This window comes from Ambystoma mexicanum, chromosome 6p, assembly GCF_040938575.1.
Source record: "Ambystoma mexicanum isolate Mex_15411 chromosome 6p, UKY_AmexF1_1, whole genome shotgun sequence".
Taxonomy (NCBI): Eukaryota; Metazoa; Chordata; class Amphibia; order Caudata; family Ambystomatidae; genus Ambystoma; species Ambystoma mexicanum.
Window position 1 is genome coordinate 255,262,635 of NC_090935.1, and position 576,716 is coordinate 255,839,350.

General features: G+C 46.2%; 1 protein-coding gene across 1 annotated transcript; it reads left to right on the top strand.

The window, feature by feature from the left end:
* Positions 1 to 9,774: 9,774 nt before the first annotated feature.
* ME2 (malic enzyme 2) lies at positions 9,775 to 436,104 on the top strand. The gene is made up of 16 exons (XM_069626976.1): positions 9,775 to 10,095; positions 79,291 to 79,412; positions 82,865 to 82,998; positions 102,831 to 102,980; positions 104,208 to 104,283; positions 104,990 to 105,151; positions 165,356 to 165,459; positions 178,751 to 178,860; positions 178,961 to 179,058; positions 216,084 to 216,197; positions 274,175 to 274,289; positions 274,491 to 274,633; positions 290,684 to 290,786; positions 324,816 to 324,886; positions 353,058 to 353,156; positions 435,493 to 436,104. The coding sequence occupies exons 2-16, from the start codon at positions 79,305 to 79,307 to the stop codon at positions 435,655 to 435,657; spliced, it is 1,752 nt and encodes a 583-aa protein (XP_069483077.1). The 5' UTR covers positions 9,775 to 10,095; positions 79,291 to 79,304; the 3' UTR covers positions 435,658 to 436,104.
* The last annotated feature ends 140,612 nt before the right edge of the window (positions 436,105 to 576,716 follow it).

A 576,716-nucleotide genomic window follows, 5' to 3' on the forward strand; every position in this document is an offset into this window, starting at 1 on the left:
GCAAGCGAAATAGACCTCCCCAATATACCAGAGTGCACCCCGATTGAAAGGAACATAGTGATTGAGCAGATTGCACACAAAACAACCTCCACAATGTACAATGCCATCAACTCGTTTGCCACAAAGGAGCTCACAGAACTCAAAGAGAAATGGGAAAGAAACGTGGGCCCAATACCAACGGAGGACTGGACTCTGGCCCTCATGTACCCTCGAGAATCAGCAATTTCGGCCAGAATCAGGCTGATCCAGTTAAAGATCCTACATAGGGTTTACTATCCCAGACAGGCCTTGCACCAATGGGGGAGAGCGACGGACCCCAACTGTCTCCGATGTCATCAACTGAGGGGAACTTTCTTCCATATTCTATGGGAATGTCCGCAGATAGAAAGATTCTGGCTATAATGCTGCGATAGACTTTCAACAGTGATAGGCCGTGAGATACCAAGGGACCCCAAACTTTTAATACTAGGAATAGACGCAGATATAGAACTATCAAGATACGAAAAACTCATGTTCACAACAGCCACTGGCCTTGCAAAAAGAAATATAGCCTAATTGTGGGGCTCAGCTATATCGTCAAAGTACGAGAAATGGGTAACGGACTTAGATATGTGTGTGCCAATGGAAACGAGAGTGTATACCACAAGAGGGTGCCCGGAGAAAGCAGCCAAGATATGGCAAAAATGGGAGGACAATTGAAGGTGGCCAAAGAGGACCCATAGAGACACTGAATGCCGTATGGAAAACGGACACGAGCGATCAAAATGATCCTAAAAGATGATTAGATGTAATAACTCTATAACATATGCAAAGAAGAACCGGATGCCAGGAAGAAGTGTACACCTATGTGTTTAAATGTAGTAATTAAGTATTAATTAGTTTTCATTGTTTGATTGCTTGTTTTGTTTTGAGTGTATCTATAAAACAATTAAAAAAAATTCAGGAAAAAAAAACAATGTTCATACAGTTTTTCTACTTTACGCTATTATGAGCAAGCACCACATACGTAAGCTCCAATCCGATTTTCCCGCAAAATGTTATACCAACAGTTTTACTCAAAACATATCAATTCAGTGGCGATTCCCTCTCATTTACAGAATCGCGTAAAGCAAAAATACATTGCCATCAATTAATAACAATAATTCCACATTCAGCATTCACAGGACATATAGGACAGACGCTTGACAGACTAGACGGAAACCAGCTGGTCATACGTATACCTGCCTTCTAATTATTACCCCGTCATGGGATTTGAACGAACCCCATTCTTACGTCTTTAAACGTAAGCGTAGCCTAATGTCCCTCCTCTGTGGGCTCTGGGTTCACGTTCCTTCTGACCACTCTTTAAAGCACAGGAACAAGGCGAATTTTACAGTTTTCTCTCGGGTGCCTCCCCCCGGTATTCCTTACAGTTTTTTTTCTCGGGTGCCCCCCGGTATTCCTTACAGTTTTTTCTCGGGTTGCCCCCCCCCCCGGTATTCCTTACAGTTTTTTTTCTCGGGTGCCCCCCTGGTATTTTTTCCCAATTACTTCGGGTGCCCGGGTTTTTACCCTCTATAGCTCTACAGTCTTTCCTACTTTTAACTGTATTAATCTTCTACACCACCCTCCGTTACCTTTCCCCTTGCTACTCTAAGGCCTATAAGACCTTTGGCAGGATAACGAGTTTCGTTGTTTTCACTCACCGATCGCCTCTTTTCCTCTCTGGAACTTCAAGATCACCGCCCCTTCCTTTTCCTGCTTTTATGGTTTTCGTCAGATCTGCTGCCCGTGGGAATGAAAAGGGTTATGCTTCGAAAGGCGGGTTCCTTCAGACCCACTGCAGATTTTTTGGGAATAATTATACTATCATTGTCCACGGGGAGCTTCTCAGCCTACTCAGCCGGAATAGCAAAAGGACTCGTGATGTAACCAAAGGCCCAGAGTTACTTTGTGCCGTCGGTCTAAAGGTGTCTTATACTATATCAATCGATAATCTATAATCGATGGCCGAAACCATCCTCACGCTACCAAGTGTTGACGAGGAGAGGAAATTACTGATGGGCCCATTGGTCAGTACTCACCCTCTAAAACTAGTAATGCATGATAGCTGCACCATGTGAAGACAGAGTGCAGGTTTCACATACTCCAGCAAGCTTCAATAATCAGGACTCAGTAAATTGGCAAAGGGAAGTCCGTTTAATGATACATATATCAGCAGACGGAAATCAGCAGCATCACGAACACCTGCCTCACCCCGACTTCCCCGAACTTTAGTCAAACAGCCTCTTTTATGGGCAAAAGCCATCATCATTGACGTCCAATTCTACAAAAAATCATCATACAATATAATTGGTTGAGAAAGGTAACTTAAGTATAGGTGCTATATCTGTATATGGAAATAACGCAAGTGGATTGGATAACTCTTATCGGGTGGGCATCTATGCCCAGCCCTCTACAACACACGTGATTGACGTCACTACAAGTATGACGTCTCATTGGTTACAGTGTCTATAGGAACCTAGATTACATGGTCCCTTGTGATTGGGCAAGTTACACCCCTAAACATAAATCTCCATTTTAATTAGCAGCATGCAGAGTAGACACCCAGGTGCCTAGTGTCCCAAGATTCATCCTTCCTCCCTTCCATCAATCAGTGTTTTAGGGCTATGTGTCAATTAGTTGGCTGGGTATGGCCTCGGATCTGTAGTCTCTTATCAGGAAAAGTTATGGCACCCTCAGGTTCTGGATGACATCAGGCGGTGTTACATCTTCACGCCTGTCTGGTCACGTGCTGGTCCACCGTGAATCTGCTTCAGTTTCCAACCTTTTGTGCATTTAATTCTGTGTGCGCTTGGCCACCTGCGTGGGCCTCTCTTATCTTGACCTTCACGGGCAGGCTGGTATTCTCTGTAGTTGGAGTCTCGCAAGCTCATGCTTACCTCCCCTTCTCTGGTTGACCTCGATCTCCCCGGCATAAGCCTCTATTTGTTGCGTTTCGATTCCGCTCCCTCTCTGGTCTTTGCTGGGTTTCGAAACTCGGCCTGTCAGGCCTTTGGCCGCCTCGGTACATTTTTGCTTTCACAAAATGGAGTCGCACGTGTACATTGTGCAGTATTGAGGTAGATATATGGTTGGCGCTTGCCGTTCTATTCTTCTACTGAGCATTGTAGGCAGTATCGATTTCTTAGCATCTTGCGTTTCAAACTTATTTACACACATTGAACAGGGCGGTTGCTTCCATCTTGTCTCATGGCACCATTCTTTTACGTTTTAACAGTGTCTCTCCCCTGCATCCATTATAAATATCCTTGCACTTACTTGTACTGGCATACGTGCTTTCCGTAGCCAATTCCGTTTGTTCTCGGGGCTGCTCGGGCCCTTGGGTTATTTCCATTGGCCTTCCATTAAGGCTTTAGGGGTCTCCTCGTGGACCGTGTGCAGGTATTCCTCACTTTGCATCAGCGGCTGGTACTGCGGTCTGATATGGTACTGTGCTGCCTAGGGTTGTCATGTTATGGCTGCTTCAACCGGTACTGATCTCCTTATGTACACGGGGCAGAGTCCCAGTGCGGCTCTCTGTTGGTTCATTTGCTTCCCATACGTCACGTACCTTGGCGAGTACCTTACTGGCAACTCGCAATGGGGGCCAGGGGTGCAGGTCATATCTGGGACCTCCTCTACAGGGTGGAGAGGATGGAACAGATGGAGTGGATGGAACGGATGCAGTGGATGGAACAGATGGAGTCGGTGGAACGGATGGAGTGGATGGAACGGATGGAGTGGATGGAATGGACGGACTAGTTGGAACAGATGGAGTGGATGGAAGGGAAGGAGTGGATGGAACGGATGGAGTGGATGGAATTGATGGGAGTGGATGGAACAGATGGAGTGGATGGAACAGATGGAGTGGATGGAACAGATGGTGTCGATGGTACAGATGGTGTCTATAGAGTGGATGGAACAGATAGAGTGGATAGAACAGTTGGGGTGGATGGAACAGATGGGGTGGATGGAACAGATGGAATGATGGAACAGTTGGAGTGGATGGAACAGATGGGGTGGATGGAACAGATGGAATGATGGAACAGTTGGAGTGGATGGAACGGATAGAGCAGATGGAACGAATAGAGCAGATGGAGTGGATGGAACAAATGTAGTTGATGGAACAGATGTAGTTGATGGAACAGATGGTGTGGATGGAAAAGATGGTGTCAATAGAGTGGATGGAACAGATCGAATGGATGGACCAGATGGAGTGGATTGAACAGTTGGAGTGGATGGAACGGATAGAGCAGAAGGAACCAATAGAGCGGATGGGGGGATGGAACAGATGGAGTGGATGGAACAGAGATAGTTGATGGAACAGATGGAATTCATGGAACAGATGGAGTTGATGGAACAGATGGAGTGGATGAAACGGAGGAACGGATGAACAGAGGAATGGATGAACAGATGGAATGGATGGAACAGATGGAGTGGATGGAACAGATGGTGTGAACAGAGTAAATGGAACAGATGGTGCGGATGGAACGTATTGAGTGGATGGAATTGATGGAATGGGTGAACACACGCAGCTGATCAAATGAATAGGAAGGATGAAATGGACTGAACACTTAAAACGGATGGGAAGGATGAAATGGTTCTACAGAATGGATGGAGTAAGCTATTTGGACGATGGGTTGAGTAGATGGAATGAAGGGAGGATTAATAGATTAAATGGATAAAACAGACGAACTGGATGAACAGACGAAGTAGAACGAATGGAAAGAGTAAATAAAACGGATAGAATAGATGGTACAGATGGAGTGCTCGTTCTTAAATGCCTTACTGATAACCAGATGGATGCAACAGATGAAATGGATGAACCGACGAAGTGGAATGAACGAACAGAGTAAATAAAACGTATAGAATGGATGATGCAGATGGAGTGCTCGATCTCAAGCTCCTAATTGATAACCACCATATTACACTACCACGCTTACTCTCTCCAATACACCAACACTCAACTAGAACACAGCGATACTATGACACATTCGGTATAGCTGTTCTCATACTAACACCCGCCACATACTCCTCATCATCCTAATTAAACACAGCAAGCTGAGCACACACCGCTAGCTTAAGCGTCTCCTCAGGCCTCATGCAGCCACAAAGCAGTCTGGGCATCATCACTCCAAAATTAACACATATACCTGACCCCCCAACCACTATACCTACCACTAATAAGCAGCTATCATGCAACTGCCACATCGGCTGCACAAGTATCCGATGCACACACACCTTATAACTCTTTCTCTCTCTACTGACTTGAACTACGGATCCCGAGGGCGTTCAACCTACCAGCGCTTTGAGATCATACAGATGATACATAAGGCGCTATATAAATACCAAGTAACATAACATAACATGTCAATTGTGGTTGCTGGAATGGCCAGATGAGTTTTGCGACGGCACGATTTCATTGATATCGTGATAAGCAGGGTTGTGTTAACAGAAAGAAACACTGTCTAAGGTGGCATTTAGTGGTCAGAGGACGTCGAGTATGATGTGTCTCTGGTTGCATGCGTCACACTTGGAGTGGCCATGAGTGCCCCTACCTCCTACAAAGGCCATGCACACACACTTGTAGTCGGGTCGGGCTCCATGGTCGCTCTGAGGCAACCGGGAACGCCTACTTTATTTATACTGCAAGCGGCGGAGTACAACATCACTCTGCCGCGTGCATGTGCCCTTAAAGGGGCAGCACCAAACTCCTCCTTTTTCATAAAAAACGAAGAACAGTGGTTAACTACACACAAAATATAAGAACACACTGCACACAAAGAACTGACCCCTTAAATCACAGCCACCCCAGTCCCATTCATCAATTCCAGTCCATGGGGTGGTCCCACCAGTTCAGGGGTCCAGAACATAGTCACTGAGGTGGGAAGGCCTCCCCCTCCCAACCCTCTGGCGATACCGCCTTCTCGCCTCGGGCCCTCCTCACCGGAGCTCCCCCGAGCCGGGGAGCTTGCCGGATGGGCCAGGCCACCGCCCTCATCTGGTACATTGAAGATACTGGCATTGCAGGTTACAGAGGCAGTCCCATCTGACGCTGTTACCATGGAGCCGTGCACTGCTACCACGTCCAGTGGACCAGGCTCGTATGTCAAAGATTTGCATATGTCGATTCTTGACTAGTACTTCATCACCGGGGACGAACTGCTGGGGGCGGAGTCCTCCTCTGATATTCTCCTGCTCAGTCCTGATTCTCCTCTCCCTTTCCACCTACTCGTTGTTGATAACCGATGGTTCTCTTTCTCCTACTTCCGGGATGAGGCCCCTCGGACACTGCTTGAAATTGCTTCAGCCAGAGCCACACCCGTGGATGTGTGTGGAGTGGCTGGTACTCCCTTAACAACTGGTATAGGGTCCTCTGCAGACTGTGCCCCTGGCCCTGAGCAATGCAGAACACTTTGTTTAGTGTTCTCATGAAGCGTTCCGCCTCACCGTTTGCCGAGGCCACAGCGGCGTGATCTTCGGTGATGGACTACTTACTCCTCCATCAAGTGGGCAAAGCTATCCCCTTGGAAAGGCAGACCATTGTCCGAGCACAGCACCTGGGGCAGACCGTGCGTGGCAAAGGTTTTCTCCATCGTGACAGCAACGTTCTCGAAGGCCACAGACTCGATGAACTACACCTCCGGATACCTGGACCATTCATCCACGACCACGAGAAAGTGTGTGTCCCAGCCTGTGGACCCAAAGTCAGCGTGGACGATCTCCCAGGGGTTGGTACCTCTCTGCATGGTCTCTATGATGGGCTCCCGCTGAGCCGGGGATGGCGCCTGGCACCACACACAGGCCGCCTCAAATTCCTCGACCCGCCTTTCCAGATCCGGAAACCACACCTTTTGTTGCAGGCAGGCCTTGGTCTTGGCGGTACCTTGATGACATTGGTGTGTCAGTTCAATCACCTGCATGATCTTGACCTGCAGGATCACAATTCGGTCACCCCACAGCAACAGTCCGGACTTGGAGAATGCCAACATCATTGACCCTCCATACCTGTTCAATTGCCGACTTCACATCCTGGGTCCTCAGTGCCAATGTTTCCACTACAGATTTCCACGAGCCTTGTTGTACAGCCACCTTCAGGATGATGAGACACTCGTCCTCCGCTGCCCCCTGTTCCAGCTCATGGATCGGCACCAAGTTAGGAGTTGCTGCCTCCACCACCAGTCTGACATGCTCATCTGCCTCCTCCGCACCAATGTTCTTCAGCCCCTCTGACTCCCCCCGTGGGTCTCTGGACAGATAATCGGCCGCATTGTTGTTGCCCGGCCGATATACCAGGGATACACCATACTCCAGCAGGGCCAGCATCCACCTCTCAATTCTTGCTGGCGGCTTCGAGGACGACCCTGCCAGTATGGGCAGGAGGGGCTTGTGATCCATGACCACCGTCACTGGCCTTCCCAGGACATAAAGCCGGAAGTGACAACATCCCCACAGAACCGCCAAGGCCTCTCTCTCAATTTGAGAGTACCTTTGCTCCATCTCTGACAATGCCTTGCTGGCATAAGCGACTGGCCGGACCTCCGAGTTGGAATCGGTCTGAGTGAGTACTGCACCCAGTCCAAATGGGCTGGCATCGACCACAATTTCCGATTGAAGGGACAGGTCAAAGAAGGCCATGGTGTCCTCCGCTCTCAAAGTCCCTTTGACGTCTTCAAAAGTGGCCTGTTCCAAGGGCCCCCACTGCCAGGTGACATCTTTTTTTAGTCAGAGCCTGCAGCAGCTGAGACCGAGACGCAAGGTTCTTGATGAACCGGTAAGAATATGTGACCATTCCCAAACAGCTCCTGACTTCCGACACGCTTGCAGGGGGTCGTGCCTCCACAATGTCCTTCACTTTCTGTGGGTCTGGTGACACACCCCCTTCTTTGAACACAAAGCCAAAGAACTCGATCTCAGTTTTCAGGAATTCACACTTGTCGCTGTGCAGTGTCAGTCCCAGGAACTGAAGTCGCTTGAGTGGCCTTGCGAGCCTGCCTAGGTGCTCTGCCTCTGACCCTGCAAACACCAAGATGTCATTGGTTATGTTTAACACTCTCTCCAAGTCAGCAAGGGCACCGCAGATCATGTTCTGGAACACCTCAGCTGCAGGCGACACCCCAAAGCTCAGGAGCTTGCAGCGGTAGAGACCGTAGTACGTGGTGAATGTCATGATGTACCTCGACTCAGGGTGCAGCACCACCTGATGATATCCGGACCTCAAGTCCAGTTTAGAAAAGAACCAGGCTCCTTGTAGCTCCGCAATGATGTAATATATGGTGGGGGTAATATAGCGCTCCCTTTTGATGGCTTTGTTTGGGAGCCGCATGTCCATACATATGCTCAACGAATCCGGCTGTTTGGGTTTCCTGGCAATGACAATAGGAGAAACCCACGGTGTCGGACCTTCCACCTTTACAATGATGTCCAACTCGACTAAGCTGTCCAGTTCTTTATCAACCAAGTCCCGCAGATGGAACGGGACCTGGCGATGCTTCAAAGTGATTGGTTGGATGGACTCATCAATGTGGAGCCTCACCGGATCACCTGCCATGCGGCCGATGCCCTAAAACAGCCGACTGTACTTCGCAAGGAGCTCCTGCACATCCTCCACGTAGACGGAGTAGGCAAAACTCACTATGCCGAGTGGCTCCACAGTCGCACAGCTCAGCAAGGTGTTACTGCTGACCATCGTGACAGCGGCCCTGATGGATGACCCTCCGTGATATGATATGATATGGCATTTGTAACGCGCCTATACACAAGTGTCCTACATTGGCCACAAACGCCCCATCTAGCGGGATGGGTTGTTCCCCTCCAAACGTAAAGATACAGGCTTTCAGAGTTTGTAGCTTTGGCGGACGTTCCATGGCATCATAGTATTCCCGCGCCATGACTTTCACAGATGCCCCTGTGTTGACCACCACCGGGACCGTGGACTTGTTCACCTGTACCAGACACCGTGGCTGTCTACTGTTCTTGGGCCGCAGAGCGCCAACAATCGCCACAAATAAGACGTTCTCCTCGTCCTCCCTATCATCGTCCTCCTGGGGGGCACCTTCCTCCCCTTGATCGATGTGGGTGACGTTAGAACCCCGCTCTAAAAGGTCCCCTAAGGACCACGACCGGCATTGGAGCTCTGCACATAGGGGCATAGTGATATGACGCCCCGGCCACATGATTTCCCTTGCGCTGGGCACTCTGCGGGGTGAGGGAGGTCATATCCACACTTCACTTTACGTTTGGTAGCTATGTTGGTGCACATTTACATTTTGTGGGGTGGTGGGTGATATCAAATGGTGTTTCCCCCAGGGTGCTGCCTGAGTTATGGCTGGCCCTGTCTATGGCCATTACTTGAAGGTGCGGGAGCTTTAGCTCGCATTGAACTGGGGAAAGGGTCAGACAGTCAATTCTTCAGATAAAAAACATGTTCACAAATATAACTAGGACATTTTGTTCTTTTCAATGTTACTCACACGTTACATTTATTACACAAGCTTCGAATTCTAAAAAAGCTAGTGAGCTGGACGACACGAAATAAGCGTTCGACTCTTTTTTTAAAATAATATTCAGCAGCCAGCAACGCCGTGATTATCAACGCCACTAATTGTACTCTTCTAACCTGCAAGTGGAGAAAAGACGAGCAGCATTTCAAGGCGAGGTTTGCTGCGTTCACAGCGACCCTGATCCAGAGCAGAAACAATTAACATGTATCATCACGCATTGTTATTTGAGGTCAGATATGAGACCGCCATCGGGCAGGAGGGTCACGACCTAGCCACACAGGAGGGCTCTGCAGAGCATTCGTGTGTAGTGTGTGGAACTAGCTTCTTCTCCCGACCCGGAGGCCCGTGGAAGCTTTGGGATTGGTGCGCGTTGTTCACCGCCCTGCCCCTGACTCCTCCTCCTCCTCCTCGCAGCTCCCCAGGCTCTGGCTCGCTCCGCCTTTCTGCTCTGTCATCCGGGAGTAGAGGAGGACTGATTCAAGCAACACCACCAGGCCATCAGCTGCGGCAGAGCTGCAGCGCACCGGCTCCTACCCCTTGTCTCCATCACCTCAGTCCCCGGGTCTAGCAGGTCGGTACCCCCGGCGCCCTCAATGGCTCTGGTCGCGCGTGTGTGTGTGTGTCAACCACTGATGTGTGCAACAACAAAAAAATGACTCGCTCTACGCGTGTCCGCACTGCAGGAAGCCCCTCGGCTTCTCTCGGGATATTTCCATGCATTTATCACACAGCCCCTTAGAACCAAAGCCACTATGCATTGAAGAAACGTCTGTGGACGTGCTGGGGGTGTACGATTACACTCTTAAAATACGGGCGCGATTGCATCCCCGTTATCTACGGACCCTAGCCTGCGAGGATGGGGCTGCTTTAAGAAGCCAGATGGTGGAAGCGAAAGTGAAGAGATGAGGGGTTTCGAGTCCCTTTCCTCGGCTCCTCCTATTGTTGCAACACACTTTCCTGGCGTGGAGGCTGCTGTCCCCGTGGGGTTAGTTTACAGAAGAGTCGATAAGGCAGGGCAGAGCGAGGTGGAAACTGGAAGCTGCTGGCTCTCCTGGGTGTTTGCACACGAGTCAATACAAAAGTAATATGGCGCGTTTATGGTTATTTTGAAAACACGTATCTATCTGATGGGCAGTGGTCACCAGGCCTCGGAAGCAGGTCTGTGCTATAGGGCTCTGCTAGGGTATTTGTTGTTCTTTAGGTGAGTGGCGAATGCAGGTCAGTTTCTAGCCAACTTTGTGCCCAGGGTGAAACTTTAGGATGCGCGCCACCCCCGGACTGGCACACGTCACTCCCAAACTACACCTCTGTTGTGTGGCAAAACCCCTCCTCAATATGAATAAATAATTGCTATATAAATGAAGCTGGTTTCATTACATTGCAATTCCAGTACTTTACAGAAGAATTCTAATGTGAAAACAGATTTTGCTGCCCAAGTAAATGATGTTTCTGTCACCTGCTCTTAGGGAAGGCCTTGCCTGAATGCAGTTTCAACCGTCTGTACTGGCCCATTGCGGTGCGACCATTTACCGGGGTCTGAGGGCCCACTGACCAATGGTCCTGTGTTGCAGGTGTTCCGTTTGTACCACCTCACTTGTATTTCGCAAGGGGCAATACTAGACTAGCCATATGAATGATTTTCTGATAGGTTATCATTCCAAGAGGGATAGTCTGGTACACTCAGAGGTATTTTGAAAGAGTACAATAAGAGAGTGGGAAAGGGGACAAATAGCACCAATAAGGATTCCTGTCACCATTGACTTTACTAGTCCAAAATTGTGAACAGAACCAGTACAAACCATCATATTGTGGAAGTACTGGAAGGGGTTAATTCGATTGCCCCTGGGTCTGTTTCCAAGGGGTCACTGTCCAGTCCCCCCTTGTTGAGTTTCTGGCTGGTGGCAGTGGGTACCACGCATAAAATTCCACCGGAATATTTCCTATGGGATTTTCCCATTGATTTTAAACGCACCACTTTTTGGTGCAATGTTAAAGATACCGCTGGTTTATTTATTTAATATTAAATCCCCAGTTGGGTCTTTTTGCCAGAACTCTTTTCTAAAATGGAGTTTGTGTCCGTCTCTGTAACTCCAACCAAGGTCGGGCCCTTTGTTCCACATTTTGGCGGGCTTCTCCACAGAAGCCCTCCAACTGGTGCCACTCTGTATGGGTTCCACAGTATGTGTGGGTGGGGGAATCGGCACCCTGGACTGCATTGCCTTAGCAACTGAAGTCGCACTCTGTTCTGATTGGCCTAGTGGTGAGCCAGCCGGCTCACCACTTAGCATGTATGAGTGACAGCTAGGCTGTTGAATGGCGGTTTTTCTGCATAAAAGCAGGGCGTTTGGGACTGGAACTTCAGAAGTCGCCACAGGACCTAAGAAATCCGAAGAGGGGAGAAGCTGAGCCATCTGCAACGATGACACCACCGGTGGAGCCCTGCTGCAACGACCTCACCACTTTCCTGGCGACAAGAGAAGATCTTCTGCTGAAAGTCTTCTTCCTCTGAGCTGGTGGAATCAACCAGTTCGCCATTTCGCCTTCCAGGATGTCTCTTGGTTGAATCGCCCCTCCCAAGCACCCCGGCAGCCGGATAGCCAAGCTTCACCACTGTGACCGCGAATACCAGGAACGCACCTTTTAACCGACGAACTCTGCGGCTGGTTTCTTTCCTGGGCAGTGCAACGACTCCAAGTTTCCTTCTTGACGAGATCCTCTCTTCCCCTGGTCGAAACCATGAACTGCACCCGCTGCCAGGAACAACCGCCACCGCTGGAGCTTCCTCAACTTTAAAGGTACTGTATTCCACCTGGCCTCCCTTTCTACGGTTTGCTAAAGGTGACCCTTAAATCCTTTGCTTTCCAACTGGGTTGGCCCCCAGATCTTCTAACCTTACCTTTTGAACCACCCCAACCTCTTTTGAACATTGCTACAAAGACTTTAATGCATTTCTCAACTGTGTGATCTGGGGCACATTTCATTTTGCTCCATTTAAAGTGGCCTATGAACTTTGGCTCTACAGTCGACTCTGCCTTCAGTAACTTGTTTTGGTCTCTTAAAAGTGTTGGGAACTGTTTTATTTTTATGACCTGCCTTTTTCTCTCCCTTTTATTTAATTATTGGAGTGCCATCTAGGTTACGTGCTCAGTGGTGTTTTCACTTAGACTTGTCTAATAATTCTTAAGGGAGGGGTGTATACTTTTCTGATTGTGTTTTGAACTTGCTTTGATTAATAGTGCTAGTGTATTTTCTAAAGTGTTTGTTAAATAAATAATTATATACTTTTGATACCAGGTTCTGGTCAGTGTTTGCGTGCTCTACTGCGTTTTTAGCCCTATTGTGTATCCTCTGTATACTGCCTAACTCTTCTTGAGGGAAGTCTGACTGCTCAGCCACAGCTACCAGGTAAATCTGGATGGTACAGACTGCTACCAATTGGGTTTACTGCTTACTCCTGTAGTCTTAATCTTTTTGCAGTGTTCCCCAAGGGAACTGCACAGGATTCTGCCTAACAAATATCTACATCTTCGCCTGCATATGTTAAGCAAAACATGTGAGATTAGTATAGTCCCCATCTTAAAACCTGCAGGTGCAAAGCGCGAAAAATTTCTTCTGAGTTTTTCAAAAGTACTTTCAACACTTAACATAATATATTGTGTGATATGGACACCCACTTGTAGTCATTTTTGGCAATCATTACAGCTTGTTATTGGATATGATTTGAAGGAGGTTTGTAGTTCCATAAACAAGCGAACCCCTCTTGAGTGTATCAAATATGCACACGTCATGAAATGACAAGGACATTTTTACTTTTTTTCTCTGCTAGTTCACTTTGCAGTACGGCATGTCATTGTGGAGCTGTGTGCATTTTAGAAGCAAATGTGCACATCTGTCCTTAACACCCAAGCATTTACTCCTGTTAGAATGCTTTGACACACTCCACTGAGTGACCACTAATGCAGAACTTCCCTTTTAAAAGCTCTGCTGAAAAATGACACTTAGGAAATGGTGAGGGTGGGGGGAGGGAGGGTTTAATGTGCTGAGGGAATGGTGTCAATTAACATTTCTATCATTGTCATCCTCTCATCACCGCTCTTGGGGCACAACGCGTGCCGCCCATCTCTTGCGCCGGCCTTGGCAACCTATCCAGTTCTGGTTGTATTGTTGTACTTGCAGACCCTTTTGCTGTTGCCTTTATAAAGGCATGCCCACACGTCCAGAATAGAAAGGCATATTCGGAAATGGATGGATAAGCTACTCGCACCATGACTCCAGGCCGGGCTTCTCTTTAGTGGTTATACATCCTTTGAGAGGTGCAAATCGGGCACTGGGATTGGGTAGTCCTTCTGGAGAGGGGGGGGGGCAGTGCTGTGAAGCAGTTCAGCAAAGGTTCTAGAGATTTCAGCTTCTCCCATCTAGGTGACGCCATTCTGAATTACCAGTGGACTTAACTTGCAAGGGTTCGTAGGCCAGGGTTCACCCATTGACAAAATCTGCCCAGGGGCAGCAGTGTTGATATCTATGCTTGGCTCGAAGGTGTGTCCGCAAGGTTCTAACTGGATATGCTGTAGGTTGCTGTCTCCGAAAACAAGTGTTGCTTTAAGAACTTTGTGCATCTAAACACTGTTGCTCCAGGTCCCAGGGGGCTGATTGTGAAGTATAGCCCTAGCAATTGTGCAGGGAGGCCCCCACTGCACCCCACATTCCACAACTGATTCTCGATAAAGTAGCTCATCCACTTATTTTCTTCAGTCTGCAAAAAAATACCCAGGACTGGGTAAACTACCCCAGTTGACAATTTGAGATCTTTGCATATGTTCAACCCCACACCTGGCCCGGATGCGGCAGTCTGGGTGACATTCACATTAAAGGTGTTTCCTCGTGGAAGATACTTGTAAAATTCAAAATCATTTATCTACATGTATGGGTGTTTTGGGGGCCTTTTGACATATTTCCCTTTGAGAGAAAGAGCTTATGAGGGGGCAAAGAAGGCCATGGTGCCCCAAAGGCAGGGCATGTTTCTGTGCAAGAAATCCTAGGTTGCTGCCTTGAGCCGGATTGAATCTACAAACAAAACACCTAATCCAATGTCAAGGGAGGGTCAATAAAATAAGACTGTGAAGTCCTTTCATGAAAATTGAAGGCTTAGCAGAATTGACGCTATCCAACCACTCGGAACTGCTCGCCCCCCTCTGCTCCCTTGTTAAAAGAAAAATAATTAAAACCATTGACAGGATGTGACATTACATCAGATTTTATCTTGGAGAGGCCCTTTGCAAGGATATATGTTGCATGTCAATAATGTTCATTTAAAAGTGGAGACTGGGCTAACTTGGGATTCAAGGATTGATAGCCGGCTCAAACGCCCATGAATGATATTTGCAGAAGGTAAATGCATCCTTACCGTGAACAGCTCAGCTGCAGGATTAATTATACCAATAGGTTGCAAAACATTCCACAGGGGTATATGGTATAACATATAGGTAGCAATTGCTACCCACAAATGACTATCCGTTAAAAGGTGAATATCTAGCATGTGATCCTTGCCAGTCGTCTTTCATGATTTATGGTTTGTATCAGCATTTAATAAAAACAGGTGATATTACTAAACTAGCCAAATGGAGAGCCTTTAGAACTGGGTTGTCAAACATAAAGCCTGCATGCCTGTTCCTGCCCCTGAAGCACCATATCTGCCGCCTTCACAAAAACTGCACATTGTATAGACATTTGCTCTGAAAAGGAAGGGCAGAAAATGCTCCTCTGCTGCAGTGTCTATGTTCCTGTATCATGATAAAAAGGTTCTGTCGCCAGTAGCTGATTCACTGCAGAACGTCGGGTAAGACCTGAAAGGAAGTAACTCAAGCATTCCAATGCGAAAGAACATCTTCTGTGAAGAACCAAGTGCATTTTTGTCAGAAAAGCAAGTTTATTACAAGCTAATGTCCTGGAGGGGCTGGTCGACTCCCTTTGAGCTGAAAACGAAAACCAGATTATCTCAGAATGACAACAAGGTTACAGTTTATATACCCAGTTAGACAATTTACATAATCAAAAATATTTTGTTGCGTCACCCCCCAACCCTCCATTGGCTAACTCTAATACAAATTAATTCAATCACCCCTAGCCCTAAAACCCAATTGGATATATTCACAAAGTACAACTCTTTTGACATGTGATCTTTTTCTCTTCCCTCGTTAGTCATGATGTACTCCACATATTACATGTATCATTTATGACTAACTCAGTTTATTATTCAGACAATGTGACAGAAACCCATTTAACCCAAATGATGATTTTGAAAGGCTTTCCACTTTCCATAGACACTTTACGGCATGGGGAGGGAAATAAATAAATAAGCATTAACTTTTAGTAGCGGTACAAATCCTTATCCTCCCAGATGCTCCAGGCGTCCAATACCGTTTGTCCTGCATTCTTGCACTTAATCCTATTTGCTACTACTATTTCATGTCATAGCCTTCGGCATATTTACCTACACACACATACACCATCGGCTCTCAATTGAACTCTCCATGTAAACAGACTTTTCTGGTCATCAAAAAAACAAGCCTTTGTGCTACCAGGTAAACTGCACTTTGCATCTAAGAACCCAATCTGGCCATAAAAGTCTAGCAAATGACTTTTCATTCAGTTCTTGCCTTAAGCCCATTGCGATGTTATCACAACTGCCATAGCGTCATTTTCAACTCCATTCTCTCCTCTCACATTTCGGACATCTCTAAAAAAATCAGCTACACCTCCTCAGATGTACTCTACCTTTCTCACTTTCCCCCAGCGGCTCACTGTCCAGAGCCCTGGTTCTCTCTAGGCAGGACTATTGCAACAGCCTCTTCCTCAACCTCCCTTCTTCTGCCCTTCACCCTCGGCAACTCATCCAAAACAGAACTGCAAGACTTATCCTTGGCCTCAAGCCCAGGGACCACATCTCTCTGGAACTGTAATCCCTTTACTGTCTCCCTGTGGCTGCAAGGATCAAGTTCAAGACCCTCTGCATTGTCCACAAGGCTTTCTGTGGCCTGTGACCTACTTAGCTTCAACATTGCTTTCCTAAATACTGTCCCTCTCGAGCCCTACGCTCTTCTACCTCCAACCTTCTGCGAGTGAGCTGGTCCTCCAAGCAGAGATTTGGAGGGAGATCCTAATCCTCAGCAGGTGTCTGCCTCTGGAATAGCCAACCTGCCGCCCTCCGTCTTGAGCCTGGTCTTCTTAAATTCTGGAAACTCAAGACCTTCATTTCACCTCTTCCTTCTCTCTCCCTGTACCATGCTATCCTATCTCTCTGCTCTTTTCCTCTCTCCCTCCTCTTCCTTAAAGCTTGCTGACTGGCCGCCTGGTGTACCTCAGAGTCTCACAGGTCCCAGGCACCCCCGCCAGTCCTCTTTCGCACTTGCCTCAGGGACCTACACCGCACCCACCCACATATACTGCACTGGAGAAATAACCAAAGAGAGTGGCCCTCTCTGCACTTACCCCAGTCTCCACTGACTGGGTGCACCTGGACCTCCCCTCTCCCTGTGACCATGTGCGCACTTGCACGATCAGTACGCAACCATGCCTGAAGAACGCCGGTCTGTCCTCCCTTGTCTTCACCCCTTAATTGCACTGATAAAGCTGCAGAATCGCCGTCAGGCCTATTTAAAATAGTCTTAGACGGCTGTGCTACTTCATACATAGCCTAATCAACCCAAAACAGACGTTTTGCAAGGCTGTCAGGCCAATTACATACCTGGTTTCACCCTTATTAGGGATCATCAGTGCAGTATAGTCCTGACAGCCTTGTGAAAATATGGCCAAATGCTCCAACCACAACACCACCAAAGTTATGGTGGGCTTGAAAAGTATTGCTGCCTTCTAAGATAAGGTTTGCATTTGGGCTAATTTGCATACCCACAATGACTTGCTGTTGTGGCTCAGAACTGGAGGTGAACTTCCAGCGATGGCTACTAGGTGGCGTTGTGAAATGTGACTTGGCTCCAATGAACTTTCTTACTTTAACGTTTCAGGTGTGTGGTTTTATTTCAAACCTTTTTAAACCCATCATAATTTTCTTGGTGTTGTGAAAACATGGTGAAATGCTCCAACCGCAAGTCTGTCGGGACTATACTGCACTAATATAGTTGCTCTGACAGCCTTGCAACATGTCTGTCTTTGGTTAATCAACAAATGTATGAAGTAGCAATGCCCCATAAGACAATTTATTGGAGAAAAGCTTTGCATTTGGGCTAATTTGCATACCCACAATGCCTTGCTGTAGTGGCTCAGAATTGGAGGTGAGCTTCTAGCAATAACTACTAGGTGGAGTTGTGGAATGTGTGACTTGGATCAAATTAAACGTGGGCCGATGGCAGTCTTTACTCTTAAGAGGGGTGTGAATGTGAAATGGTAGCAACCCAAACAGCCATAGTACAATATTCCAAAATAATGGAATATCCATCAAGGTTCTCTGAAAATAAATAAATGTGTGTGTGTGTGTACTATATATATATCAGTGAAAACACTTTGTTAAAGGGACGTTATGGTTAAGTTGCACTAATAAAAACCTAGACATTTTGTGAAAAATCCTAGTTAAAGGGATGTTCTGGTTACAAGTAAAACCAGAAATTCGCCAGTTATGGTAATCTAAGCCACCATAACTCGCACCACCACTGTGCACTGCTAATGCTAACACCCAGGACATCACAGATGACATCACAAATGTCATTCATGACATCACTGATATCACATCTGTGCCACTTGTTTTTGTTCACTGACATATCTAGGCCAGGCGGGTTTGATCAGTGACAGTCAGAATATGAAAATTGAAAATGTGTTATATCTAGACGTTAACCCTCTTGTATGTTCTTAAAGTACTTTCCTTAGGGTTTGGTCTCAGCTCATTGTGCACATGTACGGGGCAATAAGTAGGCCTCAAACACACACGTCATTTGTATACATTTTGATGAACTTTAGTGTTATTGACATTTTCTGGTGATGCTGTTTCTTTCTTTCTTCCTTAGTTTAGTTTCCCCTGTATGTGCCTCTGATCTGTATGCATTGTAGGACTTCTTCGTATGTATTGTTTGCACTAACACAAGTATGTGGTAAGCCTTGAATTAGTAGCTATTTATTCCATGTTTAACATTACTCAAGACTCTGATAAGTTATCATTCATTATCTTACTAGCCAAAATTAACAGATTACTTATGTGGTGTATGATGCAGCCGTTGCCTATGTGTATGTATGATTGGATCCCTGTATTAACAACCCTCCAATATAATGTGTTGTTTAGATGAGTACATTCTTTAATACGTTAAGTAGTTCATGATGGGTCTCCCGATCACCCCTGACATCTTCTTACCAACATTATAAACACAAATTAATCAAAATAAATGTCATATGCAATGTCATCAATTATGTTTGTGATGTCATCAGTGACATTTGTGACAGCATCTTTCATGTACTGGGTGTTAGTCTTAGCAGTGCACGGTGGTGACGCAAGTTATGGTTGCTTACCTTACCATAACTGGTGAATTTCTGGGGGGTTTCGGTTTTACCTGTAACCACAGCATCCCTTTAACAAAGGTTTTTTCTGTGAATTTCATAGGTTTTTTTGAGTGAAAATGTTACATCACTGTATATATGTTATTAATAATTCCTCTTCTAACATATATGAAAGAACTGTAAATCTCCTTTTGCAACGCATACTGATGTGTGTCGTTATCAGCAGCGCATGCTGGGGATGCAAGTCATGTTTTAATTGCCTAGGGCCTGAGGCTCGACCATGACCAAAACCTCACCAAACCAGCCCCTTTATCCACTGCACCTACCCTGCATCTTAGTTCAGTGTCCACTTAACCCACATAATGTGACCAATGGCCAGTGGTCATGGCTTGCATGGCCAGTCTCCACGGGGCATGGGCTTTGGCCATATCACATTTCCCGATAGGCAAACCATAGTAGATATTTGTCCTTGCTAAGGGCCAGGCCCACTGCCCAGGCACCAAAGTTATATCACTATTTTTTGTACTTGCATTTGGACACTTTAGGAAAATAAAACACAAGAGATTTGCAATAGCATGCTTTCAGGTCCTTGCTGATGCGCCCCGCAAATGTTGCTGCAATCCTGTCCAGCACTTTGGGCTGTAGCCATGAGCAGACTTTTTTTTTTTCACATTCAAACCTATCCCGATTTCGAAAGACTTTACCACATAGCTGGTCTCTGGTGGCCATTCCCACTTTAACCCGATGGCTGGTCCCTCATGGTCATGGCCAGTAGCCAGATTGTCGAGTCATGACCTCGTCACTGCCCATTGCCACAGGCTATACCTCAGTCACCAAAGGTATATTACTATTTTTCTTTTGTACCTACATTATGACACTTAAAAAAAAAAAAAGCACACATTTGCTTTCAGGTCCTTGCCAATGCCCCTTGAATGAGTTTGCTGCAAATTGTCCATGTTTTATTTTTTGAAAAGTGTCAAAATGTATATACATGAAATAGTCATATAAATTATGGTGGAAGACGTTATGTCAATTTAAAATCAGACCGTCTGCCGTTGAAAGCAGGCGTTCCAGGGATTCTAGGTTTCCCCCAGTCTCTTGACTGCCTTCATATTTAGCCGTGTTTGCTTTATCATATCTTAAAAATGTCAGGTTGACATCTCGATCCCTTCTATTGGTACATTCCCCTTTTTTTGTCTCCGTGCAGCATTCATTGATTTGCTTTTCTGTTGTAAGCTTGGACTTCAGATTACATTTCTCTTCAGACTTCTGAACGTTTTTCTGCTAGAGTGAGGAACGGGGTGTTTTCATACCCTTAGGATTCTTCTCTCTCCCTGTCCCCGATATTCTTCCATGTAACCTCATGCACGAAGGTCGTTGTTTCCTTGTCGCCTTCCAACAAATATGTGGGAAAGTTTAGCATACCTCTTCTTGATCTGATCTCTTTGGACCATTACACATTTTATGTGGACACTCCTCCTGTTCATGTCTATGATGTTCTACGACCTCCTGCTGAGATTCGAGATTCAGGGTTGTTTTCTTTTCTCGCAATTGGTTTTCAACAGTTTGGCAGGGTTACCAAAAACTGTCTTGCACCATTAGATTTCCTTGTTCTAATTAGTCGAACTTTTTTTGATTTCTTTAATACAAATTCCGTCCTTGCTACTTTTGACGATTTTCCTTTTTTTTTTTCATCTCAAGTGAGAGAACTGCCGTAGAGCTAGCAGTTTATTTTGGTGCCAGAGAAGTTTCTATTAATTCAAGAGCTGATGGAAGGTATTTATTTGGAATTTCTGAATCCAGCAAATTCATTTTTGGTGGGTTACCCGAAATAGCTATGACCTTGAGAAGCTTACTTTTTTCAGCTTGCTGGATCTTCTGTTGGATATGTTCATCATTAGTGGATTTGGTAGGTACAAAAGGAAGCAAAGGGGCGGTTATTGAATGCGCCATTGTTGATGAAGACTTTCTCAATGATTGATCTGGAACTGAACGTTTTTGCATCTGTGGCTGGTAGACATCGCCGAGGGCAGTGCTGACAACCCTTAAAGAACACCATTAGAGGGCGGATCAAAATTAGACTTTCCACAAACCGCCCTTCCTTATTTAGCACCCACTTTTTTTTCGATGTCATTGCGCCGGTCGTTGTTTTGTTGTCATTTGAGTCCTATGGGCATTAATCACTTTCATTGTTTTAGGTCTAACTTATCTTTAATAATTGCAATGTCTCTGACTAGTCGTTTTTCTAGAGATGAAGACAGTCCAATCCGTGTTCAATATCACATTATACAGAGAATTTTGAGTTGCCGGTGATTAGCTACATGCCCGCAATGGCATGTTTTATATATCTATTTTCTGAAGCGGAGGAACGGCTACCGAAGTTGGGGCTTCTTCAGTCACGAAAGGGCCAAACCGGGTCAAAACAGGTGGCGGGAAGTTCACATCACTACTCCCCTCATCTGTATTCTCTCACTGGTGAGAAGGCAAAGGCTTGTTTTGGTCCTTTGTCAAGGAGCAGCTGGGTTTCTGAGCTGGAGCCATCAGGGTAGAGCTGGCCCCCCTTCTGGGTTGATATAGAATTATCAGGCATCTGTAGCAAATCGACTTCTAATATTTCGGCATCTGTCATTTATAATCCCCTATATCTTGCGTGATCACCTTCCTTATCTTTATGTATAATTATTGAATGGATTTTGTCGTGTTTATGTAGCATTTCTTGTTGCCAGTTAAGAGCAGGAAGGTAAAGAGCTCTGCAGCGTTGGCATAGATTTTTTTGCTTTCAAAAATGTTGATAAATCTTCGCATTTAACACCGGCCTGTGAGTCATTCAACCAATTATTAGCATCTTTTAAAGGGGTCTCACAGTCGGCTCTTTCCACCACAGAGCCTGAACGAAAGACATTTTCAGGAAGGATCTGTCTATTAGCCGATAGCTGTAGACCTTTTATCTGGTGTCTCGTTCTTGGGGGAGCGGGCTGACCCAAAACTGGAATAATGTCCCCCGTCATTCACCGGTTAAGTATCTGGTCTCTGATGAGAAAAACGGTCAGTCTATCCACCAACCACCCCATGTTTTCCGGCACCAAATATATGCACAAAATGTGTAGAAGCTGTGTGGAAAGTGTGTTGGACAATGCCGGAGATACTCAGGCTTTTAAGGAGTTCCATAGAGGCAGACTCCATGCACACATGTGAGTTATTCACAAAATCAATCTCACTTACACTTCTTCGGAATTACCTTCCTTAGCCATGGTAATTTTTTACCTTGAAAGTCTGTAAACGCATGTGTTTAGTCCCCAGGTCCGCTGCAAGGTGCCGAAGCCCAGGAAACACTCTGCGATGCGGCGCGTCCCGAGATGGTGTTTTGAAGGCCAGACCACCTCTGCAGCAGTAGATAGAATCTACATGCCACATGGATCATTTCCATCAACACAGGAATCACTCTGCAACCACATTAGTGTCAAACTCTGTAAGCATTGTAAATGCAAGCAACTACCATTGAAGTAATTACCTTTGAAAAGTATTACTAAGAATGCCTGTGTGTGTTGGTTAGTGAATTCAGTATCCATCTACCCTACTAGCTTAATATAACATTTAAAGTGTTTCTTTTGACTATTGTATTACTGGGTTGAGTGTACTTGCCTACGGCTCACATCTTCCTCCTATGATAAGCCTGACTGCTATGCTTTCGTAGTACAGACTTGTACTAAGAGTTGGGGACCTGTATGCCAAGGGATAGTCTTATGAAGTCTTACCTCGGGTGGACTTTAGGAAAACTCCCCTAACAGGGCTGCAGATAAGTGAGTCTTTTTAGCAGACAACACTTTCTGAGGTGGGTTACCCACATCCTTTTATTAATAAAAATAAAAAAGCCTGGGTTTCTACACCCTTGCTAGATGATAATTCTTCTCACAACCTAGCTTTAAAAAAGGTGTTTAACAAAGATACCTTGCCAGGAAAAACTCAAATTGTAAGTGTAAATCACAAAAGTCAATGTTTCCGACTCTTCAAAACCTTTCTATGTTTTAAGATGGTGTGCTTTCTACTCTCATTCACCCTAGTGTAGAAGTAGTATCTGTACCAAGTCATCCTTCCTGATGGGTCTGAAATATAGATGTATGGACTGTTCATCCATTGTTTCTATCCGGCACAACATTTTCTCATGGCGGCATCCACGATTTGCTGCAATCAAATGCTCCTGTTTACTATTGATAATCTGGCATCTAATTTGTATCATTTATTTATTTAAAATGTATAATGCGCCGGTAGCCCACCGGCCTCGGGGCGCAGAAATAAGGACACATTACAAATGGACGGTGCTTTGAGAGACGGGACAGACAAACAAGTGAGCAGAGGGCCTAAAGGTAGATTCAACAGGGAGATTATCTAAAACAGAGAGTTTTCACTTGCTTGCGGAAACTCATGTAGTTTGTTTCCAATCGAATATGGGTGGTGAGATTATTTCAAATGCCAGCTGCCAGTATAGGGAAGGATCTGCCAAGACCACATTTAAGTTTATGCGGAGCAACTGTGACTTTACCGAGATGAGTAGATCTTAGTTTTTTATTCCATGGCTTTTTATGAATTATCACCTGAAATTTGAAATTCACCTATTTTTAAAAATGTTGCTGGAGGCTCATCCCTTCTGAATCCTTGAAGTGTTTTCAGGCTGGCTCAGTTCCCTTGCTTGCACTAAACGCTTTAATAATCCACCAGCTGCCATTCTGTATTATTGCGTCTAGAAGGTTCATAGTACCAAAGGCTCTCTGCAGCCACCTGTCTGATTGGAGCTTGCCACTCCTGCTTTAGAAGTTGAGTCAGCTCCGTGAACAGGGAAAACCAACAGGCCTCCCCTGAACTGGCAGTACATTCTATAACGCACCTCCTCAATATTTCTGAAAAGGCTAGGCTTTGATATGCGTACGCTAGGGACAGCTACGTAACCGTAGCCATATTGTAAAAAGCCAGACTTGATGAGTTTCGTGTCACAATATGGCCGCAATTCCTGAAACGTCTGCTAACTCGGTTTACTGCAGCAGGCTGCAACTTCAAGCAGTGGTGAAAGGCAACGTGGGCGTTGTGCCTAATTTACCAAGAAGTCCCCTGGAGCCAAGCAAACGTACGAGTGTCCAGTTGTCGCATGTCCGACACGGTTGCTTATCCAGTTCGCTTTTCTTTGTATTTTTGGGGCATGCATTCCTGCCTTTACAGTCGGAAGAGCGCACTATTCCAGTGTTGCCATTGGATGCAGGGACATCCATTTCTTTAAAATGTCCGACTTGGTTGAGGAAGTGGCCATTTTATTCTAGTGAGTAGAAGAATATCAGTGTATAGATTCGATCATTTTCCTCTTTCCAGAATCTTCAAAGCACTCGCGTACTTGTCTTTTATAGACAAGAAGACCCAAACGTTACCTTCGGCAAATATTAAATTGAACCTAAGTGTACATGGCAGAGGTCTCCGTTCCCTCATCCAAATCTATATCCCGTGGGGGAGGTGCACTCTAGGATGCTAAAATAGTCCTGTGCCTTCTCTAAATACCAACACCGAGGTTTTGTCCAAAGTCTTGGCGACAGCCTCGTGACGCCTGCCTCGTGTTTCTATTAACGGGGTGTGGTGCTTAAGCAGCACTTTCCTGCTGGCTCTGTTCTCAGTGTCGTTATTGCCCAACTGCACGTGTTAACTGTCTACTGTCTAAAGGAAGCCCAGAGGGTTTAGGAACGCACGTTTTCCTCTAAATGCGGTGGGATGCACAAATTCGTTTTTTAAAAAAAAATGCCAACAACTGATATGTCTCAGTAGGCTGACTGCCTTCTGCGACTACCAGTTCCTTACAGATTCAGGCAGGTCCACTCAGCCTTTTATAATTCCAACCATCGAGTTTGTTAAAAATGCCCTGTTGCATATAGTGCCTAGAAGCAACAACCCTATGGAAGTAGATACAAATAGTGTGGTTTATTCCCTGCACAAAATGCAATCTGGGCATATCAACACAACAATGGCCTTTTCAGGTCAGCTCTTATATATTCACAAAAAAAAAACATTTTAAAGTATAGTTAAGATATGATTGTTATTTAGAGTGCGCTAAATACCCAGAGGTTTCTAAGTGTGAACCCGCGGATCGAACCTGCTCCGTGTCGACTTGCTTCCAAGGCGAGCATGTTGCACCTGAGCTATCCTCCCGAGACCAGATTTGACCAAAGCTAAGTTGGTCATCGCTTCCCACATCTGCTGAATTTCAAGAGTTTTGTTATAATTAAATCTGGACAACTAAAATTTAAGAAGTGTTTTTTTTTTTCCAGTGAATTTCAATGGTTTTGTTATGCCAGAGATTTATTTTAATGTGCAACTGCTGACCATGGCCTTCACCCATGGCCAGGCTGTGTCCACTGCCTTTGGCCGTGTTGACTGTATATGTTCCCTCAATATGCTTTCTAGACCAAGGCTGTGGCCGTGGCCAATTTGCATGTCTTTCGAGCCGACTAGCCAGGGCCTTTTCCCTGGCTATTTAGCACAGTCTTTGGCCCTGCCCACCCAAAAGAAACATATTGGGGGAACAGGCACCGTGGACACGGCTGAGGGCAATGGCCACTAGCCATGGATAAAGGCCATGGCTAGCTGCCTGGTAGTGTTTTTAAAATATACAGTGGGCATGGCCGAAGGTCCTGGCTAGTGGACCTTAAAGACATGTACAGTGGCCACATCCAAAAGCCGTGGCCACCTAATGGGTCTGAAAAAAACCTATTGGGGCAACATGTACAGCAGACATGGCTGAAGGATTGTGCCCGTAAGAAAACTATGATCTAACAAAACCCTTGAAATTCACACAAAAACTTTAGTTTAGGTCCAGTTAAGTTGAGCTGATTTAAAACAACTAAATTCTTGACATTTACAGGATCTGGCAAGTCATGTCCAGCTTAACTCTGCGCGTTCCTGTTGCAAAGCGCAAGAAAAAGGGACTAACAATGACATTATGGAGACATGGTATTTTGGGCAACCTCAACAGGCGCCTCGCCGAGTAAAGCTGGTCATGACTTCCCAAATCCGCAGAATTTCAATGATTTTTTTTTTTTTTGCCTTAAATCTGCTCAACTTAACTACACCTTAACTAAAGATTTTTCTGTGAATAAAATATATATATTTATATTCAAGGATAAAATTAGTTGACGTGCAGTTAAGGGGAGTTAACGCAACAAAAGCCTTGAAATTCAAGGCATTGGGATGCTTGGGACCAACTTAACTCTGCGCCATAATGCCATATTCACCATAATGCCATTTTGTATTTTCTCTTATATATGTGCTCTTGCGCTTTGTAACGGTAACGTGCCGAGTTAAGCCAGTCCCGAGTTTCCTAATTAACTGAATTTCAAGGGTTGTCACCCTAGCTGCACTTCAACTAAAGTTTATTTTTTTTCCTTGAATTTTGAAGGGTTTTGTTATACCAACGATTTTTTTTTTCTTTTCTTCAGTGTCACTGGACATGGCCTCTGTACATGTCCACTGTATTTTTTTTCCACACCAGTGGCCATAGCCAGCCTTCGCCCTTGCCCACTGTATATTTTAAAAACTTAACTGGCCACGAACCATGGCATTTGGCCTGTATTTTTTTTAAATCTCTCCATGCTCACTTTATATTTTACAACACTACCAGGCCTAAAGAAATACCAAGCCATGGCCAGTGACCCATCTCCCGAACCTCACTGTAGCTGCATATTTTTTGTTGTTGACTAAATCGCCATAACCGCGGCTTTAATATCAATGTGCTACATATAGCCATGATTATCGGGGGAAAAACGGCAAAGGACAAAACATGTTCCCCCTGGACTCCCACTCACTCACCAAGTGCCCTTCTGCGTATGGCAACGCCCCCCCACTCCCACCAAATCCCTTTTGCCTCCCCAGCCCTCTGCCATACCCCCTCAAATACTCGTGTGTGATACAATTTGATTTCCCAATCTCGTTTTCTCTGATGGCGTGTTTATCAGACTGGATAACTGCAGTTATTGTAACATTTTCGTGCTGCAGACTCTGTCCCTAGCCCACCTCCAACTCCCAAATTTCACATCGAGGGCTCTTTTTACCACCTCTACCCTGATACCCTTTCAGTTTTTCCACCTCCAAATGCCATTCTTCTTTTCATTTTCTGATAATCGCGGCTATCCCTTACAAAAAAGATGGTGGCTTTTCCATTTCTGAAAAGTCTTATCCTGCAAAGCACCATGGAGATATGTCAATTTTTTGGGGGGCGAGGGGGGTAGATGGCACCCCCTTCTCCATCAAATATTTTTGAAAGTAGGATTGTGAGTCAATGCTTCGAGCCCTAGTTGTTTCGACCTGGTCCAATTCCGTCCAGTGGTTTTTGCTGGGCAGCGTGACAAATATGATCTATGGGGAAATGAATAGGGACTAGGTTGAAAGTGTGTTTTTTTAACTTTTCTTAATGATTAATTTTAAATTTTATAATGAATCTTTCCCAAAATGTCCAGTCTGGAGGGGGTGCATGTGTACACAATTTTCTGCAAAATTTAAGCCAAATTCATCATGAGTCAAAAGTTGATATAAACTTATTTTAAAAAAATGTTTCGGAACTCACTACACACCTTAACTATAGAGCTGCTCATGAGCTAAAGCAAAGCATACAACATGTGACGATACAGGAAAGATCCGAATCGATCATTGGATTGCGTGTTGCATCACTATTTTTGGATCGTTCCATGCATCGCTCTTTGTGGATCCTCCCTTGCACGCCTCGTCCTCTTTTTAATCCTGTTGTAAATGTAAGGTGCCAGCTCTGTTTCCAGAAATGCTGGGTTAATTCAGTTTAGTCGAGGTGCCAGGGGTTGACTCCTTCAAGACTTTGTTGAGGCTGCTTTTACCAGACGCAGGGAAGTCAAAATATCTTTTTTGTTTAGGTTTTTTTTTTTAAAGCGTATCCATACTTTATTTTTAAATTTGTTTTTTGGCATTTATTATTTGCAGCTGTTACATGGCATTTAAATGTGCCTTTCACATGTGATAACAACAAAACGTTCATAATATAACATTATAATAAACAACATTAACTGTCTTTGTGTTTTTGTCCATGAGTTTCAGTAGCATAGTTCCAAGTGGGGAGGGGGGGAATAGTCGGGCATCAGCAAGATGGGACCCCCACAGTCTTCAAAAGTCTCTCCTTGGTTATCTCTGCTTTGGTTGTAGATTAGCGTTGTCTGAGGTCTTTAGTTCATGGGGGCTTATCATCTGAGGGGGTGGTACATGTTTCTGGTGAGTTCTTTCCATGCCTCAAGTGCCATGCTGGAGTCGTCAGTGGACCTGGCAACACAGTCCTCCCATGCCTTGGTCTCAGCACTCGCCCATCGTTCCAGTTCTCTGTGCCATACATTGTACTTTGGTCCTACAGGTTTTTTCCAAGACATTGCAATGGTTCTTTTAGCCAGAATGGACGTTATATCCATGAGTCTTACCACATGTTTGAGTTTGGCTAGTCTAGGATACGTTCCCAGTAGGCACTCTTCTGGGGTCCATTTATACTTGGTCATGCCTGCTTTCTTGCACATCTGTCTCATTTTATCCCACAGGGACCCTGTTTTGGGGCATTCCCACAGCATGTGAATCAAGTCGGCTTTTTCCGCCGTGCACCAGATGCAGTTGGGTTGTATTTGCTTGTTACATTTCGCTATTCGGCGTGGGGTTAGGTAAGTGCGGTGCAGTACGTTCAGCTGTATCTGCCGGAATCTGTGGTTTCTGGACACCTCTTTAGGGAATGTAAGCGCTCTGCTCCACTCCCCCTCTGTCATTTCTCAACCTAAGTCTGTGTATCCATACTTTATGAAGGCCGGTGTTCTCATTTGAAAAACCAAGCACTGGGTTAATCTTCCATAATCTTCTCGAACTATGGCTCCCGAAAAGTATGGCAAAGTTTAGAAACATTGCCCTATAGTTACATTGTCTACAGTATTTATAAATGAAGGTATTTCTTTTTAATGATTTACAGTAAGTTAAATTGTTCCTGAAAATAGAATGAGGCATTGACAGTTTTACTAGATGCAAATAAATTGCATGGGAATCAGTAGAGATCCATGTTAAGTGATGGAAAAAAACAAATTTAGAAAAATTCCAGTCAGAATTTAGACACAGGTGACTGCATCGAACTACTCAAGCCAGGGTGCGTAGCCATTCCCGAGGTGCAAAAGTTGAGGGTTTGGAGTTCTTCCAATGGATTCTGCAGAAAGTTGTCTTTTGAGGCTACAGTCTGTGTCATTCTGCCCCGCTTTAGAGACACACGAGAAGTGAGTCCAACCGGCAGGGGTGTTGCTAGGTCTGGAAAAGATCAGGGGCTAAGCTAATATCGGGACTGGCGAGACCCGGGGCTAGCTAGCATGTTGGTTGTAGCACCTGAGCTTCTATCCGGGGCTACAACCAAGGGACCCAGGGCTATAGCCCACTCAGTCCCCCCCCCCCTCCCGCAATGCCTCTGCTAACCGGCTCTGCTTGGCTGAGCACTTGCCGATCATCAGCAATGGATGCTGTGTTTTGTTTTTTTTCTTATTGGAACTGTCAGGTGCCTTTGACACACTGATCGTTCTTGCTTGCTACCCGTTCTTGGTGGCTTGGAAAGGATCAAAAGAACCGTTCTTGAATCGATCGACCTCGTTTCCAAGGGCAGGACCCAGGGGGTCAGCACAGAACCCTATGTTTCCCTATGAGTGGGCCCACGGGGGATAGATAGACACGTGTGTTTCCAAGCCAGCGCGAGATGGGCCTGGAATCTGCAGTGCCCTAGCCTCCTCCATTTGTGGGGTGGGGGTGAATTAGATACGAATCCAAGATTTGAATACTGATTGTGAAAGGCCAGGAATGAGTATGCTGCCTTTGATTAATGATGTCCAATCCCTCGCCTGCTGAATAGGACATCTCTGCACCTTGTCTGAATGCAGTCCTAACGTGCATGAACATGTTGCCATGGCTTTAAATACCGCAGTGTTTTCCTTGGATATTCCACGGGTTACTTTCCCTTAGGCCTAAAACTGACTTCGAATCATTGATCCACACTTGCTTTGATGCACTTTTCACTAATACAATGCACTTTAGGCAAAGCTGCCTATGTGTCTAAAATGGGCGCGGCGTCTGGTGCAGAATGCTGCCGCAACATGCATTGTTATTCAAGCCTAGTCCCTGCTTTTACCGGTCTAATGGTGATGTTCTAGCTGGCCATTTTGGCCTTCACAGCTTTGGGAGAGCAAACGCCACACAGCCTAGTGGTATTCTGGAGGTAAATTACGCAAAGTAGATGGGCCTCGCTGTGCCTTTAGTGCTAGCTACATCGGATGCCTTCCCAAGTGTGTTCTTCCCACTGTGTGTTGAAGTGCGCACCGCCTTTGGGCATGACCCATTCTAATTAATACGATGCTCGTTTGAGCAGTTCATGCCGTGCACACTATGATGTTTGTCCTCTACAGAATTGCAGATTCTTGGGTCAACGGTCCCTAATCCTATGCCAAAATCCCCGCTGTAGGTAGTAGAACAACCTGCATGGGTCAAGGGCTGATATTTCACTATTGTCCATAACCGGGGCCTTAATCTTTAGGTGGTGCCCTTTAAATGCTGCTCTTAGACCTCAAACTTAAGGTTTACCTGCCTGTAGCCTTACTGTTCACCCACCTACACTGTCTATGCCCTACAAGATAAAATAAATGTTCGCTCCAATTCTTTTAAAAACAAGACCATCACCCCAACTCTGAATAAAATAAAACACCCCAAACCCTTAACACTTCTTTGCAGCCATTGGGCCCTACACAGAGGCGGATTTAAAGGGTGGCAAAAGTAGAGCAGGCCCTACTTGCAGAGCCACGCACCCTACTGTTGCCAAAGGAAGACCATCTGCCTAAAAGCATGTGCCTGGGCCCCCGGGCAGGATTCGAACCGTGGTCACTAGTGTGTACAGGGACCTCATATCTGCTGAGCTCTGGCAGGTGTCGGTGAGTCATTTCGTCTTGACCTCACCAGGCTGCCTCTCAGTATCACGATTTCAAAATGAGGTAGAAAAGGGTTTATAGTAATTTTTTTCGACAGTCAAAGTTTCTACATACAAAAGTTTCGACACAAAAGCATGGGGAAACAAACATTTTGAATGCATTAACAAACTTTTTTTTCTATACGAAACTAAAAGAAAACCTGTAACATGAAGAAAAATACATTTTTTTTCGAAACTTTGTATTTGAAACTTTTGTATGTAGAAACTATTTTTTCGAAAATATAACTGGATACCGTAGAAAAGCTAGTGAGTGCATAGTGAGAGGAGGTTTGCAAAGTTCTCAAACACTTATTCTGAACACACGCAGACCTCGCTGCCTTTAATTGGCCTAAAAAACATTGTTCAGAATACGCGTATTGCTACACTAAAGAGGTTAGCTGACGCATGATTTTGTATTGTGGTAGTTGTAGTCTTCTAAAGTAGGTGGGGGAAAGGTGAAAAAAGTTAAAATTATAGTTTTTTCGTTTTTTTTCATAAAGGTTCCTAAATTTGTCAAGTTATTTATTATGTTTTGTGTACCTTTTTAGAATTCATCTCAAATATTTGTCGTCACACATTAGGATATTTGCGCCAACTAGACCTGGGAAGATGTTGTCAAATTATAAAATTCTGGACTCGTCGAAATCCGATTTAATTAAAAGGTGTGATCCTGGGCAATTTATTTTGTCTTACTGTGCCTTATCTGCAGACGTTCTAATTCGAACGAAGTAACTCTTGACTTTACATCAAATGGAGGATGGTCCAAAGTTTTAACAAAACGAATGTATGCACGTTTTTAGTATGGAATAAAGCAATATTAAAATTCGCCCAGATAGAAGTTAAATTGCTAATACTAAACCACAATCAGTAAAAAAAAGTGTGTGTGGATGGTATATCACACACACCTTTCTTGAATGGGATTGTGGCACTGGCAGAGTTTGGAATACTTGAGGGCAATGCGCGGATGTGCGCCGCGCGCGCATGTTTTTTTTTTCTTTTTTATGTAGGCAAGTACGGGGGTGTCCTGCAGCAGCCCCCCTCTTGTAATATGGATGCAGTTCACATAAGAGCCGCAGGCAGCACATGTTACGCAGGAAGACACTGAAGCGTTTGAGAGCGACAACTTTGATGGTACAATATTACCACAATTGCTAGACGGCTGTTTCCAGCCAGTCCGAGTCCTAAAACACAGCTCCAACAGTAAAATGAGCAGCTTAAAAAACATGACACCATTGTCCCTAAAGTTCGTCATTTTCACACCAGCTGCACTGGTCCTTCTGCTTACCCTTGGATCTACCTCCACGACCCGCCTATTTAGGGCTCCTTGTAAGACCCTTTTAACGGGGTGCTTTGCCTTAAATCTGCCATTGCCCCTACGAACCAAGTACACCCCAACAAAGGAACCTAAGATCAGCTAACCAAGGCAAACACTGCCAGGCAGGTGCAACAAAGCCCAGTGTGGAGAACCATGATCGGTGAGCCTGCCTCAGACGTATGCATCAAGCTACTCTGGACTAAAGACAGTAAGAGGTCGCAGCCATTAAGAGATGAGCTGTGCTACCACAAGATCTCCTAACTATAGAGGACGCAGCCTCCACATTAAAGGCATGACTTTACATACATTCATATATGCCCCAAGAATGCATGAACCGTCTAGCTAAGAAGGGTATCAAGACTTAAAACCTAGCCACCTCCCTGACCCCCCTCTTCGTCCTCTGTTGTAGCTGTAGCTTGAATGCAGTGCCATGTATATAATACATACATGCATTGGCAGATTCATGTTGACTTATGAAAAAGTGGGTCTCGGGGCTCCTGCTCACTGCTTGGTTCACTACAAGGTCTGCAGGAACACCAACATATAAGTCATGTGGTGAGGTCGAGCCAGGCCTGTTTACCTAGGTTAGGCGTTTTTAACCTTTGGCTCACCAGATGTTTCGGGCTACAATTCCCATATCTATTGACAATGCTGGTTGGGGATGATGGGAGTTGTAGTCTAAAACATCTGAAGAGCCAAAGGTGGCAGACCTCTGACCTAGGTGGATCACCTACCCTGGAGTAGTCCTGGATAGCACCTAGAAACAAGTATCAGGGGTGCGCATGCAATCCATCCTTGGTGAAAGCCTGTGGATAGAGCTCATGCTTCCTTCAGCAATCTCGTGTGGGTGGGTCGTGGGTGGCTATCAGGGAGGGTGTGCCAGACACCCACCAAGGAAACTATAGCACAATCTAATGGGTGGAAACTGTTGTAGTGTAGTCTTGCCTTGCCACTGGCCTGGATGCTTGCTGTAGAATGTTGGTGCATGAATGCAGCTCAGGAGAATGCAAAGTGGATCTGAACAGCTGGTCTGTGATTCAGAAGTGCACTCTGGATGTCTAGCATTAAGGCTTTACAACAGAGACGTAAAGGTCATTGGGACAAGAATCCAGTCCATGATGAAATGCTGTTGCGGGGGAGATGGTCTCACTCAGGCCTGTGGTGTTGTCCCCTTTAAGGATGTGTGTCATGACTCCTCCCAATAAAAGGAGCCTCAGCAGGCAGGGGCACGTGCGTTTAGACCAGCGGCAGTCTCCATGAATGGCTCTTCTGTCTGATTTAATGGGCCTGCCGGTTGATGTGTGATCAAGGCACTAGGAACAGCTGCAATACGCCCCGAGATAACTAATATCAGTCTCTAATAACAAAAAAAAAGAGGGATAGCTGCGTCTTTCCCACATTTCTTAATAAGTGATTAAAGTGATTGGGAGATGCATTAATAAATATGTGATTATCACTTCCAAAATGCAGTGGTTTATTTTCCCTCATTGTGGTAGTGTACTATCCACTATGCGTTCCATGGTGAGGCAGAAGGTTTAGAGGCAGGGGAAAGGATGGTTTCACTCCCATTGTCCCAGAACCAGAATAGAAGTGAGAGGTGCAGGGGGGGAATTGGAGTGAGTGTTTGGAGGAGGGGATAGGAGGGTGGGGAGGGAGGGAAAGAGATGGGGATGGAGAGGGGAAAGGGGAGGGCATGTAGAGGGCAGCGACCATGGGGGGGCCAGGCAGGGTAGCTGCTCCATCTGGCTCCCCCTGGTGCCCGATGTGCCCCACAGCAGTCTCCCGCAGGCCACTCACAGTTTAAAAAAAAGAAAACATGTAATATCAGCCCTGGTATGCTAGTGTGCTGAAAAATAAAATAAACTGAGTGGTGCGCCGTCCTGTGTGGTTTGGCCTGCCACTCAGTGTTGCCACGGCAACCATGTTGTTGCTGTGTCTGCACCATGGGCCCCTAAGGTGGTGACGAATGCCAAGGTGCCCCCCTAGTCCTTTCGAGTAAATGATCTTGGTTGGTGTCCTGTTTTTGGTGTGCGTCAGTGTACCTTAGCATGTTGGCTGCACGAGTTGTAGCCATTATAGGTCTCAGGAAGGCTGTTATTCCTTCCTGGAAGCTTCCAAAATAAATTCTGTCTGTGGTAAATCCAATATCCAGGCATGACTGCTGTTTCCCTAGTGAGACCACAAATGCTCGTGTAGAGTCATTCTCTGACATGGAATCGGACCAGAAGCTCACATTAAGCTTTAGTGGCTGTGTCTGAGGTATTAGTATGTTTGTTCGTTTTTTATTTGGCCAAATGGTACATTTGGCCTGTACCATTTGACCTAATAAAAACGTACAAATTGGCTAATACATACTGAGCATGTGGAGCGGGGGTGTCCCCCTCTCATGTGATTGGTATGTATTAGCCTTGGTGGCGGGGGGGGGTTGCAGGGGTGTCTCCCGCTTCCTCAATATTGGAGGCGGAGGACCAAATAAAACAAGACAAAAAAAAGGGACCCTGCAGCGTCAGATCCGACCTGCGTTTGAGGGACGGATCTGACGCTGCAGGGCTGCAGTCAACCAGTGAGCGAACAGTTAAGTAGGGGAGAGGGGTTGGGATTTTGGGTAGTGGTGTTTCATGTATCGCATGCGGGATGTTTTTTTTCGAACAGTTTGCCGCGATCAATTCTCATATGAACAGACACCCCCAAACCGTGCCTGATTGTACTTATGGGAACTGGTGTGTGGAATTCCATTGGAATTCAGAGCAGCAGTTGGTGCAGATGCCCATGAACGTGAGTTCTACAGCTTATCAGTGATTGAATGGTGTGAATAGAACATTTGGTGTATGATTGGAAGATGGTTGGTTGGGGGTCAGCCTCTACTTCTGATTTAGTTGAGTCTGCACCAGTAATTTGTCAGTGTTTGGTATTTGATCCCAAATCACCAGGAAGGAGAACTTGCCGAGGAGCTTCTCCATCTAGTCTCCTAAAGTCTGACTCAATGATTGACCTGCATAGCTAGACCCTGGTGATGCCTTCTCGGCATGGGCACCTCTAGTGGCATCTCCAGCTGCACTTGAGTCTAATTGCAACCCGTGCACTTGGCTAGGGTCAGTATTTCACCCCCTTGCCTTTTGTTAGGGGTTCCCTCTGATATCAGAAGGGGTCTGTGTTTAATTCCTTCAAGGTCAGCATCTTTGTTTGCTGACACTGTCCATTCGGCAGTCCACTGCAACATCTCCCAGTGCTACTCCAAGGACCGCACTATGCAGTCTCCATAGTGGCAAGATTCCACTTCCTTTCTTTATCTCACAGGTTCTTGGAATCCTGAGGTACTGGTTCTCCTCCATCTGCTGCAGCTTCCTGATGCACAGACCTTGCCTTGGTTTAATTGGTCTTGTGATGTAGCTCTCTGTGCTGGCCCCTGCCCATCTAGACGAGAACTCTGCCATCCACAGCTGGTGACATTAGAGCTTCTCCCTACAATGTCCCATCTGGTAAGGTGGTGAGTTAAACATAGTGACTGGATCTCTTCAGGGTAGTCCCGTCATCTGTCGGGTGGATATGTTTGGCCTCCTCTTGGTCGTGAGCACGTGTGTGCAGATCTATTGCTTGTCTCAATTGAGTTGCATTGGGATATTGGATTCTATTAAGCCGCAGACAGTTTGGGGAGGGGGCTCTAATGCTTTAGGGCCTGTGCACCTCACCAAGATCATCTTGAACTTTCTGGACTGCCAAACAGTTTAAGTATGTGTATTTTCTTGTTTCTGGCCATTTTCATATGCCTCAAAGATGCTTGCTTGCATGTAAAATAGTAGATATTCCATGTTCGTTTCCTAAAAACAGCAATGTCTGAACTTTCCCTTATTGATATTTTGGAAGTGTTTACTGTACATTTCAATGACGAGTTTGCCCTAGACTGCTCAGCCATACCACTTCTTAGAGAGTCAGGATAGCTCGTAAGCACTCTATAAACAAAGATACAGATACATCTTGACTCTAAAAATAAAACCTGAAAGTAATCTCCTTAGCAAGTGATCTTTTTGAGTGGTCACCAATGGAAAGTATAGGACCAAATGTTAATGATTGGGCCAATGTAATCAATTGGACTCTGTGGGTCCTCTCAGGTGGGGTCCTCTCAGGTGCCTTTTCAAATGGAAGTCATGTGGTAGGTGCTTCTCCATTGGTTAGCTCAGTAATTTCCGACTGCAGGTAGCCTAGTGTCTGCGCTATTGATGATCTGACACATCTACAAGATCAGGGCGGCGTGGGAGCCTTGATTCTTTGTGACCTCTCTGCCACCTTTGACATGATATACAATGTCATCCTATTGGAGCGTCTTGCGAGCGCTTGCCTCTCAGTTGCCATTTTGGACTTTCGGAACAGACTTCTTCTCTTTCTCTTCTGCCTTTTTTGTTCTACCCGGCCTCTGTTATTTGTGGTTTTCCTCAAGGGTCCAGCATCTCCCCAGTCTTGTTCAACATCTATATTCAGCCCCTGACCAAGCTCCTCCTCTCACATGGCTTCCTGTGTTATTCATAAGCAGATGATAGTCCAATCATTGTGCACCTTGATCTTTCTCAGGCTGGCACTGCATCCAGGCTTAGGACCTGAGGCCTGGGGGGTGTGGATGAGCAATAACTGGATCAAGCTGAATGGCGACAAGACAGCAGTGTTGGTGGTGGGCTCCCCCCCCCTCCCCATTGTGCGGTTCTTTCGACCCTTTCTTTTTGGCCCCCCTCTCTTGCCACATTTCCTATTCCGGTGACAACTGTGAGCACCTTGGGGTTAAAATCTCAGCCACTCTTTCTGCTAAAAACCAGATCATGGCTGTTTGTCAGATGGGCTATTTTCAGTTGAAGATTTGGCGTTCAGTTCTTCCCTTCGTACCAGTTGCGTTTAGAGCCCCGGTGGTGCCTTCTCTCGTTCTATCCTCACTGGATCGCTGCCAGTCTCTCTGGCACCACCTGCTTACCTGATTCAGCGTTTTCATGTCTTGCAGAAATCAGTCGGGAGAGTCGCCACAGGGACACCCAGGCATGCCCAAATCAGGCAAAATGTTGCCCTTCTATTCTGACCAGCCCTCTTCGCTCTGCCAGTGCCTGCCTGGTGGTTGTTCCCCGGGATAAATACTCTCGTATTGGTGGCAGAGCTTTTTCTATCGCAGCAGCTGTGCTATAGAGCACCCTCCCTTTGTCCCTCTGTTCCATGGTTAATTTCTTGTCTTTTAGGTGCCCCCTTAAAACTATTTGTTACAACCTCAGTTTAACTTGTCCTCTTTTGCCTTTTGCTCGGGCCCTTTTTTTCCGCTCTCCCACTGCGGCCTATTGCCAAGATAGCTCTGGGCGGATGTCACGCTTTAAAAATCTATATAACATAACGACACCAACGATATCTGATACGCCCTTTGGCCTTGCAGGCAGCACAATGTGGCCAGGATTCTATCACTGGCGATTGATAAGCCGCACTGGCGATGGCGAGGCTGATCAAAACCAGCGACCAAACTGAACATTCTTATTTATAGGTTTTATTTTCTCAATGAAAATTACACTAAATTACCTTTTTGGATTCCTGATCATATGACAGAAAATGGCATCCCACATCCTATGACCCGGATGTAAACGCAGTAAGTGGACTCTGAAAACCTGAAGTGTGCAGTTAATAACTTCAAAATCTCACAGAAGAGAATAAAAAGCGCCCAGAGGGGTAGCTCCCCTGGTGACTTTATCCTTGTCAACCTTGCTTTTTCATATTTTTTGTCTAGTCAATCCATCCTGCATTTTCATTTATAAGTAAATTGCGCTAACCTTATCAGTGATCTCGTATGCAGCTGAAAGAATGCCGATATGAAAGCAAGGGGTTTTATTGCCATTGTTAGGCAGCCGTTTTGCCTAGCTCAGGTACATTGAAATGTTTTCCTCAGACTTGATCCTTTCCAGTTTGTATTTGGGAGAGGGCAGACGATCGGAAACCTCAGTAGGTGCACCTGTGACGGCATTCTTATGTAAAGGAATACATGCGTACCGTTTGTGCTCTGAAGGACTCCGAAGAATGTCGGGCAGAGGGCAGTGGTCGAGGTGTACGAAAAGAAGTAGTGGAACTATGCAGGGATCAAGTCATAACAATTTAATGGGGGACTCCTCAACAAATGCAATTGGATGCGACGTTGCCAGAAATTAGCATATCAAGGTGAAATATACACATTTTATTAAATTGGCTTTGCATAACCACCCAAATTGCACAGGACAAATGGAATTTGCCTTTCATAAAATCAACACACACACAAAACCAAGAGAGGATATTTTCCTCTAATAGTGTTTTTGAAAACATTAAAAGGTGTGCATGTTTTAAACTCCAAGAACCAATACAAATATTTTCCTTGGGACTTGCAGTACTGAGACATTTCACCTTTAGTTAGTTGTATTTTTCACCAGGTTACATAGAGCAGTGATGAAGTCTCCAGCCTACAAACCTGAGGACTGTGGTTTGATCCCCCGAGGTCACCTTTAATTCATAAATTCAAAAGAGGTTATTCAATGTTTCTCATTTTAGGTGGTGGGGGGGACTGAGTCCACCCTGTGAATAAAGTCGGAGGACTCCGTCCCCCTGCGTGTACCCTCGACTTGAGCCCTGGAACTATGTTCCCTGCTGGCCCGCGCCCAATCCCCACAAACCCCATCGCCACGCCCCCTACCACGCAATCCTAACCCCCAAACACACCTGCTGGATAAGATAATGTTAATTGCAGTGCACTGAAGTGCAAGTTTCAACTTCTTCCTACACTTTTATTTTTAAACGAAACAATTCCGGAACGGTTTCTTTCTAAAATAAAAGTAAAGGAACAGTAAACATTTTGTTTACTTTTTTTTGTATTTTTTTTTTTTTTTTAAACAGTAGAGGTTAAGAGGAGCAATGCCGCTGCCCAATTCGACCACTGGCAGAGGGCCTTTGTAATGCAGTAATTCACACTGCTTCCTCCCAATTAGGGAGTTAATCGAAAGTGCTGGATCGAGTACGTTCATGGCCATAACAAAAGCACACATTTATTTATTTAAATTTATATAGCGTGCAAGCAGCCCTGGGGCATTGAGGCGCTGTTACTTGCAATAACTTAGTTACATGGTACATATGATAGCGATTGTTGACACATTATGAGTAGTACAGGAAATCATACTGTTGTTACAAATATCGCACCACTACTTTTCAGACTGACTTTTCTAGCTACTTGCCCGGCTGCCTGCTTCTCTGCAAAAGAATGAATGCAGGTCATGTTAATACTGGAGGAAAAGTCTTGTGCGAGGGAGAGACAGCAGAAGCGGGAGGAACAGACGTGTGGAGAAGTAATGGGGATGAAACAGTAGGAATTAACTAGGAAACTGTACCTCGACTGAAAGTGGTGGTTTATTTGAAGTTTATTTTCTTTGAGATCCAGTCTCTACGATATCCCACCCATCAGAATTTGCAGCCGTTTAGTGCTGTTAAATACTTTCTGATGCTTGTGAATGTGGTTAGAATCACATGCTGTGCATATAGTCCAAAATTTAGTGGTAATCGCAGAGTATTGCATCTTGTCTTTTGAGAAACGAAAGGGGGACGTCGTCGTGGGCGTGCTTGTAACACTATCTCTAACGTGACGTGTAGTTTACCCAAAAACCCTCGCGCGTCGAGGTCTCCCGGATTGTTCTTTCCGCCCTGCTAGCTGGTCGCCCTATGCGGAGCTCGTACACTGCAAAATTATAATTTCTTTGTCGACGACTGTTGGTCGTTTAGTCTTCGACCCCCTCATCGACAACTACTTCTGCATCCTACACCATAAACAACCGATTTCGGCGGCTGCCCTCCCCGCAACCATATATACAGCATGTGTCCGGACATTCTTGCCATAAGGGCTTCAGCACCAAACATAACGAGCGCCGCAAACCTCGACCTAGCTGGCAGGCACATAGACAAAAATGACCCGACCCGCCAGAGCTATACGAGAGTCTCGCGCCCCTTGTTTCAGCAGGCAAGTAAGGCTAAAGACCCGTCCAATCGTCGAGAAGAATAGCCCCTCTCTAAGGCTATGGCTGACAAATCTCGGCCTCTTTTCCTCCCCCAGGCCTCCGATACCCTTGTCCGCCAGAAGAACTATTTCCCCCTCCAGATCCCTCTGGTTCATCTCTGTGAACCAGAGTGAGGTGTGAAGGTTATTTTGACAAACTCTCAAAGTTTGTTGACTTCTCGGATAAATGTATCACCCCAAAAAGACCAAGGGAGGAGGAAGGTTGCCCTACTCCTTCTAAGGTACAAAAGATTGCCAGTGCATTTCCCCAGAGAGAAAGGACCCCGATGGTTAGGAAGAAAATCCTTTTGAGGATACGCCAGACCAGTGCCCAGACTGGGGTCAGGAACAGCTGGCAGGGGAAGCACCATGGCTTTCCCCCACTATAACTCCAGATCCAGACGCCCTTTGTCCAGACCCTCCCTCCCTCGCCTGCTCAGAGGCAAGCCTCTCCCATTGACGACCAAATGGCCTTCAACGCAATATTAAAGAGGGCAGCAGACCTTTTTGAAATTGTCTCACAAGAAGCAGTACAGGACACAGACTTTGTGGAAGATATCTTACAAGAACCCCCCCGCCACAAGTCAGGCGATACCATTGCTTAATTCTATCAAGAAGCGCCTTGCACCCTCATTGTTGTCCCCATCCCTTACAAGGGCAGTCAACCCTCAAGTGGAAAAGCTTTTTCACCCCTCCCCTTCAGACCTGCTGTACATTCTGGGCCATGCCAATCCAGACTCCCTTGTAGTCGCTACTACCAGAAAGAGGGGCGAGTGCCGTTGTCCACGGCAGATGCACCACCAGATAAACATTGTAATAAGTCATACGCCCTCGGAAAGCGCATTACTATGTCGGCTGCATATTCCACCAGGTTTGCCAACAACACTACACTGCTGGCAAGTTATAACGACGTTCAGTGGAAATACTTCAGGAGGGCCTACCAGAAGTCCCGGAACCGGTACCATCACACCTGCTGGTGTTCGTATCGGAAGGAGACCGGTCAATCAAAATATCCTGAAAAACACCTTAAATGCAGCTGAAACAACGGGCAGATCTCTTGCGCAGGGAACCCTTCTCAAAAGGCACACCTGGCTCAAGAATTCAGTTTAAGCCAGAGACCCAGGCATCCCTTATAAACAAGCCACTGGAGGACACTAATTTGTTTGGGAAAGCAGTATACAATGCTTTGGAAACCTCAAAGAAGGAACATGAGACTCTTAGGGTCGTGCTGTTATTTGATTCAGAGACTATCAACAGTGAGGCGGTAACTCCCGCCGTTCCTTTCGGGGGCAATCCTTGTCTCGTCCCCTCTCCCCTCAACCAGTATGGAACCGGGAATGCACCATGGTACTCTGGACAGAGACCAACTGCCTCTGGACAATACCAACAAAGGGTTCCGCGTAGAGGCAAAGGTAGGGGTAAGAACTCCACCTCTAGAGGCTCCCCGGCTTCTGCTAAAAAAAGACTCGCCAGTCCGGGTTCCCTCCCATGCCTCCCCGGTTGGGGGAACAATAACATCTTTCCTTCATGCATGGGAGGGGATCACTTCTGACCAATGGGTGCTCAAGACCATCGCCCACGGTTACCATGGACTTCAGCCGGCCACCTAGATACCGACCACCAACATCCAGATGCCTATCGCCAGAACACCTGAAGATTCTGAAGAGGTGAGCTCCTTCAAGAAAAGGCCGCGATAGAAGTCGTCTCCATTCTACAGGTAAATAAGGGTATTTATTCAGTGTACTTCCTTGTACCCAAAAAGGATCTCGCTATGGACCCTGTGTTAGACTTGCGCCCAATGAACAATTCTGTCAAGTCACAAAAGTTCAGAAAGACAACATTGCAGGAAGTAATCCAACTGCTAGTACAGGGGGATTACATGGCAACATCGGACATGAAAGATGCTTACTTTCATATTTCAATGTTGCCAGCACACAGAAAATAATTAAGGTTCATGATGGAGGACAATCCCTATTGGTTCAAGGTCCTTCCCTTCTGCATTGCCTCAGCCCCAAGGGTGTTTCCGAAAGTAGTAGCGGCTCACCTGCACAGGCAGTTAATTCCGGTCTATCCTTACCTCGACGACTGGCTAATAACAGGATTTGTACGGAACATGCCTATTAAATACCCAGAAGACAGTAGATCTCCTCTTCAGTCTGGGATTCTCAATCAACGAGAAGTTGTCCAGCCTAGACCCCAGCCAAGTCGAGCAATTTCTGGGGGCCCTAATTCAAACCAAAGACTGACTCGTCTTCCCCTCCAACGAGAGGGTTCAATACATGCTGTTCCAGATCCCTCACTATGTAGCCAATCGCGAGGTGACTATATGCAAAGCCATGCGACTGTTAGGGATGATGGCCTCCTGCATTTATCTAGTCCCACATGCACGTTTTGCGCATGCGCCCCATGCAAGAGTGGCTCTCAAGCCAATGGTGTTGGGCCAGCGGACAATGGGACGATCTAGTAGTTGTCTCGGCAGCCTTAGTTCTCTCTCTGCAGTGGTGGTCAAGGGAAGATCTCTTGCAAAGGGAAGACCTTCACTATCCCTGCAGTAGAAGCTACTGTCGCCACGGACGCATCTCTGATGGGGTCGGTGGCTCACCCCCTTCACCAGACGGCGCACAGCGTTTGATCCCCAGCGGTAGTATCCCATCAAATAAACCTATTGGAATTGCTAGCAATAGTCAAAGCCCTGAAGGCTTTTCAAACACACCTCGAGGGAAAAACAGTACTAGTCCTCATGGACAGCACCACGGCCATGTATTACCTGAACAAGCAAGGGAGCACTCACTCTCCAGGGCTATCCAAACTTTCTCAGAACATATGGAAATGGGCTCTCAAACACAAGATGTTCCTCCTGTCACAACATGTTCCAGGGGAACCCAATCTTCTGATGGACATGCTCATAAGAGACTTCCCACTACCCGTAGAGTACGAGTGGCAATTGCACAAAGACATTGTTCACAACGTCTTCGCAGACTGGGGCTTCTCGGAGATCAACTTGTTTGCAACTCTGGAGAACGCACAATGGCCAGATTACGCCTGCAGGTACCCACAGAACCGCTCCAAGGCGAACAGTCTCTGGATAACATGGTCGGGGAAATTTGTTTACGCTTATCCCCCGACTCTCCTATTTAACAAGATAGTGCACAAGATGCACCAGGAACAAGTCACAATGACTCTGGTGGCCCTGATGTGGGCCACCCCAACCTTAGTTATCTCAACTGATGGCGATGTCAATCTCTCCTACGATGAAGCTACCATGCCCATCCAACATGCTGTCACAGGACAAGGGGGAAACACTCCATCCATGCCTGCAAACTCTCATCTTAGCGGCCTGGCTCCTGAGGTCCTAGAGTTGGGACCCCTCCAACTTCCTCAAAGATGCATGCACCTACTTGGAGAAGCAAGAAAGCCCAACATCAGACATTGCTACTCCAACAAATGGAAGTGCTTCGTCATCTGGTGCAATTCCAAGAGTATCAATCCCATAGATTGCTCTCCAGCACATATTGTCTTGTACACGACTGACCTACTAGACTCTGGTCTCGTTTTCTAAATCCCTGAAAGTCCACTTAGCTGCACTTTCAGCATATACTACATCCCAGAAAAAGGTTTTATGGTGGAAGATCCCAGTAATCGAGGCTTTTATGCAAGGGGTTAAAATACTTAATTCCCCTATTTCCAACCAAGATCCTGGATGGGACCTGAATGTGGTCCTACCAAGACTAATGGGACCTCCCTTTGAACCTATGCATAAGGCTAGCCTTAAAGCACTCACTTACAAGACAGCCTTCCAAGTGGCAGTCACTTCAATAAGAAGAGTTAGGGAACTACAGGCCCATTCAGTTCAAGACCCTTTTGTTACAATTCACAAAGATAAGGGGGTTCTGCGCATTAGCCCACAGTTTGCACCTAAATCCTATCAAAGTTCCATGTAAACCAATCATTAGAACTCCCCACCTTCTTCCAGAACCCCACTAACGTGGCAGAAAGAAGCATCCACACACTGGATGTGAGGAGAGCAGTCCTCCTATTATCTGGAAAAGACAAAACCACTAGGAAAGACAGTTTTTTGTTTCAGTGGCAGTTGGTCGAGAAGGGATCCCGGTCTCTAAATCAGCCATCTCAAAGTAGATTGTAAATGCACCACACTGTGCTACACTCCTGCAAAGAGAGAGGTGCCCTTCAATCCTAGAGCACACTGGCTTCCATAGCATTCATTGCAAATGTTCCTCTTGAGTCCATTTGCAAAGCAGCAACCTGGAGTTCTGTACACAACTTTACAAAACACTACTGCCTGGATACTCGCTCTAGGTCTGATTCTCGGGTGGGACAAGCGGTACAAAGACATCTTTTTACTACTGTTCCTTCACACATCCCACCACCATCTCTGGGTACTGCTCGCTAGTCTATGTACAGCATGTGATTCTAAGCAAATCCACAAGCGTCAGAAGACATGCATTACTTACTGTAATAGCATTTCTGATGATTGTACCTGCTTAGATTCCCATGCGCCCACCCTTTCTCCCCGCTCGGAATAGAAGGAACATAGACGTCTTACTCCGTTCTCTCTCTGTACTAGGCTCCCTCACGACAAACAAAACACAACCAGAGGGACCTCGACGCGTGAGGGATTTTGGGTGCACTACACATCACATTAGGGATAGTGTTACAAGCACGCCCATGTCGATGTCCCCCTTTCGATTCTCGAAAGACGAGATGCAATACTCTGCGATTACCACTGGATGTCGGACTATATGCACAGCATGTGAATCTAAGCAGATACAATCCTCAGAAATGCTATTACAGTAAGTAATGCATGTCATACACGTCAACTGTGTTGTTGGCTTCCATCGGTTGCTTCAGAATACATAGTTTCAGCTCAACGCCCTTAGCTCATACTACCTTTGCCAGTTAATGTGGCAACACAGTGCAGAAGAGACCCATGACCCAAATATGGTTTTTATGGCGGCAATTGCTAATTCATTGATTTAGTCAAACATATAGTGCACACCACCTAACACACCTGTTAAAGATGGGCCTCATTACGAGTTTGGCGGTCCGGTATTAACGGTGCCGGTAAGGCAATACCGGCATCCATTACTGGGCAGAGTTATACGACCCTAGACTCTGGTCTTACCGGCATTGACAAGGACCCGCTGTGGCCGTGCACCACAGTACCAGCATGCGTGCTTGTGCACGGGCACTGTGCCCGTAATACTAGCATGCCGCAAGGAAGAGGACATCACAAGTCCCATGGACTTGCACATACCATTATCCAGATGCCGGGAAGAAGGGTCACCATGATGCCGTCAACACCGGCATCGCGGATCACCCGTTAATAAGAAACTGCTGTGCACCAAACTGCCACAGGTGCACACAATCAGCACAGATGGAGGCAATGGAGAAAGGCCCTGCACAAAAGGAGCACACCCACACACCACACCCCTTCCAAGACCAAAATGATACCACTTGCACTCCCCATACTGTAGCTGGAGGACATGCCTGCATTGCTACTCCTTGAGCAGGCAGTACAACAGGCAACGCAGAGGAGACACAGGAGAAGGAGGGTGAGACTGGGCCAGCGAATCCCACCAGTGCAGGTAGTTGTTCCCCCACAGGCAGCCACCAATTCCACCTCAGGTATTTCCGCTGTCACTGCCCCTCCCCGAAAGCAACACTGCCTTACACCATGGTAACATGTGCAGATGTAAAAAATTGGCAGTACGCATGCAACAATGATGCATCAAATTGAACCCAACAAGTTGTGGGCAGCACCTACATAGGTACGATAGGTGTGTAAATTGCCCACAGCACATGTGTACCAGCATGCAAGTCGACACCATGTGTCATCTTAGGTACTCTATCCAACACTGGCAGACACTACCAACTTTCACATTGTGCCATTTAATGTGACGAGTGTGTAGACGCTGAGGGTCACGTGCATGGCGTCTACAATGAACCATATGCATCATAGTCTGTACAAGCGGTATCATGTAGTACAGCAGCATAATGCATCAAAAATCGCCCAACATGCATTTGGAGTCATCCCCTGCCACACAGCCCTCAAATGTGTGTACATCATGGACTTTGTCGATCCATCTGGGTGGCTGGTGGTACCAATGTCAAGGCCCCCAAGTCGTGTATATCCCCCAGGCCCAGCACTATGGATTGGCAAGTACTGTACAGGGCATATAGTTGTGCAGATGTGAAGTCAATAGCTGATATTTACGGAATACTGCATGTGAACATGAACGATGTACAGGCCGGTCACAAATGGAAATAGAGCACTATCCTTAACCATACCTTCCTCTGCTCCCATGCAGGTGATGCTGGCTATCCCCTGAAGGCGTGGCTCCTCACCCCTGTCAGGAATCCGCAGAACAGGCACGAAGAGGACTTCAATCATGCACATAGACACATGCTTGTGGTCATTGAGCAGACCTTTGGCCTATTGAAGGCACGGTTTCACTGCCTCAGCAGGTTGGGTGGTACCCTCATTTACGGGCCTGAGAAGGTGGGCAAGATCATCATGGTATGTGCCATGCTGCACAACATGTGCATCTGGTGGAACTTACCCCTGCCACCTGACATTGACAGCAACCCCCGGGTGAAGATGGGGATGATGAAGGATTAGAAGTAGTACATCAGCCATGTGCCGATGCACATGATGGACGTGTTGTGCGCCAATCAGTGATGGACATTTTTGTTTGATGCACTGTGATGAAGAGGGTGCATCAATTCCCACTCGCTGTGCACTGGGATGGGGGGGGACTCTGGGAACTGTACACTGTTTGGCATTCAATTGTGACACACTCAATAACCAATGTCCAGTCATGTTATTTGTTTCAAAATGAGATGTAATTACCAATGAAACTATTTACATAGATGAACAGCCCACCCATGATGCAACTGAGTCTACCCACCCACCCACCCACTCCAAACCCCTTGCACCACCCTCCACCACTCATCCCTCAACTCCCCCACACACCCACGTCCCGACACACAATATGAGTTCCAACAGCCTCCATCCCACATGTTTGTTCTGCTACTGTCGGTCCCTTTTGTATGGAGGCTGTGGTTCCTCTGGCCGGTGCATGGTACGTAGTGACCTACGCACTGGGCTCGTCTGTGTTGAGCTTGCATGGGTACTGCTCGCGGATGGCGGGGGTTGTGACTCGGCAGGTGCTGCAGGACTTTGTGCCATGGTGGCAGCCAAATGTGTGAGCGCCTGGTTCACTGGTTCCATGCCCTGATGCATCTGCCTGACAACGCCGTTCACAGCACGGGTGAGTGCTTGTGTGATGTCATGGTGGGTCTGGCGTGTGGCTTCCCCTTCTGCGATGAATTGTCGCAACATCGCGTCCATGGACTGCTGACCCTCCTCTATGTGGGTGATGCGGCCCTCTCGGTCCCGTATGTCATTGACTGCTGGTGGTTGCATGGGAAGTGGAGTTGGACTGCTTTGAGGGCTGAATACAGGTCCAGCCGTCTCCTCCCCAGAGCCACCACCACATGTCCCGGGGAGTGCTGTGGTGTGTGCCACATGGATGGAGTTCCCTCAGTGTCCTCCAACATGCATTGGCCTACCTTGTCAGCCTGGTCCTGTTGAACATCATCTTCTGCACTTTTTATTGAAGATTGGGCCACCTCCCCTAGGTCACTAGTGGCCGGTGACTGAGGCGCCTCACCATTGCTGGCCGTTGGTGTGCCCTCCTCGTCCACATGAGCTGGCGGCAGTGGGGCAGGGTTTGTTTTGTCTGTGGGCTTGGGGGCCGGTGTGCTTTGTGGCAGGTGTGCAGTGATAGCGCCCAATTTCCCAGGCCAGTGCACATTCCCATGTGTCGGGGCTGGCTGCTCCTCAGGTCCTACGCCCTGTGGCCCCTGTTTACTGGAGCGCTGTGGCATGGGGGGTGCTGGTTTTCATCCGCCCGGCCCTTGATGTTGACGGCCTGATGCCATCCTCATCCCCTCTGCTTCTGCGTGCTGCTGTTGGCTTGGTTTCTGCGGTGGGCACGTCATCGCTGTCTGATACTGCGCCTGTGTGGAATGGAGAAGCAGGGCATGAGTCATGGGTGTAGGGAAATCCAACATATATTGATGTCAGTACATTTTGGGTCCTGTGCATTGCTGTCTGCATGTTGGAGGGGCAGACATGGTGCTTACAGGTGTTGGGTGTTGGGTGTGGGGTGCAGTGTCTGAGCATCCTTCTAGCGCATCCATGTTGTGCTTGCGGTTTGTTTGGTGGCGTACAGGTGTGTCGTGGATTGCTTGCGGTGTACATGCCTCAGGGTCTGCGTGCCATGTGATGTGTCTCTAGGGCTCTGGTGAACACTTGGTGGTGGAGATGTCTGCCCCATGTTATGCACCCTGATGCCTACCGGCCTGGTTGCGCTATGCAAATAAAACAAATGCAAATATTGTGCAGTGAGATGTGACAGTGGTGGGGCCTGCTTCTCTGCAGTGCTGCATGTGTGTGTCTGCATGCTGATGGTACTTGGGTTTGGAATTGGGGACTCTGGTGGTTTGTGTCAGTGGGGTTGCTTGCATGTGTCCATGACAGGGGTGTGGCATTTCTGTTAGGGCAGACATTAGGTGGGTGGTGATGGGCAATGTTCTTGCTGGCATCAACTTGCCATTTGGACAAAGCCATTGGATTTGGGTTGGTGTGTGTGTGTGTTCACTGTTGTGTAGTGCCAACGCTTACCTTCGTCAGCTGATGATGATACTCCTGTCTCAGCACGCCTGACCCCTTCTATGGGATCCATGTGTATCAGGGAGCACCACGTTTCCTCCCACCATGCTAGCTTGATGGGCGAGGATGGTTTGCTTTCTGTTGCCTGGGCCTGCTGAAGGTTGGTAGTCAGTATGTTGTGGACACGCAGCTGCAGATCGTCCCACCTTTTTCGGCAGTCCTTTGCATTGCGTGTGGTTGTCCCCACTGTGGACACCTTCTGGGCCACCTCCTCCCAGAGGTGTTTCCTCTTGATTTGTGTCGCACGGCGCAGGTCTGTGCAGAACACCACATCTGCATGCTGGGCCAGGGTGTCTGCCGGCATGTTTAGCTCCTTGTCGGAGGAATGTTTGCGCAGACGAGGTGTGCCTTTGCGGGTGGACTGTCATTTTCTGGCAGTCTGGGATCTCGGTTTTGAATTTCAGTGCCTGTAGCCATGGGATTTCAATGGATTGTGATTTGCAAGATGGCCGCCGGAGCACTTCCTGTTCCGGCGTGATGATGTTACTTCCGGGTCCGGTAATGACGGACTCGTTTGTACCACTATGTTAATACCGGTACCGCTATTTGAGGGTTGCCGATGGTGGAGGAGTTATGTGCGCATTGCATGATGCCGCTATCTGGGGGTTTGAGGGTCGTGATCATCCGCTGTTTGCGGGATCAAGCCTACACGGACATGTTACCGGCATGACGGTAATGAGGGATTTTTGCGCCAATCTCGTAATGAGGCCCAATGTTACAGAACAGGCAAGATCTGCCAAAGCAACTGTTCTTGCTGTGTAAAGTGCAATATTAGCATGTAATCTTTAGGCTATGTCTACCAAATTACTTACATTGCTTCGAAGCCGTATAATGGCATTTAGGCACTATATAAATGTAACAACACAACATAATTGAGTGTGGTGGCAATGGAATGTGAATGAAAGTAAAGATGGGTACAGAGGAGAGGCATAGAAAGGTACGACAATACATGTGCAACCAGTGTTGCAACACAGTTCTGAGTGTGTATGTGTTTATAGTTATTATATTTCAAAAGCGCAACATTCGCCAGGGGGCATCTTGGCGCTAAGCAGCACTGGGGAGAAGAACAGTATAGTGAGTGTGCCACAATCAATTTTTGAGTGCACCCAGGTACTCTGAGGAAAGAGACCTCGGATCCCCTTGAGCAAACTATAAAAATTGCTCCTGAAACTGGTGTGATAGCCATGAGAGTTTCAAGATACCCCAAAACTAGCTGGTATTAAACATGTCTGAAATGCTGTGTTTCTAGTCTAGCTGTGGCTTTAGTTAACAATGCTGATCAGTGAAAAATATATGCAACAGATCAGCATTCAATGTCCCTTTCCTAAAATGAGTTTAGAGAATGCTGGTCTGCGTTGTGTTTCTTCAGAGTTTAGCAGATTTGTTTTAGAAGCAATTTTTGATGCCTTCTTAAAACGTATTTTTTTTTTAACCCATCCTTTTTTTAATTTTTTTTATTGTCTGCATAATGAAACCCCTTCTCTGTGCAGTATATGCTGGTGACATTTTGAAGTCTTGTGATTTCTCAAGTAGGTTCAGAGACTGTGGCTCTTTAATATGAACTTTGCCCCGTAATTGTATTTGTTTTGCTTTTCATGGTGGACCCTGTGTAAGTTCTTGACTGCAATTAATATATGGCACCTTTTCATTAAATGTAAAACAAAAGCAAATTACTCTTTTTTTTTGTGTCGATTTAGAGAGGGGAATTTGAGTAATTGACATTTGTTTCCTTTCTGAATCGGGAGAATTTTGCTTGTGTACATAAAGTGGTGTAGGGCTGATATCCAGAGGTTCAGGGAAGTCTAGATTGTTTGCCCTACAAGGCACAGTTTACTCCTCCCGAAATTACATCCCTAAAGTTGGTGTAAGTGGCTCTAAGAGTGAGCTGTTCTCTTGTGGATTATCAGCTCTATTTTTAAGTGGGTGTGTAATAACGAACTATTTCCCTTAAGAGGTATAGCTCACTAGGGCAATGGGACCTAACTTGCAAGTGCTCCATGTTACAAGTTGCTCCCTGGATGAAGTAGAGACACGTCTCACTGGTCTGTACATATTTCATTAATTTCACAACTTGCCTCTTCCTCCATTGAGGTCGCTCCTCTTCCTCCTCTGTCACAGTGCCTCTGAAAGGACACTCACGCTTTCTCTCGCAACATCTCCCCCTCACATATGCCCTTACGTAGATCACACATTTCTTCAATCAGTCGGCATGGCTTCTTGATGGTCCACCTCTGGCGGATTGCCTGGTCAGCTTCTGCTCCTCTCTTGGACGGCACAGGGGCTCTGGTGTGCTGGCATCTTCTCCATTCACCTCTGCAATTGGTCCTGGTCGTTATCTGCGTCATGGTCCCGGTAAGGTATGCAGTGCTTGAAGAAGGATGCATTCCTGGTGACCTCCTTTTGCGGGTTGGAGACTGTGACCATCGTCCCTTTTACTCCCGTCACTTTGAGGTGGATATCCTCATATCTGGCATCTGTTTTTCTCTGTACCGGAGTACCTCGTCCCATTCCTTGAACTCTCATCTGCGCCTTTCGAGCCCAGTCAGTTCTATCTTTGACTGCTTCTTTCGTGTGGGCATCTCTCTCACCTCTGCTTCACTCTCCCTTCTAGCCATCGCTCTGGGTTTACTATCCCTTGGAGATCTGTGTCCTGGCATGGTGTGCTCTCTTCAGGTCACCGGGTGGCATCCCCGTTACAGAGTGTGGCGTGTTTTGATAGTCACGAAGCATGCAGCACAGGGCCTGCTGGGTCGGTATCCCATCGATCTTTGCCTTTTGGATAGTTCTCTTGATGAACGACATAAACATTTCCGCCATGCCGTACACATGAGGCCATAGCAGGGTTATTCTCAGGTGTGTTAACCCCAGGTTCCGGGCCAGTCTGTGGAAGTCTGACCGTTGAATGGCAGTCCATTGTCTGTTTTCACTGTCTTGGGAATCCCAACCCGCTGAACACCCCATTCACAATTCTGCGATGTCCGTTTCACGATTGGGAATATCGATAATTCATCTATGATCACCAACAGGTGGTCGCCGGACTCCAGGGGGCCATAGAAGTCCATCACAACTCCTTGCCACACATTGTCTGAGATTCGTGTGGGCTGTAAGCGGGAGCGTTGACTCGTTTCTGGCTGTACATTTGCATGGCGGCAGCTCTGGATTGCCTCTTCTACCATGACGTCCATTAGTGGGAACCAGGCTGTTTGCCTCAGTAGCCTTTTGTTCGCCTCTATTCCTCTGTCCTTCGTGTAGGTCTTCACCAGCCCCCTCATCAAGGACGATAGAATCACAATGCAACACATCCTCAGCAGTATCCCTTGCTCCGAGACGGCGAGTTCACCACTGACTTTTGCCAGCCGCTCCAGTTCTCGCCTGTTTACTCTGTCGTGCTGGTGTAGGGACTTTTTGTAGTCTCTCCACTTGTTAGATAGCGAGGGTTCCTTGGCCCATCTGATGGAGGGATCATCCTCTGTCGATTGTGCAAGGTCTTCAATGGTTAGGACTGGGGGCATGGGCTGTTGCTATTGATATTTTATTTGTATCGCACTCATACACAAGTGTTTCAGAGTGTGTTTCAGTTCTGTGACCTAACAGAGGTAGACCGCGTCCCCCTCCTGCGGTGACTGAGCCTTAGGGTATGGATGCCGTGAGATGTCCGCTGGGTTGCTGCTCCTACAGGCCTGTGCGTGATTACATAGTCATACACCTGGAGACGGATGCCCCACCTTTCGATCCTTGGTGGTATTTTGTTCCTCTGGTTCCCGAACAGTGACAGGAGTGCCTGATGGTCTGTCACAAGGGTGAATCTCTTACCAACCACGAAGTGATGGAAGTATTCGCAGGCCCATACTGCATCCAAGATCTTTCTCTGCCTGCGAGTATGTACTATCGGTGAGACTGGGATCTGCACACTAATACCACAAAGTAGCAAGCGGGGTTTCCTCTTTCTTCGTGTTGCACCAGGATGGCTCGTAGGCCCACTGGGCTTGCTTCAACCATAGTTCGTTGTGCCACGCCAGGTTGAAGTAGGTGAGGTGTGTCGCGCTCGTGAGCTTGGTTTTGATGGTGTTGAAAACCCTCTGGCATTCTAGCATCCACTGGAAGAGTGCCTCCTTCCGTAGCAGGCTCCGTAGTGGTTCGGTGGTGATTGCGTACCTCGGTATGTACCGGGCGTCGTATCCCACCATGCCCAGGAATGATCTGACCTCGCCCACATGGGTGGGCTCCTGCAGTCCACTGGTGAGCCGGACCATGCCCGGATCGGGTTGCATGCCTTCGCTCGAGAAGATATAGCCGTAGAACCCTAGGTGGTCCTTGCTGAAGCTGCATTTATCATAGTTCAGGCTGAGACCTGCCTCCTATAGTAGCTTGCATACTTTCTTCTTCTTGGGTTGTGCCAAACCCTAGGATGTCGTCCGTATAATTAAATGCTGATTTGACTGGGAGTAGCAGATGTCTAATGGGCTCCTGAAAGACCTCTGCAGCAGGGGAGATTCCAAAATGTAAACGTTTATAACAAAATAGGCCCTCATGGGTAGCAAAAGTGGTGATTCCTCTCGATTTGGGGTGGAGCTGCAGCTGGTGGTACTCAGTTCATCTGTACAATCATGTCCCCCATTTTTGGTCCAGGGCATGTCTCTCTCTATGGCATTGTTGGCTTCCCTCTTGTCAATGCATAGCCTAATTTTGTTAGTCTTTGGGTACTTCCACAAAGAGTGAGATCCATATAATTTGCTAGAAGTTGTTTCAGTTCTCGTGATTAAACCCTAATCTCCTTTGGTGTTGCGGGACCGGTTTGATGTTTTCATTGATGTGTAGTTTAATTTCCCCAGGCCCTGGAACAGTTCGAAGAACATGTTCTTTACCGTCTCCTTTTGTATACAGACATCTCGTTTGTGGCAGATGAGCTGGTGTCCACCCCGTTCCGTACTGCATTGGAGCACGTGCTCGACTTTTAAGTGCGCGTCAATCGGGGCTAGCTCGTTTGCGATGTGGTAGATGAGCAGGCAATTGGCGCTGATCAGGCTCCTGAGTACATGGATGGTGGTGTTGGTTGTCTTCCATTTGTATGAGAGTCCTTCTGAACTGGCCTAGGGATGGCAGTGGTGTGTTGGCTCCCCACTGAAATATTCTCGCACAGGATGGCCAAGGTCGTCTGCGTTAACCGGAATTCCTGCTCCCCCATGATGTTGACCGTAGCCCCAGTATCTATCAGGAACCGATAGCTCACTTTTCCCATCTGCGCCACTGCTTCACTGCACTCTAATTCTCCTTACGTCTGGTTGACAAACTTGTCTGTGAAGTCAAGTGTCCTGTCCCTGGGCTTAGTCGTCGTACTAGGCATATGGGCCATAGTGGTCTGGGTAGTAATTGGCTGTCGGTGGTTGGTCATCATGGAACATCTCTCCGTAGTCTGACACTTGTTCCATGGCTCTAATCATCCTCCGTGGTTGTTGTAAGATTGCGGGTGTCTCCACGGCAGTGATTGTGAGTTGGGTCTGTAGGGCAGTCGCCAGTTCGTGGGTGTTGTCGGTTGCTGACGTTCCGGGGGGGAACGGTCTTCCCCTCCCTGTAGTCTGCCTGAGTGTCCTTCTCTCCCACTCCTTGTGCACAATTTGGTCATGGCCGGGCAGGGCCCTGGGTGCGGGACGATATGGCCACACCGGTAACATAGTCTGGATGGGCAAAAACCTGTCCGCGTCTGTCCATAACTTTCCTTTTGTGGAGTTTACTGCATGGGTGCACTGTTCTGCGTACCTCAACCTGTGTCTGACGTGTGAGAGTGCTACAACTGAGTCGTCTTTCTCAACCTTCTTTCTCAGCGCGTAGGCGGGTGATGAACTATTCCACCGTCTCAATGGCTGCCTGTTGGCACTGATTGATTAAACACGTACCTCTCATAGTCTGTTAGGTTCAATGATGAGTTTCTTGTTGAGGGCAGTCACTAGATCATTGTATGTGGTCCTCTCACCTGCCAGATCTCCTTCCCAGCAAGGTTAGTGAAAATGTCCCTCAGAACTGGTGATGTGTCCTCCCCTGCTTCTGTGATGAATCAGTTGAAGTCCTCGACCCACTCAGTCTATCTCGGACCTCTGTTGTGCTGCAGCAGCGGGTTAAACGGGCCAGGCTTTCGCAGGAGTGCCACCCCCCCCTCCATGCTGGTCTCCCTCATGGTCTCCCATAGTGGCAGCCCTTGGATGGTCTGTCTGTCTGTCTGTTTGGTGTGGTGGGCTGCTTGTCGTCTTCCTTGCTACTGGCAGGGACAGCCTTGCATGGTCCTTGTAGGGCTCTGGCGGCAATGGATGGAGGTGTGCACCGCGCCACCCCTTATTCCTTTCCCAGGCACGGTGTGCTGCATGTGGGTGCCTGCAGAGTCACCCCTTTTTAATCTTTCTCTTTTTTATTTATTTTTATGTCCCATTTCCAGCTTTCTTTTTTTTTTTTGGGGGGGTCTTTGCAGCTTGTCGAGCTGCCACCAGGCGGGGCCGCACCCCGCTGTCGGTCGCTGGATATGTCGCTGGGACCGGGCGGGTTGTCCCCGGCTGGTTGTCCCGACGCAGGCCAGAGGTTCCCTGGCCTCGAAAGGAGTTCCGCCACACGCAGAGAAGGATAGCTGGCTCGCCAGGCGGCTAAAGAAGGAATGAGCTACTCGGGTCCCTGTAGCTGGGCAACGTTGCCTGAAGTCTGCCCCGCGGCAGGGAAGGATGGCTGCTGGTGCGGGCACGCCAGTACAGGAACGAGCACCCCGACTCATGTGTTGATTCCGTTCGTGCGCAGTTTAGCCTTGTCGCCAGTTGTTACAAGTCGGCTCCAGGACGAAGGGCAACACAGAAACATGTCTCACTGTACTTCATTAATTTCACAACTTCCCTCTTCCTCCCTTGAGACCTCTCCTTCCTCCTCCATCACAGTGCCTCTTGAAGGGGAATCAACATTTCCTCGCAACACCCCCATGGTATATTTTATTGGCCTCTGCTACTGGTGTTCAGCAGTGGTGCTGAAGTGCAGCATCATTCCCTTACAATAGCAGTATGGGATTTTTTTCAATGTTGTTTACGCACAATTTAGATGAGATACTTGTAAGCCATTCCACTGTGCCCCTCTTCATTTTTAACACTGTATATTCAATTCTATTATTAAGAAGGTGCAGTATGCTACAGATTATCCCTTGATGCGCGGATCACCCTGTAGGGATAATACCTGGAGATCATTTGTTTGAGATTATTTTCTTCATTGTGAAAACGTTGGATGTTAAGGCTTGACCTGCATTATGGCTTTCAAGTGCAATTCGTTTCTCCCCCACTTCGGACTCCTTTGCCTGCTTTCTATCGGCTTTTGTAAGATTGTGGAGTTATCCTAGTGCTGGTCAGATGGCTGAGCGGGTTAAATGGTGGTTGTGATCTGTTTGATCTGCAGGTCGCAGGTTCAAATCTCGGCAAGGCCAACTCAGCCTTCCATCCGAGTTCGATAAAGGAGTACCAATTTCGATTGGGTAACTATACTAACTATAGTAATGTATATAAATCTGTCCTTTAGATTTAAAGCGCCATATAAAAAACAAATTATTATAGTTTTGTAATCCAATCATTTGACTGCCTGAGGGTCCTGGGATTATGTCATCAGAGCCCAAGGTCCTGTGATATTACTTGCTGTGATTCTATCATGATGGCAGGGTGGATGGAGTCCAATGGGAGGTCGAGGGATCCGTAGGGACTCTTGAAGTTCAACTGCCCCAGCATTCTCCAACCATTTTTCTTTAAAAATAATTAAAGGTCCTTAAATCTATTATCTTTGTCTGTAGATTTCTTAGGCCATATTTGACACCTTTTTAATAACCCCAAAAAAAGAGATGTTGGTGGGGAAACCCATCTAATGGCTGGCCTAAATTTGATCCTTGTGTACTTTGAACCATGATTAAGGATTTTGTGTTTGAGTGAATCAATCCTACTGGTATGTCTAGATTAGACATTTATGTTCCTATACGTGGTCTGAAGTTGCCTTTACTTAAGCACATATTACCAAATAAATGACTGGCTTAAATCATTTAAGCCAGTCATTTAAGGTGATGCTGATGGACCTTCCTCTCGAGTAGTTTGACAGGGTAGGGAATGTGAGAAGTAGGTCTGTACTTGGGTTTCCATTAAAATTCTCCATTTGGGGTTTTGAGGAGTTGGATAAGTGCTTACTTGATGGAGGTTGTCATGGCAGGATGAATTTGTAGAGGAGAGGTCTTCTCGACAAGGCTCTGTTGTTTCCCTGTAGATTTGGTGACTTATTTTCACAACGTTCATAAAGTCTAGTGCATTGGTAGGTTGGGGTTCAGTATCGGTGCTTATGCTCTAGATGTATAGTAGTCCTAACCTATTCTAGGCTTGCAGTTTCTGGTTTTCCCATCCAGATCATGGCGATCACAGCCATTTGAAGCTGAAATGAGGTGACCGCATTGTATACTTTAGAGATTGAGTTGGGGTCTTTTGCTAATTGGAACAGCAGTTTTATTCCCTCCATTTTTTTAAAACATTTGTATGTGATGTACCCTCTACTAATTATTCATGGCGTTCCTATTTGCTCCCAGGATCTTCTGACCCTCTCATGGCTTTGGTCTCTTTCATAAGCTTTGATGCATTGTCATACTTGTAGTTTTCTCTCCGGATTTACTAAGCATGTTAGGCTCATCAATGAAACTTCATAATCCAGGCCTTCTTTCTATGAGGGTGTGGAGGTTTTCTGGGGCAAGCTTGCCCAAGGTTTCAAGGATCCAGCAGTGTAATGTGTGCAAACCTCTTTTTCGGTCCATATGATGCCGGAAAAAAAGGGTTCCAGTGGCTTTCTCTGGTATGTCTTTGAGGTAATCCAGATTCTGGTCCTTCCATGCTCTGAATACATTTGTTGGAGCATTCTTGTGTTTGAGAGGAGTGCCTACCTGCATGCATTCTAAATGGGATGGCAGGTCTTCAAATGGGAGCAAGAGGTGAGCCGCAGTCACCATATCCTTGTTGAAAAAAATGCATTTTAGTGTCCTGACTAACGTGTTGCTTCTTGTTTTTTTTTTGTTGAAACTTTATTTTTGGTTTTTCAATATTCTCACCATACAAAGGCACCTCTAGGGTGCTTAGTCAGAGTGAGACAAACACAGTACAGTTAGAAAGAAAAAAACAAACCCACAACTTCAAACAACCCTGCCGAGCTACTGCCCACGCGCCCCCCCCCCTTCCAGGTTCACCCTTACAGGATCTCGAGGTTTCCTTCCTTATTTTCAGTTCAAGATTGTCAAGTGCCCTCTTGCGGTTCTGGACTTCACTGCACATCTTCTAGTTGACAGATATATCGGAGTCTGAGGGATCAGCATTTCTTAGCAAATAATTTATGTATGGACCCCAGATATCCGGGGGGCGAGCATGCACTGGTAGGAGTCTAATAAATTTGCATTCAGTGTTTTGACAATAAACAATGTCTTTTTTCCAATCTTCAATCTTGGGGAGGGGGCCTCGACCCCATGACATTGCGATTCTCCTGTGGGCCAGCACCAGGAGCACGGCCGCAAGTTTTCGAGACAATTCCAGGCTAGGTGGAGGAAGTCGGCGTTAGCTGCCGCACACCTGTCATATCGGGGTGACAGTTCTGGGTGATGTTTGTTCCTCTTAACTGGGGTGTAGTACGCGTCTGATGCACAAAGTTAAAGTGAATCAATTTATGCCGAGTGTTTATTGCCACTTTTTGTGTCTGGCGGAGGATATACGACCAGTCTTCATCAGATATCGCTTCTTGAATGGCTGTTTCCCATTTTTGCTGCGCCTTGGATTTGGGAGGCGCATTGCCTACTATGAGGGATTTATATAACAACGACACTAATCTTCCCTCCCCCCTGTGCTTGAATCGTATTGTGTAATAAATCCCATGTGGGAGGTTGTTTGGGAAAGGACGGAAACAGTTTTTGAAGGGTGTGGCGTAGTCTAAAGTAGATGAACACGTCTAACGAGGAGTTGCCGCCTCTATCTTTGGCCATTTGTGGGGTCAGGAAAGTGCCCCCGGGGAAGAGGTCACCAAAGGAGTGAATGTTGACCTTGTACGTCCATATTAGGAACACTTTCTCATTAGTAATGGGAATGCCGGGAACGAATCTAATGGGCAATAATGGGGAAAATCTTATTGTCACCCCATATTTATTACCTATTTTATTCCAAATTGCGTAGGTGGATAGGACTGAGTTTAGCGTGTTATATGGGATCGGAAAATTACTGTTAATAACAGCTCTTAGGAGGTTGGGGGAGGCTAGGGCATGTTCCACTTGCACGTGGGGCCGAACAAAGTGGACTGTATACCAGTGACTGAGAAATTGGGCCTGGGCTGCCCAATAGTATTTTTCAATATCAGGGAGCGCAAGTCCCCCGTTCGCCACCGGCAACGTAAGTGTGTTGTATGCCACGGGTGCTGGTTTCCCAGCCCACACCAATTCTAGTATTAGGCTCCTGACCTTTTGGAAGAAAGACCCGGGGACCAGGAAAGGTATGTTCGTAAACAAATAGAGGAGTTTGGGTAAGATGACCATTTTTGTTAAGGAGGTTCTTCCCCATATCGTTAAAGGTAGAGTTTTCCACCTGTGAATTCGTTCCTGCAAAGAATTTAATGCACAGACATAGTTATCCTTATAAATCTCATGATGATTTCGAGACATATAGATACCCAGATAGCGAACCTTTGAGGTTTCCCATTTAAAACTGTAATCGTCTGGGAATTCAGTTGTGGTCGGGGTCAGGGGGAAGATACAGATTTTCAATGATTGGTTTTGAGACCTGACATACGACCACATTTTATGACTTCTCGCATTACCGGGTTGAGATTGGCCTGGGGGTCGCTGACAAATAACATAACATAATCAGCGTAGAGGGAGACAATTAATCTATGGGGACCCAGTTTGAGACCTCGTGTCAGATGGTTGGCGCAAATCCTGGATGCCAGGGGTTCCATAATGGGGGCAAAGATAAGGGCGGAGAGTGGGCAGCCCTGTCTTGTTCCGCATTCTAGTGTTATGCCTGCAGACCTGGAGTTTCCGAGAGTAATATGAGCGGGGGGCACTATAAAGCAGGGACACTAATTTGATGAAGAATTTGCCTAGGCCCATTTGTGTAAGCGTTGCAAACATGAACGGCCATTCAACCGAGTCAAATGCCTTCTCGGCGTCGAGGGACTGCTATAGCCCGTTGTGTTGGATTTAGGGCCTCTATGACGCCAAACAGTCTCCTGATCCTGTAGGTTGTGCTTCGCCCCGGGATAAACCCAGCTCGGTCTCCGATTACAAGTGCGGGCATAAGAGGCCGTAACCTTGCAGCAAGGATTTTAGCTAAAATTTTATTGTCCAGATTAATCAAGGAGATTGGCCTGTAGGAAGCACAATCGTCTGGGGGTTTGCCGGCTTTGTGTAGCACCATTACTTTGGCTTCACGTGATGTGTGGGGGAGGAAGCCAAGCTGCGAAGATTCTTCAAAAACCCGGAGCAGAAGAGGGGCTAGGATAGATGCATGGGCTTTGTAAAACTCTCTGATGAGCCATCAGGCCCAAGCGCCTTGGTATTTGGGAGGGATTTTATTGCCTCCAGAACTTCTTCAACTGTTATCGGAGCATTTAGGGGTTCACGTAGCTCTGATTCAACCCAGTACAGCTCTGTGTCATTGAGGAACTTTTGTATGGTTTCTGGATCGGAGGCCCCTTTAGAACTATAAAGGTCTTGATAGAAGTCTCGAAATACCTTGACAATGTTTTCTTCAGAATATACCAGTCTACCCTGGTCATCTTTGATGCACTCGACTTGAGTCAGGGTTTTATCTATAGATGGGAGACGGGCTAACAAGGCGCCTGGTTTCTGGCCTTCCCCCATATTGGCGGACCTGATGCTTACGGCTCGTGAACTTTATTTCTCGTTCAGCTGTTTCTTTAAACTTCAGCAGTTCTTTCTTTATTTCGGCCTGAACATGTAGGTCTTGAGTAGTGGAGGCTCTCATCTCTAGTTGTTTCAAGCGTTGTTCGCTACTGGTCAAGTCCTTCCGGATCAGTTTTAGTATGCCATTTTCATTGGCCAGGCAGACTCCTCGTACAAAGCATTTTAGTGTTTCCCACATGGTGCTGGCCGAGGCCACAGAGTCTTGGTTTATTTCGATAGAGGGTGTTATTTCCTTGCGAAGTTCATCCGCAAAGACGGTGTCGGTGAGTGCTCCAGGCTTGAATCTCCACCGGAGTCCAGGATTGGTGGTGCCTGGAAGAGTGGCTTCTAGTGTGACCATTGAATGGTCCGAGAAGGAACGCGGTAGGATTTGACTTTCTCCCCAGTTAAAAGGGCAGTGAATAGATGCTAGAATGTAATCGATCGGGGAACTAGTGTTGTGAACAGCAGAATGAAAGATGTACTCTCTGGCGTCTCGATTTAGGTGCCTCCAAGTGTTGGATAACTTAAACGTGTGGAAAATCTCAGACTTGGGCACTGGCTTTAGAGGGGTGTCCTGTTGTATTATGCGACATGTCGAGTATGGGGTCAATAGGCGTGTTAAGGTCCGCTCCCCAGATAATGGTTGTTGCGTTGAACTTCCCCCAGCTGAGTCATGAACCAGTTAAGGTTGTTGGGTCCATCGGTATTTGATGCCTATGAGTTTACTATTACTACCTCTTTCCCTGAGATCAACCCTCTCACCAATAGAGTTCTTCCCTCTGAGTCCTTCACTGAGTTGATGAGACTAAAGTTCGATTTCCTGTCTATTAAGATTGCAACACCTCTGGCGTAGGAAGAATATGATGAGAAGTACCTGTGACAGCCCCATGATTTAGCCCAGAGTTGTTCCGATGAAGGCAGGAGATGCGTTTCTTGTAAAATGACTATATTGATTTTGTGGCGTCTGAGATAATGGAGGATTCTCCTAGTCTTCGCTGGATGGTTACTCCCACGGATGTTCCAGGTGGCGATTTTAAGTGCTGTTCCTGCCACCTGGGTGGTCATTTAAGCTCTGGTTTATCAGGACTGGAGGTGTTGACTGGATTCTTGCGATCTGGAGGTTGCCGAAGGGCCCGGCTTGTATTGGAGTAGTGAGGAACCTGATGGTTGTTGTAGAATAAGGGTGAGAGGTAGGTAGCGGCCCGGCTGAACTGCATTCCCACCCTTGAGTGGGCATCCCCCAACTGGCCCACAGAGAACAATCCCTTACAAACAGTACAGACAACATAGCAGTGCTAGGGGCGCCGGTGGCCCTCCAAGAGGCGGCTGGACCCAAATCTCGTTACAAATTACGGTCCGTGGTGATAGAGTTGCTGTATGAGTGTTGTTGAGGCGTCATACCTGGTGCTACAATTCTGAAGCTGATTTTTATGGTGGATCTCTCCTCGGTCTGTTACCCCTCTGGGGGATGTGGTTGTTTGGGGAGGGCCGGCAGCCGGCTCGGTCTAGGTATTCGCTGATCTCATCTAGAGTGTTGAAGAACTGCGGTTTGCCTTCGTGCTGAAGGTGACGTTTTGCTGGGAAAAGCATGGAATATTGGATCTGGTTTTCTTGCAGTCTTTGTTTCACGGCTGTGAAAGTACGTCTTTGTGCCTTGGGAGAAATCTGGGAAAAAACTGAATCTTATCACCATCGTATCGGAGCTCTCCTTTGGTTCTGGCTGCTCTGAGAATGGCGTCCCGGTCTTTATAATTGAGTAGCTTCGCAATGATAGGACGGGGGTTTGCTCCGGCAATGGGGTTTGCATTAGGAACCCTATGGGCTCTTTCGACAACAAAACACTTAGACAGGATTTCTGAACCAAACGGGTCCGTGCAAATTTTCTCCACGGGTTGATGTTCTCCGATTCCGACTATCCTTATGTTATTACGGCGTGAGCGGCCTTCCAAGTCCTCGTTTTTGGCATTTACGGCCTTCATTTGGGCCTCCAGTTGGGATACTCTGGAGGATAAGGCCGACGTCCCATCATCAAGGTCGGAAACCCTCTGTTCAACAGTGTCGAGTCTGTCGGCATGTTTATCCAACCGATGTTGAAGCAGGTCTACTTTGGAGGAAAGCGAGTCTAGTTTGCTCCCCAGGCTCCCTATCCCCGCCTTGAGATCTAACAGAATTTCTCTGATGTCGAAGTCTTGTATCACCTCATCTTCGTTGGGCGGACTGTTGGGTGTCCTGACTGACGTTTGAACTATAATGCTGCAACATTTGGTGCTGTGGGTTTAGGAAATCCAAGATGGCGAAAAAGCCCATATTTGCGCCAGGATCCAGGAAAACCGTGCAGTTTTTGCGCACACCAAAATGGTCGCCTCACCTACCACCCACCAGTGCGAGCGTGATGGGCCAGGAGTGCCATGAGTGGAATGTGTGTCCAAGGAAAAACAGCAGTGCCTGTTAGCTCAAAAAGCGCTTTGAAATCACCTTTGTTCCTCTGGAATGCAAGCTAAAAATGCCTATTTTAAACATTACAAGATATTTCAAAATCTCACTGAACACCAGCAGACATTTGGCAGAATGTAGTCTTGTGGGCGTACAAAATCTGGAAAGATGAAGAGCCCAAAACGATGTTTATAACAAAACTGGCTGAGCTGTGGATGTCAGCAGCCTAAGTTAAATTGGACTGGAAGCCACTAAAATCTAAATGTTTAAAATAAATGAGTGACCTACTGTTGAGTGTCACATAGTTTGCAACGGTTAAATGTCATAGTTTTGAACTTAGAATCAGCATTCTAGCTGCATGTGTAAAAATTGTAAGTTTGATTTGAATGAAGAAAAACTGGCAACAAAAGTGACATTTGGCTGAAGCCTGGCTTGAAGAAATTGAATTCTGCCTGACAACTACCACCGACGGGAGTTGAAACTTGCTCAACAAATGTTCCCAGGCCTGGTTTGCATTCTCCTGCCCTCACCAAAAGGAGATGACACCTCCCTGATTGGATCAGGGGAGGAGCACCTAGGACTGGAGGGAAACGGAACAATGAGCCTTCCTTGGCTCAGGCAAATGTTAAATTAGGGGGGGGTCATAAATGGCTTCCTCCTGAGAGAAACGGGGAGGGGCAGTGCCTCTGTGAACAACTTGAGTTGGAGGAAGTGGACAAACCAGAAATTCCACCATGTGCTTTGGGAAACCACACCCCTCTGGGCCAGAGCATAATTTTAAAAAGAGGGATAACTCATAGTACGGACTTGTCAAAATTATATAATATCATTATTCTTGTGATTTTTCTGTGCACATTTTAAGAGGTATTAGGACTCTGTGGTATGTTCTTGGGGATAGTAGTGGAAAATAAGGTATTACTCCGAATGTCTGTATGTTAAAAATCTGACCCTTTATCATCTGATGCCCATATTCCTTGTGCATGTTTGTGTAAATTCTGGAAACGTTTAGAGGTTGTGTTCTTGATGAAAAGGGCAGAATTCTGTCATGCGTGGACACGACACCTTACAAAGACAGGGATCGGATGGTTTGGTGCTACAGAAAATATGTTAACTGGACATATAATATTAGAAAATTGTACACAGATAAATGTGTATTTGGATCAAATATAGATTTGTGTGCAAAGTGACCAGGGGTGAACCCTCTGACTCATAAACTACCTCCTCACGATGACACTCCATTTCCTTCCCCCAATCAAGGGGGAGAGGAAAACCTGGCCAATGATAAATTGTGAGGGGCAAGCTTAGTTATGCCCACGCACACACCCTTTTTCAAAAGACATAAAAAGGAACACTGAAACCCAGGAGGGACATTCATCTTTCCACTTTCTTGCGGAGCATTTTGACGGACGACTTCACATCCAGATTCCAGACTTTACATCCAGAGATCCAGAACTTAACTACAGAACTTAAGGCAAAGGCCTAACCCACAAGCTGAGAACTCTTCTCAGCAGGCCTTCACAGAATCCAGCAATCCAACCAAACTATTCTACAGCCGGGCGAGCTGTTGGATTCTTTGCCAAGAACTTTTGCCAGAACCGGTAGCAGACCCAGAAAGCAGTGCTGTATCCAGAGAGACCAGACTAGATCGCTGTGAGCAGAACCAGAGATCCAGACCAGCAGAGCAGAGTTGACCCAGATAGCTGTGACTTCAGAACCAACCGCCCGGAGTCCAGTCCCAACCTGACCAGACCCTGACGGCCTATTTTAAATTCATATTGTGAGTACTCGGCCAGAACTGTGCAACCCATCTCTTAGCTTAAAATAATCTAATTCAAACCATTTCCACCTATCTAGAACTGCATCATAGAATTGTGTGTCCATCCTGTTGATTCAAACCTTCCAAAGCGCATCTGTCATTCTGAAAATGTAATTTCATTTCTGAAAATCTACCTCCACTAAATCGTCCGTATCTCTTGAACCGTTTGTGATAGAAGCGAGATTTAACTTTCAATCTAAAGCTTCTAGGCTTTCCAACGAACCCAAAACTGACTCCTTATAATTTTTCCGTAATCGCATGACGGAAAAATTGCAGCGAATTGAAAAATTAGCTCCTGTCAAAATAGCCGCTTTTGCTTGAACTGCTAAAATTCGTTTTCAACCTGCTAATCCCTCAGTGAGCATTGCCTGTGTGACTTGAACTAATCTTAAGTAGCTATCACCTACCCTGAATCTCCTTTAGGGAATTAAAATCATTTAAAGCATATTTTCACTTCTTTGCAAACCACATTTAAAGTATTTTGCCTGTGTTTTTAAATCATCCCTGTGATCTAAGCTTGCTAGGGGGGGACTGAACTACATTTGATTGTATTCCTGAGAACTGTGTGCTCTCCTTTCCATCTTTTTATATTGCAAAAGAGGAGGGGTTGGGGGTGAATTGCCAAAAGGGGAAAAGTGATTACATTGTCTTTTGTTGAAATCAAATCAAGGTTATTCCTGTGTTGTATTCTTTTCCATCTTTTTTTTTCCTTGGAACCATAAAAGTATTCTCTGCTACTTTACCCTTTCTATACCAATTCCTCAGTGATTAAATAAGCGTACAATTGTCATATTATCCATTGTTGATCACGGTCATATTCATAAGTGTGCGATCAAATATTAATTTATTATAAAAGTGTAATATATATATATTGTTTAATTTTTCCAATAAATCTTTTAAATTGCAAAACAAACCTACTTCTTGGCTCAGTGAGGTCAGGAGGATTCAAAGAGAGGGGCGTTATATAAGGGTTTATCATCCAGAGTATAACTTGTCATAAAAATATATAAATAAGGGCTTCCCTTGGGCGTCCCAGACGAGGCACTGACTTAGTGGGATTGCTGAATTGAAGTCACTTGACAGGACTTGAGTTGGGCAATTGTGGTCTGCTGTTGGAAGACGACGCTTTGACTGAGGAGCAGCTCTCAAAGTTCAGTTTTCTTTGCGATCTATCAGTTTTCCCCATGATCTCGATGGAGGAGGGTGATGTAGTGCCGAGAAGGCGACACGGAGTGAGCTTGGAAGGGCCAGTCAAGAGTCTGCTGGATGTGTTCGTAGCAAGTTTGCCGGGGATCTCTTATGGCTTGCCTCGGCATGCACACTACAAATGTTGGTTTCACCTCTGTCCCCTCTATTATCTCCAAGAGGCGTTGGTGAGGGATTTCGTGTCGCGGCTGTGGATGAAACGCCAACGTCCCTCAGATACACCAACCTCTAGATGAACACTTGAGCAATTTGCGGTTAAAGGCTCAGTGATCGACGCTGTTTATGGCCTAGAACTGATGCAGTGACCTTGCGTGGGCTCCAGGGCAGTTAATTGACTGGTAACCCGCCGTGGAGTGACGCACATATCTGTAGAGACCTTCTCATTCGCGGGGTTCCCGGTGCTTGCCCCGTACCCTCTAGTCTATGGATCTCAGTTGGCCTCTTCCACTGTTGATGGTGTTGCAGGGCTTGTCTATACTCGTTTTATGTATGTGTCCACTAGGTCTCACCGTACCGTTGCGGCCGCAGGCTATGTTGGCGCGCGGAAGAGCCGGGAGACCAATCCTACTTATCGTGGCTGCTGACGATTAAGGGGGTGCACATCGCGCTCGTACCTGGCTTTCGGCTGGCGTTTGGTCATCGGCCTCCGTCGTTCTGGCTCATTTGCGCCTGTCCTGTGGGCCTCCTCCGAGCTCTGCGGCCTCTCAGCAATCAGCCCCTCCCCTGTCTCCCAGGAGTCTCAACGCAGCGCGGTCGGCGCTCGGGGGAGTGGGTGGGCCTCCGCCGCACACCACTATCCTGTGACTTCTCTGCTCCGTCTAACGCCTCTGTGGTACGTTGGGTGCCTTTTGGTGTTACAGCCGGGCACTGCCGCCTCCCTTACGACCGCCCTGCCTCGGCTCCGCCGAGGTCGTGCCGCAACCAAGATGGCGGAAGGGGGGGTGGGTCCTTTCTCGGGCCGTCGCTCGTGGGCAAAAACTCATGCGACAGCCGAGCTTGTTCCAGAGTTGTGTACAGAAACGCCTTAGCTCTCGCTGGGTGTTCACAGCATCTCGACTAGTCACCTCGGAAGCACGCTATTTTCAGGATCTTTTGGGAGCTACACGGAGCTCACAGGAAAGCCGCCATCTTGGATGGCTCTCTAGCGCCCTCTCTAACGTGTTGCTTCTTTTATGACTGGTATGTGGTGACTGGCTTGTATTGGAGCGCTAATCAAGCCAGACCTTCAACTCTGAGAATTGTTCATTAGTCATTGTCTACTACAAGGCTGGCAACTAGAATTGCTGTTTTTGTTGAGTTGTATGTTGGTTGCCTAAATTATCATGAAGGCCAACCAAGCACAGTGTTTAGTGTTGCAGTGAACTATATGGTCTATAATGTGGAAAATGGGGAGGGGCCTGGCCGGCCCTAGCTAGACTCTTGTAATGTAATATTTGATAAGAATGGTTTGATAAGCTATGGACATGCTGATTATTGCAGATGGTATTAACGGTGCTTCCTTGCATTTGTAGAAGATGCACTACTTGAATCATGATTTGGCAGCTGACCTTGACATACCACAATACTTTAACAATTTCCCTATTAAGTAAGTTAAAATAATCGAGGAATTGGAAACCCCAATTTCGCAGTCTGAACTTCTAAAAGCCTTTGGGCCTCATTAGGACCCAGGAGTTAAGGGGTTAACGGCGCCGAAAAAGGTGTCGGCGCCGTTAAACCCTTAACGCCTTACTACGAGGTCCCTTTGCAGGACCCGACCTTAACGTTAAAGTAGGGGCCCACAATGGGACTCTCGAGGTAAGTACGGTACCGCAATTTGTGGTACCGTACTTACCGCCTTCCCTATTCTCATTATGACCTATGGGGCAAAAATGGGAATGGGGAAGGGCCATGGTGGCATGGGGAATTACCGCCCCGCCAACCTTGGAATGGGATGGTAATTCCCCATTCCGCCATGGCGGACTCCGGCATCGACCATGGTGCTAATAGCAACATGGTTTTCCGCCGGATTCCTAATGAGGGCCATTGAGTAATGACCAGTAGCTAAGACCTCTCATTGCGATGGCCGAACGACTGACTTGAATGTGGAGGGTGGCCTTATTGTCCTTAAACTTGCAGTATTTGAGGAAGCTAGAGAGGTAGGTTCTTTATCTTCTGCCTGAAGAGCCAGCAACAAAATTAATACTGTAAACTGGTAATAAGTCTACATTTTGCGAGTCTTACAGACCATTGTTTTGAATAAATGATGCTGTAAAAATATCGCATCCATTCTGATCATGCAGGTTTAATCCGGCTTTCAACTGTAAAGAAAAAGTAGTGGATCTATGTTACGCGCTGCCCACCCCAGCCCATTTTCCCCTGAACCCATGCTCCCCCTTGCTCCCTCCATGCAAACCCCATGCCTGGATCCAACCTTTCCTCCAATCCACAAAGCTGTGTCTTAAAACAGTACAATCAAGATTCAAGAAAACCCCATGAAAGACAATGCATTTTAAATAATCAGCATTCATTTTAGTCCTTGTCCCTCAAAGCCAGAAACTTTATGCACCCTCCCGTTTCTAATCAAGCCCACCATTCATGCCTCGTAAGAGACCTGCTCAGGACTATAGCCACACATTCACCACATTACCTGAAAAGACTGCTATTAATGGATCAAATGATGCTTTGTTGAGGAAGACCAGTGCAGTTCACTGCCGAGCTGGGTTTTTTGCGGTTCAGCAATGGGTGTTATATCTCCATACAGTCTACTCAAATACCCAAACCCAGTCCAGCCCCTGTGAGATAGTACAGAGAGGGGTGACGGGATTGGCACAGGCAGGACTCTGTTCCAAATCCCCAGCGGGGAAGAAGTGAATAAAAAGCAATGGTGCCCTTCCCCGCCGCCCTGGAATGGTGCTCCAGGCAACATAATGTAAGGGAACTGTAGAGCAGGTCCCAAATAAAACCTGCACTCCAGTCGCCCATTTTGAAGTACCAGGAACGTTCACACAGAAATATGTGCCGTATGACGAGCAAATAAACCAGCAGAGAGCTGCAGTGGGGCTCTTCCAAGTGCCTATCAGAAGAGCAACACCTATTGAAGTACAGATACCCAGAAAACCATGGACAGTAAGTTATCCATTAAGGAAACCCTACCAGCAAATGAAACGAAATGAAGATTGCCCAAGTACAATCCCGGAAGAAACCTAAAATGGTCCTAAAGAAATACGAATGGAGAGGTCATGAGGACCCGGACAGACTCACAGATAGAAGAAATGACGACCCAAGAATGACACTGAGATGAAACGCCATGAGTAAGGATATCATGTACTTAAAACAAAAGAATGATGTTCAAAAGTAAGAGAATTAAGCTGTAAGCAAAACAAAGACGGTCAACCAGTTTACACCTGTAAATATGCTTGGAACCGCAAGAAAGCTAAGAAAGAAACAAACAAACAAACAAAACAGTGCGGCTTCTACTTCTAAGTAGAAGAGTAGTGTGGAAAGCACCATTATACATAATCTACCTCAAACAAAGTACTTTATTATAAGAATATTTCCATTTTGGAAAAGAAGCAGAATCAACCCAGGTTACTAAAGGCCAAATGAGCAGAGATTCATATTTAGCAAAATGAGAAGAGACAGCTGAAATGAAACTCAGCAGAAGTAACTCGTGCCAGGGAACCCGAGCTCATACTCATAAAAGAAGCGACCAGTAGCTACATCTAATTGAAACTAAGAACGGAATATCATGTCTCTGAAGGATCGGCATCCGACCAAGCAGAGATATCGGAACTTTTCCAGAAGATGCAGTCTCGAGGCCAACCACAGTGAAATAATTGACACATAGCTACTGAAGCGATGATTGATTGTAACCATAATTGGAGAAAGGCTGGATAACTAAGGGGCATCCCGCACCTGGTCGACCATTCTGCGTGCTGCTACGCGAAGTGGAAAAGTATGCATGGGTTGGTGCCAACTCAATCACAATGGACCAAATAATCTAGTGTCCTATAGTTAGTAGAACCAATGGGACGTCGTACATTTAGTGACTTCTACAGTAGTAATTTTGAAGGAAGGGCTTAGACGCCCACCTGACAGTGTTTACCCAATCCCCTCACTCCGTTACCATATACAGATATAGCACATATAGTAAAGTTACCTTTTCCTAACCAATAGAATTGCATATTAACTTTTTGAGTGTTACACGTCAATTATGAGTTTTGATTATAAATGTTACAACTTGTATGAAGTTCGTTGGAGTTGAAGCGAGAAGGACAATCGCATCACTGCTGATATCCATGACTCCCCGTTTTTTGTACTTGTCATTAAACGGACTCCCTTTGCAAAACCATTGAGATGTCCTTATTGATTGGTGTTGGAGTAATAAATCTGCACCCCCATCCATCTCAAGGGTGCAACTGTCTTGTCTTAAAGTACTTCTGAGCAAACCTTGGCTCTATGGGCCGGCCGGTGGTCTCGGGAGTACAGAACGATGGTGGATTTCACTGAAAAGTAGAGCAACGTACCCTTTATTTCTCGCGCAGTTCGCCTCTCGGATTTATTCCATGATGATCCACTGTTCTCAATCTTCACCGCCTTTTTTCTGCCATGTCCCAAAGTAATCCCTAGCTGCAAAGTATTATATAAACGTAAGAGAGAAGGCATTTGATTTTAGTTTTGTGGTAGCATTTACTTCTGGCTTTTGACGACAGGGCGTTTGTAGGCTACATGCTGCATAATGTTAGTTTATTGTATTTGTCCCTCTTGCTCAGATTTGCTCTAAATTCATTCTTTGTGCCTCTTCCATTATACACTGCCACAAGACGGAGTTACACTATATTCATAGAGCTTTAGCGCCAATATTCTATGCCGACACATTTCTTCTATATGTTTGTGTCCCCGAATATAACTTGGCTGAATTAGTGACACAAGTTGTCAAATTTGATTACTATTTTTGTCTGGTTATGAATTGGGAGAAATCCGACCTATTCCCTTCTATGGATGTTACCAAAAAGTAACTTGCATCAAGGCATTTATGTGGGCTCAGGATTAAATAAGTGTTGAGGTAGATCTGTGCGTGGGCCTCTTAAGGCACCACTACAACTTAACCATGAATCTTAACTGTGTGGCCCTGAGATTAAAGTAAAATCTTCCCATATAATTGTACGATAGGGTAATGTTAATAAAGATGCTAATTGTAGCTAAACTGCTGTATTTATTTGTAAGATATGCCAGTTTGACGCCTTAATAATTTCTTGGGAAGGTTTAATCACTGTGAACCATATGCACGTGACATCATTCTGAGATGTTAACGGAATCCCCCTGCACTTGAGGGCTTCACGCCCGATCTCACCTCCTGCACCAATCCCTTGAGTTCCACATTGACAAACACCTCTCCTTCAAGACACACAAAGCTAAGAATAGTCGGACAGCTTGATATCATAAAGTCGAACCCTCCCACCCTCCGGACAGCTTTAGATCTACTGTTCAAGCACTGTTCCTATCCCACCTTAATGGAAGCAATTCCTTCCTCAAAGGCATCCTGTTGTCTTCCCTTGTACCCCTGACAAATGGACTACATGCGACTGCACACCTCACAAAGGATCTACACAGATACAACTGCATCACTGGAGCCCTTAAATAACTTCACTGGCACAGGTAGAACTGGTGTGACTTTTATGATCTTGCAGAATGTGGGGTGGTGTTAAGCACGGGAGTGCAGATTATCCATAGCATCGCAATCTATTCCACTGTTATGGTATTTGGGGGCAATACATCTAGAGGCAGAAAGATTCTCTTCAATATATCGCCAGATTGAGACACTGGAACTAAGGCAGCTACATAAGGTATGACTTAAATGAGAGTGTGATTTGGGATATATTGTGTGTGTGTCCCCGGTAAGAAATGGGTCCCTATATATTCACATTCAGGATTTGATATCTAGGTATGACACATAAAAACTTAAGGTTAAATGGGGCCAATATAACCCCCATTTAAGATGGGGCACTTGGGTAACACTGAGGATTCCCTCTGTCCTAGGGTGGTGCAAATGCTGTCTGATCCTTTCACATGTTCAGGGCAGGCCTGATTGTGTCATTGCTGGGTGCAAGTTCTTCAGAAATTATATCAAATTTTTGGCACTGATCTTTCATGCAATCCATTAGGGTGTTTCAACCAGAAATGAGTCAAAACAGGGCAGCACTTGATCAAGTGCCGTTCTAAGACAGGGTGGGTATGGTGCAATAAACTGCCTACCTCCAAGGTATCAACTGTCCTACCAATCCTCACATATCTCTCAGCAGGGGAGTAGTTGGTACCGAAACCAGGTACAGGACAAACGCATGATCTACAGCAGTAAAAGTGGATTAGGAATTTACAATGAGGTATTTTTCCCTGGGGGTCGGCAACCCTAGCTAAGGATGGGGAGAGCTGCGAGAATAATATGGTAGACCTTCCAAGTCAAGGGGCTGACATTTGAGTGCACATTTAGTCATGGATTGTGGGTGAGATTTGAACAAGTAGAGGAAGGGAGTTCCAGTGGAGAGTTGCCAGGAGTGAAAGTGAGAAAAAGCACAAGGTGGACTGGGTGCTTGGATTAAGGAGGGAAGTGGAGCAGAGGGTGCGTGGAGTAGAGTATCTGGAGATCATGTTAGTTAGGTAGGAGAGGTGTGATCGGACCTGCATAGGTTTGAATGTGCACCGGTTTCTCATAGCCAGCCAGCATGGAGGCGTGTTTGGAGGTAGGAGTGGGAGAGGTTATAGAGGATGCCGGTGGCAGATTTTAGAATAGTATCCAGGTGTGAGAATGAGTAGAGGGGAGTCCCATGAGGTGACTTTTCCAAAAAGCTGCAGAGCATTGTGTCTTCTGTTAGGGAGGGAGAGTGAGTTGGGTGGACAACCAATGGAATTAAGGAGAGGGTGACTTTGATGCAGTAAAATAAATTGCATTACAGCTCGAAGATGAGTATCCGTCTATGACGTGCCATCTAGTGATGGATCACAAAGAGACTGGTGGAAATGTTTGCCAAAAGCTCAGGCATGAAAGTAGGGAATGAAACCATTTGTCTGGCATCTGTAAAGTGGCAGTAGGAGAAACTAAGTGAGGATATCAGTTGTCTGAAGAAACTTGTCTGCAGGGTAAAGAGTGGGCCGAGGCAGCCATATTGCATGACATGGAAAAGGAGCGGTATCCCAGATTTCAATTTCAACAAGGGTATGAAGAAGAGAGGACTGACCATGTCAAAGGTGTCCGAGGGGTAAATTAGGATTAGGACTAAAGATAATTTGTTATGTGGGCAGAGGCCTGAAAGTTAGACATGTGAGTGAAGGCAGTTTTGGGTCTTCAGGCCCTTTTTCTAGACAGGAGATTCTGTTGAAGACGATTCATTCAAGAATGTTTGAATAAGTGGGGAGTAAAGAGGCATGGCTGTAGTTTCCAGACGTATTGGTGGGACAGTTGCTGCCTTGTAGCAGGCAGTGAAGATTCAGAGGAAAAAAGATATGTTTAAGAGTAATGAGAGGTAATTGGAAGCGGTGAAAAAGTGAAGTTCATTGACTGTTTGTGCGGCAGACTGGTCAGCGGGGGGCACAGGAGAGATTGGCAGTCTTTATGGCTGCTTCCAGTTTTGAAGTGGAGGTGGGGAGGAAACCGAAAGTGTTGGTGAAAGAGATGGGCACAGGCGAAGCAGGAAAGCCTGGTGTTCAGTAGAGCAGAAGCATTATCTTGAAGACGTGAGGTTCTGACTGGTCCTGCTGGATCAAGGAGAATAAGTGCTTCGAAGGCTTACTTCTGGTTATGGAAATTGAAGAACCTCGTCCTCTGCTTTTCAAAAGTTCTAGAGATTTCATCCTCTGGTAAAAACGAGGGTTAGGGTCAAACCGTTAACTCCAGTCATGCACCTTCACACAATTCAAACATTTGGCAAACAGCCAATCGAAGCTGGACACCAATATTCACCCTCATGTGGACATTTGCGCTGGCAAACTCAATGGATTTGGATTCCAGAAGGATTCAACAATCCACCCTCTGTTTCACGCAGGCACCCCCACACAAGCCCTTTGTGAGCTCCTTGTTGGCTCCTGAATGCGATATGGTCGCACAAGGCTGCCATGGAATTCTGGTGTCCCACTCCTGGAGGCAGTAACTGACTCAATGTGCCGAGGTCAAGCAGAGGGCATGGTTGATCATGTCCTGTAGTAGACATCCATGCCTATCCAGCATTGTGGAAGAAAGTCCAAAATGCAATCAGGGCTCGATGAGCTCTGTAGGGACCTCCCTGATTGGTGCCACCAAGTTGTCCACAACTGGCAGAGTAAAATGCCAAGCAGAAGGTATGTAGTGCAAGAGATCCGTGACATGATGTTGGTATAGTAGTTAAGAGAATAAACATGGAAGCAGCGCATATCATGAAGGAGTTGGTGTCCTGAAAGGAATATGGGGGAGAAATCTATCAACAGCCAGTACTGAAGTACTGAGGATCCTCAAAGGTTTGTAATAGGAACTGGTTAGTGAAATGATGCTAAAACCTGGTTCTCAATTTGTAACGGTTTGGCAGAGTCCCCATCGTATCAAGGGGGGCACTATTCTGATAGTGCCATGACGGCCTTTCCCTTAATGCTTCAATTAAGTGGGTCACATTTAATGGGCGTAAATTATACCTGAAGACTTTATTTTCATGTCTCATGTTCGCCTCTAAGGGATGACTGCTGTGTAACGAGATGGCTAAAGGAGGTTAGTGAAGCTGGTCTCAGGCACAGGGCCTGGCTTGCCTGCGCGGATTACTCTTTGTCAAACGCACTGCTATATCCTGTACATGATCCTGCTTACCTTAAGAGTGCCCAGCCTTACCTTACATTTCCTTGGTGTATCTCTCTCTTCCTTGGTGTATCTGCTTCTCTCGTCATTAAAGATAAGGCTATACTAATGCTAAGCTTAGCCTGTTGAAGAACTGTCAAGAACTCACCCCAGGTACCAATTTCCAAACATAAGGTCCAGACTATTTGGGTTTTGGTGCTGAGGGAGTTGACTTTCAAAAAGTGGTCTTATGCGGGACCAATGAGACAAAAACTAGAATGAACACCACACAAAAAAGAGGAAAAAAATAATGTTCCCTCTATTCGTGGAAAACCTGAGCAAGACATTTTGCAGGCCTGTGGCCTAAAGTCAAGCAGCAAGATAGTTTCCAGTATTTATCAGTCTCTGGGTAAAGGAGAAGGACAATCCTAGCGAATGTTAGCCATCCACCCATACTTTGTACTGATTAAATATTTCCTACTGTGGTGGCCCGCCTCCGGTCACCGTGGTGGGCCACTGATGATGTCGGGATTCCCCGACATGGCAGCCACGCTGGCGGCACCCAGCGGACTGAGAGTAGGGGACATCCTACAATGCCCGGATCACCGTGCCAGAGCTCCACAGTTTGGGGGATCACCCCAATGCTAGCAGTCGTGGCTCCAAGGGCACTTGCACCATGGATTGCACCGTTGCATGGGGGCAACAGGGATATCCAGCAGCCCTGTAGGTCAGCAACAGCAGCACATTAGTGCAGGGGCTTACAGCAGCACCAACTGAGAGCCCTGCAACTGCTGCATCAGGCGCACAACAGCGCCTCGGGGTCCAGCACCCAGTTTACCGGCAGGACCGATTCCACCGGACAGGGGTGCTACTTTTCCGCAGACAAACTTCATGACCTGTAATCAGAAAATGAAATCGCAACCTCTCTGTAATCAGTTATTACGCTTCCGTTGTGATGTCGGTGCGTGTTGATTGTGTCAGCACGTAGGAGAACTCCAGCTGTCACTGCTGCACTTAAAACTGTGACAAGCATTTCAAATTCAGCTCTTTTCGTTTTCTGTGACACTTTACAGAAAGTAATTGACAAGGAACTGTTTGTACATGGGCGGCTCGTCCATAATGGGTGAGTGGGCGTCGACCTACCGAGTCTTGGCCCACTCTCGCCCATTATGGAGGAGCCATCCCAGTGAAATACTGAGTGCTCCCTCGGCTATTTTATTTTTTTCTTCAGCTGAGGGAGCACTCTGAACTGTCAAAGGGAAACCTTGTTTCCCTTTGACAGTTACAGTTCCCCAGCCGTGCAAGCTCAATGAGCCATGCAAAGCTGGAGGCATTTTGCTTCCCCAGCCTTGGATGGCTCATTAGAAAAGCTGGCTGGGGAACTGCACGTCTGTGCAACTGTGCCTCCTCGCTCATACAGACGAAGCAGGCTGGAGTGGGGTGTCTCGTCACCCATGCTCGGGCCCGGAACCAGGAAGCTTCCAGGTTCCTGTTCATGCTAGCAGGGGCTGGAGAGGAAAGACCTGCGTCAGAAGAGAAGTTTGTTTTCATGTATTTTTTTAAAATTTAAATTATGTGTATGGATGCGTGCATGCTTGTGGTGTTAGGTGAATGTATGATGCTGGATGCTGGTGTGAATGAGAGCGTGCTTTCCGTGTGCATGTTGTGTACATGTTTGTTCATTTATTATTTAACTATGTGGATGGATGTGTGTATGATTGTGTAATGAGTGCATTATGTGTGTGTGTGTGTGTGTGTGTGTGTGTGTGTGTGTGTGTGTGCACATGCGTGCATGAGGAGGTTTGTTCAACAAAGGCGTTTTAAAAATGCTTTTGTTGCACAATCCCCCTCCCCACCGGACACAATTCTCCTTCTGAGGTGCTGTGGGAGGGCCGAGGGGACAGGGCTGATATTTATTTTACTGGACATCTATCATAGATGTCTAGTCAAAAATACCATACCTATCCCCTCAGCCCTCCAGCGCCTTGCATACATACATAATCACTTTGATAGAGTGCGCGTGTTTGGTGCTTAGGGGCCCGGAGGACAGGGATGGCATTTTTTTACTGGACATCTATTATCGTTGTCTAGTCAAAAATACTATGCCCGGGCACCCCAGCACCTCGCAACACACAATCACATTGATTGTGTGAGGCACTGGGGCCCACAGGGCAGGCATTTCAATGTTTACTGGGTATCCCCAGTAAAGAATGCCATCCCATCCCACTGGGATTCCTACTGCCTCACATGCGATGTAAAGCCTGACTCCCAAAGCCCCCAGCGCCTCACATGTACATATCATTCATTATCTGTGTATGTGAAGCACTGGAGCGCAAAGAGGAAGGATGCCATTCATTAATGGGCATCTGATAGATGCCCAGAAAAAAATGCCATGGCTTGTAACCTGGGACCCGAGCTCCTGACATGCATCTGCTCACTGGGCCCTCCAGAACCTCGCAATCACACATAATCACATTCATCATTAATGTGATTATGTCTGAGCGTAAGGCACTGGCGCACCATGGAACAGGCATGGCATTTTTTTTTTACTGGCCATGATTAATAAAGCAAGCATGATAAGTGTTAGTATGTAGCTAGACTGGCATTTGAATGCAGCCCGTCTAGCCATTTCTTTTTGTGGCATGACATGACATTTTATATTGGGCATCTTTGGGAAAGCAAGCATTAGCAGTGTTCTTGTATAGCTTGACTGGCATTTTATTGCAGCCAATTTGGACATGTCTTCATACTTTGGCATGCATTTTTAATGGTAAAGCCAACTGGAGTATGTTCTTAGGTGGTGATACTGCCAAATACTGGCAGACCAAACTGGCATTATCCGCAAAGCAAACAGGAGTGTTCTTATATGGGAATACTAGGGTATAATGGTGCAGTCAGCATGGAAATGTATGGGTGTAGCCTGTGTGAAAATGTTTTATACTGGCACGCAGTGTGAAAAGGCATCATAAAAATGTGGTACAATGCTCCTGTGCACTGTTGGTGACTTGCATCTATTGGATCTTTTCACGAATTACCCTACAAAACCAATTGCAAACTGTTTGGCTTTTTACCCTAATTTTTGTAAAAAGTGTGTTCTAAAATTCACCATTTTAACCCATTATTTAAGGAAATCGCCGGGGGAGAACCTCAACCGACCCCTCCTCCTCCCAAACCCCCCTTATTGGTATGGGCTCCCTCGCTATGGCATATCTGGGACATAGTTTTACAGCCCTCCAGTTAAAAAATGCACCAGCCACCACTGTGTTTATAGTAGATTGTTTAATTTGTGCACTTCGGGAGTTTAACACGTGAGCAAGAATCAGCATGTTAAGTGCTGAGGACTTGTATTTTCTTTGTGAATTACGATAAAACACAAAATGAGAAAAAAAAAGATTTTTTGCAACACATTGCAAGCTGCATGTTAAGTGTTTTTAAATCCATACACATTCTACATTAATTATATAGAACAGCAAATCGAATACCTCCTACATGGCCACACATCTCCTTTACTACTTGGCCTCTTGCTTAATCTAATGTATCATAAGTAATAATATAGTTATTACTGTGTGCAAAAAGGATATTTGGAAGTCACCTCAGAGTTAGATGACCTTATTAAGGAACTTGGCCTTTGACCTCGCTCCTCTGTGGTCATGACGCTCCTCGGTGAGTTGCAATATCCTTATAACGTACGGTAGCAGCCTCTTTAGCCCATATACAGGGCACTTTAAGAATCTGTTTTTAGTTGGGGGTTGAAATTAATAAACATTTATAGCACGTGTTATGTTATGCAACACCCAGATATGAGCATTTCAATTTGTGGAAACTTCAAAAATAGATTGATCATTCTGTTTTGAAATTCTTTTTGCTCACGCCAGACCTGCAGATTGAACTTTTTGTTTCCAGATCACATTAGATGACCTGCACTTATACCTAGAACCTCTGGCTGTAATTGCTACTAAAATAGATATGTTTGTCATCCTTCTGTTTAACCTTGAAGTTGTCTCTCCCCAGCTTCATAGAGAAGAATGCTGTCTCGGCTGAGGACCATCAATGGCCCCTGTGCAGTGGCGTGTCGCAGCGTCCACACTAAGGAGAAGGGCAGGGCCCTCATGTTAAATCCAAGGACAAACAAGGTACCGTGGACTTGGTCGAATGCTTGTTGACTTAAAATGATGGCCCAATTTTAAGAACTTAAATGAATATCTATGTTGGGCAGAATTGCATGCAGTACCCTCTGGGACTACCACATACAATTAGGACTACAGGTGTAAGCAAAACCAACCTTTGGTAAAAGTCTGTACTACAGATTTTGGTAACGAGCTGAGCAGCCAGGCTTATCTCAAGGGAATATGAGCAGTAAAAAGATTTACACAGAGGTCTTTCAATCACAGTGGTTCAAATAGACACTTACACTCAAGGTTTCTTGGTAAAACACTTATTAATTTATTACACAATCATTTAGAAAACATTCACTAGAAGGAGGCAACTTAATATTATACACAAACACACTTCAGTACTAAACCAATAGTTTCTGAGTAAATTAGGTTCCACTGAAATAGAGGCAAAATGGCATTTCAGTTACTTTGAATGGGAGTAAAAGGCACAAGTTAATACAATAGATCACAAATACTTTCTTAAGTAGTGCAAATAGTTTTAGTTCACGAGAGGGCTCGATTCAGTTCAATAGGCCTAGGCCAAAGTCAATGGGCTGGTGTCTTGGATAGGAAAGCGCAGTTATTGTAGTAAACGGTAAAGTCTTTGCCAAAGTTCTCAGAAGTAGTTTGTATGAGAAAAAAAACATATGTTGAGTCACAAGCTGATTAGGCCTGCAAGTTGGGAAAGTTCCACAAACTTTCACCACAAGAGGTAAGTTCTCTCAATCGGGTTGGCACAGTACCTTAATATGAAGAAAAAGATGCAGCTGAAGACGTTGGTTCCTGGCAGATCCTGCAGATTTCAGTTCCTGAGTCTCAGTCGTGGGGACAAGGGGGAGGGCTTCGGGAGATTCATGCACTGCACAGGGACTCGTCAAACAAGCTGGCAAAGGGAAGATCTTCGGTTTGAGTAGCTGTAGTCAAGCACACAAGCTTGTCCTTCCACCCCCCGGTTAAACCTAACCAGCTCCGAGAATGGTATCCAGGTGGCTTACGAGTTGATTGGTCCCACCAACTCAAACGAAGAAGTCGTCCTTGAAGGGGCTTCTCTGTCGAGATGAACTTGGCAATTCGGACCTGCAGCAGGGTTTCACCGGGCAAACCAATGGTCAAGGAGTTGCAGCGCTGTCCTCTTCCTGCTCGTCTTCAGTTCTTTCGTTCCAGTGGTCGACTCTGCTTTCCAGTCCAAGAGACTCTCCTTTTAAACAGTTTTCTCCCGTTCATTCCAGCCTAGCTGTCACTCACCAAGCAGGGTGGCTGTCTTTGTTGGTCTTTGCTCACGCCAGTGTGCATTTGGGTCTCCTAGGAGACTAAGCACAGGGAGTTTCGGGCACCTCCCTCACTTCCTGGCCACCCCAGACACTCAGGCGCCAGAGGCGGCCTTCAGTCCTGAAGCCTGCCAAAGGCGTACGAACAAAGGGACCAAATCTGGTATTGCGTGCAGAGACAAACTCGAAGGGCCTTTCCAAAAGGAAATGGGGGGAGTGGAGGGAGACCGGGTCCTGTTTAAACAAAGAGGCTTAAGGCGCCATCTTGAAAAACATATGTCTTGCGATTTTTAGCTACCAGTGTTCTCGGTCGGGAAAAATCATGGTAGTTTGTTGTAAAACCACTGCCACCAGCCATTTCAATATGAAAGGGTAGCATTTGACTGCTACACGAGTTCCTAGATACAGGGGATACTAGGTAACCCCTACAGCACTCTATAGGAAGATGGTGTCTGCTGGGTCTAGAAATTTAAAAAAAGACTAGTAAAGTCAATTTAACCTTACATTCTCTGGGAAACAGTAGTTTATACCAGAGAAGGTATTTAAACCTTTTGGAGGTCTAAAAGACATCCCTGTGTCACTGCACTGATGGTGCTGTGTAACACACATGAAAAGATGATGCCTATGGAGTTATCTTAAAAACTCCATAATCAAAGAACACAAGAGTAAAACACACATCAAAATATGAGAGTGGGGAAAAAGGCTCACACTCTTTCCAGGTAAAAAAAAATCAAGTACTCAAAATCCAGCGAAGTTGCTTCTCTAAGGTGAAGGGAATTAGCACATTTATGAGAATACTCCCTAACAATCTATATGGCAGTTAATTACATGTCTAGTAATGCTGTGCATTGGTTTTTCATATAACAGTATGTTAAAGGCAAGCTGCAATTATTCTCCTAATGAAAATAATATTCTACTGAATTATATTTATTTTGTCTTAGTCCCGACAGGTCAAAACTTACCCATACCGGTGCAGCCTGCATAGATTAATATTGAAATGCATATTCTAATAGATTATGCCTGAAATAAAAGAGCAAAGGCAGTAGTAGCCTAAAGGAACCTGTGTGTAGTGAACGTTTTTTATTAACCATTCAGAAAAACATGCCAAATTCACCCATAATGGCAATTTAGGCCTCATCATAAGCCCAAATCCTTATTTTCAAAAAATAAATACATATTTATTATTTTGAGACCAGCATATATACATTGTGACGTTTCTCCTTCTCTTATCTATATGTATAAAGCGCATTGTTCGCCCGAGGGCATCATGGCGCTACAACTGTAGAGGTGACAGCCAACCATAAGAGTTAGAAAGTACTAGAAAAGGAAGGTTTTCAGAGCGCGGTGAAAAAGGAGGTGGGCCTCAATGGCACGCACGCAGGCAGAGAGGAGGAGAATTCCACGCTTTGTCCGCAGCCACTGAGAAGGCACGACCACTGACCCGAGAAAGTCTAATCCTTGGAGGCTGAACAGTTTTCAAAGATTGAGAGCGGAGTGACCTGCAGGGTTTATAGGGGCAGAAATGTGTTTGAAGGTATTACATTTGACATACAGTGGTCAGAGGCTGTCCTGTACAATTGTGTACTACTGTATTTTATGGGTGAAACAATGTTGGGATCCTGCCATGAGAATTTGTGAATTCATGCTGTCTTGAGCAGTATGTCTATAGAAAGATCTGGAAGTGGCATCCAATCAGTTTAATTCCTGTGCATCAGCTCCAGTCTTTGTGAGGCATTTTATCCTTTGTCGAATGTGTGCAATATTGTGACCACAGGCATAAAAATTTCTGTCCATATCCAGGATCGGACTGGGGCATAAAACTGTCTCGGCACCAGTGAAAAAGTGGCCCACGTTTGCAAATGGAAATTCACTCCTTTTGTGACCAACTGTTTGAATAGTACCCAAGGTATTTTTGGGGATAAAATGTGATGCAAAATGTGCAATTTAAAGAATATTCAGCAACAATGGTGAAAACTACTAGCCGGATAGAGAAGAAACTCCTCGAACTGGCCAACATTGGCCAAAAAAGTGGGCCACGCTAGCCTTTTCCATTTTTGGTTTGGGCATTGCTCTATTGTCCTGTAGGGCAGTCCGAGCCTAACCGTATCATACCAACCCTGCGTTCAGAAACCTAAAATGTGTCTCTTTTTTTTTAAATTACAGGGTATGGCGTTCACTTTAAAGGAACGACAGATTCTTGGACTCCAGGGACTGCAGCCTCCTAAAATAGAAACACAGGACATCCAAGCCCTACGATTCCATAAGAACTTGGAGAAAATGGATGACCCGTTAGCAAAGTATGTTTTTAGATCGATGTTTGCAGAGTTCTCTAATATGTGCCCTTATTTCAAAACTGTTAGTATGGTTATTTCCCCTTCTAAACTATATATACTGCCTAAACAGAACACACATTTTTCAATTCCTACCTTTTTTGTGATGCCAAGATATTTTCATCCTATTTTAAGAACATCTCTCACATTGGCCATACAACCAGGGCAAAACTTTTACTAAAACATAAACCATGAATAATGCCATCAAGCGGTGGACTCATCTCCCAACCTTCAGTATGACGACATGACTGCTTATCCCTGGTTCCCTTCAAGATGTCTGCATGACTTGGCTTTTCCTTGGTTCCCCTTGGACAAGCCATAACTCGCCCTAATATTTTACCAGCACTACGGTTAACGTTCCTATCTGTTACTCTCGTTGCAGGCCAGATTGTTAAGATCGTTTTTCTAAAGCCCCACTAAGGGCTTCATAAAACCTTATCTGAGGCAATACAAAACTCAATTCTTAGTATAAGGCTGTACCACCTGAGAATATTTGGTAGAGTAGACGGAGCAGCCAGGCTTATCAGAGGAGGGGGAGAGGGCTGTGGCTTGGTACAAACAAAACTGTAGAATACATATGGTCCAAAGAAACATTGATAGCCCATTTATTGTAAAAATAAAGGGTTTATTTATATAGAAGTAGGCCAAGATAGTCTCTGGGAGGATAGCTCAGTAGCAACGTGTTCGCATTGGAAGCAAGACAACACGAGCAACACAGGTTCGATCCCCGGGTCCGCGCTTAGGAACCTCTGGTTATTAAGCACGTTATAAATAACCCATCATATCACATAATTCTTGGGTTAGTAAGTACTATGACAGATCATACAAACGCAATGATAAAAAAACATAATACTTCTGTTATACAAACCAAAGTATAACCTTATTTGCATTACAATAAGCAATCAAGGTGAGTCAAACCTAGAACGCACTCAGAATAGCATTAAGCTATTTTAGGGGAATAATACCAGGTTAGGTATACTCTCAGAATACAATAGTAATTAAAGGGTAGTAGACCCTATTGGTCCCAATATGCAGTGTATTCTGTTAAAGACACACATAATTAGACCAACACTGTTACAAGTAGATTTTGCAACAAATGTAACTTTATTCTAGCAAGAATGGATACAGCCACAACAGCAATGTTACTTTTTAGAACACAGTTCAGTGGAAGTAACTTAACTTGTATGCTACCCAGAGGCCTAAAGCCTCTCAAGGATAAGTATGGGTACAGTAAACTATTTTAAAAGTGCCCAGAAGCAGTCCGGGAAAACACAACCCAAAATGCGAGTAATTGTCGATGTACTCTTTAAACCACACACAGTGACTTCAATCAGGCAAGTAATAGTACTTATTGGAATTAACTCAGCAATATTACAGTTTAAGAAGAGCAGCAACTTTTCAAGGTAAGTGACCTATTGTACTTTTCAGAGGGGCTACCAGCAACTCCAAGACAAGTAAGATCTATGTGAAACTATTTTAGAAGAGTCCTAAAGCACTTCAGGGAAAGCACAACCCATTGTTACAAGTTTTAGAAAGACGCAATGTATTTTGAGGTAAGTATGAAACCTAATATACTTTCAAAAGGGGCTACAAGCAACTCAGACAAGTATTAAATCCAAGTCTGTTTTAGAAATGCCCTGAAGCACACCAGGGAAAGCAAAACCCAATAACACACATTTAGAAAGACATAAGGTAGTTCAAGGTGGTGTGCAAAACCAGACGGTATTCTCCTACCCACTGCCTCGGGATCTTCCTTTCAGGTGGCCAGGGAAGGGCCATCGCTTTTGTATCCCAACCCTGGGGCTGGACAAGCGAGGGAGGATCACCCAAGTGGAGGGTCACGAGGGATTGGGAGGAGGGTAACCAACTAATAATAAGAACAAGAAGCATCTAAGATCAGTAAAGATTACCCATCACAATCACATGGGGAAAACCCTACCGTAACGGAACCCTACCATAAAAAGAACTCCTGTTGTCCCACTAATAGTAGGGCAGGGTCAGGCATGTGCTAGTAATCATTCATACCCGACTCACTATAAAAGGTGTGGTCTGACACAGATGTATGAGCGAGTAGGAGAGCAAGCAAGAGAAAGAGTTTGGAAGAGAACCAAGACGCCAGAGCTGCCCAGGACCAGAGGCCAGAGACCGGGAAGCCGAGACGCTGAGAAACTGCAGTATGAAAGAGCAGAAGCATGGCGAGGGAGCCGTTTCTCCAGGGAGCCAAGAAGGGTATTCGTACGCTCGTTCCCCTGTGTTGGGGAGAATTTTTGTTTCTGTGCCAATTCTGTTACACTAACTAACTTGAATGGCTGGTGGCAGTGGTTTCTTTTTTTACTACCTTGTGCCATGTTTCCTTCTAGGATTTTACTCTGCTGTTTGAATCGGGTTTGAGTCCTTTGTGCATTTTGCCTTTGGGGGGCTTCAGCCCTGAAGCCTGCCCAGGCTCCAGTGTGTCTGGAAAGGCAGGAAGAGAGGGAGGGTTCCAAAACTTCACTGTGCTTTGTCTCTAGGTGTAGCTGATTGACACCAGTTCTGATTAGCCGGATGCTGGGTGACCCTGCTGGGAGATTGACAGTCTAGGGTTGTGAATGAATTGAACTTGCTTAAAAGGCGAAGGTATTTGGGATTAGAGGCACAGTCGACCAATGGAGGACAACATCTGATGAAGACGTGAAGAGATGCCATCAGCACCCTCTTGGACCGCAAAGTGCCTGGTGAAGCTCTGCAGCTGTGCTGACCCGGTTTCTTTTAGACTGGGAAGGCCCGCAAGGGACGACCTCCTCCCTTGGGCTGGTGGGACCAACTAGATTTAAGACCAGCTTAATTTTGGTGCAATCCCCGACTTGCTGTGACTTCCCAAGGCTGCAGCATCCCAATTCCTGGGGACCCCTGGCCATCATAGAGTGCATTGTCTTCGGAAGTGCGAATCCAGCCAAAACTTTGTGGGCATCCAGAGGACCCAACAATTGTAGGAAATCATCATCATCATCATCATCATCATCCTCATCCTCATCCTCATCCCGAGTCCCCTCACCAGAGTCCATGACTGAGGGATCAAGTAACTTCCAGCCCGAGCTGTTCTTTCTTCTTTGGCGCTGTGAAAAGGAGCCAAAACCACAACAGGCCGTTGAATCAAGGAGCATCTATTGCTGCCGAGTTCTTCTGAAAAGAGCTGCTACAGTAGCCCGCCAGACGTCCTCCCTTTCGTCACCACGACTAAGGTCCAGGAACAAAGGTCTGCTACACTGCAACAGGAAGGCATCCAGCGGTCGGGCTTGGGTTACATCTACCTTTTGCCAATTGTGTTGCGTCCAAGCTTGGGGAGTACTATTTTAAACCCTTTTGTGTTGACCTCAACTCACCTGCACTGGCCTCCCAACTCGTGCTTCTTCAAGGTGGCTCCTCTTGAGCTTCTGTGATTTTTCTACATTTTCTAATAAGAAGGCATCAGAACATTGAACTGGCCCATTGACCTTGGCTGTCCTGGCTCCCAAAAGCCCCCTCCTGAACCTATTGGCTTTGGCAGTGCTTGTTACCTTTCAGGTTTTAATTGTTGAACACTATTATTGCTGGGATAAAAGACTGTACGTAGAAAAACAGTTAGATTCTCCCAGAGGGATGTAGGCAAAGTATGTTCTGATCTAACTTTAACTTTTCCCTCCTTCAAACTCAATATTGTAATGGTGATCACAAATAGGTATTACTGACCTCAAATTAAGTCACTCAGTGTACAACATTAGAAAGGTTTACTCACCTACTTTATTGCTCTTGTTGAACTGAATCCGAACTTTGGGGTTCATGTTACTATTAGTTGCTGCTTTTTACAGATTGTCTAAATATCCCTGTGTATATATAATAAATATTTCTGCTATAACTTTAAGTGAGCAAAGGGTTAACTTTTATACCTATATTTACTAATTTCATTGTACAGCTCTACAGCTCATATTATCCCTCTTAAGATAAGCCTGGCTACTCAGTCACACTACCAATGTGTGTACTACAGGCCTATAGTAAAATGTGGGTTACCTAATACCAGGCTTGTAGAGTCCCACACCAGTAGTACTCTACAAATTCTTACCGAACACCCTGGGCCGTTAGACAGCCCAGGAGAGTCTGAGGAGCAGGTGGTGAGACCCTGACCTCAGAAAAATGTGCCCTGCGGAGCAGAAGGGCAGAAATCAGCCCAGTGCATCTGAAAGTATTGAAGAATGGCTTGAGAAGTGTGATACATAGCAACACTGGAAATGTGTTAACATTTTTTTTTTAAAAGAGGACATTGTTTGTGGGAGTGTTCAATGGAAGCCAACAAGAATATTTTAAGAGTGTAAAGACATTGATACAACTAACAATGTGAGCGTGAAACTGGGGAGACCCTTGTGTGTGCAAGAATAAAGTAAGTAAAATAAGACAATTAAGTAATGCAAATGGAAAGGGGGCCAGAAGCTTGTGAAAAAGGTGCAAGAGGCACGAAATTAAAGTATATTGAAAAGAGGGTGCGAGTGACCCGGAAAGACAGAAAAAAAGCATAGGGGTGCTTGATAGAGTGGAAGAAGCATGCAAGAGGCACGACAAACACAAGGGACAAAGGACCATGCAATTGTGCATGACAAAGGTAAAGAAACCCATGAAAACAAAGAGAGATGAGATGATGGCCTGTAAGAAAGGAATTTCTGATGGTTATTAATCTGCTTAGAATCACATGCTCTGCATATAGTCTGACATCTAGTGGTAATCGCAGAATATTGCATCTTTCTTTCGAGGAACGAAAGGAGATGTCGACATGGGTGCGCCTCTAACACTATCCCTAACGTGACGTGTAGCGCACCCAAAATCCCTCGCGCATCGAGGTCCCTCAGATTGCTTTTTTCCGCCCAGCTAGCTGGTCGCCCTATGCGGTGCTCATACATATCAAAGTTATAAATTCATTATCCTCAACTGTCGGTCGTTTTAGTCTTCGTCCCTTTATCATCGACGACTACGTCTGGACCTATGCCGAAGACTACTGCAGATTTCGGCGGCTGGTGCTTTGGTCGATGCTGTCGACAGCGTGGCTTCGACCTTCCGGCCAGGCCTATACCGTAGGGAGAGTGGGGCCTAGGGGTTTTGATTCTTTGTAGAATGCATTTCCTTTTCCCACCTCTTTTCCCTTCTGGTCTTGCTGTCGCTTTTCACCTTAGCTATGGAGAGGACTACATTTAAGTTCTGTCTTTGCTGTAATGGAAAGAATTCTCATAAGGACACTCACCGAAAGTGTACCAAGTGTCTACCCCGTGATTGTGACGAGCGGTCCTGCAAGTCTTGCCAACTTTTTCGTCCAAAGACACTAAAAGATCGGCGGACGAAGCGGTGGCCGGCCTACGTTATGCAGCAGGCCGAGAGTGGTTCCCCATCTGCGCAGGCGCCTCGAGTGGCCATGATTCCAGGGGGGCCATGGCTCTGATGTGCAGGCTATTGACCTCTCTGTGGAACCAGCAAGTTCCGAAGTGCCCGTCCCCAGCCCTGATAGGCAGGCCACTGGTTCTGCTATGCGGAGCCAAGATCCCGGCGACAGGTGCACACTTGCACCACAAAAGGTAAAGCACGCAACCCAACAAGCTCCTCCGATGGACTCATCGAGGCAGCTACAGACGCCAACGGGCCAGTCGAAGGTTTCAACGGTGCCCACCGATCCTTATGATCGGCCGATTCCCCGCAACTGTCGCCACGGCATGAGTCCAGGCATACCCATAAGGGAGTCTCTACCAAACACAAGTGTGCCAAGATGCCTCATAAGAGCGCATCGGACCCAAGGGTTTCGGTGATGCCGCAAACCTCGACAAAGCCTACAGGCACATCGAAATCACTCACGATCCGCCAGAGCTACGCAAATAAGCCTAAAGACACATCAACAGGAGTATTCAGAAGGTTCACAGTCCCTCTCTAAGGCAATGGCTGATAAATGCCGACCTCCTAAGGACCCCTGTCCTGCAGTAGAGGCCTCCACCCCCCCACCCACCTCCAAACCCCTATGGTTCATCTCTATGGACCAGAGTTGGGTTTGAGGGTTATATGGACAAACCTTCAAAGTTTGTTGACTTCTCTGAGGAATGGATTAGCCCAAAAAAACCTAGGGAGGAGGATTCCTGCCCTACTCTTTTTAAAATGTACAAACACCTTCGAGTACATTTCCCCAAGATGATGTTTTAGAACTCTCACATGCTGAAGAACTCCGAGAACCGCTATGGTCAGGAAGAGTATCCTTTTGAGGAGATACCAGACCAGTACACAGACTGGGGTCGGGAACAGCCGGCAGAGGAAGCGCCATGGCTTTTACCCCCATATTACTCCAGATCCAGACGCCCTTTGTCTAGACCCTCCCACATGGCCTCCTCAGAGGCAAGCCGCACCCATTGATGACGAAATGGCCTTCAATGCAATCCTAAACAGAGCTGCGGACAATTTTGACATCTTCACACAAGAGGCAGTACAGAACACAGACTTAGTGGAAGACCTCTTAAAGGAGAAATACCCCACAAGTCAGGCGATACCATTGCTTAACTCTATTAAGAAGCGACTCGTACCCTCATTGTTGTCCCCTGCTCTTACAAGAGCGGTCAACCCTAGAGTGGAAAAGCTTTTTTGACCCTCACCTTCAGGCCCGCTGTACATCCGGGGCCATGCAAACCCAGACTCGCTGGTAGTCCCTACCAACAGAAAGAGGGCCAGTGTGCCGTCAAATGCAGAGGCACCACCAGACAACAACTGTAAAAAGTTGTATGCCCTTGGAAAGCGCATCACTACGTCAGCCGCATATTCCACTAGAATTGTCAATAACACTACACTGCTGGCAAGTTATAGTGATGTACAATGGAACTTACTTTAGGAGGGCCTACATGAAGTCCCAGAACCGGTACGATCACGCCTGTTAGCACTTGTCTTGGAAGGGAGACAGGTCAACCAAAATATCCTGAAGGAACACCTTGGATGCGGCTGAAACAGCGGGCCAGCCCTGGCCCAGGGTAGCCTTCTAAACAGGCACGCCTGGCTCTAAAAGTTTGGATTTAAGCCTGAGACGCAGGCATCCCTTAAAAACAAACCAGTGGAGGACTCTTACTTGTTTGGGAAGGCAGTGGATGATGCCTTAGAAACAGGAAAGAAGGAGCACGAGACTCTCAAGTCTCTAAATCAAATTAAAGCAAGATTCTTATCAGCAGCGAGGAGGTAACTCTCACCGTTCCTTTCAGGGGAAATCCTTCTCACGTTCCCCCTGACAACCAGTGTGGGACAGGGAGTGCCCCATGGTCCTCTGGACCGGGCACAACTACCAGAGGTCAATACCAACAAAGAGGTCCGCGAAGAGGCAAAGGCAGGGGTAGGAAGTCCACCCCAAGAGGCTCCCTGGCCTCCGCTCAGAAATGACGCGCCAGTCCAGGCATGGGAGGAAGTCACTTCAGACCAGTGGGTGCTCAAGACCATAGCCCACAGTTATTACATTACAGGCATTACATTTTCTAAGTAATCAATGAATGACTTCCATTTCAATTCATGTTTACTTTGTAAAAAAGGAGATACTGCATTACATTTCTCCATTCTGTGGATGTTACACACAGCATTCCACCAAATTTTAAAGTGCACATGTTTGAGATCTTTCCAATTAGGTGTAATAGTTTGGATAACTACTGTAATAAAGGGATCAAGTAGATTACAATTATACTTGTTTAACACAGGTTGAACTGCTGAGCTGCCCAAATAGAATGCTCCCATCTTAGTTATAGGGCAGGCTAGGAGTTTTCCAACCACTTTTTTAACCATCAATAAAGGTTTTAGGTCAGTGTCTACTTGTGATACCATGCCTCCTTCACCGGGATGGTCTGAATTAAAGTGCATACTTAGTTACAAATGTTCAAATTTGACAGCAATTGTAGCCTCTAAAACCCAGACTTAACCTAGAGGGATATTACATGAAGCAGTCCACTCCTCTCCATCCCTCTCATTCCTGTTTTACCACTAGTAAGGAGGGGAGAGGGGCATCTCATCCCATATTCAGCCAAGATTTTTCTCTTGTTAGAGTATCGGAAACATGCACAAAGAGTAAAATATTTTGCCATAGGATTACAAAAATAGTAGTACATTGCACCCCATCTAGAGTTTTTAACACACCGTTAATCAATTTAAATCCTGCAAGGGTGCATAAACTGGGATCCATTTTTGTACATTTTCCATTGTTCCATGAGAGGTTGTGGGAACTAAGTGTCCAGTTTCTGTTGCCCTATACAGGCACATTCTGGATCAAAGACTTGCACATAATTGCCAACACAGCAATAAATTGGGTCAAAATGTAAATCCTGCATATAAATTATAGCGAAGCAAGACTAATCTTTCATTTACATATAAGGACCAACAATTTTGGAAAGACCTTCCCTAGCCCTGAGGGGTGTAAAACCATCTGAGCAAAAGGCAAGACTGGCTTTCCAATCAAGAGACCAAACTCTGCAATAGTAGCCTTAGCAGAGCAGTAGCTCTTGACTCACGGAAGAAGTTAGGCTGATATTTAAGTACAACTATTCCCAATAGTCATTATACAATACACCACACTAGTATATTAAAAAAATACACAATATAAAATCTCACATAGAATATCTATATGGTTAAATGGGTACATCTGGTTAAACATAATCCTTTGTAGGGACGCAGTGCATGTATTAAAAAAGCAATGGGCCATAGACTGTCCCTGCGCACTCCTAAGGTAAATGTCTGCCCACTACCCGGTGGTAGGCACAGTACATTTGAGGCTAAGAGGTGGGGAGAAAACAGTAAAATTAATTTGCATAGTCCTAATGATAACCCAAAATACGGCACACGAACAGTCACAATAAATCCCCCCCCTTGTACATAGTATAAATAATACAATTGTGCACCATGTACTACATATAGCACCGTGAGGGGGGGGAAAGGGGGTTAACAAATAGCTAACAATGCCTGGAGGGCCACCAAAGATTAGGACACAATTAGGTTTACAGTACCAGACCTACAAGGTATATTCCATTCATAGACAATGGATATGCTTTCAACTATTTTGTTTAATATTTGCAAGGCGCCTATACAACCAATAGTGTTTAAAGGCTCCACAAGACAAAAAGTTGGGGGGCGAGCAAGGTAGAAAGATAACAAGAACGGTCCTACTATGCCTTGTGACATTCTGATTTTGCCAGTGCAGTAACAATGTGTGTGTGAGGGGGTTGTGGGGTGTGGGTGTGTGCTGGTTTGAATGAATGTGAAGTGCTAGGGTGGGATGGGAAGTGCAGAGTAAGGAAGAGAGTGCAAGTGAAGGGATGGGGCAAAGGGTCTAGGAGGGTGCTAAGGGGAGGCCAGGTGGGCAAGTGCCAGGGATTTCATGGGTTGCAGGGGGTGAGGGGCCAAATGCTCCGTGCGAGGAAGGGGGTGACTGGGCGGGGGGCACGGTGGCCTGTAGAACTCGGAGGGAAATCGGGTAGCCAGTCAATGTGTCAGATGGGTGCATTAGCAGGGGAGGGGGAGAGGGAAGGATGAAGAGAAATGGAGGCTCTTGAGCTTCCGGAACTTAAGGAGATCCGACTCAAGCCTGGAGGAGGCAGAAAGACCATTCCTGAGGGAGGCTCCGGTGGAGGAGAGAGATCTACCCCATGCCCCCTCTTGGCTTAGAAAAGCATTTGATCTTCAGAGAGTTGGAGCTAGAAGACCAAAGGGCTCTAGCAGGGAGCTATTTAGGTAGAGAGAGTTGGATGTAGTGGGGATCCCGTTTCCCCAGAAAGCCTTGTGGAGGATGCAGAGGGTCTTGGAACTTGATCCTAGCAGCAACCGGGAGCCAGTGGAGAGATTTTGGTGCTGGAGAGATCTGGTCCCTGGGCTCGAGGCCAAGGATAAGACTCACAGTTCTATTCTGGTTTAGTTAAGGGGGCAAAGTGAAGATAAATGAAGATTGAGGAAGAGGATGTTTCAGTAGTCCAGCCTAGAGAGGACCAGAGCTCTGGAGACATGGAGTTTCTGGGGGAAGGTGACGTAAGGGAGAATGCCTCTGAGGTGGTGCAGCTGATAGTGGGCCTTCTTGGCAAGGTCTGCGATTTGAGGACAGAAGAATAGAGAGGAGTCAAAGATGACACCAAGGCTTTTTGCCTCACAAAAGGGTGATGGGAGGGGACTCATAGAGGGCGTCCAGAGGGAAGGAGGGAGCTGGGGTCCCAATGAGAAGGTTATCAGTATTACTGGCATTAAGGCAGAGATCATTGGCGGCACACCGTGCCCGAATAGCAGTCAGTCATGGATGAGAGATGAGGAAGAGGAAGCAGTGGAGGGCAGCTCGAGGGAGAGCTGCATGTCGTCTACATAGCATTGAAAGTGAGGAGAGGAGGAGATCAGGTGGGCCAGAGGTGCAAGGTAGATGTTGAAGAGCCACGGCAAAATGATAGAGTCTTGAGGGATACTGCAGGTGGAAGAGTGATGGGGGGAGAGAAAAGGGCCCAGTTGAACCTGGGAAGGTCGGTCGAAAAGGAATGAGGACAACCAGTTCAGTGCCAGGCCCGGGTGTCCCAGAGCCAATTTGTCAATGTGGCATGATTGACTGGGTTGAAGGCAGAGGAAAGATCCAGAAGGATAATTTTGAATCGCGATTTGAGAGCAAGTCTTGACGGGTGTTCAGGAGAGCAGTTTCTGTACCTCTGGCTGCTCTGAAGCCAGACCGGTGGTCGTGGAGACAACAACAAATTCAATGTGTTGGATCAGTTGGGAGATAACCAACTTCTTCAGGAGTTTTCCCAGGAAGGTGCCAATGGAGATAGGGTGGTAGTTAGCAAGGCAGGATGGTTCAGCAGAGGGCATTTTGAGGAGAGGATGCACAAGGGTGTGCATGAGGGGTAGCAGGAAGGTGTCAGTGGCAAAGGAGTGATTACAGAAATCGACCAAAGCTGGTGCAAGGGAGGCAATGTTGTCCTTGATAGTTTTGGAGGAGCTAGGGAAAACTTGTTTGGAGGTGACTTTCATAGAGAGGACCTATCTAGAAAACTCATCCGGTGCTATGGGCGAGAAAGAGCAGAGTAGGATGGAAGGGGACAAGGGGGGCCAAAGGTGGCCTGAGAGCTGGGGGGAGGAGGGAGAGGTGTAGTGGAGAGTGAGGGCAGGATTTCCTGAGTTTTGGTTAAGTGGGAGGCCAGTGAAGTACAGAGTGACAGGGGAGAAGTTGAGACTGCTGGAGGATTGTCGAGTTCCTTGCAGATTTTTAACAGTTCGCCCATGTTGTTGGTGGACCCAGAGAAGTGGCCTTGGATATGGGCCCTCTTCTTTGAGCAGATGGAGAATCTGTACTGCATTTGGAGCAGGCAGCAGGCCAGTCTGTCGGAGGATGTTCCTGAAGCCTGCCACTAGCGGATCAGTGCGCAGGTCGGAATCATTCCAGGTGTTGCGCTTGAAGGCAGGCTTCATGCGGATCCCCATGACGGGGACAAGGATGTCCAGAATGTTGGTGATAGAGTGGTGAAGATTAGCAAGGGCAGATTCGGTGTGGAAGTTCATGGCAGGAGTGGGAGGGGAATGAAAGTGGTGGCAAAAGCAGCAACTGACACTCGCTTCATTGGTCGAATGACTGAGAAGGAGACTGGCAGTGCAGGAAGAGGCTTAGCCGGGGGACCTAAGAGATCCAGGTGAGAGGAAAGGAGAGCATGGTCAGACCAGGAGAGAGGTGTAGTGAGAGGGTTGGAGATGAGGATGTCCGATGAGCATCCAAGGTGTGTCCGGCTGAGTCTGTCGGACCGGAGGGAAAACATGGTGAGGGAGAGAGTCACACAGGCTGTCAAGTGTCCAGTGGCCGAATCAGGAGATGAAGTCTTGGAGGGAGAGAAGCTTGAAGGTGGAGGCAAGCAGAGAAGAGTTGTGGTCACACCACTCGGAGAAGAAGAGGGAGACCGGATCCGGGGTTCTGTAGATGGTAGCGAGAGTCCGCAAGAGGGTTGGAGAGACACCAAGGATGCAGATGAGGCTTACGAAGGAAGAGTGGGGATGATAGTAGCAGGGACCATTCAGGGAAGATCAAGGTTACTCCTTCTCTAGACCGTTTAGGCCTAGGCTTGGAGAGGATCTTGTATCCCTCAGGGAGGTGTGTGTCAAAAGAAGTGACAGAACTGGCAGTGAACCACGTTTCAGTGAGAGCGAGAACATCCAGGTCAAAGTCTTCAAGAAGGAGACCAATATCAGAAGAGTGTTTAACCGCAGAGCGAGTATTGAGGGTAGCTAGGTGAAGCTGGTTGCCACCTTTTGAAGGTCTTCTGAGGGGGGGTACAGGGATGTGGTACACCAGTCTGTCATGAAGGGGAAGGAGGGGATGGCAGACGAAGGAGTGGCAGGAGAAGCAAGAAATGTTGAGAGAAAGAAGGCACCTATTAAGAAGGAGGAGATTCGGCTGAAATCTCTGGGCCATGACAGTGCATTTCTGATGGACATTAATAATGCACCTAGAGGATGGAAAGCCTGCCAAGAGAACTTCCCATCTGGTTCCACCATTAATGGGCGATGAAGAGAAAGGGGAGGCGACTAGGTCTGGAGAGGGAGCGACAAATAGGATGTCAGTGACCGTCTGCTTGGAAGAAGCGTTAATGTAGGAGTCGGTGATGGACAGGCCTGGATTGGGGACCAGGAAATAGTAAATAGTGGAGGTTGAGAGCACCATGGAAGGAGACCGCAGAGAGACAGAAAGGGATGGAGATCAAGAAGGAGAACTGCACAATGCATGACAAATTCACCAGGCGACCTAGCAGCAGGACCGGCGCAGTCGAGTCTGGTGACCGAGATGTCCAAGGTCGCCGCAAACAGGTGTTGCGATGCTCCAGCAGCGAGGGGGGCGTGCCCCATGGACAAGCACGAGTGTGGCGTGATCTGCAGTGACTCTTAAAGGTGAGGGAAACTGGAGGTGACCAGAGATGGAGGCCGCTGGGGCTTCAGTCCACTGGTTTCTTCATCACTGCCAACCAGAAACTGTTATCCCCATAAGATGCCATTGAAAGGCCTTTGTAGTTATACAAAGTATCTTGAGTCATTTGCAGTAAACAGGAGGTGAATAAAATGATTTAAAAAATACACCATAAATTAGGGGTATAAGCTACAGTTCTATTTCTTTGTTGTAAAAAATCAGGGACCCACAAAACATTTTCATGTACAGGTAAGTCCCTTCCAAAGTCACTTTAAAAAGTTTGAAGTTCATGTTCCCCCAAATCTAATATGCTCAGACATGCTTATGGAGAAAAGCTAGGTAAATCTGAGTTACGCTCCACATGTGCAAAAAAACCAAAACAGCTGATGCCAGGGTACACTAGGAGACCCTATTGAAGAGTTCCAAACTGGTTTGAGACTCGGAAGCCCGCCAAAAGCAGCAGTGTTCAGGCCAATGAAAGCAATGGCAAACCCCGGTAGATGGTGACCTGCAGAGACCCACAAGCCCAGGGGTACGTTTGAAGAATCTCCCACCAGCCTAGGACCTAGTGGTAAACATTTGCAGCATCAGTTTCAGAGGACTTGGGCCAGGAATGGCAAAACAACCTGGTAAGTACAAATCTTCAGTTTTAGGTCTAGTCACAGGATCCATTCACCCATGGACTTGAAGCCTGGACCTAACGGCCTAGATAACCCAAAATAATATGGCCTCCTTGTGTGGTGGCCCACCAGCCAGGAGTGAAAGTAACAACGCAGATGGCACCCATAAGGTGTAGGAACCCGTCCATGCGGATCCCGGCAGCTTGGAGGACAAAACCTAAGCAGCCAGCAAAAAATGCTCCCACAATAAGAACTGTGGTGGATGTGACCCACTAGGTGAATGGCAGAGGCAGGGCAGGCTTATGAATGAAGGAGTCTTCCTACCTTGGGGCACTACAACCAGACAACAATATGTGCAGATGGTGGAAAACCAGTCTCATCATGGGACATCCGGCCCACTGAGAGAGGAGGATTAGTGAAGGACTAAAGACAGCCCATGAAGGATGAGTAGCACCCACAAAAGGAAAACTGGAGCTACAGGAATGAACACATAACCCGGTCAGTATAGCTAGTCCTTAAAATGAGCAGCAAAGCTTTGTGGCAGAATTTCTCGAGTAGTAGGGAAGTAAACCTTCAAAAAATCCCAGGAGAGCTGAGCAAGGGTCCGAGTCTACAAAGGAAAGGCCCAAAACACAAGGTCAAAGAATAGTACTTAAAAATAAAAAATACTTTAGTAACCCAATGCTTGCCATAAAGGCATGTTGTTCTGCTAACATAGTAACATCGTCTTAACCGTGAAGCCAAAATTAAATTACAGCAGCCTACTCACTTAAACTGATGTAGTGTGATAAAAATGGCCGTATGGCCAAAATGGTGTTTTGAGAACGCACCCCTGTCCAAGCAGCCATATGGGCTACTATAGGTCTGTATAGTTAGAAAGGGTTGCAGTGCCAGGGCAACTACTTCTGAAGTCCTTCAGACCACGAAAAAGTCAAATAACATTTAAAACCGAATGGGGGTGGACCAAGTCTAGGGGCCGAATTAAAATGGGACATCAGAACCTCCAAAAATGGATTCTTGGCCTAACAAATGGCAATAATGTAGGACTGCCTTAGTAGCGGTTTTCTGCTCTTATTGCTGCCAGTGGCACTGAGGTTGGCTGGCCTAATGCCTTTCACCAGTAACATGCCTTGTAGGTTGTAATTGATGCCTCTCTAAGCACTGCAGGCATGTAGCACAAACATAATTAATTTACCATGGTATATCTTGAGCAGAAGTTGGGTGGATGAACCTGTTAAGTTGGCACCACCAACCTTTCATAATCCCTTTGTTTCTACTGATGCTTTCCGAGAGGAGAGATTTCTAAGACAGCAAAGTAACCTAAACACGGTGGTGTTTGTTCAGTGCCACGCCTACCTTTGCTGTAATCCACCACCAAACTATGTGGCACTTTCCATGTTCAAATAACATGGTTATCTTTTGCTCTTTGTTGAACTCAATGCTATTACTCCCACAATGTGAGTCCAACACCCGAAGATCCCATAAGACCCATTCATCTACGTACGTTTTGCCGACCAAAATGTCCCCAACCCACCCTGTGAGGAAAGACCTATTCAAAATTACATCAGGGAGAACAGCAAGATAGAGTTTAAGTAGTAAAGTGTCAAGTATGCAGCCCTTTGTAGCTCATAATGCATATTGGTGGTTTGGTGCAAACATTCACCCCTTATGGTCTAAACCACGCCCGGTTGTTTTGTTGTGAACTAAAAGAAGAGTGATGATTCACAGATAAAGACAAGCTATGTGACTGATTGCATTTTAGTCCAGGGTACTCCTGAGTTCATTTATACCCAGGCAAAAACATTCTACCTTCATTCTTGGATGTCTAGCAGAGCACACAGACTTTGAAATTTAAAATGCACCATCTCCCTTTATGCATTCAAATGACAACCATGACATGTAATTTCCTACAGATATACAACCAATACACTGTGGGACCATACACACCCGTACCAGAGTATGAAAGATATGTTTTTACAACTTTTCATCCATAGTTTCCTATGGCCCCTGATTATTTTTGCTCTGTTTTTATCCTGTCCTGACCTTTTGAAGGGAAGTGAAGTCTTCACCCCAAAATGGCAGTGCCACGAGATTTTCACTTGTTCTGTGGCCATGTAGTTTGCCCTTCTTCATATGTGTGTGTGTGTATGTGTATGTGTGTGTGTGTGAGAGAGAGAGACTGACTAGGGATGTGAAACCAGTAAGTGTCCCTAATTGGCCAACTACTGGCTGTTTTAATGGTGCTGATCCTTATCATTGGTGGGCTTGGACTTTAAGCACGAACCTTTGATAAAAGGAGGACCTCTGCAGCTATTCTTCGGCTCCACGTAGAGTGGGCCAGCATACCTTCCTGTGTCCGACCCGGAAAAAAGCCCTGCTCTGCCTGAGATCCGAAGACCCTGACCAGTGCTACAGCCCTTGGACTAGTAGGACTAACTCGACACCTTCTCTAGGATCCAGACCTTCAGAGCCTTTAGAAGTGTACCTGGACTGGCCAGCTCTCGCGTGGGCTACCTTGCCAGAACTGTCGCTGTTTCAAGTTGAAGTCCGGAACTTTGGTAGTCGCCAGCTTGTGCCACAAGTCACCTTCTCCCCAAACAGCTTCCCACCTTCAAGAAAACCTGTTGTGGAGCAGCTGCTGTGTCCACGACTGCAGTGATTGTCACTGGAACTCGTCTCTCTCCGTCTCATGAAGTGTTCTAAGGAGGCCTGCATCATTGGAGCCTGCATTTCTTCACCGACAGGGGTTTCAACTGTTAGTCTTATGTGATAATACTGCCTGCTAGATTCATTTTTCAGTGTTATAAAGTCCTTAAATAACTGTATTTTTATTACTGACCGCCCTAAATTGAATTATTCTGTGATATTATGTGTGGACTCATTAAGGGCCCCTGACCCCACTCACACTCTGAGACTGAGCCACGGCTGCTCGTCCACGTACCTTTATTTGGTATGACTAACCTCTCACAGCCCCCGGTTCATCATAACTAGGGTGGCCTCCTAAAATCTGCCCACCCAGGCCAGATTCTAGAAATCCATCTTAATATACCCACTCAGACCAAATGCTGCAGAGGTTTGCACCATGCACTCTTGAATGTCATGTGCAGGGATCCATAGGGAACACACTTTACATGTGAGTAAGGATCCGCATGACCTACGGGTGCAGAGCCTGGGCATGCAGACCTAGAGAGTCCTATGCCCAAACAAGCCTACCCAAACCACAGAGTCGTGGTCCACCAGTCCTATGGGTGCAATGGAAGGTGGCCCAGCCAAGGCACCCTTCCACTCTGACACCAACAGCAATCCAAAATGGTATAATTCTCCCTGTTGGACAATAACACTGTACATCATGGAACCAGTACAACTACCACATCAACTGACACCCAAACAGAACTACATGAAATGCCGTAGCATCCAAGTCACTAGGCATACAGTAAACCAGGCATGGTTCGTGAACCGCACAAACCTGTGACACTAGATTATGATTTGATTATTATTCTTATTTGTATATCACATGACTCTGGGTACCGGGCATCTGGGTATCCACTGTCGGAAAAGCTTAACCATGGAAACCAGTTATAAGAAATATTAGGGCTTAGTAGTGAAGCTGTAATGGGAGGTTGTTCTCATGTGAGGTATAGTTTAATTTTGGAACAAAGACACTTGGGTGCTAGTCCATGAATGCATTTAAAGACTACGCATAAGATTTTTTTTAAGTTATCTGTCGAGGGATGGAAACCCTGTGCAAAGAAAGTAGAGCAAGAGAAAGGGAAGTGTTCTTTGGCAATTTACAGGCAAGTCTAACTGCCGCATTTTGAGTGATGTGAAGGTGGCTCAATAGATAGCTCGGCAGTGCTGCATGAAGAGCGTTGGCATAATCAAGCCAGAAGTTCACCGGAGTACCAACCACCAAGGAATGAGCGGTGTACAGAAGAAAAGGAGTACGCCTCGGCATACTTGAACAATAAAAGGAGGATCTGGTAACATCAACTGGATTAATTTGTTTCATTTATGGATCCGAGGTAACTCTTCTGTTTTTGATGATCTTGGCAAATCTAGAGTGAAAGTGACACATGTTGGGTATAACCACTGCATAGGTGTGCAATTTCCCAGATCTTGCAACATATGCCAAGTTGCTCCCACTATTGGCCAACAAATGTCATTGGATACCCACGGACACATTTTGCCGGATGTTGCCATCATATGTCCATGTATACTAACATTTACTATCTATCTGCATCATTTGCCCATACACATAGCCATTGTTGGGTTTTTGGCATCATATGCTACAGCAAGATATTTTACCATCAAATGCCCAGCTACTGGCACGATTTGCCATCTATTGCCATCATATGTACTGCTACTCAACCCATATAGCCAGAAAATGACACATTTCTCCAGGTAATGCAATAATACACCCAAGCAGGGCGGAAAGTCGGCAGGGGGAGCCCAAGCAGGACTGTGGGGTGCACCTCTTTGTAAGGGAACATTTTATTTTGTAAGGAAAAAGGTGACAGAGGGCCCCGTAGAACGAAACAGCCGCAGAGCTCCTTCTTAGTTCAAAGCAAACACATTGTTTTAAAGAGAGAACTTGTCACTGATGATGCACACAATGTACAGTGTTCACCCGCCACCCACATTGGCTACCACCTATATACATACTACCAGTCCCCTGGCCAATTGGCCACATCATAATCTACCCACACCATCAAACACGTGGTTTCCTACTTGATCTATGGTCCCTGCTACTTCATTGGCGAGGTGCCTTGTATGTTACCCTCCCCATGGGCTTAGTCACATGGTGTGCCCCTGGTTGTTAACATGAGCTCAGTGGATATCTTGGAGGTCAAATTGGCCCTTTAGAATAAGAAACGCTTCTCTTGGTACCAGACCCGCAGACGGCCCAACCCATGCCTCCCCGTCGTGGGACTAAATTTGTTGGCATCCCCTCTTGCTCTTCGTAAAACAAATCATGGGATGCTTCACTCCTTGCTCTCCCCTTATCAGCTGCCCCTCCCCAGAGCTTCTCGAGAACCACACTAATCAGCCAAATTCTGATGGATTTGGGTGTTCTGTTTTATGGGCATCTGGCAGGTCAAATAGGATGGCCATTATTCTGGGGTGCGCTAGTGCTCTAAATCTCAGCCGGGCCTTTTGGCAGCCAGGGTCCTCTAACCCAGCTCCCATGAGGCACAGCTCTGCCCTTGCTCAGCGATTCACATTCCTTTCTGGTTTGGCAGGCCCATAACTCGATACAATTATATTTGTGAAGGCCTCGATGTAAGGGTTCACTGCTGGGACTTGGGATGGGAAGGTGATTCAAAACGTGTTGCCACTGTTCTGCAACTTTCAGCATGGCCTGCAACATACTTGGCCTCACTTCAAATATGGTGGTTCTTCAGTGTTTCTCGCATCAGGGACCAGGGCCCACGTTTACATCCTTGTACACTATATTTCAACTACCGTATTTCAGTGGCAGTCATACCCTCTACTTGGGCATACATATATGCTCCTAACTGCTACCAAGCAACTATAATGGTCATTTACCACTTCACACGTTCCACCCCCGTACCCTTCAGCCACTCATGTTCACTTTCTCGTGCATTAATATATTTTTTTGCAGCCTTAATCGTTTGGGTGGGCATGGGAGCTGAACGTGCATCCTAACAGCAGCCAATGGGAGATATGTGCAGTGAAAGGCAGCACTGTGCCTTGCTCTTCTTCACTCTTCAGCACTGGTCGGACAAACTTTTTTTACAAAATACTCCACAAGTTGAGCTTCTATTAAATGCAGCTTATTCTTTACTCACTTTCTATAATATTATGGAATGCAAGCCTGACTACAATCCTGTCTGCATTGTTTCTGTAGGAGTGTTGATGGCAATGGGATGCAGTGGAGGCCCTTAAAAATAACTGTTTGTGTGCGGAGTCCCACAGCTATCTTGCTCCTTGAAGACTTTGGGGTGGTCCACCTAATGTTACTAATTGGCAAAGATAAAGTAAGCATTTGAACACTGCCTTTTTTAAAGGTCCATAACTGCTTAGACCCCCTTTAATTTAAAGTGTTTTAGAAGTTGTGTATTACAGCAAATGGACCTTTTGGAGCATTTTCATTTCTAGGCAGCCAATGGTCAAATAAAGTCAGGAAATGTTTGTGAGGTTGGTGGGGGGAGTTTCCTTATAATGAGTAATGCTGGCCCAAGCCTTTTATGATTGCTTCATATCAAATGTTGACTACACCTAATTTCTTAATGTGTGATTTCTAGATACATCTACGTAATGGGTATCCAGGAAAGAAACGAGAAGTTGTTTTATAGAGTACTCCAGGACGACATAGAGAGATTGATGCCCATCGTGTACACCCCGACCGTCGGCCTCGCCTGCTCACAGTACGGACACATCTTCAGAAGACCAAAGTAAGAAGCTCTCTTAATCAGGGAGGGACTGGCCTATAGGGAACTCGGGAGATTTCCTGATAGGCCTCTGCACCATGGGCCTCTTTTGTTTGGTGTTTCCAAATGTTCCCATAGGAAAAGGTTTGGCCTTGCTGAAAATGCATAATATGGTGCCACATAGAAAATTATTTCCAGGACCTCTGTTGGTTCCCAGTCCACCCCTGCTTTTGATTCATGTCCGCAATCGAGTCTCTTAAGAATTGTGCATCCTGTACGGCGACTGAATCTCGTACACAATGTCCATGACTTGGACATGCTTGTGGTGTGGTAGTTGGTGCAGAATTAATAGCAATATCCTGCTCTAATGGTATCATAAATGTTTCACTGAGTAACGACCTCTATTTTTAGTTTGGCTCCAGGCAGATTATCTTTTGCATTTCCTCCAACAAGGTGGTAGATGCAGGATTTTTTCTGAAAAATTTACTAATAAAGCTACACCTGTCAAAAAATCTGTCCAAGGATCCAACATCTTTCTATCATATTAGTCACAATGAGGAGAAAACATTGCCCCATAAAGTTAAAGGTGTGCTCCATCAAAAAGCATTCCAGGAGAAACTGAGGGAGCAGCAGGCAGGGTCCGTCCACCGCCAAGTCCGTACTTACTTGCCTACTCGGGTGATACATGTGATTGACACTTTGTGTGGGATCTGCACAGTGACCATCTGTGGGTTTCAGAGAATGCTTGTGTTTGGTGCAGCAGAAGAGAAGTGGGGAACACAGCGAGCCAGGAGAGGTGGCTGTCATTGCCCTCCTAGCCCCCTGCAGCACCCATGGACTGATGTACCTTTATTGATCTAATCCTGTTAGAGGTTGAGAAAGGAAGGCAAGGTGGTTTGTGCAGCTATATATACCCGGTGAATAGATTTCACTTGAGATCAGTTGCATGAGTAATAAGAATTCTAGGTTCACTTTGGCAACATGCAGACTGGACTACACCCGTTGGTTGATGGACACAAGTGCAATGTTGTACTAGTTTGGTTGTTTAATTTCCTCCATTTGCCTCTGTCTGCGGCAGATAAGGATCCATGTCATTCCTGGTTTAAAGGTGTGTCCATTTTAAAATCCAAAAATCAAAACAAATTTCTTGAGGACATCTCAGATAGAATCCATTTATTTTTATTTTATTTTTTTACAATCCTAACATGCCAATCATTATCATTCTTTTTTTTTTCTTTTTCTTTTTTTCAGGGGTTTGTTCATTTCAAGTTTAGACAGAGGTCATATTAGATCAATTCTGGACAACTGGCCTGAAACTGATATTAAGGTACAAAAGCAAATATGTGTTTCTATTGTGCTGTCTGTATGTATACACATCTCAGCATAGCTGATTACAATGGTGCATTGCTCAATTCTACGCAATAACTTAGATATTGTATCTGATGTAAGCATATAAAGATTGAAATTACTTGTAAATAAGAGGAACTCCCCAAAGATGTCCCCCTAGAGAGGATTCATAATGTATTATCACAATGTGGAAGCAGGTAGGTACTTTGCATTACAGAAAAAAGCCTGTGGGTGGAGGTGGGGGGACTAGATAAGCGTGACATGCTCCAGTCTAAATAACTTGCATTTTGAGCATTTCTCCTACCATAATTTGAATGATTTTAGGGGACATGGTGCCTTTAATCTGTAAGGATATTCTGTTTTGTGGTGCTTGTATACCCTTTTACTGCTTTTCCAGCATACTGCTCCACCTCTGTGTACTGAGTCTGCGCAACTGGTGAGACTTGCAGACTCTGTGATACACCGTGCCCCCCACTCACGGCTCACCAAATATGGGATGGCAGGCAGCTTTTAAGGATCATAGATGTCAGGTGGCCCTTCCTGCTGTTTTTTGTTACTGTTCCCATGTATTCTATATTCTGTCTGAGACCTTGTCTTTTGTCAGTGTGAGCACCTTATCATTTTGTATACGTTAACTGCTGGAGGATGAACTTGTTCTAGTTGCAGGTGTATTTTGTATCTTTCAGGCCGTTGTGGTAACGGATGGAGAAAGGATATTGGGGCTTGGTGACCTTGGAGTGTACGGAATGGGAATTCCTGTTGGCAAACTCTGTTTGTATACAGCTTGTGCTGGCATTCGCCCACAGAAATGCCTTCCTGTTTGTATCGATGTTGGAACGGACAATCCAGTGAGTATGTTTTATTTTGTTGCTCTACCTGTCTGTTAACCAAGTCATTACAATCTTTGAGTTTATTGGTGCCAAAATCGTCCATTGTCTTTTGGCTGGTCTGTTGGGGTAAGATGATCATCTTTATGATCAATCTTCCTGACCTGTGTCAACCCCAGAACATTTTGCTTGGATCTGGTAACTATTTTACCTTGTCCCTAGGTGAGTGGGAAACTTCTTCCCCTCTCACCTAGTCTTTTACTTTTTTTATGGGTGACCTTTTCATGTCACTCCACCGTGTGTGACTGGAGTTATAGTTTCCTATAACTTTGGACTGACTGTAATGCACTATGACAGCACACAGCATTTTACATGCAGTGGCTTCCTTTTAATTCTCTTATTATTTCCTGGCTGAACTACTGTTCCCAAGAGGTAAAGTGGGATTCACATCCCCTTTACATTGATGTAATTTGTAAGCGATATTCAATCAACACTACAGCTAAGTCAATGCCTAGTCTGGGATGCTTAGGAAAACCCTTATTGATGTATTTTTATATCCAGTTCAGTACTCTGGATGACAACCCTTGTATAACACCCCCTCTTAGAATCCCCCTGACCCCACTGAGCCAAGAAGTAGGTTTGTTTTGCAAATTAAAAGGTTTATTTGAAAATTTAAACTATATATATATATATATCACACTTCTATAAATAAATTGATAATGGATATTACACTTGTGAATATGGGCAGTAGTCAGGAAGAGGTAACTTATGAATAGGAACAGAAGAATAAGGTGGGAAAGAATGCTTTATATGGTTCAAGGAAACGCAAGGTGGAATAAAATGCAGTACATAAATAACTTGTTATGATTTTAGCAAAAGGTAATATGATCACTTTTTCTTTTGACAATTCACTCCCCCCCCTATGCAATACAAGAAATGGAAGGAGAGCACACAGTCTTCAAGAATCCCAACAAATCACACTTTATAATGCAATACACAGTTCCAGGTCCCCCATCAAGGTTAGAGAAAACAGGGATGAGTTTTAAACACAAGCGAATTACTTTAATGTGGTTTGCAAGGAAGTGAAAAGGTGCTAAAATTGCTTTTAATTCCCTCTAGAGGTTCTGGGTAGGTGATGGCTACTTTATATTAGTTCAGGCTCACTTTAACAATACTCTATGAATGATTTGCAGATTGCAAACGAATTTTAGCAAAGAGAAGCAAAAAGCTGCTGATTTCTACAGATGAAGAAATCGGGCCAAATTGCGGTAAATTTCGCAGTTGCGTGTCTCGCGATTACGGAAAAAGTATAGGGAAGTCGGTTCTAGGTTCGTTGGAAAGCCTAGATTCTAAGCTTTCAGATGAAAGTTACATCTCGTTCCTAGCACAAACGGTTCTGGAGATACGGATGATTTAAGAAAGGTAGATTTTCGGATTTAAAGTAAAACTCAAAATGACAGGTGACAGCTTGCAGCTGCAGAATTGACAGGTGACAGTTGTGCAGCTTTAAAAATGACAGATGACACGATTTCTAGGAGGCTGTTCTAATTAGGTTAAAATAGCTTGAATTAGATTATTTTAACTAAGAGATTGGGTTCTGCACAGTTCTGGCAGATACTCACTCCTAATTTTGAAATGAATGGGCCTCGTCACGGATCTGGTCAACTGGACTGGACTTCGGTTCTCTCTGCTCGGCGGGCCAATCAGGCACCGGTTCTGCTCACAGCGGTCTGGGTCTCTCTGGATCTCTGGTCTGGTCTCTGGCAATTATTCTTGGCAAAGAATTCACACAGCTCGCCCGGCTGTGGAATAGTTTGCAAATGATTTGAAGGATGCTGAGGCCTGCTGAGAAGAGTTCAGTTTGTGGGTATAGGTTCTTGCTTTAAGTTCTGAAGTAAAGTTCTGGTCTTTGGAGATTGATGGATGTGAAGTCTGGAGTCTCCCGGCAGAGCGTCCCGCAGAAAATGGAATTGAATTTTCTATCTGTCCCAGCAGTCTCTTTTTATGTGTTTTGGAAGTGGGTGTGTGCGTGGCATAACTGAGCCTGCCCCTCCCTACTTGTAATTGGCCCAATTCTCCCCTCTCCCATGATTGGGGGAAGGAAATGGATTGTCATCATGATGAGGTCTGTTTATGGGTCCGAGGACCCTCCGTGGTCAATTTGCCCACAAATCTAAATATATATTTCCCAGATACACAATTTGTTGACATTACATGTACACATTATATATTCCTTATTGTCCATGCTTGTCTGCCTCTGATCTTCCCGGGGGCTTGCATTAAAAAATGACAACATTTTGTGCTTTTTGACTGGTTTTGCAATATCGGACATTTACCCAAAATTACACACATGTGCGCAAGGAGTATGGACATTAATTGATGAAGTGTCAGATTTTTAACATGCAGACATTTGGAGTAAGACCCTATTTTCCGCTAGCATCCCCCCAGAATACACCACAGGGTCCTAACACCTCTTAAAACGTGCACAGAAAAATCACAAAAATAATGATATTACTTATATAATTCTGACAAGTCCGCACTATGAGTTATCTATCTATTTAAAATTATGCCCTGGTCAAACGGGTGTGGCTTCCCACATCACATGGTGGAATAACTGGTTTATTCACTTCCCCCCAAGCTCAGCTGGCTCTCACAGGCACTTCTCCTCCCACTTCTCCCAAGAGGAAGCCACTTTACGGCCCCCCTAATATAACATTTGCCATGAGTCCATTGTTCAGTTTCCTGCAGTCCCCAGGTAATTCAATCGGAGAGGTGTCGCCTCCTTTTTGTGGGGGCATCAGAATGCAGCCAGGCCTGGGAACACAGCTGTTGATCCAGTTTCAACTCCTGTCGGGGGTAGTTGTCAGGCAGAATCCAGTTTCATTAAGCCAGGTTTCAGCTAAATGTCACTTTTTGTTCCCAGTTTTCTACATTCAAATCAAACTGAAAATTTTTACACATGCAGCTAGAGTGCTGATTCTAAGTTCAAAACTATGACATTTCAACAGTTACAAACTATGTGACACTCAAAAGTAGGTCCCTCATTTAATTTAAACATTTCGATTTTAGTGGTTTTCAGTTCAGTTTAACTTAAGCTGCTGACCTCCACAGCTCAGCCAGTTTTGTTATGAACATTGTTTTCGGCTCTTTCTTTCCAGATTGTATATGCACACAAAACTTCATTCTGCCAAATGTCTGCTGGGTTCAGTGAGATTTTTGAATATCCTGCAATGTTTGACATAGGCATTTTTAGCTTGCATTCAGAGAAACCAAGGTGATTTCAAAGGGCTTTTTAAGCTAACAGGCACTGCTGTTTTTCCTTTGGCACACATTCCACTCATGGCACCCCTGGCCCATCACGCTCGCACTGGTGGGTGGAAGGTTAGGCGACAATTTTGGTGTGCGCACAAACTGCGCGGTTTTCCTGGATTCTGGCGTACATGTGGGCTTTTCGGCCATCTTGGATTTTCGAAGCCCACAGCACCAAATGTTGCATCTTAATGACTCAAACATGGGTCAATACACCTGACAAAGCCCCCCCACCTGACTGCACTTTGAATTTGAGTCGAGGGGGAGTCGGGTGCGAAGAATGTTTTGACCCACGCACTGGTATGTCCGCATCAGCTTCTTCCAATTCCGCAAATGGCACAGTTCAGCATCTTTTCCTCCATCCGGTTGGATCGATAGGTTCTCCTCACTGGTCCTGATGGAAACATTGGGCGGTACCCCGGGCCCCTCGGATCTTTGCCCCCGGTCTCCGGATCGTCCTCCTTGGCCAGTCTCCAGGTTTTCTTTCTCCTACGACGACAAAGGAAAGCGGCAATACCTATTCGTAGACATTTCTTCCCCACCATTGATATAGTGGGATGGTATATACATTTTATAGTCAAAACATTTGCGTTCTTATTTTAACAAGATACAATCATAAGACATTTTTTTTTTCCAAATCATAATATTTTAGAGACTGTATGTGGGATATTTTAGGGTTGGAATTGAATTACTCTGGAGCGGTCCCCTCTGGTATTGCAGAGGACTCCAGTTGTTGCAGTGTGCGCCTGGGATGGCAACACTTTAGCTGATTTATATGGACCCACTTATCTTCCCCCTCTGCCAAACTGCCTTAGGGGATGCAGATCTTATAGGCAACAGGGGAGATCTTGTCTATAATTTCAAACGGTCCCTTCCATGTAGGCAAGAATTTTCGCTGTTTGGCCTGGTTCCTTTGGAAATTGTATAGATAGACCCGATCACCCACCTTATATTCCCTTCGGGTAGTTTACAAATCATAGTGGGTTTTCATACTCTCAGCTGATCTTTCTAGATTCCGCTGAGCATAGGCAAAAGCATGTTGAAGGTGTTTCCTTAAAATCTCCACATACTCATGAGTTGTGGAGGCATTTATCAGTGTCTGCTATTGGGTCCTATAGAGCAAATGCTGGGGAAGCACCATCTTGCGCCCCGTCATCAACTCAAATGGTGACATTTTGGTTGCAGATGAAGGGGTAGATCTGATGGCCATTCGGACCAGAGGCAGTCGGATATCCCAACTTGGCCCAGAATCTGCCACAAACTTTTTTAATATGCTCACAATTGTCCGGTTGTAGCGTTCCACTGCACCAGAAGAAGCTGGCCTGTAAGCAATATGTAGCTTCCTTTTGACCCCCAGTATCTCCCACATGTTTGTCATTACCTCGCTGGTGAAATGGCTACCTCTGTCTGACTCAATCCTTTGAGGTAGACCAAAACGGGAAAAGATGTGGTTAATCATCAGGGCAGCTGCTGTTTCTGCCTTGCAGTTTGGGGCCGGGAGACATTCCACCCACTTGGTAAACAAGCATGTAACGGTCAACCTGTACTTGTTTCCTCTAGACGAGCGAATTACAGGGTCTACAAAGTCGATTTGCAAATCTGACCATGGCAGTGTCATCCCCCTCTTTTGGAGAGGTGCACGGTGTGTGAGGGATGATGGCTGAAACTGCACACACAAGACACCCCTTCAAGTATTGGTCGAGGTTCTCATGTGTGGCCAGTATGCAACCTCTTAAGATTTCCAGTGTTGTGTGAAACCCCCTATGACCGGCGGTGGCCGCATCATGGGCGTGACTTAACATCAGGCTTCGGAATGAGGTAGGAACCACCCACTGATCGTGGCCAGCTTTGGATTTCCTTACCAGCAAACCGTCTTGGATTCGGAACATTTTTGGACATTTCATCAAACACTCTTAGGTCCTCTTTCCCAATGTAATCGGTATCCGTCAGGGGAAAGTTCTCAGGGTCCTCAAGGTGTTGGTAAAACTTACCATTAATTGGATCCCCCTTCTGAGCTGTAATCAAATCACCATCAAGGGTCTCCTTCCTCCATTGTGCAGTTGAAAGATCATTGTGAGCATTGGTCTGGGACCTAGTCATGGCAGCGACCTGGATTTCCCCCAACAGGGACTCTATTTCTATTAGATCCCCTTGGATGGCCCCGGTTTTGGCCAGCTGATCAGCTAAGTCATTTCCAGTTTTGTCTGGTCCCTCTACTTTGGAATGCCCCTTGATCTTTTTCCAGTAGATGGTCATCCCATTCGAGGTGACCAGATCATCAATATTTTGGATTAGCTTCCCATGTTTCATAGGGTTTGTTATTAGCACATAACATGCCTCTGGTTTTCCAATTAGCCAGGTGCTCCACGAACCCGTTCCGTACATAATCCGAATCTGTGATTATGACCAGTTTGTGGAGTTGACGTTGGACAGCAGTGAGGATGGCCTGATGCACAGCCATCAATTCTGCCATCTGACTACTTCGGGGACCAATTTTGTACCCAGCGGAGGGTTCTGGAAACGCCTTCACCCATGCATTCCCTACGCCGGCCACCAGTTCTTTTTCCCCGTTGTTGTCAACATGGTAAGAGCATCCATCCACATAGACAGTGGGCATTCCCTCACTCTTGTCTTCTTCAAAGACTTTGTGTGGGGAATTAAGGTATGCTTCCATGTTGTCCTTGATTTTTAGACTTTTGTCCTCGAGACAGTTTTCTCTGGCACAATCATGCAAGTCAGCCAGACCTTGCGCGAGGGGACTCTTCTTGTTTTGGCCATATCTGACCTCCACAGGAAAGCCTTGCATTGACAGAATCCAGGAAGTAATTCGGGAATTACTCACATTTCCGGGCCGGATTCTGTCACTTTGGAGATATTGCAGAGGCTGGTGTGGAGTCTCCACTATGATGTGTTCCCCCTGGATAAACGGGCGGTAATTCTTCAATGCCCACACCGTTGCCAGGAGTGCCTTCTCACAATCTTTGAATTTTTCCTCCACAGAGGATAAAGTTTTGCTCGCATAGGAGATTACTTTATTGACCTTGTCATGCTTTTGGTATAATACTGCCGTCAAGCACGTATTAGAGAACCCTGTCTCCAGGAAGAACTCCTTGTTTCTGACAGGGTAAGCTAGGCAAAGCGCTTGTGAGAGGCTTCTCTTGAGTTGTCTTACTGCCTCGGATTGTTCTGGACCCCATTCCCACTTGACCCCCCCCTTCAAGAGATGAATCAGGGGTCTAGTGATCTCTGCGTAGCCTTCAATGAAGTTTCTGCTGTAATTAGTCAGTCCAAGGAGGCTCCTTAGTTCCCGCAGAGTCGTGGGGTCTTTCAGTTTCTGAAGTGCTTCCACTTTCTTTTCCTGGGGACAGAGACCCTGAGGAGTAATCTCATGCCCCAAGAAATTAACACGGGTTCTACACCACTGTGCTTTCTGAAAGGAAAGTTTTGCTCCGGCGGCCCTCAACTGTGACAGAACATAACGGATCTCCGCTATGTGTTCCTCCACAGATGAACTTTTGATGAGGACATCATCTATATAAGCCAGGTTACCCCTCGCACCCAGGTCGGGCAAGGCCTTATGTAGGAAAATGTTGAATTCATTCCCGGAGTTGAGGTATCCAAAGGGAGTCCGGGTCCATGTGTACTGCTGGCCCCCAAAGGTAAAATCCAGTTTGTATTGGTCCTCCCTACTGACAGGCACGGTCCAGTACCCATTGGTCAGGTCTATTGCAGTGAATACCTGTGACCCCTGGATCTGGGCCAGCCCTTGGTCGATGTAGGGAATTGGCCATCGGGAAGTATTGACCCGTTTGTTGAGCTCCCTAAGGTCGGCACAGAGTCTCCACTGGCCGTTTGGCTTCAATATTCCCAGCACCGGATTATTAAAGGTGCTGTGGACTGGACGGATTATTCCCCGGGACTCAAGGTTCTTAATTATTTCAGTAAGGGACTCCATGGATGCGAGAGGCAAGCGATATTGCTTCACAAACACTGGAGTCATGCCAGGGTCCGTGGGAACTGTTGTTGTGTGGATATCGGTGCGACCACAGTCATATGAGTCTACCGCAAAGAGATCTTGGAAATCCAAGAAAACTTGTTTCAACTTTTGCTTCTGCTCCAGAGTCGCACAGGAATCAGCTAGGTTGACTCTCTCTCTTCCACCATCTGCCTGAAGTCTGGAAAGACTTCTGGTTTGGCTATCTCAGCGGCCTCCTCCAGCTGGGTGGAGAAGTCCCTGGTCAGAGTGCTGATTTGGACTGGAGGCCTCGGGTGGGAAAGGCAGCCTTCATGGACCTGGAAAATCACCTCGTCCCCTCTGAAGTCACAAGTCACATCTTCCTTACCATAAGGGCAAGAAGTGTACACCAGGAAGTTCCCCCCCATGCCGGGTGAAAATCCTGTCTGGTGTTGTATTGTCATCACTGTCACTGTCAAAACAGTCCTTGGGGATTTGTCCTAACAGTTCATTTCCTAAATCAATGGAGAAATTTCGGTCATCAACCGCCATTCCAATAGTGGTGCCTGCGGCTAGAGTAACTCTGTAAGTCGCTGTTATCCACCTCTATTGGAATGGTGTCATGTTCTATGTTGACTAATGGTGTTGGGTTTACCCCTAACCCTTGCTGTTGGAGAGAAGCTTTTAGATGAATATAAGCATCAGGGTTTTGCAATTTTTGTCCTCTTAACTTTCACTTCCAGGGAGAATTGTTGGGTCCTTTCTGGGATGGGGACTTCCTCTTTAAGCTGAATTTCAACTGCATAAGATAGCAATTGAGCTGACCTAAATGCTTTTTCTTGATCATCAAAGCCCATGGGATCATCCGCTAATCGGGACCAAGCTTTGAAGTTTATTAGGACCAAACTAATGGCAAAGCGATTGAGAATGTCACTGCCTAAGTAAAAGGCGGCAGTGACGTCTCGCACGACCCAACAATTATGGACTATGCTCTTGTTGCCAATGGAGATTTTGAGCATACACCTGCTTGGCAGGAGATGTTTGGAATTGGGTGTTTCCAGATCCATTTCCCATTTGTCTATCAGTTTGAATGTGGGAATGGCTGGATCTTTTGGGAGTTGGCCGAACATGGCTTCGCTGATGAAGCTCTTTCCGTTGTTCACACACACTCGAGCGAGAACAGAGTCCTTCCCATCATTTAACTGAACAGGGATGAACAACTGATCTCCGAATTGCTGAATATCAGCCAGGCTCTGAGCTGATTTCACATCTTTCTGGACTATAGGAGTGGGAGTGTCTGATTGTGGATAGGTAAATAATTTCAGAGTGTTTCCTTCCAGTGTGGAATACCACCTTAAACTTGAAGGAAGGTTGATTTTCAGAAATAGAGAGGACCCCCCACCACCAGTCTGTTGTCCTACTGCTATTACTGTCACGTCTGGAATTTGGTTGTTCTGGAAGTGAAATTCTACTTGGTCAGATTTTTGTTCAACCATGTGGCAGGTGCCGTTTAAACTAACGTGGTTGACACTCGTCTGGGTCCAGAGGACCTTGTTTACACAATCTATTAGCGGTGACAACCTTCTCAGGAGGTCATTCCCTAGTAAACAAGGGGTGCCCTCTGGAGTCACTACTATGACCGGGCGTTTCACCTTATGTCGCCCAATTTTGATGTCCAAATCTGCAGTCCCCTCGACAGGAATTTCCTTCCCGTCAAAGTTCTGCAGTTGTCCAGGAAGAGAGGTGAGAGGAATACGGTAATTCTCCCCCTTCCTGCATTTAGTTCATCAAAGGCCCTTTTGGACAGAAGGGTAGCTTGGGATCCAGTGTCCACCAGTGCCAAAATTGTACCCTGCCCCTGTACTTGTACCGGGGCATAATATCTTCCCTCCTTCTCCTCAAGGGGGCACAGATAATGCACATTTTTGGACAACTGGTGGGCTAACTTTCTGGTTTTGGACATTGCTAACAAAGAGATTTGGGCAGAATTCTGTGGAGAGCCTGGGGATCTGAAAGAAAAAGGTGGCAACTGGAGATCAGAGCCATTGTGGGTTCCCCTGGTTCCGGTTCTGGGCCGCCCCCCCCCTTTTTGGAGGCAGTCACCAGGATGGGCTTGAACCAGGGGATTTCGGTATTGTGGGTTCTGGGATGAGATGATGGGCGGCGGTAGCTCAGTCTCCACATCTCCCCAGTCTGAATTGGCATCCCTTGGGCCCCATTTTTCCTTGGGAGGAGTTCCCCCATCTCTGAAGGAGAAGATCCTTTTCCCAGGATGTTCTGAGGATCCCTCTCCCTCAAATTGGAAGACCTGTACCTCCTCCACAAAGTGGGTCTGTTTGGGTCCTTTGTTTCTCCTACCCCCCCTCTGCTCCTTGGGAGGCAGGCTTTCAGGGGCAGGAGTTTTTGTTTCCAGTTCCTGGTTTTCCAGGGGCTGTTTACAAGTTGGGAAGGAAGCTTCCTCCAAGGCTTTACACCCCCCTTCCGCTTGTGCCTCCTCCCCGGGAACCGGTGGGTTATCGGGGTGCTGCCCCCGTCATTGTTCTGGAGCACCAGGTCCAGAGTTTGGGGCATTCTGCGGTGGCATGCTCATCTGAGGGTTCTTTTGAGCCCTCAGTATGTGACCCAGATCTCGTGCCATATTTTGGACCTGGTGCTCAAGTTGTGAAACCCGCTCAGGCTGATACAGAAAATATTTCAAGATGGCCGCCCTATATGTGGACCATCTTGAATGGTTTTGGTCCTCCAGCCCCGCAAAGAAACTGGAGTATTCAGGTGACAATGTCCATTTGGCGTACTGGATGCAGCTACTGCTGTCCTTCAAGTGGAAAGTCTCCATCTGCTCATAGAGCTCCAAGTGTTCCCAAACAGAATACTTGGCGTTCTTATGATAAGGCGTGATGACACTCCTTATTGCCTTTATTTGTTTCAATGGGTCCTTAAGCAAGGCCCTTTTTGCCTTATTGGCCTTTTTGGTTCGGGTAACCCTGGTCCATTCATCCTCCGACTCAGAAGCGCTGCTCCCAGAGGTGCCCGTCTGATCTTCCAGGTTTTCCCGGATTCTGCGAGCCTGGGAATGGCTGGCATAATGTGGGGACCTGGTCTCCTGTGTTCTGTAATGCTCAGAGGAGTCTTCAGATCCCTCATTGCTGCCAGGATTTGATGGGTACCCCCCCCCACTGACCTAACTGGGGAGAGGTTTTCAGGATGCCCTTAATGGGCCTACTCTCCTGGGGTTACCCACTAAATTGCATTGTGCTTGGGTGCCCATACCCGGATGCCCGCCCATCCATTCCTGGGAGGTACTGGCCTATGGACCCCATGCTTCTGGCTGGATAGTAATCTGCCATCCCCATGTCCCTGGGCTCATGTGCGCGAGGGGACATGGGGGTGGCAGAGTCCAGGGACTGGGAGAGATGAAGGCCTCTGGTACTAGGGCTCCTGAGGTTATGCTCAGGAGTTTCTCTTTCCCAGCGAACCTCATCTCTATCCGCCCCTGCTTCCTGTTGCAAAGCAAGAGCCTGCGCTTTCAGTTCCTCAGTCAAGGCCTTACTAGACTCTATCAGTCTCTCCTGCATCGCTACCTGTTGCTGGAGCCTATCATTGTGCTGGCAGAGAACGTCATTCTCTCTCTGTGCCTCCTGATTGGTCCTGGAGTACTGGGCCAGTCTCTGCTGCAGGAGGGTTACCTCCTGAGCTGTGTCCCTATTGGCCTGCTCCTTTCTTGCCAGAGCATCCTCCACCCTCCTGGTGTGCTCTAACAAGTTCTGGTGTTCTTTTTGGAGGTCACCCAGTCCCTGGAGGGCCAGGTTATTTTCTTCCATTTTCCTTTTTAAGTGGCAGACTTCCTGGCCTAAGGTATCCCTTTCCTGACTAAGAGCCTGCATCTGTGCCGCCAGGTCGTCACTTTGCCTTTGGAAGGCACCAACTTTCTGGCGTTCTTCATCAAACTCTGCCTGCGTATCCAGGTCTTTCAAAATCAATTTATTGCTTTCCTCTTTCTCTCTGTCTAGTTGGATTTGCAGGGTGGCTACCTGCTGTGTGCATGCTCTGTTGAAATTGATCTGTTGCTCCAGCTTTTTCTGGCTCTGCAGTAAGGAGTCCAAACTGTCTTGGTGCTCCGTCTGCAAAGCCAGAATTCTGGTATCCTGGTCTGTCTTTTCCTGTTGCAGTATATCCATGTCCTCTTTTATTTTAATGATATACTGCCTACTATAATTTTCTGACTCCTGGCTCCTCTGCAGTCTCTGCTCAGAAGAGACCAGGTCAGATTGGGCCTTTTCTAACGCCATCTGTTGCCTATTTGCCAGATCTTGGCCTTCAGCACATTTGTCCTGCATGGCTCCCATATATAGATACAAATATGCCGCTATCCTAACCATCTTGTCGTGTTCATCTTTAACTTTAGGAGCCATGTATAATTCACTCAGGGCCACATGTAATGGACCCTGATCTCTCCATTTATCTGACCCTGTTTCAGTGACCTGTTGCGCGATTGCCTGCAACCAGACCGTTTGGTCCTGATGAGTCCACTCACCTCTCACAAATAGCTTATGTAAGAAGTGCTCTATGGCTATTTTCATATCTACCAAGGTCGTCATTCTGGAATTTGAGTTCCTTCCTGACTTACAGAAGTTTGTATTTTATTTTGCAAAACAGACAGTTTCCTTAGAGCGTTCCTTTGAGGGATGCTTTCACAGTGTAAAACAGCGTGGTGATCTAACCGGATATGTGTATCTGGTCAGTTGGCACACTGTATTAATCTGCACAAGTGGTAAATCTAACCCAGAATATCCCGGCTCCGAGCCCCCACATTTGTAAGCGATATTCAATCTACACTACAGCTAAGTCAATGCCTAGTCTGGGATGCTGAGGAAAACCCTTATTGATGTATTTTTATATCCAGTTCAGTACTCTGGATGACAACCCTTGTATAACACCCCCCTCTTAGAATCCCCCTGACCCCACTGAGCCAAGAAGTAGGTTTGTTTTGCAAATTAAAAGGTTTATTTGAAAATGTAAACAATATGTATATTTCTGATGTTTGTTAATCTGCTTAGAATCACATGCTGTGGATAGGTCCGACATCCAGTGGTCACTGCGGAGTATTGCATTTTGCTTTTCGTAGTCGAAAAGGGGACGTCGACAAGGCGTGTCTGTAACACTATCCCTATAGTGACGTGCATTGTACCCACAATCCCTCACGCGTCGAGGTCCCTCAGATTGTTTTTTTCCACCCAGCTACTGGTCGCCTTTATGCGGAGCTCCTCGAGAGACATTGCCAAATAGTTTCTTCGACCTTTGGTCGTTTGTTATTAATATCAATAACGTAGATCCCTCCCTCGACGCAGAGCCGTTTCTCCGCCGAGCAAGATCTTCGACGGAAGGACGAGCGGAGGAGATCCTTCGGCGCTGCCGAACACGTGGCCTGGCCTCGCCGGCCATACACAGTAGGGAGAGTGGGGCTTTGTGGTCTTTCTTTCTTTTCTTTAAGAATGCCTTTCTCTTCCACTCCCTCTCTTTCGAGGCCGTAGACACACTTATTACCCTCAGCTATGGAGAGGACGCCATTTAGGTTTTACCCGCTTTGCAAGGGTAAATATATCTGGAAGGATAAGCACAAACGGTGCAACCGTTGCTTACCCCTCGATCACCAGGAGGACGGCTGTGCGGCCTGTAAATTACTAAAGCCCAAAACTCTAAAGGACCGCAGGGCAAAAGGTGGGCGGCCTACGTCATGTCTAGGCCTGACTCCATGCCCGCTGCCGCCGCCGCCGAGTGTGACGAGGACAGTGACTACACGGCCCCCGTAACGGAGGCTGTAGACCTCTCAAAGGAGCGTTCACGCTCCTCGTCGTCCGTCCCCGGCCCGACAAGCCCGGCTCACGCCCAGTTTATGGGGATGAACACCCCGGCGACAAGGACGCACACAGAAAAACACCAAAGCACATACCCCCAGGCACGCATTCGTCGAAGACGAAGGCAGCCATAGCGCCAATGGGGACGCCGGGACCACCGATGTCTTCCGCCGACCGTAAGGGTCGTCAGCCCTCCCCGCCACCGCTTCCGCGACAGGCGACTGTGCACTCTAAAAATAAGGGCGCTAACACCAAAATTTCCGGCGACGCGCATCGCAAGAGCGCTCACGTTGCCACCAAGGACTCGACGACCAAGGACTCGACGAGCAAAGGCTCGACGCTTCATAGCGCGAAGGCGACCGATCCCTCGGAAGAGAGAATGATCGCCGAAAGCCTCGCGCGCATATCATCTAAGGAAGGCCAAAGACGTACGGCGAGTGAAACGCCGAAAACCGCGCACAAGGCCAAAGATACGCCGAAGGTGCCGGAAAACAGACCAGGCCAGTTCCCGACGCCGACAGAAGGCCCTAGCCAGCAAGAAGGCTGCTCAGAAGGTGAAGGCTCTCTTTCTTTGACGTTATGGGACAGAACCAGACAATTACAGGAGGAAGAAACCCCCTTTTCTTTCCCAGACCGTCCTGGCCGACCTCAGTGGACCTTTGAAAGGTTCCAGACCTGTATGGATAAACTAGATAGGTTCATGTCCATCCCAGAAGACAGGGCACCCAAGAGACCAAGGGAGGCACCCCTGGAGAGTCCAAGGGCTAAATACCAGAAGTTTTATAACCCTATACCGGAGGACATAAACTCTTATAACCCCACTGAGGAAGACACCTTCTTCCAAGAGGAAGATGAGTTCACCTATGTTGAGGATCAACAAGAAGAGGAAGGTTTTCACTAGGAAACTAACCTATGTGAGGAAGGATTCCAGGAAGACACAGGCGAGGGCGACCCAAATCCCTGGCAGTCACCGGCTGGGTTGACTGACACAGGCAGTAGCAGTATAGTCATCAGGTCTACTGAAACTACACCAGTCAGGAACCCTTCGCCTGTCGATGATCAACCCACCTTCAATGCACTGCTGAAGAAGGCAGCACATTTCGAAATCGAAACTGGGGAGGTCACCCCAGACACCGATTTTTGTGGAGAGGATTATCAAAGAAAAACCCCCCACTAGCCAGGTTATACCCATCCTCGCCTCAGTTAAGAGACGTATTACACCTTCTCTTTCCACTCCTGCATTGGTGAGAGGGGTCAATCCGAGGATTGAGAAACTGTTCTCTCCCTCTCAATCAGACCCATTATATATTAAGGGTCACTCAATCCCGGACTCCCTAGGTTGTGACCAACACCAGGAAAAGGGCAGGAGTCCCACTATCTACTAGCGAGGCACCCCCAGATAAAGAGGGGAAGAAGCTGTATGCCCTAGCCAAGAGAATCACCACCTCTGCAGCATTCTCTACCAGAATCGCCAATAATAATACCCTATTGGCAAGCTACGCCGATGCTCAATGGGCTAAGCTCAGACAGGACATCGAAGAAGCTCCCGAACCCCTAAGGACTCGTTTACTGGCTACAGTTAACGAGGGCTCTCTGGTCAATCAAATCATCGTCAAGAATACCCTCGATGCAGCAGAGACGGCTGGCCGCACTTTGGTACAAGGAATTTTACTGAAGTGTCACGTCTGGCTTCGCAATTCCGGATTTAAGGCGGAAACACAAGGGTCCCTTATTAATAAACCCATAGAGGAGTCCAACCTCTTTGGGAGAGCAGTGGATGACGCGCTGGAGAACGCGAAGAAAGAATTTAATACAATAAAGACCTTAGACCAAATTTCAAAACCCCCTAATAGGCGGGGATTTGGTAATAAGCGCTTTTTTCGTGGACAACGCCAGCAACAAAACCAACAACAACAGTACTCTGCCAGCAACTACCAGAGTAATAGCGGCCAGTACAATCAGAGGGGTCAACGTCGTGGCAAGGGAAGAGGCCGGGGTTCCAACCCCAGAGTCCCCCAAGCCAACAACACCACCAAGTGACGCGAAGATTCGCGTCCCCTCCCATGCAACGCCGGTCGGGGGCCGGTTAACATCCTTTCTTCCAGCATGGGAGGAAATAACATCAGACCGCTGGGTACTTTCCACCGTAGCCCGCGGCTACTGTATAGAGTTCAACAGTTCCCCAACATACAGACCCCTGAGGGGACGCCGCATGACACCAGAACACCTCGCCATCCTTCTCCAAGAAGTGGACCAACTGCTGGAAAGAGGAGCCATAGAGGTTGTGCCTCTATCTCAGGTAATGGAAGGTATTTATTCAGTGTACTTCCTTGTACCCAAAAAGAATCTAACCATGCGCCCTGTATTAGATCTGCGCCCAGCGAACAAGTTAGTCAAACCCCAGAAGTTTTGTATGGTGACGTTACAGGAAGTGATCCCACTGCTATCACAGGGAGATTACATGACAACACTGGACATGAAAGATACATACTTTCATATTTTAATGTTGCCAGCGCACAGAAAATACCTCAGGTTCATGATAGAGGACAAACACTACCAGTTCAGAGTGCTACCCTTCGGCATAGCATCTGCACCAAGGGTATTCACGAAAGTACTGGCAGTGGCAGCGGCCCACCTGCGCAGGTTATCCATCCCAGTATACCCTTACCTCGACGACTGGCTCATAACAGGGGATTCTTACGAGACATGCTTTTCAAACACCCAAAAGACTGTAGACCTTTTGTTCCAACTGGGCTTCTCCATCAACGAGAAGAAGTCCAGCTTAGACCCCAGCCAAGTCAAACAATTCCTAGGGGCTCTAATTCGAACAAAGGACGGCCTCGTCTTCCCCTCCAACGAGAGGGTCCAAAACATGCTGTTTCAGATCCCCCAATATGTGGCAGGTCGAGAGGTGATGGTGCGCAAAGCGATGCGATTGCTAGGAATGATGGCGTTGTGTATTTATTTGGTACCTCACGCACGCCTGCGCCCAATGCAAGAGTGGCTCAACAGCCAGTGGTGTCAGGCCAGCGGACAATGGGACGATCTAGTGGTGGTTTCGCAAGCCTTGGTTCTTTCGCTACGGTGGTGGACAAAGGAAAACCTGATAATAGGGAAACCCTTTGCCACACCCGCGGTGGAGGCCACTCTAACCACGGATGGGGGGCTCACAGGATGGGGGTCTCACCTATCCGATCAAACTGCTCACGGAGTGTGGACTCCGAACGTAGCATCCAAGCACATAAACCTACTGGAGCTACTGGCGGTGTTCAAAGCATTAAAACCCTTCCAGGAACACCTACAAGGGAAGACAGTGATGGTCCTTACAGACAGCACCACAGCCATGTACTACATCAACAAGCAGGGGGGCACCCACTCTCCAGGACTGTCCAAGCTGTCCTAGAATATATGGAAGTGGGCTCTCAAACACAACATGTTCCTACTGTCACAACACGTACCAGGGGAACTCAATCTGCTTGCAGACAAACTCAGCAGAGACTTCCCCCTGCCCGAAGAGTACGAATGGCAATTGCAGGAAGATATCGTCTTAGACGTCTTCACGCAATGGGGATTCCCGGAAATAGACCTGTTCGCAACTCTGGAGAACTCACAATGCCAAAGTTACGCCTCCAGGTACCCCCAGAACCAGTTCAAGGGGAATGGTCTGTCGATTCAATGGTCAGGGAAATTTGTTTACGCCTTTCCCCCCGACTCCCCTTCTCAACAAGGTGGTGGACAAGATGCACCAGGAGCAGGTTATCATGATACTAGTGGCCCCAAAGTGGGCCCGGCAGCCATGGTTCGCTCACTTGATGGAGATGTCCCTATCTCCCCCAGTGAAACTTCCCTGCCCGTACAACATGCTGTCACAGGACAAGGGCAGGACACTGCATCCATGCCCTCAGACCATGAACTTAGCAGCCTGGCTCCTGAGATCATAGAATTTGGACATCTACAACTCCCGCAGAGATGTATGGACATCCTCAGGGAAGCCAGAAAACCTAATACTCGCCACTGCTATTCTAGCAAGTGGAAAAGATTTGTCATCTGGTGTAGAGGTAAGAGCATCAACCCGGTTGACTGCTCTCCCACAAACCTTGTTCTGTACTTGACCCATTTACTGGATTCAGGTCTAGTGTTCAATTCCATTAAAGTCCACCTGGCGGCACTTTCTGCATACTCCACTTCCCAACTTAGTGTCGTGGTGGAAGATACCAGTTATCAAGGCCTTCATGGAGGGGGTAAAGAGAATACACCCTCCGATAGCTAACCCAGCTCCCGGATGGGACTTAAATGTGGTACTTTCTAGACTAATGGGCCCTCCTTTTGAACCCATGCACAAGGCAACTCTTAAAGACCTCACTCTTAAGACTGCTTTCCTAATAGCTATCACCTCCATTAGGAGAGTAAGTGAACTACAGGCTCTTTCTGTTCTAGACCCCTTCATAACAGTTCACAAGGATAAGGTGGTTCTACGCACATACTCAAGGTTTGCACCAAAATTAATCTCGAAATTCCATGTAAACCAGTCAATAGAACTACCAACGTTCTTTCAAAACCCTTCCAGCTTGGGAGAAAAAAGTCTGCATACACTAGATGTACGCAGAGCTGTCATGTTCTACATGGAAAGAACCACACCACTGAGAAAGATAAATCAGTTCTTTGTCTCGGTGGCAGCAAGAAGAGAAGGATATGCAGTCTCAAAGTCCACTATATCTAGATGGATTGTTCAATGCATCACTCTCTGTTACACTCTTGCTAAGAGAGAACTACCCTTTAAGCCAAGAGCACATTCCACTCGAGGCACTGGGGCTTCCATAGCGTTCATTGCAAATGTTCCCCTTGAGTCCATCTGCAAAGCGGCTACCTGGAGTTCTGTGCACACCTTTACAAAACACTACTGTCTAGATGCACACTCTAGATCTGACTCCCAGGTGGGACAGGCAGTATTAAGACATCTTTTCTCTACTGTTCCTTCTCATAACCCACCGCCAACTCCGGGTACTGCTCGCTAGTCTATGCACAGCATGTGATTCTAAGCAGATTAACAAACATCAGAAGACAATGCACTACTTACCGTTACGCCCACCCTTCCTCCCCGCTCGGATGGAAGGAACATAGACATCTGTCTACATCTCTCTCTTTTCTGTACTCACTCACGTATAGAAGGCTCCCTCAGGGCAGAATAAATTCAAACCGAGGGACCTCGACGCGTGAGGGATTGTGGGTACAACGCACGTCACTATAGGGATAGTGTTACAGACACGCCTTGTCGACGTCCCCTTTTCGACTACGAAAAACAAAATGCAATACTCCGCAGTGACCACTGGATGTCGGACCTATGCACAGCATGTGAATCTAAGCAGATACAACCATCAGAAATGCTTTTACGGTAAGTAATGCATTGTCATATCACACTTCTATAAATGAATTGATAATGGATATTACACTTGTGAATATGAGCAGTAGTCAGCAAGAGGTAACTTATGAATAGGAACAGAAGAATAAGGTGGGAAAGAATGCTTTATATGGTTCAAGGAAACGCAAGGTGGAATAAAATGCAGTACAGAAATAACCTGTTTTGATTTTAGCAAAAGGTAATATGATCACTTTTTCTTTTGACAATTCACTCCCCCCCCTATGCAATACAAGAAATGGAAGGAGAGCAAACAATCTTCAAGAATCCCAACAAATCACACTTTATAATGCAATACACAGTTCCAGTTCCCCCCAGCAAGCTTAGAGAAACCAGGGATGAGTTTTAAACACAGGCAAATTACTTTAATGTGGTTTGCAAGGAAGTGAAAAGGTGCTAACATTACTTTTAATTCCCTCCCTCTAGAGGTTCAGGGTAGGTGATGGCTACTTTATATTAGTTCAGGCTCACTTTAACAATACTCTATGAATGATTAGCAGATTGCAAACAAATTTTTAGCAAAGAGAAGCAAAAAGCTGCTGATTTCTACAGATGAAGAAATCGAGCCAAATCGCAAATCGCGGTAAATTTCGTGTCTCGCGATTACGGAAAAAGTATAGGGAAGTCGGTTCTAGCTTCGTTGGAAATCCTAGATTCTAAGCCTTCAGATGAAAGTTAAATCTCGTTCCTAGCACAAACGGTCCCGGAGATACGGATGATTTAAGAAAGGTAGATTTTCGGATTTAAAGTAAAACTCAAAATGACAGGTGACAGCTTGCAGCTGCAGAATTGACAGGTGACAGTTGTGCAGCTTTAAAAATGACAGATGACACGATTTCTAGGAGGCTGTTCTAATTAGGTTAAAATAGCTTGAATTAGATTATTTTAACTAAGAGATTGGGTTCTGCACAGTTCTGGCGGATACTCACTCCTAATTTTGAAATGAATGGGCCTCGTCATGGATCTGGTCAACTGGACTGGACTGGACTTCGGTTCTCTCTGCTCGGCGGGTCAATTAGGCACCGGTTCTGCTAACAGCGGTCTGGGTCTCTCTGGATCTCTGGTCTGCTCTCTGACAATTGTTCTTGGCAAAGAATTCAAACAGCTCGCCTGGCTGTGGAATAGTTTGCAAATGATTTTAAGTTTGTGGGTTTAGGCTCTTGCTTTAAGTTCTGAAGAAAAGTTCTGGTCTTTGGAGATTGATGGATGTGAAGTCTGGAGTCTCCCGGCAGAGCGTCCCGCAGAAAATGGAATTGAATTTTCTACCTGTCCCAGCAGTCTCTTTTTATGTGTTTTGGAAGTGGGTGTGTGCGTGGCATAACTGAGCCTGCCCCTCTCTACTTGTCATTGGCCCAATTCTCCCCTCTCCCATGATTGGGGGAAGGAAATGGATTGTCATCATCATGAGGTCTGTTTATGGGTCAGAGGATCCTCCCCTGGTCAATTTGCCCACAAATCTATATTTGATTCAAATATATATTTTCCAGATACACAATTTGTTGACATTACATGTACACATTATATATTCCTTATGGTCCACGCTTGTCCGCCTCTGATCTTCCTGGGGGCTTGCATTAAAAAATGACAACATTTTGCACTTTTTGACTGGTTTTGCAATATCGGACATTTACCCAAAATTACACACATGTGCGCAAGGAGTATGTACATTAATTGATGAAGTGTCAGATTTTTAACATGCATACCTAAGACCCTATTTTCCGCTAGCAACCCCCCAGAATACACCACAGGGTCCTAACACCTCTTAAAACGTGCACAGAAAAATCACAAAAATAATATTACTTATATAATTCTGACAAGTCCGCACTATGAGTTATCTATCTTTTTAAAATTATGCCCTGGTCATCAGGGGTGTGGCTTCCCACATCACATGGTGGAATAACTGGTTTATTCACTTCCCCCCAAGCTCTGCTGGCTCTCACAGGCACTTCTCCTCCCACTTCTCCCAAGAGGAAGCCACTTTACGGCCCCCCCAATATAACATTTGCCTGAGTCCATTGTTCAGTTTCCTGCAGTCCCCAGGTAATTCAATCAGAGAGGTGTCACCACCTTTTTGTGGGGGCATCAGAATGCAGCCAGGCCTGGGAACACAGCTGTTGATCCAGTTTCAACTCCTGTCGGGGGTAGTTGTCAGGCAGAATCCAGTTTCATTAAGCCAGGTTTCAGCTAAATGTCACTTTTTGTTCCCAGTTTTCTGCATTCAAATCAAACTGACAATTTTTACACATGCAGCTAGAGTGCTGATTTCAAAACTATGACATTTCAACAGTTACAAACTATGTGACACTCAAAAGTAGGTCCCTCATTTAATTTAAACATTTCGATTTTAGTGGTTTTCAGTTAAGCTGCTGACCTCCACAGCTCAGCCAGTTTTGTTATGAACATTGTTTTGGGCTCTTTCTTTCCAGATTTTGTATGCACACAAAACTTCATTCTGCCAAATGTCTGCTGGTGTTCAGTGAGATTTTTGAATATCCTGCAATGTTTGACATAGGCATTTTTAGCTTACATTCAGAGAAACCAAGGTGATTTCAAAGGGCTTTTTAAGCTAACAGGCACTGCTGTTTTTCCTTTGGCACACATCCCACTCATGGCACCCCTGGCCCATCACGCTCGCACTGGTGGATGGAAGGTTAGGCGAACATTTTGGTGGGCGCACAAACTGCGCGGTTCTCCTGGATTCTGGCGCACATGTGGGCTTTTTGGCCATCTTGGATTTTCGAAGCCCACACCACCAAATGTTGCAGCTTAATGACTCAAACGTGGGTCAATATACCTGACATAGTGAGCCAGCAAACCCCACCTTAGGTGGAGTGCTAGGGGGATACAATGTATCCCCTTTCTTACTTGCCTGGTAACAATTGTATTACAATTGCAAAATTACTTGAATGGCTGATGGCAGCGGTTTTACCTTTTTATGACTTTTAGTATTTATTACTCGCAGGCTGTCAAATCAGCATCGGTAATACACAGGAGGCCACCATTCTACTAGTATGGGTAGGCTCCTTCTTTTTTTGCCATTTCTCGTTTTCTTGATGTTTCCCAGGTAGTCTTCTGCCATTCTAGATGGGAACAACCTTGTTTTTTCTTGGGCGGGAATCGTTTGTATTCCCTGCCAAGGCTCCAGAGTGTCTGAGAAGGTAGGAAGCTAAGGAGGAGTCTAATACTCTGCAGCCCCTTTGTCTTTCACATTGCCTGAAGGGAACAAAGTCCCAATGGTGGCCAGGCTGTTCTCACTGGACACCAGACATCCTTTCTGTAAATCACAGGGGGAATTTGCAGAAGTTGTGCTGTAGTTCCTAATAAATACTCCAAAATTAGAAGCTGCTGAAAAGTTGACCACTGGAGCTGAATCCGAGAAGGAAGATGAAGAAAATACACCTGTAGCGGTATCCAGCGACCAGAGAGCTTGCTGTGTAACTGGAGCCTGATGCAATCTACCTGTGATGACTCCTACCCAGAGGCTGGTGAGATCCTCTAGTCCCAAGAAGCCCTGCATTTTTAGCCACCCCACAATGTGCTGCGATCTTTCTGGGCTGAAAACTGCCAATACCCTCTGACCTCGAGCCTTAGTACGGTGCATGTTCTTCCATAGTCTGAACCTCGCTGAAAGTTTGGTGAACTCCTGCTCGATCTCCAGACACACAATTCGAACCCTTTAAGTCCCCTCACCAGAGTGCAGGACCGAGAGAATGTAGAGAATCCGACCAGCAATATTTATTCTTTGGCTGGCTGCTGTCAAAAGGTGCCAGATCCACAGAGCCGCGAGTATCCATGAAGAAACCTTTGCTGGAAGCCTCCTCTGATGGCTGTTGCTGCAAGTTCCCGTCCAGTTCTTTTGTCTCCAGACCACGAATCCAGGGACCAGGTCCTGTGCTGCTGCATCCTGAAGGCATCCACTCCAAAGCTCTTATCTCCTAAGGTACTGTGCTTGCTTGGGTAATACTTACCTTAATTCTTGTGTGGATCCTGTGAGGCTGTGGGGGTGATTTGTGTGGTTGGGAGTTTCCCCATACCACTTGCCTAGGCCTAATGCTGCAACGCATATACAAAGCCTTCTCTAAAGTCCTTGAACACCTTTTTCTAACCCTGAAGTGAATACTTACTTGTTAAGGAGGAATTCCTGCAACAGAATGCCACCCTGACTTGCCTACAGCTGGCTTCCAGACCACTAGGGTCCCTCTTCTGCCTCTGAGAGCTCATGCCATAGACTAGGGAAGGACTTTGATGATAAGGATTCTGTCGGGAAAATGTAACAAGTATAAAAGTACTTATCAGTTAGTGATGTAACTGTAACAATTGCTAGTGCAAGCCACTACAAGTTAAACAATGGAACTGTCATTACTGTCATTTTCCCGTAACAAGTTTGGGTTTGAGCCACTACTATTTAAGCAGTCACATGTGAAAATATAAAAGTTGATTTACTAATTATGAATGGTGTTCCACCCCCCCTTATGAAAAGTAATAAGTATTGGTTCTGTTTAATTATTCTTAACTGAATGAGTGTAAAAGCTTACCAATAGGGTTACCTACCATGAAATAATGTTTTTCCTAGTATGCCAGTGGGTTTTGCTTTCCCTGATCTGCTTTATACAGATCTAAAACAGTCTTTGAGTTAATGCTTGTCTTTGAGATGCTAGTATCCCCTCTTAAAAGGATATAGACCTTACTCACCTTGAATAGCTGCTGCTCATCTAAACCTTTAACTCTGGGATGTGCTTCTCCAAATTGATTTGTTGCTATTCTAAACTAGTTTCATAAAGTATAATGAAAACGGGGGTAGGAATGCGCTTGACACTGTTAAACTAAAGTAAATCAACAGTCTTGCTGAATACAATGTTTTTAATAATAAAGCTTTCTTTGAAGAACAGCCGACACGTGTTTCGACACTTAGGTCGTTTTCAAGGCACACAAAACTAAAGATCATCAATTAGCTGGTTATATCCGGATCAAAATATTGAAAAAGTTCCCATCACTAAATTGAATTTATCCTGGTATATATGTTTCTCACTCGATATATCGAGCTATATAATTCAGTCGGCCAATACGGCAACTAGTACCTTGTTCTTTTGCATTTCGCCATATTTCCCAAGTGATGGGAACTTTTTCAATATTTTGATCCGGATATAACCAGCTAATTGATGATCTTTAGTTTTGTGTGCCTTGAAAACGACCTAAGTGTCGAAACACGTGTCGGCTGTTCTTCAAAGAAAGCTTTATTATTAAAAACATTGTATTCAGCAAGACTGTTGATTTACTTTAGTTTAACAGTGTCAAGCGCATTCCTACCCCCGTTTTCATTATACTATTGTTAATTGTTGCCAGCCTTTGTGGATGGGTTGGTGGGTACGGAATTGCTGCTAGAGACGCCTTTTCTGAATATAGTAGTGATAAATAGCGCACAAGTATTCTGTTTGTGACTCCACACATTTTCTTGTCATAGTTTCATAAAGTGCTTACTTACCTTAGAAAATGTATTCTACACTTCTTAAAAGTATACTGGGTATAACTAGTGTGAGAAACCAGAAGGTGTCTCAACCACTAGTCCCCGGCGGTCTGTCATCCAGATCGACAGGACACGGCCATTGCTTTTGGGTGAGGGGAGGGGTCTTCGGGGAGTGGGACACCAGATGGTGAGATATGGTATCCCCTTCCTTGTAACACATTTACCCCATCCTACTCTTGGTTAAGATTTTCATAGTAATGTTAAATCTTCCTGACCTGTGTCACCCCCGAATATTTTTAATTTCCTGGTGGATTATTTCTCCTTATACCGCTCTGAGTGGTAATATTTTTCCGCACTCACAGGTGGGGGTTTAGTGCCAGCTGGACCCACCCAGTGAGAGGGAGGGGCGGGACGGGGCAGTATGTTCGACACTGGGTAGACAAGGGATGGGGAGGTCTTGGGAGGGGGGGTAGTGGGACCCGAAGTGAACACACCCAGGAGGAACTGGACTCCTTACATAGATAACAACAACATATGACACCGTAGATGGCTCTATCTAACCGAATAAAGATTCTATTGCTCAACATCAATAGCCTCAATATGCTGCTCAAGCGGAAAAAGGTTGAGCGATACCTTAGAAGAGAAGACCCACACATATTCGCAGCAAGAGACAAACATACAGACGCTGGACACTCGCAGGATTACATTCTGGGGATACAGGAACATTTTCCAGGCCACACAATCTTGCAAAAAAGGGGGGGTGCTTATAGCGCTGAGAGATGGGCTTGGTCTAACCGTAAAAGGCTCAGATAAAGACAATCAAGGTAGAAACCTTGCAATAGCACTAGAAGGAAGGGGGGGACACTTACACGATCGCAACACTATATGCCCCGAACACAGGCCAGGACCCGTACATACAGCAAGCGCTCAAACGTTTAGAAAAGTTCACAAAATCCCCCATCATCCTTACAGGAAACTTTAATATAGCTTGGAACCCCGTCACAGACAGAAGCACCCAAACCCAATGCCCCCCGGGGTTACCCACCAGGGATCTTAAATGAAAATTACAGCAACTCAGCCTAGTGCACGCATGGAGAATGATACGGGGGAGAACGAGTGGTACTCCTTTTACTCTCATGCCCATAGATGACACTCCAGGATCGATTACATTTGGCTGTCCACCTCCCTGATGGCAGAGTAACTGACATTACGCTGGGGGCTATTACCCTTTCTGACCATACACCTATGACCCTAAAGTTGGGAAGGAACAGGGGCCCACCAGGGCTCTGGAAATGGAGATACCGAGCCCACCTCTTCAAAGACATAAACCTAGTGCGAGAGGTGTCGGAGGAAAAAGATACGCTGAGACCAATAAGGTTGGGAATACTAGTTGGCAAAACTGGTGGGATGCTCTTAAAGCGACACTTGGAGGTAAGATTATAGCTATTAAATCAAGGTGCACACGGGAGCTGATACAGGAAGAAGCCAATTTAGAAGCCAAACTAAAAGAGCTGATAACTAAAATGGATCCGAAACAGACCTCCGCCATGAAAAGAGAATACAGGGCGTTACTGGGACAGCTAGACACCTTGCAGACCAGGGCAGCAGAGCATAATCTGCTTCGCCTTAAACAGAGGTTGTACATCCAAGCCAACAAATTGGACCGTCTGCTGGCTAGAATGCTTAGGAAAGGAGAGGGACAGAACTATATTGAAAATCAGGCAGCACGGGGACTAGATGAGCACCAAAACTGAAGATATACAAAACGAATTTGTAAATATTTTTTCTCCAATCTGTACGGCACCGAATACCCGTATTTGGAAAGTCGGGACGCACACCTAAACCAACTAACTAGGGAGTAGAGGGACACTCTAGAAGGAGAAATCGCAAGGGACGAAGTTAGGGCAGCCATTAAATCACTTGCAGTCAAGAAGTCCCTGGGCCTTGACGGTTATGGCGCAGAGTTCTACAAGCTACATAAAGAGGACCTAATCCCACACCTCACTAATCTATATAATTGCATAGAGAAATTCAAAACACTACCTAGACCTATGGAAGGGGCCAAAGTCATACTAATCCCTAAAAAGGGGAAAGATCCGACCGAGTGCGGGTCATACCACCCCATTGCACCAATAAACATTGACACCAAAATCCACACTAAAATATTGGCCAACAGGCTCGAATCAATCCTCCCTAGATTAGTTCACGCAGATCAATCGGGCTTCGTGAAGGGCAGACAAACGAGTGACAATATATGAGACGGGTTTCCCATCTGATCGAAAAAGCCCAGGAGAGGGACATCCCCCGCTCTGCTGCTAGCCTCGATGCGGAAAAAGCCTTCGATAGAGGTGAGTGGGGATTCCTCTTCACAACCATGAGGAAGATGGGCTTTGGGCCGAGCTTCCTGCGAAGAGTTGAGGCCAACTACCAGCGCCCTCTTCTGTGACTTGAGATAAACATACTCATATCTGAATCAATCCAAGTAGAAAGGGGTACAAAACGGGGTTGCCCAATGGCTCCCATTCTGAACACCCTGCACTTGGAGCCCTTGCTGGCGGCTATAAGGGAAAATGACAAGATAGTAGGGATACCATTCGTGGGGGTCCCACACAAAATAGTCTCCTTTGCGGATGACATGATCCTCTCCATAACCCGGCCAGACACCTCTCTGTGAGCAGTGCAAAAGGAGTTGGACGGATTTGGCGCTGTGGCAGGGCTAAAGGTTAACTAACATAAGCAAATCGGAAATCCTTATCCTCACACTAACCCCCCAGGAAGTTCAAAACCTTAAACATAACTTCCAATTTAGATGGGTGAACAACTCCATCAAGTATCTGGGGGTAACGCTGGCCAACACACTGAATGGGATGTACCAAGCTAACCTTCCATCCCCTACTAGAGAAACTGAAAACAAAACTGAAAACTGATAGACTGGGGACCACTTGCCATATTCTTGTTAGGCCGCATCAACGTCTTGAAGATGGTGGTCCTGCCACAGATCCTCTACCAGTTCACCTCCCTCCCGATCCATGTACTGCCTCGTTTCTTCAAAAACCTCCATAAAGCGATGGACAATTTCCTCTGGCACAACAAACCACCGAGAGTAGCGGAAAGGGTGATGAGAGCTCCAGTGGTGAGTGGGGGGTTGGGAGTGCCGGACTTCAAAGCATATTACGTTGCTCCCCAAATAAGGGTTATCCGAGACTGGCAAAGCGACGGCAGGGTTAAAATATGGAGGCCTATGGACATGGCCGTGGTGGGAGCGGAGCGGAGCTGGAGGAGGTGCTGTGGAAACCAAAGGCGGACAGCCCACCACAAATGTATGCAAGCCAGATTACTAAAACGGTGGGCAGGACTTGGACTCCGCAGTGAACAAAGCCCGGACTACCTCCTTCCCCTCCCCCTACACGCCACTCTTTGGAAACCCCCAGTTCACCCCTGGCCTCCACGTTTCCACATTCCAAGGGTGGCAGCGAGGAGGTTGCCACAGAGTGAAGGACATGTTCGCCGGATCCCAAATTAAAACCTTTGACCAGTGCAAAGTGGACTTAGATCTGGGGGAAAACCAACGATTTCTGTATGCCGAACTGAGGCACTGGCTGACCCACCCAGAAATGAGAACCGCAGGAAGTCGGGAGCTTACCTCATTTGAGAAATAACTACATACAGACACCGGAGACAAAACAGTGGTAGCGAACATTTAAAGAGGTGGAGCCCCCGACCAAACAGGACATACATTTAAATGTGGGACACCGACACAGGAATTACAATAGATATAGCCGAATGGGCAAAACTATGGAACCAGACAACAAAACTTACAAGATCAATTCAGTTCCGAGAAATCTAGATGAAACTATTGACATAATGGCACCTAACCCCTGTCGGGCTCCACAAGATATATCCATTCAGCAATCGAACAAGTGCTGGGGATTAAAATCGGGGGGGAACTGGGGCCTACCCGTGATAGGGCTGAATGGAGTACTGGAGGAAATCAAGAATAAACCCCACTGGAAACTATATTATCATGATGGCGGCGGCCTGGTCCTAGCGCGCAAATGGAAGTCGGCGCACCCTCCCCCAGATCATATTTTTGCGATCCACTCGTGGTCTCTACTCGCAATGGACTGACTAACGTAATCCCTACAAGGAGACTACTTAAAGTTCAACGCGGAATGGTCAGCCCTACTGAAGTACCTTAAGGACGGTGCTCGCCGAGCATGGTGCCCAACGGCCATGTCCCTCCTTGGGATAATCCCAGACCAGGAAGACTAAGAACTGTAACGAGCGTCAAAGTCTGGGCTCCCCCGCTCACGACAAAGAAGAGGCATCCAGTCGACGCAAGCCTACCTCACCACTAAAAACCCCCACAAACTGCTCCAGACCAAGGGGGAGGGGGGAAGGACTGGAGGGAAGCGATGGGGTTTCTTATTTTTCTTTTTTCGTTGATGATGTTCACAGATACAATGTCAAAGATTAATTGGAGAAAAAAAAAGTTATCCTCTTTCACAATAAGTGCCAATTGTTGCTGGGTTGCCCTAGGGCTCCCCCTTTAACTTTATCTGGCTAACTTTGCGAGAACTACATTTCCCATGAGTAGAAAGTATCTTTGAATCCCTTTACATTTTATTAGGTGAGACCAGCACACCCCACCTTATGTGGAGTGCTGGGGAGATACTGAGTAGGCCCTTTCTCATTTTAAATGTAACATTTATGTTACAAGGACAAACTTACCTTTAATGGCTGGTGGCAGTGAACCTTTTTATTAATCCGGTGCACCTTTACCGGGGGCTGTTTGCACCCATAGGTGCTCACTTTACCAAAATGGCCCCGGTCTTGTTTTTTTCACCATTTTAGTATTCCTTGTGCTTTAATGTTCCTTCCCCTGCCGTTCAGGGTGGGAAATTCCTTTGTGTCATTTTTATCTTCGGTGGGAGTCCTTTGAACCTCCCCATTACCCCCACCCAGGCTCCAGAGTGTCTTTGAAGGCAGAAATCAAGGGAGGAGTCCAAAACTCTGCAGCCCTTTGTCTTCCAGCTTGAGTGCAAGATTCCAGTTCAAACTGGGAGGCTGGCCGGAAAGGATTGCGAACCCCCCAACTTTGAATGTTGCAAGGCTGTTTGATTTGCTGTGGTCCTGCATAAAAAGTCAGAAGCTGAAGAGGTAGTCGACCACTGAAATCGAAACCGAAGAGGAATATTAAGAATTCACGGCTGAAAGAATTTCCAGCGAACAGATCCTGGTGTGTAACCAGAGCCTGCTGTAGCCCTTCCTTCCAATTGACATGGGGACACCGAAATTGAGGTCCTTGACCCAGAGCCTTGACCCAAAGCCTGGTGAGACCCACTAGACTCGAAGACCAGCATTTTTAACCATACCATGGTGTGCTGAGACCTCGCGGGGGCTACAATACCCGGAGACCTCGAGCCATTGTGCAATGCACGGTCTTTCGAATTCCGTATTTCGCTGAAACTGTTGGGCATCCTGCTGGATCTCCAGAGGCAGGATTCCAGTCCAAAAAGTCCCCTCATCAAAGTGATGGACCTTGCAAATGACGAGAATCTTTCGTCTTCTGTGCTCCTGAAAAAGGCACCAAATGCGCAAAGCCGCATGCAGCCAAGAGGAAAACCTTGCCTCAATACTTTCCCATGATCCTTGCTAGAAAAAAATCCCCTGCCAATGTCCTTTCTTCTGTCTTCTTGATGAAGGAATTCAACAACTGGTTTTTTGGCTGTGTTAGGGAGAATTCTCTCTTTAGGCTGAATTTCCTAACCTAGTGAGTCCCCCAGCAGCTTTGCTGGATTCCTGGAGTTTTTTTTTTTTCTCCTGCCAAGAGTGAGACTCTTTTTCTCCCACTCTTGGACATGATTTATGGTGTTCCTTTGACTGTTAATGTGTTTTATGGGCTATGGGGTCCTTTACTCCATAGGGTCTCATGTGTTTTTACTATGTGTGTTAAACAGCACCCTCCGTGCAGTGACAAGGGCTGTCATAGTGGCCCACACCATAGACTCCATACCCTGGGACTGACTACTGTCTCCCAGGGCATGTAAATTCACCATTGGCTTTACTAGTCCCAAATTATTAACAGAAACCAATACAAACCATCATATTGTGGACGTACTGGTCGGGGCGATTCGATTGCCCAGGGGTCTGTTAGTCGAGAGGGCATGTCTCCGTCCCCCCTGATCGATTTTTGGCTGGTGGCAGTGGATACTACTTTTTATATTCGACCGCAAATATATCCCTATGGGATTTTCCCATTGTTCGAGGCTACCAACTTTAATTATTCAATTCTCATAGCCTCGAACATACCGCCGGTTTATTTAATTAATATTAATTCGCCGGTTGGTATTTTTTGCCAGGACTCGATTCTAAAATGGCGTTTGTGTTCTCTTCTGTGACTCCAACCCAAGTCGAGCCCTTTGTTCCACTTTTTGGCGGGCTCCTCCACAGAAGCCTCCAAAAGTGGTGCCACTCTGTCTGGGTATCACAGGGGATGGGGGAGGGGGTTTAGGCACCCTGGACTGAGTTACCTTGGTAACTCAAGTCGCACTCTTGTGTGATTGGCCTAAGTGGTGAGCCGGCCGGCTCACCACTTAGCATGTTTGATTGACAGTTAGGCTGAGTGAATGGGGGTATGCTGCATAAAAGCAGATCTTTGGGGACTAGAACTTCAGAAGTCGCCACAGGACCTGAGAATCCGACGAGGGAGAAGCTGAGCCGACCTACCACGACGACACCACCGGTGGAGCCCTGCGGAACCGACTCACCACTTCCCGACGAGAGAAGATCTCCCGGCTGGAGAGGCTTCTTCCCCTGACTGGTGGGCACAACCAGTTTACCTTCTCTTCGCACCCCAGACCGGCTTGTGGTCGAATTGTCCGTGCCAAGCACCCAGGCAACCGGATAGCCACTTACCCCTGGACCGCGAATTGCAGGACCGCTCCTTTTACCTGAGAAACTCTGCAGCTGGTTTCTTCCCTGGCAGTACAACAGACTCCTGTCTTCCTCCCCGACGAGATCTTCTCTTCCCCCGGACGAAGCACCGCCTTGCATCCGCTGCCAGGAACAACTGCCCGGAACAACTGCCCCCCGCTGGAGTATTCTCACCACTGTAAGGTACTGTGTCCGCCAGGCCTCCCTTTCTAAAGATTGCTACAAGGTAATAATAACCCCTTAATCTTCTGGACTGGGCTGGCCGCCTTGACCCTCTAACTGGTCCCTTTCTTTGGTCCAACTCCTTTTTGAACCGTTGCAAGACTTTTGTGCACTGCAACCGTGTGACCTTGGACACATTTCGTTTTGATCCTCTTAAAGTGGATCTAGACTATTGAACTCTAACTTCACGATTTTACTTTGCCTTCCTCTCTTGTTGTGTTCTTGTAGAAGTGTTGGGACCTGTTTCAATTTATTCTCTGTTTTTCTCTCCCTTTTAAAAACTAATTATTAGAGTGCTATCTATGTTAAGCGCTCACCGCTGTCTGAAAATAAGTGGGGCCTTACTTAAGACTTGTCTAATATTCTTCTAAGGGAGTGTATATCTTTTAGTGACCGTGTATTTTGAATTGCTTACTATTAGTGCCTGTGTGTTTTTCTAGATGTGGTTTTAAATAAATAATTATATCTCTTTTACACCAAGCCCTGGTCAGTGTTTACTTGTTCTATTGTGTTCTTTTGACCTATTGTGAATACTCTGTATACTGCCTAACTCTTCTTGAGGGAAGTCTGACTGCTCAGCCACAGATACCAGGTGAATCTGTGTGGTACAGACTGCTAGCAAGTGGGTTTACTGACAAACACCTGTAGTCCTAAATCTTTTGCAGTGGTCCCAGAGGGAACTGCACAGGTTTCTGCCTAACAGGCTGCGGATCCTGAAGTCCTTCTGCCGCAAAATCTTGCAGTACTGTACTGGCTAGGGTATTTACTTACCTTAAGTCTCTTGTGATTCCTGTGTAGTTTTGGGGTGTTTTCTGTGATTGGGAGTCCTCTCTTCCAGTGCACCCAGGCCTTAGTGGAATCCTCCTTGGGTATATTCTGTGAAGTCCCTGGACCCTCAACTAACTCTTAACGTAAAGTACTTACTTGTTCTAACAGGCTTCCTTAGGAACTCTGACCTTTCTTAAGAACCTATCCTGACTTGACTGTTGGACACTAGACCCTAGTGATCCCCATTCTGCCACTGAGAACACTCATGCTCCAAGAATAAGGGAAAGACTTCTAAGGATTGGGCCTTTTGCTTAGAAAAGAGAATTAAGTGTTTTAAAGTTACTTACTTGCAAAAGAAGTTGGTTGGTTGGTTGGTAAATGTTACTCTGAGAGTGAACAGTTACAAAAGTGATTTATTTACCTTCAAACTGTACTGCCATTCTGAAAAGTATATGTAACATCTTTCTTTCCTTGGAAACAGTTTTGCCATTCTAACAGAAAGTAGATGTAAGGTTATATTACTCACCTTTGATTGGGTTGTGCCCCTTCCCAAAAGTAATGATGTTGGTTTCACTTCACTATTCCTGTTAGGATAAATATACGAGTGTCCTCGACTGGGTCTTGCTTCCCCTGACTTGCTGTTGGCCTGTCCAGAATAAGCCTGCATTAGGTTTTACCTACCTAGAATAACTGAGTCATTTATAAAGTGTAACACTGGGTTTTGCTTTCCCTGGTCTGTTTTAGATGGACACAAAAACAGGCTTAGGCTTATACCTGCCTTCAAGTTAGTGATAGCTCCTGTAAAAAGTGTATAGGTTTTACTTACCTTGATTTTATAACTGTGTTATCCTAAAATAAGTTAGTTGTTGCTTCCCTTAGTCTGTGAAATGAAAAGCAATTGTAATTGAATATTATACCCCAAGGTCCAACTCCCCAAGAATAATTGTTATCCTGAATCAGAGTTGTAGGTTTATATTGTTCCTAGAATCTGTGTTTCACTAGATCAGAAAAGTATACTATCCAGTTGATATTACTATGTGATTTCTTGATGAGCGTCACGGTAAAACTGATAGGGTCTACTAGCCTGGTATTACTGAAAGTAATCTAAAAGTAACTATTGGTTGTGACTTCCCTAGAACTCCTGTTAGGTGTTCCTAATAAGGTTCTATGCTTTGGTCTGTGTAACTTCAAGCATAGTGTTGTGTTTTTCCATAATGTGTTTGTATGATCTGTGATTGTACTTATTCCCCCAAGATTTATCTGAGGCTACTTGCATTTAAATAAACAATGTATTTTTACAATGCATAGTGTTTGAATGTTTCTTTGGACATTTGTATTAACATTTCTTTGTACTGATTCTACAGCCCTCTCTCCATCCTAAAATGAGCCTGGCTGCTCTGTCTACATTACCATGAATGGCTACCGGGTGGTACAACCTTATACTAAGAGTGGAGTCTTGTACTGCCTCAGCTGAATGGTTTTACTAAGACCTTAGTTGGACTCGACAAACTGTCTTAATACCTACCTGGTAGGATATTTAGGAACTCTACCCTCCACCCCTTCTTTTACAACACAAACACTTTCTCACTGACAGCCCACTCTAAGGGAAACAGACCAACACCTGAGTTGTATACCTGAAATGTCCCAATACCATGGTCAGGCAATTATCGACAATCACTCACATGACTTCCATTACACTTCCCCACACGAATATAAGGCGAGCACGAGAGCACACTCTGAGCGAGGCAAAACACACAAGGAAACGGCAGTACCAAGATGGCAGTATAAATGAGAGAAGAAAGACGGCAAAGCAGAAGGGGATCAAAAGGAGGGAAGTTCCCTTAACCTTTTTGACAAGGAAACGTTCCTTTCATGAGCCCTCTAGATTGGAAAGCGCAAGACCAGGAAAACTGACTGACAAATTCTACATTGTGTGTTGGAGGTACCCGGGGCCCTACCGCGGCGATAATGAAGGCAGGGAGAATCTCCAGCCGCTGTGGTACTGTATTTGGCTCCAAGAACAAAGCAGCGTCTGTGAAATCGACACATCCGGTGAGTTGGGGTGGACAGGGGCTGAGCCCAGCAGAGGACGACCCGGGATGAAGCGAAAATCACCAGAGAATTGGTACATCTGACATCCTAGGAAGAAAGGAACTGTGAAGTTTTTCGTGTTGCATCAGGCCCTCTGAAAAACAAACTTTGAATGGCAAAGAGACTTCGGCACAGAGGGCTATGATGTTGCAGTTTTTGAACTGCATCGTTGTGCCAGAGAAGCCAGCGAGTGTGGTAAGCTCGAGTTTGACACCACTAAGACTACGATATTATTATTCGTTGGTCATAGCTTGCTCCTCACTTCAGATCTAGGATTAGATAGGCGTGTTTCAAACCCGATAGAAGTTCAATAAAGACCCTTGAACTGTGATCACTTGTCTGTCTTACTGTTTCATAGCATGCCTTCCTTACAGTAGCTATTAGGTAGTTGATAGCTTTGTACCAAAAGGTCAATTACTTAGCTTGAAATACATTGTGTCTTTATTAAAGTGTATTTAGGTTTTGCTTTCCCTGAATTGCTTAGTGCATTCTAAAATAGTTATTGAATGTTCATATTTATCATTGAGTAGCTTGAGGCCCCTCCAGAAAGTATGAGTTGTTTTACTATATCTGAACTGAGTTCTAAAAAGAAAAGTAATGTTGCAAAGTGTATACTTGTAACAGAGTTGGTTTCTTATGTGATTTCTATAACAAAGCGTCACTGCATGACTGACAGGGTCAACTACCTATGAATTACTGATTGTATTCTAAAATTACACGTAACCTGGCTCTACTCCCCATGACTGCCATTCTGAATGTGCTGTAGGTTTGACTCGCCTTTAACTACTGATTGCTATTCTTAATAAGGTTATACTTTGGGTTGTAACCCATAAGTATTGCAGTGGTTTTAAAGCCATTTGGAGGCAACGGCCTAAGGACAAGCCTTTTGCCACTCTCTGCAGCTCTCCACTGCTCGACGGCGCGCAATGCGCCAGTATGCTCCTAAAATCAAGGTAAGGCCACCTGCCTCGGTGCCCACCATTCCTACCCCTCTTTGAGGAATGCCCATGTTGCTACCATGCGCACATCCCCTTGCAGCCTTAGGAACGCACGACTCCGGTCATGCACCCGCCCCACTACCTCCATCACCTACACCCCCAGTCCGGCAGACCGCAACATGAGGGTAGGCCTTAGATGTCCGCCACCCTTATGCAGGCGCAAGACCACTATGACCTACCTTGCTGGCAATGTCTCCCCATGCCTGCTTACCCTAAGGCACCGCTGCCCATGAAGCCATTCTTCCGCACTTCGTCGACATCTTCAACACCAACCCTGTTCCTACGCCCTCGACAATCGAAATGCCCTATACCAACACTGACTCTGCACTGCCTTCTATGCCTAGTGTTGCCTCCATGCCAAATGTTGTGCTTGTTGCCCCCATGACCAAAGTTGATTCTGCACTGCCCTCTAGGCCTATGCCTAGTGATGCCTCCATGCCAAATGATGTGATTGTTGCCCCGATGACCATAGTTGATTCTGCACTGCCCTCTAGGCCTATGCCTAGTGATGCCTCCATGCCAAATGTTGTGCTTGTTGCCCCATGACCAAAGCTGATTCTGCACTGCCCTCTATGCCTATGCCTAGTGATGCCTCCATGCCAAATGTTGTGCTTGTTGCCCCCATGACCAATGCTGAATCTATATTGCCCTCCATGCTTAAGCCACCCACCACGCCAACCAGGCCACCCACCTCTACATGTCTAATGGCTCACAAGCTCAGCTGCACCCTGCTTAACGCTCGCTCTGTACCTGCCCACGCCCTTGACATCAACGACCTTATCATTAAGGACAACCTTGACCTCCTAATTCTTACAGAAACCTTGCTCAACGAAAGCTCGGGGCCGGCACTATCTCTTGCCATTCCATCTGGGAACTCTAGCTTTAGAAAAGACTGCAACTCAGCGAGGTAGAGGCGTGGCCCTCATTGCCAGGGAAACCTTTGCCATCAGAGAAGTGGCAGGGTAACTTGACCACAATAGTGACTACCTCCCATTAAAAATTAATGTTTCACATAACTGCACCATAACCATGCACATTGTCTACAGATCTCCTGGACCCTGCACTGACTTCCATGACACCCTCATCCTCTCACTGTCCGACAACATCAAAAAGACATCCCAGGTCATACTCTTGAGCAATCTCAACCTATGGCTCAATGACCCTAAGGACTCTCATGCCAAATCCCTCAAGAATGCCCTATCCACCCTGGGCTTCTCGCAATCTATCTCTGACCCTACCCACCACAAAGGGCGCACACTTGACTGGATCAGCCACCATAACTGCTCCATACAAATCACTGCCAACACTCCCATCCCATGGTCTGACCACCATTACATTCAATTCAACCTCAACACTAAAAGAGGGCTCCTTATACCTCCCTCCCCGTGCCCAGCAACCTTTGCGAGGAGTTCACGCCAACAGAAGGTTGAGAACATAGCACCTTACTTTCTCAACCCGGCCCTTCAGGCCCCATTCTCCAACAACCCAGAAACCTTAGCTAGCACGTTCAAAGATATCGTCACCAAAGCAGTTGACGATGTTGCGCCACTGACCCTCAAAAAAGCCAAACATTCCAACTCATGGTTCTCCAAAGAACTCCTTGACCAACGCACTCAGAAGAGGATTGGCATTTCCGCATGGAAACCAACCCCTATGAAGCCACCCAAAATGCGTTCAAAGCCATCTCCAAATCTTACAAAACCAACATCACCCTAGCCAAAGCTGCCTCATTCAACGCCAGGATATATGATGCCAAATCTGGGTCTAAAGAAATCTTCACCATCTTTAGGGAATTGGAAAAACCATCCTCTCCTCCTCCCTCTCATCAAAGATAATTGGTGCAATGGTATTCAATCTGCCATGTTAGACAAGCTAAACACTCTTCAAACCAAAATTCATGGCCATCAAAAAGCCCTCTCCCGCCTCATAGCTAACCTGCACAGTAAACCCACTACGCCCACCAAGACCAACTCCTCCCCACTATTTGACTTCAAAGATATTACTGAGTTGGAGGTCATCGCCCTGCTCAAATCCATCAAACCCTCTAACTGTAAGGGAGATGCCTGTCCAGCAAAACTTATCAAAGAATCAGCACATATCCTAGCTCCCTTTCTAACAGCATTTATCAACTCCTCCTTCCAGTCGGGCCACGTTCCAACAGGACTTAATGAGGCATGGGTACGCCCACTCTTCAAAAAATCCTCCTTGGACCCAACGGTCCCGGGGAACTATAGGCCCATCACCACTGTACCTGAAAGAAAACCGTCTCCTCGGCCTGCGGCAATCTGGCTTCTGCCCACGACATGGTACCGAAACGGCTCTCCTGGACTTAAAGAACCAAATGGATGATCTAAGAGACGTAGGTAAACCTGCTCTCCTCCTGCTCCTGGATCTATCCGCTGCCTTTGACCTGGTGGACCACAATAAAAACCTTGCCAAACTGAAGCTAGTCCAAAATAACGCATTAAGGGCGGCCACAGGTACCGCGAGAAAAGACCACATCTCCGAAGTTAGAAGACAGGCCCACTGGCTCCCGGTCAAAGAGAGAATTGTCTTCAAAACACTCGCCCTCACCCACAAATGTCTCCATGAACTTGCTCCACCCTACCTGACCCAAAGAATCACCAAGCATACTGCCACAAGACCCTTAAGGAAGTGCTACTCCAACATGATTGTCACGCCTAAAACGCGCAAGATGCGCGCCAGTGGTTCCAGTTTTCCCACCCAGGCCGCCACCCACTGGAACGCATTGCCACCTCACGTAAGAATGATTGAGCCCCACCAAGCTTTCCGCAAAGCCATTAAAACCAAGCTTTTTGTATGAAATGTACATAATATCAGTCTAACTGTAAAACGCATATCTTGCATCTTTATGTAACAATTCTTGTATCTGTGTAATTAAGAGATCTCTGGTCACCTGTCTAACCTCTGAATCAAAAGTCCAACAAATTCTTGTAACAGCGTCTCGATGGCCCCCTTGGCTGCAAGTGCGTTATACAAATGCAAATAAATAATTGTGTTTATATGATATGTTATAGTACTTATTGCCCCAAGATTGATGTGGGCCTAAAAAACAGCAAATCTTTGAGAAATATGAACACAGTGGTACATGCACGTTGGAGTTACAATCTCTAATACAGCACCTAAAATGAAGTGAACTACTTAATCTGGACTACCTAGTATCTTTCACATCGCCAGCACTTCACTTAACTTCATATTTACCTAGATCTGTTGGCGATGTTCCTGACTCAGCTTGGCGGTGAAATCTTCCTCAGCCTTTCTGCCTGCCATGCACAGGGACACCCAGATAAGGATTCTGGAGACTGCAGCTTTTCTAAGATTTGTCAGTTCAGGAGACCGCTTCAGCTTTAGTCAGCTTGCCAGCACTGAACTCGGTCTGCCCAGCCAGCCCTCTGGTCCTTAGTCAGTCAGTGCCCAAAGAGGAATGCCTCCTACTCTGTCTCAAAACCCTTTTTTAATCAAACCCCTTTGTCAATCTAGAAAGACACCTCCCCTTGGCCAGATCATCCCACTAAGAATCACGCGATGTGCCTATGTGTGCTTTCCTCATTATACTAACTGCATTGCACTAATTGCATTGCTGTAGAGGAACATTTTCATTTTTCTCTTGCACTTTCTGCTCCAAAACAAAGTTATGTTTTAGCAGAAAGGAACTTCACATTTTTTCAGCTACCACACAGCGCAAATCCAGCCTGCACGCCTAAAGTCAATTTTTCTTCCCTTTTTCAGAGCTTCCTTCCTTTTCATCCATCTGCATTCAGCTTATTTCATCATGGACTAATTTGCACTAAATGTTATTATGGGATTCAGTTACATGTTAACTGGTGTTGGGTTCATTAGTATGTTAGTATTATATTTAGAGAAGCTCAGTTCATTGAAATAGCATCATGGATCAAAATGCAATTTTAAGCATGTGCTCTGTGCATTGGCATCTATTTAATTCTGCCCGAGACTCGCACTCTTGAGTCCATTAATGAGTTTCAAATCCTGGGCCCCAGTTGAAGTGCAAACCATCGCTAAAATGTGAATGCTAAAATGCTGAGTCAAAGTGTTGAAATTCAGAGCCCATACTCCTACACTCCCTCAATTTTTCTGCTGGGATATTACCCAAAATCCCTGCAGGAAAAAAAAACGCATATATTCTAAAGCGCATGTGCTTTTCCCAATTGGATCTTCTATCAGTCGAAAATACGTAACATGCGAATGGCAAAATTCATACACAGAAACATTATCATATATCTCTAGTCATGAGCGAAAGAAACAACATCTTTAAGAAAGAAAAAAAAGATTTTTTTTTTTAATTTTTTTTTTAGAATGTCTTTTTTCTTATCACTTGATCACCAATTTAAAAAAAAATAAAAGGTGATCTGGTTTGGTTTTGTTTTGGGATTTTTTTAACATTTAAAAAAATGATTTTTTCCAAAAAACATAAATCCATAAAACTGTGCCATTGGCCTCAGTCAGATGTAAAAATCAGTTCATGGTGACAGTAAAAATAGTTTGTGATAAAAATAGTCTGATAAAAAAGAAATCACACAGTAAACGATTCTTGGAGGAACTCCTCCATTCCCGGACTTCACAGGACTTGTTTCGGGGGGGTCATCCTCTTCACATCTTTTGGGGTCATCTTCACATCTTTTGGGGTCATCTTCACCCCCTTCTTCGGTCCAGGGGGCTTTCCAGCGGACTACAATCCAGTGGTATCCTCCAGGGATCCGACCGTCTCAAGGATCCGGCACTGACGGGGAAAACAATTATTTTTCTAGAGTAAAAAGAAAAGACAACTTAAGTAGCAAATACATCAAACCCCTTACTTTTCCTTTCTCACTGGGATATATGAAATCAAATTCAGTTATGCACACAAATGCAGACTGTACCAAATAACATGCCATGCAGCCAATGATTAACTGAATATGATCACATGATATTTTTCAGATAAGTCTAAAACACAACACTCCTTTCTCTTATTTGCTTACTCAATTGCATTTTTGTTCACTACTTTGATATATTTTAGTCTTTTTATTAAAAAGATTTTTTTTTACCTCCATGTCTCCTTTTGATATCTTCACACTATTTACACCTATCCACCTGCAAGGGCAATTCCTTATTTAAATGTTTTTTCTCTCTGCTAGTTTCAACTTGCTCTAGTCTTTTCACAACATGGTTCAGTTGAAAGGGCTTAATTTGATTGACATGGACAAACTGTTCCACTGTTACTCTTCCCTCCTTTTTAGCAATTCTGTAGACCACCAGTGAAACATTATCTACAATTCTATATGTCCCTTGCCACGCTGCAAGGAATTTAGGGTTTTTATGTTTCCCCTTCCTGAAATTAAACTACCTGGTCTCCTATTTCATTTTCTCAGACAGATGCCTTCCTATCGTAATGTTTTGTACCGACAGCAGCCTTTTCCAAATTTCACTGCGCGAATGCAAACACATATTGCAAATGCTTTCTCAATTCTTCCACATATTCATGAATTATGGACGCATTTATAAGCACCTGTTCATTTGTTCTGTAAAGTAAGTGTTGTGGCAGAACCATTTTCCTTCCTGTCAAGATTTCATGGGGGCTGAGATTTGTTGATTTGGAGGGCGTCAACCTGATGGCCATTAGCACCAATGGAAGCCGCAAATCCCAACTAGATCCTACTTCAGCTACAAACTTTTTCAAGATATCAACTATTGACCTGTTCCACTCCCTCTGAAGAGAAGGGCCCATAAGAAATGTGTAGCTCTCTTTACACCCCAAATTTGCCATATTTGTGTCATCAATGCTCTAGTAAAAAGACTTCCACAGTCTGACTCTATTCTTTAAGTTAATTCAAATCTTGAACAAATGATTTACATGTAAATTGGCTTCCGTTTTTGCACTGCAATCTGTAGCTGGAATGCATGCCACCCATTTGGACATTAAACAAGTGACTGTCAGCATATACCCGTTTCCCCTTGCTGATCTCCTCATGGGCTCAACTTAGTCAACTTGTAAATTAGACCATGGAAGCCCCTTTTCATCAATGGTGTTATATGAGCCAGTGATGCAGGTTGAAAGTGTGCACCCACTAAATACCCTCTGGTTTAGAGCTCAACATTTGTGAACCTCTGTGTCCTGAAGTTGAGGCATTGTGGGCATGCTGTAACGCCAATCCCCTAAATGACAAGGGCACTACCCATTGAATTTGGCCTGTCACAGATTCTCTCATCAGTCCATCCTGTAACTATTTTTATTAACAGCATTCTCAATTCCTCTGTCCCTTTGCAGCCCTCTTCAGTCAGAGGATTTTGTTTTGCATCTAGAAAATGGTTGTAAAATAGGCCTAGAATAAGATCTTCCTTTTGCGCTTTGAATAAGTCCTGATCTGGAGTATCAAAACTCCATTGTGCCACAGGCTCATCAACTGCTTTTGGTGTTTTGGAGCGTGTCATTGCATCTACCTGTATTTCACCAAGCAGGTGTTCAATAGGAAATAACTCCCCCCTTACAGCTCCAATTTTGGCCATTTGATCTGCCTCATCATTTCCCTCCTTATCCTCACCTGGTGTTTTCCTATCACCACGCATATTCCTCCAATGGATTTTCAGGTCATTTTCTGACACAATCTTGTCTATAGCCTGAATCATATTGCCATGTTTAAGTGGTTTCTTGTTAGAGGTGAGCATACCTTTCACTTTCCATCCAGGTAAATACTCTACAAAACTATTTTATGCATAATCGGAATCGGTTACTAGAACAATTTCTTTGAGTTTATTTTCTACTGCTGTAGATATTGCCTTTATAAATAGAGGCCTATCCTCATGCTTACTCTTGGAATGTTGACACGTTTAAACCATATGTTTCCTATTCCTGCTACAAGCTCTTTTTCTGTAATTTTCTGCATGGTATGCATACACATTTGGTAAATCTTTACATGTTTTTTCGTTGAATGCCTTGTGTTGAGACTGCTCAAACTCACCTCTAGCTCTGTCATCAGGCCCACAGACAGCTCAACAATCGTGCAACTCTGCTAGACCTTGAGTAACTGAGCTTTTTTTTTTTTTGGTCATACTTCACTTCTACAGGAAATCACTGAAGTGCTAATGTTCAGGAAGTAATTCTTGATTAGGCCAAATTCACTGATCTGATTCTCTTACTTTGCAAAAATGGCAGAGGCTGGTGATTTGTTTCTACTATCACCCGCTCCCCTTGAATCATGGGACGTCAATGTCGCAATGCCCGGACAGTGGTCAGAAGTGCTTTTTTGCATTCACTAAATTTGGTATCTACCTGTGACAATTCTTTGCTAGCATATGTAATGGTTTTGTTATTTGCATCATGTTTTTGATATAACACTGCTGACATACATTGATCTGTAAATCCTATTTCTACAAAGAAATTTTTATGACAAACATGGTGCTTTCATTAAACACTCTTTTAGCCTGGTGATTGCCTCATTTTGTTCCTTGTCACATTTCCAGGGTACGCCCTGCTTCAGTAATCTCGTTAAAGGTTGTGTAATCTCTGCATAATTTCAATACATTTTCTGTTGTAACTTGTCATTCCTAACAAGCTCTTTAAACTTTTCAAATTAGTGGGATTTTTTAGTTTATGAATCGCCTCCACTTTTTTCATTTTGTGGGTTTAACCCACGCTCGGCATTTCATGACCTAGGAAGTTTACCTTTTTTTCTGCACCACTGTGCTTTCTGTAAAGATGTTTTCACCCCAGCCTTATGTAGCTGACTGAGCACATGTCTAATATCATTGAAGTGGCTTTTCAGATTTTCATTTTTTATTAGCACATCATCCACATAGACTAGTGTCCCCCTTTGAGCTGCATCCAGGAGCTCCTTGCCCGGGAATATCCCAAACTCACTCCCACTATTGACATACCCAAAAGGGGACCGGGACCACGCATATTGTGATTTGTCAAATGAAAATGCAAATACATTTTTCATATCTTCAGCTAGTGGCATTCACCAGTATCCAGCTGTAAGGTCTGTGGTGAACCTGTGTAAGACCCTGATCAATAAATGGATGGGGCCACCTTGAAATGGGTCTTTTATTTTTTTTTAATTTTTTTTTTTAATTCTTGTAGTTCTGCACACAAGCGCCATTGGGTTTTAGCACACCTAATAAAGGGGTATTTGATGTACTATGAATAGGTCTAATGATTCCGCTAGATTGTAGATTTTTGATTATTTCAGCTAGTGATTCCAAACATGCCAGGGATAACCTATATTGTCGCACAAATACTGGCTCCCTACCATGTCCTTCTGGTAGTGTGGCAACATGCAAATCAGTCAGCCCACAGTCATAGGCATCTTTGGCAAAGACCTGTTAAAACTCCATAAATATTTTTCTCAATTGGGATTTTCTTCCTCACGTGTGGCCGTATCTCTTTGGAGGGTCGCTATACTCAAATATTTCTGAATATTGACCTCCATTTCAATATGCTGTTTTTCTTGTTTTTTCTTTTAGATTCACGTAATTCAAATAAAATACAATCATCTTGATGATGGCACACTATTTTACTGGGCACATGCAGGTACACAGACTGAAAAGATTCCTTTAGACTTAGACTCCAATGATTCTGTTAACTCACCCTGTGCAGTCGCATAGCTTTCAGGAGGTTTATAGTGATTGCATCGAATGCCAAAGCATCAAATGCCTTAGCATCTAAAAAAAGCAATGAAAAAAAGCATTGAATGCATTTTTTTTCTTCATTTCTTTTAATGAGGTCCCCCCAACTTTTTTTTTTTTTTTACTCCTTAAAACCCATTATACTTAAAATAAAACCTTTTAACTCTGAAAAAAATGCATTTAAGGCATTTTTTCCTCGATGCTTTTGTCATTCAATGCTTTGAATTCGATGCATTGACTGGATACCCTTTCCGGAATATTCCCGATCACTGGGTTACTGAAATCGGCAGTGTAGTAAGACCCTTTATTGTCCACCAGGATTTGAATGGGTCTATCCCCAATTTCTATCAGTGGTGTATATTCGTATTCTAACCCTTGCTGCCTTATAGATTCATTTAGGCATACAAATGCATCAGAACCTTGTATCTGTCCCATTCGGTATTTTAATGCTACAGTAAATTGCCTGGTGAATGCAGGAATGGTAAATCGTAAATCGTTTTTCACCTGCAGTTTGAATGCATATGGTGTCATTTGGGCACAATGGTAAAGCCTGTCTTTTGTCTTCAAATTCAGGTGCGGCTCCACCCAACATGGACCAAACCTTTTGATTTAGAAAGTCTAATACATACACATCCTGTGCATGATGTCATTTCCTAAATAGACTTTGTTTTGTGTCCCGCTCACGATCCACACATTGTGATGAATATTCTTAGGGCAATTGTAATCTTTAACATGAATCTTCCTACAATTCTTTGTCCCAACTCTGGGTCATCTAAGCCAAAAATGTGTTGATTCTTTATTCTGAACTTTGGGATCACCTCCCAGTCAATTATTTGCTGGCGTACCTTTTCATTAATGAAACTACTTTCATGTTCAAGCACCAAAGTGGCTTCAATCATTTCAGGATTCCCATTCGCATTTGTGTATTTCTGAGATTGTTGAAATGTGCTTTTCTTTATTTAACTCTGGAGTGACATTTGGTTTACGTTTTTCTTCATTTTGATAAAAATGTAGCTGGTATTTCCGTTTGCCATTTTTTCTTCTTGGGGTCCATATAAATCTCCAAAGACGGCTTCTCTTTTTCTCCTTGCATTTCGTCCTGAAACAAGAGAATAACAGCGGCACTGGTGTTAGGGAGAATTCTAATTTCTGCGCTAATTCCCTTCAACCTTAGCTCTTTTGCTGGACTGTAGGACTTATGTTAACCCTGGCGTGAGTGAGCCCTTTTTCTCACTCTCACGTGTATTGATCTGATTTGGATTATGTGTTTCCTTTGTTTTTGGAGTCTGACAAACTGCATAGGCATCTACTTTTGTATGGTGACACACTGCACCTTCAGTGCAGTGTCACAGTGAAGTACTTTGGATTTCTCTTAAGGTTTAAGTACCTTTTCTTGGGTGAACTACAGTTCCCAACAATAGTAAAGTGAAATTGACTTTGCTTACCTTTTTTCTCTTTGTAGGTCCAGCACACCCATCTTATGTGGAGTGCTGCAGGGGTTATTTAGTAGCCCCTTTTCCTACTTACTCATGTAACATTTTTTTATATTACCCCACTACTTTAAATGGCTTGTGGCAGTGGTTTAATTTTCCTACCATCGTGTTTTTATACCACAGGCTGAATCCTCAGCTGCAGTATATCACCTATAGGTGACCATTTTGTCAAAATGGCCCCAGTCTTCTTTTTGCACCATTTGTTAGTGAGGTCTTTCTTTGGTTTTACTCTGCGTGCAACACCAGGTTTAAGCCCTTTGTTAGTTTTGCCTTTGGCGTGCTTCAGTACTGAAACCCGCCTCTGGCTCCAGAGGATCTGGCAGGGCAGGAAGTGAGGGAGGTGCCACGAAACTCCCTGTCCTTAGTCTCCTTGGTTACTTGAATGCAGCCACTTCTGATTGGCTGGCTGGCTGGCTGTCCTTGCAGGGCAGACAGGCTGCTGTGAGCAACGGCTAGGCTGTGCATGAATGGGAGAAACCTGCATAAAAGGCGAGGCTACTTGGACTGAAGACAGAGTCGACCACTGGACGAAATTTCCGACAAAGGAATCGTGAAGAGAAGCTTGCTGCATCCTTCTGGGCCATTGAATCACCAGGTGAAGCCCTGCTGCTGTGCTGAAACTCCTTTTCCGAATCATCAAGAGAAGCTCCGGAAAGGACGGCTAGCTTCCCTTGGGTTAGTGGGACCAACTAACCCCGAGACTAACTTGGCTTCAGTACTGAAACCCGGCTGAAAGACCTTCCCCAACTGGCTGTACTTCTTTGCTGCTACTGGAACCGAGCACCAGGGGTCAAGAAATCTGTGGTCGTGTGCAGTGTCTGTAAGCCGGACAAAAGCTCCAGGAGTCTCTTGAGGACCCTCCTGAAGCAGGACGACCCAAGCTCGAGTCACTCACCAGAGTGCTGGACTCCAGGAGTGAAGGCAGCCCAACGGGTGTCCAAGATACGCAGTGGTGCCATTTAGCAGGCGTTAAAACCACAAATTGCTGCTGTTCCGAAGAACGCCAGTATCTGCCGCCGACTTTTGAATTGCTGTGCAGGACTCCTCCAGACGTCCTCCCTCTTGTCGCCACAACTGAGGCCCAGGAACACAGGATCTGCATCACTGCAACCAGACAGAAGCCGGCTGGATTCTCTTCTAACCAAAGGTACTGTGCTGACTAAGGGGTACTTATCTCTTGGTCTGTAGCTTGCTTTTCTCAGTTGAGATTTGCAGTAGCTGCTTTTCTAGAGTTGATTGTAGCTCTAACTTTCAGAAGTGTTACAGCTTGTGGCCAAACAGTGATTTTTTTCAACAAACTCTCTAACATTGTGAAAAAACTTTTTGCCATCTAAGAAGTGCCTCAGCTCCATAGATGTTGCTCCAATTGACTGTGGCTGTCCTGGCTCCCTGCAGACTGCAACGGTCCCTCATAGGCGATACATTGGTTTTAAACTAATATTGCTGGGAGAGGTTTTATCTAGACTTCATTGGAAGATTTGAAAGTGCTCACATGCTCCGAGACCTGTTTAACCTTCTTTCCTTCCTTTAACCTTTCCTTTGCGCCAACCTCAGAATTTCCCAAGTACAAAGGTGATATATAAATGCCAATACTGTCCTAGCTAGTGAAGCTTGTTTGTTTGTTTATTTATTTCTAATGCGCTCCAGACCCATGGGTAGAAGGGCGTAACAGGTAGGATAATGCGAAACTTACAAAGTTACAAATTATACAAAATGCAGTCAAATTATACAGATTATACAAGATACAGTAATAATATACAATTTATACAAGACTGGCATCGTAAAAGTCAGTGGATTACATGGAAGAAAAGGTGTGTGGGTAGCATATCTCAATTCAGCAGGGGAAAAGGGGACCAATGTCGTGTCTGGGAATAACGTGGGCCGGAGACTAGTGGTCGTTGGAGATAAAATGTTGGATGGCGTTCCTTCTAAATAGAGGTTTAGGTTGATCTGCTCTTAAGTTGTTTGATAGTAGATTCCAAGTTTTAGCAGCCTTCACCGGTAAGCTATTGCCACCAGTCGTGGTTAGTTTAAATCTAGGTACTACTAGACAATTGGTGCTGGTAGCTCTAGATGGTCTGATTAGAAGTTTTATTTTGTATTTTATTCATGAGGTAGCTTGGGGCGGCATTGAGAGCTCACCTCAGGGAGTAGGAAGTGTGTATGAAGCATCTCTAAAGAGTATCTACTTGCTTGAGTTTATTCTAAAAGTATTTTGAAGTATATTTTTATTGTTGCACATTGCCCTTTTGTAAAGAATGCTTACTTAAAACTGACCTTTAAATAAATAATTATTTTACTAGAAAACCTTGAGTGTGAGTATTGTTTTGATACTTGTATTTGTGGATTTCGATGCTACAACTCTACAGCTTACATTTACCCCTCTTGAGATAAATCTGGCTGCTCAGTCACACTACCCACTTGTGTAGTACAGACCTATATAATAGGTGGGTTTCCTAATACTAAGAGGACAAGGGTGGTGTAGTCTCCCACAGGGTTACTACATCAATTCTTGTCTAACGGCTGGGCACACAGCCATTCTGAAGATATACGTCCACTGCACTTTCTGATTTAGCAACATTTTGGCATTCTTTCACACTGTGGCTTTGAGTCATTAATTTCTTGGGTCTCAATGGCTTTTTAGCTAAGGAGCACAATACTCCATTTACCCCATCAATAAATGGCGACAACCTCTTCTGGCAATTCGTCCCTATGAGGAAGGGTACTTCATTAATGGATGTGATCAACACTTCCTGTCTCATCCAATTCTGCCCTAACTTTGTCAACCTCAGTGACCCCTTTGATAGGTATCTCTTTCCCATTGAAATTGTGCACAGGGCCTTCATTTTGACTCACCTTTGTGATTTTGTGGGGATCTCCATTCATTGATACTTTTCACCAGTTATTTTGACGTTATTGTTGCTTGGGCACCTGTATCAATCGTTGCAAATGCATTACATTTTTCATCAATAGTAATTGGAACATAGTACCTATGTTCAACCTCTTCTAATACACATAAAAAGTGTGAATTGTTGCTGATTGATGGGCTTACTTTCCTTAGCTCTTTTTTACTCTTTCCTAGGCAAATGGGCATATGAAATGACATCTTACCCTCCTTTTTGCCCACCTAATTTTTAATTTCTTTGTCTATTCTCTTGGGCCAGAACCCATTTTGGAGCTTAGCCACTGACTGCCCCTCGGACCTGGGACCACTAGTGTTTACACCCCAATTTCTCATTGTACTTTTCTCATTCTCTGGGTCCTCGCCAGTTATTTCTACACTGAAAGTGTCACATGCCAGCCTGTCAACTTCTGGCGCATGCCACTTATTTGTGTTTTTGCATGGAACCTGTCATTTCTGTCCTTTGGAATATCTGTGGTTCAAAATACTCCTCAGGTGACTGACCTGCACCCTCCTTTTGAGCTACTGTTTCCTCTGTGTGGGTATCAACCGTATTTTTAAATCTGCTTTTCTTGTTCATGTTCCCCCTCTGTTCTTCATTTTCACACACCTGAATAGTCTGGTTCAACTCTAAATTGAACACACTCATTTTTGTGTGCATTGAAATTCCCTGTCTCACTTTCATTTGTTTTTGTTTTCTAATTTTTAAATCAACAAGCAACTCAGTACCATTATTCAAAGGTGATTTATAGGCATCTGTGTTTTCATCAGTGCAGAGGTGATTAGCTAGTCACTTGTTGTCCGAACACACAAGATCACGCCTATGGCCTTTGGCACCTTCACTTGGCTTTTGTACTGCACATAATTTTCCTATCTGTTCAGATAACATTTTGACTTGTGCCTCTAAGCATGGAGACCTGTGCATGTCGAAATTCCACCCTTTGTGGCCTGGGTCGGTAATGATTAAACTCGCCCTGATTAGACCGGCTCTAGTACCTCTCAGGAGATATTTCTGTTTGTTAGCTCTGAATTCTTGTGACACTGGAGGTGTAGAAAGCAGAGTGATCATCCTTTGACCATGGTCGACTGGTGGTGGTGATTGGTTATATTGGTGAGGGACATCATTCATATTTTGTCTTTCATTTGGTGGGACTTGTTCCCTATGCTGGTTTCCATTTTCAATGAATCTATACACATATCTTGGTCTTATTTGGTGACTATATTAGGATAAAATCAACTTTGGGCCCCTAGTGTCTGGTATGGGCCATTGTACATTTGATTTTGATTGTTATTTAGACCTGGCATATCATGTCAAAATCCCACTATGGGAGAATTACCCAAATATCTTGGGCTAATGTAAAAATCCCTATTGCTGAGATCCATGGATTGGAACATAGGAGTTTGGGGTGATGTCCTCTGTGGAGGCATGGCCCTTTGACTAGGTGTCATGTTGTTCCTTGCCTGAGTTTGGGCTGATTCTAGCAGCATCTTTACAGATTTTACCTCCCAAATAGTTGGTGTGGGCTCTTTAGACTTTGGTTTTGGCTCCTTATTCTTAGGCCCCTCCTCTCTCTGACCAATCACTTCATACAGTTTGGCCCCTGTTCTATTATCCATTCTAGGGATTTTTCCCTGCCAAATACACAAATTAACTGGGATACAATTTCTTTTTGTGGTCCATAAATGTATAAAGCAGTGCAGATTAAAAACGTATTGGGAGATAATTTGCGGGTTGCGGGGGCGACATTTCGACTGCTTATGGGCCTCCACAGGTTTTAATCAGCACTGTCTGCTTGCTGCTGAGGAGGAGAATGTTATGTACATGGACAATTGACAGGTGGCTGCCAAGAAAATGCTGATAGAGCAGCTGAACTAATAATTCTTTACATTTTACTATCTCATCTGGAGGGAGCTGTCTTTGCTACATTTTAGCAGTGACCTCCATCCTGCTCTTCTGTACTCCTACAAACAACCCTGGACGCCTTAAAGCATGATGGAGGTTGAAACTGCACTGTGGAGCTATTTGGATGTGTCATGTTTCCTGCTCGGGAACCTCTAGTGACGCAATACCTCTACACCTGCAAGCCCTACACCTGCAAGCCTGGGAATTTACTCTAGGCATGCCAATGCCTTGCAATTCTGGACCTGCATCTCCCCTGCAAAGGATGTGTCCTACCTGTACAGGAACAGTGGATGGTACGAAAGGTTGCACATAAAATCTTCCAAAAGTGCATACCAGAAGTGAAATGGATGCATGACCACACCCACATTCCCACATAAGGTGCCTAAACAAAGTTGAATAAAGAATATAACACAGGGTATGTGCAACATTTGACTTAATATTGTACAAAACTAAATACTCCATTAAATCCGCAAGAGGCTGTGTTTGCGGGGAGAACAAGCGATACTACGCCCACATCTTAGGACCACATCACTGCCCATTAGAACAAACGCGCATGGAGCTCAGGACCGTACAACCTATGACTGTTTCATATAGCATCATAGGACAACCATACCTTATGCCACCATGGAACACCTTGACCCACCACTTAGTTACTACATGGACCAGGAAATCTGGCAATTCACTGAACGCAGTGGAAAGAGTTGTTTAATACGCACTTGGAAGCAAATTAAGGCACTTGATTTGCAGGCGCCTCCCGCCCATCCCCTAGAAGGAAGACCTATTGGTGCTGAATTGCCGTATTGACGGAGTGCTGTGGCAGAGTGCTGTTGCGCTGTGGTGGGAGACTATGCCACTTGGAATCTCTATTTTAGTTTCTTCAAGCTTCTGTATTAGATCATCAAAGAACGAAAGTCGCTCTTGTAATTGGCTGCTTTGAAACTTAGAACGACTCTCATTCAGTTGCTTGGCTGTTTTGAGATATGTCTGCTTTCTAGCTGGAATGGGCATAAAAAGAGCAGGCTGCATGCATTGGTGCACGCGCATTAACGGAGTGCTGTGGCAGAGTGCTGTTACGCTGCGTCCTAAGGAACACCTTGAGGGAAACGGGAGTCGCTCGTCTGGTAAATTCTTGTATTATTCAACTGCTTCTGTAACCTTGCTTGCTTGTTTGTTCATTGTGTAAAGAGGGGAGTGGGAGACTTGTGATTATGGCAAGGGAAAAGCAGGTGCCATTTGTTGTCCACTGGACGAGCATGCAGTTAATTCAGTGCTTATAGCATTGTAACGGAAACGGATCCTATGTATGACTTGTGGAGAGGAGGCAATCTGATAACAGTGCCCTCCTCCCAAATGTCCCTAGACACAGTCCTTTTCTGATCAGGAAGTTTTGCAAATTGCAGTGAACTTGCCATTGACGCCCTCTTGAGGAGAGGGAACATCCGTGAGAGTGAGCAACCCTTATGGTCATTTAACTGGGAAAGTCACAAGAGAAACTTCAAACCAATCAGTTCCTGGCAAATCAAAGCAGAAATTGCCAATTACAGTACAACTCTCTTTATTTTATACAGGAGGGGGTCCAAAACAAAAGTTGTATTGTAGGGGATTTGAAAAAATCAAGTCCTGAAGTACCACAATATTAGTTCGAGGCACTGGTAATTGATAGTTCAGGGACTTCAGACAACGCTGACTTAAATGTGGTAGAGGAATCCTTATCTGCCAGTCTTCCTTGAAGGAAGATCAGAAAACGGACAGAAATAACAAAAGAGGGGTGTTAGGTCCCACTCTAAGGAAAGAACATCCATAGAAGCATCTAAAAAACAACCATTTAAGCAATCGTCAAGGAAATGTATGAGAACATCCCTTGGTTGTTTCAATACTAAGAAATTGACAAAGGCTGTGAAATATATAAAATGTGTTGCAAAGACTAAACATTAACTTAGAATCCCGAAGAGCCAAACGAACCTGAGAACTGCCTACAGAATTACATCTCTGAATTTGATGTCAGCAGGAGACAGAATTTAAATCTCATGGCCATCTCAACACTTGGAGCAGACTACCCTGAGGGTCACAGGAAATAGATTTGTTGCTTTAGCCACACACTGTGATGAGCCCTGTTCTGGACAGAAGTCTTGCTTGGGCTTGAGAGGTGGGTCCTCTTTGTGGCACACAAGAAAGGAGTGCGTGCTAATCTGTAATCTAGATTCCAGGAGTGAGCAGGATCCACATGTAACGCCACACACATATTTGAACACAGAACTGAACGCTACACACGTTTTACTGAAGATTTTACCTCCGATGACATTCTGTTCCACTAGGACAGCCTAAAGCAGGTTCTGGAACCTACTCCTATCCCTGTAAACCAGAAAACACCCTACGTCGAAATGAAAGTAGGGGATATGTTGCACACTTTTTTGGTGGACACTGGAGCGCAAAAACGTTCAATTGACCACGCAAAGGTTCCAGATATTCCCGTCAGGGCAAACAATGTATCAGTAGGGTTTTCAGGTACTTCAGTAGTAAGTCTGGTATCTCGACTAGTGCCTATTTCTCTAGGACCTTTCACTGACTGATGTCCATTTCTACTGACAACCAACTGTGGTGAATATCTGCTGGGTTTAAATGTATTGAAAGAAATTTCATGCAGTGGTTTACTGCTCTCCAGATGGAGTATACTTGACCATTTCTCCCCAGCAGAATTCCACCTCACAATTCATGGCTTTGCCTTTACCCAGTGAGTTGCACCAGGTACCTAGACATCTATGGCAGTGAAATACAATGATGTTGGGATTTTAGATGTCGAACCAGTGCGCTTTGTTTTGAAATCCGGTATTGCATTGCCTTGCATTCCACAGTATACATTTTCAGTTGATGGTGAGCAAGCACTTAAAAGTATTGTCTCTGATTTCATGCGTCAAAGTGTAATTGAGGAGATCTCTGGTAGCACACCTAATAGTCCGGTTTTGCCTGTTTATAAGAAAGGTGACCATGCATTACCCTATCATTTTGTCATTGATATTTATGCAATTAATAAGGTCACCAGTTTCCCATTGTTCCCGACATCACCACAATTCTGACTATGATTCCAGCAACGGCTATTTTTTTCCGCCATTGACTATAAAAATGCATTTTATGAGCATCCCCATTCACCCAGCTAGCAGGTATTTGTTTGCATTTTCCCTTGGGGGACGTTCCTTTACATTCACCCAAATACCGCAAGGATACACTCCTATCATTTTACAGCGGGCCCTCAAGGAACAACTAGATATGCTTGAATTGCCTTCCACATGCACACTGATTCAGTACATTGACTTGCTTATTATTGTAGATTCAGAATGCGCTTGCAAGGAGGGTACTATTTTGTTACTGAAGCATCTAGCTGACAATGGTCATAAAGTCTCTTTAAAGAAATTTCAGTATTGTCAACAGGAGGCTGCCTATTTAGGCTATCTCCTGTCGAAGGAGGGAAGGCGCAGTGCTCCTGAAAGAATACAAAGCATCTCTGATATGGCGATACCAAATACACAAAAAGAGGTTGGGCATTTATCGGGATGGCTTCCTATTGCAGGCAATGGATTCCACATTTTTCACTTTTGATTAAACCTTTGTTGACACTGACAAGAAAAGCTGTAGCGTTACCTCTACCTTGGGATACATATTGTCAAGATGCTTTTGATCTGCTCATAACTACGCTATGTTCAGCGCCAGTATTGGGCACACCAAACTGGTAAGGCGTTTGTGTTATTTGTGCATGAGAGAGATGGATGCGCTTTGGCTGTTTTGACACAGGAACATGGAGGAAGAAGCAGACCGTACAGCTGTTTTTCCTCCACGTTAGACCCTGGTGCATGCGCTTTGGCAAAATGTCTTAGGGCTGCAGCTGCTGCTGCCACCTCAGTGAATCATGGTGAGGGTATGATTTTGGGTCGCTCCTTAACCGTGATGGCACCTCACTCAGTGGATTTTCTGTTGAACAGAACACAGACTCGGCATCACACATCTGCCCGGCTCACGAGATATGAACTCATTCTATTTGCACCTCACATCAAAATTAAGAGATGCTGTTCTTTGAATCTGGCTGAACTTCGACCTCCTCTAAACGAGGACAGTACTAATGACACAACCCACGATTGTCTCTGTCACTGAACAAGACAACAAGGGGAGGATTGATTTAAGTAACACACATTTGCCATCCCCTGATGGGGAAATATTTTGTGATGGTTCATGTTTCAAACGCCCAGACAGCACTTCTACTGCTGCCTATGCAATCACCACCTTAGACATCATTCTCGAAAGCAGGAGAATTCCTCATGCCCTAAAGCTAACGACTAAAGAGTTATTAGTGGTTGGAAATCGCTAACCTCTCTTGAGGGCATTGGCCTGGGTATGCTAAATGGGAAATTGGAAAATGATCCTGTAGCCCACTACGCATGGCATAGTGGTCGAGCCAGTTCGAGCGTTGACTATATGTTAATGGATGAGGACATTCTGGGAGCATGATCACCCCTGGAAATTACTTATGCCGATAAAAGTCAGCATTGTTTTCTATGTCCTATGCTGACAGAAGAGGAAGAAGGCCCTAGAGACGTTTTAATTAACTGTACAGGGAACCACATTGTTTGGAATTTAAATCAAGCTAATAGTGCAAATGCTGACCTTGAAGATTGGCTGTCAATGACACAGGTGCATGGAAATTGAGCACATTTACAGTGGACAGTTTCAATCCACGGGTTGATAATTTAATTTCTCAGTTATTATATTTGAGGCGTCCAGTCCACATGAGTATAACCTCGAAACACTTGCATCAATTTGACTCTGAACTGGCTAAATGGAAGTACGGGGTAAGAATGGAGATAAAGGCAATTAAATGTGGGCTAAGTAGTGAGAACGAAAAAATGCTATAAGCAATAAAAACAAAGGCTTCTCACTTACACAAACTGGATAAAAGGAAGACTGGCCTTATTACTCCAAAATGATTGTGAGAATGTGCAAAGATTCTCTGTGCTGAAAATTCCTCATAATTTTGGATAGACCTGATGACTGGTCTTTAGAGGTTGTTGAGGACATTATTTTGGAAATCCAAGGTCAGTCCCTCTCGTACTCCCGCCCCCAACAAATTGTCTAATTTGTTTTTTTGCACCAATCGAGCTGGGTGGGTGAACATATTGGCTCACTTGTTTAAGGCTATAGTGACATTAAATCAACTTCTGGAATCTTGGCAGATAGCCCCTTATTGTAAATGGGAACTAAGTAAGCTAAGATCAGAACCAAGGAATTATCATTCTATCTCAATTTTGGATGCCAATAGCAAAGTATTTGCGAGATTGCTGTTGGGCCCTTTAGAGACTTCGGCAAACGAGACTGGGCAACGAAGAAAATTGCAGACCCGATTTTAGGAAATCCGTGGTGACCTCATTAAATAGTTTTATTCTTGAATGCCTCCAAACTTTGTCATGGTCCAAAAAGTGTAAATCAATTGTCCTGGCCGCCGCAGTTAATCTTACTCCCACTTTCAACATGGTGAATAGAGAGCTTTTGTGGAAGAAGCTCTGTAATTGGGGATTCTAACTGGTCTGCTGTGGCTTATAGTAGCTTTGCATGAAAACTGTTCTGCAGGTTCAATGTCCAGGAACATCGTAGTGAAATGAGGGGTTAAACAGGGCTGTATTCTCGCACTGTCTCTTTTTAATCTATACATTTGTTTATCGGGGAGCATCTTGATAGGGTAGCCTTTGCTTCACCAAAGATGGCTCATTTGAAAGTTACTTGGCTAAGCTATGCAGATGACTTCCTGATGTTTGACTGTACCGAGCAGGGTTTACAGTGCCTTCTAAATTCTTTTGACAAATGCGCTGTTGTGAATGGCTTGGAAATTGGCTCCAAAAAAACAAATTATGCAATGCACATCACTAAAAAATGAATCGTCTTGCACTTGGTGAATTGGAGTGGATTCACTTGAAAAAGTATACCATTTTATTTACTTGGGATTTCCAATTTTTAGTACTCCAAGTGTCTTACAAGTTAAGATTAGTTAAGAGCTCACGCAATCACCTAATGAAATGAGGCGCATCGACATCAGATTTGGTTCTCTGTAAGACCGCTCATGACATTTTATGAAGAAAAATATATTCCAAGGGTTTTATATAGAATAGAGATTTTATTTGTATGTGTAATACAAATGTTAAAGAAAGTTGAAGGTTCTATTTGGGAAAAGTTTTAATTTTTTTCCAAATCCACTCCAATTTCCGCAATTCGCTACGCATTGGGCTTGTGCTCACTGGAGAGTAGTCATTTGGAGGCTCTTATTCTAATATCGCTATATATTGGATCCTCCAAAAGGTTCCCTTTTTTGCGATTTACACCAGATTAAAAAGGAATACAAGAGTTGTCATGTACTTGATCTGGTGGTGGAGTGCACTGAGGTTCTTGAAAGAATTGGCCTTTCTGAACAAAACCTTATATAGAAACCGGTTAATGTCAAACAAGTATTGTATAGAGATGACTAGATGAGGACAATGGAGAAATGCCATGCATACAAGGCTCTTGAACATCTGACGTATGACTGCAAAAGGCTGGGGGCATTGGCTCCCTATCTTAAATAGTTACCCGAACAGACATATCTGACAAGAATTCCTCTGATTCAAATTTAATCTTGATCTAACAAAGAAGTTATTCTTAAGATATGGATTGTAAAAGGGGCTGCTGTTTGTTGTTTTTGGAAAAACAAACTTGTAAAGGAAACTTGTGACGTTTGGTAACCCAATGCCCGGCTTTAAGAGGGAACCGGCTGACCGATTTTAAAAAAAATATTTGTGGAAGAAACTTGAATGGTATAGCAGGAGAGTAGTTCTGGAAAGTATGCTTATCAGATCGTTCTGCGTCTTAGGGTGTTTTAGATAGTTTGCATCTTGAATATTTTTGGGGAAATTAAGTGATGAACTTAAAAATACAATTGTAATTTATTGCAAGTAATTGTAGGAAATGAGATCTGCTTTTTAAAATGTGGAAATGTTATCATTAATGTGTTTGGATGAATTGTTTAAATCATGTATACATGAATTGTGTGTCTATTAATTTACTGTAGAATAGGTCAAAAGTTATTTAACTGCAAGAGCTGAATAAAAAAATAGAAATGTAAGGAAATCATACCCACCTGGAAGCAAATGAAGGCACTTGATTTGCAGGCACCTCCTGCCCATTTCCTAGGAGGAAGACCTATTGGTGCTGAATGCCTACGATTAATTTGTAACACAGCTGGATAGCTTTTATTCCTTCTAAGGCAAACCTAATAATGGAGTTTGCAAGGTTCCCTGCCTTGCTCTGGGAATCACAAAAGGGCAACTCTGGCCCGGGTACCCCTCAGAGCCAGTGGGTGGGGTCTTCAGCAGAGGGGTGGGGAGGATTCCCTGATCGCTCTCCTCCACACAATCCGCAAAAGTCACAGAACCACCTAAATGCATCCCCTCCTATCTACACCCTGAGGCTCTCTAGGCAGACCCAAAATACTGAAAGTGAAACAAGCACTCCTATTTTCTCAGAGCTCAGACGAGATGCTCCTGAAGCACACGTTTGACACAATGGTGCACACAGGATGTTTAGTGTCCCACTCTTGATACAAGCTTGGAAGTGTGTGGTCAACTACTGGACCTGAATCCGAAGAGGAAGATGAAGAAACCGCGGCTGAGATGATTTGCAGCAACCGGAGCCTGCTGTTAACCTTTCTTCCAAACGACCTGGGGTCTCATTAAACGGTGACCCCAGCCCAAAACCTGCTGAGATCCTCTACACTCAAGAAGACCTTCATTGTGACCCATCCCACATCGTGCTGCGACCTTGAGGGGCTGCAATACCCCAATATCATGGGACCTTGAGCCATTGTGTGGTGCATGGTCTTCCGGATCTAGCTGAAACTTTGGTTACCTCCCCTGCTCTCCAGAGATGTGATTCCAGTCATTGAAGATCCCTCACCAGAGTTCTGGACCAGATTAGCGACGCAAGTCTCTGGCTATTGAAAAAGGGCACCAAAACCACAGGGCCACATCCAGCCATGAAGGTATTCTTTCCTGGAGCCTTCCCCATTGACCCCGCTGCAAAAGCCCAGAGTCCTGTCTTCAGTCTTCACAACAAGGAGTTCAGCTACTGGGTTTTTGGCTGCAGATCCTGAAGTCGTCTTGTTGCAAATTTTTAAGCCATGCTAAGGTACTGTGTTGGATGGGGTATTTACTTACCTGAAGCCTTTGTGAGTCCTGTGTAGCCTTTTCTGTGATTGGATGCCATCCAGTTCACACTGGCCCACTGCTGGAATCCTTCTAGGGTGTCTTCAACCTTTCTAATATGTAACATTTACTTGTTTGAAGCGACTTCCCCAGAAACTCTGACTTTCCCTGCAACTGAATCCTATATTGCCCTGCTTACAGCTGGTTCATAGACCACTAGGGTCGCTCCTCTGCCTCTTAGTGAACTCATGTCATAGACTAGGGAAGGGATGGATAATAAAAGGGTTTCTGCCTTGAAAATTATAACACTTGTAAATGAGTTGGTTGGTAGTGGTAACTCTGAGAGTGGGCAGTTACAAAAGTTCTTACTTACGTTGAATGTGTGTTGTGCTATTCTGAAAAGTATATGCAAAGTTGTTTTACTCGCCTGTGAATTGGTTGTGCCTCTTCGCAAAAGTAATGCTGTTGGCTTCACTTAAATATTTCTTTCAGATTATTGGCGTGTAAATTCACCAACATGGTTTTGCTTTCCCTGGTCTGGTTTATATAGATTCTACAACAGTCTTAGGTTTATACCTACCTTTAAGTTTAAGGCTGCTCCTTTAAACAAATATATAGGTTTTACTTACGTTGAATAGCTGTGTGCCCCACTAAAATAAGTTAGAAAGTTATTGCTTACCTTAGTCTGTTCCACTGAGCTGAAAACAACTGTAATAGTATATTGCATACTTGGGTCCTACCTGCCTACAATAGCTGTGTGCCATTCTTAAAAAGTGTTTTGTAGGTGTAGCTGACCTTAGTCTGCCTGGTGCATTCTAAGTTAGTGTAAAGTGTTATTGCTTACCTTAGTCTGTGTACCACTGATCTGAAAAGCATCTGTAATTGTATATTACACCAAAAGGTCTTACTCACTAAATATAACATTATGTTATCAATAATAGTTATAGGTTTCTACTATTCCTTGAATGTGTGTTCCACAATTCAGAAAAGTATACTTGCAGGTTGGTTTAATGAGTGATTTCTTAACTGAGTGTAACTGCACAACTGCTAGGGTCTACTACCCTTGACTTACTGCAAAGTAATCTAAAAGTAACTAATGGTTTTACTCCCCATGAATTGGTGTGTCCTATACTAAATGGGTTTCGATAAGGTCTGACTTGATTAGAACTACTGTTAGTTTTCTGAGCAAGGTCTATGCTTTGGTCTGTGTACTTTAAAGCATAGTGGTGTGTTTTTTATAATGTGTGTATGACGCGATCACTAGTACTCAACCCAAGACTTTGGGCTACTTGTTATTCTAATAATCCTTTGGTTTATAATACTTCTGCTTGTGTTTCTATTGAATCCTTGGTAAACTACAGGCTCTATGGACTTTCTTACAGCCCTCTCCCTCCTACGATAAGCCTTGCTGCTCTGTCTGCATTACTATATACTCGGGTGGTACAGCCTTATACTAAAGTCTTGTACTCTCTCAGTTGAATGGTTTTTACTAAGCCCTTATTTGGACTTCAGAATGTCCTTACACTGTACAATTGATGGGTGGCTGGCAAGGAAATGTAGATGAAGCAGCTGCACTAATATAGTTACCTTATACCACTGCTTCTGGGGTGAGATATATCATAGCACCCCTGGAGTTGCAAACTGCATATTTCACAATGTTTAATAATTCACTGTCGCAGGCAGATATGTTATTTAGCAACTTTATGGATTTTGTCAGCTTTACCATCATCGGCCCTGTGGTTTCTTGATGTACTGTTGCTTCTTTTCATATGGCAGCAAAGTGTTGGCAAGGGCATCAGTTGAAAACTCTAAAAATATTTTGCCAGGTCTGTTTGTCTGATCAGCAAAATGTTTATTGGTGTTGAATGGAATGCCGTAACTCCTTTTTATGGATATACTTCATAACATTTTGTGTAGCATGTATTTCTTAATGTAGCTTAAAGTCTTTCTTGGCGCCTTCACACAAAAAGATTGTTATTGACAAAATATAATTAAAATATTTCCAGAAGTCTGTATACTCCTCTGATGTTGCTGTGTTTATATACAATTTTTTTTAACAGGATTTATTAAAAGATCAATTTTATATGGGTTTGTACCAGAAGCGGGATCGCACGCAGTTGTATGACGACCTGATCGATGAGTTTATGGATGCCATTACTGACAGGTACGATGTGTGATCACCTGGGTCGTTCGGGTTCTTGCCTTTTTAAATATATTTATGTGACTTACCAGAAGTTCTTCTTATAGTGATGTATATTTGAGACACTATGTTGGCTAAGATTTTCATATCAATGATGAATCTTCCTGACCAGTGTCAACCCCAGAACTTTTTGCTTCAACTAGCTAACTATTTGACTTTGTGCCTAGGTGAAGGGGAAGCTTTTTCCCCTCTCACCTAGTCTTTAGCTCCTTTTATGGATGACCTTGTTATGTCTCTCCATAGTGTATGGTTGAAGTTATAGTTGTCTGCAACATTTGGGCTTAGGCTGGGTTTCCCTTTTGGGCTCCCCTGTTATTTCTCTTTGATCCACTTGGGTGAACTACAGTTCCCAAGTAGTAAATGGGGATTTTCATCCCCCTTTACATTTTATATATTGAGCCAGCACACCTCAGCTTATGTGGAATGCTGGGGATACACAATGTATCCTCTTTGGTACATTTTTCTTTACAATTGCAGGTTTCCGTCAATGGCTGGTGGCAGTGTAACTACTTTAATGACTTTTTAGTCTTCATTAATAACAGGCTGTTAATTCAGCCTCGGTAATGCACAGAAGGGCCACCATTTTGCTAAAATGGTGGGCTCCTGTGAGGCAAGATTGTATGCAGTAACCCTGTGGGAGACACCAGTCTTGTCCTCTTCGTATTCGGTAACCCACCTATTGGTACAGGTCTGTACTACACAAGTTGGTAGAGTGACTGAGCGGCCGGGCTTATCTCAATAGGGATAAATGTGAGCTGTAGAGCTGTAGCATCGAAATCCACAAATACAAGTATCCAAATAACACTTACACTCAAGATTTTCACTCTGTCAATTTTAAGCAGTCTTTAAAAAGGGCAACAACGAAAATACACTTCAAAATAATTTCTCAGGATCAAGGCAAAGCAAGTAGACCATCTTTAGAGATGCTTCATACACACTTCCTACACCCTGTGGTGACTTCAATGACTAGGACAGTATTGGCATTTATATGTTACGTATATACTTGGTAACTTTCTGAGATTGGTATAAGAGGAAAGGTTATTGGAAGGAAAACGCTTAGCAGGTTCTCAGAGCATGTGAGCACTTTTACACACCCCCCCCAATGAAGTCTAGATAAAACCTTTCCCTGCAATAGTAGTTAATAACCAATGTATCACCTATGAGGGATAGTTAGAATCAAAGTCAATGGGCCAGAAGAGTCTGCGGCGAGCCAAGACAGTCAAGATCAATTTGAACGTCTATGGAGCTGAGGCACTTCTTAGATGGCACAAAAGTCTTGCACAAAGTTAGAGAGTTTGTAGAAAAACATCTGTTGCGCCACAAGATGTTAGGCTTGTGAAAGTTGGAGCCGAGATCAACGCTTCAAAAAGCAGCCACTGCAAGTCTCAAGTGAGATAATGCAAGCTACAGACAAAAGAGCGAAATACCCCTTAGCTAGCACAGTACCTTAGGTTAGAAGAAGAGAATCCAGCTGGCTTCTGTTCTGGTTGCAGTAATGTAGATCCTGGGTTCCTGGGCCTCAATCATGGGGACTAGAGGGAGGCCTTATGGAGGACTCCTGCACTGCAGTTCGAAGGTCGGAGGCAGCTATGGGATCTTTTCAGTTTCGCAGCACTTTGCAGTTTCAGCTACCGGCAAATAGCACCACTGCAGATCTTGGACACTGGCTGGGCTTCCTTCACTCCTTGAGTCCAGCACTCTGGTGAGGTGACTCGTGCTTGCGTTGTCCTGCTTTGGAAGGGTCCTCTGGAGCTTCGGTCTGGCTTAAAGACGTTGCACTCGACTATGGATTTCTCGACCCATGGCACTCGGTTCCAGCAGCAAAGAAGTACAGCCAGTTGGGGAAGGTCCTCCGGCAAAGTTCGTCTTAGGGTTAGTTGGTCCCACTAACCCAAGGGAAGAAGTCTTCTGCGGAGCTTCTCTAGTTGATTTGGAAAAGGAGTTTCAGCACAGCAGCAGGGCTTCACCGGGCAGTTTAGTGGTCCAGGAGTATGCAACAATCTTCTCTTCACAATTCCTTCGTCGGATGTTCCGTCCAGTGGTCGACTCTGTCTTCAGTTCAAGAAGCCTCTAGTTTTATGCAGGTTTCTCGTATTCATGCAGAGCCTAGCTGTCGCTCACATAGCAGGGTGGCTGTTCCTTAAGGACAGCCACCCAGCCAATCAGCAGTTGGTGCATTCAGGTAACCAAGGAGACTAAGGGCAGGGAGTTTTGGGCAGCTCCCTCGCTTCCTGCCCTGCCAGACAAACTGGAGCCAGAGGGGAGTTTCAGTACTGAAGCCTACCAAAGGCAACATGAACAGAAGGATTAAACCGGGTTTATCTCTGTGCTGCAAACCCAAGAAAGGACTCACTAACAAGAAATGGTGAAAAAAAAGACCGGGCCCTTTTGACACAATGGTCACCCATGGGTGCTATACTGCAGCTGAGGATTCAGCCTGTGGTAGAAAAAACACAATGGTAGGAAAATTAAACCACTGCCACCAGCCATTTAATGTAGTGAGGGTAACATAAAAAATGTTGCATGAGTAAGTAGGACCAGGGGCTAGTAAGTAACCCCCCAGCACTCCACAAATGATGGTGTGTGCTGGACATACATAGGAAAAAGGTAAGTAAAGCCAATTTCACTTTACTATTTCTTAGGAACTGTCGTTCACCCAAGAAAAGGTATTTTAAAGTAGATTCATATACATGAGTGTGAGAAAGTTCCAGGATAAAAATGAAAACTCCTAAAGTCCAGAAAAAGAGCTAGGGGTCTCTAAGGTTGAAGGTAATTAGCACAGAAATGAGAATTCTCCCTAACAGCTCCTTTTTTTTTTATTTATTTCTTTTTTGCAATTTTTTTTATGCTTGCTGTTTCAAAGGTCTTGCCCTACCATTCTAGGTAGGAATGACCTCCGCGGCTGTTTTGTCTTTGGGGGAATCCTGTTTATTCCCCACCCAAGCTTCAGGGTGTCTTGAGAAGACCGGAAGCGAGGGAGGAATCCAAACCTCTGCAGCCCATTGTCTTTCACCTTGCCTCAAAGGAACAAACTCCCATTGGGGGGATTGAGGGGTGGGCTGTCTGTCATGATTGGACCGCCAGACCGTCACTTGCTGTTAAGAGAGAATGCAGAGGTTGTCCTGTAGTTCCTGATAAATACTCTGATCCTGGAAGCTGCTGGCAAGTCGACTACTGGAACCAAATCCGAAGACGAAGAAAATGCGGCTGAGATGATTTCCAGCAAACGGAGAGCCTACGGTGTAACCAAAGCCTGCTGTAGCCCTACGTTCCAAGTGACCTGGGACTCCAAAAGACGAAAACCCTTACCCAGAGCCTGATGAGATCACTCGACAAAAGACCACCTGCATTTTGATCCATCCAATGTTGTGCTGCGACCTTGTGGGGCTCCAATACACTTGATCCTCGAGCCATTGTGCAGTGTATGGTTTTCCGGATTCCAAATCGTCCTGAAACTTTGCTGGCATCCTGCTGGAACTCCAGAGACAAGAGTTGAGTCCTAAAGTTCCCTCATCTGAGCAGTGGACCTTGCAAACAATGAGAATCTGATTGGCAATATTCAGTCTTCTGGCTCCTGAAAAAGGTGCCAAAACCACAGAGCTGCATCCAGCCACGAAGATGTTCTTGCCTGGAGCCTTATCCGTTCCATTGTCCTGTCTTCCATCTTCATGACCAAGGAATCCATCAACCAGGTTTTTGGCTGCAGATCATGATGTGTCCAGGCTGCAACTCTTATTCTGTTCTGCAGTACTGTGTTGGCTTGGTATTTAATTACCTTAAGCCTGTGTGATTTCTATAAAGCTTTTGAGGTGTTTTCTGTGATTGGGAGTCCTCTCATCCAGTTCACCCAGGCCCACTGCTGGAATCCCCATATATGTTTTAAGTCTTCCTCAGGAACTCTTGACTCTGCCTGCAACTGAACCCTCTCACCCTGCCTGCAGCTGGCTCCCAGATCACTAGGGTCCCAATTCTGCCTCATAGGGAACTTGTGCCATAGAATATGGAAGGACTGGATAGGAAAAGGTTTCTGCCTTTAAAGTATAACAAGGGTTTAAAAGTTACTGATTGGGAAAGAGTTAGTTAGTAACTCTAACTCTTGAGCGTGAACAGTTACAAAAGTGCTTACTTACCTTGAATGTGTGTTTTGCCATTCTGAAAAGTATACGTAAGGTTGTTTTACTCACCGGTGAATTGGTTGTGCCTCTTTCCCAAATGTAATGCTGTTGGCTTCACTAATTAATTCTTTCAGAGAATATGTGTAGAAGTTCCCCAACTGAAATAAATTGAGTCATTCTTACAGTGTTACATTGGGGTTTGCTTTCCCTGGTCTGTTTTATACAGATGCTAAAACAGTCAGGTCTATACATACTTTTAAGTTGCTGGTAGCTCCTTTAAAAAGTATATGGTTTTTACTTACCTTGAATAGCTGTGTGCTATTATTTGATTGTGTGTTTTAGAACAAAACAAAACTTTTCACAAGGCAATCAGGTTTCACATTAGCAATTTGTGCTTGTTTAAAAACTATATTTAAAGTCATAATAAATACATACACCATTCAAAATATAATAATTGCTTAGAATTCGAATAGAAAAATCCTTACACATATTATTTTCAAAATCACAAACCTAGTTTATTGCCTATTAATAATGAACTTCCAGAAACTCCAATAACCTAGTGGAAGCTCATTAGTATGCAAGACTGTCCTACTAGGGCGTCATACTAGGGCTGAGCTCAGTTGATTTTTCCCACACATTGCGTAAGTCTGGGCATGAGAGACAGAGGTGTTTTAGGGTCGCATCCTCAAGGGCACAATAATGATGTAACTGTTTTCCTTTTGGAATCTGACTCCCTCTCCCTAACACTTCTATAGTTGGGCAAAAAATTAGCTTCACTCTCAACATTTTGAACCTGAAATCTTCTCAATGGATGTTTCCTTAGCTATGGGGCTAAAATGTTGTCGTTTTTTAATGACTAGTAAAAATGGTAATCAAAGGTTTCATATTCCATTAAGTCAGCCCTAAGCTGAATCCAAACATGTCTAAATAATTTCTGTTAACTGGATACCCCACTCCACCCATTTCACTAAAACCCCAGAGTTATCCTTTAGCCACATTTCATTAAGATGTGTAAAAAAGGAGGTATTAGGAAGACTGATGATCCTTGTAATTTTCTCCTGTCAATTCCTGTCTCGATTGGGAGCTGACCCAATTCAGTCAAAATCGCAACCACCGGGTCAGAGGCCAGAAGCCGCAAAACTTTGCCATAATTTAGCCACCAGTTTAGCCCAGGGTGTACAATCTTCCCTCGTCTGTGTAAGCTTCGGCACAATCTGATGTCTGAATAATTTAATCACCGGCAGCAAAGAGTACCTTCCCAATTTAAAATCAAATTGAGTTAACTGGGAAGTTGTTTCCAAATATCTTGAACTTCTGTCTGTATCCGGCGCATTCCTACTTGCTCCATCATAAACAAAAGATCCCAGATATTTAAACGTATCACCACTTCTAACGCTTGCCCTTTGATGTTCCAACCATATGGTTTCCACTTGCACTTTTGCCTGTTCAGGGCCAGAATTTTCGATTTAGTATTGTTAATCTTGAGGTCCTGCTGGCTGAGGAACTCTTCCACTGTCTGTAGTGTTCTTTGCAGACCTACGGAGGTCATGTAGCAAATGACAATCTCATCAGAATATGTCAAATGTTGCACCTTTTGATCTCCTAGTTTGGGCAGGATTTACCTGATAGCATTTCAACAAATGGGCATGTCTTTAATATGAAAACAGAAAAGGAACGGATCAAGGACACACCCCTGCCGTAGTCCCCGATTAGTCTCGATATGTTAGAATATGAGCCTTGCAAGTCTAATCTCCCTTTTATTTTTGTACCTAGCCTCAGGATACCAATTAATGGCTAACGGCAACCACTATCATACATACATTGCCACAAGATTGCCCTGTTTGCATTATAAAAAGCTTTGCTGACGTTCAGGAACGCCAGGTACACTGATCTACGCTGTTCCTTAGTTTGACCAGGACAAAACTGTTAAAAGTTGTCCCTACTCCTTTCTTAAAACCTAAACAATTTGCTCTTCCTGCCCACAACTGCAGTTCCCTCGGGATTATTTTAGCAAAGATTTTATTGGATGCATTCAACAAAGAAATTTGTCTTTACTGCTTTTGGAGATCTGTCACTTCCCTTAAATATAAAAATTATCAAGGCCTGCAATCCATGAATCCATAAGCCTTCTCGGTAATGGTATGTTCTTAAATAACAGTGATAGTAATTGAGTCCATAGTAGAACATTCGATTTGGTCATGTTTGACAGACCATCAACAACACAAAGTTTGACAGACCAACAGGACCCGCGGCATTAGTCTTTTTACATGATTTTATCAACGAGGTGATGTCGTTCAGCTCCCAACCAAAAGCCCCTTGCCAGCTATAATCTAAAACTCGTCTGCTTCCGGTATTGCCAGGGACAACATACACCTCTGTGAAGTACTTCATCTATTGCCCCTCTGATATGGCTTGAGTTTGCAAATATTGGTCAGTTCCCCTAGGCTTTATTAGCTGCCAAAATCTTGTGTTATCTTTTCCAAGCATGCAACTTAACATTTTCTCTGCGTCATTGATTCCTATCCGGAATATGTGGTCCTTTAACCAGTTTTTATATTTTAGTTTTATGGTGCAGACTTCGATGTAATCTTCTAGATGCTTCTTCCTCCCTGCTTCCCTTAAGTCTTGGCGCATCTGCTTTTTATGCGCCATCACCAAAGGGTCGAAAGCATGGTTCACCCACCTCCCTCCTACATCCCTTTTCCAAGTGCCATGCTGGCACTAGGCTCCCCAAAACAATCGAGATGCAGGGGCGAAACCATCTGGAGAGCACAGTATCGAAGCGCCAGAACAAAAAAATGTATGTGCTTTCCATCAAAGGCCCCCGGTATTTTCGGGGACCACTTAAATGCATGGTTAATCAGATTAATCCTGACGTTCAGTGGTTTAACCACACTGTTTCACCACGGAAATCATCAATTCACCATAGACCTTACAATGATAGCTCGAGTCTGATTAATCCTTAGATTTCCTACTGTCTGAAACAGATCAGCAGACGTGAAAATATAATCTAGGGTAAACTTCTGCAGACCATTCCCCCAAGTGAAGCTCGGAGGGACAACGCCTGAGGAATTTCCATTTTAAGGTGACAGGCCCTTGCATCTAACTCCCGTCTTATCATTTGTCCGCTCCTAAAAGCTTCTCCTGATGTTTTTTTCCTGATCGTGGATTGATACCAGATATCATCCAAACATTCCACATTAAATTCCCCCACAATGACAACAGAGGCAAATTAAAACGGATAGCAAATTCAGAGCTTCCTCGATCTTTGTAGGTTCTGAACTTGGGTACAAATTCACTAGCAAACACTTGTTAAACTCCCCTTCTCTTTGGTCCAGCCATTCAAGCAGGACCACTAACATGTCTTTTTTTTTCCTGATCAATTTTGTGTACTGTGAACACCCGATTTCGCTTTACGGCCGTTAGTATTCCACCAACATGGGCTGCCCTTTAGACCTTGTTCTGCCTTTATAAATACAACATCAAAGCCTTTGATAATCTGAGGGGCCATAAAAAGAGTCTCTTGCAAACATACAATGTCATATGACACAAACAGACGTTGATTATTTACAATGTGATTATTTACAATGTTTACAAAGCCTCTGGAGTTCCAAGAAACTGGAAATACCCTCAAATTTCAGGTTTGCCGGTCCCTGATATTATCGTCAGCAACCACATAGTACTGCCCATGCTTAAGCTTGATTTGTGGAAAATGTACCTTCCTCCACAGCTGTTCACTGACGTCAACCTACATTGCGGTTTTGTGCTCTTTCTCCCCATGTCCTTGTCCCATCCCAAGTTGTAAAGGAGCAGGTCTGGTTATCGTAGAAGCACCTGCATCTGCTACTTCGAATCCTCTGGTTAGAAAACATTCAAGGTATAATTTAACTAAATCAAGGCAGTCTTCATGGACAAATTCCACTAAGCTGATGTCACCGATAGTACCAGCCTTAAGCTAGGAATTTTAAACATCAGCAAAAAAATATATAGCTGTGTGCTATATCTAATACATTACTGAGGGTTTTACTAACCTTGGTCTGCCTTGGGCAATCCTCAAATTAGTTAGTTATTGCTTACCATAGTCTGTGTTCCACTGATATGAAATACCCCTGTAATATTACACCAAAAGGTCTTACTCACCTGGTATAGCTGTTATCCTGAATATGGTTAAAGGTATATAATGTTACTTGAATCTGTGTTCCACTATTTAGAAAAGTGTCCTGGTAACAGGGTTGGTTGATTATTTGACTTTTTTTTTCTTTAACCCTGTGTCACTGCATGACTGACGAGGCTAATGTCTTTCCTCCTCTGTCTGATGTTCATTACCTTCCTCTGCAACCTCCTTCCACTGGTGTTCATGAACATACACTTATTCCTCCTTCAGCTCTTTACACTCCTCGTAAAGGTATCAATGCCCTCCTTCTAATGATCAACAAGCTCCATCTCAACTTCTCCAACCTCCTCCTCATGTTCACCCTTCGCCTACTGCTTGCTAACTTCACCAATCTTCACAATCTCAATCTTTTCCCCTTTAGAAACTTAACCAACTTACTCCAGATGTAACCTCTTCCTCATTAACATCCCAAACAATCTCCTTATCAACCTCACCAACCTTCTGCTGATCTTCAACCACCTTCACTGTGTAAATCTGACTGATTTATTGCTGTTGTTTTAACTTTCTCCCCTTCATCAATTTGACCAACCTTTTCTGAATATTTCTTTGCTTTGGTGGCCTCCTTCTCTTCTTTCCTTCTGCTTCAATCACACTTCTTCCTCCAGCCTTCTCCATAACTGCTCTTGTCCCCGTCTCAAACTCCCACTTCAAACACTCTCACTGACGGACTGTGGCAGTGTGTTTTAATAGTGCGATGTTCCCATATCGGAGCCTCTCGTGTGAAAGGGGATTCAGGTGTTTTGTCTGCGATGGGGATTGACTGTACGCCTCTGCCCATGAGGAATTCTTTTATTTCTGATGAGGGAATTGAGGCCGGTTAGTCTCTATTCTTGGGTTGTTCTCTCTCTGGTTATTACACCCTAACTCTGCCCTCAGCGTAGACTCGCTTATCTGACATTTGGATGTGTTTTGGATGGATGGATGGACTCATCCCCACCCTCAAATTCTGGTCCCTCATTCCCACTGTAGATTTAGGTTTTGATTCCTGTACCCGTACGATGGGAGCAGAGCTTAAAGGTACCAGTGGTTTTGGGGGACCATTGTTCTTAGTTTACATTAAAGAGGTAGTAGGTTTTGACTCCTCAGTTCCATTGGAAGTAAGAATACTGTGATACGATACATGATATGATAAGGCATTTATAACGCGCATATACGCAAGTGTTTCAAGGCGCGACGAGGCAAGGGAGGGGGAAGAGAGGGAAGACAGACAGCGATCCTACTAGGCCAGGTGTCATTCAGATCGCGTAAGTGCATGGGAAGGGGGATGGGAAAGTGCCAGTGGGAGGGGACAGTGCAGTACATGGGATAATAGAATAAATAACTAAGTAAAGTACAGCCAGCAGGTGGCAAGTGCAAGGGTAATGGGTAAGTGCAGGCATCGGGTGTCAAGTGCTGGTAGTGGGACTGCAAGGATACAGAAAACAGTCCGCAAGTGTGGGGGTTTCCAGGACGGCAGTGCCGGTGTGCGACTGGCAGTAGAGGGGACCTGGGCCCAAGAACAGAGGGTGGCCACGTAACCAGTGCAGTTTCAACCAGGAAATCAGCAGGGGAGAGAAGGAGAAAAAGCAGAAGCAAAGAGAAAGGTTTTGAGGTGCTTCCGGAACCGGAGATGTTCTCCTCACGTTTCGGGGGGGCAGGGAGGCTGTTCCAGAGGGAGGCCCGAGCCGAAGAAGGAGATCTACCACCAACTCGTTGCTTGGAGAAGCGACTGACCCTGAGGGAATTGGAGGCGGATGAGCGAACAGCTCGAGAAGGAAGATATTTAGGAAGAGAGAGTTGAAGGTATTGAGGCCCCAGGCCCCAGAAGGCATTGTGGACAATGCAGAAGTTTTGAACGTAATCCTCTCGGCCACTGGGCGCCAGTGCAGAGATTTTGGTCCTGGCGAGATCCGATCCCTGGGCTTGAGGCCAAGGACAAGTCTCGCAGTCCTGTTCTGGATGAGTTGCAGAGGGCAGAGAGTAGAAGCAGGCAGATTTAGAAAGAGGCTGTTGCAATAGTTCAGCCTAGAGAGAACCAGAGCTCGAGAGACAGTGAGCTTCTGGGGGAAGGAGAGGAAAGGAAGAATACCTCTGAGGAGGTGCAGCTGGTAATGTGACTTCTTAGAGATGTCGGAGATGTGAGGAGAGAAGGAGAGTGTGGAGTCGAAGATGACCCCGAGATTTTTAGCCTCACAGGTGGGAGTGGGAAGAGGCCCAAGAGAGGCCGGCCAGAGAGTGACAGGAAAGGAGGGTGTGGGTGTGCCGATGAGGAGAATCTCGGTTTTACTGGCATTAAGGCAGAGATCATTGGTGGCATACCTCTCTTGGATGGCGGACACAGTCCGAGATGAGAGAGAGAGAGAAGAGGTGGCTAAGTGTAGCCTGAAAATGAGCTGTAATCCGCATAGCACTGGAAGTTGGGGCAGAGCATGGCAATGCGGTGGGCAAGAAGTGACAGGTATTGGTTGAACAGCCAGGGAGAGAGGTTGGACCCCTGGGGAACACCACAGATAGAGATAGAGGAGAGGAAGGACCCAAGTTGAACCTGTGAGGGTTGATCAGAGATTAAAAAAAGTCAGCCATGCAAGGGCCTGACTGGTGATCTCCAGGTTATCACAGAGACGGTTGAGCACGATGGCATCGTTAACCGTGTCGAAGGCAGAAGAGAGATCAAGTAAGATGAGGACACAGGGTGTTGGAATCAAGGTTGGAGAGAAGTTTCCGTGTTTCTGGCAGCTCTGAAGCCAGACTGATGGTCATGGAGACAACCAACAGATTCAGTGTGAAGATTGAGCTGAGAGATGGCCAGCTTTTCCAAGAGTTTGCCCAGGAAAGGAGTGATGGGGATTGGGTGATAGTTAGCCGGGCAGGATGGGTCGGCAGAGGGTTTCTTAAGAAGAGGATGCACACGGGAGTGCTTCAGGGGGGGAAGGGAAGACTCCAGTGACGAAAGATTGGTTGCAGAAGTCGGCCAGGGCAGGAGCCGGGGTGTCAATGTGGTCCTTGATGGTATTGGAGGAACAGGGGTGAACCTGTTTTGACAAGACTTTCATAGATCGGACTTGTCCAGACACTTCGACTGGAGAGAACAGGGGAAAGGCTGAGGAGGGAGGAGAGGAGGCCAAAGAAGGGCCAGAGGAAGAATAGAGAGTGAGGGAGGGAAGGGTAGAGGAGGAGAGAGAGGACAGGATGTCTTGGGTTTTAGAGATATGAGAAGCCAGTGCCGTGCAGAGGGCCTGGGAAAGGACAGGAGAGGGAGAGACTGCGGCAGGATTGGCCAGTACCTTGCAGATTTTAAAGAGTTCAGACGAGTTGTTGTATGCCACAGAGACGCGGGCTTCGATGTGAGCTCTCTTCTTGGTGTGGACAGAGAGCTGGTATTGCCTTTGGAGCAGGCGGCAGGCCAGTTTGTCGGAGGATGTACATGAAACATTGGGGAGAGCCTGATTTCATTAATCACACAAAGTTTATGCATCACAGGTGTAGGGGCTGTGTTCTTTTAGGGTCCCTGTCATTAATTAGCACCATATGAAGGTGAACAGGGGATCCTCCCCATACCACCCCTGAGCCCATCATCCAATAGCTTGGCAAGCCACCCTACATGTTTATTCTCCCTATTGGCTGCCCCTGAAAGGCACGGCACTTCATAACAGGTGGAGGGGAAGAAAACTGAGTCAAAAACAACCAGAAAGGGATTCACAAAATATTTCTCAAGGAAGAGTGGGAGTATAAGGAACTTCACAAAACAAGCACCATATACAATAAAGTGACACAGTTAGTGAAATATCAAGAATACACCAAAGAAATGGTCTGTGGCTGCAGCACAAGCTTTCCTGCTCTCTTTCCCACGTGGATCTACTCTGTTCCTCGTTACAGTGGAGCACAAGCCACATAGAACCGGAAAGGTATCTGGGTCATTTATCAAGCACCAAAACTCTCCAAGCTCTGATTGTTCTGCCAATGCATGTCCCACACAAAATATTTTGCAGGTGTGCTTGCTGGACTTTGACAGGGCATTGGGGCCCTCAAGATCTTACAGGACCACCAAATTATGAAGCAGATATTGTAGTCGGTTTGTGATATGAGGTTTGTGGAGGTTCCCCCACCCTTGCTCTCGTCCTTCTTCATTTTAGAATACTCTTGAAATTCGTATAGATGTCCGTTCTTCTATGAAATCTTATGTGGAGGTAAATTCAAAATTGTACATACAGAAGTGGAAAGTGTAGGTATTCCCCTAAATGGTAGGATCAGCATCCACCTTGTATGAGGGAGGCACAGCTTTGCAAAGTTCATATCTTTGAAGGTTATGATTTGTTACTGCAAAAACCTCATGTAAGTAGATCCTGTGGTACCATTCTTCTAACCACATTCCTCAAGTCTCCCTGCCCACAGCCCCCAGATCCACTGATTCCTTCCACTTGCCCAATACCTCCCAAATATTAGAATGGGTGGGTGGCCATTTAGCAACGTGGACAAAGGTACAAAACGATCAAATACATAATCTGATAGATGGTGCCTCTTCTAAGCATTGCCCTTCTCCAGCGTGGATGGGGCTGCAGAAAGATTTCTTTTCCTGCATGCAAGAGAAGCAGTCTTGCCGACTTGTAACTTTCATCCAATGGTAAAGCACCCTCAGGGCAATAAAATATCTTGACATATTGTACATCTCAAATAAGCAATAGGAAATCAGAAGGTAAAACTAGGAGATGAAATGAACAGTGTGCGTCTTGGTCTCCATTTGTGGTCCACTCTTTGCTTAAAGGAAGAATGTAATATAAACCGGGTTGAAGAAAGGGTCTGATATGAGCATACACCTGATCTGTATAAAAGATGGTTCCCTTTTTGTAAAACAGTGTGGCACCAAACGGACATGTACCAGAATATCACTGCAAGTAGAGATAACATAGGGTTTTTACATCTGTCCTATTTTAGGATTTTAGGTTGGAATTATTTTATGTGAATAACACTTTTTAAATGTGTTTTACAGGTATGGCCAAAACACGCTGATCCAGTTTGAAGACTTCGGAAATCATAATGCATTCCGATTTCTAAGAAAATACAGAGAGAAATATTGTACCTTCAATGATGATATTCAAGGCAAAACTTTATTTTTTCATTGAATGTGCTTTCGAATTAGAGTAAATGCAAAGTCTGTACAAATTAGTTCTCATTTTACTTTCATATTTCTGCTTTTTAGGGACAGCATCTGTGGCTTTAGCAGGTCTACTTGCCACTCAGAAGGTCATTGGTAAACCCATCACAGAACATAAAGTGCTATTTTTCGGTGCAGGCGAGGTGAGTGTTAGTCTCTTCTTACTCTCAATTGGGATGTGGTAAAGGTTTACATGTGAGGGGGCGTTATTATTGGTACCTTTGTCCTGCAGTGATACGGATTGCAGAAACCAGTATACGATTGGAAGACAGTGGTGGGTGGGACTGGAGCATGTCATTGGGACAGAAATAGAGGGTATCTGTTAGGGAGAATTCTCACAAATGTGCTAATTGCTCTCTACCTTAGAGACCCCCAGCACTTTTGCTGGACTCTAGGACTTTTACATTTTTAACCTGGAGAGAGTGAGACCTTTTTCCCACTCTCTGATGTAATTTTCTGTGATTTTAAACTCTGTTACTTTTGGTTTTTGGAGTCTGACAAACTCCATAGGCATATTTTTTGCATTGTCACACTGCACCTTAGTGCAGTGACACAGGGAAGTTGTTTATATTTACCAATGTTTAAATACCTTACTCTTGTATTAACTAGGGGTTCCAAGAGCAGTAAAGTGAAATTGACTTTGCTTACACTGTAACTTTCTAGACCCAGCACACACTATCTTACAATAGGGTGCTGGAGCGATTACTTAGTAGCCGTTTGTCTAGCTTCTCATGTAAAAAAAATGTTACGTTACCCTTTACACAATTAATTGCTGGTGGCAGTGGTTACTTTTTAATACTGTGTTGTGTTTTTACCGCGGGCTGCGTTCGCAGCCACAGTAAAGCACCCATGGGTGCCATTTTTGTCAAAATAGCCTTGGTGGTCTTTTTTCGCCATTTCTTGTTGTTTAGGTCCTTCATGAGATTTACTCTGCGTGCCAAACCAGGTTTGGTCCCTTTGTTCGTTTTTGTCTTTGGTGGGCTTTACGAGTGAAACCCGCCTCTGGCTCCACAGTGTCTGGTGGGGGAAGGAAGTGAGGGAGGTGCCCGAAACTCCCTGTGCTTAGTCTCCTAGAAGACGGGAATGCACTCCTATGTGATTGGCCGGCTGGCTGTCCGGCAAGGACAGCCACCCTCCTGGGTGACTGACAGCTGGGCTGGAATGAATGGGAGCAAGCTGCATAAAAGGTGAGGCTTTTTGGCTTGGAAGGCAGAGTCGACCACTGGACGAAGGAATCCGAAGAACTTGAAGAAGACGCCTGCTGCAACTCCTGGGCCGTTGGTTTGCCCAGTGAAGCCCTGCTGCTGTGCTGAAACTCCACTTTTGTATTGACAGAGAAGCCTGCAAAGACGACTTCTCTCCTTGAGTTGGTGGGACCAATCAACTCCAAAGTAAGCCACCTGCATATCTTCTCGGAGCTGGTTGAATTTTCCATTGCAATCACTGCTGGAACCGAATAACCAGGGAGAGGAACACCAGTTTGTGTGTTGCTTTTAAGTTGGCCAAGAGCCCCAGGAAGATCCTCCCGACTCCCAGGAAGCAGGACCGATCAAGCCTGAGCCAACTCAACAGAGTGCTGGACCCCAGAAGCAAGGAAAGTCCATCTCGACAGCCAGGAACCACAGTGTTGCTGTTTGCGGTAGACGCGAGGAGCTGAAACACCGAAGTGCCATTTGTTTGAAGTTTGCCGGTTGCCGTCGGTGACTGTCCCGTTGTGGTGCAGGAGTCCCCAGAAGTCCTCCCTCTTGTCCCCACGAGGCTCATGAACAATAGGATCTGCAGAGCTGCACAGAAACAGAAGAAATCTGCTGCATTTTTCTTCAACCTAAAGGTACTGTAAAGTCTGAGAGAACTTGCCTCTCATTGTAGATTTGCGTGTAGCTTCTACTTCACAAGTCTCCCGGCTTGTGGCCCTACATTTGATTCATCTTTTTCACTGAAGACTTCTAAAAACATTGTGCAAAGACTTATACTCACCTGCAAGAAGTGCTTCAGCTACATAGACTTTTGCCCATTGACATTCGCTCAGCCTGATTCTTTGAATGAATGACTCTTCACCCCTCTGTTATTGTGTTGCACCTATCCTTCCAGGAAGGGGTTAACTTACTCTGCATTGGGGGTTCAAAAGTATTTGCCTGCTTAAAGAATATTTGGGATCTCTTGTTTGTTCTAAGTACTCTTTTCTTTTGACACTCTCAAAGCCTACTCTGAATGCAACAGTAATATATTAATGTCCACAGTGTCCTAGCTATTTAAGTCACCTGAGGGTGTAGGAAGTGTCTGTGTACCATGCCTAATGGTTAGTTACTGATTTTGAGAAACATAAATGTGTATTTCTGAAGTATATTTGAGTGTTGCTTTTATATTGCTCCCTTCTGAAGAAGGATTGTGTAAATGACTGGTAAATACATTAATAATTGTTTTATCAAGAACCCTTGAGTATCTGTTTATTTGAATACTTGTCACTGTGAATCTCTGTATAACTCCACTACTGCTCACATTGACCCCTCTTGAGATAGGCCTGGCTGCTAGGCCACATTACCAACCTGTGTAGTTCAGACTAAGGTTGTTGTAGTGCAATCAAAGTGTACTACCTCACATCTTTACCTAACAGTATCATTTTTTTGTAATATCCGTGATTGCTTCGCACAGATTTTCAGGTGCAGAGAATAGCACTTATTTATTTTTTTGGACGCTTGTAGGTATCTGGATCCAATTGAACTTCTTTATTTGGCCAAGCCATAAATGATAGTTAAAGTAATAAATATAACACAAAAACATTTAAAATACACTACCTATGTACAAACTTATGATAACCATGGTTAAACATGCAGACTCTATTAAAGACCTTTGATGTAAACAATGAATTTAAGTTGCCACCTGGCATTAATTCATTCCATTCTAAGCGTATGCCATATTCACTGGTGCAGTCCCACATTCATAACATGTAAACTGCTTCTCCGGCTACATTCACTGCCTTCACTCCCCCGCCCTCCCAGCCAGCCACTCCTGACCTTCACCTTCCTCCATGGCTTATCCTTTTCCACCACCCACTTACCTTTGGGCTCTAGACACTGCCTTCAGCGCCGTGCAGGCCACATCGCTGCTCTTTTCCCTGCTGCGGATGTCCCGTATGTGCAGACTGCATAAAGACATTTTGTCTTTTAAATAAATGTTATCACTCCAAATATACAGCTAGGGTACTAATGGCTACCTAGAATGACTTTGCCGGCTTGTAATGCCTGTGTCATGCTAGACCTTGATCAACAGACTACTAAAAACCTGGTTATTTAACAAGTTTTAGCTAACTGACAGTGACCAACATCAGTCTGCCTCTTAGGGCCAGATTGACGCCTCCAGAATATGTAATAATTTTAGACTTCTGTACTGTTTAACCTATGTATACTAAAAGTCTATGCAACAATGTCTTTACCTATCACTGAAAATAATGAGGACTACTGTATTGCTTTAACCTATGTATTGTAAAAGCCTATGTAACAATGTCTTCTCTATCTTTCTCCATTCATATGTATGTACTTCTACTCCTAATCTATGCCAAAATGTTTGTAACCACGCCGTGATACCCCAGGGTTTGGGCGTGTAACAAATGCTAAAAAATAAATAAACAAAAAGGCGGCACCAGGGACACCTGCTTGTTAGGTAGATTTATCATTATTATGCTTCATCCCCTCTCCTATTGAGACCCCAGCACGTTTTGCTGGACTTCTGGACCTTTTTCTTTAATCCTGAATGAGTGGAGCATTTTTCCACTCCTTCATTCTAATGGGCTCTGTCCTTTGGAACTCTATTCTTTGTATTTTACCTTTCCTATGGAGTCTGTATTACTCCATAACTCTTAAAGGTATCTGTGTTTTACTATTGCAGCACACGGCTCCATATGGGCAGTGTTGTTGGGGACCCTTAGGGTCCTCCTTTTGAGATGCTTTTCTTTATCCTGGAGTAACTACAGTTCTTCAGGATAGAGAGATACTTAGTATCTCTACTAAAACGTTATAGTATGAGAGATTGGCACACAGCACCTTATGTAGAGTGCCAAAGGATACCTAGTATCCCCCTTCTCTCAGCTCATGTGACTTTTTAGTCACATAAACAATCTCCTAGGTATGGCTGGTGGCAGTGGACGTGTCCTACCAATTATTGTGTGATTATTCTACTGCAGGTTATGTCCATAGCCCCGGAAGTGCACAAAAATGACACACAAGTACCAGCTTGGGGCGTACCTTCTTTTTTCGTCATTACTAGAATGTTTGTTCTTTGTTAACCCTTCTACCGTTCTGGGACCGGGAGATCTGTGTGTGTGTGTGTGTGTGTGTGTATTTTACCTTTGGTGGGAATGCTTGGGTGTAGCCGCCTAGGCTCCAGAGTGTTTGGCCAGGCAGGAAGTGGGGGAGGAGTTTTCCACTCCCCTGTCCTTTGTCTGCCAGAGTGCCTGAATAGAACTAGCTCCTGCTGGGGTCTGACTGTCCTGATTGGACAACCAAACACCCATTTCTGTAAATTACTGAGAGATATTGCAGAGGATTGTGTGCTGGAACTGTATAAAAGGTGAGGCTCCTGGAGTGAAAAGCAAGTCGACCACTGGAAGCTGAAGTAACCTAAGAAGATGACAACCAGCGATGCCTGCAGACACTTCAACACCGTGAAATGACCATTGCTGTCCTGGCCCTGTTTTCTGTTTGACAGAGGCGATCTGAAGGGGACAACTGCCTCTCTTTAACTAGTGCTAACAACAGTCCCAAGACTATTTGAGCCATCTGCCGAGGGCTTGTGAGTTTCCAGAGTTGCAGAACCCCAATACCAGGAGTCCTGCTGCCCATTTCAAGTGCATCGTTGTGGAAAGGTCAAATCCGTCAAAATCTTTGAGCCCTCAAGGACACTCCAGAGATCCGATCCAACTCACTCAGACCACCTCATTTGAGTGCGCGACTGCAGGAAGCGAAGATTGACCGAGCGAATCACTCCCTTTGTAGGTGCTGCAGAAAAGGCCCCAAAACCGCAGAGTGACTGAAGAAGTGCCAGAGGTTCTCCCTTAAGACTGCTGCCGAGAGATGCCATCCATTGTCCCACCTTTTATCATCTGACCAAGGAATCCGGAGATCGGTTCCAGAGCTGCAACATCGCAGAGCATCCACCACAAATTTTTTCTTCAAACCTAAGGTACTGTGGGGGAAAAAGGTATTGCTTAACTTATTCCAGAAAGTCGCTTCAGACAGATGGAGTGCACGTAGAGCCAACCCACTCTTACCTCAGACTCGAGCTGCTGCTTGTGGCCCTTGCGAGTCCTTTAACAGTGTCTCCCACGATGGTTAAGTCTGGTTCTATCTTCTTTCCTAGAAACTTGAAAGTATCTACAGGAACCTTTGACTTCTGCTGCTTTTCAAGACTTTAAGCCTCTCTGAACTGCCTCTTATCTAGGGTTAGTTTTGGACTTGAAAATGCTTGCTGTGCTGCGAAGCTGCCACTAGAACCTGAAGCTCTGCTAGTATAACATTAACCAACTGCTTTTACTCCCAAACATCCCAAGCTTATATGTGTATGCTGACTAAATGAAATTACTGTATTACTTTGTGGGTGTGTGCTATTACTGATAGAACTGTCAAACTCCTGTAGCAATTGTACACGTTCATCAAGTACTAACCGAGAAGTGACCCTTTGAAAGTATTGAAAAGTATACCCATGTGTGTTGGTTTATCTTACTAAGTATTTAACAGTGACTCTTCTCTAAATTTAATGCATCTGTTTTTTTAATATAAATGTATGTGTTTCTTTGAAGTGAATTTCTAGCTAGGTTTAGTGTACTTGACTATAGCTCACATCTTCCTCTTAAGATAAGCTCTGCCTCTTCACCAATGTAGTACAAAAAAATGGTACTAAGAGCTGGGGGGGATCTGCAAATCACTGGGATAGCTTACTAACATCTTACCTCCAAGTAGGACTTAAGGAAAGCTCCCCCAACACTGCTTAACCAACGATTCATTAAAAACATGTAGGGGTTGGCCCAAATAACAGGAATGGGTGAGTCTGAATTAAACTAAAAGATGTTGGGATGATTATTCTCAATAGAATAGTTCTCTGAGACAAGTTAACAAAAGAAAGTGAATATCAGAGAAGTGAAAGCATTCAAACAAAAATGTTCTTCATTTCGTTTTTCTTGATGTGTTTTTCCGACTAGTTCTCAATCTGTTTTCCCCACAGTCTCTATGGTCTCTTCTCCTTGGTTCTTATTCCTGGGTGTAAGGGTGCTCAAACCTTTGTTTGCTACTGTCAAGAATTCCTTCTCAATACAGAGCCTCCCCATTGGTCTTGGTTCTTGGTTCAATTCTGTTTGGCAGACTCTGTAATTGTGGCTGTGAGTGGCAGGCCTTCGACAAGGGAGTGGAGGTGGCTGCCCTAAAGCTGGAATGGATTCTTCCCATGTCCCTCACTGCCTCCCTCTCTCCCATGCACGGCTTCTCCAGCTATCTACTCCAATCTCTCTTCCAAAGGAATCCCACTTCAAATCTCACTCCCAAAAAGCTTTGCAAGTCTTCCCAGGTGTTACCGCTTTTGTTCTTAATGTCTGACACCTCCTTTATAACAGTATTTCTCGGCATGCCTCTCTGCCACCTCCTACCCGATAATTTAATGGTCCTCCATTCACCTCTTCAGTTCCTTCTACTACCTCCTCCTTCACCTCCTTGATGTTACTCAACTAACATTCAGGGTCTTTCTTTTCCCAAGCAACCTGAGCCTTGTGTATCCAGGTTCTGCTGAAGCTCGAATTTCTTTGGTTCACCTCACCAGCTCACTTGAAATGTTCTGCCTCCTACCTCCACAACTTACTGATGTCTTGGATTTTTAAAGGGTTTAGGCCTTTTTTTTTAGCCTCTGACATAAGCAGACTCGTATGGTATGCTGGATGAGATTAGCTGGTTTACACCCCTTGGTATGGGACTTGAATTGGCTCGTCCCTTTACTTGGGCTGTTCTCCAGCCTTGCAAACTCTGGCCCTGCCTTGCAGCCTCTTGGGTTAAGGGAAATTGGGTGTGCAGTTTTTGCATTTAGAACTCTGCAGTCCTAGCTCTCTGGTCCTGGGTGGATCTGATGAATCTCAGTATCGATAACCAAGCCTGCCATCTTTGAGTTCCTACTCCTTCTTACTTATTTGGTCACTTTGTCATGGCTGTTCAATCCTGTTGGGTGGTGCTCTCTCTCTCTCTGGTTCAGATCCCCACTGATTCATCACAGTGCCCCCTACCCCACTGACACTCCACTCCCAATACTCTCCTAACCCCGTCCCAACAAACCCACCTTTTTTCTGCAGCTAAAAAGGTATCTCTTTCTAAATGACTTGTTTTTAGAATAAACCCTCAATTAATTGTATTTGATCCTGCCGCTTCATTTAACTTTTTCTTTTCAAGGAGGATTCGGGTGGTTGTATTGTTATATAGTGACTGTCTATGTTGATCTGCGATATGTGAGTGTGTGATGTCATATGGAATGTTGTTGGGTGAATGATGGAATGTTGATCTGAGGGTTCCATACTGAGGCAGGCAGTTAGAGCTCCCCTGCCTGGGTGATGGGGCCAGTGCTGTTAATACTCCATACTCCTGTATTTACTTCCATGTAACTGTAACTGAAGTGTCTTGAATAAACCTAATATATAACCTACGTTAAGCCTGCAAGTCACTTCGCAACATTGGCAACGAGTTGGTCTTGAGAGAAGAATCTGTGCACAAAAGAAGGAGCTGAAGATGAAGGAGCCTGCTGCGGGGGGTGCAGTAGACAGGAGGAAACAGCGGAGATCAGCACTGCCCCCACAACACAAGTAAGAGACCCATCACCCAGGGTTAAGGAGGGGAAGAGCAAGGAAGCCCCATTTTATCAGGGATCAACACCTGGGGTTAAAGTATGAAGATGAAGCAGCCCCAGGTGGAAACAAGCCAAGCCTGTTATAGTGGGAAATTATGGATGAGAGGTTCCACTCATGTTCCACAGCTGCTGTAGGTGTAACAAAATTAAGGAAGGTGCAGCCAAGTGCAATGGACTTGTGGAACTGGTAATGGGACATACAGTTTTTTGACAGCCCCACCAAGCAATGCGAGCATCACTGAGCAGTGAAGCGGAATTTCCCAATAAGCCCTTTGAGAGCAGCTTGCCCCGCAAAGTAACTCTCAAGTGGAGGTAAAAAAAGTCTGCTGAACTGGAAGGTGTCTCCCCCAAAACTACAGTGATTAATTCGTTCCCCAAAGGAGTTAAAAGGGGAAGCAGCAGGTGGGAGAGAGGAAACAAAACTATGCATAGGGGTGAATTAAGAAATAACTATGCTACGTGGGTTTGGTTAAAGGACTTGTGTGCCAAAGTGAAATGGTGCCGTTATGTTGTCTCACTCGTGGGATTTGACCGTTGGGAAGCAGGTGCTCAGCGACCCTGCTCTACTTGTGGGTGACTAATGACGTCACACTATCCTCACAGGGTCTTGGCGAAGGTATGGAACAAAGATTTCAACGTTCCATGTGTGGCGCGTAGTGCGTTAGCAGTTGATACGCTTTGCCGATCGGAGGTTGAGAAAAGAACCTCAAGGAACTAACGTATCACGTGACAGTGCTACGTAGCCGCATCCGGAGAGCGTCGGATGGAAATTGCTACGGCACGGATGTGTGAACATTGAAGTGGAATTATGAGCCATCCACGGAGTATAGTCAGAGAGGTTCTACACAGTGCGCCGCAAGAAAGAAGTTGCCTGTATGAGTGAGAGCTGTGGAACTGTTGTGCATTACCGTGATGCGCCGCAATAAACAAGTGGGCCGGCGTCAGGCAGCATTTTCAACAGTCTAGAGTGCGTGGAGCGCCATAATAAAAGACTCAGCATCCTGCAGAAGAATCAAGAGGTTATAAAGCTGCACGGTAAGGCATTGAAGGCTTGGGGCCCATGGTCGATATGCAGCGTTTTGAAGGGGCATCGCAGGATTTTGTTAGTTTCAAATCAAAGGAATTAAAAGAGGGTCAATGCAAGCTAAGTCAAGACGAAATGTATCCTTTTTAAGAAGTTTAACGTGTGAGACGTAAGTGTGTGAAATACAATGCTAAAGATGTAACATCTTTGAGGATTTCCAGGTTAAGGGTGCGGATCACCCATGGACTTCTAGTAGGGTTAATCATATGTTTATTATGTTAACATGCATAACGAAGCATACTCCATAAAGAAAAAAAAAAGGGTGAAGTGCCGAATTTGTGTTGTATCTAATGGAGTTGCATGTGGAAGAGTGAGCTAGTATAATCTTTTTGAGGATTTTCAGAAGTTCAGTTGCCATTTCATATAGGGTCAAAACATGACCATGGACTTTTAGGAGCATAATATTTATCGTAAGGTCAAGAGATGACCATGGACCTCTAGGACAAAAAAGTTGGTTAACTTAATAACACCACAGATATAATATGCTGAATTGTAAAATGTCTTTGCCTGATTCAGTTAAAGTTGGAAGTAAAATAGATGCACAATAATGGGCATGTAGATGGTATGTATCGGGCAGTAACTGAAGAAGTAGCGCTTCTGATGTGAATGACATTTGGTAAGGAAAGAGAGATGTGTATGTGTCTTCATCAGTATTAGTAAGGGGTAGCTCCTCTGAGGTGAATGACACTGTGATGGTACTTAGAGGTAGTGCCTCTGATATGTGGGTTACGTTTGATGGGGGTAGCGCCTCTGATAAGTGTGGCTCAATGGGTATTTTAGGGAGGCAGCGCCTTGAGTAAGAGTGACAATAAGTTTCCTTTGAGAGGTAGCGCCTCTGAGGTGAGTGTCACTAGGGTATGTTAGGGAGGTAGCGCCTCCGGGTTTATGCAAAGTTTAGTATTAGAGAGAGGTAGCGCCTCTGATGTGCATGGACGTAAGTGCATATGAGGGAGGTAGCGCCTCCGGTAGGTGTCTCTGTTAGTGTTAGCAAGAAAAGCGCCTCTGACGTGAATGGACACAAGTGTATGTGAGGGAGATAGCGCCTCTGGTTTGTGGAACATGGGGATGTGTGTGAGGTAGCGCCTCAGCCAGTGTAGAGTAGGACAGGTACCTCAGTGGATGAGTACCATGTCATATTGTTTCCACAATTGTTTAAAGGAGGTAGCCCCTCTGTAGTGATATTTTCTTATGTGTAGTTGTGTCGAAGCCTGTGTTTCATCCAAATTTGTGGGGTGTGGCATGTCAGTTTCTATAAATTCTGCATTGGGTTTACTTTGGTCATTCGCCGGGTACGCAGATGGGTTTGGGATGTCTGGCCAGTGTCTCAGCTTTTTCTGCAGTATTTGAATGTATTGGCTAAGTAGGTCATACCCAACGGGCTGAGTATAATTGATGTTTGAATGGGTGAGTAGTGGAGGCAGGCAGTTAGAGCTACCCTGCCTGGGTGATGGGGCTAGTGCTGTTAATACTACATACTCCTGTATTTACTTCCATGTAACTGTAACTGAAGTGTCTTGAATAAACCTAATGTATAACCTACGTTAAGCCTGTAAGTCACTTTGCAACATGTATAATTAATATTATATATTTTGTTTCCATTGAAATGTGTTATGCGGTGTCTTTATAATTGGTTGTATGTTGTAATGAATTACTTTTATTAAGCGTTTCATACCGGAAACCAGTCTCTAAGCCCAGGACCAAGATTCAAACCTGTGTTGTTCTGTGTCTTCTTGCTCCCAAGACAAACACACTGCCCCTGAGCTATCCTCCCGATCCTAGCTGTCGTACATATGTCCATTATTTATCATATGGTAGGGTGCGTGTTATATAAAAATGCAACATTGTGTAATTGCTCATGACAAAATGACAAACCCTAGGAACATGCTTTACTATATATCATCGTTGGTACCTGACCGAAAAGACGATTGAGAAATGTCATATAAAGGCACCACCAATATCCTGTCTAACCATAGAATTTTGACTGAAATAGAATATATCAAACTCTTAGATTGTATTGGAGCTTAATAATGTCTGAGGTGGCCTATGTTGACTGAATTATGTTTTTTAGTGAATGGTGATGGTGAATGGTGCTGCATGCCTAAGATCTCCTTGCTGCATTCAGGAGCATATTTAAAAAGAAACAAAGTAAACCTACCTACAGCTCACATCCTCCTCCTTGATAAGCCTAGCTGCTCTGCTATTCTACCAGCTCCTTTACGTAGTACGGACTTCTACTAGGAGTTAAGGACCTGTATACCAAGGGATAGGTTTATAGAGTCTTACCTCAAGTGGACTTTAGGAAAACATCCCTAGCAAACATTAAGCAGGTAAATACTTGGATACATTTCACAGAGGCCTTAGGAGTCCATCCCTACCTAGTTATGGTGTCTCTGGCTAGATTGGAGGGTCAAACCAGCAAGGCACAAGCTGTAGAAAGTTAAAGGTTCCAGAGGAAGTCTTCAGTATCAAGTAAGTAACACTCTTTGCTGGGGAAAAGATTCCGGGATCTCGGGGAAGGCTCCCTGAAGGCACACAGGCATATTGATTTTGGGTGAACTGGATAGGCAAATACACAAATCAGCACTCCAGCAACACAGGAGCAGTAAAACGGCTCTAGGAAAATTCTACCAAGAGTCTCGCAGTACCTTAAACATGAAGAGGATGCAGCACGATGCCCCCGCGATGCAGCAGACCCGGTCAGCGGATTCTTGGTCAGGCAAAGAAAAAAGGGACACAGGGTTTGCAGCAGCAGTCGAGTGAAGAGGTTCCAGACAAACGATTGTTCATTTTTCTGTGATTTTGGCACCTTTTTCAAAGCACCGTAGAGCGGTTACAGCGTGGTTGATTTGTCTCACTTTCTCCATCCATGACTCTGATGAGGAGAATTCAAGGAGTGGAGTCTTCGTTTCGGGAGATTTTGATCTTCGTAAGGCAAAACACTGCACAATGGCCACAGGTATTGGCGTTTTGCAGCCGGGGAAGGTCACAGCTCGTCGTGAGATGACTCAAAATGCAAGTTGTCTTGCCCCTGATTGGACCCACCAGTGTAAAGGAGAGAGTCGTCCTTTTCAGGGCTCTCCTAATGCTTGGAAGAAGGGGCCAGACTGCAGTGGCTACTCGGAAGGCATCCATGGTCGTCTGGAAGTCTGTGTGAGTCTTCCCTCTTCTTCCTCAACAATTCTTCAGCTCCAGTGGTCACTTCCCTTCAGCCTCCGGTTCCATGCCTCTTATGCTGGAACCCAGCCAATCGGCACCCATTCACCATTCAAACTGTGTGTGTGTTTGTTTGTTTTATTATTTGTAATGCCTGAAAGTACCCGAGGGTATCGGGGCGCAGCATTTTCAAGAATATGCGAAGCTTAGTTACAATAGTCAAAAAATATACAGAAAGGCAGGAAGGTACACCAAAATTATATACAAGTCAACAGAGTTACATAGTTAAAATATACATATAGACCAGTGTGATATGATATGATCGTTTATTTATATAGCGCCTATACACAATGTGTTTCAAAGCGCTTCAAGGCAAGGGAGGGAACAAGGGAAAATACAACCACATTCTTACAGGCCATGAACAGTAAGGATGTGAAATTAACTATCGTACTCGGCCTGATGACATTTCAGATAGTGCAAGAGCTAAGACATAGATAAGGAAGGGAGGGGGAGAGTGGGAAGGAAATGGAAACAGACAGGCGACTACCATACTAGGCCTGACGACATTTCTGGTAGAGCCGGAGAAAAACAAAAGGTGAGGGAGAGGGGTGCAGAAAGGGAGGGGAGGAACAAAACAAGCGACTATCATACTAGGCCTGACGACATTTCAGATAGTGCTGGAGAGGTGGTGGGGAGGAAAAAACAGTACTGGGAGGGTGGAGGAAACAGACGAGGTTGCTATCATATTAGGTCTATTGACAATTCTGATAGAGTAAGTGCATAAAAGAAAGTAAGGGGAGGAGATAGAAAAAGGGAGAAGGGAAAGGAGGAGAGAAAAGAGAGTAAGCAGTCAAAAAGGGTGGAGAAGCAAGAGTGGAGAGCGAATACAATTGCAGAAGTCAGTAGTAACACATAATGTTGCAAGCCAGGATACAAGATTAAGATGGGAACAGCATGATTCAGGGCCACCATGAGTACAAGATGCAAAGGAAGTCCAGCATGAGAGTTGAGAAAGAGTGACGCACCGTGAATGAATGAAGCCTATAAAAGTCAAATCCAGTATTGGCCACAAGACAGTGATGGTGAAGGAAGTCACCAGGTGGGCTGGGCTTGCTAAGTGGTGAAAAATAGCAGCAGGCAGGAAGGTACCAGGTGGGCGGGGCTTAGGCCAGGTGACCTAGATCCACTTGCACCTGCTCCCCATCTGCAAAGGAAAAGAAGCTGGAGGGCTCCTTAAGTAGGGAAACAGAGCGGCAAGCAGGAAGGCACCAGGTGGGCGTGGCTTGCTACGTGGTGAAAAAGAGCAGGAAGTAGCACATGGTTAGTCTGTGCAGGTTGCTTAAATATCTTAGACAGCCTACGTTTTCAGCCAAGAAACTACCTTAGATCGGAAATTCTGGTAGGGTAGGTCCGCTCTGAGATTTGGCGACAATGAGTTCCACAGTTTGGCTGCTTTCACTGGGAAGCTATTGCCCCCTATGGTGGCTCGTTTGAAGTTGGGGACTGTAAGGCAGTCTTTGTAAGCAATTCTGGTGGGTCTCAGGGAAAGTTGTCTGTGGAATCTGTTTATAAGGTATGTAGGGGCAGCGTTATTTAGGGATTTGTGGGAGAGTGATGCCGTTTTTAAGAGAATTTTGTCGTTGATGGATAGCCAGTTGTTCTGTTCACTAAATCCTGAGATGTGCTCTCTTCTGGAGATGCCCAAAGCCGCTCTGAGGGCATTATTCTGGAGAGTTTGTAGTTTGCTAGTGGTAGCCTTAGATGATCCCAGATAAAGGGCATTACAGTAGTCTAGGCAGGAAAGAATAAGGGCTCTAGCGAGGGTAAGGTAGCTAGTATCAGACAGAAATGGCTTTGCTGTGCAGATTAATTTACACATACATGCTGTGGAGGAGGCCAAGGAGCTCACCTGTCTTCTGATGGAGAAGTTGGAGTCCAGGTAAAAGCCCAGAGTTTTGACCTCTTGTCCAACCTAAATGTTGTTCCCATCGATCATGAAAGAATTGTAGGTAGGGCCAAGTTTCTTTAGACTGGATGTGGTGCCTAGAATGATGAGTTCAGTTTTATCATCATTCAGGCATAGTCCATGTAAGGCCATCCATGCCTGGATGATGATGTACACCCTATTTAGCAAGGCCAAATCCTTTCCATAATCTCCAGAAACCGAAAGGAGGATCTGGGTATCATCTGCATAGTTAGTGTAGGTGATACCGAGATGATCCAAATCATCGAAAAGGGGCTAGGTAAATATGTTGTATAAAGTGGGGGAGACACAGGAACCTTGTGGGACACCACAGGTGATGGGTATGGGGTCTGGCGCCGCAGTGGGTGAGAAGATCCTCATGGTTCTACCGTTAAGAAAAGAGGTAATCCAGATGATAGCCTCGGCCGAGAAGTGAGCTAATGTGTGGAGTTGTGTGCATAGGACAGAGTGATCAACCAAATCGAAGGCTGCAGACAGATCGAGGAGGAGGAGTAGGGCAACTTGGCTGTTGTCTGAGCGTATCGATCTGAGATTTCAAGTCAATGAGGGCGGTTTCGGTTCCATGTTGAGGGCGGAACCCTGATTGTCTGGAACCTAGTAGATGGTGTTCTTCCAAACGCTTCTGTATTTGTACATAAGCAACCTTGTCCAGGATTTTTAGTAGAAAGGGAACAGTCGTTATGGGTCTGTAGTTTGTAGGCATGGCTGGGTCGAGTGTGGGTTTTTTAATAGTGGAAGTACCCAGGTTTGTTTCAGATTAGTGGGGATAGAGCCCAAGGTGAAGGAGGCATTAATCAGTTTTGTGATGAAGGGAGAGAGGTCACGGGTGGCATCTTTAATGAGCTGGGCTGGGCATAGGTCTCCCTGACAGTTGGAAGGTTTCAGAGACAGGATGTTTTTCTACTTCGAGAATAGTGACTTTGGAGAAGTTAAAGCGAGGGAGATCTGTGTGTGTGGGCGTGTCTGGTGTTTAAGAGGGAAGAGTGTCGTTGAGGGGACACTTTTTTGCAGGCTATTTTGCTTTGGAGGGTTGCAATTTTGTTGGCTACGGCTCTTTGAATTTCTGAGCACCAGTTTTTATCTTTAGTACAGGTGTCAAGAGGTACTATGGGGGTTTCAACTTCTTTAAGGATGGAGAAGAGTTCCTTCATGTTTGATTTCGCTTGGGATATGCGAGAGTCAAAGGAGGTTCGTTTAGCCAGGTAGATTTCTTTTTTGTAGAGTGTGGCTAGTTTGGAGAGTTTGAGTTTGTTCGCAGCTGAGGGGGATTTTTTCCAAGTGGCCTCACAGTTCATTTTTTGCTGCCTTACATTTTTAAGGAATGAGGTGTACCATTTGTTTAGATGCGTCTTTGGTTTGCTAGGGTCATTTTGAGGGGGGCAATTAGGTCCAGCGAGGTGGCCATGATCTTGTTATATTCTTCAACCAAGGTCTCAGGGTCTGGGAGTGAGTTGAGTGTAGGGAGTAAGTTCGGGATGAGCCTTTCAGCTGTCAATATTCTTCTTATTTCTTGTGAGGGTGGGCGGGGCCCTGATAGTGGGTGAGGGTCTGTCAGTTGAGAGCAGGAACGAAACCGGGTGGTGGTCGGTCCAGGCTAGGGGTGAGGCGTTAGTAATGTTCGCTAGACAGTTGTGATCGGCCACCCAATCGAGTGTTCAACCTTTGCAATGTGTAGGTGCCATACTTCTTTGCGTGAAACCTAGTTCCGAGAGAGTGTTGACTATGGTGCTGGCGGAATGGTCTTCAGGATCATTGTAGCCCATGGTGAAGTCACCCAGGGTGAGGACTTGGGTAGAACTGGTGAGGTTGGTGGAGAGGATGGTATTAATATCTTCATCAAAGGTACCAATGGGGCAAGGCGGGCGGTAGATCAGGTGGATGTTGAGAGTTTGGGTGTTGTTCAGTGGGATTTTGACTGAGAGTGTTTCGCATGATGGGACGGTGGTGGGTGTTGCTAGTCTCATGGTAAGACTGCATTTATGGATAATGGCAACACCTCCTCCTCTGGAATTAGGACAATCTTGTCTCAGGATAGAATAATTATCTGGGACTGCCAACATGAGCATGCGGCCTGCTGCTGGGTGCACCCAGGTCTCAGTAATGGCAAGGATGTCCAGGTCTTCATTGAGGATTAGATCGGCAATTTCTGTGGCGTGAGCTACTAACGATCTGACATTGATCAGAGCTCCCTTTATTTTAGGGCTGGTTGATGTCCTTTCAGGACAGCCAGCATCCCAGTTGGAACTGGTTCCAGATAGGCACAGCAGAAGACAAAACACAAGTTTCAGAGTCCTCCCCTGTTTCCTGTCCTTACAGACACACTAGTTCATTGGAAGGTTTCTCTGTGGAAAAACGCTGAAGACAAAAGTCAAACAGTCTCCACCGTGCACAGCCAAAGGACCAAGAAAAAGGACCAGCCATCTTCAATTGGCAAAAAAAGCACTGTCACCATTTTGGGTCTGTGGTGACCCTTCTGTGGATTACAGCCTAGGAGTACAAATTGAAGAATAGTAGGTAGGATAAAACCACTGCCACCAGCCATTCAGATTAGCTTGTCTCTGTAACCAAAAAGTTACAGGAACAGTGAGAAGGGGGATACATTGTAGCCCCTCAGCACTCCACATAAGGTGGGGTGTGCTGATTTCAGAATGGCAAAGATGGGAAGAATACAAAATATCCCCCTGCCCATGGGAACATGGGTTCTCACAAGAACAATAACAGGAAATGACAAGGGAACCCTTAGGGGCTCCCAGTAACACTGCACAGAGTGATCTGTGCTGCAAATGTCAAAGACAGATGCCACAAAACTTGGAGAAAAGCATGACTTCAAGTTAAAGATATAATATAGCATTAACTACCTGTTCCATGGGTTATACCGGGGGTAACAACCTGGCAGCCAGAGTTAAAGGCCTGAGCAAAGCGATGGCATTTAACAAGGTTTTTGGGATGTTGCCACCCAGGTATAGCTCGTGGGACGGATAGTAACGCGATTACCAAAGCGATAACCCGTGGTGTTAAACAAAAACTTTTAAAAAAAAGTTTTGATTCAAAGAACGGGCAGGCGACGTCCCGTTCAATGAATGAAGATACTGTGACAAGATGCCAGCCGTGTATGTGGAAGACGGGGCTCCATATAGAGCCTCTCTTCCATTTCCATGGTGACCGGCATTGCGAGATGGAGGGAAGCAGCTTTTGCGGCGGCAGGCGGTGCCGTCATCACAATCTGGTAAGTGGGGCTGGGGAGGATGTTTGTTTGGGATTAGTTAATTAAGAATGGGAAGGGTTGGGAGAAGATGGCGGTGCAATGCGAGAGAAGCGGCCCTCGGGATCCGTGGAACGCGGGCTGCGAACAGGAGTATCAGCCCGTGATCCAAAGAACCCGATTGGCTGCAGCCCCAGACCCAGGTGCTAAAAAGAAATATAAAAGGTTCCCATAGATGGAGTAAAATAATGAGTGAGTGTGGAAAATGGTTCCCACTCGCTCAGGAGAACCGACCAAAACATTCAGTAGTCCAGCAAAAAGGTTCTGGGGGACTTGCATGTGAAAGGGACTTCACATACAAATGAAAATCTACTTAACAGTACTTGGCTCTAACAAGTAGCAGGCAGTATGGTCCAAAATTCTAAGTATGAAAATGACCTAGCAATTCCAGAAGGCCCTTGGGCTAGTGACAGCATATAATACAGAAAGGGAAGGCACCATTTCATAGAAACATGGCAGCAGACTGATGGGTTTCTGGCCACAACCCTACCACCCTTTAATACAACCTCAGCAAGTCTATCTGTTTATAAAGAGATGAAAAGTCATGAAAAACCCTTTAGAGTTTGCTGTACTACTGGAGAGTACAATACAAAGAATGAGTCTTGACTTGGGGCAGGTTGCAATACAATGTTTAAGTGTTTTATGAAATGTATGCTTGGAGGTGGTTTATATTCTGAAAACCTAGCAAGAAAGCAATGGAACGGTGTACAATTAAGGTGAGTAAGAAATTAGCTGGAGGAATCGTCTTGTTTATGGTCCTCTTTTCTTGGTGCAGTAAGTGTTCCTTGACGAGAAGGGTCTGCCTATATCTTTTGTGAATCACAGGAGGGAGGGAGGGAGGGATCCAACCATAGGATAACTCGAAGGTTGTTCGAAACAGTTGGTGCACCGCTGGAGAATGCTTTTCTGGTTGTCTTCTTGCACTGCTTGGATTCCAGTCTGGCAATTTCTTGGCTCCTGGTGTTGCATTGACCACCTGAGATGTTTGAGGCAAGTACTATAGTGTCTTGGACATTAGAGCTTTGTAGGTGGTTCAGGCTGTCTTAAAAGTGATTCTAGCTTGATGATGGTAACCAGTGTAGTTGGGAAAATGATGGAAATGTGGTAAAATTTGTCTCAGTCCTGCTATGAGGGGTGCAGTGCCGTGGTGAACATCTTTCAGAGGGGCAAAGGTAGTTGTTGGGACACGTGCTGAGATAGAATTGCAACCATCGATGTAGGAGGGCACCTGGACAACAGATCTGATGTCAGAGGCAGGTATGAGGGATTTGGTATTCAGTGCTGGAACAATGTTGGTTGTGTTTTTTTGGCAATGTGTGGTTTGAAGGGGAGGTTGTTATCAATGGGGAAGCAGAAGGACTTTGCACTGGGGGCGAGTTTGGGCAAAAAGCCCTTGATTGATCTGTTGGGCAGCTTTGAACATGGCTGCCTTTGGTGGCACCCCGCTGAGGGTGAGCTCTGATTTGGTAGGGTTGAGTTTCAAGTAGTCACTTGACATCCTATCTTGAATGGCAGAGATGCAGTGTTTACATTGGTGAACATTGTGAAGGCAGTTGACTTTCAAGTATCGGTGTCATCAGCCTACTGGTAGATTTTGATGTTACAATTGGCCAAGATGGCCTTCAGTGCCTCCCTGTAGAAGTTGAGGATCGCTGGGAAGAGCATGAAGCCTTGTTGGACTCTGCCGGTCAGAGGCATTTTGGGTGGTCGTCAGGTGACCATCTGCACATGCTGTTGCCTCTTGAGTTACACCATTGAAGCACTGTGCCATTGAATCCCATGCGGTAACACTGTGGTGAGTGGCACTTTATGGCTGTCTGTGTTGAATGCGGCAGAGAGGTCAAACAGTACCAGCAGGTATGTGTTCCCCTTTGTCCATCATAAGAAGTGCCTTGTCAATCACCAGGATAGTGGTGGTCTACCTGCTACCCCTGGGTTGGAACCCAGAGTGATATTCTTGAAGGTTGTGTTGGACTATCTTTTTTTGTTGTTAGTTTTACAGTCTTCTAAATCTTGCCAAGATGGGGTAGATGGATAATGAATCAGTAGTTTGCAAGGTCATCCAGGTCTATTCTGGGCTTCTTTAGAGCAGAAGGATCTTGGCCGCTTTTAATGCATAAATGTGTTGCATTAGAGAGGCATTACTGGTGCGAAGGAGAGTAGTGAGAGCCTTTCCTGTGTGGCTTCAAAATCGAGGCTCTGGTTACCTCAACCTTGTAGGATATGGCTTTGATTGGAACAAGGAAGTTTGCGAGTTTTCATCCAGTGTTGGAGTCTTGAATGCTAAGCATCATGGGGCATTGGGTGGTGGTTTGCCAGATGTGTCTATAGTGGGTAGGGTGTTGTCTATATGGGGATGGATCTTGTCGATTTTGTCTGTAAAGAACATGTTGATTGCATTAATTATCTGTTGATTCTGGTAATCCAGACTCTGGTAGGGGGCTGGCTGATCGTTTGATGGCATGTAGAGGGCTATGCTCTTGTTGAGCTATGGATGCTGTCTAGTAATTTGCTTTGAATTGAGGGTCTTAATCCTGAGGGCTGAGCAGAGGCTTTTCAAAGTAGCGCGATTTTCTCAGTTGTTGTTTTCTCCAGCTCTTTTATTGTTTGCAGATGAAATCTGAGGAAATGTCCATGCAGGCATTTTTTTGCATGTCTAAGACGTCAAATTGCAAATTACGGCATGATGGTGCCATCATCCCAGAAGACACCGCAGTGGAAGGCACCTTACTAACAGAGCTGCCATTAGTCAATAAAAGGCCTGAAGTAAGACTTGGGGCACTTTTAAGAATGGGTTGGTGGTCTTGCACACAGGTCTTTTGGTGGCAGTTGGAGAAAATAGGGGATTGTACTGATCATACTGAATCTGCTATTGACATGCATCCCCAGAGCAATGGATGGTATTAAAACAGTCCTAGCTGAACTCAAATGTGAAGACTTAGCGAGGAGGACAAGATAGAAGCATGTACAAGTTTCCTCAAGGATAGTTCAGAAGTGGGAAATGTAAAAAATTGTGTCTTAGAAGTGCCTTTCAGAATGAGTTGGACTAATTCTGTCTCCAAGGTCCAAATCCATAAAGCACATAGTGGCCCTATGAGACCGAATAAATACCACCAACCATGAGAAATAGTGGTGAAACATTTTGACTTTACAGTAAAATAAGCTATCCTAAATGAGGCTCAGAAATTGAATATGTAGATGGAACCATTCGATCTATCAGGATTTTGCATAAACCGGTCTTGCTAGACCTTGTTTCATGACGCCTTTGATGGAGGAACTACAGAAGTGCCAAGTTCACTACAGATTAACTATAATTTTGTACTGCAATTTAAGAAGTTTGAAAGACTCATCACTGTCTTTACTCCGAAGCCGCTAAACTATGAGGGATGTGGTAGGTCTTAAGGAGACGAAGAAACTGGTGGCATTTTCACAAGTAGATTTATTTAAATAATAAAGAAGGTGGCCTATGCCTCCCTAATCATATGGTGTTTGCCCTACCCAACTCAAAACAAACTAGGGAGCCCGTCTGTGAGATTGGCAAAAGTAACAGCCTGTCCTCCAACACAAAGTACCCTGTTCTGTCCCTACCATTATTCAAAAAGGCTCAGAAGAAAGAGTCCAGGAGAATTGGTGGTTCAGTGGTAGAGTTGGAGGGGATTGGGTCCTCCGACGTATTCCATATCTATGAATATCTGACAGTAATCACCACAGCTGTGCTGCTTCGGAAGATCTTCGGCGTCTGCGTCCTGCTTGGATGACGTCGATACGCCGCCCTCGAGGACCTCCTCCGACGGCCGACGTCACTGGATGTTATAAGTAGAACGCACAACGCCCGTAGCCTCAGTTGTAGTTTTTTCCCAGAACGTGTGGCACCAGTCTTCTGCCAGTCTGACACACAAAGCCTTGCGGAAACGTAAGCTGCAATCGCACAAGTGACCCATACACCCAGATTCAAATTCCAATGTCAGCAAAGTATTTCCAGCAATGGCTTTCAATGTTCTATCTGTGCAAAGCTCTGCCAAATCAACCTTGGTTTCGCAACAAAAGTGGCTGGGGAAAAATGCTTTGATTTTCATCAAGACTTAGAGGAAAAATAAACAGAGTTGATGAACTGAACTATTTAAGCTATGCTACATAGTATCACTCACTCCACTCACCCCTCAATTAACGTATATTTAACCTAGATTAAGCTGCCGATATTCCTTACTCAGCTTGGCAGTTAATCCTATTAGGACAGTTTTTCTGAAGTCCAACTAAGGGCTTAGTAAAACCCTTCAACTGAGGCAGTACACGACTCCACTCTTAGTATAAGGCTGTACCACCGGAGTACATGGTAGCGTAGGCAGAGCAGCCAGTCTTACAAATTAAATTGTAATACAAATGATCCAAGGAAACACTGAAACACTATGTATGTAAGAATAAATTATGTATTTAGATACAAGAAGGGCCCAGATGCATCTAGGGGTAAATAAGTACTAACACATTATTGAAATCCCAGTTATAAAAACACAACACTATACTTGAAGGTACACAGACCAAAGTATAGACCTTATTTGGAACAACTAGTTCAGGAACAGTAGTTCTAGGGAAGTCAAAACCTTTTTATATACATTCAGTATAGATCACACCTATGCTTGGGGAGTAAAAACCCATGGTTGCTTTCAGATTACATTCAGTAATGCTAGGGCAGTAGACCCTACCAGTTGTACAATGACTTTGTACAAATCACTTAAATCAGTAAACTGGAAAATATACTTTTTGTGAATAGTGGAACACTTATTCTAGGTGCAGTAAAAACCTATAACTACTTTTGTGATAACAGTTATACGAGGTAAGTAAAACATAAGGATGTAATACTCAATTACAGGTGCTTTTGAGATCAGTGAAACACAGATTGAGATAAGAAGTAACTCTGGTAACTTATTTTTGGATGGCACACAGCTAACACAAGGTAAGTAAAACCCACAAACGTATTTAACCTCGCAATGAAGGGGAAAGTAAAACCCAATGTTACACTTTACTGAATGACTCAAAGTTATTCTAGGTAGGCAACAACCTAATGCAGATGTATTCTGGACAGGCTAGCAGCAAGTCAGTCACTTCTGAGAACTTTTGTACCTCTTCACTATTAATGTTACAGTTACCAATCAACTCTTTACAAGTAAGTAACTTTTAAACACTTATTTTCTTTTCTGGGTAGAAGTCCCAATTCCTTCAAAGTCTTCCCCTGGTTCTTGGAATATGAGTGTTCTCAGTGGCAGAAGAAGGATCACTAGGGACTAATGACCAACAGTGTCAGAATAGGTCCTTTAGTAGCAAAATTCAGAGTTCCTTAGGAAAACTGGGCAAACAGGTGAGTACATTACTTCTAGGGTTACAAGAGGGCCCAGGGGCTTTGTAAAAGTCACCCCAGCAGGATTCTAGCAGTGGGACTGGGTGCACTGGATGGGAGGCCTCCCCATCACAGAAAACCCCCCACAGCTACCCAGAACTCCTAACAGGCATAAGGTAAGTACATACCCAAGCCAACACAGTACCTGAGCATTGAAGAAGATTTTGCCGCAGGAGGACTTCAGGATCTGCAGCCAAATACCCGGTCAGTGAATTTCTTGTCGTCGTGACTGAAACCAAGACTTCAGAAGGAACTTTGCAGCAGGGACCGATGTAGAAGGCTCTAGGCAAGGTTTCTCTCGTGGCTGAATGCGGTTCTGTGGATTTGACGCCTTTTCAAGGAGCACAGAAGACAGAAAATTGCGTTTGAATTGTCCTCAAAACAAAGGTCCCGCACTCTGTTGAGGGAACTTTTCAGACTCTATTCTTGTCTCTGGAGATCCATCAGGATGCCCACGAAGTTTCAGTTAGATTGGGAATTCGGAAGACTGTGCACCGCACAATGGCTTGAGGTCCCAGGGTATTGGGGTATTGCAGCAACGCAAGATCGCAGAAACGTGTGGGTGGCTCAAAATGCAGGTCTTCTTGAGTCTAGTTGGTCTCACCAGGCTCTGGGTTCGGGGTTGTTGTTTTCGGAGTCACCAGGTCGATTGGAAGGAAGGGCTGTAGCAGGCTCAGGTTGCACAGCAGGATCTCCAGTCGCTTGAAATCGTCTGTCGCTTTTCCTTCATCATCCTCTTTGGTTTAGGTTCCAGTGGTCGACTACTCTTCAGCTCCCAGGTTTGCAGTATTTATCAGGAATAACAACACAACTTCTGCATTCTCTCCCTGCATTTTACCAGAAGGGGTGGTCTGGTTGTCCAATCAGGTCAGCCAGCCCCCCACTGGGATGTGTCCCCATTCAGGCAAGGCGTAAAACAAGGGGCTGCTCCCTCGCTTCCTGCCCTCACAGACTGGAGCCTGGGCGGGGAGCCCAGGGGACTCCCGTCGAAGATAAAAATCACACGAAGGAATTTCCCACCCTGGGTGTCAGGGAAAGGAACGAGAAATTACCAACACTAAAATGGTGAAAAAAAAGACGGGTCATTTTGGTAAAATGAGCACCCTTGGGTGCCTTTGCTGCAGCTGTGAACACAGCCCGTGGTAAAGGTGCACCAAATTAATGCAAGGTATCCCTTCCACCAGTCATTGAAGGTAAGCTTGTCATTGTAACATAATTGTTACAGTTTTCATGTGAAAGGGGATACATTGTATCTCCCCAGCACTCCACATAAGGTGGGGTGTGCTGGTTTCACTTAACAAAATGTAAAGGGGATTCAAAGATCCTTTCTATCCTTGGGAACTGTAGTTCTCTCAAGTTTAGCAAAATGAAGTTTAAAGGGGAGCCCCTAGGGCAACCCATCAACAACAGGCACTTATTGCCAATAAGATGTTAAAGTTGATAGCTTTAAAAAGAATCTATGGAGAGTATTTAAAATGACACCCATAAAAAGAGTTAAATATTATGTGAGTGTGGATAAAGTTTCCAGCTCACTGTGGTATTAAGGAAAAATATCCCACTAGTAAAGCAAAAAGTTCTGGGGTTGGCCCAGGTCAGGAAGATTTACCAGTTCTAAATCTTACCTAACAATCCTTCTCCAGCCTCACACAGGGTCAGCCCAGATAAGGATTCTCAAGACTTTGCAGCTCTGCTTAGTATTGCCAACCCAATAAAGAGCGAGCCCAGCAGACAGCCTTCTGCTTGCAAGTACTGGACTCAGTCTGCCCAGGAACCAGCACTTCTGCCTGCCCCGTTCATGAGTCCAAGAAATCAGAATGCCCTTCTAACTCTGCCTCAAACCCTTTTCATAACGAAGCCTGTTGGTCAAGAACACCTACCCTTGACCAGATCATCCCACTAAAACATCACACGATTTCCTCTGTGCCTTTCGTATTGTGCTAACTGCATTGCTGAGGAGAAAAATTATGCATTTTTCTCAGGCTCCCTGCTACAATACAATGTGATAAGTTAAGTCGTGCACGTTTAAATCCATTCTCATTTCCATTTTCAAAGCATTATGCATTTTGCTCAATCTGCATCCAGCTTATTTCATGGACTAATTTGTACTAAATGTTATCATGGGAATCAGTTAAATGTTAAATGGGGTTGGGTTCATTAGTATATTAGATTCATGTTAGTATCATATTTTAGTGCAGCTCATAATAAAATAGCATCATAGAGCAAAGTGATCAATCTCTAGCATGTGCTCTGTGCATTGGCATCTATTTTATTCAGCCCGAGACTCATACTCTTGAGTCCAGCAATGAGTCTTGCACCCTTGGACCTAGTTGCTAAAATGTGAATGATGAATGCTTCTAGAGCCTCAACCAGTCTCTCTTGCAATGTCTTTTGGCGATAGTCTGAATGAGTTCTTTCAGTTCTTCAAAGGCGCCTTTGTCCCTGCGGGACTTCCCGTTTTCTACTGTTGGTACAGTTTGTTGTTTCCATGACCAGAGCCTCTGGGCTTTCCTTTCCTCCAAGTCTAGCAACAGCTCTGTTATTTCCCAACTTCTGGAATGCCCGGGTCCTCCCCTGACCTGTTCTTTTAGTTTCACAAATAGCCCTGCTGGTATACAAGAATGAGTGTGAGGGTTTTGCTGGTACTCTTCACTAGCTTGAGGAAAAGGGACCAAGGCTCAAAGCCGGCAGTGAGGACTGTACACCCTAAAACTGACAATCGCTTAAGTAACCAGATTCTTGTTGCAATTATTTTGTGCTGACAAAATTCATGGGTGATGAATTAAATGAATGATAGTGTGAGCAGATGCCAAAAGGCCAATGCATTTCGGACTGCACCCGGTCCTTCATCAGGTCAAGATCTGCTGCAACACGTAATCCATGCGATGAGCACCAACTCACAGAATATACAAATTCTGAGTCCAAAAACTGCTTAATTTGCACAACAAATGGCAGGCGTGGTGTACCCTGTACAGCAACTTCTTTCTATGCCTCGATTCGCACTTGGGCTCTGAAGACAAAGTCTTTAATTGGTCCTTTTTTGATTTTTATGAGGAAGCATTGGGCCCTTCTCAACGTAGGCACACAGTCCTTTGTTTCTTTCCAGGGCATAATCATTAGCCTCGTTCTATCTCCTTCACCTCTATGTGGTTTGCTGACAACCACTGTCTCTTCATGGTTGCCTTATTCTTCTTCACAGCATAAGTGGTAGCTGAAGGTTGCTTATTAAGATTGCAGTAGAAAATAGTGACTGATTTGGAGGGAAGGTTTTGGTTTGTTGATGTTCTGGTTATCTCTTTAGAAGAGGTTATAAGGGAGTTCCTTGATGGAACAGGAGGCCCAACACCAAGAGGGGAGTCTCTCCCTGTGAGGTTAAGCTGTCTGCCACCCCTTTGTAGCAGGCTTCCCTCCCCAGCCTCACAGGGAAGGGCACCACTCTGGGGAGAAGTGACGAGATCCCGTGAATCGTTAGTGAATACTCTTATACGTCACAAAAGGGGAGAATGAAACCTGAGGCAGAACACCAGCTAGCATGCAGAGAGACCTGCTTGGGAGTGAGCCCAGGGACGGGATAGAGGCACCATCCTTTGAGATATGTTGCTGATATTGTTGAATTGATTGGCTAACCTTTTGGCATCGGTGCAGACTGGGAAGATTATGTTTGTAAAGTCCCCTTTACATGTTTAAGATATAGTATTTTGGGATGGAAACATCAGCACAGTGTGTTTGTTAGGATGATTGTGTTTGCATGCAAGTGGCCTAATACCTTATTAAAAACAAAAGGCACAACACTTTTGTGAACCCTGGAGACTAAACCTTTCAGTGGAAATGAATTTAAAGAAAGGTGGGGTTTACATTAATAAACAAACTGTCCTTTCATAGTAGGACATGGAGGGAAGAAACATAATGATTAGGGGAAAAGTAAGGGAAATCCTGTTTTACATAGTTTCATTTTGTGCACCAAATGTGGCACAAACAAATTAGTTTGATTCTTCTTAATCCACAATAAAGTTTGCAGAGTGGAGGATAATACTGATGGAAGATATGAATATTTTTGTATATAAAGAGCTTGATAGATCATCCCTTATGCAGGTTGGAATAGGTTTTCAATGACCTTCTATTATTAGATGCATAGCGCCCACTGCACCCAGGAATAAGGGCCTATACCCCTTCATCTCATGTATACACATTTTATTCCTGAATAAAGAACTTTTTTTCTTTATTTGTCAGGGACATGCAAGGTCACTCCAGACAGCTAGGATAGAAACTGACTGATCACAATAGTATAACAATGTCCCTATTTGACTTGGCTAAAAGTGGGCGGCATGGTAACTTGAGGATTGAACAAGAGATTCTGAGGGATCTGGCTTGCTCCCAAGAGCTTAAGGCCACAGAGAGAAAATACCTTCCTCTTAGGAAATGTGAGGAAATGAACCCAGCTATACATTAGAATGCTCTGAAAGCTGTGTTGCAATCTGTGTGGCCTCTTTTCCTCTATGAAATACATACTTTTGGCTGAATTGAAAGTTGGGGAGCAGGATCGCAAGAGAACTCCTACTAGATGAACTATAAACAAATATCTGGGATCAAGAATCCTTTCAGTACACTACAGGTCACAGGACAGAACATGTAATCCTTAATGCTTAACAGTCGGCACAGCAACCGGGCAAGCAGGATGCTATCCAAACATCTGAGAGCAAAGGCCTGCAACGTCTTCATTCCAACTATAGCTGATGAGCATGGAGTAGAAAAAGGCGAGTAGCCGCATCAAAAAAGTTTCTCATTCTTTTTAGAGCAAGGGATACTAGGGGAGAGAGTTGAACAGGATTCTGATTTAGTGGGTGTTGTGAGAAACTCATTGTGACGACAAGTAAGACAGACAGAAGTGATCGCAGTTCAAGGGTGTTTATTGAACAATGAATGCTGTATGCAGGTTGGAAAAATACCTAATCTAAACCTAAATCTAAGATGGGAGCATGTCAACAATCAAACGAAAAATAAGGCAGTCCAAGTGGCGTCAAAATAAAAGGGAGTATACTAAGAAACCTATTGCCAAAGCTCACAAACCTCACAACTAATACAAAAAGTGATGTGGGATAGTTCTCAAGAAAAGAAAGAAGTGTTCTTAAAAAATATGTCAGGATGCAGTAGTCTGGGTCTCTCTTCCCCACATTTTGGACACGGTGTAAGATGGGAGCGTGAAGCACAGTACAGTCGATGGCTTCTCCAGCACGAGACGATAGTTCCAATGGTAGTTCTCAGGACCGTCGAAGGCCAAGTCTCATTTCCTTTGAAAGCCTCTTGCCTTCGGGCCCTGATGTGTTCAAATAACAAAAACAAAAGTTCCTTTAACAAAATGAAAGTTTGTTCTCTTATTTTGCTTAGGGTGATAATTGTTCACCCATGGGTCTCCCTCTTCTGGGCGCTGACCCTTCTCAATTCGTATAACCACAGTTCAGATAGGTGGATGGTTTCACCATGGGTCCCCCTGTTCTGGGCGCTGACCTTTCTCAAATATTGTCCGCTATGTCAGTTCTTAGGTGTGGCTTCACCCCTGGATCACCCTCGGTCGGGCTCAGACCGCTTTTGACTTTAGTTCTTGGGCTTGGCTTCACCCTTGGATTTCCCTCGTTCGGGCTCGGACCCCTCTTGACTTTAGCGGGTTTCAGTTCCCTAGTTTTCTCAATTTTTAATCTTACAGTGGGATTCACTTACCTTTCACTTACACTGATTGTAGATCAGAGTCCTTTGTTTGTGCAGGGATATTGATTGACCCTCTGTATGACCACTTTGACCTATTTCGCTGGCACTTCTACAGCCTTTTGGTATCTGTAGTTTCTCTTATATGGGGTTCGACCAGTCTCTTAAATTAGCACTGACGTAGTGCCACTTTCCCTCTGCAAATGGTCTCCCGTTCACACATTTTACAGTTCATTCGTTTTAGATTGAAACTTGCCACTTTGCGATTCTCACTCAACACAGTCCAGTTTTTATCGGTTCTCCCCTCGGCTCACCGACTGTGATGAACTGCTTGGCTTTTGCCTTCTCAAGAGTCAAGGCCAGTACCACGGGCACTGGAGCTTACCTTGCTCCTGCTTATCGACATAGGCTTGACACGTGTACCTTGACATCTGCTGCAAGACACTTGTGCTATTGTTCGCAGTATTAGGCTCTCTTCCACGAAGGTTCCGTGGGTCTGGGACGAAAAGGGCAAGGTCACTTCCCTCGTCCCAACCTTCCCGATTCCTGCCGCCTTTCTCCTTCGCTTGAACTGCCGCGCCTGCTTAGCCATCTCGTCATGCTGTCTGCCGTGCTTGCCTTGCTTGTCCTGTGCTCTTTCACTCCACCTTTTATCCCTGTGGGGAAAAGAAAGGGCTGCCAGGTGTGGGTGGTTGAGGTTAATTGCCTGACTTTGCCTGACGCTGAGGTTGGGACATGTCAGGTGAACAGTTTTATTTGACCATTGTTTGTGGTATGCGCAAGCATTTGTGTCGGAAAGGGGGAAGGTTTGTGTGTCAAAGCATCCTACAGAGTTGGAGGGGAAAGAGGTGTTCTATGGAATCGTATCTTCAGTATTTGGGTTTAGGGTGATCTCAGAAAGGTAGGTTTTGGAGGGTTTGTTAAATGGACGAGAATGACTGGGATGCAGAACGGAACAAAGAAGATTGGGGACCGGTAGTGTTCTATCATAGTGGATCGGGTGTTCAGAAAATGATAATCAGAGGGACGGGATTGATAGGGTTTGTGGAGCAAACCAAATTAGCTGGGATTGTGAAATGAATGGAGGGGTTTGCCTTAGTGTTTGGTCTGGATAAACTGGGTGTTCAGGGCCAAATAACCGATGACATGTGGAAAGGAATGTCCAAGGTTGTTTGGGTGGGAGGTAGGAAAGCAGGGATTCTGGGATGGATAATCTTCGGGTGCAAGTGGGTTTGAAATCTTGGGGGATTGTTTCTGTACGGAGGGGTCATTGTGTCTAGGCTGGAAGAGAGTTAATGGGAGGAGGTGAGGCAGATGTGTTATAGCCTACAAAGGCCTCAGATATACCATTCACCTCTCCTTCCTCGGCATAGTACCGCATCTCGTCTAGGGCTTTCCCCTGGGCATAACCAAGTTCCCCTACCCAGGTGATCCTCCCTCGATTGTCCACCCCCAGGGTTCAGATCTGAGAGCAGCACCTCTCCCTTGGCCACCTGAATAATGGTTGATCGCTAAGCAGAGGGCAGGAGGTCATTTGCTTTCTTCAGCTGGCTCCCTTCTTTGGAACAGCTTCCCCCTCCCTCTTAGTCTTCAGCACGACTTTCTTACATTCCAGAAGATCCTCAAGACCTTCCTCTTTACCTCCTCCTTCCCTGCTAATCTCACAGTTGCTTGTTTGGTGTTCAGGGCCCTTATGCATCCTCTGGGCCCTGTCCTCCCACACCGAAATGCCCCAGCTTCTGTCGATCCTCAGCACTTGCCTCGGCTCACCCTCCACCCATGGAGGCTCGCACTTACCCTACATTGCACTTCACCCCAGCACCTATCCCATTCTCTCTCCATTCTGCACTTGCACGTTCTGCATGTCCAAGGCCTAGTAGATTTATCTCCCCCCCCCCCGCCCACTGTATTTAATATTTTAATGTATTTTAATTGTTTCTTCTCCCTTGTCCCCTCGCTGTTGCCCTGTGGGCGCTTTGAAACAGTTTTTACTTCCTGTATAAGTGCCTAAATAAATGAATAAAATAAATATATCTGCCTCTGCTTTCTCTGGAGGCCGTGGGTATGCCTGATGTTCCTCTAGAGCCAGAAGAAACACTGTATGTGATTTGGATGATGATTGAAAAGAATCACCTGGGTGAGATGGCCTGACAAACGGAGGAGAGTTCTCGGACGCCCACTGGCCCAACTCTTCATATATTAGAGAAGAGGGTGATCTACAGGAGCCTTTGACTAAGGCCACAATGGCAGTAAACCCCAAAGTGGAAAATGACTCATCCCTGTACTTTTTAGATCCCGATCAATCGGGGTTTGTTTGGGGGTGAGGTACACTGTATAATGTAACCTGAGTGCGTGATCTTCTATATATAGCTAATGTATTCCCGGTCAACGCTTTACCAATGTATTTGGCTTGGTCAGTGAGTAAAAAACTTATGATGGGGTGGACAGGAATTTTTTTTTTCAAGTCTTGTTGCTAAATGTATTTTTGGCCCAATCATAACTAATATAATTGTATACCTTTGTAAAACGTGTTAATGGAGATTTCAAATGCATTCTCTTTTTAATCAGATGCATGTCAGGGGTTCCAATTATGCCCTATATTTGCACGAAATATGCAACCTTTAGTTGCCAGAATCTGGGCCAATCTGGCTATTAAAGGTATTCATATTGGTTAACACTCCCAACAGAATTAATTTCTACATGTACGTTTTTATTTTATGCCATCTGTTTGCAAAATCTCCTTCACCTGTGGGACCCCCAGCCCTTTTTATTCTGGACTTGTGGGTTGTTTGTCTATGTTCCTGGGAACGTTTTCCCCACTCACCCCTTCTTTCACTCTGCCTATGGGAGTCATTTTGGTGTCTCTCGATACTTTATTTTTGAAGTCATCACTCCTCAAACGTTTTAGTCTGTAATCTACTTTTGCAGCACACAGCACTGTATGTGCAGTGTTGCTGGGGAGCCCTTTGGGCTTCCCTTTTTATTTACTTGTATTCCTCTTGTAAGAACTTGTATTTCCAAGGGCAGAGGGATACATTTTATCTTGTGAGTTCAGCACCCACCAGCTTATGTGGAGTGCTGAGGTGTTGCACTATATCCCCTTTCTCACTGCTCCATTACATTTCTGTTAGTAACACGCATACCTGAATGGCTGGTGGCAGTGGACGTGTTATACTGACTTGACCAAAAATGGTAACTGTATTCTTTTTTTTGACATGTATTGTGAGCTTGTCCTTTCCTGGTCCATCCCCTGCTTTCAGCAGGAATCCTTTGGAAAGCCTGCCAAAGCTCCAGAGTGTCTGTAAAGACGGCAAACGAGGGAGGAGTCCAAAACGCTGCAATTCTTTGTTTTCTGGCGTGCCTGGAACCAGTCCCAACCGGGAGGCTCACTGTCCTGAAACGACAGCCACTCCCCAAAGTTGAATGTAGCATGAGTGCTGATTGGCTAGGTTCCTGGATAAATGGCTTGGATTCTGAGTCTGAAGGCAAGTCGACCACTGGAACTGAATCTTATGAGGAAGGAGCGAAGAAGGCCCCTGTAGCTACCTCCAGCGATCGAGAAGCCTGCTGAAGGACCACTGCTGTGATGACCCTTTCTGCAATGCAACAGAGGAGCTTCGACGAGGATGTCTCCTTCCCTTGGAATGGTGGGACTAATCAGTCTTAAGCCAATCTGCATTTTGAGCAACCCACGATGAGCTGCGACCTTCCTGGCCTGCAAACCGCCAATACCTTGGGACCTCTGTGCTGTGCATTGTCTTCCGAAGAATGAATGTCCTTGAAACTTCGGTGGACTCCTTCTGGACTTCCAGATGCAAGATTCCACTCCTTGAAGTCCCCACACCAGAGTGCTGGACCGAGAAAAGCCAGGCAAATCGATCAGTCGACAAACGTTCTTCATATGGTCTCCTGAAAATCACAGATCCACTTTGGAGCATAAAGAAGCCTTTTCTGGGGATCTCTTCTCTCGACTGTTTCTGAGAAATCCCTTCCAGAGTCCCTCATTTTGCTACCACGACCAAAGAATAGGAGACCTGGTCTGTAGCTGCTGCATCATGAAGACGTCCAGCTTCATCACTCCTAAGGTACTGTGAGACTCGAGGTAATACTTACCTAGGTCGTTCTGCCACTCTTGTGTTGCTGAGATGGTGATTTGTAAGTTTGCGAGTACGCCCATACACGTTCGCCCAGGCCTAACACTGGTGCACATTCAGGGAGCCTTCTACGAAGTCCCTGAACCCTTTTACCCACAAAAACGTACTTACTTGCTACTGATGATTTCCACAGGAACTCTTCTTTCTACAGCTTATGTCTTGCCTTTCTGACCTCGAATCTGACTTTGACTTCATTACTAGATGAAGATGGATGACTAAAGCAATAGGCTCTGTGAAAAGATTGCAACAGTAACTTAACCTTGTGTTGTTTTTTCTGCTATACTGATCTGAAACAAAGTATTACCAAGTTATTACTCACCTTTGAATTGCATACTGTCATTCTGAAAAGTAATTGAAGAGTTCTCAATTTTTCCTGAATCACCCAGGGGAATACGTGGCAGAAAACCATCTGAGTGTACATCTGCAAAGTCTTGTATACTATGGTACACAGGTAGGAAATTGTCTAACACCATACAGATGGACTATGAATTGCTACCCATTGGTGGTGGTCCCGACAGATACTTGGGGTTCAATTTGTTTAGGCCAATGGAGTCCGCTAAGGTGAAAAAAATGCTATGGGCAAAAGGTAATCAATTCGCATCACAAATGATCATCATGTGTAGGATGCATTGTAGTTTCACTATGACCCTGCTAATACACTTTTTTTAAGGGAAAGATTATTCTGGCTTTATTGTATGGTCATGAGGTTACATCAACACACGAAAAACTGGACTGAATAGATTGGAGGGTGTGATTTGGAGAAAGGATCTGTCCATATGTGTACCTACCTTTTATGATGCGTTATGAACTGGGATTGAACTCAATGACTGCCTGGGTCGAATTGAGATCATTGATACTTTATTGCATCAGTCTCGGGAGGATAGCTCAGGGGCAACACGCTTGCCTTGTAAGCAAGATGACACGAGCAACATAGGTTTGATTCCCCAGGTCTGCGCTTAGAAACCTCTGGGTATTAAGCACGTTAAAAATAACCAATTATAATTATAAAAACTACTGACTGTTAAAGGGAACTCCCTCTATGCATTGATTGGGAGGGTGTTCACCTGATCTTCATGGAGGACTGATTTCCTCCTTCACGGAAATATGCACCTGCATTTTGGAGAAGCACGATGTGACTTGTGAAGGGAGTTGGACTGCGATTGGATTTTAACTTGTGAAAAGAGAACATAATATAAATCTTATGTTGATCTCCGGATGATCCAAAAAAAGGGGTTCCTTATGAATTATCTAACTCAATGTCCAGACAGAGCTTTTAGAGACACCTTTTTGAGATTCAGATTTATTCTGATTCATAGGGCTGAATTGTTATCCATATGAGGTATGACGGATATCGCTACGTGTCGGTTTTGTGGTAACAAGGAAACATTAAGCCATCTGGTTACAGAGTGTACCAATATGCAGACACCAAGGAAAGAGCACTTCAGTCGATTCATTTTACTCTGATGTTATAAATGATCAATCATTGTTGCGTTTTGTATTACTGGGTAGGCCTATACCAGTTTTAATTTGTATGATTCAATTTTTAAAGAAACTAAAAAATGTTTAATGGGTAAGGTAACAAAAACATACTTGTTACGTTTGTTTGTTAATCTGTGTATTTGCATAAGGTTTGTAAGTATTTGTATAATAATAATAAAATACCAAATTCCTACTTACCTTTGAATTGTCTCTACTATTCTAAAAAGTATTACAAGCATTGTAAAGTGCTTGCATGCTAAGGTTGGTCTTGTAACTGCATTATTCCTAAAACAAAATGTTATAAAGTTAACTACAAAGTGGTTTTTAATTACCGTGAATTGCATACTGCCATTCCTTCACACCTTGGTTTACTTACCAGAAGTATTGTATCTGTTCTATACTGTGTTTATTGCTTATGATGGTACTTAACCTTTCTAAAGAATTGTGTGTGTGGGTGTGTGTGTGTGTGTGTGGGTGTGTGTGTGTGTGTTTTTTTCTTTGGACCAAATGTTTGCTACAGGTTCTGTGTACCTTCATACAGCCCTCTCTCCCTCTTATGCTAAGCCTGGATGCTCTGCCACACTACCAGTACCTTGAGTGGTACAGGCCTATAGTAAGAGCTGGAGTTCTGTACTGCTCAGGGGATAGTTTTATAAAGTCCTAAATAACTAGACTTGAGAAAAACTGCCCTAACAGCTCCCAACCCTTTTATTCATTTCAGTGTACTGAGGAAGAATTAGATTTCTTTAGGGTGGGGCTCTAAATCTGAGATCTTGAATATTGGGACCCAACGTGAAGAAAATAAACAAATTGGATCCTTTTAGTTTATGTGGACTAGAAGGGAAAAACAATGGGCCTCATTACGACCGTGGCGGTCCGGAAATAACGGTGGCGGTAAACCCGCCGCCACCGTTGTTTCCGGACCGCCTGATCCCGACCCCTGCAGGCGGGAGGTGATGTTCCCGCCAGGTCTGACCTGGCGGGTTTAACACCGCCCGCCTGCAGGCGGACGAGGAAACACCGGCAGCATTACAAGATGCTGCCGGTGTTTCCATGATCCCGATTCTCATTGAGTCCCATAGGACTCAATGGGAATGGGGATTTACACCATTCCGCCTCCGTGATTCCCGGAAAACCGGGGTTGTGATGCCCCGGTAATTCCGGGAATCACGGAGGCGGAATGGTAATACGAGTCCGGCGTTAACCAGGCGGTTTTACCGCCTCGGTTAACGCCGGACTCGTAATGAGGCCCAATATCTTTGTATCATTCTGACATATAAACTTGACCACTTATACAGTGGTCTGGGTCAGTTGCAGGCTATGCATGTACCCCCTCACAGCGAGGGTGAAAACTATTTGCACTCTGGGGTTTAACCAGGGTGCGAATCGTAAAAAATTTTCCCCTGGAGATTGGTGCCCAACTACCGATCCTTTAACGCTAAAATAAAAAATAAACATTTAGCAAAGATGAAGGTGTCTACGCCTCTCATGGCTTGGAAGGATCTCGGTTGGTAAAAATAATATATTTTACCTAGACTTTGATAACTTTTCCAGGTGGTACCAGTACAGAGGCCTAATGTATTTATCAACGAATGGGAAAATATGGTCAATTTTGTGTGGGTGAGATGGGCCCCACGAGTAAGCAGGCATAGATTCTTTGCTTTCAAATAGAAATGCGGTCTGGCATTCTGAAAAACGTCATCATTTGGCAGCTCAGACTAAACCTATCTTTGAGTGGCGTTCATTCTTATTCAGAGAAGAAATTTTTATTGCTGAAAAAGTATTGGCCTCTAATTTACCTTCCTATTTTGTTCCCAAACCAATGCTGCAGGCTCAGGATCTAGATCCACTGGCTTTTCCATCACCAATCATACACATGACGGCTAACATTGATTTGTGTTTTTTCCCGTCGGCTCTAAGGGATTCTGGATTTGGTATTTGCAGTAGAAGGGGATGCTCTAAAGTGAGTGACCTCTTTCAGGATGGAAACGTATGTCTTTGGAAATATGGAATCTGGATTTTGGTTTTAATGAACGGGACAGGTACAAACACTACCGTGTCTGTACACCTCCTCCTTACCAGCCCTAGCTGTCATGTGTGAGAGCCAGGGAATGAGGCGTACATCTGGAATACCACACATATGGGAAGTCCCACCTTGCTTACTTGGAATGTTGATATTCTATGTTGTATAGACCTTTTCTTTAGTATTAATCTCACTTCTGAACACTTAGAGGTTTTATTTACTTAACTCTGTGATACATATTTTGTTGAACTCCGAAGGATGACGCGCTGATTTGGTCCTTACCGAACACAAAAACCTAGGACTGTGGACTGCACACAGATCTCGGAAGCAAGCATATGGCTTTCACCCCCGCTGTGGGGGACGGACATGGCCTTTAACGGCCCCCAGCCCGAGCCAAGGTAGGCCCGTGCGAAGCAAAGGCCTCTGCGAGGGCTGGGGGCAGTTACAGGCCATGTCCTCACCCCACTCGAAGGTTTAATCAGGGTGTGTATGGTTTATTTTCTTTCCTCCAGAGATTGTTGCCCAATTGACACCAATCCCTGCAGGGGCAAAACAAAGATGCCCGCCACCATAAGGAACAGGGACTACGTCGCTTTTCCATTTCTATGGTGACTGTGAGCGGGAGGAGCACTGGGTCCGGAGCACAAAGCTCTGGTCCTGCAGGTAAGTGAGGAGGGAGGTGGTGGAGAAGAGGTTTGGATTGTTTTGGGGGGATTGGAGTGGAAGGCATTGGCAACAGGCTCCCTCTTGCTTCGCCACATAAAAATAATAAATTAATGGTACCACCGGTGAAGGGCCTCGGGCGGCTGGAACAGCGAGCAGCAAAGTGTATTCTCACCCAATGTTCCAATTGGCTGCTCAAACTTCCCTGGGTGTGAACATAAATAGTCTACCTGGCCATCGTTGAGTTATTTCAAAATGATAGAAGAACATGAATTAAATGGAGCTATGTCGTGTTCACATTCATTGATGTGTGAGCATATTAGAAGGAAATTAAATAGCTGTGTAGCTATACACTTTTCTTATGATGTGCAAACTGAAAACTTACAATTGTTCCTTTAATCACAGGCTGCTCTTGGAATAGCAAACCTTATAGTCATGTCTATGATGGAAAAAGGTATTTCGGCAGAAGAGGCCCGCAAGAAAATATGGATGTTTGACAAATATGGCTTGTTGGTTCAGGTAATCGTGCATGAGATGTGTTATGTTCTATTAATCGATTGATGCCTACTTGACATTGTTTATAACTCACATGCTTATTAATTAAAGAGGGTATCTTATATATATTCTTCTCACACTAATGTGTTTTAATGCCGCAATAACCTCAATGTGGCCGATGCTTGAATCTGTTCTCATGCAATTTCTTGGTGAGAGTAAAAATGCCTGGGTGGTTTGCACGCATGCTTCTGCCTCCACCTCATATAAATAGTCTGCCGGCCCTTTATTAATACTTTTAAGCCATCAGGCCGTGGTATTCTGCATTATCAAGGCTGTACGCATTAGTGAGCACCACCCCCCGACCCACATTCCCTGACCTGCGATATTCAGAAATCCTCCTGGAGTGGGAGACTGGTTTTCTACTTTAGTAGTGGTAAGGAGCCCTGATATCACTTGCACGAAGACCCTCTCTATACCAAACAATAGCACATTCTAGATATTGTATATAAAGTCATTGTAATTGTACCATGTATACCTCCTATATGTGTTGCCTATATAAGTGCAACTCTTCATATAAAACATTTTATCTATGTAAGGGGGGAGGGCTTCCAATTGGACAAAAATGCATGTAGCTGCCAGGGATGCCATTTAAAATGACATCTCCTGTAAGTCTGCAGGTTTTGGTCAATAGGTAGCTGGTCAATATATCTGGACACAATACAAATCTTAGTTTAAAACATTTAGTACCCATAGGAATACATACATGAGCAACGTTAAATTATGCCTATCTGCAAATGTCATGGTTGTAAAAGGCAGTCGGTGCAACAAAAATGGGAAACATGGATATAAATCTGATCCAATTGTACCTACAAGTGAAGAATTGATATCTTGGCTTATGGGATTCTCACAAACGTCTGACTGATTGCATTTAAACAGAATAACATTACAGAAGTGTAAGTAATAGGCGGTCGTTTGGCAGAATGTGCATGAATTTATTCATTCAAAACTTCTCGTGAAAAGTTAAACATGATGTCACAGAATGGTGTATTTTCAAGAGGATGGCAAATATGAGCGGGTCCATTCCCTTGGCCATAAGAGAGGCTGATAATAGTAATGCGGATATGCCTTCTGGGTGGGTTCCCTGGCTCATTGCCAGTTAGGACCGTGGGGGTGGGAGGGACTGTTCCACAGTGTAAAGTAACCAATTGTAGTTTGCACGAACAAGAATCTCGATTTTAAAATGCTTTAGATGAATGAAATCATTCCAGGACCACTACATTTGGAGCAAGAATCATGCTATTTAGGGCCTGCCCGGAGGGGAAGCAGGCAGAGAGGTAAATAATTAGAAGGAACTAGAAAGCTAATGGAGGCCAAGATTTTGGAAGAGAAGTGTTCGGAACGATTTCCCCTTTGTGAACTTTCCCTCAATAGTTCTTGTTACTTTTGTTTTTGAACCTGTCCTTACTTTTTAGATGAAAGTGATGCTTCCAGCTTCACTCCGCTATCCTTTTGCTCATTTTGTTATGGGGGAGACTATCGGTACTGGGAAACTGTTTCTCTGTATTCTTTTACATGTCTGTTACTTTTTATCATTGCATGCAGCATCTTACAATGTAGTACGTTGGGGATAATTTCGTATCTCCCTTGTCTTTTATACTTTGGATTTATGGTTAATTGTATATGTGCCTAAAGACAAGTTTGTGGCAGCAATTATATTTGTAAAGAAAAGAACCTTTCAGAGTACTAAAGGCTCACGAAACAGCAGAAAACTGCCTAAATATATTTAATAGTGTAAAAGTTTGACATATTGTACTCCATAGTAGACAAATTGTGGTTCAAACAGCTTGGTTTTAATCATATTTTCCAATCTGAGGAAGCTGACATAGTAGGGCCTTGTGTCGTCAATGCGTTTCAGACTGCTGTCCGTCATCAGGGCAATTTAGTACTAAACAACCATACCAATAATATATATGCAATCGGATGTGTTGACTAAAGCACCAATCCCAAAATAGCATACAAAATAAATAGGCATAAATTGAACAAAACATAAAAACAAAACAAAAAAGAATCATTAGAATATGCATCTTGTGTCTGAATAAATATTATGCTTTGTAATTACAATTATTACATGTGCTCATGTCAATATTAGAATCTGTGTTCTATAACAAGAAATAACACTTCAGTATTCCTAAGGAAAAATCAAATCACGGTAAAGAACATATTTCTAATAATCCCAGGAGAATTCAAATGTCACTCTGCCTGGGTCACTGCGTGTGCTTTCTCATCTCTTAAGGGAATTGGTTCTCAAAGAGTATGTAAGGAAACCAATCCTTAGTTACAAGTAACTGACCTTCCACATCATATTCCCATATCTATCGGACTACAAATCTTGCCTGCTAACAAGAGATGCCTCTCCCCTCAAATAGTCTAAAAGTACCTTGCCATTCAGTGCTTGCCTTAAATACTGAGTGAAAAACATCATTTGGAGGTGAGGACATTCCTGTAGACCACGTGATGACTGTCACGATGGCCGCTCCCGGGGAGCCGGCTCAGGCCCTGCGTCCCCGAAAGCGGACATCAAGTCCCCGGGGAAGGTCCCAGCAACCCCTTATAGGGGCCCTTTGGACAGCATCCTGGCGCCTATGGCGCCAGGCTCATAGAAAACGTCAGTCCTGGCGCCATAGCCGCCAGGCTCATTATGAAAGTGTTTGGGTGCACTTACCTGATGCAGACCATGCTGCAGAACCCCGGCCTCCTTGAGGCCTGAAAGGAACTACTTTACCTGTGGGACTCATTTACCACCCGGGCGTGGTCTGGGAAGGATACATACCTGATTGGAGGAAGGACACATTCTAGGAACTTCTTCCAAGGCTATTTAAACCACACCCGATCAGCCACACGTGCTTCGCGTTGTTCTGCATCTAGCAGCTGGACGCTCACCGTGTCTGCTCCTGCATCTTGACTTCTGCTACACCTGCCAGCATCCTGAATCACCTGCAAAGGAAGGGAACAAGAGAACAGAAGAAGGAAAAGGCCTCACCTGCTAAATCTGCATCCCAGAGACATTTCGCCGACAATCCTGAAAAGGAAGACATTTATTTTTAAAAGCACATCGCATCGATCGCTGCAGCGCCGCATTCTACTCACCTTTACAGGGCGCCTCCATGTTCAGCAGCGACCATCCGGATTCGCAGTCGCGCCCCCGCGCCTAGGGAGAAAAGACAAGAACAAAGGTGAGAGAAAGAAGGGAAAAGGGAAGCTAAAACTCCATGTCAAGACTTACCTGTTGGGTCATTCCCTTTTCATTTCGGGTCCGCGCCGCATCCAGGCATTTTCGGACCCTGGCCCCTAAGGGGAAAAAGACATCAGTGTTAATGAGTGAATGAAAAGACATTACCAAAACACTCATTAAAGACTTACCTGATTTCCACAAGGACTTCACTGCTCACCTCGGGTCGGTGCCTGTTCCCTGGCATTCCGTACCCCAGCCCCTATGGGGAAAAAGACACTAGCATTAGAACATTAATGCATGGACAGAAGGGGAACCACTTATAGAAAACTTACCTGGAAGCCAAGCAAGTTTGGTTCTCACCCATCCGAAAATCCAGTGACGTAACTGGATACCAACACGTCCCTGCATCAGAAGCAGGATGGAGAGCTCATCCTTCCAGACCCTAAGGTGAGACGCTACGGGGAAGCACAGAAGGTTTTGAGGCGGGTGAGAGGGGTAAGTGGGAGGCCGATTGCATTACCCCGCAGACAGTTAACCCCATATTCTCACCTACAGAAGGATACTTCTGCGAGTCAGACAAGCCAGATCTGGGGCCCGGTCCAGTCCGTCTTCCGAACCCTGCGCATCACCTTAGACGAGGTCACAGCAGTGCGAACCAGGCCAGCGCCCCCGTGGGAGTCAGGTGAGCGTTACAATGACGTCACACACGCTGTGACATTACCAATGAAAAGAAAACCATTTTATGCTATGTTGGAGAGCTGATAAATGGTCAATATACTGTTTCTAGCACTCTAATATGTAATCAAGTAACTTGCTTGTTTTAGACATATAGGTCCTCCTTAGTAACCTGAAAATCTCAAGGGGAAAAATGCAATCTGAGTTCATACTGTTTGGTTCTCAATGACACCTCCGCTATGTGGCTTTTCTGTTGACAAAGGGGTTCTAGTTCCTGAATGTATGAGCAACAATAAGAAAGTATTATTTTTCAATATACTCTGCAAATGTTCAAATCGATCTATGTCTGGTCTGTTAACACGTGTTAAATAAACATTAGGCTCCCACTGATTTATATGCGTCTTAATGATTTATTTTAATCTTGCAAAACAAATCCTCATTTACAAACAGAAAATTGAATATCATGAAATGATATATTAGCAGTGAAGTTGATCCATGTGTGTCCTATTGCAAGTCATACATTCTTGTATACGCATAACTCATAATGAAACGTGTGTATCCCTCTCAAATTATTAGGTTCTCAAGTACTGTAAGCTTCTGAAGTTACATAATGGGACTCCAGTATACAATATTAGATCATGAATTGTATTCAAATAGAATCTGCTCGGACATGTACTATAATGGCTCAAACCAAAAAAATGTTGTTAATCCTAATAAACATGCAAAATTGCAGTCCTCGTTTATCCCATCGAGAGTCGATGTATTCAGTCTGTCTATCTTGTAGGTTATCCCTCCGGTCCGAATCCTTTTGCCAGATTCTCATGTTAGTTGTTCTTCTTCACCGCTTCAAGGATTTGAAACCGTAGTTGTGAGATGTGGTTTGTCTTTCCAATGTCTGGAGACAGATGAATTCTGGTTCTGGGTTCTAATGTTCGATCTGTGCTCATTCCAGCATAGTTTACATGCTCTGGTGCATTTTCCCACATAGATGCCACATGGGCATTTGATGGCATAGATGGCATTATACATGTCGCATAATCTTAGTGTTATTTTTTACTCCTGATCTGGGATGAAACACCACATTCCCTTTCTTCAGAAAACTACAATTGGTGCAATGCATGCAGGGATAGGTTCCTGTTTCTTTAGTCCATTTCAGAATTAGTTTCTTGAAATCTATGTTTACCAGCCTGTCTCTCAAATTAGAACTGTAAGGGTGGGCAAACATTGGAGGCGTCTAAAATAAAAAATAAAATGTGTTCCACTCTGGACTTACAAGTGAGTATATTCCAATGCTTATTTACAATGTTACGAATCCTGTTACTCTGTGTTTCGACATTTACACCAGCGCAGGGTTGGTTTTATCTTTGGGGGCACAATGTAACAAATTGGTCAAACTCTTTACAAGTACCTTTTCCTTGGATGCATTGACTTCATCACGTTTGTACCCTCGTTGAAGACATTTCGGACTCGTCAATTGAAGTTGTTCTCTGCATTCATCCCAACCTGATCTTTCTTTATTTTGTCAAACAAATGCCATGAAAGGTAAACAAAAGTCAGCAAAAACATATCTTATGTATGCCTTTCCAAATTCCAATAATTTATATAAATCTAACCCAGATTTACCAGCCCAAGTATTGATGGTTTTTCCAGGATCTTAATTGAGAGGCTACAAAGTGCATATAATATCATAGGAATACATTTTTTTTATTATTATTTATTGTGATATTAAACTAACATAGTTTTTTTACACAATTAGTCATATAAAAAATATATTTTTCAAAATGTTCTTATCTTCACAGCTTCACTACCGATAACAGACAAGAAAGAAGACATATTAATATTAAGTAAAACCTATCTGTTGTAGAACTCTAACTACATTTATGGTCAGGGCCGTTTCATGGCCCGAAGTCATTCGTACCCAAAACTCATCAGATTTCAGCCAGTCACTTGAGCAAACAAAATGTTCCAGATATTTCTTTCGGGCAGCCCATGTGCCTTCACAGAATCTTAACAGATGCTCCAGTGACTGGTTTTTGGGATTTTGACATTGTGGGCATAGGTGCCTACTTCTTTCACCCTGGCCCCAACAAGCTAGAACCTCTCCTGTGTGGATCACCCCCAATCGAAGTCTGAGAAAGATTTGCCTCCCTATTGTATCCGGGAACTTCATCAAGTAATTTGCTACAGCATTAAGTTTCTTATCCGACCGGTGAAAGCGAGGGTGCCACGATTGAGGATCGTGTGTGGTCAATTGACTTTATCCAATCGCATGATAAAAGTTCCTTCTTAATCTTCATGGGGTTACTAATTAAAGTATCTATCCCACTATTACATCTAATAAGGATTCCTTGAGAAACATTTTTTAAGGCCTGTAAAATCCCTGCCGATTCTCGGCTCAAATGGACTTGAAGATCTTCGTATAGTGTGTTTGGTCTAGGATTTATTATCAGATTGTAGAGTGATAAGAGCTTCCAATCGGCAAGCGCCCCCAGTGAAGACAGGCCTAGCTCCAATCGCAGGCTAGCCATTAGTAGACTATTTGGAAGATGTAATGCCTTTTTCCAAATCTTGCCCTCTAAAATCTGCCAGTCTATATTCCAAACCAGGGGTTTTGCCTCTAATCCATATAGAAGAATTGGAACAATCTTTGCTCGATAAAAGCGAATCGCGGGAAGAAGGGAGAATTTACAATACTGCTTGATTATTTTCTGCAGTTGGGCCACCAATTGTCTGCATTTTTGTAGCATCTCTGCCCAGACTGTGCCCACTCTAGGTGTTGCATACAAAGTATATCCCAAGTAAATCACCTCCTCTGTTACCGGAATTCGTATATCCCCCATAGACCACCCACATTTCTCTCCTCTACCCCCTCTCTTCCCAAAAATCACTATTTTGGATTTCTCTGGATTAACCTTAAAATCATTTTCTGTCATATATTGATCCAAGGCATTTAGCAACCTCTGCAGTCCCACTGGTGTTCTGTCCAGGAGGACGATATCATCTGCATACATGAGCCACTTTATTGAATTTGTGCCTAACTTGCCACTGCTCAATGCTGCCCCATCGACCTCCTGTCCAAAATCGGCCAAGTAAAAACTAAACAAGAAGGGAGCCACCATAGACCCCTGCCTCACCCCCCTCTTCACAGGGATAAGTGCTGAAAAGAACCCCTCTGCGTTTAATTTTACTTGGACTGAATTTCCTTCGTAGAGTGAGACCAAAATATCAATAAGTTGGGGTGGAGCTCCCTTGTCTCTTAATTTAAACCATAATCTGTCCCGATTTACCAAGTCAAACGCGCTAGATAGATCTATAAATGCGCCATATAATCGTGGGGTTTTTCCCCCCTCCTTGATGTTACACAGCGTAGAAAGCACTATGCCATTTAAGGATGTCGAATGACCCTTTCGAAAGCCCGTCTGTTGTTTTGGAAGAATGTTATTTAACTCAGCCCAATATTCCAGTTCTCTTAACACGAGGCTGGAAAACAACTTACTTTCCCCGTCAAGGAGGGTGATTGGTCTGTAATTCTGGGGATCTGTTCTGTCCCCCTTCTTGAATATTGGGACGATAATTCCCGTCTTCCAAGATGACGGGATCATTTTAAGACTCAAAATCCCATGAAACAGAGTATTTAATAGACCAGCCCACCTTTCGGGGTTTTCATTTCAGAACTTGATATGTTAACCCTCCTGGACCAGCCGCCCTTGAGTTTGAAGACTTAATTATAAGGGCATGGATGACCTCTTCCGTTATATCCAGATTCCATTGTACTCCGGAAATAGGGAAGAATAACCCCCCCCTTGGCTTAGTATATTTCTTTGACAGAAAGTTTACCCACTCCAACTCTGTGACCATATTTGTTCTTATTTAGAATTGCCTTAAGCATAGTTTCCCCGTCCTCCTGGGCCCGGAGCATTTGCTGCTGTTTCGACCATTCTTTATACTTACTTCTGATTCCCTTTATTTTAACTTCTCTGATTGCTATGACATATCATAGGAATTAATCTTTAAAGCTGCAATTCTCTCTTGCAAGTAACTTTCCTGATTCACCATTTCCATAGCGAGCCCTTCATCTCCGAAAGCCACTTCAGATCTGCTGTCCAAGTCATGGTCCTCTCCCACCTGGATGGTGGCAATGCCTTTTTGGCAGGCCTTCCGGCAGCTCCCCTGGCTCCCCTGAATGTGTCCTGCATGCTGCAGCACGACTCGTCAAACTGCACTGACTTGCACTGCAAGCTAGTATCATCTTCAAATCCTACTGCCTCATCTATAAGGATGTCACAGTGAAGTCCCCAAGCTACCTCACTGAGCAACTCAGTAGAGTGGATCTCTGCCATTTCAGGACAGAAAGAACCAGAAGACTGGCCTTCTCCACGTCTCAAGCCTCTGTAACACCCTCCCCATCATCTTCCAACTCGCCCCCTCACTTCTACTTTTCAGGAAGGAGCCCAAGACCATACTCCTAGGCCCATACACTCTCCACCATACCCTAGAAAGGGCATCTGATCCCCACAGATTTGCTGACAATTGCCGCCCCTCCCATGATGTTAGATTCCCACTAAAGTGTTTTTCTGCTTCCTCACCTTGTCCCTCCCCCCCTCACCCCCTATGATTGTAAAGTGCTCTGTTTCCCGAAGCTAGGTCTGCCCTCAATAAAAACCCTCATAATAATCAGAATCTTGCTTTCCGCATATTCTGTGTTTCTACTGGGGTGGGGTTTTGTTCTGTTTTCATTTTAGTTATTATTATTACACATTGTATGTTTAAGTATAGATATATTTGTCTTGAACCTTGATTGAACATTCCTTTATTTTGGACTGTTAGACTTCCCTGTTTGGGTTGCTGCCGTTTCACATTCACACCCCTCTTGACCGTATAGCTTTCCCCCAGCCCATGTTAACACATAAGGTGAATGAGGTATATGCCTCAACAGTACCTGCTTACCTTTAGGATTGAGTTCACTCTCACACTTCTACAAAACAAGATTGGAGTAGGCTCTTTAGCCTCAGTTCACCCTTGTACTCCTGCAAGCAGAAGTCAATTTGCACACTCTCGCTAGCTCACCCTTGCGGTCACTCTCTTGCTCTCATGCTCGCTCCCTCTCTTGCTCGCTCTCCTCTTCTCTCTATGCTCTGGTCCCTCATCTCTTGCTAAAACTCTGCCTGGTCTCTCCTTTACTCTCTGTGTCCAATTTCTCCTTCTATGCCCGTTTCTCTTCCTGCTCTTTCCCCCACCTCCTACTGGTCCATCCTATAGCTTTCACTCTCTCTCCTATTCCTCCCTATCTTTCTTTCTCCACCTCTATGCCCCTTATGCCCCTTCGATCTCTGACTCTTCCACCCTCTGTTGCCTTCTGCTACTCCTACCTCCTATTCTCTGCCTCTGTCCCTCTGATTTCTTTCACACTTCTCCCTTTACGCTCTCCTGCAACTCCCTCCTATTCTGCAGTGTCCAATTCCACACGTCACCTTTCCCTTTCACTCTGTCAAACTCTTATAAATGTATAGTCCAATATCTGTCTTAGACGCTCTCTCGAATCTCCCACATCCTCTCTACCCCCCACCCATTCTCACACTTACTCTCCCACTTACTCTCCCAACAGCAGGTCACTCTCTATACCACTCTCACATGTAATACCTTACCTTCACAGTCTCCCAATATCTCCAACAACTTCTCGGCACTCTGCTCCAACTTTTCCCTGCCAGCTGTTGGCTCGGTCCCCCAACTCTTCTCCAGACCTCATCTAAATGCCCGTCATCAATGTGTGTAATAGCAGGTCTTATATCCGGGTGTCCCTTGTCTACTGTCTTCCCTAACTCTGCATTGGCCCCTACTGCAACCTAACTGCATTGGTCAAGATACCCCTTTCTTTTCCCCCTGGCCCATGTTTTTAAAAACCCCACAGACCATCTCAATCTCAGGCATATGGATCACTTCTGCAGCCCAGTCTTGTTGCTGTCTGTGGCGCGCATCTTTCCTTCAGCCATGGAAAGGTGCAGAAGGAAAGATGTGGTACATGCCAAAGATGTGGTACAAGTGCTCCAGGCACATTGAGTTTTCAGACACTGAGACCCCTCTAAATCCCTCATCCTGACTCTGGAGTAGGATTGGCTCTGGCATATGCCCGAAGTAGAGCACCTGCCCCAGATTGTGAGGGGTCCCTTTTTCCTCCCAGCCCCATGAGGATCCAGCCGATGTCCCGGTCACATATTGGGCAGTCTGATTGTCACCCAGTGCTTGGGATCAGATTTTGAAGTAGGAGCATTGTACCCCCTATTTTTTGATGTTGGGGTAAAAGGAGTTTTAGGGAGTTAAAAGACAATTCCCATACATAGGGTGTTTTTATGCAACACAACATTTTTAATATTCTAAAACGCACACATTTTTGTATGATCGTCTTTGCACCAAATACCTTGTGCAAAACTAAAAGATTCACTTTTTTTCTTAAAGTTCCTGTTCAGATTAGGTACTGCTCTGCTGGTACCTTTGATCCTAACATATCCGTGGAGCTGTCTGGGTGGAAGCAGGGTGAACACAGCCATGGCGGTTTCTTATTTGTTGGTGCGAGTATTCTTACTCACAACTGTCACAGATGGCTTCAAGACCTCAGACACAATTGAACAGTTAAGGCATTTTATTATCAATCTAACAGCTCTTGCCTGTTGACGAACTGTAGGAAGGCCAGACTAAGGGTATCACAGGTCTCGCGTTCGTCCTTCCCGTGGGATCCCTCCACCCTAGGCATCCCTAGTCCCCACCAAGTTGTAATGGAATAACTATAAAGTTGTAACATCTACTGTCTAATACTATCATTGTCTATCTGTGAGGTTCTAAAGGCATAGGCTTATCTACCTTACTCCATCTGAGACTTCCTAACGGTTCCCTACTCTAATGGTTTCCCAGATTTAATTTTGACGATGTCAGAATGGGGTTTTCCCCAGTCCGGCACACTCCCGCACTATTTTCTCTCCGTCTCGCTCCTTTACCCAACCCCTCTTCCGCTTCTACACTACCTTCATCTTCCCTCTCACTTGCCTCTTTCTCCCGTTCTCGCCTCCACCTCTTGGACTTCTTGGGTCCTCTCTCTCCCCCTCTGATCCACCTCACTTCTCTCTCTTTACAGAAATGGGAATGTGATGATGGGACAGTAGTTAGTGGGGATGGTGGCGGTCTAGAGATGTTTTTTTTAAGCATTGATTAATTTAGTTATGAAGGGTACCAAGATTTCTGTGCAGTCTTTGATAACGTGGCCTGGGCAATCATCTCCTTTGCATCTTGAAGGATTCGGGCCATTTAGTAAGATGCGACCTCGGCTTACGATACAGAAGTAAAGCCGAAGTGGGGTTGGGGGGGATTGTGGAGGGGGGGTTGTGGGGTGGGGTTGTGGGAGGGGGGGTCACACGTTGCTTTGGTGGGGGAGTGTTGTAGGTTGGGGATATCAGTGATTCGTTTCTGTTGGATTTGATCATTAAGCAAGGCAATTTTATCAAGAAAGGCTTTTTGAATTTTAGTGCACCATTTCTCATCTTTGACCAAGTCTGGTAGCGGTGTTGTAGGGGGCTCAAGTTCCCAGAGTCTGGTGAATACCCTGTGTGTCTTGGAATTGGCATTGACAATTTCCGTGTTGTAGGTGTCAGATTTGGCGTGTAAAATGGCCAGCTTGTATGTTTCGGCAGCTGAGGAGAACATGGCTTTTTAGGTATGTAATTTTTTTTAATGGTGTCTTGGTTTACAGGAATCCTTCCACAAAACATAATTAATGAGCATAAATCCAATCTTGATATGTACAAAGGAATACAAATTAAACACAGATGTCAAACAAACTTTATTTCTTAGACCATAAAGAAGAGAAAAAAGAAAAGAAAAAACAGATAATTGCAGTTGACAATTAAAATTGATTCCATTCAGAAAATGAACAAGTGCAATAATCAAAGATTTTGGTTTCCACTGCATCAGTCTAACCAAAATAGTTCTTTGGAGAACTCTGATGAAAAACTCTCCTGTTCCTCGACAAAACCAGTTGGTCTGATTTATACAGAGTGCTTCACATTCTAGTATGCAGTGTTTAAGGGTTTCAGTGACCTCGTGAAATTTACAGAAACTGCAATTTAGGGGATACCCATACCATGAGTAGGCATATACCAGTGTCTATTTCGCTCTCTAGAGTGGAATTGATTGAGTTTGAAACATAGAATAATCTGCTGGGTCTTTTGACAAGGAAAACACTTCAGGTATATGAGTAGGTCCCCCCTTTTCCTTGGGAATTGAGCATACCTCTGAAAAGTGTATATTTGGAATGAGCCTCAGTGGTCAACCTCCAATTGTCCTGTAAAAGTTGGATTTTACTTTTTCTGGATTCAAACTGAGTTCCATCTCTGAGGAGCCAATTTCTTCCTGTAGTTCCCTCGTACAGGTCCCACATTGGTTCACGGGGGAACTATACTTTTTTCTGCTATACATTGAAAATCCACAAATGATGAATTGGCCTGAAATATATCACGGGTTGTTTCCATTGATATCGAGCATGGAGAGAAATGAGATTTAGTTCTTGGCAGATTACCGCATTTGGGACTGATGATGCTAGGCCCAGTACGTTCTTCCACATCAGTCCTTGCAGGCTATCCAGAACTGGTCGCACATCAACAGATGCCATGTCAAGCCCATATAACAGGACCGGTTCTACTTTGCCCAGACAGTATTTGACTGCTGGTGAAAGTGAAAAGCCACATACTTTCCTAAATATGCATTTCATTTGGGACCTCAAGGGATTGATTCAATTTGGCCATTGGCGATTCTTTCCACATCTTGACTGAGAATGCATTAGTTAAGTTATACCCCAAGCAGCGGATAGAGGCCACCCCAGTGCTTTAAGTGGGGTAAGAAATTGAGGGGGGGCCCTCGTTTGGGGGCGTGGCTTTCATTGTGGGCGTGGCCTAAAAGTGCACAAATCATAGTAAGGTGCGCAAACAAATATATAAATGTATGTGAGCATTTATATGTTTGTATGCGTACTACTATGGTGTGTGTACTTTTCAAGCCATATTTTATAAACATAGCAATGTTACATATTTCTATGTTTATAAAAGGTGGTTTGAAAAGTGCACAAACCATAGTAAGTTATGCACACTTGTGTGCTTACCTTACTATGGTTTGTGTACGTTTCAAGCCACCTTTTATAAACATAGATATTTGTAACATGTTTCTATGTTTCTAAAAGATGGCTTGACACGTAAACAGTTCAAGGCATGACGGACAAAACAAACCGCAAGGTGGCTTTGTCCGTCGACAAAGCTTTATAAAAGATGCCTTGAATTGTGCACGTTTCAAGCCGTCTTTTATAAACATAGAAATATTTCTACCTTTATAAAAGATGGCTTGAAACGTACACAGTTCAAGGCATCTTTTATAAAGCTTTGCCGACGGAGAAAGGCACCTCGGGCTCTGTGATCTATCTGCTATCACTGAGCCCGAGGTGTCTTTCACCCTCTGCGAACCCGCGGGCTCCATGATTTAATCTGCATATTAGATCACGGAGCCCGCGGGGGGAGAGGGAGGGGGGGGTCAGTGACCTGGGGAGGGAAAACAAAGGGACAGTAACTTCCTCTGATGACCCTGATGAGGGGTCATCAGAGGGAGTTACACTAACTGACAGAAGTGCCGCCAGCCTCAGCATCGCTGTGGCTGGCTGGCACTTCTGTCAGCTTGGCCAACATAATGACGGGCGCATCTCCCGTCGCGGCTGCGGCCGCGGCGGGATAATGCATCCCGCAATGTTGTGTGGGACGGGGGGCCCCGGCTGGGCCCCGGCTCAGCCCCACTTTCTGGAGACTGCCGGGGCCCGGCCCCGGCAGGCCCCGGCCCACTTAAAGCACTGGGCCACCCTCTCCACCCGACCAGTGCCCAATACCCAGCACCAAGATGGCCCAACCTAACAGGAATCAGACCCTGGGCACGCCAAATCTTCTCAATATTACTAAGATATGCATTGAAGAGGGTTGGAGCCAAGGTACAGCCCTGCTTGAGCCCCACCTTAACAAATGTATGTCCAGTGTCTGCACCATCCTTACTTAAGCAGACTCAAGGTTTTGAGTCCCGATGTAGCGAGGCAATCAGCTGAACAATTTTCATAGGAACCTTGTGTATAATTTGGCCCACAGACATTCACGGACTACGGAGTCAAAAGCTGCAGACAGTCCAGCAAGTCCATATACATTTCCATACCATAGGTATCTTTTGGCTTTTTGCAAAAGATGTTTTAACAGTGTAGCCTTGAGGGATGTGCCGATTTCTTGACGAAAGCCCACCTGTAAGCTTAAAAGAGTAGTATTTTGATTCAGGGAGATGTTAAGATACCTTAAAAGTAGAATAGAAAACACTTTACTGGTGGAATCGGTAAGAGCAAAGGGCCTATAATTCCCAGGGTCCATGACATTTTCTTTTTCGAATATGGGAATAACTGTGTTCTTCTCCAATTGGCATCAGCCTCGCGTTTATTAACAAAGAGCGCAAGGAGGTCGGGTGTAAACCATGAGTGATGTGTGTGGCATAATGTAAATGTAACCAAAATGCCATCATAGAAAGTTATAAGGTTACAAATTATTCTAACTGCATTTCGTTGCAGGGTGATCTGTACAATTGCGACAATACAAGAAATTCACTAATACCTAATATGTCAGTACTGATAGTCTTATGGACTGATCAGTTTGCACATAAGAATGAGCAAAGCAAGTAAAGCAGAAGGCTATACTGACCTCCAACGTCAGGACAGAATTCAAAACAAAGCAAAAATAACCTCTATGGGAGGAAATCCGTAAAAAGAAAATAGGTTCTAACAATCGGCAGTAGTAACAACATCTTAAAATGTATGTTAAAGTTCTGCTTTGACATCAGCCTGCCTCCTCTTTACCTTGAAGCACAGTGTTAGATAAGAATTGATTTATTAACACTTTGTGAGACTACACAACACTTATCTGCTTGATATTTGGTAACCCACCTTTTGGTATAGGTCTGTACTACACAAGTTGGTAGTTTGACTGAGCAGGCGGGCTATTCCAAGAGGGGTAAATGGGAGATGTAGAGCTGCAGAAATGAAATTTGTCAATACAAGTATCCAAGTAACACTCAAGGTTACAGTTATAAATGGTTATTTATTTAACATCAGTTTTTAAATAAACATTCTGTAAAAAGGCAATTCTCTGTAACAGTGTAAATATACTTTAAACATTTTCAGAATCGAACAATTTAGTGGATATATTTGGATATGCTTCTTACACAATTCCTACACCTGAAGGTCACTTCATTCACAAGGACAGTAATGGCATTTATGTATAACACTAGATATATTTGGCAGATTCGAATTTTGCAGAAAGGGAAGGTTTAAGGAAGGAAACAGGTTGTCAGTAAATGTGAGGACAACTAAATCTTTCAATTGAATCTAGACAAGCCTTTCCCAGCAATAAGTCTAAAACATGTTACCACCTATGTCGGACAAACAATATCAAAGTCAATGGGGCAGAAGAGTCTGCAGGGAACCAGAACAGCCAAAGTCAATTGGAGCATAGTCTATGGAGCTGTGGCACTTCTTGGAATCAAAGTATTGCACACAGTTAGTTTGTTAGTAAAATCACTTGTAGGGTCACAAGCCAGTAAGCCTGTGAAAAACCGAATTGGAATCAACTCTAAAGGTAAGCCACTGCAAGTCTGAGAAAAGCACAGCTCAAAGACGTTGAGGTAATTATCCCAAGTCTAAACAGTACCTCTGGTTTGAAGAAGAGTGATCCAGCTAGATTTTGTCCTGTTGCAGCGACGCAGACCCTGGGTTCCTGAGCCTCAGTCAGTTCCCTCTGGGAACACCACACACAATTAGGACTACAGGTGTACGCCAAAACCAACCTTTGGTACAAGTCTGTACCACACACTTTTTGGTAGCGAGCTGAGCAGCCAGGCTTATCCCAAGGGGGAATGTGAGCAGTATTTGAAGTTACACAGGAGTATCACCATCACAGTGGTTCAAGTAGACACTTACGCTCAAGGTTTCTTGGTAAAAAATACTTATACATTTATTTCCAGAATCATTTAGAAAACATTCACTAGTAAAAATCAACTTAATATGAAACACCAATACACTACAGTAACAAAGTTTTAGGGACAGTGTGCGCTCCCCCAAAAAGAAACCAAATGGCACTTCAATTACTTTCAATGGGAATAGAAAGACATACGTTTGTACACTAGATTAGAAAACACTTCTGTTAGGCAATGCAAAGGTTCAGTGTACCAGGAGGGTCAGTTCAATTCAATAGGTCAGGCCAAAGTCAATAGTCTAGTGTTCTTGAATAGGACAGATCAGTTCTGGTAACAAATGGAGAAGTCTTTGTAAAAGTTGTCAGAAGTAGTTTAGATGAAAAAGAATGATATGCTGGTCACAAGCTGATTAGGCCTGCAAGTTGGGAAAGTTTCACAAACTTTCACCGAGATTTAGGATCTCTCAACCGGATGGCTCAGTACTTTAATGTGAAGCAAAAAGATGCAGCTGAAGACGTTGGTTCCTGGCTGTTCCTGCAGATCTCGCTGTTCCTGAGCCTCAGTCATGGGGACAAGGGGGTGGACGTCGTGGGACTCCTACACTGCACTGGGACTGGTCAAAAAGCTGGCAACTGGCAAATCTTCAGTTCCGGTAGCTGTAGTCAAGCACACAAGCTGGTGTCCCTCTCCCTGGTTGTTCGGTTTCCTGCAGCACTCTGAGGAAAATACAACCAGCTCTGGTAATGGTATCCAGGTGGCTTAGTGTCGAGTTGATTGGTCCCACCAATTCAAAGGGAGAAGTAGTCCTTGCAGGGCTTCTCTGTCAAGATGAACTTTGCGATTTGGACCTGCAGCAGGGCTTCACCGGGCAAACCAACTGTCCAGGAGTTGCAGCAGCTGTCCTCTTCAAGCTCGTCTTTGGTTCTTTCGTTCCAGTGGTCGACTCTGCCTTCCGAGCCATGAGACTCGCCTTTTATTCAGTTCTCTCCCATTCATTCCAGCCTAGCTGTCACTAACCCAGCAGGGTGGCTGTCCTTCCCGGACAGTCAGCCGGCCAATCACCACAAGTGCATTTGGGTCTCCTAGGAGACTAAGAACAGGGAGTTTCGGGCACCCACCTCACTTCCTGCCCACCCCAGACACTCAGGCGCCAGAGTTGGTCTTCAGTCCTGAAGCCCGCCAAAGGCGAATGAACAAAGGAACCAAACCTGGTTTGGCACGCAGAGAAAAACTCTAGAAGGACCTTTCCACAAAGAAATGGCGAAAAAAGAAGACCGAGACCTGTTTTTACAGAGGGGGCTCAGACGCCATCTTGAAAAACATGGCTCCAGCGATTTAATGCTACCGGTGTTCCCGGTCGGGAAAAATCATGGCAGTTTGTTGTAAAACCACTGCCACCAGCCATTTCTAGAGGAAAGGGTAGCATTTGACTGCTACATGAGCACCTAGACACAGGGGATACAAAGTAACCCCTCCAGCACTCTGTTGTAAGATAGGGTGTGCTGGGGCTAGGAATTTAAAAAGACTAGTAAAGTCAATTTCACTTTACTTAGTTTGGGAAACATTAGTTTATCCCAGAGAAGGTATTTAAACCTTGGGAAAGCCTGAAACGCTTCCCTGTGCCACTGCAGTGAGGGTGCTGTGTAACACAAATGAAGAGATGGTGCCTATGGAGTTGTTTAGACTCCATAATTCAAAAAGAAACAAACACAGAAAACACATTGAATTGAAAACAAAGTCCAAAAGTCTAGCAAAAGAGCTGGAGGGCTCTAAGGTGGGAGGAATTGGCACATTTTGAGAATTCTCCCTAACAGTCTTGGAGGAGTTCCTTTCACCCATAAAACTCATGACCTGGATAATGATTTCTATCCATTTGAAGTAGTCTTCTCTGAAGGAGGCTTTGGTTCCACAAAAGCCAACCAGGACATTCTGACGACCTGCCTACCTACCTACCTTCCCGCCAGGATGACCCAAGTTGAATTGGTGCCACATGGAAAAGGCTGGGCTTTCCACATTGGGATTCAAACATGAAGATCTGACAGTTAGTTTAACATGCGACTACCCCAACCCTCATTGCAGTATAGTATAGTGTTACAGGGCCGCTTATCATGGGAGAGGGGGAGCCTGGCCCTGATATGATATGGCATTTATAACGGGCCTATACACAAGTGTTTCGAGGCGCGAAGGGGAACACCCCAAACAGTGTGGCTGTCCGTGTGGGCAGGACCTTCCTGTCCACCATACCTGGAGATGTTGGTGGCAGACCTTGACGCAAGCAGGAGAGACGTTGGGAGGATGGAGATGGACCGGCACTGCAGCAGCTCACCAGAGGTGAAGCCACAACGAGACACCATCGCCATTCTGCCACGTGTTTCGGAGTGGAACACAACACTGCAGCAGGACACCGGAGACTGGCAGCCCCTGCAGTGATTCTGGGGAAGGCCCCAGCCTCCCTGCTTCTCAGGAGGAGGCTAGAGACTGTGCCACACAGTTGTGAAACTAACATAGCAGCTGGGAGTAACGCAGACCTCTAGCATAAAGTGCTTTACAAAAACAGCCCCACTAAACCACCTGGGCTTAAATTGAATGAATGACGGTATACACAGACGCTTTATTAATGAAATACCCCGTAAACCACCAGTGATTTTATTTCATGAACAAGGCCTCCCGGGAGGTCGTATGAAAGAAATCCCTGATCCCCTGCCCCACACACCCCAAGCCACCAGGGATGGCTATACTATTTAAAAGTCTCCAAAAAGGAAAAACCTTAGCCTTTTAAACCCCCCCCCCGAGACTTTGTTTTAATAGCAAAAGGGACCTACATGAAGGGTCAAAGCCCCAGGGGCACCAGGCCCCTAGACACAAGTCTTGTCTCCATGTTAGGAATGCATCAATGCTACATGGAGGACGGGTGGGCATACAAGCCCTTATGAAGCTTCCACAGGCCCTCCCTGTCACACCCCCTGGAAGGAAGTTAAGTGATTGTTAGGGTAAGATGACCAATACTGGGAGGGGATGGGGTATTTGAGGAGTTTGCCAAGTGCGCAGTGTGGAGTTAGCTGAGTGGATTGCAAGTGGAGGGCAATGTCTGAGAGACCAAGTGGACTATTTGTATGTGAGAGTGGGTGTAGTAGGAGTAGAGAGGATGTAGTAGTAATTGGAGGTAGTGGGAGTGGCAGAGTAGTAGTGGTAAGGAAAGATAGTCACAGTAGTAAGGAGTAGTAGTAGCAGTAGGGGCCATAAAGAGTGAAGATTAGGGAGAAAAGAGGTGGTAGAGAGGGAGTAGTAGTGAGAGTTAGTTCAAGTGGCGGCAGTAGTGAGATGGAGCGGTGAAAACGGGATTGGTGGTAAGAACTGAAAGGTGGTGGTAGTAGTATCAGAGGATTAGTAGAGGCAAGGAAGTGGTGTAGGAGGGAGGTTAAGATACCATCAGAGATAACCAGCGGTAGTGAAAGTAGTGAGTGGAGGAATTGAGAAGGAGTTGGAGATAGCATCAAAGGGTGGAGGCAAAAAGGAGGAGCGTGATGTCAGATGGATATTTAATATCTATTGATTTATTAAACGCTGTACCCCGGAGGTATCGGGGTGGTAGTAGCTTTGTGGGAGGAGAACATCTTGGGACCCAACTTAGGAGATGGTCAGGTGAGCGAATGTGAGTGATGAGTCATTTGAACTGTGTGGAAGGAGGCACTATCCCTAACGCCTTTAGACCACTAACCGGGATTAAGTCGGGGAAAGTTGAAAGGTCCCTAGGTAGTTGGGCAGCCACCAATTCAGGGAAGCCACCAAGAGAGTTATCTAGAAGATGAGACAGATTGGTGTCACCTGACGGTTGTACTAAATCTTGTTAAGGACGGCAGGGCTGAGGAGGGGATAAACCAGAAGGCAGTTGACAGGAAGGGACAGCCTTAGTGCCAAACGTCTCCCAGGAACCCGGTAGGCCCTTAAGAACTTAACACAGACCCACAAATATTCTCTCTGTATGTAAGTTCAAGAAACACCCTTGGACTGTTAAACGGGATCAGTGTGGTTATTTGTGGCGGATGCCGCAACACAATAGTTCTAGTTGCTCAATTATATTTTTGGGTGTCACTGAAGAAGGTCCCTCTATTTTATAATTCTTGCATGTTGTCTACTAGTTTTAAGTGCAATCCATCAAAGGTTGTGTCCCTTCTCCTTAGTTTGAGTCGGTCTTATAGTATGGTCCAGTCTTGGCATCTCTCCTGGTTCAGGAAGGCATTTCCTGAACATGGTGCCCGTCTCCCGATCTTTGGCTTTTCTCTTCAACAGTGTGTTATGAATGTGAAATAATTCACAAACTGCCCAATTATAAATTGCATTTCGAGGTTTTTCTTTTTTTTTTTTAAAGTTGCTTGCTGATCTTTTGGTCTACAACATATCCAAGCGCAAGTGCCTACGGATTGATGGTGTGAAACTATCTTGTGTAGAGAAATCTACACTGAAGAAGTGTATACACAAAAATAAAAATATGCGAGTTACATTTGAAAAACAAACGTGCAAGGAAAAGGTGGAATGTTTGCAGCACCTCTAAAATAAAAATATAACTGACTAGGCCCAGGATTAATATTTCCAAGTACCAGAAAGTGTCCTGCAACTTTATTAAAATGGAGAACTGCTCAAACGGAGGTGAAAAGCACAGCATTTTAAAGTGGCAGGAAAAGAAACTTGTTTGTGCTTTCATTTTCTGCTGGTGTTTGTGTCTATTATGAAACCTACAGATGTTGAAAATGTGGTCCTTTTTGATAATAGTTTGAGACCAAAACAAGGTATAAACAGCTGTGTTTTGAAAACGTACAATCAAGGAGAACAGAAAAAATAACTTTAAAAGTTCCAATTGTGAAATTAAAACAACCTGGATGAAGCTAAGACTGAACTGACAAATGGAACCACTTTCAACTCGCAACCTCCCAGAAACAAGATGGGAAAAGAGATTCAATTACTTCTCAAAGATATGAAACCCCTTTTGTAGCTGAGCAACAAAAATTACTGTCTCTGGAACTAAGTCCAGGTAGTCAGACCCTCCAATTAAGTCCAATTGTTGACTTTACAGCATACATCTGTCTATGCTATTGGGCTTAAAATGCTAGAAAATACAAGGAATTCAGCTCAGCCAGTTGGTCTTTCTGATCCAATATATTTCAATCATACAGACTTTTCCTGAAGGAGTTAATCTGACACCTGGGGCGACAGAATGTCTTATCGAAGAACAGCCAGGCCATGAGACCACTCGAAGTGGGTGGAACTGAAGTCCTAAGCCACCCCAGCAACTTAAACTACAAAACACTTTACCATGCTGACAGCCTCATAAATACTCACTCCAGCTCTGAATTAACAACTTGGCCACCATATGCTTTGGTTACCAGGCAGAAAACCAAAGACTGTCATGTAATATTGCATAAAAATGCATTAGGGAAAATGCATTGGATTCCTTCAAGTACCAATTTCGATTGGGTAATAATGTATGTAAATATGTTCTATGTAAAGCGCTTTGGAGAAAAGCGATATTTAAATAAATTAAGTTATTATTCATATATCTGGTGATAACTTTGAAACAAAAGCCATAAAGAGCCAAGTTTTTTAAAAAGAGCTCAGCTTGTAAATATCTATTAGGTGAAACAAAAACGAAATTGTTCTGATGTCGTTTTGATTATACGTATTAGGCGAATTTGGTATGTCATTACGCAGAAACTGTGCATGCTAGTGATTCATATATCTTAGTGTTCGTATTGGCGTGCATGTAACTTTGAGCTGGAAAAATCATTTGTGCAGAAAGGTGCCCACAAATTAAACTGAAACAAAATGTAAGTCCTCAACCATAAGTTGCATCGGAATGAAAATGACACCATTTAATTCACGTGAAAGAGAAATCTAGTGAACCAATTAGTAAAATGCTCAGGTGTGGTATATACTATAAGATGACATTGCATCAAATGGGATGGAAACTGTGTTTGGAAGTTACTCCCATCAGATTACCCCCTTCACTAATCTGCCCAATGGCCACGGAGGGGTAGGTCTAATGTGATATCACTTTTGGAACACTGTCCAATCTCATACATTGACTAATTAGATTTGAGAAATGATACACACCTTAAAAGGAAGTGGTTTCTGTTCTATAAAAGGTCACACCCATAGATTTCAGTGGAGGGGCACACTGACTCACTCACTCACTGATGGAGCGGAAGAAGGAGAGAAAGTAGAATTGATAACAACCAGAAGAGGTGGAAAAGATTGCTTTCCTTTTAAACCCTTTAATAGATTATTAACAGATCACGATGCGAGGCCTACCACGAGTTAAACTCCCAAGCCTTCTTCAGAGGAATAAACAGCAGACAGGCTGTGGAGAAAAGCTGATCCCATTTTGCTGACTGCTGGCCACCTGTTCCTAGAGGGAGAGAATTTGATCAGTTCTTAAATTCAAACTTAACAAATGGGACTGGTGCGGCAACTATACACATCTGTCAAAGCTTAAAGGGTATGAGGCAGTGTCACATGTAGTCCATCGATACAGGAAACTCCAGTCTTACCTGCTGTTGTGTCCTGCCTTGAAAGTAAGACAAGTTTTTACTGAAACTCTGCATAAACCAACTACCGGTAATGGCAGTTTTGGGTCCCTGCACAAAGTTACTATTAGAAGGCAGGTATTGTCAAATCTGTGGCATAGTAGGAACATTGGAATCTGCCAGACATGTACTCACCCAATGTGGCAGCTTTGGACCTTTATATATGTGAATGCGGGGTAGATTTGTCCGGAGCTGTGAGGCAATCACTGCAGATTCTTTCTGGGATTGTCTGAATTCAGATACCATTGCCGTACAACTTGCTGTATTCACGGTATGGCAGCACGTTAATCCCTCCTTCCCGATTAAGGGCACTGTTCTCTCTACCTGGGGTAACATACTGGGTCTTAATGTTTCCATCATTTAGCTAATTACTATGTACTCTTCCCCATCCTGATCCTAGATAGAAGGGCATGAATATATTCCCTTATACTCTCTCTTGCTCTGAAACATAGTGCACTCTGTATTCTTTTCCAATGAATTATCGGATGAATTACAGTACTGAATTGAAGTTGTATGATCATTTTATGTGTTATGTATTTTCGGATTTATGACCAATGATTTTTTAATGCTTTTCTTATTAAGCCAACTATCCTTGATTTAAAAGTGGCCGTGTAGTTATGGTTAAGTTGCCGTTTCCATGGGGCGTGGCTAGAGGGCCATGGAGTAGGACGTGTCTTCCGAGCTGCTCCTGACGATCCGATATGATCCTGCGTAAAAATGAACTAAAAAAAGGCATGTTCGTCCACAAAAAGACATTATTGGATGTGTAAAGGCGAGGGGCAAGTTTGATGAAGAGCTGAGTCCTCGATGACTGCAGGAAAACTGGCAAGATCAACTGAAAGTTTGTGGCTGCGGTGCGACACCCCAGACAAAATTGCTGGCACGCTAGAACAAAGGAGGCCGAGGTAGGCCCAACAGCCCAGAGGCGGACGGTGGTCTCCAAGGAGAGCGCAGCGGGTGGAAAGCGAAGCGGGAAGCAACTGCAGCGAAGAGCACAGTACTGGTACTACAGAACGGGTTCGCTGGAAGCGGTCCATGACACAGCGCACGAGCCGCTCACAACGCGTGTGAATTGCAACGGATTGCCTACTGGAGCGAGAGGTGTAGCCCCCAAGAAGCGGGCTGGAAAAGGCACAGAGACGCACAGGCCTGGTGGTGCCACAGCGTGCTGTAACTATGGAGAAGGAGGAACAGGGAAGCAGGGCCCGCACGTTGCAGAAAGCTGGGCCTCGGCACAAAGGCAGGACTGCACAATGTCGGTGAGAGGAAGCAAGACCAAATGTAAGCAACCCACTATGGACATTTTTGCCAAACCGCAACAGACTCCGATGGCAGACCTAAGAACTGCTTTGGAAACCAAAATAGATGTGGTTGGGCTAGAAGTTAACCTGTTAAGACAGGATGTGAGAGCACTGGCTGAAAGAACAAGCGGCCTGGAAAGTAAAGTGAAAACCAATACGGAAACCAGCACGAGTAACGCAAAGGAAGTCCATGTTCTGAAGCAACAGGTTGCCAACTTGGACAACCGCGTGGAGGAGGTTGAAGGGAGAGCGAGACGGAGCAACATTCGGGTGGTCGGCCTACCGGAGGGAGAGTAACGTCAGGACCCCACGGACTATGTGGAGAATTTTATCCTACAAGAAATAGGAGCTGACAAACTTTCCCAAGGGTTTGCTGTCGAACGGGCGCACAGAGCCCTAATGAGGAAACCTCAACCTGGAGCCCCCCCTCGGGCGACAATAGCAATGATCTTGAACTATAAAGATAGAGAGAAGATCCTGGAGTACTTTCGCAAGGGTGGAACGATCAAAAGGACATCTGCAACCATTACGGCATATCCTGACTACACCATAATGGTACAGAGACAACGTTATAGCTATGTGCCGATCAAAAGGCGAATGCGTATGGCCGGAATCAAGTACATGCTTTTGTATTCTGCGCAGCTTAAGGTCCTGCACAAGAGTAAGGCGTACTTTTTCGATACCCCAGAGGACGCGGCAGCATGGCTGGATATGCAGGGTTTCCCGGACCAAGGCGAGCATAAAGACCACGAGAATCATAAGTGAGGGGGACATGTTATGTAGAATGCTAGAATGAGTAGTAAGGGCGGGAGCGAGGACAGATTACATTGAAAACGGCAAAAAAAGAGACATTTGGACTTGTTGGACTAGAATATTAAATGTGAATGAAAATTGGTAGCACCAAGCACGCTTACATAGAAGCAAATGGGAGCAGCAAGATGGAGACGACCTACCCCCAATAGTTAGAGTAGTAGGGCCGCCATTAGGGCGACCTCACCCTGCTGAGCTGTGAGTAAAGGCAATTGCCAGAAAAGGGCTAGATGCGGGGATACCTGAGATCCAGGGATGGAGCTGGGCGACAGTTGGGTAGGGTGAAGGGGCAAGTGGAAATGGAGGGAAGTGAGTTGGGGCAGGGATGGTAGGCGGGAAGGAAGGAGATGGGGAAGTTTGGGGGGTTTGTTGTTTGGGGAAGTTCATGTTGGGAGACGAGTCTGCATAGAATGGGGATGTATCTGGTCATGGACTGCACTTTTGGGGGGAGAAGAGGGACTCTGATATGCCATGGGGGACCTTAAAATAATTACTTGGAACATCAGAGTGCTCAATAGTTATCTAAAGAGGAACAAGGTCATGTTATACCTACGCAGAGACCCATCTCACACAAAAAAAGTAGATATAGCCCTGCTGCAGGAGACCCATCTCACACAAGACAAGATGGAGATGATCTGGAAAAAATGGAGGGGGACTGTGGCAGGGACATCATATTCGGCCTATGCCAGGGGAGTGATCATTTGGGTGGCGCCACATGTTCCGTTCCAACTGTTACAGTCCGTGGCGGAGACAGACGGGAGGATGGTCAAGATGAGAGGACTGGTGGAAAACAGGGAGATAAGCATTATAAACATGTACACCCCGAATCAACACAGCAGCATATTTCATAACCTTATGCAACAAACTTAGTACGTGGTTCGGAGGGGCAGTGATCTGGGGGGGAGACTTCAACTGTGCGTTAAACCCTATGGTAGATAGGTCAGATGGAAAAATGGACAAACCCACCCCAGCCGCCAGAGTGCTGCATACGCTCTTAGAGGATTTCGGGTTTGAGGATGTATGGAGGACACATCACCCCCAGGAGCGGCAGTATTCGCACTACTCAGCTCCACAAAATCTGCACACCAGATTGGATTATATGTTTGCCGCGCAAGATTTAATGAGAGAGATAACAAAAACAGAATATAAAGCGAGGGTCCTCTCAGACCACTCGACACTAATCCTGAGATGGCAATACCACCCCCCAAGGGCAAAGATACCGACATGGCGCCTCAGAGCAGAGGCGCTAAAAGACACCATCTTCCGGGTGGATATGAGGGATTAAATGGTAAACTATTTTGAGATAAACACTGGCAGTGTAAAGACAGCAGGCATGCTTTGGGAGGCCTTTAAAGTGGTGATGAGCGAAGCAGCTATAGCTAAGTCCAAAAGGCTACAAGGAGGGATCCAGGCTGAACTGCAAGTTACAGAGAGGGAACTAGAAAGGGCACTAAGGGAAGGAGTAACCACCAAGGAAGATAATGAAAGAATACTTACGGTGCAGCAGAAATGCGCGGGGCACTGGGAGAGATTGTGCAATCTTAATTATAAGAAGTATGTGGAGAGACCGCATGCGGGAGGGGATAAACCAGGGAGGGGTCCTGGCATGGCTACATAAAAGTGAGATTCCCAGGCCCACAATCGGGACAATGAGGGAGGATAGGAGCTTAGTGGACACCCAAGAGGGAGTTAACCAAGAATTTGTGGAGTATTATCGACTCCTGTATGGAGATGACAGTGACTGCACAGAAATAGCTGAAACACCAGAGGATATAGGACTGCCGTAGACTAGTGCCGAAGAGCGGGGAGGAGATGGATGCCCTGATTATCTTAGAGGAGTTGGAAGCGGTAGTTTGACAGTTGCCTACTAGTAAGACCCCAGGAACTGATGGACTCCCAAGCAAATTTTATAAAAACATATAAAGATGAAGTGCTCCCTCCGCTTTTAGAAATGTTGAATGAAGCGTATGAAGTGGGTAGGCTGCCAGAGTCCCTCAGAGAAGCAACAATAATACCACTGCCCAAACCTAATAAGCTCAGACACAACTGTGGATCATACAGACCCCTGTCAATGATTAACCAAGACAGCAAAATATTGACGGCTGTATTGGCAAACAGAATGAAGAGGGTTATTGCTAAATTAATACATCCCGACCAGACTGGCTACTCCACCGAGTTGTTGAATATGCAAGTGAGGATGAAGGCGAACTGGCAATTGTATCACTAGACGCAATAAAGGCCTTTGATTCGGTCAAATGGCCGTGGCTCATGGCAGGCCTGGCCGGTTATGGGATAGGGCCTGGGTATTTACGGTGGGCTAAAATGCTATATAGCGCTCCGTTGGCTAGAGTTAAAACGAGCTTGGTAATATCAGAGAGGTGGCAGCTTCAGAGAGGTACTAGGGAAGGATGCCCGTGGTCTCCTATGTTGTATATTCTTGCCCTGGAACCCTTGGCCATATACCTGAGGCAACAGTATGACCCGATAGGCATTGCTGTAGGAGGGGAAACGCATCTGATCTGTATGTATGCGGATGACCTGTTGTTGTACTTAAGGCACCCAGAGGAAAAACCTCCAGTACATTTTGGAAGTGCTGGAGAGATAAGCAAAGCTGTCTGGTATAGCCGTGAACCCCCAAAAATCTAGCATATTTCCACTCGGCAGGTACAAAGGGACCCCGCTGGAACAGCCACCGGTACTACAGATACCATGGGCGGTGCGCACGTTCCGATACCTTGGAATAGACGTATACCATATGGTAGAGGAGGAACACCAATATAATACAGAGGAGGCAATCCAAAAAATTGGAAATAGTATGAAGTTCTGGGTGAAACTACCTCTAGCGATGATGGGTCGAGGGGCAATGTTGAAAATGGTGGTCCTACCGAGACTCTTGCATTATTTTGGAAATATCCTGTATCTTATAACAAGGCGGACCTTTGACAAGATAGAGAGCATGTGCAGGGACTTCCTTTGGCATGGAACGATGACTAGGGTAGCCCTTTGGAAGCTGCAAAACTCATAGGAAAAAGGGGGAATAAAATTCCGAACTACGAAACTTATTATATAGCAAGCCAGCTGCAATATGTAGCCAGGTGGCTCTCTGAAGAGTCAACCTCGGAGTCCAGGCTGTTCCGACAGGACTGTGCCCCATACTTCCTAAAGGAAATGATGTGGCTGCCTAAGGCAGACATGGGAGGGCACCCAAAGATGATGGTACTAGGGTGGAGGATATGGCCCATGGCCTGTCGGCTGATGGGGAATTCATTGCCGTGCTCCCCGCAGGTACCACTAGTGCCATTAACCGGCAAAGGCAAGCAATTGAGGATGATGATCAGGAAACACTGGGAACCGCTGGGAATAGCAACCATGGGCGATATATGGCAGGAGGGGGACATAAGGGATTTTGAGATATTGGTGGAAGAAACTGGGTTACATATGGGCCAGTATATTGCATACAACAGGGTGGTGCAGAAAATTAGGGAGACATGGTCCGAATTAGCACTAGCAGAAGAACCGGACACTACTATTGACACAATATATGACATTGCAGAGGGGGGACACGAGATATCTAGAATATATGAGATGATGATGTCCAAAGTGGGGAAGGAGGTGGCGCAGCTGAGACGGGACTGGGAAGAGGAAGTAGGGGGCCCAATGAGTGATGGTATGTGGGAACAAGCCCAAAGGTACCACAAAGAAGTGTTGCGAAGACTGCAACAAATAAAATTGTACGTAACCCACAGGGCGTATATGACGCCCCAGAGAATAGCCACATTTAAAAGTGTGGGACAAGCATGCCCCTAATGTTATGAGGAAAATGCCAGAATAGTGCGCATGTTTTGGTCGTGCCCAGCCATTGAGCGTTTTTGGGGCGAGGTGGCTCACAAGCTGGCTGAAAAAGGTATCAAATTTGTAGTGGATACGGTGTGGGCTTGTTTGATTCCCGAGATCGCATAAACTCGAGCATGTGAGTAAATTAAAGGACTTAGCGTATGCGCTTGCAAAGAGGAGAATTGCTATGGGGTGGAAGGCATGCCAGAGACCACAAATAGAAGTATGGTGGAACGATCTACAGAAATGGGCCGAAGCAGAAACTGTGGTATGGCAAGAAGCAAGTAAGGTTGGGGGGAGAAAAAGAAGCTGAGACCCTAATAGCCTGGAAACAACGGAAGACATGGAGGAGGAATCCTTATCAAAAGAGGCAGAACCAGAACACGGAAGGGAATAGGCTCGTAAAGGGGTAGGGAAGGGGAGAAGCAGTGGACATGTTGCAGAGATGTATGTTTATAATTTTATTGTATGCACTGCAAGTTTGCTTTGTATTGTTTGTTGAAATAAAATTATTTTTTTTTAAAAAGTAGCTGTTTCCTTAGGAAGAGCACTTTTTGGGCGGCTTATAACTTCGCTCCCCCAGGACGAATCCTCACCAAACTTTGCAAAAAAAAGGTACATGGCCCACTCTGAACTTTTTGCAAAGTTTGGAGAGGTTTGGTCCAGGGGGGGAGCAAAGTTATAGTGGGGGGTCCCAAAACATCTTTTCTTCCCATAGACTGAATGGGGGAAAAACTTTGCGCACGCCTACAGCCCAATCCGCTGGACGGACTTTCAGCAAATTTGCAGCTGGAGCTTGGTTCCGAAAGTGTGCTTTTGTAAATTTGGTGCCAATCCGTCCAGTAGTTTTCTTTAAAACAACCAAAAAGTATGTCTCAAAAAATGAGTGATATCTATGTTCGCTCCACGGTCACACTTCCCTGTTCGCTCCGCGGACAAGATAACGATTGGCTAATGGGCTTGCGTCATGACCGCGGACACGCGACATGTCTGCCGAATGGCTGGATTGAGGATGATCTGCGTCAGCTTGTTCGGATGCGCCCGACATCTTGGATCTGCCGACAACGCGGTGGCGAACAGGGGCGAAATGCAGTTTTGGGGAGTGTCTTGGTGTGTCAGAGTGCTTGGGGAGGTTTAGAGAGTAAGATATGGGTGAAATACTGTATTTGTTTAGGAGGCAGGTGCTAATGATGTAATCGCCATGGCCGCGCTGTCCGAGATGTTTGTAATTACTGAAAATGAGGGGTCTCAGAAGGATAGTATTTCTGTCCGTGCTATGCGCAGGCAAGTTGAAACTGTTCTAAGGACACGCGTGGTGTCAGGGGTCATTAAAATTGAGTACATGCCGCAGTTAAAATATTTGATTCTATGGGTGTGGTACTGAGTTATGAGTGATATGCTGCGGTGGCATGGGTGGGATATGCTGTGGTGGTTGTGGCCAGGGCCTAGAGTCTTGGGTACGTGGCCGTAGTAGTGAAGTTATAAGTACGTGGCCGTAGTAGTGAAGTTATAAGCCACAATGGAAGTTATAAGCCACCATGGGTTTCATATACTGTGATGGTTGTGGGCAGGACCTGGAGTCATGGGCGAAGGCATAAGTTGCTGAAATGGAATGGATTCCCAATTGGGTATGGATACATACATAAATCACTCATTAGGGATTTGTTCCTGTGTCACATTCATACATGCACTCTCTGCCACAAATTGTTCATGTATGTTTTCCACATGTATTTTTCCAGTACTTGTAGTAAGTACATTAGAATTTCTTGTGGATCTTCTTGTGAGTTTATAGTGAACCTCACCATTCCAGCACAGTAGTCCAATTCTTGTCTTATTCCGTGAACACTATACGTGTTGTCAGGATTGTTTGTTGCGTTTCTATGAAGGACTATCATTTTCAAACACAATTGGTCTGTACTGTGTAAGTAAATGTTGTCAACAATTGGTGGCAATTGAAATAGAATATTCATTGCTACATTTGCATAGCAACTTACACCAGTTACATTTGAAAATTTGAATGGACCAGATAGTTCTGTGCCTGAGTGATTTTTTAGTTTGTATTCCTTCTTTGAAGAAGTACCTGATTTACTTTCACTAATAGGTTCTTCTTTGGTTGTGGTAATTGATGAAGTATTAGCTTCTTTTACTCTTTGAAGGATTTGCAGTCAGATCCTGTTGCATTTATGTTTGAATTAGTTTTCTTTTACGGTTTCCTTTTTCTGGAACAGGATATAATTTCAGATAGGGGGTGTACAGTGAACGTAGTCTATTGTATTCTAAAATGCAAGGAATATCAGCGTTCACTTTACTTGCATCAAAGTTGATTAGAAATAGACTGCCAAGTGTACGTAAGCGTGATAGTGCTACATAGCTCATGCCTTCTTTAAAGACTGTGTTTCCAATATCTATCAATGCTTTGTCTAGGGTAAGACCTTGGGATTTATGAATGGTGACTGCATATGCAAGAGTTGCAGAAAATTGTACGTACATACATGTCTTTGAAGAGAAGGAATCGAGCTGTTGAGCGCCCTATCCTTTTTATTTCTGAAAGTTTGTCAAAGAGAATATTGACAAACTGAATGTTGATGTCACATGGGTATGTTTGAAAGCCAACAACTGTACCCAGTGCCCCATTAACTAGTCCTTGCTCCACATCAAGGTTACGTTTAAGCATTACTCTACAATTTAAGGATAATTTGAATATTTTTTCAAACCCAGCTGTGTTGCAGATTGAGTTGTCTAAGGTATTTCATCTTGTTGTGGCTTGCTGACACATGGGTAGTGTCATACCATGTACATCCAGTTTGTCTGTGGAGCAAATTTCAATTAATGTTTGCATTTCTTTTTTTAACATTGTTTCATTGAATTTGTAACAGCTTGCATTAAAGCCATACAATTGACATTTTTGTGCGCTGATTGTTCCATAACATCAGTAGCACATGCGTTATCTCCATAAAGTGCATGGATGTGCCGGGTTTTCAATATTGCTTGTGCTTCTTGAGATAGTACACCAATTCTAATACTTTTTAAAATGTTGGCGTAAGTGAGGTCTGCAGATTGACGCATGTTTTCTGTTAATTCTCTGTATTGGAAATGTTGCAAAAGGTTGGCATTTCCTTTTCTGCCAACAGTTGTACGGCAGAGTTTGTGTCCTAAGGTTTTAAAAATAGGTTCACCTTTCACTGGTGTCAATTGTAGAAGCTCTCCGAAAACAATAATGTGTTTTCCTGCAAAGAGTTCTTCGTAATTTGTTTTAAGTACTTCTTGCAATCTGAGGTGAATCAAAGCCAACATTAGGTTGTAGACCATGCTCACTTCATCTATTAGTAGTATTTTCATTTGTTTTAATACTCTGCGTAGTTCCATTGCAGCTTCTGTAGAAAGGTTGTAATAGTCTGATTTGTTTTGGTGTTCTACTGGAAGGAGTAGTAATCGGTGTAAAGTGACAGCGCCTATGTTGTAGGCAGCTAAACCTGTGGGGGTAGTTACAACAGCTGACAGTTTGTTGTTTGTCAATTGTTGAAGGAACTTGCTTATGATTTTGATTAATAATGTTTTGCCTGAACCAGCTTCACCACTGACGTACAGCAGTATAGGTTTGTAATTTTGGCAGGTACAGTCTTTATTTTTGTGTTGTACACCATGTGCAATTTCTTTTGTTACTACTTCAAAAATGGTGCGCTGGTCTTTAAGTTTTGATTGTAGTACAGTTAAGTCTTCTGGATCTTCTTCATAGTGACACATGGTGTTTTCTACTTCTGTCATAGCTAATTCTGCCTCACTTGCCATTTGTGGCTGTCCCAGTGGTTCTTGGCTTCCTGTTCGAGAAGGTTGACTACTGTCGGGAGTGTCCTTATCTAGTTTGGGCCTGGAGTTCTTCTTTGTGTTGCTGTTCATTGTGCAACATTGTTTTGTACTGCGTAAAGTTCACATCGGTGATGGTCCTTTCATTTGCTTTGAAAGCGTCTTCATTGCAGTCATAGTTATCTAGTATCTCTTCTTTTCTCCATGGTTTAAAAAGTTGTAGCAGATACATGTAATATAGTTCTTTCTGTTGAGAAGTTTTTAATGACAATTTGACATGATTGATTAAGCTTCGTTTGGTAAGTTTCACTAAGCTGCCTTCACAATCTGTCACTCTATATCTACCTTTGCTTTCATCGGGTTTTATATTACTTTTGTATGCAAAGTTTTGGGCTATGTGCTATAGACACATGGTTTCCAAAGTGGTACTCCTGTTTGGGTAGTATGTGTCTAGTAAATTGTTTTTCAAAATGTCTTGGCTTTTGGGATCATTTTTGGCTATTGTTTCTATGTCCTCATATGATTTGAGAACTCTTTTTCTAGATTTAGCAGGACCAAGACTTAGCCATACTATATTTTCAGATTTTCCATACAAAGCCGTACCGGTTAAACGATCAGCAGCTTCGTAGGCGCCACATTCTCTATGAGAGCATTTTTATGCCTAGCCTGTACAATTTCTGAGATAGTGTTTTGTCTGATGATGGGTCATTCCAGAGGTCTTGAAGCTCTGTTTTTTCTGCTTTTGTTAAGTAGGCTGTAACATATCATGCAACTGCAGTCGAATTGTCTGCAATGTACTGCACATCTATGTTTGCATTCCATAAGAGTTCAACGATTGCATTGTAATCATTGATATATTTTGATTCTTCTGTTCTTTTTATGTAATACATGTTCTTAGGTGATTTACCTTTAACACTATGTCGAACTGAAGACATGACGTTGTTCACCTGTTTCTGTAACTGGTCTAGGGAAACCAAAGCGGCATTTGGTGTAGTAGTTCCCTTTGTATTTGCAACAACAATATTTGCCACCTTTGTGTCTTTGAAATTGTACAATTTGTCCATGAAGGTCACTATTTGTCGTTTGTGAAGGGATTTCACAAGTTACATATTTTTGGATGAACTGCAAAACAGTGGCATCACTGTCCTGACCAAATTTAGGTGCACCTTTAATCCATAAAAGCATGTGGATATGTAGTATTCTTTTGTACCACGCATGTTTGCAAACAGATTAGTTATGCTTGATTGTAAAACATCATCTTTTTCTTGCACTTTTTGTATTAATTGCATAGCTGACATATTTTGAAAGTGGGTTCCAGATTTCAATATGTGTGCAACTCTGTAACATAGGGTTGCTAGTTTACTTTCAAAGAGTAGGTGGAATATGTATTCCCAGATTTAGACAAAATGTGGCTCTTCAGAATACATTTGTAATGAGCGGTATTCTGATGCTGTTATCTGAGTGGGTCTATCATCGTATCTTCCTCCTTTGCCAGTAGGAAATAGTAGTGGAAAAGCACATGCTTCTATACTTTTTTCCCCATATGCTAATTGGTGAACTTTTGGTTTGTCACATTTGGTAAGTTTCTAGTGCATCATCTATGTTCTCATTAGAGTGCAATGGATGAATTATATAATGGTCCAAAAGAGTGGATACTGCAGCAGGATCCAAAAGTTCAAATTGACCAGTTTTTGATGACTCTTGAATTATTTCAGTTGTTTCCCTTATGCTTTCTCCAATATGTATTTCTTTGTAGTATTCATTACTGTCTATCAGATATTGCAAGGCTTGTCTAACTTTATGAAAGTCCAGGAGTTGTTGCCAAAGTCTTTTGTCTTTTGTTGATACACCATTTACTAAAACAATTAAAGAATGCTCTATTGGACGTTTCACTCCTAGAGTGTGCACATTTTCTGTCAGATCTAATGGCAAATAAACTACTTTGCCACGAATGCCTTTCACCAATTCAGAGGTCATTTTGCTGTTTGTGGTTGAAGGCGTATTATTGCTTGAAATGGGTGTACTGTTGGAATTATTCCCACTACCAAAACCCCTGCAACAACACAATTTGTATGATAGCATCATAATTCAAAGTTATTTGTGATACCACGTGAAGGAGTTTGGTTAGGTTTTGTAGTGCAGTAACTGCAACATATTAAGGGTTCATTTATTTCGTATTTGTTTTCTGCTAAAAGTAGAGGGCCAATTCAAACCATTTTGAAGCTTCATTTAATATTTTGTATGTTATGTTTATAGTTTTTGTGTTGCTTTTGTAAAAAGTTCTGCGGCAACACACACACACGTGGTTTGGTACTTCAGTCGATGTACTTTTAAATTTTCATATTTCTTTTTTGTATGTGTGTGATAGAAGGTTGCCATGTGCTCAATGGCTTAGTCTGTTCTAAAGCTATTGCATTTTGTAAGTGGCTTTCACTTCCAAAATATTTTCTCTGGATACGGTCGATTTCTTCTTGTAGGTATTTGGGTGTACCATGTAGAAGAATGTTATTTAAATTGGCTAGTTCTAAAGCAGGACTTTTAGCATAGTACAGTTTATACACTAGATTTCTCACATTTGAATGATGTTGATATCATTTTGATATCATGGAAGGTGCTTTTGCAAACAGGTCCTGAAATGCAGGCTAACTAAGGTCCTTGTAGTCATGTGTATTTGCGCACTGGACAGGTATCCATATTTCGCAGTTCTTTCATTTTGATTTTGTCTTTACCTTTCACATACTGATTGAGGAACTGGCATAAAAGATTTGAAACTTTTGTTGGGAATGTTACACATTGACGTGCATGGCCATTTGTATACTGGACGTTTAGGTTCAGTCGAATGGAGAGGTAATTCTGATTTTTCTGGGGATACTTTTGTAAGCAGTGTTTCTTGTTCCATGATGGTATTATTGATTTTTTCATATCCTTGTCCACTTCTATGGATGGCAATTATTTTATTTGGTTTTGTTTGTATGCTTCGTCATTAAAATATGGTTCTGTGGTCATGGTGTGACTCCATTCACCTCCACAGATATTTAAGAAGTTATTTTGTTGATATTCTGTTTATTGAGAAGTTTCTTTTGTAGTTTAGTACTTAGTTTTGTTAGTGGTTTCATCCTGTTTAAAACTAAAATAAATAACTTCCTTTTGAGAACGATTGCACTGTCTATGAGAGCTTCTAGGATTAATTTTCTACGGTAGGTTTTAAGGGTTGTGGATGGTTTCGCTCCTGTTCTTAGATTCTGAAGGACTCTGCGGCGGAACATTTTTGCTAAAATACTTTTTTAGTATGGTTTTGTGCTACTATATGAGGATTTATGAGGATTTATAGGAGCAGTGTTAGAAGTAGTGGTAGCCGAATTCTTGTTAAGCACTTTTCACATTTTGATATAGGAGGCAAAGTTTCTGTAGTTGAAGCTTCTTTTGTTTCGCTAAATGACTGCATTACCTGTTTTGTTTCAACGTTTTGTACAAACTCTGGTAGAGATGGATGCTTATTTTGGACACTTATTTTAATTTGCTCTATTTCTGCGTTCCTTTCTACAGACTTGCTTTTTGGTAGGCATTCTTAGGGGTCTGTTAAAAAAAAAAAAGAAGGTATGTGTTGGTCTGTTTTACAATATATGTGTGCATGCGTGTATGAGTTTGATGGAGAAGTTGTTTGTGGTGGTGTGTAAATGTGCATTGGGCAGTTACAGTGAGTTGGGAAGGCTATTTTTCTGTTTGTATGTTTCTACTCTCTGGTTCAGATGAGAGTAGAAAGTGAGCTAGTGGTGAGGAGAAACATTAATAGTAAACGTAATGGTATAAAATTAAAACAGTTATTTGTTTTGTAGTACTAACATTCTAAGCCTTCAGTATGTTATTTGTGTTGCAAAAACATGGGGATTTCTGTGCCATTCTGCCTGTTAATCTCTGTTTACTAAATGGGGATATGTGGGCAGAATGGTTCAGAAATCAATGTTTTTTTTGGTGCGCAAATTACATGAATGACCCACAGAGTCTCTTTGAAGAACAGTAAGAATATAAAGGGATTAATCCACTTACTTTTCTTTTTTGTAGAATGAGCAGATTTCTTCGGATATGTTGTTTGTAGTTTAGATGCTGTTGATTTTCAGGAGAGTGGTATTCACTGCAATTGTAAAAGGAAGAAGTTAGTAATTTTGTGTGTTTATAGCACTGATATTAATGTACACGTTAACTTTTATGTTTTTGTGGTAGTATTCTCGTTTGATATCTGAACATAGTGTATGCAACCATTTTATTTGACTATGTGCAGCCTTTATATGTTATTTGCAGTATGTTAGTTCAACCTGCTTCGTAAATGAGTACAATTTTAAGTTTGTGAAATTCACTTGTTGTTTTGCAGCTGTGTTGTAGATAGCAGAGGGGTTTGGAAGTGATAGCTCATTATAGTAGATGGGGAAAAATTTGAATAATTTCATATTATAACTAGACATGCAAACGATCGGGAGCACCTGAGAGGGAGATTTCACCACAGCAATCGGGAACGTTTATTTTTCTCATACGATCGCATTGGGATTAGCATTAATTTAGGTGGGAGACACAAAAAATGGTAATTTTTTTAATGAAAAATCGAGTTTCGCGCCTAATTCGGGAGGGTAGGCATGTATGTATAGGTTATGGGGGAGATAGTAGAAAGTGTGATTTTTCAATGAAAAATCGGAAGTCTCGCGCTTAAAGCTGGAGGGTTGGCATGTATGTATTGGCTATGCAGATTTAGTGGCATTACTTTTTTATATGGATTCATAAGAGTTGTACATGTACTCTGAATAAACTATGCATACCTGTACTTTGTAATCAGGCATGTGGATCTGCATGGAGCTGTAAGTAGAAATCTTCGAGACTTGCACAGTAGTTTATGTAGTAGGTGCTTTCCAATTATATGAGACTTGTATTCAGAGTGATCAACAGTACATTTGAAGTGCGGAATTCTGATGCTGGAGTTAGATGGAGAGGTCTTGGATGTGATTGATTGGTGGATGGTTGTGTGACTGCTTAGCTGTGTCCAATGAGGGAATGGATTCGGGAGTGATGTGGAAAGGGTAGAAGGGCTGGCTAAGAGTTACGTGCCGCGCAGACAGCGCGCCTGTCCACGGGTATGGCATGCCACATACAGGGTTTTACAGCAAATCCATCATGGAAAGGGGACTGTAGGGATAAGCTAATCAGATGTTGACGTGTTGATTTGTGTAGAAAGAGTGTGTGTGTAGGGAATATGGCAGAGGTGGAGACAGTCAGGGTGTTGGCGCTCGGAAATATGTTTGCCCATGGTTTACAGCACTATTCTCAATGCAGGCATGTGGCAACAATTTCGATATTAGAGGAGTGGAGGTGGTGTGGAGCGCTGCGACTGACTGCAATGTAGAGGCAATTCTCCAGGTTTGCAGAGATATGCGTAGAATGAACAGTCCCCATGTAGTAGTTTTGCACTATGGTGCTTTCCATTTGGGGTACGTGAGTTCCTCTACTTTGTTGGGAGCTTTGGAACAGTTGGTTGAAGCAGTAATCCACATCTTTCCAACTGCGAAAGTAATTTTTTGTGGATTACTTCCTAGAGCAAAATGGAACAACCGTTCTGTTTTTTGTCCTGATCAAAGCATTTCTAGGTGTGCAATCAATCGAGCCATGCTTGCTTTCATACTAAGAACTGGTATGTTTTTCTGTAGACACAAGAATAATGCGGCTTATTTCGAAGCAGATGGTGTTTCTTTATCTTTTTTGGGAAATGCTATGTTTTTTTGGAATGTAAGGGTTGCTTTGGAACAGGTCATGTGAAGATTTTAGGAGTAAACTAAGAAGAAAAAATCCCCCCAAAAAATACAAAATAACAGGTGTCTGTCAGGCATCTGCAAAAAAAACTGCTCTTTTCAGAGCCTACCTTAAAGGGGAAATGGGGAACACTATTTAAATGTACATTCGCCATGCTCAGATCTTCCACATGTCCGCCGACATGGCGGTAGACTGCGGACAGCGCATATTACATACAGGGATTCTGGGGTGGGGAGGCATGCAAATGAGAATGAGCAGAGCTACGGATTGGTCGGTAAAGTTTAGTGGGTGTGTTATGTACGGAGAGATTTAGTGAGGATGTTTTTTTCTGAGAGGAGAACAGACAGCTATGGCTGTGTGTGCTCGAAAACAGATTATCTGGATTTTGGGAGACTCAAGGATACATTGGTTGAAGGTGCATGCAGAACGTTGTGGTATATCTGCAGATCTTGGATTCCCTCATGTGGAAGTGCACTGGCATGGAGTGTGTGGAATGAAGTGGCTGGACTTGGTACCTCTCTGTGCTACTTTACAGACAGAGCGTCATCCTGACATAATTATAATTCATTGTGGATGGAACAGTTTAGGACATGTGTCCGGAATTTCTTTGCAATGAAGGAAGGACTTGCGAAGGTGATGGACATGTTTCCAAATTGCCAAGTAATTTTTTCACGTCTCGCGCAAATACAAATGTAGCTGCGTTCTTCTTCATTTGATCCACAAATGGAGAAAACGAGGCGCAATGTCAATAAGGGTGTTTGTGCCTTTCTAAGAGATGTTCGCATGTCGTCTTTCCACAATGAAAATATTATGTTTCGCAGCACATTCAATGTTCGCAGTGATGGAGTCCATCTTACATATGCTGGCAATAAGATTTTTATTCGAAATGTACAAAATGCATTGTGACCTTTTCTGGAAGTATAGTCATCTATTTTGCATTACATGTTGACGAATCCAAGTTTTTGAAACACACAAAACGCCACTAAAAGGCTCTTTTCAGAGCCACCACTTACTCACAGAGAAAAGTGCATTGGTTTTGCTAGGGTTGCACCCCAAAATTTTATCTGTCCTCGGACTGTCTGCAGATTTTTAAAAATGTGTGGGGACCTGCACCATTTACATGATAGTTCTATATTTAAACTGAGAAAGGCGGCTCTGAAAAGAACCTTTTTTTAAACTTTTTGTTTTATATATTTTTTGTGGCTCTTTGTACAACTGACACACTAGGAGAGGACAACAAGCACAGGGATAAGAAAGGGCAGGTGGAGAGAGGAAGATGTAGGGAGGGCCTTATTTAGTAGGTAGCAGCTCTTCTGGTGGTCCCTGACCGTAGTCTGAAAAGCACTTCAAAGATTCTCCCCCCTGCAGAGTACTGCGTCACAGTACATACACAATATTGTGACCCTCGAAAGGTAAAGGTTAACAGCATCGCGAATGGCCGGTGAAGCAGCTGGAGGGATGCGCTCTCCCACAGGAGTGTCTCTTGTGATGAGAGGATCGGAAACGGAGGATGCTGCGGAGGAACTCAACCTACTACGTTCTTTACATGGTACAATTTTGCGAATGTCCGCACCGTGGAACGAAGTTAGGTGTCGCTTCATGGATGTCGTACCAAAGCTGTACGAACCACATCTCCCACGACTCGGCACCAAATTGTACTGGTTACAGGTGACCTTGTTCGCACGCGCTTTCGGTACATTACCATGAACGGTAAACAACACCCACGCACCTGGCGAGTGCTGGTAGTAGGGAGTTCCTCAACCTCAATCTCTTCATCCTCTTTCTCTACATCCTCACGCGTATTCCCCTCTGCAGGCCTTTGGGGAGGTGGTGGTGGTGGTGGTGGTGGTGGTGGGGGTGGTTTGGGGGTGGTGCTGAGGCTGATGTAGCAAAAGCAGTTATGGATGCCATTACGGTTGGTGAGGTAATCTCAGCTAGAGCACGAAAGCCAGCAAACGTCAATCTGCAATAGGCAGAAGTACAATGAAGATGAGCTCTGGGGTGTGGCCTTTTATAGGGGTGCGCCTCGTGACCATATCGATCACTCAAAAGCGATCAAAAAGTTCCAAAAAACCTGTGGAAAGCTAGGGCCAATGTCTGGAACATGTGAAATGGTGATTTTTTTTTTACTGTACAATAATTTGGATTGCCTGCATAAGTTCTTTTAAAATGTTGGGGAAGCGGACAAAGTGCGCAAATTAGGACACGCGCTCAGCGTAGCTGCGGTCACATGACGTTGTGAACACGCCCGCGAAGGGAATGAGTGTCCGCAGGACACCAAATGCCCAGGAACGGTTGTGCGGATATGCGCGCGTGTTCTACGGACATTGATGTCCTGGGTGTTAGTCTTAGCAGTGCACAGTGGTGGGGCGAGTTATGGTTGCTTAGCTTACCAAAACTGGCGAATTTCAAGGGTTTTACTTGGAACCATAACATCCCGTTAACGTTTTATTTAGTGAATTTCATAGGTTTTAGTAGCGCAACTTAACCATAACGTCCCTTTAACAAAGTTTTTTACTGAAAATATATATATTTGCAATTGTATTACACACTGCTTGAAAGTTTGTAATGCTATACTGTATTGTATTTTATATTTTTAATTTTGTGTAAAGTCCAAATTATGGCCTAAATCACAATAAACATATTATTGTTAAATTCATATGCAACACTGAAGGGTTGGAAATGGATAAGCTGATAAACTTGTATATCTTGAAGTTGGGGGCCATTTCAGAAGTGTATGTGCTCTTAGAATTATACATTTGATAGACTAGGTCCGATGTGTACACAGCGAGTTCTGCTCACTCCTCTGTGAGAAGACTTCTAGCACGGAAGAAGCATTAGAGGAGTCAAATGGTCATCTCACTTTGTGCTTACATAAAGAATACAATTGAAGCAATTCCTGGATATACCATCAAGGAGAATACTGTTATTACTGCTAAGTTGCTCAAAACAAAAGGAGAAGGGTGCTTAATCGCTACCCATTTTCCTGCTTTGTAAGTTGTTCATTGAAAGCGAGAAAGGTACACTTTTAAACAGTAATTAAATAGAAACAGCACTGGAGTGAATTTAGCAGACATACATGTTGAACATACATGTTCCTTTCTACTGGCAATTTACATGCAGGCGGGTTCAGTAACTTGTTGAACTTGAGTTTTCTAGAATGTTTCTGAAATTCTGACATGTCTATCGAGTAAGGGGGTGTCTATTTTCAATAAAGTCGACTAAAGTAAATTAGGTAGGCTGGGATGTTTTGAATTAATTTGCTTTTTAACAAATGAAATGCTGTTGAGAAGGAAATTAGCCTTTCCCAACCCTGTAGGCACTTTAGAGTGAGGCAATACCCATAGACAGACGTACAATATACTGGGGGGTGAGGGCTGTGCTATGAAACATGGAACAAACACAATATTGCAGGAATTATAGATGCATAGACTTAGCGCGCGCATATAAGGAGCTGCCATTTGTATATGTATGGTAGACATATTCAGCTCTGCATGGCTGCGCGGTAAACATAGGCTCAGCGGAGAAACTTGCACAGGCACAAACGTTGAGGGCAGATGAACCCCTGCTGCTAATTCACATAGAAACTTCCCTTTGCAATTACTTGTTATTCCAGCGAGGAATGCACCCTGCAAGGCCATGAGACAGCACCATGCTCCAAGCTGTGCACATTCATCTCACCCAGGCCAACAGCAGACCTCCAACCCCCAACCAGCCCACCAAGAATAATGGCAACCACCACTGACCCAGTTCAAGAACCCTTGATTTCCACGATAGTGGATGACCTCATGCCACTGCCCATAAAACCAATGGTCATAAAAGATCTTAACGAACATGACCATTTCACCTTATTCCAAAAAAACACCCTTTGCATTATGAGGTACAGGGAGGAAAAAATTATAGATCAAAACTATGGTGGAAGCCTTGGGTGTGGAGAGTGTGATATGAACTGAGCAAAGAATGTGTGGGTCAGCATGATCGTGTTCCTCCCCCTGTGCCAGTCCCCAAGTGCATTCCATAATGATATACTAGTATTATCTTGCAATAGTAACTCTGTAATAGCAACATGTGAAGCACCTGACCATCATTCCCGGAGAGATGAGCCTCAGCCGACCCCATGCAAGAGAAGACAGACACCCGAGACTGAAACCAACCACAGCCTGGCATCCCCTATGGAGCAGGCCCATGTATAGGGTCTCGCCAACCAGCCACGCAGATTTTTTCTATATGGTGATGACGCGGTGAGGCCTTACAAGCTTATGTTTGTATCACTTGAAGTCAGAACGTTCCAAGTAGCAGAGTTCTTTGCTTGCACCCTTACTTTTGTATGACTTGTTATCATTGCAAGACATCTTTTGCCCTTTTTTCGCTAGCAGGTTGTGTTTTTACTGTTGAGCGTGCCTTCAAGATTAATCTCCGACTCCGGTGCATTTTTTCATCTGTGGTACATGCACGCTCAGGCTGAATTAACTGCATAGATACATATGGTGAAGTTTGTGTATGTGTTAAATAAGTCTCTATTTCTAGAACTGTAGCATTGACATTTTAGGTGACTAGTGTATTGATCATTTTCCATCATTGTCATTGGAATTTCATGGATGCATATCTTCATCTTTAAATTGATTCAATTATTTTGATTGTATTAATCAATAGACCTTTTGTGCAACACTTTGGGTTTCCTGAAAGGGGAGGAAGGCTGTTGGGGAATCAATATTGGTCTATTCGGGGGTGCCACAGGTTCATAAAAAGAACTTGCTCAAATAAAGGAAAATTGTGCATGTTAGAGAGAATTCTAATTTCTGTGCCAATTCCCTTCAACCTTAGAGTCCCGAGCTCTTTTTCTGGATTTTGGGACTTTTAATATCTACCCTGGAGTGAGTGAGACCTTCTCACTCTCATGTATTTTTGATCTGATTTGGACTCAGTTTTTTCTTTGTTTTTGGAGTCTAACAACCTTCATAGGCATCTGCTTTTTGTATTGTGACACACAGCACTTTCAGTGCAGTGTCACAGAGAAGTCCTTTGGATTTATCATGAGGTTTAAATACCTTCTCTCGGATGAACTACTGTTCCGTTCCCAAAAGTATTAAAGTGAAAATGACTTTACTTACCTTTTTCCTATGTACGTTCAGCACACCCCATCTTATGTGGAGTGCTGGGGGGGTTAGTTAGTAGCTTCTTTTCCTACTTACTCATGTAACATTTTTTGATACCCTCACTACATTTAATGGCTGGTGGCAGTGGTTTAATTTTCCTAACATAGTGCGTTTTTACCGCAGGCTGAATCCTCAGCTGCAGTATAGCACCCGTGGGTGACCATTGTGTCAAAATGGCCCCAGTCTTCTTTTTTTCGCCATTTCTTGTTTGTGAAGTCCTTCTTGGGTTTAACTCTGTACGCATCCACCACAGGGATGTATGTTTGGCCTCATAGCCACAGCTTTGTGCCGCACCAGGTCCACTTTGCTCTGGATTCTTGAGTGGTTGAAAAAATACCAATGATTTTAGTCCCATTGTATACCCCTCGAGAGGGGGGGGGGAATTATACTCCTATTATACTCCGATAAATACAGGTTGTTTTCATGAAATAATATTCTACGATGTGTTTTCTCTGTTGTACGGTGCTTCAAATGCCCTTTGGCCAAATGCACACTTTATACATGCCTGGACCCTGTGATTTAGTTTACAGAGACCTCTCCCATCCTTGGCTGCTCGACTGGGCAATGGGTTTAGGTAATTTCCTGCATTTCCCATATGTCCTCTTGGTACTTCATTCTTTCAATCCGTGAGTGAATGGACTGTCCAGTTCTTTACTTGCATTTAGGCCGCATTCAGTATTTGGGTGTTAGGGCTGGAGCACTGGCCCTGGGTGTCAAGACAGTGTTGGGTAGGATGGAGTTCAGCTGCACAGTGAGAACTAGGGGTCACTAACTTTAAGATGTCTCATCTTTTATAGTGCTCTTTCTTGCAGCTTAATGGTGGGGAGGTTCCAAACCGTCATGGTGGATTTTATTCATTTATTTTTACATTTGTTAAGCACCTAAACCCTTACGCATCAGGGCACTGTTGAGAACCAGTTACATGATACAAAAGCTTCAGCAGAAAAGTGTCATCCCTCCCAGGACACACATACGAGGTAAAATACATATATTATTGCAGTAGTGAGACATTGTTCTCTGGTGGGATTATGGATGACCACTAGGCATTTAGACGAGTTTTCAGGGATTTGCGGAAGGACCAGTAGGAGTCCTCTGCTCTTAGTTCATGGGGGAGGGCATTCCATTGCTTTGCAGCCCTCGAGGGGAAGCTGACCCCACCTCCTTTGGCTCTTTTTCACTTTGGGCTGGGACAGCCGATGTGTGTGGATAGACCTAAAAGTCAATAGTGTGGACTTTGATGTTACAATTTTCTTAGCAAGGTATTGTGGGGCAGTGTTGCTAAGGCATCTGTGGTAATAGACAATGTTTTGAAGATAATCCTTTCTCTAACGGGTAGCCAATATGCCTTTTTCTAGCAGCAGTGATGTGGTATCTTTTAAGAATGTTTAAGGCTGCTCGGAGAGTGTTTTGCATTATCTGTAACTTATTGATGTTCCGTTTTGAGGTCCTGGCAAAGAGGACATTGCAATAATCCAGTCTTGCCCCAGTGATTGCTCTCACAATAGTTAGGCAGCTCTCTGGGGACATGAGCTGTCTTGCTGAGTTGATAAGTTTGGTGGTGTAAGCTGCCGAAGAGGCCACCGCTCCCAATTGTTTGAGCAAAAGGGAGGCATCCAGATAGACGCCCTGTGTTTTTACAGCCAATGATATTGGGATCTGGATTCCATCTATCCTGAAGGCGGTGTACTGGGGGCCGAGCATCTGCCGTATACCGGGGGAGCCTACCAGTAAGATCTCGGTCTTGTCGCCGTTCAGACAGAAGCGATTCGTAGCCATCCAGGTCTAAATAGTTGTGTACACTTTGTTGAGCCCGAGGAAGTCTTCGTCGTAGGAGCCTGACAGGGGAAGGAATATTTGGAAGTCCACGGCATAGTTGGTGTAGGAAATGCTGATGTCATCCAGTAGGTCAAGTGGGGGTTTGGCGTGTTTGGTGTGCAGTGAGTGGGAGATGCAAGAGCCTTAAGGGACGCCACAAGGTATGGGGATAGGCAGGGCACTCGCCAATGTCAGAGAAGACTCTCATGGATCTGCCGTCTAGGAAAGATGCTATCCAAGCGGTGGCCTCGTCAGAGAAGTTGGCAGAGATGGTGAGGTGGTGACAGAGGTTCTCATGGACTACTAGGTCCAAGGCAGCTGAGAGATCCAGTAGGAGGAGGATGGCTGGTGTGTCCTCATCTCTGAAGGCGTCCAGTTGGATCTTTAGATCCAATAGAGCTGATTTAGTGCCGTGACCTGGGCAGAGCCTGATTGCTGAATCATAAGCATATGTCGACAGTGAATTGGTCGACAGACAATTGGTCGATTGAATTTGGTCGAATTACCATTTGGTCTAATCACAATTTGGTCGAAAATATTTATTTTTGGTCAAAATGACTGAGGCATACACTTTATGTATACACAGTATGTTTTATTTTAACATCTCAAACTTTTGAAACTTTGTAATGTTAACTTTTAAAAATAATTAAATATACCAACTGATTTGTTTAAAAAAATAATAATAAATGTGTATTTCTTTTCCAACACTAGGTGGTGCTATTGTATCATTTTTGCATAGCATATTTACATAAAATTTCTTAAATATTGTAACTCGGGACGCGTTACGTTTTCGACATAGACGCCATTTTAGAAGTTCCGTGTTCGCGGTTGGAGACCTGTCGCTCGCGCTCCAGATTTGCTGATGGATTTTTATTTTCTTTGGGGTTCTATCGATGGATTTCAAAATGGATTTGCCCCGATTGGATGGTTTTTTTCCCCTGGAGTTTTTCATGGATTTGGAGATTTTCATTGCAACGGATGTATTTTTTTGCAACGCCCGGATTCCTCTTTTTCATGGTTTTTAATGGATTTTCTAATGGATTTTTTTTTTCTTGGATTTATCGATGGCTTTTTTAATGGATTTCCACCGTCTGGATGTTTTTTTCGCTGGATTGTGTCCAAGATGTTTTTTTTTTTCATGGATTTGGGTGTTTCACTGCAACTGATGTTTTCATTTTGCAACGTGAGGATTTCTGGTTTTCATGGTTTTTCATGGAATATGTGTTTTTTGTGAATTTTATTTTTTTGCCATTGATGGATTTAGCAGCGAGCCCCTTTTTGGAGTTGGTTTCCTGTAGTTGGTGAATGGTTTTCGTGCCTGGAGCTGGTGTTTTCTGTCCGGTGAGTTTTTTTTTAATTTATTTTTAACATTTCACATTGTAGGCTACTGCTTCCAGGAACTGTATAGGCTCTGTATTTGTAAAATTGTGTACTATACTTGCAATTCTATCTTCATGGTCTCTGTAATTTTTTTTTGGTTACTAGTTGGTTTTCTAGTGATAGTGTCTGGGATAGTTTTATTTCTTGTCTATTTTGTTCATTTTTCAGACTTTTGAGGAAGTGCCATAGTGTTGGGTTATTAGAATTAAATTCTTTATTTATCTTGCTGTGCCAACCTTCCTGTACATGTTTGTTCTGGGTTTTTTTTTATCACTGATGTATAGCAATTCCATATTTTAATGTCATATTTTCCCTTTCGTCTGGTCCCATGTCTAGTAAGTTGCCCAATCCATTTGTTTTCCATGTAGTCAAGTAAATTACACAATTGTTCTTCATGATTAGTATAGTAATCGGATGCAATCAAAGTATCATAATATTTAGTAACAATGTCCTCTTTCACAAATGCTAAAGTGTATAATCTCTTAATTTGATGCTGAAATTCGGTATCTTCTGTGTATAATGTCCGTAATCCTAATTTTTGAATTCGTCTCCACAATGATTGACTAAAATGAAAAAAACAACCTTGAATACGAGTTTCTGGATACATTTTTGAAGATGCGCTTATTTGTCCCTGTTCATAGTCCATGATTATTTTTTCTGGGTTTTTATCTGGCAGTGATTCGTGAATTAATTTGTATATACAGCTGTATAGTTCTTCTGTTTTTCCTGGCATTAAAACGAAATTCAGAGGTATAACTGTCATTTATTGTTCCATGAATGCTGTAAAACTGATGAAAAGGGGTTGGACAGGTTTTAAACGTGGCGCCTCCATGCCAAGTGTTTGAATTTCCCAAGTGCGTTATGTTCTGAAAAGTAGTAAAAATTAATATTTTCTCCTTCTTTATTTCTAAAGATTTCCATAGAAACTGCTCTCCTTTTTCTGTTAATTGTAATACTTCCGGTATAATCATATTTTCATAATTTTGTGGTGCCATGGGTAAGTTTTCTTTTTGTTGTTTCTGTCTATTTATATTCCGTTTTAATGTTTTCGTATTTGGCATCTGTGCCGTTATATGAAGCGGTAAACTCTCATATGTCTTGGCTACTTGTGAAGTCGATGCGTCATTTATATTCTTCTCTACATTTTCCTTTAATTCGTTAAGCGCTTTCTTTATGAAAACTGCCGTAGTGTCCGGCATATGGTTATGTTCGCAAGTCCAACGTATGTTTTCGCCTTCCGTTATTGCTCTTCCTTTGCATGTATTTTTGTTGTAGTCCTTACACTTCAAATAGCTCTTTTCTTGTCTTGTGCATTCCTTATTGTATATATATATCCTTCATACGCTAATTTCGCTGCGCCCCTTTGTGATTTTATGAATTCCATTTTTTTTATGACGCCGTATCTGAAATAGCAAATTTTAGAAATTAATCCACCTATTTTGTTATTATTTTCGGTAAACCAGTGTGTAGTTAAATGTTTCTTGAAAATGCAAAACTGAATATGTAAATCGTAAAAAAAATTTGGTTTGTAATTCTATTTGCGGGACGGTTCGCATTTCTATCAACAAAAAAAAAGATAAAAAAAACAAATGGGGGGTTGGGTGAGAACCCCCCCATTTATAATATGAAAATTGTGTGAACCACTCTTTAATTTGCTTATTTAGTGTGTTTAACTCACTGTTTTTTTCTAGTCACGTATACAGTATTCAATTGCGTGTTTTGATCAGCTGCTCTCTGTCACCTTCCTGACGCACTGACAGTTTGTAACTGTCATCTGTGATCATAGGTTTCGTACAAGGTGCTTTACTTTTTACTTAATGTTATCTCCTTTGACCTTCTTTTATGTTGATCGTCCTTTCGACCCGTGTATATTATTTATGTTTGTCGACCATTTGACTTTCGACCAGTTGGATTCGATTTAATGACCCGTTTACATTGTGTACATGGGATGTCGACCATTTGACATTTGACCAATTTGTTTCGATCAATTTGTATTTCGATCATTTTTTTTCGACCATTTGACCTATAACCGTTAGCTTCCAAGTAATGTTGGATCTGAATGTAGGCTTCTCTATCCAGGATCTTAAGTAGGAAGGGTACTGTAGTAATCGGGCGATAGTTGCTGGGCATCTCCGGGTCCAGAGATGTTTTTTTTCAATAAGCGGAGGTTCCATAGTTCCCTCATGTCAGATGACTTGGGGGTAATATATATGGAGGCACCACCACCATACTTGCAGCTCTGATGCTGTTCACATAATTCTTTCCACATAGATCCCTGAAATGTGTCCAATGCTTTTCTCTAGATGTTTCTGCCTGGTTCTTTTTTCACCAGCCAAGGTCTCGACCCTAGGACGCTCAACATCTCTGTGGGCATTCCAGAGACAGCTCGGTGGTGTCTGGAAAAAGTTACCCATACCTTTGCAGCAAGAATTAGAGAAGAAATGCTGACGTCTTGGTCACTACAAGACAGGTGATTTGAAGACATTTGTGTCAGCTTCATTCATCCACTTCTGTACTGTGCAATTGTTTTCTGGGGGTTTTGTGACTATGCTGACCTCATTCCTTGTGTGCCACCAGGTTACCATTACTAGTTACTCAAGTCCTGGTCTTAAGTGCTCTCTGTGTGCATTGCCCCCTTGCCTTGCCAACTTAAGTGGGCATTGGCTTCTCCAGCAGTGCTTGTGCTGTCCAGCAGCAGGGAGAGACCTGGGCATACATTAGCAGAGTGGCTCAGAGTACCTTGCACTGTGAGCTCCTGGATTAATTAATTCCAATTGGTTAAGAAGGGTTTGTAAACTAATCATGAACGTAATGAGGCATTCCAGCCAGGAGGGGAGGGCAAGCATGTTTTTTATAAGCTACTCCCCATGGATCCTCCTCTCAGGTCGCTAGGGAAAGGCCATTGATTTTGGATCCTGACCCTGGAGGTGGAGAAGTAAGGGAGGATCACATATGTGGAGTATCCTTGGCGATTGGTGGGAGGGCAACCTTAGCTAAGACATGGTATCCCCCCTTCCCTTATCAAAATGAACCCTAGGTTCCCACAACCTTTACAGTTTGTCAGCCTCACTCTCTTAATTCAGATAATGTCAGCCAAATAGCCAAGTGAGGTGAAGACAACACAGCATTGTGAATAATTCCTTTTATGCAACCCTCCCCAAACACCAATCTATTACTGAGACGAAGAAGGATATGAAGGAGTTCATATGGAGAAGCTAGGCATGTTTTAACTATGGTCAGGCAATTGGACTAAATGACCACCACCTGTGGTCACTTAGTAAGCCCAATGGATATACAAATGCAGACTGTTCACAGGAAGGAGGGACCCACAGCAAGCTAGAGCGTGGAGCCAGCTGAAGCTTTAAGCTGGCGAACTGGAGAGATCTGTGTGGTAGACGCGAGTGCAGGAAGCCGTGTCAGGCACGGGCCAGAGAAAGAAGGTTGGGAAGTCCTGCACACCCTCTGTGTCCGGTGCAAGCGGGAGCTGTGTGGCGCTCTCCCAGACCTCTGCGAAAGAAGAGCAGAGATGTGGAAGCTGGAAAGGCAAAGCGAGGAAAGGAACGAAGCCGACAGGAGCTGCCGCCTAAAGCCACTAAGTGCACATGAGGAACATTCATAATGGGGCACTCCGAACACCTAAAATAAACCTTTCTTGAAGATCAAACCCTTTGAAAACTGTCATAAGCACTTTTGAATACTGAAGTGAGTGCTTATAATTTTGAAATGAACTGAAGGTGGTTTCATGAGTGAATAACGAACAAACTGAAATCATTACTGAATCCTGTACAGAACTAAAGCAAAGTAAGAAGTATGATTGAATCAGCATATCTGAATGCCGCAGAGAAAGCAAATAATGAGCTTTTTTTAAATGGAATAAAAGCAACATTGTGCAGGTGGCAAATACCACAGAGTGGATTGAATGAAATACAAGTGTTGGCAAAAGCAAGTCAAATCCCAAGAAGGTTGTGATTAGACATAAGTATTGACACAAGCCAAGTGGTCCAGGATCTACAGGTTAAGAGGAAAGCTATATTGGCAAGAGCCAGAGAAGTATCAAAAGTGTAACCAAGTGGATGGTGGCCAAACTAGCCATGATAGCGTTGAAAGAATATAATCCTGATAGAAGAAATACTTTTCGCTGTCAAGAGTATAAGTGAGAAACCTTAGGCGTTTCTCCCAGGCTATTCCCAGGGATCCTTTTTTCAGGTGGACGGTGAAGGGCCATCGCTCTTGGATCCCAACCCTGGGGGCGGACGAGCAAGGGCAGGGCGTCTTCAGGGACTTTGGGAGACCCGCCCTCGAGTGAGACATGGTATTCCTCCCGTTCTGAAACATCCCTACCCGACTTCCCCTCAGTTGTCATGGGATATTGTCAGCAGAGTCCCATCATACCTCTTTCTGTAAGAAAAAGGAGAAAACGACCAAGGAAATTAAAACACAATAGAAAATCCATTTACCCATCACAATACATTTACCCCCTTCATCCTGACAAAAACCTACATGGTTTTTCCATGATCTCCAGGAAAACCTACAACTCCCACAATCCCTACTTCCATTCTAGAAGTTCAACTACTGGGACGAAGAAGAGGCAGATGAAAATCCTGAGGATTATCCATAGGAATCAGAGCAATGGTTTCGTATGGGCAGTCTCCATGTTGTCCCAATAATGAGGTCAGGCAGGGAGGGGCAACTACTCACACCTGACTCCAATCAACTCTTTCAAAGAGTATAAAAGGTCAGCCACCCAGGCACACTCTGAGCGAGCTGGGGATGCTGAAGAAACCTTGAAGACCAGAAGAAGTCAGCAGCTGGGAGAACCTTGGGAAGCCAGAAGGGGGGAGGGACTCCCAAGACACAAGTTTTTGAGTACAAAAGGGGCTACGGTGTGGCAGGGAGTCCATGCCGCAGGGAACCAATACTCTAGCTACACTTTTCTGGTAGTGTTTAAATCAGTGATTGCTCCCTGGGTGAGTTCTAGAAACCCAAATAGGTGAGGGGCAGGTGCTGGGACCCTGACCTCAAGTGAATCTGCATTGAGGACCTGCTAACACCTCATCACTGAGGGTAAAATATGGAGACCCTGTGACTCGAGGGAAGCTAAGGCGGGATAACCTGTTGTGTCAAGAACTTTGTGTAAATCCCAAAAGTACTTCTAACTGGAAAAGTGGGAACAAAACCTCGAACGTGCATTCTGGGACTTGTAGTCAAAAAGAGCAAAACTGTAAGACGGTGGTCCGGCACTGCGTGTATGACAATCGAAGGTCCCTCTAAGGTATCCAGCTGAGTAGTGACAGAAGTGTCAAGCAAAATCCTGCGCACAGTCAAAAGTCTTCGATTCTGGTGTCAAACGGGATCTGAACCCGGATGATGGAGACCAATCGTGAATTTATGAATGTAAGAATCTTGACAACGGAAAGGAACATTTGTGTTTTGTTTGCTACATCAAACCCTCTGCAGTAAGAGACTTTGAATGGCAAAGAGACTTTCGCACAGAAGGTCCCGATACTGAGATATTGAACTGTACGAGTAACAAAATGAAATACCAGTACCAACAGTCACTGGAAAAAAGGTAATACTGTGTGTTTTGACAAGCAAAGTGAATTTTGTTTTGAGGTGGAGGAAGCCTGTGTTTTGACAAGACATTTCTTTTGAGAATCCTTTTTGTTCCTTAAAGACTTTGCCAGACTGGTGTGAGACCAGCTGAACCAATGAACTGTGTCCTCATGACGAGGAAGCCAGAGTGCGCACGAGGCTCGAGCGTGCTGCCTTGTTCCATGCTACAAGCGTGTGGAATGGAGGCCAACTGCTCAACTGTCCTAACATATTGTTTCTTGAACACTTTTCCTTTTTTGCATACACTACTGTCCCACACCATTTTGTATTTAGAACTAAGGATTGGCAATAGGTTTATTAGTATAAATCCTTTTATTTTGGCAGACTCGACTAGGACTGCATTATTATTATTTGATGTTTTGTAGCTTGCTCCCATCCTTCGATTTAGGTTTAGATAGGCATTTGAACTGTGTCAGTCTTCATTGATAACGAGTGTTTCCTTAGAAAAAGCAATGGACAGTTGTTGATAAACAAGATGGAAAAGGGGTATTGGTTGCGTGACCTGTAATGGCTGGACCGGGTGGTCCGGTAACTGCGCCTAGACAGAGTGCCCTGCATGCGAAAGCAAGAGTGTTATCAAAAGGAGCAAGTCAATGAGAATACACATGGAAGGAGTTGTGTTGTAACAGATGTTCATTGGTGAACCAGGGAATATTACCCATGGAGAGAAACCCAATCCTTTGTGAACTGTTTTGAACAATGAATCTCCTATCTTGGTCTTGGAGAAGGGAAGCCCAAGACTTTGTGGAACTGTCTTGAACTTGGTGAAGGGAACCTGGACATTTTGTGGAACTGCTTTGAACTTGCGGAAGGGGAGCTGAAAAGTAAGCTGGAAGACGCTCAGAATTGAATTTGGAACCCTTTTTTACATCCCTACCCATTGTTTAGGTTTAGTTGTGAGGGCAAGTATAGGTTTAGACACTGACTTTTAAGTAGAACTTTCTGTCTCAGACTTTCTTTTGGTAGGGAAATCCTACCTTACCATAGGGCAAGTTAGGCATTCAACCATCCTGATATTAAGTTAATAAAACCTTTTTGTGTGAATTTTGAATCTGTTGTGTGTCTTGCTTTATGATGCCATCACAGTGCCCACACTGCTGTTCGCCTCATGTTCATAATAGTTGTAAGGGATGATAACTATTAAGCATTACAGCTCTCGTACAGGGCCATAATTCCAAAATGAAATGGCTGAATCATAAAAGCAGGTTGATCAATCGAGGGAACTAGTCACTTCTCCACATGGGGATCCCTTCCCTTAGAGGACAAGGACTTAACTCCCAAAGATCCTTGTTTGTCTTTGCCGGGATCCTGAAGGCGGCAGTGTGTCTGGGAGGACAGGTAACTGGGAGCACTCTGAAACGCCACAGGTCTTTGTCCTCCAGTGTACCTGTCGATTCAGTGAGAGGATAGCCGCCACCACAAGTTTGAATGAAAGCATGCATGTTGAATGGCTGTGTTCCTGCATAAAAGGCGAGGGTCTTGATGCTGAAGCCAGAGTCAACCACTGGAAGATCCATTCCCAAGAGAAGGACATCTACAGCAGCCAGAGCCACCTGAGTGACTGCTTCTGCTCCTGCCCTCTTTTCCAAGCGACAGAGAAGCTCTGATCCGGATGACTTCCTCCCTAATACTGATGGGACCAACCAGACTGAAAACGACCTGCATTTTGAGCCATTCCATGACGAGCTGTCCCCTTTACCGGCTGCAAACCGCCAATACCCTGGGACCTGTGTACAGTGTATCACCTTCCGAAGATCAAATCCTCCAGAAACTTTGGCAGACTCCTTCTGGACCTCCAGAGGCAGCTTTCTGCTCCTTGAAGTCCCCGCATCAGAAGGCTGGACCGGGAAAGCAAGCTAAATTGATCGGATGATAACCGTTCTTAATTTAGCCCATTTGTGTCAGTCAGCCATATCTCGTATTTAGCTAAATTGGGTGTAGTACCCAGATAAAACCCTAGATGAAGGCATTGTTTGCACAACTAACCCATTTCCTCCTCCCAAACTGCTAGTCAAAGTTTGTATGTAGTACCCCGTGGAAACACTACAAACAACTCTGGCTAGAGGTATAGGAAACCCAACCTTTGGTATAAGCTTGTACTACACAGTTTTGGTAGCGTGTTGAGCAGCCAGGCTTATCTCAAGAGGGGTCAATGTGAGCTGTAGTGTAGTTACACAGAGATTCACAGTTACATGTATTCAAATAAACTCTTGCACTCAAGGTTTCTTGAATCAACAATTATTTATCAGTCAGTTAGAAATAGCCTGCTTCAGAACGGAGCAATATAATAGCAACTCTCACATACACTTCATGAAATACACTCTTAATATCTCTAAATTAGTAGATACCCTTTTGGGATGGCCCACAGGCACTACCTACACCCTTGGGTGACTTCAATTGCTAGGTTGCTGGGGACATTAATATATGTATATTATCCCCCACTGTTGCATTTAGGATCATATAGTAAAAAGTCAAAGGAAAAGATTATTTACAACAAACGAGATCACTAATATTCTTAAGCAGGCAAATACTTTTGGATCCTCCCAAGAAGAGTCATTCGGTACAATAGGCTAAGCCAATGTCAATGGCCAAAAAGTCTTATATAGGATGAAGCACTTTTGGGAGGTTCATGGCAAGTCTTTGCGCAATGTTTTAGAAGTCTTTGAAGAAAAGAAGAATCAAATGTAAGGCCACAAGCTGATTAGACTTGTGAGCAATAGAAGATACAAGCAACTCTACAGCAAGAGATAGGTTCTCTTAGACTTTGTACAGTACCTTTTTAAAAGATGAAGAAAAGATGCAGCAGATGACTCCTGTTCCTGTGCAGCTCTGCAGATCTCACTGTTCCTGGGCCTCAGTCATGGGGACAAGAGGGAGGACGTCAGGGGACTCCTGCACTGGGACGGTCAAAACTCACAACCGGCAAACTTCACTTTTAGTGGCTGTTCAGTGTTTCAGGTCCTCGCATCTACCGCAAATGGCAACAACGCGGTTCCTGGCTGTCGAGATGGACTTTCCTTGCTTCTGGGGTCCTACACTCATTTGAGGGGGCTCAGGCTCTCAGTCCTGCTTCCTGGGCGTTTGGAGGATCTTCCTGGAGCTCTGTCAAAGGCAAAGCTAATAATGGGACCAAACCTGGTTTGGCATGCAGAGTAAATCTCAAGAACGACCTTTCCACAAAGAAATGGCGAAAAAAGACGACCGGGCCATTTTGACAAAAATGGCACCATTGGGTGCTTTACTGCAGCTGCGAACGCAGCCCACGGTAAATGCACACCACGGTAGTTGAAACAAAACCACTGCCACCACCCATTCAGTGAGGAAAGGGTAACATAAAAAATGTTACATGAGAAGCTAGACAAAGGGGATACTGGGTAACCCCTCCAGCACCCTATTGTAAGATAGAGTGTGCTGGGTCTAGAAAGTTACAAATGTAAGTAAAGCCAATTTCACTTCACTGCTCTTGGAAACAGTAGTTTAACCAAGAGAAGGTATTCAAACCTTTGGGAAATCTGAAAGACTTCCCTGTGCCACTGCACTTAAGGTGCTGTGACACAATGTAAAAGATGATGCCTATGGGGTTTGTCAGACTCCACGACCACAAGAAACAGTGTTCAAAACCACATTAAAATACGTGAGTGGGAAAAAGGGTCTCACGCTCTCCACCAGGTTAAAAAAAAATCAAGTCCTCAAAATCTAGCAAAGTTGCTGGTGGTCTCTAAGGTGGAGGGAATTGGCACATTTCTGAGAATTCTCCCTAACACACACACCGCACCTTCTTAACTTAGTGAAGGGCACATGCTCATCCCACACACCCTGAACTCACATATAACACAAAAACTATTGAACAACACTTCTGCTATAAGACTGAAGCTACCTTTAAAGACAATCTCAAAAACACAAGCCACCCTGATTAGTGCATACTATGCCCCTGTTGCGCCCATCCACACACTTTTCAGATATAGGCAACTAGCAAGTCTTGGCCATCCCCAAATAACTGTAATGGCTGAAATGCAGACACGCATAAAGGCACCCCCCAATTTTCCCAAAGCTGGACTCTGGTCCCTCTAAGGGTGTTCAACCAACAGCACCTTGGACCATAATTATGATGAAAGGTGCTATACAAATGCCAAATGAATGAATGAATTACCATTGATGATGCTAGGTACTTAGAATGCACCACTTCAGTGGGCACTAGCCACAGGCATGACTACCCACGCACATCAGAATACAGTAAGGACTATAACAAAATTTGGTGGTGCTAGTCACATAACTTTCCGCGACTGTTACATCTCTGGCATCAGCTTATTTGGCCAAATGCACTCATACATTGTAATCCTACTCCGTGATCTCAAACATTCTGTACCGAGGTCCCCGAGGGTGTTCCCACCACAAGCACTTTGAAACTATAATAATGGTAAAAGGTGCTATATAAATTAATAGTACAATACAGTGCTGCTTTAAAAGGGCGTTAAAACCACAGAACTGTCAAGAATCCTTTGCTGAGAGCCTCTCCACTAGACTGCTGTTGCGAGATCCCTTCTTCAGTCTGCCTGACCAAGAATCCGGTGACAAGGTCAGTCGCTCTTGCATCACAGGGTCATTGTGCTGCATCCTCTTCTTCATGTCTGAGGTAATGTGAAACTCTTGGTAGAACTTGGAGTTGCTTTGCTGCTCCTGTATTGCTGGAGTGCTAATTCGTGCATTTGGGAGTTTGCCCATAGATGTTTGCCCAAGCCTAACGAATGTGCGCCTACAGGGAGCCTTTTTCCGAAGCCCCTGAATCTTTTTCCCTACAAAGAAAATTTACTTTCTAAAAGTCCTCTTCTGGAACTCTGACTCTTTACAGATGGTTCTTTACTTGTTTCCCAAGCCCCCAATCTGACTCCGAGACGCTCATATCTAGATGGGGATCGACTACTGGAGCCTAAGGCCTCTGTGAATTTAATGTAAGTTTTACGTGCTCTGTGTTGGATTTGATCCATTCATTCTTTCCTGATAAGTGTTTCCAAGTATTATTTGCCAAGTGCTTTACTTACCTTGACTTGCTTCCAACGGTTCTACAAGTGTGTACAAAGTTATTTTACTTACCAGTATTATCTTTTTATGATTGTTGGTTGATGAATACTTTTGCTAACCTGAAGAAACCCTTCCCCTTGCCTGCATTCCAACTTCAGGTTTAGCATTGAATTGAGTTACAACTGCAAAGGTCCTACTGTATATATGTATAACGTTTTTTTTTTTGTTTCTCTTACCTGAATTGAAAAGTGAACTTAACGTTGCCTAGTATGTATAATAAAATAACAATATTTATAACTACAAGTGTGTGTCTTCTTGACTGTGTGTTCAAAGCACTTTGTGCTCTACTAAAGACCTTATCCCTCCTAGACTAAGCCTGGCTGCTCAGCCATAAATACCAAACCTTTTGAGTAGTTCAGGCCTATATTAAGAGTTGGAGCCCTGTACACATAAAGGGGAGTCTTCTGCAGTCCTACCCTAGCATTAAGGCACTCTGCTGACCCATTATTCACAATGGCCATTCCACCATTCCAATGTTAAAATGTCATTTATCCATACCCGATTCATATTACACGTATCTCGGAATTGAGCAGCAAAGGAACAGTAAGTTAAGGATCAGACATTTATTGGATAAGATGAACTGCGATTGGTGGCTCAGAATTCTGTCTATCAAATTATCTTTTTTTGATAACCGGTTTCAGTAGATTATACTGCTTTGTTGTTTGCTGTTCTTGATATACAGTCATTCCTCAATAAGAAACTGCTTTCACCCCACTGCTTAGCGCCCAGCCTTACTGGTCTTAACATGAAAATTGGCAATACATTTCCTTAACTAAATTAACATTGATATATTTATTTGTATTTAGCCAAACTAGTGCATAAAAATGTCCTTTAGGAGACAACTTGTTTAATATTCTGTTTTTGTTTATTTTTTAATTGTTTTCTTAATGTTGCTACCATACAGAACCGTGAAGAAGGCATTGATGTCAATCAGGAGTCATTTGCTCACCAAGACCCTGGCCAGAGGGTGACTAACTTTTTAGAAGCTGTTAATTTGATTCAGCCTTCAGCAATAATTGGTGAGTAAAGGTGGCAATTTTTGCAATAGACGGTTTTTGGGTGACTGATTGAGAAATAACAGCAATGCATTTATAGGTGGAGTCAGTGATGGTAAGAAGGAACAAAGTCGCTGTAAGTGTTGAATTTGATATTGCGTTATAAGTCAGGATTAACATTCACTTACAATAGTCCGGTTTTAGAACCCATAATTGTTTGTTCAGGTGTTGCAGGTGCCGGAAGGTTTTTCACGCCAGATGTCCTAAAAGCAATGGGCTCCATTAATGAGAGGCCGGTCATTTTTGCACTCAGCAACCCTACAACAAAAGCTGAATGCACTGCTGAGGAGGCGTACACTTTGACAGAGGTAGGCAATGGAAGCAGCATATCTTAAATGTTAAAATGTTCTTAGTGGATTTAAAAGGTTCATGCAAGTAACTGCTAGCAAATAGATGAGTGAATGCATTAACATTGGCATTTAGGACTGTGCATATGGCTTACAGTAAAAATTGTAATTTCTATTGGATGGGAATACATCGAAATTTACTGTGCCTTGTTGGGCAATGGAAAGACTGCCGGATTAATATCAACCAGAGGAGGTCATTACCATATCCTATTTATTACGCTAACTACACTGGTTCCCTTCGGAGGCTCATATTTTATTCCAAGCTTTGTGTGTAGATTTCTGCTTGGTTTTCGCTGGTACTCCAGGGTACTGTGAGGAACCTGAGGGCATCCTCACTTCTTTTTCCCTTGGCGTCTCTTCTCAGGTGGCCAAGGAAAGGCCATCGCTTTTGGATTCAGACCCTGGTGGTGGATATGCAAGGGAGGATCACCTGGGCGGAAGAACTTGGGGAGAGGACGTGCTTAGATGAGACATGATATCCCTCTTTCCCTTTTCAGAATGAACCCTCTATCCCTCAAGCCTTTATAGGCTACTTTCAGCCCTTTCCCATTTCTCCCCTCCAAAGTGATCCCCAGAAACACCACCTCAATACTGGGACGAGGAAGAGACCAACTAGAAGGACACATCCTCATTTGGATATTTGGATAAAATAAACACATACCAGCGATGAACCAAGTCTTACATTGTTAATGAAGACACATATTGGTCAAGTACCAAGATGAGGAGGAGACAACGTTGAGTTATGCACACTCCCTTTAATTTAAATTTCTCCAAACACCAGTATGGTACTGAGATGAAGACAATTACTATGGAGGATTTCATATGGAACAGCCAGGCATGTCCTGTTAATGAGTGTTATCATGGTTGGGCAATTGGAGTTAATGATATAGAACTGGTGGCTGTACAGTACGAAAGGGGAGAGGCAGCAGTGAACCCTGCGACCTGGGGACCTTTAAGACGAGGTAGCAATACTTAAAGATGGATGGGGGATGCATAACTTACTCATACATCAATAATCCAACTGACTCAGGAAGTTGGCAAAACTTAGTACTGTTTTATTAACCATAATCTAAAACAGGGAGTTACAACGGACATCGCACAGCATAGTCAACGCATTTCATAAAAAAGCATTCTTGTATATCAAAAATTCATCACTACTGACCTCATACTACATGCAAACTAAGAAAACCTACTTGGGGATGTGATGGGCTTAAAGGGAACATCTAGGTATACGTTTCATACTGACGGGGGTTGTGATTGGGTCTCTAAGATCAGGTGGACAACTAAGCCCATCCCAAGTTTAAGTCATCTTCTGTGTCATACTAATACGCAACACCTTCTTGGTTATACAAACTACAGGGCTCTTTGATACGTGGCCCTCTTTAATTGGTTGGCACGATTGTACCTTTCTGACATATTCCACTTGCTAGCAGCACGCAAGCTGTTTACCCCAGGTGCTGGAGGGTGGGGGGAATGGCGGTGGGGGCGTTTGGCCTGATCATGCCTCCCCACCCAATTAGCCCAACATCTATATTCACTCCTGCGGTCTGCCATTAAATTAGGCTTTGAATTTGCCCTTGCAGAAGCTCTCTGTGCCTGAGAATAAAAGGGAGTGTGGCATGGTCTTATCTTCTGGTTTCGGTGTAGATCGAGCCAAAGTCTATTTCGATCTGCCCATGTGATTGCAGACCACGTTTTCGCGCTCTTTGTTGCATAACATTCTATTAAATGATGAACTCTTGGTACCTTCAGTGTTTTTCCATTTCACTTCAAACATAAGTTTGTTTTTGTAACATTCATGTAGCTTCTTGACAGACAACAAGGCTCATGGTGGCCTCGACTGTTGGTGCTGGGCCAGCCAGCCTCTCCTGAATTCTCCTTCGCCATCAGCTATTTTCCAACTACACCACACTCAATCCCTTGCCATTCACGAGGTTCAAGTTTACTAAAGTGCATTGTGAAACATCCAGATTCTATACATTCCTATGTCTATACATTGGTGCATCGCCGCAATCTATTCAATAGGTAGCCAGCCTCAGGATTACTTTGTCTCCTTGCGTTACAGCATCTGTACAAGTGTAAAATGACTTTGCATGGTCTTCAGTGTTTCTTCGCACAAGGATCTTCATTTCGATCCCGAAATGTTGCTTATCTTCGACACCTCCCCTTGAAATCTTATAGAATGTGTATGTTCCTTCTTCATTTGTGTCTTTTCTGGGTGCATCAGTTTTGTTTTTTGTGATGTCACCAATCCCCTTTCTCATTCATTTTCATACATCTCCGGGTCTCTGTTCAGAAGACAATTGATTCTTCGTGAATGCATATAGGGTTTTCTCAATGGATACCTTGTCTGAGGAATTCTTTGAAGTATTGGCATCCTCACTGGTACTGCACATGTCGCAATTTCCGGTTCCCAGCATATTGGCAACATGGGGGGAAGTGCTTTTGGTAGTGGTCTTTGGCTCTTGCTGTACCCCCCAACGCCCTGCCCCTCTTCCCCCCTGGGGAATTCGTTGACCACTCTCATCAATTCAGACATCCCGTCTGAAGAAATGTTTCTTTGGAGTCCATATCTTTGACTCCTTTCAGACACCCTGCTGATTTCACATGTTTATCAACACTCCAGATCGTAAGACTGCTTTGTCCATTGGGACTGCAGTAGATCCATCTTCCCACTTAGTTCTTGTGGTTCTTCGGATACAGGAACTTTGTTCCCTTAGGTGCATGAATACTGGCCTTTACGTAGTCTTTGATTTCCTCATCTGTCAGCTCTTTTGGTTTGAATCCTTATTCGATATCAATCACAATCTTCATTCCTATTGCATTCTTCGCAGTCTTCTTGCATTGTGGGATTATTATGCTGATCACACAGAATCCAAACAAGATCCTCACCAACAGGGCTCCCAGGAACTTGAAAATGTTCGCCAATCCGTTGTGGGAGTCATGAGAAAATTGACACAAATCAGCTGTCATCGGCAATGTCTTCCACTTCGTGTTCCATCTTGACGTGTAAGTTCGTCAGCATTGTTATGGCCTCTGTCAAGGTGCCATTCTCGTTGTCGTGAGAAGGTATGAATGTGCAATATGATTCTCCGATTTTGGCACAAACACCTGCATCCATGGCTGTAATCATATTCAAGACATATCTGTTCTGAAGAGTCATCAGGCGTATGGCTCTTGGCTCCTCCTTGATGGCCTTAAATCCCTTTATGGTGGCGTTGATCATCTGTAGAAGCTCGCATCTGGTAATCTGCAACCACTTGGTATTTGCCATCGTCTGGATCCCAGGCATAAAGACAACAGTAAAAACTGAAGCAGTCTTGCTGAACAATCTGTGTTCATATGGAATAGCATCAAAGGCCTCTATTGATTTGGCTGAGAAATGGTTTTCTCTCTTCATTTGATTAGAAGTTCAGCAGATCTCTTCTTCCTCAAGTGAGCATCTGCTTTTGGAAACTCTCCAATGTTCAAGTCACTCTTTGGAATCACCAATGCATGAACAATCACTATAGAGCACAGTCCTTTCCAATCTCTGGGCAGCTTTAGGTAAGCTCTGGATCCACAGCCCCAGTAGTGATCCATCATCACCACTGTCTCATCCTTCATTCCTGGTACATCAAATGTTTTATCACACTGTTCATTCTGCAACTTTTCTTGTGCCATTGTTTCTGACGCATAGCTCTGCACCAGCCAAAGGCACCATCTGCAAAGGGCCTCCTTTGTTCTTCTACCCATGTCAGAAGTTTTGCGAGCCTTGGCCAGAGGGGTTTACATCCCTTATTCACTCGTTCAATAACCGGCTTGTGATGACCAGTTACTGCCACAGCTCTGAATACGTATATGCCTTCTTCCCAGCCATCTGGAGAAAGTACTGTTCCCCAGATTCGCATTTGGCCTCTTTCTTTGCAGCTTTGAACCTCTTCATCAGTCTTTCCTTCGCAGATGAGCTTCCTGTTGATTTCCCATCTGATGCCAGCTCCCTTCATGCCAGTCCATATCTTATCGCATGATCTCTGGTGTGTGCTCTTTCTCTTAGCTTCAAATCTTGGACATGATAATATTCTTCTGGGGCTGATCATTCTGTCACCCATACCAAGGATGCCGTTCGACCCTGGAACTGACCTCTTGTTTGACAGAGTCCAAGGTGAGTCAGGCAACTAGCTTTTTGGACATCTATCTCAATAGATATGAATATTTTAGACTTTCCCATAGCATAAGGCAGGCGTGCACATACATAGGAATCCTCCTTAGATGTTCTTTTTCCCACTCCTTTCATGTGTTGCTACCACATGTTATTCCCCAAATGTGCTGTACTGTCTAGATAGTCATTTAATTCGTAATCATCCTCCTTGAACTTATCTTGGGTCTCTTCTTTGGCAAATGATTCCATATATAATGATCATGGAGTAAACCAAAAACAGACCTCCCCCAAAGTTAAGCCTAGGGCCACTTGTCATAGAAATAGATACCTCCACATGTGCTGCTGGAGTAGGAACAATCACATGTGGCCTTGGCCTTCTTACAGTGTCTAGTTCTGCAAAAATAACTGGGGTAGAAAGGATTAACGGGGCTCCTTCCCTTTTGGAATCATTGAAGTAAACAGTGTGGATCAATGGAAACAGAAAAATTATAATAGATGCTGAACAGGCATATATTATGCACCAATACGTTAGGCTCCATCGATGTCTCTCCACAGGTTGTTTTCTCTTCTCACTTTCTGGAATTGCAATATGTTCAATAGACCATTAGTTATTCCTGTAATTACTTTTAAAGAAGGACACATTCTTTTTAATCAGGCAATCTCATTAAATGCTCAGGTAATTGCCTGATTTGTTCTATAATTGCTGCCAATAAAAGTCTAATCGCCGGGCCATTTTTAGTATTTTGGCTAAAAGTGCACACATCAGTGATGCACCCAACAAGATCAGGCTAAGCTCAGAGTATAAATAAGAAGACAGAAAGAAGTAGTCTGTGTATATCAACATCTGTCAACCATGTGCACTTCCAAAGAGAAACTCTGTTAGCAACGAGTCGGGGAAACTGCTCCCTTTTCCAGTTGTCGAAAAGGAAGTCTAGATCAGGCATTTTTCGTTTACTTCAGCACTCCAAAGTTCAATGTCAACACACTCCTGTGGCTCAAGAACAGTAACTTTCTCACTTACTGCCATAATATCTAGATCATATGCAGTAACCCTGTGGGAGACTACACCAGTCTTGTCCACTTGGTATTAGTTAACCCACCTATTGGTATAGGTGTGTACAAAACAAGTTGGTAGAGTGAATGAGCGGCCAGATCTCAAGAGGGATAAATGTGAGCTGTAGAGCTGTAGCATCAAAATCCACACATACAAGTATCCAAATGACATGAGCCCTCAAGGTTTTCTAGTAAATTATATAATGGTCAGTTTTAAATGAACATTCTTTAAAAAGATCAATGTGCAATAATAAAAATATACTTCATAACACATTCTCAGAATCAAGATAAGCAAGTAGATACTCCTTAGAGATGCTTCATACACACTTCTTACACCCTGAGGTGACTTCATTTACTAGGACAGTATTGGCATTTATATATCACTTTTGTACTTGGTAGAATTCTGAGGTTGTGGAAAGGAAAGGTTAAGGGAATGAAAACTGGTTAAATGGTTCTCAAAGCATGTGAGCAGTTTTCAAATCTCCCAATGAAGTCTAGATAAAACCTTTCTCAGCAATATTAGTTCTAAACCAATGTTTCACCTATGAGGCCCAGTTAGGATCAAAGTAAATGGGTCAGAAAAGCCTGCAGGGAGCAGGGACAGCCAAAGTCAATTTGGAACAAAGTCTATGGAGCTGAGGCACTTCTTGGATAGCAAACCTTGCACAGTTAGAGTTTGTTGTAGAAGATCACTGTTGGGTCACAAGCTGTTACACTGGTGAAAAGTTAGAGCTAGAATAACTCTAGAAAGGCAGCTATTGCAAATCTCAACTGAGACAAGCAAGCTACAGACAAAGCGGTAAGTACCCCTTAGTCAGAACAGTACCTAAGGTTCGAAGAGGATCCAACTGGCTTCTATCCTGGTTGCAGACTTGCAGATCCTGTGTTCCTGGGCCTCAGTCATGGGGGACAAGAGGGAGGACGTCTGGAGGACTCCTGCACAGCAGTTCCGAGGTCGACGGCAGCTACGGGGTCTTTTCAGTTTGGCAGCACTTTGCGGTTTCAGCTACTGGCAAATAGTTCCACCACGGAACTTGGCCACTTGATGGGCTTCCTTCACTCGTTGAGTCCAGCACTCTGGTGAGGTGACTCGAACTTGGGTAGTCCTGCTTCGGGAGGGTCCTCAGAATCTTCCTGGAACTTTGGTCCAGCCTAAAGGCGTTGCACTCTACTACGGATTTCTCGACCCCTGGCGCTTGGTTCCAGCAGCAGTAAAGAAGTACAGCCAGATGGGGAAGGTTCGTCTTGGGGGTTAGTTGGTCCCACCAACCGAAGGGAAGAAGTCGTCCTTTCCGGAGCTTCTCTAGTGGATTGGGAAAAGGAGTTTCAGAACAGCAGCAGGGCTTCACCGGACACTTTAACGGTCCAGGAGGATGCAGCAATCTTCTCTTCAATATTCATTCGTCAGATGTTTCTTCCAGTGGTCGACTCTGCCCTTTCATGCAGTTTTCTTTCTTACACCCATTTGCCCCAAGGAAGGCAAAATAATGTTTTTCGGAAAGGAACATTTGGGGGCATTGGAGGACTGTGCCTGTGGGCCAGCCCCCACAGAAATCTTCACCCCCCCCTCACCCCCCTATGGACAGGGAGCGAAGATTCTTTCTGCTTTCCTCAGGGCACAATTGAGGGTCTGACCCCATTTTATCACCTATGGGAAGCAGCAAGGACCACTAGGCCGCCAGGGATATGATCTTGGGGTGGGGGAGGGGATGCAAGCCAATCAGCCCCCCACCCAGATTGCATAGTGTTATTTTGCCGCCTTTGGAGGCAAATGGGTGCAGTTTTGCACCCATTTGTCCCCAAGAAAGGAAAAAATGTTTATTAGTAATTTTGACAGAGGCACACTTGGGGGGATGGCCCCCCTATCCCCCCAAGTGTGCCTCTGTCAAAATTACAATTAAACATACTTCTCTGTATTTCCAGTTCGAGAGACTCATTTGCGTTGTGTATATTATTTTGGATATTTCCTCTACTAATTTGGAAATGCCCAAATTAATAGGACACAATACTAAATTAAGGTAGTTTTAACAATGAACCCATCAGATTAATTGAAATTTCAATGTATCCAGTCAGGACGGAATTAGTTTGCAATCAACACTGTACAGGAAACAACTCTGTTTAGAGACCAACAATCTGCTTTTTCAAAGCCCAAAACATGGCGCCCGTTGCGACTGGTGACCATGGACAGCGAAAAAGGACTACGGTTACCTCGGTAATCGTAGCACAACACAAAACCAAAGCGCAGCCTCACTGATCCTGTTTTCCGACGCTTGGAGCCTTTGCAGACCCTTTTCAGGTAAGCCCTAAGCATCATGCGGCAGATATCTGCACACCGCAGCGGGCTGACAGCTAGCCCAATGCGGCACAGCTCGCATTAAACAGAGCGCTGATGCATGCCACTGAGGAAACTAACACATGCTTATAATCGCGACTTATTTCACTCTTTATCTGCACAATCGAGTGCCGGACTAGAACACATACACATTATGTTGAAAATGCTGACTTATTCATTCTTTAAACCGCACGATCGAGTGCCTGACTATAACATGTACACGTATGTGTACTGTATTACATGATGCTGTAAATTTGAGAGATTAGCCATTGTTGCCTAATTGGCACAGTGATGTTTTGTTCTGTTGAACAGATAAAAACGTAACCTTAACAACTTCATAATAACTTGCTACCGAGGATTTGTGACCTTTGGAATTACTAACACATAATGATCAGTCAGACGTTAGCCCCGTTTTCTGTCTTTAGTTTATTATATACAACATGACCACAATTGATAAACAACTGTACCTTTTGCAGGCGGGATTTAACCCGTTAACAGGGCAACCAGAAAATTGTAAATGTGACAGACAATGATACACCAATTAGGTAAGGAATACACCATTACCTAACAAGAACTATGCATGTAAAATCCTTTTTAAATATTCGCCAATACATTTTGAAGCTGAAAATGACTTTTTTTCTCCCAAATTTTTGTTGCTTTTTCCCTGTCTCCCTAAAAATATCCATCCCCCTTACCCCCCAATCTCTGTATTGTAATTTTTTACACTTAAAATTGTTCAAATTGCGGATGCACTTCTATACATAGTATATAGCACCTCCCGACCAATTTCCCCCATTTCCAAGCACTGTAATAATAGGTCTTATGATTACACAATTTAGTAATACTCAATTTATTGGCCTCAGGGGAATGTAGGGCAGAGCCAGGCCTATCCTGCTCCTCAAGCTTGAACAACGTAAGCTACTAGATGGTAGAGGTTTCCCGACTAATGGAATGAGCTTCATATCAGCCTCAGTCATGCCACATCATTTATCTGTTTTTAGAAAGGTCCTTCTCATGCTTCGTTAATATTGATATCTTGTATGTAATGTTTCCCATTTCCTGAATTGCTATTGACTCTTTATATACTTTATTTTAATGGTTTAGGGTACAGGAGAGTGTAATAGATTGCTTATCAAGAATTTAAATCTATAAAAGTTGAGACTGAGAAGGGCAATATTATACTCTTCTTTAAATGCCTCTGGAGTACGGTTCTAGTATAAGGAATGCTCAGGGAAAAACGAACCTGGATGCTCAGGAGTAACACTCATTCATCAAAAGTTTGAAAAACGCCCATCATGAAACCAACTTGCATCAGGAATTTAGGGACAAAATTAGCGAATGAAATCAAATGAACCACGGGCAGTTAGAGGGGAGCATCATCGTGTTTTAAGTGTAAAGGCCCAGTTCAAGAAAAGGCAATTGGACAGCCCCAGTCAGGAAAATTGGCAATCATTGCGTGTCTTGAAGTCCTCATCTTTCATCACTATGTATGTATCGGTTTGATTGTGCAGTGTTGGCTAAATCACTTGGTGGATCTTACAGTGCCTTATTTTGTGGATATGTTGTTTCAAGGCATTTAAACATGAACTCAAACATTGCGTTTCTTTATCAGTCGACACCAATCCTCCGTAGGATTGAATTAAAAATGTACCTTGAAACATGGCAGATACCTTCTTTTAATCTCCACTATCAATGTTCCACTACATTTTGAAGCTCCTGGTGAAGACCTCTGAATCTTTCAGCTCTCCACCCATGTTTCAAGTGGTGGATTACTGGCTTCCACCCATCTCACATACTTATGTGCATTGGCTGGCTGAATGGAGCTATGGAAACATTCAGAAGGGAGGGAGTTTCAGACGGACCTAGATAATTGCAATGTCCGCAACATGGTTGCTACCACTCCAGAACTGGATCCCTCAAAGTCAAAAAACAGTATTCTGTTTGGTTCTTGCTTCATAGATGTAAACGGGAATACATGACGCAAGCATACCTGTTCTCCCCTGATGGACACTAGCCATGGAAGCTTATTACGGATCTAGTCCTGTGATAACATAAGGGAAGTAGAGCCAAGAAAAGCAAACATAACTAAGTGCAGACACAAGAATACCAGGAAGGGTAAAAGGGTCAGAAGGCCCATGGAGGAGTGGCCATAGGAGAAGGCACAGCCACGAGATGGAGCATGAAGGCAAAACAATAAATGGGCAACTTGGAATTATGCATCCGTGTAAAGAGGAAGCTTCAAAAGCTGCCCCAAAAGGACTATGCTAACTAATGAACAGAGTCCTTCTCTACATGTAGCTGACAAGGAATCCCTCTTGGGAAGGAATCAAATCTGACTATTTCTATGCAACATGCTTAGCCCTCATGACTGTTATGAAAAGTCCAACTAAGAGCTTCATAAAACCATACATCTGAGGCAGTACATAAATTCATCTGTAGTGTAAGGCTGTACCACCTGAGAACATTTAGTAGCGTAGACCGAGCAGCCAGACTTGTTTTAGGAGGGAGAGAGCGCTGTAGTTTGGTACAAAGGAATTGTAGGTAAAATGAGATGTGGGCACGCCTGGGTATGTTGAGAGCAGCCCTAATGGCGTTGTTCTGGGTGACCTGAAGTTTATCGAGGTTTCTTTGACTCGTCCCTAGGTGAAGGGCATTGCAGTAGTCAATTTTCGACAAGATGAGGGTTCTTGCGAGGATCAGGCAGTTGTTCATTGTCAAGAAAGGGCGGCAGGCAGTGATGAGTTTACATGTATACGAGGATGATGAAACTACTGTGTTGGTTTGTCTATTAGAGAGAGTGGATTCTAGGTAAATTCCAAGAGTTTTAGTGGCGTTGGTAACCTTGATAACATTGCCATAAATGTTGAAGGAGTCGTATTTGGGGTCAAGTTTTGTGAGTTTGGATTGAGAGCCTAAGATGAGTAACTCGGTTTTCTCATCGTTAAAACAGAGCCCGTGGTGAGTCATCCAGGCCTGGATGACAGTGTATACTGCATTAAGTGCTTTAGCATCGGTTACATAATTGCCAGTGATAGGGATGAGTATCTGCGTGTCGTCCGCATAATTCGTGTAGGTGACACCCAGATGGTCAAGAATATCAAAGAGCGGTTTAGTAAATACGTTGTAAAGTGTGGGTGATGCACAAGAGCCTTGCGGGACTCCACAAGGAACATGGGCTCGGTCAGCAAGGCTAAAGGAGAGAAGACCCTCATGGATCGGTTTGCCAGGAAGGAGCTAATCCATGAAGTAGCTGCATCAGGGAAGTGGGCAGCAATCTTAAGGTGCGACCAAATCGAAGGCCGCAGAGAGGTCGAGTAGAAGTAGGAGCGCTTGTTTGCCCTTGTCTTTCAGATCCTCGATTTGTGTTTTTAAATCGATCAGGGCTGTCTCAGTGCCGTGTCTCGGGCGGAAGCCAGATTGCCCAAGTCCTAGTAAGTTGTTAGTATCGAAGTAATCTTGGATCTGGGGGTATGCTGCACGGTCCAAGATTTTGAGAAGGTAAGGCACCGTGGTTATGGGCCTGTAGTTAGTGGGAATGCTAGGGTCTAGGTTAGGTTTTTTAATTAGAGGGATGACCCACGCATCCTTGAGGTTGTCGGGTACTATGCCAGATTTGATAGAGGTGTTGATAAAGGAGGTGATGAATGGGGCGAGGTCAGGTGCTGCTTCCTTTACAACCGGCGCAGGGCAGGCGTCACCTTGGCAGTTGGTGGGCTTTAGCTCCCTGATGATATTTTCCACTTCCTTGATGGCGAGTGGTGAGAAGCTGAAAGGTTTGAAGGAGTGCTTCTATACTTTTTAGAGGGGCAGAATGCAACTCAAAGGCAAGTATCAACTTTTAGACACCGTATAACATTTCTATTGCAGGGATGGTTACAACACTAACTCATTTACAAGTGAGTACTTTCACACTTGTTAGACTTTCAAGACCGAATCCTTATCTTATAAAGTCCTTCCTTAGTCTATAGCATGACTTTTCTCAGCGGCAGAAGAGGGACCCTAGTGGTCTAGGAGCCAGCTGTAGGCATGTCAGGAAAGGGTTCAGATGCAGGAAAGTCGGAGTTCTAGAGGATATCTTCTTCAACAAGTATGTATTAGCTTCAGAGTTAGTTATACATGCTCAGGGACTTCACAGAAGACTCTCTATGTGCGTTCCAGCATTAGGCTTGGGCAAGTGGTATGGGCAAACACCCAACCATACGAATCACCCACTCACCCTCACAGGATTCAAACAAGACTTTAAGTATTACTCAAGACAACACAGAACCTTAGGAGAAAAGAAGAGCTTTGGAGTGGATGCCTTCAGGATGCAGCAACACAGAACCCGGTCCCTGGATTCTTGGTCTGGAGATGAAAGAACTGGACACTGGATGGGAATTTGCAGCAGCAGTCACCAAAGGAGGCTTCCAGCAAAGGACTTTTCATGCTTTCTCCTGGCTCTGTAGATTTGACGACTTTTTACAGGAGCCAGATGAAGAATTCATATTTCCATTTAGATTCTCTTCACTCTCTCGGTCCAGCACTCTGGTGAGTGGACTTGCAGGATTTGAATAATCGTATTTCTGGAGATCCAGCAGGAGTCCACCAACTGCGGTTCAGACTTCGGAAAGGCCATGCGTTGCACTCGTGGTCGATGACCCAGGGTATTGGAGATTTGAAGCCCAGCAAGGTCACAGCATGTCATGGGATGGCTCGAAATGAGGGTCTTCTTGAGACTAGTGGAGTTCACTAGCCTCCGGGTAGGAGTCACATTTGGGACCCCCGAGGTCAATTGGAAGAAAGGGTTGCATCAGGCTCGGTTAGAAAGCAGCCTCTACGGTCGATGGAAATCGGTACAGACGTCTTTTCTTCATCTTCCTCTTCGGAGTCGGGTCCAGTAGTCGACTTGTCAGAAGCTTCCAGGATAAGAATATTTATCATGAACTAAAGCACAACTTCTGCAAACTCTCCCCACAGTTTACAGAAAGGGGCGGTCTGGCTGTGCACTCATGACAGCCAGCCCCCATTGGGACTTTGTTCCTTTTAGGCAAGGTGAAAGACAAAGGGCTGAGGAGTTTTGGACTCCTCACTTCCTGCCATCTCCAACACTTTGGAGCCTTGCAAGAAATTGAAAGCATTCCCCCCGAAGATGAAACTTCAGCCGAGGTTGTTACTACCTTAGAATGGCCGAAGAAGACCTAGGAAACAATAAGCAAATGAGATTTGGCAGCCTGCGAGTAATGAGTGCTAAAAGTCATAAAGGTAAAACCACTGCCACCAGCCGTTCAGGTAAACTTGCAATTGAAACAAAAATGTTACCAGGTTAGTGAGAAAAGGGATGCATTGAATTCCCCCAGCACTCCACATAAGGTGGGGTGTGCTGACTCACTATATTAAATGTAAAGGGGTTGGAAATCCCACTTTACTTTTTGGGAACACTAGTTCACCCAAGAGATGAGTAAAATGATGTGTGCTGCCATAGTACTTAACAGTCAATCCTAGGAAACTATAACTCTAATCACACACCATGGAGATGCATAAAAAGGGTTCCATGTAATAATGTCGCCACAAAAATATCGCCGAAAAATGGTTGGTTTTTGTGGCGACATTATTGCATGGAACATGCGGGGGACACCCCCGCAACCCCCACATTTTTTTTTTTGCCCCTTTCGCCATATATATGGTCACCCAAATAATATCGCCACAACATTTTCCCGGCGATATTATTTACGGCGACCATATATCTGGCAATATTAATACCTGATACCATAAAAAGGTCACCCATGAAAAGAGTAAAAGGAAAAAGGTTCCCACTCACCTAGGGACAAGGTAAAATAGTTACCAAGTCCAAGCAAAATGCTCTGGGGTTGACATAGGTCAGGAAGATTCATCATGAAGATGAAAATCTTACCAAACACCATCCATACAGATCATACTGGGATGAGGAAGAGTGAGGCTTAACTAGGTGAAGTGCATACAACCAGTAACACAAAGAACAGGCAAGGAGGCAAAAGCACACAGTGGAACCAACATATGCGGCACAGTCAACTAGAGTCTGCCTCAGCGATGAAAAGGGAAGGAGGACTGTGTACCTTGTCAGATCCTCTCCGGGGGAACCGTGAGCCAGCTGGAGACTTGTCGTGGAGAATAGGAAAGGCTGTCAGAACCTCACCAAACACACGTTGTTTTCCACGTTGCCCAGTCTGGATAATTGAAGGCCCATGGAAAACCGGGAGTTGCACCGCGCAGTCAGGCTGAGAAACACACACTGAGAGGGATCAGACCTTGGAACTCTGCAAAGACAGGGGGAGACCGCTGGAAGACATACAGAAGCCCGCGGCAGGAAGAAGCCATTCCATTAAAGCCACCAGAGCAAGCCGATAACGTCATAAAAGGTACTTAGGATACCGTAGCGGGTGGTGGAGATGGAAGAGAAGGAAGGAGGCAATTGGGGAAAGCTGAAGAACCAGTATTTGGGGGGGAAACTGACAGTAGCATGAAAACCAGTGCCTGGGTACAACATGTGATAAACCTGAAAGAGGGGTCTGGGCCCCTTACGAAGTCAAGGAAGCCAAACGATAGCAGCACACCTGGGTCTGGGGCCCATACGAAGTAGAGGAAGACGCGCAAGAGCCGCACACCAGGGTCTGGGACCCATGCAAAGTTGGTCGAGCCCTGCAAGAGCAACACACAGGGGTCAAGGACCCATACAACTTCAAAGAACCACACAATAATGGGGCTGGGGCTGAGAGTGAGTCAGGAGGGTCCAAGAAAAAAAAAAGGGGTCTGGGACCTACACAAGAGAGACAAGCTATGCAACCAGTCAGGGATATCCCGAGACAACCCAGAGGGGTCTGAGGCCCAAATGAGAGTAGACGGAGGTACAAGAAATGAAGATAAGTGGTCAAAAGAAGAGACATTTTCTGGAATAGTGAACCAGACTTGTTGCTGCTTTTGTGAGCTAGAGAAAGAACAGGGGAAGTAACTTTGCACTGATACGTGTGAACTGGGTTTTGTGAAATAAGTCCTTCAGTCCAGTGTGGCAGGATAGTGAACCAGACCTCCGCCTGCCCCTGATACCTGGGAACTGTGTTTTTGTAGTTAAGAGACTGGGAAAGAAAAGATAGGGGAGGCAATTCCCCGTTAATCCTCTTGTTTTTTTAATATGGGTGTGAAGGAGTATCCAACATCAAGAACTTTTATGTTAAAGAACCACTTGTGTTTTCTCATCAAGAACTGAATATTTGAGACATCCATAATGAGAGCCGCCTCCTTCTGAATCAAGAAGACACCCAGATTGTCCTTCGCCTATAGTATAAGGGATGGAAATAAGTTTGGACACAGAGCGGTGGACATTTTACTTTATTGGACATCCTGACAGAGTCCTTAGACTTTCTGTTGAGGGAGGGCAACCCCTTATAGAAATAGGGCAAGGTAGGTATTCCTTTCTTTACTTTTATACATAAATAGGTCTTTGCCAAGTAACATGCCACCACTGTGTCAGACTCATACTTCTGAACCCTTACACTACGCACATCTTCCTGCTTCGTCAGTTAACCTTAAAAAGCCTTGTTGGTAGAATCCACTGAACACCATGCGGCCCATAACATCTGATTTCAACACTCATCACGTGGATGTCTTGTGCTCTATACCCGGCTTCGCTCATGACCGGTTCCCTCTTTGGGCCCAAAAAGGTAACACAAAAGGGCCTGTTGGAGAGTCCTACCAAGTGTGTCATGCTAATTCTGTTCTACTTTAACATTAAAATGAGGTAGTGCATTGTGACTGTGCTCGTTTTACTAGCGTGAAGCGTTTCTGTGCAATGCAGCTATAAAATTAATTTATTTATATGTCCTGTGTATGTTTATACTCCATCTGATTCTGCTCTTTGCAGGAAAATACTCATTTGGATTTTTCAGTTCGATACCAACAAGTCTTCATTTTCCAAAGTCTCTTGCCCATTAGATGGCGAGTCTGGCAAATGTTAATGTTAAAAGGTTTTTATACCGTGCACAGGTGCCACTTGCGTGGTCTCTCAATGCTCTGGCAGTTCTGTGAAAAATGAAGGAGGGTAGAGGGTATGGTTAGTGGGATGAGTGGGAAAAGAGCAAGGGAGCTGTGATGTGCTGTTGGCAGCTTCAGTTCGGATGGACGTTCACTGAGCCTGGTGCGAGATTCGCAGGCTGCCGTCATGTGCTGCTTGCTGTGCTGAGGAGTTCTGGTTGTGTTTAGTGCATTATGTGAGAGGTGTATGCAAAGGGTTTAGTGTTGGTATTAGTTAACCCAGTGCAAGTGATGGCTAAGCAACACCGTTTGCGCAGAGATGACAAATGTCTGAGTAACGCAGTTCACCTAGATGTGGTGAGTGGCTTACTGGCACAGTTCACCTGGATGTGACAGACGGCCAACTATGGGGGCAAAGACACATAGCATAGATTTGAATAAGACTGTGCCAGTCTCCTTTCCCATGTCATGCCTAATTTATTTCTCGCATGTTATTCAACAGGGGCGTTGTCTCTTTGCCAGCGGCAGTCCCTTTGGAACAGTGACTCTAAGAGACGGGCGATCCTTCGTGCCCGGCCAGGGAAACAACGCATACATTTTTCCAGGTGAAGTACAATGTTCCAGAACGATTGCTGCTCTTTTTAGAAAGGCTTTCTGTTGCCCCGTTTCTACAATGTAGGCGAGAGGAGGTCTAAAAGTACTAACTCGTGCGAACCTCGTAATTTAGTGGGGCAATACAACGGAGTATTTCCAATTATTGCATGTTTTGCACCAGCGCCAACGCCTAATGAGGTGCCACAGCTAACTCTTTCGCACCGAGATTTAGTATGAACATTGTGCTTTCCGAGTACAAACTCTTCTATTTGTTCTATTAACTTATTGTTTATTTGAGCGCATAGGCGTGGTCTCTGCCCCAATGTGCAGTGCTCTGTTGCGCCTATGGCATCTCATTTGCGCCTTAAAAAAAACTGTAAATGAATGAACTGTGGATAAAGAGATCCTGCAAAGTTTTGATTTGGAAATAGCACAAGCTGTAATGTGGGAAATAAAGTGTGAAGTGGCATCAAACTGACTTGAACAGTGGTTCTGGTCCCTCCTTCCCCTCCCATGAGTTGTTTGCTTTATTCCAGTTCTATATGATAAAGTTGACAGGACAATCCTAATGTGTCCAGTATTTCTTTTTTGCTAACTCCCATACTTGAATTTTGTATTTGTTTTTGGGCGCAGACCACAAAGCCCTGCTTGTTCGTGGAGGGCCTCCTCTTTCGCTCTCCACAGGCAGGCCACCTGCCATCTTACTAAAGGTTCTTTCCTTTTTCCTCTCTGATGCCCGATGCTTGTTTCTTCAGATTAATGATCTCGAGTTGGAAATCTTAAAGATCAAACACCAACGTTTGAACGTTACATTTCGAAAAATGAAATATGGCAATGCACCTTTTACAGACTTTGTAGTATCTAGCGTTAGATTTGAACACAGGCATTCTGTCTGTGCTTTTAATTAGCGTACGCTTAAAATGAATTTCTTTCTGCTACACTGCTGATGCACTTATACCCTCCTCACTTAAACATTGACCCCTGCTTATAGGCACTCATAAAACATTCTAGCGAAGATACTAACTGATCCCAATTTTACATGCGTACTCTACCTCTTTTTCCTGAAGAATGTCTTTTGCACTTTAAAAAAAAAAAAATCTTCATGCATAGAGTTCGCACCTCTACATTTTCACATGCCATATTGGCCTTCATTTTGTAATGTTTTTCTCAGTTTGTGATTTAAATCTTTTTTCTAAACTTGATTCTATTTGGTGTTAGGTTCCAAAATTAATCTTTGAAAGATTTGAAAACAAATATTTTTCTGAGGCTTGTTGATATGCTTATCACATGTTGTGCAAATAGGCCTACATCTAGTGGAACTCGCAGAGCATTGCATCTTGTTTTCGAAGGTCGAAAAGGCGCATCGATGTGTTAGGGGAATTTTTCCTAAAGTCCACCTAGAGGTAGGACTCTATAAAACTATCCCTTGCTATATAAAGGTCCCCAGCTCTTAGTAGAAGTCTGAACTAACCAAAGGATTGATGTATCCAGTAGAACACTTAGATCATCCTACCTTGGTAAAATCTCAGTGGCCCCACACAAACTCAAATGTGGCCTAGGCAGATCATTTCCCACCCTCGCAGCCGGTCTTTGGAACAATCTTCCGAACCACATAAGACTGGAAGCTAACTACCTACGTTTTTCGCGAACTGGTGAAAACCCATATCTTCAAATAAATAACCTCTTTGGGCCACACCTAGCTTCCGAGTAATCCTATATGGCTGTCCCGTCTTCCTGTCTGTCTCTATTTGTCTGTCTCGTGTCCATGTATCTGCGCCCGAGGCTTGCGAGCTACCGACGCATTATATATATTAAATAAATAAAGGTTGGTAGAAGGCAGAGCAGCCAGGCCTATTTTACAAGGAGGATGTGAGCTGTATCTAAGTCCAATGAACCCAGTCAATACATTAGCCCAGACTATTACACACTGGAAGTTATAATGAAATAAACATCTATTTTATATACGCAAGGCAAGGTAGGTAAATACTATTTTATAACCAATACACATAGAAAACATAAGCAATACTTTTCAGTTTTCAGAGGTGACTGCTCCAATAGGAGTGGCTCACACCCACAATTGTTACAGTGAAATGACAGTTTAATTCTTTTACAAAGTCATTTGGACAAAGTCTGTAGGAAGGAAAAATAGATTATTTGGTACTAGCAGCAGCAATGTACTTCCTAGCTACACTTTTCAATGCTTCTAATGCCTTAGCAGTCCAATCCCTAACTAGTCAGGAGTTCATCAAAGTCGGTGTAGGATGGGAGCGAGAAGTCCTATGCAGCAGCAGAAAAGCAAAGTTCCTCAGGAAGATTAGTTACTTTAAATAAAATGCTTTAGTAGGATATCACAGTTAATTGGGACCTGGCTAAGGACCCCCTACAAGAGCACAAGCTGCTAAGCCTGGGCCAGAGGTATGGGTGGACACCCTAACACCTAGTATCACACTCCAGTCACACTGGAGCAACTATTCGGCTTGAGGCAAGTTCTACCTTGAGTCCCACAGCACCTTAAGGTGGTTGAAGAAAATGCAGCTGGATTCTTTCTTGTGCAGCACTGACAGACCTCGTCTCCTGATTCCTTGATCTGCTGACAAAAGTAAGGTCTCTGAATGGGATGTCACAGCAGCAGTCGCGAGAAATGACCCTCTACAAGGATTTCTTCGTTCTCCCACATCAGTCTGAGGTTTTGGTGTCTTTTTATCAGCTCCAACAATGAACGGTTACTGCCCGGCCAATCGTCCTCAAATCTGCAGTCCTGCACTCTGGTGAGGGGACGTGGATGAGCGAGATCGTGCCTCTGGAAGTTCAACTGGAGCTCATCAAAGCTCTGGGAGGGTTCCTTCATGCAAAGACGTTGCACTGCAAATGGGTCGGAGGTCCCTTGGTGTTTGTGGTTTGCAGCCCTGGAAGATCATAGCACGTCGGGGGATGGCTTGATCTGCAGTTCGTTTTAGGGCTGGCATATCCCACTGTTGGGTGAGATTTTCATAGAAATGGTAAATCTTCCTGACCTGGGTCAACCTCAGAACTTTTTTGCTTTACTAGTGGGATATTTTTCTGTATACCTCTGAGTGGGAACCTTTTTCCACATTCACAGGATATTTTACTCTTTTTATGAGTACCATTTCTTGACTCTCCATAGTGTCTTTTTAAAGTTATCCTCTTTAAGAACTTTTTGGCAATACGTGCCTGTTGTTGCTGGGTTGCCCTAGGGGCTCCTCTTTAAACTTTCTCTGGCTAACCTTGATAGAACTACAGTTCCAAAGGGTAGAACAGATCTTTGGATCCCTTTTATATTTCGTTAGGTGAAACTAGCACATCCACTTTATGTGGAGTGCTGGGGAGATGCAATGTATGCCCTTTCACACTAAAACTGTAACAGATCTGTTTCAGAGACAAGCTTGCCTTCAATGGCTGGTGGCAGTGATACCTTGTATTAATTTGGTGCACTTTTACCGAGGACTGTTCACAGCTGTATTAAAAGGCACTTAAGGGTGCTCATTTTACCAAAATGGCCCCTGTCTTCTTTTATCACCATTGTAGTGCTTTTTGTCATTTCCTGTTCCTTCCCCTGACATCCAAGGTGGGAAATTCCTTTGTGTGATTTTTATCTCCGGCGGGAGTCTCCTGGACTTCCCGCCCAGGCTCCAGTGTGTCTGTGAGAGCAGGAAGCGAGGGAGGAGTCCAAAACTCCACAGCCCTTTGTCATAAGCCTTTCTTGATTGGACAACCAGACCGCCCCATGTTGTAAAATGCAAGGAGAGAATGCAGAAGTTGTGCTGTTATTCCTGTTAAATACTCCAAACCTGGAGTTGAAGAAAAGTCGACCACTGGAACCAAAACCAAAGAGGATGATGAAGGAAAAGCGGCTGATAAGATTTCCAGCGACCAGAGAGCCTGCTGTGTAACCTGAGCCTGCTGTAGCCCTTTCTTTCAATCGAACTGGGGACTCTGAAAACGACGACTCTGACTCAGAGCTTGGTGAGAGCCACTAGAGTAAAGAAGACAAGCATTTTCAGCCATCCTATGCCGTGCTGCGACCTTGCAGTACTGCAATACCCCAATACCTTGGGACCTCGAGTGGCGCACGGTCTTCCGAATCTTGCTGAAACTTCGTGGGCATCCTGGGTATCTCCAGAGACATGAATCGAGTCCGAAAAGAAGTCCCCTGCTGGACCTTTGTAACGACAAGAATTCAACCGCAATTTTCTGTCCTCTTCTGTGCTCCTTGAAAAGACGCCAAATCCGCAGAACCACATTCAGCCGCGAGGAAAACCTTGCCTAGAGCTTTCTCCATTGATCCCTGCTGAAAAGTCCCTTCCAAGGTCCTGTTTTCAGTCACCACAACAAGGAATCCACTGACCGGGTATTTGGCTGCAGATCCTGAAGTCCTCCTGCGGCAAAATCTTCAATGCTCAGGTACTGTGTTGGCTTGGGTATGTACTTACCTTAAGTCTCTTAGGATTTCTGTGTAGCTGTGGGGTGTTTTCTGTGATGGGGAGGCCTCTCATCCAGTGCACCCAGTCCCACTGCTAGAATCCTGCTAGGATTTCTTCTGTGAAGCCCATGGACTTTCTTATAACTCTAGAAGTAAAGTACTCGCCTGTTTGCCCAGTCTTCCTAAGGAGCTCTGACCTTTGCTACTTAAGAATCTCTTCTGACACTGGCTGGTTGTCACTAGATCCTAGTGACCCCCCTTCTGCCACTGAGAACACTCATGCTCCAAGAATAAGGGAAATACTTTTAAGGGATTGGGCCTTTTGCCTAGAAAAGAGAATGTATTTAAAAGTTACTTACTTATAAAAGAGTTTGTTGGCATCTATAACTCGAAGAGTGAACAGTTACAAAAGTTCTTAATTACCTTGGAAGTTTGATTCACTATTCTCAAAAGTATGGTTAACATCTTTCTTTCCCTAGAAACCGTTTTGTCATTTTATAGAAAGTAGATGTGAAGGTATTTTACTCACCTATAGTTGGTTGTGCCTCTTCCCAAAAGTAATGTGTTGGTTTCACCAGATTATTCCTACAGGATAATTGTATGAGTGTCGTCGAACTGTTGGTATCACTAGATTAGTCCTGTTAGGATAATTGTATGCGTGTTCCCCAACTGGGTCTTGCTTCCCCTGATTTGCTGCTAGCCTTTCCAGAATAACTCTGCATTAGGTTGTTACCTACCTAGAATAACTGAGTCGTTCAGTAAAGTGGAACATTGGGGTTTGCTTTCTCTGTACTGTTTAGACCGACGCAAAAAGAGTCTTTGTGTTCTAACTGTCCCTTTATAAGTCATACATAAGTTACTTTCAGCTGGGAAAGATCTAACCTGGACTTCCTTGAGATTAAAAAAGTATATGGGTCTTACTTACCTTGAGTTAGCTTTGTGCCAGCCAAAAATAAGTTACAAGAGTTAACTGCTTATCTCAATCTGTGTTCCACTGATGTCAAAAGCACCTGTACATGAATATAACATCCTTAGGTTTTACTCACCTAGTATAACTAACTACTGTGTGTTATCGCAAAAGTAGTTATAGGTTTTTACTGTACCTAGAATAAGTGTTCCACTAGTCACAAAATGTATACTGTCCATTTGACTGCCTGTGTGATTTTTTACTGGGTGTAACTGTACAACTTGTAGGGTCTATTACCCTTGCATTACTGCAAGTAGTTGTGAAAGTAACCATTGGTTTTTACTCCCCAGGAATAGGTGTGACCTATTCTGAATGTTTATGAAAAGGTTTGACTTCCCTACTGTTAGGTGTTCCAAATAAGGTTTATGCTTTGGTCTGTGCACCTTAAAGCATAGTGTTGCTTTTATAATTGTGATTACATTTACAGGGTAATTCATAGAATTTCGCAGAAAAGTGTCGCAAGCGGCTGGCGCAGAGTGTCCGCGTGCGATTGACTGCGCCAGGCACGTGCGCTAAAACCGATTTCCGCGCACAGCGTATTCATGGATTTCATGCTCCCAAACCAGCCGTGGCGCAGAGTATCGCAGCGACCCTGCAGCAGCGCCAGTAACGCCCCCAAGAACACCCTCGCGCAAGGAAAAGCCATCAAAATCGCTAAATCATCGCAAAGTGCTGCGCTAACCCTGGACCAGTATACAGGGCAGCCAAACAAGGAACGCAAAGCGGGTAACGTGCATATCAGGGGTACACGTGAAGTCATACACGCGATTAGCCAGGGTACGTGTATTACAGGGGTACGCAGGAAGTTTAACACGCGATTGGCCAGGGTACATGTATTACAGGGGTACGCGGGAAGTTTAACACGCGATTAGCCAGGGTAAGTGTATCACAGGGGTACGCGGGAAGTTTAACACGCGATTAGCCAGGGTACGTGTATTACAGGGGTACGCGGGAAGTTTAACACGCGATTGGCCAGGGTACGTGTATTACAGGGGTACGCGGGAAGTTTAACACGCGATTAGCCAGGGTAAGTGAATTACAGGGGTACGCGGGAAGTTTAACACGCGATTAGCCAGGGTACGTGTATTACAGGGGTACGCGGGAAGTTTAACACGCGATTAGCCAGGGTACGTGTATTACAGGGGTACGCGGGAAGTTTAACACGCGATTAGCCAGGGTAAGTGTATTACAGGGGTACGCGGGAAGTTTAACACGCGATTAGCCAGGGTACGTGTATTACAGGGGTACGCGGGAAGTTCAACACGCGATTAGCCAGGGTACGTGTATTACAGGGGTACGCGGGAAGTTCAACACGCGATTAGCCAGGGTACGTGTATTACAGGGGTACGCGGGAAGTTTAACACGCGATTAGCCAGGGTACGTGTATTACAGGGGTACGCGGGAAGTTTAACACGTGATTGGCCAGGGTACGTGTATTACAGGGGTGCGTGGGAATCATCACACGCGATTAGGCTGGGTGGGTCCTCACAGGTGTTCCCTGTACACCCTACACGGCCCCTGCAGGCAGCCTACAAAACAGGGGACTACCCTGCACACCTGCTCATGTCCCCCTGCACCCCCACCCCCCAGCAGTGCAGGGGCAGCCTCCACCAGGCCCCCACTCATGTCTCCCACCACCCCCACCCTCCCGCCACCAGGGGCAGCCTCCACCAGGCCCCCACCCATGTCTCCCACCACCCCCACCCCCCGCCACCAGGGGCACTCTCCACCAAGCCCCCACCCATGTCTCCCACCACCCCCACCAGTGCAGGGGCACCCTCCACCAGGCCCCCACCCATGTCTCCCAACACCCCCACCCACCAGCACTGTGGGGCACGTGGCCAGCAGGCAGTCAGGCAGCAGCAGATGGCAGGTGGGAGCGTGCTCAGGGCTCTGGGGGGCAGTAATTTCGCCTCCTGGCCAGGAGCGTGGTCTCTCGTGTGTGAACGCGTGGACAGCCTGATAGGTAGTGAAATCCCACACGTCAGCAAAGGCCCTTAGCGCGTAAACCCGTCAACAGCATATGCGCGCCTATAGTCACCTGCACGTGCAGGAAATTGTTGCGTGACACGTCCCAGTGTCAAAGCGTGTGATTGGTGAAAATGGATGTACACGTAGAAGTGACAAAGCGTGTGATTGGTGAAAATGGATCTACACGCAGAAGTGACAAAGCATGTGAATGGTGAAAATGGATCTACACGCAGAAGTGACAAAGCGTGTGATTGGTGAAAATGGATCTACACGCAGGAGTGACAAAGCGTGTGATTGGTGAACGTACACGCCGCGTAAGTGACGCTGTACGCGTGGGCCTGTATATAAGGTACATGTAGAACACCATTTCCTTGTACGTGCTTTTCGTGGAGAGCGAGTGGGTGAAATCTGTACTTCTTGTCGTTTCACACGCGATTTACTTCACGGCGTTTCCAGTTCGTATTCCCTGTTACCTCTGACAGCTTTTTCTCTTTTTTCTCTTTTACTGGTTTACCTGGGCCTGTTCCCTCAAACATTGTCCCCTTCTACTGTTGTCCTGTCTTCTCAGACAGCGTACACATCTTCTTTTGGCGGGGGTTTAGCCAGCCAAACGCGCTCATTCTTCACGCTCTTTTACCTGGCAGACGGTGAGTCACGCACGTATCCAACTTCTGTGCTTGCCCCGTGTGTAGCCTACCCCTTCAGAGGTCATTCTAGGCTGCGTGTGACACGCATACGTTCATTCTTGTGTTACTGGGTGCCACAGCGTAGTGCAGGTTTTTCTTTCTGCACACGTGGTCTAGGAGGGGTTGCGTGCACGTCATCTCCCTTTTTTGGGCCTCCTGTGCGTTGCGTGACCCGTCATCTTTCCCCAGGGGTTACAATCAGCCGTGCTAGAGCACTAGGGTACAATTACCATCTGGTACCCAACCCCTTTGACCCCCAATTGCCCAGGACAATTGTCTACAGCCACTCCCATACGCACATTAATATCAGTGCCATGGCTGGGAGGCGAGGATTCCGTAAGGGTGGCAAAGGTGGAAGAGCCACAAGTGGTGGCCGTGGTGGATCCGGTAGGGGACGTGGTCGTAACTTGCAGGGTGAGCCTGTCCCCCCATGTGTGGAGGACCAGTCAAGGGCACCCATCATCCCCCCCCTCCCCCCTCCTCCCCCCCTCCCGTTGAGGCTGAAGTGGCTGACACCATCCATGCTCAGCCCTTGTTGGACCAGCCCATTGTGGCACCAGACCTGGCTGACTCCATGGCTGACTTCCAGGTCAGCAGGGCTACGACACGTGCGCTGGTGCACGTTGATGCCATCATGCCACGTGGATCTGGGGCAGCAAGGTCATCTGCTGCACCAAGGAGGCAGGGCGGAGTGGCTGCAGGGGCAGCTGCGGCTCCATCCACCCCAGCCCTCACACACCCAGCCAGGACAGTGTCGGTCCTAGTCCATGCTGCTGACATTCCCCCTGACACCATCACACTAGAGCCAATGCCTGCACCAACTCCCATGCTGAGTGTGCAATCCCACACTCCTGATACAGAGTCCACCAGGGCTCCTGCCCCTAGTGTCCAGAGCGGCGCAGGACACTCAGGATCACCACCACCTTCCAAGCGGAAGAGGAAGAGTGCTCGTCCGGCACAGGCTGATGCCCCAGACACGGCTACACAGTCCGGCCCGTCCAGGAAGCCCAGCTTCACGGATGACGAACTGAATGCACTTGTCGAGTATGTGTCCGGACATGACAACGAGATGGTCATTGTTGCAGGATCCAAGACCACACCTGCACAACGCCAGGCACACTGGCAGACCGTTGCGGACATCGTAAGTGCCCTTGGAATCGTGAGGCGCACAGCCAATGATTGCTATAAGCGCTGGAATGACCTAAAGCGCAGGGCAAAGAGTAAGCTGGCCTCAAGTCATGCCGCAACTCTAGTGACTGGAGGTGGGTCTCCAGTAGTAGACATGGAACTCACTCCACATGAGTCAGTCGCTGGGACCTACGTCACGGAGGAACAGATCCAAGGCGTGGGAGATCTGGCTGATTACGAGGCATTGTCCGGTGAGTGCACATGCATGTGTGTGTCATCCATGTGCATGGTGTGTGTGTGAGGGCTTCTGTTTGGGTGCCAGGTGAGAGTGTGTGCGCCTCAGTCGTATGGGTCAGCCATGTGCTTCATGCAATACTTCCTGCGCAGCTGCATTTGGCCATAGCAGTATCCCTTCTGCCAACAGTAGACATCTAGCACAACTGCACGCCAGTTGCCCTTGAAGTGTCACCTTGACACAACATATTTGCTTATTTTTCACTGTTCATTCAGTCAGTTAGTTTGCATTCCACCACTTTCACTAGGCATGTCGCTGTCCACTAGTCACATGTCTGACATGGGTATGGTAAAGGGGAGTGACTTTGTTACCTGGATATCATTTGTACACACATGACCCTGTGCAATTTGACCATTACAGACTGGCAGCTCCAGGTGAAAAATCTGACCTGTTAGAATCAGAAAAGCTATTACATGCGGGAACTGGACTGAATGAATAGGTGCTGCCCTCCTCTCCATCTTCACTCAATAGCAATGGTACATGCCATCTGTGTGATGGCATGTGTGTTTCACCTGCCAATCACAGGCCAATGTGTGATGCCACTGCCAGGCAGCATGCAGAAAATGTGTTCATCTTCCATCTTGGTGTCATCAGTGTGTGCCGTTTGCCTGCACTTCATACGCAGTGAGGGTGCATGCATGGGAGGGTTTTAGTCATGTGGGACATGTGTCAATCAAGTACTGGTTCTCTTGCTTCTCAGCCCTCAATGTGTGCCATGGTGCTAATGCCTGTTTCCATTACTTTGTTTTCATGTCTTTGCAGGGGAAGACGCACCTGATACTGCTGGGGTTGTGGAGATGGTGCAGACCCAGGAGGTGTCCCAGGGCCGACCAACCACCAGTGAGGGACGTGGTGTGGTGGTGGGGGAGAACCCACAAGTGCTGCAGGTCGTGCTCTCAAGGGGTGTCTCTGGCTGCACCTCCCCCGAGCTGTACTCAGGTGTTGATTCGGATGAGACCTACGTGCCGTCGCTGGTGAGTGTTCCAGGGAGGGATTCTGTTCTGTCTCACCCACCTGCACCAGGGTCAGTACCCTCCATGGGGATGTCAGTGTTGGCAGCTACGCCTTCGGTGGTTACGGATGCAGGGTCACACTCCGCAACATCTGATCCTGTTCCTGGGCCAGCAGATCAGAGGGGGAATGCAGTCCTGCAGCCTCAGGCAGTGCCGGCACAGCAAGGCGCAGTTCGCCTGGCCCCAGACAGGTGTGGTTCTCGCCGACGTGGTGGCCGTACGCCACCCGGCAATACCGCATGGGAGCAATCCATTTACGGTATGGCTACCCAACAGGCTGCATCATCCGAGATGATGGCTCAGGCCATGGATAGGGTGGCCACTTCCATTGTCCCCCCAGAAAGGCTGATGGAGCGACTAGAGCAGGCAACCGACTCCATCTGCCAGTCACACAGGGAGGACATGTTGGGGTCCAACAGGGACAGGCGGGCGGCACTGGCGACTCTGCAGGAGGCCATCTCCATTGAGTCCCAGGGCCACAGGGAAGCCCTGAGGCAGGAGCTCCTACACCTCAGGACGACTCTTGTTGAGCTTGAGGCTTCAACACACCAAAGGACAGAACAGCAGCTGGAGCGTCTCACCCGTACGCTCTCAGCTGAGATGCAGGCAACGAGGGCGGAGGTCCGGGCATCCCGTGAGTTGTTGCATGGGGACCTCCGCACACTCATCCTCCAGAACCAGACCTACCACACCCGCATGCTTGCAGCCATGGAGGAGCAGACTAGGGCCTTGCGTGGGCTGCCTCCCATAGTGCAACCACCTCCGGATGCAGCTGCACAGGGTGATAATAGCGACAGCAGTGACACTCCCACAATAGGGTAGCCGTGTGGGCCATGAGCCCATGGAGGTGTTTTATTTTCCCAGGATCCACGCAGGTGGGTTCTGGTGTGCATCCTGTCCTCGGACCTCCTGGGTGGCCTCCCCAACCCCCCCGGGCCCATCAATGGCCATTTTTGATTGTTTCTTATTTTTATTTTTATTTTGATTTATTTTATTCCCAATTTTTTTGGGACGATCTGTTGGCTCCGATCTGTTGGCTCCGATCTGTTGGCTCCGATCTGTTGGCTCCGATCTGTTGGCTCCGATCAGTTGGCTTCCGTGGTTCCTGTGGGCATACGCTGCATTGTGGCTGGGCACATGCAGGCTTGTAATGTATTTGGTTCAGATGCTTGGGTTTGAGTCACACACACCCCTCCTGCTTCCCGTTTCCATGGGCTTGCAAAGGGTGTGCCCAAGTGACAGTGAATTACACAGTGACGTTGGACTCCCATGAGCTGTGTGGCCAGTCTGTAGTCAATACTGTGTATACATTCATAGTGCATATTGCTGTTGTGTTGTACACTGCATGTTGCATTGATGTGTAACTCTTCTTCTGTGTCTACCTCCCAATTTGCAGGTCCCTTCCTCAAGTCCACACAAGGACCTCTAGTCTGGCGATGGGGACCATGTTGGCAGCAGTGCACCTACAACTCTACATGGCGCCAACACTGCACAGTTGGTAGTGGTGGGAGTGCAGGCATTTCCAGGTGGTGAGACTACTAATATGTAACATTTTTGATGTCATGTTAATGGTACTACGTGCTCAAGTATGTTGTTGGTCCGGCATTGCTGTGAGCATTTCAGGTGTTGCAGGTTTCTAATAGTGCCACTGTACATAGTGAGAGTGATGTCATGTTGTGGGGATTACTTTGTTTACCTGCAATTAGCATGACATGGCACGGTGTGTCGTGTGGCAGTGCTGGGGTTGGGTTGGCTGACATGGCACTGTCCTCTTGTTGCATTTTGCAAGTGGGTATTCATTTTAGCTGCTTCAATGTGTAACTTCACAAAACTGCATTGGTGGTGTCTGTGTGGGTAGGAATGCACACTTCCAGGTGAACAATCTCAGGCTGACATGGAATTCCCGGTTCATTCTCCACACATTCAGGATCAGTGTCAGGTTGAGTCATCATTGATTGTCAGATGGAATGTGGCAGGGCAGTGTGCACTCCACAGGGGTGTGATTTCTATGTGAAGTAATTAGCCACTAGCTGTGTACGGGCTGCCTCCCCCCGTGCCCTTTCCCCTCCCATGCGCAGCGGCTGTGCATGTGGTTGGGGATGTGGGGCCACCACTATGTCCACGGCCAGGCCCCGGCGTGTTGCAACGTTGTGCAGGACACATGCTGCCACTATGATCCTGCACACTACTGGGGGAGCGTATAACAGCTGCCCGCCAGAACGGTCAAGGGAGCGAAAGCGTGACTTCAGCACTCCGAATGTGCGCTCCACTATGCCCCTGGTTGTAATGTGGGCTGTGTTAAATCTTACCTGGGGTGGCGTGGTGGGGTTCCGAATTGGCGTCATCATGTGGGGGCTGAGAGGGTAGGCACTGTCCCCTGTGGAGGTGGGGATTGGTATCATTGGTGAGGTTGTGACCTTGCTCAGTATCCAACATGCATGCATGTGCAGTGGCATACATACTCACCAAGCAGCCAGGTATCGCCATGCCGCCCAGCTTCTAGGTCCCGGCTTAGGGTGGACATTCGGTAAATGAAGCTGTCGTGGGTGGAGCCGGGATAGTTGGCATATACTGAGGTGATGATTCCCTTGGCATTACATGCTACCTGCACGTTGATGGAATGCCAGTGCTTGCGGTTCCTATAGATGTGCTCAGATGCCCTGGGGGGACGTAGAGCCACATGGGTGCAGTCGATGGCACCTAGCACTTTGGGGAATCGTGCCACTGCGTAAAAATCCAGGGCGGCAGCATGCCTTTCTGCAGGTGTTCTGGGCAGGTATATGTGCCTGCGGACTGATGGGCGTGCAGTCATGATGTTCAAGACCTGGTGTAGGCAGCGTGACTGGGTGGCCTGTGACACCCCACCCACTATGGCACTTGTCCGCTGAAATGATCCAGTGGCTAAGAAGTGCAGTACATTGAGGACCTTCTCCAGGGGGCTGAGTGCTTGGGAGCACAGGGTGGGTGATGTGAGGTCATCCTCCCACTCACTCACCAGGTCCAGTATGATGTGTGGTGGAAACCTGTACCTCCCATACACCTGGTCATCAGGCATCCCGAAAAGGCTGGTTCTGGGTGTGAATATTCTGGCCCTGACTATCCTCCTCCTCCTCCTTTGGTAGCCCACTGCCACTGCTGCTAGGAACGGTATGTTCATCCTGGCGTCTGAGCTTGTTATTGTTAAAGTCCGCAATTTATGCTTAGCGCGTGTTCTAGGCGAGCGTGTGACCCGCGCAGCCCTGGAATCCTGTTCCCAGTCCAATAGCGTGTGGAAATTCACACGCACCACGGGATACAGCGTGTGACCCGCGCAGCCCTGGAATCCTGTTCCCAGTCCAATAGCGTGCGGAAATTCACACGCACCACGTGATACAGGTTCGCTGACGTACTTGCGTGTGTAAGTGGCCGCGCACCCATTAAATACACGTACATAGGCCAATCGCGTGTACGCGCACTTTTGTCCAATTACACGCGATGACACTCTGACGTGCAGTATCTCCACGTGTGCCCCGTCATCACGTCCTGAGTGGGGAACACCCGTGCGGGTCACGTCACAGACGCGCTTACGCGCTGAGGGACTCTGGTCCAATAGAATCGCGTATGCGTGCTGACGCGCTTACGCGCTAAGGGCCTTTCCTCGGATTTCACGCTGACGTGCAGGATTTTCACGTGCCAAATCACTCCGTATCAAGCTGGCCACGCGAAAACACACGGAAGCCCACGCTCCTGCCCAGAAGGCCGAGTTACTGCCCCCCAGTGCCCCGAGCAGCCTCCCACGTGCCATCTGCTGCTGCCTGCCTGCCTGCCTGCTGCCACCGTGCCCTGCCATTTGGTGCCTGCACATCAGCCATCTGCAGGGGTCCAGTTGCTGTGTCCACCCCTGCTGGAACTGAAGACTCCCGACTGGTATTACATCGCTCCACAGCCCAGCCCCAGGACCCAGTTGCCCACCCACACCTGCCTCTGGGGTTGCCATGTCGGGCACTTCCACATCTGGCACCAGTGGCAACCCCAGGCCAGAGGGGCAGAGGGGCACCAGCTTCACTGTCACCGAAGTTGGTGTCCTGGTGGAGCATGTCCTGGGGCAGTATGATGCCCTCTTTGGATCGTCCCGCGCCAGCAAGGAAGGACGGCAGAGGATCTGGGCCGACTGTGTGGTTGCCATCAACGCGGAGGGGGTGGCAACCCGCGACGTCCTGAAGATCAAGAAGCGCTGGGAGGACTTGAGGTCCAGGACCCTTGTGAAGGCCCGGCGCCTCGTGGAGGGGGGCCGGGGCCGCATGAGTACCATCCAGATGAGGGTCCTGGAACGCGTACGCCCAGCGCTCCACGCCCAGATCCTTGAGAGGGAGGCCCGTCTGGAGTTGAGCGGTAAGTGTCCATGCATTACTGTGTGAGACAGGGCATGTTGCGGTGTGCTGGTTCTATGATACTTGCCTGTATGTGTGCCATAGCCCATGTATGCATGTATGTGTGCAGGGACATCATGGTAATGCATGTGCGACCAGTGATGTGTGATGCACATGGTTGTTGCATGTGTTGAAATGCCGCATGGGGAGCCTTAATCAGATTATGAACATGAGAGCATGCCAGTCTCTGTACCTGAACATGGGTGGGGGTGAGGGATGGGTGCTGATGCCAGGTACATATATGGTAGCCATGTCTGTGTGCCTGACCTGCGTGTCTGTGACTTGTGCATGCCATGGATGCATGACACATGTGTGTGACAATGCAGAGATTCAGTAAAGCAGCCAAATTACCCTTGTATCCGCTGTGTTTGGTGTGTTTGGGGCCAGATGGATGTGACTGAGGTGAAGTGTGTGCATGTGATGGGCATGAGGCATGATGCATGTGAGTTACATATCATTGAATGTTTCAAGAGTCCATTGGACATGCATGTATATGTCCATGGCATGCACCATGCCTGTTACTGTGTGTTTTGCCTGCACTGACCCATGTGTTGTGGAGGGACATGATGGAAGTGTACTTTGACAGTGGTGCTCATCTGCTATTGCTTCCTGTCTAGGGGACCATTGTACAGTGCCCTGATGCTTGTGTTCTTTGTCTCCCTCTACGCAGCGGCTAGTGAAGAAGAGGGCGGAGACGGCGCTGTGGAGCAAGGCGGCGGGGATGCCCCCACGGCTGCAGCGGAAGGGGTGGGTGAGCCCCCACAGGGGCCTGCTACGGTGGGAGACGGTGAGGAGCCATCCAGGTTGGTGGTTTGCACAGAGGAGGAGGAGGCCGCCACTGGGGCACACATGGGGCCTGGTGGGGGCATCCCTGCTGGTGCAAGTGGTGCAGTCCAGGGGCAGGAGGCAGCACAGGTCACCGTGGAGGGGCCTGTGCATGTCGCTGTCCCTGACCCTGTGAGTGCACCACCATGCACCAGCAGGGATGCCCCGTCCCAGGCCCGTCCGCAGGTAGAGGGGATGTCCATGTCACCTGACTCCCCTCCACCTGCGGACGTGGGAACCCCTGGCCGTGCGGAGAAGGTCCTGATTGGGGTCGCGTTGCGCACGGCTGTGATTCGTGATGCCGTGCGTGCTTCCCGGGAGGAGCACGCACGTCATCACGAAGTGCACCGTGCCGACGTGGCCCAATTGGGATCGGCCATGTTCGGGGGTTTCCTGCATGTGTTGGCCAATGTGGCGGCCCTCTCCTCCTCTGTGCAGGCTATCCACCAGTCGTTCTCCTTGCCGTCTTCCAGCCCAGATGCCACCAGGGCCCCCTGTGGACCTGCCCCGACCAATGCAGCCAGCTCGGTGGGGATCCCATCCCTGCCACAGTCGGGAGTCAGAGATCCAGCAGGGGTGGACACCAGAGCAACTGGACCCCAGCAGATGGAGGATGTGACGGCATCATCGGGCAGGGCACGTGCACGACGGCGTCGGTGGTTTCCATCAGCCTGGATGCCGTCGTGCTGGCACAGGCAGTTGCGTCGGAGGCAGCAGCAGGCTCAACGTGGGAGGCATCATGGCTCGGGGCCATCAACATCGGGGGTGCAGGCATCGGCCGGAGGGCAGGAGAACCCTGGAATGGGAGTGGCTTCCGTGTGGGAGAGGTTGTGCCAGCGGATAGGTGCGGAGCGGCAGCGGGCAGAGGAGGAACGGCTCACGATGGTCAGGGCGGAGGACTCCATGCGGAGGGCGCTGAGGCGGGCTGAGTGCCTCGAGGGTCTTCGCAGGGAGTTAGAGCTGGACACTGCGTTATCCCTGCGGGACCTCGGGGCCAGGGAACATGCCCGCCTCCAAGCCATTGACCAGGAGTTCGATGATGCCCTGGCCCATGACAACAACCAGTGAGCCGTCCGAATAGCCCGCTGCCTTTGTATATAGTTGTATAGTTAGGGTTAGGTTTCCTTTGTTTTTTTGATTTTTTTTTTTGGTTGCGATTGGACAATGCACCACTTTTTTGTATATAGTTCCCTTTTTAGTTAGTAGTCAGTTAGGTTTAATTTGGTAGGGCTCATGGACCCAGGATGATCTTCTTGATTGGCTTATTTTAATTTTTCATAATTTTTTCTTGGACATTCATCTTGTTTTGTTTGATTTGCTTTGTGTTTTTTCTTATTTGCTGTTCAATACATATTATTTTTTTATTCTTCAATGTGTCGTATCATCTCATTGCTTTCAGGCATGTCATGTTGGGTGTTTTGTCATTCACTTGCAGCCATTGTGTGTGACAGACATGTGTTAAATTGCATTATTTACATTGGGGGTGTAACATGTAATTGCCTTTGATATGTGGGTGGATGTGATAGTTGGTTGGGCCTTTTGGCAGGGGAGGATGGGCATTACGGACATGATTGGGGAATGTTGGGACCCAGGTGCAGGGGGGCATGGATTGGACATGGGTGGGGGCCTGCTGGCAGGTGCCCCACAGTGCTGGGGGGTGGGGGTGGTGGGAGACATGAGTGGGGGCCTGGTGGAGGGTGACCCTGCACTGCTGGGGGGTGGGGGTGGTGGGTGACATGAGTGGGGGCCTGGTGGAGGGTGCCCCTGGTGGCTGGGGTGTGGGGGGGGTGGGAGACATGAGTTGGACATGGGTGGGGGCCTGCTGGCAGGTGCCCCACAGTGCTGGGGGGTGGGGGTGGTGGGAGACATGAGTTGGACATGGGTGGGGGCCTGCTGGCAGGTGCCCCACAGTGCTGGGGTGTGGGGGTGGTGGGAGACATGAGTTGGACATGGGTGGGGGCCTGCTGGCAGGTGCCCCACAGTGCTGGGGGGTGGGGGTGGTGGGAGACATGAGTTGGACATGGGTGGGGACCTGCTGGCAGGTGCCCCACAGTGCTGGGGGGTGGGGGTGGTGGGAGACATGAGTGGGGGCCTGGTGGAGGGTGACCCTGCACTGCTGGGGGGTGGGGGTGGTGGGTGACATGAGTGGGGGCCTGGTGGAGGGTGCCCCTGGTGGCTGGGGTGTGGGGGTGGTGGGAGACATGAGTTGGACATGGGTGGGGGCCTGCTGGTAGGTGCCCCACAGTGCTGGGGTGTGGGGGGGGTGGGAGACATGAGTTGGACATGGGTGGGGGCCTGCTGGCAGGTGCCCCACAGTGCTGGGGTGTGGGGGGGGTGGGAGACATGAGTTGGACATGGGTGGGGGCCTGCTGGCAGGTGCCCCACAGTGCTGGGGTGTGGGGGGGGGGGTGGGGGACATGAGTTGGACATGGGTGGGGGCCTGCTGGCAGGTGCCCCACAGTGCTGGGGGGTGGGGGTGGTGGGAGACATGAGTGGGGGCCTGGTGGAGGGTGACCCTGCACTGCTGGGGGGTGGGGGTGGTGGGTGACATGAGTGGGGGCCTGGTGGAGGGTGCCCCTGGTGGCTGGGGTGTGGGGGTGGTGGGAGACATGAGTTGGACATGGGTGGGGGCCTGCTGGCAGGTGCCCCACAGTGCTGGGGTGTGGGGGGGGTGGGAGACATGAGTTGGACATGGGTGGGGGCCTGCTGGCAGGTGCCCCACAGTGCTGGGGGGTGGGGGTGGTGGGAGACATGAGTTGGACATGGGTGGGGGCCTGCTGGCAGGTGCCCCACAGTGCTGGGGTGTGGGGGGGGTGGGAGACATGAGTTGGACATGGGTGGGGGCCTGCTGGCAGGTGCCCCACAGTGCTGGGGGGTGGGGGGGGTGGGAGACATGAGTTGGACATGGGTGGGGGCCTGCTGGCAGGTGCCCCACAGTGCTGGGGTGTGGGGGGGGTGGGTGACATGAGTTGGACATGGGTGGGGGCCTGCTGGCAGGTGCCCCACAGTGCTGGGGGGTTGGGGGGGGTGGGGGACATGAGTTGGACATGGGTGGGGGCCTGCTGGCAGGTGCCCCACAGTGCTGGGCGGTGGGGGTGCAAGGGGACATGAGTTGGTGTTCATTAGTTCAAGGAGACATGTGCCTTTGCTGGGGGGCATGCCCATGGTGGGTGGGCTGCCTGCGGGACATGACCAGGGATGTAGGGTAGTCCCCTGTCGTGTGGGCTGCCTGCAGGGGCCGTGGAGGGTGTACAGGGTACACCTGGGAGGACCCACACTGTGAAATCACATGTGGAACTTCCCGCGCACCCCTGAAATACACGCGCCCAGGCTGTGTGGAACTTCCCGCGCACCCCTGAAATACACGTGCCCCCGCGCACCCCTGAAATTCACGCGCCCAGGCTGTTCGCGTGTGGAACTTCCCGCGCACCCCTGCAATACACGCGCCCAGGCTGTTCGCGTGTGGAACTTCCCCCGCACCCCTGATATACACGCGCCTAGGCTGTTCGCGTGTGGAACTTCACGCGCACCCCTGATATACACGCGCCCAGGCTGTTCGCGTGTGGAACTTCCCGCGCACCCCTGAAATACACGCACCTAGGCTATTCGCGTGTGGAACTTCCCGCGCACCCCTGCAATACACGCGCCCAGGCTGTTCGCGTGTGGAACTTCCCCCGCACCCCTGAAATACACGCGCCCAGGCTGTTCGCGTGTGGAACTTCCCGCGCACCCCTGAAATACACGCGCCTAGGCTATTCGCGTGTGGAACTTCCCACGCACCCCTGCAATACACGCGCCCAGGCTGTTCGCGTGTGGAACTTCCCCCGCACCCCTGAAATACACGCGGCCAGGCTGTTCGCGTGTGGAACTTCCCGCGCACCCCTGAAATACACGCGGCCAGGATATTCGCGTGTGGAACTTCCCGCGCACCCCTGAAATACACGCGCCCAGGCTGTTCGCGTGTGGAACTTCCCCCGCACCCCTGAAATACACGCGCCCAGGCTGTTCGCGTGTGGAACTTCCCGCGCACCCCTGAAATACACGCGCCTAGGCTATTCGCGTGTGGAACTTCCCGCGCACCCCTGCAATACACGCGCCCAGGCTGTTCGCGTGTGGAACTTCCCCCGCACCCCTGAAATACACGCGCCTAGGCTATTCGCGTGTGGAACTCCCCGCGCACCCCTGCAATACACGCGCCCAGGCTGTTCGCGTGTGGAACTTCCCCCGCACCCCTGAAATACACGCGCCCAGGCTGTTCGCGTGTGGAACTTCCCGCGCACCCCTGAAATACACGCGCCCAGTCTGTTCGCGTGTGGAACTTCCCGCGCACCCCTGAAATACACGCGCCTAGGCTATTCGCGTGTGGAACTTCCCCCGCACCCCTGCAATACACGCGCCCAGGCTGTTCGCGTGTGGAACTTCCCCCGCACCCCTGAAATACACGCGCCCAGGCTAATCGCGTGTGTAACTTCCCGCGCACCCCAGGAATACACGTAGCCCGCTCCCCCAAACCCGATCGCGTGTGAAACTTCACGCGAACCCCTGTGATGCACGTACCCTGCTGAAATCGCGTGTTAGACTTCCCGCGCACCCCGGTATACACGCACACGTATTTTTTGTCAGCGGGTCTCCGTGTTTGTGGGTACCCCTTTGCACGTCTTTGTTCCTGGAGGGCCACAGTATGGGACATTCATCATGGCAGTATATAGGTGCGATTAGTTGGCGCAGCTTTTGGCGCACATTTCTTACAGCCGCAGAGACGCTACCGCCTGCTTTCTTGTGGCGGTCGTGTTTGTGCCTGTGCGCTGGTTTGAGCGTGCGCTTTTTTCCCCTATTCTATTCCATGAATACGTGTTGTAGGCGAGCGTGTGGGCGTTCCGCGCACTTGTGCCCTGTACTTCCCCCGTGACGCCCACGTTTTGGCGAGTTGTTCCCCATTCCGAGTGTTACGCCCGTGTTCCGCCTACTTTTTTTGCGTGCGCCGCGCTATGTGCGATTTTCGCTGTGGCCTGTGCGATTTTCGCAGTGACCTGGCGCACGCTGTTAGATGGCCTGTGCGCCAACGTGCGCCGCGCACTTTTTATCGCACATCCGCTGGTTTTCTCGCGCACGGCCTTCCATGAATCGACGTGCGCTGCTTTTCGTGCGATTTTCGCAATTGCACTGCGATTCGCACGTTTTTGCCCACTTGCGCCGCGCTAATTATTCCATGAATCGGCCTCTTAATCTGTTAGTACATATTTCCCCCTAGCTTTATCTGGGCCTACTTTATTTAAATAAATCATTTATTTTTACATACATAGTGTTTCAGTGTTTCTTTGCACCGTTTGTATTACAATTTAATTTGTACTGATTCTACAGCCCTCTCTCCCTCCCAAGATCAGCCTGGCTGCTCTGGGTATGCTACCTTGAACTCAGGTGGTACAGCCTTATACTAGGAGTGGAGTCTTGTACTGCCTCAGTTGAATGGTTTTACTAAGCCCTTAGTTGGACTTCTGAAAAACTGTCCTAACGCCCACAAGTGCAAGGGAAGGAGTCGTCCTCTTCGGAGCTCCTCTGTCGATAAGGAAATGTGGTCAGGACAGCAGTGGTTGTTTCTCGGTTACTGGAAGGGTCTGCCAGCGTCTCTGGTCATCTTCAGCTTCGGATCTTCTGTTCCAGTGGTCGGCTTGCCTTCTTCCTCAGGGACCTCACTTTTTATTCGGATTTCTCAATCGCTCCCTCCAAACTCTCCCTGCAGTTTACTGAAAGTGGCGGGTGGCTATCCATACAGGACAGCCAGCCCCTCAGTGGGAACTGGTTCCATTCATGCACACCAGCAGACAAAGGACAGGGGAGTTTCAGGTTCCTCCCATAATTCCTGTCCTCACAGACACACTGGAGCCTTGGCGGGCTACTCAAAGGTTGCCCGCCAAAGACAAAACAAACACATACCTCCCCCACCCAGAATGTTAGAAGAAGGGCTAACAAAGGACAACCACACAATAAATGGCAAAAAAAGAAAGGGGAACGTAGGTGACCCTTTTGTGCACAAACCAGGTTGGGGATACAGCCTGCGGTAGAATATAGCACAAACGTTGGTTTACCACATCCACTGCCACCAGCCATAACTATTAGGTTGTCACTATGACCAAAAAGTCACAGTAGCAGAGAGAAGGGGGATACTAGGTATGTATTCCCTTAGCACTCAACATAAGGTGGGTTGTGCTAATCTCTCACAAGTTAGTTTTAGAAGGGCTACAAAGACCCCTCTTTCCTTAAGAACAGTAGTTCTTGGGAAAATGAAAGAATATAAAAAGGAGAAGCCAAAGGGTCCCCAGCAACACTGCACAGAGTGTGCTATGTGCTTCAAAACTGTAACACAGATGTCTTTAAGAGATCTTGAGGAAACCAAGACTCCATGCAAATAGGTCAAACAAAGACCAGAGTTCCCATTGTTAGAGCATGTAAGAATGAATGAGGGGAAAAAAGGCTCCCCTCATTCAGAAGAACAAGAAAAAAGGTCCAGAAATTCCAGCAAAAAGTGCTGGGGGTCTTACTAGGAGAGGGGGTTAAACATAAAACTGCTAAATATCCCTAACACGCGAGACTGTAACACCATCCCTAATGGGATGTGTACTGTACCCATGAGCCTTCACGTGTCAAGGTTCCTCAGATTAGTTTTTTTGCGCCATACTTGTTGGTGGCATAAATGCAAATCTCGTAGCTTGCTACACGGTTATATTGCTATAGTATCTCTATATTTCGATAATAATCACTGCTTCTTCAAGGTTTGCTTTTGACAAAGACGGATTACTGCCGAAACATTTCAACGACTGAACTCTCGATAGCAGACAGCAGTTACTTCAGGCTTAGGCCTTCACAGTAGGGGAAGTGGAGGTTTCTAACATTCTCCTGTTAATTAGAGAATGTCATTTCTCATACTTTCCTCTACTTTGCTTTGTCTGCCTGCTCTTTCTGTTTCTGCAAAACATGGAAAGAACACTGTTTCAATTTTGCCTTTCCTGTTAAAGGAAGTTCCCTTGGAAAGACACTTGTAACGAGTGCAATAACTGTCTTCCTCAGGACAACGACAAACAGTGTTACAATGCCTGTAAACTCTTCAAGCCACAACCTCTTAAAGACAGATGCACAAAGTGGTGGGCGGCCTATGCCTTGCAGGCCGAATCCCTTTCCCCCACTCGCGCAGTAGCTTCGGATGTGGAAGACTACACCAGCTACGACTCTAGTTCAGATGCCAAAGACAACCTGGTGGAGTCGTTAGACTCCCACGTGTCATCCCCAACCCCCCTAGGTAAGCCCAAAGCATTGCTACAGGGGTGTCCTCTAGTGACAAGGGCACACATGCGCACACACTTTATAAACACATATCCCACAAGCATTCGTTGACGGTATCAACAAAAAAGCCAGCAGCACCTACGGGTTCGTCAATCTTCACTGAAACCCGGAGAACATCCACATTCTCAGCTATCAACACTTCAGCAACTGCATCAAGCGCATGGTTCTAAATCTGCCTCCCATACATTTTCGATGCCCGTTTCGACTCGCTAAAACTTAAGTTGAAACATCTTTCTCCTACCAAATTAAGGGAACAACACAATAAAACAATGCAACAAGCTGTGGGTACTGATGGCGGGCCGATATCCCAACCTGTTGGCCAGGGCTATGTACAGGCTACTCGTACCCTTTCTCAGTCCCTGCACAGTAGGCAGAGTCCATCTAACTTGGAGGAAATAGTCGTTCCTCTTCCAGACACACCTAAATAAGGGGCCTGGACCAGGGAAAGATTTGAACACGCTATGGACAGGATGTCTGAATTTATTTCTTTTTCAGAAAATTATCCCATTAGGAAGAGGGCCCTCCTGTAGGCTTCAATCATCTCTTTTTCAGCCTGTGACTTGTATTTCTGAAGAGCCCACTAATAGTTTTCATTCAGGATGATCAATATAATATTTGGGCCACATCATTTGCAGGGAATGAAGGTAATTGGTGGAAGCGCCTGATTACAGGTGAAAAGACTCGATGGCACACGGCGACTGCTAAACTTTTAAACCTGGACTTCTCTGAGTTTAGAAAGTGCTCTTGTAAAAATCTCTTTTATGATTAAATACAAGTTAAAAAAAAATATTTGTATACTGACCATGATGATATCCAAGATCCAGACGCATGGCTTCAGGATCCTACTGATGGGGTACATGGCCGGCTACTCCTTCACATTTTGACACTGTTCACTCGAATCAACCCGGTGATTCTTCCCCAGTTGATGATTAATAATGTTCTTAAAAGAGCATCAGAACTCTTTAAAATACACACACAGGAAGCAGTATCTGACCCTTGTTTTGTAAAGTATGTTTTGAAAGAAAAGACGCCAGTCCGTCCATTCCCATACTTAATTAAGTCAAAATGAGGATTGCTTCTTCCCTAGTCACGCCCTCTCTCACACGTTCAGTTAATCCTTGGGATGAGAAGATGTTAAGTCTGCACCCTCCACTATACTTTCAGGGACATGCTGTGCCAGATTCATTGCTAGTCACCACCACCAAAAACCGGCAGGATTTCCTTTGTGCACTGTGAAAGCACCGCCTGATAAAGAATGCAAAGAACGTTACACCATGGGAAAAAGACCCCAATACCATCCGTCAAAGACAGGAAAGATGAAACCAGACCATCTCCTTATCGGTGGAAAGCCTACTTCAAAAGGAAGCTATAGTACTCATCCCATTTCTGGAGGTAAACTAGGGTATTTATTCAGTATACTTCCTTGTACCCAGAAAGGATTTGACCATACATCCTTTTTTAGATTTGCGCCCTGCAAACAAGTATGTCAATCCTCAAAAATTCAGGATGACCTCTCTGCAGGCAGAAATGCCTCTTTTAAAACCAGGGGATTACTGTCATGATTCCTGCCCCTCATGTCCCCAGCCATCCAAGATGTCAGGCTGGAGCCAAGCCACGATCACCTACATGGCCCTCAAGGGCCTCTCCATCCCTCCAAAGACCCACTTTGAGTCAGAATTGGCGCTTGTGGCACCAGACTCACTCACTCCCATAGGATAACATTGGGGATTGGACTTGTAGTTCATTGATGGGGACAATATGGATGCCCCCACATATTTCGCTTCCCAGAACTGCATGTGCAGTATAGTATTTTGGGTGTGGTTCAGCCCAGAGACACCTGGGATATCCAGAGACTATTTAAGCCACGCCCAGGCTGAGAAACATGCTATGTGTTTTCTGCACCTGCAGCGTGACATCTTTCTTCTGCGCTCAGCTCCTGTAAGAACAAGAACACTGTTAGGAACAGCCTTACCTTGCGGTGCTTCTGCCCATCATTCATCGCTCCTTCTGTTCTGTGGGCATCTTCGGCGGTGTCATTCCCATCCCGGCACGCCGCTTCCTAAGGAAAAGGGAAAAGAACAGAAAAAAGGCATTAGTAAGCATTCTGCAAATCTTCACTTATTTTGAAATACTGTACGAGCTTCAAATGCTTACCTGAATCCCAGCCGCTCTGGGGGAACTCTGTCTCCAGAACTTCTCATCCATCTGCAAGAGGGAAAAGATACTCCACGTTAGTGTGTAACATCTAGAGGCGCCGCATACCGCGCTTACTCACCACATTTGTTCTTCATAACCGGCATCCACGCTGAAAACGTTGCGGCACCTAAAAGACACAGCAAAAGAACTCAGTTCAATACAAATACCAAAGGGATGCATCGCGCATCGCGCTCACTCACCTTCAGCGCTACTCATATTAGCAGCACACCGCCATCCCCGGACGCCGGCCATCATCTAAGGAAGGAAAGGAACGAAGTTAGAGAACTGTTCAAAAGACTCATTATACTTACCTGTCGGACTCTTGCCAGTGAAGTAACTAGGCAGCAACGTAAATCATTCACCACCCCCTTAGTGGAGGCCACTCTCACCACAGATACATCCCTGTCGGGACGAGGAGCACACCTTCTCCACCAAACTGGTCGCTGCACAGGGTCACAATCAGTAGCACATAAGCGCATCAATCTGTTGGGACTAGTGGCAGTGTTCAAAGCCCTAAAAGTATTTCGACAACAGCTACAAGGGAAGATGGTCCCAGTCTTAACAGACGGCACCACAGCCATTGTCAGGCAAGATTTTGGGTAGTACCCTTAGGGTGCACTATACAACCTTGGTATCCTGGCAATAGGGACACAACCTTTGGTATACGTCTGTATTACAAAGGTTGGTAGTGTGGTTGAGCAGCCAGTCTTATCTCAAGAGGGGTCATTGTGATCAGTAGGGTAGTTACACAGACATTCACAGTGACAAGTATCCAAATAAACACTTCTACTTCTACTCAAGGTTTCTTGATTAAACAATTATTAATTTATTTAAGTCAGTTAGAATGAGCCTTCTTCAGAATGGGCAATATAATAGTAACACACAGACACACTCCAACATACACACTTCATTTGTACCCATTGGGGATGGCATACAGACACTTCCTACACCCTCAGGTGACTTAAATAGCTAGGACACTTTGGACATTAATATATATCACTGGTACATTTAGAGCATTACTTGGATGAGTGTCAAAGAAAAGGGATAGTAGAATAAAACAAGAGATCACACAAATATTCTGAAGCAGTTAAGTATTTTTGAAACCCCCAATGCACAGTAAGTTAGCCCTTTCCTGGAAGGAGGGTAGACCACACAGTCAGAGGACAGAAGAGTTACTCAGGGAGCCAGGACAGCCAATGTCAGTGGGACAAGTGTCTAGGTGAGCTGAAGCAATTCTTCCAGGTAGGTAAAAGTCTTGCACAATGTTTTAGAAGTCTTTGTAGAAATAGTAGAATCAATGTAGGGCCACAAGCTGTTTAGGCTTCTGAGGAATAAAGCTGTAAGCAACCCTACAGGAGCAACCAGGACAAGTCTCAACTGAGAACAGGTAAGGCTACACAACAAGAGGTAAGTCCCCTTAGTTTAAAGTACCATTTGGTTAGAAGAATGGTTCCAGCTGGCTTCTGTTCCTGTGCAGCTCTGCAGATCCTCTTGTTCATGGGCCTCGGTCGTGGGGACAAGAGGGAGGACTTCTGGAGACTCCTGCACTGCAATGGGACGTTCAGCAGCAGCAAAGGGAGAACTTCAATTCAGCAGCACTTAGCGGTTTCAGTTCCTCGCGTCTCAGCAAATAGCACCACTGCAGGTTCTCGTAAATCACTCTGGACTTTCCTTGCATCTGGTGTCCAGCACTCTATTGAGGTGGCTCCGACTCGGTAAGCCCTGCTTTCTGGGAGTCCACAGGATCTTCCTGGAGCTCGGGTCTGACTTAAATGATGCACTCCAATCTGGTGTTCCTCTCCCTGGCACTTAGGTTCCTGCAGCAGCAAGGAATTACAGTCCGCTCCGAGAGGATGTCCAGAGTAGTTCACTTTGGAGTTGATTGATCCCACCAACTCGGAGAAGTCGTCGTTGCAGGGCTTCTCTAGTAGAGGTGAATTCGGAGCTTCAGCACAGCAGCAGGGATTCACTGGGCAAACCAAAGGTCCAGGAGTTGCAGCAGGCGTCTCTTCTAAGTTCTTCTTCGGATTCCTTCATCCAGTGGTTGACTCTGCCAACCAAGCAAAAAGCCTCGCCTTTTATGCAGGTTTCTCCCATTCATTCCAGCCTAGCTGTCAATCACCCAGTAGTGTGGCTGCCCTTGCAGGACAGCCAGCCGGCCAATCACCTTTGGGTGCATATCTGTAACCAAGGGGATTAAGCACAGGGAGTTTTGGGCACCTCCCTCACTTCCTGCTCCTGCCAGACATACTGGAGCCAGAGGCAGGCTTCACTCGTGATTCCTGCCAAAGACACAATGAACAAAGGGAACAAACCTGGTTTGCCGCACAGAGTAAATCTCAAGAAGGACCTTTCCAGCAAGAAATGACGGAAAAGAAAACTGGGACCATTTTGATAAAATGGGCACCTATGGGTGCTGTACTGCGAACGCAGCCCATGCTAAAAACACACAACGGTAGTTAAAAGTAAACCACTGCCACCAGCCATTAATTATAGAAAGGGTAACATAAAAATGTTACATGAGAAACTAGACAAAGGGGATACTAAGTAACCCCTCCAGCACCATCTTGTAAGATAATGTGTGCTGGGTCTAGAAAGTTACAAATGTAAGTAAAGTCCATTTCACTTTACTGCTCTTGGAAACAGTAGCTGAAGGTATCTAAACTTTTGAGAAATCTAAAAGACTTCCCTGTAGCACTACACGTAAGGTGCTGCGTTCTACAATGTAAAAGATGATGCCTATGGAGTTTGTCAGACTCCAAAATCCAAAAGAAACACAGCATTCAAATCACATAGAAATACATGAGGGAGTGGGAGAAAAAGGTCTCACTCCCTCCAGGTTGAAAATAAAAAGTCTTCGAGTCCAGCAAAAGTGCTGAGGTAGAGAGGAATTCCCACATTTCTGAGAATTCTCCCCAAAAGTGACTGAGCAGCCAGACTAATCTTAAGAGGGGTCAATGTGAGCTGTAAAGCTGTAGCATCGAAAGAGATGCTTCATACAGACTTCTTACACCCTGAGGTGACTACACTAGCTAGAACAGTATTGGCATTTATATATCACTTTTGTACTTGGTAAATTCTGAGGTTGGCCGAAAGGAAAGGTTAAGGGAAGGACAGAAGGTTGAACAGGTTCTCTAGCATGTGATCACTTTCAAATCTCCCAATGAAGTCTAGATAAAACCTTTCCCAGCGATATTAGTTAAAAACCAATGCATCACCTATAAGGGACAGTTAGAATCAAGGTCAATGGACTAGAGGAGTCTGCAGGGAGCCAGGACAGTCAAAGTGGATTGAAGCAAAGTCTATGGAGCTGAGGCACTTCTTAGATAGCAAAAAAGTCTTGCACAAAGTTAGAGTTTGTTGAAGAAAATCACTGTTGGGCCACAAGCTGTTACCCTCGTGAAAGTTAGAGCTACAATCAACTCTAGAAACACAGCTACTGCAAGTCTCAACTGGGAAAAGCAAGCTACAAACGATGAGGTAAGTACCCCAAAGTCAGAAAAGTCCTTTTGGTTAGAAGAAGAGGATCCAGCTGGCTTCTGTCAGATTGCAGTGATGCAGATCCTGTGTTCCTGGGCCTCAGTCGTGGGGACACAAGGAAGGACGTCTGGAGGACTCCTGCACAGCAAACCAAAGGTCGGCAGCAGCTACTGGTGTTCTTCGGATCAGCGTCACTTCGCGGTTTCAGCACCTGGTAAACAGCACCACTGCAGATCTTCGACACCGGTTGGGCTGCCTTCACTCCTTGAGTCCAGCACTCTGGTGAGGTGACTCGAGCTTAGGTTGTCGTGCTTCGGGAGGGTCCTCAGGAGACTCCTGGAGCTTTTGACCGGTTTAGACGTTGCACTCGACTATGGGTTTCTCAACCCCTGGCACTTGGTTCCATCAGCAGCAAAGAAGGACAGTCAGTTGAGGAAGGTCTTCCAGCCAAGTTCGTCTCAGGGTTGGTTGGTCCCACTAACCCAAGGGAAGAAACAGTCCTTTCCGGAAGCTTCTCTTGTCATTTTGGAAAAGGAGTTTCAGCACAGCAGCAGGGCTTCACCGGGCAATGCAACGGTGTAGGAGGATACAGCAAGCTTCTCTTCACGATTCCTTTGTCGGATGTTTCGTCCAGTGGTCTATTCCGTCTTCAGTCCAAGAAGCCTCACCTTTTATGCAGGTTTCTCCCATTCATGCACAGCCTAGCTGTCGCTCGCACAGCAGGGTGGCTTTCCTGCAAGGGCGGCAAGCCAGCCAATCGGGACTGGGTGCATTCAGGTAACCAAGGAGACTAAGGACAGGAAACTTTCGGGCACCTCCCTCACTTCTGTCCTGCCAGACAAATTGGAGCCAGAGGCGGGTTTAGGTGAACCTGGTTTGGCACACAAAGTAAAATCCAAGATAGACCTCACACACAAGAAATGGTGTAAAATGGTGAAAAAAGAAGACCGGGGCCATTTTGACAAAATGGTCACCCAGGGGTACTACTCTGCAGCTGATGATTCAGCCTGCTGTAAAAAGCACAATGGTTGGGAAATTAAACGACTGCCACCAGCCATTTGAAGTAGTGAGGGTAACATAAAAAATGTTACATGAGTAAGAAGCAAAAAGGGGCTACTAAGTAACCCCCAGCACTCGACACAAGATAGTGTGCTGGACCTACAAAGAGAAAAGGTAAGTAAAGTCAATTTCACTTTGCTATTCTTGGGAACTGTATATTTCACCCAAGAAAGGGTATTTAAACCTTATGATTAATCCAAAGTACTTCTGTGACACTGCACTGAAGGTGCTGTGCGTCACCATACAAAAGTAGATGCCTATGGAAATATAAAATCCAAATCGGGTAAAAACACATGAGAGAGTGTGAAAAAGGGCTCACTCACTCCAGGGTTAAAATTAAAAAGTCCTGAAGTTCAGCAAAAGAGCTGGGGTTTGTAAGGTTGAAGGGAATTGGCACAGAAATGAGAATTCTCCCTAACACTTAGTATAACCGAGTTATCCTAAATGTAGTTAATGGTTTATATGGTACCATGAAATTGTGTTTCACTATTCAGAAAAGTATCCTGGTAACAGGGGTGATTTACTAAGTGATTCCTTAACTGATTGTCACTGCATGACTGATGGGTCTACTACCCTTGAATTACTGGAAATAATCTAAATGTAATTTGTGGTTTTACACCCCCTGAATAGATAGGTGTGTTCTATTCTAAATGTGTATGATTAGGTCTGACTTGCCTAGAACTACTGTTTGTGATTATGAACATTGTTCTATGCTTTGGTCTGTGCCCCTTCAGCATTGTGTTGAATTGTTACACTGTGTTTATGACTCTATGACAAAGTACTTGTTGGGTAAGATTTTCATAGTAATGGTAAATCTTCCTGACCTGTGTCAACCCCAGAACTTTTTTGCTTTATGGGTGGGTTATTTTTCCTTATACCTCTGAGAGTGGGAACCTTTTTCCACACTCACAGAATCTTTTACTCTTTTTATGGGTATCATTTTTTAGACTCTCAATAGTGTCTTTTTAAAGTTATTGTCCTCTTTGACAACATTTTGACAATAAGTGCCTGTTGCTATTAAGATTTCCAGCGATCGGAGAGCCTGCTGTGTAACCTGAGCCTGCTGTAGCACTTCCTTCCAATCGACCTGGGGACTCTGAAAATGACGACCCTGACCCAGAGCCTGGTGAGGCCCACTGGACTCAAGAAGACCTGCATTTTCAGCCATCCCACGCCGTGCTGCGACCTTGTGAGGTTACAATACCCTGGGACCTCAAGACATTGTGTGGAGCACAGTCTTCCGAATCTCGCTAAAACTTCGTGGGCATTCTACTGGATCTCCAGAGACACAAATCGAGCCTGAAAAGTCCCCTAACCAGAGTCCTGGACCTCTGACCAGCAATATTCTGTCTTTTTCTGTGCTCCTGTAAAAGGCCCCAAATCCACAGAGCTGCATCCAGCTGCGAGGAAAACCTTGCCTAGAGCCTTCCCCGTTGATCCCTGCTGCAAAGCCCCTTCCAAGGTCCTTTTTTCAGTCACCACGACAAGTAATCCACGACCAGTGTTTTGGCTGCAGATCCCAAAGTTCTCCTGCTGCAAAATCTTCTGTGCTGAGGTACTGTGCTGGCTTGGGTATTTACTTACCTTAAGTCCTTTGTGATTCCTATGTAGTTTTATGGTGTTTTTTGTGATTGGGAGGCCTCTCGTCCAGTTCACCCAGGCTCACTGCTGGAATCTTCCTAGGGTATCTTCCGTGAATCCCCTGGACCCTCAACTCTGAAGTAAAATACTCACCTGTTTGACGAGTCTTCCTAAGGAACTCTGACTTTTTCTACTTGAGAACCTATCCTGACACTGCGTGTTGGACACTAGACCCTAGTGACCCACCTTCTGTCACTGAGAACACTCAGTCTGCAAGAATAAGGGAAAGACTTTTAAAGGATTGGGCCTTTTGCCTAGACAAGAGAATACATGTTTGAAAGTTAGCAGACCAGAATGCCCGAGACACCACCCCATCCCCTGTCCCACTCCATTCTTACCCAACACCACACCATTCCAGCCAGCCCTTACTGAAGCCTGGTAGACACCTGCAGCACCCATAAAACCATGCGTGCCACCAGCCCTTGCATTCACACCTTTAAGAACAACACTACTAGGAATTCCTATCCCAGCATAGGCACAATCAGACTCGACCGCCTCAGATCCAGGACACACACACATCCCTGACCACTCCTAACGCAAGACCAAGAAAAAGTAAAACCAAACCCATACCAGCTAATCACATACGCCCTTCAGCATCTCCTAAACAGCCCACTCCCCAACCCAATACCTCCTCACCCTGCACACGCGATAAAACAAAGGCACACTCATCAACGCTAGATCTCTAGCCGCACACGCCCTAGACATAGCCGACATCATTTCTCTCAATGACCTAGACCTCATAGCTATCACCGAGACTTGGCTCCACTCAGCATCAGGCCCCGCACTAGCCATCCCCAACGATTACACCATCTACCGCGCAAACAGACAAACTTCCAAAGGTGGCGGTGTTGCCATTATTGCAAAAAGCTCCCTCACCATAAGACACATACAAAATCAATCACATCCATCTGCGGAAATACTCACCATTAAACTTTCCACATCCAACACAAGCACAATCACCACCCATCTTATCTACAGGACGCCGGGCCACATATCCTCATTCAATGAAGACATAGCTCTCCTGCTCTCCAACAACACCAAACCTAATTCACGATTGCTTATTCTTGGGGACTTCTACCTTGGACTCAATGACGAGAAGGATAACATAGCAAGTACCATTGCTAACACCATCTCTGAATTAGACTTCACCCATCACATCTCTCAACCCACACACAACAAAGGCCGCACTCTCGATTGGATAGTAATTGAATATTACATCCTTGGGTCTTACTCACCTAGTATAACTGTGTGTTATCACAAAAGTAGTTATAGGTTTTTACTGTACCTAGAATAAGTGTTCCACTAGTCACAAAACGTATACTGTCCACTTGACTGATTATGTGATATGTTGCTGAGCGTCACGGCGCAACTGGCAAGATCTACCACCATTTAATTTCTGAGCATTATCTGAAAGTAACCATTGGTTTTTACTCCCCAAGAATAGGTGTAATCTATACTAAATGTGTATGAAAAGGTTTTACTTCCCTAGAACCACTGTTGGGTGTTCCAAATAATGTTTATGCTTTGGTCTGTGTACCTTCAAGCATAGTGCTGCGATTTTATAATTGTGATTACATATAATGTGAAACTACATATTTCCCCCAAGAGTTATCTGGACCTACTTGTATTTAAATAAACCATTTATTTTTACAATACATGTTGTTCAGGGTTTCTTTGGACCATTTGTATTACAATTTCATTTGTACTGATTCTACAGCCCTTTCTCCCTCCTAAGATAAGCCTGGCTGCTCTGTCAACGCTACCAACGAACTCGGGTGGTACAGCTTTATACTAAGAGTGGAGTCTTGTACTGCCTCAGCTGAATGGTTATACTAAGCCCTTAGGTGGACTTCAGAAAAACTGTCCTAACCTACTTGCCTACCAAGATTTACCTTGGCCTATTTGTATCTATAATAAACCTTAATTTGTTTATAAGACTTCTGGGTGTAGTGTTTCTGTTGAACCAGTTGTATGCTACAGGTTCTTTTTACTTTCCTAGAACCCTCTCTCCCTCCTAAGATAAGCGTGGCTGCCCTGTATCCACTACCAAATACTCAGGTGGTACAGCCTTATACGAAGAGTGGAGTTTTGTACTGTCTCAGTGGTATGGTTTTAGTAAACCCTTAGTTGTTAGAATAAAATGGAGATGAGGCACGCACTCTGATTCCCATTCAGATTTACCAGCTAAAGCAACAGTTAGAGTCAAGAAAACGTTTGGAGGAGAAGACTATCAATCATCAGGGAGGCTGTGTTTCTTTTCCTTTTCAGGTGTGTCTGGTTAATTCTTATTAAAGTCTCTAAGGATTCTGGTACATGTAGTCACACACTTTTTGCAATGCACGTGACTAGCAACCAACTCTCCTCCAAAGCACAAATCTTTCCCTTGATAGGGGGAGGGGGAAAACCATGTTGATGTATGTTCATGTAATGGAGGAGGGTTGGTTCCTAGTTGCCTGCATTGAAAAGTGTGTGACTACATGTATGTATCCATCAACATTTTCTCTGAATAATCTTTATTACAGATTGCAAATACTGTGCATGTGATGTATATTTATTTTTTAATAAGACTGCCATGCCTTATTGCATTTTAGGTGTGGCTCTTGCAGTAATCTTGAGTGACGTGAGACATATCAGTGACCAGGTCTTCCTCGAAGCCGCAAAGGTTGGTGTTGAAGTTTACAACATTATTATTTTATTAACTAACGTTACCAAAATGGCTCAATTTCATTAGACACATGCACACAAAAATAGTTTAACAATTAGAAAATGATGAATTTACTTGGAAATAACATGGTATTTTAGGTGACATGTACAGTTTGTTTTGTACCTGAGCCCTATGCTTTTGAAGAGGTGCAGTGATATTTTATTAGTGGTCGGAACCATTTTTCAGTATTCGTCGACCTACTAAGTGCACATTGATAATTCCATTATTCCTTTCTGTTCTCAGGCCACTGGTATGTGGTGGCTAGCTAATATGGCATAGTTCTGGCAGCATCTAGTCCCGTGCAAGATGGTTCCTGCAAATACATTTAATGTTTTATTGCACTTTCCAATGTTGAGCTAACACTAAATTGCAATTTTGGCAATTCTATTCTGAGGAGTGTTGGGGAGAATTCTCATTTCTGTGCTAATTCCCCTCAACCTTAGAGACCCTGAGTTATTTTGCTGGACTTTAGGACTATTAAATTGTACCCCTGGAGTGAGGGAGACCTTTTTCACACACTCATGTGTTTTTACCTGATTTGGATTCTGGTTTTGGAGTCTGTCAAACTCCATAGGCAGCTGTTTTTTGCATGGTGACACACTGCACGTCCAGTACAGTGTCAGACATTCTTTTAGATTTCTCATAAGTTTTAAATACCTTTTCTTGTATGAACTACAGTTCCCTAGAATAGTAAAATGAAATTGACTTTACTTAACTTTTCTCTTTGTAGAACCAGCACATCCCATCTTATGTGGAGTGCTGGGGGGGGGGAGGTTACTTCGTAGCCCCTAATCCTACTTTCTCATGGAACATTTTTATGTTACCCTCCCTACTTTAAATGGCTGGTGGCAGTGGTTTATTTTATCCCACCATTGTGCTTCACTACCGCAAGCTTAACCCTCAGCTGCAGTCCTGCACCCATGGGTGACCATTTCTTCAAAATGGCCCCTGTCTTCTTTTTTTGCCATTTTCAGTTTGTGAGGTCTTTCTTGGTTTTTACTCTGTGCGGTGAGCCAAAGTTTGAGCCCTTTGTTTGTCTTGCCTTTGCTGGGCTTAAGCCCTGAATACAAAAAAGGTAGCAGACGCCCGCTCTAGAAAGAACATGGCATGATAACCTGTTCTGTGTTTTTTTTTCCCACTTTGAGAGTCCGCAGCCGTTGCTTTTAGCTCACCGTACCTTTCACAAAGGAGGAATAATCCATTTGCATATAAGTCTTTGTCCCGCCCACAAGAACAATCCAGCGCCGAAATGCCAGGCAAACACGTGTCTGGGGTTGCTGTTGGTACTCTTGTTCAAAGGTGGTTTGCCTGGCATTTTGGTGCTGGACTGCCCTTGTGGGCGGGACAAAGACTGATCTGCAAATGGATATTCCTCCTTTGTGAAAAGTACAGTGAGAAAAAAGTGATGGCTGCAGACTCTCAAAGTGGGAAAAAAAACACAGAACAGGTTATCATGCCATGTTCTTTCTAGAGAAGGGCACCTGCTACCTTTTTTGTGCTCTAAGCCCTGAATCCTGCCTCTGGTTCCAGTGTGTCTGGAAGGGCAGGATGTGAGGGAGGGTCTCGAAACTCTCCTGTCCTTTGTCCCTATGAATTGAAAGAACAGCAGATGTCCACACACTTGTGGAACACTCTCATCCCCTGCACACCTATTTGTATTGTAAACCAACCCATATGTTCGTTTTCTTTCCTTTTTTGTAACAAGTTAGAAATAACAAGTATTCCATTTTTTATATAAAACAAAGGTTTCTTTGTATTAAGGTTAATTTTCTCTTTCACACAAATTTCAAAAAAGAATTCAAAAGAAAATTCATTTGCAATCATACAAATTTCTCCAATTTCACAAATGTAATCTTTCAAATATCCAGAATAGCATCTATCGTTTTGAACTCTGTAACATAGATATTCCTAGTACGTATGGAAATGTTTTCTTCATTCTTTATAATCTGCTGTACGTATTTCAGGAAAGTGGCATCCCTTCTTCAGGAGATGTTATATTCAGCTTCATTTCCTTCTATTCCAATTCCATCTAATAAAGAAAATTGAATGTATTTCTATCACTCTGTATTATATTTACAATTCCTTCTCATTCTTTCATGATCCTTGTGTATAAAATCAACTGGATGTTATGTTCAAATTCCTACTGTTTGGAAATTGATATCTTGTACCCCGGGAATCTCCCTAAAAAATTGAAATAACGCTACTTAGTTCAGCTTACCGCTTTGGACTCTATCATGGTTTTAAAATATTTCTATCAACAATGATTAGAACTGCATACTTTCTATTACCTGTATATTGTTGGTAATAGCTTCCAACTCTTCTGGCTATCAGGTTTCTCTTTTTCTTATTAGAACTCCACTTTTACTTGCATGCGTTGATAAACTGGCACTGTAGCTTCAATACCCCGTGGAGGATCCTATGGACACATTTTGGGCAAAATGTAGTATCCTCTAAGTGGCATTTGCTAGTGTAGTCACATTCCAACAGTATATAACTGTTGATATCTCCTATTTTTCTTGTTTAGGTATACTTACCAGTATTTCCAACACCAGGTCTCAATCTAGTGTTTAGAATAGTCTCCGGCCGCGGTTGTGGAAACACAATGGCCACTATTTATTTACACATGTCGTCAACGTCAAAGCGTGATGACATCATAGTGTTTTTTTTGTTTACTCAGTTATTTTAAATGCAGCAATTGATATAATATTCTTGTAGCGATTGATATAATTTTCATTTCTGTTCTATTTTAATGCTCCTTGTTATATTCTGAGTTGCTGTAACCAAAACCTATATAATAATGGGATTCCCGGAATTCCTAGGGTCGCTGACATTTTTTTAGTGGCTGTTTTTCGAGTGACAGGTGATTCAGTTGCCATAGCTATTTCATGTACTATCATGGGTTATTGTGTAAGCGCTAGAGAATGGACCTAGAAGCATCTACCGCTTTGGTTGTTCTTTTGCGCTTCACAACGTGATCATGACCCTGATCTTCTGTGGTGGACATAGAAGCATCTAATGTTTTGGTTGTCGTTTTATATTTTTTATATTTCATTTGTTTTTGTTACGTGATCGTGATCCTGATTTTCTCTCGTGGTCCTATTTTTATCATCCATATGTTTATCCAAGAAATCATGCTCACATTCTTTTTATATACAATCAGTCTGTGCTTATTTTACAACTAAATGTACAATACATTTAATCCATAGTCAATAACAATAATTTCGAAATGTCCTTGCACTACGGTATTCTGAATTGATTTTATGCATTATTCCACATTATCACCTTTTCTTATGTGTGATTAGTAATTGCTTAATGTGATTGCCTAGAGATGGGTATGTGTACTTATTCGGGCATCCCTTATGTTTGTCAGGGGCCCTACGGGTATATCCATGAATATTAGAGAGAATTCTCATTTCGAATGGATTGTGTCCTCCCACGTATTCCTCATTTTATGATATTCGTATCCTGCCAGCTTCGCTGCTTCGGAAAAAAAAAAATTCTCGGCAGAGGATACTGTGCACGAGGTCGTGGCATCGATGTCCCTCGACGGGCTCCGTACCATGTCGACATCACCCTCAGTATAAATAACTTGTGCCGTTCCCGTTGGCTTCAGTTCCTTTTTTTTTCCGATTGCTTCGCTCTCGAACGGCACGCTTCGAAATTTTCTTCTGAAAATGTTGTCTTCTTCTACCCCTTCTACTCCCAAGACGGGGTTAAAAAAATGTATCGACTGCGGATCGAAGATTTCGATCACAGACCCTCACTGCGTTTGTCTCTGGTGCCTAGGTTCAGATCATCGAACCGGCGACTGTGGCTCCTGTCAGTCGATGACGGAGAAGGCCCTTCATGAGAGGAAAGGTAAACTGATGGTGGGGCGGGAAGCTTCTAAGGCCTCCTCGAAGGCCTCATCGAAAAGACATAAAAAAATCAAGCGATTCGAAAGAATTGGATCGTCATAGAGACTCTAAGAGATCCCGATCTCGTAGTAGATCGAGGCCCTCTTCATCTTCCTCTTCAAATTGGTATGATGCCCGACTAAGTCGGATTCTCCAAGAAAATGCGAAGATTTTAGAAGGAAGATGATGGAGGTCTTTGAGAATGCGGCCTCGATCCCTTCAATGAAGCCTCAAAAGAGCCAGACCCCGGTCGCTCCATTGGACGACACAGGGAAGTCAGGAACTACTGTGGTAAAACCCAGTAGTATGGGTGAGAGTCGACTCCAAGTCGTCGAAGATTCATCGAGAATCTAGTGTTTCCCTGACACTGTATAAGAAACAAAAGTTGTCAAACATCCGCGACTTCGCCGACGGCTTCGACATCGAAGCCAAAAGCATCTTTGACGCCTTTTGTCGAAGACATCATCGGTGTCCTCGAAGACTCCGTCGATACGGACAGGGTTGTCCTTAGAGTTCGTCCTTCCTTTCTTCAGAAGGTGGTGTCAGAATTTCATTTAAGCCAGAAGGTTATTCTTCCAGCATTTTATCCTCCTCCACATCCTGGTAAGCAAGAGGAGAGGCTCCATAGGTTGGATCCTAAGAGAGCTTTAAGCTTCTACATTTCACACATGTCCTGGGTCAGAGTGGACGATCAGCTCTTTATTGGTTACGCTGGAAGGCGTTTGGCACAAGCTGTTAATAAGCAGACTTTGTCTAGATGGATTATCTTGGCAATTTCTGAATGTTACCACTTGGCGGGTAAGAACCCTCCGGTAGGCTTGCGGGCCCATTCTTCTAGGGATATGGCTGCCTCTACTGCCCTGCAGAGGGGTGTTCCTATTCGTAACATTTGTGAAGCAGCCACATGGGTTTCGGTCCATACTTTTGTACAACACTACTCCCTAGGTTCTATCCCTGGGCAGGATCTGGCCTTTGGCAAGGCGGTCCTTTACTCTGCATTTTGATTGGGCATTCTAAATTTCTCTATTCTAAATTCTTTTCCCACCTCCTTACGTTGGTACTGCTTTGGGAGTCTGTCATAGATATGGAATACGTCAGAGGACCCAGACTCCTCGAAGACAAAGTTACTCTCTTACCTGGTAACGTTCTTTCGATGGGATGGTCCGACGACATATTCCCTATCGCTCCCTCCCTGTCTACCCAGCTACAGAATTTCTTATGCGATTGCAGCTTACATTTCCGCAAGGCTTTCTGTGGTCATACTGGCTGAAGATTGGTGCCGCATGTTCTGGGGGAAAAAACTACAACTGAGGCTACGGGCATTGTGCGTCCTATCTATAACATCCGGTGACGTCAGCTCGACGGAGGCCCTCGAGGACAGCGTATCGACGTCATCGACGCAGGATGCAGACGGCGAAAGATTTTCCGAAGCAGCACAGCTGTGGTGATTACTGTCATAGATATGGAATAAGTCGTCGGACCATCCCATCGAAAGAACGTTACCAGGTAAGAGAGTAACTTGTTCTTCTGATCCTGAGTATTTAAACAGACATCCCACTCCAGAAAGTCTGGTTATTCAAGCTGCAACTGCCTCAAGACAGACTGCATATCCGTCTTTCCCTCCGATAGAGAGGATAAGAAGGTGGATGCTTGGGCCCGTAAAGTTTTTACTTCGGGTAGCATGGTTCTCAAGTCAACTAATGTCACCTGTACCTTGGCCAGGTTCACCCATACACTATGGGACTGCATTTTGGAGGCAGCTGAACATATTCTGGAAGGCGAGGAAAGGGAAGGCTTCCTGAATATTGTCAAAGATGGAAAGGAGGCAATAGGGCAATTTCTCCAGTCTCGATAGCATCAGCAGATCCATGGCTGCAAGCGCAGTGCTACGCAGATGTGCGTGGTTGAGGAAGTCGGGGTTTGCACCAGATGTGCAGGCCAGACTTCTCAACATGCCTTTTGATGGCTTGAGGTTGTTTGGTAGTAAGGGGGATGAAAGCCTAGAAAAACTACAGACCTCAAAAGTGGTAGCTAAATCTCTTAGCGCCTCCATGCGACAGCCTCAGAAACCCTATTCAGGCTCATCTTCCTGGAGTGGTCGTTCTTTTCGAAACTACACCTCTTTTGGTACAGGAAGAGGGCAGGCCTTTCAAAGAAGCAAGAGAAATGTCTCTCGTGGTGAACGAGGAAAGACTGCAAAGCCAACCTCGGGAACGGCACCTTTGCCCTCAGCCGCTGCTGCAGCCATCTCCAAATCACTCTGAGGCCTTGTTACACAAAACCCCAGTGGGAGGCAGAATCTCTCAGCATCTGTAAGAATGGCGGGGCATTACTTCAGATGTTTGGGCACTGGAAACAGTAGCTCAAGGTTACTGCCTTCCCTTCCTAAAAAGGCCTCAGAACCATCCACTGGGAACCAACTCTGTCAAAATTCCAGATCCGCTCCTGTTGCAGGAAATGTTAACCCTGCTAGAGAAAGGTGCAATAGAACAAGTACCTGCAGCGGAGAGGAACAAGGGTTGGTACTCCCCATACTTTCTCATCCCAAAGAAGGACGGAGGATTGAGACCCATCTTGGACTTAAGAAATTTGAACAAGTTCCTCAAGAAGGACAAGTTCAAGATGGTAACCCTTTCTCAGATCCTTCAGGCTCTCTAACCCCAAGACTGGTTGGTATCATTGGACCTTCAGGATGCTTACTTTCATGTGCCAATCCATCCCAAGCACAGAAAGTACCTGAGGGTCGCGATTGGCAATACTCACTATCAGTTTCAAGTTCTTTCATTCGGGTTGATCTCCGCCCAAGGGTTTTCACCAAATTGATGGCGTTTGTGGCAGCGAGTCTCAGGAGAGGGGGATTCACGTCTACCCCTACCTGGACGATTGGTTGATTTAGAGCACGTTCTCCCGAACAAGCTCAGGAACATCTATCCATCACCGGTCACGTCCTTCACAAAATGGCCTTCTCCTTCAATTTCAAGAAGTCCCACATGATACCATCCCAAGAGCTTCAATTTATCGTAGCAGTTTTGGACACTTCTCGGGCAAAGCAACGCCTCCGGAGGTGAGATTTCTCCACATTCTGCAGATGGTAACAAAGTTCCAGAATGCCCAGCATCTGCCGGCCTTCAGTTTTCTGAGGTTGCTCTGCCTCATGGCGTCCTGCATTTTTCTGGTGCCAGAGGCCAGGTTGAGAATGAGATCCCTTCAATGGGCCCTCAGAACTCAGTGGTCCCAGTTCTCTGGGAATATGTCGGATCTTCTGCAAGTCCCGAGCACAGTCCCTCAGGATCTACTATGGTGGGCTTGCAACGACAACATCCTCAAGGGAGAATCTTTTTGGCAACCATGGCCGGAGATAACAGTAGTAACAGATGCCTCACTCACAGAGTGGGGAGCCCATACCAACGATCTGACAATCAGCGGTTACTGGTCTCCATCGGAGTCCAAACTACACATCAACCTATTGGAGCTGAGGGCAATCAGACTAGCGCTGAAGGCTTTTCTGCCCTCTGTACAGGGAAAGAATGTCCTGATAATGACGGACAACAGGGTGGCCATGTACTACCTCAAAAAGAGAGGAGATGTAGGGTCACTACCACTGTGCAGAGAGGCAATGCAGCTCTGGTTTTGGGTAATACGAGAAGGAATCTCTCTATCGGCAGTTCACCTAGCCGGAGAGCAGAACACGGCAGCAGATGCTCTGAGCAGGCAGAGCACGGTCTCCCATGAGTGGGAACTAGCTCAGGAAGTCCTTATGGAAATCTTCCCCCTTTGGGGAACCCCTCGAGTGTATCTGTTCGTGACCACGTTAAACCGAAAGTGCGAACAGTACTGCTCAAGATAATTTCCTCTGAGAGGAGCTCTAGGAGACGTGTTTGTGGTGGACTGGATGTTTCGCGTTTCCTTCAGTCCCCGTGATTCCTCAAGTAATCAGGAGGTTAGGAAAGTTCAGGAAATCCATGATCCTAATTGCCCCGGATTGGGCCAGGAGGACGTGGTACCCGGACCTTCTGGACATGTCCATCTGCCATCCAATACGTCTTCCGCAAAAAGAGGATCTTCTCTTGCAAGAGGAAGGTCGGGTTCTCCATCCAGAGGTCAAGACACTCAATCTTCACGCATGGTTTCTGAGAGGTTTGGGATCTTCCGGATGACGTAATGGAGATTTTGCTTTCGGCCAGAAGACCAGCAACAAAATCCTTGTACCGGTGTCATTGGAACAAGTTCAGTAATTGGTGCAAAGATAAGGATGTGGACTCTTTTCAATGTGGCACCCCAACGATGCTTTCTTCCCTATTGCATCTAGCCAATCTGGGGCTCCAGATCGGAACAATCAAAGGATATCTAGCGGTGCTGTCCATTTTCAAGCGCTCATAAGAGGTTCCTTACTTCAAAATTCCATTGATAATTCAGTTCCTGAAAGGGCTCACTAATGTGTACCCTCCAGTCCCCTTTCATGTCCCAACGTGGGATTTAAATCTAGTACTTAAGTTTCTAACTTGTATACCTTTTGAGCCTCTGCACTTTTGTCCCTTGAGGCTTCTAACATTAAAAACTGTTCTTAACATCAGCCCGCAGGGTTAGTGAACTACAGGCTCTCTCATGTAAACCTCCATATACTACGTTTTACAAGGACAAGGTGGTTCTTAAAGTTAAACCCTCTTTCTTACCAAATGTAGTTTCTGACTTCCATTTGTCACAAAAAATCATATTACCAACATACTATCCTCCTCCTCATTTAGGCAAACATGAGAGACTGCATAGGCTGGACCCCAAAAGGGCTCGCAGTTTTTACATTTCAAGAATGTAATAATTGCGTCAAGATGACCAACTTTTTGTAGGTTATACGGGTCATAAATTAGGATTAGCGGTGACAAAACAAACCATATCCCGCTGGACCATTCTGGCTGTAATTGAGTGCTACAGATTGGTGGGGAAGGATGCCACAGATGGGCTTCGAGCCCATTCCACTAGGGGGATGGCTACTTCTGCGGCTCTGAAGAGGGGAGTCCCTGCAGCAGATATTTGTTCAGCTGCAACGTGGGCATCAATGCATACCTTCATCAAGCATTATTGCTTGGATACTTCTTCCTCCAATGAGGGTTTATTTGCCAAGGCGGTACTTCATTCCGTCCATGAAAATAATAAATAGTACTCCCACCTCTAAAATTACTACTGCTATGGGAGTCTATCATAAGATGAGGAATACGTGGGAGGACACAATCCATTCGAAGAAAAGTTACTTACCAACTGTAACATTCTTTCAACTGGATGTTCCTCTCATGTATTCCTCATCGCCCCTCACAGCCTACCCCACAGTACAGTTTGTGTTTCTTACACTTTCCTCTCACAAAGTGTCTATCGGTCATGAGGCACGCCTGGGTGTTCCTCGAATAAAACAGAACTGAAGTCAACAGACGCGGCACAAGTTATTTATACTGATGGTGACGTCGACACGGTACGGAGCCCTGTCGAGGGACATCGACGCCACGACCTCGTGCACAGTGCCCTATGCCAAAAAACTTATTTTCAGAAGCAGCAAAGCTGGCAGGATACTAATATCATAAGCTGAGGGATACGTGGGAGGAACATCCAGTCGAAAGAACGTTACTGTTGGTAAGTAACTTGTTCTTCTGTGCTAATAGCCTTCAAACTTGGAGACCCCCAGCTCTTTTGCTGGACTTTTGGTCTTTTTAATTTTTATCTTGGAGTGAGTGAGACCTTTTTCTCACTCATGTATTTTGACCTAATTTGGATTCTGTATTCTTTGTTTTTGGAGTCTCACAAACTCCATAGGTATCTACTTTTTGTATAGTGACACATAGCACCTTCAGTGCAGTGTCACAGAGAAGTCCTTTGGATTGCTCATAAGGTTTAAATACCTTCTCCTGGGTAAACTACTGTTCCCAAAAGTAGCAAAGTGAAATTGGCTTTACTTACCTTTTTCCTATGTAGGTCCAGCATACCCCATTTTATGGGGAGTGCTGGGGGCTCCTTAGTAGCCCCTTTTCCTACCTACTCATGCAACATTTGTTATTTTACCCTCACAACTTTGAATGGCTGGTGGTAGTTGTTTAATTTTCCTACCCTTGTGCTTTCTTACCGCATGCAGAACCCTCAGCTGCAGTTTAGCACCCATTGGTGACCAATGTGTCAAAATGGCCCCGTCGGCTTTTTTCGCCATTTCTGTTTGTGAGGTCTTTCTTTCTCTGCACGCCAAACCAGGTTTAACTCTTTTTTTCATTTTGCCTTTGGTGTACTTCAGTACTGAAACCCGACCTCTGGCTCCAGTGTGTCTGGCAGGGCAGGAAGCGAGGGAGGTGCCCAAAACTCCTTGTCCTTAGTGTCCTTGGTAGCCAGAATGCACCCAGTGCTGATTGGCTGGCTGTCCTTACAGGACAGTCACCTTGCTGTGTGAGTGACAGCTATGCTGAGCATGAATGGGAGAAATCTGCATAAAAGGCGAGGCTTCTTGAACAGATTGAAACATCCAATGAAGGAATCATGAAGAGAAGCTTGCTGCATCCTCCTGGACCATTGAACTGCCCGGTGAAGCCATGCTGCTGTGCTGAAACTGCTTTTCCGAATTGACTAGAGAAGCTCCAAAGATGGCGTCTTCTCTTGGGTTGTTGAGACCAACTAACCCCAAGACGAACTTTGCTGGAAGACCTTCCCCAACTGACTGTACTTCTTTGCTGCTGCTGGAACAGAGTGCCAGGGGTTGAGAAATCCGTAGTCTAGTACATAGTCATTAAGCTGGACCGGAGCTCCAGGAAGATCCTGAGGACCCTTCAGAAGCAGGATGACCCAAGCTCGAGTCACCTCACCAGAGTCCTGGACTCAAGGAGTGAAGGAAGGCCCACCAAGTGTCCAAGATCCACGGTGGTACTATTTGCCGGTAGCTGAAACCACGAAGAGCCCCTGGACTGAAAAGCCCCCGTAGCTGCTGTCGACCTTCAAACTGTAGTGCAGGAGTCCTCCAGACATCCTCCCTCTTGTCCCAACGACTGAGGCCCAGGATCTGAAATCCTGCAAACAGAACAGAAGCCAGCTGGACCCTCTTCTTCAACCTTAAGGTACTGTGCTGACTAAGGGGTACTTACCTCTTAAGTCTGTAGCTTGCATCATCTCACTTGAGACTTGCAGTAGCTGGTTTTTGTAGAGTTGATCGCAGCTCTGACTTTCACAAGCCTAACAGCTTGTGGCCCAACAGTGATTTTCTACAAACTCTCTAACTTTGTGCAAGACATTTGTGCTATATAAGAAGCGACTCAGCTCCATAGATTTGTCCTGGCTCCTTGCAGACTCTTTTGACCCATTGACTTTGATTCTAACTGTCCCTCAGGGGTGGCAACTTGTTTGAAACGGTTATTGCTTGGAAAGATCTTATCTAGACTTAATTGGGAGATTTAAATGTGCTCACATGCTCTGAGAACCTGTTAACCTTTTTTCCTTCCATTACCCTTTCCTTTTCACAACCTCAGAATTTTACCAAGTGCAAAAAGTGATATATAAATGCCAATACTGTCCTAGTCATTGAAGTCACCGCAGGGTGTAGGAAGCATCTCTAAAGAGTATCTACTTGCTTATCTTGATTCTGAGAATGTGTTATGAAGTATATTTTTATTGTTGCACATTGCCATTCTTAAAGAATGCTTATTTAAAACTGACTGTTAAATAATTATTTTACTAGAAAACCTTGAGTGCAAGTGTTATTTTGGTACTTTTTATATGTGGATTTCGATGCTACAGCTCACATTTACCCTCTTGAGATAAGTCTGGCTGCTCAGTCACACTACCAACTTGTGTAGTACATACCTATACCAATAGGTGGGTTACCTAATACCAAGAGGACAAGACTGGTGTAGTCTCCACAGGGTTACTGCAGACAATCCTGCCTAACAATGAGAATTATAGAAAGGCACTTAGATTGAATTCCTTGTTCATTCCATCTGGAACTAAACTTCCCAGTCTTTCAATACTGAATAATTCTCTCTGATCCATGTATTTTGCATGGTTTCCTCCCCTTTGCGTTTTTTTCACAACTTCTGATATTGTCACTTTTAGTTTAGTATGCCTATTTTCTGCAAAATGCTGTGCGACCAGTGATCTGATGTTATTTATTCAAATGCTGCTTTTGTGCTCGTTCCATCGTTCTTTCGCTTTTCTTACTTTCTATTTGTCCCACATAGAATATTCTGCACGGGCAATTTAGTCCATAAATGACTGATCTTGTGTCGCAGGTTGCATAATCATTTATCCTTATTTTGTTCCCATTTCTTGGGTGTTTTCTATAGTTGCCTCTCATCACATTGTTGCAATTATTGCAGTTTAGGCACAGAAAAGGTGTGCTTCTAGCCATACAGGATTCAGACTGTCTCTAGGAATACCTGAATGCAACCAGTCCTGATTGGCTGCTGTCTGTCCTTTCAGGACAGCCACCCTGCTGTGTGATTTACAGCCTAGGCTATGCATGAATGGGAGAAACCTGCTTAAAAGGTGAGGGTTTTGGGACTTGAGTCAGAGTCGACCACTGAGAGAAACACCCAACGAAGAAACTGTGAACGAAGCTTGCTGCATCCTCCTGGACCTTTGAATTGACCGGTGAAGACCTGCTGCTGTGCTGAACTCCTTTTTCACCTTGACAGAGAAGTTCCAGATGGAACAACTTCTCTCCTTGGGTTAGGGGGACCAAATACCCCAGAGATGAACTCCACTGAACCACCCTCCCCGACTGGCAGTGCTTCTTCGTTGCTGGGAGAACCGAATGCGAGGGGTTGTGTATCAGTAGTCGAGTGAAACGTCTGAAGCAATCACGAATCCGGCTTGAAGCTCCATGAGTCTCCTAAAGACCATGCAGAAGCAGGACGACCAGATCCCAAGTACCCTCACCAGAGTGCAGGACCCAAGGAGTGAAGGAAACCCAACCAGTATCCGAAAACCATGACTGTGCTGTTTGCTAAGTGCCTCTGAAATTAAAGAGCCTGTAGCTGCCGCCGACCTCCCAAGTATAGCCGCAGGAGCCCTCTAGACATCCTCCCTCTTATCCCCAAACCAGAGGTACTGTTTAGGCCTTGGGTACCTACCTTCATGCCCTTTAGCTGTGCTCTTCTCAGTTGGGAATTGCAGTGGCTTATTTTTCAGAGTTGATCTAAACTCTCCTTGCACAGGCGTAACAGCTTGTGACCCTACAAGTGATTTTTCTACAAACTCTCTGTGCAAGACTTTTATCCAAGAAGTGTCTCAGCTCCATAAACTGTGGTCAAATTGACTTTGGCTGTCCTAGCTCCTTGAAGACTCTGAGTCCATTGACTTTGATATTGTTTGTCCCTCATAGGTGGTAGCTTGTTGTAGACTGTTACTGCTGGGAAAGGCGTGTCTAGATTCCATTGGAAGATGTAGTTGTCCTCACATATACTGAGAAACTGTTTAACCCTTTTCCTTCCTTAAACCTTTCCTTTCTACGACCTCGGAATCTGCCAATTATAACTAGTGTGATACATAAATGCTGTTACTGTCCTTGTGATTGAAGTCACCTCAGGGTGTAGGAAGTGTGTAAAGAGCATATCCAAAGATGGTCTACTCACTTGTTTGATTCTGAAAAGTATTTTTAAAGTATATTTACATTGTTACACAAATTGGCTTTTTAAAGAATGCTTATTTAAAAAATTGATGTTAAATAAATAACTATAACTGAAACCTTGAGTGTAAGTGTTGCTTGGCCAATTGTATTTACGTATTTCATTTGTACAGCTCTACAGCTCACATTTACCCACACTACCAACTTGTGTAGTACAGACCTATACCAAAAGGTGGGTTGCCTAATACCAAGCAGATAAGTGTTGTGTAGTCCCACACAGTGTGACTGCATCAATTCTTACATAACAAGGAGGTTTCCAGAAATAGAGTAAATTGCAAGATACTGCTATAAATGTTCAATGCAAATCCGTTGAGAAATGCATACTGTATCGCCCCAGCATTGAACTTGTGTGATACTCCACAGACATTGCCAGACTTACACAGTCCTAATGCTTTGCTCCCAATTTCTAATTTTTTTCATGTTACCAAAAGGAATCCCTAATCCGCACACACTACTTTTGTTTGATTGACATAATTATTGCCTTGGTTTGTTTACATTAAGTTTACTCCTAACACGTCCAGGCCCATCATTGTCTTCACTCCAAACTTCACTGTAGAAAACCTATATATTGTCAAGCACCTACCTGTGTGACCTTTGTAGGCCTACCTGTGTGACCTTTGTAGGGCTGTATAGTTGTAAACATTTTGTCAGTTGTTTGTTTTAAAGTAAAGTTTTCAGGTCTCTTGATTAATCCCCTGGGCAGTACCGTCTTCGCCATTGAGAATTACCACTTTGTCCCCTAATAACAAGTTGGCAATGTGTCTGCTTTTTTCACAACATCGTGGTTCTCGGTTCAAAACGTTACATATTGCAGTTGTCAATATATTGAACTGTGTACTAAATTAGAAATGCCTTCCAAGGAGCCAAGTCAGTAGTTTTCTTTCACTTCTTGTTCTTTTTATATAAGATGACAACTACAAACTGTTACCTTATTACTGTGCAGTCTTGTGTCTGAAAAGTGAATGTAAGATGAAAAGAGGAAGGCTGCTGAGGTAATCTGTTAAAAGAAAATATTGACGGTAAGTCAATGTAAGGTTGAAGGTCTTGTTGAGGTCTGTAATGGCAGAGGATGCGTATAGCTCACCCCATTCCCCTTGGAATCCTTTCACGGAAATATCAAAAGATTGAATACTGTGTATGGGATTAACAATTCAAACCCACCTGAAATGTTGTAGTTGCTCACAAACTTAAGTATCATTTGATGGAAGATTATGATACCAGGAACCTACAAAAAGTGTTTGTAAATCATTTCTTGAATGGGATTGTGTGCCAAACAAGTGCCCTGATATAACTCTATGAAGAGAGTCTTCTTCCAGTAAAAATTGTCATCATCATTGTTTTTGATTTTTACTAAAGTTCACCCATGGTCATGTTAGAGGAATTTTCCTGTAGTCCTACTTGGAGGTAAGACTTTAGTAAGCTATCCCAGTGGTTTGTAGATCTCCAAATCTTAGTATCCGTCTGTACTAACTCAGGACCTTGGCAGAGCAGTCAGGCTTATCTTAAGAGGAAGATGGGAGCTGCAAGTAAGTACACTGAACCTTAGTTAGACATGCACACCAAATACACTCTTACACTTATAATTTATATACAATTATGTATTTGTTATATAGTCACCAGATTCACTTCAAATACTTTTGATGTTTACACTAGAACACTTCAGAATACTTGAATACACTTCAAAGGGAACTTTCATTTTTAATTTTGTTCGCGGTTACATTTGTAGCAACGTTAGACAGGGAAAAGACATTGTTATATTATCAGTTCTAACGCTCACCTGCGGATTCTAACAGTTCATACAGTAATGAATTTATTCTGGGAACACAAATAGTAAAGTCACTTAAAGGGAGGAACATGGTTAGTTGGGTTAATATTAGCCTGGTTTAAGGTTCTAGCAAGGGTTTCTTTGCCCAGTAAGTCTTTTAAGTCCCAAAACACAACCCTATCTAAAGGCAGTTCGGAGAGGGCTCCAAGTCTTTACACTCAGCAGAATATGAAGAGTTCCTGTGGATTTCCTCCAGTCTATAGTCTTATAGAAGCAGCAAGTTAACAACTAACAAGAGAGATCTTGTAAAGGACTCGATGAAGGGACACAAACAGCAGCTTGAGGCGGAGGTAAGGGGAGTGACCCTGTACACCTCTAGGCGCACTCCAACAGCGACGTCTTGGCATCGGGTGAGCAATACTTTTTTACGCACAGTACCTTAGGTTAGAAGAAAATGTTTGAACTGGATGCTCCACGATGTTGCTGCTCCGGACCCGACCTCCAGATTCTTTGGTCTGATGACTGAAGGCAGTACAATGGATGGGGTCTCTCAGCAGCAGTCTTGAGGACAGACCTGGGGCACGACTTTCGGCAACATCTTGGCTCACTCTGTGCCTTTTCTGCAGCACCAACAAAGGATATTGACAGGGCGATCAATCTTCTTTGCTTCCTGCAGTCCAACACTCTGATGAGGGGGTCTGGGTGAGTTGGATCAGATCTCTGGAGGGTCCTTATGGGTTCAGCAAAAACGGGATGGATTCGGCTTCTCCATGATGATGCACTCGAAAAGTGCAGCAGGTCTCTTGGTATTTGGGTTCCGCAGCTCTGCAAACACCTAGGACCTCGGGATATGGCTCAATTTAGAGTTCGTCTTGGGACTGGTTGTTCTCACCAGCCAAAGGGAAGGAGTCGTCCTCTTCAGAGCTCCTCTGTCATAGAAAACTGGGTCTGGACCGCAGTGGCCAACATGTTGCAAAGGGTCTGCAGGCGGCTCTGTTTGTCTTTTACGGTTGCTTCAGCTTCCAGTGGTCGACTTGCTTCTCACTTTAGAAGCCTCACCTTTTTATACAGTTGTAGCACACACTCCTCTGCAATCTCTCTCAAGCATTTTACAGAAAGGGGCGTTTGGCTGGCCACTGAGGACAGCCAGACCCCCAGTAGGAGCTGGTCTTATTCAGGCACTCTGGCAGACAAGAGACAGGGGGGGTGGAAAACTCCTCCCAAACTTCCTGCCTGCCCAGACACTAGGTGGGGATACCCAAGGGTTCCCAACAAATGCAAAACACACACACTGACCTCCCCCTGCAAGAATGGTAGAAGAAGGGCTAACAAAGAACCATGCTAGTAATGCAAAAAAAGGAAGGCCCCAAGTTTTTAAACAATTTTTATTAACCAAGAATAAACTAACAGAAAGACAGATTCAGTTATGTCATTACAGTTCTGTGGGCATACGTCAAATGCAAGACATTTTGGGCATTATAGTTCTTCATGATCCCAGTTTCCTCCTTCCTTTTCAACGACTTCTTATTGAAGCCCTCTCATGTACTACCATGTGCACTTTGTTCAGTTCTCAAGGGGTCTAGCTCATTGAATACTCCCCCCTCTTGCTGTGTTCAGTCCCACTAGACTTGCCTCCATCAGAGGAAAACATAATATGTATCAATGCATTCCAAGCCTTCACCCCGGCGCCTCTTTAATGTATTCCTCTCTTGGGTGCTTTATGCCATACTACAATTTCCGCTAGTGACCATCTCTTCAGGTCTGCCCACCAAGCCTCGGACCCTCTGCAGTTTTCCAGGCCATTGCATTCCTGCATTTCGCGAGTAGGCAGACCAACTCTTTCGTTTTGGTGATATGAGCATTTTGTCTCCCGCCTCTTGGGAACAACCCTAGCAAGCAATATTCAGGGGGCCATTAATGCATCTGGATGCCCCCCTTGTCTGCTCTCTCTCCATCACCTCCCCCCCAAACTTTCTGAATCTGCAGGCAGGTCCAGAATATATACATCATGTCTGCACCTTCTTGTGTGCATCTCGGGCAAACCTGATCCCTCTCCCCATTATATATGATAACCTCTGTGGTGTCGTATACGCCTGGGCCGTTACATACAGTTGTTAGTCTTTGAACACTCCCTGTGCCCATTTGCCTTGCACTTTAAACTGTTGTACCTAGATTGCCCAGGAACAAATCATACAATCTAGAGACCATGTGCCCTCCTTCTGATGCATCGTACATAGTGTCTAATGTTTAATATGCTATCATCTTCGCCTGCGGGTTCTCCCACTTCCACCTGATCCTTTGGGCCATTCCCAAGTACAACAAATTGGCCTTCATGAATGCCGTGTTCGCTCACCAGGGTCCGTTGTTTTGTCGTCTCGCATTGTCGCCCACCATAGCTAGCCCTTTGCTTTCCCATTGCTTCCTATACTGTCCCACCATGCTGTGTGCTTCTCCAATGACTCCTTTCAAAGGGACATGCACGGAGCAGGGGTCCCTTACTCCCAGACGTTTCCATGCCCTGCGCCATGTCTCACTGCCCAAGTTCAGTAGCCCGGAGGCTCTGATTAAATGAGTGTCCTCTACCCAGAGAATATCTTTTAAAGGAATACTCTTCAGCTTTGGTTGCAGCAGCGTGGTGTACTGCGAGACCTCATCTCCCAGCCAGATCACTGCAAATTACAGTTTCCCTGCCAGATAATAGACCTCAAAGTAGGACAATCTTATCCTGCCCACCTTGTAGTCCCTCTGCAGGGTGCCCAGGGCAGTCCTGTCCCCCCACCACTTTCCACAGTAATGTTCTAGTTATCGTGTCTACCTGCTGGAAGAAAGCTTTGGTTATGTTGTAAAGAATATTGGTGAAGTAATATAAGAGACGGGGGGTACCACCATTTTCAGGAGTGTGCCCTTCCCGGCATCCCCAAGGGTAGACTTTCCCAGAACCTCATAGAGTTCCTCACCCCTTCCACAGCCTTCATTGTATTGTTCTTGTGCATGTCTTTGAGGCTGTGCCACACATTTATGCCTAAGTAGCAAAAGGTGTCAATCACCCGCTGTAGGTCTAAGTGCAGTAATTGTGCTCTGCAGAAACCTCAGAGTACCGCTAATGGAACAGGCAGGTACTTTGATCCCTGACAGCATAGCAAATTGGTCGATAATGTCTAGCAGGTGCAGAAGGTTATCTTTGGCCGGCTCATATATAGTAATAATTCCTCTGCTTTCAGAGAGATTGGATGTGCTGCCCCATCTATCACTATCCTAGTTTCTTTATACTCTTCCTTGAGAAACACATCAATGGCTCCAATGCCAAAATTAACAGCTTTGGCGACAGTGGGCAACCTTGCTTAGTGCCCTTATGAACCTCCCAACTCTCTACTTGTCTTGTCTGCCAGTTCTTACTCTTGTCATGGGTTGCAAATAAATCAATGTTACCCAACTCTGGAAGGCCCTACCGACCCCCAAAGCATTCTAGGGTCACCAGTAGCCAGTCCCAACGAGGAGAGTTGAAGCCCTTCACTGCATAAAGCGAGGCTATCGCACAGTCTACCTCCCTCTGGTTTGTGCCGTCTATCACATGGTGTAGCCTCCGCAGATTCCACAAAGGATTGCACCGCTGGACATACCCAGTCTGGTCATCATGGACCAAACCCCCTATTACCTTCTTGAGCCTGTTTGCCAGCACTGCCGGTAAAATGGTGCAATCCTGGTTTACCATTGACAGTGGGCATTTCCCTGGCTTCAGAATTGGCACTATAATTGATTCTAATCTTCCTGTCCATTAGTCTGGGGGTACGTGTGTTAGGGAGAATGCTCAGAAATGGGCTAATTTCCTTCTACCTTAGAGACCCCCAGCACTTTTGCTGGACATTAGGATTTTAATTTTTATCCTGAAGAGAGTGAGACCCTTTTCCCACTCTCTCGTGCATTTTTATTTGATTTGGACTCTGGGTTTCTTTTGGTTTTGGAGTCTGACAAACTCCACAGGCATCATCTTTTTACATTGTGACACACAGCAGCTTCAGTGCAGTGTCACATAGAAATCCTTTGAATTTCTGCTAAGGTTTAAATACCTTCTCTTGGGGAGCTGTTTCCAAGAGCAGTAAAGTGAAATTGAGTTTACTTACCTTTTTTAATTTATAGACCCAGCACACACTATCTTACAATAGTGTGTTGGAGGGTTTACTTAGTATCCACTTTGTCTATCTTCTCGTGTAACATTTTATATTACCCTTTCTACAATTAATGGCTGGTGGCAGTGGTTTACTTTTTCTACCAATGCGTGTTTTTACAGCGGGCTGCATTCGCAGCTGAAGTATAGCACTCATGGTTGCCCTTTTTGTCAAAATCGGCCGGTCTTCTTTTTTCCCAATTTCTTGCTGGAAAAGTCCTTGAGATTTACTCTGCGTGCCAAACCAGGTTTGGTCCCATTGTTCATTTTGTCTTTGGCAGGACTCACTGGTGAAGCCTGCCTCTGGCTCCAGCGTGTCGTGGGGGGTAAGAAGCGAGGGAGGTTCTCGAAACTCTGTTCATAGTCTCCTTGGTTACTGGAATGCACCCAAATGTGATTGGCTGGCTGGCTGACCTTGGAGAACAGCCACCCTGCTGTGAGAGTGACAACTAGGCTACAAATGAATGGGAGAGACTTGCATAAAAGGTGAGGTCTTTTGCAAGGAAGGCAGAGTCGACCACTGGACGAAGGCATCCGAAGAAGAACTTGAAAGAGACGCTTGCTGCAACTCCTGGATCATTGGTTTGCCCAGTGAAGTTCTGCTGCAGTGTGTGAGCTCCGAATGTGCCTCAACTAGAGAAGACCTGCAAATCCTCTTGTTGCTGGCTGTGCTTCAATCTGCTGTTGCAGGAACCGAGTGCCAGGGAGAGGAACACCAGAATTGAGTGCTTTGTTTTTAAGTCGGACCCAAACTCCAGGAAGATCCTCCGGACTCCCTTGATGCAGGACTAACCAAGCCCGAGCCACCTAAACAGAGTGCTGGACCCCAGAAGCAAGGAAAGCCCAGAAGGTATCCGATAACCACAGTGATGCTATTCACGAGAAGTTGAAACTGCGAAGTGCCGCTGATCTGAACTTTGCCCATTGCTGCCGCCGACCTTCAAATCGTAGCGCAGGAGTCCCCAGACATCCTCCCTCTTGTCCCCATGACTGAGGCCCAGGAACAACAGGATCTGCCATACTACAACCGGAACAGAAGCCTGCTGGAACCAATTTCTTCAGGCATAAGGTACTGTAAACTATGGGGTACTTGCCTCTTGTTGTGTAGCTTGTTAGCTCTCAGTTGAGACTAGCATTAGCTGCCTTTTGCAGAGTTGCTTGCAGCACTGCCTTTCACAAGCCTCCCAGCTTGTGGCCAAACAGCAATTTCTTTTTCAACAAAATCTCTCCATAACATTGTGCAAGGTTTTTTTTTACTTACCTTCAAGAAGTTCCTCAGCTGCCCTAGACTTTGCTCAATTGATATTGGCTGTCCTGGCTCCCTAAAGACTCTTCTAACCTCTGACTTTGTGTTTTGATCTGTCCCTCAATAAAGTCATACATTCTATACTTGTATATCTGGGAAAGGGTTAATCGACATTGCATTGGAGGGGAGCCAGAGGGTGCGAGGGGGGGGGGGGAGTCAAAACTGCTTACCTGTTAGAGAAAATTGTTAACCATTGTCCCTTCCCTAACCTTTTCCTTTTTGACACCAAACTCAGTATTGTTCTAATTGTACCAGTGATATATCAATGTCCACGGTGTCCTAGCTATTGAAGTCACCTGAGGGTGTAGGAAGTGTGTGCCCCATCCCAAAAGGGGATCTATTGATTTACTGAAACTGAGAGTTTCTGTTTTGAAGTATTTTTAAGTGTTCCATATTTGCTCCCTTCTAAAGAAGGCTTATTTTAAAACTGACTGGTAAATTAATGAATAATTGTTTCAAGAAACCTTGAGTGTAAGTGTTAATTAGATACTTGTCACAGAAACTCTGTTGCAACCCTGCAGCTTACATTGACCTCTCTTGAAATGAGCCTGGCTGCTCAGTCACTCTACCAATTTATGTAGTACATGCTTATACCAAAGGTTGGGTTAACTATTGCAAGAGGACAAGGCTGGTGCAGTCTCCCACAGGGTACTGCATACGATCTTGCCTAACACGCCTGTTTCGTTGTTAATCTTGGCAAATGCAGTTGGGCCACTGCATCAACCACATTTCGGTCCGCTTCGGTTGTGTCCTTAGAGTATAGAAATGTATAAAATCTCTCTATTGCCTCATTGATCCCACATTGTGTCCTGACTACGTCTCCGCTTTCATCTACTATGGCACTGATCATGTCTCTTGGTTCTTCCCGTTTACATAACCATGCTAACAATCTCCCTGGGTTGTCTCCCTCCGCCAGCAGCCTTTGTGTGTATTTTGCAAAGTCCAGTCTACCCTGTATTTCCCATTCCCCAATACATTTTTGCCTCAGTCTTATTAACTCCTTTGGCTCTCCCCCTGCCTCTTCTCCAATGCTTTCCTTCAATGCTCTGTCACCCTCAGTCACTTCTAGACTTATTAATATTTCTTTCCTAAAATCTTCCATCTTTCCTCTCCCCCTGTATGACTACCTTAAATGCGTCCCATAAGGTGCTTGCCTGTGCTACACTGCCTGTGTTGGAGACAAAATACTCCCTGATCTGTTTGTGTAATAATCATTAAAGGTGTCGTCCAGGAAAGCCTCAGCCACCAGGTAGGTAATCTGGATCTCTGTTTTGTGCCCTGCCATGTTGCTATTAGGAGTGCATGGTTAGAGAGTGTCTGGCCATATACTCTATTTGTGCGAGTTCTCCCACATTTTCTTTCCCAGTAAAAATGTTATCAATTTGAATATGTACAGCATGTGAAGCTGAAAAGTGTGAGTACCCCCATGTTTCACCATGTGTCTCTCTCCAGACATCTACCAGTCTGAGGTCCCACAAGACAGAGCCAAGGGTTATGGCTGGTGGTGCGGGCTTCTTGTGTGTCCTGTCTGACCTATCCAGGGTAGGATCAAGAGTACAGTTGAAGTCTCCGCCCGAGACCCATGTAGATTCCCTGTATGTAGGTAGCTTGGAGTATAACTTATGCCTACCTCTAACAACAGATCATCTTCAACACTATCAAGTACATAGTATATTATTGGCTCTTAAACTAGAACACCCTCCGTTATATAACCCTCTACAATTGAGTGACACTCTCATGCCATTCTGGAGCATTCGGCTCACTTAGCAGCACGTAAGCTCAACCCTGGGTGCCAGGAGGTGGACTTGACTGTACCGCCCCAACCAAGTAGCCCATCCTCTATCACCACCCATGCCTTCGGCCATGAAGATTGTCTTTGAACTTGGCCTTGCAGAGTATTCTTGTCTCTGGGAATATAAGGGAGTACAGGCTTTCACTATCATTGTTCTAGAACTCCACACTCAACTCTATTTTCATCCTTGGCTCACATGAAAGGTGACCACAATGTGGACCATTTTGCTGGATTTAAATGTCTTAAATGAACAAAACGTGGCACTCATGGTGTTCTTTCTTTGCATCTTAACAAGGGATGATTCAGCATCTCACGTTCACCACCTTCAAGAATAGATAACTGGCCTTGGCTGCTTCAGCTTTGACACCATGCCAGACAGCCCTTCCAGACTCTTCCACTATTTCAGCTAATTCATGCTGCAACAAAGTTTTCGGCTCTAATCTCCATGGGTCTGAGCTTACTAAATTAATGATACTGTTGTCCAGCTTCTATACAATGGCAGCTTCGCCTGCATTCTATTCACTACTTTTAGCCTGCTTCTTCGATTACTTAATCTACTTGCATTACATTTCTGCAGTGCTTGTCATACGTGCAATGTTCTTTCAGAAAATATGAGTTTGCTTGATTCTTAACTTCGGCATCAATTTCAATAAAGTCCATACGTTTTCTTCAGCCAGTCTTCTCAGGGCATCACGTTTGTCTTTCGTGACATCACCAGCTCCTCTTTCTGCTCTTTCATATTCCTTCTGGGAGTTCCTCCCTCAGATGGTCATCTCTTCGGGGACACATGGGTTTTCTCAGCGATACCTTCTTTAGAATATACTCTGCGGAATTGGCAAAACTGTTGGTTTTAAGCACGACACAATCTCAGGCTTGCAACATATAGACGATGGGGGGGCGGGGTTTCCTGCGGAGGCATGTAGTTGCTCCTCCACAACCTTGCTGGGCTGCAAATCTCCAGTACCCTGGACCTCGAGCCCGAGTGTGATGCATAGTCTTCCAAGTCTTAATCTGTCCAAAACCTTGGTCTACTCTGGCTGGACCTCCAGAGACACGATTTGAATCCCTAAAGTCCCCTCACCAGAGTGCTGGACCGAGAGAGTGAAGAGAAACTGAACAGCAATATTCATATTACATCTGCCTACTGTAAAAGAAAAAAGCACTAAATTCACAGAGCCGTGAGAATCCACGAACAGTCCTTTGCTGGATGCCTCCTCTGATGTCAAGTTCCCAGCCAGTGTCCAGTTCTTTCATTTCCAGACCAGGAATCCAGGGACCGTGTCCAGTGATGCTGCCTCCTGAAGGCATTCACGCAGAAGCTCTTCTTTTCTCCTAAGGTACTATGTGGGCTTGGGTAATACTTACCTTAGGTCTGGTGTGCATCCTGTGAGGCTGAGTGGGTGAATCGTGTGGTTGGGAGTTTGCCCATACTGCTTGCCCAGGCCTAATGATGGAACACATAGGGAGCCTTCTGTGAAGTTCCTGAACACTTTAACTAACTCTGAAAGTGAATACTTGCTTGTTTAAGAAGATCTCCCATGGAACTTTGGCTTTCCTTCAACTGAACCCTATCTCAACCTGCCTACAGCTGGCACCTAGACCACTAGGTTCCCTCTTCCGCCTCCGAGTGAACTCAATTAATAGACTAGAGAAGCACTCCGTAAGAAAATTATTCTACCTTGAAAGTATAACAAGTGTAAAAGCACTTACTTGCTAAAGAAGTTAGTGTGGTAACTGTATCTCTGTGAAATAATGTACAAACTGTCATTAAGTGTATGCCTACCTGTGAGTTGCATTCTGCCCCTCTAAAAAGTGTACAAGTTGCTTTTTACAAACTTTGAATGGTGTTACCCCCTTCTAAAAAGTAATGTGTGGGTACGGTTTTATCATTGCTTAACCGAAAGAGTGTACACGCTTACCAATAGGGTTTACCTGCCTTGAATAACATTGTGTCATTCTTAAAATGTAACATTGGGATTTGCTTCCCATTGGTCTGCTTTATACAGATCTAAAACAGTCTTAGGGTTTATACATACCCTTAAGTAGCTGGAGGCTCCTTTATAAAATATATAGGTCTTACTCACCTGGATTAGCTGCTGTTCATCTAAACATGTAACCCTGGTTTGGCCTATCTGAATTGCTTTGGTGCTATTCTAAAATAGTTTCATAAAGTTCTTAAAAGTGTAGTGGGTATAACTAGCTATTAGATAAAGGCTAGTCAGGTGCCAATAGGTCAATTGCCTACCTAGAAATACATTGTGTCTTTCTTAAAATGTAATGGGGTTTTGCTGTTCCCTGCTTTTCGTATTGCATTCTAAAATAGTTATTGAGTGTTCATAACTATCATTGAGGGCCCTCCAGAAAGTATAAGTTGTTTTACTAGCTCCGAACTGAGGTCTAAAAAGTAATGTTGAAAGGTGTATATTTGTAACAGCGTTGGTTTATGTGATATCATAACGGAGTGTCACTGCGTGACTGACATGGTCAACTACCCTTGAAATACTGATTGTATTGTAAACGTATATCTAACCTGATCTTACTCCCCAGGAATAGTATATTACTATCCTGAATATATAACCCTAGGGATGACTCACCTTGACTTGCTTCTTGCTCCTCTAAGGTTATACCTTGGTTTGCATACCATAGGTATTGAGTTGGTTTTTATGATTGTGTTTACATGATGTTATAGTACTTACTTACCCAAGAATTATCATGGTCTACATGTATTTAAATATACCCTTTTATTTTTACAATGCATAGTGGTTCAATGTTTTTTTTATCATATGTATGGTACAAGTTCTTTGTGTCAAGGAACAGCCCTCTTTCCCTCCTAAAATAAGCCTGTCCATGCTACCCCCAGCCTAAGGTGGTACAGTCTTGTACTAAGAATGGAGCTTATGTACTGCGTCAGATATGTTTTTTCTGAAGTCTGGAAGGGCTTTAGAAAAACTGTCCTAACAACTACCCAAAGGTTTGGTAGCTATGACCGAGCAGCCAGGCTTTGACTAGGAGGGAAAAGGGATGTAGTAGGGTGCAAAGACCTTTTTAGCACACAAGCCGTCAAGAAGATACTTATACACTTGTAATTATACATATATATTGTTATTTATTATACATACTAGGCAATGATAAGTTCACTTTTCAATTCAAGCAAGAGAAACGTTATACATATATACAGTAGGACTATTGCTGTTATGACTTAATTAAATGGTAAACCTTAAATTAGAATATAGGCCAGGGAAAGATTGTATTCAGGTCAGCTGAAGTATTCATCAATCAGCAATCATAGAATGATAATAGTGGTAGGTATCATAACTTTGTACACACTTGTAGAATAGTTGGAAGTATTGCAAGGTAAGTAAAAGCACTTGACAATACTTGGAATCACTGTTTCGCACACAGCAAAGCAACTCTAGGTAAGTTCTACCAAGAGTCTCACAGTACCTTAAACGTGAAGAGGAGAATGCATCACAACGCCCCCACGATACAGCAGCAGACCCGGTCAATGGATTCTTGGTCAAGCAGGTGAAAGAAGGGACACTGGAATGGATCTTGCATCAGCAGTCGACTGAAGAGAATCTAGGCAAAGGTTTCTTCATGGTTCTGTGATTTGGCGTCCTTTTCAAAGCACCAGTGAAGAATGATTACCGCCCAGTCGATTTGTCTTGCTTTCTCAGTCCAGCACTCTGGTGAGGGGTCTTGAGGAGTGGAACGTTCTCTCTGTAGGTGCAGAAGGAGTCCACCAAGGTTTTGGGAGGATTTGATCTTTAGAAGGCAATACACTGCACAATGGTGACAGGTCCCAGAGTAATGGTGGTTTTTAGCCGGTAAAGGTCACAGCTCATCGTGAGATGTCTCAAAATGCAGGTCGTCTTGAGACTAATTGGACCCACCAGTCTAAGGGAGAGAGTCTTCCTTAACGGGGCTTTCCTGATGCTTGGAAGAAGGGGGTCTGACAGCAGTGATTACTCAGAAGTCATCTATGTTCATCTCAAAGTGGCTGCAGGTGTCTCTCCTCTTCCTCATCTTTAGTCCCAGTGGTCAGCTTCTCTTCAGTCTTAGGGTCCATGCCTCTTATTGCAGGAACCCAGCCAATCATCACCCATGCACCATTCAAACCGTGGATGGCGGCTGTCCTTTCAAGACAGCCAGCCTCCCAGTTGGAACTGGTAAAAAACAGGCACAACAGAAGACCAAGAACAGCAGAGTTTGTCCTCCATCAGACACACTGGTGCCTTGGCGGCCTTCACAAAGGGTTCCAGCAAAAGCCCAAAGTCAACCTAGGACCTCCCCCCCCAACCTTGTTCACGGCAGAAGGGACAATCCAGCTTGAAATGGTGAAAAAAGAGCACTGTCACCATTTTGGGTCACTGGTGACTGTGAAACTCATGGTGACAAAAGCAAGACAGACACAAGCGATCACAGTTCAAGGGTATTTATTGAACAATGAAAATAATGTGCTGGTTGGAAAAACACCTAATATAACCTAAATCGAAGATGGGGATGAGTGTCGACCATCAAAAGAAAATAAGGCCGTCCAAGTGTTGTCAAACAACAAGGCCTATACTAAGAAAACTATTACCAATTCCTTACTCTAAATACAAAGGGTGTGGAACAAATGTTAAGAAAGAAAGAAGTGTTCTCAAATGACAAGTCAGGCGAAAGCCTGGGTTTCCCTTCCCCACGTTTTAGCACAGGGTAGGATGAGAGCGCAGTACAGTCTTTGGCTTCACTATCACAAGCCGAAAGTTCAAATGGCAGTTCTCAGGACCGTCAATGGCCAAGTCTCGTTTCATTAGAAAGTCTCTTGCCTTTGGGCCTGACGTGTTCCAACAATAAAACAAAAGTTCCTTTAACCAAATGAAAGTTCTGCAGGGTGATAACGATTCACCCCTTGGGTCCCCCTCTTCTGGGCTGGCCCATGACTTATCTCAGCTTTTTTCATATTTAAAGTTTGGATGATGGCTTCATCCCCCTGGATCTCCCTCGTTCGTGCTCGGACCCCTCTTGACTGTCCGTTCTCGGGCGATTGTTTCACACCTGGGTCTTCCTCGACCATGCGTGGAGCCCTCTTGACGGTTAGTACTTGGGTGATAGCTTCATCTCTGGAATGCCTCCTTCAGGTTCACTCTTGCCTCTTCTTTTATGTCAGGGTAACAACCTTTCGGCCTTAGATCCCCCTCTGCCGGGCTCCGACCATTCTCGCTTCTTAGCCTTTCCTCACCGGATTTTCTGTTTCTCTCGAGCAGGGCAATAGTGATTCACCCGTCTTTACTTGTACTCTTTATTTTCAACACATTTCAATGTTTACAAGATTCAAATCCCTCTCTTACTTTCAATGAACGTGGTGGGGTCCTTGGGGCACCATGAATATAGGTGTGCTTGTACAGGTATATTGTGGTCAAAGGAAGTAGAACTTAAGTACTGCTAAAACGTTCCATTTTTAGGAATCTGGGAAGTTTATTGGTTAGAATGTGACTACTGATCAGATACGACTATCATTTTCTCAATAAAAATATGACAAACGCACATTATTTTCAACAATCTGTTTCTGTTTCATAGACGCTGACTGAGCAGTTGTCCAAAGAAGAATTGTCCCAAGGTCGTCTATATCCACCGCTCTCCAATATCAGAGAAGTCTCCATTTGCATTGCTGTTAAAGTAAGTAAATTCTTCAGACCGTGTGTACTACAGAAGTGGATTATACATTTCACAATCCAAATGTGTATACTAGTACAATAATGTTACATGTATTTGACTGTGAGATATATCAGAGCAGTTCTGTCCCTAGTATATGAAAGAAACATTAATTTGCAATCGATAGTAGGCAACATATAGATAATCTACTGGGAAGCTATGCCCTAAAACGAGCGATCTGTGGCATGCGTTTATCTTTGAGTAAATCTAGATGGAGTATCCAACCTACATCTTTAACAAAGTACTAATCAACTGGATCGACAGCGGTTAACCACCTTGCTCTTGTAAGGGTGCAAAAGTACAAGTCTGACACCTTGGTAGCATGCTTGTTGGCAAAGACATTTATAATAAAAGTAAAGAAAAGGAAAACCTATCTTGCCCTATTTTTATAAGGGGTTTCACTGCCTCAACTAAAACAGTAAGGACTCTTTCAGGATGTCTTGTAAGGTATAAAGTCAACCGTCGTGTGTCCAAACCTATTTCCATCCCTTACACTAAACTAAGGAAAAACTGGTCATCTTCTTGATCCAGAAGGAGGCTTCTGTCGTTATGGATGTAGACCTGTAAAGAACTGATCATTGTGTTTTCATACTAAAAATTGAACTTTAAACACAGTTCCCAAATATCAAAGGTGAGGGGGAGTCTCTACTCCTTTGTTCTTGTCTTCAATTTCCAAACGAAGTGGTAAGTCTGGTTCACTATCCTGCCAGGATTAACTGTAGACTTTTTTTCTCACAAAACATATTCTGCTTGTATCAAGCAATATTCCTGTTGCTTCTTCCAACTCAAAACTGTAGCACCAAGTTTGGTGCACTATCCTGCCAGACTTGACTATAGTACTCCGAATTCCATCAAATGTCTTTCTCTTTCACAGGGTTCCCTCTGGGTTGTTTCGGGATCTCCCTGACTTGTTTTGAAACTCCTTTCTCTTCTGTGTAGGTCCCAGAGCCCTTTTATATTCTCTCAGGCTCTTGTCGACTATCTATAGGCTTCAGCCCTTGATTATGTTTCATCGCTCTTGTATGGGTCCCTGACCCTTATGCTTTGCTTTTGGGGGTCTCACCCAACTTTATATGGATCCCAGACCCAGATGTTTTTTTTTTTTTCCCATGGGTTCTTTACCCCAACTTCACTCAATGTCCGACTGAACATATCTGGTGTACGCTCCTGCTAGGTACTGTTCCACATAGGTTATTTTATGCAGTTCGTTCTTGATTTTCTCAGAGTCCCAGACCCTCTTATCTCAGTTCTGCCTTTCTATTTCTTTCGGGTCCCTGACCCATTTATTTAGGCTTTTTTTTTTTTTGCTTGTTAGGCGCTTCTACAGCAAAGAAATTCTGTTTCAAAGCGCCCACAGGGCAGGAACATGGGATTGCAGTACAATTAAAATATACAAGAAATACAATGGGGGAAGGGACATCTGAACCTACTATGCCTTGTGAGTATTCAGAAGGTGCAAGTGCAGCAAAGGAGAAGGCAGTGGTGGTTGGTGCTGGGGGGCTCGGTGCTCTAGGGCGAGTCACTGATGAGATGCAAGGTATGGTAAGTGCTATGCGGTCAGGAGCCGTGTTGGGTGAAAAGTGAGTCTCCAATGTGGAGGATGTGTCTAGGCAAGTGCCCGGGGTAGACAGAAGCTGGGGAGATGGTGTGTGAGTGGTCAGGGGCCCGGGGATGCATAAGAGTCCAAGGCACCAATCACTGCAACTGTAAGATTAGCAGTGGAGGGAAGGACGAGGAAAAGAGGAAAGTCTTGAGGTGCTTTCGGATCTTAAGAAGGTCCTGCTCAAGACGCAGAGGGAGGGGGAGGCTGTTCCATAGGAGGTATACAGCTGAGGAATGCGAGCAACCTCCTGCTCTCTTTTTAGAATTTTTTTTTTACACACAGGGAATTGGAGCCAGTGGAACGTAGAGGTCTAGAAGGAGAGTATTTTATAAGGGAGAGTTGCAGATAGTGTGGTTCCCCAGCCCTAGGCAGCCTTGTGGATGATGCAGAGGGATTTTAATTTGATGTGTGCAGCAACCGGGAGCCAGTGGGGACTTTTTAGGCAGAAGAGATGCAGTCCCTTGGCTTATAGCCAAGGATACGTCTCACTGCTCTATTCTGGATTAGCTGAAGGGGTCACAGAGTGGAAGAAGGCAGGTTGAGGAGGAGGCTGTTGCAATAGTCAAGCCCAGAGAGTACCAGGGCTCGAGAGACATTGAGCTTCTAGGGGAAAGTGAGAAAAGGGAGAATTCCTTTGAGAAGGAAGAGTTGAAAGTGGGACTTCTTAGCAATGTCCCGAGTGTGAGGGAGGAAGGAGAAAGAGGAGTCAAAGATGACTCCAAGCTTTCTAGGTTCAGAAGAAGGAGCAGAGGGAGAGCCCAAGGTGCGAATCCAGAGAGAAGGAAAGAAGGATGGGGCAGCAGTGCAATCGGAAGATCTCAGTTTTGCTGGCATTGCGACAGAGGTTGTTGGAAGTGCACCAGGCCGGGATGGAAGATAGGCAGTCAGGGATGAAGGAAGTTGCGAGTGTGTCAGCAGGAAGTCTGAAAAAGAGTTGAGTGTCGTCTGCATAACACTGGAAGCTGAGGGAGAAGGAGGAGATGAGTGCGAGCTGAGCAAGTGTTGGGTAAGATTTGGGGTAGTACCCTTTGGGTGCACTACAACAACCTTAGCCTCCTGGCAATAGTGACCCAAGCTTTGGTTTAAGTCTGAACTACAGTTTGGTAGTGTGGAGGAGCAGGCAGCCTTATTTCAAGAGGGGTCAATGTGAGCAGTAGTATTTGTATTTGTTTTATTTGTAAAGCGTACCATCAGGCCAGGAGGCATCAGGGTGCAACTTTAGACATGCATACAATTACATATATTCTACACATTAACAGTACAAAGTATTTGAGGCATACAGCAATATACATATTTACAGACCGAAGATTAGGGCAGGCGATTCCCGGGGTTGGTCCGGGCTTCATGGCTGGTTGAAGAGCCAGGATTCGGTTTTAGATTTGAAGGCGCTAAAGCATTCTTCAGATCGGATGGTGAGGGGGAGGGCATTCCAAAGCTTGGAGGCTAGGACGGGGAAGCTAGATCCACCCGCCTTTTGTAGTTTGAACCTAGGAATAGTTAGGCAGTGGGTCTGAGCTGTTCTTTGCGGGCGGGTAGGTGCGTGTCGGGATAGCCGGCTACAGAGTTATGGTGGGGCTTCGTTAGCTAGGCATTTGTGGGTGAGGCCTAAGACTTTCAGTGAAAATCTCTGTTTGACCGGTAGCCAGTGTAGGTTGGATCTGGATTCCGAGATGTGGTGGTTTCGTGGGATGTTTAGGGCTGCTCTGATAGCGTTATTTTGGGTAATTTGCAGTTTGTTCAAGTTCTCTTGGCTCGTTCCAAGGTAGAGGGCGCTCCCATAGTCAATTTTGGCCATGATGAGAGTTCTGGCCAAAGTGACCGTGTTGGGGGTAGTCAGAAATGGCCTGCAAGCTGTAATGAGTTTGCAGGTGTATGCTGAGGAAGATCTGACTGCATTTGTTTGTCGGGCTAGTGATAGAGTGGCGTCAAGATAGACGCCTAGGGTTTTGGTGTCTTTCGAAACTTGGATGGTGTTGCCATCAATGATAAATGATCGGTAGGATGGCTCACGTTTACTAAGATGTTGCGTAGTGCCCAAGATGAGGAGCTCAGTCTTGTCATCGTTAGGGCAAAACTGGTGTTGTGCCATCCAGGCTTGGATGACCAGGTAGATCTCATTCAGGGCCTTAGTGTCAGCCACGTAGTCACCAGTGATGGGAATGAGTATCTGGGTGTCGTCAGCGTAGTTCGTATAGGAGACACCCAGATAGTCAAGTACATCAAAGATCGGTTTTGTAAAAACGTTAGAGCGTTGGCGACACACAAGAGCCCTGGGGGACGCCGCAGTGAATCGGGGAAGGATCTGCAGCTGCAGATTGAGAGAAGACCGCATAGATCTTTTACTCAAGAATGATTTGATCGAGGCCGTAGCTGATGGTGAGAAATGGGCGGCCGAGTGAAGATGCTTGCATAGGATTTGGTGATTGACCAAATCGAAGGCCACAGAGAGGTCAAGTAGAAGTAAAAAGGCAAGTTTGCCGTTGTCCTTTAACACTTCGAACTGGGTTTTTAAGTCTAGTAGAGCTGTCTCTGTTCCGTGTCTGGGGCAGAAGCCAGATTGTCTAAGGCCTAGGAGGTTATTGGCTTCCAAGTGCTCTTGGATTTGCAGGTATGCGGCACGGTCTAGAATTTTTAACAGGAACGGGACAGTGGTGATGGGTCGGTAGTTGGTAGGTATGCTAGGGTCGAGGGAAGGTTTTTTAAGCAAGGGGATCACCCAAGCATACTTAAGGTTGTCTGGGACGGTTCCCGTTTTAAAGGATGTGTTGATGAAGGATGTGATAAATGGGGCCAGATCGTGGGCGGATTCCTTAATAATTTGGGAAGGGCAGGGGTCGCCCTGGCAGTTGGACGGTTTGATCCTCAGGATAATGTTTTCTACCTCCGCATTGGTGAGCGGTGAGAAGGCAAATCGTTTGCTGTTTGGGACGTCGGGGGAGAGGACCCCTGCAGAGGTGGGAGGGCGATTGTCCAGTTTCAGGCTAATTTGTTTGGCTGTGATTTTAGATTGAAGCATGGTGATTTTATTTAGTAACGCTGCATGAATATTGGCGCACCATTTGCTGTCTTTAATGCAGGTGTCAGGGGGGTAACGGGGGTTTCAAGCTCTTTTAGAATCTTAAATAGTTCCTTGGAGTTGGAGTCAGCATGCAGAATGCGATTATGAAGGGATTTTTTTTTGCCTCTATAATCGCTGCTTTGTAGGTGAACGAGGCCAGGAAGAAGCAGTCTTTATGCGCGTCAGAAGGGTGGCTTTTCCATAGCTTTTCGGCGCAGCGTTTGGTTTTACGGAGTACTCTTAGCTGTGGGGTGAACCAGGAGTTCAAGTGTGCACGTGGTTTGGCCTTCCTCAGTTTGATGGGGGCCATAGAATCTATAGCTGTTGGCATGCTGCAGTTGTAGATGCCAGCTAAGGCAGTCGGGTCGTTACAGGAATCAGTGGCCGATTTAAGTGTAGGGAGTAGTAGAGGGAGGAGTTTCTCTTTGGTTATGTCCTTTTTGTTTCTGGTCGGGAGCGCAGGCGCTATCGCGGTCGGGATGCGGGGGGCGGCTTCAATATTAAAGGTGATAATGTGGTGGTCTGACCAGAGGCAGGGGGTAATGGCCAGGACATTGATATTACAATTAGAGTTGGCTAGCCAGTCTGCCTTTAGAATGTGTGGGCTCTTGGATGTGCAAGGTGAAGCCGGAGTTTTCCAAATCAAGTGCCGTAGGATTTTAGGGTCACCGAGTCCCAAGTTGAGGTCGTCAAGGATGATGATTTGTGAATTAGTTTTGGCGTTATCAAGGAGGAGGGTGGATATGTCGCCGACAAAGGAGGGTGCTGGGCCTGGGGGCTGGTAGATTAAGTGGAGGGTGGCTGTTTGGTTGGGTGTTAGTGTGAGTTTGACTGATAATAGTTCAGCTGACTCGAGTTTGGTATTGGTCATTACTTTTAGGTCCAAAGTGATTTTATGGATAATGGCAAGGTCACCACCTCTGGAGTGGGAGGCAGAGATGCGGTCACATCGCATTATGCTAAAGCCAGGTGGTATGGCAAGGGACAGTGAAGGACCGGAAGCGGCATGTAGCCAAGTTTCAGCTATGGCAATGAAGTCAAGATCTGACAATGTTATAAGGTCTGCTATGTCTAAGGCGTGGGCAGGGAGGGATCTAGCGTTGATAAGGGCGCCTTTGATGACAGGCAGTTTCGCCTCTGTAGAGGGGGGGTTTGCTGTTGTTGGGTGCAGCGGGTGGGCACGGGAGTGTGCGTGATTGCTTGGGAAGGTTGCAGCGGGTAGGGCGTATGCAGAATCTGGTGCCTTATCTTTTATTTCTAAGAGATGAGGGGCACAGTTGGTTCGGAGTAGGTTTGCTGGCAAAGTGTTCCAGCCAAAGGGCTGGGTCATTGAGGTAGGGATTGAAGTTGGTAATGAGGTGTTGGATGCCTGAGGTGGGTGTCATTGCAGAGGTCACCATGCGCAAAGTCTGTGGGACAAGACTGAGGCGAGACATAGTGTCAGGTGGCTGAGGGTGAGTCGGCCGTATTGGAGGCGTGCGTGGCTGAGTGAGGATTGTTATTTCAGATGGCAGGGAATGGAACAGTAAAAGGAGGAGCGCCCTAAGGAGCATGGTAGATGCAAGTTCAATTTCAGCTAATGCAGTGCAAAATCAACAATAGGCAGGTTCGATTTTAGCTAAGGTAGTGCAAACTCAACAATAGGCAGGTTCGATTTTAGCTAAGGTAGTGCAAACTCAACAATAGGCTGGTTCGATTTTAGCTAAGGCTGTGCAAAATCAACAATAGGCTGGTTCGATTTTAGCTAAGGCAGTGCAAAATCAACAATAGGCAGGTTCGATTTTAGCTAGGGCAATGCAAAATCAACAATGGGCAAGTTCGATTTTGGCTGAGGCAGTGCAAAATCAGCAATAGGTAGGTTGCTTGTAGCTAAGGCAGTGCACAGACCAGGTGCAGGATGCAGCCTACTTCAGGATGGTTGGGACATGGAATACTGGTGGTTGGGGCAGTGCAAGTGCGATGGACATACCATGCATTAGGTGGGGGTAGGATTGCATGCCACATGCGTAGGAATAAGGGGGGGTAGTTCTGTTGTGGTGGCAGAGAGTACTTGGGAGCGCAGGTCGGCTGTGCTGAGTGCTAGTTGAGCCAAGCTAGGTATCCGTGCGTGGCTGGCAGAGATGTGGGTGGCAGGGGGGGGGGTTACATTTTACCTCGTGAGTGGTCTGGTCCGGTTCCCCTAGGAAGAAGGTAGAGTCATCTGTTGTGGTGCCTTCAGTGAAGGTGCATCCGGATGCATTGTAGACCAAAGGGTCCTGGGGGTCAGGCGCGTGTGTTCTTTTCACATGGCTCCTTGTTTTCGAGGCTGAATTTATAGGGGCGTAGTAGGCGACAGGGCAGCGTCCCGCGCCGTAGCGCAGTGGCGGACAGGGGCAGACAGGAGGGGCCTTAGGCTAGCAGGCCTTTGGTGGTTTAGGGCCGGCTTCCGCCTCCGGTCCTCCTGGGTGAGATATGCAAACGTGGTTGCTAGGCAACCAAGGAGAACGCTAGCAGCGCGTTCGCTGCGACAGCCATCTTGTGGGGGTATGGCTCGTCGGGTTTCCTTCCTTGTGGGCCCGAAAGTGAGGCCAAGGGTGCAGGGGTGCGGGCACAAGGGTGCAGGCACTGGCGAGGTGGGAGTCAACAGCCGCGATGCGCCGTGGCTCGTGTAATCAGCTGGGCAGACGGGCTGATTGCGGTGTATCCATGAATGCTGCTCCAGCAGCTTGATGCAGCGCCGGTGCGCGGAGCAGCCACAGGGAGGGTGCTGCAGGGCTCCTGCCCAGGGGAATAGTGGGCCCAAAGATTCACATCAGCAAGTATTTAAATAAACACTGATACTCAAGGTTTCTTGATAAAACGATTAATTTATTTACCAGTCAGTTAAACCAAGCCTTCTTCAAAAGGGAGCAATACAATAGTAGCACTCAAATACACTTCAAAATACACACTCATAGGTTTCTCAGGATCAGCAAATACCCATTGGGGATGGCACACAGACACTTCCTACACCCTCATGTGACTTAAATAGCTAGGACACTGTGGACATTAATATATTACTGTTACATTCAGAGTAGGCTTATGAGAGTGTCAAAGGAAAGGGTTATTAGAACAAACAAGAGTACACATATTCCTAAGCAGCAAATACTTTTTAACCCCGAATGCAGAGTAAGTTAACCCCTTCCTGGAAGGACAGGTGTAACACAATGACAGAGGAGAGAAGAGTCATTCAGGGAACCAGGCTAAGTCTTTGCACAATGTTTTAGAAGTCTTTGAAGAAAAAGAAAAATCAATGTAGACTTGTGAGGGTAGAAGATGCAAGCAACTCTAAAACAAGAGGCACGTTCTCTTAGACTTTACAGTACCTTTAGTTAGAAGGAAAAGATGCAGCCGATGACTTCTGTTCCTGTGCAGCTCTGCAGAACCCGTTGTTCCTAAGCCTCAGTCGTAGGGACAAGGAGGAGGGCTTCTGGGGACTCCTACACTGCAATGGGGTGCTCACCGACCGCAACCGGCTATCTTCAAACAAGGGGCACTTCAGTGTTTCAGCTCCTCGTGTCTACCTCAAATAGCAACACAGTGGTTCCTGGCTGTCGAGGTGGGCTTTCCTTGCATCTGGGGTCCAGCACTCTGTTGAGGTGGCTCGGGCTCGGTCAGTCCTGCTTACTGGGAGTCTGGAGGCTCTTCCTGGAGCTCTTGGCCAGCTTAAAAGCAACTAACACAATCTGGTGTTCCTCTCCCTGGCTATTCTGTTCCAGCAGCGACTGCAGTGGAAATTCAACCAGCACTGAGAAGATGTGCAGGTGGCTTACTTTAGAGTTCATTGGTCCCACCAACTCAAAGGGAGAAGTCGCCCTTGCAGGGCTTCTCTAGTCGAGGCAAAATCGGAGCTTCAGCACTGCACAGCAGCAGGGCTTCACCGGGCAAACCAACGGTCCAGGAGTTGCAGTAGGCGTCTCTTTCCAAGTTGTTCTTCGGATTCCTTCGTACAGTGGTCGACTCTGCCTTCCAAGCTGAAAAGCCTTACCTTTTGTGCAGGTTTCGCCCATTCATTCCAGCCTATGTTAAGGATTTCAATCTAGCGACACACCTTGGTCTTCGCTTTTTATGTAGCGCACAATTGGAATGCTTTCTGTTTATATTCTACTAATTCAATTTGAGATGACAAACGACCCCTCTCAAACCCCCTTTTTCAAATACCCCGGTTCACAATGGACCATGAACCAGGCCGGTTGGTGGGAATGCAATATTTATTTATTTTAAAATTTCAAAGAAAATCATACAAATTTTAATATTGGGCAGCAAACACCAATGGGGTGATAATTACAATGGAAACTGAAGCACTTGGTTAACCTTCTACAAGAACATATACAAAGCACAAATGAATAGGAACACTTTTTCTCTTTGGGTAGTTTGGCACCCGAGTTAAGATTTCCCCCTGCAATGCCCTCCCAAACCCCTGGGAATCAAAAGGAATGGACAGAAAGAAGCAGCAGGTGGTCAGGGATATTGTGCAGCAAACATAATCAAAATCCGACCTTCCCTCATAAAATATTAAGAAGCCCTTTGCAATGACATAAAATGACACTCGGAAATTGACAAATAATTAATATACTGTTAAATCTATGAGGCAAATATGATTTCTCACAATAACAGGAATGTATAAACACTGGCAATCACAAGGCAAGTTCTCAAAAAAGGCATACAGTTCAAAAACAAGTGAAAGTAAGAACACGATACAGCCGAAATCACACGTAGGAAAGTTGCATTTTACATGGATGCAGTTTTAAATGTCACAAACAGTTTTCATGAAATACTCAGAATTGGAATACGGTTTTTGGGCTGGGGGATAGATGCACATCACAGGGACAATATAGGAGTGAACGGATGGTTGTAGCTGAAGATTTGGATGAGATTTTACAAGATAAAGAGGTTCCGTTTTGGTAAAATGAATCCTTGAAAGAGAGAAATCAGCTGGGAAAGAGGACCAGTTTTACTTAAAATAGATTATAAAGGCTAGATAGCACTGCCCATGAAACGGGTTAAGTCAGCCGCATTAACCTGCTCCACGCCGCGTTTCTCTTTGCGTAGAAATAAAATTATTCAAAATATTGCTAAGGAGTTACAAGATGGGGTGAATGAAAGAATGGCGCTTACACTTGGATGTCATGGACAAAATGCACAGAGAATTCTGACAGTAGGACAAATTACCAAGGCATGGATAGGATTGCTTAGAGAGTGGAATAAAGACAAAAGGTTCAAGATGAGGTAGGCTATGTGTTTCTATGGGATGGGGAGAAACTCATAGTCCATGCTTGAGTTTGGAATTTTGAGACAGTCAACCGGGTTCTGGTCACTGCACAGCTCGGGTCACCAGGTAGCAAACAGCTGGGCAATTCTGGTCACTGGATAGCAAGTACAGCTGGATGGCAGAGATACAGCGGGCATGCAGCTAGTGGGCAAGAAGCTGGTCAGGTCACAGGATGCTCCCCACAAAGGGTACCACAGTTTTTCCCCTTTGTTAGTGGGGTTTTTAGATCAAGGCCTTGCTGAACTAGGGTCAGCTATGCTTTGGCCTTGCAGTGGAATCTGGAATCTGGCAAGATGAATGTCGAAGTCAGGAACGCAGGCGCTGGAAATTCAGGAGAGAGTGTGTAGAGTTCTCTCAGCCACCCTTTATATAAAGCATGGTGACATCATAGAATTATATGGTAGGGCAGGTTTAGGCGGAGTACGCCCCTAAACAACTGGATTGGTCAGGGGTGATTGCTACCATCTTTGTGTCAGCTGATTGGACTTTTAGAGACCTGACATCAGCTTTATGATGTGGGTTTACAATGCATAGGATCATCCCACAGTGGCTTTAGCTAAAATCATTCTTCACATAAGTCACACATTTACGCAATTTTGGCATCTTTACAAATTACCTAGGCAGAATACATATTTCATGCTGAGCTTGGCAGTCCAACTCTACAGTTTAACAGACTTTGCTTTGCACTTTTTAGTGAGCAATATATTACTGAAACTTCTATAACTTTAGGTGTGTTCATATTATCATAGGACATATCGCTGTTAATTTTTAACGTTCCATCATATGTCCTTTCCCCATGATTCACATTTTTCTGGCGTTTGTGTCCATACATGCTACGGACAGTCACGTTATCTTGTTTAAAAGCCACGAAAATCATATTTAAACTGTATAACATTTACATTTTGCCATTGTCCGGTTACAGAATTAAGTCTTAAAAGTTTATTCATCAAATAGTATTTTGAGCCAAATGTGGCTGACTTTGTCCTCCAAATATAGTCATGTCTTTCCAGGCTACCCCCAAAGGTCCGCTTCCCCAGTTGTCATGGAGGTTTTCTTTGAAACTCCTTGGTTTGAGTGAATAATTGGTGTCACTTCACAGGTTGCACATAGGTGTCCCAGATCTATTGTCTCAGTCTGGAGCACAGACAAAAGCCTGATGGGCAGGGGATGTTTTAGTGCTCTTGGTCCATTCAAAGATTTCAAGGTGGCAATTAGCATGCCTGTGTCCTAGAAGTTTATGGTGGCTTCCTTTTTTGTGGGAAGGCCTCAGTTTAGGCAGCAGAAAACCTGTTGTGGAGCTTGCAAAATCCAGCCAATACATTTTTAATTCTTTTATTTTCTGTTATTTTGTTCTGAATCAAAAACAAGCCTGTTGAATAAACATCCCATATATGTTGCCCAGCAAAACCCCCTTCACATTGCTAGGCAAGGATATGTTTTTATTCAACATTGTGCTTTTAAAACGGGCATTTTCTTTTGGTTTGCAAAAGCCCATTTTGCCACGTGATGAAAGCTGCTAGGATTTTCCTTTTTAAATTCGGCTCTTCCATCGGACTTCCCAATATTGTTTTGCAGCCATAGTCAGTTCTTTTTATACAGCACTTTGCTTGAAACACAGATGCACTGAAATTGACATAGGCCCAGAGAGCTGGGGTTTCATTGATGCATTGATCTTTTTGACATTTTGTGACTCAAATGTCAAGCGTTTTCTGCAGCTGAAAGTGAAGTTTCTTTTGATTTTTCAGATTTGGCTGACACAGCCTGTTATGCAGGCATAAGGGATAAAGCTCTTTTCTGCTAGAGCACAATCTGAATATGGATGGGCATGGCAGGGCCTTATGGATAAAAGCAATGCGATGTGGAATAGATGAAAATAGCGTAAGGGCAGCATCCTTTTCAGTGTAAAATATTCCCTTTTCAGTGGAAACTTTTTTGCATGCAGCAGAGCAGCACTGCTTTGATTCACTTCTTTTGGGTGCACCTAAGAACACACTGGCACCTTTTCAGGTGTGCCCCCTGTTCCAACTAGCCCAATAGGGGTTTGGCAAGATGGTGCAGCCATCCTTTTGTCGCTGCAAAACACAGTTTTGATGCAATGGTGCTCCAAGGGGCCAGCACAGCCATTTTGCTGTTGACTGCAAATGTGCAGCTGCTCTATGAATGGGAATTCTGCTGAGTGGGTCAATGTACCCCACACCTAGCTGTTAGTCACCCAGCAGGGTGGCTGTCCTTGCCGGACAGCCAGCCGGCCAATCACCTAAGAGTGCATTCCTGTCTCCTAGGAGACGAAGCACAGGGAGCTTCGGCACCTCCCTCACTTCCTGCCCCGACCAGACAGACTGGAGCCAGAGGTGGGTTTCACTCATGAAGCCCCCCAAAGACAAAACAAACAAGGGGACCAAACCTGGTTTTGTGTGCAGAGTAAATCTCTAGAAGGACCTGAACGGGAAATGGCGAAAAAAGATCGGGGCCATTTTGACAAAAATGGCACCAATGGGTGCTTCACTCTTGCTGCGAACGCAGCCCGCAGTGAAAACACATAACAGTAGTTAAAAGTAAAACACTGCCACCAGCCATTAATTGTGATAAGGGTAACCTACATTTTTTTACATGAGAAGCTAGACAAAGGGGATACTAAGCAACCCCTCCAGCACCCTATTGTAAGATAGTTTGTGCTGGGTCTAGAAAGTTACAAATGTAAGTAAAGTCAATTTCACTTTACTGCTCTTGGAAACAGTAGTTATCCAAGAGTAAGGTATTTAGACCTTGGGAAATCTGAAAGACTTCCCTGTGCCACTGCACTGAAGGTGCTGTGTGACACAATGCAAAATGATGCCTATGGAGTTTGTCAGCTCCAAAACCAAAAGAAAGAGTTTTAAATCACAGAAAAATACATGAGTGGGGAAAAAGGTCTCACTCTCTCCAGTTTAAAAATGAAAAAGTCCTAAAGTCTAGCAAAAGTGCTGGGGGTCTCTAATGTAGAGAGGAATTAGCACATTTCTGAAAATTCTCCCTAACAGCAAGGTAGATGTTAAAGAGCCAGGGGGTGAGGATAGGTCTCTGGGGGATACCATAGCTGGAGAAGGTAGTAGGGGAGGAGAACGTGCCCAAGATGACTTGGGAAAAGCGGTCAGTTAGGAAAGAGGTCAGCCATTCCAGTGGCCGATCCTAGATGCCAAGTGCATCGTGGAGCCTTTGTATGAGGATGGATTGGTTGACAGTGTCAAAGGCAGAGAAGAGATAAAGTATGATGAGGAGGGGGGCGTGGCCAAGCAGCCATGGAGTAGGCTGCGATTCCTTGGAGCTCCGTGATCCGACTTATTGATTCGAAACAAAACGCATGTGTTGATGGCCGATTGCAGCGAAAAAAAGATACGGTATCTGTGTGAATACTTCAGGCAGCAGATGAGCGTATCGGCGTGAGAAAGTGGACACAACAGATCGAATTAGGCCATTGTGTATCCTGATCCGGCAGTGGTGCAATCGAAACTAAGATGGCGGCTTGCCAGCACAAAGGGACCCCCGGCGGCACTTGAAATCGGGTGCCAGGCGGGCAGTGACTGGACTGCTGGCGTGTAGCGGCGGATGAAACAGTGAGTGGCCGACTACCGGAGAGAAGCCCACGAATAGCTCGAGAGGATGTACACAGCGTTGGACCACTGGGCCATGAGATAGGCGGCACGGCCTTGGTGCTCCCACTGGAACGGGACGATGTATACATGAAACGGACAAGAAGACTGACAGCGTTCCCGCAGTAAGATAGAAGCGTCGAGCACGCAGGGATTACATCCCAAATCCGCACCAAGGAGTGGATGAGCAAATACGGACACAATAAGTGGCGACGAGACCTGTATGCCCGAAACAAAATGGCGACTGATCCTGAACAAAGGATTGCACTGGTGGACCGTGAAGCGGCCTCGTAAGGTCTGGGACGCAGCAAATGGTTATATGCATCTTGTATGTACCATCAGCCTTTGATAGGTGCAAAGATTATGAAGAAGCACCAGAGATGCTGATGACGGCACCCTGCTGATGACTGGCACAGACGCTAAGAGGTGGTTGTGACGCGGAGAGTTACAACCCACCTGAATAACAATTTTGTGTGTAACAATTGGTGTAGGCTGATATACAGAGACTCCAACGACTCCAACAACTAAGCGGAACCGGGCCGGAGTCAGACACGTGGACAAGGTTGCACCATGTCGGTGAAAAGTTTGAGAGCCTAGAACAAACAGCCTACAATGGAGGTCTTCGCGAAAGCGCAGAAGACCCCCACAACATCGGAGCGGGGCGCGTCCACGACTTCTGCTGAAGAAGCCCCAGAAGGAGACGAGCACCAAATCCTGGAGGCTATATCGGAGCTGAGCACCAAGTGGGGCGCGGCAATGGCGGACTTGCGGACAGCCCTGGAAGGCAAAATTGATGCGGTCGGGACTGAACTTACCCTGTTACGACAAGATGTCAGGGGGCTGGCGGAGAGAACAAGTGGGCTGGAGAGTGCTGTAAATACCAATACTGGTGTCAGCACGACTAACGCGAAGGAAGTTCATGTGCTCAAACAGCAGGTTGCTAACCCCGAAAATCGGGTGGAAGAAGCTGAGGGAAGAGCGAGGAGAAATAACATACGGATGGTCGGCCTGCCGGAGGGAGAGGTGGGTCAAGACCCTACAAACTACGTGGAAAACTTTATCCTACAAGAAATAGGAGCAGATAAGCTTTCGCAGGGATTCGCGGTGGAGCGGGCGCACCAAGCCTTGATGAGGAAACCGCGACCTGGGGCTCCGCCGCGACCTATCATCGTGAGGATCTTGAACTACAGAGATAGGGAGAAGATCCTAGGGAGAAGATCCTAGAATATTTTCATAAAGGTGGGACAATACAGAGAGCATCCGCAAACATTACAGCATACCCGGACTATACGATGCTGGTGCAGAGACTGAGATACAGCTATGTGGCCGTCAAGAGGAGGCTGCGAGCAGCAGGCATCAAATACATGCTCCTGTACCCGGCAAAGCTGAAGGTGCTACATAAGGGCAGAGCTCTCTTTTTTGACACTCCCGGAGAGGTGGTAACGTGGCTGGATCTGCAGGGTTGCCCGGAACAAGAAGTGGACCACGATCGGCAGGAACAGGACGGCTAAAACACTGGTGCCGCGGACACTGGGGGTACCGGATTATACTGGGAAACGCGATTAGTTGACCACTGGATAGCATTCGGGCCCTGTGCCCGTCATGGACTGGAATATAGTAGGTAAATTGTATAAAGCATAGAGTTAACACAATGCGTAATACATTTGGGAATGGGAGCAATAGGATGGAGGCAACTCACCCCTGAAATACTAATAAAGTGGCCATTAGGGCGACTTTACCCTACTGAGCCCTGAGCATAAGTTTGTGCTGGACGGGGCTAGATGTGGGGGTGCCTGAGATCCAGGGATGGAGCTAGGCAACAGTTGGGGGATGGGGGGGAAGGGAGGTGGGAAGTTTGGGTTGTACATAGTTTTGGGGAGTTCAAGTTTAAATATGAGCCTACATGGAAGAGTTGAAGGGTTGTATCTGCATAACATGACCGGGAGGGTTCGGTTGGGAACGAGGGAGGAAGATATCTGCTATGGGAGATCTCAGGATAGTGACGTGGAATGTCAGGGGACTTAACAGTTATATGAAGAGGAATAAAGTCATGCTGTACTTGAAAAGGCAAAAGATAGATGTTGCACTGTTGCAGGAGATGCATTTGACGCGGGAGAAACTGGAGCTAGTTGGGAAAAAATGGAAAGGGATTGTGACGGGTTCGTCGTACTCTGCTTATGCCAGCGGAGTGCTTGTCTGGGTAGCACCTCATGTCCCGTTTCAGCTACTGCAGGAAACGGTGGAAACTGACGGGAGGATGGTTATTTTGAGAGGGCTGTTGGAGAATAAAGAGGCATGCATCGTGAATACGTATGCCCCTAACCATAATACGGCGGCATACTTCAGGACTCTCTGCACTAACCTTAGTATGTGCGTGGGATGCGTGGTTATTTGGGGCGGGGATTTCAATTGTGTAATGAACCCCAAAATGGATAGATCTGACAACAGGATTGATAGGCCCACCCCAGCGGCCAAAGCATTGCAGGTGTTACTAGATGATTTCGGCTTGGTAGATGTATGGAGAACAAAACATCCCAATGATAGGCAATTGTCGCATTATTCTGCCCGCAGCAGCTACACACGAGACTGGACTATGTCTTTGCCACGCCGAATGTGGTGGCAGAGAGCACTCAAATAGAGTACAAGGCGAGGGTCCTCTCGGATCACTCGCCCCTTATCCTGGGGTGGCAATACTGCCCCCTGAGGGCGCGGATCCCGACGTGGCGCCTCCGAGCGGAGGCACTCAAAGATCCAGTCTTTCGTGAGGACATAACTGATGAGATCATTAACTATTTTGAGCCAAATACTGGAAGTGTTGACTCAGCAGGTACACTATGGGAAGCTTTTAAGGTGGTGATGCGGGGGGCAGCCATAGCTAAGTCAAAGGGCCTGCAAGGTGGGGTTCTGGCGGACCTACAAGGAGTTGAAGATGAACTAGAAAGGACATTAGAATGTGACAGTGTGGACACTGAGCTAGCACTTAAACTACAACAACAATGTGCGGAACATTGGGCAAGGCTCTGTAACCTCAATTACTATTAAGTTTATTGAAATTTATAGAAAACATACAAGCAACAAACTTATCAGCATTGTAATCGTAGAACTCATTGCATAGAATCCACACCCCATAACCACCCCCAACCTTCACAGAATCTAAAAAGCAAAACAGACCAACTTATCACATGTCATTCAAAAACCCACCCCACATATCATCAAACAATTTCAACTTTTTGTTCCTGCGAAGGATAACCTTCTCAATTCTGGCCACTTGCCTCAAGTCCTCCACCCATTCTGAACAGGTCGGCCTCTCATCACATTTCCATTTTCTCAAAACAATTTTTTTCGCAGAATTTGCAGCCCTAAAAAACCAGCATTTCTGTGGATAAGTGAGATCTTCCACTTTATCATCCTCACCCAAGATGATAGTGTTATAATCAAAATCCTCTTGCAGTAATAGAACCTCATTAATCTTCTCAGTGACACTCCTCCAAAATGTCCTCAGTTCATAACAGTCCCAGATCAAGTGTTCAAAGGAGCCGACATCATGCTTACACCTCCAACAGGCCTCTGAGTCAATCATCCCTCTCACATAAAGTCTCTGGGGAGTCCAAAACACTATATTAAGAATTTTGATTTGGCGGCATTGTTCTCCAAGATTAATGGATGTCAGAGTTACGTTTTTACAAAGAAACCTCCACCTCTACACTGTCATATCAGAGCCAAGGACCTCAGACCACTTAGTTAACAACCCCTCTGCTGGCGTGTACTGTTGGCTCAGATTTCTATATACTTTGGATGCCATACCACCTAATGTCTTATATTCAGGTAGCCATATCTGCCAACCACCGCCATCAACAGTTCTCTGGTTCCGCAGCAAACCTCTCAATTTTCTGTATTCACCCATTGTACAGTCTCTGAGATCTTTACTTTGTGCAAGTCTTCTATAGCTGATCCATTTGCCGTCTTCCATCAGATCACTCAACCATAGTACACCACTCAGGAGCCAGTTCAACCACAATAGCGGCCTCCCATTCAGCAAAATACCTGGATTCAACCAGATAGGGATGTAATCATTATCACATACCTTGCGCTTACTTTTCTTCCATAGTTCCCTCCAACAAGTTCTCAGGAATCTTGTCGGCAGAAATGAGTGATAACCAGATCCATCCACCGTGGACAGTATGGCCCTAGGCGGCAACGGAAAAGAACTAATTGATTCCGCCTGCGCCCAAACATCCTCTGAATCTTCAATAAATGGAACCAGATGCCTGGCTCCAAAGGCCAAATGATAATTCTCAAAGTCAGGAACCCCCAAACCTCCACAGTCTTGGGGCAGCTGCAATTTCCACAAGCTGAGGCGTGGCTGTTTGTTCTCCTAGAGAAAAGACTGGATTAAACTCTCAATTTTCCTCCAATGGCCTTCTTCACGTCCAGGGGAAGCACACTGAGCACATAGTTGATTTGCGGTGTTGATGTCATTTTGATGGCATTCACTTTCCCCCAGAGACTCAATTTAAGTGCATTCCATCTCTTCAGGTCCAGCTCCAAAGATTGAATCACATGTGTAATATTGACATCCATTATTTTCGAGACTGCATTCGTTAGCCAAATCCCAAGGTATCTCATCTTATTCGGACACCACTTAAAGGGAAAGCCCTGCATCTTCAAAACAGTGCAAGTGGTTGGTCCAATTGATCTTGTATCCAGAAACCTTGTTGAACACATCGATCAACTCCATCAGCACAGGAATAGAGCTCTCCACATTCTGAACCACCACCAGCATGTCATCTGCATACAACCAAACTTTCTGGGAGGCTGCACCAAAGCGTACGCCGTCAATTCTATCCTCTTCTCTTATCCTCACAGCCAGCAATTCCATGGCGATCACAAACAGAATCGGCGACAGTGGACAGCCTTGCCTCGTGCCTCTCCCAAGTTCAAAAATGCCCGAGTCCATGCCATTAGTCCGAACACAAGCAGTCGGCCGGGAATACAGCAGTCTTATCCATCCGATCATGGTATCTCCAAAACCAAAGCCTTTCAATGTACTTAAAAGATATGTCCATTCAATACGGTCGAAAGCTTTCTCAGCATCCAAGGACAACGTCACCACATCATTATGGTGTTCTTTGCTTTCATACAGTGTCATCAACAATCTTCTCACATTTTCTGAAACATGTCTGCCTTTTACAAATCCAGATTGGCTCACATCTATGATATCCATCAGCGCATTCTCAATCCTCAAAGCTAACGCCTTGGCGAAAATCTTGTTGTCCGTGTTCAATAAACTGATCGGCCTATAGCTGCCAGTTTTCATGCGGGAGGAGATAAAACGGGTCGGCTTTTAGCGTGGCTGTACAAGAGTGAGACCCCTAGACCCCCGATCAGGACAATAGTCAGAGAAGATGGCGATGTAGTGGACACTCAAGAAGCAGTTAACAGGGAATTTGCGGATTATAGGGTGCTATACGGTGACGAGGAGGGGAGTAGTCAAGAGGAGATAACCGAAACACTAGAAGATATAGGACTACCTAAGATAAGTGATGAGGAGAGAGAAGAGCTTGATGCACCAATTACCCTGGAGGAGCTGAGGGAGGTTGTGAAGCAGTTGCCCACCAGTAAGACCCCAGGAGCAGACGGGTTCCCTAGTGAGTTTTACAAAGTATATAGAGAAGAAGTGCTACCCCCATTGCTAGACATGCTTAACGAAGCATTTGAGATAGGAAGGTTGCCGGAGTCACTCAGAGAGGCGATCGTAATACTGCTTCCCAAGCCCAACAAACCGGGGCATAGCTGTAGCTCTTACAGGCCTTTGTCGATGCTGAACCAGGACAGCAAGATACTGACGGCTGTCCTGGCAAACAGATTGCGGAGAGTAATTACTAAATTAATCCACCCGGATCAAACGGCTATGTCCCAAACAGGAATATAACCCATAATCATAGGAGACTCCACCGTGTGATCGAATGGGCAGATAGAAATGAAGGCGAAATGGTGAATGTATCCCTAGACTCCGTTAAGTGGCCATGGCTGCTGGCAGCCCTGGGAGGTTATGGAATAGGGTTGGGTTATATCAGGTGGGCGAAAATGCTACACAGTGAGCCGTTAGCCAGAGTTTGAACGGGATCGGTGATATCCAAGAGATGGCAGCTTAGTAGAGGTACCAGGCAGGGGTGCCCCTGGTCCCTGATGCTTTACATTCTAGCCCTGGAGCCCCTAGAAATATACCTCAGGCAACAATACGATATGATAGGTATTGAGGTTGGGGAGGAGCGGCATCTAATATCCTTATATGCGGATGATTTGTTATTATACTTGAAATACCCAGAAGAGAATCTTCAATATATCCTTGAAGTGATGGAGAAATACGCGGGGTTGTCCGGCATAGCGGTAAATCCCCAAAAATCCATTTTATTCCCCCTAGGTAGCTACAAGGGGACCCCGGAGGAAAGGTTGCCGGTGTTAGATACCCTGGGTGATTGGTTCTTTCCGTTACCTTGGCATAGATGTGTATCACACCGCAGAAGAGGAACATGAGCACAACACCGTGGTAGCTGTTGAGAAAATCCAGAAATCCATGAAGTTTTGGGAGAAGTTGCCCTTAGCTATGATGGGACGGGGGGCAATGCTTAAGATGGTGGTCCTACCTAGGCTTTTACATTATTTTAACAATATCCCACATATGATATCCAAGAAGTTCTTTGCTAAACTGAATAGTGTGTGTAGGGACTTCCTATGGCATGGTACCCGGAATAGAGTAGCGCTATGGAAGTTGCAGAACTTCTATGAAAAGGGAGGTATCAGGCTGCCCAATTTTGCGGTCTACCACATAGCAAGGCAATTACAATATGTGGCCAATTGGCTCTCCGACGAAGCAACCCCTGAACATAGGTTGTTTGGGCGGGTTTGTACCCCATTTTACTTAAGGGAAATGATATGGTTACCTGAAACAGACCTGAAGGAGCGCCCTAAGATTTTGATGTTGGTGTGGAAAATGTGGCGTTGAGCATGTCGGATGATGGAGGACCCATTCCCGTGCTCCCCGCAAGTACCGCTGGTCGCATTAGCAGGAGGGGACAAGCAGCTGAGGGTGATTATCAGAACCTACTGGGAATCGGTGGGACTGGTGACGTTGGGGGACATCTGGCAAGAGGGGACCATTAGAGATTTCGAAGAACTTGGGGAGGAGGCGGGATTACATACTGGCCAATATGTTACATACCATAGGATGGTCCAGAAAATTCGGAAAACGTAGCCTGAAACAGTGTTAGCAGAGGAACCAGATGCTACTGTGGGGGTAATATATGACATATTGGAAGGGGGGCATGAGATTTCTAGATTGTATGAGATGGTGATGACCAAGGTGGGGAAGGAATTGACACATTTGAGACTTGATTGGGAGGAGGAGGAGGTGGGGGCCCCGATGGGAGATGGGATGTGGGAACGCGCCCTGGGATATCACAAGAAAGTGTCAAACGCCAGACTTAAACAAATACAGTTGTACATAACGCATAGGGCATACATGACCCCTCTGAAGATATCCAAGTTCCGGAACATAGGGCGACAGGCGTGCCCTAAGTGCGACATGGAAAACGTTGACATGACACATGTTTTGGTCATGCCCAGTAATTGAAGGTTTCTGGGGTGAAGTGGCACAGAAATTAGCGACAAAAGGGGTCACGCTTGTCATAAATACGGCTTGGGCCTGCTTGCTGGGAGGATTTCCCCGACCACGGAAACTTAAACATGTTGAGAAACTGAGAAACTTGGCATATGAGTTAGCAAAACGGAGGATCGCCATGGGATGGAAGAAGTGTCGCAAGCCACGGGTGGAGGGAGTTACAGAAATGGGCGGAGGCTGAAACAGTAGTATGGCAGGAGGCGAGCAGCATGAGTGGGGAGGAAGAAGTAGGTACCTTGATGGCATGGAAACTATTAATAGCGGAACTGTTCGTATCTATATCGGACCCGATTGAATCAGAAGATAGTGAGACCCAGCCACATGTAGCAGATACTGAACGAGAAGTACAAATAGGCTCATAATGGAGGGCGGGACTAGGGGAGCAGTGGCAAACTGGAAATACAAATGGTGTTTATTGGAATTGTTGTAAATTGCACTGCGTGTTGGGTTTGTTTGTATTGTTATTTGGTTTGAATAAAATGAATAAACTATTTAAAAAAAAAAAAGTATGATGAGGACAGCTGGGGAGTTGAAGTCCAGGGATGGGAGCTGTTTTTCACTGGTGTTCAGAAGAGCAGTTTCAGTGCCTCGGAATCAAGATTGATGATCGTGGAGACCACTGGTGCATTCAGTGTGCGAGTTGGGGCAAGGCCAGCTTCTCCAGCAGTGTCCTCAGGAAGGGGGTGATTGAAATAGGGTAGTAGTTGGATGGACAGGTAAGGTCTGCTAAAGTTTCTTTCAGGAGTGGGCGCACAAGGGAGTGCTTGAGGGGAGGAGGGGAAAGAACCAGCAGTGAAAGAGTGGTTGCAGAAATCAACGAGTGCGGGGGGCAAGAGAGCCAATGTTGTCATTGATAGTTCTGACGAGCAGAGGGGGAACCTATTTGGAGGAAGCCTTCATAGAGTGGACAACGCTGGTAACTTCTTCAGGTGTGGCGGGGGTGAAGAAGAAGGGCGAGTGGCCAAGGGAGTTAAGGGGGTGTGGGATGGGTTTGGCCAGAGAGTAACAAGGGTGTTCAGGATGTCCTAAGTTTTGGTGACAGTGTGTGGCCAGTGCGTTGCAGAGGGCCTGGTAAGGAAGAGAGGGGATGAGGAGGAGACTGGGTTGGCTAGCTCCCTGCAGATTTTGAAAAGTTCAGCCATGTTATTGGATGCACCAGATGCCTGTGTCTGAATGTGGGCCATTTTCTTGGCACAGATGGAGAGTCTGTATTGCCTTTGGAGCAGGCGGCAGACCCGTTTGTCAGAGGGTGAACCTGAGGTTTGCCACTTCCATTCCGCTGCTCTGCACTTTAGTTTCCGGGCTGCAAGTTCAGAGTCATACCAGGTGTTACATTTAGAGGCAGGTTTCGGGTGGATCCTCGTGACTTGGGCAAGAGTATTGGTGATGGCTGAGTGAAGGTTGCGAAAACAGAGTCGATGGTAGAGTCTGTGGTAGGGACCAAGGGTGGATGGAGTTAGAAACAAAGGCAGCAGCTGACACTCGTTTCATCGGGCGGATGTTCAAGAACGTGGTTGGCAGGGCTTTTGAGGGTGCAGTAGGCAGGCCAAAGGGACCCAGATGGGAGGAGAGGAGAGAATGGTCTGACCAAGAGAGGGGAAGTGAGAGGGAGATCTGAGTGGATGATGGCGTCCAGGGTGTTTTCAGCAGAGTGGGTTGGACCGGAGGGAAGAAGGGAGAGGGAAAGAGAACCGCAGAGGTCAATGAAAAGAGTGGATGCTGAAACAGGGGAGCCCAATTGACTGTTGAGGTCACCCAAGAGGAGGAGGTTGGAGGTGGTTGAAAGTAGGGAGCAGAAATCGGCCCATTCAGAGAGGAACAGGGTGGTAACACCTGGAGGCAGGAAAATGGTAGCAATGGTCTAAGTAGAGGAGGCAAAGATGACCAATTTACAACCCAGGCTCTCAAAGGAAGACTACAGTTGGATGGGTACGATAAAATAAGGCACCCACTCAGTATAGATTAATGCGACCCCATTGCCAGCACAGTGTGGTTTAGGCTTGGAAATGATCTTGAAGTCATCGGCGGAGGGAGTCTAAAGCATTGATTGAGATGGCATTGAACCAAGTCCCGGTGAGAGCAAGAATGTCGAGGTCGGTGTCTTCAAGAAGGAAGCAGATGTCAGCAGAGTGTTTGTTGGCTGAGCGTGTGTTTAAGAGTCGCCAGGTGGAGAAGGTCTCTACCTTTTTGAAGGTTTTTTGAGGAGTAGTATGGGGGCGAGGTACTCCGGTCAGAGGGGGAGAGACAGTGAGAGTGGTGGGGGAGAGGCAGCAGAAGGGACAGTTAGAGTGGTGGGGGGAGAGGCAGCAGAAGGAAGGAAGGAAGTTAATGTTGGAAGGGAGGAACCGGTCAAAGAGAAGGAGGTTGCATTGAGGACCCTGAACCAGGATAGTGCCAGTGTGATGGACATTAATGATGCAACGTGAGGATGAGAAGCCAGCCAAGAGGACTTCCCACTTGGTGCCACCGTTAATGGGAGAGGAAGTAAAAGGGGAGAGGAAGTAAAAGGGGAGAGAGTAGAGACGAGGAGTCCATAGATCTGGAGAAGGGACAGAGAAAAGGATATCGGTGAAGACCTCCCTGGAGGTTGCGCTGACATAGGTATCTGCGATGGGAAGGCCAGGTTCTGCACGCATGATGTGGTTTTTTTTGGGGGGGGGGTTTGCGATTTTTAGAGAGGGGTGATGGGAGATAGAGTAGCAATTAGAGAAGATAGGATAAATGGTGAGTACCATTAGGATGGCGGAGGGAAGTAGAAAGGAGAAGTGTGACTGCACTGCACAGTTCTGGACTAATCTCACAGGTGGCCTAGTAGTAACAAGGGAGGTCAAAAAGCAATACAAATTGAATCACAGGATGGAAAAGGCACAAATGCAGTGAAATTAGGATGCAGGATGTAAAATACACTGCTAAATTCAGTTTCCAATGAAAAGGCATATATGAAGTGAAATTAGGGTGCAGGATGTAAAATACACACAGCTAAAATCAGCTTTGTGCAATGAACACAGAGCAGAGAGAGAGAGTAGAGAAGGAGATGAGGAAAAGAAAAGAGAGATAGGCACAGATATAGATCAGGATGCTAATAAAGGAGGCAAATGAAAAGTTCAGCCATCACTCATTGGAAGTTCAAAAGTTCAAAGCGGTGCTAATACCCAAGTTCATGGGAGAGTAGGATGTACACAGCAGTCTGCAGCATAGTTTGTGGTGGGGGTGACCCTCCCAGCCCTCCTAGGCCCACACAGGGTCAGACAGGGCCTTAGCTCTGGCCTTTGTTGGAGGGGCCATCTTCCTCCTGCCAGCGCCTCTCATTGATTAAAAAGGCAACCAATCACGGTGGGGCCAGCTTCTAAGCAGACAAAGGCTGAAAGCCCATGTGTGGGGCGGCCATCTTACAGGTGTTGTGAAGATGCAGTTGAATAATGCTGGTAGAATTGCAAAAGCACATAAAGGAAAGAAACAGCCCTTCAAAAATTGCCACAGAAAGCTAGTGCTGTGTTTCTGAATAATAACGCATCATCTGAGACATTTCAGAGCGTGATGCACGGTCGCCGGCAAAACGCTTTCGCCTCCGCAGTCGGCAACAAAGCCACCACAGGGCCTACTGTTGGGGAGAATTCTCAGAAATGTGCTAATTCCTCTCTACCTTAGAGACCCCCAGCACTTTTGCTGAACTCTTGGACTTTTTTAATGTTTTACCTGGAGAGAGTGAGACCTTTTTCCCCACTCTCTTGTGTATTTTTCTGTGATTTGAACGGTTTCTTTTGGTTTTGGAATCTGACAAACTCCATAGGCATCATCGTTTTACATTGTCACACAGCACCTTCAGTACAGTGACACAGGGAAGTCTTTCAGATTTCCCCAAGGTTTAAATACCTTCTCTTGGATAAACTACTGTTTCCAAGAGCAGTGAAGTGAAATTGACTTTACTTACATTTGTAACTTTCGAGACCCAGCACACACTATCTTACAATAGGGTACTGGAGGGGTTACTTAGTATCCCCTTTGTCTAGTTTCTCATGTAGCATTTTCTATGTTATCCTTTCTACAATTAATTGCTAGTGGCAGTGGTTTACTTTTAACTACCATTCTGTGTTTTTACAGTGGGCTGCATTCGCAGCTGCAATAAGGCACCCATGGGTGTCCATTTTGTCAAAATGGTCCCGGTCTTCTTTTTTCACCATTTCTTGCTGGGACGGTCCTTCTTGAGATTTACTCTGTGCCAAACCAGGTTTGTTCTCTTTGTCTGTTTTGGCTTTGGTGGGATTCACGAGTGAAGCCCACCTCTGGCTCCAGGATGTCTGGCAGGGGCAGGAAGTGAGCGAGGTGCCTGAAACGCCCTGTGCTTAATCCCCTTGGTTACAGGAATGCACCCAAAGGTGATTGGCCGGCTGGCTGTCTGGCAAGGACAGCCACCCTGCTGTGTGATTGACGGCAAGGCTGGAATGAATGGGAGAACCCTGCATAAAAGGCAAGGCTTTTTGGTTTGGAAGGCAGAGTCGACCACTGGATGAAGGATTCCGAAGAAGAACTTGGAAGAGATGCCTGCTGCAACTCCTGGACCGTTGGTTTGTCCGGTGAAGCCCTGCTGCTGTGCTGAAGCTCTGAATATGCATAGACTAGAGAAACCCTGCAAGGGCGACTTCTCCCCTTGAGTTGGTAGGACCAATCAACTCCAAAGCGAACTAGTCTGGACATCCTCGCGATGCTGGCTGTACTTGCACTGCTGCTGCTGGAACCGAAGTGCCAGGGAGAGGAACACCAGATCGAGTCTATCGATTTAAGTCAGACCCGAGCTCCAGGAAGATCCTCCAGGCTCCCAGGAAGCAGGACTGACCAAGTCTGAGCCACCTCAACAGAGTGTTGGACCTCAGATGCGAGGAAGGTCTAAAGTGGGAGCCGAGAACCGTGGTGGTGCTATTTGCTGAGACGCAAGGAGCTGAAACCGTTAAGTGCCGCTTAATTGAAGCTTGTCTTTTGCTGTCACTGACCGCCCCATTGCAGAGCAGGAGTTCCCAGAAGTCCTCCCTCTTGTCCCCACGACTGAGGCCCAGGAACAACAGGATCTGCAGAGCTGCACAGGAACAGAAGCCAGCTGGAACCATTTCTTCTAACCAAAAGTACTGTACAGTCTAAGAACTTACCTCTTGTTGTGTAGCCTTACTTGTTCTCAGTTGAGACTTGTCTTGGTTGCTTCTGTAGAGTTGCTTGCATCTTCTACCCCTCACAAGCCTTACAGCTTGCAGCCCTACATTGTTTCTACTTTTTCTACAAAGACTTCTAAAACTCTGTGCAAGACTTTTACTTACCTGATATGATATGATAAGGCATTTGTAACGCGCCTATACACAAGTGTTTCAAGGCACGACGAGGCAGGGGGGGGGGAACAAGGGGAGACAGACAACGATCTTACTAGGCCAGGTGTCATTCAGATCGCGCGTGCAAGGGTAGAGGGGAAGGGAAAAGTGCATGGGGGAAAGGGAGAGGGGAAAGTGCAGTACAGGGTTATTAGCATACAGCATACAGGATAAATAACAAGGGCCAGCTGGTGGCAAGTGCGAGGTAAGTGCAGACAAGTGCTGGGAAGGGGGGCTGTATGGATACAGACGCAGTCCCATAGTGCAGGGGTTGCCGTGGAGGCAGTGCAGGAGAGAGTGGCTGGGCCGAGAATGGTGAATGGCCCATTTGCAGATTCAGTGCAGTTTCAGTAATATTAGCAGGGGAGAGGGGGAGAGAAAGCGGAGGCAAAGAGGAAGGTTTTGAGGTGCTTCCGGAACCGGAGGTGGTTCTCCTCAAGTTTCAGCAAGAAATGCTTCAGCTCACCTAGACTTTTGCCCAATTGACATTGGCTGGCCTGGTTCCCTGAATGTCTCTTCTCCCCTCTGACATTTCACTTTACATTTCCTTCCAGGAAGGGGTTAACTTCTCCAGCATGGGGTCTGGCATGGATTCACATGCTCATGAATATTCCCCGTCGTCAGGCTGGGAATCCTCGGTAAAGAAAAAACCAGTATCAGTTTCGTTTCTGATCTATCTTTCGTAGTAATATCCAATCACTGGTCTCTGCGTCATACTGACCACAGCCAATGACTGCCCTCTACCTAAGCACCGCCTCTGGCAGCCATCTTCAGATTTTTACCGCACGTTCATGTGTTGGGATCCTCGTGCTATTGCTCTCGAGCGTTAGTGCTATTTTTTCACGTTTTTTCTCAAAAACTTCGTTTTTTCGGTCAAAAGAGCCTCAAGCTCCACCGTCTCTCCATCCGATCAACGGGGACCCGTGTCGGATTCGTCTGCGCCCCTCAAGGGTGAAGATTTCGTCGAGCTACGCTTCTTGGAGGACTCCAGAAGTTTCTCAGGCCCGGACATGGCCCAGGAGAAGGGATGCTCGACGCCCGGAAAGCTGTTCAGGGTCTGCCCTGGATGCCAGCTGCAGAACGTCTTTAAGGAGGACGAACACTCCTTTTGTCTCTACTGCCTACATGAGGACAAGACGCACGTGGAGAAGGACTGTGCGTTTTGCGGCAACATGTCGGAGCGGACCATGAAGGACCGCCATCAACGTCTCGCCAACTAGCTGGAAGGGAAGAGCCCGTCAGGCGAGAAGAAGAAATCCGAGCGGTCTTCTAAGACCTTTGAGGACGCCCCGGCGACGGGGGTCCAACACAAGGCAAAGCACCGCGAGTCCGCTGGCACCGGGAGCGCCGAACGGTCGGGCTCCACGGGCGCCAGGCAGGGCGCACACTCCCCGGCACCATCAACCACGAGCCAACGCTCTGGGTCGGGTAAGAGGAAGGCCGAGCACCCGGCGAAGCTCCTGGAGAGGCCCCGGTCGAGCTCGAAGGCCCCATCGGAGGGGGAGCGAGGCAGTGTCCCCCCCCTCAAGGATAAGGCGGTGAGCGCACCTAAGGTGGTGAAGGCCTTAATCCATCCGGCCAAGCCCTCGATCGAAACTGTCGCGGCGGCCCTGGCTCAGCCTGTGGGGGCTACACCAGTGGTGGCGACCTCGGGGCTCAGAGTCTCCCTGCCACCTCGGAGGGAGTCCTCTTTTGTGCCCATCGATAGGGCCCCCGTGAAATCCCCCGTGGGGAAGAAAAAGGGGGGGGCAGGGCGTCGTCGTAGATTCGGCCTCAACCTCGGAGGAGGAGCTGGTCGAAGTCTTAAGCCACGGCCTCGGCGTGGAAGAAGACCGGCCCGTCGGGATGGATCCCGACGCAGGCGACGACGACATCATCGAGGGTACCGACGAGGCCCCTGATCGCCCGTCGGATTCCCCTCTGCCAGCGCCGCGAGACAGCTCGGCGGCCATTTTGTTGGCTATACAGTCCTTATGCTCAGAGATAAGGACGAGACTACCGTTGCCGACGGAACCTCTCCCGTCGGGGGACCCAGAACCGGGACCTTCTGGTGTTCCGCCAACCAAGAAAAGAAGGATCCACCCTCCGCCTCCTTTTCAGCCGTCGCGCCCTTTCCAGCCCTCCTCCCCGTCCACCCGAGGGGATGATACGGGGACTGACACGGCAGCGACGGGTACGGACGACGAGGTATACGACGAGGATGTACCGTCGTCGCCTCCCACCAGGGCTTCTCCGCCCGACGAGATTGGATCGTTTCACTCCATGATCACCAGGGCATCCGAGCTTTTCCAACTCTGCCCTGAGGAGAAGAAGAAGGAAGGTTTCCTTTATCAGCGGCGCGAGGCCAAGAGGAAGACGGTCCTCTCAGTGCCTCTATTGGACGACATTTGGGATGAGGGCCTCACCCTCCTCAAGAACCCTTCCACGACGCCAGCTAGAAGGGACCGGTACGAGAAGAAGTACCGGGTCCCGGACACGGCCCCCCTGTGCCTCCGGGCGCAGCCTACCCCGGACTCCGTCGTCTCCGCGGCGGCCAGGAAAAAAGCGGGGGGGGTGCGGCCTCCACATCGACTTCCCCACCGGACGGCGAGGGAAAGAAATTGGACGCTATGGGACGCAGAGTCATCTCGACGATTAAAGCGGCCAACGCCTTGGCTATCGTGGCCCGCTACGACAGGGAGCTCTGGTACAAACTGGCTCCCCTACTGGACTTCTTGCCGGACGACAAGAGGGCAGAGGCCCTGGAGATCCTGCAGGAAGGTGAGGTGGCTTTGGACCACGCCATTACCGTTGCGACGGACATCGCCGACACCGGGTTCCGCCAGTTGGGCAACGGCGTTTGCCTTAGGCGGCGTGGATGGCTCAAGGCTACGGACTTCCGTCAAGACGTTCAGACCAGAGTCCTGGACATGCCCTTCGATGGGAACAACCTGTTTGGGAAAACAGTAGACGATTCCCTTCAGGCCATTAAAGCGGACACCGAGACGGCCCGGGCCCTTGGAGTTCTGCAACAACGACGGACGCCCTTTCGGAGCAGCGGAGGGAAGGGCGCCTCCAAAAGTTCAGGCGGCGGTTTCTCCACCTACCGTCAAGCGGCCCGCTTGTCGGCTCAGGAGGCCTACAGAGGACGAGGCAAGTCTGGCAGACCCCGCCGTCGTCGCCAAGGAGGTCAAGGCGGCAAAGCCTCGTCGAAGCAGGATTGAACCGACCGTGGGGTCGGGCCCCCACCGAAGCACCCCGGTGGGAGGCCGGCTGGCGAGATTCGTCAGCGTGTGGGAGTCCATCTCCACCGACCGTTGGGTGCTGGACGCCTTGGCCCGGGGCCACGTGCTCGAATTTCAAAGAAGGTGTCCGCGCGTCCCCCCCGTGGCCAGGAAAGAACTTCACGTCCCTCAACTTCTCCTGGAGGTAAAGGCGATGCTGAGGAAGGGTGCCATCGAACTCGTCCCAAAGAGACTTCGGGGCGCCGGAGTTTACTCGAGATACTTCCTCGTGAAGAAGAAGACGGGGGGATGGCGCCCCATCCTGGACCTGCGACGTCTGAACAAGTTCATCAAGGCGCAAAAGTTCCGGATGGTCACCCTCCAGCACGTCCTGGGTCAGCTGGAGGAAGGAGACTTCCTGTCGTCGTTGGATTTGGAGGATGCCTACTTCCATAATCCCATCCTAAAGGGGCACCGAAAATTCCTCAGGTTTGTGGTCCAAGGGCGTCACTACCAGTTCAAAGCCCTCCCCTTCGGACTACGGTCGGCCCCCAGGGTATTCACCAAGTGCCAGCTGCGCCGCGAGGGGATCCACGTCTACCCCTACCTGGACGACTGGCTCATCCGAGCCAAGTCGAGGGAGCTCGCCCTGGATCACACGGCAAGGACCGTCCGACTTCTCACGGACCTGGGATTCTCCGTGAACTACGCCAAGTCTCACCTGGTACCCGCGCAAAACGCACTGTTTCTGGGAGCGAAGCTCGACACAGTGTCTCTTCTGGCCTCCCCGTCGGAGGAAAGGACCAGGTCCATCCTGGGCAAGGTACAGCGGATGTTGGTTTCCGACGCGGCCAAGGTGAGGTCCATCAAGTCCCTCCTCGGAATGATGTCTTCCTGCATCTACCTCATTCCCATGTGCAGGCTCCGGATGCGCCCGTTGCAGGAGTTCCTGGACGCGCGCTGGATCCAAACGACGGGCAGCTTCGAGGAGAGGATCACACTCGACGAGAGTTTCCGCCGAGCGGTCCGGTGGTGGGGCAACCGCACGCATCTGACGGCGGGCATGGACTTCCAGACCCCAGATCACCAGGAGACAGTGACCACCGATGCCTCCCTGGAAGGGTGGGGAGCGCACACCGAAAATCTGCACGCGAGAGGCCTTTGGCTCCCGACGGAGAAGTCCCTCCATATCAACGTCCTGGAGCTCCGTGCAGTGTTCTGGGCCCTCAGGTCCTTCCTTCCGTCCCTCAAGGGCAAGGTGGTGAGGATCTTCACCGACAACACCACCACCATGTTTTACATCAGGAAACAGGGCGGAACCAGGTCCCCAGCGCTGTCCAAGGAGGCGCAGGACCTGTGGCATTGGGCCGTCGCCCAAAGGATGTTTCTGGTGCCGTTTCATCTGGCAGGGATAAAAAACACCATTGCCGACTCACTCAGCAGGGAGCTGCGCTCGTGCCACGAGTGGGAACTACGGCAGGATCTAGTGGATCGCCTCTTCCGACGGTGGGGCACACCCCAGATCGACCTGTTCGCGACGGCGACGAACTCCAAGTGCCGGAGGTTCGCCAGCAGGTTTCCCCAGGCGAGGAGCATGGGCGATGCCTTCTCGTTCCCCTGGGAGGGCCTGTTCCTCTACGCGTTCCCTCCTTTGCCACTGCTAATCCGGCTCGTCAACCAGCTCAAGAGGTCACGGTGCAGGATGATCCTCGTCGCACCTGCGTGGCCGAGGCAGATATGGTTCCCGGACCTTCTGGACTTGTCAGCGTCCCCGCCAATCAAGCTGCCGGTGGACGCGGATCTTCTCTCCAGGGAAGGAGGCGCCATCCTCCACCACGACCCGAAATCGCTGAACTTGCAGGCCTGGCTCCTGCAGCGCTAGAGTTTGGAGGATACGACATACCGCAAAGGCCAGGGCGTCCTCGACTCTTAAATGCTACGGGCACAAATGGAAGAGGTTCTCTGTCTGGAGCCACGCACAGAAGATTAACCCTCTACGGATTACGGCTCCCCAGGTACTGCCGTACCTGCTGACGCTGGCCAAAGCTGGACTGGCACACGCGTCCATCAAGATTCATCTTGCTGCGATCTCCCGATACACCAGAACCACGGGCCGGACATCCTTGTGGTCTCATCGTCTGGTGAAAGAGTTCATGAAGGGACTGTTCAGATCGTTCCCGCCGGTGAAGGCTCCGGCCCCGGCGTGGGAGCTCAACGTGGTGCTGACCAAGCTCATGGGACCTCCGTTCGAGCCTCTGCACTCGGCCCCGTTGAAGTTTCTGTCGTGGAAAGCAGCGTTTCTTGTGGCCATCACCTCCGCACGACGGGTGGGAGAGATCCAGGCCCTTTCATGCAAGGCCCCGTACTTGACTTTTCACGACACGAGGGTAGTGCTCAGGACGCACCCCTCCTTCATGCCCAAGGTACCGTCGGACTTCCATCTCAACGAACCCTTGGTGTTGCCTGTGTTCTTCCCGTCGCCTTCGTCGCCGGCTGAGAGGACTTTGCACTCGCTGGATGTGGCTAGAGCGCTGAAGTTCTACGTGGACCGCACGAAGTGTTTTCGGAAGACGTCACAACTCTTTGTGAACTTTGGACCTGTCAATCAGGGGAAGGCTCTCTCGAAGGCTTCCATTTCCAGATGGCTCTCCGGCTGTATCATGTACTGTCATCGGTTGGCAAACCGACCGCTGCCTGGCCGTCCGAGAGCCCATTCCACCAGAGCGATCGCAGCTACCACGGCGTTCCTTTCTGGTGTGCCCCTGCTGGACATATGCAGGGCTGCTACGTGGAGGTCGACGCACACCTTCACGAAATTCTACTGCGTCGATCGGGATTCCAGGGAGGAGTCCAGGGTCGGCCAAGCAGTGCTGCGCAACCTGTTCGCCTGAGGTGAGCCTGGTGAGGAGGTAAGATGCTTAATGTTGAGTTGGATGTACTGCTTAATGTTGAGCCTTTGCCACCTCCCGTGGTTGTGCATGTGTGTACTGCTATGTATTCTTTATTCATGAGCATGTGAATCCATGCCAGACCCCATGCTGGAGAAGGAACAAGTTACTAACCTGTAACTGTTGTTCTCCAGCATGGGTCTGGCATGGATTCACATGCGAACCCTCCCGCCTACCCCTCTGCGGCTCTTCACTTGGTCATACTGCCACTTCACGTGCTTCCAAATCTGAAGATGGCTGCCAGAGGCGGTGCTTAGGTAGAGGGCAGTCATTGGCTGTGGTCAGTATGACGCAGAGACCAGTGATTGGATATTACTACGAAAGACAGATCAGAAACGAAACTGATACTGGTTTTTTCTTTACCGAGGATTCCCAGCCTGACGACGGGGAATATTCATGAGCATGTGAATCCATGCCAGACCCATGCTGGAGAACAACAGTTACAGGTAAGTAACTTGTTCCTTACTTTGCATTGGGGAGTTCAAAAGTACTTAACTGTTTCAGGATAAATGTGTGATCTCTTGTTCGAGGGGATTGGGTCCTCTGATGTATTCCATATCTATGACAGTAATCACCACAGCTGTGCTGCTTCAGAAAATCTTTCTGCGTCCTGCATCGATGACGTCGATACGCCGTCCTCGAGGGCCTCCGTCGAGCCGACGTCACCGGATGTTATAAGTAGGACGCATGACGCCCGTAGCTTCAGTTCCGTTTTTTCCGCGAACGTGTTCGCTTCGGAGATCTTGGCGCGCCTCGATTCTACTGAATCCTGTTCTTTCGGTTCTTCGAACCTGTTTCTTCATTGCTAAAATTGAATGTCGTCTTCGGCTTCGTCCACCCCGCGGTCCGGGTTTAAGAAGTGTCGGGTGTGCGGGTCCAAGATGTCCCTGACAGATACGCACGACGCTTGCCTCTGGTGCCTCAGGGAGGACCAGGATACGGACGACTGTGGCGACTGCCAGTCGCTCACTTCGAAGGCCTTGCGGGAGCGTAAGAAGAAGCTGTCTGTCGGTAAGGTGGCCAAGCCCCGGAAGTCGCGTTCCACTGGTCTTTCGACGGACGATTCGAGGGGGCGACTCTCGTCGTCGTGAGTCCGGGGGTTCTCGGTCTGGGAGTTGGTCCCGCCATTCCTCTGCCTCTTTGAGGCACTCCAGGAAGTGCCGTCACAGGTCGCCTTCCCTGTCCTTTTCCGAGCACTCCGCCCGTAGGCGGATAGCTTGTCCCAACAAGCATTCCACTCCGGAGGAATGGGATTCGTACCGAAAGGAGATGTTGGCGATTTTTCAATCGCAGGGCTCCGGTCCGGCCACGCCATCTGAGGACGCCGGTCGAGGCCGTGCTAGAGACACCGCTCGTCTGCCTTCGGGCTTGAGCAGTTGTCATGACCACCGGGCGCCTTCGAGGTCCCGGTCGGACAAGGATGGTCGCTCTAGGCATGCCCGTTCCAGGTCCGGGTCTTCGACGCCATCGAGACCGTGTGAACCTGTGAAGTCTTCAAGGAAGGCATCGACGCTGGTGGCGCCGAGGTCATCGACGGACTCTCTCGAGGCCCCGCCTTCGAGGAAGTTGTCGACGCCATCGGCGCCCAGGCTGTCGAGAGACGCCGATTCCATCGATGTCCTCGATGCCTTTCGAGGCGGTTTTGTCGGGGAGGCCTCGTGGTACGGGGGAACCCCCTAGAAAAGCTTTGGCTAAGGCAAAACATGTCTTTGTTCCTTTTTCGGTTCCCTCTTTCCAGCCTTTGGATTATATTTCTGACGTGGATGAGGGGTCTGAGGAAGCTGTGGTTCCTGCAGAGGTACCTGATGACATTGTTTCTGGTCATAGCCAGCTTGAAGACCTGCGCCAGTTGGCTCAACACCTCTCCGGAGCTGGAATTTGGTAGGCCTGAGCCTGGCACGCATGCCGTCTCCTCTTATCGGCGCCTGATGTCGAGGGTCATGGATTATCTGGGGTGGTCTGCCCCCTCCTGGGGATTTTCAGCAGGATGACCTGACTGATATGCTGGACCAAGGTACTCCAACTGACCCGGTGCTGCCATTCCATATGGCTTTGCAGAGAAGGGTGGCTGCGGCTTGGACTGCTCCGGAGAGTCTCCCGGCAGTGGGCAAGTCCTTGCCGAGGAAGCCAGTGGCGACCCCTGCTACTTGACCATGCACCCCACTCCGGAGAGTTTGGTGGTGCAGGCGGCTACGGCCCCCGCAAAGCAGCCGTCGTACCCTACCATCCCTTCTGATAGGGACGACAAACGTTTTGACGGCTGGGCGAAGAAGTTATTTTCTTCTGGGGGTATGGTGCTTCAGGCTTCCAACTCCGTTTGTGCCTTGTTTCGTTTCACGCACTTTCTGTGGAACTGTATTTCCCTAGCGGCTGATCATATTCCCGAAGGGGAGGGACGGGATGGCTTCCTTGCTATCGTGCAGGATGGCAAGGATGCCATGTGTGACTCCGTTCAGTCGGGTCTGGACATGGTTGATTGCGTCAGCCGGTCCATGGCGGCGAACACCGTAATACGCAGGTTTGCGTGGTTGCGGAAGTCGGGTTTTGCTCCTGATGTGCATGCCCGCCTCCTCAACATGCCCTTTGAACATCTTTTTGGCAGCAAGGCTGACGAGAGTCTTGAGGTTGCAGACCTCCAAAGCTGCAGCGAAGACGTTGGGCGCTGCAGTCTGCCAACCTCTGCCTTTTCGTCCTAGGGGACAGCAATGGAGGGGTGGTTCCTTTTGATATTACTCGTCCTTTAGTAAATTGAGAGGAGCTGCTAGTCAAAGGGGCAACCGTAGGAATGCCAGAGGTGGAAAACAAGGTACTCGAGATGCCAAGGCCGCGCGAGCAGTTGCCTCTTTGCCCCCAGGCAATGCCGCAGCCGCTTCAGCTCAGTCATGAGGCCCGTGCTTCTCCAGTCGGGGGAAGACTGGCGCAGCATCTTGTAGAATGGCATGCCATTACTTCAGATGTGTGGGTTCTGGAGATCATAGCCCACGGCTACTGTGTTCCTTTCCGGCAGAGGCCTCACAACAATCCACCAGGGAACCTCTCTTTGAAGAGTCCGGATCCGTTCCTTGCGCAGTAAATTCAATCCCTGCTGGAGAAAGGCGCCATAGAACTGGTGCCTGTAGCGGAGAGGAACAAGGGATGGTATTCCCCTTATTTTTTGATTTCGAAGAAAGACAGAGGATTGAGACCCATCATGGTCTTGCGCGATTTGAACAAGCTCCTCGGGAAGGACAAGTTCAAGATGGTTACTCTTTCTCAAGTCCTCCAGGCCCTTCAACTTCAGGACTGGTTGGTGTCTCTCGACCTCAAGGACGCTTATTTTCATGTGCCGATCCATCCAAAGCACAAGAAGTACCTGTGGTTTGCGGTTGGCGACTCGCACTTTCAGTTTCGGGTCCTGCCGATCGAATTGACCTCCGCCCGAGGGTCTTCACCATGCCTCATGGCATCCTGCATTCTTCTGGTGCCAGCGGCCCGACTGTGGATGAGATCTTTGCAGTGGGCTCTCAAGATGCAGTGGTCACAATCCTCCGGCAGGATGTCGGACACCGTTCAGGTGCCGCCCTCGGTCGCCCAGGACCTTCTGTGGTGGGCCAATGAAGGCAATCTGAGGGGGGCTCCATTTTGGCTGCCCTGGCCGGAGTTGACGATCGTGACAGACGCATCCCTCACGGGATGGGGAGCCCATGCCAACGAGCTGACAGTCAGCGGTCGTTGGTCTCTGTCGGAGTCCAGACTGCATATCAATCTGTTGGAGCTGAGGGCCGTCAGGCTTGCCCTGAAGGCTTTTCTGCCGACTGTGCGAGGAATGAATGTCCTGATCCTGACGGACAACACAGTGGCCATGCACTACCACAACAAAAAGGGGGGGAGGGGGGCAGGGTCACTTTCTCTGTGCAGGGAGGCGATGCAGCTCTGGTTCTGAAAACAAGACGGTGGATGCTCTGAGCAGGCAGAGCGCGATCTCTCACGAGTGGGAGTTGGCTCAGGAGATTCTCCTGGAGATCTTCGCCCTTTGGGGGACCCCTCAAGTGGATCTCTTCGCCTCCAGTGTCAACCGGAAGTGCGAAAGGTTCTGCTCGCGGGAATTTCCTCCAAGAGAAGCCTTAGGAGACGCGTTTGTGGTGGAGTGGTCATTCCCACTGCTGTACGCGTTTCCTCCAGTCCCCGTCATCCCGCAAGTTCTGCAGAGGTTACAGAGGTTCGGTTCCCGGATGATCCTCATTGCTCCGGCATGGGCCAGGAGGACGTGGTACCCGGACCTTCTCAACTTGTCCATCTGCCCTCCATGTCGTCTTCCCTACCGAGATGATCTGCTCTCACAGGAGGGGGGTCAGGTTCGCCATCCAGAGGTCGAATCCCTCAACCTTCACGCTTGGCTTCTGAAAGGTTGAGGTATAAGGATTGGGACCTCCCTGAAGACGTGATGGAGGTGTTGCTTTCGGCCAGACGGCCGGCAACTAAGTCCCTGTTTTGCCGTTGGAGAAAGTTCTGCGACTGGTGCAGGGTTAAGAATGTGGATCCTTTTTCATGTGACATTCCTGTAGTTCTGTCTTTTTTGCTTTCTTTAGCCCACAGGGGCTTGCAAGTGGGTACCATTAAAGGTTACCTGGCGGCGCTGTCCATATTTAAGCGCTCGTCTGAGGAGTGTTCTTATTTTAAAATTCCTTTAATTTCTCCGTTTCTGAAGGGGCTCACTAATGTGTTCCCTCCGTCACCTTTCCAGGTGCCTGGTTGGGATTTGAACCTTGTTCTCAAGTTTCTAATGGGTGCTCCTTTTGAGCCTTTGCATTCTTGTCCTCTGAGACTGTTAACCCTTAAAACTGTATTTTTAGTTGCGGTCACTTCCGCTCGCAGAGTGAGTGAGTTACAGGCACTTTCAGTTAAGCCACCCTTCACTGTGTTTCATAAGGACAGCGTTGTCCTTCGAGTTTGTCTTTCCTTTCTTCCGAAGGTGGTGTCGGAATTTCATTTGCGTCAGAAGGTTGTTCTTCCGGCATTTTATCCTCCTCCGCATCCTGGTAAGGACGAGGAGAGGCTCCATAGGTTAGATCCTATGAGAGCTTTAAGTTTCTACATTTCACGCATGTCCCGGGTCAGAGTGGATGATCAGCTCTTTATTGGTTACGCTGGAAGGCGTTTGGGACAAGCTGTGACTAAGCAGACATTGTCCAGATGGATTATCTTGGCAATTTCTGAATGTTACCGCCTGGCGGGTAAGGATCCTCCTGTAGGCTTACGGGCCCATTCGACTAGGGGTATGGCTGCCTCTACTGCCCTGCAGAGGGGTGTTCCTATTCTTAACATCTGTGATGCAACCACTTGGGCTTCGGTCCATACTTTTGTACGTCACTACTCCCTTGATTCTATCCACCGGCAGGATCTGGCCTTTGGCAAGCGGTCCTTTACTCTGCACTTGGATTGGGCATTCTAAATTTGTATATTCTAAATTCTTTTCCCACCTCCTTACGTTGGTACTGCTTTGGGAGTCTGTCATACGTCGGAGGACCCAATCCCCAGAAACCAGACAGCCACAACAAGAAGTGCATATTGGTCACACACTCCATTCACCCAGGTCCCACCCACAGGGCGTACCCACAACATACAGTCACTGGGAAAGCTCCAGTCAGTCTGGACTGGACTTCACAACAACACCATATATGGAACTTCCACCCAACAGCCAGTCAGGGGAAAGGGACAGAGTCAGGGCTTCCCAGGACTTTAGGAAAACAAGGTAATGGGTAATAGAAAGCAAGAGGCCACAGGGGCCATCTTGTTTTACATCCGGAATCAACTGATTCCAATGGCAGAGCCTGGGTATCCCAAAATGGAGGATACTCAGCGCAAGTGTCAAATTCAGCATGGAGCTGCGGGCCACCCACAGGTGCCCAAAAACATACACTAGGGGCACAGGGTTGTACCCCCACCCATGGGTGCCATAAGGGTATCCCACGGGTCTGTTCACCAAACCAAAAGAGAGAGAGCTGCACCTCAAGGAGTCCCACATGAACTCCTGTGCGGAAAATATGACAGAACACACGATAAAAAGACAGTAAAGGACAAGGATACGGAGGCCCTGTCCCTCCGATGCATTTCCAGCATCACACTGCTGCAGTGCTGAAGATCCGTATTCGCCTCAACTAGAGAAGCCCTGAAAAGGACAACTTCTCCCCTTGGGTTGGTGGGACCAATCGACCCCCAAGACAAGCTCATCTGGAAATCCTCTCGGAGCTTGCTGCTGCAGGAACCGATTGCCACAGAGAGGAATACCAGAATCGCGTGAGTGTCTTTAAGTCAGACCCGAGCTCCAGGAAGATCCTCTGGACTCCCATGAAGCAGGACTGACCAAGCCTGAGCCACCTCAACAGTGCTGGACCCCAGATACGAGGAAAGTTCATTGTGGTATCCGAGAACCAGAGTGATGCTATTTGCGAGAGTCGCGAGAAACTGAAACCGCAAAGTGCAGATGATCTGAAGTTTGCCCATTGCGGCCGCCGACCTTCCATTCGTAGTGCAGGAGTCCCCAGACATCCTCCCCCTTGTCCACACGACTGAGGCCCAGAATCTGCAGACCTGCACAGGAACAGAAGCCAGCTGGAACCAATTTCTTCAAACCAAAGGTTCTGTAAATCTAAGGGGTTGCTTACCTCTTGTTGTGTAGCCTTGCTATCTCTCAGTTGAGACTTGCCTAGGTTGCTTTTGGAAGAGTTGCTTGCAGCTTTGCCCTTCACAATCCTCCAAGCTTGTGGCCCTACAGTAATTTCATGTTTTACAAAGACTTTTAAAACATTGTGCAAGACTTTTTACTTACCTGTAAGAAGTGCTTCAGCTCACCTAGACTTTGGCTCAATTAACAGTGGCTGTCCTGGCTCCACAAGACTTCTTACCTCTGACTTGGTGCTTTACCTTTCCCCCAGGAAAGGGTTAATTTACTTTTCATTGGAGGGTATAAAAAAGTACTTACCTGCTTAAGAATATTTGTTAACCTTTGTTTTTATTCCCTAAAACCTTTTCTTTGACACTAAACTCAGTATTGCTCTAAATGTGCCAGTGATCTATCAATTTCCACGGTGTCCCAGGTATTTAAGTTACCTCAGGGTATAGGAAGTGTCTGGGTGCCATCCCCAATGGGTAGCTACTGATGTACAGAAACTGAAAGTGTGTATTTTGAAGTATATTTTGGTGTTACATATATTAGATCCCTTCTAAAGAAGTATTATTCAGCTGACTGTTAAATTAATAAATAATTGTTTAATCAAGAAATCTTGAGTGTAAGTGATTATTGAATACTTGTCACTGTGAATCTCTGTGTAATAACCCTACAGCTCACATTGACCCCTATTGCGATGAGACAGGCTGCTCAGTCACACCAACGTGTGTAGTACATGCTTATACCAAAGGTTGGGTTAACTATTGCCAAGAGGACAAGACTGGTACAGTCTCCCACAGGGTACTGCATACAATCTTGCCTAACAAGTATTGTGTGATAGTATTACCTGTTAGTAGTCATTTTTACTTTGTGTTTTGGCCATAAGTAAAGAAGTATTTTATACCTGATTGTCTATGTGTAATCTCTGACTGTTACAATGTGTGTACTCATTGTGGACCCTTTACAAGCTCACCACCTCTTGAGATTTATCCTAGACCTCTCGTCACTGCTACCTTGAACTGGTTTGACTACAGCTCATTGAGTGGTACCCGTCACCATATAGGTTGGCCTTTTATACATCTGTCCCCCAGGCCAAAATGTAGAAAATGGGTCCTAACAATCCCATACTAATTTAATGAGAATGCAAATGTGAGGACATTGGTTGGGGGGGTGGCTCTCTGTGGGATGCCTGTAAGGCAGTCGTTGTGGAGAATTTATCAGAAGAATGACAAGATGGCAGAAGGCTAAATAAAGTCAGCGCTTAGAACTGGAGAATAAGGTTAGTGCCTGTGAGGAAGACCATAAGAAGAATAACTTCATAAGAATGCGTAGATAGCGAAGAATAGTGCTGAGCCAAACAAAGGTGCTGTTAGCTGCCCGGCCTGTACAAACGATACTCCATGCTACACAGACCTTCTATACGAAGGGGAATAAGACAAATCAGTGACTGGCTGCAAAACTACGGACACGTAAGGTCAGGAACTACACAGCAACACTAAAAGATTTGAAGAGGATGCTTACATCCATATAGGAGGAGAAAATGGGAAGCACTGTATTCCTATTTTTCTAACCTCTGGCAGAAGGAACCACTGGATCTTGAGGATCATGGTCACTACTTAGACGGTGTAATCTACCTAAAATGTCAGTAGTAGTATGGGAAGAGTAAGATTGCCCAATTTTAGCTGAATAAGTAGATGCAGTAAATACGAAAACTCTGGAATGACAAAACCCTGGCCCCAATTTATTTGTTAAAAGCTTTCGGCAGATACTGGCACCACGACTGGCCTCCTTGTTCAATTCGATAGTGACTACAGGAAGGGTAACACCCACCATGGCAGAGTCAAACACGTTGCTTATCCGAAAGCCAGAAAAGGACACGACAGATTGCAACTCTTATCGCCCGATCACGTTACTTAATGGAGATGCTAAGATAATCACTAAAATGCTAACCTGGGAGACTCCAGGGTGTCCTCCCACGGCTGATTTCGGCTGTTCAATCGGGATTCATTAAGGGTAGGGAAATAGAATGGGGGACGAACATGAATCAGAAATATGCGGTTCTCTCATTGGACCCCCATCAAGGCGTTTGATATTATTAATTTAGGGGTTCATACACAGGACATTGGGGGCTTTTGGGTTTGGGCCCATGTTTATTAAATTGGTCCTGTTGAATTTTCAGATCCCCAATATGAGAATCGGGATGGGCAACTCTGCTAGGCAAAATATTGTATTTTATTTTTTATTTTATTAATGTGCATTTGTAAGGCGCTTATAAATCAAGTAAATTGTGTTTCAAAGTGCCTACAGGGCAACAGGGAGGGAACATGGGAATTAAACATATATAACGATGAATGATAGAGGCAGATCTCTAGCCTTTGGGAGCATTCAGAATGCAGAGAGAGAGGGAGAGACTGACTCTGACTCAAGTGGAGTGCAGGCCATCAATAAATGGGTAAGTGCAGGCCTGTGATGACATAGGCCAGTGGTTGCCAAGGCAAAGTGCTTGGAGGGGTGGGGGCTGCAGGTGATTGGGCGTGGGAGGCCAGGACCCACGAGGGACACACAAGGGCCCTGGTCACCAATCTCAGCAACAGTGGGATTTAACAGAGGAGGGAGGAAGGAGGAGGTGAAAAGTAAAGTCTGGAAAAGCTTCTGGAATTTTAGGAGATCGGGCTCCACAGTAAGTGGGAGGGTGTTCCGTAGAAAGGAGCGAGCGAGCAGAGGAAAGAGATCAGCCACCATTTCGCTGTTTATTGAAGCACTTAACACACAGAGACTTTATGCCAGAGGAATGTAAAGATCTAGAGGGAGAGTATTTAGTGAGGGCAACTTGCAGATAGCGTGGTCCCCGGCCCAGACAGCCTTGTGGATGATGCAGAGGGATTTAAATTTGATCCTTGCAGCAACTGGGAGCCAGTGGAGAGTTTTTAGGGCTGGAGAGATGTGGTCTCTGGACTTGAGGCCAATGATAAGTCCTGCAGCCCTATTCTGAGAGAGAGAAGATGGTAGATTAAGGAAAAGGCCAGTGCAGTAGTCTAGCATAAAGAGAATCAGACTCTAGAAACTTTGAGTTTCTGTGGGAAGTGAGGAAAGGAAGAATTCCTTTGAGGAGGTTGAGTTGAAAGTGGGTCTTCTTGGTAAGGTCCTGTATGTGGGGGATGAAGGAAAGAGAAATCGAAGATGACTCCAAGGTTTCTGGCTTCAGATGAAGGAGAAGGGCGAGATCCCATAGAAGATGACCAGAGTGAGGAACAGAAAGAGGGAGCAGGAGTCCCAATAGGAAGGATCTGTCTTGCTGCCGTTGCAGTGGAGATCGTTGGAAATACACCAGGACTGGATGGCAGATGGGCAGTCAGGAATGCTGGAGGAAGTAAGAAGAGGAACAGAGGGAAGTTTGAAGAAGAGTTGTGTGTCATCTGCATAACACTGGAAATTTGGGGAGAAGGTGTAAATGAGGTGTGCAAGCGGAGCAAGGTAGTTGTTGAAGAGCCAGCGAGAAAGGTTGAAGCTTTGGGGGAACGCCGCAGGTGGAGATGAGGGAGAAGAAAGTGCACAGAATAACCTGGGACGGACCAGTGGTCGTAGTGAGCGGGAGCGGTCGGGAGCAGTGCTCCTCTCCTTTTTTTAATTGCCTTTTACAGCTCTTATACTTTTATTTTCAAAAGAAACCATTCCGGAATGGTTTCGTTTTCAAATAAAGGTGTAGAAAGAAGTTGAAACTTGCCCTTTCAGTGCACTGCACTGAACGTTCCCTTAAACAGCAGATGCAAGTGTTTGGTGGTGTGTATTGTGTGTGGGAGCGGACGTGATGATGGGGTTTGTGGGGAGCTGGGCAGGCCATCAGGAAACATAGTTCCACTACTTCTTTTCGTACATTTAGACCACTTGGACGGACGGTCACTGAGGAAGGAGGTCAGCCAGTTCAGTGCCCGCTCCGAGATACCTCGGGTATCGTGGAGTCATGTTATGAGGATGGAGTAGTTGACCATATCAAATGCAGAGGAGAGATCAAGTAGAATGAGAACAGCTGGAGAGTTGGAATCAAGAGAGGAAAGCAGTTCCTTACGAGTGTTCTGAAGAGCAGTTTTGGTGCATCTGGATTCTTGGAATCCAGATTGATGGTCGTGGAGGCAGTGTCATGGTCACAGCGCCGGGGCCACTACCTCCATCATCCAAAGGGTCCAAGTGGACCCAGTCCTGGCATCTTTGGTGCCAGGCTCATTACTGGGGCATGTGTTATCTCCTCCCCAGTCGGCTCCCCAAGTGCATTCAGGCCGGGCGTGGGCATATGGAAACATTTGGGTGCATGTGCAGTAGACTCTGGGAGTGGCAAGGTGGGGCAACAAGGGGGAGTGGCTGGGGTCAGGCTATTTAAGCCCACCCCACCCCACCTGCAGGCACGCACTTCGCTTTAGTCTGCTTCTTGCAGCGTAACGCTCACCGCCGGGTTCCAGCACATCATTTTCAGCGTGCATCTTACCTGATTCCAGCAATACCATCTCTTGAAGCACCGCTTACCTGACTCCTGCAACTCCATTGCCTGCAGCGCGTCTTAACTGATTCCAACAGTCATTGCAGTCGAGGCACTCCCTCATCTGTTGCAGTGGTCTAGCTACGCGGGAGTTCTTCTCGCCCAGCATCCTCATGTAGCCATCGATCCAGTAACCGCCATCAGGTCTTCGGATAGCAGCATCCCATCCGACATCGCCGGGCCATCCCTGCAGGAGGAAAAGACACACCAGGTTAGAAACTGCATAAAGACCTTACACTAGGTCGCGCACCACATATTCCTTGCTCTCGACCTCAAAACCCAACTTACCTTCTAATGGGTACCTCATAAACTCCTCTGGCACCCACTCGGACTCGCTCCCACACCGCGACTCCACTGGGCCTTCATCACACCTATTGGGGAGAGGAAAGACATTACAAGGTTTACGGACAATAATCACGGAAAAGAAACATTGCAAAAGGATACGGACAACAATCATTTTTGAGAACACTTGCCTTCAAAGTGGTTCAGCTGCCGGACGGAGAGCTCATCTTCATAAATAAACAGGTGAGAACATATGGGCAAACGCATGCTCACCTCTTTCTGGAACGAAGGGTTTGAGGGGAATCGCAGTCCAACTCCAGCATTCTCACTGCCTCTCATATTCTCAGGGGCAGTGTCAGCAGCCAGAGCAGTACACACTACGGAACCTGGGGAAGAAGGCTGATACAGGGGATCCAAGTCCAGGGAAGGCTCCAACCGTGCCCCAACGCCCTGCAGAGACCAGGTGAGCGTAACAGGCAGCCAACAAGTTCACTGTACTGGGTCAGTTGGGGGGGGGGGGGGAAGAAGAAGAACAGCTTCTCAAGGAAGGGGGTGATATAGATGTGGCGGTAGTTGGCTGGACAAGACTGGTCTGCGGAAGATTTTTTCAGGAGGGATCTCACAAGTGTTATGCAAGATTGTATTGAGTAACCCTGTGGGAGACTACACCAGCCTTGTCCTCTTGGCTATAGGTAACCTAACCTTTGGTATAGGCCTGTACTACACAAGTTGGTAGAGTGAGTGAGCATCCAGGCTCATTTCGAGAGGGGTCAATGTGAGCAGTGGAGGTGACAAGTATCCAAATAACACTTATACTCATGGTTTCTTGATTAAAATCATTATTTAACAGGCAGTTTTAAAATAAGCCTTCTTTAGAAGGGGGCAATATGAAACAATAACATACACTTCAAAAATGTACTCCTTCAGTTAAGTAAGTAGATACCCTTTTTGGATGTCACACACACACTTCCTACACCCTGAGGCGACTTCAATTGCTAGGACACTGTGGACATTGATATATCACTTTGATGCTTAAATGCAATACTGGAGTTATGGAAAAAGGAAAAGGTTAGGAAATGAAACAATGGTTAACTAGTTTCTCAGAACAGTTAAGTACTTCACAATCCCCCAATTAACTATAGGTTAAGCCTTTCCCAGCTATATAAGTAACTTATGTATGACTATTTGGAGGGACAGATCAACACAAAGGCAGAGGGTACAAAGAGTCTGCAGAGAGCCAGGACAGCCAATGTCAGTTGAGCAAAGTCTTGGGGAGCTGAGGCACTTCTTGAAGATAGCACAAAAGTCTTGCACAATGTTGAAGAGTTTAGTTGAAAAAATAATCGCTGTTGGGCCACAAGCTGGAAGGCTTGTAAAAATCAAAGATTCAAGCAACTCTGCAAAGGGCAGCAAATGCAAGTCTCCAGTGAGAGCAAGCAAGCTACACAAGGGAAGAAGTAATCCTTTCCGGGCTTCTCTAGTCGATACGAAAATTGGAGCTGCCCCAGGAAAACCAACGGTCCAGTAGGTGCAGCATGCTTCTCTTCCAGTTTCTTTCTTCGGTTCCTTCGTCCAGTGGTCGACTCTGCCTTTCTTGAAAAAGACCTTGCCTTTTCTGCAAGTTTTTCCCATTAATTTGCAGCCTAGCTCTCACTAACAGCAGGGTGGCTGTCCTCCAAAGACAGCCAGCCAGCCAATCAGCTTTGGGTACATTCCTGTAACCAAGGAGACTAAGTACAGAGGGTTTCGGGAACCTCCCTTGCTTCATGCCCTGCCAGACACGCTGGAGCCAGCGGTGGGATTGATCAGTGAATCCCGCCAAAGACAAAATGAACAAAGGGACAAAACTTGGTTTGGCACGCAGAGTAAAACCAAGGAAAGACCTTGCAAGCGAGAAATGGTGAAAAAAAAGACCGGGCCATTTTAACAAAATGGCACCCATAGGTGCAATAATGCAGCTTCAAATGCACCCTGCGGTAAAAAGGCACAATGGTAGGAAAAATAAACCACTGCCCCCAGCCATTAATTGTAGTGAGGGTAACATAAACTTGTTACATGAGAAATTAGGAAAATGGGGATACTTAATATCCCCCAGCACTCCATGTAAGATGGTGTGTGCTGGGTCTACAAAGAGAAAAAGGTAAGTAAAGTCAATTTCACTTTAATGCTCTTGGAAACAGTAGTTTATCCAAGAGAAGGTATTTAAACCTTAAGAGAAATCCAAAGGACTTCCCTGTGACACTGCACTGAGGGTGCTGTGTGTCACAATACAAACATATGATGCCTATGGTATTTTTCAGACTCTAAAACCAAATGAACCACAGTCCAGATTAAATAAAAATGCATGAGAGAGTGGGAAAAGGTCTCACTCCAGGATAAAAGTCCTAAAGTTCAGCAAAAGAGCTGAGGGTCTCTTAGGTAGAAGGGAATTAACACAGAATTGAGAATTCTCCCCAACAAGGAGTGCTTGAGGGAGGAGGGGAAAGATCCAGTAGCAAAGGAGTGGTTGCAGAAGTCAGCGTATGCAGGGCAAGGGAGCCAATATTGTCCATAATGGTTCTGTAGGAGCAGCGGGAAACCTGTTTGGAGGAGACCTTCATGGAGTGGACAACTCTGGTGACCTCATCGGGTGCGATAGGAGGGAGGAGGAGGAGGAGGAGAGAAAGGCAGAGGGAGGATGGGAGGCCATAGGGGGCAAAGGGGTGGGGAAGAGGGACGCAAGGGTGCTCAGGATGTCCTTGGTTTTTTATATGAAGTGTGTGGTCAGTTTGTTGCAAAGGGCCTGGGAGGGAAGAGGTACGGAGGAGACTGCAGGGGGGGGGGGTTGGATAGTTCCCTGCAGATTTTAAAGAGTTCAGCTGTGTTGGATGCACCAGAGACGCAGGCCTGGATGTGGGCCCTTTCCTTGGTGTGGATGGAGAGTCTGTAATGCTTTTGGAGCCAGCAGCAGGCCAGTTTGTCAGAGCGTGAGCCTGAGGTCTCCCACTTTTTTTTGAAGCTCTGCACTGAGGGCTGCAAGTTCGGAGTCGTACCGCTTAGTGGCATGTTTCAGGCAGATCCTCATGACTTGGGTAAGAATGTCAAGGGTATTAGTAATGGCAAGAATGAGGTTGCTGAGAGCAGAGTCGGAGGTAGTCTGTAGTGGGTAGAGAGGGGGTGAAGGTAGATGCGAGGGCAGCAGCTGACACTACTTTCAGCGGACGGATGTTCGTGAACGAGGCTGGCATGGCTTGGGAGGAACAGTCAGATGGCCAAGAGGACCCAGGTGAGGGGAGAGAGTGGTCTGACCAAGAGAGTGGGGTATATGAAGGCATCACGAGTGTGTCCAGTCAAATGGGTAGGACCAGAAAGGAGAATGGGGAGTGAGTTGCAGAGGTCATGTAAGAGAGTGGATGCCGTGATTGAGGAGTCAAGGTGGATGTTGAAATCCCCCATGAGAAGGATTTTAGTGGTGGTTGTGAGGAGAGAGGAGAAATCAGCCCATTGAGAGGGGATCCGGGTGGTAGAGCCAGGTGGCCTGTAGATGGTGGCAATGTTCAGAGAGGAGGTGGGAGAGATGACCAACTTGAAAACTAGGCTCTCGAAGAAGAGTAAGGCTGGGTGGTATGAGGGAAGAAGGGACCCACTCGGGGAAGATCCGAGCAACCCCACCACCTGCATGGTTAGGGCAAGGCTTGGAGATTATCTTATAGCCATCAGGGAGTCAAAAGCAGTGACTGAGCTGGCTTTGAACCACGTCTCCATAAGAGCAAGGATATCAAGGTCAAATTCTTCAAGGAGGAAGCGGGTGTCGGCAGAGTGTTTGATGGCAGAACGAGCATTAAACGTGGCTAGATGCAGGAGATCTCCACCTTTTTGAAGATTTTCTGAGGCGTGTTACAAGGACATGGTACACCAGTTGGGACGGGGGGGGCAGAAAGAGTGGAAAGAGTAGTAGCAGGAGTGGGGAGGAAGTTAATGAGTGTCGACAGGCGCCAGTCAAAGAGGAGACGGTTGGGTTGAGGACCTTGAACCAAGATAGTGCCAGTGGGATAGACATTAATGATACATCTGGATGATGCGAAGCCTGCCAAGAGGACTTCCCATTTAGTGCCACCATTAATGGGTGAGGATGTAAGAGGAGAGAGAGTAGAAATTAGATGGGGAGTCCATAGATCTGGAGAGGGGACAGAGAAGAGGTTATCAGTAAAGATCTGTCAAGAGGTTGCCCTGACATAGGTAGGCCAGTGTTAGTGGTCAGGATATATTTTTAAAGCTTTTTTCTTCCAGACATTGTGAGAGAGGGAAGATAGGTGATAGTATAGCAGTTAGAAAAGATAGGGGAGATGATGAGTGCCATAGTGATGGAGGAAAGGAGGAACAACGAGGGGCTGCACAGCACAGTACAAGCACAAACTCACCAGGCAGCCTAGTAGCCGAGAGAAACCAGAAACAGATGCACTGGAATAGCAATCAAAGCGCACAAAACGAATGTAGGGCAGCTAAAATCGATTTTTGATACAGGTCACTCTTAACACACAAAACAAAATTGTCAGCACAGTTAGAGAGTGCATTTGAAGAAACGTTTTGGCTAGGCAGGCATTCAGAGGCATGTGATAACAAGGTGATGATGACTCGTGCTATGTCGGAGTAGGAGAAATGTAGGTCGTGAAGTAGCACGCCAAAGTGTCAGAGATGTTGCAGAGATGTTATCAAAGCACACACCAGGCTTCGAATTGTCAAAAGGACAAAATGTGATGTCAGAAGAAACGAGTGGCACATCTTGGTTCAACAGTTGTTGGGGATTAGTGGAGAGGGAGTTCCAATGCTCAGTCATAACTCAGTGGTAATCTGCAGGGTGCGTTGAGTTGCAGGGGCCCATGTTAGTGTGGTAATGGTCTTTCCACCTGGGGGTTCAACCTTCCTCGGTGCAAAAAGAATGACCTCCGTCTCCTAAAGAATAGGTAGAAATGAGGGGTTGGGGGAGTAGAAAAAAAAGAAAAAGAATGGGGGGGGGTCAATTGGGCATGAAGAACACAACTGTAATCGCCCTTTCCTAATGGAAAGGTCTAAACAAATGCTACAAGGTTCATTTTTACAAACATGGACACCTCAATACTCACCCTGAAAAGGTAACAGGGGTATTGGAGAGGTGTAGTCTGGTTTACGGAGTCACAGACCTCCTGTGGTAGGCTTAGCTGGTAACCATAGTTATTGTTGTCAAAGACTAAACGGGACTCGCTCTAAAACTGGTGCTCTAGATCTTGGGGTGTGTGATTTGGCACAAGATTGTGAATCCCGGCAGTCACCTGTGGAGTGAACAAAGGTGCCTAAAGTCAGGTCAAAAGGGTGCCAAATGTTCAAACTAGCTCTCGCTGATGTGAAACATAAGTAAGAAGTAAAAGATTCCTACCTTAGGAAGGAGGAAAAGGGATCTTAGTTTACGGGGTGGAGCTCGACCGTGAATATTAATGGAAGAATCTAGGAAGTTCCATGCAGTTTGTGGTGTAGCTGGGGGTGCGGCGTGTTTGGGAGTTAAAGTTGAATTATCACATGGAGACAAACATACACCCTGGCGAAAGAAAAATAAACGGAACAGGACGAGACACTATTAATAACAGACCGCTGCTGAGCTTGGTGGGTTGCTTGGAGTGGTATGAGTGCAGGCGGCTCCTCGGTCTGAATGGGGACTTAATGGATATTCACTAGGCATTGTCGAAGCGGCCGGAATGGGGTCCGTGCCGGTATTGAGCCTGAACTTCCGCCGGGGCAGGTTCCCCCTGAAACACCAAAGTGGGCCTTGAATATCCACAGTTTATCAAATTCTGCCCTCTGACCTATCCTGTATGGCCAGGACTGCATTTCGGTTTTGGAGTTTCATTAACTTTGCAACCAGGAGGCGGTTGGCTTGCTTCCCAATAGCATAGGTCTATTGCTTGGTCTTCAGCATTGCTTTGGCCGTCCTACCAGCAAGATGCTACTCAAGTTTCTTGCACCCCAACCTCAGCACACGCAGTGCCTTGTGGGACCCTGACTTCTTATGCTCCTGCTCTACTCGTCTCATCTCCCCTTCCAGATTTAGCCTACTTAGTTGTCCCTCTCTGGTATATGCTGCAGACCTACTTAGTAACTCACCCCGAACAACTGCCTTCATGGCATCCCAGAGAATCCCCAATGGGGGGGCCTGAGTTGGTGTTGGTGTTTTCTTGGAAGTAGTTGGGTATGACCTCCCCTAGCTCTCGAGATACCCGTGGGTCCCTAAGTATCGGGTCAAATAGTTTCCAGGGGAGTCTTAGTCGCTCTGGCCTAACCACAATAGACAAAGTCAGTGACACTGGGGCATGGCTGTTAGCAAAGTTTTGCCAACGTCCTATGGAAGGTAAGACTTTACAAAACTATTCCAATGGTTTGTAGATCCCCAGCTGTTAGTATCAGTCTCTACTACTCATGGAACCTTGGTAGAGTGGCAGAGCAGTCGGGCTCAAACAGTAAGATGTGAGCTGTAGGTAAGTACACTGAACCTAGTTAGTAATGCACATCAAAGAAACACACAATAAAATGTATATTAAAATATAGCTTTATTATATTTACACACGAATCTCTTTTAAATACTTAGCACAATAAATCAAAACACATATGATTACTTTAGGATACTTTTCAAAGGCCACTGCTTAGTTTGTAGATGCTTGCTGTTACAATTGTTACAGCTTTTCACAGTAATGACAGAGCTATCGTATTTTTGGTAATAACGCGCACTCGCAAAACTTAGAAGAAATACGGTAAGTACATTTACTCTGCAAACTCAAGTAAGATGATGACTGCAAGGAAGGAAAATTGTTGGTTAGTGTAACACTGGTAAGGCTTAAGGTTCTAGAGGCAGTTTCTTCGCACAGAAAAGCTTTTTAAGTCCAAAACGCAACCTTAGCTAAAGGCAGTTCAGAGAGGGCTCAAAGTCTTGACAAGCAGAAGAACAATGAAAACTCCTGCTGATATTTTCTAGTCTCTAAGATGCAAGGTGCAACAACCAACGTTGAAGTCCCTGTTAAAAGGAATAGAAGCAGCAGCGTTGGTCGGAGGTAAGAGGGGGTTGCCCTGGATAACTCTCTGTGCACTCCAATGCTCTAGTAACTTTTTGGATTAAGGTAAGCAATACCCTTTTCCCCACAGTAACTTTGGTTTGAAGAAATGTTCATGGCTGGATTCTCCTCGATGTGGCAGCGCTGAACCCGACCTCTGGATTCCTTGGTCTGGTGACGAAAGGCAGGACACTGGACGGGATCTCCCAGCAGCAGTCTTGAGGGAGGACCTCTGGCACGGATTTCAGTAACTTCTCTGGTCACTCTGCGGTTTTGGAACTTTTTCTGCAGCACCAAGAAAAAGCACAATTCACTCAGACAACCTTCTTTGTTTCCTGAAGTCCTGCACTCTGGTGAGGGGACTTGGACGGGTCGGATTGTGTCTCTGGAGGTTCACCTGGAGCTCAGCAAAGATTTGGACGGATTGGGCCTTTTCACAATGATGCACTTCAGTCGGGTCAGAGGTCTCCTGGTATTGGGATTCTGCAGCTCTGGAGAGGTGCAGCACCTCGGGAGATGTCTCTGATTTTAGTTTGTCTTGAGACTGATTGTTCCCACCCGTGCAAGGGAAGGAGTCCTCTTCAGAGTTCCTCTGTCACAGACAAAACAGGGTCAGAACAGCAGTGGTCTGGTCACCTCACAGTGTTGCAAAGGGTGTGCAGATGTATCTGGTTGTCTTCTTCTTTGGTTACATCAATTTCCAGTGGTCGGCTTGCCTTTCACCTCAGGAACCTAACCTTTTATACAGTTTCAGGACACACTCCTCTGCAATCTCTAAGCAATTTACAGAAAGGGGCGGGTGGCTTTCCAGTCAGGACAGCCAGACCCGCTAGTGGGAGCTGGTTCCATTTAGGCACTGTGCCAGACTAAGAGCAGGAGAGTGAAAAACGTCTGCCCACTTCCTGCCTGCCCCGACACACTGGCACCTAAGGGTTCCCTCTAAAGGTAAACCACTCGCACAAGCCTCTCCCTCTTAGGACGGTAGAAGGGCTGACAAAGAACAACCATGCTAGCAATGGTGAAAAAAGAAGAGCCACCACGTTAGTACTTGGGTGACCCTATCATGCACTACCGGGGCTATGGACATAGCCTGCGGTACAAAATTCAAACAATATGTGGTATTACATGTCCACTGCCACCAGCCTTAACTAGAGGTGTGTATAAGTGACTAAAAGGTCATAGGAGCAGAGGGAAGGGGGATACTAAGCATTCCTTTGGAACTCCACATACGTTGGCGTGTGCCCATCTCTGACTATAAAACCTTAAGAAAGATACTAAGGATATCCTGAAGAACTGTAGTTACTCTAGGATATAGAAAATCTCAAAGGAGAACCGAAGGGTTCTCAGCAACACTCCCCATAAGGGGCTGTGTGCTGCAAAAGTAAAATACAGATGCCTTAAGAGATATGGAGGAAAGTAGACGCCATAGGCCAGTAAAACACAGAGAGCAGAGTTCCAAAAGACAGAGCCCATAAGAATGAATGACTGGAAAAAGGCTCCACTCATTCAGGATTTAAAGAAAGTCCAACAAATATTTCTGGGTGTCTCACTAGGAAAGGAAATAAAGCACAATTATGATGCATCTCCCTAACAGAGGGTGCCAACCACTCATGGGGGCCTATTTAATAGTGGACCATACATTGTTCTACAAGCCTATCCGCTGCTGATATTATGTTAGTATCTGTATTTTACATAGAGGTATTTCAATGCGTGCCTTACAGATGAGGGGCATCTAATGATGAAACGAACACTTATATAAACTATAGGTGTATACGTTTGGTATTCACTTTATCGAAAACTAAAAAGTTCGATTTAGAATGACCGCTCTGTGACCGCACAGAGTGGTCATTCTAAATCGAACTGGCAGCCCCTCCCAGACACGAGTGCGCGCTTGGGCTGACTGGTGAGTGTGTGTGTGTCGGCGTGTTTGTATGTGGGAGTGTTTGCATGTACTGATGTGGGCGGGTTTGGTGTGTGTTGTACTGGGAAGGGAGTGGTGTGTGGGGAAAGGGCGGATTGGGGGATTGGGAAGTTTAGGAGGGGTGAACTCCCCCCCCCCCATTTAACATACCCAGTGGGAGACGGTGGGCGTGGAGAAGGGATAACCTTGGGAAGGCGGGGCGGGGGGGCAGGAGTGCAGGAGCATTTCATATTTGCCGCATTTTAAAGCCGACACAAAAAAGGCCAAAATAAATCGGTCTGTTTTGTGATCGGTCTTTAAAAGGCAGTAATATCACATAGAACCACACGTTTCCCTTAACTAATACCTCCACACAGTAGCTTTTTATTTATAGCCATGTAGCATGAGTCATAGCCGACGTATGTTAAGGTATAAAGCTTTTTGTGTAACCAAAATGCACTGATAATAAAGTAGTATTTTGCCATATTCTTTGAGTCTGTCCGGTTATTTGAGCCTGAGATCATTTATTTTGGTAAATGCTCCAGGTGCTATTCCACATTTGGTAGTGGTGCGGATGGTTCAGATTCTCTGATTTTTAACATCTTCCACCATCAGCCTGAAGATCGCAGAGTTTTCTATGGAGAGCTGAAGAATCATGCGTGTAAAATGAGATGGTTGGCAGGTGCTTCTTTGAAGAAATTCCTATCTGGTCCCGAACGGGCACTGCGGACTGAAGGCCAATTTGTTGATTGTGGAAGAGTCGATACCGAAGGGCTAGAACTGAGCAGCGGACGTGAGCAGAACATCGAAAGTAGCAAACAAAAGGAGAGGGATTGTGAACTGCATGGGTCTAACCGAGGAGAAGACACTGTATTTTGGACTTGGATACATAGCAATGTCAACAGAAAATTGTTAGAGGATGTTAATGAGAGGGGAGAAAACTCTGCTGCTTATAGCAGTGGTCAAATATTTTAGGACATGTTTCAAACCCCGGTTAGGAGAAGGATGTAAGTTAAATAACGCTGATTGATTAGTCCGAGGGGTTGGCTAATGTGGAATTGGTCTGTTTTTTCTGGATGATATGCTAAAAAGTTTACATGTTAAACTAAAATATGCATTTTAAATACATTTTAAAAAAGGGGAGGGATTGTATTACATGTGTAAATATATATATATGTATATGTATATATATATATATATATATATATATATATATATATATATATATAGTGGGGAAACGGAACAGGGTTGATATAAGGAGAAGATACCTCGATACCTATTCTTAAGGAGATGAAAGAAAACACATCACACTCCAAGAAACAGTATTAAGATAGGGTATTCCTGCAGCAAGGCCAGAGAAGGACGTGTTTTAAACTCCAAAATGGAGTAAAATTGAGATGAGATACCTTAACTAGAGAGAGAGTAAGAAAAACGATCATAGAAATTCTTGTGCATATATTAGTGTAAGAATTTGATGTGTTTGAAAAAGACACATATTTTTATTAGTTGTGATAATTTAGGTTGTAGACTGAAAATGTGAAATTATAGTGATCATTTGACTATCAGGCCATAAAAATAAACAATTTGTTTTTGTTTTATTCGTATTTATATAGCGCAAAACAGCCCGAGGACATCGTGGCACTTGTTACAGTACAAAGCTTAGTTACATGGTCATTAGCAATATATATACAGGTTGCAATATAGTTAGTCATTAGCAGTATATATACAGGTTACAATATAGTTATATTACATTTGTGTTATATTACAATATACATGGCAGAATTGGAGGAGGCGTGGTATGTGTAGCGGGTTGGTGTACTGAGCTCTGGTGGGGCGAGTAGATGTGGTCCTGGATATTGCTTCAGATAGGTATGCTGGAGCGGTTTTGTTGATGCACCTGTTAGTGATGATGAGGATTTTCAGAGTAATACGGTCTTTGACCTGGAGCCCCCGGGCTTCACGTCTGGCGTGGGATATATGGTCTCTTCTAGGGATGCTCATGGCTGCTCTGAGGGCATTGTTTTGTGTGGTTTGCAGTCTGTGAATGTTTTTGGAGGAGGTGCCAGCTAGGAGGGCGTTGCAATAATCGAGTTTGGCTCCTATAGTTGCTCTAGCTATGGCCAAGCGGTTGGGGTGGATAAGTAGGGTTTAATGGTGCCAATCATAGGATGGTAACAGTTGAGGGGAAAATATAGCAAAATCAGTTTCAGATTGTCAATAACAAAATAACAGGACAGTGGGAACCGATATATCTGTAACTAAGTAGCTAAGAAAATATTGTGTAGGCTGGGAAATTGTTTGAAGAATAGTTTTTGGGAAATGGGTGGCGCTTGATGGTGCTTGCCTGAATTGATTGTTGTGCTGAAGTATAGTGTAAAAATGAAAAAATAAGGTTGATATAATACTAATTGATTAAAGTAATAAGTCCGATAGCACAACGAGTAGAGCGCTCGCTTTGACATCCGTGCAGAGCTTGCCGACGCAGGTTCGAATCCCGGCAGGGCCAAACTCAGCCTTTCATCCTTCCGAGGTCGATAAAAATGAGCACCACACACTGTGGGTGGTAATAAGCAGCGCTCAGATACCTCAGGGTTCATAGCGCTATATAAATGCTAAATTATTATTATTAACAGATTAAAAGATCTGGTTAGTATTGACAGTTACAAACGACTTGTAATCATGGAGGACACTTCTTCTACACTTGTGCAAAACATTAGCAAGGTACACACCTAAGATTAGGAAATACCATGCTGAATGGGTAAAGGACACAGCTGAGAAAATGTTAATGCCTTGGCCTCAAGAGGGTTCCCTATAAGAGCAGTATTGCAGCATACCTACATGCTGCATATACAGGGAGAAAGTTACAAAAAAGGTTAGCTGTTTTAGAGTTATGGAAAATGTATCAGAGTGAGAAAGAGTGGATGCTTAATCAGTATGTAGGGGAGGGCACAAAGTCCTCGGCTCCTCTTTCTCCCTATGAAGACAATAGTATAACTACTGAGAAACAGGGATTTTATCCTCTAAATGAGTTCAAAGCAGCAGCGGGGTATATTCTGATATATGCAACACCCTGCTTATAGTAGTAAAGATAGTACAGAACAAAGTAAGATTAAAGAACGCAAATATCTCTGGATGAAGTAAATATGACAAACGTAATGAACGAAGTGACAGACTAATAGAGATATAAGAGACAAAGGAGAGAAAGCTAGTCGGTGAAGTGAAAATTGTACACAATGAGTGGATGGGACGACAGATACTACTCAAATTAGACGGAATGGGTATCAATCGAGTTAGAGAAGAAACAGGAACTGGAAGGAAAAAAGATCGAGAGAGGGAATACAAAGATGAGAAGAAAAAAGATAGGAAGCAAAAGGAAGAGCGAAGAAGGTATGAAGAACAGAAAAAAGAGAAAAGATGGGGAGAAGAAATGTGAGGAGAAAGAAAAAGAAAGAAGGAAAGAAAGAAAGAGTTGCAGAGAAGATGAAAAGAGGGAGATGAGAAGACAGGAAGAGGAAGAACAAAGGGAAATGAGAAGGAGCAAATAATGGACAAAATAGATCACATTGTTAATAAATGTGTAATACCAGTTGAGGGAAGAGAGAAGGTCGCAACAGCCTCGTAGGGAGCTGCAAGAGATACTTACAGTACCGACATGGGCTGAGGAGCATGAGGCAGAAGGAAAAGGGAATAAGATTGGGGAATTATACAGACAGATGAGGAAAAAAGATAGTGGAGATCAGAGGGAATGTCAAAGGATCTCCACGAGAGAAACAAAAGATAGATTGGATGATGTAATGATGGAAAAGCATAGAACGCTGTCCCTAAGCAGGCTAGATCTTGATGACTAGGAAAAGGATAACAGCCATACCAGTTAGGATATAATGATGTCAGATGAAGAAAGGGATGAAAATGTGAGAGCGCAAGGAGAGGGCACATGTGTCTTGTCAACAGATCCAAACATAGGAAAAGGGGTGAAATGGTGAAATTTATGGACGCGTGGTAGAGGGTATGAACGTTGAGGACGAGGAGGCAGATTTCAAAACCCTCAAGAGGGGTGGGGGGGATTTAATGGAGGACAGCCGTAGCAGTCCTGGAATTGTGGGAGGATGGGACATATTGCCTGTACGTGTAGAAGTTGATGGGGCATGCAACAGAATTTGCAATCTCCAAGTGCTGGCTGCCAAGGCTGACTTCTTTCCTCTGCAACCGACCCTCCCAGGTCCAGCTTGGGTCCTTCCTCTCTGACATTTTCTTCTCTACCTTTGGTGTCCCCCAGGGATCTAACCTCTCCCCCTGGCTGTTCAACCAATACCTGGCACTCCTTGCCCACCGCATTGCCGCTCTCTGTCTCAACTTTCAGTGCTATGCGGATGATACCCAGCTCATTTTCAGGCTACCCTCGGCCTCTGACTCTCCTTCTCTCATCTCTGACTGTCTGTCTGCCATCCAGGAGTGGTGTGCCGCCAACGACCTCTGCCTTAATGCCAACAAGACTGAGATTCTACTCATAGGCACACCCACTCCCTCCTTCCCTGCAGCTCTCTGGCCGGCCTCCCTTGGCACTCTTCCTACTCCCACCTGCAAGGCTAAAAACCTTGGGGTCATCTTCGACTCTGCACTCTCCTTCTCCCCCCACATCTCGGACGTCTCCAAGAAGTCACACTACCAGCTGCACCTCCTTAGAGGTATTCTTCTTTTCCTCTCCTTCCCCCAGAAAGTCACTGTCTCCAGAGCCCTGGTCCTCTCTAGGCTGGACTAATGTAACAGCCTCTATCTAAATCTGCCTGCCTCTACTCTCTGCAACATATCCAGAACAGGACTGCGAGACTTGTCCTTGGCCTCAAGCCCAGGGATCGTATCTCTCCAGGACTGAAATCACTGCACTGGCTCCCAGTGGCTGCGAGGATTAAGTTTAAAATCCTCTGCATTGAGCACAAGGCCTTCTGGGGCCGCAATACCTTCAACTCTCTCTTCCTAAATATCTTCCTTCTTGAGCTCTTCGCTCATCCGCCTCCAACTCCCTCAGGGTCCGTCGCTTCTCCAAGAAACGAGTTGGTGGCAGATCACTCTCTTCGGCAGGGGCCTCTCTCTGGAACAGCCTTCCTGCCTCTCGGAAACTTGAGGAGAACCATCTCCGGTTCCAGAAGCTCCTCAAAACCTTCCTCTTTGCTTCTGCTTTCTCTCCCCCTCTCCCCTGCTGAACTCCTGACCGAAACTGCACTGGTTACCTGGCCACCCTTTCTGATCCCTGGCCCATGCCCGGCTAATTACCCACCTGCACTGCCTCCCTGGCAACCCTTGTACCTGGGGACAGCTATTCTGTATCCCTACTGTCCCCTGCCAGCACTTATGTCTGCACTTCCTTGTACTTGCCACCAGCTGGCCGTCTTATTTATCTTATTTATTCTACTTTTCCCATGTACTGCACTTTCCCCTCTCCCTCCCCCTCCCCCCTCGCACTTTTCACTTTTTCCTTCTCCCCCCCCCCTTCCCATGCACTTCCGCGATCTGAATGACACCTGGCCTAGTAGGATCATTGTCTGTTTTTCCCTTTGCCTCCCCCCCCCCCTTTTGCCTTGTCGCGCCTTGAAACACTTGTGTATAGGCGCGTTATAAATGCCATATCATATCAAGAGGGGGGGAACAGGTCATTTCCCACCATACAGAACCACCAGAGTATTCTGCCCAAGATCACACACCGTATCATACACATACGCCGCAAGCAGGTTCTGCTGTCATCACAGTCGCCACAAGGGCAACCACAGCAAGCGCCTATACAAGCACAAGCACAGACGCAACAGCGGTGATGCCACAATGGAATGCGAATACAGAAGCCCTGCAAACACCTACACCCAGGATAGGTAGTGTGACAGTAGTGGGAGGAAATCATTTTACAGGGATGAATTTATATCCATAATAGGAGAGCCCACAGAGTGACCTGATGTGCTCAGTATTATATGTGACATATGAGGATCAGGGTAATGATAGGAGGCAAGACATTTTTGTTTCTTGTAGACTCAGGAGTGACTTGTTTCTGTGTTGGAGAGGGAAAGTATCTATTGTCTGGTATTACCATGAATGCACAGGGATTCTCTGGGGCAATGAGTTTGGTTCCTTTTACTGATGAATTAACAATGTCTACAGGAGAACATGTTGTGTCAATGCCACTATTGTATTCTCGGCAGACACCATTTAACTTATTAAGACGTGACTTGATGGCAAAACTTAATATGACAATATCCTTTACTGACAAAGGGATATACTCCACTCCAGGAATACAATACATGAATGTAAGAGAATTTATATTAGCATTTACAAGCCAAAAAGCATTGTGAAGTGTTCCTTTAGACCCAGAAGTATTTCTGTATGGAGTCAATGTTTTGTTGACCTGGCTTCCTGGATTGATGGGTAAATGACTGAGGATACCTGATGAATTTTTGTTTCGACCAGAAATACCTATGGATGATGAGAGAGGACAGGTTATTCCTATAGAACTGGAGGCAGCGGTAGGAAGATGGGGAAAGGGTGGTTGTTCATGGGATGGATGATGAAGGAAGAGCATGGAGAACAGTAATGGCTCTTGAAGGATATAGACTAACAGGCTTGACAGACAAGTTGTTCAGAGATGAGAATTGGGATGATGCATTTTTATTTTTTTTATTACATATTGGATGCAAATTGAGAATTGGGAAATACCAGAGAATAGCACTAGTAAAAAAAAAAAACTCATTTTTTCCAGAAGAGTTAGACAAGGTGCCAAGAATCTTATGGACCAACAGTCCATATGACGACGGTCTATTGAATGGAGCAGGAGCAGTTAAAATAAAGCTTAAAACAGGAGCAATTTAACCATGAGCAAAAGAGTACCCCATGTCCACAGAAGCAGATGAGGGTATATTTGAAACCATTTCCGCTTTGATACAGCAGGGAATACTGGTACCAACAGATTCCCTGTGTAACACGGCTGTGTTGCCAGTGAAGAAATCGTGGGAGGGGTTGTGGAGATTGGTTTGTGATCTACACCCTCTAAAGAATATTGTTGAAGCAGAGTTTTCAGCTTCAAAATTATGTAACATTGCAGCTACAGCCAAATATTTTATAGTAGTAGATTTAAAGAACGCCTTCTTTTCAATTCCCCTTCACAAGAACTCCTAAAACTTGACTTCATTTTCATTTAGAAATCAGCAGTGGAAACGTACAAGATTACCTCAGGGGTACTGTGAGTCCCCATCGATCTTTAATATGGCCCTTCAGATGGACCTAGTTAACATACAAATTGAGAGAACAATAATTAAGTATGTAGTTGACATATTAGTGTGTAGTGAGACAGAAGAAAAATGCAGAGAAAATTCAGTCCTGTTAATGTCCGTACTGGGAGAAAAAGGATACAAAGTGGACATGTCCTGTATATAGGACAGCTAATCCCTCAAGAGGGAGAAAGGCGACACCTGAGAGAGCAGAAACAATCATGACAACTTTAAGACCCGAGACAGTGAGGGAAATGCAGCAATTTCTAGGCCTATGTAATTATTGTATGGCCTGGGTTTTTGATTACAGCACTATATTAGACCACTTTTGAAAGGACTCAAGAAAGCACAGATGGGCAAAGGCAAGATGATATGGACAGACGAGATGACATGCGTATTTGAAGAGTTGAAACGGGTGATTTGTACAGCCCCTGTGTTAGGGATTCCAGACTATAATGAGGAGTTTTACTTTTTTTTGCATTTGAATGGAGTGGTAAGGACAGCAGTCCTTCCGCAGAAGACATTAGGACATGGACATAAACCATTGGCTTATTAAAGTTGAATTTTAGACCCAGTAATGAGGGCATTAGACCTCCGAACAAGCATTAGCTGGTGCTGCCTTTGCAATTGAAAAAGCTGCAAGTATTACAATGGGGTGCTCAATTACATTATTCGTCGAGAATTCCTTATACGCTATTTAGGAAAAAGCTAAAAGGACATTGCCTACACAAAGATTGTCCAGATATGAGGTGATCATTTCAATCATTGGATATAGAGTAGTGAATCCAGCAACATTTATAGCAGTGCACAGACTGCAGAACTAGTGGCGCTTATTGCTGCACTTCAGAGATATGAGGATGAGGAAGTGACAGTGTATTCTGACTCCGCCTGTGTGACGTCAACTGTACACACAGGATTGTCACGCTGGTGCTTCCCCCACGCAGATGGCACACCAGTGCAACATGTGTCGCTATTGTGCAAACCTTTTAATACTGAAACTTTCATTGGCTATCGCCGTGGTGAAGTGCGCAGCCCATACTAAAAGGGCAGACCTTTCTTGCAGTAATGAAGCTGCAGACATTGAAGCAAAAGAGCAGCCTATTTTCCCAACCTAATTTTGAAGTAGAAAGTGTTAAGTAAATGTCAGAACGATGGATGATGATGAAGGAAGGCTTTAATATGTTATCTATTGTACAGTTAATTGAGCTGCAAGGTCGCACTCCACAAGAGGGACAAGATTCATGGAAAAGACGGATGTGTTCTTTATCCCGCACCAAGGCTATATGGAGACGAGATCGTACTGGAAAGCCAGTTATGCATCTGGCATTATATGAAAGTTGCGCTGGAACAGTTTCACTATCCTGCGCATTGTAAGATACTCATGGTGGCAACAGTAAAGACAGACACAACTGATCACAGTTCAAAGGTGTTTATTAAACTGAATATGCAGGTGGGAAAAACACCTAATCTAAACCTAAATCTAAGATGGGAGCAAGCTTCGACCATCAAATAAAAAATAAGGCAGTCCTTGTAGCTTCTTGTCAAATAAAAAGGGCATATACTAAAAAACCTATTGCCAGATCTTACAACTAAATACAAAAAGAGTGTGGGATAGAATTCACAAGAAAGAAAGAAGTGTTCACAAATAATATGTCGGGATGCAGTAGCCTGTGGTCTCCCTTCCCCCTTTTAAGCTTGGGACAAGGTGGGACCTTGGAGCACAGCACACTCTCAAGCTTTCTCAGCACAAGATGACAGTTCCGTTCTTCATTATCAGGAGCCTCAATAGCCACGTGTCTTTTCTCTCAAAAGTCTCTTGCCTACGAGGATTTGGTACTTTTAAAATAATAAACAAAGTTATTTTCCACTTGTATTTAGGGGGGGCTGCTTCTTCATCATTGGGTTCCCCTCTTTTGGGCACAGAGCCCTCTCGAATGTCAGCCTGCCTCTATCAAATTCACTATGACTTTTATTCCATGTGTCGTTGGGTGATAGCTTTTCACCCCTGGATACCCTTCTGCCGGGCTCAGACCCCTCTCGACTGTTACCTGAAGCACGTGTACCTTTTTCAATGATAAGTCTTAATGTCTTTTTAAACAACGAACTGTTGACATCCTTCCGTCGGGTTCACTCTCATCAAACATACAGTTCCTTCTCCTTTCTCGTTAAACATGGTTCGACTCCCTTAACGTTCAATGGTTTGTTGTTCAAAGATTTTCGACTGTACAGAGGACTTTTGCTTGACCGCTTTATGACCGCTTTGACCGTTCCCTTGTGACCCTCCTAAGGTCTTCTGTTTTAAGCAGTTTCAACAAACACGGGACTAAACAGAGTCTCTCGAGTAAGCACCCATGTGGTGTCGGACCCCTCTATAGCTGGTTTTCCCTTTATTTTAACAGTTTTTTGAACTTCCCTTACGTTGATACTTTGCGGCTTTTGTTCAACAGTTTGGTTATTATTGGCTCTCCCCTCGACTCACCGGCTGTGATGAACCACTTGGTGTTTCTTGCATCTGTTGTCAAGAATGGGACCATGGTAGCAGGTGACTCCCTCTGTCCTACTTATCAGTGTATGTATGCTCTGTGTATCGTTGGCATCTGCTGCAACACACGTTGGCTATTGTTCGCAGTTTTACGATTCCTTTCAGGGGGGGCTTCGCAGGTCGGGGTTGGAAAGGGCAAGGTCGCTTCTCTTCTGGTCTCCCCATTGGTATTCGCCGCCTTTCTCCTCCTGTTGAATTGCTGTATCTGAATAGCTGTCTCGTTGTGCGGTCTGCCATGCCCGTAGTGTGCTCTTGTGCTCCACCTTTTATCCTTGTGGCTACCCATCTTTCTGCTTACCTTCCAAGGCATCACAGCGAACCTCCAAGGCCTCCAATCTCTTGAAGCATTCTCCCACCCTGTAGCACTGTTCGCCAAGCATGTCCTCCACCTCAGAGACTCGCTGCTCAGCCTCTGAAACCGTTTTATCCAGTGCCAGAATGTTGTGGAAGAGTTCATCCATGCTTTTGTGGATTTCCTTGCGGATTTCTGCCAATAAATCTTGCAGGTCTGACTTGGTAGTTAACTTTTCAGTTCAGCTAAGTAAGAGAAACCTATATACATTTCTGAGGCTTGTGGAATCTGCATGGATCACATGCTATGCATAGGCCAACATCTAGTGGAAGCTGTAGAGTATTAGTTGTTTTCGAAACTCAAAGGGATGTCGACGGGGCATTCCAGTAATACTATCCCTGGTGTGACGTCTACTGTACCCATGGTCCTTCACGCGTCGAGTTCCCTCAAATTGTTTTTTCCCCACCATTGTGACGAACACTTAATCACAGAGTTCATTTCGGCTGACGCCATTTAACATTGGAAAATTAAGATTAGTTACTTTTTCTGTCCGTTCTCTAAACCGACTTTGACTACTTCATCGACGCCGGTGGAGAGGACGACTGTTGAACGAAGTCCCAGACTCAATGGATCATTTCGGCCTTGGAAGGCTGCACCCGGCCTAAGGGGGTGGTCATTGTAGAATGCATTTTCCCCTTCATAATCTCCTTTCTCGTCTGGCTGCTTTAAGTTTTGCCACACATGCAATAAAAAAATCCCCTGGATAGTCAAGCATATGGTGTGCAATTTGTGTCTACCACGGGATCACGCAGAGCAGAGAGGCATTGTCAAGCATGCAAGCTTTTCAAGCCAAAAACACTTTGGGACTGAAGACCAAAGTGCTGGGCCCATCACGCCATGCAGGCCATGGCCGCCATGGACATGGAGGGTGCTTCCAGTGATGGCAGCTTCGTGGTCTTTACGGACAGGGAAGGCAACAGGGAACCATTAGATTCCCAAGTGCAAGCCCCCAACCCCAAAAGACATGCAGGCGGCTCTGTTACGTGGACGACACCCGGCGGCGGAAGCACCCTCACTACCTCACACACGGCGTCAAGGGGGAGGTCCGCCAAATCCATGTCCTCTGAGCACTCGAGGGCCCGGATGCCTCACGACAGGCCCCATAAGTCGAAAAGACACGCCAGACGCCGTGCCCAAACCATCGACCGAACGTTGGCAGACAAGGCTTTGGTCCGCCCCACCGCCGAAAGTCGGCATTCCCAAAAACGGTTGCAACCACCAAAAACACTAATTTAGCCCACTTAGTGCAAAATAATGTCCCCGAGAACTTGCTTAAATCAAAACATTCAAAGAAACACTCCTCCAAGAGTCCCACTCACAAGGAGGGGTCTAGCAAGGACAAGTCTACCACTACTCACAGGGAGAAATGCGCTGTTTCCCAGGAGGAAGGGTCCCTGGCAAAAGCCTTAAAGAACAAGGGCCAGCCTACACCCCAAGAATAGGCCATTTCTCCTCCGTACCCTACAGTCATTCAAAGTTCAACCTCATGGACTGCTGAAGATATAGACCGGGTTATCACTAGGATGACCTTCATGGCCAACTTCTTTGAGAACAACCCACAGGCCTACCAGAACTTACAAACCACACCTCTGACAACCGAGGCTTCATCCTCCCAGCTCCCAGCTAAGAGGTCATTCCCTAGTACTCTTCCTATTTCGACTCTAGTCGAACCAGTCAATAGTGATCTGTGTGATGTACAGACAGACACTGACGACAATTAAACCGTACACGAGACAGATTATTATTATTATGATGATGATGATGATGATGATGAGGAAGAGGTGGTGTATAACCTAGCCTCACCAATTCATCAGGACTCACCTGTGGCCAATTCGCCAGTTGACAATCAGCCACTCACTCTTAATGATCTGCGTATTAAGAAAGCTGCACACTTCGTGGTCCAGACTCAGCTCGATAAAGATTTCGTGGATGATATATTGAGGGACAAAAAAGCCACCACCCAATTCATCCCTATCCTGCAGTCTGTCCAAAGAAGGATTCAACCTTCCCTGGTGACCCCAAACCAGACTCGGGCAAGTCAACCCGTGGGTTTAAAAACCTTTCTGCCCAGCACCATCAGACCCACTTTATATAAGGGGCCAGCTTAAACCGGACACGCTTGTGGTTACCACAACTCGAAAGAGGGCCGAACACTGTTAGCCTCGTCAGAGGCACCCCCCACCCCCGATAAGGAGAACAAAAAACTCTACACTATGGGGAGAAAGGTGGCCACTTGGGCAGCTTTCCAAACAAGGATCGCCAGTAACCCGACACTACTGGCAAGCTACAACTGCCACAAATGGGACGAGGTAATTACACTGATGGCTTTGGCTCCCAAACCTCTCAACTCACAACTGGTCCTGGTAGCAGCAGAAGGCAAGGCAACATCCAGCTGCATCTTAAAGAACAACCTAGATACCGCAGAAAATGCAGGCAAGATTATTGCCGAAGGAATCATCATCAAACGCCATGCATGAAACCCAGGCAACACTCCTTAATATGCAGGTGGAACCCAACGTCTTATTCAGGAAAGCCATAGAAGACGCATTAAAGTCCGCAAAGGAGGAATATGATACCTTGAAGTCTCTAGGCCAGCTGACGAACAAACCACCAGGCCAAAGAGGCGGAAGCAATTTCTGTCTGTTTCGTGGCCAAAACTCCCAAAGAGGTTCTGGTTATGGACAAGGTCAGGGCTCTTCCTGGGGTAACAACCAGTGTCAAGCCTTGCAGGGATTCCAGAGAGGCCAGTGCCGATCTCGTGGCCAGGGGAGGTCCTCCACATCCAGAGGTGGAGCTACACCTAAATAATGACAAATTGCTCCAGGTGCCACCACAGGAGGGAATCACCACAGACAAGTGGGTGCTATCGGCCATAGAGGGAGGATATTGCGTGGAACTCCTCCAACGACCATACAACCATCCCCCGTGACAAAGGAAATCCAAGAAGGAAGAACAACTCGTCCTTCGCGAGAAGGTCACTGCGCTGCTACTCAAGGATGCCATAGAGGTCGTACCTGCAAAGGAGGTAAACAAGGCTGTTTATTCAATGTACGTCCTTGTGCCAAAGAAAGATCTAACTATGCCCCCAGTGTTAGACTTGTGCCCTGCAAACACTTATGTAAAGCCAAAAAAATTCCACATGACAACGCTAGAAGAGGCAATCCCTCTGCTAAAGCGGGGTACTACATTGGTCTTCATGTGGCGCCCTGATGCCTGTGGGCTTTCAGCGCCTTATAAATAAATAAATCAAATATATGGCAACACTGGATATGAAAGATGCCTTTTTTCATATTTCAATGTTCCCGGCGCACAGAAAACTCTTGTGTTTCAAGATAGCAAACTAGCACTACCAATTCAAGGTGCTGTCCTTCGGAATAGCGTCTGCTCCAAGGGTGTTCACCAATGTACTGGCGGTGGTGGCAGCGCAACTGCGCAGGGAGGCAATCCCAGTGTACCCCTACCTGGACAACTGGCTGATTAGACCCCATCTTTTCAAACAAAACACTCAAAGAACCATAAACCTTCTCTTCCAATTGGGCTTCTCAATAAATGAGAAAAAATCAAACCTTGTGCCAAACACAACAAAACAGTTCATAGGAGCTGTCTTAAACACAGAAAGGGTTAATCTTTCCCTCTATGGAATGGGTTCAAAACATCCTACGGCAAATACCTCTGCACCGAGCCGGTCGCCAGATAACCGTACGCCAAGCAATGCATTTACTAGGCAGGATGGCATTGTGCATATACCTGGTCCCACACGCACGTCTACACATGCGCCCCATGCAGGAGTGTTTGGCGAAACAATGGTTTCAGGCAAGTGGTCAGTGGGACGATATAGTGGTCATTTTGTCAACACTAGAACAAAACCTATGCTGGTGGACAAAGGAAAACCCTTCCACGACCCAGACGGGGAAAGCCATCATTACAACAGACGCATCACTCTCTGGGTGGGGCGCACATTACCTTCAACTCACAGCACATAGTCTGTGGACTTACATCACAGCACGGAGCCACATCAACCTGCTGGAACTCCTAGCTGTATTCAAAGCGCTTCAAGCATTCAAAGCACGGCTTACAAATCAGACGGTTCAAATCCTAACCGACACCACCACTCCAATGTTCTATATCAACAAGCAGGGGGCACACACACTCACCAAATCTGTCCAAGCGGGCACAGAAACTATGGAGATAGGCACTCAGACAGGGGATGTTCCTATCCTCCCAACTTGTTCCAGAGGTACTCAACACTCTAGCAGACTCTCTGAGCAGAGATTCCCCTACCAGCTAGACTTGAGTGTCGCAGACCACATCATCTCACAGTGGGGTTATCCCACGATAGACTTGTTTGCTACAAGAGAAAACAAGCAATGCCCAGACTTTGCGTCCAGGTTCACCCAACCAGACTCCAAGGGGAACGCCCTATGGGGGGAAAAGCTTAAGCAAATTTCCCTGACCAGCTCATCCAAACTCCTTTAACGAGCAAAAGCACAAGATTCACAGAGAAGAGATGACGCTCATCCTAGTTGCTCCCATGAGGGCAAGGCAGCCATGGTATCCGCATCTGCTCAAACTGGCGGCGTGCAATCCCATCAAACCCCTGTGCCAGACCAATCAATTGACGCAAAACGGGGGGGGAATAACCGTGCACTCCACCACACTCAATGAACTTGGCAGTATGGCTCCTAATATCAGAGTTCGGACATCTTAATCTACCACAATGGTGTATGGATATCCTCAAGGAGGAATGTAAACCAAACACCAGAGACTGTTATTTAGACAAGTGGGGAAGATGTGTAACTTGCTGCCAATCTAAACAAATAAACCCCATTGAATGTACTCCATCCCACATTCTAAATTATATGCTCTACTTGCTAGACTCTGGGTTAGTATTCAACTCTATAAAAGTCCCCCTGGCGACTTTATCAGTTTACACCACCTCTCAAAGTAAAGTATCATGGTGGAAAGTGCCAGTTATTAAAGCATTCATGGAGGGAGTAAAGAGACTCCACCCTCCAATTGCGAACCCTCTGCCAGGCTGGGATCTTAATGTAGTACTCTCAAAGCTCATGGGACCCCCCCTTTGAGCCTATGCACAAGTTAGGTCTTAAACACCTGACATACAAGACTGCCTTCTTAGTGGCCATTACGTCCATAAGAAGAGTCAGTGAATTGCAAGCATTGTCAATGCGGAACCCTTTTTTTCATGGACAAATTGGTTTTACGTACACACCCTAGGTTTTCACCTAAATTAATTTCCAAATTCCACGTGAACCAATCCATTGACCTGCAGGCCTTCTTCCAGAATCCAACTAGCTCAGCTGAGGTAAAACTCCATACACTAGATGTAAGGAGGGCGGTCCTTTACTATGTAAACAAGACCAGACCGCTCAGGAAAACAGACCAACTGTTTGTCTCTGTATCACCAGGCAGAGAAGGAGACCGCATTTCCAAGAATGCAATCTCCAGATGGATAGTCAGATGCATAAAACTATGCTGTTCATTATCAAACAAAACACTGCCTCTCAAATTAAGAGCTCCCTCCACAAGGAGCACAGAAGCTACTCTGGCATTTATCGCAAATGTCCTCTTAGACATCATTTGCAAAGCAGCTACATGGAGCTCAATACACACTTTCACTCAGCACTACTGCATTGACGCACATTCCAAAGCAGATAAACAGGTGGGACAAGTGGTTCTAAAACATCTTTTTGACGCTGAACCTTCTCACCACCCACCACCTTCTCCTAACACTGCATGCTAATCTATGCATAGCATGTGATCCAAGCAGATTCCACAAGCCTCAAAAGGGGTGTTACTCACCGTAATGGCATTTCTGATGCTTGTATCTGCTTAGATTCATATGCGCCCACCCTTCCTCCACTGAGAGAAGGTGCATAGATGTTATATGAGCTTCTCTGATACATATCTGCTTGGATACACCTGTACTCCTGTTACATTTCGTGCTACCTCATGTCGGGAACAAAACAATCTGAGGGACCTCGATGTTTCAAAAACAACTGCAATACTCTACAGCTTCCACTAGATGTCTGCCTATGCATAGCATGTGAATCTAAGCAGATACAAGCATCAGAAATACGATTACGGTGAGTAATGTATCCCATATACAGTCTACTTTTGCTGGGGTGACTCAATTAAATGGTAAAGCTTAAGTTGGAGTGCAGGTTAGGTAAAGTGTTTCTTCAGGTTAACAAAAGTATTCATCAACCAACACTCATAGAATGTTACTACTGGTAAGTAATGTAACTTTGTACACTTTTGCAGAATAGTTAGAAGCAATTCAAGGTAAGTAAATGCACTTGTCAATCAATACTTGGAATCTCTGTTTGAGTAAAGAATAAATTAATGAAAGCATCAAAACAAACACAGAGCAGGTAAGACTTGCATTACATTCACAGTCACGTTAGGTTTTAGAAGTCCTTCCCTATGATATGATAGGTTATTTATAACATGCTTAATACCCAGAGGTTTCTAAGCACGGACTCGGGGATCGAACCTGTGTTGCTCCGTGTCGTCTTGCTTCCGAGGCGAGCATGTTACCCCTGAGACGTGTTATTAAGAGAGAATCAGAGTCAAATTGGAGGGCCATATAGATAAAGCACATGCTGTAGAATTATAAGAGTTCTAGAAGAAGACTTGTAACAAATAAATACATTTCTTTGTTGGGGGGGAAAAGGGTTCAGGGACTTCGTAGAAGGCTCCCTGTAGGCACGCAGGTGTTAGGCCTGGGCACACATGTATGGGCAAACTCCCAAACGTACGAATTAGCAATTCTGCAACACAGGAGCAGCAAAGTAACTCTAGGTATGTTCTACCTAGAGGCTCACAGTACCTTAAGCATGATGAAGTTGCAGCACAAAGCTTCCACGATGCAGCAGCTTATATTTTCCTAAATGACACTCCACCATGAGGTATAGGAGAAAACACAAATGTTCAATAGTGTATCACCCATGCACTTAACTGAGATTCTTTCTCGCAACGCCCATTAAGGACTCAGAGTTCATGGCTATGGATAGCGATATCATCTGCTGATCTTTACTCCCCCCATTTGGCACTGATAATGAGAATAGTGATGTCTGTCTTACAGTGAAGGAGCGCACTTACTCTCCCCGTCCCCCATGTCTTGCCTCCCTACATCCCTTCATCCTGTGTGCTTATCCACTCAGACTTTCCAGTGCTCCGGACATGTTGTGATGTACAATTTGTCAATAACATACGACTTAAATATAGAAAATGTAACTCAATACCCCAAAAAAGAAACAAAACAATGAAAGTCACTGTTATTGCATCACTGCCCTTTATCCAAAAATAACACATTACACTGTAAAATGTGTCCCTTTAGCATACAAAATGTGTTAAAATAATATTGGTGTCCCATTCTGCTTTTTGTGTCCCTGTGGCCATAAGGACGACAACCAGTGGTGGGAGTATACCGAAAAAAGTAGTGGAACTGTGATCCCGGAGGGGGCAGGGTAAGCGGAAGCATAGTGCAACACGTGACAAGGTATTGCAACAGTGTCATTGCAATAGCCCAAGTGACTAGTGTCTAAGTCTCCCACTACAACTTTACACTTGCACAGAGACATGAATGGACAAATCCTCTATAGCCACCTGATATTTAAAAAGAGCGGAGATTACTTCTAAGTGTTACCAAGACCCCCACCCCCAAACTTCCCCAACTGCTAAGAGATGGTAAAGGGAAGAGGTATGCTTTAAATTCAAAATGTAGCATTCTTGAATGGTGAATATGGTTGTAAAAAGTAGTGTAATTGCTAACAGAGAAAATAAAAGTAGTGGTACACCTCTCTCAATCTTTCCCCACTCACTCCGATCCCTGAGCACAACAATCAGACCTCACTGAGAAGTTACTAAAAAGGGGGCTTAGCAGGGACTTCTCAGAACAGGCTAGGAGATACTGGAACACATCTTTGCAGCAATGCTTCCTCTCCAACTTTCCCCATCCAATCCCGCCTCCCGCACCCTCCCTCCGGTCCCTATTGGCTGTTTGGTCCGTGTTATGCATGAGGGCCTAACCCCCATGCAAGCGTGCTCCCTGAGCCAGTTCCACCGCAGCTTTCAGGTGAGCATTTGTGCCTGTGGTGCCCTTGGCACAATTAAAAATGATTACCAGTGGCCCCCTGTGCAAGGTAAGGTGTCACTTGACCCTCACCTCCTAAATTCCAACTTTGGAAATAAATATATTGCGCTAAAAACACCATAGCGCACTCGGCGTGTGGTTTCTCTCCCGCTTTCTGGTTTCCCTACTGCTCACCTCCCAACATGCCCACTCCATCCGGATTGGTCCACATACACCACATCAAGGACATCCCAGGGCAGCCCTCTGCCCGGCAGCCACTGCGGCGAAGGGCGGCTCCAAGATGTGTCTGCAGGGAAAGCAAAGGAAGCCAACAGACACCAACAAAACTGCAAGTGTGGCACGGGTGGGGTGTGGAGCAATTACTCTGCTCTAGAAAGCCCTTGCTACTCTACCTTACCTCTCCATAGCATAGATTGCCATAGTTCTTCAATATGCATACCTAGAGCGATCAATAACCACCAATCCAAATCCATTCTTGGCTGGACTGTAAATGCTGCATTGCATCACGCACTAACATACTAGCCAGTATGAACCAGTGCTACGCCTATAGAGAATGGTCAAGATCAACCTGCGTCACCTTTAGGCAGGGGCAATAATGTTAACATGTGCCACTCTCAGTTGAAAGTCTGAACCTTAGCTTGTGTCACATCTAGACAGGGTTAAGAATATTAGCCTGCATCACACCTAGATAGAATTGTGAATGTTAGCATGTGCCACACTTAGCTGAAAGTCTGAACCTTAGCCTGCGTCACATCTAGATAAAATTGTGAATGTTAGCATGTGCCACATTTAGCTGAAAGTCTGAACCTTAGCTTGTGTCACATCTAGATAGAATTATGAATATTAGCCTGCATCACACCTAGATAGAATTGTGAATGTTAGCATGTGCCACACTTAGCTGAAAGTCTGAACCTTCGATTGTGTCACATCTAGACAGGATTATGAATATTAGCCTGCATCACATTTAGATAGAATTGTGAATGTTAGCACGTGCCACACTCAGCCGGAAGTTAGCTTGCATCACATCTAGAGAGAACTGTGAATATTAACTTGCGTCACATCTAGACAGGATTATGAATGTTAGCATGGGCCACACTAGGATGGAGTAGTGAATGATAGCAGGCACCAGACATAATTGCAAACACAGCAATGCCAACTAACCAATCCACTAACAAGTTCATCCCTCTGCATACACCCCCCAAATTCTAACCAAACACAACCACAAGCCTTAAACGCAGCAAACCGCACAAACTTCACTTCTCCAGCATGGGGTCTGGCATGGATTCACATGCTCATGAATATTCCCCGTCGTCAGGCTGGGAATCCTCGGTAAAGAAAAAACCAGTATCAGTTTCGTTTCTGATCTGTCTTTCGTAGTAGTAACCAATCACTGGTCTCTGCGTCATACTGACCACAGCCAATGACTGCCCTCTACCTAAGCCCCGCCTCTGGCAGCCATCTTCAGATTTTTACCGCACGTTCATGTGTTGGGATCCTCGTGCTATTGCTCTCGAGCGTTAGTGCTATTTTTTTCACGTTTTTTCTCAAAAACTTCGTTTTTTTCGGTCAAAAGAGCCTCAAGCTCCACCGACTCTCCATCCGATCAACGGGGACCCGTGTCGGATTCGTCCACGCCCCTCACGGGTGAAGATTCGTCGAGCTACGCTTTAGGAGGACTCCAGAAGTTTCTCAGGTCCATCTCGGTCATGGCCCAGGAGAAGGGAAGCTCGACGCCCGGAAAGCTGTTCAGGGTCTGCCCTGGATGCCAGCTGCAGAATGTCTTTAAGGAAGACGAACACTCCTTTTGTCTTTACTGCCTACATGAGGACAAGACCCACGTGGAGAAGGACTGTGCGTTTTGCGGCAACATGTCGGAGCGGACCATGAAGGACCGCCATCAACGTCTCGCCAACTGGCTGGAAGGGAAGAGCCCGTCCGGCGAGAAGAAGAGGAAGAAATCCAAGCGGTCTTCTAAGACCTTTGAGGACGCCCCGGCGACGGGGGTCCAGCATAAGGCCAAGCACCGCGAGTCCGCTGGCACCGGGAGCGCCGAACGGTCAGGCTCTACGGGCGCCAGGCAGGGCGCACCCTCCCCGGCACCATCAACCACGAGCCAACGCTCTGGGTCGGGTAAGAGGAAGGCCAAGCACCCGGCGAAGCTCCTGGAGAGGCCCCGGTCGAGCTCGAAGGCGGAGGGGGAGCGAGGCAGTGTCCCCCCCCCCTCAAGGAGAAGGCGGTGAGCGCACCTAAGGTGGTGAAAGCCTTAATCCATCCGGCCAAGGCCTCTATCGAGACAGTCGCAGCGGCCCTGGCTCAGCCTGTGGAGGCTACACCAGTGGTGGCGACCTCGGGGCTCAGAGTCTCCCTGCCACCGCGGAGGGAGTCCTCTTTTATGCCCATCGACAGGACCCCTGTGAAACCTCCGACGGAGAAGAAAAAGGGGGGGCAGGAGGTCGTCGTGGATTCGGCCTCAACCTCTGAGGAAGAACTGATCGAGGTCTTAAGCCACGGCGTTGGCGTGGAAGAAGACCAGCCCGTCGGGAGGGATCCCGACTCAGGAGACGACGACATCGTCAAGGGTACCGATGGGGCCCCTGACCGCCCGTCGGATTCCCCTCTGCCAGTGCCGCAAGACAACTCGGCGGCCATTTTGTTGGCTATACAGTCCTTATGCTCAGAGATAAGGACGAGACTGCCGTTACCAGTGGAGGAACTACTCCCGTCGGGGGACCCGGAACCAGGCCCTTCGGGCAGCCCCCCTCCTAAGAAAAGAAGGATTCACCCTCCACCTCCTTTTCAGCCGTCGCGCCCCGTTCAGCCCTCCTCCCCGTCCACGACTCGAGGGGATGATACGGGGACTGACACGGCCGCGACGGGTATGGACGACGAGGTGTACGACGAGGACCTGCCGTCGTCTCCTCCCACCCGGGCTTCCCCGCCCGACGAGATTGGATCTTTTCACTCCATGATCGCCAGGGCATCCGAGCTCTTCCAGCTCTGCACGGAGGAGAAGAAGAAGGAAGGTTTCCTTTATCAGCGGCGCGAGGCCAAGAGGAAGACGGTCCTCGCGGTACCTCTACTGGACGATATTTGGGATGAGGGCCTAGCCCTCCTGAAGAACCCATCCACGACGCCGGCTAGAAGAGACCGGTACGAGAAGAAGTACCGGGTCCCGGACGCGGCCCCCTTGTGCCTCCGGGCACAGCCTACCCCGGACTCCGTCGTCTCCGCGGCGGCCAGGAAGAAAGCGGGGGGGGTGCGGCCTCCACGTCGACTTCCCCGCCAGACGGCGAGGGAAAGAAATTGGACACGATGGGGCGCAGGGTCATCTCGTCTGCAGCGACGACGATTAAGGCGGCTAACGCCTTGGCTATCGTAGCCCGCTACGACAGGGAGCTGTGGTACAAACTGGCTCCCCTGCTGGACTTCCTACCGGACGACAAGAGGGCGGATGCCCTGGAGATCTTGCAGGAAGGTGAGGTGGCGTCGGACCACGCCATCACGATTGCGACAGACATCGCCGACACTGGATTTCGCCAGTTGGGCAACGGCGTGTGCCTTAGGCGGCGTGGATGGCTCAAGGCTACTGGCTTCCGTCAAGACATACAGACCAGAGTCCTGGACATGCCGTTCGATGGGAACAACCTGTTTGGGAAAACAGTGGACGATTCCCTTCAAGCCATTAAAGCGGACACAGAGACGGCCCGGGCGCTTGGGGTTCTCCAGCAACGGCGGCCGCCCTTTCGGAGCGGCGGAGGCAAGGGTGCCTCCAAAGGTTCCGGCGGCGGATTTTCCACCTACCGTCAAGCGGCCCGTTCGTCGTCTCAGGAAGCTTACAGGGGACGAGGCAAGTCAGGCGGACCCCGCCATCGTCGCCAAGGAGGTCAAGGCGGCAAAGCCTCGTCTAAGCAGGATTGAACCGGCCGTGCGGTCGGGCCCCCACCGAAGCACCCCGGTGGGAGGCCGGCTGGCGAGCTTCGTCAGCGTGTGGGAGTCCATCTCCACCGGCCGTTGGGTGCTGGACGCCCTAGCCTAGGGCCACGCGCTCGATTTTCAAAGAAGGTGCCCGCGCGTCCCCCCTGTGGCCAGGAAAGAGCTTCACGTCCCTCAGCTTCTCCGGGAGGTAAAGGCGATGCTCAGGAAGGGCGCCATCGAACTCGTCCCAAAGAGGCTTCGGGGCTCCGGAGTTTACTCAAGATACTTCCTCGTGAAGAAGAAGACGGGAGGATGGCGCCCCATCCTAGACCTACGACGGCTGAACAAGTTCATCAAGGCACAGAAGTTCCGGATGGTCACCCTCCAGCACGTCCTGGGGCAGCTGGAGGAGGGCGACTTCCTGTCGTCGTTGGATTTGGAGGATGCCTACTTCCATATTCCAATCCTAAAGGGGCACCGAAAATTTCTCAGGTTCGTGGTCCAAGGGCGTCACTATCAGTTCAGAGCCCTTCCCTTCGGTCTACGGTCGGCTCCCAGGGTATTCACCAAGTGCCTTGCACCAGTGGCGGCGCAACTGCGCCGAGAGGGGATCCACGTCTACCCCTACCTGGACGACTGGCTCATCCGAGCCAAGACGAGGGAGCTCGCCGTGAAGCACACGGCAAGGACCGTCCAACTTCTCACGGACCTGGGATTCTCCGTGAACTACGCCAAGTCCCACCTGTTACCCGCGCAAGACGCACTGTTTCTGGGAGCGAAGCTCGACACAGTGTCCCTTCTGGCCTCCCCGTCGGAGGAAAGGACCAGGGCCATCCTGGGCAAGGTACAGCGGATGTTGGTTGCCGACGCGGCCAAGGTGAGGTCCATCAAGTCCCTCCTCGGAATGATGTCTTCTTGCATCTACCTCATTCCCATGTGCAGGCTCCGGATGCGCCCGTTGCAGGAGTTCCTGGACGCGCGCTGGATCCAAACGACGGGCGACTTCGAGGAGAGGATCACACTCGACGAGAGTTTCCGACGAGCGATCCGGTGGTGGGGCACCCGCGCGCATCTGACGGCGGGCATGGACTTCCAGACCCCAGGCCACCAGGAGACAGTGACCACGGATGCCTCCCTGGAAGGGTGGGGAGCGCACACCGAAAATCTGCACGCGAGAGGCCTTTGGCTCCCGACGGAGAAGTCCCTCCATATCAACGTCCTGGAGCTCCGTGCAGTGTTTTGGGCCCTCAGATCCTTCCTTCCGTCCCTCAAGGGCAAGGTGGTGAGAATCTTCACCGACAACACCACCACCATGTTTTACATCAGGAAACAGGGCGGAACCAGGTCCCCCAGCACTGTCCAAGGAGGCGCAGGACCTGTGGCATTGGGCCGTCGCCAAAAGGATGTTTCTGGTGCCGTTTCATCTGGCAGGGATAAAGAACACCATCGCCGACTCACTCAGCAGGGAGCTGCGCTCGTGCCACGAGTGGGAACTACGGCAGGATCTAGTGGATCGCCTCTTCCGACGGTGGGGCACACCCCAGATCGACCTGTTCGCGACGGCGACGAACTCCAAGTGCCGGAGGTTCGCCAGCAGGTTTCCCCCGCCGAGGAGCATGGGCGATGCTTTCTCGTTCCCCTGGGAAGGCCTGTTCCTATACGCGTTCCCTCCACTGCCACTGCTGATCCGGCTCTTCAACCAGCTCAAGAGGTCACGGTGCAGGATGATCCTCGTCGCACCTGCGTGGCCGAGGCAGATATGGTTCCCGGGTCTTCTGGACTTGTCAGCGTCCCCGTCAATCAAGCTGCCAGTGGACGCGGATCTGCTCTCCAGGGAAGGAGGCGCCATCCTCCAACACGACCCGAAGTCGCTGAACTTGCAGGCCTGGCTCCTGCAGCGCTAGAGTTTGGAGGATACGACATACCGGCCGACTGCAGAGAGGTTCTTGCAAAGGCCAGGGCGTCCTCGACTCTTAAATGCTACGGACACAAATGGAAGAGGTTCTCTGTCTGGTGCCACGCACAGAAGATTAACCCTCTAAGGATTACGGCTCCCCAAGTACTGCCGTACCTGTTAACGCTGGCCAAGGCTGGACTGGCACACGCGTCCATCAAGATTCATCTTGCTGCGATCTCCCGATACACCAGAACCACGGGGCGGACGTCCTTGTGGTCTCATCGTCTGGTGAAAGAGTTCATGAAGGGACTGTTCAGATCGTTCCTGCCGGTGAAGGCTCCGTCCCCGGCTTGGGAGCTCAACGTGGTGCTGACCAAGCTCATGGGACCTCCGTTCGAGCCTCTGCACTCGGCCCCGTTGAAGTTCCTGTCGTGGAAAGCAGCGTTTCTTGTGGCCATCACCTCCGCACGACGAGTGGGAGAGATCCAGGCCCTATCTTGCAAGCCTCCATACTTGAATTTTCACGACACGAGGGTGGTGCTCAGGACGCACCCCTCCTTCATGCCCAAGGTGCTGTCGGACTTCCACCTCAACGAACCCTTGGTGTTCCCTGTGTTTTTCCCGTCGCCTTCGTCGCCGGCTGAGAGGACTTTGCACTCGCTTGATGTGGCTAGAGCGCTGAAGTTCTACGTGGACCACACGAAGTGTTTTCAGAAGACGTCACAACTCTTTGTGAACTTTGGACCTATCAATCAGGGGAAGGCTCTCTCGAAGGCTTCCATTTCCAGATGGCTCTCCGGCTGTATCATGTACTGTCATCGGTTGGCAAACCGACCGCTGCCTGGCCGTCCGAGAGCCCATTCCACCAGAGCGATCGCAGCTACCACGGCGTTCCTATCTGGTGTGCCCCTGCGGGACATATGCAGGGCTGCTACGTGGAGGTCGACGCACACCTTCACGAAATTCTACTGCGTCGATCGGGATTCCAGGGAGGAGTCCAGGGTCGGCCAAGCAGTGCTGCGCAACCTGTTCGCCTGAGGTGAGCCTGGTGAGGAGGTAAGATTGCTTAATGTTGAGTTTGATGTAATGCTTAATGTTGAGCCTTTGCCACCTGCCGTGGTTGTGCATGTGTGTACTGCTATGTATTCTTTATTCATGAGCATGTGAATCCATGCCAGACCCCATGCTGGAGAAGGAACAAGTTACTTACCTGTAACTGTTGTTCTCCAGCATGGGTCTGGCATGGATTCACATGCGAACCCTCCCGCCTACCCCTCTGCGGCTCTTCACTTGGTCATACTGCCACTTCACGTGCTTCCAAATCTGAAGATGGCTGCCAGAGGCGGGGCTTAGGTAGAGGGCAGTCATTGGCTGTGGTCAGTATGACGCAGAGACCAGTGATTGGTTACTACTACGAAAGACAGATCAGAAACGAAACTGATACTGGTTTTTTCTTTACCGAGGATTCCCAGCCTGACAACGGGGAATATTCATGAGCATGTGAATCCATGCCAGACCCGTGCTGGAGAACAACAGTTACAGGTAAGTAACTTGTTCCTACACTGCAACAACAAAACAAACAGCACATAGATTTGCACAACAGCACACAACGACTACTGACCGTAAAAAAAACCAAGCCTAGCCAACTGACCCACCGGGCTGAGGCTGCCAACAACACATCACTGCTATCTTGCACTTTTCGAGCTCATTCCCATCTCCCTTTTTTCATAGCCACCAGAGTGCCAGGGGAACACTCCGGTGGTGATAGTGCTCGGTACAAATATCCTTTAAGATTAACATTAACATCCTACCATGGCTTGAAGCATGGCTCAAGCTCACTGCAGACTAACCCAATTCACCATGTATATGCAACCCTCTGGTACAACACCATCCTATACAGGCAACATTAGACAGGATGTCGAGACACCATCTTGCTAAATAGGTGCCATGTGGTGGAAATTAAGCTTCATGACGGTACAATCATTGGAGCTACATATACACTCCAATCGGGATTCTGTCCTTCTCATTCTTCTGAGACTGCTCTTTTGCATGTCTCTAACTCTCTTCTCTCTGCTTAGCATTCTACGCTCTCCTCTATACTCATTCTTCTCGATCTATCTGCAGCATTTGATGCTGTAGATCACTCTTTTATTATTTCCTCCCTCCTTTGGGTATTACTGGGTCTATCTTTGAATGGTTCAGTTCATCCGATTCTGTAACTCTAGCTGGACATACCTCTTCCTAACTTCCTCTTCTCTACAGTGTGCCTTAAGGTTCTGTACTTGGTCCTCTCCTTTTCTCTCTATACACTGCCCCACTCTCTGCTCGTATTTCTTCATTTAATCTTTCCTTTCATCTGTACGCAGATGACATACAAATCTTTCTCTCGTTTCCTTCCTTTGACTCTATTGTGCAGTCCACTGTATCAACTTGCCTTCCTGCTTTTCAAAAACTGTATGCCTTCTCGTTTTCTAAACCTCATACCTTCAATGACTGAGGTTCTGTTTTTCTGGCTTCAACTATTCTGTCTACTCTTCCTCTCTGACCTTTATTCTGCACGTAATTTGGAGTTATTTTTGTTCCCTTGCTTTCCTTCAAACTGCATTTCTCTTCTATTGCTCGCTGCTGTTGCTATGCTCTTTTTTAACATCCGCCGTGCTCGCACTCATCTCTCATTTCATGCTGCTAAACTTCTTCTGTTCTGCCTGGTCTTTTCTCATATCGACTACTTTTCTTCTCTTCTTCTTGGCCTTCCTGCCTCACTTCTTCTTCCTCTCTGATCTGTTTATAATTCTTTCGGTTCATCTTCTCCTTATCTTTTCGCTCCTCTATCACATCTTCTTTACTGTCTATCTCACTGCATCCCTTTGAATCACGTCTTCTCTACCATTTTTTTTTTATTGTTTGTAAATTTGCTTATGGCTTGGCTGCTTATCTTTCATCGCCAATCTCATTCCATTCTCCCTCTCAAACTCTCTGATCACAGAATCTGCTTCTTCTCACTGTCCTCCAAACCCCCCCCCCCCTTGCTTCTTCCCATTTCTGATCTTTTGCCCTCTTAGCGCCTTAACAGTATAATTCTCTCCCTCTTTCTATCCACTATTCTTCACCTCTTTGTATTTTTCAATCTAACCTGAAAGCTCATCTTCTCCTTCTTTGTACTTAGTGACTTTCTGTTTCCATTTTCATGTAAATTGTACCGTTTTCAAATATTTACTAATGGCACTTTTGGTGAATGGTACTTTATACATTTCATAAATTAAATATAATGGGCCATAAAATCCACAGTGACATTTATAGCAAACTTCGTAAAAGGGATAGAGTACATGTTGGAAAACAAAAGGCAAATTGATCTTACCTTTCAGTGGATTTTATAAACTGATCATGCCAACACCAAGAAGCTATTACAGAACAGGATAGAAAAGAAGGTCCTATACTACTTTTGGAGTATGTTTTAGACCACATCCATGAACAATAACCTGTTCGGTATTTCTGAAGAGGTGAAAGCCATGTTCCATGATCTGTCAAACTGCTATTCATTTAGTCAACAATAATTTACCAAATTATTGCTGTCTGTGCTTTTGCCGGTCCTTAACTCATTTCCATTTTTAATTATTCAGTTAAATAAACCTTCATACAAGATCCATAGCATTCCAAGATCAATTTTAGTTTTATATATTGCACAGGTCATCAATGGAGAAAGTAAACGACAAGATATTCATTTTGTCAATCTACCCAATAGCAAGTTGTAATGGTAATGTAGGTGCTGAAAATTGTATGAGTTATTTCAGCCTTTAGATACAATTTGCAACAGTAGTATTTATAATTACCCCTAAACTACCAGAGTGGGAACAAATCACAAAGAAGTTCACATTAGGTACTATTAATGACATTAACTTACCCCTGGAGAGAGTGATTTAATTCAACACTCATAGTAACGTCTTGCCTAAATCCAATGGCCCTCTCCAGGAATAAGTCAAAGATAACTCGGAATTGCTCATAGTAACTTCTTTGTCCCTTTTGATTTTAACATTTATCCAGTGCTGGTATTCAATTTAACAACTTGTCTTCACATATGAATCGCTGCACCTAAAGCAAATTGTCGCTGACAATCTGGACATGATGTCAAATAAAAAAACAACTTTATTCCAAAATACAAAGGGAGTCATTATTCTTGTGATTTCTCTGGCAGCATTGAAAGACTGTTTCACCCTCCACATTTCTATTTGAGGTTGTTTATAAGACAATTGGTGTATTCTACTGCAATCAGTCTTACTCAATAGCTTTAACAAATATTTCCTTTTATCTAGCAAATTAAGCCAAATGAAAAGGATATGTTGCATTAGTTCCTTTGATTTCGCACATAATCTGTAAACAGGCTTCCTCTTTGTTAATACATATCCACGGTTAACCCAGATAATTTTGATAGTCTGAATCTTAGAAACTAGACTTTAATGTCAGCATGTACCAACTCAAGGATATTTGGGGCACTAGATTCTGTTGGTTTTGAAGTGAATATAAAACAACTTTGTCTCTAACCTGTAAAGTAGGTCAGCCCATCGCATCTCATTTACCACACCCTGCTGGACAGTATTGCACCTCTTTGCACCCCTCACCCTCCCTCAAGTCCCCCTTCAATCACATTGGGGGGTTGTGGGGGGGGGTGGAGTCTCTGAAAGGCAACCACAATCGGTAAACACATTTATTTCAGATGCAAAATCTTGGGTGGGGTAAAAATTGCAGATCCAACTGCTCAACGGGACACTCCCAAAGTCTGAATCAGGAGTTGCACTTTAAAATGCTGTTTTTAAACATGGACTTAATGCATTGCATTTTAATTTTTCAAAAAGGTTGAATTTCACTTGTAAATTATTATTATTTATTCTTACTATAAAAGAAAAAAAATGCACGAGTGTCGGCTGAAAAATTTGAACTGTGCTTCCTTGTCAGTCTAGGGCCTCTTCCTGGGAGTTGGCATCTTTGCTAAAATACCAGCATTGTAAACACCTACCTTGGGCAAAACACATGGTTGATCCGATTTTCTTTTTTAGGTGATGGAGTTTGTGTATGCCAATGGCATGGCATTTCGCTATCCAGAGCCTGTGGACAAGAATGCGTATGTGCGGTCAAAGGTTTGGAGCACTGACTACGACTCGTTTCTACCAGACATGTACGACTGGCCTGAATCTGCATCAAAGCCACACTGCATCAAATAACCTTCCATTACAAGCAGCTCTTTTAGTTCACTCCCATTAGGATGTACTTTACAGATACATGTAATATGTCTGAGATTTTGAAGTATTTGTACTTTTACAGTTTTTGTACTTTGTTTACTTTGCTCTGGTCCAACTATTTGCAGATTTAGAATTATTGCCGAAGTCGTTATGTTGTATGTCAAATTAATTCTGGAACATTCTAATTTAAAAAGAGGTTTGATTGTTTTAAACAGTTTTTCTGTAAAAAAGCTTTCAACTTTATATAGAAAATGTCTACGTTCTTGTTGCTATACTGTGAATTGGTACCAAAATTCAACCAAAAACAAAGGCAAAAGGGATTTCTTTTAAGGAAATGACAAGTACAATCCGTGCAAAATGTAAATAGTAGCATTATGTTATTCAAAAAAGAACATTACAAAATTAAAATGTGGATGTATTATGGATGAATTATTGCCAACAATGTAAAATAGTATTTTTAAAAAGTGCATTTTATTTTGAATCATTTTTGGCAAGTAAGGCTCAGAAATAGTGGAGCTTGTGTTTTGGAAATGCCAGCCTCCTCTATATTTGAGAAATTGACCTTGTGGATGTCAAGACATTTGCAGAGTTTTCTTTGGTTTTTGGATTGATGGATAGATGGGTGGGTGGGTGGGTGTGTGGTTACTTGTTGCAGGGTAAATAATCTAAAGACAGCATTCAACTTAGAAGTTTGGATACAGCATAGGGATTTTAGAAGAAAATAATTAAGTTCCTTTCTGAAGATCATGCATGAGGACTTATGCCTCAAACTGAGGGATTGACTGTTTCACGGATGCAGATTTTTCTAAATCTGGATGGGGCCAATAAAGCATGGTCTTTTCCGGTCACCAAGCACGTGCTGGCAAGTACCTAATAATGTTGGCTTGTAGATAGGGGTGGCTTCCCTGTGCAAAGCCCTGCAGCAAAGACAGCAAATCTCACATTTGATCCTTGCAGCAAGAGGAAGGCCATTCAGGGGCTGCTGAGCGAGGTAAAAAAATCACTTTTTCTGATATCTAAAATGGCTCCAACGGCAGCATATTGGGCAACCTAAAGCTGATAAACACGGTTATCCAGAATGCTAACAAGACAGTAGTCCAGCAGTGAATTTCAATATGCCCCCAGCACTAGTACATCATCCTTGGCTGTAACTAGATTGAGAATGGAATAGCCTGACTGTGTTTTTAATGTGCGATTCGAAGGGAGGGGCTCTAGTCCATCACATTGCCAAGTTCATGTTTCCCCCTTTTCCTAACTCACAATATAAACAGGAAAAAGAGGAAAATAAGCAGGAAAAAGAGAGTGAGGGTGATAACGGGAAGCCTTGAGGGACCACGTAGGATGAAATCCTGGCCGGTGTCACAAACAGACACGACAGTTGTGGACCTGTCTGGCAAGAAAGAAACAAAACAAAGCAAGATGGTTGGACTTAGCCCAGAGAACCATGACAAACTGGTCGAACCGAATAGAAAAATTAGGCCTCCATGTGGCCAAATAAAATTAGGAGACCAATAATACCTTCATACAAGGCTACCAGCGGGAGGGCTGTTTCCTTACATCAAACCTGTGCCATTGCAAGGTCAGAATGCCTGGACAGGATGGAGATGTTTGTTTCTGTCAAGAAATGGCTGCAATCGGAAGACTACAATGCTCTCACGAACCTTTGATCTAGACGTACGATTGCTAACACGGGTGATGGAGTGATTTGGCCAGACCCTTGGCTTCTAAGTTTGGTTTCTTGAAGAGTGGGTGAATGAGCCTGGTGTTCGAAGGGAATGCCTTTCTATCTTTTTTTGTGGTAAAAGGTTGCTGGAGGGTGGCAATGGTATACGGGGACACTGATACAAATGTGATTTAACCAGATTTTACGGATGCTACCTGATATGAAAAGGATAACATTTCTTGTGAAGAGAAGGTCTTAGCCATGTCTCAGAGAAAGGGTTTCATTTCTGTATGAGCCGTGGACTCATGAGCCATGGATCAAACAAAGTCCAGCCATGATGTAAGTTGATGCAGTGACTGGAGCCATGCGATTAAGCACGTTGCTTGATGTGCACATGAGAGCCCATAAGGCTTTGAGAATGTTACTCCAGGATCTGTCCAGGGCACAGGTAGGCCCATTTTCTGGATCTGTTTATCAGTGAAGAAAACCACCAGAACACCGGAACAAGTCACATGGGTACTAGGTGCCAACCAGGCTTCATTACGTGTAATGGAAAAGGCCTGTTATTGGCGATGGTTAACTCGCATGGGTAGGACAAGCAAAAATGTAAAAGTCTCAAATGGTTTTGGAAAGCATGCCCTCAAAGGAGCAAGTATGTACCATTAGGAAGTTAATTGTTAATGTAAACAACTAAATGTGCCATTGAAATGAAAAATGTACACCTGGTGCGCTATGGTTCAAAATTATATTAGTTCAATTTTCATAAAGTAGACCTACACTATCCCCAAGTCCTAATACACATACCTACACTATCCTCAAGTCCTAATACACATACCCTAATAAACATCCCTACATTAACTCATTAGAGAGTGCATGCTAATGTTTTACCCATATGGGCTTTATTTAGGTAACATCAATTCAATACCCTCATACAATGAGATCCTATACAGTATTACAGTTACATCCCTAACATGCATTTGCAATTCTTTTTGACTCAACATTCCTCTCTTTAGTACATATATGTAATCATACATGGTTGTACATTAACGTCCTTAACAAACTACAATCCTTTTATGGGAAGTATCTATAAGTAAAGTGAGAGCGTAACAAATAGTTTTATGAGCTACGCAAGGAAAAAGGAGCAAACAAACAATATCATGCCTGCAATTCTAATAAAATAAATATGCTAGGTTGGAGCACCAATGCACCCCAATGTATCACCACTCTCCTGCACCTCCAAACCTGGAAGGCCTACTGAGTTACAACTCCTATTGTAATACCAATACTCAAAATTCAAACTATGACTTGTCTCACTACTACGTGCCTTATGCCCTTCAGATTATTTAGTAGTGTCCACTTCACAACTCAATACTATCCATTAAATGAATCTACACATAATACTTATGTAAAGATCTTACCTAGCTAACACATGATCACATGTCTCCATAGATGGGATAGTATTCTGGAACCATTCCGCCTGTTCTGTATCCTATTGTGAGGGTCAAATCATCAATTAGTAGAATACTAATTATGCTGACACTTAAAGCAATTCACAATTCTCTATTGTTCTTAAATCTGTTTATCCAAATGGATAGCGAGCATCATGGCGTGTTGACGTCACGATGCAGAGGATATCACAATGTCACTTTATTTCACAAAGTGACACTATAAATATTGTATACAAGGCTGCAGCAGTGATCTTAATCGCGGGACGCCGCTGCTACTTGTGGGAAATCAAGTCAAACAAATTAGTAAGTGAAATATTCAGGTCTGAATGAGTTTTTAAGGCAGTTGTGTTAAGTTGTATGTATTTACATTTATTCAAGTTGAAAAGTGTATAAAGGTGGGTGCACTTTGATTTTCAGAATCCAAATTTGGATGTGGAGTGGAATATGAAGAAGAGGTAGTGCAGACTAGGACAGATGTGAATGATTCCATGCTAGAATCTTTTGGAGACTTGCCTATTACAGGTATATAGCAATTTCTTAATATATGCTATCCATTTGGATAAACAGAGATTTAGGAACAGTAGAGAATTGTGAATTTCTTTAAGTGTCAGCATAATTAGTAGTCTACTACTAATTGATGATTTGACCATCACTATAGGATACTGAATGGGCGGAATGGTTCCCATCTATGGCGACATGAGATCATGTGTTAGCTAGGTAAGATCTTTACATAAGTTTTATGTGTCCATTAATTTGAGGATAGTATTGAGTTGCGAAGTGGACAGTTGTAAAAAGGTTTTTGAGAGCATAAGGCACGTAGTAGTGAGACAAGTCACATTTTGAATCTTTAGTATTTGAATTACAATAGGAGTTGTAAATCAGTAGGCCGTCAAGATTTGGCAGTGCAAGACAGCGGTGATGGGTTGGAGCCCCAAGAGACCCTAATTTAGTATATTTAATTCATTATAATTGCAGGCATGATGTAGTTGTTCATATGAAAATTGATTGATTTTCTCCTTTTTCCTTGTGTTTCTCGTAAAGCTATTTGTTACTCTCTCCTTATCTTATAGGTACCACAAAAGGATTGTATATTGTTACGGAAGTTAATGTACAACTGTGTATAATAACATTTCTGATGCTTGTGAATCTTCTTAGAATCACATGCTGTGCATATAGTCCGAAATCTAGTGGTACCCGCAGAGTATTGCATCTTGTCTTTCTAGGATAGAAAGTCGACGTCGACATGGGCATGCCTGTAACACTATCCCTAACGTGATGTGTAGTGTACCCAAAATCCCTCACACGTCGAGGTCCCTCAGATCGTTTTTTTTTCCACCCAGCTAGCTGGTCGCCTTATGCAGAGCTGTTATTGCAAAATTGTTATATTTCGTGACCTGCAGTCATTTTTATTTTATCGTCCACTCTTCGATTACTTCATAACCACCGCCGACGACAGCAGAAGAACAGACTTCAACGGAGGGTGCTCCAGTCAATGCTGTCGACTGCGTGGCCTGGCCTCCTGGCAGGCCTACACAGTAGGGAGAGTAGGGTCTGGGGGTTTCTATTCTTTTCAAGAATATCTTTCCTTCTCCCCTCTCTTTACCCTTTTGGTTTTGCCATCGCTTTAACACACCTGATCTATGGACAGGACACCATTTAAATTTTGCCTTTCCTGTAAGGGAAAAATAGCCCTGGAAAGATGAGCACCGGCGGTGCAATAAGTGCCTCCCTCTCAATCACGACAAAGCATCCTGTCAGTACTGTCGGCTCCTAAATCCTAAGAGGATCAAGAAGCGATGAGTGAAACGGAGGGACGGGCTACGCCATGTCGCAGGCCGAGGGTTGTTCCGCTAGCTGTGGCTCCCATACGGATGCCATTGACCTCTCATCGGAGTGCTCGCGCTCCACGACATCCTTCCCCGGCCCCACCTGGCATGACTATGGTCATGCTCTGAGGAATGTACACCCAGGTGACAGGGATGCACCCACTACTCATAAGAAAAAGCTCACAACCCCTGGTACCGCCTCGATAGATCAGTCGAAGCAGTCCAAGGTGCCAACGGGTAAGTCGAGTTCCTCAACGGTACCCGCTGATTCGTGTAATCGGCAGCCCTCCCTGCAACCACATCAACGGTATGCGTCCAGGCATTCTGCAAGCAAGGGCACTAACACCAAGAGCCATAAAGCTGTCGAGACGCCTCCTAAGAGCGTGCCGACGCTTGAAACTCTGGTTGCATCGAAATCTACAACACAACCCTCTTAACAGCCTAAACTCATCCCGGTAACGCTGAACATCAGCGAGAGCCTCGCTAGGATCATTTCCGCGGCCAGTAAACATAGAGACAAGTCGAAAGACACATCTGAATGCCCAGAAGTCTGAGAGCCTCCAGCCATTATCTAGGACTCTCCAGGACAAATCTAGACGTACTGGGAGGGGCATACCCAGGAGGAGCCCTTTTCCCCCTCTCGACCCCTTTGGCTCATCTTCATGGACCAGGGAAAAATTTGAAGAGTGTATAGACAGGCTGGCTAAATTTGTAGAGTTTTCAGAGAGATTCACTTCTAAAATTCCTAGGGAAGTGGACCCTTACCCTACAGTGACTACATTTCAAAGAACCTCTTGCCCACCTTATGTGGAGGCCTTTGAACTTACAGATCAATAGGAGATCCCCTTGACCCTTATTCACAAGTGGATGATCCCTTTGAGGATCCCATTGGTCAGACCCTGGATTGGGAGGATGAACAGCCGGTAGATGACCCTCCCTGCCTGTCACCTACCCATACTCCAGATCCTGATAACATCTGCATTGACCCTCTCTCCTCCCCAGCTTTCATCGGGCATCTCCTGTGGATGACCAGATGGCGTTTAATGCCATACTAAAGAAAGCTCCCGAACACTTCCAAATAGCCACGCAGGAAGCAGTGCTGGATTCAGATTTTGTAGAAGACATTTTAAAGGAAAAGCCCCCTGCCAGCCAGGCTATCCCTTTACTTAACTCCATCAAAAGGCGCCTCCGCCCTTCCTTATTAACACCTTCACAAACCAGGGCGGTCAACCCATGGGTTAAAAAACTTTTTTGCCCCTCCTCTACTGACCCCGTCTATATTAGGGGCCATGCCACCATGGATTCTCTTGTGGTCACAACAACAAGGAAGAGGGCAGGTGTTTCCTTGTCTACAAGTGAGGCATCGCCGGACAAGGAAGGTAATAAATGGTATGCTCTTGGGAAGAGAATCACTACTGCGGCAGCATATTTCAAACAGATGGCCAACAACACTACGCTGTTGGCCAGCTATTCTGATGTCCAATGGAACCTTCTGCAGGAGGGCCTGCAGGAGGTTGCCAAACAAGGGCGTTCCTGCCTGCTTGCTATTGTATCGGAAGGTAAGCAAGTAAACCACAACATCCTCAAAAACACCTTGGATGCTGCTGAGACAGCAGGACGAACCTCGGCCCAAGGTACCCTTTTAAAATGTCACGCCTGGTCGAAGAACTCCGGGTTCAAACTGGAGACCCAAGCGTTGTTAATCAGCAAGCCGGCCGAAGACTCAAACCTGTTTGGCAAGCCTGTTGATGACCGAATGGAAACTGCCAAGAAGGAACACAAGACTCTAAAACTTTTGAATATAATCACTCAAAGGCCCTTTCAACAGAGCAGTGGAAGTTTTAGCTGCTTCTTTTGCAGACAATCCTATTCTCGGTCCCCGCATAACCAATATGGGAATAACAACTGCTTCTCAGGATAGGGGTCTGCAGCCTCTAATCCTTATCCACCCAGAGGACAACGCTGAGTGAAAGGAAGGGGTCGCAATGCCACCCCCAAAGGCTCCCCGTCCTCCGGTGAAAAATGGCTCTCAGATCCGGGTCCCCTACCATGCCTCCCTGGTTGTGGGATGTATAACATCATTTTTACACGCATGGGAGGGGATACCACAGAGTGGGTGCTCAAGACCGTCGCCCACGGGTACTGCATCGAGTTCAGCTGACCACCTCGATTCAGACCACCAAAGTCCAGGTGTCTAACACCAGAACAGCTGAAGATCCTGCTGCAAGAGATCGAGATCCTGCAGGAAAAGGGTGCAACCGAAGTCGTCCCCGTTCTACAGGTAAAAAAGGGTATTTATTCAGTGTACTTCCTTGTAACCATAAAGGATCTCACCTTTTGACCTGTGCTAGACTTGCGCCCAGCAAACAAATTTGTCAAACCCCAAAAGTTTTGTGTGGTAACACTGCAAGAGGTAGTTCCTCTACTAACACAGGGGGATTACATGACAACATTGGACATGAAAGAGGCATACTTTCATATTTCAATGTTGCCGTCACACAGGAAATTCCTAAGGTTCCTGATAGAGGACAAACACTATCAATTCAAGGCCCTTCCCTTTGGCATTGCCTCAGCCCCAAGGGTATTTACAAAGGTACCGGCAGTTGCAGCAGCTCACCTGCGCAGGCAATCCATCCCAGTTTATCCTTACCTCGACGGCTGGCTCATAACAGGGGACCCCTACGGAACATGCCTGTCGAACACTCAAAAGACTATAGACCTCTTATTCAGCCTGTGTTTCTCCATAAACGAGAAGAAATCCAGCCTCGACCCCAGCCAAGGCAAGCAGTTTCTGGGGGCTCTTATTCTAACAGAAGACAGCCTCGTCTTCCCCTCCAACGAGAGGGTTCCAAACATGCCGTTTCAGATCCCTCAATATGTAGCCAGTCGGGAGGTGACGATACGCAAGGCCATGCGACTGTTAGGGATGATGAAATCCTGCATTTACTTAGTCCTTCACGCACGTTTCCGCATGCACCCCATGTAAGAGTGGCTCAACATCCAGTGGTGTCAGGCCAGCTGATAATGGGATGATCTAGTGGTTGTCTCGGCAGCCCTCGTTCTCTCTCTACAGTGGTGGTCGAGGGAAAACCTCTTGAAGGGAAAGACCTTCACCACCCCTGCAGTATAAGCCACTCTCATGACGGACACATCTCTCACAGGGTTGCGGGCTCACCTCCTTCAGTAGTAGCATCCAACCACATAAACCTGTTGGAGCTGTTAGCAGTGCTCAAGGCTCTGAAGGTTTTTCAGACACAGTTACAGGGAAAGACCGTAGTGATCCTCATGGACAGCACCACGGCCATGTACTACCTGAACAAGCAAGAGGGTACTCACTCTCCAGGGCTGTCCAAACTGTCACAGAGCATTTGCAAATGGGCTATCAAACACAACATGGTTCTATTGTCTCAACACGTTCCAGGGGAACTCAATCTTCTGGCAGACGTGCTCAGCAAAGACTTCCCATTGCCCTTGGAGAATGAATGGCGACTACACGAAGACATCATCTCCGATCTTTTCACAGAATGGGGATTCCCAGAGATCGACTTGTTCGCAACTCTGGAGAGCTCTCAATGCCCAGATTACACCTCCAGGTGCTCTCTCAAAACCAGTCCAAGGGGAACGGTCTCTGGATAACATGGTCAGGGAAATTTGTTTACGCTTCTGCCCCCCACCCCCCCGACTCCTCTACTCAACAAGGTTGAGTCTCAATTTAGCGGCCTGGCTCCTGAGATCATAGAGTTCGAGTTTCTCCAACTTCCTCTGAGATGCATGGATATATGTAGAAAAGCAAGGAAACCTAACACCAGACATTGCTACTCCAATAAATGGAAACGCTTCGTCATCTGGTGCAATTCCAAGAGCATCAATCCCATTGACTGCTCTCCTACTCATATTGTATTATACCTGACTCACCTACTAGACACATTCTAGTGACATTCCCTGAAAGTCCATGTAGCTGCACTTTCAGCCTATACCATGTCCCAGCAGAAGGTGTTATGGAAGATTGCAGTAATTAAGGCTTTCATGGAAGGGGTTAAAATAATTAATCCCTCTATTTCTAAACCGGCTGCCGGATGGGACCTAAATGTGGTATTAACCAGACTTATGGGGTCTCCTTTTGAACCTATGCACAAGGCAAACCTCAAAGCACTCACTTAAGAGACCGCCTTCCTAGTGGCAGTCACTTCAGTAAGAAGAGTCAGTGAACTATATGCCCTTTCAATTCTAGACCCTTTCGTTACAATTCACAGAGATAAGGTAATTCTGCGCACTCACCCACAGTTTGCACCCAAATGTATTTCTAAGTTCCATGTGAACCAATCTATAGAACTACCTACTTTTTTCCATAACCCCACTTACGTGGTGGAGAGAAGCTTACACACACTTGATGTGCGCCGGGCAGTCATGTACTATCTGGAAAAAACTAGACCACTAAGGAAAACAAACCAGTTTTTCGTTTCAGTGGTGGCTTGTAGAGAAGGGGACCCCATCTCTAAATAAGCAATCTCAAAGTGGATTGTCAATTGCATCACACTCTGCTACACTCTTGCCAAGAGAGATCTACCCTTCAAGCCTAGAGAACACACTACTCTGGGCACTGGGGCTTCGATAGCATTCATTGCAAATGTTCCCTTCGGGTCCATTTGCAAAGCGGCAACCTGGAGTTCTGTACACACCTTTACACAGGGCCGGTCTTACAACAGATTGCACCCCTGGCGGGAAGCATCGTTGGCGCCCCCTCTCCCCAGACCTGTGATCTCATGCATGTGTCATGGGCTGGGCAGCGGGAGTGGGGACTATGAGTTAACAAAATTGTCAATGCTGGCATCTGCTGAATTTCATGAACCTCAGAAAACAGCAATAAGAGGGTCAAACCTGAGCAGGCCTGGTTATGTTAGTCTGCTTTTGCTCTTTATTTTTAGTAACAATGACCAGTTTGCTGCTGTGACTCAGGTCAGAGAATCGACAATTTCAGATCTACACTAATGTCATTCGTATGACCTCAAACATTTAGCCACTCTTAAAAGGTGATGAACTGGTCTTGAACAGTGTTACTCAAACCTCCAAGAACAAGCACCAGCAACATACCCACTGATAGCTGTACAAGCCCGTCTAGCTCAGCATTAAAATACATGCATTTATGCAATATGTATTGCATCAAATATTCACGGGAAGTTAGGGACACACGTAAACAATTTCTGATGCTTGTTAATCTGCTTAGAATCACATGCTGTGCATATGGTCCGACATCCAGTGGTAACCGCGGAGTATTGCATCTTGTCTTTCGGGGGACCGAAAGGGGACGTCGGCATAGGCGTGTCTGAAACGCTATCCCTATCGTGACGTGTGTAGTACCCAAAATCCCTCACGCGCCGAGGTCCCTCAGATTGTTTTTTCCGCCCAGATAACTGGTCGCCCTATGGCAGAGCTCTTCATGAAACATTGTTTATTTTACCGAATTGTCGGTTTATTCCCCGTTAAGTCACTTCACCCATCAAGAACATCTTCGACGAAGACTACGGGGGAATCGTCTACGGCTGTGGGTTCCGCGCCTAAGATCCGGCGTTCGGACTTCCACGTGGTCAGGCCTTCTGGCTGGCCTACACAGTAGGGAGAGTGAGCTCGGGGTTTGCCATACTGTTATTATGTCTTTCCTCTTTTCCACTACTTTCCATTTTGGTCTGGTCACTCTTCCCTTCTGCTATGGAAAGGACTCCATTTAGATTCTGCCCTGTGTGTAGGGTCAGATATCCGTGGAAAGAAGAGCACATGTCCTGTAACGCTTGTCTCCCCCTAGAGCACGACGAAAAGCGGTGTTCGGTGTGTAAGCTCCTTCAACTTAAAACTCTTAAGGAGCGCCGGTTGAAGCGGTGGGCCGCGTACGGTATGTCACGAGTGGAGCCTCCCTCCCCTGCCACGACACCAGCCAAAAGTGATGGGGATACATCGGGTGACCAAACGTCCAACGCGGACGTTATAGACCTTGAGGCGGACTATTCTAGGGCTGCCACGCCCGTCCCCGACCCTTCCAGGCTCGACTCCGATCTTGCTACAGGGACCACACCCAGTGACAGGGGCGTACAATCGCGCCGCACAAAGCGCACAACCCAAGCGCACTCCTCGACGACTTCGTCGAAGAAGGCCAAAGCGCCAACGGGTCCGCCGGAAATCGGTCTGATCCGAAGCCTTCCCAGCATCCTCAGCAGCGCATGACGACTGGGCATAACAAACATAACAAGGGCGCTACTCCCCAAACTACACGCGCCGAAGTTTCAGAACAAGAAACTTCGACGGATTCCAAGGTTTCCAAGGCCCGTACAGGCCCGAAAAATTACGAGTAGGCCTCTACCCGAGAAGCCATCCGCTGGCCCTTCTGGAGCCGCGGAAGACATTTTCACTGCCGACACATCATCAGAGGCGTTGTCTCCCGAAGATTCAGTGACTATCCGTAAGAGCATTAATAGGATTGCTACGGCGGTGGGCCTGGTACCGGTTCCGCCCACAGTTATAGGCCAATCCGCCGAAAAGTTTTCCACGGATTGGGAAGACGATCCCGTAGACTCTTATGAAGAAAGCCAGGTACCCCTCTCAAGCACCCTGAAGAGATCCTCTCAATGCCTTAGGACGGAGAACACGGTTCCTACTCAGCTAGGTCCATTTGGGTCATCCAAGTGGACCACGGAGCAATTTGAGGGGTGTATGGATCGGCTGGAGCAGTTTCTCAGGGCTTCTGATCAACCTCCGCCGAAAAAAGTTCGGGTAGACCCTAACCCTCAAACACAAGATGTCCAACACCTAGATGACTATCAAGAAGATGTCCAGATGGACACGTATAGAGACATCTATACAGAAGAAGAGGAGTCTTCTTTTCTGGACAACTATGGGGAAGATCAAGGAGCAACGGACAACTGGGAGGACACCCAGCAGGACGATCACAACTCTGATATCGTTTGCCTCGACTCTCCCCCATCCACCCCGATTCGACAAACTTCCCCGGTGGATGATCAAATGGCTTTCAACAACATGTTGAAAAAAGCAGCAGAATTTTTTTTAAACTGCCACGCTTGAAGCCTTGCCCGAACAGGATTTCGTGGACGACATTATTAATGAAAAGCCTCCGGCAAGCCAGTCTATCCCTCTCTTGAGCTCTGTAAAGAGACGGCTGGCCCCTTCCTTACTCACACCCGCTCAGACTAGGGCTGTGAACCCAAGGGTCGAAAAACTTTTCCGACCCTCCCCCTCCGACCCGCTTTATATCAAAGGACACGCAATCCCAGACTCGCTGGTGGTGACCAACACTCGCAAGAGAGCAGGGGTCCCCCTTGCCACGGGAGAGTCACCCCCGGACAAGGAGTCCAAAAGGTTGTATGCCTTAGGTAAACGGGTTACGTCGGCAGCGGCCTATACTGTCCGGATTGCCAATAACACGATGTTTACTAGCAAGCTACGTCGACGCTCAATGGAACCTACTCCAGGAAGGCCTTCAAGAGGTTCCGGAACCAACCAGAGCCAAGCTTCTTGCCATTGTCTCGGAGGGCAAACTTGCCAATCAGAATGTGGTAAAGAATACCCTGGACACCGCAGAGACAGCAGACAGGTCTCTCGCACAGGGTACTCTCCTAAAGAGGCACACGTGGCTGCGCACGTTGGGCTTCAGGCCTGAGACCCAGGCATCCATTATCAACAAACCCATTGAAGAGACCAATCTCTTCGGGAAGGTGGTAGACAATGCGTTGGAGACAGCCAAGAAGGAGCACGAGACTATTAAGTCGCTGCACCAGATTTCCCAGAAACTCTCTTCACAGAGGGGCAGTAATTCTCGGTGGTCCTTTCGAGGACAAGCCTGCGCCGCTCAAAACAACTTCGGCATGGGCAACTTCAACGCAAGTCAACCTGCTGCAAGCCCCACTTACTACCCCCAGAGGGGTCAGAAGTGCGGAAAGAATAGAGGCAGAGATTCCAATTCCAGAGGAGCGGCAACTGCTGGTTAGAAATGACCACCAAGTCCAGGTCCCTTCCCATGTCTCCCCGGTCGGGGGGCCATTAACATCCTTCCTCAAGGCATGGGAGGGGATAACTTCAGACCAGTGGGTCTTAAAGACGGTCGCCCACGGTTACTGCGTGGAATTCGCCCGACTTCCACAGTTCAGACCGCCGAAACATTGACGCCTTTCACCGGAACATCTGCAGATCCTGATCCAAGAGGTGGAAGCGCTGCTTGGAAAGGACGCCATAGAAGCCGTCCCGATTCTTCAGGTAAACTAGGGTATCTATTCAGTGTACTTCCTTGTACCCAAAAAGGATCTCACCATGCGTCCTGTTCTAGACCTGCGTCCAGCGAACAAGTTCATAAAGCCCCAGAAGTTTTGCATGGCAACACTGCAAGTGGTGATCCCATTGCTAAAACAGGGGGACTTCATGACAACATTGGATATGAAAGATGCATACTTTCATATTTCAATGCTGCCAGCGCACAGAAAATTCCTAAGGTTCGTGATTCAGGACAAACACTACCAGTTCAAGGTACTCCCCTTCGGCATAGCCTCGGCGCCAAGGGTGTTTACCAAGGTCCTGGCAGTGGCAGCGGCACACCTGCGCAGACTTTTAGTTCCAGTTTACCCTTACCTCGACGATTGGCTCATCACAGGGGACTTGTTCGACGTTTGTTTTTCAAACACCCAAAAAACAGTGGACCTACTGTTCAGCCTGGGATTTTCTATCAACGAAAAGAAATCCAGCTTAGTCCCCAGCCAAGTAAAACAGTTCCTGGGGGCTCTAATTCGTAGTCTTCAAGCGAGAGGGTTCAGAACATGCTCTCTCAGGTTCCTCAGTATGTAGCCAGTCGGAAGGTGACGTTACGCAAAGCTATGCGTTTGCTAGGAATGATCGCGTCATGCATATACTTGGTTCCCCACAGGCGGCTGCGCATGCGTCCCATGCAAGAGTGGCTCAACAGCCAGTGGTGTCAGGCCAGCGGACAATGGGAAGATCTGTTAGTTGTCTCGCCAGCCCTCATTCTCTCTCTGCAGTGGTGGTCGAGGGAGAACCTCTTGAAGGGGAAAACCTTCACCACCCCTGCACTGGAAGCCACTCTCATGACAGACGCATCTCTCACGGGTTGGGGGGAGGGGGGGGGGCTCACCTGCTTCAGCAGACAGCGCACGGAGTGTGGTCCCCTCGGGTAGCATCCAACCATATAAACCTACTGGAGCTACTAGCAGTGTTCAAAGCATTGAAAGCCTTTCAGGAGCAACTGCAAGGGAAGACAGTGCTGGTCCTAACCGACAGCACAACAGCAATGTATTACCTGAACAAACAGGGGGGCACTCACTCTCCAGGGCTATCCAAGCTGTCCCAAAACATCTGGATATGGGCTCTCAAACACAAGATGTTCCTAATATCCCAACATGTTCCAGGGGAACGCAATCTTCTGGCAGACGTACTCAGCAGAGATTTTCCTCTGCCAGGAGAGTACAAATGGTGACTGCACAAAGACATTGTATCCAACGTCTTCGCAGAATGGGGGTTTCCAGCGATCGACCTGTTCGCTACTCAGGAGATCGCCCAATGCCAAGACTACACCTCCAGGTACCCCCAGAACCGATACAAGGGGAACGGTCTCTGGATAACTTGGTCGGGGAAATTTGTCTACGCTTTTCCCCCCCAACTCCCCTTCTGAACAAGATAGTACACAAAATGCACCAGGAACCAGTCACCATGATTCTGGTGTCTCCCATGTGGGCCCGCCAACCTTGGTTCGCACACCTGATGGAAATGTCCCTCTCCCCACCAGTCAAGCTGCCCTGCCCGTACAACATGTTGTCCCAGGACAGGGGGGAGACTCTGCACCCATGCCCACAAACTCTGAACTTAGCAGCCTGGCTCCTGAGGTAATAGTTTGGACATATGCAACTCCCTCAGAGATGCATGGACATACTGAGGGAGGCAAGAAAGCCTAACACACGTTATTGCTATGCCAGCAAATGGAAACGTTTTGTCATCTGGTGCAGTTCCAAAGGCGTCAATCCCACCGATTGCTCGCCTTCAGACATTGTGTTATATCTAACCCATCTGTTGGACTCTGGGTTAGTCTTCAATTCCTTAAAGGTTCACCTAGCGGCATTGTCAGCCTACACCACGTCACAGCAGAAGGTGTTGTGGTGGTAAATACCTGTGATTAAAGCCTTTATGGAAGGGGTTAAAAGAATTTATCCCCCCCATCACTCACCCAGCCCCTGGGTGGGATCTAAATGTGGTTTTAACTAGGCTCATGGGGACCCCCTTTTGAGCCTATGCATAAAGCTAGTCTGAAAGACCTGATTTACAAGACAGCCTTTCTAGTAGCTATCACTTCTATCAGAAGAGTTAGCGAACTACAGGCCCTCTCGGTTTTGGACCCCTTTGTTACAGTCCACAAAGATAAAGTAGTTCTGCGCACACATCCCAGATTTGCGCCAAAATTAATTTCGAAGTTCCATGTGAACCAGTCAATCGAACTACCCACGTTCTTCCAGAGACCTTCTAACATGGCCGAAAGAAGCCTTCACACACTAGATGTGCGCAGGGCAGTCATGTTCTACATGGATAGAACTAAACCACTGAGGAAAACTAAACAATTCTTTGTTTCAGTGGCAGCTGGTAGAGAAGGGGACCCTGTCTCTAAATCAGCAATATCAAGGTGGATTGTCAAATGCATCACACTATGTTACCCTCTGGCAAAGAGATAACTGCCCTTCAACCCTAGAGCACATTCTACTCGAGGCACTGGGGCATCCATAGCATTCATTGCAAATGTTCCCCTAGAGTCCATTTGTAAAGCGGAAACCTGGAGTTCTGTACACACCTTTACAAAACACTATTGCCTAGACACTCATTCTAGGTCTGATTCTCAGGTGGGACAAGCAGTACTAAGACATCTTTTTTCTACTGTTCCTACTCACAACCCACCGCCAACTCCGGGTACTGCTTGCTAGTCTATGCACAGCATGTGATTCTAAGCAGATTAACAATCATCTGAAGACATGCATTACTTACCGTAAAAGCATTTCTGATGATTGTATCTGCTTAGATTCACATGCGCCCTCCCTACCTCCCCGCTCGGGGTGGAAGGAACATAGACTTCTTACTACGTTCTCTCTTCATGTACTCACTCACTATAGCCTTGGGCTCCCACATGGCAGAAAAAATACAATCGGAGGGACCTCAGCGCGTGAGGGATTTTGGGTACTACACACGTCACAATAGGGATAGTGTTTCAGACACGCCTGTGCCGACGTCCCCTTTCGGTCCCCCGAAAAACAAGATGCAGTACTCCGCGGTTACCACTGGAAGTTGGACCATATGCACAGCATGTGAATCTAAGCAGATACAATCATCAGAAATGCTTTTACGGTAAGTAATGCATGTCATCACTACTCCATGTGAGTGGTAAAGTCTACTTTAAACATATGCAGAGAGTTGACATGCATATACAATTCAACATAGCTCCCAATATTAATGTTGGAGAGGTGGTGTTCTAAAATTATGACATTACAATGTGGACTTTACATTGAAACACAATACAGTGCATTACCGTGGCAGAGAAATGGCAGTTCGAGTATTGGGGTTTGTTTCACTCATGCTCGTGAACTCTCAAAATTCTTAAATTTTTCCTTCGTGATTACTCATTTTAGCTCCCTACAGCACCATGAAACTGAAAGATCACAAAGAAAAACAATGTCGACCATCCAAACATAAAACAAAAACAATCAAATTCTTAAAGGGTGGAAGGCAACCTTTTCTTGGGACTCTTTAAGTTTACTTTTTGCAAATTACTAGTCGCGTGCTGCTTGAATAACAACGGCCCCTGCACAGTGTGCAGTGTATAGACTAATTTCATTTCAAGGGACTTGGAGTACTGCGGTTGTCAGAGGAAGCATCTCCAGTGTACCCCAAGCGTAGTGCGCTTTGACCTCCACCCTCACCCCCCAGCCTTGCAGCCCTGCGCTTTTTCACATTCTCCATTATGGTAAAGAACACTGTGCCAAGCTTGGGAGAGAAATGGACTATGCAGAAGGAGCGGCCTCCCCAGGGTGTGTTTAGCTGCTGGTGTATCAAATGCAGAAATGGGTGGCATCAAGAGCCCCACGCTCTGAAACACCTTTTGTGCACAGGTTGGTCACACGACAAAGTGTGAGCAGGTGATTCCCCAACATTTGAACCATTCTTTAGAGACCTGGCTTTGATTAATGTGGCGTTAGCTAGTCATGGCCATTTCCCAGCGTTTGTGTTAAAGGAGATCGGAAGCTGCACCGTGCGGGGTATTTTAAAGGCCATGAATTGATGCTACAGCATGTTGCCCCCAATGGAACAAAGGAAGTGAAGCATGCATCCTGCAAGTCTGGGTATTTGCATTATACGGAATACGGGCCAACCGTCCATGCAGACGGTTTCTACTGTAGTTGCTGAATCGCTTTCCCAAGCCAGCTGCTGTGCAGACTTTGCTCAGCTTTTGGTCCAGCGCCTGCATCCATCCTTCACACCATCATACACAAGGCGCGTTTGTGTTTGTTTATCTCGTTAAACTAGCGTGGTTGCTATTCCAAACAAAAGAAGCACAACGACAAAGAAGAGTATAAAACAAGTCTGAGCAACAGTGAAATGTATGAAACTCTTGCACTAAAATAAAGTCAGCAGTGCATGCCCAGGAAAGAGGGAATGACGAACAATATGCTCGGGAGTGGGAACTAGGGGGGGCGTAGTAACCCCGAAACTGGCCCAAGTGTGGTACCGGCCCCCAGGGCCTCACCCTCGAAGCGATTTTGGCCCAGCCACGGGCTGAATGGCCGACGGACGGACCACTCCAACCGCGCTGGAACGTGCAACTGTCTAAGATCTGCTGACGGTGACACTCTGCCCAGGTCTTCCGAGAACCGGCCTTTTGATCTCCTGAGGAGATTCCACCACCAGTGCTCGCTTCCTTTTTCATGACTACTTGAGCCTTGACAAGTGTCTAGCTTTGTGGCCTCCAGAGGCTGTTCTTGGATGGCCCAGTCATCTCCGCAATACCATTTTAAAATAAATAAAACGCCTATGCAGCAATAGGCCTCATCTGCGAGGACGGGAGCAGGAGGAAAGAAGTGCGCTTGCCTCGGCAGGCTGTAGTTACTGCCGGGTGTCTTGAAACAAGGCCAATCAGCGAGGGCAGGATGCAGCAACTGTTTGTATTTGCTGATTCTGCTGCTGCTTGGCAGTGTGTGCTTGTGATGGGAACAATTCAGGATTTAGTGGCCCACTCGCTCCTCTTTTCCGTAATGGCCGGGCATGCCCAGGAAAGAGGGAACGACAAACAATATGCTCGGGAGCGGGAACAAAGGGGGCGTAGTAACCTCCGAACTGGCCCACGTGGGGTACTGGCCCCAGGGCCTCACCCTCGAAGTGATTTTGGCCTGCCGCAGTCCGAATGGCCAACGAACGGACCAATCCAACCCCGCTGGAACTTGCAACTGTCTAAGATCTGCTGACGGTGACACTCTGCCCAGGTCTTCCGAGAACCAGCCTTTTGAACTCCTGAGGAGAACCACCCACCAGTGCTCGCTTCCTTTTTCATGACTACTTGAGCCTTGACAAAAGTGTCTAGCTTTGTGGCCGCCAGAGGCCGTTCTTGGTTGGCCCAGTCATCTCCGCAATACCATTTTAAAATAAATAAAACACCTATGCAGCAATAGGCCTCACCTGTGAGAACGGGAGCAGGAGGAAAGAAGTGTACTTGCCTCGGCAGGCTGTTGTTACTGGCGGATTTCCTGAAACAAGGCCCAATCAGCGAGGGCAGGATGCGGCAACTTTTTGTATTTGCTGATTCTGCTGCTGCTTGGCAGTGTGTGCTTGTGATGTGAACAACTTCAGGATTTAGTGACCCAATCGCTCCTCTTTTCTGTAATGGCCGGGGCCGACAACACCAGCAAGCACCAATCGATCCACACTTCAGTGTCAGTGCACGCCCATAGCCTTGAGGAGGGAACACATCATGTGCGCCCATGGGCCTGGCTGGCGCCTGCAGCGCCGGCGCCACCCTGGGCCGGGGGAAGGTAATAAAGCAACAAATGTTGCTAATTTATTTGCCAATTACCCTGCCCTGCCTGAGGGCCAAGGCCAGATCCGTTTCTTGGCCCTGGCGAGGTGGGCAACTGCCCGGGGCGCAATAGCCCAGGGGGGCGCAATTGCCCCGATCCCTGGAGCCTCTGGAGGGGATGGAATTCCCCAGTTTGTGCGGCAGCGCATTGATGTGGGGAAAGTTCTGCAGGTCAGGTGCTGGCGGCTGCTCCTTCTGACTGTAATATTAAGTAGTACAAAAGTACTACGTGACATTACAGAAGTCAGAGGCTGGCATTGAGATGGGAGGGGAGGTGCAGTGGGCTGTGGGGAGTGGGCGTGCCTTGCAGGGACACACCATGGGCCCCGACACGGTACAAACGGAGACCCATTTGGGCTCATTGTGCATCCCTGCAAGCCCAGAAAATGGCCAAAATAATAGTTTAAAGCAGCGCTATTTCTTTCATGCCGCTTCTTTTCCAAACTATATCAATTACACTTGAAACCACTTCCATGGCACTGGTGATGAGTTACTTCACTATGCGGATAATAGTTTTGACCAGTGTTGCTGAGTAAATATTCTTTAAGCCACAAACCTGTTTATTTATTTATGAAATGTTTGTCAGGTACATGGAGACGGATAATTTATTTATGTATGCAATGTTTGTCGGATACCTGTATCCGGCACACATTGCATAAATAAATAAATATGCATGTACCCGAAAAACATTGCATGAATAAATAAATAATCCTGGTCCATGTATCCTTACAACAGTCAAGACTTTACTGTATCAAAGCATACACTTGATTCCCATTCAAAGAATGTTAAAGTGATTGTTTATTGGGTTCAGTTGTCTCCTTGTCATTGCCCTTTTGGCTTAGGTTGCCACCAAACCCCCTTTAGCATCTTGTGTTCTTTGTTGGTTGTATAGACTGCATCCTATGCCATATTCATGGTCTCTTGGTGTGCCCAGTCCTCATTATCTGCAGCCAAAGTGGGACTGGGGAATAAAATTGTCTTTGCCACCAGTGAAAAAGTGGCCCACTGTTGCAAATGGCAATTCATTCCTAGTGTGACGGACTGTTTGACTTTGGGGTAGGAGTTCCTTAATGGTGTAGTTTGGAAATGGCGCGCAGGGTGCAGTCGGAGAGCTGCGCGGGGTGCGGTGGGAGTGGTGCGCGGGGTGTGGTGGGAGTGGCGCATGGGATGGTGTGTGGGGGGGCGCATTCCAAGTGTTTCGCCCTGGGCACCAAATGGACTAGAAATTGCCCTGGCTGAGGCCACAGCTGTCACGATGCCCGCTCCCGGGGAGCCGGCTCAGGCCCTGCGTCCCCGAAAGCAGACATCAAGTCCCCAGGGAAGGTCCCAGCAACCCCTTATAGGGGCCCTTTGGACAGCGTCCTGGCGCCTATGGCAGCAGGCTCATAGAAAACGTCAGTCCTGGCGCCATAGGCGCCAGGCTCATTATGAAAGTGTTTGGGTGCACTTACCTGATGCAGACCCTGCTGCAGAACCCCGGCCTCCTTGAGGCCTGAAAGGAACTACTTTACCTGTGGGACTCATTTACCACCCGGGCGTGGTCGGGGAAGGATACATACCTGATTGGAGGAAGGACACATTCTAGGAACTTCTTCCAAGGCTATTTAAACCACACCCAATCAGCCACACGTGCTTCGCGTTGTTCTGCATCTAGCAGCTGAACGCTCACCGTGTCTGCTCCTGCATCCTGACTTCTGCCACGCCTGCCAGCATCCTGAATCACCTGCAAAGGAAGGGAACAAGAGAACAGAAGAAGGAAAAGGCCTTAACTGCTAAATCTGCATCCCAGAGACATTTCGCCGACGATCCTGAAAAGGAAGACATTTATTTTTAAAAGCACATCGCATCGATCGCTGCAGCGCCTCATTCTACTCACCTTGCAGGGCGCTTCCATGTTCTGCAGCGACCATCCGGATCCGCAGTCGTGCCCCAGCGCCTAGGAGAAAAAGACAATAACAAAGGTGAGAGAAAGAAGGGAAAAGGGAAGCTAAATCTCCATGTTAAGACTTACCTGCTGGGTCATTCCCTTTTCATTTCGGGTACCGCGCTGCATCCAGGCATTTTCGGACCCCGGCCCCTAAGGGGAAAAAGACATCAGCGTTAATGAGCGAATGAAAAGACATTACCAAGACGCTCATTAAAGACTTACCTGATTTCCACAAGGATTTCACCTCTGATCTCGGGTCGGTGCCTGTTCCCCGGCATTCCGTACCCCAGTCCCTATGGGGAAAAAGACACTAGCATTAGAACATTAATGCATGGACACAAGGGGAACCACTTATCAAAAACTATCCTGGAAGCCAAGCAAGTTTGGTTCTCACCAATCAGAAAATCCAGTGAAGTAACAGGATACCAACGCGCCCCCGCATCAGAAACCACCAATCCGAAAATCCAGTGAAGTAACTGGATACCAGCGCGCCCCTGCATCAGAAGCAGGATGGAGAGCTCGTCCTTCCAGACCCTAAGGTGAGACGCTACGGGGAAGCACAGAAGGGTTTTGAGGAGGGTGAGAGGGGTAAGTGGGAGGCCGATTGCATTACCCCGCAGACAGTTAACCCCCTATTTTCACCTACAGAAGGATACTTCTGCGAGTCAGACAAGCCAGATTTGGGGCCCGGTCCAGTCCGTCTTCCGACCCCTGCGCATCACCTTAGACGAGGTCACAACAGCGCGAAGCAGGCCAGCACCTCCGTGGGAGTCAGGTGAGCGTTACAACAGCCTGCAGCAGTGCCAGTGGTAGAATACACGTGTAACACGTTCTTTCCTAACATTATAAAAATGAACAGGCACATTCATTTTTATAATGTTAGGAAACGAACGTGTTACACGTGTATTCTAGCAGTGGCACTGTGGACTGCTGGTGCAGCGCCCCTTGGAGCCTGACTGACGTCAGGCAGCCGCCTGGGCTGCCTGGTGCAAAGACCGGCCCTGCCTTTACAGAACACTATTGCCTAGACACTCACTCTAGGTCTGATTCTCAGGTGGGGCAAGCAGTACTAAGACCTTTTCACTACTGTTCCTTCTCACATCCCACCTCCAACTCAGGGTACTGCTCGCTAGTCTATGCACAGCATGTGAATCTAAGCAGAATCACAAGCATCAGAGGACATGCATTACTTACTCTAATAGCATTTCTAATGATTGTATCTGCTTAGATTCACATGCACCCATCCTACCTCCCCGCTCGGATGGAAGGAACATAGATATCTTTCTACTGCTCTCTTTTTGTACTCACTCACGATAGTCATAAGGCTGCCTCACAGCAGAAAAAATACAATCAGAGGGACCTCGATGAATGAGGGATTTGGGGTATACTACATGTCAGGTTAGGGATAGTGTTACAGGCACGCCCATGTCGATGTCCCCTTTCGATCCTCGACAGTAATGATGCAATACTCCGCAGCTACCACTAGATGTCAGACTATACGCACAGCATGTGAATCTAAGCAGATGGAATCATCAGAAATGCTGTTACGGTAAGTAATGCATGTCATATGAACTAAAAAGAGGAATGTTGAGTCAAAAAGAATTGCACATGCATGTTAGGGATGTATATGTAACAACATATGAGGGTATTGTTTAATTGATATTGATGCTACCTAGATAAAGCCCAGATGATGGGCGAAATATTGGCATGTGCTCTCTAATGAGTTAATTAGGTATGTTTATTAGGGTATGTGTATTAGGACTTTGGAGGATAGTGTAGGTCTAATTTATGAGAATTGAACTAATATAATTTTGAACCATAGCTGATCAAGTGTCTGGCTTTTTAATTTCAATATTTACACTGATTGCTTTGTAGTGTTGCAACCACCAGACTAGTTGCTGCAGGAGTGGTTAGATGGAAGGAGAACTGTTTTCAACATTGAACTGAATAAGGATGTTTGAAAATCTAGTTTTGGGGAGCGCAGAGTCCCTTCACCAAACACTGTAAACTATCCTTAACTAAATGTACCATGCTTACTATTCTGTATGTATCTCAATGTATAAATACTTAAAAAACAACTGCGGTTTCTGTGCTCGGGGGCCTCATTTTTGGGACATGAATACTTTGCCAGTTTCTCTATCCACTTCTATACAGTTGCATTTAAAATACATCTTGCCTCTACCTTTGCTGCCTGGTTTTCCGTCAAGATTTTTGGTGATGAGCTGCAGGGATTCAGCACGGCGCATGGAGAAATCTAATGGGGAAAGCAACTACAACAAAAAGAAACTACCCAAGTAAGTTATGCAGCATAGATTAAGTAAAGTGAACATTTCATGTGGCACCAAAATCCAAGACATGGGGACACTTTACAAAGAGTTCACTGACTTCTGCTTGACCTGAACGTGGAGAGGAATATTTGACAAAGAATTTACCATGAGTAATTCTCATTTTCTGTGGTGACTTATACGTGATTTAGGAGTGAGAGTTACTCATAAAAACATGTTTCTGTATCTTCTATAAACTCTGGCATACCCTAAGCTCAAACATGGAGAGGGCTCTGGGTAATAACTTTGTGAATAATAATAATTGGTTATTTATAACGTGCTTAATACCCACAGGTCTCTAAGCACGGACACGGGGATCAAACTTGTGTTGCTCCGCGTTGTCTTGTTTCCAAGGCGAGCACATTGCCCCTGAGCTATTCTGAGACAATCGAGCCAATATTGTACAAAACGTATAAGGCGCAGCCTTCAGGGGTGCATTCTTGATCACATCCAGTGTCATTCATCTGAAAAGCTAGAACTGATAATACTGTCAATGCCCTGATTACATATATATGCATATTCTCCTGGGAGAACATATTGGACAAAAAGCATGGTTGAAGTTGGGAGACTGAATGTTACACAATGCTCCTCAAGCACGTGACGTTGCCTATTTCAGATTTGTATCTAACTTTTCCCTAATTAGTGTTCATCCGAGTTCTATTCAGAGTAGTGAATTCTCAGTGTTCCCCCAAGGGAACCAAAGTCTTTCAGGGCCTGGTTATCATCATCATAGGGACTATTATTGATGAACATCTGACGTGGCGAGCACATTGGGACTATATGCACGATGGGGTCCAACAATGATTGGGTGCATTGAGCAAGTTAATTGGGATAAATAGTGGCCATACTGTTAATACTGTCCTCCCCGTTTATCAGGCTATCATAAAATCGCTTATGACATAGGGAGTAGAGGCATTTGTATATAAATACAGTAGAGCATTCAAGATGGCAAATCATTAAATAAACTCGTAATGCTCCCTCGGGCGATGCCTTGTGAGTATGTTAAGCTTGATTGTGGTCTGCCCAGTATTAATACTGTGATCGTCATAAAATTATTATTGTTAATAGGCTAATAAGCGAAATGGAATCCAACACTCTTATTCATGTGATCCACACGTTCTACATCAAACGGGAAATACCTATGCGCAATAGCTGTGTGGAATGGGCAAGGAAAATAGAGGCATACAGGACCAATATAATGGGCAGTAGTACAATGGCAATGGAATACTCCAAGTATAAATATAGAGCAAAGAAAAGGAGTAGATGTGGGTGGACTTGGCCACAAAGATAAATACCAAGGAATGTGTAGGTTATATTGTCCAAAGACCGAATCAACCGAAATATCTTGGGGCCTATCCACAGGCCTTGATCATTAGGAAATATATGCTCATTACATTTAATTGCATGCCGACCTTTGAAATTACGGGTGCTTGTATTGGTATATTCCAGGAGATGAGGTTCTGCAGGTTGGGTGAGGAGATAACTATGGAAACATTTTATTAGTTGATTGCACAAGTCTGAATTTTATTAGGGAACAACATTTTATTAAATATAGGAATAATGGCCTTAGATTTTGTATTCGGGAGCTCTGGAATTGTTTTGTGGGGGTGGTGATCTTAACATTATGTTTTATGGTATCAAATATTGTGGGTATATTGGAAATTCTGTCTAAACTAGTTTAATGAAAGGGATATGTCTTTTTTTATTATGTTATAATGCTTGGTTTTAAAGATTTCATTGTTCTTGATTATGGAAGTTGTATAAAGTAATTATTTAAGAATAGATTGGTACTGGTGAATTGCGCTTTGCCTCTGAAATAATGGTTTTGCTAAATTAGTGTTATAAAGATTAATCAGTCTACTTAAGTCTTCATCTGTAAATAATTTCTTTCCAAAGATCAGCCGACACGTGTTTCGACCTAAGTCGTACTCAAAGCCTTTATCTTGAAAACTAGTTATGTGGTTCCATGTGTTAAAAGCCCCGCAAAAATATTGCGATACAAAAATATTGTCATATTTTTGCGGCTATATTGAGCCATGGACCCTGCGGGGGACACCCCCGGAACCCCTACATTATTTTTAAATGTGTGGGGGGCACCCCTGCAACCCCGCTCCCACAAATTATCCCCCAAAAAATATCACCTATGGTGAGACAAATGACCATGTGTACGCCGATATTTTTGTTGGGGATAATATGTAGGGATACCAGTTATGTTGGTCTGGAATATGGCATGCTGGTTGCATAGATAGAATCATTGAAAAGCTGTTTGCAAGTTCCTTTTAATGCAAGATTAATTCCTAAAATTGGATAATCTGTCCCAGCAATAGTACCTCAATGGTTTGCATTGCTCCATAACAATGGGTTAAAGTCCACGCGGCACTATCTATGTAACCAGCGCGTCAAATTCCGGACCAACATAACTAGCTTTCGAGATAAAGGCCTTGAGGACGACTTGGGTCGAAACACGTGTCGGCTGATCTTTGGGAATACATCTTTTACAGATGAAGACTTAACAAGACTGATTAATCTTTATAACATACATTTTGCAAAACTATTATTTCAGAGGCAAAGCACGATTTGCCAGTTCCAATCTATCATTTGATTCACTCGTCTGAGGCCTTTAGGGGCAGGCCTCATGGAATTTGGTGATGCAGCTTGTCACTCCATTGACTTCAAGTGGTCATAGCACACTCTCAAGTGGTTGCACCCATACACATTTGTACTAAAGTCATTATTTGACTACATCTACAATCAATTTAATAAATAAGTATCATCATCTGTCATTTATATAGTCCATTGGTATAGTCCCAACTCGCTGTAGGTTGCACCAGAGGCGTTGCTAGGGGGTGGGGGGAGCTGAGGGAGCTATAGTCTTTTGGTTGTAGCTCCGGATAGAAGCTCGGGGACTACAACAAAAAAGCTATAGCTAGCCCCGAATCCCACACATCCCGACATTAGCTTGGCCCCTGATCTTTTCCAGACCTAGCAATATTATTATTATTAGCCAAAACAAAGGTCAGTAGGGGTGGCCAAGTTCCTGCTAGCCATCCATGTTGAAATGGCATGTTGATGGTTGCTGAGAGGTAGTCTGGAGTGTATGCGAGAGCAGGCGAGTCATTATGTCTGCAGCTAGACCAAATTTTGATCATGTGGGATAGCTGCATTCTTATGGCAGAGGTTTTATGCAGTGGGTCATAGGATAGTGCATGATAGCCGATGCGTGCGTGTTGTTAGAAATCTGAAGGGAAATCTCCTTATCTAGTCCCTGGGCATCTGTCATCCAGGTGTCCAGGACATGGCCATCGCAATTATATCCATTTCCTGCGGGTGGGCCAGTAAGGGAGGAATCACTTAGATGGGGGGGTCCTCGGGTGTGGGACACCGATGGGTGAGATGTGGTATCCCCCTTATTTTTAAACCTTTTCTCCATCCTGCCACGTAGGATGTTCCGAAACACCCCCCCTCCTTTTCTGACACAAACTCTCACACGCTACGAAAGACAACGGATTTACACCAGAGCCGTTTACCTAACATGTCCCAACACAAGGGTCAGACAATTGACCAGAACCACACACACACGTGATGGCCCTTTCCCATCCCCACAGGGATAAATGGTGGAGCACGAGAGCACATGGTGAGCAAGGCAGACCACACGACGAGACAGCTAATCCAGTACAGCAATTTCAGAGGAGAGGAAAGGCGGCGAGCATCGAAGGGGCGACAAAGAGTGAAGCGATGTTGACCTTTCCAATCCAGACCTGTGTAACCTCCCTGCAAAAAACTGTAAGATCACAGACAATAGATAACGTGTGAAGCGGCAGATGTCAACGATACACAGAGCCTGCCTCCACAGATAAGCAGGACAGAGAGAGACGCCTGCTACCGTGGTACCCTCCTTGACTTCAGATGGCAAAGAAGCCAAGCAGTTCATCACAGTCGGTGAGTCAAGGGGAGAGCTGATAAGAAACCGAACTGTGTTGAATGAAAGTTGCAAAGTGGCTAAAGAAGGGAAGTTCAAAGAACCTTTAACATTAAGGGGAAACCAGCTGCAAGAGGGGTCCAGCACCAAGTGGGTGCTCACTTGAGAGACTCTGGTGAATCCTGCACTTTTGGAACTAAAAGTGGCCATACAGGGGTCTTGTGAATTCCTCTATACAGTCGAAAGTCTTTGAATAGCAAAGTAGAGAGAAGGAAGAAGGAACTCTGTGTGATTGCCCATAGTGAACCCTGCTGAGTGAGGTGGAGAAGTATCCACTGAGTGTTTAAAAAGACATCAAGACATGTGAATATAACGGGACCAAGTGGTGGTGTGAGAGTCCAGAACTCTATAGTGAACCCGACTGAGGGAGATGAAAAGTCGAGAAGGGGTCTTAGCGCGGCTGAGGGGAATCTGTGGGTGAAAAGCCATCACCCAAAGGCTCTAGGATGTGAAAAGGAGATAACAAGTGGAGAGCCAATGTGAACCCGACCAGGGGAGGCTAAGAATCGAGAGGGGTCTGCGTCCAGAAGAGTGGGTCCCAGTGAAGGAGAGCCAATGATAACCTGGCCGAATGGAACTTTAAGTTGTTTTGAGAGAATCGAGAGATGTCTGCACCCGGAAGAGGGGGACCCAGGGGTGAACCACTATCATCCTAACTACTGTTTGGAAGGAACTTGTTTGATATTTGAGACCTTGCTCAGTATTCACTTACCCTGTACTCTCCACCATTCCAAGATGGCTGCACCACCTTCTACCAGGCTCACTGTTCTGCCTGTGCTTGCCCCCTCCTCAACGACTTCCTTCTGCTATTTTAGCCAATAGCTGGCACCAGGAGGTGGGAGCTGGCCATTCAGCAAAGGCCCACAGTGAAGGCCCCTGTCTGCTACCAGGATGCTTTTAGGGGAGATGCTGCCCTGTTGTATGCATGTGCCTGAAAGTACCCACCGTATTTGACTTTCTGCATCTTTGTGTTGTAGCCGCCCTGCAACATGGGGTTAGGCTCCATTAATGTGCCCACCGTATTTGACTTTCTGCATCTTTGTGCTGTAGCCGCCCTGCAACATGGGGTTAGGCTCCATTAATATGCCCACCATATTTGACTTTCTGCATCTTTGTGCTGTAGCCGCCTGCAACATGGGGTTAGGCTCCATTGATGTGCCCACCATATTTGGCCTGCATCTTTGTGCTGTAGCCGCCCTGCAACATGGGGTTAGGCTCCATTAATGTGCCCACCGTATTTAACTTTCTGCATCTTTCTGCTGTAGCCGCCCTGCAACATGGGGTTAGGCTCCATTAATGTGCCCACCATATTTGACTTTCTGCATCTTTGTGCTGTAGCCGCCCTGCAACATGGGGTTAGGCTCCATTGATGTGCCCACCATATTTGGCCTGCATCTTTGTGCTGTAGCCGCCCTGCAACATGGAGTTAGGCTCCATGAATGTGTCCACTTGAACTCTTGCACTTCTGCCTGTGATGCAACTACCTCTGTACTGCTCTCTATGATGTATTTACTTCCTACGCTTCCTGTCCTGTAACCTTAAGCACTGTAACCAATCTCTTAAGCATAAGCGTCTAGATACCTCTGGGTTTGGTGCGCTATATAAATAAATAAACTTTAAGTTGTTGTGCAATATATCGGGTACCTCGAAGGAAAGTGCCCTTTTGTGCCAAGAGACTCAGCCAGAAGAGCCTGATACTTAGGAGCGGAACTGTCAGCTCGTGTTGGAAAAAGCTTGAGTGTGTGATGTGCTTAGAATGTGGGGAAGGGAGACCCCTGGCTAGCATATCCTGACTATCATTTGTGAACACTTCTTTTCTTTATTGTACCTCTTATCCCACACTCTTTCTATATTAGTTGTAAGGACTGGCCAATAGGTTTTGTAGTATAGGCCTTTATATTTTGACCAGACTCCACAAGGACTGCCTTATTTTTCATTTGATGGTCGAAGCTTGCTCCCATCTTAGATTTAGGTTAGATAAGGCATGTTTCCAACCTGCACACTGTTGAAATAAACACCCTTGAAACATATTCATTTGTGTCCATCTATACTGTTGCCACTTGGAGTTCCTTACAGTGGCCATTCCTTCGGCTAGTTTTCATAAGCATTGAGTGTGATACGTACCTGTGTCTCCTGACTGGTTTCTTAGTTGCATCAATGCAGCTGAATTTAGAAGGGGGTGGATTCAAGGTGTGGCTAGATTGTATATATTGGCTGTATAAATGTACCTAATATGATATAATGACCACACTCTAGAATTCATCAAGATTCATTGCATTGGCTATTTCCTCTGAATACACCTAGATTAAATGCATTGGCTATACTCTGGAATGCTCCTAAATTCAATTCATTGGCTACCCTCAAAATTCCATCTAGATGTAATACATTGGCTACCCTCACAATTCATCTAGCTGCAATACATTGGCTACTGTGACGAATCTGAGGATGTCCCTTATTCCCTACGGGGAGACCTTTCCCATGGGGCCAGGGCAGTGCGTCCACAGTACAATGGTTGCCCTGGGGGTAGTGCATTGGGGGGAGGATCACATGGGAGAAAAAGCCCCTTGTGGGATTAGGGATGATCATTCCCAGAGAACACGGTACCCCACCACCTTAGACCCTCCCCCAATCCCCAAATCATGTTCTCCCTCACTTTCCCCAGGCAGTGTTAATATCTGTTATTGGAAGGCTAAACCACTTAATATGATAGAGCGGACTAACAACCCGGTAAAGACCAAATGCTTCCCATGTAGCTCTACCGTGATGAAGAAGAGGATCAGGAGTATGATGATTACTGCAGAGGAACTGGAATGAACTGTCTAGTCTTCCACTGTATTTGATTGGCCCAGTGAAACACAAAAAGGTTTGGGAAAACAAAATAGGGAGAGCAGTGCTTGAGCGAGTAAGCTGGGCAGACGCTGACTCGGCGTACTGGGAACTGAAGCAGGAGACTCCATGCACAGAGCTGAGCAGGAGCGAGAAAGCGGGCAGAGGAGGAGGAGCTCCTTTTTGCGCTGCCCGAGCAAACCTCTCGGCGTCCCAAAGCATGGGAAGCCACTGGGAAGTGAAGCCCTGTCCCAGGAAGGTAGAGGGACTGCTGGCCAACGAGAAACCGAGGGAAAACATATGGGAGGGGACACCGCCAACGGACCCATGCAACCGAATGCTGCTGGAGACCCAGAAGGAAGCAAAGCTCTCCGGAAGATGCGCACCAGAGAGATAGGTACGCAGGTAGAAGGTCCGGGAGATGTCACAAGAGAGTGAGAGGATCTGGGACCCTGAGAGAAGCCACAAGCGTGTGGAAGGGAGTATATGCTTGGAAGCAGAGTAAACCAAGCTTTTCCAACAGCACATTGCGAGTCTGGGTCCTGCATCCACATAAGAGTAAGCGAGAAAGACGATCTGGGACCCTGAATAAGGCAGATACTATACAGAAGTTAGCATATGCTTGGCAGGAGAGTAAATCAAGTCATTCTAACAGGACATTGCAAGACTAACACCCGCATCCATATGAAAGCCGAAGAATAAGAGGCTCGGGGACCCTAAGCAATACAAAAATAGTCCATGAAAGAACATACGCTTGGCAGGAGAGTGAACCAAGATGGACATATACTTGGCAGGAGAGTGAACCAAGCTATTCTGTTAATCCATCCTGAGTCTGGGATTCACACCCAAAAGAGAGCCTGACAATAAGAGGGTTAAGGACCCTGAAGTGAAGAGAGACTGATTAGTTGAAAAACCCATGCTTGATAGGGAAATGCACCAAACTGATATTATAAACATTTACGAGTCACGCATAATACATGTGTTTTTGTAAAGTCAGCATCTTGAGTTCTGAGACCTTGCTAATTCTGAGATGTGCTGCAGCTTCTAAGTTAGGAAAATGGCTGCACCTCTGTCTGCCTGTTTCCATATTGTCAACCTATAGTTGCTTCTATTCATCCTGTATGTCTCCCATATGATGGTCTCCCTGTCCGTGTGTTCAGCATCTTATCTACCTATAACTCAACTGCCATATTTGTGTAGTGAGTTGCATTCTTGGTATACAGGAACCTTCTATCCCTTTATTCCTTCTATCCCATTATACTATGTTGCACTATTTTTACCGTGCTCTGTTTGTGCACTCTACAAACTACTTTTAATCCTCGCTTGTGTCAAGCAACCTTACTCAATCTCTATGGCAGATTGCATGTACGTTCTCTTTGGTTAAACATATTGTTTCATGGATCTTAGTTTAACTTTTATTGTCAACCACCCCGTGATTTATGGGGTGGTATGGCTCTCAGTTTTTAACGTTTCTCACCCATATGGTAATGGGGCGGGACCGGGGCAGAAGGTAGTAATGACGTATTAATCTGCATCATCACAAAAGGTTATGCTAGGGCTTGCTGCAGGGGGAACCTTGGCCAGAACTCCCCTGATCATGGCCAGGCAAAGGTGAGTTTGGGAGAGCTCTTAACACCCATGCAAATCTAATGTTGGGATTGCTAAAAATGTTAAGCAAGCTCCCGCCCCTTAGTCTAGTTTTCTGACTGACCATCCCTAAGGCACTAAGAATTGCAGGCGCTGCAGTCTTCAACTATTTGTCCAGATTAATGTGGTCCAGGTTCTGCAGATGCTGTTGCTGAGGTCTGCATCAGGATTGGTTAGGGCTTGAAGGCAATTTAGCACTCTGGTAGGATGGTTACGAAAATCTTTTTGATGGATGCTTAGAAGCTTCAAGACAAGTGCCACCACAGGTCCCACAATAAGAAGGTACCCCAAGGACACAGCAGAGGTAGGCAGCAGTGAAGTTCACCCCGATCAGGGGCCAGGAGTTGAGATTTGTGAAGGTGAGGAAGACTCTGCTCCAGTAAGGCCCCACGTGTTGATTCTTGTGAGCAGTAATGGCAGGAAAGATGGTCTTTAGCCACAAGTACTTGTTCTGCAGTGTCCTCACCTCCCTCTCAGGACAGTGGCTGATGCAGTGAAGAGAGCTTTGCAGGGCCTCACAGCCCGCAGGATGGTCCTGGGGCACTTCAGACTGTTTCTGGCAGCTGGCTTCAATGTGAAGGGGTCTGTACTAGTTGGTCCCACAAGTCAGTGGCCTGAAGCACTAACGAGGGTCTTCTTGGATCTCAGCAAGAGTGCCAGGGCTTCAATAGGACCTGGCTTTGGCAGTGCTGTTCGTTCTCAGCAAGAGCCTGTCTGTTAATCAGTATGGGTTCCTCTTCTTCAGGGACTTGGCTCCAGAGGTTGATCTTAGTAATGGCACAGGACTCTGCTTATTCCACATTTGGTCTGGGGTCTTCCTCAGTTCACCAATGGCAAGGACCTTCACCATTCACACAGGTATGGGCTGTCCAATTTAGGACAGCTGAAAACTTCACATCTGCCCAGCATGAAAGTGAATGACATATATGCTGATTCCAGACCTCGAGAGGGCAGGAAGGCCACAGAACACGATGGCTAAAGGACAGGGTACTGAAAATGGCATTATACAGTGAATATAACCCTTGTGTGTGCACCAAAAAAAAGAGTAGAACTCTGTTAACAGTCTGTAGCCTGTCCTAGACAAATATAGGTATATGTAATTGGTCGATTTCAACCAAAATTGCACAAACTTTCAAACAGCAATCTATGAAAACATATATTACGGCTTGCAGGTGCCCAATTTCATGCCTACATCAACTTGAGCTACCTGCCGAAGTGGAGTGTGATCCCTCTAGATGTCCATTACCCAACTTAGATACTACCTCCTAGGAAGAAAGTTCACACTCGTCACAGACCATTCTCCAGTAGTTTGGATTATCCAGCAAAAAGATTCCAACCCTAGAGTCATGCGACGATTCTTAGACCTGCAAAGACCAAGGGAACATGGATTTCCTTTCTTGGTACCCTTATGAAACAGATGTAGCTACATCACATAGGGGAAGGGTATGTGAGAAACATGAAGGTGTCTCACCCACTAGTCCCCGTTGAGCTGTCATCCAGGTGGCCAGGACACAGCCATTGCTTTTGGATCCATTTCTTATGGGTGGCCCAGTGCAGGAGGATCACCTTGATGACGGATCTTCGGGGAATGGGACAATGGATGGTGAGACGCTGTACCCACTTCCCTGTAGCACTTTTTCTCCATCCTACCAGGTAGGATACTTAGGAGCTCAACCCCTCCCCTCTCCCAACATGAACACTTTCTCACGGACCGCTCACATGAGAGTGTCATGATGCCTACCCCCGGGGACCCAGACCAAGTCCAGCAACCCCGGAATCAGGCATCAAGTTATTCTAAGCAAGCCCAACAACCCCTGCTAGGGGCTATTTGGGTGCAGTCCTGGCGTCTATGGCGCCAGGCTCATATGGAGAGTCAGTCCTGGCGCCATAGGCGCCAGGCTCATAGATTAAAACTTACCTGATGCAGACCATGCTGCAAACTTACCTGATGCAGACCATGCTGCAAGAGCTCCAAGCCAAAAGAGGCTTAGAAGGGACTACTTTACTTAGGGACTATTTTTTAATTGGGCGGGGCTGGGGAGGAATACTTACCTGGGACTACTTTGGAGGCTATTTAAACCATGCTCGAAGAGCAGCACACGCTTCGCGTTATTCTGCATCCAGCAGCGTAACGCTCACCGTGCCTGCAAGTCTGCATCCAGCCTTCTGCTATGCCCGCCTCGAGTTTGGAGCTCCTAGAAAAAGGGAGAAAGAAGGAGAAAAGGTTAGAACAAGAGCAATACCTTTGATCCTTACCTGAATTCTGGATCCATCGCGCCTTCGAGCTGGAAGAAAGAAGTTATTTTATGCGCGTTGCCTCGCCTGCTGCAGCGCCGCACTGAACTCACCGCCCTTCGCAGCATCTTCACATTCCACCGCATCCTCCTGCATGTTCCCACCGCACTCAGGCACCTAAGGAGAAGACAAGAACAGCAAGGTGAGCCAAGGGAATACACAGAGGAATATTAGTTACCCCCCCATAGACTTACCTGATTTTACCACTGGGGGTACTATTCCTCTTAACGGGTCGGCGCAGCTTCCACTGCATCTTCGCTGAACCCCGGCCCCTAAGGGGAAACAAACGGACAGCAAGGTGAAACAAAGGGACTAACAAGGGGAACCCTCCTCACCACAATAGACTTACCTGATTTTACCACCGGAGGTATTATTCCCTGAGACTTCATACTTTCTCTCAGCGCCTGAATAAGGGAGAAAGCAACAGGTTACATATTGAAATTATTTTATCGAACTGTGTTGGAAAATACAAATCCTTACCAGAATACTACCGGTTGCCACGAGGAACTCTTCACTAGGGTCAAGCTGCAACCTGCAAGGAATCAGACAAGAGTGAAAGTCAAGCATTTGAACTCTTACGAACTTTATACTTGCGGCGTCTTGCCGGGAATCTCAGAGTCAATATTGTTCTGGAACTCACCAATTCCTTCGAGCCAGTGAAGCAACTGGTTATCAACGCGCCCCTGCACTCAATGCAGGATGGAGAGCTCATCTTTCCAAACCATCAGGTGAGACTATAAGAGGGGACATCAAAGGTGATCTGTGGGGAGAACAGCAGGGGTGGGGGGATTTACGCTCAACTCCACGGGTGGGTAATTCCCTTTCTCCATTTGCAGAAGAATATTCTTACGGGCCAAGCAAACGAAGCTAGGTGGGCCAGTCCAGTCCGTCATCTCGGCCCTATGCGTCACATTGGTGGAGACCGCAGCGATCCAGTTCCGATCAACGCCTCTGTGGGAGCCAGGTGAGCGTAACAGAGAGAAAACTGACTAACACTGGAGCTGTATACCTGACATGCCACAAAACAATGGTCAGGCAAGGTCAGGTAATTACTGATCATAACGCACACCTGACTTACATCACATGGATAAAAGGCGGAGCACGAAAGCACACTTTGAGCAAGGCAAAACACAAGAGGAAGCAGCAGTTCCAAGATGGCAGTTTAATATTAGGAGAAAGATGGCGAGACCAGAGAGGGTTCCAAGGAGGGAAGTGCCCTTGACATTTTCAGACTGTTGCTTTCATGAACCTCGGAAAATAAGAAATCTAAGACCGGGGACTAAAGCTAGAGAAACCTGCATTGTGTGTCGGAGGTACCCGGGGCTCTTCCGCGTCAATAACCAAGGCGGGGAGGATCGGTTGCTGCTGTGGTGCTGTCCTTGGCTCCTAAAACAATGCAGCGCCAGTAAAGACAGCACAGTCGGTGAGTCGGAGAGCCTGATACCAGACAAGCCTGTGTTAGAACCAAGGTTGCAAGCGGCAAAATTGTATGAAGAAATCTAAAGAGAACTGTGTATGAAAAGTATGTAACAAAAGACACAAATAATTGAAAACCAGAGGAGTGACTGAACTTTTGGAAGCCAAGAAAGATACCATAGACCGAGTGGTCCGGCACCACGTGGGTGCTCATTCGAAGGTCTCTGTTAGGTATCCAATGGGTTGGCAAATTGGAGATCGAAGTGGTCCTGCAATGGGTCAAGCTTAACCCTGCGCACATTTGAAAGTCTTCGATAGTTTAATACGAACTGAAATTGGTACGTACTCTGGCCTTGCCAAGTGGGGATAGTAGCCCCTCTCAGCTGAGGGTGGGAGGCCTACTAGGGAGCAATCCAGAGTTAGCCTTACCCCCGGGTGGATGCTTAGATCCCCCCCATGTGTGCCAGCTTGCACTTTTGCAGTACTGATTTATCTCTTGCCATGCCTCAGAAGTGAAATGCTTGCAAGACTATCTTTTCTAGAGTCAGCATACCCGTAATGAACAAAGACAAGTGGCAACAGTACAACAACCCTAATGCGCCCCACTGCACATGTGAGACCCAGCCCGGAGATAACCTTCCAGCATCCCTACCAGCCGGGCTATTTTGCCAGAGGCAAGATGAGAGAGCAGGACCTGGCACAAAACCGCATATGTGGTACCTATGGTTCGATTCTCTGCATTGTCAGAGAACACCCACCGCTGGCAGCACAGTCACTAGACCACCAGGGAAGGAACCGGAAGGCACAAATCCCCAGCCAAAGCTCCCTTACCTTGGGGGAGGAGGGAACAAGGGCTTTCAACATGAACTGGGACATCACTTTCAAGGGCCACCATCACAATTCCACGGCAGACCTGTGTAGAATGTGGCTTAACCCGCTATTTGTAACTTCTTTGTTTTTCTAGATCGTGCCTGGTGGCCAGGGTGAGAGACCCATATAGCAGATAGGAGAGGGGGTAAGTGAGGAAGCAGGAAGTTGTGGGTTTTCTGGCTGAGGTCAGAAGAGGATGAGGTGACAGACCAAGAGATCAACAAGAGGAAGGAGCAGTGGAGTGTGGAGGAAATTCCTTGAGAAACTGAGGTGTTGGTAGTGAGTGCAAGCGGTACTGCATTGAGTGGGCATGAAAGTGCGGTTAGAATATGTAGCAAAGCCAAACTATAAATGGAGTCTTAAGTCTCCAGAACTGGAGGGAGGTAGGTTAACAGTCCTGAGAGGTGCCAACAAATCAGTGAGAGGAACCAAAGGAGCAGAAGAAAAAAGCCAGAGTAACAATTAGCCCATACTGTTGGATCTGGGAAACGGGCGTGGGTAAGCCAAATAAGTTCCTCTATGAAGGAGGTCATATTTGCAGGAAGGTGTTGAACAAGGAACTGTGACCCTGAAGCTGACATGAGCCAGCTAGCACTGAAGAGAAAGTAAGAGAATTGTTCCTGCTGGGGACGTCATCCCTGAATCTGGTAGTCTGTAAAAAGCCACATGAAAATTGAGGAACATTTGTCCATAAGAATGTGACCCAAGCCTCAAGCAGACTCTAACCCAACCATGCTGGCTGCCCTAGACTTTACTGGCTATAATTATTGTAGCTAGAAAAAGACCCAATTAAGATAATTCTTACTACAGACCTTCTGGCCAAGAGTGGGGAATGCTACTAGGTTTTGCTGCTGCGAGGCACCTACAGAGATCCCTAGGGAAAGAAAGAGGATGCTACAGTGTCTCTTCTCTGTAGGGGTGCATAACAAGACTCCAGACACCCAGAGAATTGTGTTTCTGTGGTATCATCGAACAAAGCCAAGTACAAAAGTGTTTTGGGGCACTTCAAACCACTTTGAGACTGTGAGTGAATTGACTAATAATTTTCTGGCTGGGGCAACACAGATGTGTAAAATGTAGTAGGCACCGTATTTTAGGGCCACACATACTAGAACCTCTTATCTTAAGAATCCCTTTTAATGACAATGTGACCCCCCCCATCCTAACACTGTTTTTCAGGATCTCCCCTTCTTTGTGGTAGTTGGTATACCTTAGAACCTGCAGTCATTGTTCTAATCGTACCGTAAAGCCCCATGACCTGGCATGATGCAAGTTATTGGCCAAGAGAAATGCTACCAGAAGTAGAGTGGTAGAATGGGAAACCAAGAAAAGGTACACGCTCTAAACCCCTTCTACTCACCTTACTCCCATTCCACAGATGTGCTTTTCTTCCATAGCGCAGGGGACTCCTGGTTTTTGCTTGCCCTTTCCTACCACGATCGCCTTTGGTATTTCCCAGAGTTGAAGCTCTTTGGGACGAATCATGGGATTCAGTCACTTCTCCCCAGTGGGGAGCCTTTCCTTGTGAGGCTAGGAAGGTGAGCCTGCTATGCAATATTCCCCCTAGGGGCAGCATCGTCAAGTGGGTCCTCACAGGGAGAGACTCCTTTCTTGGGGACAAGGACTCTGATTTTTCAGAGGAACTATCTAAAGTCCTCTCTCTTGGACCAGCAGTTGCATCAAGGCTTCAGAAAGACGCAGCAGACCAAGCCACTGTTTGTTATTGTGCCATAAGATCCAATATGCTACCTGAAGAAATATTTGGTAAAACTACCATGAAGAAGAAGAGCGAGCGAATAATATGATCACTCAGTGCTTTGAAAACAGCAAAACTGTGATGAGGAGAAAGGAGCGAGTACTGGAGAGTGCTCAAATCGAGGAGAAAAATGCTATAATCTGCTGCTGGGGAGGGTCCATCAATGTATCATAAAAAGGGAAGAAGGACCACTGTCAGAGAGAAGTGAAACCCGTGAGTTTCAAATAAGCAGTTTTGCGGAAGCTGATGGAGACTGGGAGGTCCTCCACAGGGAGGAAGCAACCAGCTGGCATGCACGAGATGCACCAAGAGAGCTGAAGGCGGGGGAAGAAAATCCCAAGAGAGAGAGCCAGTCGTGAATGGTGGCCTGATCTGTGAGAGGTGGACTGTGCAGTCTGGCAGCGACGCAGAGACTGCTGTAATGATGGCACCGCAGAGCCGCAGATAACAAGCAGAGGGAATCTGAGGGAAAGCAGAAGCCACCCTGACCAAATGAAGAGAAGTCCCTATCCTGCATGCAGGCCTGCTGATGCCAACTGCTGAAGAAACAAGGTAACGGGACGGCGGAGACCCGGGAAAGAACACAGGTCTAATGAGTACCTGCATCCTACTCGTCCCACTGATACGATGATGAACAGAGAAACAGGGCTCATCCTACTCGTCTCAATGATACAGGAAAGAACGAAAAAGACTGAAACCTATCACAGACTCGTCCTGCTCGTCCCAGAGAACCTAGATTGAGATTAATTACAGGACTCATTTTACTCATCTCAGTAATAACAAAAGGGGCCAAGAAGAGAATAATAATGATTGGGTTTATTATACTTGCCCCAAAGAGAAAATCACTAAACCAGAAAAGGAGAATCATGATATTGGATATTTTACTCCTGAGGAGCTAAAGGACCATAGGAATACAGAGAACAGGAACCATCTAAAGAGGGATTCTATTTCCCCAGAAAGAAGAGAGAGAGACTTTCAGAGACGCTTGAGAAAAGCATAAGAGAAATTCAAAGGCCAAGAATGCAGAGGAGGAGAAGTTTGCAAAGGCAAGAGAAAGGGGAACCAAAGATTTGCAAAAGTCCCCTAAAGGAAGTGAACAAGCTAATGCAAGAGATAGCCAACAACTATCTAAGGATTATATACTAAGACAGGGTAAGCCTATCCAGTAGAAGGGAGTAAATCTGCCTGGCTTTAGCTGCTTTGTATTAGTGGTAGGGTCAGTGTAGCTTAGTTTTGGACAGAGAACAGACTGTTTGCGTTGGACTTCACAACAGACAACAGGCACCCTACTTAGTTTAGTTATGCAGGGAAATCCACAGATTAGGGATAGTGAGCCCTTTTTTACTGGTTTTAATACAACCACAGCAAGAATGCCAAATATTGGTCTGTGTCCTTCTGACCTACCATATATGGTGTCATATGCAGCTGACAAGTGTTGGGGAACCCTTAAGTTCAGTAGACTAATTCCTAAAGCTTCTGCACCTATGGAAGCCACTGCTGAGTCACTTTGATCTACAGAGTAATGCAGAAGTAACTATAGCAGCACTGGAAAGACAGTTTATTCCTACAGGTCTAGTTTTATCTCCACCTAAGTGGACTTACATTAGGCTTGCTTCCAAATCAGGGCTGGCCTGGAGGTACAATTTAGACCCAGGGTCTCCAACCAGTAGATTACGAGCCACTAGTAGCTCCCCCAAGACTTCCCAGTAGCTCTTTGTATCAAACACCAAAATGAGCACTGTGCATTTACTTTGATGTCTGAAGTCACTGGGTGTCTTCCTCTACTGCCTCCTCTTCCAGCAAAGCAAACAGTCAAAGGTTGTGTGCACACTGAGAAGAGGGGTTAAAGGAGGTTAACTATCAATAACAACTGTAAATGTGAAAATGTTAGTTGTGGCCGTTGTCACCAAGAGGTACAAATGATGGCTGATTGGAATTGGAAGGGGTGCATAAATCTGCATGCCATGTGAAACCAAGCTGGGGATGTGGTCGTTTCAGTCTGACTGTGTTTCTTTAGATGTATTTCAGCTAGCATTCCTTTGCATGCTGGTAATTGTACACTTACAATCAGACTGCAGAAAATAAAACGACAGCTGTAATATGTTTTTGCAGTGTATGTGTGTAAACAAGACAATCTGTGAATCACAGCTTGTAAGAAAAAGGTACATCTAGTGTTGCATGTTGCTGTTTATGTTAAAACTCAGATTTTTTATTTTTATTTGAAGTTACCAAGTTCTCTGTTTTAAGGCAGCAGTACCCTAGCTGTTATAACGGTTAAGATGGAATTTGTGTGATATGGAGGAGCCCAGTTATGTGTGCCCCAATACAGGAATTCAAGCTTTAACAGGTAATGGAAATGAGGAAAACTACTAGCTGCAATGCATTCTGGTGCTTGTCCACTTACATTTGTAAAACTAAACGGGAATGTAAAATGTCATGTGCTATCAATGCCAGGACATAAAAATGATTTGAAAGTACTGTTTCAGCTTATGTTTTACAAGACAAGAGTACAAATGTATTTATTGGGTGGAAAAAGTGAACAGTGGTTTGTATGTATATATTTTGATATGTACAGAATTAATATAGCTTAAATCTAGTTACTAAGTAACTGAGTACTGCACTGCAAAACAGTGTGGTGAATACAGGGAAAGAACACTGAGGGCAACCATGGCGATGGGAAATTAATGAATAGGGTTGATCCACTTTGGCTGTGTACACAAACCGCAAGATCAACAGATCTTATGATTTTAAGATCATATGTACAAATTATGGCAGGGATTTGTCAGGGTTGAAGTGGTTCAATTTATTAGCACTGTTTTTGTTCAAAATTGGGTGAAACACCATACAATTTACAAGTAGTTCTCTACCACATGGAAAATTCCAATATGTCTGAGAGTAGTGTCCGTGGAAACCAGGCATGGCCCATTGGTCATGTACCAGAATGACCTGCATGGAAAGGCAGCGATCCTGTGAGCTATTGTCTGTGATACTGCATCCTCCATGAGGGCAGAATAAATCGTCCCTCACTACAACCATAGTCTTTGCTACAGCCATAGTCTGTGCTCAAAATGTTACTACAATGATATATATATTGTCTGGTTGGGTTGTTATATGATTCATGTACATTTCAAGTAATTTCAAGTAATCGCAATAAAAGAGAATGTTATTTGAACCCTAAGGTTTATGCTTTTATTTGTATATAACTTCATAACATGTTCCTTTTTTTCAATCTTGCCAATTATGTTGAGCTACAAACGTTTAAAGGTAGTCCCAAAGTAGGCTTTGACTTACGTTTTCTTGGCTGAATTCTGTGACATGGCATGTGTGCAATTTGCATGAATTGAGGAAATGCTAAACTGGCAGTGGATGCTATTTTTTAGACAACACAGACCATGGTATATGCTGATTTATTTTTAAAACCCTATGACACATTTATTGAAATAATCCTCAGATTGTTTTTGCACATGCATCCCCAAAAGAAACAAATAAACTACCCTTCTAGAAATCCTAGATGCAGCCACACCACGCAACAAAAGGCAAAAGATGTACGATTTCCATCCAAAGTGGGAAACCAATTTCTTTTCTTCCAGTGTAATAGGAAAATATGCATTATTAATCTACGGTGCCCAGGTTACAGTGGGGATAAAAGAGGAACGTTGATAGGCATTTTGCAATAATACCTACAAATTAGGAAAATAATTTTCCCAATGGAAGCTGTCTGCGATCCTACAAGGTAGATACACTAAATTCTGCAATGCAAATGCTGTAATAGAGGTATCCTTCAAAGTTGCTAATTATTTGATGAAAAACAAATGTACTTTTACAGATGGTGCAGATGTGAAGGGCACAGAAACCCCTGTGGCTGAGTATGTAGTAAACTATTTTTAAAACGGTCATAAATTTAGGTCTGTCATGTCAGGTGTGCTGTTAGGTGCAAACACTATGGCTAGGCCGGTATCTGCACTATTGCCTTTCTCAGCAATTCTGCCTTTTTCAGATGAACTTCCTGAAATCAAACTTTTATCCCGTCTGACAGCATCTGAGTGCTGTTGCTGTTTTAAGCTACGCACCAGATCACCGAGCACTGGTGGATAGAAAGCAGTGGCAATCTTTACACTGAATGTCCCGATCGGATTCCTACATTCTGATATGCTTGATCATTTTTAGGCAACATCTACTAATAAATAATTTAATAAAGGTGTTTTTGAAGTTATTAATATTATGGTAAATGCATATGTTGTTCCTTTTTTGTGAAAAGAGCAAAACAAAAGGGCCAAACAAATCTTAGTACAAATTCTCATGCTAGTGAAGATCACCACCCCAGTAATTCTCACCAGTAGCTACCGCGAACTGGCCATTAACTACAAGTATCTCTTGCCAATGAAAGGTTGGAGACCCCTTGTCTAGACGTTATGGCTGAAATGACTTACCCGAACTACAGAGGGGATGTAAAGATCTTAGTACAAAACCATAGGAAACAACCATATAATGTCAAAGAAGGGGAGAGAATAGCAGAGGGCATCCTAGAGAATGCAATATTCCCTATCCCCCAGGAAGTTCAGGAACAGGGTGCGACAGAAAGGGGCATCCAAGGATTCAGAGAGGCAGATAAACAGCCAAAAGACAAACAAGTCCCACAGATAGAAGAAGCGGAACTAAGTTCCGACTTAGCCTCCCACAACATAATGACCCTCTTCCAACAGTGTCCTTTTCTTAGTTTATACCGGAGATAGAAGGAAGGGCACATGGCGGTCTTTTTTTTAATTTAATTTTTATATTTTTTTTTAAAGAGGCCTGCTCCACAGGGGTTATGTAACACCAGAGTGCTCCCCAAGAACACTGCTGGTGATTCCTGGAGTGTGGTGTTAGAACATGCACACTCTCACTTAATGGCCGGACACCGGGGAGTGACTAAAAAACAAAATCGGGCTATACCAACATTTTATTGGCCTGGAATTTACACAGACGTCAAGAATGTTGTGTTACGGGGGGCGTGGCCAGCCAGCGAGCTATGGACACGTAAGTCTTCAGAGCTCCCGTGCCACTGGAACAATCCTGGCCATATCCTGTGTGATACTCTTACGAACTAACACAGAACTGAAGCAAACGATAGCGGGAAGCCTCAGCTACTAAATGGTGTCCCTGCGAAGACGAACAGTGAAGGACAAGTCCGGAAAAACCGCAGTGAAAGAGGAGGCGAAGAGGAGGTGATAAAGCTCCCAAGATGGCCGCTGGACCACTGTAGAACGAACCGCAGAGGACTGTTGTACGCCCGGACGCTGAGATACATCCTGCTGGCACTGGCACACTGAGGAACGGGTGTGGGCCCCGGGCAGACAGCTGTCTCATCCAACCAGAACTATATATGAGAGCACTCCCCCTTGGCTGAAGGCAGAGAGAAGCGGCGAGTGGAACGAGGAGCAGGGTGGGCGGTCCGAGAGCTGGTGAATTGGAGCCACCGCGGCATGGACCGGGACTTCCAGAAAACGGGCCCGGTTGGGGAAACCAAGGCACACAGACACACGGCGGTACCGCTGGTCGGAGCCTCGGACAAGCAAGGTGCATACACTCTAAAGCCAAGGCCAGCAGCGGCTCCGAGAAAGTGGGGAGAGCTGTCCCCCCAACAGCCAGCTTGGAATGTAGGGAGCGCTTCCTTGAGGTGAACCGCTCCCCCCCCCCCTGCCACACAATCAAGGGACTTTCCTCGTTCCCACCAACAAATGAATGCTGTCGAACTGCATGGGCGAACGCCCCATGGGGGCTTGGGTTTCACTTTGACTGCTGTGAGAAACACAGGGCCGTGAACAGCAGTGGATCCCTGAGAGGTAGCGCGCTGCCCCCTGATTCTTCCAGCCCTCCTTGGGGCGAAACACGCCCGAAACGGCCTGAGGGTGGCTAGAGCTGCAGGAACCACGGAATGAGTGTGGGAACGAGACAATACACTCCCCTGCAGGGACCACACACACTGCATGGAACCTGGAAGTAGCCTACGATCGTAAGGAGACTGAAGCGACCGGAGGGTGGCTGGAGCGGCACAAACTACGGGGTGCGTGAGGGGAAAAGATAAAGCACTCTGTAGGGACCACACACATCGCATGAAAGCCAGGAAGCAACCTACAACTGCCATCCCCCTTGACCGAAACGGCCGAAATGCTGAAATAAACACCGACCCCAGCTCCCTACAAGAAGGGGTAAAGCACCAACGCCAACAAAGGAGTTTAGAGGTGACGCTTACAATATGTGGACACATAACCAGACGCACACCCGCGTGAGACAGGTGCCTGCCTGCCCCTGGACACTTGCACCCACAACAGGCCGACAAACAGATCAGGCACCCACCAAGCGAGCACTTCACAAGACCTGCAACGCCCCGGAAAGTGGCTGACGCCAGACCCGACAACAACGTACACAAAGCTGTTCCATAGAAGCCTCGGAGTCCGGAAGGTCGGGACCCAACACGCCTCGAACTAAACCGACATCACAACACCCGGCCAGGAGTGAGACACCGGCAAGGCACCCTCCCGACCCTGCAGAACTTATCAACGCTGGTGCCAAATACCTCCATAAAACCAGCAAACTCACATCCCGGCTCCGAAGATGGGCAAAGACAAACAGGGGAAAAAGGTGTCAACACAGAGCAAGATGGACCAATTTGCCATAGCACAGGCCCAAGCGCCACAGACCCACACGCCACAGCCGACTGCCCCCGGAGATGGAGACGCCCTCTCCCTAAGAGACGTGATGGCTGCCATTGCGATCTCCCGCTCCTCCATGGTAATGAAAATGGACAGCATAGCGGTGAACGTCTCCTTCCTCTGCCACGATCTGCAAAAACATACTGTCCGCACGGGGAAGCGGAGCAACGTATCTCGGGAACCGAAGACAACATAAGAGGGATCAACCAACAACTCTCATTAACAATGAACCGTCTGACACAAGAAGCTTGTGTGGACGAGGGAGAGGGCAGATCGCGCCGCAACAACGTGCACATCCTCGGCCTTCCAGAGGGAGAAGAAGGGCCCAGCATGGAGCTATTCTTGGAGCAATGGTTGGTAGACATCTTTACACCTCACCCATTCTCCAAATTCTTTTCTGTGGAGAGGGCGCACAGGATGCCATCGGGCAGGCCTATACCAGGCGTGCCACCCAGAACGGTGATAGCGAAGCTACTCAATTACTGAGACAGAGACGCGCTCCTCCAGATGGTCCGCTCCAAAGGAACAGTTACCCATAACGGCTCTCGGATAGCTTTTTTCCCCAACTACACCCCGAAGGTGCAATGAACAAGACAATCCTTTGAACCGCTAAAGCGGCAACTATCTCACATGAATGTGAAATACGGACTGTTGTCCCCGGCCCAACTCAAAATCTACCACAAAGGAGCCACAGTCCATTTCACAGATCCGAAAGAAGCCTGGACATGGGCGGAAGCGCATATTGAGGGGGACTGGACGGCAGGGCTGACAAACCGAGGAGGGAGATCCCGTCTCAGACCGAATCGCCCCCCTATCCAGATACACCCAGAAACTCCAGAACCACCGATCCTGGAACAGGCGGCAAACCCCGCCGAGGGAAGATCAGGAGATCAACCGACGGGAAGGAGCAGCAGAGAACAGAACGGGTAAGGACACTGACATCCTCTGCAGACCTCAGGTATCACGACATGATGAAAAGGTGGCAGGAGTTACAGACTCAAGAAGACCTCTCTTACCCCCGTTTGTTGGAACCACATGTTAAGCTGACGCTCTTGTTCTGAGGGTCAACGATGTTCAGGTGACAGGTACTTCATGTTGGGGTGAAGTATAGGGAAGGGGTAGGGAAAGTTTAGGCCGTTTTTATGGCTTGTTGTTAGGTTCAGGATGTTGTTTTTGTATTGATCTACAGTTATTACGCACTCACAGGGCTAATGAATCATACCACCTAGCACATGTCATATATCACTCCTGAATGGCAGCATACCCCCACTGTAACCAACACCTGCACAATACTCCTACAAGGCGGTTCCACAGAGCCTGCAAATCTGACGCTATAAATGGCACCCACAGTGACCCATGCACTACCCCTTGAGCGGCCCAGATCTCTCAAACTTATCACGTGGAACGTGAACGGGCTGGGCTCTGGTAGACATCGTCTAGTCATGCAATTCTTGAACAGACACTCCCCAGACAGTGCCTTGATAAACGAGACACGTTTAGCTGGAACCAATTGCACCCTCTTTCGCAGAACCAGCTACCGATTGGCATTACACGCGGGATACACTATGGGATCCAGGGGGACTCTCATCCTGATACACAAACGCCTCCCATTCGTGCCACTGATAGTAGAACAAGACTCCAGAGGTCACTATGTGGTGGCCACTGGAACGCTGGGGGAAGAAACGCTGCCCATTGCATCAGTGTACTCTCCGCCGGGGCTGGGGGCGGAACTACTAGAGGACCTGGTTATCCTTATGGCAAAACACCAACCTGATATGTGGATCTTAGGGGGCGATTTTAATGATGTTATGTGTAACAGTAAGGACCGCACTCACATCAGGGACCGCAACCCTCCACTAATTTAGCCAAATTTGCGTCAGCCCTGGGCCTCCGAGATGTGTGGCGGCATCTTCATCCTGATGTCGAGGCTTACTCGTTCCACTCGGGAGTACATGGCTCCCTGTCCAGATTGGATTACCTCTTCCTCCCAAGCACCGATCTACATAAGGTGACTACTGCGGAGCTACTCTCCCGTGGTATCTCAGACCACTCACCTTTGATGATGGTGTTGTGCATGCGGGGCGTGATTCCCCCTCAAGTCATGGAGATTGAACAGTTACTATCTGGGCTTCCCTGATCTGGTCGATCAACTCACGGAAGCAATCAATGACTACTTTGAAATTATTATTATTATTATTATTATTATTATTAATACCACCGCGATCGATAACCCCGTTATGGTATGGGAGGTGTACAAAATGGTACTGAGGGGGGAAATAATCTCCTGGATGGCAAATAAAACGAAGGAACGACTTCAGAAACTATCAGAGGCAGAAGCGGAAATGAGCGACTGGGAGGCCAAATATGTTCTTGGTCCAAGCTCTGAGATCCTCAGATCCCTTAAACGCGCTACAGAGAGGCTTCAGAACATCGAGCTAGACAACGCTAAACACGCCCATCGAGAATCCAGAACAAGGGTCTATGAACAATGGGACAAAGCCGGGAAAATGCTGGCCTGGCTTGAGAGGAGAGATGAGGGTCAACGCCACGTTAGGGAAATCATAACCCCGCAAGATGGGAGATGGGTGAACTAGACCTTTTTATAGTCTGTGCTAAAACAATGGAAAAACTATCACAATCAACAAAATCATTCAAAAGAATATACAGTTCACTCAAGAAGAAAGCAATTGGTATAGTTGGCTTGCCCTCAAATTATTCCAATTGTTATCTTAGATAATGTCTTCATTTGAATTGTGCAGTCATTCAATTCATTACATCATCACCATTGTGAAATTTAGATTCGGTTGATTAAAGTTCAATGTGTCCAGCCTAATCCCGACACGTGTTTCCCCGCCTGTGATCGGCCGGTTCCTCAGGGGTTTAATGGCTAGTATATAATTAAAATAAGGCAGATCACTCTCTTTTTTGTGGTCGTAAATTAAACATAATCATCCTATTGAAACAGAGACAAAAATAAAAAGAAAAGTATTTACATATTTATATTTAGATCTTCAAGGCAGGTTTTATGGGTCATGTATTATTGCTGCTAAAGAAAACAAATATTTTCAACTTACATGTTCAAGATGCTTGGGGTTTATGAAGAAAAATTTCAGAGCTGAAGTGTGGCAGCCAACAATAGGATTGCTTTCTGGGGAGATATATTGACGATATCATTCTAATATGGAACGGTTCGGAACAACAACTGCAACAGTATCATTCATTTTTGAATAACAATGACTACAATTTGAAATTCACCATATCTACAGCCAACAGGCCATAGAATTTCTGGATCTCCATCTTTACATACAGGCTTATACCATCCACAGTACTTTATACACAAAAGATACTGCTGTCAACAGCGTATTACACGCTACGAGCAACCACCCTCATCACATTATTCAAAATATCCCGTTTGGCGAATTCCTGCGAATCAAAAGGAACTGCACATCAGAATTGGAATTCAAGAAATATCAAGAAGTGACGATCAGAAAATTAAAAAATCGTGGCTACAGCACAAGACTTCTAAAGAAAATGGTACTAAAAACTATTGAGAGATCCTTGGGGGCGTGGCTAACCGCCATGTGAAGAGGACGTGCTCTGGGTGCGCTCCGTTCGATGCGACCAACATAAGCTGTTTTTCCTACTTAAATGTGAACCCCTGAAGCCTGCACTCCTTCTCATCGAACGCTGCTACCAACCTGCACCCGCTGGCTGTTTTTCCAAGCCCGGAGGCGCCCTACGAAGAAAGAGCTGCCGCACGGAAAATTGCTGCCGACCAGAGCCAAAATGGCGGCTCCCTCGCGCTGAGATACGCGGCGGCCCTTGCACCAGAGCCGCGCCCAGGCCGCGGCGCCGCGCTAGCTGAGCTGATCGGATGCGGTGCCTACGATCCTGCCTGACCTGGATGCTCGGCCGAGAGAGGAAGCCCTTCGGCCGCGTGCATTGCCTCCAGTGCCGCTGACGGAGTCCCGAGCGGCCCACCCGCCCTGCTCCTCCTCATCAACCCGCGCGGGGCCCGGAGCCCCGGTACGGCACCTGACCAGCGGAGGGCACACGCGACTCGAGACGCGAGCGGAGATCGAAGGGCGGCGCGGCCTGGGCGCTGCACGCAGCCTGCCGAGAGCGGAGCCCCTGGAGTGGTGGCTGGAGAGAAGAACGGGGGGGCCCGGGCGTCGCTGAAGCCCACGAGGTGAGCCGTGGGAAGACCTGCATTCCCCCACCCCCTTTGCCCACCATATCTTCTGGAACCCCGAGGCGTAACACCCCGAACGGCTCCATCCGCCCCGGGCCCACGCTAGCATAGACAAGATCCGCCAGACCCTCCGCCATGTCCACCAAAGGAGCCAGGTCCAAACAGCGCCAAACCACCATAGATACCTTCACTGCTGGGGGCCCCATCGCTCCCGAAACCTCTAGCGGCGCAACCTTGGACGCACAACCCGACCTCCCGGGAACGGCCACTGAACCTAGCAATGCCCAAATCCTTGAGGCCATTAAATTGTTCCAGACCACCATGGAGCAAAAAATCGACGCGGTGGCCATAGATCTGGGCCTCCTACGCCAGGACGTCCGCTCCTTAGCCGACAGGACTGATACACTAGAAGCTCAAGTGCGCGAAAATACGGAAACCAAAGTGGAGCTCCTCAGAGATGTTGACGAACTGCGGCAAAGAGTGAAGAACTTGGAGGAAAGGGCCGAAGAGGCAGAAGGGAGGGCACGCCGAAATAACATCCGCCTCCTGGGCCTGCCGGAGGGCATTGAGGGATCCGACCCCACGAACTTCGTGGAGAACCTTATGCTACAGGAGATTGGCGCCGAGAAACTGTGCCAAGGCTTCACGATCGAGAGAGCCCATCGATCCCTCACCAAAAGACCCCCTCCTGGCACCCCACCCAGACCAATAATAGCGAAGGTTCTTAATTACAGAGACCGGGAGACCATCCTGGCCTACTCACGGTCGGGCGGCCAGATCCTCAGAGACTCGGCCAAAATATCCATCTACCCCGACTACACCTTCCAGGTCCAATTGAAGAGGGCTCAATTCATACATACCAAAGCTAGATTGAAGGCCGCCGGACTGCGCTACATGCTCCTCTATCCCTCTAGATTGAAAGTAATACGCAACAACAAAGCCCACCTATTCGACACTCCATCTGAGGCCCGCGACTGGATGGACAGGGAACAGATCCCCGACATAGAGGCGAAGGGGCGACGACCGCGCTGAGCCACACCACGCTGGCGGCGCTGGGCCCGAGGACCCCCATGGTCCCCTCCACGCAAGTGCCAGCTTGTCACAGCTGAATAGATCCTTAGCAGCGAGGCACCAGAGTCGAACACTCTTCCACCCCCGGAATCTTTCCCTGTTTTTTGGGTATACCCATACCCGCCCGTAGGGCACCAGGCGACCAATGCACGGTCTAATGGAGCAGAAACGGGATAGTCATGACGGGGGATACCTCGCTCGACTTGTTATTAGTTTGAGTTGTTTAAAGTTACGGGGGGGAGGGAATATGGGAGTTGGCACGAAGGTTAGGTGCCGGGGAAGGGAAACCACTAGACCACTGACGTCCAGAATACACAACCCGAGGACCACTCAGCCCCTAAGCCAGGTGACACCCAAGCCACCGAGTGGGGGAACAAGAGGCAGTTGCTTCACAGTTATGTACCTTTATCTAATAGCGCTTAGACCACTGACATCCCCTACATGCTTCTTGCCGCTAACACGGCCCCTACCTGTACCCCCAAATAGACGCTATACCCCCTATTACCCATGGCTGCCACGATAAAAGTCATCACGTGGAACGTCAGGGGCATGAATAGCTATGTGAAACAACGTCGCATCCACGCATACTTGAAAAGGTGCAAAGCCGGGATTGCCATGCTTCAGGAAACTCATCTCTCTGCTGATAAACTTAAAGCATTGGCCAAAACTTGGCGTGGAACCTTGATAGGATCCTCCTACTCCTCCTATGCAAGGGGAGTCTTGATATGGGTTGACCCAACCACCCCCTTCAGACTAATAAGCACAAAGACTGATGATGAAGGTAGGATGGCACTAGCGTATGGCACCATCGAAGGCAGAGAGGTATGCCTAATTAGCACCTATGCACCCAACCACGACGCTACCGCTTTCTTCCACTCCCTATACCCAAGGCTCAGCCCCTACAGGGACGGCGTCATGATTTGGGGAGGCGACCACAATTGCACCCTAGACCCTCTAAAAGATAGATCTGATGATAAACATACCCGCCCATCCCCCCCGGCCAAGATTCTGTCCAAACTGACTAACCAGCTGTTACTCCGAGACTTGTGGAGAGAACTGCACCCTGATCAGCGAGTTTTTTCCTTTTACTCCCCTCCCCATGCTGTCCACACGAGGCTGGACTACTTGTTTGTAAGCCAAGAACAGCAAGCTATGTTTGGCGACGCCCTCTACCTGCCCAGGGTCCTGTCTGACCATTCCCCGCTGCTGGCCACCTGGGAAGTATTCCCGCCTAGACCCCCGATCCCCACTTGGAGGCTTAGAGCCGAAGCCCTCCATGACGCGACCCTTCGGGAACACGTAAGCGACTACACCGAGGAGTACTGGGAACGAAATTTGAATAGCGTCAGATACATGGGCACTGCATGGGAGGCATACAAGGTAGTCATAAGAGGGGAGATGATTGCGTCCACAGGAGGGGCCCGTAGATCCATCACATCCTCCCTGGAACGCTCGGAAGCGGAGCTGGGTGAATTGGAAAACAGGGCTGATTTAACCCCTGAACTCCTACAAAAAATAACCGACCTGAAGCAAACCTGTTTAACACACTGGGAATCCCTGGGTAAATTGAGTTATACTAAACACATCGAAAGAACCCACGCCCTAGGAGACAAACCCGGGAAACTCCTGGCTTGGTTGTATAAAAGTGAGACCCCCCGAGCTCCCATTTGCCAAATTCTTAAGCCGGATGGCACCACGGCACATACCCAAATTGAAATCAACTCAGTTTTTTCAGATTTCTATCATAATCTTTACTCCGAGACCCCGCCCGAGGTTGATACCAGCATTGAAGACATCTTAGACATCATTGAGCTGCCTAAATTGGACTCACAGATGGCCGAAACACTAGACGAGCCCATCACTCCCGACGAAGTAAAAGCAATCATTAGATCCCTCCCCTCTGGAAAAGCCCCTGGTACTGACGGCCTCCCCGGTGAGTTTTACAAAACTTACGAGGAAACTCTGGCTCCTCTGCTGACCCAGGTGTATAACGAAGCTTATGAGCGCGGCACCCTCCCTGACACCATGAGGGAAGCCGTTATCATCCCCCTTCTCAAGCCTGGCAAGGAAGGTACGGACTGCGGCTCCTATAGGCCCCTCTCCATGTTAAACGTTGACGGTAAAATCCTCACCTCTCTCCTAGCGAACAGATTGCGTAGGGTAATACCACACTTAATCCACCAGGACCAAACGGGCTATGTGCCCGGGCGCTCCATAACCGAGAACCTGCGGAGATTGCACCACGTTATATACAGCACGGAACTGAGGCCCCAGAAATACGCGGTCGCGTCATTAGACGCCACCAAAGCTTTCGATTCTGTGCGCTGGGAGTGGCTATATGCCACCATGATAAAAATGGGAATAGGACCTGTTTTCTTAAATTGGACTAAATTGATTTACACCAACCCATCTGCCAGGGTGCGGACCAACAAGACATACTCTGACTCGTGGTCTCTCCACAGGGGCACTCGCCAGGGATGTCCTCTCTCCCCGATGCTTTATATCATCGCCAGTGAACCCGTGGCCGCATACCTCAGACAGGAGTATGGCGATGGGGGCATTGAGATCGGCGGGATAACTCATCTGGTCTCCATGTACGCTGACGATACCCTGCTATACTTACACAACCCCGAACACCTCTTGCCCTACATTCTCGAAACCCTAGAATGCTTCCAAAATCACACAGGAATCCGGATCAACAAAAGCAAGTCCTGCCTCTACCCGCTTGCTGCACTATACAGAGAAAACTTCAGATCCCTGCCCTCCTTAGATCTGCAATGGCAGTTGACCTCCTTTAAATACCTTGGAATCACTATACACCGTAACCCCCACACAGAACACATCCTCAACACAGTCAGAGCTAAAGATGCCCTAGCAAATTCCATGGACTTTTGGGGGAAGCTTCCGCTTTCCGTGGCCGGGAGAGCAGGTCTCCTCAAAATGGTAGCACTTCCACGCCTATTACACAATTTCACCAACGTTCCCTTCAACATCCCCCCCTCCTTCTTTAGAGACATCAATAAACTATGCAGGCAGTTCCTCTGGCAGGGGGGCAGGCACAGGGTAGCACTGGAAACACTTCAAAGACCCTACGAAAGAGGGGGTCTGAAAGTCCCCAATTTCGAACTATACTACCTTGCAAGCCAGCTAAGACACGTGATGCGATGGATGGCCGATGAGATCACCACAGATACCAGACTTCTCCAACCAGCTCTGACAGGCCTCCTACTCAGGGACCTACTCTGGGTCAAGGAGGACGCCCTAAGGCAGTACCCTTATCTGGTACAGCTCGGAACTCGGCTCTGGAGAAGGGCTTGCAGAACGTTGGGGTCCCCTGATCCGTACTCCCCACAGATCCCCATAGCAGCACTCATGACCCATCGCCCGTGGGGACAACTGGAAACGCGAGCACAGTGGGAACCCTGCGGGGTGGCCACCCTCGGAGACCTGGTTCAGGATCGGGTAATCCTAGCGTTCTCCGACCTGAGCGAGTCCTCGGAGCTACCTACAGGACAATTTCTGCTCCACAGAGCAGTGATCCAGGCCATGAAAGACAGATGGCCGGTGGCGACCATTCTTGCAGCGGAGGACGAGATTATTGAGACTATGTTGAACACTGCCGAGGGGGGCCACGAGACCTCACGGCTCTACGAAGCCTTAATGTTAGGCACGACCAGGAATGAGCTCAGGAGCAGAGGGAAGTGGGAACACGAACTGGGTCGGGAATTTGACGACAAGGAATGGGAAGGAGTAACCCTCTATCACAAGAAAATCTCCAGAAACGCCCGCCTGCAACTTATCCAACTATACATTACCAACAGGGCTTACCTAACTCCGGAAACTATATCGTCTTTCAAGGGCGCAGCCATCCAGCTATGCCCTAAATGCAATGAGCCGAAGGCGGGAATGACTCACATGTTCTGGGGTTGCCCAGCGATACGCTCCTTTTGGATACAGGTGCGGGGAAGGGTGGCAAAAGCAGACATTGAACTGGACGTACATAGCCCTGTGGCCTGCATCCTGGGCAGGTGCAGCCGTGATCGCAAAAACAAACCCCTAAATAGACTCAAAGACTTAATTTATATCACGGCTAAAAGACGCATAGCCATGTGTTGGAAGAGCCCCAGAGGCCCGATTGAAGCACAATGGTGGAACGACCTCACTAAGTGGATGGCAGCCGAGACCGGAGCGTGGGAAACCGCTATCCACGAACAGAGGCTGGACTCCAGTGAGGAATTACATCGCTGGGTGTCGCTGACCGTGCCATTACTCCACCTTGGAGCGGTGGATGACCCCTCAGTTGATCGGCCAGCCCTGACCTCTGAACTGGCTTGATATTGAACAGTGGAGTTGATTGGAGTCTTGGGGGGTGGGGTAGGGGTGGAGGGTGGTATGGGGGAAGTTATGGACGTGTAATGTATATGCAGTACCTGATATGTTTGTGGTCTATCAATCTGTTGAAAATCAATAAAGAAAGTTTAAAAAAAAAAAAAAACTATTGAGAGATCCAGACCAGAGCTACCACAAGACAAACCAACAAAGAAATGGACCAGACAAATTAAGGTTCATCACGACCTACAGCTCAAATAATCATGTTATTAATAACATTTTACAGAAGAATTGGAACATTGTGGCAACAGATCCTGAGCTAAATACTTTTTTGGATAACAAGCCTAACATGGTTTTTCATAACTGTATGAACCTGAAGAGAATGATAAGCCCATCCTACTTTGACAATAAGAAATATGAAAATCACAGACAAATTCAGTCTAAAAGCATAGAATCCTGGATTGTACCTCCGACTCAAGGGAATTTCAAATGCAATAACTGCCAGATCTGCCCACATATGTGCAATGTGAAAAAATAATTTTTGCAACCAAATGGTAAAAAAATTAGACTCAAACAATACATCAACTGCAATGGTCAATCGTCACATATGCTATAATACATGCATGTAACAAGCCATATATCGGCAGCACAAGAAGAAAATTAAAAATCAGAATAGGAGAACATCTAAGAGCAATTAAGAATAAGGACATGAAATCTCCTCTATCTTTTCACTTTTACCAGCATCACTTGGACTCCGACATAGCCAAAATCTAATGCTATGGGATAGAGAAACTTTCCCCACCAAAAAGAGGAGGCAACCTGGAAAGACTTCTTTGCAAAAGAGAAGCCTTTTGGATATGGTCTATGGACACAATCTATACGGGCCTAAATGTTGACCAGGAGTTGCATCATTTTCTTTGATACAATTAAGTATATTGTGATTAATATGAGTTGCATTTTGTGTAGCCATATATGGCTATATCGAAATGAGTCTGTAGAATGGCAGATATTTTCTTTGTACCGTTACTTCTTTTCCTTATACCAATCGAATTTCTTTAGCCTTTCTCTATAACTTTAATATGTGTGCGGTTTCTGACATTGCTTCAATATTTAGTTTTGTTTTGGTATAACATACTGCAAATTTTGCATGGTAAATTGATTCGAGGTTTATTTGGGGAACCTAGCAAATCTGTGTGACCGCCTCCATTTGTCATCTCTAATCTGAATTCTGGCTCTCTAACTGGCATCTTAGCCTGCAACATGTTAGAATATTACATGTAACGATCTCCACGAAGGTTTTCGGGTCTAATAGGTGAATTCAACACGTGGCACATACTGTCCATATTTGTAGTACTTTCTCTTTGTTTATACATTTCGAGACCAATATGAGCTTCAAATCGCCAGTAAGATGGGTCTAAACACACATTGTAGCACAATCCACACACAACAGACAGATACAAGATTACCCCAATCCAACATGGCGCGCTGCATACGACAACACGTAACATGATCAAGTGGTGTACGTGCTACAAACTAGCTTTTTTGAACTTCCGGGCCTGACACAACAGCGCTGATTAATCGCACCGCTTACACAGACTTACGCCAAATGAGACAAAGAACTTCCAACTAAAGGTAAGATTAATATACCCAGGCGCACAATCTGCTTTAGATTAAGATTAGATTGTGCATTGTGTTCTAACACCATTTTGTATTATTCGACCATCGGGATACTCGCACACGTTCACTGTTTTTATTTAGTGCCGTTACCAATCCAACTCAGGAGGAAAACCGCCACACTTCAGCTCTGAAATTTTTCTTCATAAACCCCAAGCATGTTGAACATGTAAATTGAAAATACTTGTTTTCTTTAGAAACAATAATACATGACCCATAAAACCTGCCTTGAAGATCCAAATATAAATATGTAAATACTTTTCTTTTTATTTTTGTCTCTGTTTCAATAGGATGATAATGTTTAATTTATGACCACAAAAAAGAGAGTGATCTGCTTTATTTTTGAATTATATACTAGCCATTAAACCCCTGAGGAACCGCCAGATCACAGGCGGGGAAACACGTGTCGGGATTAGGCTGGACACAATGAACTTTAATCAACCAAATCTAAATTTCACAATGGTGAGGATGTGATGAATTGAATGACTGCACGATTCAAATGAAGACATTATCCAAGATATCAATTGGAATAAATTGATGCCAAGCCAACTATACCAATCGCTTTCTTCTTGAGTGAACTGTATATTCTTTTGAAAGATTTTGTTGATTGTGATAGTTTTTCCATTGTTTTAGCGCGGCCTAGTTCACCCATTTCTTTAGTTTTTTTTTCCCTCTACAGTCTGAGGGTAATAGACCTTTGTTCTGCTGCTTCTACACTCACAATAGTTTTACAGGAGTAGCGCCTGAATCAGCCAAAGACTGTGCTCTTTTTTATTTCAAGATGGGAGATGCCATTCAGATCGTGATATGGCAAAGGCTTTCGCAGATTTTTTTGCCCCTCTGTAATCCACTCCGGTATCCCCACTGGACCCCTCCCTCCTAGATGACATTACTCTGCGAAAACTATTGGAACAGCAGAAAACACAACTGACTCTGCTCTTACCGAAGCAGAGATAGCTGAGGCTATAGCCCAATTACAGTCCGGGAAAACACCAGGCCCCAACGGGTTTCCGGTTGAGATCTGGAAGAAGCTGGGTGGAGAGAAGCTAGCACCATACCTCCATAAAATGTTCCTCGGGGCCCGGGACCAGGGGGCTCTCCCGCCAGATCTGCGCAAATCCACGATTGTCGTCATTCCCAAACCGGGTAAACCACCTGAGCAATGCGCCTCCTACAAGCCCATTTCATTACTTAACACCTAAACCAAAGTCCTTGCCAAACTCCTAGCTAACCGGCTACAATTGATCATCACCTCTCTGGTCCACCTGGACCAATGCAGGTTTATGCCACATAAACCAACACGCATGAACATACAGCGCCTCCACCTACTACTGGAAAGGGCCCCTATTATGGACAAGCCACTTGCACTACTGGCCATAGACTTTGAAAAGGCGTTTGACTCGGTACGTTGGGACAGCCTCTGGGAAACTGTGCATAGAATGGGCTTTGGAGACAATTTTTTGGGATGGGTACAACTCCTCTACACAGATCCACAAGCAGAGGTGAAGGTGAACGGGTGGCCCTCCGAGCCATTTCCGCTTGGCAAAGACACATGGCAGGGATGCCCCCTGTACCCCCCTCCTCTTCGCCCTTGCGATAGAGACACTCGCTTTATGGCTCCGTCAGAGCGAGGACTGGATAGGATTTAGATGGATGATGTCCGCCACTGGAAACTTCTCCCCCTGACTCTTATGGGTAGAGCAACCCTCTTTAAGATGATCACTCTGCCTAGATTTGTTTATGTATTACAAAATGCCCCGCTTGAGATTCAGGATCCCGAATTTGACCGCCTTGAAAATCTCTTCAGAGAACTCATATGGGGGGGGGGTGGGTCAACCCCGCATTGGATTGGCCACGCTTCAGAGTTCGATCTGGGAGGGAGGTATCAGCGTGCCCCGCCTCCGGGCATACTATTGGGCTTCCCAGCTAGCGGTGGTCAATGACCTATTACACGGGGACTGGGAGTTACCACATGTAAGAGCCGAAATTGCGGCCATGCACGACATAGACCCACTACATCTGCTCTATCAGCCCCTCAAAGGCCCCCTCCACAAACAATGGCAGCACATGTTACTATGGTCTGGAGACGAGCACATGCTTTTGTGGGATGGAAAGATAAGATCACCACCGCACAACCCCTGTGGCACAATAGTAACCTAACCGAACTGGGGAAACTCAGACCTTGGTCCAAATGGGAGAAGGCCGGTGTTACCAAGATCGGGGATTCCTGGTGGGTGAGGAAATTGCCTCTTTCGAGGCACTGCCGCTGAAATTCCAGCTCCCAACAACCGAACAATATCATTATACTCAACTGGCTCACGCCCTACGAACACATATTCAAACGGGCTCCGCCATTCCAGAGAACACACCCATAGAACACAATATACCCCCAGCACATATTCCTGCTAAATGCACTTCCATATTATATAATGCCATGTCCTGCTTTGCCACTCCGGAACTCCTTCCCCTCAAATCCAAATGGGAAGAAGATGTGGGCACCATAGACCCGGAGGACTGGATCCAGATCCTAATGCATCCTAGGGAAATTGCTATCTCTTCCAGGCTCCGCCTGGTGCAATTAAAAATCCTGCACAGAGTATACTATCCTAGAACTATGATACACAAATGGAAGCGAGCCCCAAACCCGCACTGCCTCTGATGTGGGGGAGAGGCTGGAGCATTCATACATATCCTGTGGGAATGCCCTCAAATCCAGACCTTCTGGGTTAAAGGTTGCAATGAACTGTCTGGAGTGCTGGGCCGTAATATACCACTAGATCCGAAAACACTGTTATTGGGTAAACCCGACGAGAACATTACTAATAAATGGGAGGGATTGCTCCTAGCTACTGCGGCAGGACTGATGAAGCGAAATATCGCACAGAAATGGGGCACCCCAGAATCTCCGACACTGGATCAATGGGCAGACGATATGGACACATGTGCAATATTGGAACACAGAGTCTACAAAGCAAGAGGTTGCCCCGCTAAAGCCTCCAAAATATGGGGAAAATGGGAAGACTGTGAATCCCAGTAACCTTTGACACTCAAGAGAACATGTTCAAATAATACATGGAGGTGGCTGCATTTGAAGACCAATTGACCTTAACCATGCTTCATCATTGATTCACTCCTTGAATGCGTATGTTTTGATCTTGTTTTTTTATTTATTTTGTTCCCTTTTTGTTTACTGTGATTGTTGTTAAAACCAATAAAATGTATTCTAAAACAAAAAAGAATGTTGTGTTACCCTCTTCCCTGATGACCCAACTAGTACCACCTGTCCCCCTTCAACCACTCCCCATTATCGAAGTGCCCTTTTCTCGTATTGGCATGGATATCATTGGGCCTCTTGAACCATCTAAACTAGGGAACAAATTCATCCTGTTCATAGTAGATTATGCCATGAGGTACCCTGAAGCTTTTGCCCTCTGAAAAAACACGATCCAATAGACTTTAAAACTTCTTATTCCCTTCCAGTCTCGAGTAGGAATCCCTAAAGAGATCTGAACAGATCAAGGGACAACTTTCATGTCCCACATTATGTCTGAGGTTGAAGAAATACTTCAAATCAAGATGCTCAGAACATCAGTCCATCACCCCCCAACTGATGGACTTGTCAAACGCTTCAATCAGACCCTGAAAATGATCTTAAAAAAACTGGTAGAAGAGACAGCAAGAATTGGGATACGATGATCCCTTCAGCACTCTTTGCAGTAAGGAAATCACCTCGGACATCTTTAGGATATTCCCCCTTTTGATCTCCTTTATGGTAGGGAACCAAAAGACATGCTTGTCATGGTTAGGGAAACGTAGGAAGAAGCTGCACTACCAATTTTCCAAACGGCCCAACACCTCAAGCAGCATATGACCATAGTACGCGAGGTAGTAAATTAACACTGAGAACAGGTCCAAGAAACCCCAAAAGGCACATTGAACAGAAAAGCCGTCCACTGATCCTTCTTAGTAGGTTAGAAAGTATTAGTCCTATTACCTACTTCTGACCAGAAATTGCTATGAAAATGGTCTGGAACCTATGGAATTATAGAAAAAAAAGGTCCCTGTAATTGTGGTTTCTTAACCAGACCGGAGGCAGGAAACTCAGTTTTACCACATCAACTTGCTAAAGGAGTGAAGGGTGGAAAATATGGTAGAAGCTGACATCATCGAGCCATCGGAAAGTTCATGGTCTTTGCGAATAGTCTTGGTGGCAAAACCTGATCGATCATGGAGGTTTTGGATCAATTGTAGAAAACTGAATTCCATCTCACAGTTTGACAACTATCCAATGCCTAGAATCAATTACTTAATCGCCAAGCTAGGTCAAGCCCAATACATCTTACTATAAACCCTCCCGATAGAGAGAGAACAACTTTTTCCACTCCTCAGGGATTATATCAATTTAAGGTGCCTGATGGTCCAAGTGTTGCAACCCTTTTCCCATTTTTGTGGTGCATACCTCCATGACATCTTAATTCATAGTGAGACATGGGAAGAACATCTCTTTCATCTATACAAGATAGGGCACTATGAAAGGCTGGGCTAACTGCAAATCCAAAGAAATGTCATCTGGCACAGTCCGCGGTTAAATACTACAAATTTGTTTTAGGTAACGGGTTAGTGCAACCTGTGAGGAACCTCAGAGCGTCCTCACTTCTTTCCCCCATGTATCCTCCTCCCGGGTGCAAGGAAAATGCCATCTCCCTGGTTCCTGACCCTGGGGGTGGATATGTGATGGAGAATCACATGGGTGGAGGGGACTTGTGGAGTGGAGATGAGGCACCATTTGGTGAGACATGATATCCCCCATTTCCCTTTCACAATGAGTCTTCTGTCCCTCAAGCCTTTATGGGCTATTGTCAGTCCTTTCCCCTAAAACGTTCCCCAAGAAGCACCAGTTTGGTACTGGCATGCGGAAGAGACCAACTAGAGAAACACATCCTCACTTTATCAACACACACACACACACATATACAGACATCGGTTGTGTACTGGGATGAGGAGGAGGCCAGCAAGAGTAATGCAGGACTCCCGTTTCAACAGTGAGCGGTCTAGTCCTTTTTGAACCAATCAAACTGGCACGAACTTTAAAAGCAGGAAGTACTAGGAAAATGGAGTCGGCTGTGGAAGCAGGTCTACGGACTGCTGGGTGAAAGCAGACCTCTCTGAGAAGGCGGCGTAGCAAACAGAGTGCTTAAGAACCTTTGGAGGATGCAGAGTGTATGCAGTGGGAAGCAAAGCTGAAGAACACTGCAGGCTGGTCGCGGGCCGCAGAAAGGGAACTGGTGTGACCAGGCGAAGCTGTTGTATGAGTTCCGAGCTGCAGGAGAAGCATCAATGGTTAGCAAAGCCACAAAGAGCCGTTGGGAGACTGAGCGAGGCACCGCAGGAGAGAGAGTGCTTATGGCAGCAGATGGCCTCGCTGGAACGGCATAAACTCTGAGTCAACCAAGCAGGGGGGACACCGGGATGGCAGACGAGCAAGCAAAGTTAGCAATGAACAACCAATTTGAATGAAAACAAGTATTTTCTTGAATACCAAACCAAATCAAAAGGAGAATACGCACGCTTTGAATACCAAGCTGTGTGAAATCAAGTTTGTGAAATTTCCTGATACAAGGAACTGTTTGATAAAAGGAAACGAGCATTGGCAAGAGCCCAGAGAATATAAGGAACTGTGTGATAAGAGAAAGGAAACATTGGCAAGAGCCAGGAGATGCATTGATGAACAAGCATTGGCAAGAGCCAAATATAAAAGTGCAACAAGTGCAGAATGAAGAAGTGGCAAGGTGTTGATGAAAAGGAATCAAGTTAAGGGTGTCGGTTGCATGACCTGTAATGGGTGGTTCAACAACTGCGCCTAGACTGAGTGCACCGCTCTATGAAGAAGCCACTGAAAGCAGCCACAAAGAAGCTTGTGTTTTGAATATCAAGTAACTGTTTTATGATCTGTAGTCAATGAACTGTACAGGCGATTTGGTGAAAGGTAACCAACTCCGAAGAGCTGGGATCTGTCCCAAGAATTGTGTTGTTTTGGAAAGCTGAAAGAATCTTGGGGAAGGGAACCCCCGTGTATCGTGAACTATTTTGAGCTTGGGGAAGGGAACCGTGTGTACAAGCCAAGAGCTGGAAGAAGCTTTTTATTTTTATTTGAACACTACTTATCTTGATACTGACACCTCTACACGTATACATTTAAATGTGAGAGCAGGTATAGGTTTTGGACACAGACAGACATTTGGACTTCCTGACGCAGACTATCTTTAGTTTCCTTTAGTTAGGGAAATTCCACCTTGGCATAGGGCAGGTTAGGTTTTTTTCCACCTTGCCTTTTTAGTTAATAAAATGTTAAAGACCAAAACATGAATCTGTTGTCTGTGTCTGCTTCGTGATGCAAATGGTGTCAGGCATGGGAAGGGGTTCAATCTATTCCTCGGGCTTCTCAATATGCATGGCCTAACTACTAAGCTTGTAACACAATTCTAGTTCCATCTGTATGAAACTGCCATTTAATTGCAAGGCTTTTTTACTTTACTTTATCTTGATTATTTCATGTGGTTTCTCGTTATTGGCAGCTTGCCCCCACTTTTGTATTCCTGTCTTGCTCCCTTCTAATCAAGATCTGTTTTTCATCATTCCTCTTTGTTGTTCTCTTTCTCTTGCTGCCTGTGACACTGCCTCATGGACTGCGGCTGGGCCGCTGGTGAGTTCCTTGTGCACTGTGCAATGTCCTTCTCTTCTCTCAAACCCCCACCCCCGTGTAACTATAGTCCTCTCCATTTCCCCATCTATTCTAATGGCGTCTCTATCACCTTTCCTACCCTTCCATCTAGATCTGGAAGGAAAAGTTTTAAGAAGCACTCCTGATCTCCAACCTAGGACTGCCCATCGCTGACACCTATGTAAATGCTTCCTCCAGCCAGACCATTACTGACATCCTCTTTACTGTCCCCTCTCCTGATCTATGGATTCCCCATATATTCGTTATCCTCTACCCTTTCTTTTCCATTCCCATTAATGGGGGAACTAGGTGGGAAGTTCTCTTAGCATACTTCCTATGATCTAGGTGCATCATTAATGTCTACCAGAATGGCAATCTCATGGCCCAGGGCTCCTAGCCCAATCTCCTCCTCCTCCCTTCTTGACTGGCATCTTCCCTCCCTTATTAACCTCCTCCCTCCTTCTGCTACTCTTCTTTCTGCCATCACCCATGCCTCTTTGGCCCCCACCGACGGTTGTACCCAGTCCCTGTACCCCGCTTTGGAAGCTCTGTAAGGGTGGCAATATGCTTTACCTCGCTACCCTCAACTCTCGCTCTGCCATCAAACACACTTCTGGCATCTATCACCTCCTTGAAGACCTTGACATCGACGTCCTCGTTCTCACCGAGACGTGGTTTAATGGCAGCTCCGTCACTGCTTTTGACACTCTCCTTCCTGAGTGTTACAAGATTCTCTCCAATTCCAGGCCCAATCAGTCTGGAGGTGGTGTGGCTCTTGTCTTCCCTGAATGGGTCCCCACTTCCATCATAATAACTCAATACTACTACTCCTTTGAATGTCTTGTTTGTATACTTTGTGTCTCTCCTGCTCGCTCACTTACCCTTGCTACCATTTACAGGACCGCATGGCCGATCTCCCTCTTCCTCTCTGAGTGAGCTGATCTCACCACTTACCTTCTGACTCTACCTCTAAGCTACTTGGTGACTTGGATATCCACCTAGACTCCTCTGAGTCAGTCCCTCTGCCCGTCTGCAACCTCTGCGCATCACCTTACCTCACCATTCTTCCCTCTGGCCCAGACCACTCAGCTGGGCACACCCTGGATGCGCTCATCACAGATGATATCTCTCTCTCTCTAACCCTCTCTCCTGGTCTGACCATGCTCTCCTCTCCTCCTATCTTGAGCTCCCTGGCTCCCCGTCCAAGCCTCTTCCTTCACTGCCAGTTTCTTCTCAGTCATTCGACCAACGAAGTGAGTGTCTGTTGCTGCTTTTGCTGCCTCCTTCATTCCTCCCCTCACCCCAGCTCTTGAATCCATACTGACTCTTCCTTTGCTAACCTTCACCTCTCCATCTCCAACACTCTTGATATCCTTGCCCCTGCCATGAGGATCCTTCTGTCTGACCGCTATTCAGACATGGAGTGCTTCTAACGATCTCTGCCTTAATGCCAGTACTACTGTGAACCTTCTCATTGGGACTCCTGCCACTTCCTTTCCTCCTACTCTCAGGCCACCCTCCTTGGGCCCCTACCCTCACCCAAAAAGTGGGTGTCATCTTGATTCCTCTCCCTCCTTCTCACCTCAAATCGCTGACCTTGTCAAGAAATCTCACTTTCAGCTTCACCGCCTCAGAGGCATTCTCCCTTTCCTCACTCAATGGGCCTCATTACAAGTATGCTGGTAAACATTTGTAATTACCGGCATGCTGGTGCTACTGTGTCCATGCAGCACTGAACCACCAAACTCCCCCAAATAAAATTACGATTCCAGCTCCCCGCTCCCAGATTTACCAGCACCGTAGTTACCGGTGCCGTTATTACTGTGACCTGAAATAACGTCATCGCCGGGACAGGAAATAGACCGGCGGCCATTAAGAAAACACAATCCATTGCAATCCTCCTTTCAGTGAGGCTGCACTTAACATGCTGGCAGATACTTTAGTTGAAAATGATGAAGAAGTCTTCAGCAGTGACTCGCGGGGGCAAGCCTTAAATGTGGGAAAAAAGGCCATCTGGGCAGAGGTGGCCAGGAAGGTCCCGGCGGTCAGGGCAACCACAAGAACAGTCCGGGACTACCTGTTACGCTCACCTGGCTCCCACAGGTGCATCGATCTGAACTGGACAGCTGCTGTCTCCACCAATGTGACGCGTAGTGCCGAGATGACCGACTGGACTGGCCCACCTAGCTTCATTTGCTTGGCCCGTAGGAGTATTCTTCTGCAAATGGAGAAAGGGAATGAACCACCCGTGGAGTTGAGCGTTAACCCCCACCCCCGCTGTTCTCCCCACTGATCACCTTTAATGTCCCCTCTTATAGTCTCACCTGATGGTTTGGAAAGATGAGCTCTCCACCCTGCATTGAGAGCAGGGGCGCGTAGATAACCAGTTGCTTCACTGGTTCGAAGGAATTGGTGAGTTCCAGAACAATATTGACTCTGAGATTCCCAGCAAGATGCCGTAAGTATATAGTTCGTAAGAGTTCAAATGTCTGACTTTCACTCTTGTCTGACTCCTTACAGGTTGCAGCTTGACCCTAGTGAAGAGTTCCTCATGGCAACCGGTAAAATTCAGGTAAGGATTTATATTATCCAACATAGTTCGATAAAATAATGTCAGTATGTAACCTGTTGCTTTCTCCCTTATTCAGCTGCTGAGAGAAATTATGAAGTCTAGGGGAATAATGCCTCCAGCGGTAAAATTAGGTAAGTCTATTGTGGTGAGGAGGATTCCCCTTATTTGTCCCTTTGTTTCACCTTGCTGTCCTTTTGTTCCCCTTAGGGGCCGGGGTACGGCGAAGATGCGGTGGAGGCTGCGTCGACCCGTGAAGAGGAATACTACCCCCGGTGGTAAAATCAGGTAAGTCTATAGGGGGTAACTAATATTGCCTCTGTTTATTCCCTTGGCTCACCTTGCTGTTCTTGTGTTTCCCTTAGGTGCCGGAGTGCGGCGGGAACATGCAGAAGGATGCGGTGGATAGTGAAGATGCTGCGAAGGCCGGTGAGTTCAGCGCGGCGCTGTGGTAAGTGAGGCGATGCGCATAAAATAACTTCTTTCTTCCAGCTCGAAGGCACGGTGGATCAGGAATTCAGGTAAGGATCAAAGGTATTGCTCTTGTTCTAACCTTTTCTCCTTCTTTCTCCCTTTTTCTAGGAGCTCCAGACTCGAGGCGGGCGTGGCAGGAGACTGGATGCAGACTTGCAGGCACTGTGAGCGTTATGCTGCTGGATGCAGAATAACGCAAAGCGTGTGCTGCTCTTCGGGCGTGGTTTAAATAGCCTCCAAAGTAGTCCCAGGTATGTATTCCACCCCGACCCCTCCCGAGTAAAAAATAGTCCCAAGGTAAAGTAGTCCCTTCCAAGCCTCTTTTGGCTTGGAGCTCTTGCAGCATGGTCTGCATCAGGTAAGTTTGCAGCATGGTCTGCATCAGGTAAGTTTTAATCTATGAGCTTGGCGCCTATGGCGCCAGGACTGACTCGCCATATGAGCCTGGCGCCATAGACCCCAGAACTGCACCCAAATGGCCCCTAGCAGGGGTTGTTGGGCTTGCTTGGAATAACTTGATGCCTGCTTCCGGGGCTGCTGGACTTGATCTGGATCCCGGGGGTAGGCATCATGACAGCACTCCCCCCTCCCCCCAAGGCCCCTCCTAAAGTCGTTCTTCCCCGTGGTTTTGGTTTGTCTGGGAAATTTCGGTGGAATTTTTTCACCAATCGGGGTGCATGAACGTGGTCACTAGGTTCCCATGACCTTTCCTGTAGTCCGTAACCTTTCCAGTCAATTAAATAAAAAAGCTTTGACTTCACCAGCTTGGAGTCCAGGATGTTCTTAACCTCAAATTCTGGTTCCCCGTCTATAAGGATGGGGTCTGGTGGCTTGGTTAGTCTTGTCCCTGGGTGCACTGGTTTCAAAAGTCACACATGAAAAATGGGGTGAATGCTGTACATACTGGGTCTGGAGCCGATCGAACTATACTTCAAGCAGCAGCTCTTCGACGCTGGCATCAAGGTGGGCAATGTACACCACATAATATCTCTATACACAGACGACGTTCTCCTATACCTAAGAAACCCCGAAGTCAACGCACCGACAGCACTGGAGGTGCTAGACAATTACACGAAGTACTCGGGGATCCGATTCAGCAGAAGCAAGTCCTCCGCATTCCCCCTGGCAGGCCTACGCAGCACATCAGAAAGCGATCTCCCAGTGCTAGGAATGGGTTGGCAACCGGTCAAGTTCCGGTACCTGGGGATCAACGTGAGCCACTCCCCGCTACTCACGCACGATCATAACACTGAGGTCGCCATCACGAGTCTTCGACGCTCTATAAAATTCTGGTCTAAGCTCCCATTGGCCATGGTGGGCAGAGCAGCGATAGTCAAGATGATCGTACTCCCCCGATTCCTATACTTCTTCATGAATATTTGCCATTATGTCCAACCGCCCTTCTTCAAGAAACTGGAGGCTATCATCAAGGACTTCCTATGGGGCCCTCACAGGCACAAACTGTCGCTATCCGTTCTTTCCCTGCCACATAAAGAGGGTGGGATAAAGCTACCAGATCTCCAGTTATACTACCTGGCTGCCCAGTTAAGTCACATAACGAAATGGCTCTCGGACGAACCTTCGGCTGAGACGGAACTACTGAGGCAATCCTCGAACAACGTGATCCCCAAGGAAACCCTATGGCACCCCACACGGCAATCCCCGATCACCTTACAAATGATTGACCTGGGTAGGAGGATATTGGCCAGGTCCTGTTACTTCAGGCGAGTGAAACACCCATACTCTCCGGATAACCCCATCTTAGCAGATACCTGCCGAACAGATGCAGACCTCTCCACAGCAAGGAGGTGGGAAGAAGCCGGCATATACACATGGGGTGACATGTTTGAGAAAGGGGAATTCAGGGACTTTGAATCTCTTAAGGCCACCGAAGGAATACCCCCGGGCCAGTTCCTCTGGTACCACCGCCTCAAGCAGACTGCCAAGAAACAGTGGAATGGGTGGCCGGAGGAACCCTCCCCTGACCCTCTACTTCAAGAAATGCACAACCTCTCAGATGGCTGGAGACCAGTTTCCAAGCTCAATAGCAGACTATGCGATAAACCCAACCCTAAATGCGAAGCTCTGAGGGCGAGATGGGAAGCGGACCTTGAGACCCCGATTACGGATAAAGAATGGGAAAGAGTGTTAATATTTCCCAAAAAAGTGTCTAGAAATGCTAGATTTGGCCAGATTCAGTTGAACGTCCTGTATAGGACATACATGACCCCACATAGGGTCGCCTCCTTCAACAAGACATCCTCCCCTGCATGCCCATGGTGTGGGAACGATAAAGCGGACATGATCCACATGTTTTGGACTTGCACTAGGGCGATGACACTATGGTCCAAAGCCAAACAGACTTGCATGGACGCCGGAATGACGAGGTACGAATGGACTCCAGGCGAGTGCCTTCTGGGAAAGTACCCCAGACCTAGCAAGTTCAAGCATGCTGTCAGGTTAATGGATATCTCATGCATGCTGGCTAAGAGAACAATTGCGATGGCTTGGAAGACGCCGTCGGGCCCCAGGCATGAACGATGGCTCAAAGAACTCGAGAGATGGACGGTAGCCGAAACCAGGGCCTGGCAAGAAGGAATCACGTCAAGCGGCGAAACTGAGAGCGGCACCTTAGAATCATGGAAGGCCCTCCTCAGAGACATACGCTTCAGCGCCGACTACAAGCCCCCCTGAAATCTCGTAGCATCACACTGACACTAATCCCCTGCTCCTAGACCGAAAGGACAGCCCCTGTATGCGACCCCTCCTGCTTCCTGAAACTCTGGGTCGCTGGCCTTGACCCATCCATCCACTGAAAAGTTCGCTACAACATGAAGACTGTTGTTGTTTTGTTTGTTCCTTCCCTCTTCCCTGTTCCCCCCTTCACCATTCCCTCCCTTGTTTGAATCGCTGCTTAATTTCTCGTTGTATTGCACGTTTTTTCTCACCAAAAATCAATAAAATACGTTTTTAAAAAAAAGAAAAACGGGGTGAATTTGCATATTAGCAGGTAAGTCCAACTTGACGGCCACTGGGTTGATAATGGCCTTAATAGAGTAAGGTCCCAAATATCTGGGGTTAAAGGTCCGTGTTCCCTTTAGAGGTATGTGTTTTGTGGCCAACCATACTTGGTCCCCTATCTGGTATTGTGGAGTATCACTTCTTTGCCGATCAGCATTTTTCTTGTATTTTTCTTTTGCTTGTTATAAATGTGCAGTTGCTTCCTTAAAGGCTTGTGTAATCGTAGCGTGCAGATGGTCCACTGCAGGCATTTCTAAGTGTTGGGGTGAGTCAAGGTCTGAGGTTCGAGGATGGTGCCCATATAAGGTATAAAAGGGGCTTTGTCCAGTTCCAGAATGTACTGAATTTTTGTATGCATATTCGGCGATCCAAAGAATGTCTTTCCAATTACTCTCAGTCTGATGTAACAAACAACGCAGGTATTGTTCAAGAGTCTGGTTGGTCCTCTCTGTTTGACCATTGGTTTGGGGGTGTTGACTGGTCGATAACCTCACATCGATTTGCGCCAATTGACAACATTTCCTCAAAAAATGTGAAATGAATTGACTGCCCTGGTCAGAGACCAATAAGGACGGAAATCCATGTATGCGAACAATGTTTTCGAGGAACTCCTTGGCCAGGATTGAAGCTGAAGGTAATCCCTTTAAAGGAATAAAGTGGGCCATCTTGGAAAAAAGATCCACAATAACTAGAATGGTGTTAAATCCATTGCATGGAGGTAGATCAGTAATAAAGTCTAACGATAAGGTGTGCCATGGTGTAGGCGGAATGTCTAAAGGTTGTAAGAGTCCAGCTGGTTTTCTCTTCTGACTTTTGTTTTGGGGGCAAATGCCACAAGACATTACAAATGATTTAATATCCTTTCGCCAGGTGGGCCACCAGAATTGTTTCTTAATTTTAGCTTCAGTCTTTGCGATACCTGGGTGCCCCTCCATTAGGGTGTCATGATAATGGGAAATGACTAGCTCTTGTAGTTCCTTGTGTGGCAGAAATAGCCGCCCTTGGTAATAAGGCAGGCCATTGGTGACAGAGTAATCCGGGCCTTTCTTCACCCACTCCTGCAGGGCTGTGGTATCAAAGAGTTGCTGGATCTTTACCTGAATGTCCTCTAGTGTCTGTAGAGTAGTCATGACAAGAATCCTTTGTTCGGAAATTATAGGTATTGGTTCTGGGTTCACTTATGCCTCTCCCATCCCTATTCGGGATAAGGCGTCTGCTTTACCGTTCTTGCAACCTGGTCGATAGGTTATCACAAAATCGAACTCTGCAAAGAATAATGCCCATCGGAGCTGGCGTGACGATTGGGCCTTGGCTGTCTTTAAATACTGCAAGTTCCGGTGATCGGTGATCACAGTAATGGTATGCCTGGCACCGAGAAGATAGTGCCGCCAAGCCTTGAAGGCGGATTTAATGGCTAATAACTCCTTGTCTGTAACAGCATAGTTTAACTCGGGTGCCGAGAACTTTCTGGACCAAAATGCTACTGGGTGAAGCTGGCCAGTTTCAGGGTCCTTTTGGGACAGGACAGCTCCCATGGCTAAACTGGATGCATCAGTTTCCACTATGTATGGAAGTTCAGGGCGTGGGTGCTTTAGTACAGGTGCAGACGTGAATTTCGCTTTCAGCTCTTGGAAGGTATTTTCAGCTTCTTCAGTCCACATAAAGCGTTTGTTTTTTCGCAAGAGTGCTGTGATGGGATGTACAACATGTGAGAAATCCGGGATGAATCGGCGGTAGAAATTGGCAAAGCCAAGCATGCTTTGTACTCCTTTAACTGAACTCGGTGATGGCCACTTAAGAATTGCGTCCACCTTTCGTGAGTCCATTTGGAATCCTTTTGGACTCAGGATAAACCCAAGGAATTCAACTTGCGTGGCATGAAAAACACATTTTTCCAGTTTTGCATATAGTTTGTGCTGGCGCAATTTCTCAAGGACTGCTCGGACGTGTTTCACATGGTCAGATTCTGAAGAGGAGTACACTAGAATATCATCGATCTATACGACAACACAAACGTCAATGAGTTCACAAAGGACATCGTTCATAAAGTATTGGAAGGCTTCTGGTGCATTGCACAACCCGAAGGGCATCACCTGGTATTCGAATAACCCGTACTTAGTGCGAAAAGCAGTCTTCCATTCATCGCCCTCTTTCACACGTACCAGATGGTATGCCCCCCAGAGATCCAACTTAGTGTATATGCAGGCGTCCTTTAGTTGGTCTAGTAGTTCATGGATCAGAGGCAATGGGTATCGGTTCTTAACAGTGTTCTGGTTCAATGCGGGGTAGTCTATGCACGTTCTGAGGTCACCTTCCTTTTTGGGCACGAAGAACAAAGCTGAAGATGCAGTGGACTTGGATGGGCGAATGAAGCCATTAGCAAGGTACTGGTCTAGGTATTGCCATAGGTGAAGGTTCTCAGGTTCCGTAAGGGCGTAGATCCTGCTACAAGGGGGTTGTGCACCGGGTATGAGATCGATTTGACAATCATACGATCTGTGAGGTGGTAAGGTGTTTGCCTGTTCTTTTTGGAAGACATCCTGGAATTCTTGATATTCTGGAGGTAATTGCACGACTGATGTGGTGACTGTGGCCAGGCCTGCGTTCAAGAGTTTTTCTTTGGGTAACAGGTTTGTGCACAATCCGGGAAGGTTATTCTCTTCTCTCACCAATCAATACAAGGATTATGTGTTTCCAACAAAGGGGCTTTGATTACCTCAAACACAATAGTCTCTCGATGCCCATCCTGACCCAATAGTGTCATCTCTGCAGTGGAATGAGTTACAGGCCCAGAGGCAATTTCAGTTCCATCGACTGTGGTGATGACATCTGAGGTGGTCTTTCAGCAGAGAGGTAGATTCATCCTGGAAGCCAATTCGTAGTCCACATAGTTTCCTATGGCCACGCTATCAATGTATGCCCTTACTGCGTGCATACGTGATGGCTGCCTTGGATCTACGAGGACCATTGGTATGATGAAATGCGAGGTCTGAGTATCCTTCTTCAAGCTCGGCAAGCGTACCTCTACGCTTGTCAGGCGTGGTCGTTTCCCGAGTCTGACTACATATGGCTTTTATCAGCAGCTCCTACCACCTTCTTGGGTGGTTTTACAGTTCAATCCTGTAGAAAATGCCCAGAAGTTCTGCAATATAAACACAATTGCATTTGCCGTCTCCTTTCTCTTTCCTTCTGGGCTAAGGGTCCTTTAACCTCTCCGATTTGCATGGGTTCTGAAGCATCTGCTATTTTGAGGTTAGCGTGGGTTTTGACCAACACCCGATTCTTATACTTGGCTCGATCAGCCTTTCTGTTCTGAAGTCTGTGATCTAACTGGACCACTAAGTCTATATATTCAGCGCAGTCTTGAGGTGGGTTCACAACTTGAGCCAAGACATCCTTGAGTTCTCTTCGAAGCCCTCGATGAAATAACGTGATTTGTTTTACCTCGGGCCATCCAGTTTCCACTATCAACCTATTAAAGGTTGCGATGTAGGATAGAAGGTCCTGGTTACCCTGTCGTAGGGACAAAAGTTCGTTATCCAGGGCCTGTCCTTGGGAGTGCCGGGCAAATAGTCTTTCCATGCTCATTTGAAAGCCCTGAAAATCCCAAAGAATTGGGTCATCCTGAGTAACTAGTGGAATTGACCAATCAGCTGCACTGCCGCTGAGATATGACAATACAAAGGCTACCTTGGCTTGATCGTTTGGGAAGGCTCCAGGCATGGGCGTAGGACATGGGGGGCAGGGGGACAAATCCCCCCCACAATTTTAAGTGGGGGGATATAATCTAATTTATCCCCCCCAGAATTTGTGTCACTTCAGCCTGTCAAATAGTCTGCAGCCTGTGCTGCAGGCTGCAAATGTCATGCGAAGGGATGTCATTTAGGGGTCGCCAGAGGTTGCAACTCTGAGGTCTCCTTTTTACCCCTGTGGTCTCCCTTGCTACCGCAAAAAAAATGGAAAAAAAATAAGTGTCCTTTTTTTTAATGCAAGCTCCTGGGCTGTGGCCAGCACCATGTGGCACTTTACTTCTGGAGTGGCTGGCTTTCTTGTTCAGGCCTCTGAAAAAAAGAAGAAAAAAAAAGAACAGGGGTGCCACAAGCCTAACACATTCAGCACTGACCCTAAATAAGAAAGAATAGGAAAACCAAATAATGTGTCTTTCTGGAATTCTATACAATAATTGCTAGACTCATTAAAGGTTAATTTCAGGCACACTTCACGGGGTGAGTCACTGATTTAGTCTGTTCTTAAACACCTCAACTCAGCCTTTCATCCTTCTGAGGTCGATAAGTGAGTACCAAAATAGGTTGGGTGATATTGGGTGTATATTTTTTCTATGTAAATCGCTTAACCGTAAGTGCTATATAATAACACATCATTATCATTTGGTCATGGACGTCTGCTTGCATTCACAGTAATTTGGTAATATGGGCCTATACACACTGATCCTAATGATACATATGGAGATCCATTCTTGTATGTAATGTACATCACATTATAGTGATATCGTAAACATATTTTTCGTAGTGTACTTAGGAACAATGCTATGTGATGCCACTTCCTGTTTTGTCAAGGGGTGAAAGGTTGAGTTCCATCGCTTCCCATGATATCACTTCAGGGTGGGGTCAAATGACATCACCTCCTGTGATGTCATCAGAGGTCAAGGGTTGTGTGATGTCACTTCCGCTACGCCAGGCATTTTGGTGAAATGATATCCCTGGTCATGCGTGCAAAAGTACAAGTTAACTTCAGACTGTCGGCAGCAGCGGGCTTAAACAAGAACTTCTGCTGCTTGCTCATGCGTGCCCCGCGCCTGTGCATTTGGAACGTGCCTAGGTCCGGGAACTGAACGTGCCCCTGCGCAGTGCACTGCTGCCCAGCCTCAGCTTCCAGAACGAAGCCAGGCAGCAACGCGTGCTCCTGCTGAGAGTGACTGACTGACAGCGTGTGTTAATATCGAGGGAGACAGAGTGAGACTCTGACTGCGACTCGACCTCCTGAGACCTCAGCTACCGTACTTAAGGTAAGTCAAATGGCCCCCCTTTCCCAGGTGCAGTGCAGGCCGAAATAGGGAGGATTTATTATGGGGAATGTGCCAACGTCATATTTATACAGTTCTAAACACGTGCAGCACGTTGCAAACGGATCAGGGAATCCTGGCCTCTTAATGTTTCATCATCAATGAAAAACATGAGGGTCGAACCCTCGTTTTATTTCATGATAACAGGAAAAGACAGGCTTCCCCCCATACCTCATGAAGGTTTCAAATTGCATGCAGGTGACCCAACAGCACACAAGTACTAAATTGGGCTGTTCTGTGCATGCAATGTGCACTTTTAAACGATGAGCAAAATCCATACGTCCCTGATGTGTTGCATGCACTGTTCACGTTTCGCATAGCCCCATTACAGAACATGAATGATAAATTAACACCCAAGACCCCTGTGTTGCGCAACGTGCTCACGAGTGCATCACAAACCTACGCGACTTCAGAAAAAAAGCCCACAGCTAAGAGGAATTCAATATTTACTGATTTTTACCCGCTGGTGGAACTCTTTGTAGGTCGCCACAGGCAAACTGGTTTGTGGTGACATACCTGGCGCACATACACCGGAAGGCTATTCTTGGAAGGTCCCCATTGTTTGGAAAATTAAGCTATTTGTTTTTGTTGAAGCTCATAATGGGGTGCATTGTGCAGTGTGGTGTTCCTAAAAATGAGGGCATTCGTGAGGACCACAAAAGTGGGTGTGAAATGCAAGTTGCCTCAGCCTGTACTCAGAGCAAAGGGATATGCTCTCACGTCTGTGGATTTATTTGAAGCAGCTGAACCCAACTACGGTACTGTGGTGGCTGTGGCTGAGGGGAGGGGTGCGTCGCAGGGAGCGGTTACAGAGCTTGAATTCAGATTAAGGAACCATAAATGTAGTGTGAGGTCAGAGCACCACCACCGCCACGCCACCTGCACCTTGTGGGAATTAAAAAGCCATGATAGGGAGATGACCGTTTGGAAATCGTGTCGACTACAAAGAATAGACTGTATTACATGAATGCAGAAATGAGAAATTACTTAGACCTGCACTGCAGGCTAATGTGTAAATACTACAAAGACCTGACCCCACAACTCAACACCCCAAAAATAAGTGCAGGCCAGTAACTTACATCGTGCTACTTACCTGGTGACAGTGACCCGAGACAGCACTGTATGGCCTTGTTAGCGGGCCTCTTTCCCCCATGGACCTGCGTGCCAGTGCACATTCATGTCCATGCTCCATTGCAGTTCCCTTTCCCTTGTGTTGTGTGTTTGCCTCCCAGAGCTCCCAGGTGTCCCTATGGTATATGCAGTATTAATGCTGTTGCTGTGAGAAGAAGCATGTTGCCATCTTCCCTTCCATTCCCTTAGCACATCCAGAACAGTGCACTAGCTTATGAAAGTTCAAGTGGCTTATAATCCCCATTACCCACTTGCCCCCTCAACCCCCTGCTGGGTCCATATCTGGACTTCACCACCACAGAGCGATGAGTGTATATATACTGACACTGCATCCAGTGCAGGTGAGGCAAACATGTGGTCTCAGACCAGTGCGGTGCATGCTGGTATTGGGGGTGAAGCATCCGGCAAGCAGCATTATAGTGTAAATAATAAATACAAGCATGTGTGCACAGCACTGGTTGGGCCTTGCCCCCAGTGACCTGGAGAAGACCCCAAAATGAGGTACAACAATGGAGCATGACTAATAGTTGTAGAAAAGCACTCAAGGATATCGAGGGTGCTCGGAAGACTGAGGAGAAAATGCTGAGTAAGTGTACAGATGAGAGTTGTGGGGTTCTGTCCATGGGGGAATGGGAAGTGAGGGACTGGGGTGCAGTAGAGTGGGGGAATGCAAAGTGAAAAAGGGTTGAAAGGGTGCAGAGGACAGAAAAAGAGAGGAGCAAGGGAGGGGAGAGATGGGTACAAGAACGGAGTGCAGATGAAAGATGGGTATGGTTTGCAGCATAGGGTGACCAGTGTGTGCAGGGGATAAAGGGGTTCAGGAAAGACCAGAACACATGGAGAGTGGTGTAGGGCAGAAATGGCATAGGATGTGCTTCAGGTTTAGATAAAGCCATTGACTTAGGGATGTTTGCACGACATGGCACTGGCTTCTCATTTCATCTCTAAAACTCAGGACATCCTGTCGTCTCTCTCCTCCTCTCCCCTTCCTCCCTCTACTCCCTGCTCTTCCTCTGACATTTCTTCTGCCACCTCTCCCCCTCCTTCTCTGCCTTTCCCTTGTTCTCCCCAGATGAGGTTCCTAGACAAGTCTGATCTATGAAAGTCTCATCAAAACAGGTTCATCTCTGTTCCCCCAAAGCAATCAAGGACCACATTGACTCCCTGGCTCCTGCCCTGGCTGACTTCTGCAACCACTCCTTCGCCACTGGAGTCTTCCCTTCAACCCTGAAGCACTCCCTTGTGCACCTTCTCCTTAAGAAACCCTCTGCCGACCCGTCTTGCCCGGCTAGCTATCGCCCAATCTCCATCACTCCTTTCCTCTCCCAGCTCAATCTTCACACTGAATGTGTTGGTTGTCTCCATGATCATCAGTCTAGCTTCAGAGCTGCCAGAAGCACAGAAACTGCTCTCCTGAACATCCGTGAAGACCTGCTCTCCAACCTTGATTCCAACACCCCCTGTGTCCTCATCTTACTTGATCTCTCCTCTGCCTTTGACACAGTCAACCATGCCATCCTGCTCAACCGTATCCGTGATAACTTGGGGATCACCGTTCAGGCCCTGGCATGGCTGACTTCTTTCCTCCCTGATCGACCCTCCCAGGTTCAACTTTGGTCCTTCCTCTCCTCTATCTCTATCTCTATCTCTACATGTGGTATTCCCCAAGGGTCTAACCTCTCTCCCTGGCTGTTCAACCAATACCTGGAACTTCTTGCCCACCGCATTGCCGCGCTCTGCCCCAACTTCCAGTGCTATGCGGATGACACTCGGCTCATTTTCAGGCTACCCTCAGCCACCTCTTCTCCCTCTCTCATCTCTGACTGGCTGCCCGCCATGCAGGAGTGGTGTGCCGCCAATGATCTCTGCCTTAATGCCAGTAAGACAGAGATTCGCCTCATCGGCACACCCGCTCCCTCCTTTCCTGTCACTCTCTGGCCGGCCGCTCTTGGCCCTCTTCCTGCTCCCACCTGTGAGGCCAAAAACCTTGGCGTCATCTTCGACTCCACACTCTCCTTCTCTCCTCACATCTCTGATGTCTCTAAGAAGTTTCACTACCAGCTGCACCTCCTTAGAGGCATTCTTCCATTTCTCTCCTTCCCTCAGAAGCTTACTTTCTCCAGCGCTCTGGTTCTTTCTAGGCTGGACTGTTGCAACAGCCTCTTTCTAAATCTGCCTGCTACTCTCCGCCCTCTGCAACTCATCCAGAACAGGACTGTGAGATTTGTCCTTGGCCTCAAGCCCAGGGACCGTATCTCTCCAGGACTGAATATCTCTGCATTGACTCCCAGTTGCTGTGAGGACTAGGTTCACAACCCTCTGCATTGTCCATAAGGCCTTTTGGGGCCTCAATACCTTCAACTCTCTCTTCCTAAATATCTTCCTTCTCAAGCTCTTTGCTCATCCGCCTCCAACTACCTCAGGAGCAGACGCTCCTCCAAGCAACTAGTTGATGGTAGATCTCTTTCTTCGGCTGGGGCCTCCCTCTGGAACAGCCTCCCTGCCTCCCTGAAACTTGAGGAGAATCATCTCTGGTTATGGAAGAACCTCAAAACCTTTCTCTTTGCTTCTGCTTTTTCTCCTCCTCTCCCCTGCTGACTTCCTGGCTGATACTGAAACTGCACTGGTTACGTGGCCACCCTCTGATCTTGGACCCATGCCCCCTCCCCTGCCAGTCGCACTCCTACACTGCCTTCCTGGCAACCCCCGCACTTGGGGACTATTTTTTTTTTTTTTTTTTTATTGGTTTTATTACAAACCTTTAAAAAGAGAAGAATTCACATACATTCCAATTCAATTGAGGGCTCACAAATCATCTGCTATTACCCCAAACTTTTACTGTTAACCGCAGCCTCCAGTGCAGTACTCAGGACGTCCCAGCGGTTAACTCCACCGGGACGGCATATAAACAGTCTTTTACGACTTGAAGGAATGTGACTAAAGCGTACAACACCACTCTGTTTGACCCATCAAACAGGGCTCTCCACCAGTCATCTCGAGTTAGGAATTGAAAGTTCGTTGTTATTGGACTAAAGATGTTGCTTCTTACGCTCTCCAACTCGGGACATACTAAGATCAAATGTTTGAGTGTTTCCTTGTTGGTGGAGCAGAACCGGCACATGAGGTCCAGGTCCGTAGATTGGGACCAATAGCAAAGGCGTTCCTTAGTTGGCATGGCATTCAGCCTAAACTGCAAATAGGAGGCACAAGACCACTGGTCCGGAAAGCACGACAGATAGGGCGGAACCCAGCCATAGGCTCTTGCCTCGGCCGGCGCTTCACGCATGGACTTAGAAGCAGCTCTTTGGGTGCAGGTGTTAATCCAGTTATTTCTCCAGAGCTTTAGTTTTGCAGCCTCAGGATTCTCAAGCAACAATTGCTTCATGATGTCATAAGAGCTAAGCACGTCATGGCATAACTTATTGCATTGGAATAAGATTGAGGGGGCTTTTGCGAGTTCCAGGCTTTGAAGGATCTCCATCTGAGGGGTTAAATTGCTTGAATTTAGTTTCCTGAAAACACTTAAAAGATTCCAAGCAACTCTCGCTTGTATTGATATGTACCCAAGCTCATATCTGGCACAAACAGTGGAGGTGCCTTTAGGCAAATGGAGAACCCTGGACCAAAACATGTTTTCCAAAGAGCTCCACACTTCAGACCCACAACCAAAAGCGTTTTCACCGGCGTAAATCAGTGAGGGTACCACTTTCTGTTGGAAAAAAGTTATCGTTGGTCTTAGAGAGAATTTCCCACATTTTTTATTAATCAGGACTGCTTGGCATGCCAGTTGTCGGCATTTTTTCTTGGCTGCGTCCACCCATGGTGCGTCTTTTCTACTCGCACTTAGTTGCATTCCCAAATATCTGGTGTTAAGTACCCGCTCAATGGGTTCTTTATTCACATACCATTTAAATTTCTGCCCGTTAGGTTTGAAACCTTGCAGTCTTTCAAAGACGATGGCTTCACATTTCCCTCTGTTAATAACCAGGCCGTTGCCAGTTAGGTAATGTTCCACGGCAGTTAGTTTCCGCTGTAGACCTATGGGGGTTGAGTCCATCAGAATGATGTCATCTGCGTAGACTAAATAGTCTACATGTGAGCCGTGAAGTTTAGGTGGGAAAGTGCGTAGTCCATTGAAAACATCTTTGATATCAGATATATACAGGTTAAATATAATTGCCGCAAGAGGGCAGCCTTGCTTGACACCTCAAAAGGTGTTAATGGGTGCAGATAGATTACCCTTTTAATCCAAACGAACTCTAACGGTCGTGTTCATGTGGAGTTCATGGATAGCGGACTGCAGACTTTCAGGACAGTTCCATTTGGTCAATTTAGACCATAGCAAATCTCTGTTTATACTATCGAACGCCTGGGACAAGTCCACCAGTGCGAGATAGATTTTGGAGTTTGATCGCAGTGCTTCCATTTTCAGTAAGTTCAATATTAGGAGGTTGACACCGCAGCCCAACCCTTTGACGAAACCAGTTTGTCTTGGGTCCACCTGGTTGCAGTGTGTGGACCAGTCCGTCAATTTTTGTTGTAAAAGAGTGGCATAGACCTTGCCCAGCACATCAAGAAGTGCAATTGGTCTGTAGTTCTTTGGGTTGCGACGGTCGCCTTTTTTAAAGATGGGTATGATCACTGCAGATTTCCACAATGTAGGGGTCTCGCAGCATTTGACAATCCTGTTGAACAACAGCTCACAAAAGGTGGTCCATACTTCTGGCTGAAGTTTGAGCATATAGTTAGTTAAGCCATCTGGACCGGGAGCTCTGGAGTTATTCAAATTCTTGATAACTCTAAGAATGTCCTCGTGATCGAATACTAGATCCCAGTGTGACAGGACACGAGGGGTCCATACATCGACCTCATTGGTTTTACTAAAGAGGTCGGTATAGAAGGATACCCACTCAGACTCAGAGACCAAGTTTGCCTGAAGAGCATGTTGTGGAGCAAGATTGTCGTTTATCAGTCTCCAGTAGTCAGCAGAGTTGGAGCTCTTCATTTTTGATAGTATAAGCTCTGCATCATTTTGCATCATGATGCACTTGTGAGATTTAATCCAGTTCTTATAGCCTTGTTTGAATTTTTTTTACAAGATCAATGGCAACAGTAGGCAATTGTTTGCGGGCCGTTCTTAACTGCCGGCGTAGAAGGCGCTTCTGTTGTTGCACCTGGAGATCAAATTTGTGTTTCGGTATAAAGAGGCTGTTTCCCGTGAGAGTTCTGATTTCTTGGTATTGGGTTAAAAGATGGTTGTATTCCAAGGATTCGGTCAGCTGGTAACTCAGCAAAATATGGCCCAACTCCGTAGGATCTAGATTTAGACGAATCCTACCGGCTCCTGTTCTCACTGGGAGGGCCCAGCGATCCTGGTGCGTTCTGCCGTTTGCCACAAATGACAAGACCACCATGTCGTGGTCACTGTGCTTCATTGATTGGACAAACAAGCCGGTCGTTCTCGTGTGAATCCTACTGGATACAAAAATATAATCTAAGATAGAGCTGGAATCCCCTCGTCTCCAAGTTGGGGCTGCGGGAATGTCGCCTGGGGTTTGACCATTCAGCATCACCAAGTCCCGCAGCTCCATTTCCAGACACCACTGAGTTGTCAGATGAAGTTCTACAGTGTTAACGTTCTTCTTGAGCCCTGGTGCGTTTGATTGACTATGGCAATTGATGTTAAGGTCGCCACAGATGATCAAGTCATATAGATGGCCAGATTCCATGTACTCATCCAAAGTCTTGGTAACTTCGTCTATGAAGTTTTTTGCTCCAGTTGCCCCATGGTTCCAGTATAGATTGAAGATACAGAGGTTAATTGGCGGGCCAATAGCGGGGCTTCCATCTCTAATCGTGGTCACTTGGATGTAAGGAGAGATGTCAATTGAGTTCAGAATCCGAAGCCCAGAGTTAATCCTGACGGCTACCAGGAGACCCGACATAGGTCTACCTCTGGTCTGTTTGATGGCTGAAGAATGGGCAATTTCAAAACCCTCCAGAATTGGTTTTTCGCATAGCCAAGTCTCTTGTAGGCAGATGAGATCTAACTCATTGGCCCAGGTGGAATTAAACAGGTGACTAAAGCCCCTGGTATTCCAGGATCCCAATGTAAAATTTTATTTGGTTATTATGTCGTTTGAAGGGCTGGAGTTAACATGACGTGGAGTTATTTAGGGTTTCAGCAACCCAGGACCAATCGTTTCCTTTCGCCCTACATGACGTGTCAGTCTCAGGCAGGTCTGCAATCCGATGCACTTGGCTAGCTCCTTGTATTGTTATTTTTATGTTATTATGACTGGAGGTTCCACTCAGAGCTTTCCGAATGTTCTGTGTTGGAAAGAGAGTGCTACGATGGAGAGCTGTAGTGCTACGCTCACTTGGGCGTGCTGAAGGATTTTTATTGGCACTTCCGTCCTCTGCCAGGTTCACAACATCATTCAAAACCTCAGTTGGAACACGTGTAGGGGCTAACGAAATGTCAAAGCCGAGAGATAATAGCACTGGGCCAGCTTGGAGCAATGTATCCACTATGAGCTTAGACTGGACATGCAAGATGACTGCGTCGTTCTTATTTTCTTCCAGAAATTCAACAATTTTCAGATCACCAGATTCAATTGCCCTGAGACTTGGTACCAAATGGCATAGCCACAGGACATTATGGCGATTCATTATTAAGTCGTCTGCAGAATCAATTCGTTCCAAAAGGACTTGATGGTAAGATGAGTCATTTTTCAGATGCGAATTCTTAGAAGAATCATTTATAGGGTACTTTTTCAATGGGGCTTTAAATTGCAATAGACCATTAGCCTTAGACTGTGCTGACTTAGTCGGGACAAAGCCCCTTGGGTAATGGCGTGTCGAATCAAGCTTCGGGATCACCAACGATGATGAGTTGCTATAAGGATCAAAAGCAGCTAGGGCTCCTGAGTCTTCCATTTTGCGAAGGCTTTTGTTAAGATGATCACACCTCTTACGACGTTTTTCATCTAGCGTCATAAAAGGTTTGGAACCAAAAGCCGTGTCGTCAGTCGAGGTGATGATTGGCCCGCTGACTTCACACAGAGATACAATTCTGTTTGCCTTCTGGAGTGGCACATGAGGGGGAATGTTATTTGGGTCAGATAGATTGAACCCTGGCCCGGCCTGGTTGTTCATTTGCGGGCAGGCTGCAATCGGGGGAACAGGTGTGTTGTCGGTCAACTGGGTCGATTCAGGGAAGCTGACAGATGCAGTAATAATTTCTTCAGCCCCAGCTAAATCCTCGGCCGCTGCATCCTCATACACCGACGTGTTCAACAACTCCTCAGATATGCCACATAAATCGATTATGGGATCAGTGGACTGGACCAACTCAGTGACAACATCATTTGGCTGGGGTTCAGGTACGACATTTTTATTTTTCAAGTTGGTTTCGTTAATAATTACATTCACAGTTTTCAGGTTTCTCAAAAATTTCCTGGAGTCGTTACGACGGTTCCTTTTTTTCATGGGCATGTTTTTTGGTTTTTTCAGTTCATGGCCTCTGCAGTTTCCGTCACCCGAACCTGTGGTAGAGTCCGTCTTGGGAGGCTTGAATATGTCATACACTGCCGAGGCACCATCATATCCTTGTTTTTGTGCAAAAGCATGGCCCACCACAGCTAAGCCTAAGCCACGATTTTGATCAGAAGGGGCAGCTATTTGAGGATCCAAAAGAGCCAAATTATCAGCAGCTTGGGTTTCCAGGAAGATATCCTGGAAATTGGTCGACGGAGGTGTGTTAGGGTCATAGATGGAAGGGAGATGGGCGGCCATTTGCGATCCTGCAAAACGTGGAGCAGGGGTAGGCGACAACATGGATTGTTCCTGACAGTCAACAGGAACAGATTTTTCAGAACGCGCCATTATGTCTTTATTTCTTACAAGTTCTGAAGCAGTGGCTGCCGCAATCTGAGCACATGAGGCTAGAGGAATCCGGACGGGAGAGCAGAATACAGGGTTGTTTGCAGTTCGAGAGGTCAGACCACCTCCCTCTTCAGCTACTCCACTCAGACCGCAGTTGTCAACTTTTTGTTGAAAAAGGTCCAAAGCCTGTTTCGCCACTTCCGCCAGTAGTTTTCTGTCCAGAAAGGCTTTTTTATTACCGTCCATTAAAGCACCCAGCGCCATTTCCACCTGTTTATTAGTGCTCAGTGATGTATTCGTTAGAATCGTCTGGGTATTCCCCATCTCAGAGATCTTTGTATTCATACCAAGAATTAGAGCTGTCAGGTCTTTCAGACTGTCGTGTAAATGTTCATACATTTTCAGGAATGGAGCCACAGCTATTGTTGTGGATGACATGATGATGGCTTGAAGATCTTTCAGACTTGGTATGGGATGTTCATTACCAGTGCTGTCCATAGTGAGACCGGTATGTCGCCTTTTGCTTGCTGGGAGGCGTCTGATTTTAGGGAAAGGGCGCTCCATAAGTGATGAATCCGAGGAGAATGAATCTGACAAATAGTCAGAGCGTGTCTCCACAATTGAAGGCCCATCCACACATTGATGCGGAATGGTCGATGTTTGGTTTTGCAGTGTGTTAGAGTCGACCCTTCCCAATTTCGGAAGTTGCCTCTGTGAGCAATGAATGCTCAGTGAAAAACTAGAGCGACTTCTTCTTCCTCTTTCCTCCAGTTTGTGCGTAGGGGAACTCTGCAGGGGGCTTTTGCCAGACAGTGCAGGTGAGGACCAACCAGCCACAAGATTCAAAGACCCTCCCGCTGAGGCTGTGGCACCCGGCAAAGAATCTTTTATTGCCGAGTTATTCGCTCTGCTTTTATTCAGGTGCTTTAGATCTGTTAGCAACTTGTTGACGACTTCCAAGGAGCTTCTACGGTTATTAGAGTCCTTCACTTGGAGGGTAGATACCCTCTCCCCCTCAGTGTTTGCAGAAGAGGCACGGGTGAATGACTCAATACCCAGACTGTGTGCCGGTTCATCCGCTTCATTATATGTGAAAACGGCATTATAGGAACCTACTTCCTGCAGCGTACTGAGAGGCAATGCCGGCGAAGGTACCAGTTTCTCATGTGCACTGTAAAATCTTATGAGTGGGGAACTACTACTTGTTTCTTTTTGTATAGAGGGACGTACAATGTCACTAGAACCTGAGGTCGTAAGGCACGCTTGAGCACCAGTCGTCACACTAGTGAGCGAGCATGAGAGCGTTTGGGTTGAGACAGGATCTTGTCGCAGTGAGCAGCTATCATTTTGTGAAGTAGAAGAAGGAAGTTCTTGAGGGCCATGTACTATGGCCAAGTTGACTATGACCGGGTTGGCTATGACTGCCGGGATTGTTGGTGCACTGTGAGAACTGGCGCAATTATTGAGTGACACATTATGTGTACTTTGGAACGGAAAACAGTTTAGAGGAGAGTGTGTTGTAATCGGCTTGGCTGGGCTGGACTGAGCAGGAACCAAATCTGATGTAAGGGGCCTCTCATATGGATTGACCACATCCTCACTCCGCATGCTCCCTGCCGCCCCTCCCGTTGGCTCAGAACATTCAAAGTCCACCCGCGAGGAAGCAGCCACACATACACTTACTGTGGTTTCGTTGATGACTGAAAAGGGCGAATTTGAAGCCGGCTGCAACAGAAGCCCCCCCTCTTTCGGGGGCGGAACACGATCAACGGGGACGGCAGCCGGTGTTAGAGGCGCCTCTGAGGACTCCGCTGAAAGCCACGAATGTTCCGAGTTGGGGCATGCCGGGTCACGAGCACGCTTCCTTTGGGATCGGGTCTTCACAGAGGCACCCACAGTCAATCCTTTCACCGGCACCGTAATAACGTTTGTTCGCATCGTATCAGCAGACGATGATGATGCAAAGATGGAACAGAAAAACAGGTGAACCAGGAGCCAAGAGGAGAGTCCCGGATTCCACGGACTTCCTCGGACTCCTCAGACTCTGCCAGACTCCGCGCCCGCTCCGCGGGGAGAGGCAGGTTTTGAAGCAGCAAAGTCACTCCCACAAAAATGAAAATAGTAGAGGTACTGGTCACTCCTAGTCACTCCTCAGACTCTGCCAGACTATTTCCTGTATCCCTACAGTACCACTACCAGCGCTTGACACCTGTTGTCTGCACTTACCCTTGCATTTGCCACCTGCTGGCCTTACTTTCACCTTGTTTATTTATCTTATTATCCCATGTACTGCACTGTCCCCCCCCCCTCCGCACTTTCCTCCTTCCGCATCCCATGCACTTGCGTGATCTGAATGACACCTGGCCTAGTAGTATTGTTGTCTGTCTTCCCTCTGTATCCGTTCCCTTGCCTCGTCGCTCCTTGACACACTTGTGTATAAGCGTGTTATAAATGCCATATCATATCATACTACAAAGCCCTGTGTAGTTAATAACTTAAATGGAGATGGGAACATACTACTGGTGTAATACAAATGTCTTATCCAGCCACTCTTTTAGCACTTTGCATTTCCTTCACTGAAGTCCTGCTAAAAACCAGCAATGGCAAATGTTTGTTTGTGTATACGTATTGGGCATTTGCCAGGCACTGCCATTAAATGTCCAGGTACTTGAACCATTTTGTAGCTGCTACCATCAGAGGGTACCTAATACCAATATGGTGGTGCCTGACAAGTGCCTTTTCCATGCCTACATTAAAACCCAAATGGTTGGCGTTGCCAACGCTTGTTTTAAAATAGGGATGCAACTGAATTTCTGGTACCCACCACAAGCTGAATAATGAGTTTTAGACAAGTTTGAATAGAGGCCACCATAAGCCATCTGGGTGACCCAGAAACAAATAAAGCAGAGCCTCGAGATTCACAACAGCACTTGTTCCGCTATCCATGTAAATCAATGAATACCCTGGAGCCGATGTATGATTGCAGCCCATACACTGCTGTAAAGGGGCACACTCATGTTCCATCATTGAGGGTTCAAGTGGAATAGGATAGGATGGGTTGGCGAAACTCCATAAAGCATCTGCACTTAAAGCGCAGGTGAGAGTATCATAAAAGATCTCTCTAAAGGTCCATCGCTGGGAGACCTGGAGAAACACAAGAAGTGAAATGGATCATCACACCAACTGAGGTGGAAGAGAAAAACAAGGCCCATGGGGGAATATTATTAAGACCAAAGTATTTCCATACATTTGGGTAAGCTCCTGTACAATATACTGCATATGTCAGTGACAGGGGAAAGATGTAAAGGAGTATCTTCGAGCAGGCAATTCCTGCCTCTGCCCGCCCAAGTCCCCAAGGTGTCGCCTGTCCCCCCCAGATTTTATGGGTCTCCTACGCCCATGGCTCCAGGTCTGCATAAAAGGTGCAAGCGGCATTGGTTCATAAACACGGCAAACCTTTTGGGGTCCCCGGCAAAGCGTTCGGGCGGAGCTAATGGAATAGTTCCTGGTAGGTTTATTTGCACAGGGTTACTCGATGACACAGGAGCTGGATTTCCCCCGAGTCCTGGTAGGGGTGTTAGTCCAGCTTGGCTTTGCAGTAGTTGCCTAGCAAGGTCATCAGTTCGCTCCTTTGACAAAATCAGTTCTCTCCTAAGAGCATTGGTTTCTTGACGGGCGGAATGCACTTCAGCCCTCAGTTCCCCTAGTAATTGGGCCAATTGGTCAGTTTCTGAGATATCCATAACGCCCGGGTCGGAATTCGTGGGTAGGGTTTGCGTTCTGTTACGCTCACCTGGCTCCCACAGGGGCGTCGATCTGAAATGGACAGCTGCGGTCTCCACCAACGTGACGCGTAGTGCAGAGATGACCGACTGGACTGGCCCACCTAGCTTTGTTTGCTTGGCCCATAGGAATATTCTTCTGCAAATGGAGAAAGAGAATTCACCACCCGTGGAATTGAGCGTTAACCCCCACCCCCGCTGTTCTCCCCACTGATCACCTTTAATGTCCCCTCTTATAGTCTCACCTGATGGTTTGGAAAGATGAGCTCTCCATCCTGCATTGAGCGCAGGGGCGCGTAGATAACCAGTTGCTTCACTGGTTCGAAGGAATTGGTGAGTTCCAGAACAATATTGACTCTGAGATTTCCGGCAAGACGCTGTAAGTATATAGTTCGTAAGAGTTCAAATGTCTGACTTTCACTCTTGTCCGATTCCTTGCAGGTTGCAGCTTGACCCTAGCGAAGCAACCCATAAAATTCAGGTAAGGATTTGTATTATCCAACACAGTTCGATAAAATAATGTCAGTATGTAACCTGTTGCTTTCTCCCTTATTCAGGTGCTGAGAGAAATTATGAAGTCTCGGGGAATAATGCGTCTGGTGTTAAAATTAGGTAAGTCTATTGTGGTGAGGAGGATTCCCCTTGTTTGTCCCTTTGTTTCACCTTGCTGTCCTTTTGTTCCCCTTAGGGGCTGGGGTACGGCGAAGATGCGGTGGAGGCTGCGCCGACCCGTGAAGAGGAATTGTACACCCAGGTGGTAAAATCAGGTAAGTCTATGGGGGGTTACTAATATTGCCTCTGTTTATTCCCTTGGCTCACCTTGCTGTTCTTGTGTTTCCCTTAGGTGCCGGTGTGCGGCGGGAACATGCAGAAGGATGCGGTGGATAATGAAGATGCTGCGAAGGCCGGTGAATTCAGCGCGGCGCTGCAGCAGATGAGGCGATGCGCATAAAATGACTTCTTTCTTCCAGCTCGAAGGCGCGGTGGATCGGGAATTCAGGTAAGGATCAAAGGTATTGCTCTTGTTCTAACCTTTTCTCCTTCTTTCTCCCTTTTTCTAGGAGCTCCAGACTCGAGGCGGGCGTGGCAGGAGACTGGATGCAGACTTGCAGGCACTGTGAGCGTTACGCTGCTGGATGCAGAATAACGCAAAGCGTGTGCTGCTCTTCGGGTGTGGTTTAAATAGCCTCCAAAGTAGTCCCAGGTATGTATTCCTCCCCGACCCCACCCGAGTAAAAAATAGTCCCAAGGTAAAGTAGTCCCTTCCAAGCCTCTTTTGGCTTGGAGCTCTTGCAGCATGGTCTGCATCAGGTAAGTTTGCAGCATGGTCTGCATCAGGTAAGTTTTAATCTATGAGCCTGGTGCCTATGGCGCCAGGACTGACTCTCCATATGAGCCTGGCGCCATAGACGCCAGGACTGCACCCAAATGGCCCCTAGCAGGGGTTGTTGGGCTTGCTTGGAATAACTTGATGCCTGCTTCCGGGGCTGCTGGACTTGATCTGGATCCCGGGGGTAGGCATCATGACACTACCACAAAAGGTGGGACGATATATGTCTCAGGGTGCAGAACCTACTGTCAGCTCTGTGCACCCAGGGCACGGCAACAGGAGGCGGACCTGCATCCCCCATCCACCTCCAGCCATGGGAGCAAACATGCAGCAGTGTCATGCACCTCAAAGCCATTGAGGGAGTAGAAGCAGTGGAGGCCGGAGGTGCAACATCGGATGAGGCTGGTGAGTACCCATAAACCCAATGTCAGATTGCACACCTTGTACCCTGTATACAAATGAGTAGGCAAACATGTTGAGTATGCTGTACCCAACGCCAGTCCAGCCCTGCGGGCGGCCACCCCCCTTCAACCTGGTTGCACATATCCACTTAGAACTTCCTCCCAAACCACATTCATACACCACACGGGCCCCCTGTATCACCCTCACAAGATGCACCTGCAAACACTTACACCCACATCCCCTGACACAGCACAACTTCTGCTTGGACACGGCCAAAGTCACGTCAGTGTCAAGCACCTGCACCACCAGCAAATGACCAGATGCACACATCAATGATACATGTGGCCCACTCGTCCCATCCACCACAGCCCTTCATGCTAAATCATCACCAACGCAGCAACTGCCAAAGGCAGTTGTCACATTTGTAGCACATCCGTGGATGGAAAGGTTGTATGCCTCCGTCCTTTGAGGAATGGATTCAAGAAATGCACTGTCTGTCGAGGACAGAAAAATTGATATACAAACTGAAATGTAAATTGTCTACATATGAGAAGATTTGTAATGTGTTTAATGATTTCTTTTAGTCTATTTTTGTTTTTATTCGCATTCTTGTCATCTTGCTTGCTGATTTGTTTGATTTTTCTGAATTTCTGTATATATTATAAATAAACAAATATAAAAAAAAAAAAACATTTGTAGCACATCCGTATAACAACCAGCCACAACACCATAGCATACAGCCTGTGTGGCACACCCATAACACCCAAACTGTGAAACACACAGTACCCCATGCAACAGCCAATGCACACACCATGTTAGCATGCCACACATGCACCCACACAGCATCCCCGACAAATGCATGTGTGCACCATCCCATGGCCGCCACCACCATGTCCATGACACAGCATTCAAATTGAAATATACAAGCAAGTATCTCTGTCTCATGAATCCACACCCATCACTGATGACCTGCCTTTCTGACCCCCACAGGCACATCATCTGACAATGAGGCTGAACAGCCCAGTACATCCTACATCCAAACCACGCCGCTTCCGGACCACCACCACGTTCACCCAGGACTCTACTGCATCCTCTGGCAGATGAGCACGGGCAACAACTCCTGCATCCCAGCCACCCACAATCCAAGAGGCACCTGCCCCCCAGCCAACCAATATCCAGCAGGCACCTGCCCCCCAGCCAACCAATATCCAGCAGGCACCTGCCACCCAATATCCAGGATGCTCCTGCCCCCCAGCCACCACTTGACCAGGAGGCCCCTGAACTTGTTGCACAAGGGGGTCCACAAGGCGTGGAAGCTGACAACATTGGGGATGAGTTGGTAGTGCTGAAAGCGACCACAGCTACGAAGGCGTCAGTCCCGTGGGCCTAATGAGCCCCAACCCACACAACCCACTCCACCACCCCTGCGCCATGTCAGGGACATTGAGGGGCGCCTGGCCAGAATGGAGGCACGACAGGAATCCCTGGCCTCAATGGTGCAACAACACCTGCATGAGGACCAGATTATGCGGGAGGGAATGCAGGCACGCTCCAGGAGGTCTTCACAGGCTCAGGGGAGAGCCACAGGTGCCATTCTGCATTTGGCACGGTGTGTGAGGGAGGGGAACAGTGTCATGTCCTCCCTGGTGGAGACCATTTCTGTATTGGCGCAGGCACTCATGGACCAGAGGCACATGCCCATGCCACTGGCTCCGTCCATGAGTTCGACTCCAGTGAGTTTACTTCCAACAAGCCCAAGGCGTCGATCTGAGCGGCTAACTCGGCCAGCCAAAGGCTGCACCCCTCAGCCCAAAAAGGGATGATAATAGGACACTAATTGGATGGGTGTGTGGAGGGATAGTTGGGGAGGAGCTGTGGGGAGGGATAGTTGGGAGGGAGTGTGGGGAGGGATAGTTGGGGAGGGGGTCTGGGGATTGTTGAGGAGGGGGTGTGGGAAGGGATAGTTGGGTGGGATTGTAGAGGGATTTAAGGCTTTTCACTCATGTAAATAATTATTTTTTCACAACATATTTGGTGTGGTGGAAATCAAGACTGGACATTGATCATTCAGTGTGAGTGCATTTAATCATGTACAGTGCCCATTGTGCTAGATGTGCTGTGCCGATGTGTAATAGGTGCTCAAAGGTAGTGGTGAATGAGGTCTTCACGTGTGACACGTCCATCCATGCCATTGTGGCGCAGTACAACAGCCAGCTCCTATTCACTGTTGTCCTCAGCCCCTGGTGGGTGCATGTCCATGTCGGGGGGGCAGTGGGACATTGTGCATGATGCACATTTTGTGCAACATGGCACAGGCCAGCACAATTTTCACAATCTTTTCAGGGCTTTACATAAGTGCACCCCCGATCTGCTGAGGTAGCGGAACCGGGCCTTCATCAGGCCAAAAGTCTGTTCAATGGTGCAGCGGGTACACACATGGGCACGGTTGTACGCCTGCTCATGGATGTTTTGGGGTTGCCTGACAGGAGTCATCATCCATGGCATCAGGGGATACCCAGCATCACCTGTACCGGAGCAACAGAAAGTGTACATGTCAATTGACTGGTCATTTCATGATGGCACAGGCTTTATGTTCATTTGTGGAGTCAAACATGCACAAACATGAATGAGTTTAGCTAGCATATGTTATGATTCGGGTACCTATACGGCACTCTGTCAGGATGCGGGGGTGGGTGCTGTAAAGTGACATTTACATGGGCCATTCACAGTCAACATAACGTCGGACCTTTTTGTACAACTGACACACATGGAATGGATGGATATGTCATTAATGTGTCCCATATCTATTCCTCCCATATGGCCATGTACAACAGTACTTTTGGCATTCCTATGAGAAGCATGTGTGATTGTGCATTTGTGCCTGTCATTCTCACTATGGGGTGGTGCATTCAGGAATATGTAGGATGCATGCCTGTCAGGGACTTGCACTCTGACATGCTACTACTGTGCTGCACCTCCAGTTACACTTACCGACTTGCACATTTCATGCACTCCCAACACTGAGTGGGGTCATCTCCACTTCAATGTCTCAGGTGTACTTGTTTTACAGTTGTGGAAATGATGTGCCTTGCTCTTGTTCTTGGTCTGCCTTCCCCTTTTGCCGCCCTATCCAGCCTCTGTGCACTTACATGGAGGTTATGTAATAGTTTCAGCTAATTGCTATGGGAGTAATGAGGAATTCATGCATGCAATGTGCACACCCACTGGTCATGAGTGGCATACTGGTCCATGATACAACACTGCACATGGCCTCATAGTTAGACTCTCCCTGCAGCTAGGTATGCTATACTGTTAACTGCCCCCCCAAATCAACACTGCACGTGACTAGTAGTTAGACTCTCCCATCAGCCAGGTATGCTATGCTGTTCACTGCTCCCAAACCCCAATTCAACACTGCACATGTCCTAGTAGTTAGACTCACCCAGCAGCCAGGTATGCTGCCCAGCATGTTGTGCCATGTACCAAGGCAGCGTGGAGAGTCGTGTGTTGAACCGGGATATCTTGCAAAGCCATGGGTGATGAGGTGGCGGGCATCACACACCATCTGCACGTTCAGTGAATGATAGAGCTTCCTGTTGCAGTACACTGCCTCCACAGCATGCCTGGCCACCAGCTCCACAGCACCAATAATGTTAGGCATGCCTGCAAGGGCATGGAAGGCAATTTTGGTGGCATTTACCTGGTCAGCAGTCTGGGCCATGTTGATGTTGTCTCTTACGTGACACAGGAGTGCTCAATCACCTGGAATAGCACACAGGAGAAACTGGGTTGTGAAATGCCATGCAGCTCACCATCAGTGTGCTGGTATGTGCCTGTGGCCAGAAAGTGTAACACAGACACTACCTTCAGCAAGGGGGCGGGGGATGGCTGTGCGGTTCTTGATGATGCTGACCAGGTCATCATGGATCAAGTCCACTATAGAGGTGATGGTGTCCCTGTGAAGCCGGTACAGGGTGTGGATCTCACCTGGGCTGAAGTTGAATGGTGTTTCCCTTATGCGAGGGATTGGTGCTTGCCTGTGGGCTGCAACCTGCTGGACATTGGGGATTTGCTGGGCCATGATGGCCCTCCTTCTCCTCAAGAGCCTCTGGTGCATTCTCTGCCTCACTGCCTCTTCAATTAATAGCTCTGCAGGTATGGCCTCCAGCTCCAGTACTGCTACTACAACTGCTAGCATTGTGGTGTTGCAATGGGTGTGGGGTGTGGGTGGGTCCTTTTGTGCTGTGGCACAGCCCATTGGGTCCACCTGTGTGACTTCTGAGCACCTGTGGCATGTTTCTGCACACCAGATTCCACTTACCGGCTGGTCAGTGATGCCAGTATTTCTGGCATCATTTTCACTTTGTTACCGGTATGTGCATGCCAGTGATTGCATATTTGCGCACCTCGGAATGTGCACTTACTTCTGCAATGCCGGTATCTCAGGCACAGCTGCCGCATGTCTCTGTTGATACCGTCGACGGTGTTAGCGACTGCGGTGGGGCACTTTTGATGCTGGTGTTACCAACATAGTGACTCGGACTATGCTGGTCCGGAAAAGGGTGCCGGTACGGATATACCAGCCCTGGTATTTCCGGACCGGCATACTTGTAATGAGGCCCAATGTCTCCAGAGCTCTGGTTCTCTCCAGGCTTCATTACTGTAACAGCCTCCTCCTTAATCTGCCTATTTCCTCCCTCTTCAACTAATCCAGAATAGGACTGCAAGACTTATCCTTGGCCTTAAGCCCAGGGACCGCATCTCTCTAGCCCTTACATCTCTCCATTGGCTCCCTGTGGCTGCAAGGATCAAATTCAAGACCATCTGCTTTATCGACAAGGCTTTCTGGGGCCTGGGACCTCACTTCACTACATCCAACTCCCTCTCCCTAAATACCTCCCCGCTACAGTCCTTTGGTCCTCTAGTTCCAACTCTCTGCAAGGCAAACGCTTCTCCAAACACAGATTGGGGGATAGATCTCTCTCTCTTCAGCAGGAGCCTCCCTTTGGAATGGCCTTCTTGCCCCTCTCCGTCTTGAGCCGGATCTCCTTAATTTCCAGAAGCTTCTCAAGACCTTTTTTCTCACCCCTCCCCTGCTTGTTCCACTGTCTTCCATGTCTGGTTGCCTGCCCCCATCATGAGCCTTACCGGGTCCAGGCCCTCTTTCAACCAGTCTCCCTCTCACCCCCTACCAGCACTTGCCATTGGGCAGTGCCCCTGAACGACTGACTTAGTCTGGTTCACCCTCCATCTTACCCCTTTCCCTTTCTTCCTGAGCACTTTCTCTCCTGGGCCTCCCTTGCACTTGCCCTTCCCCTTGCCCCCCACTCTTTCCTGCACTTCTCCCTCCTTCCTGCACTTCCTGATATTGCACTTGAACAATCTGAATGTCACATGGCCTAGTAGGACCGTTATTGTTATCTTTCTCCATCTGTACCCCTGCCCCCTTTTAGTCTTGTGGCACCTGGAAACACTTTCTGATGTACAGTTGCCATACAAATGTTCAATAAATAAGTAAATAAAAAACTGATACAAGATGGGGAACCCTAAAGTTTGAGAAGTTAAGTCCCAAAGCCTCAGACCCCTCAGAAGCCACAAAAGGCTATATTGGGTTTGATATCTGTAGCAGTGGCGAAGAAATCATTCCCACAGGTGAAAGAAGACTAATACCCACTGATCTGATTCTGATTCCACCTCCAAATGCCTACATTAGATTGTCTCCCAAGTCAGGGTTAGCATGGAGGTTTGGAATTGATGTGTTAGCAGGAGTTATAGATCCAGATTTCAGGGGTGACATCAAAGTGTTATTACAGTTTATAAGTGTTATTACAGTAAAGGACCCCTTCCAGATCCGTCAGGGGGATGGAATTGTACAAGGGGTGCTTAAAAGAGCAGTGTTCCTCAGGGTAAAGAAAGAGGCCAGGAAATAAGTAACTGATCGAGGTATCCAAGGCTTCGGGAGGCTGTTGATATACCTGACACCCCAAACAAACAAGAGCACAGAAGGTACAGGGAAGAAGAAACCGAAAATCTTCCCGACCTAGCCTTTGCCCAATTGAATGAACCACTGTTGGCTGAAGCCTTCTTTCAAATTGGGCGGGAAGTAAAACAACTATTACATATTACTACCTTAAGAACTTCATTATATCACCGACAGACAGATGGCCTTGAAGAAAGGTTTAATATGACCCTGAAGACCATGTTATGGAAATTAGTGGAAGAAGGCGAAAGGAATTTGGATCAGACGGTAACTTGGGCTTAATTTGCTGTTACGAAGCCCTCCCAGCTCCCCACCCCCCCACCGGCTTCTACAGGATTCTCCCTGTTCAAATTACCCTATGGACAGGATCTTCGAGACATCCTGGATATGTTGAGAGAGATCTGGGAAGAAAATGAGGAAGCCCCAATTCCACTCTCAAAAAATGCAAACTGTCTTAAAGAACACATGGCAGTAGTTAGGTCTTTAGTCCAAACCCATATGGCCAAGGTACAGCAACAGCAGAAAACCACATATGATAGAAAGGTCATATTAAGATCTTTTTAGTAGGCCAAAAGGTACTAGTGTTGTTGCCACCCTCCGAGAATACGCTAATATCCAAGTATCACGGGCCTTTTGAGGTACTAGAACAGACAGGACCCTGTAACTACAAAATTTCCCAACCCGACCACTGATTAAAGAACCAGGTATATCATATTAACCTTTTAAAGGAATGGGAGGAAAACCCTACAGAGTCTTCTACCACCAAACGGTACTTATCCCACCTGAACTTAGAAATAATCAGAAACACGATCTCTATGACCTACTCATTATTGCGCTTTACAAGTCTTTAAATGAATGCTGCTCCAGTTTACTGATGTATTCAGAAAGGAACCAGGAAGAGTGAAAGGAATCTACCACCATATCCACACTGAAGGCAAAGTGGTACACCTAAAACCTTATAGACTACCTGAGGCAAGGAAGGCGACCATCATCCAGGAAGTCAAGCAGATGCTTGAGGCTAATATTATTGAACCACCTACTAGCCCCTGGTCTTCCCCCATCGTGTTGGTGGCCAAACCCGATGGGAGTTGGAGATTTTGTATCGACTTCAGAAAAGTCAATGCCATATCTGCCTTTGAGCACACAGAGGGGAGTCCCCCAGATGAACCATTTGATGCATTGCTACGCTCACCTGGTTCCCACAGGGGCGTCGATCGTACCCGGACAGCTACGGTCTCCACCAACATGATGCGTAGTGCCGAGATGACTGTCTGGACTGGCCCGCCTAATCTCGTCTGCTTGATCCGTAGAAGTATTCTCCTGCAAGTGGAGAAAGGGATTTAGCCACCCGTGGATATGAGTGATAGCCCCCTCCCACTGTTCTCGTTCTCCCTTCTTGTCACCTCCGATATCCCCTTTTAGGAACCTCACCTTATGTTTTGAAATGATGAGCTCTCCATCCTGCGTGGATTGCAGGGGCGCGTTGATGCCAGTTACTTCACTGGTTTGAAGGCGTGGGAGAGTTCCGGAGAGTATTGACTCTGAGGTTCCTGGCAAGGTTCGGTAAGTAACAAGTTCATAGAGTTCAATATGTCCGATGATTCACTCTTGTCCCCCCTTCCTTCCTTGTCTTGCAACAAAGATCGTGAGAAGATACCCCTCGTGGCAGTTTGTGACCCTCAGGTAAGAGTCTATATTACCCAACGCCGTCCAGTAAATGTTGCCGGTGTTTAACGTGTTGTTTTCCCTCCCTTTGCAGGTGTGGCACATGAAGATGTGGAGAGTTATAGAATAATTCCTCCGGTGGTAATCAGGTAAGCCTATGATGATAAGTGTTTTATTTGTTGGTTTTCTCGGCTCACCTTGTTGTTTTCTTTTGTCCCTCAGGTGCCGGAGTTCGGCAAAGAAATGATGGAGACAGTGCCGAATCGAAAGATGCTGCGAGGACTGGTGAGTGTGGCGCGGCGCTGTAGCTGGAGATGCAAGGCGTACAGAAATGATGTTCCTTCCAGGTCCGGAGGCGAGATGGATCCGAAATCAGGTGAGGAATTTCGAAATAGTTCGTTTTCTAATCTTGTCCTTTTCTTTCCTCTTGGTTTTAGGAGCTCCAGGTTCGAGGCGGGCATGGCAGAAGACTGGATGCAGATTGCAGGCACGGTGAGCATTACGCTGCTGGATGCAGAATAACGCGAAGCGTGTGCTGTTGTTCGGGCGTGGTTTAAATAGCCTCCAAAGTAGTTCCAGGTAAGCAGTTCCCTAGAACCACGCCTGAGTAAAAAATAGTCCCTGTAGAAAAATAGTCCCATCCAGGCCTCACGTTGGCTTGGACTCACTAGCAGCATGGTCTGCATCAGGTAAGTAAAGTTTATGAGCCTGGCGCCTATGGCGCCAGGACTGATTTCCATGATGAACCTGGTGCCTAAGGTGCCAGGACTGAACCCAAACAGCCCCCAGCCGGGGCTGTTGGGGTTTTAAAAGGTATCTGATGCCTGCTTCCGGAGCTGATGGGCTTGGTCCTGATGCCCGGGAGTAGGCATCATGACAGCACTCCCCCCCAAGGCCCCTCCTAAAGTTGTTCTTCCCCTTGGCCCTGGTTTGTCTGGGAAGTCCCGATGGAATCTCTTCACTAACCAAGGTTACTAGGCTCCCATGACCTTTCTTGTGGTCCGTAGCCCTTCCAATCGATTAAATAAAAAAGTTTTGATTTAACCATTTTGGAGTCCAGGATATTTTTTACCTCGAATTCAGGTTCTCCATCTATCAAGATGGGGTTGGGTGGTTTGGTTAATCTTGTTCCTGGTTGAACTGGTTTTAAAAGTGAAACACGAAAGACAGGATGCATTCGCATATTACAGGGTAATTCCAATTTGACGGCCACTGGGTTGATACTGGCCTTAATGGTGTAAGGTCCCAAATATCTAGAGTTAAAAGTCCGAGTTCCCTTCAGAGGTATGTGTTTTGTAGCCAGCCAAACTTGATCCCCAATCTGGTATTGTGGAGTTTCACTTCTATGTTGGTCAGCATTTTTCTTATATTTCTCTTTTGCTTGTTTCAAATGTTCTGTTGCCTCTTTAAAGGCTTGTGTAATAGTAGAGTGCAAATGACTAACTGCGAGCATTTCTAAATGCTGAGGCGAATCTAGTTCTGAGGTTCAAGGGTGATGTCCATATATGGTATAAAAGGGGCTTTGTCCGGTTCCTGAATGTACAGAGTTATTGTATGCATACTCGGAAATCCATAAAATATCTTTCCAATTACTTTCGGTCTGGTGTAGCATGCAATGTAGGTACTGTTCAAGGGTCTGGTTGGTCCTCTCCGTCTGACCATCGGTCTGGGGATGGTGACTGGTTGATAACCTCACGTCGATTTGTGCCAATTTACAACATTTCTTCCAAAAATGTGAAACAAATTGACTACCTCGGTCAGAGACCAATACGGAAGGAAATCTGTGTATTCAAACAATGTTTTCGAGGAACTACTTGGCCAGAATTGAAGCAGAAGGTAATCCCTTGAAAGGAATAAAGTGGGCCATCTTGGAAAAAAGATCCACAATAACTAGAATGGTGTTAAATCCATTACATGGAGGTAGATCTGTAATAAAGTCTAAAGATAAGTAGTGCCATGGTGTAGGTGGAATATCCAAAGGTTGTAAAAGGCCAGCTGGTTTTTTCTTCTGACTTTTGTTTTGGGCGCAAATGCCACAAGACATCACAAATGACTTTACGTCTTTTCGCCAGGTGGGCCACCAGAATTGTCTCTTAATTTTAGCTTCAGTTTTTGCGATACCTGGATGCCCTTCCATCAGGGTGTCATGATAATTGGAGATGACTAGTTCTTATAGTTCCTTGTGTGGTAGAAATAGTCGCCCTTGATAATAAGGTAGGTCATTGATGACTGAGTAGTATGGGCCTTTCTTTACCCAGTCCTGCAGGGCTGTTGGATCGAAGAGTTGTTGGATCTTTACCTGAATATCCTCTAGTGTCGGTAGGTAGTTATGCCAAGAATTCTTTGTTCTGAAATTATAGGCACCGGTTCTGGGTTTGCATACGCTTCTCCCATCCCTATTCGGGATAAGGCATCTGCCTTGCCATTTGTTCAGCCTGGTCGATAAGTGATCACGAAATTGAACTCGGCAAAGAACAATGCCCATCGAAGTTGGCGCGACGATTGGGCCTTGGCTGTTTTCAAATACTGCAGGTTTCGGTGATCGGTGATTACAGTAATGGTATGCCTGGCACCGAGAAGATAATGCCGCCAAGCCTTGAAGGCGGATTTGATGGCTAATAACTCTTTATTGGTAACCGCATAGTTAAATTCGGGTGCCGAGAACTTTCTGGACCAAAATGCTACTGGGTGAAGTTGACCAGTTTCAGGATCCTTCTGGGACAGGACAGCTCCCATGGCTAAACTGGATGCATCAGTTTCAACTATGTATGGAAGTTCAGGGCGTGGATGCTTTAAGACAGGTGCTGACATGAATTTTCGCTTTCAGCTCTTGGAAGGCCTTTTCAGCTTCTTCGGTTCACAAGAAGCGTTTGTTTTTTCGCAAAAGTGCTGTGATAGGGTGTACAACATGTGAGAAATCCGGAATGAATCTGCGGTAGAAATTAGCAAATCCGTGCATGCTTTGTACCCCTTTAACTGAACTGGGTGATGGCCACTTGAGAATTGCGTCCACCTTTCGAGAGTCCATTCGGACTCCTTTTGGAGTGAGGATAAATCCAAGGAATTCGACTTCCGTAGCATGAAAAACGCATTTTTCCAATTTTGCATATAACTTGTGCTGGCGTAGTTTCTCAAGGACTGCCCGAACGTGCTTCACATGGTCTGATTCTGAGGAGGAGTACACTAGAATATCGTCTATGTATACGACAACACAGACATCAATGAGTTCACAAAGGACATCGTTCATAAAATACTGGAAGGCTGCTGGTGCATTGCACAACCCGAAGGGCATCACCTGGTATTCAAATAACCCGTACTTAGTGCGAAAGGCAGTCTTCCATTTTTCACCTTTCTTTACACGTACCGGATGATATGCCCCTCGGAGATCTAATTTAGTGTAGATGCAAGCGTCCTTTACTTGGTCTAGTAATTTGGGGATAAGAGGCAATGGGTATCGGTTCTTAACCGTGATCTGATTTAATGCGCGGTAGTCTATACACGTTCTGAGGTCACCTTCCTTTTTAGGCACGAAGAACAAAGCTGAAGATGCAGGGGACTTGGATGGACGAATGAAGCCATTAGCAAGGTATTGGTCCAAGTATTGTCGCAGGTGAAGGTTTTCGGGTTCCGTAAGGGCGTAGATCCTACTACATGGAGGTTGTGCACCGGGTATGAGATCGATTTTACAATCGTATGATCTGTGAGGTGGTAAGGTGTTGGCCTGTTCTTTTTGGAAAACATCCTGGAATTCTTGATATTCCTGAGGTAACTGCACGACTGGAGTAGCAACTGTGGCCAAGCCTTGGTTCAAGGGTTTTTTCGGGTAACAAGTATGTGCACAATCCGGGAAGGTTATTCTCTTCTCTCGCCAATCAATACAAGGATTATGTGTTTCCAACCAAGGTATCCCCAGTATAATTTAGCACTGCGGGGCTTTGATTAAATCAAACACAATAGTCTTTCGATGCCCATCTTGACCCAATAATGTAATCTCTGCGGTGGAATGAGTTACAGGCCCAGAGGCAATTTCAGTTCCATCGACTGTGGTGATGACATCCGAAGTGGTCTTTTTGCAGAGAGGTAGATTTATCCTAGTAGCCAATTCGTGTTCCGGTCCACATAGTTTCCTATGGCCCCGCTATCAATGTATGCCCTTACTGCGTGCATGCGTGATGGCTGCCTTGGATCCACAAGAACCATTGGTATGATGAAGTGCGAGGTCTGAGTATCCTTCTTCAAGCTCGGCATGTGGACCTCTACGCTTGTCGGGCATGGTCGTTTCCCGAATCAGGCTCCGTTTGATTTTTATCAGCAACTCTGACTACTTTTTTGGATGGTTTTATAGGGCAATCCCGTAGAAAATGTCCTGAGGCCCCACAGTACAGACATAATTGCATCTGCCGTCTCCTTTCTCTTTCCTTTTGAGTTAAGGGTCCCTTGACCCCCCCGATCTGCATCGGTTCAGGTGCATCTGTTCCTTTGAGGGTGTTATGCTTGAACTAAAATGGCGCTGGTGTGCAGTGCATTATGAGAGCGCTCGGAGTCATGATGGATATTTACTTCATGCCGCAGTGAAAAGCTGCACACATTTTGCTGAGTGTTAGATTCACGGTGCTGAGGAAAACATGCTTTCCAAACCTGGTATGCGGTCAAGGACATTTCTGCTGGGAAAGCTAACTTTGTTATGGTTTGTTATGAGCGTGTTTTTAGAGGAGGGAGGCACTCTGCTCCTTGAGGGTGGCTGTCGATTGACCCAGCTGTCAACCAACGGCTGCTCATAAATGCGCAAGTGCCATTTCCAGAAGGTTCGAGAATCGCCACCCCTTTTCGGAGTGTGCATATATGCGGGGCCCCGGGGGTGGTCAGGTGAGACTTCAGCCAGAGGAGGACGCTTACGTCTGGCATTCCTGTGAGCTGTGGTACTCTTAGCCTGGCTGTTCCCGGGGTCTTCCAGCCGCTTCTGGGCGAGATGAGGAATCCAGTTACGCTCACGGTGATGTATTTCCTTTTGTATTCTTTGCTTCTTCTGTGATTTATGTCTATGTTACTGCTGTGAGTTATTTCTATGTTATTACTGGTTGCTTTTAAACTTTGAATAAATAGCCGTATAAGTGCTCATTATTTTCTAAGTGTGTGTGGTTGCGGGTTATTGCTTCTTTCTGCGTTCAAAGTATTGGCTCTATAATTGCATTGGTGATTTATGATTTTCCGTGTACTCTGAGGAGAGCAATACATTTTTGGCGTCACAAACAGGATACTTGTGATGAGTTGTTCCGAGTATTCAAGAATCTGTTTGAACGTAGACAGGTGTAACGCTCACCTGATTCCCGTAGAGGCGCCGGTCTTGACTGGGCGTATACCGTATCTTCAAAGGTGATGTGTAACACACGGCTGGCTCTTTGGGCTGGACCTCTGTGCACTGTATGTCTGACTCGAAGGGTAAGATGTCTGCAGATAGAGAATATGGGATTAATGAACTGGGTTATTGAATGTCTCTCTCTTCTTCCCTTTCTCTTCTCCTGTAGAACCCCAAAGGTTAACGCTCTCACCTTAGGTAAGTGAATGCCATGCTCTCCATCTGCCTCGGGGCAGGGTGCTGTAACCAGTTTCTTCACTGGATAAGGGGAGCAGGCCTCTTGAATTCAGAGGACTGCTGTCGGTCGTTTACTGCATGAACGGTAAGTTTCGAGTAATTCTAATGTCTTTAAAAGTCTTTAGTAATGATGTCTCTTGTTTTGCAGGGTTCCGGCGATGGCGGATGACGGGCTGAAGTGAGTTGAAGATGGAGCCCGTGTGATGAATAGAAGCGCCTGGAAGCACGTAAGTAAGCGCTTGTTGCCTGCTTCACGATGCGCTCTAACTGTCTTTTTATTTTGCAGGTACAAGTTTGGAGCGGCTGCAGGGTGCCGGAATACCCACTGGGTTAGATGTGGAAAGGAGTAATGGCACGTGAGTATTAAAGTTCCCCAATGTCTTTAAACGCACCTTGTTTTGTCTTTCAGATGCGGGATGCAGCGCCGAAGGCCTCCGGAGCGTGCGAAGAGTTGGTAAGCTTTTGTCTTTCAGATGCCGGAATGCAGTGCGAAGACCTCCGGAGCGCACGAAGAGTAGGTAAGCCTTTGTCTTTCAGATGCCGGAATGCAGCGCGAGGCGTTGGTGACAGCCGATGGACCAGGTAAGTGAAGCGCTGTCACTGAAGACCGTAATGCTAACCTGTTCTTTCTTGTCTTTATAGGTGTTGCTGAAGACTGGATTCAGGATGGTAAGCCTTTTTCCTTAGGCCCAGGATCAGATGCAGAAGACACGATGAGCGTTCTGCTGCAGAGGATGCAGAATAACGCAAAGCAAGATTCATCCATCGGGTGTGGTTTAAATAGCCTCCTGTAGTGCTTAGGTGTCTCCTTCCACAGCCACGCCTAGGTAAGAAAAGAGTTCCTGCTTTCCAGAAGAGTTCCAGTGTTCTGAACCTAGGGAGTGGCTCCTGCCCCACCCAACAGGAAAAGTAGTTCCAAACAGAAGAGGATCAGAGGCTCAACTGGCAGGCAAGTAAGCAGCATGGTCTGCTGCAGGTAAGTCCACCCAAGCATTATGAGCCCGGCGCTTCCAGCGCTGGGACTGGGCATATTTATGAGCCTGGTGCCACTGGCGCCAGGACTGGGTCCAAAAGGTCCCAATTGGGACTGGTTGGCACTCGGAACCTGGGTTATGGATCTGCTTCCAAGGGAGTTGGGAAAACCCTGACCTTTTGGAAGCAGAGATCATGACAGTACCCCCCCCTCAAGGCCCCTCCCAAACCGGGCTTCTCCGGGGGTTTGGGCTTGTCAGGAAATGTTCGATGAAATCTTTTGATTAGGCGAGGAGCGTGGACATATTCAGCAGGTTCCCAGGATCTCTCTTGGGGGCCGTAGCCTTTCCAGTCAATTAGGTAAAATAGTTTAGATTTGGAGATCTTGGAGTCCAGAATGCTTTTGACTTCAAACTCGAGTTCTCCATCAACTAGGATGGGTTTTGGAGATTTAGTTAGTCGGGTTTGAGGTTGCACGGGTTTTAATAGAGAGACGTGGAAGACCGGATGTATCTTCATGTGCGGGGGCAAGTCCAACTTGACCGCTACTGGGTTTACTATGGTAGTGATGGAATAGGGACCAAGGTATCTTGGGTTGAATGTGCGTGGCCCTTTTAGAGGTAGATATTTGGTGGATAACCAGACTTGATCCCCTACTTGATATTGAGGGGCTTCCTTCCGATGTTGATCTGCTCCTTTCTTGTATTGTTCTTTAGCCCTTTGAAGGTGAGAAACAGCTTGCTTAAAGGCTTGGGTGATTGTAGAATGCAGGTAGTCTACTGCTGGTGTTTCAAGATCTTGGAGGGGATCCAACTCCGAGGTTCGAGGGTGACTGCCGTATAAAAGAAAAAACGGGGTTTTCCCAGTTCCCGAATGGACAGAGTTATTGTAGGCATATTCGGCTATCCAAAGGATGATTTTCCAAGTTTTTTCAGTTTGTTGCAGCATGCAGCGTAAATACTGTTCCAGAGTTTGATTGGTCCTCTCGGTTTGTCCGTCGGTCTGAGGGTGGTGACTGGTCGATAGTCTCACATCAATTTGATCCGACGGACAGCAACTTCGCCAAAAATGAGAAATAAATTGACTACCTCGATCCGAAATTAAAACCGAAGGAAAACCGTGCAGTCGGACGATGTTTTCGAGAAATTCTCGGGCCAGAGTTGCTGCTGTTGGCAAGCCTTTGAGCGGAATGAAGTGCGCCATCTTGGAGAATAAGTCCACGATTACTAGAATCGTATTGTATCCGGAGCATGGAGGTAGATCGGTGATGAAGTCCATAGAAAGCGTATGCCAAGGGCGAGGTGGGATGTCAATAGGGCGTAAGAGGCCTGCTGGTCTTTCCTTTTGACTCTTGTTTTGGGCGCATACTCCACAGGACATTATAAAGTCTCTGATATCTTTTTTCCAAGACGGCCACCAGAAGTAGCGCTTGATCTTTTCTGAGGTCTTGGCCATACCGGGATGTCCTTCCATTAAAGAATCGTGATAACAAGAGATTACTTTTTTCTGTAAATCTGTGCTGGGCAGGTATAATCGTTCTTGGAAATACAATAAGTTGTCCTTTACTGCAAAGTCATTTCCCTGCAGATGCCAATTCTGTATGTCTGCTGGAGTTACAAGTTGCCTGGCTTTATCCTTAACTTCCTCTATGGATTGTGTGGCGATTACACCCAGAATTCTTTGTTCGGGAATGATTGGTACAGGTTTAGGGTTGATCAAGTGTTCTTCCACTCCCATCCGAGAAAGGGCATCAGCTTTACCGTTTTTTGTACCAGGTCAATAGGTAATTATGAAGTCAAACTCGGCAAAGAATAATGCCCAACGGAGTTGTCTAGAGGATTGGGCTTTTGCGGTTTTCAAATATTGCAGGTTTCGGTGATCCGTAATCACAGTAACGGTGTGTCGGGCCCCCAGCAGATAATGCCGCCAAGCCTTAAAGGCAGACTTGATAGCCAGAAGTTCCTTGTCAGTAATCGTGTAATTGATTTCAGGAGGCGAGAATTTGCGGGACCAAAATGCCACGGGATGCAACTGATTGGTTACCGGGTTCTTTTGTGATAGAACTGCCCCCATGGCAAGGCTTGAAGCATCAGTTTCCACGATGTAGGGGAGTTCGGGGCGAGGGTGTTTTAAGATTGGTGCAGAGATGAATTTAGTCTTCAAATCCTGGAAAGCTTGTTCCGCCTCGGTAGACCATTCAAAACGTTTGTTTTTCTTTAACAAGGTATTGATGGGCTGGACTATTTGAGAAAATTCGGGGATAAACCTGCGGTAAAAGTTAGCGAAGCCTAACATGCTTTGCACACCTTTTACGGAGGATGGTGATGGCCATTTGAGAACTGCATCGACCTTCTTTGAATCCATACGCACTCCGCTAGGTGATAATATGAATCCCAAGAATTCAACTTCAGTCACGTTGAAAACACATTTTTCCAACTTAGCGAAAAGTTTGTGTTGACGCAATCTTTCGAGGACCATTTTCACGTGTTTCCGATGTTCAGATTCCGATGAAGAATAAACGAGGATGTCGTCAATGTAAACAACAACACACACATCTATGAGCTCTCTGAGGACATCGTTCATAAAATATTGAAAGGCGGCCGGGGCATTGCAAAGTCCGAAGGGCATGACCTGATATTCAAATAGCCCATATTTGGTGCGGAAGGCCGTCTTCCATTCATCGCCCTCTTTTACTCGTACCAAGTGGTAGGCTCCTCTAAGATCCAGCTTTGTATATATGCATGCTTTTCTGACTTGGTCCAGGAGTTCAGGGATCAAAGGTAACGGATATCTATTCTTGACGGTGATCTGGTTCAGGGAGCGATAATCTATACAAGTTCTAAGGTCTCCTTCCTTTTTTGGAACGAAGAACAAAGCTGAAGAAGCAGGGGACTTGGAAGGACGAATAAACCCATTTGCCAGGTATTGATCCAGGTATTGTCGAAGGTGAAGGTTCTCAGGCTCGGTGAGGGCATAAATTCTACTACAAGGAGGAGTAGATCCAGGTATCAGGTCTATCTGGCAGTCATAAGACCTATGAGGAGGTAGAGAGTTAGCCTGATCCTTCCGGAAAACATCTTGGTATTCTAGGTATTCGGGAGGTAACTGGGGAGTCTCTGAAGAAATTGCTGCCAGTGCAACACCAGGTGGAGGGTGACAAGTAGAGACACATTCTGGAAACTGGACCGTTCTTGCTCGCCAATCGATCAGAGGATTGTGTTTCTCTAACCAAGGTATTCCTAGAATAATCTGAAACTGAGGAGCCTTGATCACATCGAACACGATCTTCTCATGGTGTCCATCTTGACTTACTAGCGTCACTTCTTGAGTGGTATGCGTTACTGGTCCGGAGGCTATCTCCGTTCCATCCACCGTAGTAATGACGTCCTTTACAGCCTTGGGACAAAGAGTTAGATTCATCCTCAAAACCATTTCATGATCCACATAATTGCCGATGGCACCGCTGTCGACGTAAGCTTCAATTGCATGTAATCGATCCGGATTATCAGGGCTAATGAGGACCATAGGTATCACGAAATGCGAGGTCACGGAACTGGTTTTCACGCTCGGCAAGAGGACCTCTATTCTTGTCGGGCGAGGTCGTTTCCCTGCTCAGAGTTTGTAACTTTGGTAACTGCAGCTCCTACTGCCTTCTTGGCAGGTTTCACCAGACAGTCTCGAAGAAAGTGCCCTGAGTTTCCGCAATAGAGGCATAATTGCAACTGTTTTCTCCTTTCCCGCTCCTTTTGTGTTAGAGGACCTTTCAAGCCCCCTATTTGCATGGGTTCCCCGGAGTCTACTCCTTTGGAAGGAGTCGGCGGTTTGGAAAATATTCGAGCATCAAACTTGGAACGATCGGCCTTCCTGTTCTGCAGTCTGTGATCTATTTGAACGACTAAGTCTATATAGTCCTAACAATCTTGTGGGGGATTCACTACTTGGGCTAACACATCTTTGAGCTCTCCACGTAGACCTCTATAAAACAGCGTAATCCTTTTGTCCTCAGGCCATTGAGTTTCCACTATCAGTCTGTTGAAAGACGCAATATAAGCCAAAAGGTCTTGATTACCTTGTCGCAACGAAAGAAGCTCATTGTCCAAGGCCTGCCCCTGTGAATGTCTTGCGAACAGTTTTTCCATACTGAGCTGAAAAGCTTGAAAATCATGGAGGACCGGATCATCTTGATTTACTAGAGGGATCGACCAGTCTGCCGCATTGCCACTAAGGTACGAAAGCACGAAAGCTACTTTAGCTTGATCAGTTGGAAAGGCTGCTGGCCGGCATAAGAAATGCAACCGGCACTGATTGATAAATACTGCAAACCTCTTTGGGTCACCAGAAAATCGTTCGGGCGGAGCCAGAGGTACATTCCCAGGTAGGTTGATCTGCACTGGATTCATAGAGGATGTAGAAGGAAGATTTCCCCCAGATGCGGGTAACGGGGTCTGTCCGGCTTGTGACTGTAGCAATTGTCTAGCGAGATCATCTGTTCGCTCCTTGGAAATAATCAGTTCCCTTCTTAGAGCGTTCGTTTCCTGACAGGCTGCATGCACCTCTGCCCTTAGTTCCCCAAGTAACTGGGCTAGCTGGTCGGTATCCGAGGTTTCCATAGCGCCCGGACGGGAGTTTTGCGGTAGGCTTTGTGTTCTGTAACGCTCACCTGATTCCCGTAGAGGCGCCGGTCTTGACTGGGCGTATACCGTATCTTCAAAGGTGATGTGTAACACACGGCTGGCTCTTTGGGCTGGACCTCTGTGCACTGTATGTCTGACTTGAAGGGTAAGATGTCTGCAGATAGAGAATATGGGATTAATGAACTGGGTTATTGAATGTCTCTCTCTTCTTCCCTTTCTCTTCTCCTGTAGAACCCCAAAGGTTAACGCTCTCACCTTAGGTAAGTGAACGCCGTGCTCTCCATCTGCCTCGGGGCAGGGTGCTGTAACCAGTTTCTTCACTGGATAAGGGGAGCAGGCCTCTTGACTTCAGAGGACTGCTGTCCGTCGTTTACTGCACGAACGGTAAGTTTCGAGTAATTCTAATGTCTTTAAAAGTCTTTAGTAATGATGTCTCTTGTTTTGCAGGGTTCCGGCGATGGCGGATGACGGGCTGAAGTGAGTTGAAGATGGAGCCCGTGTGATGAATAGAAGCGCCTGGAAGCACGTAAGTAAGCGCTTGTTGCCTGCTTCACGATGCGCTCTAACTGTCTTTTTATTTTGCAGGTACAAGTTCGGAGCGGCTGCAGGGTGCCGGAATACCCACTGGGTTAGATGTGGAAAGGAGTAATGGCACGTGAGTATTAAAGTTCCCCAATGTCTTTAAACGCACCTTGTTTTGTCTTTCAGATGCGGGATGCAGCGCCGAACGCCTCCGGAGCGTGCGAAGAGTTGGTAAGCTTTTGTCTTTCAGATGCCGGAATGCAGTGCGAAGACCTCCGGAGCGCACGAAGAGTAGGTAAGCCTTTGTCTTTCAGATGCCGGAATGCAGCGCGAGGCGTTGGTGACAGCCGATGGACCAGGTAAGTGAAGCGCTGTCACTGAAGACCGTAATGCTAACCTGTTCTTTCTTGTCTTTATAGGTGTTGCTGAAGACTGGATTCAGGATGGTAAGCCTTTTTCCTTAGGCCCAGGATCAGATGCAGAAGACACGATGAGCGTTCTGCTGCAGAGGATGCAGAATAACGCAAAGCAAGATTCATCCATCGGGTGTGGTTTAAATAGCCTCCTGTAGTGCTTAGGTGTCTCCTTCCACAGCCACGCCTAGGTAAGAAAAGAGTTCCTGCTTTCCAGAAGAGTTCCAGTGTTCTGAACCTAGGGAGTGGCTCCTGCCCCACCCAACAGGAAAAGTAGTTCCAAACAGAAGAGGATCAGAGGCTCAACTGGCAGGCAAGTAAGCAGCATGGTCTGCTGCAGGTAAGTCCACCCAAGCATTATGAGCCCGGCGCTTCCAGCGCTGGGACTGGGCATATTTATGAGCCTGGTGCCACTGGCGCCAGGACTGGGTCCAAAAGGTCCCAATTGGGACTGGTTGGCACTCGGAACCTGGGTTATGGATCTGCTTCCAAGGGAGTTGGGAAAACCCTGACCTTTTGGAAGCAGAGATCATGACAATAGGATTCTGTTATCTTGCAAGTGAAGGTAAGTGGGTAGTGAAGTTGTTTTTTTCCCTTTGCCGGTGTGTGCGTGCCTGTGGGAGTGATTGCAGTGTGGAGAGAAAAAATATATAGATACAAAGAGGTTTTGTTTTGTTTGCGATAATGAGTAGTTTGTTCAGGAAAAAGAGCGTTACCGCTGGCGGTGAATGTTCTGATGTTGTTATTCCAGGCTGGACTAAGAGTCCATATGATAAGTTGGCCCAGGCGTGGGCATGTGGTGCAGGGCTAAGTGAAACATGGGATCAGGGATTGGGAGATGCCGATCCGTCTGATGTAATGGCATGCTTGCAACAAGTTCCAGTGGAATGTGGCAGAGAATGTGCTGCATTAGGTATGCGAGGTTGGGTTCTTTTGCATGCTTATAGGAAAATACATCAAATGAAGGTGGAAATAAAAAATTAGGTTTTGCGATTAGAGAGAGAGCTGGCTGCAGAAAGGCAGACTGCGTTAATGCAGCAGATTCAAATGATACTGTTTAAAGATAAGGCTGATACATATCAGGCTGTGGCCGAGAGGGCAGCAGTCAGAGTAGCCCGGTATAAGTATAGGAAAAGACAGGGAGGGGTCAACAAAAGAAAGGTGGCAACTGTAATCGCTACCACTGGTGTGGACTGGGATCCGGATAAGTGGGATGGTGATATTATTGACTCAACCAGTCTAGAAAGTAGTTCCGTAAATGAGTCTGACCCCAAAATGGAAGTGAAACAGAATAAAGTGGCGGCTAAGCACGTTAGAAGACGGCGAGCTGGACCCCACCCGCAGAATCCTGCTGGCGGAATGGTGGATTTAACCACGCTGGAGGATTACACACAACTGGAGGTTGGGGAAATTATTACCCGTTTGAGGCAAAAGTCAGGGGAAGCTTTATTGACATGGATGGTGAGATTGCTAGATGGGGGTGCTGCAGGGTTGTTGGTAGATTTTACGGATTCACCGCGTTTTTTACCCCTGTCAATTGACACCAATGTACAGGAGGTCTTAAGGGCAGGACCGCCCCCTGACGGAAATGGTCAAGATACACAAGTGTCTTTGTTGCACCTGATAGCCCAAGCATGTAACCGTAAATACCCCATTACCACAGATTGGCCTAGCGAAAAAACAAAGTGGTATACGTTGAGAGAGGCAATTCAAAAAGTCAGAGAGCATGCTATGAAAGAGGGTTTTCACATAGATGCTCCTGATCACTTGGGAGCCGTGCCGCTCTCAGTTTCAACTCGAAACATGGTGATTAGAACCGCGCCACCCGCATACAAAAGTGTCATTATGACTTTGCTCGTAGGTATGACGGGCAAAGCTACTGATGAGGTAGCGGATGCCATTCGGCAGCTTGCAGATTTAGGGGAGTGGGATAAAAGCGATAGCAAGCCACGGGAGAGAGAGGGGCGTAGTGAGAGAAGAACCGAAGGCAGGCGGCAAGATAGCAGAGACTCCTGAGTGTCCCAAAAAGACATTTTTGGCTTTGTTAAAGGATGGTGTGCCACACGAACAAATTGATGGCATTGAAACCAGAGTATTGTATGAATTATACAAAAAACGAGGACTTGCAGCCAAAGAGCGCTATAAACAGGTTAAGAAACAGGTAGTCACCATGCCACAGGGGGATACATCACCTTCTGCTCCCCCTGCGGAAGAACAAGACAAAGGGTCTATGGGGACACCTTCCCTGTACCAGCCAACATATGCTGATTTGAGAAAGGTGGTGAGTGCAATGTAGAGGCGGAGTCGAGTCACACTCATTCGAAGTTTGACTAGGGCTTCGGCCAAGCTCTGGCAGTGTCTGCCCGCATAAAAGTTGATAAGGGGCCCCATGTTGATGTTAAGATTTTTTGGGGGCCAGGAAATACACAAGGGGTGCGAGCATTGATAGACACCGGGGCGGAGGCCTCTTTGATTCATGGCAATCCAACACGATTTAAAGACAAACAATTTACTATTACAGGTCTAGGGGGAAAGGAGACCCCCGCAGTACAAACGAAAGTGGAGATGAAAATAGGCCATTTGAATCGGCAAAAATACCAAGTGTTGATTGTCCCGATACCTGAATATATAATTGGCTTTGACATTTTGGAAGGGTTAACCTTGGGACTTGGTGATAAAATGTACCAGTTTGGGGTGAGTGCATTGATCTGTACACCCATTACCATAGGCAAATTGAAGATGCCCCCAGTGCAAGTGCCGGTGACAACCAAGCGGGTAGCAATAAAACTATACCGCATTCCTGGGGGACACAAGGAAATTTCAGACACCATCAAAGAGTACGTGGAGGCGGGTGTGTTACGCCCTATTACCACCGCATGGAACAATCCTCTCTGGCCTATTAAAAAGGGAGATGGGTCATGGAGGGGACTTGGTATGCAGTGATCGATTTAGCCAATGCATTTTTCTCTGTGCCAATTGCTGAAGAGTGTCAAGAGCAGTTTGCATTTTCGTGGAGTGGACGTCAGTACACTTTCACAAGGCTACCTATGAGGTACATACATAGCCCGACTATCTGTCACCGGCTGGTGGCAGAGCACTTAGACAAGATACCGTGTAAACCTGACATACAAATCTCTCATTACATTGATGATATTTTGATTCAGGGCAAGGATGAGCACAGTGTGCAAAGTCAGTTAGATGTCATTATGGAAGGATTGAAGAAAGAAGGGTGGGAGATTAACCCGAGTAAAATTCAAGGTCCAGCTGAAACAGTGATTTTCCTAGGGATTCAATGCCATCATGGGCATCGAGAAATTGTGCCAAAAGCTCGACAGAAAATACTTGAATTCACCACTCCAATGAACAAAAAGCAAGCTCAGCAGTTTATAGGGCTGTTTGGGTTTTGGAGACAGCACATTCCCCATTTAGGGCAGATATTGGCCCCCTTCTAAAAGGTGACATGAAAGAAATATGAGTTTCAGTGGGGGGAAGAGCAGCAGAAAGCCTTTGAGCTGGCGAAAGACACAGTGCAGCAGGTGCTTGATTTATGGCCATTGAAGGAAGGCGAAGTGGAATTAAATGTGTCTGTACAAGACAATTATGCTAACTGGAGTGTGGGGCAGAAACAAGACAGGAAACGTGTGCCATTGGGGTTTTGGAGTCGTAAGTTGCCCGATGCTGGTAACTCATACACTTCGTTTGAAAAGCAATTGCTGGCGTGTTATTGGGCCCTTGTTGATACCAAGCAAATGACGGTGGGCCATGATGTATTAATGAGACCAGAAATACCAATCATGCAATGGGTACTGAGCTGTCCTAAAACGCATAGAATAGGACATGCTCAAGAAGCCAGCATAATTAAATGGAAATGTTATATTCAAGACAGAGCCAAATCAGGGAAGGGTGGAGTTGCAAAACTACATGAGCAAGTAGCCAACATACCGCCCTCAGATTACATACCACCGGACGTGCCTGAAAAACATGAGTCTCCTGTGAAATGGGGAGTACCTTACAGCGATTTGACCATGGAGCAAACAGAGCATGCTTGGTTCACGGATGTTTCAGCTCGATATGTGGGAACTGAGCGGTACTGGAAAGCAGTGTCGTACAATCCCAAGACAAAAAAGATGTTGACAACGTCAGGGAAAGGGAAGAGCAGTCAGTTTGCAGAGCTTTACGCAGTTTACCAAGCATTGACACAAGAGACCTCTGGTCAATGTTATGTGTACACAGATTCATGGTCAGTGGTGAATGGATTGGCAGTGTGGTTGCCAACTTGGCAAAGGAATGGGTGGAAGATTCATTCAAAAGAGTTGTGGGGAAAAGAACTGTGGCAAGATATTGCAGAAATGTTATCACAAAGTGAAGTCACTATATATCATGTGGACGCGCATAGTGCCACAGACTCATTAGAACGTTGGTTTAATTCTGTTGCAGGCGAACACACCAAGATTTCATCTGTGGATGCAGAGGCTCAGGAAGATGATTTGGAGGGTTTGGCCAAATGGGCTCATCAGAAATGTGGGCACCTTGGAGAAAAGGCTACTATCAGGTGGGCACAAGCTCGAGGAATCAGTCTTCCTTTAGAAGTAGTGAAAAAGATTATTTTGCAATGTCCAGTGTGCCAACACCAACTGCATAGACCTATCCCTCAGATTGTTCGGGGTACATTGCGAAGAGGAAAATTACCAGGTCAAATTTGGCAGATTGATTATATCGGTCCCATGCCAATCAGTAAAGGTTGTCAGTATGCATGCACTATTGTGGATACATACTCAGGATATTTGATGGTTTTGCCGTGCAAACGTGCAACACAACTGAACACCATCAGGTTGTTAAATCAGATCATACTACATTATGGAGTGCCTTTGCAGATTCAAAGTGACAATGGGTCACATTTCAAAGGCAAATTAATTCAGGAGTATTGTCAGGAAAAGAGCATTGAGTGGTTGTATCACGTACCTTATTATCCAGCTGCTTCCGGGTTAATTGAATGAATGAATGGGTTATTAAAAGTACAGTTGTGCAAATCTGGAGATGGCAATTTGGCAGGCTGTTTGATGCGGTGCAAGTATTAAACAATAGACCTGTGAATGAGCATGAAACTCTTTTAATGCGACTAATGACTCCTACTTTACAGGTTCAACCCAATTCAGTCAGAGAAACACTATTGTACTGGGAAATTACTCTGGGTTCTTTAGCTCCCTATCGAGCAACTCCAGAGTCAGCACGGGTAATCATGAAGAAATCAGATTGGACCCGAGAGGGCTGGTTGTAATTGAAACAGGGATTGGAGTACAAATTCCCCCAGAGCATATGGGATGGATTGCCCCTAGATCTGGCCTAGCATTGAAGGGAGTTCAAGTGTTGGGAGGGGTAATTGATGCTGATTACCAAGGCGAGATTAAAGTCATCCTAATGAATAGTGGGGACCAATTGTTATCGATCCACAAGGGTGATCGAGTGGCCCAATTGATCATTATTCCCGTTAAGTTGTCCATTATTAAGAAGGGGGAGCGTCCTACAGTGTTAACTACCCGTGGGGATCACGGTTTTGGCTCTTCAGACAGTATGGTACCAGGTGCAAAGGTGTGGGTGGAAAAGCCAAGTGGCCCACCAGTGCCCACAGATGTCATTGCATCAGGCAAAGATCAAGTAGTTTTAGTCATGGAGCCTGGTAGAAAGAAATGGCAATATGTGCCCGCAGACAAATGTTACCTGAGAGAGTGATGTACAACACTGATATCTCTTTTCTGGGATTGCCTTGTAGATCCTGTGTCTGGCTGGTGTAATTGTGGTACTAAATGGACTCCATTTGGGAGAGTTAAACAGCCTGCTGCTACCAACGAAAAATGTCACTTCTGTGCCAGTGATCAAGGGGATACTGATAGTGATGAATAATGTTGTCCCAAAGCAGTCTTATGCCGATGCCGAAAAGCCAGCCAGACCGAAGACATGGATTTGTGAAATGCGGCAAACACGTCAGGAGCAAGTGAAAACAACCTTGAAGCCAGTCATGCAAGAACCTTTTTAAGGACGGCGAAAACATTCTCCTATGATTACCCAGACGGAGAATATGCGGAGAATATGTGGATATATCTGGCACAGCAGGTGCTCAACATATCGCACTTCTGTCTTACTGATGTGCCCAATGCTGAAGCTTTACTGACTACATGCTTAGTAGCAGTGCCGACGCCTGTTCCAGTTTTAAAGCATATCTTCGGGGTCACACACAATGATTCTTTGGTTCAAGCTTTGGATATTAGGCAATCTTTTTCCGTTTATGAGTACTGTAGGTTTTGCCAAGAAACCGATCGCAAATGGAGAAATTTGACACGTGTTATTGCTTATAATATAACCCAAGGTGATGTATGTTATTTCATGACCTGCAATGCACAAGAAATTGGCAAATGCCAACAGATCGATTTAACCAAACAGCACAATCATACAATGTTTGAGCAGTGTCTGTGTTCGCGAGTGCCACGCACATGCACCAGTGTAAATAATACAATGTCTTGTAATCATACAGTGATAACTGCCAGTCATTTGAATCATGTGAAACTTCCAACAGGATGGCTCTTTTCATGTGGCAACATCACATACACTCATATTCCAGCTTACATTTCCAGAGGTCCATGTGCTTTAACTCGATTAGGACTAATGATGTTTCCTTTACACCCAGCGATAACTCGAGGTAAAAGGCCAACTTTCGAATCTGTGGGTCTATCTCCTGATTGTGATTCACATGTACACTTGTTATCAGAAGCTGAGGTTCTAGCATTAACCCTTTCATTAGTGGGAGTTTGGGGTTTAGCTGCTGGGGGTTACAAATCTTTGATGAAATTAGCATGTTTAGTAGTCAAAAGCCTTAATCATACTTCTCAGGCATTAGAGGAATTACTCCTTGATAGTCAAGTTATTAGAAAAGCAACTTTGCAGAACAGAGCTGCTGTTGATTACCTATTGCTAAAGCATAATTTAGGGTGTAATGCATTTGAAGGTATGTGTTGTTTCAATTTAAGTGACCATTCACGATCCATTGAAAGTCATATTCGAGGTTTGAGGGATCTCATTTCTCAAGTGTCTCGAGATCGTACTGGGAATTGGTAGGATTGGTTATTTTCATGGATACCTGACATTGGGGGTACACTACATTACGCTTTTGCTTGCATTTTCATTATATTAGCTATCATAATAGCTTGTTGTTGTTGTATTCAATGTATTCCCAATTTAGTTGTAATGTTTCGTAGGTTTCAGAGACCGGATCCTTTGCCACCGGGCTATGGAAGGTAAATATCCAAGGGTGGAATTGTTATGCTTGAACTAAAATGGCGCTGGTGCGCAGTGCATTATGGGAGTGCTCGGAGCCATAATGGATATTTACTTCATGCCGCAGTGAAAAGCTGCACACATTTTGCTGAGTGTTAGATTCACGGTGTTGAGGAAAACATGCTTTCCAAACCTGGTATGCGGTCAAGGACATTTCTGCTGGGAAAGCTAACTTTGTTATGGTTTGTTATGAGCATGTTTTTAGAGGAGGGAGGCACTCTGCTCCTTGAGGGTGGCTGTCGAGTGACCAGCTGGCAACCAACGGCTGCTCATCAATGCGCAAGTGCCATTTCCAGAGGTTCGAGAATCGCCACCCCTTTTCGGAGTGTGCATATATGGGGGGCACGGGGGGTGGTCAGGTGAGACTTCAGCCGGAGGAGGACGCTTACGTCTGGCATTCCTGTGAGCTGTGGTACTCTCGGCCTGGCTATTCCCGGGGTCTTCCAGGTGCTTCTGGGCGAGATGAGGAATCCAGTTACGCTCACGGTGATGTATTTCCTTTTGTATTCTTTGCTTCTTCTGTGATTTATGTCTATGTTACTGCTGTGAGTTATTTCTATGTTATTACTGGTTGCTTTTAAACTTTGAATAAATAGCCGTATAAGTGCTCATTATTTTCTAAGAGTGTGTGGTTGCGAGTTATTGCTTCTTTCTGCGTTCAAAGTATTGGCTCTATAATTGCATTGGTGATTTATGATTTTCCGTGTACTCTGAGGAGAGCAATACCGAGGGTAACATTGGGTTTAACCAATACCCGATTCTCGAACTTAGCTCGATCAGCTTTCTATTCTGAAGTTGGTGGTCTAACTGGGCCACTAATTCTATAAATTCTGTCAAATCCTGAGGTGGGTTCACCACTTGGGCCAAAACATCTTTGAGTTCACCCCGAAGTCCACGATGAAATAATGTAATTCGTTTTACCTCTGGCCATCCGGTTTCCACCACCAACCTATTGAAGTTTGCGATATAGGTTAGTAGATCCTGGTTACCTTGTCGTAAGGATAAGAGTTTGTTATCCAGGGCCTGTCCCTGTGAATGTCTGGCAAATAGTCTCTCCATGCTCAATTGAAACCCTTGGAAATCCCGAAGAAGAGGGTCATCCGGGTTGACTAGTGGAATTGACCAATCCGCTGCGCTGCCACTAAGGTATGATAGTACAAAGGCTACTTTGGCTCGGTCGTTTGGAAAAGCTCCAGGTCTGCATAAAAAGTGCAATCGGCATTGGTTCATAAACACGGCAAACTTTTTCAGGTCCTCAGCAAAACGTTCGGTGGAGCTAAAGGAATGCTCCCTGGTAGAACCACTCGCACAGGATTGCTCGATGAAACAGGAGTTGGATTCCCCCCGAGCCCAGGTAATGGTGTTTGCCCAGCTTGGTTTTGCAGCAATTGTCTAGCAAGATCATCAGTGCGCTCCTTTGACACAATCACTTCTCTCCCGAGGGCATTAGTTTCTTGGCGCGCAGAGTGCACTTCTGCCCTAAGTTCCCCTAACAATAGGGCTAGTTGGTCGGTTTCTGAAGTTTCCTTGACGCCCGGGTGGGGATTTGTAGATAGGCTTTACGTTCTGTTACGCTCACCTGGTTCACACAGGGGCGTCGATCGGACCCGGACAGCTGCGGTCTCCACCAACGTGATGCATAGTGCCGAGATGACTGTCTGGACTGGCCCGCGTAATCTCGTCTGCTTGATCCGTAGAAGTATTCTCCTGCAAGTGGAGAAAGGGATTTAGCCACCTGTGGATATGAGTGATAGCCCCCTCCCACTGTTCTCGTTCTCCCTTCTTGTCACCTCCGATATCCCCTTTTAGGAACCTCACCTTAAGTTTGAAATGATGAGCTCTCCATCCTGCGTCGATTGCAGGGGCGCGTTGATGCCAGTTACTTCACTGGTTTGAAGGCGTGGGAGAGTTCCGGAGAGTATTGACTCTAAGGTTCCTGGCAAGGTTCGGTAAGTATCAAGTTCATAGAGTTCAATATGTCCGATGATTCACTCTTGTCCCCCTTCCTTCCTTGTCTTGCAACTAAGATCGTGAGAAGATACCCCTCGTGGCAGTTCGTGGCGCTCAGGTAAGAGTCTGTATTACCCGACGCCGTCTGGTAAATGTTGCCGGTGTTTAAAGTGTTGTTTTCTCTCCCTTTACAGGTGCGGCACATGAAGATGTTGAGAGTTATAGAATAATGCCTCCGGTGGTAATCAGGTAAGTCTATGATGATAAGTGTTTTATTTGTTGGTTTTCTCGGCTCACCTTGTTGTTTTCTTTTGTCCCTCAGGTGGGGCGAAGAAATGATGGAGGCAGCGCCGAATCGAAAGATGTTGCGAGGACTGGTGAGTATGGCGCGGCGCTTTAGCTGGAGATGCGACGCGTACAGAAATTATGTTCCTTCGAGGTCCGGAGGCGAGATAGATCCGAAATCAGATGAGGAATTCTAAATAGTTAATTTTCTAATCTTGTCCTTTTCCTTCCTCTTGGTTTTAGGAGCTCCAGGGTCGTGGTGGGCGTGGCAGAAGACTGGATGCAGACTGCAGGCACGGTGAGCGTTACGCTGCTGGATGCAGTATAACGCGAAGCGTGTGCTGTTGTTCGGGCGTGGTTTAAATAGCCTCCAAAGTAGTTCCAGGTAAGAAGTTCCCTAGAACAATGCCCGAGTAAAAAATAGTCCCTGTAGAAAAATAGTCCCATCCAGGCCTCACGTTGGCTTGGACTCACTAGCAGCATGGTCTGCATCAGGTAAGTAAAGTCTATGAGCCTGGTGCCTAAGGCGCCAGGACTGAACCCAAACAGCCCCCAGCTGGGGCTGTTGGGGTTTTAAAAGGTATCTGGATGCCTACTTCCGGAGCTGATGGGCTTGGTCCTGATGCCCGGGGGTAGGCATCATGACATGCATATCCGATGCCCCATATTGCTGATCGCATTGATTGGCTGGGCAGCGCTGTCCATCTCCATACCATAGACCATCCAAAAGGCTATTGGCAGGTTCCATTGTGCGGTACTGGCAAAGAAAAAACTGCCTTTGCCACACCTCTAGGTCTGTTCCATTTTAAAGTCCCCCATTTGTACTACATAGGGCCCCTGCAACATTCCATTGGTTGATGGTTAAGATCTTACAACCCAACTTTGATTTCTGTAAGGCCTACATAGACGATATTGTGATACTGTCACGAAACTACAAGTTCCCTTTGGAATGAATGGAGAAAAGGATGTCCAATGTTTTGCAGACTTCATCTAAGATGGCGTATATTACAACCTATTTTGTTTTTCACCGGATGTTCTAGTGTTTCCAACCTGGATCCTAATGTTCCCCCGACAGCTATATCTACAGAAGAGCAGGACATAACGGTGCATTTCTACATTGATCCTTACCTAAGCGCTCCTATTTGCCTTCTCTTTTGACCTTCACATTTGTTTCCTGAACGATATTTCCTTCGTTTTCCGGATTCCCTGCACATCCTTTCCAATGCTGTTCAAACTTTTCCCTGCACAGCATTTCTTCTCCGTGCAACTCTTCCCCCTGTTCTGCCTTACCTTGTAACGCTCACCTGGTTCCCACGGGGGCGCTGGTCTAGTCTGGATTGCTGTGGCCTCTTCTAGCGTGATGCGCAGGACCCGGAACACCGATTGGACAGGACCCTCCGAATCGTGCTTGCCTGGCCCGTAGGAATATCCTTCTGCAGATGAGAAAGGGGATTAACAGTCTGCAGAATAGTGTGCTAGCTCCCCCCTTTCCCCCTTCCCCCTTCGTTCCTCTCTAACTTCCTCCCAACCCCGGTTTAAGCTCACCTTATGGTTTGGAAGGATGAACTCTCTATCCTGCTTCTGGTGCAGGGGCGCGTGTTCGTCCAGTTACTTCACTGGTTTTCAGAATGGCGCTGGCAAAATCCACTTGACTTTCCTGAGCGATGCGCCGTAAGTATGAAAGTTCAAAGTTCAAGTGAGGCCCCCTTTATGTTGTCTTTCTAACCTGTGATCTGTCCTTTATTTCAGGTGCAGAATGAAGGCGATGCGTCGAGGGGTTAAACTGCCGAGGTGAGCAGTGATGAGGGCGATCCCTCTAAATGTCCTTATCATTCCCCAGAAATGTCTCTTGTCCTTTCCCCATAGGGGCCGGGGTACGGTACCTGCCAACGGGGCGGTGCTGACCCGAAATGTGGAAGAAAAGCCGGTAAGTATTATGGCTGTTAATCAGGCTTTCCTTCTGTGTTCCTTCTGCTCACCTTTTGTTTCTTCCTCTCTCCCCTAGGTGCAGAGATGTGGCGTCCGATGCTGACAGCCGCGATGGAGCCGGGAGATGTCTCGAGGACAGGTGAGTGAAGCGTGGTGCTGCAGCGAGCAACGCAATGCTTTTAAATGGAAGTCTTTCTTCAGGGATGCTGGCGAGAAGATTCCGGATGCAGGTAAGAAGTTTGAAATAGTCCTTGGTTTTCACCTTTCTCTTCTCTTCCTTCCTTGCAGGTCTTCCATTTTCGAGGCGGGCGTGGCTGGAGTACAGGAGCAGGAGCAGACACGGTGAGCGTTAAGCTGCAGGAAGCAGAACAACGCGAAGCATGAGCTGCTGCCTGGGCGTGGCTTAAATAGCCTCCAAAGAAGTCCCAGGTATGTATCCTTCCCCAACTAGGTATGTATCCTTCCCTGGCCACGCCCGAGTGAAAAAATAGTCCCTATGAAAAAATAGTCCCTTTCAGGTCTCAGGGAGGCCTGAAGCGTGCAGCATGGTCTGCATCAGGTAAGTGCACAAAACACCTCCCTTTATGAGCCTGGCGCCTATGGCGCCAGGACTGATGTCCAAAGAGCCCCTATAAGGGGCCGCTGGGCTTTTACCCGAGGGCATGATGCCTGCTTCCGGGGGTGCTGGGCCTGGCCTGGTGCTCCGGGGGTAGGCATCATGACAGCACTCCCCCCCAAGGCCCCTCCCAAGGTCGTTCCTTCTGGAGGTTTCGGTTTGTTTGGGAAATTCCGATGGAACCTTTTTACCAGCCGAGGTGCATGTACGTGATCACTGGGTTCCCAAGACCTTTCCTGAGGCCCGTACCCTTTCCAATCAATTAGATAGAAAAGTTTGATTTTGAGATCTTAGAATCCAAAATGTTCTTCACCTCGAATTCAGGCTCCCCATCTATCTGAATCGGTTCTGGTGGCTTTGTTAATCTGGTTCCTGGGTGCACTGGTTTCAAAAGTGACACATGAAAAACGGGGTGAATCCGCATGTTAGCTGGTAGATCGAGCTTGACTGCCACTGGGTTGATTATAGCTTTGATCGAGTAAGGGCCTAAATACCTTGGATTAAAAGTTCGAGGCCCCTTGAGTGATAGGTGTTTGGTAGCCAACCATACTTGATCCCCTATTTGGTATGGAGGCGCCTCTCTTCGATGCAGATCCGCATTCTTTTTGTATTTCCCTTTCGCATGTTGCAAATGTGCAGTTGCATCCTTGAAGGCTTGAGTAATCGTAGAATGCAAATGGTCCACTGCGGGCATTTCAAGGCTCATAGGTGAGTCCAAGTCTGAAGTACAAGGGTGATGTCCATATAGGGTATAAAAGGGGCTCTGACCAGTTCCAGAGTGTATCTAGTTATTGTATGCATATTTTGCCACCCATAAAATGTCCTTCCAATTACCCTCCAATTGGTACAACATACATCGTAGATATTGTTCAACGGTCTGGTTCGTTCTCTCCGTCTGACCATCGGTCTGTGGGTGGTGGCTGGTCGAGAGTCTTACGTCGATTTGTGCCAGTTGACAACACTTTTTCCAAAAATGAGAAATAAACTGGCTTCCCCGATCGGAGACTAGTATGGACGGGAATCCATGCAAATGGATGATATTTTCGAGGAATTCTTTGGCAAGAACAAAGGCTGAAGGTAATCCTTTCAACGGAATAAAGTGGGCCATTTTGGAAAATAAATCCACCACGACCAGAATAGTATTGTAACCATTACAAGAGGGCAGGTCTGTGATAAAATCTAGTGACCGGGTGTGCCAAGGTGCTGGTGGAATGTCTAAGGGCTGAAGAAGACCGGCGGGTCTTGTCTTTTGACCTTTGTTTTGGGCACAAACTCCACAGGACATCACGAAAGATTTAATATCCTTTCGCCAGATAGGCCACCAGAATTGTCGTTTAACCTTTTCCTCTGTTTTGGCAATGCCAGGATGTCCTTCCATCAGGGTGTCATGATGACGGGAAATAACCAGTTCTTGCAATTCCTTTTCTGGCAAAAATAAGCGTCCTTGGAAGTAAGGTAAGCCATCCTTGACTGAAAAGTTAGACCCCCTTTTGATCCAATCCTGCAAGGCTGAAGAGTCCAGGAATTGTTTCACTCGTGCTTGAATGTCTTCAAGGGTTTGTAAAGTGGTTATCCCCAAAATTCTTTGTTCAGGAATTATCGGCACAGGTTCTGAGTTTGTGTCTATTTCTTCCATTCCAATTCGGGATAGAGCGTCCGCCTTACCATTCTTGTAGCCGGGGCGGTAGGTGATTACAAAATCGAACTCAGCAAAGAACAAAGCCCATCGGAGCTGTCGAGACGATTGAGCCTTGGCAGTTTTTAAATATTGTAAATTTCGGTGATCAGTGATCACGGTTATGGTATGCCGGGCGCCGAGGAGATAATGCCGCCAAGCCTTGAAGGCGGACTTAATGGCTAATAGTTCCTTATCGGCGATCGCATAATTTATCTCCCGCGGCGAGAACTTTCTGGACCAAAATGCTACGGGGTGCAGTTGGTTGGTTTCAGGGTCTCTCTGAGACAGGACAGCTCCTATGGCTAAGCTGGACGCGTCGGTTTCGACTATATATGGGAGATCGGGACGCGGGTGCTTCAAAATAAGTGTGGACGTGAACTTAGCTTTCAACTCCTGAAAGGCCTGTTCGGCTTCCTCGGTCCATACAAAACGTTTATTTTTTTGCAAGAGTGCAGAGATGGGTTGCACCACACGTGAAAACTCCGGGATAAACCTGCGATAAAAGTTGGCAAAACCAAGCATGCTTTGGACACCTTTCACCGAACTAGGTGATGGCCATTTGAGGATGGCATCCACTTTCCGTGAATCCATTCGGACCCCTTTAGGTGTCAGGATGAATCCGAGAAACTCAACCTCGGTGGTATGGAAAACACATTTTTCCAGCTTGGCAAACAGTTTGTGCTGGCGCAGTTTCTCTAGGACGGCCCTGACATGCTTTCTGTGATCAGATTCCGAAGAGGAGTACACAAGAATGTCATCGATATACACGACAACACAGACATCGATGAGTTCCCGAAGGACATCGTTCATGAAGAATTGGAAGGCTGCAGGCGCGTTGCACAACCCGAAAGGCATCACCTGGTATTCGAATAGTCCATATTTTGTACGGAAGGCTGTTTTCCATTCGTCGCCTTCTTTTACTCGTACCAGATGATAAGCCCCCCGGAGATCTAACTTGGTGTATACGCAAGCGTCCTTCACCTGGTCAAGGAGTTCAGGGATCAGAGGCAGAGGGTAACGATTTTTAACAGTTATCTGGTTCAATGCGCGGTAATCGATACAAGTTCTAAGGTCGCCTTCTTTTTTAGGCACGAAGAACAAAGCTGAGGATGCCGGGGACTTTGACGGGCGAATGAAACCATTGGCGAGGTATTGATCTAAATATTGTCTCAAATGCAGATTCTCTGGTTCGGTAAGGGCGTAAATCCTGCTACAAGGGGGTTGTGCACCGGGCACCAGATCGATCTGGCAATCATACGATCCGTGGGGAGGTAACGTGTTGGCCTGTTCCTTTTGGAAGACGTCCTGAAAGTCTTGGTACTCTGGAGGTAGTTGCACGGGGACAGAAGTTACTGATGCTAGATTAATCTTTGGATTTTATGGGTAGCAGGTTTGTGCACAATCCGGGAAGGTTATTCTCTTCGCTCGCCAATCAATTCGAGGATTATGTGTCTCTAACCAAGGGATTCCGAGAATAAGCTGAAACTGTGGAGCCTTGATTACATCAAACACAACTGCCTCCCGATGGCCATCCGGACCTACAAGTGTCACCTCAGCTGTGGAATGTGTTACCGGTCCAGAGGCAATTTCGGTTCCATCTACTGTGGTGATGACATCTTTGTTGGTTTTAGGATGCAGAGGGAGGTTTATCCTAGAGACCAATTCTCGATCCACATAGTTTCCTATAGCCCCGCTATCGATGTATGCCTTTATAGCATGCAACCGTTTAGGCTGTTCCGGATCTACGAGGACCATTGGCACAATGAAATGCTAGGTCTGAGAGTTCATTTTCAAGCTCGGCAAGCGGACCCCTACGCTTGCCGGGCGTGGTCGTTTCCCGATACAGAGTTTCCATGGATTTTATCAGCGGCTCCTACCACCTTCTTGGGCGGCTTAACTGGGCAATCTCGTAGAAAGTGTCCAGAGGACCCACAATAAAGGCATAATTGCATCTGTCGTCTTCTTTCCCGTTCTTTTTGAGTAAGGGGTCCTTTAACACCTCCGATTTGCATAGGCTCCGAGGCATCAGCCCCCTTGGGGTTAGCGTGGGTCTTGGCCAACACCCGGGTTTCAAACTTGGACCGATCTGCTTTTCTGTTTTGCAGCCTGTGATCCAATTGGACCACTAAGTCTATATATTCAGTGCATTCTTGGGGCGGATTTACAACTTGTGCAAGGACATCTTTAAGTTCTCCGCGTAGACCTCGATAGAATAACGTGATTCTTTTATCCTCTGGCCAACCAGTTTCCACAATTAGTCTATTGAAGGTTGCAATGTAGGATAGAAAGTCTTGATTGCCCTGTCGCAGAGATAGAAGTTCGTCATCCAGAGCCTGTCCCTGGGAGTGTTGAGCAAATAACCTTTCTATGCTTGTTTGAAATCCTTGAAAATCACGAAGAATCGGGTCATCTTGAGTTACCAGTGGGACTGACCAATCGGCAGCACAGCCGCTGAGATATGAAAACACAAAGGCTACCTTGGTCTGATCATTAGGGAAGGCCCCAGGTCTGCATATGAAGTACAAACGACACTGATTCATGAATATGGCGAATCGTTTGGGGTCCCCAGCAAAGCGTTCAGGTGGGGCCAGCGGCATGTTTCCAGGTAGATTAATCTGCACCGGGTTACTGGAAACCACAGGAGCGGGGTTCCCCCCGGAACCGGGTAAAGGAGTTTGTCCAGCTTGACCTTGCAAAAGCTGTCTAGCCAGGTCATCAGCTCTATCCTTCATTACAATCACTTCCCTCCTGAGAGCACTAGTCTCTTGATGAGCGGCGTGTACTTCGGCCCGTAATTCCCCCAGTAATTGGGCCAACTGGTCAGTTTCGGAAGTTTCCATAGCGCCTGGGTGGGAATTTGTAGGAAGGCTTCGCGTTCTGTAATGCTCACCTGGTTCCCACGGGGGCGCTGGTCTAGTCTGGATTGCTGTGGCCTCTTCTAGCGTGATGCGCAGGACCCGGAACACCGATTGGACAGGACCCTTCCGAATCGCGCTTGCCTGGCCCGTAGGAATATCCTTCTGCAGATGAGAAAGGGGATTAACAGTCTGCAGAATAGTGTGCTAGCTCCCCCCTTTCCCCTTTCCCCCTTCGTTCCTCTCTAACTTCCTCCAAACCCCGGTTTAAGCTCACCTTATGGTTTGGAAGGATGAACTCTCTATCCTGCTTCTGGTGCAGGGGCGCGTGTTCGTCCAGTTACTTCACTGGTTTTCAGAATGGCGCTGGCAAAATCCACTTGACTTTCCTGAGCGATGCGCCGTAAGTATGAAAGTTCAAAGTTCAAGTGAGGCCCCCTTTATGTTGTCTTTCTAACCTGTGATCTGTCCTTTATTTCAGGTGCAGAATGAAGGCGATGCGTCGAGGGGTTAAACTGCCGAGGTGAGTAGTGATGAGGGCGATCCCTCTAAATGTCCTTATCATTCCCCAGAAATGTCTCTTGTCCTTTCCCCATAGGGTCCGGGGTACGGTACCTGCCAACGGGGCGGCGCCGACCCGAAATGTGGAAGAAAAGCCGGTAAGTATTATGGCTGTTAATCAGGCTTTCCTTCTGTGTTCCTTCTGCTCACCTTTTGTTTCTTCCTCTCTCCCCTAGGTGCAGAGATGTGGCGTCCGATGCTGACAGCCGCGATGGAGCCGGGAGATGTCTTGAGGACAGGTGAGTGAAGCGTGGCGCTGCAGCGAGCAACGCAATGCTTTTAAATGGAAGTCTTTCTTCAGGGATGCTGGCGAGAAGATTCCGGATGCAGGTAAGAAGTTTGAAATAGTCCTTGGTTTTCACCTTTCTCTTCTCTTCCTTCCTTGCAGGTCTTCCAGGTTCGAGGCGGGCGTGGCTGGAGTCCAGGAGTAGGAGCAGACACGGTGAGCGTTAAGCTGCAGGAAGCAGAACAACGCGAAGCATGAGCTGCTGTCTGGGCGTGGCTTAAATAGCCTCCAAAGAAGTCCCAGGTATGTATCCTTCCCCAACTAGGTATGTATCCTTCCCTGGCCACGCCCGAGTGAAAAAATAGTCCCTATGAAAAAATAGTCCCATTCAGGTCTCAGGGAGGCCTGAAGTGTGCAGCATGGTCTGCATCAGGTAAGTGCACAAAACACCTCCCTTTATGAGCCTGGCGCCTATGGCGCCAGGACTGATGTCCAACGTGAGCCTGGTGCCAAAGGCGCCAGGACTGAGTCCAAAGAGCCCCTATAAGGGGCCGCTAGGCTTTTACCCGAGGGCATGATGCCTGCTTCCGGGGGTGCTGGGCCTGGCCTGGTGCTCCGGGGATAGGCATCATGACACACCTTCCCCCTGCAATCCTTCTGTACTGCCTTATCTGATCTGCATATCCTTCAGCGGCATGTCCCTTTTCTCTGTATTCCTCTTCTACGTTTCTTTTCTAGGTGCTAACTTGCTCCGCGCTGTTCTATCCCCTGGCTGGTTCTTTTGACCACCTTCCTAGCCATCTTCCCTTATTTCCTTTTCTGTTCCTTGTGCCTTTCTTATTACTTCTCTTATTCCACAAAGGGATACATCGTGTTGCCTTTTGTTGCCTCTGATCATCATTTAGAATCCTGGATACTTACCTTGTGGATACTACAACTACCAACATTCCTCTCTACATCACGACGCTGGGCTGCATTTCTACAGACATCCACATCTACTTCAGGTTTTTTTACCCCACGAGGGTTTCCCAAGGAATTAGCCCATCTGGTGCACAGAGTTCTCTTTCTATTGGAACTCTGAACACCTGGTGGCATTCTCCCATTTACAGCATACTCTGCTGCGACAAATCGTGAGTAAAAACAAAGTGACCTGTTACAGATACACAGGAAGACTTTGGAAGATCATGTCTATCACATCTATACAGTTATGTGAGTCTTGGGAATAGCTGGGTTAACAGGCAATCCTAAGAATTGCAAATTGGCTCCATCCACCATTAAATATTTAAGATTCTTCATAGGGAATGGCACAGTACAGCCCCAACAGGAAAATGTTAAAGCAGTCCTACATACCGCTACACCAAGAACAAAGAAAGATCTTAGGGCTTTCTTAGGACTGATTGGCTACTATCGCTGGTTCATCCCCAATTTTTTCAAGTAAAACCGCAAGACTCACTGACAAATTGAAAGATGCAGAACCCCAAAAGATCAGGTAGAATGAAGATCAGAAATGTTATACAACCTTGAAAGAAACCCTCTGTCAGAGCCCCATTCTAAAAGTAGCCGATTTCTCAAAAGATTTCATACTGCAAACGGATGCCTCTTTAATGGAACAACGAGCTGTCCTTTCTCAAGATTATGACGTCCTGGAACATTCAATACTCTACATCAGTAGAAAGCTATTACCCAGAGAGAAAAATTGTTCGGTTATAGAACTCGAGGCCTTTGCCATCAAATGGCCCATTATCCACCTAAAAAAGTATCTATTGGATCAAAAATTCAGATTAGTCACGGATCATTCACCTTTAGTGTGGATAAAACAATGCAAAGAGATGAACTCAAGAGTTATGTTGTGGTTTTTGGATCTTCAACCATACTGTTTCACTGTGGAACACCGGAAGAGTTGACATCAAGGAAACCTTGACTTCCTTTCTCAGTACCCCTGTGAAACATTGAGATCCAACCTGCATAGGGGAATAGTATGTGAGGAACCTGAGGGCATCCTCACTTCTTTCTCCCAGGTATCATCCTCTCAGGTTGCCAGGGAAAGGACATCGCTCTTGGATCCTGACCCTGGGCGTGGATATGCGAGCAAGGATCACCTGGGTGGGGGAGACTCTGGGAGTGGTGAATTAGGCACCCTTATGTGAGACATGTTATCCTCCATTTCCCTTTCACAATGAGTCTTTTATCCCTCAAGCCTTTGTAGGTTATTGTCAATCCTTTCCCTATTTTTCCCCTAAAACATTCCCCAAGAAACACCAGTTTGGTACTGGGAGGAAGAAGAGACCAACTAGAGAAGCACATCCTCACTTTATTAGCACACACACACACACACACACACACACACACATAAAGACATCAGTTGTGTACTGGGACGAGGAGGAGGCCAGCAAGAGTAATGCAGGACACCCATTTCAACAGTGAGCGGTCTAGTCCTTTTGGGGCCAATCAACCTGGCGGGAACTTTAAAAGCAGGAAGTACTGGGAAAATGAAGTCAGCTGTGGAAGCATGTCTACCGACTGCTGGGCGAAAGCGGGGCCTCTCTGGGAAGGGGGCTTGGCAAACGGAGCACTCAAGAAATCTTGGAGGATGTAGAGTGTATGCAGCAGGTAGCAAAGCTAAAGGACTCGGGAGGCTGGTGGCGAACTGCAGAAAGTGAACTGGCGTGACCAGGCAAAGCTGTTGTATGAAGCCCCAACTGCAGGAGAAGCATCGCTGGGTGATCGTGCCACTGAGAGCCACTGTGAGACAGAGCATTGTGCCGCATGAGAGCGGGAGCTTGTGGTGGCCAGAGGCCTCACTGAACGCTGTAAGCTCTGACCAGTGAATCAACCAAGCAAAGGGGACACTTGGATGGCAGGCAAGCATGTAAAGCTAGCAATGAACACCGATTTGAATGAAAGCAAGTAGTTTCTTCAATAGTGAACCAAATGAAAATGCGAATAAGCACGTTTTGAATACCGAGCTGGGTGAAAGCAAGTTTGTGAAACTTCCTGATACACGGAACTGTGTGATAAGAGAAGACAAGCATTAGCAAGAGCATATACGGAACTATATAATATGAGAAAACAAGCAAGAATGAATCAAGCACAAATGTCAAGTTGAAGCAGTGGCAATATGTTGATGAAAAGGAAGCAAGTAAGGTGTGTCAATTGCATGACCTGTAATGGGTAGACCAGGTGGTCCGACAACTGCGCCCAGACCGAGGGCACCCATGTATGAAAAAGCCATGGAATGCATCCACAAAGAAGCTAGTGTTTGAACAGCAAGGAACTGTTATATGATCTGAAGTCCAGGAACTGTACAGATGAATTGGTGAAAGGTAACCAACCCCGAAGAGCTAGGAAGTATCCCAAGGAATTGTGTTGCTTTGGAAAGCTGTAAGACTTGAACTCTTGGGGAAGTGAACCCCTGTGTTTTGTGAACTATTTTGAACTTGTGGGAAGGGAAACTTGTCTACAAGCCAAGAGCTGGAAGAAGCTCTGAATTCTTATTTGAACACTACTTATTTTGATGCTGACATCCGTCTTGACACAACCTTCTAGTTATCTCCTTGCAATGAATATCTAAATGAAAAAATGTGTCTGGGGCCCTGTTCCTGGAAATGTATTTCTTGTATTTATTTGTTCTACCGAGGTACTTTTACAACTGCACCACGTGCTTTAACTTTCATTGTGGGTGCTGTGCTCACGTCCTGGTTCTTCATTTTGGTATTCCTGCTGCCTGGGCCTTATCGCATATCTCTAGGAAAGCACCTGCTGTCTCGAGTCCCATTTCAGGCCCCTGAGAACTTTCTCCCTCGCAACAATTAGCTGAAATAAAATTCAATTAAATAATTGTAGCTCAAAATGAGGCATAGCACTCTAAAATAGAAAAATGTTCATGCATTAACAATGGCCTATTCTAACATGGCAGGCCTCTTGCTCATTACTGCCCATTTTGCGGTGGTGCCAAGCCTGATTTGCATATAGTCTTTCCCCTTTTCTAATGGCTTGGCAGATGAAGAAAGATGGTCTGGAGGGTTGATCAGAGCACTGCCAGTTTCACAACCTGGTCCCTGGTGTTCCCATACTGAGGTGGCCAAGGAAAGGCCATTGCTTTTGGATCCCGACCTTGGGGGTAAACAAGCGAAGGAGCGTCTCCTCGGTAGGAGGCCCTCAGGGAGTGGGAGTGAAGCACCCAATGGTGAGACATGGCATCCTCATTTTTCCACATCCCATCTAACCCCTATCCCTGCTTATTTTATGGGAAACTACATAATTCCTCCCCACTTTACATTAACAACAGAACTGAGCCGAGGAAGATAAGGAATGAGGTCAGAAAGGTTACATCAAACTGACTTGCATTGGCTCTGTCCCTGTAATGAGGCCAGGAAGAGTCAGGCACGTAGTCCTAACAATGCACACCTGCCACTTGTTAACACTCCCTATGAGGATAAGAGTGGTGCGCACAGTCACACTGCGAGCAAGGCTGTATACGAGAAGCAACAGCTCTTTCGGGGCTGATGAAAACCAGGCTGTGGAAGTTGGAAAGCCAAGAGCCAGGTGAGAAATCCATAAGCCGTAAGCGTTCCAAGACCGAAAACGAGTGAGCAGAGGAAACAAACCTTCAAGTTGCCAGAATGTGGCCTGCGACACTCCCAGGTGAATGGCAGAGTTGGGGAGGAGCAGAGGAGGCGTTGGTAACAGCCTTGACTGCTGCATAAATAAGATGAAAGAAGACCAATTAATACAACCAGTGAGTTATCGAAGGCAAGAAAAGTCTGGTTTGTGTTAAAAGCAAAAGTAACTATGATCAGAAAGTTGAAGGATACTCGTGGACTGGTAAAACGCGAATGGAAAGGACAATTGCTGAATTGTAAAAGGAAAGGATACAAAGTAACAGAGTGTTCCTGCGAGGCGAAGTTGCACATTTGAAAGTCACTAAAGAGAAAAAGAACTACAAGTACCAAGAGGCATTGGTGTTACAAGATAAGGCAGATGTGAATTGTAAAATTGTTGAAAGAGAAGTCGAAGTGGTCATGCAGAGGTCTATGCAAAATCCTAGTAGTTTTGAAAGTCTTCGCTAAGCGGAAAGATACTTAAGATAAAAATGTGGGAAGGGAACCCCCACGAAGAAGACAGTCTCGAGCCCGACAGAGGGAAGCCTATGCAGAACTGTGTGATAAAGTGAAGAGAGACAGGCTCGAGCCTGGCACAGGGAAGCCTGGGCAGAACTGTGAGAAGTTGAGAAAGTGAATGTGAACAAAGTATTGATGACAAAGCAGACGAAGCCTAAGGAAGTGATTGAACTACTAGAAGTTTGAAGGCCAAGACTGAACATTTCCTTTGAGACACTATTGTCCTTTAGTATTCCCTTAACACATTTGTAATTTTGAGAAGGGCAAGGTTAGGGTTTCTTAGTAGGCCTTTTTTCCCAATTAGACTTACTTGGACTTGTTTGTTATTTGTTTAATGGTCGAGATTATTCCCATTCTAGAGTTAGGGTCAGTTAGGAATTCTAACCCAACCAGAATATTAAATAAAGGTTTTTGAAACTTGTATGCATTGTGTCTGTGTCTACTACTCAATACCATGCCTTCCTTACATAGCCATCACATCTTTTGTTTTGCACTTGCTCATTAGAACAACTAACAATTATACTTAATAAACCTCAATCTACATATCCAAATAAGTCCAAGCTACATAACCATATCTAATAATGTAGGTATGATGAAAAGAATGGAAAGGAATACTTTGCTACACGTGTGTTTTACTATACAACAAACAGCCTAAAAGCTCAAGAAAAGCGTGGCAAAACTACATCTACCCTAAATACACTGTCACGCCATAAAAGCATGTGGCAGCCACGTCACTACCAGGGGTCTAACACCTTGCTAAAAGAGCTTTCTCAACATTTACTTCTGCACACTTGGATGTTGTTGGGCTGGCATATTTACACTCCCCTCTCTAGTTAATTCAAGAACTAATAGCTACTCCTCCTCCTTATTCCTATCCCAATCATCTTTCAAAACCCCATGCCTTACAGACACCACGTAAGCTTTCACCCCATGCTGTGTACTCCTCCGGTGTACAGGTAATTGCCTTCTGTCTGAATACCTGGTGCAAGAAGTGACATAAAAAATGTTGCAGTTTTACTTAAAAGGTGGAATTACGTAGATATTTTTGCTAGGCTAACAGATGATTCCAGAGAAAAGTAGTTACGGTTGCGACGGCTTCTTTGTAAGTTCAGGAACCACCTAGTCCACTTATGGTACAGATCTTTAATAACAGGATGTTCAGCAAACGACACAAGATCAGAATGTGGTACCACCAGTGCTGAGGAGTGCAGGGTAACGAGGGAACAAACTCCGGCCCAACGTGGTGGAAGTTGGGTAAATGCCAGGTTGCCATATGCCCAATACATGTCCATTAGTGCTGCTGTTCCTTGTCAAAGGCTCGGGAGCACCATTGTTCACACTACTCCTGTATCTGAAACACAAGGAAGATTGTGTAAGTGCTTGTATTTTAACGGGTTGCTTATTTTCATCTCCCCAAGTTAGAGTCTGTACATTACTTTTCCAATCACTAAACAAGTCGTATTCATTGCCACCACTTTTGAAAATCCCACCAGTCCTTCTGCCCTACATCAAATGAGCGCTTTCACCCACTTGTCGTGATCGTAAAAAACAGCACCCTCTATATGTAATCGTGGTCTCTTCCTACACCAAGGCAATGCATGTCCTGTTTCATTTTTGCAAGAAGGTTTGTGCTGTGTTGTAAATGAAAGTTCCCCTCTCCTAGGCCCCCTAATTTCATATTGCAATACAACATCCTTCATTTCTCCCCTTTCTGCTATTTTCTTTAGCTTAATGTAATTATTGTAGACAACATCGCCCTCTTCCACTCACTGCACCCTGACCCTGTGTCCCTAGAACAATGCCCTAACCCTGCATAAAGCCAGGTAGACCAAACAGTGTGCTGTCTGTGCTGGTACATCCTGTGGGATAAAGGGCTTGTGTGTGCCTGTTTCATGTGGAATCAGGGAGCAGACCTAACAAGTATCATTTGCCCTCTATTCCCACTGCCCTCATGTTATACCACATGTTGTCGGTGTGATAGCCCTCCCTAGTGGTGCTTAAAACTCATGCTGAATTCAACACATCCCTTTTTCTTCTGGCCACGGACCTATTTATTTTTTCTAACACAGTTATGTCATTAACACTATGTTGTGCAAAACCCCATTATTTTGTTAAACCAAAGGAAGACAAAGAAAAAGGAAAACAACAAACACAACATATATTTCATTACTCCTCAGAGTCCCTTCTGTTGTGGAGCTGGAGAAAGAGTCTGAGCACCCAAAAAAGTAAATCGATGTTAAAAAAGTGACAATGAATTGGAAGATACATCCGTTATCCCCCCCCTGTCTTCTCCTGGAAGGGGGGGTGTTGCCTTTGTCTTTGCGGACATCCGAGATGTGGATCCTTACCTTCTGACCAGCAACCTTCATGGCGGTCGGTGTAGTACAGGTCACCTCAAATGGACCAAGAAATCGAGGTGTTGGAACCTTTGCCTGCAGCGGGGGCATGTAGTAGGGTACTGTGACTATGGGTGTAATGGAAGGGAAAATAATACTTTCTTTAGGTCAACGACTGTAAAATAAATTGCTCCTGGGGGTATATTACGCAAAATGGTGGCTGGATTTGGTACCACTGGAAATTCTGCTTCTACTATGTTGTTTAAATGGCAGAGGTCCTGCACCATCCTCCGAGACCACCTTTTGCTTTTTTTACTAGGTATATAGCCGTATTACATGGGGATTCTGATGGCTGTATGATGCCCTGCTGCCACAAAGCTACAATGGTGTCATAAATTCCCTCATCCGCTTCCCATGACATGGGGTACCGCCTGACCCAGGGCCATATTGCCCCTTGGTTTAACTTAATGTGGACAGCCCCTTTTGCTTTCAGAAGACCCACATCGTGGGGGCCACTAGTCTATATTTCTTTAGGTACCTTGTCCAAATGCTCATTTAAGTGGGCTGATGGTATCTTTGTAAGAGGTTCTTTATGGGGAACCTCTTCTACACCCACCTGACATGGTATATGTATATTTCAAACACCATCTTCCCTATATCACCATCCTCTGTGAAATGCTGTTTGTCATTCAAGTCTGTAAAGCGCTGTGCTGGGTCATTGCATGGGACAGTGCAGCATTCAATGCCATTGTCATCTGCGCAAAGCAGAATCACTTTGTTTTTCTTTGTTATTGCTGATTCTAAGTGTATTATGATAGTTGTGCATGATGCTCTGAATAAGAATTATGTGGATAATCAGAAAGTATGGTCCTTAATCCTGGGCAACCATCCTCACAGCGTTTGAACCCTGTAAGGGAATAACTCTGGGTAAAGTGGTGCACCTCACAAATGCTTATCATGTTTAGTTTACTCATATCTCTGCCCAATATGTTAATCAGTGTTTGTTTGAATACAACAAGGGTGCTGCAACTTCTTGTGTGCCTATGGTAAAGGGTAAATCTTCAGTGAAAGGAACCGTTACAACAGTCCCAGAAAATCCCTGTGCCTATATTATTTTGTGCAACAAAGTAAACCTTCCCTCTTTAATTTAAGAATTGGTGGCTCCTATGTCGACTAAAAACGAGAATGTCCTGTCACCTATCTTCACTTCAACCTGTGGTTCCTCTTACAGGTCTGCAGTCACTCATAGAACTCGGCACGTCAGAGACCTCTGTGGGCTATCCGATTGGGTAGTCGAGTCTGTGTCTGGCAATGTAAAAGTGTTACCTCCCAACACTGGCACTCCTTTGTAATGTGGTACTGTGCCCTGGGGGTCACACATTCTTGTCCCATTGCTGAGCAGGTGCTTGTGCCTGTGCTTTGAGGAGATTTGGTTGTGGGTATTGGGGAAGCTGCTGTTGCTGGATGGTATTCTGTATAGTTTGGGCAACTGGAGGCATCTGCTGTGGGGTATTTTGAAACTTTTGGTGAAATGGGGACTGCATCTGTGGTGGATATGTGATAGTCTGATACACTGGGATACCACTAGAGCCACACTGTACTTTATTTCTGCGGCTGCACTCTCGAGAAAAGTGTTCAAATTTCCCACAGGCATAACATGGTCCTCCAAACCTGGGTCTTACTCCTCCATATCACGTCCCCCTACCTCTCTGGATGCCACCCCTCATTTGTGGAAAATACCCTCCTTCTGGAGAATACCTTGTTCCTACAACCCCTCCCTGCAAGAGGTGTATGCGTGTTGTCCTTCTGTGGTGTTTGTAAGCACTTCCCCTTCTATTCTAAATTTAGCAAATTTCTTTTGTACCAGTTTTGCCTCTGCCTTCTGAGCATGGTCTACTTTATATCTCTTTGTCCCGCTTTGCTATGCAATGACGTACTATGTGTGCTTGTATCGCTACCCATCCTTTCATTTCAATGCCCACCACCTTCCTCAATTCTGTCTGCACCTCTGCGAGGAGACTCTTTAACAATATGTGAATAAAAACATGGATGTTCCCATCCCAGGGTTGTTGCGTCTCTAACCGCTACATCTCCTGTATTTGTTGAATGTACTGTGTCTGATGTGTCTGGGTACATTTCCCTTAGTGCTTTCCATACGTGTGCTTGCAATTATTGAATGGCGCACCGTGATGGACATTGCTGCTCAGGGTTACCCTGTCATATCCTGCATGTCGCGGCATACAAACAGCTTGGCCATTTTGCCGAAGCAAACCACCTCCTAGGCCCTGCACAATCAGGCTTCAGGCCTCTCAGGGGAACATAATCTTCCCTAGTCTCCATCTGGGATGACCTAAAAAGAACAGATGACACAGAAGGCTGTGCTGTACTCATCCGCAGCCTTCGATATCATCAATCCCACCATCCTACTAGCCAGGCTACAAACACTAAGAATCAGAAGCACAGCCCTCTCATGGATCTCCTTTTTTTTTATTATCTCAAAATGATCGCAAATCTTGCACCTCCACCAGTTCACATCCACATGACGACCAGTAAGTAAAGGTGTCCCACAAGGAGCATCCCTATCTCCATTTTCTACCTAAAAACCCCTGCCTGCAATCATCTGCTCATACAATCTTACCTGCTACAACTACACAGACAGCATCTGGATCATCCTCAGAATCCCAAAGTCTCAAGGCTTTGTCAGTCCAGACCTGTCGTCATGCCTCTCAGATATTGATGACTGAATGACGACCAACCACCTCATCTTCAACCCTGGGAAAACTGAAATCCTAGTTTGCAGTAAAACAGCCCTTCTCCCCCAACCGATTCCATGGCCCAAAGGACAAGCACTGGCAATCTGTAACGTGGTAAAACCCTTGGATACACATTGGATTCAGACTTCTCCCTCACCCAACACACCACTACCGTATCCAAAACCTGCTTCTTCCATCTATGGATTCTCGGGTGTATCTTCCCTTACCTCCCCAATCCCCACCGCTTTTCGGCCAACAACTCCATCATCCTATCCCGCCTAGATTACATAAACTGCATCTACCTATGCGCCCCACCATCTCAACTAAGGAAACTCCAAAGAATCCAAAATGCAGCAACACGCCTGCTCATTAACCTACCAGCCAGAGAACACATCAGCCCTACACTAACAGTCCTCCATTGGCTCCCGATTGGTCGACACACTATCTTTAAAGCCGTGTGCATCACCCACCGCGCCGTCCACAACACTGGACTGGAATTCCTTTGAGACAAAATTGTTCACTACCAACCCTCAAGCAACCTCACATCTCACACAGCTTTTTGCCTAGTGATCCCACCTCACAACTCCTGCAGGCTGGGCTGTTCCTCCTTCTCTGTCCAAGTGCCAATCATCTGGAACTCCCTACCAGTACAAATCCGTAACACTGAAACCCACCTAAAAATTCAGAAAGGCCCTAAAATCCTGGATCTTCCCGATATCCCCCTGAATCCGCCACCCTTGAAATTACACTGCTGAACCCAACATCCCCTTAAACCAATTACAACATAGGCCGGCAGCTTTCGCAGCAGCTCACCTGACACACTGTCACCCCATGCACAACAACATTCCTACCTCCAAAATACACTAGGGAAGCCAGCAGCTTCGCTGTGGCACACCACAATAAACTCACCTGCACTCACCGCCAGTTCAGACCTTCGCACCAGAGAGACCACGTATAATGAGACCACGCTGTCCATGCTGGACAAAGAGTACTCCAGCCCTACAACCTCGAAGCCTATGGTACGTATACCTTACACCACATCTGTGGCCACAGACCGCAGGCACGGCCAAACATCCAGGCACCTTAGAATGCAGCTATGGCTATGCTCATCCTAGTCTAGCAGCACATATAGACATCCACACTGAGACACCTGACGTACCTCAACACCTCTCCCACTAGCATGCAGTGACTACCAACTAAAAGAAATTCGGTATAGCTGGCCACACATCGACTCTCTCAACAACAGCACTCTATCGCAAAACCAACAACAGCACCTACTCAGGTGCTTGACTTTTTTGGGCTCCTTAGTGAAGCCTAGCCACCCACCCAAGTCCTAGACAGTCGAAAATGCACACATGCATCTCCTAATATAAACTTTTAGAATTTCCAGCACATTGACTACGGTCACAGAGGGCGTTCCAAACACAAAGCGCAGTGAGGCAATACAAAAAGGGAAAGAGCACTATATGAATAACCAAATACAATACAATGTCTCCAAAGTCTATGCGCTTGTTCACCCAATAAAGAGGTGAACAAGCTCTTCATATCTCGTACAGCCATGGTAATCCCTGTTATCTGTTTCTCAAGGGCATGTATCCACTTCCCTGTTCCTGACATGAGGGATGATAAGCTGCTCATTACGTTTCCTTGTCCATATTTGGCCAAGGTACATAATGAGGCCTATGTCAGACTTTCTGTAATAGGGGAACTGTGTCCCCTGCTTCTGAGGTAGTGATATCACCTCTCCCTTTTTGCTACAGTTATTCTGGTGGGACGTCTCCTAAATCGCCTGGACCATGGCCTCCTATGTCTGTCCTCCAATGAGACTCTGTCCTCGGTCCCTTCCAGTACCCACCCGCTATCATCGCTTTCTGCCTGTCCATCACCACACTCTGAGTTACTATCCACTTCTACTTCTTCTAGGGTAGGGAGATCGCTAACAGGTTTACTGTCAAGTTTAAACATTATCTGTCCCATCGTCCACTGGTCGGGTGCTACCGCTGCACACCACCCCTCCTCCTCTCGTGCTGCTCTTACGAGCTCCTCCTCTGCTTCTTTCTCTGCATCTGCTGTCTGCCTTTGTGCGTTTTTCCCTATCTCTGAAAGTAATGTGTTACCCACAGTGTCTGTTGAGGTGTTTCTACTGGCACCTGCTGATGCATTTCTACTAGCCCCTATTGTTTTGTTTGTCAGCCCTTTTCTATCCTCAACTCCAGTTGCATAACAGGGATTGGTATAGCCTGCTGCGGTGTGTAGAGGTGCAGCCTGTAGAGGAAAGGATCCATAAGGGGGCAGGGCAGAAGCCTCTGTAACTTCCTTATTATTTGTGTCTGTCTCATTGTTAGGGTTGTCGTCCACTTCCTCAAACATTTTCCACGATTCTAATATGCTTTGTCTATTCTTCAGTTTTTTTCCCTTTGTGTGTCGACAATAAATATGTATACATGTGTTCTAAAACATCTTTGCATGCATGCCCTCTGTGGGCCATGATTTAAAAATAAATTCTTGCAGTCATGTGTACCCACTCTGCGTGGTACTTTAGTATTTTATGCCTATAACGTGGGAGGGCCTCAGGCATGTGTTGTAACGGAGGGTCCATAATGTCAATAAATTCCACCCCTCCCTACTCAAGCTCTACGAACGCTGTTCCAGCAACGTTGTGTATTCCCAACCCTCTATGTCCCAACTATAAACCAGCTCACAAAAAATTCAATTTGCCCCAACAAAAACCCAATTTGCAAAAAATCAAATTACGAACCGGTACTCTCTTAAAGGCACCTGCACTCACACATCAACGTCAACTCTCCTTACTCACGCATTTCTCATACCACCCAAATCATCCATACACACAACCCAAAAACCTCAAAATCCACACTTCAACACAAACAAACCTCTAAATACACTACTCCAACAAAAACCACCAACAATATTCACAAGAATAACTTTCTTACGCCCCTCCCATAGAGGGACGGAGGGAACCCTTTCTACTTCTATACAGCGCTGTCATTCCCCTTATAAAGGGAGATCCCACATCAATCCACAACTTTATTCCACTTATGACATCATCTTTCCCCCAACGGAGGAGTTTCCATTTGATGTCTCATTAAAACCTCATGCAATACTGCACAGCGCCGTCTTTCGCAACAATGAATGAGTTCCCCTTCAACTTAATCTACTAATCAATATAATAACAAGTTAAACCAACAAAAAAAATCCACAATGCTGCACTTTCATGCAAGCGTACACTCACGTGATATGAGTCCCCTCGATGCTGAGTCTCCCCTCTCAGCTGCCTGCACCACCCAGATCCGGCAGAACTTCCAGTAACTCGTGTCTGTATACCTCCTCAGTTTTGCGCACGAGAACTGGTCTCTGCTGGCAGGCACCACGCCCACAAGGTGCAGCACCCAGCTCTTTGTGGGCACTACAGATCTCGTTTGGACCTCCAAATGTAAAGGTGAAACTTCCCAAAATAATCCAAGAAATAACGCAAAACGTAATCAAAAGTAGTGCACAAGTTGCATGAAAAACAGCTTTTTATTTGCTAAATACAGTCGGGAGAATCAGACGACTCTATGGAACTGAACTGAGGACCATCTCAATATGCCCATTTGGGGCTGCAATATTCAAGCTAGAAACCACAAAATTAACATGTTTTATAAATGCAACATTAATTCCAATTATAACATTTACATTGCTGTTTGTCATTGAACCCGTAAAAACACTGTACATTTAAGCAATATGATTGGAAGTTTCCTTTCTCGTTACCATCAAAATACCACCCCTCAAACATGACATCATTTCATAGTCTGCACAAAATATATTTCTTTATTTGGTTGCCACTCTTCATGGTGCAATTCATTAAAAAAAGCTCTAACCTAATTGGATAGCAGCACCTGAGACAGCTTGGGCTGTTGCATCCCACAGAGACGGACCAATCATGTTGTGAGTGGGAATCAGCTAAGTCAAAACTTTGTCGCATCCGATGGAACACCACAATCCCTTCCCGATAATTGGCCATCTTGGCTTCTCACCCCTTGAACTGGCTCACTCTGCAACTCCCATCTCGAGAAATGTTGCCAATTTTTTACACAACCTTCTAGTTATCTAATTGCAGTGAATAGCTACATGAAATAACGTGTCTGGGACCCTTCTCCTCGAAATTCATTTCTTGTATTTATTTGTTCTACCAAAGTACTGTTACCACTGCACAGAGTGCCTTAATTTTATCCGAGGGTGCTGTGTTTGCATCCTAGTTCTTCATTTTTGCAATGCTGCTGCCTGGGCCTTCTCGCATATCTCACTCTGTCCTTCACAACCATTATGTATTCATTCGTCTATCATCTGGCAAGGCACCTGCTCTCTCGAGTCCCATTTCAGGCCGCTGAAAACGTTCTCCCTTGCAACAGTTTGCTGAAAACTATTCTTCATCCCTTCTCATCCTGACCTTGGCTGCTTGGAGCTTTCTGCCCAACAGCAGAAATAACATTAAATAAAATAACCATAGTTCAAAATGGGGCCGAACACTCTAAAATGGCAAAATGTGTAGCCTTTAACAATGGCCTATTCTAACATTGCATGGCTCTTGCTCATTACAACAATTAACAACTATACTTAATAAACCTCAATCTACATATCCAAAATAAAACCAAGCTACTGTTGGGATGCATGTCCAGATCACTGTCCCTCCCAAACAATTTAGATTGCGGAAAATATATTAACACGTGGAGAATGCATAGAGCATGGTGGGAATCTTATGGGCAGGAACAAATGGCGGGAGACACATGTATTTTGGAAAGTTATATCAGGGAAAACTAACCATTGCTTTGTGACAGTGTCACGTAGAATGCATTGCATGCGCACAATTCTTATAACATATAATAACAGTGCATTTAACAGTAGGCCTTAATCCTCACAGGCCATGTCAGAGACACAGAATACCAAGGCCCCATTTCCTGCTTGAGTATCACATTCTAATATCCAGGCACAGTAGGGAGCACGCACCTACACCCACATATAAATGTATCTAGCTAGGCCTTTGATCTATTAGGTAGGAATGGACACAGCCAAATGAGAGAAGGGCTGCAGCTCAGTATGAAGGTGAAACACATGGGAGCCGGTGCAGAGGTATCGAGCTGCCAAAACATGAACTGAGATTTAGGGCACTAGTGCG

What these genes read in the sequence shown, in the direction of transcription:
- ME2 (XM_069626976.1), top strand. Translation starts at nt 79,305, where the DNA reads ATGCTGTCTCGGCTGAGGACCATCAATGGCCCCTGTGCAGTGGCGTGT. An exon ending in ATGTTGGAACGGACAATCCA is followed by an intron (nt 105,152 to 165,355) that starts GTGAGTATGTTT and finishes TTTTTTTAACAG; the next exon opens with GATTTATTAAAAGATCAATT. An exon ending in CCATTTGCATTGCTGTTAAA is followed by an intron (nt 353,157 to 435,492) that starts GTAAGTAAATTC and finishes TTTCTTTTTTAG; the next exon opens with GTGATGGAGTTTGTGTATGC.